A 576716-nucleotide genomic window follows, 5' to 3' on the forward strand; every position below is an offset into this window, starting at 1 on the left:
CAATAAACTCCTGGATATTTCAAAGGGCTGTGTCTAGTTTAAATGGGTAGTAGAAGTGATTGAATACTTAAAGCATTAGAATTCAATTTTCTACTGTTTAATGATTTTGGCCCTCTATAATATATGAAAGTGCTACCGGGGGAGAAAAAAAAAAAGAAAAAGAAAAAAAAGTATAATTGTCTGTTTAACATTCCCTCGCGATTAATTCACTTAAGTCTCTTTCCAAAATGCTCTTTAAAGATGCAAATAAAAACAGTAAAAACATGGGAAAAGCAATTAAATTTCGTTTAAAACAGCTATATCTTTAGTTTGCTCAAAGATGTCTGCTGCTTTGATTGTTATTTTAAGGTTTTAGGATTAAAACCATCCACGATAACGGTGAAGTACTTCGGAGAAAACTCAACTTAAGATAAAAAATAATATTCAATTTTATTATCTTTTATTAATAAATAAGAAATATTATCGTATTGATAATTATGTTAATAAATAAATATAGAAGAATTTAATAAATTAGAAATGTTTCATATCCAGAAAGCTGTAAAAACAAATATGATGTATTGGTTTACAATTTCTATTTCGTTTTCTATAGAGATAAAGAATTGAGAAAGCCAATGAGGTTAAAAGGATCGCTGGAAATTAAATGACCGAATACATCTATTCCCTTAATTGCTAGAGGAAAGTCAAAAAATATTGCATGTATTTGATTACCCATCACGAAATATAGACATTAATTTTAAGGAAAAGAAACTGGGAAATTATTAAACGAAGCAATGAGGAAGATAGAAAGGAGAATCAGAAGATAATTACACTTATGTAAAAACTGCTTTACCGAAGAACATCTACGAATTCTCGAATGTTGTAATCGTCATGTTTGAGAAGTTGGAGTAATGTGACTTCCTTCAACCAAAGGGCTCATTTTTTTTTCTTGTCCATCCTAATGGTTTTCGTATTATTCGCGTTAATGACAAAATCAGGCATTTCCGTAGCTATTGGGCAATTCAACATTTTTATACCTCACTGTTTTTAATAGAGGAAGAACCTGAAGAAATAGAACACTACTATGCAATAATGTGTTCTGACTAAGTACTGGAAGCCCTATTTTAGATGAACGGTAGTAACAATTGCTGTGCTGTGTTGTAAGCGTAAATCCGGAAGGTGAAATTGTATTCAGGTCCCCACCGGTATCATTTACTGCTGCTCTGAAAACACGTTTCGTGCTAAACAGTCTTCAGATCCCTTATACTATAACTTAGAATCATCTGAGACCCACGGTTTAACTTCGAAATCTACAGCTATCCAAAAGAAGTAGCCACAGTCTCCTTCGAAATCATAGGATTAATCATTTCATGTGAGATCCAGTGGCGGCTCGTGGCTTGAAATCGTCGGGGCGCTGCAACTTTCGAAATATACATACACTGTAAGTACAGTGTATACGTGTTTGGATAAAATATCAAAATTATGGTAAAAATTATTATTATTATCTGAGACCTCCAGGGAGTCAAGGACTCATCGAGGGAGGCTGTAAATTACCCAACCCAGCTATCATACCTACCCTTGAATTCATTCACACTAGATGCACTCACTACCCCAATGGGCAAATTATTCCACTCACTCACTGCTCTCTGGAAAAAAACAAAACAAAAAAAAACCTAACTCTTAACCCTTTCATGGCTGCAAATAAATTTAACTTCCATAGATTCCCCCGTGTTCTCTCCCCACCTTTCATATAACGAAAAATTCCATCAGTTGAATTGCTATAACATCCATTCAAAATTTATAGCCCTCTATCATATCACTCCTCTTTCTCCTGTTGACCAGAGTCTGTAATCCACATACTCGCAATCTGTCCTCACAATCTAAATCCCATAATCCGGATATAATCTTTGTAACTCTTCTCTGCACCCTTTCCACACTTCTATATCCCCTTGGAACCCAGGAGACCAAATCTGCGCACATTAATTCAAGTGTGGGCCTTATAAGAGGCAAAATTACTTCCTTATCCTTACATGTCAAGGTTCGCTTCAATATCGCAATTATCCTCTGAGTTGTATTTGCAACTTTTGCTATGTGATCTTTGAACTTTAAATTCTTATCCACCAATACACCAAGATCCCGTGTCTCTTCAGTTTCTTGTAGCATAACCACGCTAATATAATATGCCGCTGGAACTCTAATCACGCCAAAGTGCATAACTTTACTCTTACTAACATTAAACTGATAGCCAATTTCGTTTGCCCAGATTTCCAGTCTATTCAAATCATTTTGTAATTGCTGAATATCAGTAGCATCCCTGATTGCCCTCCTATCTTTGCATCATCAGCAAACAATTGCAAATCTGATGATAGACCCTGCTTGATGTCATCAATGTATACATTGAACAATAATGGCCCAAGGACTGAACCCTGAGGTACACCACTGGTTACCTTAAATCTGACAGATTCACACCCACTGTATACTACTGTTTGATATCTGTCTGTCATCCCCTGATCCAAGTCAATAGATTATGTTCCAATCCCATATTTTCAAGCTTACACAACGCCTACAAATGTCGTAGAAAAATCCAACATTATCATGGTGTATCCATTCCCTTTATCCACTTCGGCCGTAACATTGTTATAAAATATGAGCAAATTGCTAAAACAAATTGCTAAGATGTGCATATGGGAGATGGGACTTGGGAGGTGACTAAAGGTGTGGAATTTACAATTAAGACAGGGTACATGTGGAATTATGGGACTGATAAGTATGACAAGCTTAGGAGTTTGGTTGCTTCAGTGCCATGGGATGTAAAACTGCGAGGGCTGGATGTTGATAGTGCATGGGAGGCGGTTAAAAAGTGTTTGCAGCAGGCAATGGCTGACTGTATACCTAGAGTCCGAATAATAAATCAAGTAGGGATTAAATGGATGAATAACACCATTAAGATTGAGCTGCAAAAAAGAAACAACTGTGGAGAGAATTTAAGGAGAAGGGTGACCTGCAGGAACATGAACAGTATAAAGTCCAGGCCAGAAGGGTAACAAGTGTGATAAGAAACGCAAAATCGGATTATGAAAAAACATTAGCCATGCAGGCTAAAGAGAATCCCAAACAGTTTTTTCGATATGTTGCAAGTAAAAGAAAAAATGTACATGCAGATTGATTTTAAAGAATGCCGATTTTAGGGAGGTAACCGAATCAGTTGATATAGTAGAATTACTGAGTGAGCGCTTTGCAAGAGTATATCATCCAGGTGGTGACATTGCAGAAATGGAAGAACCAACAGCTTATACGGGAATTATGGTGAATGAAGTGGAGGTGAATAGTCTATTACAAAACCTCAATGTCAATTCATCAGCGGGATTAGATGGTATACCAGCTCGTGTCATACGAGAAGTAGCTAAAGAATTGTCAGTGCCTTCGATCATTTTGTTTAATTTGAGTCTCGGGTCTGGGTTAGTCCCAAGGGGGTGGGAAGAGGGGGAAAATAGTTCCACTGCATAAAGGAGGTTCCAAGACTGCTGTTGAAAATTACCGGCCGATCAGCATATCAGGAATTGTTGTCAAGGTCTTGGAGAAAATAGTCAAGAGGAAAATACAATGTTGGATAGATGAAAATGGGATACTGTATGGGGGACAGCATGGTTTTGTGAAGGGTAGATCATGCCTGAGTAACTTGCTCACGTTCTATAACACAGTGACGGCTGAACTGGATAAGGGTAACGGGTTTACAGTGATTCTACTGGACCTTGCTAAAGCCTTTGATGGGATACTACATGGAATTCTAATCAGTAAACTGCAGCATATGAGAATGGATATAGGGGTTGGTGAGATGGATAGGAAGGCGGTTGATGGAGAGATATCAGAGAGTGGTTTATTCAGGAGTAGAGTCCAAAAGACGGCCTGTGACTAGTGGTGTGCCGCAGGGTTCTGTTCTTGGACAACTACTGTTTAATTTGTTCATTAACGATATAGAAAAGGATCTGAGAGGAACTGTGCATCTGTTTGCGGATGATGCAAAGTTGGGTAGAGCAATAGTGAATGCTCAGGATTTCAAAATTTTGCAGGATGATTTGGATAGTTTGGAGGACTAGGCTAAGGAGAATGGACGTCAATTTAATGTGGAAAAATGTAAGGTTTTCCATTTTGGGGTCAAAAGATTAGCAACAGTATATCACATTGGTGGAAACGTACTCCAGGAGATTGACAAGGCCAGGGATTTGGGAGTGTTGGTGGATAGGGAGTTGAAGTTTAGGGGACACATCGCAAAAAGTGGCAAAATCAGCTCATCAAATCACTTGGTTGCTGAAAAACACTTTCACGAGCAGAGACAAACAGGTTATTGTTCCTCTGTAACGAGCCTTGATAAGACCCCATCTAGGCTACTGTGCCCATATATGGGCGCCAGAGTTTCTTCTGGATGGGAAGGAGGTGGAGAGGATCCAGAGTTGAGTGACCAAGATGATAGCAGGTCCATGGAATGAACCTTATGAGAACAGGTTAAAGATTTGTCGGTTGCAGAAATTGGTTGATAGGCGGAAAAGGGGTGATATGATTGAGACATTCAAATTACTGAAGAGTTTCTATAAGATTAATTCCGAAGATATTTTTGAGAATAGGACTGGTAGTGGGAGGACTAGGGGCCATCCATGGAAGTTTGGTAAGGTTGTTGTTATCAAGGGTGTTAGAGCTAGGTTTTTTACTTGGAGAGTGGTGAATGAGTGGAATAAGCTGCCAGAGTCTGTTGTGGGTGCTACGACTGTGAATGAGTTCAAGTTGAAGTATGATAGATACTGTGTGAATGTTGAATAGTTGTTCTTGACATGATGTTGGGCCTCCCTCGATGAGCCTAAGGACTCCTTGAGTTTCCCGTAACAACAACAATAATAATAATAATAATAATAATAATAATAATAATAATAATAATAATAATAATAATAATATGCTTGTGCGCGTAGCAATATGACAATGTGATAAACACAGTGCTGCTAGCATCCTTCACCCTCCTGAGTGCTACAAGATGGATTTTTATTATTTTTTATACAAATTAAGAGAATTGTATAGGATTGTTGATGATAAAATTAAATATTACAAGCAAATATAAATAAATTAATAAATGTATTTATATATCGAGAAAAATTGGGGTGCTGTAGTTCCGCAGTGCCTTTGCACGAGCCCTGGTGAGATCGATTAATCACCTTCAGCTGATAAAATCCTTAAACGGTCCATCGCGACCTAAACCGGATTCGAACCCAGTCTTTCTAACCAAAGGTCATCGTCGAAACAGACTGACGCTATGTAGCTCAGCAATTTCTCCCCGTTTGTGAAAAGGTTTTGCAGCATTTGATATGCAAGAGGGTTCTGCGAATTTACCATACTTTGTTCTACTCCGTGGCTGATTCAGCATCTCCGGGGTTCCTACGCTCAAGAACGCAGGGCTTCTAAAATAGCACAAGTACAGACTGAAAATGTATCCGTTTACTATGTTTATAAATTGTATGTCTTTTTGCGCTTTCGGGAGAATTATTATATTAATAATTAACTGCTATTAATAATTAACAATAACTGTTCATTAATTTTAATGTTATTATTAAGTTTTTTAGTTAATTCTCGAATTCTGCTGGCTTGGTTGGTAAATGGTTAGAACATTCACTCTCCAACTATGTCGAAGATTCGAATCCGACATGGATGCTTGTGATTGTCTTTACGTGGGAGATGAATTTCATCGCCCTAGGAAAAACCACTGACTCCGCGTTTTGTCTCTAGATCTGGGTTTTTGGACAAGGTAAAAAGTGGATTAAAAATTCTATAAAGTAAAGAAATAACAGAAAAATCCTTACCTCAACCATGGAGCTAAAGGCATCCTTTCGTGAGTGGAAGTCACAAAAAAAAAAAAAAAAAAAAAAAAAAAAAGAAAGAAAGAAAAGAAAAGAAAGGAAATAAAATTAAAAAAATAATAAATAAAATCTTAAGTTTAGGAATACTAGAATTGATCCAAGAATATATCACCAATCGAAAACAAATTAACACAGTGTAAACAAAACTAGATTAATCCTATAAACAGAATTCAAAATAAACATTTTGATAAACAACTCAATAGGAAAACGAAGACTCAGATGGGTTTCTGGAAAGCTGCTGGGCGAATGCAAAAAAAAAAAAAAAAAAAAAAAAAAAAAACCGGATAAGCAGAAACAGGTCGTTTACTGGCCTAAATTCGTGTCTAGACTAATAACAATATATATAAATGATAAAGATAAATAAATAAATAAATACACGTGGAAATGCTAAAATAAGCTCGGGTAGGATCGCTGTGATGCAATATCAAAAGTAGCAAAAGAATGATGAAAATGGAACTGGGGGGGAGATGATAAAATGTAGAGGCAACATGGCTTTCTTGTTCGTATTTCTTTCCCCTTCCTTTTTTTTTTTTTTTTTTTTTTTTTTTGTGGTAACAATTACGACACGCTGGTGACGTAACTTACAACTTTTATATATTTAGGCGTGTTTTCTAGTAATTCCTACTTTTTCCGGGGGAAAAAATGTAATGCTAGATCGGGGAAATCATGTAGTCGGGACACGAATTTGTACACTTTGTTTACCGTATTCGAGCAAAGATAGTGCGAATGACCTCGTCAAAATAGGTACACGACCTGCTTCCGGTCCTGGTGACCTGGTCGGATTATTCGTTTACTACTCCCTTCTCTCCATGTCCGATTCGTTCGTCTAATGACTTCCGCACTCCCCAGGGTTTGCGGGACGGTTATTCGAAAGATTTTTTTTAGCGTTCTATTTATTTATTTATTTTTAAATGCTTCTTTCTATTACTTCCTGCAAACATAATTGACAAATGCTCGGAAGAAATCGGACATTAGGAAGTGGGTTGAGAATAAGAATGTATATTAACGCCCCCCCCCCCATCCGAAGATAAACAGTAATTACATTTCCGTTTGTACAAATCATTTTGGACATGAACAATTTTACACCAATCTCAACCAGAAAGTCAATTTAATGATAATAATGGGAAAAAAGAAGTATGAATATGGTCTCAGGAAATTTTGAAAAAATACATTTCGCAATAACCATTCTCGTGGTGACGTCATCACCATCACACATGATCTAAAATCGAACTGTTCTCTTCATTGCCGTATGCAGTGGTGTAGCTAGAGCTTTTGCCGCTCCTCTCAATACACACCAAAAATATTACAAAAAGTCAAAACGACGTATAGGGAAATAAATTAAAAACTGTGTTTATTTTGAAGTAAAACTTTAATTCCAACATTCTAAAATGTTATTTTTTTTTTTTGTTTTTCTGTTAGCAAAATTGTCAATGACATTGTCGAAGTCTATATCATAGTAATGTAGGTAATTCTGAATCAATTTTATTTAGAAAAACTCTTCTCACAACTAGCAACATGGCAATTGTGAGGAAAATTTGCAGTAGTATAAAAAAAAATAATTGATTAATAATTCAGTTCCAATTTATACAATAATTGGAACTGAATTCTCGAGACTGTATTTTAGATTAATTGCAAAAGTTCAAAAAGGTTCAAAGTGCCGCCCGGAGTGGATCGCTCCCTCCGCCCCCTCCTAGCTACGCCTCTGGCCGTATGGGCTACTCCCGTACCTTATAAGGTTTTGGGACTTGGCATAAAGACATGGTAGGGTAGCAACTCCTTTACCACGCATAGTATGACACTTCCGAACACTCATAGCCGTGACACAATTTGGACCCGTAGGTTAAAAAACGAATATGTGATCAGGGGGCCAACCAGGCAGGCACGGAGAGATACCTCTGTAAATTTTACTACATTTCTTAATACGATCATTTAAATTTAAAAAAGAAAAAACGTTAAATCAGAGCAGAGAAACTAAGTATATTGACGGACGAACATCACAATTCTAATAGGTGTTTATGTATTTTGCAAAAACCCACCTAAAAAGAGCGAATATGGAAAGTTGCATATTGAGGGTGTACCCAGGGCTACCTCTCTAAGGCAACTGCAGCAGATACCAAATACAACCGTGCTTTTTGAAAATTCCTTAAATTCGATATGGTTAGTGGTCCCACTAACCATGTTTGCACTCGTCTCCAAAATTTTTCCATGTCATCTTGAACATTCTTCTATCTCATATTTACTACTAATCTTCTAATGTATACGAATATTAATAGAACGGTAAATATTGAACGAGGGCAAGGGGATGTTTGGTATGATAGTGAATATATTTCTTTAGATTATTTTTGCAATTCTAATGCAATCAAATGACCTTTAAGGTCGCCATAATGAGAAGAAAGAGTCGTATCAGACGCTGAACATGCAGTTTACATTTATACACATCTATTCTTTCTTCCACCTAAAAATGATATTATAGGACTCAGCATTGCAAAATTATTACTACGTGTTTTGCTATAATTATAAAGCCATCAAGGATGTCATCGGTGAAGGACAAGTTCATCACGCATTATGTAACGCGAAAATTTGCATTTATTCATCATTATATTCTATAGATAGTTAATGTAAGCACTCCCGGTGTGCTTAAGAAATAAAAAGACAAAAGCTATCCTTTTATGAAAGAAGTTACAGAACTCGGAAGGGTCACCTTTATCTCCAACCGATTTTACACATAAAGAAATATTAGTTGAAGCAATCATGTTAGTAATTAGCACACAGATTATATTCACAGCGTGATTATTAGCTGTCCATTTACTGATGAAATGAATGGAGATGGTAGGTCTCAATGCGAATAAAAACCCTACAGATCTTTTCTAGCTAGTGAGAAATCTATGCAGAATTAAACTAATCAAACAACATCAAGATTCTAGTAATCAAGTATGATAGACGTCTAATAATACAATTATTTTTCTTCGCATGAACAATTGTTAAATGCAGAAATATTTTGTATTAGCTTTGCTAAGAGATTTTCTTTTTTCAATATCACAGCTCGAAATGCTACAATCAGACAACCAATTGCATGTTTTATGTTAAATAAACGTTAATACATAAATCAACATAATTTTATGTTGATTTATGTATTAACGTTTTAATACACAAATCTATATATTTTTAATACATAAATCTATATAAATTTATATATTAACGTTTTAAGTAAAAAAAATAACTTTTTTTTTTACTTAAACTTTTTACATTCTAAATAACACATATTTGCAATCAGCACACAAAATACACTTGTAGTAGTGTATTCTGTGTGCTGTGTATACACTTGCAGTGCATACACTGCAAGGATATGCACAAAGAATGTGCATACAGAATCTGTGTACATACATGCAAGTGTATTCTGTAAGCATACAGAATGTACTTGCAGTGTATTCTGTATGCGTCCTTCAACAGGTTATATAGATGACAAATTACAGTGCAGATAGTATACATTCTTGTCTGTACCTTTATTGTGATCCATGCTTATCAATAAACATCACAGATAATTCTTTTTACATAAATATCACTTCTTTTTCTTCTTCTTCTCCTTCTGCAGCTTTTCCCACTTACGTAGGGTCGCTGTTTGTGGTGAGTCTCCTCCACAACTTCCTGTCTTGGGCTGTAACCACATCCAAGTTCTTCATCCTCAAGTCCTCCTCCACCATCTTCCCCCATCTCTTCTTTGACCGTCCGCGCTTCCTCTTCCCCTGCACATCCATCTGCATGACCTTTCTTCCCACATACTCTTCTTCCCTCCTCATCACATGACCAAACCATCTCAACCTTGCCTCGTGTATCTTTACTCCTAAGTTCGTAACTTTCACCGTTCCCCTTACATAGTCATTTCTCAGATGATCCTTTCTGGTCACACCGCACATCCACCTAAGCATTCTCTTCTCCGCTACCTCCATCCTGCTGATGTTATTTTTCCTCAGGGTCACAAATTCCAAAGCATACGTCATAGTTGGTCTCACTACTTTCCTGTAAATTTTGGCTTTTAGATTGATCGGCACCCTCTTATCACATAGCACTCCAGCCATCTCTCTCTCTCTCCATTTCCTCCATCCTGCTTGTATCCTGCATCCCACTTCCTTCTCAGCCTCACCATCCTGTTTCATTATTGAACCTAAGTATCTAAAGTCACTGACCTTCCTGATGACATTTCCTTCCAGCTCAAGATCTGTCTCCTGGCTTCCATCCACTTTGCAACACATATACTCGGACTTACTTCTGCTCAGTCTCATACCTCTCTCTCCCAGTACTTTCCTCCAACTTTCCAGTTTGGCTGCCACTTCTTCTCTTGATTATGCACACAGCACGATGTCATCCGCATACAACATAGTCCAAGGCGCGTCTTCTCTCACCTCCTCCGTCACCACCTCCATCACAATATTAAACAGGAACGGACTTAATGCTGACCCTTGATGCAAGCCAACTGTCACTGGAAAACTTTCTGTCACTCCCAGACAGGTTCGAACACTTGTCTTCACATTTCTGTACATCTCCTGCACCAACCTGACATATTCATCAGGTACCTTCTTCTCCCTCAGACACCTCCAGACTTCTTGCCTTGGCACTCTATCATACGCTTTCTTCAGATCAATAAATACCAGATGTAGCTCCCGTTGCTTCTCTCGAAACTTTTCCATCATCTGTCGTACCCCAAAGATAGCATACATAAATATCACTCAAGTAGTTTAATCATAGTTCATGAAGACGGGGGGGTAGTAACTATGAATCAGAACAAGAAGAAAACAAAACAACAGTTGCAACACGAACAAAAATCAAAACATATCAACAGTAGGGACACCTACTGTTGATATGTTTTGTTGATAATTAATCTTTGAACCTAGAAAAAAAAAAATAAAGACATTGAAAAATGCAGGATTCTTATTCGGAGATCGGATCTTCTACACAATACAAATATCGCTCTACTTTCTGACACAATCCGCTGACTTCTTAATAATTAAAAAATAAGAAAAAATTAATTGGGAATTATATTATACAGTTAAAATGGTGGCCTTTGTTTATTATCCCTAAAATAAAAGTGTGTGGACAGTGAATTATATCGTGTATTAGACTATTAGAGGACCGAGCCTTCGCGCAATGGAGGTGTCACATGATAATATATCATGTGACACCTCCACTGCGTTATGCACATGTATGTGCATAATAAAGAAATAATAACAATATCTTTGTTTCTGTAAGAGAAAACCTATTCACCCTGTTGATGTACACTTCTACCCCCCCCCCAACAGTCCAACAATGATATTCTAACGGCAAAACACTAAATATCTAAAATAACTTGTAATTTAAGTATTACTCATTCATTTTGATTGTTGATATTTAGTCCCTTTTTTTTTTTTTTTTTTTACTAATTATGAGACATTTTCTTTGGATTTTATTGGACCATGATTTTTTTATATAAATCAATGTATATGTTACCGCTAAAGTGCAGAAATCAGTTATTCTGCAGATTATCTAGGTATTGTGCAGATTAACTATGGTGATCCGTTAATGTGCGGAAAATTGTTTCATTTCTCAAATTACCTAGGTAATCTGCAAATTACCTAGGTAATCTGCACATTACCTACTAGGCACTCGTTAAAGTGAAAATAAGATCTTTGCTGGAACAACAGCAACGTTTCTCTACGCTTAAATTAGCATAATGTTATTTATTTATTTTTCGATATCTAAAGAATCAAGTTAATACAATCAAACAATCAACAAATTAGTTGATAGAATCAATCATCAATCAATTAATATAATACAAGGAATCAAACGGTTTAAAATATTATTACAATTAAGAAAAAAAAACATGATAAAATTATGTTTACTTATTAAAAAACCAAACTAAAAGTGGAGGGAGAGGGGGGAAGGAGTAGGGAAAGGAAATGAGAGAAACAAACTTTTGAACTTTAACGATACGGAAGCCGTTAATGTGCACATTACCTAGGTAAAATGCGGAAAACTCTTGATTCCGCACGTTAACATAGCAAATTAGTTAATCTGCAGATTAGCTAGGTAATGTGCACATTAACGGTTTTCGCACTTTAGCGGTAACATATACAATCGTCAAACAGTTTCGCCAACTTGGATCTGTCTGGCTTCTTCAAGACGAAAATGGTTGCATTAACATTAAATGCTACAACAGAAGAATATAGTAATGACCTTAAAATCAGTTTAAAAAATTTAAAAAGACGCGCGACATTAAGAGCATAAAGCGTGGAGAATTAATCATCGTTACTAGATCGCGTTTTATAGTTTTTCGCGTAATTCAGTTCTGCTAAACATAGTGAATTTATTAAGCTTTTCCAAACGTCTTTTAATATCGTGCCTTGATTTCTATTCAGATTGTCTCCTGTACGGAGTACCACTGCAGCTTCTTTAAAGTTTCTACATTTGAAATCGTCTTCAATGTACGGCATGGAGCTGTTGTCCCAATCAATGGAATGGTTCGAAATTGAGAAATGATGGGCTAATCCTGAGATGTCTGTTCTGTTGTTGTTGACATCTCCGATATGTTTTTTTTTTTTTTTGGATTTCTAGGCTTCGTGATGTTTGGCCTACATAATTCAGTCCACAGGAACATGGGATGTTGTATACTCCTGCGTATTTATAGAAATACGCAGGAGTATATTTCTATTTCGTTAACCTTTGTTTCTATATTTCTATTTCGTATAACATTTGTCATCGTAAAAGCCATTCGCACTGCTTGTAAACAAAAAATTTTAAATAAAGGAATTCCCTAAAATAAAATTTCCTCCCTAACCGTAAAAAATAAGCTCCTCATATTACTTCTGACTTTCTTCATTACCTTCTTATTATCCCTGCATCCTCTATTAGGTTTGGACTCAACTAAGTGCAACTCAGATGGATGTGTGTGTGTTATAATTACAATAAACTGATTTATGAACCTCGATTATAATTATATGACACATCCAAAGAGTCACGTAGTTAACTGGCAAGGCATTTTTGACCGTGGTTGAGACCTTCGATCTCCGCTTAGATTGAATCATGGTTTCCAAGTTTTTGTCTTATTTTAAACTAGATAGGAGTTAATTTTTTCAAGTGACTCAGGAATGTAAATGTAGAGTAGGAAATTCTTCAATTTTATCTTCTTTCATAGTTCACCGTTCTGCCATTTCGATGAGTTCTTCAATGGTAGGATTTTTTTTTTAAGCAACTTCAACAACTTATTTGCTTCTTCCGTAGACATGTATTGAAAACCCAATTTGCCATCTCGACCACAGTTTTATTACCTTTTCCAAAGAAAAATCAAAACTTTCAATATCTTTATTGGAAATATAGACGTGTTGCTATTGCATCTCGTCTGTGACCAGCAGTTGCGCTCATATAATTAGTGGAGAATTGGTAGCAGTCATTAAAGCGAAAAAGTCTACCTGGAATTATTGAGATGCAATCCCACAATATTTTTACTGCAACCTATGTGTGTGTGTGTGTGTGTGTGTGTGTGTGTGTGTGTGTGTGTGTGTGTGTGTGTGTGTGAACATTAAATTCTTTTAAATACAATCAGAAATAACCTGGATACCAAAGCCACAATCCATGATCGGTCGAACTAGAATCTTTTACTAAGTTGCCATAATTTCTTCCCCGAATGTACTTAAATTTTTCCATATTAACTATTAAAAACCCCTTCCTTGTTAAAACTCCAGCTTTTTATGCATTTCTGTGAGTGTAATTCATTCGAGGATATATTTTGATTGATTTAGAAGTCACCACCTTATCATATTAAAATTATGATTACCAAAAAAAAACCGAGATTTGGCACACACACACAGGGCCATAAGAACCTATAGGCACCACTCGATGAATGATATTTACATTTAATCTCAAAATTCAAAACCTTTTCATGCAAATTCTAAAAATGCCGTGTGGAACAAGAATGAAAATAAAAGAGAATAAAAACTTATTTATTATATGAAGAGCCAAAGACTTCAATTCGGCGACATGAATTTATTTAAGTTAAGTTAAATAAGTTCATGTTGCCCAATTGAAGCCTTTGGCTCTTCATATAATAAATAATTTATTAAGACACCTTCTTCGCAATTCTCATAGAAGGGATGTAAGTTCTGTCATCTACAAACTTGGTATTAACTTGGTCTACCTACTCACTGATGAGACCTCAAAAAAAGGTTGAAACCGTTCTGGGTAGTGACCTTCCCTCATAATGTAGAACAGTAATACAGCTCCTAGGAGCTAAGTTCACATTATGGGTAAGTACCAAGAATAGTGATCGGAGCTTGATCCACCCTTTCTATGAGTTGCCTCAGTTTGCACTACCTAAATGGATCAGGTGCTGCTTTCAAGGTATTTGCTTATGCTTGGAATCGCCGAACTTTATATAGTTTCTACATTCGGCATGAAACTCTTTGAGTTTCTTATTCGGCTAAGAAACAATATGGGATGCAGTATCCCTTAACTTAAATAGAGAATAAAAACTCATTGCATAAACATCGCATTTTATTCGTATGTCATTACAATTAAGTGCATAAAATAATTACATAAATAAATCGCTCATCACTCGACCAGGTAGAAGAGGCTTTTTGGAATTAAGTTCCCCTCTCTATTAGATATCATCAGTTATTTTCATCAGTCTTGGAACTGGAAGCTCAGCAGCAATTCCCTCCATCTCGCTTTGCCATGGGATTTCGTCGTAATCTCCTGATAACTCTTCAGGCCCGAGTTTTCTTTGACTTGATCGACGAAGCTTTTCCTTCTTCTGCCTCTTCTTCGTTTCCAAGTCCATCATGCTGAAGTATATGTCCATACCACCTCTCCCTTCTAATTTTGATTGATCATCTCTCTCAGGACTTGTTAGTTTGATTTTTTCCTATCCATTTTATTTTGTTTATGCGACGCCAGCACCACATTTCGAAATCCTCCAATCTTCTTACGTCTTCTCTGCCTAGAATCCAGGTTTCACATCCATACAGTGCGATGCTCATTATCAATGTCTTTAGTATTATTGTTTTTTTTTTTCAATTGAAGGTTAAGGTTCAAAGTTAAAATGCTTTTCATCTTAGAGAATTGGGCTTGAGCATTGTTCATTCTTGATCTTATCTTCTCTTGTTCTGACATCTGTTATTAGGATTCCTAAGTATTTAAAGCTTTTTACTTGTTTTATTTGTTTGCCGCTGATGTCAATATGTTCTATATTGATAGGGGTTTTGCATGTAACAGGATTTAGTCTTATCTGTTGATTTTCATTTTATATACATATTGTGTACACCAGTACGTTTTCCTTTGCTCATTTCGGATAGTACTTAATCAAATTCTCGCATTATTGGGAGTCCTAGATTATCTTGATTTTGATTTTCTACGTTAATATAGACATCTGGTTCGTCGCCATTATAGAGATTTTCAAGATAATTCTTCCATTCCATTAATATATCATAAATTATTTGACTATGCCGTCTTTTGTCCTGAATATATTCGAAATTCTCCACTCCAGAAATCACCTGTCCCTTCCATCTCGTCTCACTATTGCCCAGAATGTCAATTTTAAGTCTTTCCATTTCTTTTTTCACATTTTCTACTTTGCTTGATTCTAGTAGTGTTCTTCCATTCCATGTTCCAGGATTGAGCTTATTTCTTGTCTTCATTTTTTAATAAATACTCTGATTTCGGTGGCTGTGGAACTGAGAAACCTAGTTATTTCTCCTTCTGGCATGACTCGTTCAGTGAAGGTTCCATCGCCGATCGTGACTTCATTTTTAACTTCCTTTGCTGCTTTTACTTGGGAAAGTAACGTGGAGATTGCCACTCACATTCCACATCGTAGTATTGTAGCACGTATGCAAGAGAAGGTTAATACAAGTAGCGCTGCTGCCCACTATTAGGAATGAATCTTAGTGGTTAGTTGAAAGAGGAGGAAACACCCTTAGCCCTCGAATACTCTAATAGCTTAGGGAGATTGGAGAACCTCCTCCTGGGATTAGTAAGCAAGAAAGATGCTTTCAAATAGGTCGTAATTACCTCTGGGGTCACGGGTTAGCCATGCCCGTGCCTGCAAGTCGCAAGACCCATTGGGAATCTATTAGATGGAGTACCGGAAAATTCTTTTAATTCGACGGAAGGGAGTTTGTCTTGGTTTCGTGAGTCACACAGGTACAAGCGATTCGCTTTTCTGCGAGAGGATATCAATTTCCTGTCAACTGTAGAAAGTATTGTACCCGAAACATTTTACCATCGAGCAAAAGAATCGACTTTCGTAGAAAAACTGGCGTAACACAGTGCTGGAGTATGGAACATTTTCTTAGTCACAGTAGCTCCCTCTATGGGATTCAAATTCAAACTGTAGGTTGTGGCAATGCAGTTTTATCAGTGGCATTGCAGTTTGCCTCTTAATCCAGTAGATCACAAGCGCAATGAATTTCTTTTCTAATGCCTTAGTTTCGTTCCCATAAACAGCAATACAGGACGGAGACATCTCTAAACCGCAAAACAACGGAATAGATGACTAAAATGAACTACGTTCATAAAACATAATTTTTCAAATATATCTTCTATTTGTAGTCGTGGTGGTGGCGGTGAAGCAATCTTATTAGAATCTTTCAAATAACATTGAATCAAGTCTTCCCCACTCACTTATTGGAACACCAGTAACACCTTAAAAAAAAAAAATGCTAAACAACATTTTTCCGTTAAGACAATTCAATGAGTTATTCTCACACACTAAAACACACTCGTGTGTGAAAAATTCTTTCACATAAGGTTTTTCACTGCTTTGAAAACACGACGAACACTCACTTTTGTCTTGTTTCTCCCTCACTGAAAGGAGAAAAGCTTATTCTTTCTCCTGGCATAACCTTTGACTGTTCCTTACTGCTAGTTTTCTTAAGCAAGTAGGCGGATCGCATCCTTTCCCACAAAGCACTCTTTTCAACTCTTCTCAATCCCTTTGGTGTTACAATCCACTTTTCTGGTTCTGAGAGAAAAGGCATCCAGGTGAAGCCATAATCCTCCAGTTTGGCCTTCAACTTGCGACGGCGCTTAATTCTTTTCATTTCTTTCTGATGGGCCTTTAAATCGTCTTTATCTGGTCTGCAAGGACAACAACTTAAGTCATTTGGGTTCTTGGAAGGAGTTTCTTCAATGCATCCTCCATCATCCCCTTTGTCTTCCAAAACTATCTTTGCAGCCTTTTTGGGAAGTTTTGAACTTACTCGAAGAATGATCTCTGGTGGTGGTGATTCTGGTCTTGAAGTTTCTTCAATGAGTGGCTTGGTGTCTTCTCTTTTCTTAAATATATTAAACATCTGTATCCGAGAACTTGTGATGGTGAAGATCGGTAAAGTTGGGGGCGATCCGACACATGGACAGATGCCTAAAAGAAACAAAAAAGGTTAGTGCTACATTAAATTGCTAATCTATTGAAGTTGTCTGTGAGAATATAATTGAACCACATCGTCTTCAGCCAATGTCTCAATGAAAATAAATTCTTACTTTTACAAACCAAACAGATTGAGTCGAAATAGGTTATTGGCATTTCACACACGTTTCGGTTTTGATAATTATTTATATGAAAAGCATGCTAATATTTCTGTTATTGTTTTAATAAACAAAATACTTACGTCCCAAAACACGCACAATTCCTGTCATACTTCCAGTTACTTTTATTTTCTATTTATACCTTTCAATCCAATTCTACTATACTTTGTCAAATTACTAAGTCTTAATCTATATTAAATTATTTAGCAGTACACATATAATGAAGAGCATAAAAAAATAGCATCTGTATCCAACAGAAGTAGCCAAAGAAATGACGCACAGACATTGTTGCATTCATCGAACAAATCACACAACAATCAAAAATGAAGTATTGTTGGAGGCAAAAGGGGAGAAATAACAGTAATGGAAGTTGTAGTTTCTTTGTTACAAATGCAACAATGCATTTAATAATAGCTGTGCAATATCCCATCCGTACCGACGTAGAAAAACTATAATTCCGAATGAAAATATGACGGTCATTTTAAAACTATTGAGGCTGGGATAGTATATTTTGTATATAAGGATGTTAAGCTTAATCTGCTTCAAATTAGGCTTCCTTTGCACAACCTTTTTTTTCAACTAGAGTTTTCCATTTCAGTTTCTGATTTACTAAATGTTAATGTGTACCCATGCGCGCGCACGCGCACACACACACACACACACACACACACACACACACACACACACACACACACACACACACACACACACACACACACACACACACACACACACACACACACACACACACACACACACACACACAAATTAAGAAACTCTGGATAGTATCCTAGTATCCTAAAATCTTTAAGTGGTAGTGGTTTTCTTTCCCAGGTGTAAAACCAAGCAACCCGCAATTCGTTCTGCTTATGGTGGTCCTCAATAACAGATTATCAAAATTTCTCTGTTCTGTTTTCTTTCCGTTAATTTTGGGTTCATTCATTATGTTGTTGGGTTTTCATTAGCAGTAAGTTTTGTTTTCTTTCATTCGTTTTTGGCATTATTTATTTATTTTTCTTTTTTTCTTTATTTTGAATTTACGACTGAAGCAATTAAGGCCGTGAGGCCGATGTATTTTATTTTGCATTGTATTTTATTTTATTACAAAAACCCAGTATTTTAATTAAAATTTTTAATAATTTTTAAAATTATAATATATATATATATATATATATATATATATATATATATATATATATATATATATATATATATATATATATATATATATATATATATAGTCCTTCTGCTCCCCCCCCTCGTCTTCATTTAATTGCAATATGTTGAATTATGAAAATAAGTTACCTTCTTGAAAGGGAGTTTGGGCCACGTGCTCAAGGAAAAACAAACTGACATAATGGGTTTTAGAAATCAGTTCGTTTAGCGAGATGTCATTAATTCAATCCTTATTTCCTACAGTCAGTGTAAAGCACTCTGTTTACTTTCCTGGAATTAGTTTTAACCTCCAGAACAGTACACGAAAATATTCGCCAAACCTGCTGCACTTAAAATAATAAAATGCTAAACACGTTCAGGTATGCAAAAGCGAAAAAAATGGTAACAGGATTTAATAATTAGAAATTTTTAAAATAAAAAACTAAACGCAGTTTCTTCTAAACTAATCAATCTCTCTCTCGAAAACATTTCCCTGTAGTATGTAGCCTCCACTGCTACAGCTTAGTGCCACAAAGGATCTGACTGAGGTATGATCATATCGAACAGTATTACGTTCTTCGATTTGGAAAAAAAAAAAAAAAAAAAAACTGAGTTGGATTCTCTTCACGACTTCCTTATGGTGACGAGGGGAATCTTTAAAAGGGGACTTTTTTTCAGCTGTACCCGAGATTATTCAGAAATAGTAGGATTTCCCCTTCCTTTCACGTGGATTTCTTCATCCAGTATACAGGCCAATTGGCCATAGAGCATACGCAATTTATAGACAAAACGTACTACTGGCGGACAGTAAATGGCGTTGTGTGTGTAGATGGAGGATTAAGTAGTGGTGATTGTGAAGGTTTGCCTGAAGGATTCCTCTCAGGTTGAGTGCTTAGAAAAGAACGCTTAATAAGAATTTTAATAACATGGCAACCCTGACCGTGGTTAACACGTTCATTGCCGATCACGCGATGCGAGTTCTCACCAAACGGCCGATCACGCGTTATCGCGTGGACGTCGCTAACTAATAAAAAATAAAAAATAATTTGGCCACCACACGAAATTTCAATTTTCAGCTTGGCAATGAAAGTGTTAAGACATTCCAGCACCTTTCTAAATCTGAATCATTATTTACCAAGGTTTTTAGATTGGAGTCAGTTTTCACACAAGTTTATATATGTCTCTATAATGCCAATAAGGTAAAAGGTTCATTTGTCTCACCTTGGAACTATTTGGTAATATAACTGGAGGATTGTAACCTTCATAACTTCCCTTTCCACCATGTATGTCTTAAAAAAAAGCGTCGAAATATTTGATAAATGATAATAACTATTTGGATCACTGTTCTAGTCATATTACTAGAATTTAATCTGAATTCCACTTATTATAGCTCAGGGAGGACTCTGCCTTATATCACTTTCTATGGAATTCAAATTTAAAGAAACATAATATCACATGTACAAAGAAACTTGCGTATTTGTTTATTCTTATTTAAAACTAGTTTTGTTTTTCTTCCCCCTCCAATAGAACGCAAAGATGTGAAACATACAAAGCAATGGAGAAATGTATTAAGCTAACATTTATGCAATATAGTTCTTTGTCACATGCTGTGCACGTTTTAGGACCTACACTATTCCAGGCACTTCCGTATTATCTTGCTATTATCTTGCTATTATCTCTGGCTATTATCTTGCTAGTCAGCTTTTCCAAATTAAGGAGACTACAACATAAATTCGCATAAATTCCGAAAGAAAAAAAAATCTTATAAGCAACAGTGGGTCAAAAAAAGTAAAACAAAACATGCTCTTTACATATAATTACGACATTGTGAACGATAACGTGTACAGCTTTGATTTATTCATTTAAAGATACCCTGAAGACGATACCTAAAATGGCTCGCATAAGTTTTAAAAAATTCCCTTTCAGAAAATAACATGCAAAATTCTCATTCTATGGTAGATTATTAAATCCGAGAATTGCATGCTTAATCTCGTCTTTAATATATCCACCTTTTTCAGGATTGATAAAAACTATTCATATAAAGAGAGAGAGAGAGAGAGAGAGAGAGAGAGAGAGAGAGAGAGAGAGAGAGAGAGAGAACAGAATAAAACTTTAAAACAAAATAAGACTTCTGAAGTGGCTTTTAAAAGTTTCATGTTTGGTCTCAAGAGTTAGGGCCTTAGCCCACCCGTGTACAAAATAGACTATTGGTTTGCAAATTACCCTTCATGGGTTGGAGCAATAAACTTCATCATCCTGGAAGTTTATCTTCAACTTGAGACGGCGCTAGTTGTTTTTCGTAATTCTTTGACATTCTTTATTATGTGCTCTTAAGTTGTATTTGTCTGTTGTCTAATGAAAAACAACTATTAAATCTTTGTTCAACTTTATAAAGCCGACTTCAGTGATAAAAACTAGTGTCTAACGACTACACCGGATCATCTATCATTTTTTCCTTCGTTTCGTTGCTCTACTATTTGTAGTGCGACTGTGATAGCAATCAAAACACGCAGAGTTTCAGATCAATATTTTGAATGCTGTAAATGATAATTTGATGCAAAATGCTTTCCATATATTCAGAGAATAGACCCTTCAGTTCACTTGCGAATAAACCGAATGGTGCCTCGTACAATACGTATAGTACTTTATTTGAATGCAATGACACATCCCCGATGGGTGCGATAATAAAATGGACGATTCTGTTGTCCTCTTTTAATGTCGCTTTCTTACAGCAAACCGTTTTGCATCTTCCTTTCTTAAAAATACTGCTTAATGCAACCTGACTGATGAAGACTGACTTAAGCAAACTTGGTAACAAAACTGCAGATGGACATACTGCCATAAAAAAATGCTTCATCATCATCATCATCATCATCATCATCCGCATGAAGGATTTAGGCTTAGAGTGACCTGTTACGTCCTTAAAAGTCATCGTTGAATCTCTGAAGAAAGCAGCCAAAACATGCATCATCGCCAAATCAGACGCCATATTTGTATAGACATTCTATTTCTTTATATATATATATGTGTGTGTGTGTGTGTGTGTGTTAAAGATTCCAAGCTATTTTAAACCTGGTTTTACTCCATTTCCCAAGTAAGCAAACAGACAAACAAGTCAAGTTTGCACCTGCAAGTGTTGCAAGTCTAGCTGATCCTACAGATAGTGCAAGACCAAGGCAACTCATGGTAAAAGTAGCATAAGCTCTGATCACAAAGCGTAAATATTAAGATTAGTGATCAGAGCTTATTCTACTTTTACCATGAGTTGCCTTGGTCTTGCACTACCTGTAGGATCAGCTAGACTTGTAACACTTGCAGGTGCAAACTTGACTTGTTTGTCTGTTTGCTTACTTGGGAAATGGAGTAAAACCAGGTTTAAAATAGCTTGGAATCTTTAACATATATATATATATATATATATATATAAATAGAAATAGAATGTCTATACAAATATGGCGTCTGATTTGGTGATGATGCATGTTTTGGCTGCTTTCTCACCAATTTTTATATAAAACAATGGATGTACATTATTTCTGATTCATTATCGTCCATTAAGTAATTTGACATGTTATCGCAACCTACTGGTTATGGTCCACCATTAATGAGGAATGTATCACAAATAATAATCTGTCTAGACATATACACATTGCTGCATATTCCTCATCATTGAAAAGCATTGTTCATTTTATTAGTGTCCTTTTTCCGTACGTGCAATTATCTTCAAGAAAGAAAGCGTGTATCTTGTTAATATTTATTCGTATATCATACCAGTCTCACAACAAACTGTTCCGAAAAAAAAAAACTGACAAAAAAAAATCAATTTCGATAGCAACATTTGTTTAGTTTAGGTTTCCAAGGGGGAGCGACAAAACTAAAATTATAAAATTATAAACTCGAAAATCATAGGCTACCACGCAAGACGGCTCAAGTAAAAGAATCTCAAAGTAAAGTAAAGTATAGTACGCCCACAGATTCGAGACCCTTCGACATTTCTGCGCATGTGAAAAGAAGAAGAATCCATTCCGATAATCGGGTAATCAGTCCATCTTATTACCACACGTCGGAAAATTAACTTCTCTTTTATGATCATTGTAGTTTTTAAAGTGATGACTATTTTGCTTGTATAACAGTTGGGACATTTTACGTATAAAGCATGTAAATTCGCGTGTTGGTGACCAATTCGTACATCGCCTTATTTCTTTCTCCCCTTAAACATGAATGGACTCTTCTTGGCAGCCTTCCGACGACAGCTCTCTATACTGTGGGCGGATTATAGATGACAAGGCTAACTCGAAAAAGAAGCTCTATGCTTAAAGAGAATAATAAGAAGTCAATACCTTTCTTGATAGCATCTAATGCAAAAGGAAGGAGTACGATTGCGTATCTGTCACCTTATAATAATTACAGCAATTAACTGTGAATAGTAATCAAGGAATCCACAGCTATTAACTGACACACCACTGGTGAATTATAAACCATTCGAAAATCACTGGAACTAATAGTTCACTTAATACAAATATACACTGCTTGGAAAGAAGTCAACGGACACCATAGTGTAAAGAATAAACACCCACTACGCCCACTTTAACAAGATGTAGGACTTCCTTTCGCTGCGATGACTGCAGCAATCCAACAGGGCATACTTTCTGTAAGAATACGATAGCGATCAATAGGAATTTTGGACCATTCTTCCTGTAGGCATGTAACGAGTTCTAGACTGTTGTTTGTGGGGCAGACGTACCTTGAAATCAGCCAACATTCCAGTTCATTCCAGATTTGTTCAATAAGGTTGAGATCAGACCTCTGTGGAGATCAATCATGTGTGGTGACGTTCATGTCCACAAACTACGCAGCTACAGCAGCAGCCTTATGACATGGTGCATTTTCTAGCTGAAAGAGACATTTTCACGGCCGTAGAAACGTCACAAAGTAGGAAGCATTTCTTTGTCCAGAATGTTCAGATGCCTCTTGGAGTTGCATGTTCGTGGCACCACAAACAGAGGTCCGAGGACAAACCAGGACCATGCTATTATACCACCACCACCTCAGAATTTCGTAGTTGAAATTACGCACTTTGGAAAGTGAGCATTCATCGAGCATCCACCACACTCACATTGATTGATCTGCTTGGTAGAGAGTGTAGCGTGATTCGTAGCTCCATAACACAGCTATCCAAGCTTCCACGTTCCACTGTACAAGCTCTTTGCATTACTGAGGCGTTGCATGTTGCTTCGGATAATGTGGTACACTGTCATATAGCGGTCCTACCAATGAAACCCATGTTGTGAGCTTCGGTTCTGAATGTTTTTGTGCAGAGTAGTGTTCTAGTCTATGCCTCCGCATTCAACGTGTCGGCCAACGAATGATAGTTTTAACATATTATCCTTCGATGAGTATCTTGGGTCCTCCATGTGGGTAGCACTTGCAGTTGACTCCCTGCGCTTCCCTCGCAGTATGGTATTTGACTATTTTTTTTCCCAAGTAGTGTATATTGCAACAATATGATACCGAATGCTGTGATGGTTGCTGATATCTCTCTTACTCGTACATAATTAATCCTACATTGAGTATGGTTGGTGTGCTCGCCAGTTAAGTTCCAAAAGCCTATCCTGGATATCAATTGCTAACAAGGATTGACTAAGACCAACACTCACTCGAAATGATCCGGTGTGATGCTCACAGATAAGATTTAAATAAAAATAAAGATAATAAAAGCAATATTTAACGTTTATTTTGTTTTTCTTCAGTTATGATATAAAAACCAGTAATGTTCGTATAGAACATATTGATACTCCCGATTACATTACTAGTAATGGCTCTTACTCGCATATATAATCTGGCTAGAGCATTAGTGAGGAAGATTATGTCGTGTGCTAATTGCGTGTACTCTTTGGCCGATTTGTTAGTTTTGCGTTTCTAAAAATCCGAGTTTCCGAGGATGAATTCCTTATCGACACCTTATGAGACTGGTTAACTAGCGTTTATATATAAAAGCTTTGTAAATATAAATATTCATGTTCTTCACGGATTGGTTAAAGTATGGCAGTGATCAACAATTAGAGCGTCATCTACCAGTGTCCTTATAAACTTTCTGAAAGAACCCAAAGATAGTCAAATGATAAGGATTATAGCCGAACATTTTCGTTTAGTCTATTTATATCAGTGGTTCTCAATCAGGGGCCACCATGCTCGTATTAGAGAGCCTTGAGATTTTTTTTCTAAATATTGAAAGTAGATATACTTGAACATTTTATAAAAAGATATATTTAGCTCCAGCCTACTACATCACAAATCCACCTCTTATCAGTCTCTGGTAAATCCTCTTGCTTTCTTCATACCATGGAGGGATCAATTTGATTTCATATGATAGAAAAAGAAGAGCCATAAATTTTTTGAAAAAAGGACATTCCAGCACATTTTAAAACCTGAATCACTATTTTCCAATTTTTTTAGATTGGAGTCAGTTTTCACACAAGCTTCTGTATGTCTCTATAATGCAAATCTGAGGTAGAACGTACATCCCCCCCCCCTTTCTTCTTCTTCTTCTTCTCTGTGTCATTGCTCTGCCATTTCGACAAGTTCTTCAATCCCAGGATCTTTTTTTTTATTGCCAGTTCGCCAGTTCATTTGCATCTTCAACAGACATTTCGAACCACGTTTATTACATCTTCCAAATGATTCAAAATCTTCAGTATATTTTCTTGAAATATTCAAAGATACTGAACACGATACAACAAAATCATCTCTTCGGTGACCCTCCACTGATAACAGCAAATTCACACCAGTAGTAATGACAGAATGTCATAAACCTGTGCTCTATTGTAATTTTCCACAATTCTGTTAATGTGCCTTTTTATGCGTTTCAGATTATTTTAATGCATATCAGAAATAAATCTTGTAAGCAAAGCCGAAATCCATACTCCAAGATTTCTGTATTTAAAGAGTTGTATATGATTATCATAACTTTTTCCACCAACTGAATGTCTCTTAATTGGAACAAAATCTGCTGTGCTGTACTAGTCGTTTTATCAACATGATTCTTCAATTTAAATGCCTTAACCGAAGTCCTTCTAGTCAGTCAAGTTTTGCAAATCGTTCACATCATAAATTTAAATCCACCTAATCCTATTTTATTACCAAGCGAATATCTTTACATTTCACTAAACTGAATATCAAATCGTACTTCCTTGTCAAATTTTCCGGTCTTTTTACCGCTCGTGGGCGGGCGTGTATTTGTAGTTTTTGCATTTTACAAAATCAAATCGGTGTTTCTTTAAAAAAATTCAACTGGCGATCAGATCAACTTTTTTTTTTTTTTTTTTTTTAATTCTTTGACACCTTTATGCAATTCTGTTTTGTGAGCGCCAAACCTCATTGTATGTTGAAGCTGTTCAATTTGTTTGTTTGTTTTATTAGACTTAATTTCTCAGGTGCATAACTCCATAAAAAGATCTTTTATAACAAGAGTTCACTTTAAAATATGCTATAATAATTGTTGGTATAACCAACTAAATATCTGGAACAAACCCGGATAACATCAATTTATAACATTTTGTTGAGGAAGAGGCAAAATAAAGTCAAGAATGCCGTTCTGGCGTTTGCTGAGTCGAGCATCTGCGCACTTCAACAAGCAGGAAGCGCATCCGTATTTCCCTATGGCGAAAATCCCAATGTGTAGGTATCGAAGGTATGTCCCATAACCTGGCGTCTTAGTGCATATATTTCTCAGGCAGTCATCCACTGCTTAGTTATCGCATTTTGATCAGCAATTAGTGTAAAAGAGTACTTAGACTGATTGTGATAAAGAAGTTAATTCATTAAGAAAAAGAGCAATTTTTGACTTAATCAGCACAAAGTTTTGGTTAACCGCTACCGCTAAAAAAAAAAACTTAACTGAGATCAAGGTAAAAACAAATTGACTTTAATTCTAAAAATAGGCTAACATCACAGTAAGTCGAACTTTTAAGTTGTTTATTGCGGGTGAACGTCAGTTTCGTTCTATCCGTAACCTCCATTCCTCAAAGCTCTTTCAACGACTCTATTTCTTGTGTTTCAAGATTCGTTTCTTGCTATTTATTTACCAATTCCATTTACTACCGAAACCTATCGCTTTAGCTGTATTCCGGAGAAATCTACGGTTCTGCGAAGACTTGTAGAGAGCTTACAGCGGAGAACAGCGACATCTATTCGGACGTCGTTTCTGATTTAAAGAGAGAGAGAGAAAAGACTTATTTCTAGAATGACTATATTACTTTATTATTTGTAATATTTTGTAGCGTTCGTTTTTTACCGTATATATGAACCGTTGCTAAAATATTTTCTAGTTAAGGTTCAATGTCAAAATTCCTTCTCTGTAATTTTTTAAGAAAAGAAATATTTTTATGTAGAGTTCTCAAGCCTCAAAAACGTTAAGAAATCCACTACTCCAGATAATGAAATTGAAGTGATTGGGAACTGACAAAAGGGAAGAAGTTATCCTCAACTGTTTTCTATAATACGAATTAAGAATTTGAAGTAAATGTTATAATGGAAAAATTGAAAGTAATAAAAATTGTAAGACTTTGTATCAACCAAAGGTACGTTTAAAAATATTTGTGATCAACTCCTCTAAATTGCACTTATCATACAATCACCAAGAAGAGAAAGAATAAGCAAGTATCATCACAAAACCTTCCAAAAGTAACTCTGTCTTATTCCACTCCAAAATAGATCTTCTCTTGTGGTTTTTGAGGTGCTCCTGTTTCATTTTGTATACGAAAATTCTGCTGCAATTTTGTGGAAGTTTAACTTGCTTTTTCATAGGGATAAATATTCCAAAAGTATCCCTCTTTTGCCACACCTTGTAATTTAATCCGTCTATTGTAATCAGTACTGTTCAGTAGTGATTTTATGAATGCAGCATTGAATTCTGTTCTCGTGTAAACAAGACTGTGTGTTTGCATCACTTTACTCAATAGAGTGCTATGTAAATCGGAAACTTGCATTTAATTTTTTGTTTCTTTGAATGGTCTGAAAAAATAGTTTCACTGTATTCCATACATTCATTGTCTATGGTTAGTCGAGCTTTGCGCTTGGCAACCATATGCCTGGTGAAGGAGTGTCTTGGGTTCGATTCCCGTCGGCGACGAGAGGAGCTTAAGGATCTTTCTCAGTCATAGCCAAGTTAGCCGGTCTTGGGCGGTGACAGCAGGGTTTTTCATCCCGCAAACAGGCAAGCCGGTCCCGTGAACACACACGGATACAGCCAGGAATACCTAAGACGATCCCTCCAGCCATAGGTCTGAATTGTCAGCTATGCGGGCCCAGAGCCCGGATTATTAGGTGGCGCCGTACCTCCCCGTCAAAGGGGCTCACGGCCGTTGAATCACCATACGAAATAAAAAAAGTACATTCATTATTGTAAGCACGTCCGTTGTGCTAAAGGAATAAAAGACCAAAGCTGTTCTTTTATGAAATAACTTGGAGGACTGTGAAGGCTTCACCTTTACGTTGAAGGATTTTACGCACAAGGAAACAAATGTCTGATGGAGTGAATTAGTCTCATTCAGTAAACAGAATATATTCACAGTGTGATAATTAGCTGTCATTTACTGATAAAATGAACTAGTAAATGACAGGTAATTATCGCTTACGAAATGCGAATAAAACGTATCAGCATAAAAGCACAGTATGATGCTCTGTTTTGTTGTTGAAAAATGTATCCAGAATTAAACTAATCAAAAGACCTGATGATTCTAGTAATCAAGTATGATAGACGTCTAATATTTAATAATTTCTGTGCATGCAGGTAACAGAGTTAACTACAGAAATATTTCTCTTTAGCTTCACTGAGTTATAGCTGTTTTCAAAAACCTCAACTCAAAATGAATGCATGGGAATAAGCAATCCGGTCCGATTAATGTCCGTTTCTCGTTACTTAAAAAAATTGTTTTCCTATCAAAGCTGATATCAAGAAGCTTTAGCTCTAAGTAAAGGCCTTAAAAGGATAATATTAAACAGTGAGTCATATACTCAGAGGTAAAATACACGAGTGAAATGTCTGTATATCCATCTTACTAAGTTTCTGTGTATCGATCAAACAAATACTCACACTTAAATATAAAGAGTCAATAGGCTTCATTTCGGCGATATAATCATTATTTAAATTAAGGGGATATTAAATCCCACATGTTTTAAAACCGAATAAGAAACTCAAAGATTGGAATCAGAGAGTTTCATGCCGAATATAGTAAACTATAAAAGTATCGGCGATTACTAGCGTGAGCCAATGCAAGTAGACCTAGTACAATCTCGGGCAACTCGCAGCAAAGGTGGTGAAGTTCTGATCGCTATTCTTGGTATTATCCATAATGTAAAAACACATTTCCTAGGAAATGTATGCTGTTATTACATTATGGTGGTAGGTCACTACCTAGACCGGTTTCAGCCTTTCTTGAGGCTTCATCAGTGAGTAGCTAGACCAAATAGATACCAAAGGGTATAGCGAAAAGAACTTATATACTCTGCTATACGAGTTGTCAAAAAGGTGCAACCATTAAGTTACTTAAATATAAAGAGCCAATAGGCTTCATTTCGGCGATATAAACACTATTTCAATTAAGGGGATATTAAATCTCACATTGTTTTAAAACCGAATAAGAAACTCAAAGATTGGAATCAGAGAGACCAAATAGATACCCTTTGGTATCTATTTGGTCTAGCTACTCACTGATGAAGCCTCAAAAAAGGCTGAAACCGGCCTGGGTGTACTTGCATTGGCTCACGCTAGTAATCGCCGATACTTTTATAGTTTACTATATTCGGCATGAAACTCTCTGATTCCAATCTTTGAGTTTCTTATTCTATTTTAAAACAATGTGGGATTTAATATCCCCTTAATTTAAATAACTCACACTTATCTTTGTTATCGATACAAGTTTTTACCGTTTTTCTTTCTTTCTTTCTTACTTTTTTTTTTTTTTTGGTAAGAATATTTATGACCAACTCTGTAATGCACTTTTAAGAAACTCCTGAATCCTTTTGCATACGTAAATACTCCGATATTGTTATGGAATTTTAACTTCCTTTTGCGCATACAGAATCTAGCGAAGACAAACAGCTTTTCTTGCACCACGGTGTAATCGAATTCTTCCATTCCAATCAGTACTGCTTAGGATAACAGAGTTACTTATAAAATAAGAAATCACACCGTAGAAAAGAGCATGAAGAGACAAGGTATTATCTTAAAATACACAGAGTGAGTGTGTAATAAATCTTATCAGTTGATTACAAAGTCAATTTTAATTGACAAGAAATTATATTCTTTTTCAATCTTTTATCCACGTGTAAGTAAACAAGCTTCAAGTTTGCACGTGAAGTATCTTCACAACATCATTATTCTTGACAAGAATTATATTCTTGTCAAGAATAATTTACGGGCTGATTTTTTCTGCGCTAAAACCAATGAAGTACTGACCTATTCGAACAAGCCTTTTGTAAGCACGATATTGTGAGTGTCTCTTTCCATCAGTTCACTCGGTCGGTTGTCAACAGTCAGAATGGCGTAACATCCAGTCTCATTGTCTAGTGCTAGACCAGAAACAGTCTCCCACGTCCCTACTCGACCTGTGAACGAAAAACTAGTGCAAAGGAATTTTCTTTCTTTCTTTTATTTATTTTTAATACAGAGCAAAAAAAGAACGAAAAACTATGCAAAGGAATTTTCTTTCTTTCTTTTTTCTTTTATTTATTTTTAATACAGAGCAAAGGTGTTTTTGGATTGGCTTCATTGTGCCAAGTGAAAGGAAGAACTCAGCTTTTCTGCAAGAGGCTATGAATTATTATGCAACAGCATAAGACTCTCGTTTCTCATAGCAATTGTGGTAAAAAAAAAAAAAAACATTCGATCGCTTCCTTATAGATCCTAGAGAATCTAATAGTACCTTATCCACAATTTTAATTTTCTCTAGGGTTCAAGATTAAATCATGTTGTACTAGAGTGCACTAGCAGACAATCCATCTGTGCAGTTTTTTTTTTAATTTTTTCCCATAAACACGGCATTCCATGAAATCATCCTTATTCAGTGAATGTGATTATAAGAGTTTTCTTTCTTTTTTACTTATTTTCTTCTTTTTCTTTTTACTGAGATATTAAAAATAACCGAGAGAAGGACCTTGCCTTCTCCCCCTCCAGGAATAAAAAGCGATAGCAGATAAAAAAAAAACATAAACTAAATCACGACATTAATTGCATTGATATATATTATTATTAAGAGATGCTTCCAGAGAGTCAGAGACTCATCGAAGAAGGCCACATACTACACACACCAGCTATCATACTTATTCTTGAATTCATTTACACTGCTTGCACTCACAACATCCAAAGGTAATCAATTCCAATTACGTATCACCCTGTGAGAGGAAAATCTAACCCTCATCCCCTTTTTAACGGCATTCATTCTTAGCTTCCAAGGATGCCCTTTCGTCCTTTCCCCACCCTCCATCAATTGAAATCCTGTATGACCCTTTTAAAAGTTTGTAAGTCTCAATCATATCACCCCCTCTTTCTCCTGTTTGCTAGTGCTGCAGTCTACAAATTCTCAATCTGTCTTCATAATCGGTATTCCACAATCCTGATATCATTTTTAAGAACTCTCCTTTGCACTCTCTCCACTATATCAGAATCACAACGGAAACCAGGTGACCAGACCTACCTACAATAGTCCAAGTGAGGACTATTGTGGGCACTTGTAAAGTGCCCACAATATCAAGGCCTTGTAAAGAGGCAAAATAACGCCCTTATCTTTACATATGAACGTTCGTTTCAGCATTGCAATTATCTTTTGAGTTGTATTTGTAATCTTTGCCACATGGCTCCCCCTGAACTTCAACTTCCTATTTATTAGCACTCAAAGATCCCATCAGCTTCTTCTAGCCTAATCCTACCAATATAATACGACATTGGATACCTAATCATGCCGAAGTGAATGACTTTACATTTACTGACATTGAACTGACACTCGTTTTCCCATGCCCACAATTCCAGCCTACTGAAATCATTCTGCAAAGGCTGCATATCAGCAGCATTCCTGATTACCATACCTATCTTTGCATCATCAGCAAATAGCTGTATGTCGCTTGTCAAATCCTTCCCAATATCATTAGTGTACAGACTGAATAACAGTGGACCAAGCACTGATCCTTGTGGTACACCATTTGTTACCTTAAACCTTGCAGACTCAGATCCCTCGTATACCACTTTTTGATATTTGTCAGTCAGCCATCCACTTATCCATGCTAATATTGTATAATTCAAACCCATTTTCTCCAATCTATACAATTTACTACGCTGTATTCTGTCAAAAGCCTTAGCAAAATCCAAAGGTATCATGGTGTATCCATTCCCCTTTGTCTAGTTCAATGGTAACATTGTTATAGAATATAAGTTTCTAAAATATGACCTTTCCTTAGTAAACCCAAGTTGTTCATTACAAAGCAGAGATTCACTGTTAAACCATTTCTTAATACAGGTCCTAACCAATTTTTCCAAAATCTTCACCACCACTCCTGAGATATTAATTGGTCGATAGTTGGACATCGGTCTTTACACCACCCTTATGTAATGGAATTACCATACATTCCTTCCATTCCTGTGGAATCTTCCCTGTTCTGAGACTCATATTGAACATCCTGGTCAAAGAAATGGCCACTTTTTTCAGCTGAACACACTTTTAGCACACGCGTTGATATTCCATCAATCCCTACTGCTGAATTCTTATTCAATTTGTGCAACAGCTCTAAAACCTCGGACTCGCACACGCGTTTCTCCATCTAGTGAAAAGTAACAGTGAGCTCAATGTTGCGTTCACCAGGTTGATAGCTTTTAACGAAATAGGTACTCATTAACCGAACAACCTCTTCTGCATCTGTAACCCTCACACCATCTGGATTTAGAAGAGTTATTCTTTCATATTCATTCTTTCTTTTACTTGCAGCATATCGATAAAATTCTTGTGGGTGGTCTTTAGCACGCAGAGCCAGTTTCGTTCTTTTCATACTCAGACTTTGCTTTCCGTACAACAGTTGTGACTATTCTAACCTGCTGCTTATAACGTTCATAATGGACGTCATCGTTATGCAAACGGTATTCCTTCCACATCGTCCTTTTCTTACGAATTTCTTGCTTAATAAGATCACACATCCATTTGAACTCCTACTCTATTTATTCTTCGAACTTTCGGGACACATCCTGATATTGCGTCATTTAAATATTGTTTAAATGCTTCCCATACTCTGTCGATATTCTTTCCATCCAGTAACCGATCCCATTCCACTGAACTCAGCATACTCCTCAGTTGGTCATAATTTCCTGCTTTGTAGTTTAGCATATAACCTTTTCTAAATGGAACATTCATAAACTAAGGCATTACCCAAGCGAGTACCGCGTGATCACTGTCACCAACTGGAGGCAGAATAGTTACGTCTTTAACTGAAACGCCCTCTGACACTATAATCAAATCTAACACTCTTTGCCGTCGAGTTCCTTCTGTCACATGCTGCTTGAGGAAGTTGTTCCGCAACAGCTCAATAAATGTATTTTCATGCTTCTCATGAGATTCAACTGCTACCCAATCAATATTTGGATAATTAAAGTCTCCCATTATGATTACTCTTTTCGCACTCATCTTTTCTATTTGGTGATGCATTTCTTCATCACTAGCAACCGATCCACCAGGTCTGTAACAACACCCTCCTATGTAATTTGTCTTGTTAGATTCCACCTCACACCAGATGGCTTCAAACTCACTGCCACATGAAATATTGTTAGTAGAAGTACTACAATCATGGGTCTTGACACTAACTGGATTCAAGTCATCCAATATCATTAGCTGTAAGCCCCCTCCTCTCCTATCCTCTCTATCCTTCCTAAAAATACTGTATACCCATGACACTCGATACCAGTTAGTAGGTCTGATTCTGATAGCCAAATCTCACTAATACCTACAATGTGAGGTCGCAACATATTGACTAAGGCAACTAACTCAACCCCTTTGTTTCTGATACTCCTAGCATTATTGGCCTTTTGGCAGAAAAGATCGAACAATTTTAGAGTATCAATTTAAAAAGCATTAATTTAAGCCTCCTCCTCTTCAACGCACCTCTACCACCTATTAAAATGAATGGTAAAACAATACTCTTCGATTTTTCGGTTAAGAGAACTTCAATGCGTATTTCTCTGGCACTACAACACCGTAAATATACTGAGACACACATGTCAGACTACATTTATTTCCTCAAACAATAAGTAAATATGAGAAAGCATTCAGATGGAAAAGACTCTTTTACAAAATATTCTTTACTTATTTAAAGTAAAGAGCCAATAGGCTTCATTTCGGCGATGTAAAACATTATTTAAATTAAAGGGATATTAAATCCCACATTGTTTTAAAACCGAATAAGAAACTCAAAGATCGGAATCGAGGAGTTTCATGCCGAATATAGTAACTATAAACGTATTGGTGACTACTAGCTACGAACATAAGCTAAAGCCCGTAGTTCAAGTACGTAGTACAAACTAGGGCAACTCGTTGCAAAGGTGGAGAAAGTTCTGAGAAAGTCACTACCCAGACCGGTCTGGGTAGTGACCTCCCACTAATGTATAACATCATACATCTCCTAGGAGATGAGTTTTACATTATGGAAAATACTAAGAATAGCGATCAGAACTTTCTCCACCTTTGCAACGAGTTGCCCTGGTTTGTACTACGTACTTGGACTACGTGCTTTAGCTTACGCTAGTAGTCACCGATACGTTTATAGTTACTATATTCGGCATGAAACTCTTTGATTCCGATCTTTGAGTTTCTTATTCGATTTTAAAACAATGTGGGATTTAATATCCCCTTAATTTAAATAATATTATTCTTTACTTTTCAAATATGAAACTTCACCCTTTTCGTATTTTTGTTTTGTTTCTCCCTGGGTCATTAGAGAGTCTGTCATTTCTTCTTTCAATTCTTCTCAATCGGTATTATTATCCACTTGTGTGGATCTGAAAGAAAAGGCATCCAATTGTAGCCATTATCCTGTAGTTTTGCTTCCAACTTGCAACAGTGTTTATTCAGTCCGAAGACAAAATTCAATGAATTTCACCATTTCACCAAGAGTGAATTTATTTATCACTTTTCATCATGTCGCAATGTTTTGGCACAATAAAAATATAAAAATCAATTAACTTAAATGTTAAAAAAACAGTTGACAGTTCTGAGTAATCATATGAGCAACACACACAAAAAATATTGAATGTTTGCTTTGGTAAACATTCATTGCCAATTGTGAATCCATAATTTCAAAGATATTTACAAAACTGCTCACGTAGCTTCAATCTTGAGAAACAAGTCACTAAACAACACAATGGGAGCCATTGTAACCATGCATGCAGTTACATAAAATGTCCCTGTGTATCTTTAATGATATCAAAAACAACAGTCTTCCAACCGGTTGAGGAGAGGAAATTCCATACTTAAAGGGGGATATTATTTTCCTGAAGAATGTCCTTCATAATGATTTTGACTTTTTTAAGTGAAATAATTTGGATAAACATCACGAATCAAGAAAGCTTGAAGAATTACATGAGGTATTTAAGGAAAAACAAGTGATACTTCAAAGGAAAGACTTTAGGAAAAACAAGTGATACTTCAAAGGAAAGACTTTAGATTTCATATTTCGATAATTTATTTGCCCAGCACTTTGTGAGGTAAACAGAAAAAAAAGTTGCATGTAGGCAGGAAAAAGCTAGACCTCACAAAGCGTTGAAAATTCATTCGGTCTTAAATAGTAATGATTGTGACCTTCGGTCTAATCACATAACTGATCGATGATACTTAAAATAAAGTAAAAAAAAAAAGCATTGATTTTTCCCTTAGGATATTTTTTCTTTAATTGAGAACTCCGTTAACCTGTATTTGATAACATTTAGTGATCTAATCTGAAGTATCTAATAAAAATGAACGCCCTAATTTTCACTCAGTATTCGTTTTTATTTTATTTTATTAATATATATACTCTTATCTAATAACAAAAAACCAGATAAAAGCAGACCATCAATATTGTGCAGCTGACAGTAGAAATGTACAACGACCACCCTGCCACCTGGTAGATGTAAGCAGAATCTATTATCATATATAAAATCAGATTTCTAAAAGAGAAGGTTTATATTGGTGAAACTGGACGTGCAACCCCTATACATATAAAAAAAGAACACAACAGACACATTAAATATAACAATTTTGATGAAGCAGGTCTCTCAGATCACGCTCTCAACACCCTACACCAAACTGATTGGAAAAGTACCTGCTCTTTACATCATACAAAAATCTGGTATGAAAGAAAATTTAAAGAAGCCTGTGAAATTCTGATTAACCACACTAGTCTCAACAGTAATAGTGGCATAAAAATTCCAATAATTTGGAATGGTACATATTCAGCCTACTTAGTATCTAGCATAGTTTAGGACTTGAAGCAATTTTCAGCTTTTATTGGAAATTATTCCATATCAATTAGTTGAAATTTATATGTATAATCACAGTTTTTTTATTTTTTTTAAATTATATATATATATATATATATATATATATATATAAACATGTTGCCCTGCAGCCCAATTTAATTTTGTAACCCAACAAATAATAATATATATATATATATATATATATATATATATATATATATATATATATATATATATATTTAATTTTGTAACCCAACAAATAATAACAATAGTAGGACTCTAGCTTTGATGTAGTAAAGGTTTTTTTTCTTCCACCAGAGGTCAGGCCAATAATTGTTGTAACGGTTGGTCAGTAACTTTAGCACACCATGTAGATTGTAGTGCAGCTTGTTTCTCTGTATATATGTGTATGCTTCAGATGATGACGTTCATATGAAGGTGGAAACGTCGCGTGTTCATTTTGGTTTATATTAAACTAAAGTTTTACTCTATAACACGGTAGTTGTCTCCATAATGTATTCTGATCACCGTGTATGCATGAAAGAAAAGAAAGGTTCTTTACTCTTAGAAGTTTGTGGCGCGTTAGAAATGGTCCATGTAGATTGTAGTGCAGCTTGTTTCTCTGTATATATGTGTATGCTTCAGATGATGACGTTCATATGAAGGTGGAAACGTCGCGTGTTCATTTTGGTTTATATTAAACTAAAGTTTTACTCTATAACACGGTAGTTGTCTCCATAATGTATTCTGATCACCGTGTATGCATGAAAGAAAAGAAAGGTTCTTTACTCTTAGAAGTTTGTGGCGCGTTAGAAATGGTCAACCCCCTACTTATATATGGAGTTCTATCTCTTTAATTATATCACATACTCTAAATGGAATGGGCTTTGTTTAGAGGACGAGGTGCCCTCTCAGCCGTAATAGTTTCTCAGGCCTTTTTTTTTTTTAAAGAAGAGGTCTTTCAACATGTAGTCCTGTTTGAGAATGTGTTCAGGAAAAGGTGCACAGAAACTTTTTCTAGGCCTTGTTCAGCTGGTTCCGAGTTAGTCGATCTTTGCCTAGGAAAGTATAATTTTTCTTCCCCTAAACTCGGGATTTTGCCTTCTCTCAAATAGAGAAAATCGACCGTAGAAAATTCGCATTATTTCAGACAATATATATAGTGTTAGAGACCAATAAATGGTAAAATTGTCTTTTGTACGTTTCCTCCCTGGATACCTTCGAAAGCCTCAGATTAGCTATCTGTGATGGCTAATAATGGAGACGCGCTGCCCGCCAGTCTTCAAAAAGTTAGTGCTAAACAGCCTTGCCATTCCCTTTGGGAGAATAAAAAGCGTTAACAGATTTTACAATTCTATTTTATTTGTTTATTTATTTTATTTATTTTAGTTTTTCAAGTCACTGGTAGCACTTCGTTAAAATATGCATCGTCTATCACGGTACTACAAGCCTGGAATTCCAGTTGATCACTTGAGTCATTTGACCCTAAATTTGTTACTTATTAGAGAAATAACACTTTCTAATGTTTCTGATTCCCCAAAAAAAGGGGTGAAGCACTTCTTGCTTTTGCCTTTTTTTTCAGGACTGAATAATTCTAGACTCTCCTTAGAATATTTTTATTCATCTTGTTTATTAAGAGACATTCTTGAAAGTATTCATACCGCTGCTTTTGGTAAATCATATATTTTATTTTTATCTAATCCTTAATGCTGCAATTTTATTTTATTTTTATGTAGTTACTGATGTATTAGCTGGTTCTAGAGCTTAATGATAATGATATCCTTGACATAAATTTATATTGAAAGGATTTTAGTTCATGGATGTGTTGACCCGTTTTTCATTAAATGGAGTTTTTTTTTTTTTTTTTTTTTTTTTCTTCCTTAGATGGATAATTATAGAGCCTACTTGAACACATCTGAATGGATTGTTCTTCGGGATGACTGGCATTTCACTTATTTCGCTTCTGACTTCAAAGGCTGATTATTGAGTAAAATGGCTACAGTTATTTTATCGAGAAGATTGCCAAATATACAAACTAAAAGAAAACAAAACCCAAAATTAGTTCTGAATATAACTTGTAGTATACTAGACTTCACGTACTATGTTGTAGTATTGATAGCATACTACACTACTAATAAAAGGTAACAATATAAAGCCTTCGGAGATCGTATCTTTTTAAGTAGTGCGATACCAAACTATCCACCGTGTTAATTTCACAAGACATCTTTCGGTTTCCATAAGGGCTTTCTCAGTTGTCCTAAACTGCTATAAATAAATAATGTTTATACTAATTGAAGTATAAACATTATTTATAAACATTAGCATCAAACGAAGAATCTAAGAACCTTATAAGGCTCTTTCTAAATAATTTATTCTTTAATAAAAATTCGAGAAACAGGAACTTATTTAGAATTTATTCTACAGTCGAATTTTTCAATGCTTACCTACTTAGGGGAAAACAACTTCCGTTGCCTGGAGTTTATTTAGGAAAAATGTTCTAGATATCATTTTTTTTTTCAACCATTGGTATTTTATTGATCGATGTTTGTATTATAAGAAAATAAGAGTAAGTTATAAAAATTATAATAATAATATAAGCCGGCTTGGTTGGCCGAGTGGTTAGCGTATCCGTTCTCCACCCAAAAAAAAGGCTCAGAGATGTTTGTCTGTGAAAATAGTAGTGGTCGGCGATAGATGGCGTTGGTGTAGATGATCTCATAGAGATGGAGAACTGTAGAGTAGGTACAGTGAGTCCTCAATGAGTCCAAAGACTCCCTGGAGGTGTTATATAATAATAATTTGATTTTTTATGGATATCTAAAGATATTTATCGTTTTATAGATGCTTAATCAAACCAGTGAAAGCAGCCATTTGAAGATACTTTATTTTAGTTTTCTAGACTAGACAATAAAATTTATCTTATTTTAATTTCTGACATATAATCTAAATAAACAACATCATAAACTTAAACAAACTAACAAGCAAATTTAATAAGTTTAAAACTTTTCTTGATTTATTCGTTTTCGAGAAAAAGAATTTTAACTATCGATGTTTGCGTCATTCAATTCCAATGAAGAATTCCCAAGTAACCTTCCTTATCAATCATTCCTTATCAGTTATTATCAATCATGAACGAACTATTAATTTTCACAATAGTCAAGAACGATGATGGGAACTAGGATAACTATAATAATGAACGCATGACTGAAAGTACGTAAGATGCCACAAAATTGTTAGTTCTCGGAAAACGACTGAAATGTATCGAGTGAATGGGTCTTCCAAGAAGGATCCCATCTCTCACAGATTCAATATTATTTGCATGAAGCAATTCAGTTTAAATTAGTCATTGTCATATGTCATTTCGATATTTCTACACGGCGATTTTCTTAAAAGTTTCCTTATTGTCTGGTTTAAATCAACTATTTTCCTTGAAAATGAGAAAAATATGCCATATTGTCATTATACTTTGTTTCTATTCTTTATATGCAAGATCAGTTTAAAGTACACTAAGACAATCTGTTTCCTGTCTCTCATCGAATTATTTCCATATATTTCGGATTTTTTGTCGCTCTTTCTAGTTCCAAAATCCATTAAAAACCGCAACATTCCCAGAAAAAAAAAATTTGTTTTTCAAATTATTCTTTTGAAAAAATGTGTAGAATGCATGCAAGAAACTCCAGAATAATATTTTATTTTCCTTTTTTGCATTAAAATACTTGAATGATATTTATGTAAAAAGAATTACTTGTGTTGTTTAATAAAGCTACGGACAAGAATGCATGCTGTCTCCACTGAAATTCGTCACGTTATATCACCATATGAAGTAATTTATGACAACTCAAGTGTTTTCTGTGTGTTGATTGCAAATACATGTTATTTAGGACATAAAAAAGTTTAAATAAAAAATAATATCATTGCTAGGAGCAGATATTTTAAAATTATGTTGATTTGAGTATTAACGTTTATTTAACATAAAACATACAAGTGATTGTCTGTTTTGATTTGCATTTCGATTTCAGATATTGAAAACAGAAGTTCTCTTAACGAAGCTAGCACAAAATATTTCTACATTCAACAGTTATGTGCATGCGCAGAAATATAATTATAACATTAAACGTCTATCATACTTGATTACTAGAATCATCAGATCGTTTGATCAGTTTAATTCTGGATACATTTTTCAATAACAAAACAGAGCATCATACTGTGCTTTTATGCGGATACGTTTTATTCATATTTCTTAAGCGATAATTACCTGTCATTTACAAGTTCATTTTATCAGTAAATGACAGCTAATTATCACACTGTGAATATATTCTGTTTACTGAATGCGAATAATTCACTGCTTCAGATATTTGTTTCCTTGTGCGTAAAAACTGTTGCCTTCATAGTCCTCCAACTTACTTCATATAAAAGGATCCCTTTCGTTTTTTATTCCTTAAGCGCAACGGGCGTGCTTACAATAAATTAATGTATAGAATATAGCAAAACTATTTTCTGGGACTATTTACACGAGAACAGAATTCAATGGTGCATTCATACAACCAAAACTGAACAGTACTGACTGCAAGAGCCGGATTAAATTACAAGGTGTGGCAAAAGAGGGATACTTTTGGAATATTTATCCCTATGAAAAAAGCAAGTTAAACTTCCACAAAATTGCGGCAGAATTTTCGTATACAAAATGAAACAGGAGCACCTCAAAAACCACAAGATAAGATCTATTTTGGAGTGGAATAAGACAGAGTTACTTTTGAAAGGTTTTATGATGATTACTTGCTTATTCTTTCTCTTCTTGGCGATTGTATGATAAGTGCGATTTAGAGGAGTTGATCACAAATATTTTTAAACGTACCTTTGGTTGATACAAAGTCTTACAATTTTTATTACTTTCAATTTTTCCATTATAACATTTACTTCAAATTCTTAATTCGTATTATAGAAAACAGTTGAGGATAACTTCTTCCCTTTTGTCAGTTCCCAATCACTTCAATTTCATTATCTGGAGTAGTGGATTTCTTAACGTTTTTGAGACTTGAGAACTCTACATAAAAATATTTCTTTTCTTAAAAAATTACAGAGAAGGAATTTTGACATTGAACCTTAACTAGAAAATATTTTAGCAACGGTTCATATATACGGTAAAAAACGAACGCTACAAAATATTACAAATAATAAAGTAATATAGTCATTCTAGAAATAAGTCTTTTCTCTCTCTCTCTCCTTAAATCAGAAACCACGTCCGAATAGATGTCGCTATTCTCCGCTTACAGCGGAGACTATTCTCCGCTTACAGCGGAGAATACTCTACAAATCTTCGCAGAGCCGTAGAGTTCTCCGGAATACAGCTAAAGCGATAGCGATTGGTTTCGGTAGTAAATGGAATTGGTGAATAAATAGCAAGAAACGAATCTTGAAACACAAGAAATAGAGTCGTTGAAAGAGCCTTGAGGAATGGGGGTTACGGATAGAACGAAACTGACGTTCACCCGCAATAAACAACTTAAAAGTTCGACTTACTGTGAATGTTAGCCTATTTTTGGAATTAAAGTCAATTTGTTTTTACCTTGATCTCAGTTAAGTTTTTTTTTTTTTTTTTTTAGCGGTAGCGGTTAACCAAAACTTTGTGCTGATTAAGTCAAAAATTGCTCTTTTTCTTAATGAATTAACTTCCTTATCACAATCAGCCCAAGTGTTCTTTTCCACTGATTGTTCATCAAAATGCGGTAACTAATTAGTGTGCTGATCGTTGGATGACTGCCTGAGAAATATATGCACTAAGATCCTAGCTTATGGAACATACCATCGACATCTACACCTTGAGATTTTCGCAATAGTGAAATTTGAATGCACTTCCTGTTTGTTGGAGTGCGGAGACGCTCGACTCAGCCAACACCAGAAAGGCATTCTTGGCTTTATTTTACTTTTCCCCAACAAAATGTTATAAATTGATGTTATCCGGGGATGTTCCAGATATTTAGTTGGTTATAACCAACAATTATTATAACATACTTGAAAGTGAACTCTTGTTATCAAAGATCTTTTATGGAGTTATGCACTTGTCTAATAAAACAAACAATTTGAACAGCTTCACCATACAATGAGGTTTAGCGTTCACAAAACAGAATTGCATAAAAGTATCAAAGAATTTTAAAAAAGGTTGATCGCCAGTTGAATTTTTTAAAGAAACACCAATTCGATTTTGTAAAATGCAAAAACTACAAATAAATGAACCTTTTTACACGCCCGCCCAAGGGCAGTAAAAAGACCGGAATATTTGACAAGGAAGTACGATTTGATATTCAGTTTAGTGAAATGTAAAGATATTCGCTTGGTAATAAAATAGGATTAGGTGGGTTTAAATTTATGATGTGAACGATTTGCAAAGTCCTTGTAGTCAGTATGACTACAAGGACTTCGGTTAAGGAATTTAAATTGAGGAATCATGTTGAAAAGGCGACTAGTAAACAACAGCAGATTGTTCTCCCAATTAAGAGAATTCAGTTGCTTGGAAAAGGAAGTTACGACGATCATATATAACTCTCTAAATAGAGTAATCTTGGAGTATGGCTTTCAGCTTTGCTCACAAGGCTTATTTCTGATGTGCATTAAAATAATCTGAAACACATAAAAAGAAAAATTAACAGCATTGTGGGAGGGTGTTTGGAAAATTACAATGCACCACAGGTTTACATGACACTTTGTTATTACTACTGGTGTGAATTTGCTATTATGAGTGTAATGAAATGGAGTGGGATCACCGAAGAGATGGAATTTTTGTATCGTGTTGGCTGTCTTTAAATACTTCATTTAAAGACACTGAAAATTTTGAATCTCATTTGGAAGATGTAATAACTGTGGATGAGATAAATGAGATGGTTCGAAGTCTGTACTGAAGATGCAAATGCACTGGCAAACTGGCATAAAAAAATAAAATAAAATAAAAATCCTTGGATTGAAGAACTTGTCAAAATGGCAGAGCAATGACACACAGAAGAGGAAAATATGAACCTTCTACCATATATTTGCATTATAGAGACATACAGAAACTTGGGTGAAAACTGACTCCAATCTTAAAAACATGGGAAATAATAATTCAAGTTTTGAAAGTTGCTGAAATATCTTAACAACAGTCAGGGTTGCCATGCCATTAAACTTATTATTACGCGATCTTCTCGAAAAACTCAACCTGGGAGGAATCCTTCACACAAACCCCACTACTTAATCCACCATCTACACACACACACACACACACAACGCCATCTACTGTCCGCCAATAGTACTTTTTGTCTATAAATTGCGTGTGCTCTATGACCAAATGGCCTGTATGATGGATGAAGAAATCCACATGAAAGGGAGAGGAAACTCTGTGTGAATGATACCCGCTACTCGCGAACAGCTGAAAAAAAGTCCACTTTTAAAGATTCCTCTCGTCACTATAAGGAAGTCGTGAAGAGAATACAACTTAGGTTTTTTTTTTTTTTTTTCCCAAATCAAAGGACATAATGCTGTTCGATATGAACATACCTAACTCAGATACTCGTGGAGGTTACATACTACAGGGAAATACATTCGAGAGAGAGAGAGCGATTCCTCAGTTCAGAAGAAATTGTTTAGATTTTTCTTTTAAAAAGTTCTAATTATTAAATCCTGTTAACATGTTTTCACTTTTGAATAATTGGAAGTGCTTATCATTTTATTATTTCAAGTGGAGCAAAGTGGTTTGGCAAATATTGTCGTGTACTGTTCTAGAGTTTAAAACTGTAATTCCAGCAAAGTAAACAGAGTGCCTTACACCGACTGTAGGAAATAAGGATTGGATTTATGACATGACATCTCGCTAAACGAATTGATTTCAGTTTGTTTTTCCTTCAGCGAGTAGCCCGGACTCCCTTTCCTCATTTTTTGTAGTTCTGAGAGGTTCCCATAAAGCGGTTAAAATAATCAGTTACAGAAAGTAACCTATTTTCATAATTCAACATATTGCGATTAAATGGGAGAGGGAGAGTAGGATGAGTTATGTATTAAATATTATAAATAAAAATATGGGTTTAAAGTACATAAAGTATGTAAAACAGGAAGAACCCAAGTAATAGCAGAAGATAAAAAATTCACTTCGAGAGTTCGCACGTTATAATTTTGTAATGCAGAAAGTGAAATGGAAAACTGTAGTTGAAAAAGGTTGTGCAAAAGAAGCCGTTTTATGTACATTAATAATCCGCTGTTATTAATATACGGATGGGATATAATAGCACAACTGTTATTAAATATTTTGTTGCAATTGTAACAAAGAAACTCTGAAACTAGCATTTAAATTTCTGTTATTTCTCCCCTTTTACCTCCAATACTATTTTTGATTGTTGTGTGATTTGTTCGATGTTTGCAACAATGTCTCTGCGTCATTTCTTTGGCTACTTCTGTCAGATACAGATGCTATTTTTTCATGCTCTTCATATATGTGTACTGCTAAATAATTTAATATAGATTAAGAACTTAGTAATTTGAACAAATATAGAATTGGATTGAAAGATATAAGTAGAAAATAAAATTGACTGATAGTATGACAGGAATCGTGAGTGTATTGGGACGTATTTTGTTTAACCAAACGTTAACAAAAATATTAGCATTCTCTTCTCATAAACTAATTGAAATAATTATCAAATGACTGAAAAGCTTAAAATGCCAGTAACCTATATCGACTCAGTTTGTTTGGTTTGTAAAAGTAAGAATTTATTTTTATTCAGGCAACCGATAGTATATGGTAATGATGTGATTCAATTAAATTCTCACAACGATCTTTAATAGATTAGCAACTTAATGTAGCACTAACCTTTTCGTTTCTTGTAGGCATCTGGCCATGTGCAGGATCCTCTCCAACTTTACCTGTACCGGTTTCACCATCACACGTCCTCGGATTCAGATAAGTAATATGTTTAAGAAAAGAGAGGTCACCAAACAGATCATTGAAGAAACTCAAGAATAAAGTCCAAGACCATTTTAAGCGTTATTTCATAATAATTGAAATAATTATGAAATAACTAACGCTTAAAATGCCAGTAACCTATTTTGACTCAACCTGTTTGTCTTAAAAAGTTAGGGATTTAATCTCATTCAGACATAGGTTGTAGACGATGTGGTTGAATCATATTCCTGAATGAAACACTAACCTTTTTGTTTATTGTAGGCATCTGTCCATGTATGGGATCGTTCCCAATTTTACCCGTTGGGGACGATCTATGATCTTCACTATCATAGATCCTCGCATTCAGATAAGTAATATTTAAGAAAAAGATGTCACCACGCAGTTCATTGAAGAAACTCTAGAAGAGAGATCAAGATTAGAATCACCACCACCAGAGATCTTCCTTCGTGTAGGTTCTAAACTACCCGAGAAAACTGCAGAGATTGTTTTGGAAGATAAAGGGGATGATGTAGGATGCACCAAAGAAAATTCTGCTCCTTCCAAGAAAGCACAGACTAGCATTGAACTAGCGAAAGAAACTACATTTAAGTAAGAAAACCGAAGCATTTTATGTGTTACATTCTATCGATATTCTGATAAATCTTAGAATAGGTGCCTACACTGTTTCAAAGCGATATATATATATAATTAAAGTGCCGTTAACTAAACGAAATAAATATGTAGTTTATAGAGAATAATCTATATTACTGCAGTAGTGTTCCAAATGACAGACCAGATAAAGAGGATTTAAAGGCACATCAGAAAGAAATGAAAAGAATTAAGCGCCGTCGCAAGTTGAAGGCCAAACTGGAGAACTATGGATTCAACTAATGCCTTTTCTCTCAGAACCAGAAAAGTGGATTGCAACACCAAACTTTGGTGTTAGAATCTCAATCCCTTTGGTAACCAAAGGTATTGAGATTAGTTGGAAATAGCGCTTTGTGGGAGAGAATGCGATCCACTTACTTAAGAAAACTAGTAGCAATGAAAAGTCAAAGAACAAACAGCTCATTGAAGAAAGTTCAAGAACAAAATCACGACCAGTGATCTTCCGTCGAGTAGTTTCAAAACTACCCAAAAAGACTGCAAAGATAGTTTCAGAAGACGAAGGGAATGATAGATGCACTGAAGAAAATTCTGTTCGTTCCAAGAACCCACAGACCGGCACTGAACTCGCATAAACTACATTTAAGTAAGTAAAGCAGAAGCATTTTGTGTTACATTTTAAGAATATTCTGATAAATCATAGTATAGGCGATGGCACTGTTCACTGTATACCTCTGTGTGTGTATTGTTGTTGCAAAGTGATAAAGATAAATATATATAATGTCGTTATTTTAACGAAATGAATATGTACTTAGCATTACCAGAAATTATATTACTGCAGTAGTGTTCCGAATGACTTAAGTTGTTTTCATTGCAGACCAAAGATATGATTTAAAGGCCCATCAGAAAGAAATGAAAAGAATTAAGCGCCGTCGCAAGTTGAAGGCAAAAACTGGACTATGGCCTTCAACTGGATGCCTTTTCTCTCAGAGCCAGAAAACTGGATTGTAATACCAGAGGGATTGAGAAGAGTTGAAAATAGTGCTTTGTGGGAAAGAATGCGATTCACCTACTTGCTTAAGAAAATCAGTAGCAAGGAAAAGTCAAAGGATAAGACAGAGGCAGGAATCAACGATTCTTCTTTGTCATGGAGAAAGAAAGTGAAAACGCAAAATGAGTGTTCGTCGTGTTTTTAAAGCAGTGAAAAATCTGATGTGAAATAATTTTTCACGCACGAGTGTGCTTTAGTGCCCGAGAATTACCCACTGATGTTGTCTTAACGGGAAAATGTTTCGCATTTTCTTTTAAAAGGTTTACTAGTGTGCCAACAAGTGTGAGTGGGGGAGACTTGATTTCCCGTCGCCGCCACGACTTCAAAGCCTAATATAACAGATATTTGAAAAGTTATATTTTATGAACGTAGCTCATGTTAGTGATCTATTCTGGTTTTTTGTGGGGTAGAGCTGTCCCTGTCCAGGATTGCCATGTTTATGGCAGAAAGAAAATAAGGGCAACAGAAAAGGAATTCATTGCGTGTAATCTACTGGATTAACCGAGGCAAACTGCATTGCAACCACTGCCACTGACAAAACTGCACTACCACATCGTAGTTTGATTTTGAACCCTATAGCAGGAGCTATTGTGACTAAGACACAGACTAAGGAAAAGCTTTGTTGACCAAGTCAAAGAAAGCACGGGCTGAGAAATTATAGGAGATTAAGAAGCAAGCCAATGACAGAGCGGAATGGAGGAAATTTCTCACTGAGCTACCAGTCCCAAGACTGGTGATATCTAATAGAGAAGGGAGGCTAACTTAATTCCCGAAAGTCTGAGTGATGAACGATTTATTATTTACTTAATTTATGCAGTTAACTATAATGAAATACAAATAAAATATACTTATTCCATTTTATTTTCATTCTTGTTCCACACCGCATTTTTGGAATATGCATTAAAAGGTTTCGAATTTTGAGATTAAATATCAATTCATCGAGTGGTGCTCGTAGGTTCTTATGGCCCTGTATATGCCAGATCTCGGTTTTTTATATAATCATAATTTAAATATAAGGTGGTCATTTCTAAAGCAGTATTCAATCAAAAGATATCCTTGACTGAATTACACACACACTGACATATAAATGCATAAAAAGACTGGAATTTTGACAAGGAAGTGGGATTTTACAGTCAATCGGGAGAAATTTAAGTACAATCGAGAAAGAAATTATGGTATCCCTGTACAAGACTGGTTCAGACCAGATAATGCAAAACGGCTGCTGTAAGAAACGCCACAAGAAAGCGATATTAAAACAAGAGCAACAGAATCGATATTATTAGGATAGATTCAAGTGCATCTCAAAATCTTGCTGTTTTAGGAAGAGGAGATGATGTAATAAAAAAAATAAACCCTGCAGTTTTCGCCACTGAAGTCAAAATGGAAACATTAACTTTTAAAGTAGGTTTAAAAAAAAAAAAAATCATCTAACGCCATTTTATTCCCGTATACGGGGAGTAGGCGAGGCCATTTAGCCCTAACTTTTGGAGACTGAGTGGGCAGTTCAATCTCCACTGGTACCAATCAGAGATAGATGGCCCAAGGCTATCACTAATTAAGCGGTACACAGTGAAGAGAGACGGCTCAAATGTGCCGCCATCTCGTGGTCGCTAACCCTAACACAATATATTTAATGTCTGAAATAATGTGGGTTCTACGGTCGATTTTCTTGAGTTTACGGGACGAAAAACCCGCTTGCCCGTACCAGAGATCGACTAACTCGGGAACCGGTCAAAAAAAGGCTTAGAAAAATTTCCTCTAGACGCCGACTAGACTCGAAACCAAGTCTTCCGTCGTGCGGCCAAGCGCCGTGGTGTGTAAACGCCACATCCACTGAGCTACACAGCCTCTTTTTTAAGTAGGTACATAAGCATTTTTAAATGATGAATTCTCACAATATTTTGTTCCCATGCATACAACTTCTTGCTATGTTTAGGAAAAGCTGTGCGTTTCCTGTAAAGCGATTTGGTATGTACATTCCATAAAATTCTACACCTCGGGATATGCAGTGTAAACATATGCCCATTTTTTGTACAGTGAACATCTGGATGTGCCATTACATTCAAATATAAAGTACTATACGTATTTTACGAGGCACCATCCAGTTTATTCGCAAGATTAGATTCTAGTAATGACTGGAACAGTGTTCGAAATAGTTTTTATTTTTTTAATAGTTCCACGCTTTTTTTTAAGACAGACATGGTGGGAAGTTATGTAGATTATAACTCTCGTTATATTACCAAATAGTTCCCATAAGGTTTCTTTGAAATCTTTCAATTTATGCTGCTCAGATAATGTGACTTAACTGAATGCATAGGAGTATGTCAAAGCTATTTTTAATCAACATATGTCGGCATTACTGCTTAGTAATGCCGATATCCAGTGGCGCGCCAGTGTGCAAAACTTTAGTTGGCACCCCCTATATCCCTATAAAAACGTATCAGTGAGTAAAAATAAAATACGAAATATATTCTTTGGCGTCTTTATTATCATGGGGCCTGTATGCATTGCACACTAGGTCGGCGCGCCCCTGCAGACAGATCACAAAACAAAATTACAATCTTAAAAGAAGGTTGTAACGATTGGTATTACGAAGTCTTCAAAAGTGAATACTGTACACATCGGCTTTCATTAAAAAAAAAAAAAAAACATTACATTATTAGTTTTAAGCATGAACTTGACTCGAACACAAGAGGACGTGTCTATTAAATAAGTTACAAGTAAACACACACAGAACTTCCTCGTATTTCGCAAGCTTTTGACACATTTCAATACAATTAAATAAAAATAAAAATGGCAATATTATTAAAAGTAGGCAACTGTCATTCAAAAATTAACCGTAGGACTACTCAACACAATGAAGGGACTTAACGAGATAACAGATTTCATTCCTGTTATCACAACAACAATAGTTTTCTCAAAATATGACATGAATCTTTTGTATATCGTAATGACAAAAGACCGATAGTCAAACGAGGTAGTTCTTGGCCGCTCTCTCCTTCAAGATGACCTGATTTTTATGACTGCATTTAACTACCATTCAACAGGCATACACATATCATTCAAAATCACTTCTATATGATCACACATATTATTCTTAAAATACGGACGGAATTATTTCCTATCGCAATACAAAAATATTCGTCGTGACTAATATTTTGATAAATATCAAACCGGTTCGAATGGCTTTTCCTTTTTCGTTTTGTGCCAGCAAAGCTTTATCTTTCGAGAACAAGATAATTTTCTATCTGTACAACAGCAGCCACCACACATATTCCGATTTTCGTTTAAAAAAAAAAAAATAAAAAAATAAAAAAGAAAAAAAGTTCGATATTTCTAAAAATGAAGAGTACAATTTGGTCGATACGGATAAACAGAGACTGCCGAAACAAATTCGTTATCGTTTATAATCAGTTTTTCTAAAAGAAAAAACCTTCTAAGAAATTTGAATTAAAATTTTATTAGGAAGACTGAGGGGGAATTGTTGATTAGTATTGATCCGTTCAGCTACTTTCATATCGATGCAGTAGGGGAGTTTTCCATCTCAGAAACTCGAATTTTTCTTTCCAAGAAACAGGCCAACTAGACAGAACACACAATGACCCTACCCCCTCATAGCTTTAATTACTTCTTTCATAACTGCAACTAACCAGTCTTATCGTCTGAAACAGCAGTTCTTAAACTGTTATTGTGATTTGGTTCCCTATTGCAAATACTGCTAGCAAAAATAAAATAAACAAACGAAATCGTCTGGCACTCTACTCCGCTACAAGCGTCTCTCCAACTACACATAACTACAATCAACACCATCTACCACCGAACGTCAACCCCACACAGTGTGTGTATTGTCTATAAATTGTGTGTTCTGAAGGCCGATTTGCCTGTATAATATATAAAAATAATCAAGTATTCTGTAGTCAAATATTCTAAGTTAAAAACAAGTTTCTTTGACTAGGCAAGCCTAAAACGCGAGCAATCGAGCTGTTTTTGAAGATACCCTTTCGTTGGAAAGACCTGCGTTCGACTCCCGTCTAGGATGCAAAGAACCTTTATCACTGTTTTTCATCTGACGGTGAGTTAGCCCCCCCCCCCTACGAAGGCGAGCGTTTCCCCCCACTGGGAAACTTGGGTTTTTCATCCAGCAAAAGTCCAGAGCGCACGCACTATAGACAGGAGACTGTGAATAAGGATTACCCATCCCAATCGTCTGATTCGGTTTTGAAAGCGTACACGGTAAGCGTAGAACAGAAAAGCCTAGAAGGACAAATAATAGGAGAGGATGGTTTTTGATTTAATGCAGAAGCAACTAGGAGGCAAATGAATTAAATTTGTAAATAACATATGCCACTTTTGTTTTTGGGGGAAACATCCCCCCCCTTCAAGAAAATGACAACCTAAATAAAAGAAGCAGACACTCGGAGATCATCTCATCTATCAGAGTCCAGAAAATCTGAGATGGAAACAACTACAAGTTTCTGTTGTAAGCAACAACAATCGACTTTCAAGGCCAAGTCATCATGAACAGCAACTGGAAGTAATCCTGTAAGGTATGCTATTTAAAATTACAGCCAAAATTTAAAGGCTACGAGACCAATATACTGTATCTGAATATTGCGCGTTTCGCCGAACAAAATGCTCATTTCCAGGAGAGAAAAGCCTGCCACTGCCGTATAATACTAGTTAACTCATTTTCGGATGAAAAAAAAAAAACTTTATAAAGTTAATTTTCTACCATAAGTTAGTTAATTTTTCATTAAGTTTATATCTGCACGTCTCAACTTTTTAGTAGTCTGGCATACTTTAATTTAGTATTAAGAAATACATTTATCATTTTCGTTAATCTGAGTTTTTCTTGTAAGGTTGCTAAATGCTCTAACCTTAAGCAACATTTTTTTCTGTATAATTATTAATCATACTAACAGTAAACTCAACCAGTTATAGCATAGTTTTCCACACTAAGCACAAGCACACACACTCCTGTGTGTTTGTCCTTAGGAAACCTGAGGAGGCTGCGAACGATTTAAAATCATTCTGATACTAAATGATCTGGTTATGGAAAGTGATAGTTTGAAAAATAAAAACTTTTTTGTTGCATAAATGTCTGTCTGTCAACTGTACTAATTTTCAAATCAGTAGCTTTTCGTTTTACATAACCAACTAAAAATCCAAGACAGGAAAGTATTAATTTGGCTTCGCTTAATTATAAAACACTTATTTGATATGTAGTTTGTACTGATATGAGTCAGTTACATTTCACCGAGTTCATTCAGTTTCTGATATAACACTGGTACAGTGACTGGAGCAGGACACGAAGCAAAAGGCCACAGATATAATTGGATACAGAGACTCAATGTTTTCCCAGTGCTGCAGTGATCGGCTCAACTATATTATGCAGCTGTTGGAAGATTTTCCCACTTGTTATACTATAAAATTAAAGATGCCAAGAAATTATATTCTTGGTTTAATCTTTTACCCAAGTATCTTTCAAGGACAGCTACATAACCTGCAAAGGATAATCCCCCAACAAGTCCCTGACTCCTTAGAGGGGGTCCTCTATAATACTACTAAAAATAAACTATATATCTGACTCTTAACAATTCTAAAATATAGTAGCTGTAATGAAATGATTAAAAATTGACAAATTAAGCATTTGTATCTATAGAACCAAGACAAAAGCACTGGAGAATGTTAAATAAAACTGGTTTGCCTTTTAAAATTGCTTCTGCATGGCATGACACAGAAGACATTTGTAAGGCTACCAAATCAGATCCTATATGTTTCCTTTTCTTTGATAGTCCCAGTCTACCTGACCTTGAATGAGTAACCCAAGGCATGCTGGATCCAAATTAAGTCATTTCAATAATACTCTTCTGATTAAGCAGATCATACAATCTTCTGTTATTTATCACTAGTGCACGCTGTTATCTGAGAGTTTTCAGAGAGAGAGAGCTGTGAATATTGGCTTTGCAGTTTTTGCTCTTAACGGACACCTTGGAACTTCTGCTGAAATCTTCAGTGATAATCTCTGCCGCAGTGCATCCTGCATAATGCTGCCTATATGGCATTATGCATAAAGATGCCAATGGTCATTGTCATTCATCCCCCCCCCTTCAGCCAGAATTATTTTTTGCTGTTGCGATATCTTTAGAGATATTTAAAATTCATTAAGCTAATTATTTTTCTTTAATTTTTTATAAATAGGTTTAGTTATAAACCACTTTCAGAGTGCTGTAAATTATAACTTGCATGACCATGAAAACATATACTAAGAAATGGCTTTTAATATACCCCCTCCCTCCCTAAGGTGTCATTTATTATTTTTTATATTTTAATGGAAAAAAATCACACATCGGTGAGGGTTCACAAATTTTGTTTCCTGCGTATTTCGGTGCTTAATGAATATTAGTAAATATATGCTTATTCATATAAGTTTCATTTCAAAGCAGAAATCTAAGAAATGCAGTTTCAAATATTTCATCTGATATTGGTGTAGCAGTATTGAAACACATCCATCACATTAAATTGTTATTAAACTTCCTTTATGTTTTTAATTCTTTCTTTATTACTAATTGTTTTACGTTTCATGTGCTTGTACTGCAAATGTACAATAACAATATATCTATCTACATAAAAATATGAGATAATATACCATGTCAAATGTGTATGTAAGATGCTAAAAATGTAATATTTGCAATTGATTTTTGCAATATTCGCTGTGTATGTTTTGTATTGAATATAAATACAATAAATATTATAATAATATATATCTATATTACAATTTTTTTTGAGGGGGCCGTGAAATACTTAAATTTTTCCAAAGGGGGGTCCTGACATCCAGAAGTTTGGGAAGCACTGATTTAAAGGACCAAACCACTTGACTCAAATGTGGGGATTAATTTTACTGAATAACTGTCAGCCTGGCTGACAAAATGGACAGCATATCACACCTGCTCTCCAATTAATAGGCATTGTATGTTCATATCTTGCCACAGGTATTGCTGTTTGCAAATAGCACTGGAGAAAAATTTTATTATGTAATGCAAGACCACTGTCCCATTTATTGGAATCCTGAAGTAGCTTGAAAGAGTTCCATGTTTCATTTCTAGGGCAGTATTTCTGGATTATGTAAAAAATAAAAATAAAATAAACCTGAAGCCCACCTATGATACTAATGTACTACAAGTTCACAACTTTTTGTGGCTGAGAGTCATTAAAAAAAATTTAAAAGTCCAATGTCCACAGATGGGGACAACCAGAAGCAGATGTAAACAGTTGTGAATGTTATGCCAACATGGACTGTACAAATTAAGAGTATTCCCCCTCCCCCCACTCCAATGAGGTCATTCTCATTCTGAAGAAAAGTTGCATAATGTAAATCAAATGTTCCCAAATAACCACAATGTTTACCAAGGCTTCATATCACCAATAAAGGAAAAGATAACTTGGTTTATTTTTTTCAAACAGATACTTTTAAGAGATATCACTTTTTTTTTTTTTTAGATATCTCCCACATTTTTCATTTTGTGTTGAAATTTTCAAGGAATGTTATGCAATCTGAGAAACATATGTTCCAAATGAAAATATCAAAGTGTCTGTGGGAGGGAAGAGGTGATGATGATGAGATTATCAACAATTTTCCTTTTAGTCTTATTTGTCAAGACTCCAGATCCTATATTTCAGTCTTCTAACTGCATCAATCCACCCAAATCTTGATCTTTCTTTCAGGCTTTTTTTCCTACTATCCTGGCATCAAAACACTTTGCTAACCTTTCCTCTCCCATTCTGTTTATGTAGCCAAACCATCCAAGATTAGCCTGAAGGCTAACAATGCCAAGTTCCTAATATCTTCATATTTATTATGATTCTGCCATTGATCCACCATAATTTTCAGTGGTCTCCAGTCCTTTGACAACAGGTTTATTTCTAACTCAGTTCAGATCCAGAAATTAAAATCATTTTGAACTCATGTACCCAACTACTTCAGTGTTTTGACTAATTTCTCTCCTGATACAAAATTTCTTCAGTTGATTTCCCCCCACTCATATCAGTTTTGCTTACTGTGTTGTCTATTTCCATATTTAATTTGCCATCTTCACTAAAAATTGTGCCTAAACAGCACAAATGTTTTACTTGTTCTATAGCATGCAGCTGATGTCTTCAATGTTCTGCCTCAGTCTTTGTCTTTTTGTTGCTATCTTTATACCAAATTTGTTACACCAGTTATTCAATTTATTTATAATTCTCTAGACTTACACTGGATTTATTTAGAAGTATATCTATCATCTTCATAAAAGCAAAGAGCTGAGATTAAACATATCAATGTCAATATGGATGAAATTTAGCACTCCTTATGCACTTTGTATCCATGATATTTCAATGTAATATTAATGATATGAGAATTTTAATATGCACTTTACATGCATGCAACTTTGACACACACACACCAAGGTTGGGTGGTTAACATCTCTAATTTTAATGCCGCTTTCTTTCACAACCTGATTTATACAGATGATTAATAAAAGTAGAGATATTATGCATCCTTGTCTCACACTGATTTTACAAACCATCTTCATTATACTTCCTTCTATTCTAGGTGCTGACTTATAACTGAAATATTGACTATATAATGCTTGACATAATGTCCTGATTACACATTCCTCAATTATAAAGCATTTTTAAATAGCCTCCAAGGTGGTAAAATCTTCTATAATCTTACCAATGTCATCCTATAGCTTTTGTATAGTGCTGTTTTTATACACTACAGAAAAAAAAAAAAAAAAGAAAGAAAAAGAAACATTCTTTCAGAGTAGATGTCAATTTACTTGTCTGGAACTTTCCAAGCACTTTCTTCTTTTCTATAACATCCTTTTTAACTTCCTGAGTTCATTATGGAGATCTGATTTTTCTACCTTGCAAATGACTTCACTTTTCTGGCTGAATTAATGTTTTCTTCAGGGCCTGCCACTGAATATCCAATGTTTGGCTCTTGTTTTGAAACCCTTTCATTTTTATTCAACAATATTTGCATTTGAATGAACAGTTAACTACTGAAAGCTGTTTGGACTTTGATTCTTTTTAATTGTACATATTTTTTCTCTTCATTATCAAGTCATTTTACTTGATAATCTACTTAAAACTAAACATCGATAATTTCCTATTTCATATCCCCTATATAATCTTGTGTACTGAACCAGTGTGAAGATATTGCTATCGACAATAATATAAGTAATCAGCTTAGGATTGCAAAGGTGTCATTGTTGATGTTGAGAGGAAAAAGGACCCTCCCTCCAATTTTCAAAGTGTTTTACATTTTTGTTTGTTCTATCAATTATCTGGAATGGTTGTCCAGCTGAATGAAGTGGCATTTCAGCGACATTGTATACTCTTCCACACAATTTTTAGGATTTTTTTTCATTAAAAAATAAATATTCTCATCAGGTGTGAAGAGCAGTCTTGAAAAGTTAATTAGTTAAAAATTAAGTAATTTTCTGTTTCAAAAATTTTATATAAAATTAAAAATAATGAAATAAAATGTATTTTTTTAACCAGTTTCTTCATGTTTCATTTATATATAAACACACTTTTTTTTCCTCTTAAAACATTTCATTACATACCATTCAAGTGGATATACTAACATACAAGACAATGATTACAAAATGATTACTGGCCATTCCATGGAAATGTAGACCAGCCATCCACAACCAATTTTCATCCCTTAAGTTACAGTACCAATTACATCACTTACAGTATATAATAGATAACAGCTGAGAGACATTACTAAATTGTGCAACTGATGACAACACCACACACACACATCTCATATTTACAAAATGTATTATACAATGGACTGACATCTCATACCTTTAACACCTGGGCTGGGGAGAAGAGGACTGCCTCCCTGCTAAACTTACTATGATCAGTGGTTGCAACATCTACTCTATTTCAGAGTGTATGAATGCCTATTTAGGAGGCACTGTTTGAATTCCAACAAACCTAGAATTTGTTCTTTATGCTATTTAGAATTGAAATATATTTAAGTTAAATATTTAACCAGAAAAAACATTTAAATAATCTTACCATTAATTTAGAACCTCCCCTCATTGCTATTATTGTCTAAAAGTTGAAATTTAGTTAGTGTCAGCATGGAGGTACATTTCAAATACATGTACACTATATCAAAAAGCAGACTGCATGTTACTGACATGTATATATTGACTATTAACTAGCAAGAAAATAAAATTACCTAATTTTGGTTTGACTAACTAGCCATAAAAAAAAAGTTTTGGTGTTGCATTTTTATAACAAATTTTTCGTAACAGTTAGCTAATGAAAATTTGGAAATTTTTATGTCCAAATATGAATTTTTGGTACCTGACTAATTAGAGATTTAATGTGCTTTGCAGCAGTATAGAGAGAATATAATGTTTGCAACAGATGTTATTCTTTATTAATGTACTAAACTAAGAACTGCAATAGAGACCGTTTTCATCAATAAAAATTTCACGCATCTAAATATGTATCATACTTTCAAACAGCGCCTTTGAAATACATTGTGTACAAGGATGAGAGAACAAGAAATATTACAGCAATTCTTCTATATCTATAGTAAAAAACTCGTAGATATCAAAAAGATACAGTGAAACCTCATTAACGCAACACACACACACAAAAGAAGCTGCCTAGTATTAGCACACATAATGTACCTTAGTATCATATTACAAAACAAGCATATCAGATTGTAAATTTATCATACAAAAGAAAAATAATCAATTTAGCATATGATTAAAATTTACATGCATTTTCAAATATTAGAACCTATTAAAAGTATTGTTCAACATTATTGCAAAAAATGGTTTATAGATGTTATTTATTCCTTTTATACAAAAATTTCCTAACTATGATGGATTGTCAAGCATTTTAAGTACTTTGCACCTTTCTTTCATATAATTGTGAACATCTTTCATTTATTCATATTATATATATATATAGAACAAATGCCTATAATATGAGAAAGTGATGATGATTCGCAGTATTTTTTTCTGTATTTATTGCAGAGATGCAACTTCTGACATTGACATAACAATATTACATATCACTTACTCAAGCATCTTTATTCTCATTTTCAAATAACCAGTTTCAAATACATTTCAGAGTATAACTGATTTAAAAGTAATAGCAAATGCTAAGCAACTAGAAAGAGAAGGAGAAAATGTGCAATATTAACAGCATCTTGAAATTTGGAACTTATCTTAGCAGAATATTTATATATTTCAAGAATTATCACACTTCAAAATGATGATGACACTATGACAGCGAAGTTTTACTTTAATGAAACCAAAATTTCATATGGTAATGCATTGGTTACTAGTAAAATGAAGTCTAAATACAAACTTAAGGACTAGAATGTGACAACTTCACATTTTCAAATATCTGTCTAAATATTAGACAACAAAATTCAAATAATGAATCAAATCACATCCTCCAATGGAAGACAAAATTTTAAATGTAAGAAGGGAAAAGATGAAAAAATATTTCATGCACCTGAAAAGTGGCACAGCCACAGATTAATCCTTGAAAAAAGTAGTAATTTTTTTCTCTTAAATTATAAAGTGGAATGTCAAAATAAACGAAGAGCTTAGCATTCCCAAATGGAATATATAACAGAAAAAATTAAGTAAATTTAGTTGAATATTAACTTGGATGGGTTTGAATTCAAGTTGTATACAACGAACACACACACCTTTATGAATAAATGAGTGCAACATATAAGGATGAAAATGTATGAGACCTGTGCGTATGTACATGAATTAAATATGAGAAAAAAAAATTCATGTTTCAAAATTATCCAAACATCATGGAAGAAGACAGCAGGTAGAATACTAAAATAACATTAAATGCACTGAGGTAGTACTGATGGATTTGTCATTGCTGACTTATCAAAAACTGTTTTTAAAATTATACAACACAGGGCTACTGAGCCAAAATATTTATATTCTCTGTGATGGTTTTATAATGAAAAAGGACTAGACTGGCTGAAAACTTCAATTAGTGAAATGCAACACCATAATTAACAGAGTAATATATTCTGGATAAGAGTGTGAGAAAATATAAACTGCTTGCTATAATGGTAGAAAAAAAAAAGTATTCAACTATTTACAGCTTCAGTGGCGCAAGTGATGGAGTGCTGAAAAAATTAAAAACAAACAAGGGTGCATATATTGGAATAAGTGTTAATAATCTGTATTATGAATGCATCTTTAAACCTTTGGTAAATAAAGGGTCAACACAACAAAATATGCACTAACAAAAAAAAAAGACAAATGCAAGACTAATTTCTAGGTTAAAAATTTATCAGGAATATAACATTATGGTGATGAAGCAACCAAACAAATATTTATCACAATAACAGGTTTGCTTTAAACTACCTAATTAAAAAATTATTATGCAACTATTTGTTTAAGGAGTCAATGTAACTGAATTGACTCTTTAATAATGATACTTCAACTTTCAAAAGAAATCGCATATAAGTTCTTAGAGGAATGATACTATACAACACACAAACAAAACAAAACTTGCATTCAATGTAAGTTCTGTAAGAGTACATTACATCTTATAATTATCGAGCCAGCTTAAAAATGAGTGGCATAAATCTTTGGTATCAATTCAATTAAAACAATTTAATATGTAGAAAATAAATTATGTATTTTTACTGTTAAATAAACCACAATCCAGAGAAGACAGTTACACCAAAAAATTGGAAGCATGGAATAAGAGAAAACATTATCAGATACCAATACAATACAATTAGTAGTGCCAGTGAAATTTCCATTCTTGCCTTATACAAAGAATAATTTCTGAAAGATTTTTTTTTTTTTTTTGCCATAAGAAGTTTTATTAAATTATGTAAATTTTTAGATTATTAAAATGTAACTGAGTAACTCTGAAATATTATCCATGAAGTCTACAACAAAATTCACACAACACTTAATAAAATAAGATAAGCTAATTTTCAAGTTCAATGAATTTGAAATTTGCATATCTTCTATTTAAAACCATATATTCCTTGAATTGTCCAAATAAAAATATGGAAACAACAAACATGATTTACAAAAGTGAAAAATTAAGTATCCAGGGAAATTAAAATGTTGGCACAGAAATAATTTTATTTGTTTAGTTAATAGTACAGGTAACCCTCGTATAATGCGGTACTTATACAATGTGGTTTCGACATAACGTGGTCTACAAATTGGAGTAACCCTTTATCTTTTCATATATTTTTCTCAATGCGACTTAAAAATCAAATTTTATCTTTGTTAAATTTGTGTCTGCCTGTATTGCACATGTAGTTATAAGTAGTGAATTTATATTAGGGGAAATACTCTTTAGCACCCATGTATGTCAATTGTTTACTGTATTATTGTTGAAAATATCCTTCGTTTTCTGCCAGGAAAGCGTATTAAAAATCATAAGTGTGTTAATCTCATGCTGAGCACTTTATTTTTCTGGTGAGTTACATACATAATTAATAGGTAATGCTCTTTTTAATGTAAAAAAATTATTTTTATAGTAATGGCCACAAACTGCAATGAAAGGGAAAAACCAATACTAAAAATAAAATTCATTTCTCTTGAAGGAAAAAAAAATTAAAATCATGGATTGGTCAAAAAATGGAGAGAAACCAGGAGCTGTTGCAAGGACTTTGAATTTAAATGAATCAACAATTCGAACCATCAAACAAAATGAACATAAAATCCGAGAAAGTGTTTATTGCTTGGTCAACGGTAAATGCAAAGCCATTTCTCGATATTCTAATGGAAAAATCTCTAATGATCTGGGCAGAACATTGCATTCAAAAGAAAATTCCTTTGGATGAAAATCTTATTAAACAAAAAACTCTCAAAGTTTATAAACATTCATAATGCAGACCAGGTGTTCGATGCAGATGAATCCGGGTTATATTGGGGAAAAAAAAGCCAAAAAGCCAATATTTCAAAAAATGAAAGATTCAAAGTTTCCAGAGGCAGGATTACTCTACTGTTTTGTAGTAATACATCAGGTATTACATAAACAAAACCAATGTTTATTAACTGATCCTCAAATCCTCGTGCTATGAAAGATTAAAATATGCACTTTATTTTATTTTGCCTAATTCAGCAATATGGGCAGATGGAATGTTCAGCTAAACTGGTTAGGCCACTGTCCTGATTGTTCATTTATGCATTATGTTTCAATGAAGTTTATGTACAATTTGTAATTTTTATAATATGTATTTGTTTCATAGTTTATGTTTTCTTAACTTACATGAATTACTTGAATTAAATAAAAATATTTTTTTGTTGGGTATGTCATAGTTGTTTATATAATTAAAAAAAAAAAAAAAAAAAAAAAAAAACAATTTCGGAACATAACCCTACTTTTTCTATGTGATTTGAGTCTTGCATAACACAATTTATATAACATGGCATTTCTATGGAACCTAACATCTGCGTTATATGAGGGTTACCTGTAGTAAGAAATGAGTTGTAAAGAAAATGTAATGTTTAGTGCATTTCAACATGAATAAGAAAAACCAGTATTGCCACATTTATCATAAATTCTACATGTTGCTGGCTTAAATGACTTAACTATTGATCACAAAAGTAAAGTAACATTCAATAAGATTTAAATATTTCTCTTTTAGATATCTATTTGTAACATTAAATTACTACAGAGGGTATACTTCAGTCTCTTTCCTACATAATCTGTAAAGGAACAATATGCAAATAAAAGGATACCCAGGTTTCAAAATTATTCATGTGAAAAACCAAGGACAGGAATGAAGTACTTAATATATTGCTAAGTTGTTTTTCAAGAATAAGATGAACATTAAGTGATTATACAAAGAAATCATCTGCTGTTTTTGTTAAATGCATTAACTTAAACTCGCAAATGTTAATGAGGTTGCACTGTAACAGATTTTGTACATAATACCTGAATGGACAATAGGTATTCATGAATGATAAGAAAAAAATAATTCTTCCATATTAAAAAATAATAAAATAGTGCAACTTCTTTCGTGTTAATGTTTTAAAAAAATTCTGGTCCTGTACAAGATGAGAAGTCATTTCCTGCATTGAGCTTGCAACTATTCTACTTACTCTTTCAAATAATTTTTTTCTCGACTTTGAATGGCTTCCCCAGGGGATGAATTCAAATAAAAAAGGGAAAAAAAAACCCCTAAACTTTGGATGGTATGCTGACATGTAGAAAATCCTGCTTGATGAATAAAATAGTATACCAAATTAGAGACTTCAGATGTTAACAGTCCAGAAAACAACCGGTATGTAAGCCAGTGAAAACAACAAAAAGATGTCGACTGTCTACAAAACTGCAACAGACTGTAAAGTGTAAACACATCGCATTAGCTAAAATGATCGGTTATGATAAGAATGCCACATGTGATGTGTACTGTGATGTGCTCTACTGTGCCTTGAAAAACTAGACACCAAGTTCTGGTTCTGAAAGAAAAAAACAAACAAACAATAAGCTAGATAACAGTCACACATAAGAATAAAGTTAATTCATTTATGTAAAGTCACAAAATGCTCTCACTCTGTCATGTGAATCCCCCCCCCCCAAAAAAAAAAAACTTAAACCTACAGTGCATTAGTACTATAGTATAGGTATGGTAAAGATTACCCACACTACTAATTAATTTTTTTATCACATTTATATTTAAAAAAAAATAAGAGTAGGGCTTGCCATTTGCTTAACTGCAAGACAGTTAACATTAAAAAACTTGTATGCAAGTTGAGTAGCAGTTAGGAATAAAACTACCTTCTATCTCTCTTTTGCACATATCTGTACTTCAGCATCTCAACCCAAAATTTAAAATGTTCAGTTTTAAATTTTGATTGAGATGGTAGGTTGAGACAACCAAAATTTATTTATTGTGACAAGAAAATACATTAATTTTAGGCATTTCATTGCATGAATAAGTTTTATAGTGGAGAATATACTTGGAGAACATTTATATTTTATTTATTTCAAGGGATGGTAGAGAGGAACTATGAAAAATAATTTGGCAAGAACATCCAAAAAAAAAAAATAAAAATCAGCCAACGCCTTTTTATTCCCATATACATAGGCAGTAGGCGAGGCCGTTTTTAGCCCTATCTAACTTTTGGAGACTGAGCGGGCAGTTCAATCTCCACTGGTACCCAATCAGAAATAGCTGTCCCAAGGCTATCACTAATTAAGCGTCACGCAGCGAAGAGTGACGGCTCAACAAGTACCGCCATCTCATGGTCCATAACTCTAGCACTTGTATTTAATGTCTGAAATAATGTGGGTTCTATGGTCGATTTTTTTGAGTTCACATGACAAAAAACCCAAGTTTCCAGGAGAAAAAACCCGCTTGCCTGTGCCAGAGATCAACTAACTCGGGAACCGGTCGAAAAAAGGCTTAGAAAAATTTCCTCTAGTCGCCAACTAAACTCGAAATCAAGTCTTCCTTCGTGCGGCCAAGCACCATGGTGTGCAAACACCGCATCCACTGAGCTACAAAACAAATATCAAGAAGGTGGCAAAATATTTTGGAGGTTGGTGAAGAAGCTTAGAAATGGAGGAAAGAGTGCTGTAAAAGGAGTTAGATATGATAAAGGCGACATGAAAATGGGTGAAAAAGATATCCTTGAAGTATGGAGTAATTACTTCGATAAATTGCTAGATGAAACAAGCAGTGATAGCACAGTGGTAAAAATACACTCAACAGGCATACAGTCAGGAATACATATCCATACTTCATCATCATCATCATCATCATACATATCAAGGATTTAGGCCAAGTATGGCCTGTACCGGCCTTAGAAGTCATCGTTGAATCTTTTAAGAGGACGTCCTGGATTTCTTTTTCCTAATGGCCTAACATATCCATACTTGAAGTAGAAAAAGCCATCAAAGGCTTGAAATGTTGACAGGCAGCAGGAGTACATGATATTCAAACAGAAATGCTGAAGTATGGTGGTATGGGGCACTGCATAGTTCAGAAAGCCTGAACAGAAGGATGAATTCCCAATGACTGGAGTAGAGCTCTCATAGTATCCATATATAAAAAGGGAAATAAAACTGAATGTGAGAATTACAGAGATATTTTCCTACTGAGTGTTCCTGGTAAGATTTATGAGTATACTTGAGAAATGGTTGAGAAGAATTGTGGAAGAAAAGCTTGGTGAAGAACAATCTAGATTCAGGCCAAATAGAGGCTGCCAGGATCAGATCTTCACTTTATGACAAATAGTTGAGAAAGCATGGGAATATAACAAATATCTGTTAAGTTTTGTCGATCTGGAAAAGGAAAAAAATGACAAAGTGCCAAGAGAAAAGCTATTCAATAAAGCTAGTTTTATGATGTCAATGGGGCATTATATCAAGCAATACTTGGTCTTTATTTAAGTTGTAAGTCCGCAGTTAGAAATGAATGAAATACAGGAAGATGGTTTAATGTTAAATCTGGTATCAGACAAGGACGTACATCATCTCCTCTCTTATTCATTATCTATATGGATCACATTATGAAGTGGTATTAAACCTGATATCAAAATTGGAGGTGTTAATCTCAGCTCTTTGCTTTATGCAGATGATGTTATACTTATAAATAAATCTGCTACAAGTCTGCAAGATTCCATAACTAAATTGAATAGCTGTTGTAATAGATATGGTATGAAGATCAGATAAAAAGACAAAGACAATGAAAATAGGCAGAATCGTTGAAAATATCAACTGTGTTGTGGACAGAGAACCTGTGGAACAAGTAAAACATTTCAGATACTTAGGCACAATTTTTAGTGAAGATAGTAAATTAAATATGGAAATAGACAACAGAATCAACAAAGCTGGTAAGGTAGGAAGTCAATTAAATAAATTCATATGGAATAAGAGAGAAATTAGTCGGAACACTTGTTCAAACCAATTTTAATTTATGGGTCTGAGAGCTGGGTCAGAAGTAAATCACTTGACCAAAGACTAGAGGCCGCAGATATGAGAGTACTGAGAAAGATTAGAGGTGTGAACAGATGGCATCAATGGCAATATCATATTAAAAACGAGGATATTAGGAAACAACTTGACATTGTCAGCATCCAGGAATGTGTTAGCAGAGCTAATCTCAGGTGGTATGGTCACTTAAACAGAATGGGCGAGGAAAGATTAACAAAACAAGTGTTCTCTGTCAGGTTGGCAGGAAAACGATCTCAAAGGAAGATCAAGATATAGGTGGATTGATATGGTACAAAGTGCCTTAGACAATAGAAATATAAGATCTGATAATGTTGGAGTCTTGACAAGTAACAGACTGATTTGGAGGAAAATTGTAGATAGGAAGTTAGTAATGATGTAAATTTTTCATGTGGTACTATCATATCCTGTACACTCCTTGAGGGTGCATGGTAGGAATTTGAAGATGATGATGAAATACTTTTTACTATAGTTAGCTACTATTTTTTTGGAATATTAATAATTGAGTATCAAGCTTAAATTATTAGAAGAAAGTATCAAGAAATCAAACCTTTATTGTAATTCTACTCTATTATATTTTGATTGTTGACTGAATTTTAAACATTTTCTGATTCTTTATATAGTTTTAAAATGAATAAATACAACTGGAATTTCATTACAGTACATAGACCACTTCATGAGGAATTGTTGTATTTATTACCTATTATACCAGATTTCAAAATATTTTTTGGAAAAAAAAAAAAAAAAAAAAAAAAAAAAAAATATATATATATATATATATATATATATATCAGAACATTTAATGCTGTAAGTTGAACTGATAAACCAGTTCTAGGTTCAAGATTTACTGAACTAGGCAATGGAAATTATTATTTTTTGTTTTACTTTTTACTGGGCAAACAATTTTAAATAATAATGATTCCTCTTTGGTTTGATAAAATTTCATTAAATTTGGTATGAATGGAACATTCCTAAATTTAGTCACTCCCCAAGTGACTACCACATGATCACTGTCACCAGCCACAGGAGGAGGGGGGGGGGGGGAGGGGGGCTTTCAAGTTTTCGAAATTAGACTCATCAGAATTCAAGGAGAACCGGCTTACCAGTCCGGAACTCAGGAGGGAGGGGGACGCTGTAGGTGTTGGGGGGGGGTTTACAGTTTCTGTCCCCCCCATTGTGTGTGTGTGTGTACACACACGAATTTGGAAATTATGTACATTACAAAGAATTGCAGAGATTTGAGATTTCAGAATTTTATGCACTTCGTTATGCTTCATTAACATGGTCAAGTGTATAGAATTTTCAAAGAGTTATATATAATTTCATAAAAGTATCTTTTCACTTACTGTTTCACACATGTAACTTAAGGAGAAATGCCAATAAAACAATTAATCGACTCATAATACTGTGAATTCTGGCCAAAGGAATAGTTTGTTATAGGAAGAGTTAGTGGCAGTAAATTTCCATTAACACAACATCACAGCTGCTTAGCAATGGGCCTGGGGCTTATCAGTAAGTGCTATAATAAGAGTCAATTAAATTTCTGTTGAATATATGCCACATATAACTTACAATGAACATTTATTTTACTCACCTTACGATGAAAGTCATGGGAATACATCCACTTCATTTTCTTTGGCTGAAAAGAATGTTTTTAAAACAGACATTAATGCACATAATAAATGAAATTTAAAAAATAATCCATTAAATTAAAAATGCCTTAAAGAAGATTTCTGTATCAATTCAGATGTTTAATAGAACTCTCTAGCTGTGTGAGAATACATGTAGAATGAATAATGTCTGATATATCACAAACATTGCAAGAGTAATGAACAAAAATACTACGCTTAATTGTTGCACCTTGCATAAGATCATAATCAAATTCCTCGGTTGGCACCGACCGAGAGTTTGCTTATGAAAAATACATTTCTCTGACATTTCAAGTTCCTTAGTACTGAATGAGAGTTTTTGCTCTCTTAAGGTTTCTGCCTGGTCTCTGAGGAGAACCAACCAGTTCAAAACAACTATCAGGTCAGTGAAACCTTATCAAAATAGACTAAGAGAAGGCAAATATATAAATGCTTGGGCAGCGCCTAGGTCTTCTAAGTAGTCTGCACTAAGACAAGTTGTCTTAGAGCATACTAAAAGGATCCTAAAAAGGAAATCTTAGCAAGGTGAAGAATATTTATTTTATTTCATATGATGATACAATGGTTATGAGCCACTTTCACAGGGAGTGTATTCCCGTAAGCTCTCCTGTCAACTTACTTTACGAAACTTTTATAATTTCTACATTTGGCTTTGAAATAATGATGGATCTAATATCCGCTTTACTTATTTAATTCAGAATGTTTAATATTTAATTTGGCACACTTTGGTCAAACTGAAGAAAGAAAGAAAGATTGAAAAATAAGTGCAATAATACTTCACCTAATCATGTAAACATATGAAAATGTGAAAATAAAAAGAACCATCCTTATTTCATAACCAAATATAATATATATATACATATTCTCCTTTTACTAATGATGACAACATGTCAGTTATCACTAACTTCTCACTTGCTGCTTAGTTGAAGTGCATATGCTCGCCCAAGAGGCTAATAGGTGATTGACAGAGAGACAGGGTTCAGCATTGCGGTTAACAAAAAGGAACAAGAAGAGAGAAAAAATTGAAGTTTGAGAAGGCAGACCAGAGAATTTTGTTTAGGAAGTTCAAATAACTTGACAGTCGAGTTGTATTAACAGAGGATCCTGAAAATGGAATCTTAAGCAAGGTGAATAATATTTATTTTATTTCATATGATGATACAATGGTCATGAGCCCCTTTTACAGGGAGGTATAGCACCATCTCAACCCCCCCCCCCCCCCCACCAAGTTCTATCTGGGCTCGGGACTGGCATATGGCTGACAAATCAGGCTAATGGCTGGGTCTTAAGTATTCCTGACTGTAATTTGTGTATGTGCATGGGACCGGTTTGTCTGTTCTGGGGGATGAAAAACCCCTCTCCTACCTGCATACAAGACTAGCTAACTCACCTTTTGTCAAAAGAGATCAGATAAAGGTTCCTCACATCACAGACAGGAATCAAACCCAGGTCTTTCCGACCAAAGGGCTTCATCTATACTGACTGAGCTATGGAGGCTTGGTGAATAGTAATAAAAAGAGGTATTAAGTAGACATTCTATTTCAAAGTTTGAAGAAGTGCAAAATGGAAAATTTCATCTTCTGTTTCAAGGACACCAATGATTATTATTATTATTGTTCCGGGAAACTCCAAGGAGTCGACAGACTCATCGAGGGAGACCCTAACATCATGTCAAGAACAACTATTCAACATTCACACAGTATCTATCATACCTTGCCTTGAACTCATTCACGGTCGTAGCACCCACAACAGACTCTGGAAGCTTATTCCACTCATTTACCACTCTCCAAGTAAAGAACCTAGCTCTAACACCCTTGTCAACCACGCTCTTGCCCAGCTTCCATGCATGGCCCCTAGTCCTCCCACCACCAGTCATATTTTCAAAAATATCTTCTGGATCAATGTTATAAAAACCCTTAATAACCGCATAAAATCCAGTTCCTTCCTCCCGTGTGTCCTCTCCTCACTCCAATCAATGCGACCATAGTTGAAATCTCCCATAATAATCACCCTCCTTCCACCCATTTCTTCTATTTGCTTGTGCATACTGTCACCACCATCTTTTCCATCACCTGGTCTATAGCAGCACCCAATTGTATATTTAGTTCTGCTAGCCACAATCTCACACCAAATGGCCTCAAATGTGCTCTTTTCTCTATCCTGCAATTCAACTTCTATTCTCCTTGGCTGGAGCTCATCAGCTATCATCAACAATACTCCTCCCCCCATTTTATTCTCTCTGTCATTCCTGAACACACTATACCCATCACATTCAATCCCACTAGTTATATCATCTACAGTCAGCCATGTTTCACTAATACCTATAACCTGTGGTCTGGAAGTGCCAACCATGGCCAAAAACTCTTCCTTCTTGTTCCTAATACTCCTAGTATTAGTGTACATGAATTTAAGACCTCCATTAGCCCCAACCCTACCTTGATGCCTTATATTAACTATCCCACTCAGATTTGTTGTCCTTATTTGCTCTGGCATATTATATTCATTCTTACATTCAACTGCCTCCATAAGGACTGTATCTCTACTCCCCCCACTTAACAAATCTAGTTTCCCTGAATTTGCACATCCACTACATTCAGCAACACTTTCTCAAGTCTTCTTACACCGTAACCATTCAAATGCAAGCCATCCACCTTATATAGATCCTTTCGCCCATCAAACTCGCTCCACACATCCACAAATTCCACACCACGCATCATACATAACCCACGCATAAAGTCATTCGCAATTATAGCCCTCCTTTTAAACATTTCACTGTCATACCGTGGCAAAAGACTAATCATTCTAACTCTCTCACTCTTTTCTTTTGCTACCTCAAACAATTCATTCAGGTCTTCTATCATTTCCATTTTATCTCCTTTCAAATCATTCGTACCTGCCACAACAATCATTTCTTTCACCTTTTCCTTTTGCTCTCTAATAGACTCAGTTACGTCCTTTATGGTCGCACCAGGTTGGTACGATTTTGTCAAATCCTCTACTAACACACCCCGTACTAACGAGTCTCCATACAGCACTCTATCCTTCATTTTGTTCATGTTCACATTCATACGTCTATTTATATCAATCATAGTACAAAGTACTATGATATCAATTATTTTCTCAGAACAGATGATGGAATTAGACAAATCTGAAACTGTAAAGCAGCTTTGATTAAAAACATAAAATAGTAAAAGAGACTGATTTTTCTTTGGAAGAATTTGTGCTTCTTGTAATTAAATTGCCTGAGGTAAGAATATCACACTCAGTGAAAGAGTGAGGATAAATGGAAAAATTATGCTAAATAAGGAAAAACTGCATAGTCTCGTGGAAGTTAAGGAGAAGGTTTATATTTTGAGAAAAGGTCTGATAAAGAACCGACTCCAATGAACATTTATTGTTATTTTAGAAATTTCTTGTGTAAAACAAACTATTAATAAAATGAGTCAGTGAGAGAATGAATTTATCCTCTAAAGAGAAAGGAGATCTCAAAGTATAGTTTTTATTTAGAAGGCCTTGGATCCAATTAGTTTGATAATTATTAATTTTATTTTATTTACCACACACATATATATATATATATATATACACACACAAACACACACACACATAGTTTTATTTAGTTTCATTAAACATATTTTTTTATTTGGTCTCGAGTCAATCATTTCCTGGATTCTAAAAGGTATGAAGTTAAAAGTCACTGCACCAATTGGATCAAACTACTGTAATTTAACTTAACACTCTGCGTGTAAACAATGAAGTGCACCTGTAAGGATACACAAAGTGTACACATCAACACACATAAAACAAACACAAGTAATTTAAACAAATTGGCACAGTCTCTTTACAGATATAATATGATCACTCCCAATTTCAAATCCCTTGTATACTCTTTTATCTCAAATTCCCTGTATGCTCTTTTATCCTGAACTAGTGTGCAGATATCAATAATAACATTATTAAGTCTTTTTTGTTCAATATTTCTTGTGTGTTCTTTACATGTAAAGAAATGCGAACACTATAACAAAATGATGTGCTACAATTACTACAGAAAAGTCTTGGCCCAAGTCCCATAGATACAATGCTATTTTAAAATAACTATTACAAACAGTATGGTGAGAAATCATACAATGATGATAGAATGTTTATATATGGCAAGAACCATGCAAATGCAAAGGACTGGTACGAACCAAACATAAAAACACAAAACATATGAAAAAGTACAAATGCAAACAATAATGTGAAACATAAGAAAGAACTAGAAGAGTATGAAATTGTAAAAATGAAAATGCAGAATTAACATTCAAATTTCAAATTGTTATGTTAGCTTAAATTAATGTCACTTATCTGAAATTTTCATAATGCATAATGAATCAAATGTGCAGACTGAACCATTAAAATCAAAAATTTTAAATAGTTATGCCTTATGAATAAAAAATCATCATCATCATCAAATTCCTGATATATATCCTCAAGGGGTGTATGGGATATGATAGTACTACATGAAAAATTTACATCATTACTAACTTCCTATCTACAACATTCCTCCAAATCAGTCAGTTACTTGTCAAGACTCCAACATTATCAGATCTTATATTTCTATCATCAAAGGCACTTTTTACTATATCAATCCAACTATATCTTGGTCTTCCTCTGGGCCTTTTTTCCTGAAAACCTGGCAGAGAACACTTGTTTTGCTAATCTTTCCTCTCCCATTCTGTCTAAGTAATCAAACCACCTCTGCTAACACATTCCTGGATGCTAACAATGTCAAGTTCTTTCTTAATATCCTTGTTTTTAATATAATATTGCCATTGATGCCATCTGTTCATGCCCCTAATCTTTCTCAGGACTCCCATATCTGCAGTCTCTAGTTTTTGGTCAAGTGTTTTACTTCTAACCCAGCTCTCAGATCCACAAGTTAAAATTAGTTTAAACATGTCTTGTATACAGCTAATTTCTCTCTTATTCCATATGAATTTATTCAGTTGACTTCATACCATACCAGCTTTGTTGATTCTGTTGTCTATTTTCGTATTTAACTTACCATCTTCACTAAAAATCGTGCCTAAGACTAGCTGAAACGTTTTACTTGTTCAATAAGTTCTCATTTCACAATGCAGTTGATATTTTCAAATTTCTGCCTATTTTCATTGTCTTTGTCTGTTTGACGCTCATAACATATTTATTACAACAGTAATTCAATTTAGTCATGGAATCTTGCAGACTTGTAGTGGATTTATTTAGAAGTATAACATCATCCGCAGAAAGCAAACAGCTCAGATTAACACCTCCAATTTTGATATCAGGTTCAATATCACTTTTCTTCATAATGTGATCCATATAGATAATGAATAAGAGAGGAGATGATGTACATCCTTGTCTGATACCAGCTTTAACATTAAACCATCTTCTTGTACTTCCTTCAATTCTAACTGCTAACTTACAACTCAAATAAAGACTAAGTATTGCTTGATATAATGCCCCATGAACATCATATAACTGTAGCGTTTGGAATAGCTTCTCTCTTGGCACCTTGTCATATGCCTTTTCCAGATCGACAAAACTTAAATACAGACCTTTGTAATATTCCCATGATTTCTCAACTATCCGTCGTAAAGTGAAAATCTGATCCTGACAGCCTCTATTTGGCCTGAATCCAGGTTATTCTTCACCAAGCATCTCTTCCACAATACTTCTCAACTGTTTCTCAAGTATACTTGCATATATCTTACCAGGAACACTCAGTACAGAAATGCCTCTGTAATTCACACATTCAGTTTTATTTTCCTTTTTATATATGGGTACTATGAGAGCTCTACTTCAATCATCTGGAATTCATCTCTCTGTCCAGGCCTTCTGAACTATGCAGTGCAGCCATTGTATGACTTTTATACCTCCATACTTGAGCATTTCTGTTCTACTCCTGCCACCTTTCCACATTTCAGGCTTTTGATGGCTTTTTCTACTTCAAGTATGGATATGTATTCCTGACTGCATACCTGGTCAGTGTTTTTTACCACTGTGCTGTCATCACTGCTTGTTTCATTTAGCAGTTTTTCAAAGTAATCACTCCATACTTCAAGGATATCTTTTTCTCCTGTTTTCATGTCAGCTTTATCATCTCTAATTCCTTTTACAGCACTCTTTTCTCCATTTCTGGGCTTCTTCAACAACCTCCAGAATATCTTGCTACCTTCTTGATATTTATTTTCTATGTTTTTGCCAAAGTCCTCCCATGACTTTTGTTTAGCCAGTTTTACACAGTGTTTAACTTTCTTACATTTGTCTCTGTATTCTCTGAGAGAACACAAGCTGACTTATTTGCCAGGAACATTTGATATGCTTTCTTCTTTTCCTTCACTGCCTCTTTAACTTCCTGTGTCCACCATGGAGTTCTGATTTTTCTATCCTTGCACACAACCTCACCACATGCCTCTCTGGCTGAATCAATCAGTGTTTTCTTCAGGGCTTGCCAATGAATCTCCAAAGTTTGGTTCCTGCTCTCAAACTCTTTCATTTTTTTCTTGAATAATATTTGTGTATTTTAGTCTACAGTTTACATCTGAGAGCTGCTCAAATTTTATTCTCTTTAAAACTTTCTTGCATGTTATTTTTTTCAATATGAAATTCAATTTTATCCTGCTCAAGACTAAATAGTGATCACTTCCTATTTCAAATCCTCTGTACACTCTGGTGTCCTGCACCAGGGAGAAAACATCACTATCAACAATAACATAGTCAACAAGACTTTTCTTATTCCTTGTCTCTTCTCTTCATGTGAATTTGTGCACATTTTTATGTTGGAACATGGTGTTAGTAATAACCAATCCATGTTGTGAGCAGAAATCCAACAGATATCTGCCATTATTATTAGCTTTGCTCTTTTCTCCAAATTTTCCCCAAATATTTTTGTATGCCTGACAATCATTTCCTACTCTGCTATTTAGATTCCCAACAAGGACCAACTTTTCCTTTTTTATTGTGTCAGTTGCTTTCTCTGAAGCCTCAAAAAATTCCTCCACTTCCACCTTAGTAGAACCTTCTGTGAGACCATAGGCACAAATAAGTCTCATTTTCCAGTTCCCCATTCTGATATTTGCCCACATCATCACTCTACTTGATATTTTTTGTCTTTTTTTGTTTCAGTCACCCCTATTATGTCGATCTGGTACTTAGTTAGCTCCCTCAGTTAGCTCCATTTCTTTGACATTCAGGCTTCTTTTGTTGATAGTACCAATCTTGAACTCTACTGTTATTGAGCTGGGGGTGTGTTTCAGGATTTATTCCAGTAGCTGACTTCTTGCTGTTCGCTCTGGTTCCCTGGCGAAAACAACAGGGACCTTGTTTAACCGGACGACACCCCACCTGGGAAACATAACATGAGAGAACTAGAAGAGTATGAAATTGTAAAAATGAAAATGCAGAATTAACATTCAAATTTCTAATTGTTATGTTAGCTTAAATTAATGTCACTTATCTGAAATTTTCATAATGCATAATGAATTAAATGTACAGACTGTACCATTAAAATCAAAAATTTTAAATCTGAATAGTTATGTCTTATGAATAAAAAATCTTTCAAATACAAAATGAGCTATTACCCAAAAAACACTTCATAAATTTTACCTGAATACTAAATTAAAGAAATACTGCATATTGTGGCATGTTTTTTTTAAACTGCAGAAATTTTCAGTTTTTTTTTTTTTATTTCAAAGGCAGAGACTGCCCATATTTTTGATAAGCAATGTAGCATTTTGAAATTTCAATGTTAATTCTGGATTTACAGCTTAATAATTTTATACTATTCTAGTTTTTTCTTTCTTAAGTCTCCAATTACTGTTTACACTCGTACTTTTCATGTCACATACTTTACGTACTTTGTTTCATGGGAATGAAACAGGAGAGATTAACCTTGTTTTTCCTTAAATTGACTATAGCAAACCTTGTGCTTTAACGAACTATATCTCTGGTGCATTGGGAGGGGGTGAGGGGAGATTAACTGTAGCAAGCATGTACTGTACTATTATTATTGCTTTTTTCTCAAAACATTTTGAGAAAAAAGGTGTTTAGATCCTTTTACTGATCTTGGCATTTCTGGACCAAAATGTTAATTCCTCTTTCTCTATCAAAAATGCTTATGAATAAGGAACATTTTAGAAAATCACGTCCCCCTTTTTAACTAAACAGGTTCTTATCCTCAGTCCTGTGCATTGGGTGTTTTACTGTGTTACATGCTTGAAACAAACTTAAGTTTTCAGGCATTTAAATGAATCAGACTGAGATATATCTTTTAGCATCTTATTATCAATAGGTGTGTGAGTGTGTGTATAAAGAACAGTAACCACTTTTACTCACACACATTCATACCTTAAAATTTATGACAAGTATTTTCTAATATTTTTAAAAGTTAAAACAGATTCAATCAATGAATCTCACCCACACAACACTTTAAGAAATTTGACTACTTTTATCCTTAAACTTCATGCTTTCTACAGAAAGGAATTCATGAGCAATCTGATTTAGCTGAGGCTTCCCAAGAGAAACAGGAAATAGCGACAGCAAATATTCTTGTACACAGTCACGCATAAAGAACAATGACAATCCATATCTGTACCTTATTGTCAATGTATTTACTCTCTGTTTAAGCAGGAACAAAATATATTAATTTTCACAAGTATTAACTTGTCTAGTGATGAACAAGAAGAACACAATGAAATTTAATAAGTAGCACTATGTTTAAGAAGAAGAATATACATAAACAAACATAGAAATCTCCTACCATTTTTTTTTTTTTTTAAATTGGGCTATTCTGAAGGTTAAAATAAACAGTAAATATTGTTCAGCACATGCAAATCATCTGAGATACAGATGATTTGCATGTGTATATGTATTCTCTCTCTCTTCTGCAGAGAGAGATAAAGAATAAGAGTGTGAATTAAAACAGAAACTGAAAAATATGCAGCTTGAAGAGAATGAAAATATCTAGAATCATATCAAGGATAGTATAAAAGTAGCAGCAGAAAACTCAACTGGAATTCAAAGTAAAATAAGCATAAAAATGATCTAATGAAGAATGTGAAATGGCAATAAAGAAAAATGACAGATGCATTTCATGCTGCTCAGAGATACGAGAACAGTAAGGAAGCCAATAAAATAATCAAACAGAAAGGAAAACGTTTATGCAAACAGAACAAGAAATCTAGAAATGCTTTAAAGTAAATAACCCTAGAAATTTTTTCTGAAATTAGAAACTGAAAAACAGATCCTTGTATGAAGACAGCAATAATCAGCAATAGTAATGGACCAACACTAGCCACTAGAGATGAAACAGCAAACAGGTGGAGAGAGTATTTTAATAACAAACTCCTAAACTGTGATGAACATGCTGAGAATTGTATCACCCAGAAAGATTTAAACCTTCACTAGCTAAAGTAGAGAAGATAGCATAAAGTAGCTCAAAGAAAACAAAACACCAGGTACTGATGAAACAGTAGCCAAACTCATCAAATATGGTGGAAGTGAATTAACCACTAACATACATAAACTGATAAATTTAATATGGGAAAAGAAGAGATACTCTCAGAATGGCAAGAATCACTAATCATTCCAATGTATAAAAAGGGAAACAAAAATGAATGTGAAAATTACAGAGGGATATTGCTCTTATCAGCAGGCAACAAAATTTAATTTCATATTATACTAAAAAGAATTTTGCCTTATGCTGAAGAAAATATAAGTGAGTATCAAGAGGGATTTGAAAATAATAGGTCGACAGTAGACTAGATTTTTACACTAAGATAAATACTAAAAAAAACAGGAATATAATAAGCAGGTCCATGTTTTATTTATAGATTTTAGAAAAGCTAAGGGCAAGCCTCAGCTACTGGAAGGATCCACAGGTTGTGGATAGCGGAACAACTTGCAGATATGTAAGCTAGCTGCAATGAGGGGAAACTTGAGCAGCCCCAAACCAAGGCGATAGTGCTAATAGGGCATTACTAAACACTGTAACATGGTCAGGTCATGATACAATGGTCATACCGTATCATCTGTCACACGGGTTACCAAGGGACACGTTCGGGTTTTAAGCGGGACCATTCGAAAAACATGTTACAGTCTCCCTTAGACACCATTCCTAGACACTCTGCTAGAGGAAACTTCACTAGTTGTCCCGCTACCTGTTTGGGGAGGTGTTTAGGGGCAGTGCAAAGAAATGGTTCTGCAGAAAGACGGAGATGGCAACGACAATGGCTTTAGGCAATTGGAACATCTTTTCTCTGACAGGGAAGGAAAAGGAACTGGTCGAGGAAGCCAAGCGCTACCAACTAGATTTAGTCAGTCTTTCTTCGACCAAGAGGAGAGGCTCTGGAACTATCAACCTGGATGAGGGGGTGGAAGCTCTGGTGTGAGCCCGACAATATCTGCTCAGGTGGGTGTGGGGATACCCACAAGCCCCCTGGCTGTCAGACTGTGTTGCTGAATGGATCCCATTGGGGGACGGGTATGTGTGTTAAGGCTCCAGATGAAAAACAACAACTTGATTAGGTGCAAGCCTATGCACCTAATCTGGAGTCAGAATACTCTGCCTTCTTAGAGGAAGTGGATGCTGCTTTTGACAGGGTGGCAGACATGGAATCAGTCCTGCTAATTGGTGACTTCAATGCACATGTCGGAACAGATAACCAAACATGGAGGGATGTGGTTGGGAGGAACGGAGACCCTGACCTTAATGCAAATGGGTTGAAATTATTGGACTTCTGCTGTACTAACAGCTTGTCCATAATGAATACCTTCTTCCAGCACCGAGAAGTCCATAAGTATATCTGGTACAGGGATACACTTGGACAAAGGTCTCTGATTGACTTCTTTATAGTCTCAACAGACCTATTTTCCTCAGTGCTGGATGTTTGTGTGAGCAGAGGAGCAGAACTGTCAAATGACCACCACCTTGTTGTCTACACTCTATGGCTACAGAAACCAAATGCTACCATCAATGCTGGTAGACCTAAGCAGCTATACCCCGTGAAATGGAAGGCATTGGAAAATGAGGCAAAAATGAGGTTGAGGAAGAAATTTACAGATAACATCTCCTCTAATTCAAAGAGATTCCCAGACATAGTGCAGATGTTGAGGAGGAGTGGGAGCTGTTCAGAAAAGCTGTCACTGCCTCTGCACTCTCATGCTGTGGCATAAGACGGCTCAGCATGGTGACAGGCAGTGAGAAAAGGACACCTTGGTGGAACCAAGAGGTCCAAAAAGCTGTCCAGGCAAAAAAGGAGGCGCCTACCTAACATGGCTTAGGGTCAGGTTACCTGAGATGAGTTTCCGGTACACTGAGGCACGAAAAGCTGCTGCTGAGGGACTAAAGACAGCAAAACAGAAGGCTTGGAAATCCTTTGAAGAAAGATTAGACTCATCCTATGCAAATGCAAACAAGGTATTCTAGCAGACCATCTGCCACCTTCGAGGGAGGAATAAGGGCAATTAAGGCCTCTGATGCACTTTTAACAACAGAGAAGGATATCCTCCACAGATAGCGGGAACACTTTGAGAGCCTTCTTAACACATGGCCTGGCAGCTGTGGACATCCAAGAGGTGCAGATCGGGACGATGACTAGTCTACCAGCAGAAGAGGTCCATTTAGCAATAAAATCACTAAAATCAGACAGGGCTGCTGGTGATGGATGAAATTCGGCCCAAAATGCTAAAAGTCTTAAATCGAGACAGTGTTCTCTGGCTGACTCGAGTGTGTCAGGCTGCTTGGATATCTGGGTGAGCACCACAGCAGTGGCAGACAGGCATAATAATACCAGTCTTCAAGAAGGGACATGAGAGAGAGAGATTGCAGTAACTATTGTGACATCTCTCTGCTCAGCCTGTCGGGGAAAGCATATGCTAGGTGCTTGGAAAGAAGGTGCACGAGCATAGTTGAGTCAAAGTTCCAAGAAGAACAATGTGGCTTTTGTCCTGGTAGAAGCACAACTGATCAAATCTTCACTTTAAGGCAAGTCTTTGAGAAATCTTGGGAACATGCCAAGAATGTCTACACATTTTGTAGACTTGTAGAAGACTGAGTTCCTCAGGATAAGCTTTGGCAAGTAGTACAGGAGTATGGAGTGGATGGTCAACTATTAGCTGCCATCAAGTTCCTGTATGAATGCCCAGAGTTGTATCAGTGTAAAAAACACAAAGTCTGAGCCTTTCACAGTCTCCGTTGGTCTCTGCCAAGGGTGTGTTCTGTCACCTCTCCTTTTCATAATATTTATGGACTGGATTGAATGGGCACAGTCGAAGTAGTGAGTGTGTCAGAATTGGAAGATGTAGCATTGGACGTCTGCTTTTTGCAGATGACCTAGTTCTGCTTAGCTCTTCCACAGATGACCTTCAGTGGACCCTGGATAGGTTTGTAGCTGTTTGTGCAGAAGCCAGGATGAAGATCAGTGTGGCCAAAACGGAAACATTTGTGGTCTCAAGACAACCATCCCAGTGCACTCTACATGTGAGTGGAATCCCACTGAGGCAGGTGGAGAAGTTTAAATACCTTAAGGCCATATTCATGAGTGATGGAAAGTGGGACGTAGAGCTAGATACTCAAATTGGCTCAGCAAGTGCAATATTGCAGGAGCTTGGCTGTTCAGTAATATTGAAGTGGGAGTTAAGCCAGAAGGTAAAGCTGGCTGTCTTCAATACATGTTGTTTATTTTTTAACGGTATATATTCGAACACAGAAACCAAGTAAATAATTAATTTATTAACTTATTGCTGATATTTCGCTGGTGTTATAACCAGCACCTTCAGAGCACAAGAAACAGTTTTGTCACAATACGCGAGACTATAACAACATGGTGTAATCAACAGACTAGTTAAACAAAATTGTAGCAGCAATACAAAGACTAGAGTCCTGATTTTTGGTGCCCTCTATCTGAAAAAAAAAACACAAAAAAAAAACTGTAGCTATCACATAAGACTAGAGTCCTAATAAAACTAGTTTTTTCTTAAGATGACTGTTTCCCAGATCTTAGGCAAGTTAATACAGCCATATTTGTTGAGATTTGGAGTGTGTTTCAGGGCTTCTGTCGCCTCTAAGAACAATCTAACTTGTAAGAGCTTCTGTGTAGTACTTTTGTGTTTTTCCAGTTGATCCTGTGTGCAGGGGTATCCAGAGCATGGTCTGCTAGGCCCAACTTGCCATAGTGATAATTCCGGACGTATCTTTTGTGTTCGGTGATGGGGATGTTCACACATTGATGAAACGCACTCCAAATCTCAACAAATATGGCTGTATTAACTTGCCTAAGATCTGGGAAACAGTCATCTTAAGAAAACACTAGTTTTTATTAGGACTCTAGTCTTATGTGATAGCTACAGTTTTTTTTTTTGTTTTTTTCTTCAGATAGAGGGCAGCAAAAATCAGGACTCTAGTCTTTGTATTGCTGCTACAATTTTGTTTAACTAGTCCGTTGATAGTCTCGCGTATTGTGACAAAACTGTTTTAGTGCTCTGAAGATGCAGGTTATAACACCAGCGAAATATCAGCAATAAGTTAATAAATTAATTATTTACTTAGTTTCTGTGTTCGAATATATACCGTTAAAAAATAAACAACATGTTCGACGAACACATAAGTCTGTCCACATGTTTAAGGTGTCTTCAATACAGTTTATGTCCCCATCCTCACTTATGGTCATGAGAGCTGGGTAATAACCTGATGGAAAGCAACCTAGATGAAGACTGTGGCAGCACTGGGAGGATACCACCTGAAAAGACTTATGGGAATCCTGGACTGTAATGAAAGAGATCAAAACAGAAAGGAATAGAAAAAGTTGATAATTGCAACGAAGAACCTTAGAGGTTCAATAAACTAAGAAAGAAGAATGAGAAGGATATTGCAGAATCTCAATGCAAATATTGCTGTGCAATTAGATGGGATATCAGCTTGTGTATTAAGAGAATTTGCATTGCCACTAACTAGAGAGGAAAAAACACTCAATTCTCTTTTTAACTACAGAAATTAACTTCATTCATTAAGTTTATATATATTATCAACTGTGTTCTTAAAACGCATTGCAACAGTTTTCATTTCTCTTCTCTCAATTAATGCAAACAGCTGTTCTATATTTTTTCATTAACAAGCTAGCCTAAAACTATAATGTGCTGCTTGGGACAAGGAAGGAAGCCTCCCAACATAAAGAAGAGTGGTTTAGTATAGGTAAGACACCTCCAGCAGCATAAAAATACAATAATGTAGGGAAAAAAAAAAAAACTCTCTATCAAAGAAAGAGCAACACACTTACTTTGTGTACAGTGTATTCATCATCATATGAGTAAGTGTAATTCCTTTTGTGATTTCTAACAGAATCTTTGTGCCTTTCATTCCATCCAGATCCTGTAAATAAATACATATAAATTCAAATTTGACCATAAGAAAGAGTTCTTTAATTTTAAATAAATTTTTAAAGACTGAAGTATAAATAAGTTCAAAAAACCAGTTTCGAATGCTTTAGTGTGTGTATATAACTAATGACAGTTGTAGGGGAGAGAAAACATCATCTGCAATCCTTAAGAGGAGTGCACATACACAGAAAACAGTATTTACTGAATAAATCATGAGTTGGTACTTGCTCTGCATGTCTATCATTTTAAAAATAAAATATATATCAAGCGTGTGTATTATGCGAATTTCACTCATGAGAGGTTAGAAAAGCCTACAGTACATTATTGTTATGGGAGGGCCAAGCATTAGATGATCTAGAAACCAAATGTGAAACACTTTGAGCCTCCAAATGGTTTCGTCAAGTGGTGGATGAATTTTGTGTCTAAAATTTTAGACATTCACAAATATTCATACTTACAGTGGATTTGAACCCAGACTGGGTGAAAGACATGTCCACAAGGCTTTCATTCCCCAAAGCTGCTCCTACTCTTTATTAAACCTTTCCATCACCAACTATGAAAGGCTTACAGTTTCACCACTAGTTGGGAAAAAAAAAAAAAAAAAAAAATCCAAAAAACAATAAATGAAAAATTATAAAAATAAACTACATATAGTTCACCAGTGGACGCAACTTCTGCTCACTGGCACTCCCACTGCTTTCTTTTATTCAGATAGCACCAGTGCTACAAAAACTAGACTAAACTGACCTCCTAGTATCAATCTTCTCCTTCAATTCCTGCACAGATGATCAAGGAAAATCAACTACTATACCAGCAACTGAGCACCATATGCTTTGGATGGTTTTTTTCGGGGGAGAAAAAAAAAAGATATCAGAAGCAACTTGGACTAAAAAGTCATCTGGTCCCAATGGCATTTCTCCAAACTGCATGTGCCCCTGAGCCAACACATGCCCTTTATCATGTCTACAATGTTATTTCTGATGGAACTTATCATGGAATACACGGAAGCAAGCATGTACCCAACGTATACCAAAAAGGAAAATGAGAATAAAAAGTCTACTGTCCTACCACCTAAAAAAAGCAACAGTCAACTTTTCCACTAAATAGAGGCTCACCAGTTAAATAATAAACACTAATATGTATTCTGTCAAGAGCCATGGAGGAGGACCTTGCAGCCTAGACCACCCACCACTGAATACATGCTATGAAAAGGTTTGGAGAAACATACTGTCGCTCTTGACAGTTCCAGAGCTTTTGATTGTGTTTGACATTGAGGTCTGCTAAACAAACTACCTTCCTTTTGTCTACTTGCCACCTTCTGTAATTGGATAGCCAGCTGCTCTGGTTGTGTTCACTGTGTGTCATGGTGGATGGAACCCTCTCTTGAGCTTTGCCATCCATACAAGAATATCTTAGTGCTCTGTTCTATTTCTAATTCTATTCCTCCTATACATCAACAAACTATTTTCGATTACCACTAATTCTACCAACAGTTTTGTCAATGACAATACACTCCACTCATCTTACTCTTTCAACAAAACGTAGTGCTCAGACATCCTAAGCTTTGGAATCTACAACCGTTACCTTATTCATTACCTCATTATATACTATTATATAATGAGATAATCAATTCTTTACCTCAGTGTAAGCAAACAAAGTTTATGTGTGAAGCATCTTCATGAAGGTTATTGACTTTGCATCAGTTGCCTCAGTCATAATGCAAAGCACACTATATTGCCATGCATTATGTGAAGGGCCACTCCCAGACATATACAAAGGTTAATTGTTGACTGTTCTGATACGATGGATTGATTCCACCTGCATCTCTTTGTCAGGATTCTGAAAATAAATTAATAGATTAAGGATGACTGAGTATTTGACTTGTCCACTGTAAGGTATTGGAGATAAGTTTTTAACTACCTGTTCAGTATAGTTTTTTTAAAAACTGTTTGTTTCAAGGTATTTGTCGTCGTGCTTCCTGGAAGTAGACAACAGAAGACTAGGGATACTACTGATCCTTTAGCTATTTAATTCTGGGTTTCTGGCAAGAGTTTAAAAAAATATCACTTGTTCAGTATGGTTTGGGATGTTTGTGTTTTGTAGGATCATGCTCGTTGTAGTCTACTGCTTGGTGAATTAATGGGTTAAGGTGGATGGTGGCATTTGCAAAGAATTTTCTAGCCCTTTTCTCTGTAGGAGAGTTTTGATCTCAGGGATTTTGATCTGTACATTTCCAATGAACCATGAAGCATTGAACATTATTTGCAAACATTTGTTATGGATTGTCATGACTGGCCTGATCAACATCTTGTATAGGAGTAGTTAAGCTGCATGTACAGCCAGCTACCCCAGTTGAATAATAATGGGTATAGCTGTCCCATTTGCTTTTGAACTGACATGATTAACATCATTTACACAGTCCTTTATCTAGCTGTATCCCTAAGTATTTGACAACTGGTTGCTATGGAATATGGACTATTTTGCCCTACTGGGGATACTCATCTTCATGTTGGAGGTTTAATGGAGTATTAACGGAACTAGGAAATGATTAAAAACTAATTTTAATGGTTCCAATATTTTGTCTCAGTCACTGAGACATCTTTAGGGAGTACAAATAATGCTTGTAACACACACAAAGACAACACAATACTTAAAGAAACACGTGAGTGACTCTAAAGTCACTATCCAGGTGACATCATCATCATCAAATTCCAGACATGTACCCTCAAGGGGTGTACAGAATACTATCATAGTACTACACGAAGAACTTATATCATTACTGACTTCCTATCAAACATTTCCTACAAATCAATCTGTTATCTCTCAAGACAACAAGAAATGCCTTAGAAGACAGAAATATAAGATCTTATAATAGATTTTATATTTCTGTCTTCTAAGGCATTTTTTATTGTATCAATCCACCTATATCCTGGACTTCCTCTGGATCTTTTACATACCAAACTGACAGAGAACATTTGTTTTGCTAATCTTTCCTCTCCCATTCTGTCTAAGTGATCAAACCACCTGAGATTAGCTCTGCTAATACATTCCTGGATGCTAACAATGTCAAGTTCTTTCCTAATATCCTTGTTTTTAATGTGATATTGCCATTAATGCCATCTGTTCATGCCCCTAATCTTTCTCAGGATTCTCATATCTGTGGGCTCTAGTCTTTGGTCAAGTGTTTTATTTCCAACCCGGCTCTCAGATCCATTAGTTAAAATTGTTTTGAACATGGTCTTGTATATAGCTAATTTAGTGTTTTGACTAATTTATCTTTATTTCATATAAATTTATTCAGTCGACTTCCTACCATACTGGCTTTGTTGATTCTGTTGTCTATTTCCATATTTAATTTACAGTCTTCACTAACAATTGTGCCTAAGTAGCTAAAATGTTTTACTTGTTCTATAGGTTCTTCATCCACAATGCAGTTGATATTTTCAATGTTTCTGCCCATTTTCATTGTCTTCTTATTGATTTAATATCAAACAATCTTCTTGTACTTCCTTCAATTCTAACTGCTGACTTACAACTCAAGTAAAGACTAAGTATTGCTTGATTTAATGCCCATTGACACCATATAACTGTAAAATTTTGAAAAGCTTTTCTCTTGGCACCTTGTCATATGCTTTTGCAGGTCTACAAAACTTAAATACAGATCTTTTTATATTCGCGATTTCGCAACTGTTTGTCATAAAGTGAAAACCTGATTCTGACAGCTTCTATTTGGCCTGAATCCAGCTTGTTCTTCCTTCCACAAGCCTTTTCAGTAATTTCTGAAGTATACTTGCATAAATCTTACCAGGAACACTCAGTACAGAAATACCTCTATAATTCTCACATTCAGTTTTATTTCCCTTTTTTATATATGGGTACTATGAGGGCCCTACACCAATCATTTAGAATTCATCCCTCTGTCCAAGCCTTCTGAGCTATGTAGTGCAGCAACCAAGACTTTTATACCTCCACACTTGAGCATTTCAGGTCAAATATCATCTACTCCTGCTGCCTTTCCACATTTCAGGCTTTTCATGGTTTTCACTACTTCAAGGTATGGATATGTATTCCTGACTGCATGTGTGTTGAGTTTTTTCCCCACTGTGCTTCCACTGATTGTTTCATTTCGCAATTTTTCGAAGTAATTACTCCATACATGAAAGATATCTTTTTCTCCCATTTTCATGTCACCTTTATCATCTCTAATTCCTTTTACAACACTCTTTCCTCCATTTTTGAGCTTTTTCAACAACCTTTAGAATATTTTGCCACCTTCCTGATATTTATTTTCTATGTTTTTGCTAAAGTTTTACCATGACTTTTGTATAGCTAGTTTTACACAGTGTTCAGCTTTCTTACATTTGTCTGTATTCTCTGAGAGCACAAGCTGACTTGTTTGCCAGGAACTTTTGATATGCTTTCTTCTTTTCCTTCACTGCCTCTTTAACTTCCTGTATCCACCATGGAGTTCTGATTTTTCTATCCTTGCACACAACCTCACCACATGCCTCTCTGGCTGAATCAATCAGTGTTTTCTTCAGGCCTTGCCAATGAATCTCCAAAGTTTAGTTCCTGCTCTCAAACTCTTTCATTTTTTTCTTCAATAATATTTGTGTATTTTAGTCTACAGTTCACATCTGAGAGCTGCTCAACTTTTATTCTCTTTAAAACTTTCTTACATGTTATTCTTTTCAATAGGAAATTCAATTTTATCCTGCTCAATACTAAATAGTGTTCGCTTCCTATTTTAAATCCTCTGTTCACTCTGGTGTACTGCACCAGGGAGAAAACATCACTATCAACAATAACACAATCAATGAGACTTTTCTTATTCCTTGCCTCTTCTCTCCATGTGAATTTATACATATTTATGTTGGAACATCATCATCAAATTCCTGACATGTACCCTCAAGGGGTGTACAGAATACGATAGTACTACATGTAAAATTTACATCATTACTAACTTCCTATCTACAATTTTCCTCTAAATCAATCTGTTACATGTGAAGACTCCAACATTGTCAGATCTTATACTTCTATCTTCTAAAGCACTTTTTACTGTATCAATCCACCTATATTTCAGTCTTCCTCTGGGTCTTTTTCCTGCCAACCTGGCAGAGAACACTTGTTTTGCTAATCTTTCATCTCCCATTCTGTTTCAGTGACCATACCACCTGAGATTAGCTCTGCTAACACTCCTGGATGCTTATAACGTTAAGTTCTTTCCTAATTTTCTCGTTTGTTGGAACATTGTGTTGGAAAACAAGGAGAAATCCAACAGTTATTTGCTTTTATTATTAGCTTTCTATTTTCTCCAAATTTTGCGAAAATATTTTTGTATGTCTGACAATCATTTCCTACTCTGCTATTTATGTCCAGTTCCGCATTCTGATATTTGTCCACATCACTACATGATATTGCCTGCATACAAGAAGAAGGTGTTACATCTAGGTGTTAAAAGTGTTATTTGTACTCCCTAAAGATTTCTCACTGACTGAGACGAAATATTGGAAGCATTAAAATTAGTTTTTAACCCTTTCCTAATGCTGTCAATACTCCATTAAACCTCGGACATGATGTCCTTTCAGCACTTAAACCTTAACACGTATATATTCATCTTCTGAATAGCACTGCAATGCTCTTGTCGTGTTGGTATCAACTGACAATTTTTTTAACCACTGTTTTAATTCTAAGAATGTGTTTTGCAGTTTCTCCGTTGCTAATCTAGGTAGGGGAGGGAGGGAGAGAGAGAGAGCCATTATTGAGTATCGTCTGTATATAGGGGTGTTTTGGTGTAAAATTTATTAGATGTAAAATTTTCACCTAAGGACATCTTCAGTATGATAAGAATGTAAGTAAGACAACTGACAGTCAGTAAATTCCCACTTAAAAAATTAATTAATTAATATAAGATAATAATCAGGAATTTACATAAGATTGATATATAATATTCCCCATGACCAAACCAAACACCAGATCTGTTTTAGTTCGGTCAGTGTAGAAAGGTCTCACAGTGTTCTCCTTGTATAACCATTCCACGAGGTATCTACTTTCATGTAGAATAGGGGGTTCTTTGAAACCTTAAAGGCAAATCTGCCTTTATGAAAAATGGCTTTAATGAGTCTTTCATCAAGAAAGCCTTTAACAACTTCAGGCTACCTGTCTCTAGATCTGAAGATATCTCGCAGATTCCAGTTTAGTATATCAAAGGAATTTCTTAATGTATTGCTAAGTTCTAAGCCTTCTTAATATTGCAGTATCCTTTTGTCCTGTCAGAAACAAGCTTTCGTCACTCAGCTTTCCAGGTGCCTCTGAGATCTATAGCCATCTGTTGTGAGGAACATAAATCATATATCCAATATCTTGAACCTGAGCAGTTTGAGTTAGTAAAACAGAACTTGCTATCTCAATTAACCATAGGGCTTTCTTCTATGGAGGAGCCTGGACAGAAGCCTAACCTATAAATGGCACATCACCAATCTGTCCAACAAAATTAAAACGAGAAACAATATCATTTCAAGGCTTGCTGGAACAACCCGGGGGTTGTGGTGCAGAAGGTTGTCTGCACTAGCCCTCGCATTCTCTGCAGCAGAATATTGTGCCCCTGTCTGAGAAAGAAGTGCACACACTAACATTATAGACACCCAGCTAAACTCTACCATGCGCACAATTAGTGGGACAGTGAGAAGCACCCATCTCCTGGCTGCCTGTCCTATCTAACATTGCTCCACCAAACATACAAAGAAGTCAAGCCTCGATTAAAGAATTTAATAAAGCAATGAGCAACCCACTCCTGACCCTGCACCAGTCTCTCATAAATCCACCTACTCTTTGCCTAAAATCTAGAAAGCCTCTCTGGTCCATGGACGAACTCTCTTCAGCTGCCCTGCCATCAACACCTGACATGTGGAGAGAATACTGGTCCAACAATCTCCCAACAAATGGCTTCCTGGTAGAAGATCCATGTGCTCTCTGCAGTCTGGTTTTGCTCTTCCTAGGAAGATTTGGCCATCAAACAGGATCAGAACTAACCAGGGCAGATGTGGCTACCTACTACATAAATGGGGCTGTTAGACCACCCTTATTGTGATTGTTCTCCCATGGCCCAGACGATTACTCATATTGTGAACGACTGCCCAAGGTACCAATTTCACAGTGTTGGGCTACAGGACATCCACAAGGTAACGAATGAGGCCTTGGATTGGCTTTCCAGACTGGACATTGACCTGTAGTTATTCTGTATTCCTTTTGCTATAAGAATAAATAAATAAATATGGGAGAAAATTAAGCTTTTACACAAAAGTAGATTCCTTGTATAGAATGGTTATACAAGGTCTTTCTACCAACTGAAAAACAGATCTGATGTTTAAGAGATCTAATATTTTCCATAAAGGGGATAACCAATATGGAAATATTACATTTTGTAAAAATATTTTTTAATTGGAAATTTATTGACCACTTATACTGCAGTGGCACTTTTAAAAATTAAAAAGTAAAGGCATCTTCAGTACTTATTGTACTGAAGATGCCTTTTCATACTAAGGTGAAAATTTTACTTCTAATAAATTCACTTTGCATAAGTTTAAATTTCCATTTTTAATTTTTACATTCAACCATTTACATTCAGTTAATTCTCATAGAAAGGCTTATACATTAGCTATTCAAAACTATTATTTTCTGAGGAAATTATAATGTATATTATAATTTCCTCAGAAATTATAACTGAATATTATAACTTTAATTAATACTTCTGACATTCTGGTGAAGTCAAATTGCCATCATCAGGATTGGTTGGTTGGTTGGTTGGTTTATGATTTATTGGTACAAAAACAACAAGGGTCGTACTGCACCTAGCAAAGGCTGCAGCAGTATAGAAGGTCAATGGTTATAACAATACATAAATAGTCAAAGATAAATGAGTAAATAATGTGTGTGTACAAAAATTAAGCTAAGCAATGCAGTATTTACATAAATAAAATTACAGCAGTACATAAATAGTGAAACATAAATGAGCAAATAATATGTATGTACAAAAATTAAGTTAAGAAATCTACATATAATTAAAATTACAGTCAAATGTGTTTGTGTAAAGGTTAAAAACATTATGCATCTGTCTGATTCTGATAACATCTGCCTGAGTGTAATGGCTTGGCTAGATAGGTCAAAATTTCTTACTCTCATGGCACTCCACCAGAATATGACAAATAGTAAGCTGCCTGTTGCATTTTACTACACACAGGTGGGTCATCAGCCCTCAATAAATAAGAATGTGTAAGATGACTGTGACCTATGCCGAGCCTAGCAAGAACAATTTCCTCTCTTTTCTTTCTACATTGACTAGAATGCCAATGCTTAATTTCAGGCTTAGTGTCATAATTTGTTTGTCATTGCTTCCTGTCATGATGACTGCAATTAGCTTTGATCTCATAAAGTGTCTAAGTCTGTATATGGTACTGTCAAACAGTATATGGAGAAAGTATGCTCTGATCTAGCAGCTGGTCTCATTTCCCTTAATTCAATGTGGATGGGAATCTAGCATAATCCAGCATCAAATTCTTCTTTTAAAATGGTCTCCATACTTTTACATACCTGTAGTGTTCTTTGCTTATTGGTTTTATTGCTGTGTTAATTACTATGTTTATGTTTCCCATGTATTCCTAACAGTCTTGCGAGTGACCAGAAAATGCAATAGAATAGAAGCAGCACTCTGTAACAATTCCATTCTCACTTCATATAACTGTCTGTTCTTTATGTGTATCCACTCTGATGATGTGATGAGATACTTATCACAAAATATAATATAAGTTTTGTATTATTATTATTGTATAGGTATCTCCTTGGAGTCCAAAACTCATCACAGAGAAGACCCAGACTATCCACACAATCTATCATACCTCTCCTTGAACCCATTAACTGATTCTACTCTCGATGCAAAAAATCTAGTTTTAACCCCCACACACACACCCCAACCACACCTTTATTCAACTTCCAGGGATGACCCCTTGTTCTGGTCTCTCTAGCCAGAACAATGGGTCATAGGGTACAATCCACAGATACTAACAGATACTACTCACCAGTAAATCTTCTCCTCATCCCCAAGAAACCCAGCAGACCAGACCTGAGAACAGTAATCCAGATGTAGGCATATCAAGGCTTTATAAAGTGGAATAACGACTTCCTTATCTCTACATGTTAGTGTGTTCTTCAATAGCCAAATAAATAAATTAAATACATTAATTTTTCTTTATGTAATTTACATGTAGTCAGCTCATCAGAATTTGTCATTTTCCTTACACAACTTTACTACAAATTACTATGGATTATAATACAGCACTTAAAATTGAATCTGTGATCATAACAAACAATCAAACAATAGGATCCCGCTTATCAAAATTCTTCTCCACATCAGATTGTTGATAGTACTATCTATCTATCTTCGATTTATAAATTTCGATACCAAACCTCTCACGTGCTCAACACAAATCACTTCAACTGAATTTATCAAATCTTTAGATAATAACTCAACCATCTCCTGCTTACCCCCCACCCCAAACCATGCAAATCATCCCAAGTGACATTATTTCCACAATTCATTTCCTTTTACATTCGCATACATGCTACCTTTATTATTTATTATTATAATTTCCTAATATTGGGAATGCAGAAAGGTGAAAGTATTTGTGTGTGTGTGTGTGTGTGTGTGTGTGTGTGTGTGTGTGTGTGTGTGTGTGTGTGTGTGTGTGTGTGTGTGTGTGTGTGTGTGTGTGTGTTTTGCATAATTTTTATTTTAAAGACTGCATTTATAAAGATTCATTATTTAAATGTCTTTCTAAGCACAATTATTATTTTCTTTTTCTAGAATAAATTGGATTCCAGGGTGTCAACTGAGGAGATGAAGTGTGACAAACATGTCCAAGGCCATGAGACCAACAGAGAAAACACCAATATATCTAAACTTGACAAACATATGCAAACACTGTCAAGAGCATATTTTTCAAAATTCTCCATGTTAGTAAAGTGGGAAGTGATATCACTAAGATCCCAAGAGGCACCTAAAAAAATTACCCACCCAAACATCATATGTCCACAGTTTTACTATCCATACTGGTTACTTCACTTGAACAAACAAGATGTACAAAACAGAGGATATTCATCTATGCATTCTTCCTCTCACCTTCCTGGAACATTATTCTACATGGAGGTTCCCAAAGCACTCGGTAGAGAATGCCCTCCACTTCACATGAAGCGCATGATCTGCACTTCAGTTTAAAACTTAAATCTGACCAATTCCTTTGCATCGACTCTATGCACAACAATACAATCTTATACTGTATTATGATGATGTCTTTGTGATAGAGAAGAAATAATGGAATACTTGAATTATTCCATTAAATCTACAAGCATGGTAATGTATTTTTATAATTTTTCTCAATATGAAAATTTGATAATGCCTTTGATTAAAAAGACCTGGATTTGAATCCTGTCTAGGGTGCATGAAATCTTTATCAGGGCTTTTCAACTGAAGGTGAGTTAGCCAATTTCTTATAGAGGTGGCAAGGTTTTTTCTCCCAGAAATTCAGGTTTTTCATCCTACAAAACAGGCAGGCAAGCAAGCACACATGCACACACAACTGACAGCCATAATAAACTATGCAGATAGGATTAATCACCTTATCAGAGCACTAATCTGGTTACCAAGAAGACAAGTTATTTGGCTGTGATGAACCACCAAACCTAAAACACACATGGGAAGATGATGAAAATGAAAAAGTGTCAACAATTAATCTAAAAAAAAAAAACATTTTTTAAATACAACATCCAGTGGATGTGGTGTTTGCACACCACGGCACTTAACTGCACGAAGGAAGACTTCTTGGTTTGGAATCTAGTCAGCGACTAGAGGAAATTTTTCTAAGCCTTTTTTCGACCAGTTCCCGAGTTAATCAATCTCTGGCATAGGCAAGCAGATTTTTTCTCCCGGAAACTCGGGTTTTTCGTCCCATAAACTCAAGAAAATCGACTGTAGAACCCACATTATTTCACGCATTAAATACAAGTGTTAGGAACCACGAGATGGCGGCACTTGTTGAGCCGTCTCTCTCTTCACTGCGTGCTGCTTAATTAGTGATAGCCTTGGGCCAGCTATCTCTGATTGGGTACCAGTGGAGATTGAACTGCCCACTCAGTCTCCAAAAAGTTAGATAGGGCTAAAAATGGCCTCGCCTATGCCCTATATACAGGAATAAAAAGGCATTAGCTGATTTTTGTTTTTGACTCTCACAAGGTTGTAAAAGCTATAGTACATTACTACCATAGGTGAGCCAAGATCCTATTATTTAAAAAATATTTTTATTATTTTTTTGCATAATCCACAATTCTGCTCTAGAGACCAACCATGAAAACTTTTTTGAGCCACTTCAGTCCTCCAAATAAGTGTGGTGGTCTCTTACCTATAAATTCCTATTCCTGAGGGAACAGAAAACTAAAGAAATGTACAATACTCTCATTACCGACAAGAGAGTTTTAAGCTCATGTTGTTCTTAAGCAAAGGAAAACTATATCAAAATATTTTCAACTTCTCTTCTAGTTCTTTAAAAAACAGTCTTAAAAAAATGTTGGAAGTTTATTTTTCACTTGGTTAGAGTATAATAAATTTAGTTTAATCCTTTATCCAAGTGTGAGCAAACAAAGTTTGCGCCTGAAAGTATCTTCAGGACTGGGGTAAGGTGATACAACACCACGGCAACTCGTTGCAAAGGTGTAGCAAGCGACCAACACTCCTGTCCCAGTATCTCCTATAATGCAAAACACATCTCCTTGCAGATATGTCTAATGTTATGCATTAAGGGAAGGGCCACTATCCTCATATAAGTTAAAATACAAATTTTTTTTTAATAGTTATTAACACATGTTTAAATTCATAAATAAAAGGGTAAAAATATAAAAAGCATGTTTACCTTTCCAACCATTGTGCTGAAGGTATCCATTGTAATTCTGCCTTTCTGATTTGCAATTGCTTTGAATTCTGTCTGAGGAATCTTTATGTTCATCACTATTATACTTTTTAACACCATTTAGCAGAATTTCATGTGATGACCTTCCATTATATCGATTCCTATCTGATTTGTATTTATTCTGGGAATTTCTGTGCTTATATGGTAAATGATCATCAAACTTCAAGTCATGGTGCTTGTAGCTGGGCCGCTTGTGCTAGTGGCCCTTCCCTTAATGCATAACATTAGACATATCCGCAAGGAGATGTGTTTTGCATTATAGGAGATACTGGGACAGGAGTGTTAGTAGCTTGCTACACCTTTGCAACGATTTGTCCTGGTGTTGTATCACCTTACCCCAGTCCTGAAGATACTTTCAGGTGCAAACTTTGTTTGCTCACACTTGGATAAAGGATTAAACTAAATTTATTATAGTCTTAAAAAAAGTAAATAAATAAAAATTTTCTATAAAAATAGATTATATTTGCACTGTATAATGGAATTACAAGACTTTAATGGCCTGATTATCTCATCAAATTCCTGACATACCCTCAGGGGATGTACAGGATCTTATGATAGCACTACATGAAAAATTACATCATTATGGCCTGATTATTAACCGCTAACCATATGAAATTAGTTCTGTTCTGTCTACTACTAACATACTACTGAATATCAGCAGAAAAGTCGTATGGGTCGATCAGCAATCACAATATTAACATTACACATAAGCTAAGACACAGAGCATGAGAATAATTCAAAGAAATAATAATAATAAAAAAAAAAAAAAAAAAGATATGGATCAGACCAATTACATAATTTGTCTATTTTGAGAAGTTGAAATTAAAGGAAAATTAAATTGATTTGAAGAACATTCTCATCCACATCAATAATCCTCATATAAGTTAAAATACAAAATTTTTTTTAAGTTATTAACACATGTTTAAATTCATAAATAAAAGGGTAAAAATATAAAAAGCATGTTTACCTTTCCAACCATTGTGCTGAAGGTATCCATTGTAATTCTGCCTTTCTGATTTGCAATTGCTTTGAATTCTGTCTGAGGAATCTTTATGTTCATCACTATTATACTTTTTAACACCATTTAGCAGAATTTCATGTGATGACCTTCCATTATATCGATTCCTATCTGATTTGTATTTATTCTGGGAATTTCTGTGCTTATATGGTAAATGATCATCAAACTTCAAGTCATGGTGTTTGTAGCTGGGCCACTTGTGCTTCCACTGTGGCACATCCCTTCTACTGTTTGTAGCATACATTTTCTGAAATTCATTTTCTGCACTTTTCCATCCAGTACAAGATTTAGTTTTGTGTTCAGATGCATAATTATCAGTATAATGATGGTGGGAATAATGGATTGTGTTGAAGTCATTTTCTTCACTATGATAATGAAGATCCCTTTGGGATCCACTCTCTCTGTAATGTAGGTAGCGGCTTTCTTTCGAACTACAGCATTCATCATAAGCACTAGCACTGCCATTACATAGTTTCTCATCATACCTGTTATAATGCTTATCTGAATTGACAGTTTTGTTTGAAGAGTTAATATCTGAAATAAGTCTCTTTCTTTCTGAAGGAATTGCTCCAAGACAGCTATTCTTTAAGCACCTATCTGTATTTGTTGATCTAACAAACTCTTGTCCTGAAGATAAGCTATCTTTAATTCTGTAATGTGTGCTGCTATATGACTTTGAAGATATTACGGAACTGTCTTTGGAACTAGAAAAGGACTTTGTATTCACAAAGGAGGCAGCATTGTGACAAAATTCTTGGGTTTTTTTGCAAGAAGTCAAACAGTTATTTGAATCTCCTTGAGGAATGGAATCAATACCATTATCTAAAGCATATCTTTCTGGTGATGAAAGAGATGAGGATGAAGATGATGATGAAACAGTTCCTTGACTACTATAGTCCTTTTCTGTTGCACCACTAAAATCTTCCCTTCCATTATCGCCACCTTCTTCCCTTGCAATCCCTGAATTGGAGAAGGTAGAAGAGTCTGAAGGATAAGGCACATGAGCAGTATCTGAGTTTGTTACATCACTAATTTCACCTATGTTGCACTGTGAATTACAATTATCTACACCTCGCAACCAAACTATAGTATAACCTTTATCTTTTCTTTGAGCAGTCTGTTGATGCCAGCTACACACACCTGTGCCACTATCCTGGGAAAGAGAAATTTTCTGCTGAGGTGAAGTTCCATTTGACAACGAACTGGAATGGCAAAAACCATTATTTAGTGTTTGAGCATAAGGAAGTTTGTCATGGCTATCACAAACATACTGGGAAACAGAAACATGACCTACTGCATCTGCTGGTTCCAAATGTCCATTTGGAAGCTTGGAAGTAGTTGCTATTACTGAATGATCTGTTGCATGCTCTAAGGGATAAAAAAAAGTTTCTTTCAACATTGTACTTATACATATAAAATTTAGTACCAAACTAAGCACAATTCCTTCAATAGTATTCAATACACGTACACTAATCTACCCATTTATCCAACCTTGAAAACAACAATCCTTCAATAACTGATCCTTGCATGTCAACTAACTTCTGGTATAGCACCATGTAATTGTACTTCAATTACCCAACCCTTCAAATGTCAAAACAAATCACCTTCCCAATGGGGGTCAGATAAATAGTTGATTACTATATATATATATATATATATATATATATATATATATATATATATATATATATATATATATATATATAATTTCATACTGTATTCAAAATAGTTACAAACATTTATTAACTGTCATCTTTCACAATTATACTTATAAATTTAAGTCACTATATTGTGAATTGCAAATATATGAAACTTTTTCTTAACATCACAACAAGAAACAATACAGTTAGGTAGTTTTACAAGAAATAAACACTTTCACAGAGTAAAGAGGCAGAGTGCATGAAAGAAGAGAAGCCAACTTCGTTGTATGTAAGTGGGCTATGTAGACGTTAGCCACTTCCTGTTTGACTTTTCTTTTTTTTTAAATACATTTAGAGAAAATTGAAAGAAAGATGGATGTCATTTCAGCTAAACAACACACAGTAGGCTCATGACATCTGATCCCTCAACTGCAGGGAGCAGGATCAGCCATTTGAAATAACTGGATTCAAGATGAGGAGATCTGATGTTCAAATAAAGTAGAATACAAGTAATAAATACAGAAAAGTGAAATAATTTTCAGGCTTTTCTGATATTAAGGAAAGATTAGACACTCACATAATCAGTAAAACTCCAAATTATGATTTCATAATGAAATTTTCAACTTTAGATGTTAGGTAGGCATTCAAATGTTCATATAATTGATAAAGCTACAAATAATAGCGAATGGAACCATCAATTTTCATACATTATGCAAGTTTGTAAAAAGGTCTGATTAACATACTCTATAAATAGAAAAGGCCCAGAGATTGTGAAAGAAAGTGATTAGGCAGCATTTAACAGAGTTCTCCCTCTTATACACTGCCATTCAAAAGCTAAGGAAGAACTACATTTTTATCTGTATGTAAAAAAATGTTCCTAACTAAAGGCAAATGTGGACATAAATTTATTGCCAGCATGCTAATAAACTATATTACACAAAAAATGTGTTCTAAATTGTGTACAAATTAAATTAAATTGCAATATACGTTTTTGGCAAAAGTTACAATTTTCTAAGGACGGAGTTAAGGAATTACGGTATTTACAGCTCTTGTAATGTACAGTCCTTACAGAAAATTATGTGCAGAGACATTTCAGTATGGAATATGTCCACTCTGGATTGTAATACAGCTTTCACAATGTCGTACCAGGCTTAGTACCAAGTGATTCAGGAGCTCTTCAGGCAAACTGGTCCACTCCTCCTTCAGAGCAAAGATAAGGCCTTATTTGTTTTCTGGAGGGGAATTTTGAGCAGCAATGTATCCCCCTATTGTGCTCTATGGGGATGAGATCTGAGGAGCGTGCAGGCCACTCAACCCAATTAATATCCATGGTCTCCAAGAAGTATCTTCTCTGCTGCTCATGTATGATGTGGCATTGTTTTTTGCCTACAGCACCACAGAACAATCAAATATGATGTTAAAGAACTTCATTGCAATATCATTCACCAGTCACAGTCCCTTTTTCCAGCACTTGTAACTCAAGCATAATGCTTCCCTACACAATGACCCAGCACTGTCGTGTCTATTCTTTTCAAGAACGTTCTTGTTATGGTAAGTAGTGCTACTTTCACTCCAGATCAAGTGTCATCTAGAATCAGAGGAAAGACTAAAACGACTGTCATCTGTAGATTACATTAGTTCATTGGTGTCTTGTCCAATTTTTATGGATATAACACCACTGAAAATGTGCTCTACGACGAGCTGTGGATAAATGGTTAGAGGCCTTCAGGCTTATATTACCATATAAGCCTATTTGTTGCAGATGTTATGCCACAGTTTGTCAAGATATCCGTATACCTGTGCTTGAATGGGGCCAATTTGACCTGCCATGGTGCATCAATTATGCCTTGCTGTTATAACCAAAAACCTGTCTTCATGCTCTGTGGTAGAACGAGGCTGACCTTTTAACAAAGGTCTGGAAAATATTCCATTGGTTTGAAAAAGTGCCTAGAACCTGGATACAATGCTATGAGAGATTCCAAAATCTCTGGCAATAAATATTGCTGTGAAGCAAATTACTGTGAAGGCCACAGTAATTCTGTGGCCTTCACGATTTCCAATAATTCTTCCCTGCATGAAGGCATCTAGATAACAGCTTTGAGACATTATAAGACATCAAAGTTTGCAACTTTATTCCTTCATGAAAAGAACTACCTTCACACACAATTTGATTAGCACAGCCCTCTGCCTTTTATCCTGTTGAGTTATTACCACATGACCCCCTTTGTGGGCGATTCAAAAATTTGAATGTATACTCACTTTCTACTCGAAATCGTCAGTTATACAAATTGCCACAATTTGATTTGTCTGAATTTGCAGTTGTAATCTTCAGAAATACAATTCACAAGCACTCCATCTATCATCATAGATGGAGTGTTTCATAGACCATTCACCATTTTGTCAGCATCACCGGATCCTCTCCTTAGGTTTGGGACTCCGGTGTAGGAAGAATCAAGGATTTTTACGGTGAAATTTGATGTTTACTTCTCAAATGTGTCATCAGTTCAGAAGCAAAATAATCCCTACAGCAGAGCAGGATACTGATGAAGCTAAAGATGTGTTTATACCAGGAAAGACTGGAGGTAAATAGAAATACAATTTTATTAATACAGACCAGTTTACAATAAAAACATTTATTAAAACCTACCAGTTTCGCCAGCAAACTGTCTGGCTTTTTCAAGGCATTATGGAGATATGAAAGCTATATAAAATGACCAAAAATGTATAATTTAAACTGGAGGTAAATATTAATGCAAGAAACAATATCATTAAAAAAAAAAGTTACAAGGTGAGAGTGGACCCCCCCCCCCTTACAAGAAACAAAATACTGTTTAAGTAGGATTGAAACGGACTAAATTGTCTATCCTGCTCACAAGTGCATGCAATGCAGATCAGCTTAAGATGTTTATCGTTGAAGGTGATCTTGATTTTTTTTTTTTTAAATATAAATCCCACACACAAGAGGTAAGACCTATAACACGATTGAGCCACACATGAGCAAGTGATAAAACAGGAGAAGGAATCTGGTAACATGTTTCTTGAAGAGTTGAAGGTTAAATTCACTAGAGGGAAAACAGTTCCAAAGGAGAGAGGTATGTGGAATGAAGCAGCTGCATGTGTTCATACATGATTAAAGGAAAGTGAAAAAATGGTGGTGGTCCATTCCCAGCATCCATGGAAAAATGCCTATAGAAAAGACACTGCAGAAACAATGCATCTATGGCAAAATAATTGGAGAAGTTAATGACAAGATTATCAATAGCTCTCTTCTGGAAAGAATCAAGCATTGTGATGGAGGTATTTGGTATGCCACACCAAATGTGAAAATTTATATATTTGTACTGCCATGTTAGGACCTAAACAGAAGAATACCAAGCTTTTTGGAAGATGAAGAGTGAAGAGAAAACGATCTTCTTTTGAAAAGTGGAACGTTATCAAACGTGATGAGAGTGCTGCAATGTGCTTTGATAGCATTAAAATTCACTAAATTATCTTCATCCTACTTGAGAATGGCTAGAAAATCTTACAGCTTGAATCATCTGATCCCTACAAGGGTTTGGATGATAAAAAGGAATGGAGTGAACTGTAGTGTGTTGTAATCAGCAAAACTATGAATAGGACTGAGCATTGATGAAAGATCACTGATGTATAACAAGGATGGCAGGAACTGGTGATCACCAATTAACCGATGGGTCTCCAGGAAGTGAAGAAGAAGATGGTTGTTTCGATGAACTCCATCACTTACAAGTGTAATGAGATGAGAGTAATGGGACAACAGTTTTGAAGGCTGGTTTTCATCTCCCTTTTTTAGGAACAGGCTGAATAAAAGCTTGCTTCCATGTTTCTATCAATCCTCTCTTTTATGCTTATTGACCAACTTTTGCAACCCACAAACACTCCACCTATCATAGGAGCATTTCACAGACCACACACAATCTTGGTGACTGAATTCTCTCCTCCACTTCCTCATCCCCAAGAAACACAGGTGGTCAGACTTGAGCACAGTAATCTACACATATCAAGGTCTTATAGAGAGGAATGATAACTTTCTTATCTCTGCTTGTCAGTGTGTTCTTCAATAATCAATGAGCTACCTTGAGTACCTTAGTAATATGCCCTTTGAACTTCAGCTATATATCTACCTCCACTCCCAAATTCCTAGCTCCATCAATTTCCTGGACTAGAGTTCCATCAATGTGGTACATGGCTTGTAATCTTTTTATCCCAAAATGCATAGCTTTACACTTTTCCACATGAAACTAGCACCTATTATTTTGCCCATATTGTCTGCTTATTTAAATCTTTCTACAAACTCTCCACACCTTAATTATTACTCTACCCAATTTTGCACCAGCAGCTGATAAAATATTGTCCTTCAAATCAAATCAAATCACATCACATCACTCATGTACAAAGTATAAACAAGCTATATATACAAAAAAGTATATAAAAAGCATTGTCTTGCTTCAATTCTGTCTTAATACCAAAAGGTTCAGATTTAATTCCATTAGCCAACACATGTTTCTAAGCAGACTAAATAGTCCAACATTATATGGCATCCAAGAATGTCTCATTTTGTGCTGGAGAGAAGTTTGCTATAATTGTTAGCTTATGTTGGATCCTTTCTTGGTCTTGGGATAATGATGGCAATTGACTTAGGCCAAGACTTTAGAAACTCTTCCTCTGAAAGTATTCTGTTATCCTTTCAGACAAGTATAATTATTTATTTCGTATCCAAACAAGTAGTGAGTGGTACAACATGATTTACAACAAATTAGGATACATTAGAATGAGATCAGCTTAGATTTGGTAGACGAATTATACAGGGAATAATAATTAAATATGAAAAAAAGGAAACTATACATAACTTATATACAATAAACATGGTCAGATTTCCTCCAGTATCTTGCACAATCAACTACTCTTTCTGTGCAGGATATAACGTCCTCTTTTGCACAAGGCGATGGAAGAAAGGGACAAGAAAGAAGGTGTTCCATGAACTGGGTTGTCCCACACTCACAATTGTCTGGGCCAGTGAGGTAGCCCCATTCGATGAGGTTTTATTTGCAGCGTCCTGTCGTCCAGCGTCTGTTTAGGCTTTTCCAAGTATTCCAGTCTATGTGAGCACCACGTGGAAGATGTTCGGCTGTTGGAATACCAGTATTATTTTCAGGATATAGTGCAAGCTATTGTTGAGGTCTTGTCTCTGGGAGGTTTTTAGGTGGTTCAACAGTTGTCAGGAAGCTATGTTGGGATCTTAGTCTTTGGGGCACTGCGGTCCGGCCGAACAGTGGGTGGCGTTCATCAATCATTTGTTTGCTCCTTTCATCAGCTGAGAATGCAGATCTTCGAATTGAGGGGGATGCAATACCAGCCAAAGTATACCGGTCTTTTAGTGGTGTTGGTTTCAGACATCGTGTAATTAAGCAGCAGCTTTCATTCAATGCTGGATCAAGTTTTTCAGCATGGCAGGATCTGGACCATACCGGGCAGGCATATTCAGCAGAAGAATAGCAAAGGACCAAGGCAGAAGATCTCGATGTGCTAGGGTCTGCACCTCATTTGGAGGAAGTGAGCTTTCTTAGTATGTTGTTTCTTGCATTCACTTTTGCCTTTGTTTTTTCTATGTGGATTTTATGTGAGAGGGTGCGATCGAGAGTCACACCAAAGTAGATTGTTTTCCAGGAGCCTTCCCAAGAAATCTGTAGCTTCCTTATTGTTAAGGTGGAAAAGGCCAGTCTGGGTTTTCAAGGGGTTTGGTTTTTTGATTGCTGGTATAGTATGTGGTTAGACTATTTAAGGCAAGTAAGGAGAACATGGTTCTGTGAAGACAGTGCAAATATAAGTTGCCCACTCCTGAAGATACTTCAGGTGCAAACTTTATGTGCTTACACTTGGATAAAGGATTAAACCAAGAATATAATTTCTTGGCATCTTTAATTTATAGTATAACCAAGTGAAAAAACTTTCAACAGTGACAAGATGAAGTAAACTGGATCCAAGATTGTTTTTGACTCTAATATCTAATATAGCATGCTTTTCCACCAAGGTTTTGGATACACTAAAAATTGAGATGATTTTTTGGAATTGCAGCTGTTGCTCCTGGACTATACAATTTGTTATATACTGCACTAATAGGTGTTTGACTGCTTCAAGATTCAATTTTGCAAAATAAAAAAAAAGTGTTCCAGTCAGCCTGGCCCATTTCCCACATGGGCATTCATATAGGAGAACATGGTTCTGTGAAGACAGTGCAAATAACAGGTGAACATACATGGAAGTGGTCAAAACGACAGGTGGACATACATGGAAGTGGTCAAAAGGACCACTTCTGCATGTTTTCTTTGGTGTCCCACATGAGCAGTGGAAAAATGGCAGGGGAAGAGAGCAGACTGAAAGATATATTGCAGAATATGAGAAGGTAGATGAATGGGATATGGATAGGTGAATTGCTACTGCTTCCAGAGCAGTATTAACCTCCCTACCGGCTAGGACGTCTATAGACGTCCGACTAAATCTGGATATGTTTCAGCCAACCTGTTTATAGAACCTGGATAAGAAGTGCAATTTGACTGTCATGTCCATTAGAAGGTGTGATAAACCCTCATGCTGAAGAGAACGGTTAATCGGATTATCTCCCGTTCTTAGCTGCCTCTCAGTTGCCTATAACATGAAACGGACTTGCTTGTTCCATGCTGGTTAAGTGGATTTTAGTTATATAGGATAGACTAAAAATAGAGAAATTATTTATATTTTTGTTTTCTCTTTTTATTGTACAATACAATTTTAATTTCTGGACAAAATAAAGGTCTTGCATAATTTCTAAACTTAAATATTGCCTTACCTTGGAGAACCAATTTAATTTTTTATTTTTTTGCGCTAATTTTTTTCTAATCGCTTACTAGACAAAAGATTTTTCTTTGTTCTCGAAGAAATTAATTCACGATAATTATTTGAAATATTCTTTTAAAAAAAGAAAAGAAAAGAAAACCGGCTGTCGACGTTCCAGATTATATTATTTTTATTTTTGTACAAAACCATCGAAATCGAATAATACTTCACACATTTCCATTAGGACACACTTGAGCAACTTTGCTTTATAGAGAATAACTTGAAATTCTTTAATCATATTACTATATTTTTCTTCATGTTGTATAGTAATCTGTACTTTCGCTTTCTTGGTTTCCTTGTATAATTGGTCATTACAAAATGAAATTAACAGTTATGATTTAAATTTATATTTTCTGCATAATTCAGATATTTTATTCTGCAATTTTTAAAGTAAGCGATACATTTGCTTATTTTTATCATTCAAAATATGTACATCAAATGTGAAATTTCATTTCCATATTTTTACAATAGAATTGAACTTTATTTCGCCTCTGATAGTTTAACCCCCCCCCCCCCCCCGTTGCATTACTATCACACACCCAAAAACTGTTATGAAACATAGGTACAGTTTTTATTTAATTCGTTATTTTTCTCTAGTAATTGTTTCACATAACTTTAATTTTTCGATACTGAAACTATGTGGTGATTATTATAAATTAGCAAATTATAAATCAGACAATATACATATTTCCTGATTATTATAAATCAGGAAATTATGTGATATTCGGATATAGGTGAAATTAATATTTAAAATCACTGTCATCCTTCAAATGCAATATCGGAATAAATAAAGTGGAAAACCCGAAGTTTCGAAATACATTGGTCTACAGACTGGATTCTGAACACGCCAATGTTTCGTGATGTTATTACTGGAAAACAATTCAGTCTCATCATGAAGTATTTGCATTTTCAGAATAATGAGGAATACGATCAGGCAACACATCCTTGCCCAGTCCTCAACAAAATTTATGATTTTCTGATGAAAATCCATCAGAAATGTAGATCACTCTACATTGCTGAGAGAGACTTGAGTATCGATGAAAGCCTTATGCCATTCAAAGGTAGACTGAAATGTAAGCAGTATATTCCCAAAAAGAAAGCGAAGTATGGAGTAAAATTTTTTATGCTTTGCGAATCGGAAAGTGAATATCTTTGGGATTTCAAACCTTATACGGGAAAGCAAACTGTAATCGAGCATGATAAATATTCGGATCTCCCCTTGTCGATGCGTGCAGTAATGCAGTTACTAGACCCTTTACTGGGGAAAGGTTACTGCATTATAATGGATAATTACTATATATATGTGTCCTGAACTCGCTGATTTGCTTTTACAGCATCGTACAGATAGTTATGGTACTGTAAATGCAAAAAGGCGAGATATGCCTCCAGATCTGGCTTCAGTAAAGCTAACGAAGGGGGAAATCCGAACTTATCAGTGAGGGAAAGTCTTTGCACTACGTTGGAAAGACAAAAAAGATGTTTTTCTGCTGTCTTCCCTGCACAATCCATCAACGGAATCTGTGGAAAAGCATAGTTTGAAGAAAGAAAAACCCATTGCTGTGTGTGCATACAACGACACTATGGGTGGAGTCGACAGGTGCGATCAGCAGCAATCATTCTACTCTGTAATGAGGAAACAGCAAAAAAATATTACAAAAAAGTGTTTGGACATGTATTAGATTTTGTTATTTGGAACAGTTTCCTCCTGCACAAGAAAAAATGTTTGTCTACCATAACATATCTAGAATACAGAATAGAAATTGCGAAAGCATTGCTGCATGCACATGCACCTTCTTCAGCAAGCAGAAAAACAGAAAATCCTGCCAGACATCTTAGGTTGAACGCTGCTAATTCCAACCATTATCCCGAAAATCTACCACCAACGGCTAATAAAAATAAACCTGCACGGAAATATTATGTATGTAATAAAAAAAATATCAGAAAGGAAACAAAAATCTGGTGCCCTGAATGTAAAACTGCTTTGTGTGTTTACCCTTGCTTCAAGGTGTTCCACGCTGTTCAAGAATGTTAAATTCTGAACAGTTTGAAATAAAAAATGTTTGTTTTCAAGACCATCAAAACAGTCCTTTTCAGGACTACAAATATTGATAGAGGGATACCAGAATGCACTGTTTCCTTTTCATCTTGAAGGCTAATTTTTAAGTTCTTTTTATGACACAGAGAAACTGGAAAGAGTATTCCAGGTAAAGTATTTCATCAAAACAATAAAAAATAATGAAATAAAATCTATCCTGTATATATATAAAATAAGCCTTTTTATGTATGTTTATCGAAACGTTTTGAAACTCAGGGGCTACCCTGAGTGTCGAGTCATCAGAATTCAGGGGCGGAACCCCCTTTCGAGTTATCTCAATTGAAGGTGAACTGGCCTACCATACCGGAACATGGGGGGTTGGGCATAGCCCCCCCTAGTTAATAAATGAAATATATAAATAATAACGGGAACATTTTCACCTTGCCAACACTCAACATTAATGTGATATGGGTTCCAAATTTCTTGTTTCGGAGATATATATATATATATATATATATATATATTACAAAGTTTTGTAATAAAAATTTCTGCTACAATGAAGTTTGGCAGAATCAACAATATTATTACTACCTTATTTCTGTTTCTCGTGTGGGAGAAAAATGGTAAAATGTCACTCTTATAATTATATGAGATGTTGTAATGGCAAAAATAGTAAGAAAAAAGTCATTTGCACTTTCTCTTCAAAACACAAAGAAAGAACATTGTAAATTCAGCCAGTTGAAAAGAAAATACTAGATATTTTTCTCCTGTTATCTGATTTTTTTTCTTGTAGTACAAAGAAGAAATCACTGCATATAACATGAAGTCTGGAGGAGGGAAAAAATCTGGAAATTGGTTACATTATAACGAATAGAGAAATCATGTCAGAAAAATTATTCACGTAAGATTCTAATCTCAGCAGACATAACATTTTCTTCTAGATTACATGTCTAAAGTAACTGAACCTTTGCTACTATTTTACAATAAAATGAATGGGTATGTTCCCCAAGTGATTTACGTTTGTAACAGCTGTCTTGCGAACGATTTATGAAATAAATTATCTGAAATATCCGCAGATTGACTAGGTCTATACCCCCCCCCCCTAAAAAAAGATTATGAAACGCATATGCACCTTTTCTTTGAAAATAATTCAAATCCTCTTTTTCAAGATAATTGTATGATTTCATTTCTAATTTTTGATAATAAAAGTGAAACTGATCATTATAAATTAAGCAATTATTTTGGCATAAATAATGTATAAGCATGTAAACGAAATGTCAGTATTTCTGTTAGGATATAGGTAATCAACAATCGAAAAGGAAACAAGACATTCTTGACATATTCTGCACTACAGCCTGAGGCAATTTAGTGCGACTTTATTCTCCCCTTTCTTCTCAATACCACCGAGAGTAATAAGCCTTCAATTTTTCCTCCAGCTAAGAGGATATTACCAAATATTTATAAGACATAGATTATTTCAGAAATAGCTTCCAGCAACAGAAGTAATATTTAGATTTTTTTTAAAAAACAAACAAAAATAATATTACTGAACTTTCGTTTGTGTGGTATGCATATAAACAATTTTGCATGGTGAAAATATAGCATATTATTTCTAAAATTTCACATAATTTCAGCGGACAGTAGAACAGCTGGTTTTAGATTGCAAATAAATAGAACAGAATTAGAAGCTTCACAGTACAATCTGATTGCCGTATATCTTTTTTCAAAATGGTAAAATGAAGTAATTGATTTTGAATACTGTCTAGAAAAGCTTTCAAACCTGTATAGAAATTTAGAGTAGTTATGCAATTCAGTTCCAGGAGAGGATAAGGAGGGGGAAGCATTAGAAAATCTTCAAAATGAGCAAAAATTTTGAATCATTCCGTATATGATATTTTTCACATTATATTTTCAACATATCTACAAGGATATGCATTAGATATCATCGTAATATGCATAATACAAATAAATAAATAAATGACGAAGGCAAAGAATCACTGCTAAAATATTATTGGATATAAATTTTTGATACCAAAAAGACACACAATCGGAAACCGAGTAATGCAATTTAGCATTTTAACATTTTTTTTTATTTTGTCTTTATGAATAACAAAAAATCGTTTCTAAAACTGAAATGTCATGATCCATATATCTATTTGGTTAGAAACGAAAGCAAAAGGACATATTTATTTCAATAAATATTATTTAAAAATATAAATATTTGACATAATATTTTCAAAGCAAACATTTGAAAATTCTGAAATTCGAAAAAAAATTATTCAATTATTATACGTAAAGTGAAAGAACAGTCAGTGTAACTCTTCCGGTGCACTGATTTGTAGAATAAAATACACCAAATTTACTATCACTAAATAGATTCATTGCAAAAGTTGATCAGTGGTCATTTCAGGATTGATTTTTTTCGCATATGTGAAGTTCGTTTCAATTTTTAGAAAGACACAATAAATCATTTTAGAGGCAAAAAGGTCATTATGTTGGAGGTTTAATGGATTTTTTACAACACTCAAAAAGAATTAAAATAGAATTTAATACTTCCTATATTTCGTCCTAGTCACTAGGACATCTACGGGGATTACAAAGACAATTAATGTAACATGCACACAAAAACTTACAATACTAAGCCCAACCACGTGGGTGACAATAAAGTCCTATCTAGGTGGAGCGCCCTCTAAGGGCAGTAGTAGGTAGCCTGGAATGTAAGGTGGGACCTCTGGTGATGACTGTTTCCCAAATCTTCGGAAGCTTAATGCAACCGTATTTGTTAAGATTTGGTTGGTTTCTGAGAGCTGCTGCTGCTTCTAAGAAAAGTCTCTCTTTCTTGAATTTGCTGTGGTGGAGCATGGTGGTTTTCTTCCATGATACTCTGTGGGTGGTGTCCAAAACATGGTCAGCCAAGCCTGAATGGCCATAGTTGTGTTTAACGATGTACGACTTGTGTTCCTCCAGGCGGATGGATGCTGATCTGCCTGTCTGTCCAAAGTACGCAAGCTTACAGGAACAGGGTACTTGGTAAACTCCAGGCAGAGAGAGAGGAGGGAGCTGATCTTTCGTAGAACGGATAAGGGTAGCCAGTTTGCGGTAAGGCTTATATGCTGTGTGTAGGTTATACTTTTTTAGTATCTTGGCTATTTTTTCCGAAGTGCCACGGATGTAGGGTATGGTGATGGCATTTTTAAATTCTTGTTGACGAGAGGGACGGGGAATGGGGGAGGAATTGATTATTTTTTTGATACTGTGTTCACTGTAGCCATTGGAGAGGAAAGTTCTGTGTATGTGGTTAAGCTCAGTAGTGAGGGCGGTTCCACTGGAACAAAGATTGTGGGCTCTCTTGGTAAGTTTTAATGATGCCATATTATTATGAGGGGTGGTGGTGGGAGAGTTTGTGAATGTATCTGCCTGTGTGTGTGGGTTTTCTGTATACAGTGAAGGCAAGTGTATCATTAGGCAGGCGCATGACTAAGGTGTCTAAGAAGGGTAAACAATTGTTCTTTTCCTTTTCCATAGTAAACTGGATTCTTGGATGTAGGCTATTGAGATGACCGAGGAAGGAGTCTAACGTGTCTGGGCCATGAGGCCAAATAGAGAACACATCATCTACATATCTTAGCCAGATAGAAGCTTTGAGTGGGGCTGAGTCTATGGCTCGTTTTTCGAAATCTTCCATATAGAAATTGGCAAGGGGGGGTGAGCCCATGGCGGTTCCCTCTATCTGCTTGTAGATTTTGTTATTCCAAGCGAAATACCCAGAGTTGATGGCGAAGGAAAAGAGATCTAAGATATCAGAGGGAAAAACGTTTTCTAAGAGAGATAAAGTGTCAATTAAGGGAATATTGGTAAACAAGGAGGAGATATCAAAGCTTACTAATATGTCTGTATTATTCAAGGTTAAATTTTCTGTGAGGGCTTTAAAGTGAGTCGAGTTTTTTATATAGGAAGCTGAATTTCCGGTGAGGGGGAGACAGAGAGTTGGCCAGCTGTTTAGACAGTCTGTAACAAGGTGCATTGGTGGCATCTACTATAGGCCTGAGTGGGGAATTAGGTTTGTGGATTTTTGGTAAACCGTATATTCGGAGGGGACGGGAGCGGAAAGGTTTAAGTTTTTTCGTGACGTCGGGGGGCCAGGAGGTTACTTTTTTAAGTAAGATTTTTAATTTCTTAACTTGCGTTTTTGTGGGGTCGTATTCTAGCGGGATGTAGGTAGCGCGATCGCGGAGGATAATGTTCATTTTACGATTGTATTCGCTGGTATTAAGGACGACTGTGGCATTACCTTTATTCGCTCTGGTGATGACGATACTTTTTTCTTTGCGTAGTTTCTGGAGAGCCATGCGTTGGGAATAAGATAAGTTACTTTTTGGAGGCGAAGAGTGAACGAGGATGTTGGCTACGTCGAGTCTGATGTTGTTGGCTACCTCCGATGGTAAGCGACCGATCCCCCGTTCGACGTTAACCATTACATTGAGCCCCGGCACTTCTTTCGGGGCGACGGCAAAATTACAGCCGAGGCAAAGGGCGCTGACGGCATCATCATTGAGCCTTTTGGATGAGAGGTTTATTACTGTCTGGAGCGGTTGAATTTGTGGTTTGTCTTTAACCAGGTTGTTGTATTTCTTGACGTGTTTGTTTTTTATTTTCTGAAATTCTCTCTGTGCAGAAGTTTCCGAAATGTCAGAGAGAATCGACCAAAGTTCAGGGTTAAGAACGGTGGAGAGCTCCGCATGTAAGGAGCCAATGGCGGCGTTCGTCACTGCGAGGGCGGCACGAGTAGAGGCAATTTGCTCGCGTAGTAATGCTAAGCTGGCACGTTTGTATATCCGGAGTGCTTTTTTGGAATGGAAATTGATCTTCATTTTAACACATTTCGGTATCACTCTTGTATCCCGACATCTTTTTAAAAAGGCCAGCCTATTTAGTTGTCTAGATAGTCGTAGTTTTGACTTACCGTATTGCTTGGATTTGCGTGCTAACTCTTCTCCATGGATGATTAGAATTCTTGTGTAGAGGCAGAAATAAGCCTCTACACAAGACTACACAAGAGGCAAAAAGGTCAAATAACTTAGTACATAAATGACATTCTAAGCAGCACAATAGACGTAAAGACAGGGGGACACAAAGGTCACTCAGCAACAATCCACTAATGGCTATAGAATAGCCGTAACGAGATTAACGGCGGAGGAAGGTAATGGCATGATTAAAGGTAGAATGCCGACGAAGTTTTGATCCATGAAAACAGCTAGGGAGAGCTGACTATATCATCCACACCAGCTGGTTGGGAGGTTAAGCTGGACCTGCTGGAAAGAAGGATAAATGCCAAGTAGGATAGCTATGCCATCCTACTTGGCAAAATTAAAATCATTTTAAATATGTTTCCTGTAGACAGACAGAAAAAACAGAACGGCTTGTATTTTTCTGCTGCAGCAGAATCTCGATATACACTCATACCTCTCTATACGGCATTTTGCTATAACGACCTTGTGTAATTGTGGCTAAGTTTCGATTTACGGCCTACAATTTTTTGATATACAGTCAAAAAGTCGGGAAATCCCCTGTGTACATCTTTTGTCATGTGTTCTAGGCCGGCTGCACCGCTCCGCACAGGAATGCTACTTGCGCCGTCTTGTAGTCGTGCAATCTTCGCGTAGCACATAATTCGTACATTTGATAAGGAACAACAAGAGCCAGTTGTTTGCCGACAATTAACTCAAAGGATTTATCAAATGTGCTTACTCATTTCGAACAAAGAATAAACATCCTACTTCAAAATGATCCTAATGAAGAACACAGCTCCAAAGTTTCTCGCAACATTAACACAGTTATTAACTGCTACAAAGAATTGCAAAAAAAAAAAAAAAGAGAAAAGGGAAGCAATACGACAAATGTTGGATAAATTTTTTAAACCGGGCCTCAGACAACAACAGATGGTGACATTAACAAAGTGATGTCATGCAATTCATCATCAGACTGATTTGAAAATTAAAAAAAAAAAAAAAACGTTCATTTGTTATTTGTGTTTTATTTCATTTTATTTTATTAGTATGTATTATAGAATTATATTTTTGTTTTTATTAATAACTAATGTAAACGATATTTTAAATGAAAAAAAAAAAACATTTTCAACCAGAAACCCAATGATTTTCTATTTTTTTTTTATAAAATTGGAACGGATCTTACTGAATTTATACGGCTTTATATGGAAATAAATGATTCATTATACAGCATTTCGCTTTGCGGATTTTCATGAACATATCTCGGCAATATAATGAGGTATGGGTGTAATGGATATTTTGGTGAAACTTATGACAGTTCCACCATAAAAATTTTTTTATTGTTTTGGCTTTGTAGACTTGTCCAATTTCTGGGAGGCTGAGGGGGGGGGCTCACCTTTATCAGGTTATATTTATCAACTGATTTTTAGGAAGTATGGACAGTCAGTGTACATCTCTTCCTCTAAAAAAATGTTCGATACATCATCTAATATGTCAAGATCATTTAGTTAGTTTAATTTACTTCCAGTGGATACCAAAGTATCATTTTTTCTTTAATAGTTTATCTTTTAGTAATATCCTGTCATATTTTTTTGACAAGTGGATTCTCATTAAATAAAGCCATTTTTGGAGTTGTTTCAGGAGTGAAATCATACGATGCATGACTGATGTGCTCCAAAGAGAAGTGCTCGATATTATTTAGAGCTGCTGTCAATATTTTCTTAATTGCCATCTTCTCAGCATAAGAGGATTTCAGCACAGGTGTGGTGGTGGTTAACTTCCCTTTTTGCATCCTGATGATATATTTTGTTCTGCTTTAATCTTTTGTATTCCTCTTTCATCTTTCCACTGCTGACATGCACAGGTGTAGGCTGGATGATCTCTCTGACAGTTGATACATTTAGTGTTGGAACAAAATTTATTATCATGCTCTTTGCTGTCACAACATGCTGACATTTAAAGCATCCCAGGGGATTAGGAATGCACAGCCTAACAGGGCAGTTGAGATGCTCTTCATTAACAGATGCTGGAGGTCTAGGTATATCGAAAGTCATGAAGATATGCCTGGTCGGAACCAGATAAACATCCCTATGTATCAGAATGTACCTTGTTGCTCTTTAATCATTAAGCTCTGAATCTATCTCATCAGGAACAATCAAGGAGATTCCATTCTGATATCACTTCTCTAGAAAAGTTTAGAATTTTATGAGGTGTTACTAAAAAGTGGAGATCTGAACAGCAGAGCAGGAAATGAATCCCACCAGGCATATAGGAACATTTTAGGAAAATTTGGAGAAAAGAGCAAAGCTAATAATAATGGTATTTACTGGACTTCTGCTCAGGACACAGACTAGTCATTAACACCATGTTTCGAAACATAGATATGCACAAGAAAAAAAATGAAACAAATTAAAAATGAGAACCAAACCTTGGGGTCTAAGTGGCAAAATCTGAATATGACATTGACTGATTCAGCTAGGGAAATATGTGTGAAGTTGTCTGCAAGGATAGAAAAATAAGTACACCATAGTGGACACAAGAAGTTTAAGAAGCAGTCCTGGAAAAGAAGAAAACAAACAAAAATTTCCTGGCAAATAAGTTGGAAGATGCCCTAAAAGAATACAGATAAAAATATAAGAGAGCTATGCTATGTGTAGCTAAACAAAAGTTATGGGAAGACTTTGGCAGGAGTATGGAAAATAAATATGAGGAGAATGGCAAAATGTTTTAGAGGCTATTGAAAAACTCAGAAATGGAGGAAAGAGTACACTAAAGGGAATCAAAAATGAGCAAGGTGACATGAAGACTGAAAATAAGGATATCCTAGTTGTCTGAAGTAATTAGTTTGAAAGACTAATTACTTCAGACAACTGTTAAATGAACTAAGCAATGACTGAGCTGTACTAGAAAATTTTCAAGAGGAATGCAAAGAGGAGTACATATCAAAGCAGCTGGAATAGATGATAACTAACCAAAATGCTTAAGCATGAAGATATAAAAGTTTTGCAGTGACTACACTGCATAATTCAGAGGGCATGGTCAGAAGTTCGAATTCCCAATGATTGCAGTAGAGCTCTCATAGTACCCATCTATAAAGAAAAAGAGAATAAAACTGAATGTGTGAATTACACAGGAATTTCTCTACTAAGTGTTCCAGATAAGATTTATGCAAGCATAGTTGAAAAGAAGTTGAGAAAAATTGTGGAGGAGAAACTTGGAGAAGAACAAGCTGCGTTCAGGCCAAATAGAGGTGTTGAGATCAGATTTTCAATAAGACTAATAGTTGAAATCATGGGAATATAACAAGGATTTATACATAAGTTTTGTAGATCTCGAAATGCATATGACAAGGTGTCCAGAGAAAAGCTTTTCAAGACACTACTTATATGGGGTGAATGGAGCATCATACAGAACGTAGTCTATATTAAAGTTGGCAGTCAGCAGTTAGAATTGAAGGAAATACAGGAAGATGGTTTGATGTAAAATAAGGAGTAAGACAAGGATGCACATTACCTGCACTCTTATTCATCATCTATATGGATTACATTATGAAAGAAAGTGGCATTAGGCCTGATATTAGAATTGGAGATGTCAAACTTAATTCTGTTAATGCAGATGATGTGGTATTCCTAAATACATCTAGTGCAAATCTCCTGGATTCTCTAACTAAACTGAATAACAGCTGTAACAAATTTGGCATGAAATTCATCAGGAGCATACAAACTTCTACACTCTGAATGGAGATCCTACAGAACAAGCAAAATATTTCAGCTATTTAGGCACAGTTTTTAGTGAAGACAGCAGATTAAATCTGGAAATAGACAACAGAATAAGCAAAGCTGGTATGTTGGGTAGCCAAAACACCAAACTAGCAGTACACAAGACAGTGTTCAAACTAGTTTTAAGTTATGGATCTGAGAATTGAGTTAGAAATAAAGCACTTGATCAAAGACTAGAGACCCCAGATATGAGAAAAATTAGGGGAGTGAACCAATGGCATCAATGGCAGAACCATAGTAAATATGAAGCATAGTTATGCAAGGGAGTGGAACACTAGGGTTACTGTGGATGATATACCAGCATCAGAGCAAGCCTAAGACCCTGTCCCTGGTCCATGCAGACTTATTGCAACACTGGTGATGTTTGTAGGCACGCCACTAACTGAGTAATCCTGCCCAGATTTCCCAGGACCCCCCCCCCCCCCTTTGCTAAAGGAACTTGACATTCTTAGCATTCAACAATGTGTCAGCAGAGATAATCTAGGATAGTATGGACACTTAAATGGGTGAGGAAGGGTTAGAAAAACAGGTGTTTGATGCCAACATAGCAGGAAAGAGACCCAGAGGAAGGCCAAGGTCTAGGTGGATTGATTCAGCACAATACTGGAGTGCACATAAGTAATAGATTGAGTTGGAGGAAAATTGTTGATAGGAGATTAATAATAATGTAAATTTAATCATATAGTACTGTCATAGTATCCTGAACATCCCTTAGGGGGTACATATCTAGAAATTGATCATGTGTTACTGTAATTGTTATTGCTCTGAGTAATTTTTCTGAGTGTTGCTGGTATGATGTTTCCATAGGAATATCTTGAGAACATAGTTTCTTAACTGTATTGAGAAATCCTGCTACTCTGCAACCGAACCCTTTTGAATAAAGAAGACTGACATTTTCCTTATTGACTTTTTGCCATTGAAAGAATGGTGAAAAACACTGGAACATTTAATACCAGTATCAAATGCCTTTTGTTTCTTATTTCTCTTATTAAATAATGTATCCACCCATCAGTAATTGGTTGGGGCCTTGTGGGGGGGGGGCTGAAATATTCGAGGAAGGATTCATACTGAAGGGATTTTTTGTTAGATGCCAGAGCTCTCCACTAATGAGAGAGTCACATATGGAAGCCCATTAATTGGCAAGCAAATCAATGCACTTGGAAGTGGAACACCAGGGTTACTGTGAATGATATACCAGCATCAGAGCAAGCCTAAGGCCCTGTTCCTGGTCCATGTGGTAGCAGACTTACTGCAACACTGTGACGTTTGCAAGCAAGCCCACTAGCTGGGTAATCCTGGCCAGATTACCCAGGAACCCCCCCTCCCCCTGCCAAAGCTGAAACCAAAGTTGTGGTAAACTACGAGGATACATCTTTCTGGATGCCTATGGGTTGCACTACACAACAAACACGGCGGCAATGCATTGGATCCTAGTGAGGGTAGTCTGGAAGACAGGATAGTAAAAAAGGAGAAGCAGGGAAAAACATCACACATTTTGCAGATTAAGAAATTTAAGTAGTAGATGAAAAAAAAAAAAAGAGCTAAAGCGACTAAAATAGGGCATTCTCAGACTGTACGAAGTTAGATGCAATGGTGAAGAAATTCTTCAATTAAAAAACGGAGACATACTGTATTATAGAGGCCAAGATAAGGAAAGAATCGGTGGATTCGTGATCAGCAAAAAATTAAAGAACAACATAATAGAATTTGATAGTATATCTGATCGAATAGCAAGTATTGTTGTTAAAATCTCAAAAAGATACACTTTTAAGATCATCCAAGTCTATGCAACAACAATAAGTCATATTGATGAAGAAATTGAAGCTTTCTATCATGATGTATCCCAACTTCACACTAAAAAGAAAACATCATTTCAGAATTGTAATGGGGGACTTTAATGCTAGAATTGGTATACAACAATCAGATGAAAGCTCAATGGGAAATTTTGAATATGGCATAAGAGATGATAGAGGAGCAAGGTTAATAGAAGTTGCAGAAAAAGAAAACCTGTACATTATTAATTCTTTTTTCAAGAAAAAAACACATAGGAAGTGGACATGGAAAAGTTCAAATGGAAAAACTAGTGTAATTGACTTTATCCTCAGCAATAAGAAAAACATCTTTCAAGACTGCTCTGTTATAAACACCTTCAGCATTGGAAGTGACCATTGTATGGTATGGTATGCAGCAAGATTCAAATAAACTGCCAAAAAGAAAAACGTTTTGAAAATTAAAGCAAAACATAGTTGTACACAAACTCAACATCAAAAAAGATATACCTCAACATGAATTAAACAATAGATTTAAAAATCTTATTATAGATGACAATGCTGATCCAACAGAAAGTAATGCCATTATTATCTAAAACCTTTTACAATGGCTCACTTGAAATAGATGGTACCACAAAACAGAAACAAGACAAAATTTCTGAAGAAACGAAACAGCTTATGAAGAAGTGAAGAGAAATGAAACAATCAAATAACTTACAGAATAAAGTTGAATACACTAAATTGTGCAAAACGATCAGAAAACGTATCACAGAAGAAATAAGAAAATTCAATTGTAAATTCATCCAACCATAGTCCCAAAAAAGCCAAACAGCAATAAACAGATGATTGCAGTCAAACTACAAGATGGGACCATAACCAGATAGATATGCTATAGTAAAAAGAATTCAAGAATTTTACTCAATATTATATCAAGATGATGAATTAAATGAAGAAGATAATTACAAAATAACTGAAGTACCACAGATTCTACCAGATGAAGTTATGTGGAGCATCCAAAGTTTGCAAAAGGGAAAAGCTGCAGGTGAGGAGGTAGTTATAGCGGAACATCTAAAAGCAGGTGGAGAAATGATCTACAAACTCTTAGCAAAACTATTTATTTTATGCCTAAGAAAAATGATGTACCAAGAACATGGAGGTTACATTAATTCTGATACACAAAAAAACTGTCAGTGGTTTACAAAAGTCTTAGCTCATAGGCTTTGTATGACTGTAGACTAGCAACAACCAAAAGAACAGGCAGGCTTACGAAGTGGCTTTAGTACCATAGACCATATTCAAGTTGTAATGAATATCAGTTACCATTATGTCTTGGTTTTATTGATTATGAGAAAGCCTTTGATTCAGTAAAAACTTGTGCAATACTTAAAGCATTACAAAACCAACAAGTGGAAGAGCTATATGTCAGGGCCATCAAATCAGCATACACCAATGCCACAGAAGCAATTCATTTCAATGGAAACATCTCTACTGTGGAAATACAGAGAGGTATAACACAGGGTGACACAATGTCTCCAAAATTATCAGCATGCCTAGAAGAAATATTCAAAGAGAGTTCAAATGCATTCTTTGTTGATCTACAAAGAATGGTCTTTTGGTAAATAATTCACCACCAATGTTTGCACTACTGTGTTGGGAACCTGAAATTCGCATTCTGGAATTGTGCATTTGCACATGCAATAAAGTCAACCAAGTTTCCTGTCTCAGAATCACACAATATAGAAATTTTTAATACAAATCTATGCCTTTTTAAAATGAGATAAACTGAATGGAAAGAGAGATGGAGAAAAAATAAAAAGAACTCCAGCCCTGTGAGGTAACATAGTCAGTAGCTTCTAAGAAATATGAATGTAAGGTTTTGATATAAACAACAGATTATTTTGAAAGAAAATAGTTGATGAAAAATGAGTAATAATATGTCAGAGAATGATAATTTTCCCTCTACATATGGAAGGTTAGCACAATGTGTGTGTTCTATTGCGTTGCAGTTTTTTTTTTTTTTGCTTTGTTCATATTCTGGAATGACTCAGTTATAACAATCAAGTATTACTGCAATTTTCAACTGTTTGTAAAATCTATATGCACAGAAATAGAAGATACAATTAAAAAAATGTCATTAAAATATTTTATGAAAACTAGACTTAATGGAAGAGTTATTTTTATCCTTCATATAATAGCAAATTTAAACAGCATAAGAATGCTAAATATGAATCCCATAGTGATTTTCATATATACCTATTTTATGTTTAAATAAACTTAACATGCTAATTTTAAAATAATGATATTATTTAATTCAGACTAAGATAGAAATGTAATTCTTACTTTTTGAAAGTGTATGATTTCTACTTGATGAGGTAGATGACAATCCATTTCTCTGTTATAAAAAAAAAAGTTATTGACATTTTCATTATCAACTTATACAGAACTTTAAAAACTTACAAAAGCTAACATTACATAATTTCTCTTTGCTTGCGCAAATCACGAACTCTTATTATACTACAGTAAATTATTACATATAAGGCAAAACATTTAAATGCACCATTTCAAGTTCAAGCTATATAAGGATACCTCCTCCAAAGTCTCACAAGAGAAATAAGTAATTGAAGTCAATCTATGCTATAAATGTACTAATGCTACAAATTTACTCCTGCAATCATTCAAAATATTCAACGTGTCTCTCTCTCTCTGTTGCTATCATCAGGTCAACATTACCTTTGTCAGAGAAAGTTAATTAGAATAAAATGCATTCTTCCGTTGAGTAAGGATTAATAACATACTCTGCAATGGAGTCATTTATAGACATTGAGGAAAATAGCCAATTCACATTTCATTGGGGTTATTAATAGTTAATATTTTAAGATTTAAGAATATTGTTAGATATTGTGAAGAAAAGTGCCAAAGGGAGGATAGTGTATGCTGCCTCATTTTGACAATTATGTGTTAAGTAGACGAGCACTGATAATGAATGATATGATTATATGAATGTGCAAAAAAAGAGGTCTGGAGTTCGTTGTCTGGAGTGTGTTTGAAGGCAAAAGATGGGTTGCATCTGAACAGAAGGTCATAAACATTTGAAGAAGTTACTGTTTTCTGAACAAGTTGAAGTAATTGGGCAGGGAAACTAAAATTGAAAAGGTTGAGTGTAAGAGGGAGAAACTTACATAGTGAATATATATTTGTTGATGCTTTTTCATGGAATAATTTGAAGAATAGAGTGGATAAAAATCGGCATGGGACTACTGAAATTAGGAGAATGTATATCAGTTCTAAAGCTGGTCCAAGAACTAAAGGGGATCTGCAATTTTTGTGTACTAATGCAAGAAGCATTTGAAATAAGAGGGAAGAATTTTTGGATTAGTCAGTGCAATCTCACCAAAAGTTGTAGGCATTAGTGAAACTTGGCTGTCAGCAGATGTGGTTACTGGAATTGAATGTGATGGGTACAGTATTTTCAAGAAGGATAGAGAAGATAGAACAGGGGGAGGAGTACTGTTGATGATAGCTGATGAGTTGCAGCCAAATAAAGTAGTATATCAAGAGGATAGACATGTGAATGATAGTTCATTTGAGGCAGTTTTGTGTGAAATAGTGACCAATGCAACCAAATATACAGTTGGTTGCTGCTATAGGCCAGGGGTTACAGGGGGTGATATTGAATTTATGCATCGGTAAATTAGTGCAATGAGTGCAGGGTTAGTGATTATAATGGGGGATTTTAATTATGATGATATCAATTGGAAAGAGGAAATATCACATGGTGAAAAGGAAATACACCTTCTAAGAGATAATTACTTGAAACAGCACATAACTGAAGGGAACGTGGTGTGAGAGTGTTGGATCTGGTCATAGGTTCAGAGGACATATACATAAGTGAGGTATCCCTGTTACCTCCACTTGGTGAGAGCGATCATGTGGTATTGACTTGGGAGGTTGCAAAATTTGTGGATTTCTCTCTTAAGAAGGGGTATATATATGGAACTACAGGTTAGGTAATTATAACAAGCTTCAGAGTGAGCTTACAGCCATTCCATGGCAGAATATATTGCAGGCGAAAAATGTTAGCAGTGCATGGGATAAAATCAGCGGGTATCTGAGGAAGGCAATATCAGAATGTATTCCCGTGGTCAGGAAGACAAACAAGGTAGGCGTTAGATGGATGAGTATAGTAGTATCAGGCTTGATCTGCAAAAAAAGAAAATGTTATGAAGAATTTACAAGGAGAAAGACAATCAGTACACCCATGAGGAGTACAAGGCTCAAGTTAGGAAGGTTATCAGCATAGTAAGAAAAGCTAAATCAGATTATGAGACCTTACCCAAGGAGATCAAGGGTAATCCCAAAGAGGTCTTCTGCTATGTGGCAAGTAAAAGAAAGAATGACTTTGGAATGATAACCTTATTGGGTGCTTGATGGTATTGAGGTGACTAATCCAATAGTAGAGTTACTGAGTGATCACTTTTCAAAAGTCTATCACCAAAGTGAGGATATCTCTGTACCTGTAGCAATAACCAATATGAGAAATGAAGTTAATAAATCAGAGGTACTTAGTATATTGCAGAATTTAAATGCAAACACTGCTGTAGGTTTAGATAAAATATCAGCTCGGGTGTTGCATGAACGTGCAAAGGAATTGTGAATGCCTCTTACTTGGTTATTTAACTTAAGTTTGAACTCTGGTATGGTCCCTAGGGAGTGGAAGGAAGGCAAAGTAGTTCCTTTGCATAAAGGCGGCTCTAAGACTGCGGTAGTTAATTACAGACCAATCACCATCTCGGGAGTGGCGGTAAAGGTATTGGAAAAGTTGGTTAAGGACAGAATTCAAGAATGGGTGGATTTCAATATGATACTCTATAGGGGACAAGGACAACATGGTTTTGTTAAAGGTCGATCCTACCTTTGCAATTTATTAACTTTTTATAATAGAATGACATCTGAGTTGGACAAGGGAAATGACTACAGTGATACTACTGGATTTTGCTAAGGCTTTTGACAGGATACCCCCATGGAATACCATTGCACGAATTAGAGCAGATGGGGTGGGGGGGGGGAATGGATACTAAACTGGTGATATGGATAAGAGAATGGCTCATGGAGAGATACCAGAAAATAGTGTATGGAGGAGCAGGGTCCAGGATGAGGCAGGTGACCAGTGGTGTGCCTCAGGGCTCTGTGCTTAGGCCGTTATTGTTTAATTTGTACATAAATGATATAGGAAATGGCTTGAAGGGAGATGTTCAGTTGTTTGCTGATGATGCAAATTTGGGTAGCACAATAAAATCAAGCTGATGTTGAGAGTTTTCAGGATGATTTAAATAAGCTGGAAAAATGGGCAAAAGTAATGGATGTCAGTTCAATGTGGAAAAGCATAAAGTTATGCATTTTGGGATTAAAAGATTACCAGCTGTGTACCACAATGATGGAACGGTACTCTAAGAGATTGACGAGGCTAGGGAGATGAAGTTCAGAGGGCACATTGCTAAGGTGTCCAAGATTGCACATAAGATTACTTGGTTATTGAAGAACATACTAACATTCAAAGATATAAAGAGGTTATTATTCTCCTTTATAAGGCGTTGATACTTTTACATTTGGATTACTGTGCTCAAGTCTGGTCACCTGGATTCCTTGGAGACGAGGAGGTTGTGGAGAGGGTTCAGAGAAGAGTGACTAAGTTGGTGAGTGATGTAAAAAACTCCCTGCATTGATAGATTGTGGATTGCAGAGGTTGGCTGATAGGCAGAGAAGAGGAATATGATAGAAACATTTAAATTACTAAGAGGTTTTTATACGATTGATGCAGGGGAAATATTTCAGCTGTCTGATAGTGATGGAAGAACAATAGGTCATCCCTGGAAATTAAGGAAAAGTGTGGTTAACAAGGATGTGAGAACTAGATTTTTTGCTTGAGGGTGATGAGTGGGTGGAATGCATTGCCTGACTCAGTTGTGAATTCTTCGTTTGTAAATGAATTCAAGAAGAGGTATGATAGATATTGTTTTGATAATTTGGGTCTCCCCCAATGAGTCTACCGACTCCATGGAGATACCTGTAATAATAATAATATTATACAGACAAAAATGGTTTCAGGTAAGTGCAACATATAATCTGTTTAGGGTGTTTAGATGAAAAGGTACTTAGAATATAAATACCTTTTCATCTTTAATTGCAAAGTATCACTTGAACCTGTTACAAATCTTTCTTCATTTCCATAATATGGTTATGACTAGAATATGGAAATATTGCAGTAATAGCCATATTAGAGAAATCAAATATATAATCAAAAACTCAGCCATATTCTTGTCATACAGGAATATGGAGCATGATTTAAATTAAATTCTCAGACAAAAGCCACACACACACACACACACACGAGAGAGAGAGAAATTTCTCTCTCCTGACAATAAATTATAAATATAACAACATGTTCAGACATAAGAATATCTTTTGACGGAAATTTATGTGTTGTCCCTGTTCCAACTTTGACTCTAATAACTGCTTCATTGAAAGAGTTCTTAAAAATTTCTGGTATACCTTTGACAGAAATTATCCTCTTCCATATTAGGCTATAAAAATTGCTTCATGCATTGTCAAAGACTAATTTTTAAAATAGCAAAGGAATCAGATATATGATAAGTAATTGTGGGGCCATTATGGATTGGTGATCACACAATAGCCTCTCCCAGCCAAGTCATCCATCCCATCCTTTTCATCGTATGGTCCATTTCCAAATGGGATTCTGGCAAAGTGAGTATTGCCACCTCAAAAGCATACCTATTTTAGTTGGAGGAAATACCAACTAGACCTATAGGTGATATAAAGGTCTTTAGAAGGCTTCCTGATCAACTGGCAAATAATCCTGCTGCTTACTTGCCAGTTGTGACTGGAGGGAATCCAAGTATAACAGCTTGCGTGCAGAGACTGTCTGAAGCCACACTTGGATTAGTGTCTGGGAACTTCCTTATCCATGCTGCATGCCCCTGCTCTATAAATTTTCCTATTATTATTATACTCATTAGTGATAGCATCAAAAATGCTGGAGTCATTGCAGTTAAAAAAAAAATTCCTCCCCAAAAAATAAATAAAAAATAAAAATAAATAAATATATCTCCCCCCCCCCCCAAAAAATAATATATACCATATTTTTCCGTGTATAAGACGGACCCTACTTTTTTCGAACCCAAAATTAAGAAATCAATATTTTAAACATCTCCACTGTCTAATCATACACTTAGTGGGAGGAGGTCCAAACTGTATCTCTGAAGCTTTAATTCCATTTTCTTTTGCATAACTGATGACTTTTAACTTGAATTTTAAAAAATATGAGAATCATTTTTTATGGGCTAGTGCTCAAAATATTGTTAATGCATTAACTTACCCTGCCAATGAGTTGCAGACGTATGAATGCTTTCAGATTTCTGATTGGTTTATTCAGAATCAGCTGTTAATGACGTCAATCGACAGAGTTAACAAAGGCTAGTGATTGGCAGAAGCTTGTTCGCAGAGACAAGGTACCGGCAGTTTCGCAACGGCAAACGCAGGACTCTCAACCGGTTATTCCCCCCCCCCCCATGTATAAGATGACCCCCAATTTTTGGTCTAAAAATTTTAGAAAAAAGTATTGTCTTATACATGGAAAAATACAGTATATATTAAAAAATACATAAAAAAAAAAAAACTTTCAGATTGATTTCACTAACATCCAAACTTATCATAAAAAGAGTGGGACTTGCCTATGCCAGGTCTGATATTCCATGTCAAAGGCTATTGAACCTGGAATCAACTGTAATTATATGCTACTTATATCCTACTTTAAGGAGATCCTTACTTTGCTGTGCTCCTTCATTTGCAGTTTCTCTAACAGTCTCCTAATTTGATGACTTCAATGATCCATTTGAATTATCTGAAAGTCAAATTTTCCTAACAGTGAGATAATCTTCCTTGGTGATTTTAACATTCACAATTCAGACAGACTTCCCTTCTGCAACTTCACGAACCAAGATAGAAGAGAAGCTAATCTGTTTGCTATCAGTAATAGTTTTAACACAAATTCTTCGCCAACCCACCAGAATTCCTGATAATTTTATCATTTTCACAACACCTTGGACCTTTTCTTAACTAGTTCTTCCTTCAAATACAACACTGATATGAACTCTCCTCTTGGCAAGTCCAACCATATCCTTGTCTACATCACTTTCTACAAACTATCCTTCTCCAGTCATCCTCAGCCTCGCAACCTGTGGCACTACCACTATGCCAATGGGATGACCTTCAGGAAAGAGATCTGATTACTGCTTCTACTTTTCTGATCCTAGCACCTAGTCTGATCTAATAACAAAGTATTCTTACTGGGATGAGTGCCTTTATCCCAACTGCACTCAAAACTCATGACCCTTAACCAAACCCTGGTGCTTCATCAATTGTGCCAAACATTCAGCACATGCCCAATGGCTCAAGTTTAAAACTCCAGCCTTTCAAATAGAATTATACTACAGCTACTAACAATTCCAAAAATCAATAACAAATTTAAAGTATACTTTGTGTCAAATGCACTAAACTTCTCTTTTTCAAATGGCAGCCAAGGTCTTCTGTCTTCAGCCTTCTGGTCCCTCATAAAAGCTGTGGAATGCAACTTCATTACAGGCAAAAAAATGAATTTTAACTTTTCCAATAAGTATGTATTTCAGATGCTTCCTCACCTGAAAAGAGAACCATTCCCAAAGTGTCTTGGTAACTTCATGACATCTACTAACAGAAAGAAACACAATTCCTAACAAATTTCTCTCAATGCCTCGTGTATCATAGTAACATTTGGCATTACAGGAAACACTGTCATACCAAATCCCCAACCCAGACATGATTTAATAGAGCCAGTCCTAATGGATCCCATAACATCAATAATAAAATTACTGTAATTATTTAGAGTATGACTTGAAAAACAGTTCATGGAATTGAAAAAATAATCATAATTTAAAATTATGAATATTTTTACAATAATTTATGTTAGTAAATTATTAGTTTTGGTTTCGTAACACGTATATCGGCATTTGCGATGTGCCCATTATTGATATTATTATTATTGTACTTAGATTTTGATAGTTGTGTTACTTTCAAAGTTTTTATTGTAATTTAAAATTATTAAGTATGGTCTTTTGTAAAGACATTCTCATTATTAATTAATAAAGAAACACGTAAAAAACCACACTGATATCTTTAATTAGTAAAAGGACAAATATTTCGTACTAAAATTAATAGTACATCTTCAGTGTCTGTTACAGTAATAGGAATGGAATACAAGCAAAATGTTCGGTGGATCACCTATTAACATAGAATTGTTACTGCGTGCTAGGAAATAATAGAAATTAATAATTTAATCTATTAAGATAAATGGTTTTTTACATAAGATAAAAGTCTCCCAGATCTTTGAGAGAGACAGACAGTCATTTCTATTTAAATTCAGTCGGTGTAAGATAGTTTCACAACTTTCTTTGAATAAGCATTCATATGTGAATCTGCATCTATGGAGGAGAACAGCTTTATCCCACTGGACTCTATGAGTAGAGTCAATACTGTGCTGCGCCAGACCAGACTTCAGAGGTTTGTTATAATTAATATAATATTGATGTTCTTTATTCTTTTTTCCAAAGAACAGCTAGTTTGTCCAAAATAAGAGACATCACATTCGCAAGGTATTTGGTAAATACCAGCCAAAGATAGAGAAGACAGTTTATCCTTTGTAGAAGGTAATAAAGAAGAAATTTTGTTGATAGGAATATATGTTGGAATCAATTGATACTTTTTCAGAATTCTACCTATAGGTTCTGAGATTCCTGGAATGTAAGGAATAGGAACTCTGCGGACTGTTGAAGAAGCAGTATAGGTATTGGATTTGATTGGAGTTGTAATCAAATGATTACAACTCCAATCAAATCCAACAAATACTTGACTCTTATGTTCCAATACCTACAGCTTCTTCAACAGTTCGCAGAGTTCCTATTCCGTACATTCCAGGAATCTCAGAACCTATAGGTAGAATTCTGAAAAGATTCCTGGAATGTACGGAATAGGAACTCTGCGAACTGTTGAAGAAACTACAGGTATTGGAACATAAGAGTCAAGTATTTGTTGGATTTGATTGGAGTTGTAATCATTTGATTACAACTCCAATCAAATCCAATACCTATACTGCTTCTTCAACAGTCCGCAGAGTTCCTATTCCTTACATTCCAGGAATCTCAGAACCTATAGGTAGAATTCTGAAAAAGTATCAATTGATTCCAACATATATTCCTATCAACAAAATTTCTTCTTTATTACCTTCTACAGAGGATAAACTGGCTTCTCTTCTCTATATGGCTGGTGTTTACCAAATACCTTGCGAATGTGATGTCTCTTATTTTGGACAAACTGGCCGTTCTTTGGAAAAAATAATAAAAGAACAACAATATTATATTGATTATAACAAACCTCTAAAGTCTGGTCTGGTGCAGCAGAGTATTGACTCTACTCATAGTGTCCAGTGGGATAAAATTGTTCTCCTCCACAGATGCAGATTCAAATATGAATGCTTATTCAAAGAAAGTTGTAAAACTATCTTACACCAACCTAATTTAAATGGAAATGACTATCTGTCTCTCTCAAAGATCTGGGAGACTTTTATCTTATGTAAAAAATCATTTATCTTAATAGATTAAATTTGTTAATTTCTATTATTTCCTAGCACACGGTAACAATTCTATTTTAATAGGTGATCCACCGAACATTTTGCTTGTATTCCATTCCTATTACTGTAACAGACACTGAAGATGTACTATTAATTTTAGTATGAAATATTTGTCCCTTTAATAATTAAAGATATCACTGTGGTTTTTTACGTGTTTCTTTATTAATTAATTTACTATGCCACAGGTTCCTCTTAAAATCAGAAACATTCTCATTATGCTAATGGAGACAATATGTCAGCCATTATATGTAACTTCTCGCTTACCATTTTACAAGGAGTGCGCATGCTCGCCGAGGAGTTTGATGGGTGATTGAAAGCTGACAGAGAGAAAGAGTTTGGTATCGAGGTAATGAGGAAAACAAGAGAGAGCTAATGGAAGTTGAAGAATGCAGATCACAGAAATTTTGCTGTTAGAAAGTTCTTAAATGACAGTCAGAAGGAGTTGAGACTGTCAAATATTTAGTAAATAAAAGAAGATATTGCAGTCGATGTTCTAATTGAATGTTCGAGGAAACACTGATTGGAAAGGTTCATCTGTCTTAAGGACACAGATCTATTTCTTATTTCTACTGGAAAAGGTGATGGAATTAGCTCAACTTAGATATGTTATTTATGAAGTAGTAGAAGAAACTTTTTTCCTCTGGTACAGTAAATTGTGTGTCAAATAGAACTGTAAGAGGTAAGAATATTTATACATCAGCGAGACAGGAGGAATAATATTGTATGCTACATAAGGAAAATAAAAAAAAGGATCCTATGGAAAAGAAGAATTTTTATATTTTTGGAAAAAGGCCCTAACAAAGAAACTGATTATGAACATTGTTATTGTGAAAACAAGGTGTTTAGTCTGGTAGATATGATTAAGTATATATTAAACAATCCAGCAATAAAATGAGTCAGAGAATGGGTGATTTTAATATTTTTGAATATGAAAATCTCTGAAGTGTAGGTTTATTTTAGTCTTGAATCCAGTATTTTATAGTTATGTAAATTTTATTTAAAGTGTATGTATTGTTTTAGTTTTATTAAATGTGTATATTTTTTGTATTTGGTCTTGAGTCAGTGATTTTCTGGATTCTAAAAAAAACAGTTAAAAGTCATTGCACCAATCGGAACTGAACCCTTGTGTAAATAATAAACACTCGGAAGAAAAACAATCTTTACAGAGATTAATCTCTTTACAATATACCAGTAATTTTTATTCTATACATATTAGCCCACATACAAGAGGATGCTAAACCCACAACATATCAACTTTATTTGCATGGAATGTAGAGAGAAAACTTGATAGTTCACAGTACCTTTATTTCAATGAATTCTTGGAGAATAATATTAAGTATGTCAGCCTATTCTGATTAATTAATCTAAGGCAGTGTTTCCGAAACTTTTAGTATCCTCATACGCTTTTAAAATTTTAGTATTACCAGTGTATCTCCATCTCAAGATAAGGCAAGGAGAAGTCATGATATTTCATTCTAACAAGCAGTGGCAGGATTTTTCCTCCAGATATTCAAGTTTTCTATCCCACAAAAAGAGAAATGAGCTGAAGAACAAACATAAATAACAGGCATAACAAACTGGCCTCATAACTTCAGTTTCTTTTATTCTAGTCTAATTAAATTAATTCTAATTAAAAAATTAAATCTAAATTAAAAATTAAAATTAAATGTGCTACCATGGTATATACAGATTTCATTATATTATACACAATATACATAGAATAAGCCATGTCTGTCTTAGTCGAGCATCTAATCAAACAGACTATTTTATTATACATAGGGATTCTTTGTAGATGAAGCAAGTCTAACTACACTGCCTTTAGCATTAAGCATGCACTTTCAAGGATAACTAACAGGAAATAAGCAGTAAATATAAGAACTGTAGTTGTACATTTTATCATGGAAATCAACATTTGATTATATGCATTTTAATTATACTAATTATGATCAAAATAAATGAAAGACTGCAATTGATAATCAACTCACTTTATAGTGATTACTATTTTGTCTTGGTATTCTCAAGTAGAAGAGTAAATATGCCTGCTGATTCAAAACATCAGTTACACTTGCTCTTTGTACCTAAAGGTAAAGAAGAAGAAGAAAGACAAAAAAGTTCATTGTTCAGCCAACTATTACAGTAATTTACCCACATTTTACCTATCAGCACAGTTTTAAGCAACCTGCATATCCTCAAATTACATAATAAATTATATTAATTAGGATTGCCATATTCTAAAATGCCAAAATGCTGACACCCCATTGCCTGACCAACTCGTTCTGGACACAAACATCTAACACAAAAATAAATACATATGTTTGAAATCTTTACCTTTGTAAGCTTTTCATTAATTAGATGTCATGAGTATGCTTATTAGAACACACAAAAATATGAGATTTTAAGTGTCATCATAAGTCTTATGAAACAAGAGTAGTGCTACATGAAAAAGAATTACTTATCACACTACATACAATACTTTGCAGTCCATGCATATTTTTCACTAGACCTAATTTTCTTTAGCAGTTTTTTGTTTCGACACAAACATATTTTTACATGTAAAATATCTGTAATTAAATTTAACTATAGCAAGTTCTTTCACAGATTCTATGGTGAGCCTATTTCTTTCCTTGGTCCACTGAGCTAGTATTAATGAAAAGAGCCTTTCAACACTGGCAATGTGACAACAATGGCAGATATTTTCATTATCAAAATGCAGACTTGTCCGCATAAATGCTGATGTATGGTAACTCTAATATTAATGGTAACTGCGAAGTAACGATTACAGATTATGATCTGAAGTAAAACTTATGGTGAAAATGTCTGATAAAAACCTAAGCATCTCCATGATGTACAGTTCCATAAATACTTATTTCAAAAAAGACATTCTCATATTAGATATGGTATAATTTGTATATAACAGCTTGTAGTGCAAGCTGAAGTAATCCATACAAACAAATCTATCAAATATGGTATTAAATAAACAAGCTGAAGTAACCCATACTAGCAAATCTATCAAATATGGTATTAAATAAACAATGCTATGGCTAAAGTTCATCTGCAACAAATCTACTATACTTAGAAGTCATGTGGACTAAATCATTGTTCTAATCACAGTGTATATTAATACCCAAAAGACCAAATCCACACACCATCTGGCCAATTCCAATTTATAATAATAATAAAAAATAATAGTATTGTAATGATACTCATTATGTTGTCCAGCAGACAATCAACTTGTCCAAAAAATATCTGTTCTCACCCACAGTAACTGCTTTTTTATTTAGTGTTTAATTGTGTTAAACCATTTTATCTGAAGTTTTGTGTGTGTGTGTGTGTGTGTGTGTGTGCACTCGTTATGTGCAATAGAAAGGTAATTTTTCTGTCATTTAGAATTTTTTTCCCAATATGATCATTGTTTTTTCTCTTAAAGTCATGTTTTTAATCCTGCACCTCAGAAAATATAGTATATAGTCACCTACGATGTGAAGTAATGCATTCTTTGCACACATCGTGGTCACCTACGATGTGTGCAAAGAATGCATATTACTCCACACCATAGCTGACTCTAGCTACAGAAAACAACTTTATAACAAAGTGTTATAGATACAATGCTATACTAAAAGTTTGCCATAGCAAACCATTCCTATTGCCCCTATGAGTTTTCTACTGTATAAGCTCAAGCATGTTATCAATTTAGGCTTGGATCACGAAATGGTGACTATCTGTTGTGTCCCTGTGCACTTTCATCCATGCTTACCAGCAGAGATCACACTAATCTACTAGCAAACAACAAAGGTGGAGACCAGCTGTCAACTAATTTTCATTCTCTGTTTAGCATTCTCTACCTTACTATTACTCCCTTTAAGAAATTTTTTTTAAATATTTAATTTGTAAATTATTCATTTCATTAAGAAAAAAAATTACCATATATGCCATCACATAAGGAGATTGGGCATGTTTATTCCATGCTGTTCTCGCCACATAGAACTATCACAAATTTTACACTTATGGATGACAGCTTCTCCTCTTCGTACATATTACTTTTAGTTTAATATAATGTATGCATAGAAATCACAGCAGATATATTCTTTACTGTAATTAACAACAATGTCTTCCAGTATGAGATAATCAATAAAATCATTTATTTTATTTATACCATTCTTCAGTTTTGAATATTGTAATTCATTTAATCATCACTCGCACATGTTTACCTTAATGAATTCATTTATATAATTACAAATATTTATATACAAACACAGCTGACCATTGAACAATGCAGGGGTTAGAGGTGCTGATCCCCTGTGCTGTCGAAAATCCTCGTACAACTTTTAACTCCATAAAATATTCACTAATACTGTTGACTGAAAACCTTACTAATAATAGGCGATTAACACATATTTTGTACGGTAATGTATTATATACTGCATTCTTACAATAAAGTAAGCTAGAGAAAAGAAAATGTTAAGAAAATCACAAGGAAGAGAAAATACATTTTCTCTTCCTTATGATTTTCATTTCATTTTCTCTAGCTTCTACAGAACTGTACTGTATTTATCAATACTGTAAGCTTACATAAATATTGTATTACATGATACAAAACACTGTAGATATTATACATATTACTAACACTGGACATCAAAAATAACGTGAAAAAGAAATTCAGATTTATTTATGTATAACAATTCATCCGTTGATGATGATGATGCAGCAATATGATTGCTTTATGGTAGCCTAGCCTACAAACTAATGGAATGAATCGTTATAAAATTTTTATGGCATACAGTATTACAGTCATATTAATAATGCAGTATTAGAAACATTTTTAATTACATTTTTAAAAAAAAATAACGCCTGTGATGATAGGCTGATAAGCAGTTTCTCCAATTACGAGAGAGAGAGAAAAGCATACTGTATACAGTACTCTTTGAAAGTAGTTATAAAACAGTAAGAAAACTAACACATTATTAATTTTATATTAAATATCACTCACCTTATGCCTATGTAAGGATAGGTACTTTCATACAAGTCCAGCACACGATGTTCTATATGACGAATACTTAGGCGACAATGATTACCCAAAATGTCTTGTACAGTTATTAGATTTTCACACAAAGATACACATACAAACAGATACGTTTATTAACTGTATGGCATGATGATTATTTACTATTCATTAAATGGAAGTTGATCATCATAAAGGTCTTCATCCTCATCGTCTTCATGTTGAGTAGGCTGAGGAGGAGTTGGTCTTACTGTCTCAGGAGTGGCAGAGGTGAAAGAGAAGGCAGGTACACTCGGTGTAACTTTACAGAAATACATCATAATTTCTGTTTGACTTTTTTTTCTTTTTTTTTTTGCTTTTACATTTCTCTAAAAATGTTTCTATATGGTATCAATCCTTCTTCTACCATTTGGTTCAGTTTCACTGTCCATATCATAAAAGGGTCCATGTCATAAAAGAAGTCAAAAGCAGTCTTGAATAATCAATACTATTCTGCCAGATTGTTAAATGTCAATTTGTTTTCTAGAATTGCTTCTTCTTCATCTGCCACTGGTTCGAAAGCACTCATCTCCATCAAGTTGTCTTCTGTTAATTCCTCTAGGGTGATGTCTATTAGCTCTTGAATTTCTCCAAGATCTATATCTTGAAACCATTCAAGATATAAATTTTTTGCCATATCCACAATCTCTTTCATGATTTTCTCAATTGGCTCTGTCGTAAATTCTGTGAAGTCATGCACAACATCTGGACTCAGGTTTCTCCACCAGGAATTTATTGTTTCAGACTTGATGGCTTTCATAGCTTGTTCTATAACAATGATGGCATCTTCAATGGTGTAATCCTTCCAGATTTTCATGACATTCTCCTCTATCGGGGTTCTCATCCATAGCATCAACAATCCTTTCCATAGAGTACCATGTATAATGAGCCTTAAAGGTCCTTTTGATCCCCTGGTCTAGAGACTGAATTAAAGACATGTTTGGGAGCAAATGGACCACTTCAACACCTTTGGTACTGAACTCATGGAATTCTGGGTGGCCATGAGCACCGTCCAATATCAAAAGAACTTTAAAAGGCAGTCCCTTACTGACAAGGTATTCCATGACTTCAGGGACAAAGCATCGATGAAACCAATACAGAAAAAGGGTTCTCTTGTCTAGGCCTTGTTGTACCAAAAGACTGGCAGATAGTGTTTATCTTTTCCTTTCAAGACTTGAGGGTTAGCAGCTTTATAGATAAGAGAAGTCCTGATCATAAACCCAACTGTATTTGCACACAACAGTAGAGTTAACCTATCCCTTCCTGCCTTAAATCTTGGTGCTTGCTTCTCTTCCTTACTAATAAATGTCCTTTGTGGCATTTTTTTTTTTTTTTCCAGAATAGGGCACCTTTGTCTGCATTAAAAACCTGTTCAGGCAGATATCCTTTCTCCTCAATAATTTTCTTAATGGCATCTGGGAAGTGTTTGATGCTTCTTGGTTGGCAGAAGTTAATTCTCCTGTTATCTTGACATTTTTAAGCCAACCCTCTTTCTAAAATTATCAAACCATCCTTTAATGGCATTAAATTCTCAAGCTTTAGAGCCTTCACCTTCTTTTTGTTTTAAGTTGTCATATAATGACAAAAAAGTACAAAGGTTTCGTGCTTGCTGGTGTAACTGCAGTGACAGCTTCATGAACTTCCTTTTCTTACAATGGTCCTCAAGCTGGAACAATTTACTGGAGAGATGAAATGCTCACACGGAGATGATTAGCATCGCATGGAGTGTGTATGCTCACCAAAGAGTTTGATGGGTGATTGACAGCTGACAGAGAGAGAGTGTTCAGTATCGAGGTAACAAGGAAAACAAGGGACAGCTAATGGAAGTTTAAGAACACAGACCACAGAAATTTTGTTCTTATGAAGTTTATAACTTTTATGTGACAGTTGGAAGAATATTAATAGAAGATTCTGAAAAGGGATCGTAGAACTGTGAATCTTCAAACTGGAGGAATTGAGACTGTCAACAAGTATTTAGTAAATAAAAGAAGATATTGCAGTCAATGTTCTAATTCAGTGGTTCTCAAACTTTTTGAAGTCGGAGCACATTTAAAATCCTACAAATAATTGTAGGTGCACTATATACAAATTTCTGAGAAATATGTTATAATAATTAAGTCAAATATTACAGAAAAAAAAAAAAATAATGTGATAAAAAAAAATAAAATGAAATATACCTTAAGTTTAATAATGAAGGGGATACAAATCCATTGATGTTTATCTGCCAGTAAGCGAAACTCTAAGAACAAGGACTAAGATCTATGAGTTTCATACCGAAAAACTATTGGCAAATCCAAGTGTAAGTAACCACTTGGTAGTACAACACCAAGGCAACTCATATCAAAGGTGGAGCAAGCTCCCTCACTATCCTTATGAGACCTCCACTTTTGAGGTCTGATGAGACCTCAAAAAAGGTTGAAACCAGTCTGGGTAGTGACCTCTCCTCATAATGTAATTAGAGTATTACATCCCCTAGGGGCTGTGTTTTTACATTATGAGAAAATATCAAGGATAGTGAGGGAGCTTGCTCCACCTTTGATACGAGTTGCCTTGGTGTTGTACTACCAAGTGGGTACTTACACTTGGATTTGCTGATAGTTTTTCGGTATGAAACTCATAGATCTTAGTCCTAGTTCTTAGAGTTTCGCTTACTAGCAGATAAACATCAAAGGATTTGTATCCCCTTCATTATTATTAAGGTTGCCAGAAAAATAGCCTTTTGGCTTTTATACCTTAAGTTTATTCATTCTTGTGTTTATGAGAAACATGAGCCTGATGTGTCCTAGCGATTGCTTCAATGTTTGGCCATATATTTGAAAGGCAAACTCTCATTTCCTCGTCAATACATTGAAGAGTTTTTACACTTAATCTCTTTTTACACTTAATTGTGGTGAGGGTAGAAAATCCTAATTCACATAAATATGATGTTGAAAATTGTAGTAAAATGTTCAAAGCTTTTTTAGATATTGACACATATTCTTCTTTTATAGAAATCCAAAAGGTTTCAAGAGACAATTCCTTATGTTTAATCATCAATCCACGATCAGTGGATATAGCTGCCAGTTCTTCTTCTTCTTCTGTTAATGTTAAACTAAAATCACTTGACGTTTCCATAAATGGGTTTCTAATCCAATTGTATTGTTCAGTGTTAAGTGATGGAAAATAAGAACTCAATTTTTCTTCTAAACTTGTTAAATGTTCAACTATTATTGGAAGTGTTTCATTTATGCAAGTGTTACTTACCAATGGAAACATTTCCAAATTACCTTCAACAGCTTTTCTTTTCCAAATCTGTAGTTTTCTCTGAAACACTTTCATTTTGTCAGTGGATGGGAGAATATTTTCTTCTTTCCCTTGCATGCTAAGTATTCAAAATATTGAGCTGCTGAAATATATCAGCCAAATACTGTAACCTGGCAATCCAAAATTCGCAGTGAAGGAGGTTACAAAAATGTAATTGTTTCATCTTTTCAAAAAACGCAAGAAGTTCTTGTCGTAGCTCATGTACGCGGGTAAGTACTTTCCCCCCTTGACAGCCACCTCACCTCAGCGTGTAAAAGCAGCCGTCTGTGTTGTGAATCCATATCGATACATAGCTTTTAGAATAAACGCGATTTGACAGGTCTTGTTTTAATAAGGTTTACCATCTGAACAACTTGATCTAAAACTTCTCTTAATTTTTCTCCCAATGTTTTTGCCATCAAGGCCTCCCTATGAAGAAAGCAGTGAGTTACGATAACATTCTCATTTTGTTTTTGTTTTTTTACAAAAGATGTAAGGCCCTTAACACAGCCTACCATGGAAGGGGCTCCATCTGTACAAATGCCTACACACGACTTTCATGTTAACTGCCATTTATCAAGATAGCTATTCAAAATGTTAAAAATGTCCTCACCTTTTGTAGACACACTTAATTCTTTGCAAAAAAGAAACTAATTTACTATTTGATCTTCATTAATAAAATGGACGAATGCTAAGAGTTGTGCCTTGTTGTTAATGTCTGTTGACTCATCAACTTGCAATGCAAAATTTGAATACTGAAGTTTATTACTGCATACATTTTTCTCGATCTCAGAAGACATTTCTATAATACGCCTGTGAACTGTATCGTTGGACAGAGGAATCTTGCTTATTTTCATTGCTGCTTTATTTCCTAGCATTGTCATGACCATTTTTTTTGCATGCAGGCAAAATAAGTGACTCACCTAAAGCATGATCTTTCATATTTTTTGCTATCAGTTCTGAGACTTGATAAGAAGCAATTTGAGCTTTATGAGAAACAGTCATTATACTTTTAAAAGAATTTACTGCTTTTGTTTGCTGTTCAGACAATCTCTTGAAAAAACTTACAGATTTATCTTGTAAATTAGAGTGTATAGTTTTAAAATGTTTACTCAATTAACTAGGAAGCAATGATTCATTTGCCATTTTATATCCACATAATAAACATAGCGGCAAAGGATGATCTTCACTTCCAGTCCAAGTGAAACCAAATCTTAAATAACTTTCATTATATTTGCAAGTAGGCCGCAATTTTGCTTTCTTACTGGCACTTAATTTTTGCTCACTCCCAGAATCTGATTCTTCAATATTATGCTTCTTTTTGAGAAATCTATCCATTTTATTTGGGTGTATTTATCTGAAAATAAGTAATATGCACATAACATCCACTTCCAACACTTTTAAAATAAGTAATATACACAACAAGAATAAACCATATTCTCGTTCTCTTTGCAAGAGAAACCACTGTTAATTAACATAATAATGATGTGTTGACAAAATGAGCAGTATATCCATAATGAAAAGGTATAATAGAGTAACTATATTTATTTTTATATCTGGACACATATTTCTCTGGAATACCACAGGGCGCACCCGTAAATCTTCTAGGGCGCACCAGTGCACCCTTTTGAGAACCACTGTTCTAATTGAAGTTCGAGGAAATGCTGATCGGAAAGTTTCATCAGTTCAAAGATTTCCGGATCTATTGTTATTTCTAGTGGAAAAGGTGACGGAATTAGCTCAACTTAGATATCTCATTTATGAAATAGTAGCAGAAACTTTTTTCTCTGGTACAGTAAATTGTGCACCAAATAAAACTGCAAAAGTATGAAGTATTTATACTTTAGTCAGTCAGTGAGAAATAATATTGTATACTTCATAAGAGAGAGAGAAAAAAAAAAAGGATCCCATGGAAAAGAAGAAGAAAATTTTATATTTTTGGAAAGGCCTTAACAAAGAAGCTGACTCTGATGAACATTTTTGTTGTTGTGAAAACAAGGTGTGTAGTCTGGTAGATGTGATTAAGTATATGTCAAACAATTCAATAATAGAATGCATCAGAGGATGAATGATTTTAATATTTTGGATAAGAAAACCTCTGCAGTAGATTTAATTTAGAAGGCTGTGGATCCAGTTAATTTTATAGTTATGTAATTTTATTTAAAGTGGATATTTTTTGTATTTGGTCTTGAGCCAGTGATTTTCCAGATTCTAAAAGAAACAGTTAAAAGTCATTGCACTAATCACAATTGAACCTTTAAGTAATAATAGAAAACACTTAGAATAAAAAATCTTTATAGAGACAATTCTCATTACAAATGGTGCAGTCGACCGACAGGATTGGTTGTGACTTAACTTTATTTTAGACTCCAGAAAGTAAATCTTGACTCAAGTAAAATGGCTACAGAAAATAGTAATTCTAGTAGTGAAGTTTCTTCAATTAAAGATGAAGCATTTTTTTAAGTTAGCTAATCAAACTTTGTAATACCTTCATTTTCAGGTGATAGTCATAAACGCATAGAAACATTTTTTAAATATGTAGAAAAAATTAGAAATTTAGAAGATGTCAGATTTTCATTTGTTAATTATACTTCCTAATAAATTATTGGGAAAAGTCAAAACATGCTTAAACTCATCCCCTTTATTAAGAGACACTGACAGTTATGCAACCTTTAAAAGATTGCTAATATCAGAATTTTCAGATGTGGGAGAATTAGGTTCTAACATTTGGAAAATTTATCAGTGCATTCAAGGTAACAGGGAGTCTGTTTCAGAGTAACGACAGACTTTGGAGCATTGCTCATAAATTTAATGCTTCATCTGAAGAGAGGTCCTCTTTAGAATAGTTGCTGTTTAACCTCCCTACCAGCCGAAGTGGATGAAATAGTGAGACCAAATTACACTTCTTATCCATATTATTCAACGGGTGTTAGAGAATCATATCCAGATTTAGCTGGACATCTATAGGCCTCATGGCCAGTTCGGGGGGGATCAATCAATTTAGGCATGGGCTTAAAGATAATTTGAAAGAAATAGCATACAAGAAAAAAGTTAAAAAGCTTGAACAATGTTTTCAATGTTTTCAACTTGTTAGGGAAAAGGAGACTCTTAGAGATATATTTAATTCCACAAACAATAAACAGCTCAACTCTTTTCAGTATAATGAAACTCATTCTCCTAACACAGTGGCTGCAGATAAAGCGAGAGAAGGGAAGTTTCAAAAATTAAAAGGTGCTAAGAAAAAAAAAACAGTTGAAAGTCATTGCAACAATCGGAATTGAACCCTTGTATAAATAAATACCAACGCTCTGAGTAAAAAGTTTCTTTATAGAGATGAATAAAAACAATCTTTATAGAGATCAATCTCAAAACAATGTGAAGTCATTAGCTTCTATATACGAGTTGTCCAGTCCTGAAATTACTTCAGGTGCAAACTTTATTTACTTACACTTGGATAAAGGATTAAACTAAGAATATAATTCCTTGGAATCTTTAATTTATAGTAAACCAAGTGGAAAAACTTCAACATCTATCTCTAATCCAGAGTATTTTAATAATAAGATGTGACATCTTTTGGCTACTCGTATAGGAAAATATGACTTCTGCATTACTTCAACCTTTGTATCACTTCTGAGTCTGGCTCCCGCTGATGAGATCTCAATAATAGCATAGCATTACACATGCCTGTAAGGATATGTGCTTTGCATTATGGGATAGTAAGGCAAGTGATGTGAAGTCATTAGCTTCTATATACAAGTTGCCAGTCCTGAAATTACTTCAGGTGCAAACTTTGTTTGCTTACACTTGGATAAAGGATTAAACCAAGAATATAATTTCTTGGCATCTTTAATTTATGTCAAACAATATGTTTGGGAATCTTTAAGGCATCTTCTATTATAACTTACCTTGATACACCAGAATACATCTATTTACAGCATATGCATCAAAATCCTAGGTTTCTATATCCATTTTTTTCTTTTTATCCATAAGGCATTGTTGAACTCTGAATGGTCAGATAATATTGTGTCAAAGGTGTGAAATTATAAGATAATGAAATATAACACTAAGAATGTATCAGTGACACTACGGATGGAATTCCAGTGCAACGCAGCTAATGCTTTCATTACAAGCGGGTGCTATGTCGTAGATGTTCCCGTAAAGTCCTCAGATGACAATGGTAGCCATTGAGCGGATAGAGGATAGCCATTTAGCAGGAATTTAACGCCACGAGTGATCCAAATAAGGAATCGAGCCTCGGGTACTTCCACAACAGTATTAACCAGCAGACCCATTCCGTAATCGAGTGAAGGTAATGTAAACGTTTGTTATTTATGTTTTGGGAGCCTGTTTATATGAAGAGCTTTAGATGCAAGAAGTATGAAATGTCAGAACAATATTAACTAGTGAACTCTTAAGTGACTGTTCCAGTAGGCTATAAACAGATATCGAGATTGTTTAAGTGAGTTTTACAGAATTGTAGAGAGAGGAATTATGAGCCATAAATTAATGATAGTTTAACTTAGTGTCCCTAGATTTATAGGGGGAATTGTTGGATGAGTGAATTGTGTTAACGAAGATTGAGTTTAGCAATTTACTAGATATCAAATATAGCATGCATTAAGCACCACTTGAAAGAATCAAGTTTCCTAACTTAGCTTTTATGTATGATTGCAATCTTAGCAAGAGTGAACTTATATAATTGTATAGTGTATTTAAAGTTGTAAAATAAACATGTATTTTTACCCCAAACTGAGTCTTGCCTGACTAAGAGCGTCAACTCACCACTCTAAAATTACGAACTTGTCGCGGCAGGGTAAAATTAAGTTAAGAGATTTTGCCACGACCGTCTGAAGGAATTAGCAGGTATTTATATAATTGGGTTATTGGAATTGTCTCCCTGAATAGTGAATTTTATTATTATAGGGCATACACTGGCGCAGTCATTAAAAAAAAATAAATGTGTTTATGCCTAAAAAGGAGATAGGACCAAAAATCCAGGCCAGTACTTAGGACAACTAGTAAGTTTGATAGATATGATTTAAGTGAATTTGCATAGATAACGACACAACAGCATATTGGCTATTACAATCGACAGTTGATAAAAACTATATTCCCACTTACTGATATGCCATTCAAGAAAGCAGAAATTTAATAATGACCCAGGTCATTATTGAACCAGTTCCTCCTGGTTTAATAATGACACCTGGGTCTCACCACTACCAAGCAGACTAATTTTTCCTACTCTAGCACGATGCTTCAACTCAATAAGAGTAATTTTTTAATGTAAATCTGACCTATAAACCTCATGCTGTAGGTGAGCTAAGTTAAGATTATCTCTCTATAGACCAATCAACTTTTTAAGCCACTTCAGGCTTCCAATAAGAAGGGTGGTAGCTCAAACCAGCAAATAAAATAAATCAGTCACTTAAAGATATTAACAAAATATCCACGAACACTGCAGGATTTGATTCCACATCTTTGTTGGCTTAAATTTCAGCATTAATATATAATTTTTCTTAAATTCAAATATAATCAACTAACTATAGCAAATAACTGAAAAATGGACAAAGCCCCTGAGCATCAATGATGGTCTAAAAGAAATTTATTATACAAAATCTTTTATAATAATTAACTACTCCTCTAATTTCTGCATATTGGCTTTGGCAAATGCTAACTACTTTTTTTGTATGTGTGTTTACATTATCATGTGTGTTTACATCAATCTCTTGGAGTACAGTTCCACATTGGTGGAACTGTACTCCAAGAGATTGATGAGGCCAGGGACTTGGGAGTGTTGGTGGATAGGGAGATGAAGTTTAGGGGGCACATTGCAAAAGTAGCTAAATCAGCTCATCAACTCACTTGGTTGTTGAAAAATACCTTGACGAGCAGAGACAAGCAAGTTATTGTACCTCTGTACCGAGCCTTGATAAGACCTCATCTCGACTACTGTGCCCAGATTTGGTCACCTCGGTTCCTTCTTGATGGGGAGGAGGTTGAGAGGATCCAGAGGCGAGTAACTAAGATGATAACAGGTCTATGGAATGAACCATATGAGAACAGGTTGAAGATTTGTGGGTTGCAGAAACTAGTTGATAGGCGGAAAAGGGGAGATATGATTGAACATTCAAATTGCTAAAGGGTTTCTATAGGATTAATTCAGAGGATATTTTTGAGATCAGGACTGGTAGTGGGAGAACTAGGGGACACCTATGGAAGCTGGGCAAGAGTGTGGTTAGCAGGGGTGTTAGAGCTGGGTTCTTTACTTTTAGAGTGGTAAATGAGTGGAATAAGCTGCCAGAGTCTGTTGTGGGTGCTATGACGGTGAACGAGTTCAAGGCAAGGTATGATAGATACTGTGAGAATGTAATCGCATAGTTGTGTGGACATGATGTTTAGGGCCTCCCTCGATGAGTCTAAGGACTCCTGTAGTCGCCCGAAATAATAATAATAATCATACATAGTATATACTTCAACTAGAAGAAAACAGAAATAAGAATTACAATCATGATACAGCTTATCATATGAAAAATGCATTTAATTTGAACCTTCAGTTTATCTCGTAAATATTTTTAACAAATTAAATTTGAATTATAGGAAAACTTTCCAAATGTTAGCTATCAGTTATGGTTAGTACATCATGTGATATCTGAGTATGGTAGCCTCATGAACTCTAAATATACACAAAAACATTTCTAAAATGAAATTCCAGGAAAATTAAACTTGTTTTTATAAATTTTTTCTGCAAAGTTCATAAGGAAGGTATAACCTGAATTATTTTTATATGGCCTTCTAAAACTAGTAGAAAAGTACAAGTACATCAATCTTATTTGTTTCAATATTGTTTCTTGCCATATCAATGCTAATGAAAAGAACAGAATGAGTACCAAAAGGTGGATGGCTTGAATTTGAATGGATTTGGGGTCAGGAGACTTTGAGAAAGTCTAGTTCAGTGAAAACTTGGAAGTACAAAGTCATGGAAACTAAAATGTTTAGGGAAGGATGCAGGTGAGTAGCAGTCCAGGCAACCAAGATGTTAGTAAGTGGGAGAGTGATCACATAATGCTAAATGTAGCATTTGGGTTATTAACTTTAATGGGCTAAGCAATACAAGGTGTAATGAGTTGGCATGAAGAGGAGGTATTGCAGTTTAAGTATACATATACCAGAATTATTCAAAATAAAGGTGAGGAGTTTTTGGAATTGGTTAGCTCAATTTGGCCAAACATTATAGGCATTAATAAGACTTGGTTGACCGAGGAATGTAATCATAGGAATACAATGCAAGGGATATGGTGTCTTCAGAATAGAAATACATCAAGTAGAAAAGGATTAAAAGGGCAGTTCAACTGAAGCTATCTCAAATAAGATAGAGGCCAACAAGACAAAATATATAATTGATTGCTGATATAATCCCAAGGGGGGGGGGATAAGGGAGAACATGCACAGTCTTATCATAAATACTATTACATCTGCACCCCCCCCTCCAATGCTGCCACAGAATTGCACAAGCATAGTTCTGTTAGTGACACTGTGCACAGCCAACATTCACGTGTTTATCAGTATGGAGAGAGAGAGTTGTCTAGCTGTATGGGTTAATATGCAGTGGGAACATTACGAGAACAATGTAGCTGTAATAGCACTCCACGAGGAATGCACCACCTGTTATATTCAGTAAGCTAAAAACTTGCATCTGATCACCAAAGAATAGGTCGGTCCATGCTGCATTAGTACACAAACAGCTTGTGAGGAGTGTGAAGGCATGCCTCCACCATAATCTTGTGAGAACGCAGAAAGTGATGTCAAGCAAGAGATGAACATTTGCAGAGAATGATGTCAAGTGTGTTAACTGATGTTCTGGAGGTAAGGGCTTATCATCGTTCTAATGGACACTTCCTAACACCACAACCTATGCAGCAGAGGGTGATAAAATAAAAGGCACGTAGAGATATCCTCTTCACAGGCATATATCTGATCGTTTAATCAACAAACAATCAGGTATATACCCCAGATGGTCACCTAGCATGTGCCATAGCACCCAGGATTCAGAGCAGTCATCACTCTATGTCAGTGATGGTTTGGTGTGCATGGGGGGGGGGTCCATTAAGGGAGGGTATCCAAGTTGCATTTCTGCAAAAAAGCCATAAAAAGAGTATCAAGATACCATTCTGGAACTTGTGGTACAGTCCCTGAACAACACCTTCCAGTAGGATTCAGTCACTGCACACAAGGAGAGGACCACATAACAATGGTTAGAGGCGAATGTACCTGACCACATATCACCATCACGAACCATGGGCACTGTTTGCTGGTATCCAATGCCTCCTTCACTATCTTCTTCCACCTTTCTTTATCCAGTGCACAGTGTTGCAGTTTCTGTACACCCATTCTACACTGTGCACTCTCCATTCTCCATTCACCAGGAAAACTATCTGCTGCTTTTTCATCGGCACTTGCAATTTCACCTTGTACACAAACACTATGAATGCTCGATCGCTTTTTGAACTGATCAAACCACCCTGAACTTGCAGAGAAAGTTTCTTCCACTACTGACATTGAATCATTTTCGCTTTCTAATTGTTTTCTTTTTAAAGTTTCAAACAAATTCAATGCTTTTGTTTTTATAGTCATTTGACTAAGAGTAATTCTCTTTTGGTTATAATATTCTATCCACACTGACAATAGCGTTTCCATTTCAATCATAAGATGGCTTCTGTTTCTCGTAGTTTGGGACCCAGACGAGGTCGATGCACTTTGTCCTAGTTGCTTATAGTTTGCAGCATGGTCTAAAATATGGCGAACATCTAATTGATTCATTTAGACTGCACTCGCTTGCAATTTTGGCTTTGGTTATGCCTGCTTCATACTTATTTATCATATGCAACTTATCTTCTAAGCTGATCACTCTATGTTTCTTCTTGATAGCTGTAGACTTGATATCATCCTTGTTTCTTTTAGCATTCATTGTAAGGGTAAATAAGAAGAGAAAAAATATTCACATGTACTTCAGGCAAAGGTGGACAGTTACTGGTGAGCAGGCACCGTCAGATAATAACGAAGCGCTACAAGAGAGCGATACCCGGAGAGTGGCAACTCAAACTGGTTGCATATATATATAGTGGGCTACATCTCACTCATGGCCGCGATAATTTGAATTTGGAGCGCAATAATTGGAATTTTGGTATAAAATTACAAATCGCGATAAATCAAGAATCGCGATAATCGAGGTATTCCTGTGTGTATATACATATGAAATTGATAAAAATAGAAAAAAAATCTTTAGTCTATCCACAGTACAAAATGTATTATAGCTTTGCAAATACCTTTTGTGGGGTGGGAGCAACATAAAAGTTCAGGTTTGCAACAGTAGCATGTGAAGGCTCCATTCTGTTTCAATGTGGAACTTATTTTCCCATGACTAAACAGAAGGTGAAAGGCATCATGATTCCAGCAGCAGAACTAGCACCATCTACACTATGTACACACATATATATAGTCCTTGTATAAATCATAAATGTAAAACAAGAGCAATTTATTTTGATTTTAATTAACCATCATAATTTCTCCCCATCTCACCTTCAAGATTTTTCAACACTGATATTTTTCTATCCAGTGCAGGAATATTCCTTTATTAAAAAGAATCTATGGTGGTAAAAAACATATCAATAATGATAACCTGTAGATTGAAAATTAGACCTGATCTGAAATGACCAACTTTTGATAAGTCTAATGTATTTTAGAGAAGACCAAAAGAGAACAATTCAGGTAATAAGAGTATTCTTCTCCAAGTAGCTTTGGAAAAACACTGTTAAATGAGAAATGGGATCTACTTCAGATTACAGTGAATTATCTGATGCTTTAACAAGTTTAACACAATCTGCTTAATTCACTTCCTTACCAAAAATTTGCAGCACAAAAAAAACTTTTGAAATAATAACAGAAATAATCAAGATTACTGGATTATCTTTACTAAAAAGAAGTAAACATACCTTAGCATCATCCATGAGATACCAACAGCCATTTGAATTCCTAACATAACAATAATAATGCCCTGAATTGCAACTTTGTCCCATATGAACTAAAACAGCATTCAGTCTATACATCAATGGACCTCCCTAAAAATTAAAAAATGAAGTGATCAATTATGTAGTTCAATAAATGTAATATTCTTAGAATCTTTTAAAAATGAACACGATCAATACAATCCACCATCACTGTGAATTTCGTTAAGAATAACATTGTGCCTATAAAGCTTTTGAAAACATTGTCATATAATTGGACTTCCAGAGAAGCAAATTTTATCATCATCACAAATGTAACACTTTGCTATAGCTAAAATCATGTCATACAAACATACATACAACTCAAAATATACAAAAACGTGCAGTTCTGATGAGTTACATTTGAACAGTGCATAATTTCTTTCGTTTGTTTGTTTTTACTGTTTTTTAGATCATGTGTAATTAAAGAATTTGTTTCTAAATAAACCGATGTTGAGAAAAATTTTCTCCAAGCAGCTACTGTATATTTGCATTAAAATGATTTTTTTTTTTTTTTTGATTTACCAGAACAAAGTTTTTTTCCTGCCTTTCCTTTCCTGATAAACTAAGACAATTAAAGGAGAAATGCCATGGAAGAAAAGAAATTAATACATTTAAATGGCAAAACAAGGGATACATCCCCATCATCTGAAAGGATATATATATACCTCTATCTCTACTACAACACCATCACAAGTGTGCACCAATATATAACAATTTACCACTGCCATTTTTATCAAATTTTATCATTGTATTGAATTTTTTATACTAGGTGATAGTAAACATTAGATATTAACAGTAGAAAATGTTAATTTACAGAAGCTAAAATCCTATACTATTAGGAAAATTTCACACCCACATACAAATCAATTTCGAGAATGAGGTTGATTTAATGCATGCTAAAAAACAAATCGCCCAGTCAGTAAAGTGGTATCAGAACAATGTACAACTTCATTCTGTTGTATGGTAGTTAAAAAAAAAAAAAAAACTGTGTGTGTGTGTGTGTATGTATATATATATGATATACAGTGGTACGCAACCCAAGAATGTTGCTTCTTTAGATGATGGTATGATTATTGCCCAAAGTATAAATCAATGAAGAATGAATATCAAATAAACATAGGAGATTTTATATGTCTTAGTGTGTACTGAAGAAGTTATAGGTACGGCATAGCATAATTTAGTATAGAGGGATTAAATTTAGTTTAGGAGTATAATAAAATTTGATGTGCTAATGTTACATCATAGTGTACTTAGACATGATCTGATTGTTTTATTATCTGCTAATTTATTTTGTTGGGAATACTTTTGTCAAGGACAAGTATTCCTGATCAACTGAATTTGTGCTAGTCTTTTATTTCATCTGCAAAACTAACAGTGAGTGTGTATCAAAATGCTATTTCAAAGACATGAAAAAACATAACAATTTTTCTTGTTTAAACAAATGATTCCAGCAACTGAATGCATTAGGAAGGTAAGTGGATTTTCTTATGTTATTAGAAAATCACAACACTTAACCTATATGAAATATATCTGTATGGAATGCATGATAGCAAAAGCAAGATATCTAGGACTATGAGGACATAAAAAAAAAAAAAATTTAAATAAAAATAATATAAATAAATCATAGTTTGACAATCTCCTAGCAACAATTACCTTTTCTGATTGAACTATGCACAATAGGGAGAAGACAATGCATTTAATTTTCAGCTTCATTTTCTTAATCATAGTAATATTTTATTCATTTTATTAAGTAATGACTCAATTCAATTCAATATTATTATCATCATCAATCTCCATGGAGTCAAGTAACTTAACGCAGGAGGTCCCACTATTACAACCGAAGTTCATAACACAATCCCTTAAATATATTCACTGTCTTTGCATTCATCATAACACTTCTCAAGGCAATGCATCCAATCACCAACCACTCTCCATGCAAAAAATTTCCCCCCCCCCCTCATAGCTTCTACAAATGATCTATCATTTTCCCTTTGTTTTTTCCACTATGTAAAACATCATCACTTAATTGGGCAACAGCTCCTTAATAACTTATATTCTCAATCATATTCTCGCCCCCCCCTTCTATTCACTAGGTTTTGCAACCATTACTTAAACATACTTTCTGATTTTCTTTTCTTTCTTAATCTTTCCCCCTTTTACCTTTATGTTGTTGAGGGTTTCAATTTCTTATAACTGCAACCATTATACAAGATAAGGTGGTTGGCCCTATGCCTCCTGGTGTATCCTATGTCTGTAGAAGCATTATGTTCTCAAGGTTGGTTTGCCTGCTCTTGAGGGAAGAACCCCCCCCAGATAAACTTGGCTATGTCTGAGAAATATCCTAATCTCCTCCATCATCTGAAGGTTCAGTTCCCATTCAGTTCATGGGAACTGAACCTGGGATACTCCTTTCCCAGGCATATGGTTGTAAAGCGCATAGCCACTCGGCTAACTGCACGGACCTGATTCTTTTCATGTAGATATTTCTAAAGAGAAAGACCCAAATAATGTGGCTCATGGACAATTCATCGCACAAACTATTCATCACAGGGAAATCATATTGCAGAAAAAATTCGACGAAAATTTTATTCACTAGAAAATTGAAATCAAATGATATTGAACTGATACTGATATATAAAAAGTAAATGCAGTGCAAGATAAATTTCACAAAACATAGTTTTTTATGTATTTATATATTATTTATTTAGATTTTCATAATATTTTTATTCTAATACAGTGAAAGCAATATTTTATTAAACGTTGAGTTTCCTAATATCTGTTTCGTCTTAAAAAGTTATATTTTTTCTTACTTAGATACTACAGGTTCTGTTGATAGAATATTAATATTTACAAAACTGGAATAGGGTGGTTTAGGGAGAAATGACACTATATTTAAGAATATTTATTCTGCGAACCATTCACTATTTTTCTGCACACTTATACACACATCCAGATGTGATACAAACACATGCATGTGCACACACACACACACACACACACACACACACACACACACACACACACACACACACACACACACACACACACACACATTTTATCTGAACTAATATAGATGAGGTGTTTCAGTTATTGAATGCATGGGTATTTTGAAAATGACTCCACTTTTCCTGCATAGGAAAGATATGTTATATGCTGTTATCGTTCACAGAGCTAGTTTAAGATCATAGGTGCACTTTTGAGTAATTATATTAAAGAAAATGATAATAAAAGTACATAAATGATATCATAATGATGTAAATCAAAATAAGCTAAATTGCCAACTGTGGCTGCAGCACTAGTCTTTACCTTTTCTCCAATACTGGTATTTTCAGATGAAGAAATTTTCTTACCTAAAAACAATTACAAACATCCATGCCTATTTTGCAAGTTTTGAACCCACAGTTCATTGGTGGGAGAGGGTACGCTATCTAGTCGGTTGTTAACGACATGATATATTGTAGTTTATTTTTGAACAGTTCATGAGAGAAGTAATTAATTACTTATTTCACTTTGGGAGCACGCATCTATCTATCTATCTATATCTATATATATATACATATATTAAAAATGTATTTAATGACTAAAAACCGAGGTTTTGAGTAAAAAAAACTTTATTAATACACATGACTAGTTTCGTCTGAGAATAGACTTCATCAGGTGTAAGCGAAAAGGACATAAAAAATATCATAGAAAAACCATACGAATACTGGATTTCTACACGCAGTGTAGAAATAGAAAATAGACTTTTCGAATTTAAAAAATCCTGATTTGGCAGAGTGTGATGGTAGTGCGAAGATCTTTTTTGAAACCTTGTCCTTTACAAGAGCAAGAATCTCTTCAGTATGGACATTTGCAAGAAGGGACACAATGTCAAAGCTTGCCATGATATCAGAGTTGGAAAATTTGAAGTCTTTAATCATGGAAATAGAGTCTGATGAGTTTTTAATGAAGGAAGATTTTCCTGTGAAGTATTTCAGAGAGGACGTGAGGTTTTTTGATAAGTCGTAGGTAGGTGAATCGATCGCAGTGTGTCAAGTAAGGCTTTTTTAAATTCGAAAAATCTATTTATAAACAAAACTCTGGTTAGCAATGGGAAGTCCATTATCTCCAGTCCTCGCAAACATCTTGGAAATTTCGAAGAAAAAGCAATTTCTTCCTCTTCATTAAAACCGAAGATATAGCTCTGCTACACAGATGATGTTTTCTTGATTTGGCCACATGGCTTAGATAACTTTAAAATATTTCAAAATCATTTAAATGATATTCATACAAATATTAAATTCACATATAAGCTAGAAATGGATGGCTCTCTTCCCTTCTTGGATATTCTACTAATCAAGTTGGCTGAACATATTAAATTCTCCATTTTTAGGAAGCCAGTGCATACTGATAGTTATGTTCACACTGACTCACACCATTATACACCACAGAAGTTCAGCATCATCTCAACTCTTGGTCACCAAGCAAGATATTTATTGTCAGGCGAACAAAAATTTCAAAATGAACTCAAACACCTTCAAAATACTTTTAAAAACAATGGATACTTTAGGAGTACTATTAATAGAATACTGTTTAACCGATGCAATCAACAACACAATGAAGATACAACTAATTCCAAAGGCTGCATTTCCTTACCTTATATTAGCTCTCTATCCCCAGTTTTAGCAAAAATTTTAAGGAAATACAATATCAAGACTTTTTTCACTTCTTTACCAAAACTCTACTCAATCTTAAGTCGCCCAAACGATAGACATAATAATCTCCAATATCCTGGTGTCTACAGAGTCCTCTGCCATTGCGGCAAACTGTACTATGGTCAAAAGGAAAAATCCATCAAACTCCGTCTAGAAGAGCACAAAAGAGACACTTCCTACAACAGAACTTGAGCTAGCGCTTTGTCCAGCCATGTATTATTTTTGGCAAACTCTAATGAAGAAGGCCTATAATATCAAATACAAAGGAATTTAACTAATGGCGTTCACAGATCTTATGATGAATTAGAGAGACTGATTCTAGAATCTAAGGAAATCGTTCTTAATCCCGTCCATATCAATAGCATCCTGAGTTATAGTTTGCCAGACTCTCACAGCTCTGCCATTCAATACTGGAGATCACGAGACCTTACATGCACGCATGGCCATGTTGGTACAGCCAGAGTTCTTTCTTCAATTTAAACATTAACCTCTGTTGTTTTATATTTCTGCTGTGTAGAAATCCAGTATTCGTATGGTTTTCTCTGATATTTTTTATGTCCTTTTCGCTTACACCTGATGAAGTCTGTTCTCAGACTAAACTAGTCATGTGTATTAATAAAGTTTTTTACTCAAAATCTCGGTTTTAGTCATTAAATAAATTTTTAATATGTTATCAAACCGAGTAAACCTTCTATTTAATATATATATATATATATATATATATATATATATATATATATATATTTTTTTTTTTTTTTTTGTTCCAGTAAAGAAGACTAAATATAAAATTTCATAGTGTCATAAAATACTAGTATTGGAGGAAAAGGTAAAGACTAGTATTGAAGCCATAGATGGCAATTTAGCTTATGCTGATTTACATAATGATGATGATGATGATGGTATTTATGTAATTTTATTATCTTTTTCTTTAATATAATTACTCAAAAAGTGCACCTATGATCTTAAACTAGCTCTGCAAACGATAGCAGTGTACAAGATGTCTTTACTATGCAAGAAAAGTGCAGCGATTTTCAAAATACACATGTATTCAATAACTGAAGCACATCACCTTCTACATTAGTTCAGATAAATTAGTTTGTACAAATATTTAAGAATTTAAAATATTCTTAAATATTTTATTCTTCCTATTAACAATTCTAACTATTAATAGTTAGAATAGTTAATAGGATTATGTAAATAGTTAACTATAAATATTAGTGTGAAAATAACTATTATCCCTAAATATTCTTAAATATGTTGCCCCTTTTTCCTTAACCACCCTATCACAGTTTTGTAAAAATTAATATCACCTACAGAGATTGTAATAACTAAGTATGAAAGAATATTAATAACTTTATAGGGAATAAAAAATTTCAGAAGACCATAGAATTTCAAAATTTCTTGTGAAGAATTTTGCAGACAGAAGTAAAGCACAATATGTGGGTAATAAATCCTTTACTTGAATTAGAGAGACTTTACTTGAATTATAACATTACAGATTCTTCTCTGGAAGAATAGTTTCTGGTTTACAACATAATGTTAAAGTCAGGTCTGCCAGTCTGACCAAATTCTGGATTTAAGAAACATTGAAAGTTGTCTAAAAATATCAGAATATTTCTTAGCTGCTCAACTAGCTGCCTCTGTAAGTTAGGCATTTGTGACCCAGCTTAAAAATCACAACAGAGTGAACACATTTGACAGAGGAGAGATTTTCATTATTCCATTTCTTTAACTCTACTCTACTCTCTTTTACACACACACACACACACACAGATATTTCAATTCATGACTTTAAATAACTAAATGCTCAATTAATTGATATCTTAAATGGGTTTGGTCAACAAACTGACTTATATGACCAGCTAAGGCCTAAATTAATCACAGAAAAGAAAAAGAAAGGAAAAATGAAGAATGGCTGGTTGAGAGAGAGCTGTGAATCTTGGCCTTATGCACCATGAGGCACAAAGAGGATAAGCAAAAGCAACAGACTTTCCAATGCAGTTGAATAAAATGAGGGATTACTAAACACATATTCAACTGAAATTTCCTTACAATATATGTGGAAGTATTTGAAAAAAAAATTCTGTGCCTTTTGTGCTATTCCTAAATGTAAAACCTTACTTGTAAAAAAAAAAAAAAAAAAAAATATATATATATATATATATATAAATAAATAAATATCGTCATCAAATTCCTGCCATGTACCCTCAAGGGGTGTACAGGATATGATAGTACTACATGAAAAAAATTACATCATTACTAACTTCCTATCTACAATTTTCCTCCAAATCAGTCTGTTACTTGTCAAGGCTTCAGCATTATCAGATCTTATATTTCTATCATCTAAGGTACTTTGTACCGTATCAATCCACCTATATGTTGGTCTTCCTCTGGGTCGTTTTCCTGCCAACCTGGCAGAGAACACTTGTTTTACTAATCTTTCTTTGCCATTCTGTTTAAGTGACCATACCACCTGAGATTAGCTCTGCTAACGCATTCTTGGATGTTGACAATGTCAAGTTATTTCCTAATATCCTCGTTTTTAATATGATATTGCCATTGATGCCATCTGTTCACGCCTATAATCTTTCTCAGGACTCTCATATCTGTGGTCTCTAGTCTTTGGTCAAGTGTTTTACTTCTGACCCAGCTCTTAGATCCATAAGTTAAAACTGGTTTGAACAGTGTCTTGTATACAGCTTATTTAGTGTTCCGACTAATTTCTCTCTTATTCCATATGAATTTATTCAATTGACTTCTACCATACCAGCTTTGCTGATTCTGTTGTCTATTTCTATATTAAATTTACCTTCTTCAGTAAAAATCTTGCCTAAGTAGCTGAAATGTTTCACTTGTTCCACAGGTTCTCCATTCATGACACAGTTGACATTTTCAATGATTCTGCCTATTTTCATTGTCTTTGTCTTTTTATTGCTGACCTTCATGCCATATCTATTACAACAGCTATTCAATTTAGTCAGAGAATCTTGCAGACTTGTAGCAGATGTATTTAGAAGTACAACATTATCCGCATAAAGCAAATAGCTGACATTAACATCTCCAATTTTGATATCATGTTTAATACCACTTTCCATCATAATGTGATCCACATAGATAATGAATAACAGAGGGGATAATGTACACTTGTCTCACACCAGATTTCACATTAAACCATCTTCCTGTACATCCTTCAATTCTAACCTAACTTACAACTCAAATACAGGCTAAGTATTGCTTGATATAATGCCCCATTGACACCATATAACTGTAGCGTACAGAAAAGCTTCTCTCTTTGCACCTTGTCATATGCCTTTTCCAAATCGACAAAACTTAAATACAGATCTCTGTTATATTCCCATGCTTTCTCGACTATTTGTCGTAAAGTGAAAATCTGATCCTGACAGCCTCTATTTGGCCTGAATCCAGCTTGTTCTTCACCAAGTTTTCTTCCACAATTCTTCTCAACCGTTTCTCAAGTATACTTGCATAGATCTTGCCAGGAACACTCAGTAGCGAAATACCTCTATAATTCTCACATTCAGTTTTATTTCCCTTTTTATATATTGGTACTATAAGAGCTCTACTCCAATCATCGGGAATTCGTCCCTCTGTACAGGCTTTCTGAACTATGCAGTGCAGCCACTGTAAGACTCTTATACCACCATACTTCAGCATTTCTGGTCGAATATCATCTACTCCTGCTGCCTTTCCACATTTCAAGCCTTTGATGGCTTTATCTACTTCAAGTATGGATATGTATTCCTGACTGCATGCCTGGTCAGTGTTTTTTACCACTGTGCTGTCATCACTACTTGTTTCATTTAGCAGCTTTTCAAAGTAATTACTCCATACTTCAAGGATATCTTTTTCTCCCGTTTTCATGTCACCTTTATCAACTCTAACTCCTTTTACAGCACTCTTTCCTCCATTCTTAAGCTTCTTCAACAACCTCCAGAATATTTTGCCACCTTCTTGATATTTATTTTCTATATTCTTGCCAAAGTCTTCTCATGAGTTTTGTTTAGCTAGTTTTACACAACGTTTAGCATTCTTGCATTTGTCCCTATATTCTCTAAGAGCACAAGCTAACTTATTTGACAGAAACTTTTGGTATGCTTTCTTCTTTTCCTTCACTGCCCCTTTAACTTCCTGTGTCCACCAGGGAGTTCTGATTTTTTTTATCCTTACAGACAACCTCACCACATGCCTCTCTGGCAGAATCAATCAATGTTTTCTTCAGAGTTTGCCACTGAATCTCCAAGGTTTGATTCCTGTTCTCAAACTCTTTCATTTTTTCTTCAATAATCTTTGTGTAGTTTAGTCTACAGTTCACACCTGAGAGCTGCTCAACTTTTATTTGCTTTAAAACTTTCTTACATGTTATTCTTTTCAATAAGAAATTCAATTTTATCTTCATCAAGACTAAATAGTGATCACTTCCAATTTCAAATCCTCTGTACACTCTGATGTCCTGCACCAGGGAGAAAACATCACTATCAACAATAACAGTCAAGGAGACTTTTCTTATTCCTAGCCTCTTCTCTCCATGTGAATTTGTGCACATTTTTATGTTGGAACATGGTGTTAGTAATAACCAGTCCATGTCCTGAGCAGAAATCCAACAGATATTTGCCATTATTATTTGCTTTGCTCTTTTCTCCAAATTTTCCCAAAATATTTTTGTATGTCTCACAATCATTTCCTACTCTGCTATTTAGATCCCCAACAAGGACCAACTTTTCATTTTTCATTGTGTCAGTTGCTTTTTCCAAAGCTTCAAAAAATTCCTCCACTTCTACCTTAGTAGAACCTTCTGTGGGACCACAGGTACAAATAAGTCTCATTGTCAGTTCCCCATTCTCATATTTGCCCACATTACTCTACTTGAGACTGACTGCCATTCAAGAAGATTAGCCTTGTATTTTGTGTTGAATACTATGGCTACTCCTTCTTTTCCTTGATTGTCATTGCCTGATTATAACATTTTGTATTTATTGCTCAGAAAGATCTCACCAGTTTTGGTCTTTTTTGTTTCAGTCACCCCTATTATGTCGATCTGGTACTTATCTAATTCCTCAGCTAGCTCCATTTCTTTGCCATTCAGGCTTCGTACGTTGATAGTACCGATCTTTAACTCTGGTGATGTTGAGTTGGGGGTTGTTTTCAGATTTGTTGCAGTAGCTGACTTTTCGCTGTTCACCCTGGTTCCCTGGCGAAAACAACGGGGGCCTTGTGTAACTGGGAGACGCCCCAGCTGGCATGAAATTTTGTCATGTTGTACCATCATTTTTTATTTTGGTTTAACCAATAAGAATACAAGTTGGTCGGCTAAATCCCAAATTGCCAGCCCATCCTCGTTCGTTCAGTATCCAAATAGATACCCAACAGGGTGCACCACGGGAAGTTGAGCATTGTACATTAGGTCAGGTCAGAAGACCTGGTCGGTTCTCCGCATTCCTTTAAAGGCTATGTGGAGGTCTCCTCTCAGTTATATAGCTTTGACCCTTAAGCACCCCGTAATGTTATAATTCATTTTAATAATCTAATTTCATTAAGAAATGCTTCAGATAACAGAGGAACCAGTGGTGTAGGTGTAGATTACATTACTTGAACTGCTTTTGAAACTTGCAAATTTATTATAGGGCAGCTATGACTCAACCACTCATCTTTTATATTCTTATGAAGTATACAAGAGATGATCTTGTATACTTCTGGTCTTTTATCCAGTAGATGGAGGTATATTTTGCAGACTGTTGAGCAGTACAAAAGTAACTTTTCTATGATGATTCTGACACAGAAGAGCTGCTGTTACTCTTTCTTTCTTTGTGGGAACTGTTTTCTCTAAGTATGAAGCATCTGTTAGTATAAATCTCTCCTCCCCTCTGCACAAACACACTTAAGAGATCTGATATTGTGAAGCTAATTTCATATCAGGGTAACTAGCTATGATTTTGCTGCCTTGCTGGTCTACCTTCATCTGAGAACAGCAATGATGTGTTTTCTCCCTACTCTAATTTGAGTATGGTGTTATGGTATATTATATTTAGAGCATAACTACAAAAACCTAAGTGCAGATAACAGTATGACATTGATGGCATTGTGTTGATTCTTTCATTTCCCAAGGTTTGGAAAGAACACATCAGAGAGATTGCCCAACTTTAATGGATAAACAGCCATAGAAAACATCTCTCCTATACAATTATTGATTAAATTGTATAGGAGAGATGAATAAAATTATTAACACAAACATATAACTTTCCAATGAGTGAATAAGCTCAGCTTCTTTGATTTGCAAAAATACTTTACCAGGTGAAGAAAAGAAACAAAGGATACAGAAAATCTTCAATGAATAAAGGAGCACCAATAAACTAGTTAATCCTATAGGATCATGTAAGGAGAACACATTAATGATGTAAAATACAAAAGGATAAAAAAAATCAGTGTCAACATTTCAATAGACCATCAAGATTTCCCACCTATTCTGTAATAAATTAACAATAGATATAGGTTATACATGTTACTGCCATTTCAGGTGCAAAAGATGGGCAATAATTACAATACTTGAAATGATGGTTCAAACATAATTTTCCAAGAAATTACAACAGAAATACTAATACTTCTTTTATATTTTTGTATAATAAGCATACTGTACGTAAGTGTACAAAAATAATAAATAAAAATATATGAATTTCTTACAATATTCAAGGGAGACAAATGCAGTTTAGGTGTAATCTTCTTCTTCTGCAGCTTTTCCCACTTAAGTAGGGTCGCTGTTTGTGGTGAGTCTCCTCCACAACTTCCTGTCTTGGGCTGTAGCCACATCCAAGTTCTTCATCCTCAAGTCCTCTTCCACCATCTCCCTCCATCTCTTCTTTGGCCATCCACGCTTCCGCTTCCCCTGCACATTCATCTGCATGACCTTTCTTCTCACATACTCTTCCTCTCTCGTCATCACATGACCAAACCATCTCAACCTTGCCTCCTGTATCTTTGCTCCTAAGTTCATAACTTTCACTGGTCCCCTTACATAGTCATTTCTCAGATGATCCTTTCTGGTCACACTGCACATCCACCTAAGTGTTCTCATCTCCGCTACCTCCATCCTGTTGATGTTATTTTTCCTCAGGGCCACAGTTTCCATAGCACACGTGATAGTTGATCTCACTACTGTCCTGTAGATTTTGCCTTTTAGATTGATCGGCACCCTCTTATCACATAGCACTCCAGCCATCGCTCTCCAGTTCCTCCATCCCACTTCCTTCTCAGCCTAACCATCCTCTTTCATTGTTGAACCTAAGTATCTAAAGTCACTGATCTTCCTGATGACATTTCCTTCCAGCTCCAGATCTGTCTCCTGGCTGCCATCCACTTTGCAACACATATACTCTGTCTTACTTCTGCTCAGTCTCATACCTCTCTCTTCCAGTACTTTCCACCAACTTTCCAGTTTGGCTGCCACTTCTTCTCTTGATTCTGCACACAGCACAATGTCATCTGCATACAACATAGTCCAAGGTGCATCTTCTCTCACCCCCTCCATCACAATATTAAATAGGAACAGACTTAATGCTGCCCCTTGATGCAAGCCAACTGTCACTGGAAAACTTTCTGTCTCTCCCAGGCAGGTCCGAACTCTTGTCTTCACATTTCTGTGCATCTTCTGCACCAGCCTGACATATTTCTCCGGTACCTTCTTCTCCCTCAGACACCACCTCCAGACTTCTTGCCTTGGCACTCTATCATACGCTTTCTCCAGATCAATAAATACCAGATGTAGCTCCCGTTGCTTCTCTCGAAACTTTTCCATCATCTGTCGTACTCCAAAGATAGCATCTGTGGTCGATCGACCAGGCATGAAGCCAAATTGCTCCTTTGCAATCTCCACCTCCTTCCTCAGTCTTCTATCAAGAACCCTTTCTAGGATTTTCATTGCGTGGGACATCAACTTCATTCCTCTGTGATTCTTACAGTCTTGTGCATCCCCTTTACCCTTGTAGATGGGGACAGGAGCACTTTTCCTCCATTCCTCGGGTATATTTTCCTGTTGGCAAACTTTCACGAACAGGTCCCACTGCAGGTCAATTCCCTCTTCACCCAGAGCCTTCCATGCCTCCACTGGAATCCTGCCTGGGTCCACCGATTTTCCATTCTTCATCTTCTTCATAGCCTCCTTCACTTCCACTCTACTGATGTTCTGCACCATCCCCTCAGAAGGCTGACCATCTTCTCTGTGAGTCCTCGCATTTTCCTCATTCAAAAGTCCCTCAAAGTATATTCTTCATCTGTTTCTTATGTCCACATCCCTCCATAATATTCTTCCTTCAGTGTCTTTGATCTGCCTCACATGTACAATGTCCTTTGAAGCCTTATTTCTACATTTTGCCAATCGATAAATCTTTCTCTGTCCTTCCTTTGTTTCTAATTGATCATAAAGGTCTTGATATGCCATGGCCTTTACCTGTGCAACAACTCTCTCTTGGCTTCTCGCTTTTTCTCTCTGTATTCCTCTCTGTCCTCTTCCACTCTTGACTCATCCCCCTTCTGCTTTGCTTTCCTCTTAACCATCACTGCTTAGGTTTAGGTGTAATACATAAAAAAATAATTGCTTATACTAGTATTCCTGGTGACAATAAATAGTATGGAAAAAAACACATTGTAATCAGTTATTGTGAATCTCTTTCAGAGAAATCAAAATCAATGTCTTCTTACACTAGATGCATAATGGTTTGCAATAAGTAAAGCAATTAACAGCATCATGGAATCAATGGTGACTGACAAAGTTGTAAAAGTAAATTGTTTTCAGAGTAATTCCTCCAACTCACTCTCTGAAGTGCCACAGCTATTTAATTCTGGTGGTGAAGAGGTCAGCTAATATTCAAATAAATACATCACATTATTTTTTTTTTATTAAAACCCAACCCAAAAATTCATTATCAGAATAGGGCATTATTCATTCTGAGAGAAAAAGAAAGATTTTGGATCATCTTGTATATCCCTTTATCAGTTTTAACTATGTGCACTATCCTGGCTTATGCATGCTCTTGAGGTCATGTGACTGTTTAACAGGAATGAGGGTTTAACTTTATACAATAAAGTTAAATCCTTTAAATGTGTGGAAATCAGTACCTAGATATAGCAGCTTTTCATTTAGACATGTAGCTAGATCCAACTATTCTGAAAGCTGGCAGAATAGCTGGATCTAGCTACATGTCTAAAAACTGCTAATATAATGTAGACATTCTATATTCCACTGTTTTAACTTATGTACTGCTCTCTACAATAATGATCTCTGAATTTGTTTCTATGTTAACATGTATGCATGCGCAACATGCTTACATACAGAAACAAATTCTACCATTACTTATAATGAATAACAATTATTAGATATCAATACGTATCGGTATTCCATTCGCGGTATGTAATGATAAAAAAAACCAGATAATCTATTGCTTCAAAAAATAGCATATCCCATTTGTTTGCATTCTAGTTATAATTTTCTAATCTGCATAATGTTTAAAAAAAAATATAAATTCTTTTTCTCTTACTTTTTTCTCTGACATAAATGGACGTAAATCTAGTTTTTCTGGGTAAGCAATGTGCTTAGTAATTTTTCCTCCAAATGTTCTGTTGTAGTCAAACCTAAATAATAATAATAATACAAAAATATTTAAGCGACTGAAAGTCATTTCTAAAATTTATTTAATCAGAAACTGATCACATTATTTTTATTCAAATGCAGGTAGAAACGAATGCCATTTTTAATTCTGCCAGTTTTTTTTTTTTTTTTTTTTTTTTTTTTAAATATCTAAAATGAATGTTAATGTTCAATGCAGTGACACATAAAACTATGATATATATATATTACTTTGTTAAAACGAAAATTTCAAATATTAGTAACAAGGATCATTTTATGTTGTTGTATTAAATCTAATAAATTTATTAAGAGTTCACTATAATGAATGCTGCCTGTAGGATTATACAAGAAGGAGAAATTATAAATCTCATTCATACTTATAATAAATAAATATCAGTCATATTTATTCATAATAAATACACATCTATAAAAATGCTCTGAGCTTTATTCACACAGCAGTTACCAGAATTTTAAAAGTTTCAGATTTTGACATCTTCACATTTCATTAAATTACAAGTGAGAAACATTCAACAAAATATGTCACTGTATTTTTGTGATCTTGATTCACTGCTCCAAAAGAAGTTCAATCTGCATGTCCTCTGAGTGAAAAATTCTTAATTGAACTTCTTCAGCAGTGGGCACCTTAGGATGAATTGAAATTTAAAGTTAAGAAGTTAATGTGGCTTTATTTTATAAAGTTGCCAAATATTTTCATTTTTTGTAGCTATTTTTTGTTAGGAGAGAACTGTGTACAACTTAAAAGAAAGAAAAAATATTTAATTACTAGTTTTGTGCATTATAATGAGTACCCCTTTAGATTAACTGTTATACACCAAATGAACATAAACCAGATGTTGAATATAGAGCATCGAGATGTTAGATGAGTGGATCATCATTGTGATGTGCTGTTTAACTTCTCTCACAGTCTAATTCATAATATATAGGTCTTTAATATATACTGACCAAAGCTGGTTTAAGATGAGACCTTGGTTTTTATTACACTGAGTCAGATATCGTATCATTTTGCTGGTCTCTTTAAATCTATGAACATAATTGTTGAATTGTATGGCATTTTTGTGAGTTACCAAAGCACTTGATGTCTTTGTTAGTGTGAAATGCTAATCCTGAATTATGTGCAGATTTCTTCTCCATATCTCTGATATGTTCTTTGAGGTGGATTTCTCCAGATAGATCCATTTGTCCAACATAACAGATACAGGAAGTATACAAAAAATTCGTACACTCCTGATCATTTAAGCGAAGGACTTTTCCTTTTGTATGTTGCAAGCAAGACATTTTTATTTTTGGCTATTGAAGTCTTCTTGCCTAGACATAATATAAAGATATTCAGATTAGATATTAGTTTATATTTTTGTATGAGTTGCCAAATTTTGAAACCTATGCGCTGTTCGGTCAAAATAAAAAAAATATTTATATATTAGACTGCCACTTATGAGAGAAGCAAAAGTCAACATTGTAATGCAATGTTTTGGAATCAACTGAGTGAACTTACCTCAGGCATTTAAATCTTGTGAAATGAAGAAAAGTTATAATTTCCACTACTTTTATTACAAAATCATAATTAAGTAACTTTCTTGAACTATGAAAAAAATTTTTTCACTATTTTAAGCACAGTACTGAAACAAGTAATGCTGATGCATGATGCTGAAGTTAACTTCACTGTATTTCTAAGCATACAGTGTATCTTTTGTCCCCCCCCCCCCACTCTCCCAGTGCATCTTCTGTCTTATCAATAATAGGTATCTCACATGTGCTACTATTTTGTTGAAGACCAATGGATACTACCCACTTCTTATAATACACAAGATTCGTTTTTATTCAGGAATAGATTCATTTTTACTCACTATAACTATTTTTTATGAAGACTGGAATGAAAACATTCCATCCCCAGCACACTGTACTGCAGAAGCAAGAAAAAAAAAGTAGTTTTATTATATCAGTACAGAGACATTTACAGTCTAGGTATAATATATATTTAGCAACAGTGTAATTAGAGACAACTGGAATAATATGTCCCCTCCCACAGACACTATGCAATCACAAGATAGTATCTTAACTAAATACATTTGTTCTAGCATCCTTTTTCAAATTCTCTTCAGTCTAAGAAACTGCATGGTAACAACTGTTTATAATGCAGTCACTGGGTGCAAAAAGTAAATGATTCATGTAAAGCAAATTTTCTAAAGTAAATAAAGATTTATATGCATATATATATATATATATATATATATATATATGCATATATATATATATATAAACTCAAAATCAAATCAAATTGCATTTGAGATTTTCAATATCATTTATTGAATATGAATAAAATTCTACTGAAAATGTTGCAATTAACATGCCATATAAACTTTGTGAAAAGGCATCTGCCCAACATGTATACGATAAAGTGATTTCTCGCAGGCAGTGTCCACATATGTAGACAATGCTCAGCATGAATGTATTAAGCTCACTATTACAAACAGAAAAGGGTAAAAAATCTTCATGATTTTTTTTTTTTGACACAAAAATACAAGAAAATACTTCAGCCTGAATATTACAGAGCATCATTAGTAGCAATGCTAGTTAATTACAAGGTATATTGCAAACAATGAATTGATTTGAAACACTGAAAGCAGCATGAAGTTATGCATAAAAAAACACAAAGGTATAAATGAGGAAACATTAGTTATTAACTGTATAAAAACGATTAAGTACAAACTTTAATGATGTGTGATTAGAATAAGACTATCATATCTTAGATAACGAGAGACAGTCATTCCAATTTAAGTTTGGATGACAAAGTAAGGCCTCAGCACTTTCTTTAAATAAAGATCAATATTTATATTGACACAGATAAGTAAAAGCATGTTTTAGACAACAACATCTGTGCAGTGTGCCAAGCCAGATATCTCAGATTTTCTGTTGCTGATTTAAGATTGGTGTTTCCACTGAGTGCCCAGTTTCTCCAAAATAAGAATGATGACAATCACAATAGATGCCAGGAAGAGTCAGAAGGGAGCATTTATCTTTGGAAAATGGAAACCATGATGATAAATTGTTGACAGGAAGAAAAGTAGCAACAAAATTGTATTTCTTAAGGATTCTGGAAATTGGCTCTGAGATGTGAGAAATATATGAGACAGGGACTCAGTATAGTTTCCTTGTTATTTGAGATAGGATTATAGGAATCAAAATGATGCTGTGTGATCCTTTCTGAGGGACCACCTGAGTTTCATATATTGTTTGGTGTTTAAGAGTTTCTGCTGTAATTGTTGAGGCATAGAACATACAGTGTGAGCATGTTGTACTAAAGTTTTGAAAATTCCAGTCTTCTGTGAGGGAATGAGCAGATTGATGTTGAATGTAGCATCAATAAACGGAAGTAATTAGTTCACCTGATGATGAGCGAAGGAGTAATATCTAAGAAGGATAATTTGTTGTCTTTTTCTATTCCATAGAAAATTTAATCATTTTGAGATAAAAAAGTAGATAACGTTTCTTCATTATGTTGCCAGTTTGCAAAAATGTTGTCTATATAAAAACCCAAAATGAAGACTGAGGATGTATGAATGAGAACAGGATGTCTTCTAAATGTTTGTTCTAAATAGAAGTTTGCGAGTGCATGACAGAGTGGACTTCCCAACTTCCTATGGCAGTTCCTTTAACTTGACTCTAAAACATATTTTGACAAAGAAAATATCTGGAGTGATTAACTATATTACCATATCCTATAGAAATGCTTGTGAGAGTACATATAGTATATCCTCCAGAGGTACATTAGTGAACGGATTCTATATTGAAGCTAAATTAGATCGGTGGGTTATAGGGAAACATTTTTCACTTTATCTAGAAAATTGGATGAATTTTTTTTATGAAGGAGCAGGAATTACCAATCTCAGCTTTTAGTAAATGTGCTAAAAATTTGGCTATGTGACAAGTAAGCAAATTTACTTTTGTGCAATTGACAATTGCACAAAGAGGAATGCCTCCCATATGCATCCTAGTTTTATCACAGAACCAAGGGAGTCTAGTTTTAAATCTTTCTATGGTGTCTCCATCTAGGCTTCATCTAGTAGTGACTTTAATTTTTTTGAGTTGTCTGTTCATGGGATTGTGATCCAATTCCTGGTATATCAATCAATCATAATAATAAGAGAGATTTTTCTTTTATAATTTGTAATACGCATAACTACTGTGGCTTTCTCCTTGTCAACTTTAGTAATAACAAGATGACTATTGCATCTGACAGATTGTAAGCTCTCATTTCAGCTAAGGAGATGTTTGTAGGTTGTATGGCAAATTTACTTTTGAAAGAATGTGTGCATCAGTTAAAGGGCATCCTGAGATGTTAACTACCCAATTTTCTGAAAAAGTATGAAGTAGGCTTTTGCTTAGTGACAAGGGCATTGAATTTGCAATCTAATTATTGGTTGTGTTTGTTAAATGAATAGCATAGAGAGCATTTAGCCACAGTAAGAACTACAGCATGGTAAGGTAAGGACTACAGCATGTAGACCCTCAACATGGGATAGTTGAGGGTCTACAGTGAAGGTAATACTATTCTGGATATCAGAGATAAGACATATATTAATAGCAAGTTCACATTTTGCAGCTCAAGTTGATTGTGAATGAGTGATAGATTTGTGTTAAAATAGATGTTGCGTGTGCCAGGAGACCTGACGGTTTCCTTTAGCTTTGAGAAATTAGGAATCATTTTAAGATTGCAGCATTTTTTGAGAAAAGATCTCCTTGCTGACAGCCTCACTTTTTCAATCTTACGACCCAGTCTTCAGGGTTATTTTTTTCCCACAAAGGATTTGTAATTGTTCTTTAAGAGATATTTGTGGTAAGAGGTTTCTTCAATTCTCACGAAACCACAAGAAAATAATAAAAATTTATTTAAAGCCATAGACTTCAACCTGAATATCATTTGCCATCGTTCTACCTTGTAATTGTTAAATAATTACAAGGTAGAACGCAAACAATGGATTGACTTGAAACAGTGAGAGCAGCATAATGTTATAAATAAAACGCAAGGGTACAATTGAGGAAACATTATATTAGTTATTAGTAAACTGTATGTATGTATGTATGTGTGTGTGTGTGTGTGTGTGTGTGTATATACACTTCTCCGTATTGAATCCATCTTCATTATCAATAATGCTATACCTCCAACAGATAATCTTTCTCCTGCTGAAAGACAGGCCTTAAAGAATCTTAAAAAGAACAGAAACATCATTATTTTACCTGCAGATAAAGGCAATGCCACAGTCATCCTCAACTCTGAAGATTACCACAGTAAAATGCTTCAATTGCTTGAAGACAACATTACATATTCAATTCTTCAGGAAGATCCAACAAGGGAACTACAAAACCGCACAAACAATCTGTTAAAGACTACAAGTGAACTTCCTCACAATATTGGCCTTTCTTTACGCTCTCTATCTACACCCTCTTATACCACGCATTTATGAAGTTCCGAAGATCCACAAGGAAAACAGCCCTCTTCGACCAATTGTGGAAGGAATTGATGGTCCTACTTATAAGCTTTCTAAACATCTTGCAGAATACCTCAAGTGTTTCACCAATAAATCTTCATCGTTCATCAAAAAACACCACAGATTTCGTTTCTCATATCAAAAATATTTCCATCAGCGAAAATGATATAATAGCAAGTTTTGACATTATCTCATTATTTAATAACGTCCCTACTGAGGAGGTATTAACATTACTAAAGGACAAAAAGATATTTGCTTTATTAAAGAATTGTATTCAATCTGGCTACTTCAGATATAGGGACTCCATTTACACACAGAACCAAGGCCTAGCAATGGGCAACCCTTTATCCCCGGTTCTAGCACACATTTTCCTAGAAGATTTTGAAACGAAAGCCATATCGTCCTTCTCGCTTAAGCCGAAACTTTGGAGGCGTTATGTTGACGACATTTTTATTATATGGAGTCACGAGCACACATCTCTCATGGATTTTCTTCATCATCTTAACAACCAGCATTCTAATATAAAATTCACTGCCGAACTAGAATGAAATAACTGCCTTCTGTTCCTGGATGTAATTCTTACATGATGCTCTGATAGATTTAAAATCTCTATATACAGAAAACCCACTCATACTAATAGATATCTGCGCTGTCAATCTCATCACTTTCCACCACAAAAGCTCGGAACTATTTCTACCTTAGGGCACAGAGCACGCTCTCTTTTAAATGAACCAGATGAGCTCTAAAAAGAAATTAATCACCTTTCTCTTATTTTTAAACAAAATAGATATTCTGAAAAAACGATTAAGAAATTTCTTCTGGATCCTCCTAGGCAGTGTACTATGGAAACTACTAATTTTAAAGGTAGCATCTCCATCCCATACATTAGTTCAGTCTCCAATAAATTGGCTAAAGTCCTTAAAAAATACATCAGGACGTTTTTGACTACAGTTCCTAAAATCCATTTTCTTATAAGCCATCCGAACCCTATTCATCACAACCTAAAATATCCCGGTGTATACAAATTATGGTGTGATTGTAATATTCCTTATTTTGGATAGACTAACAAATCTATTGAACTACGTATAGAAGAACATAAGAGAGACATCTCCTATAAAAGATCACATGCATCTGCACTATCCAGTCATGTTCTTTTCTCAAACAATTCTCATGATGATCTCCAAAGTCACTCAGTTTGCTGGGATAAATCCGAAAACATTTTTCGCTGCAGTGATGAGTTTGAAAGGAAAATTGTGGAATCCAGGGAAATCCTCCTTAATCCTGAACATTTGAATAGCAATTTAAGTTACAACATCCCTGATAGCCATGCTGCAGTTGTTCAATATTGGCGTTCACAAGCACTTCAAGCACGCATGCAATAAACAATGGCACATTGGACAGAACAACTTAAAAAAATAAGTTTTTTATGTCAATTATGTATTGCATTTTTGCCTGTAATTCTCAGTTTTTTGTAACTTCAATTTTTATTATTAATGTGTTCTACCTTTAGTGGATGCCTGATGAAGGCTGTAAAAGGCTGAAGCTAGTTGTATCATTTTCATTAAAACTTAATATTTTATCTCGGTTTAAAGTCATTAAATATCTATTTTTAAAATATACCATAACAACCGAGTAGAAGCTCAGGAATACATATATATATATATAATATATATATAAATCAATTACAAACTTTAGTGATGTGTGATTACAATAAGTCTCTCCCTTATCTTAGACAGTGAGAGGGCAGTTGTTCCAATTTAAGTTTGGACAGTGAAGTAAGGTTTCACAGTGCTTTCTTTAAATAAACATTCAAATTTATAGCAACAGAGATGAAGTAAATGTGTTTCAGCACATACAATATTGTGGTCTATACTATTCTGTGCAGTGCAAGTCAGTTTTTCAGATTTACTGTTGCTGATGTAAATAACTATTTACTTATTTTCTTGTGTTTTCATGTGAATTGAAGAAATCTCATGGTACAAGTATCTCTTAAAGAACAAAGTAATGGCAGAAAATTGTACATTGATGACAGACCACGAAAGAAATTGCAATAAACATAAAAAGGGCATTGGGATATAAAAGAAACAGAATAGAAATCACTGGGAAGAAAAGAAACATAAAAAAAATTGCACTTTGAAATTGCATTAGCTTCAATTAATGTCACTTATCTGAGATAAATCTTCAGAATGAAATAAGTACAGATTGAACCATTAAAAAAAATATCAAAAATTTAAATTCAAAACTCAAAATTCAAAATCAGAAATTTTGAATTTTTAAATAATGTATTATATATATATAATGCATCTTTCAAACACAAAACAAGCAATTACCCAAGCAAATTATAATAATCATTTCATAACTTTTCCCTACACTATGAATTAAATTAATAATATATTTCTCTAGGGTCAAAGCTGTATAAATGAGAGGTGATCTCAATATAGCCTTTAAAGGAACACAGAGAACTGACTAGAGCTTCTGACCTAATGTCCAATCCTCACCTTCTCGTGGTGAACCGTGTTAGGTATCTACTGTTATACTGAACAAATGAGGATGGGCTGGCAATTTGGAATTTAGCTGACCAAATTGAATTCTTATTGGCTTAAACCACAATGTAAAATGATGGTATAACATGAAGGAGGCCCCAGTTGTTTTCTCCAGGGAAAACATTGAAAAGTCAGCTACTGGAACAAATCCTGAAACATATCCCAACTCAACATCACCAGAGTTTCAAGATCGGTACTATCAACATAAGAAGCCTGAATGGCAATGAAATGGAGCTAGTAGAAGAATAGGTACCAGATTGACATAATAGAGGTGACTGAAACAAAAAACACAAAAACTGGTGAGATCTTTCGAAGCAATAAATACAAAATGCTACATTCAGGCAATAAAATCAGGGAAAAGAAGAAGTAGCTATGGTATTTAACACTAAATACGAGGCTAATCTTGTTGAATAGCAGTCAATAAAGTACAGTGATGTGGGCAAATATCAGAATGAGGAACTGGACAAGGACTTATTTGTGCACATGGTCCCACAGAAGGTTCTACTAAGGTAGAAGTGCAGAAATATTTTGAGGATTTAGAGAAAGCAACTGGCACAAAGAAAAAGGAAAAGTTGTCCTTATTGGTTATTGAAATACAGTAGGAAATGATTGTCAAACATACAGAAATATTTTGGAAAATTTGGAGAAAAGAGCAAAGCTACTCTAGTGTCCTGAGCAGAAATCCTGTTGGGTTTCTACTCAGGACACTGGAATGGTTATTACTAACACAATTTTCCAACATAAAAATGTGCACAAATTCACATGGTGAGAAGAGGCAAGAAATAAGAAAAATCTTATTGACTATGTTACTGTTGATTATGATGCTTCTCACTAGAGTGTACAGAGAATTTGAAATTGGAAGTGATCATCATTTAGTCTTGAGCAGGATAAAATTGAATTTCATACTGAAAAAAAAGAATGTAAGAAAGTTCTAAAGCAAGTTTTAAAGTTAAGCAGCTGTCAGATGTGAACAGCAGACTAAAATACACAAACATCATTCAAGGAAAAAATGAAAGAGTTTGAGAACAGAAACCAAACCTTTGAGATTCAGTAGCAAGCCCTGAAGAGAACAGTGATCGATTTAGTCAGAGGCATGTATTGAGGTTGTCTGTCCTTGCAGAAAAATCAGAACTCTATGGTAGACACAGGTGATGCATGGAGTAATTACTTTGAAATATTGCTAAATGAAACAGTGACAGCACAGTGGTAAAAAAACTCAATAGGCATGCAATCAGGAATACATATCCATACTTCAAGTAGAAAAAAGCCATCAAAAGCCTGAAATGTGGAAATGCAGCAGGAGTAGATGATATTCAACCAGAAATGCTCCAAGTATGGAGCTAAAAAATTCTTACATTGGCTGCACTACATAATTCACAAAGGCTGGACAGCGGGACAAATTCCAGATGATTTGAGCACAGCTATCATAGTATCCATATATAAAAAAGGAAATAAAACTGAATATGAGAATTATGGAGGTAATCTCCTACTGACTGTTTCTGGTAAGATTTATGCAAGTATACCTGAAAAATGGTTGAGAAGGATGGTGGAAGGGAAGCTTGGTGAAGAACAAGCTGGATTCAGGCCAAATAGAAGCTATCGAACAGATTTTCACTTTACGACAAATAGTTGAGAAATTGTGGGAAAATAACAAAGATCTGTATTTAAGTTTTGTATATCTGCAAAAGGCATATGACAAGGTGCCAATAGAAAAGCAATTAAAAATGCTACAGTTCTATGGTGTCAGTGGAACATTATGTCAAGCAATACTTAGTCTTTACTTGAGTTGTAAGTCAGCAGTTAGAATTGTAGGAAGTACAGGAAGATGATTTAGCATGTTCGCTGCTACGCTCATCGGGCATAGTTTGTTACCGCACGCCAAGCAATTTCACTTCTTCGAGGTCAGTACGAGTAATCTCATTGCTGGCGGTAATCAACATATGAGTATATTCATAGTTGGCTTGTGAGGCTCATATACCAACTACGAGTATACATACGTTTGCTGCTATGCTCCGCATACCAAGCACTTTCACTTCTTCAAGGTCAGTACGAGTAATCTTGTTGCCGGCAGTAATTGACATACGAGTATATTCGTAGTTGGCTTATGAGGCTCATATACCAATTACGAGTATAGTCGTAGTTGGAAGCGAACGTGTTAATGTTAAATCTGGTCTCAGAATTATCCCCTCTGTTATTCATTATCTATATGGATCACATTATGAAGGAAAGCGGTATTAAACCTGATATCAAAATTGGAGAAGTTAATCTCAACTCTTTACTTTATGCAGATGTTATACCTTTAAATAAATCCAGTAAAAGTCTGCAAGATTTCCTGACTAAATTGAAGAACTAGTTTGATAAATTTGGTATGAAAATCAGCAATAACAAGACAAAGACAATGAAAATAGGCAGAAACATCGAAAATATCAACTGCATTTGAATGGAGAACCTATAGAACAAGTAAAACATTTCAGCTACTTACGTGCAATTCTTAGTGAAGATGGTAAATTAAATATGGAAATAGACAACAGAATCAACAAAGCCAATATGGTAGGAAGTCAACTGAATAAATTTATACAGAATAAGAGAGAAATTAGTCAAAACACTAAATTAGCTGTATACAGGACAGTGTTCAAACCAATTTCAACTTATGGATCTCAGCGCTGGGTTAGAAATAAACACTTGACCAAAGACTAGAGAATCAGATACGAAAGTCCTGAGAAAGATTAGGGGCATAAACAGATGGCATCAATGGCAATATCATTACAAATGAGGATATTAGGAAAGATCTCGACATTGTTAGCATCCAGGAATGAGTTAGCAGAGTTAATCTCGGGTAGCATAGTCACTTAAACAGAATGGGAGAGGAAAGATTAGCAAAACAAGTGTTCTCTGCCAGGTTGGCAGGAAAAAGACCCAGAGGAAGATCAAGATATAGGTGAAATTATACAGTAAAAAGTGCCTTAGAAGACAGAAATATAAGATCTCATGATGTTGAAGTCTTGACAGATAACAGATTGATTTGAAGAAAAATTGTTCATTGCTGATATTTCGCTGGCGTTATAACCAGCATCTTCAGAGCACAAAACACAGTTTGTCACAGTATGTGAGACTACAACAACATGGTGTAATAATGGGACTAGCTTTAGCAATAACACAAAGACTAAAGTCCTAATTAGGCACCCTCTGTGTAAAAAAAACCAGAGAGAGAGAAAGCAGGTACTAGTTATGTCTTAAGATGACTGTCTCCCAAATCTAAGGCAAATCTATACAGTCATATTTGTTAAGATTCAGCATATGTTTTAAGGCTTCTGTTGCTTCTAAGAACAATCTTTCTGACTTGTAAAAGCTTCTGTCCAGTACTTTTGTTTTCTTCCAGTTGATTCTGTGTGTGTAGGGGTATCCAAAGCATGGTCTGCTAGGCTCGACTTGACATAGCGATAATGCCTGATGTATCTTTTATGTTCACTGATGTGGATGTTCACAGTTCTTCCTGTTCAACCATAGTAAGGCCGATCACACAAACAGGGTAGTTCGTAGATTCCTGGGTGTGATAAAGGAGAGGTGCTGTCCTTGGGTGAACAGATGAGAGTTGCTAATTTGACACACAGCCCGAATACAGTGAGTAGCTGATGTATATCGAGAACTCTAGATATTTTTTTCAGATGTGCCTTTAATGTATGGGATGGTGACTGTTTTGTTATAGTTCTCTGTGGTGGATAGTGGGAAGTGTTTCTTGGGAGCATTTAGTATTTGGTCTATCTTATGGGGATTATAGCCATTTGCTAAGAAGATGTGGCATAAATGAGCCAGTTCATCAGCAAGAGCATTGTCATTGGAACAGATTGCTCTCGTTCTGTGAGTTTTTAAGATACCATACTGTTGAGAAGGGTGATGGTGCGATTCTTTGTGTAAATATCTCCCTGTATGTGTGGGTTTTCTAAAAACTGAGAATGATAAGGAACCATCTGGAAGATGTGTGATTAGTGTATCCAGGAACGGCAGACAGTTATTAGTTTCCAGTTCCATTGCAAAGTGGATTTTTGGGTGTTGGCTATTTAAATGCGCTAAGAATGTATCCATTGTGCCTAGTAAGTCAAATAGCGCATTGATGGTTGAATTTCAACAATAAGTCAATATCAGAAATAGGTTAATAAATAATTACTTACTTATCTTTCTGTGTTTCTGATATATTACCGTCAAAATTATTAAGCATGTACAACGAACACATAAGCCTTTCTACACATTTGAGGATTCTTCACGGAGACTATATCGTACGCAAGACACGACAATATGGTAAGTGGAAGTTGAAATTGGTGCAGCAACTGAACAGGTTAGCCTTCCTAAAGAGGTGCCGAGACACCAATTTAATACCTAACTGGGTGAAAATTAAAAAGAAGTTCCACTCAGCCAAAGCCCAACTTATTTATAAATGAGCGAGTGTAGTGCTATTATGAGAACAGATTAACACCACTCATGTAGAGTTATCAAAATTAAATTCAACCATCAATTTAAACATGGAACTGTGGGAGATCCTAGACAGCATTTCCAACACAACGGCTAGAAAACAATTCATCAAAGTGAAAAACCGGCACCAGAGAAGGTTTGAAATTCTCCAACAACGGCGTGCTACGCAACGACCACAATTACAACAAGATCACGTTGTTATGAATTAATCATCGCTCACCTTAACCGAAGAAGCCATTAGTGCTTTAAGTAGGGGTCACAATTTTGCCGTTACACCCAAACTTGTTCCAAAAGCCAAAATAATGGCGTCCGTAGAACAGGGAATATGACCTGCCACGTTAAAACACCTGGGTACACTAGAACACCAAAAATTCACAAACAAGGTACACCCTTATGCCCTATTGTGGATAATATAAATAGTCCAACATACAAACTGGCTAGACATTTAGCTAAGCTACTAACCACCCTCACAAACAATTCTCCCACCTTTGCCAAATATTCTGCCCACCTAAAAAGTATTTTAGAACACCATACCTTAAAAAGTTCAGACACAATGGCGAGTTTTGATATCACCTCACCATTCACAAATGTACCACTAATTGATATCCTTGATCTGCTAAAGTCACAACTTCCCCCTGATAGATTTGAACTATTTAAATTCACAATACATGCAGGACATTTCACATGGTAAGGGAAAATATACAGCCAATTAGATAGGACAGCTACGGGCTCCTCTCCCCCCCCAGCCAACTTCTACATAGAACACCTTGAAAAACTAGCCATCAATACAGCCACTCTCAAACCAACACTTTGGCTACACTATGTTGATGATGTGCTTGCTATTTGGCCACATGGTCCAGGCACATTGGATACATTCTTAGTGCATTTAAATAGCCAACACAATTTGGTTATTTAAATAGCCAACAATTTAAATAACCAAAAATCCACTTTACAATAGAACTGGAAGCTAATAACTGTCTGCCGTTCCTGGATACACTAATCACACATCTTCCAGATGGTTCCTTATCATTCTCAGTTTTTAAAAAACCCACACACACACACACACACACACAGGGAGATATTTACACAAAGAATCGCACCATCACCCTTCTCAACAGTATGGTATCTTAAAAACTCACAGAGCGAGAGCAATCTGTTCCAATGACAATGCTCTTGCTGATGAACTGGCTCATTTATGCCACATCTTCTTAGCAAATGGCTATAATCCCCATAAGATAGACCAAATACTAAATGCTCCCAAGAAACACTTCCCACTATCCACCACAGAGAACTATAACAAAACAGTCACCATCCCATACATTAAAGGCACATCTGAAAAAAATATCTAGAGTTCTCGATATACATCAGCTACTCACTGTATTCGGGCTGTGTGTCAAATTAGCAACTCTCATCTGTTCACCCAAGGACAGCACCTCTCCTTTATCACACCCAGGAATCTACGAACTACCCTGTTTGTGTGATCGGCCTTACTATGGTTGAACAGGAAGAACTGTGAACATCCACATCAGTGAACATAAAAGATACATCAGGCATTATCGCTATGGCAAGTCGGGCCTAGCAGACCATGCTTTGGATACCCCTACACACACAGAATCAACTGGAAGAAAACAAAAGTACTGGACAGAAGCTTTTACAAGTCAGAGAGATTGTTCTTAGAAGCAAGAAGACTTGAAACATACTCCAAATCTTAACAAATATGGCTGCATAAATTTGCCTAAGATTTGGGAGACAGTCATCTTAAGACATAACTAGTACCTGCTTTCTCTCTCTCTGGTTTTTTTTTACACAGACAGTGCCTAATTAGGATTTAGTCTTTGTGTTGTTGTGCTCTGAAGATTATTTACTTATCTTTCTGTGTTCTGATATATTACCGTCAAAATTAGTCAACACGTACGATGAACACATAAGCCTTTCTACATGTTCTACACGTTACATATGTTATTTGTATGTGCTGAAAGCTGTAAATGATTTACTGATTAAAGGTTTATGCACTGTTCAAGTTGTAATAGTATTTATGGCTAGACTAGGTAGAATAATTTTGGATTTTCATTTTTATAATTTCATATTCTTCTAGTTCTTTTTATGTCTCCGATTACTGTTTTCATTTACACTTTTCACATTGCTAGTCTGTGTGCTTTATGTATAATTCCTGCCAATCCTTTTTTCTGTTTCACACAATTTCCTTTGTTTTCATGAGAACAGAGCAGAGAAGGTTTCAGTATTTTTCCCTAAATTTATTACAGAGAGCCTTGCCGTGTAAAACTATGTCTGGTCTCTATGGTTCACTACAGTGAACATATACTGTGTAATGTCCTATTAAGTATAATTTAAGACAAACAGTCAAAAAAAATCATTTATATATAATAGGATCTGTATTTGACTTTTGCAGATTGGGAAAAGACATGTCATAAGGTGTAAATAGGACAGCATACAGAATTGCAAATTAACAGTTAGAGGTGGAATAAGATGATTATTCCACCTCTTTTGTTAGTCCTACAAAATTAAGTATGGGATAAGTGTGCACACTAATCCCTGCAATTATTCAATACATGGATCATATTATGAAGGAAAATGGCATTAGCACTTTACGCTCCTAATAAATCTACAGAAATAACTACACTGAAAAAAGTACTGTAGCAAATTTGGTAAGAAAACTGCAACATAACTATGAAAATATGAATATGAAATATGAAAATAATTTCCACCAAGGGTGTGAACAGTAAAAAGTAAATATAGAAATAATAAAGATAACAAAGCAAGGCCTGTATGATAAGATGCCAGAGGAACAAATTTAAATGGAATATGAGTGAGAACATCACTGAGGTTGTTGCTAAAAGTAAAACTGTGGAAGTAAGTGAGGGGTGAACAAGGTATAAGTGAGTGTGTGTGAAAGAAACAGTGGAAGATGAGAAGAATGGTGAAATGGTAATGTGAGGAGGGGGGGGGGGGACCTAATTCCAAATATTATAGACAGTAGTGAGACTTGGTTGAAAGAGGATGATATAGGGATAGAATGTTAGAAGTATAGTATTTTTATACAGCACAGAGACAATAAGATGGGAAGAAAGGTTTTTTGCTAATGATAATTGATGAAATGAAGCCAAAGGGAACAGGAGTTCAGTGGCAGTGGTGGTGTGTGCGGAGCTGGGATGCAGAGGAAAATGCATTTCACACTATCTAGTATAAGATAGAGAGAGGCCAACATAATGAAAAATGTAGCTGATTATAACTAGAAGTGTTGAGGGATAGGTGTACAAGAAAAAATGTGAATGGCATGCAGTGCCAAAATAGCACAGTTAAGTGCAGAACAAGTAATATTATGTGGAACATCAACTAGGGGGATAATAAATTGGCAGAAGGAATAGTCAAAAAGAGGAAAGAAAATGGAATTTATACAGATGCTAAGAGATAATCACTGCCGGCATACAACAAAGAAGACTTGGTTAGAATGCTAGACTTCATGATCAAAGGAAGTAGCATGACTGTAGGAGGATAAATCGAGTATGCATTATATTAATGTGTAGCATCATTACACAGGAGTTACAGAAAAAGATGTGCTAGTTCTGATAAAAATTAGGGAGTGAACAGGTGGCATTAATGACAAAATCATAAAATAAAAAGGATTTTATCAAAAAAAAAAGAATACCAAAAGCATTCAAGAATGTGTCAGCAGATGCAATCAAATATGGTATAGTGACTTAAACAGAATGGGAGATTAAAGATTTATCTCTCATCAAAAAATTTATCAAACAAAACACATGTTTGATACCAAGATGGCATGAAAACGACATAGAGGAAAATCAAAATCTAAGTGGACTGACAGCTTGCACTATCTCAGAAGTAATTAAAATGTAAGATTTGGTAATAGTGAAGGAGTAACACATTTAATTCGGAAGAAAATGTTAATAAAAAATTACTAATAATGTAAACTTATGCAATATAATACAGGTATCCCTCAGTTAACGCGGTCAATTAATCCCTTGATGTTACCGCGTATATCAAAATCACGTTAATCAAATCTAATAATCAATGGTGAAAATTACAATTCGTTCGTGATCTATTACTGTATTAATAATTCTTTTTATATGTTACTATTTTAGGAAAGATAAAAAATGAATGCAAAGTAAATGTTTAATAAATACTTGTACCTACATTATTTACTGCAATTTTTTTATCAAAAGAAGTTATCAAGAGTCGTTTGAACAGTTTTTGTTTTTTTCTTATCGGCGTAAATTCTACGATAACAAGCGAAATGATTCTCCAGACCTCGGCAAACAAGCAATGAAACATAAAGAAAAAACACTACAAATATAGTACATGATGGTACAAATTAAGTGGATATTGAATCCATCATTATTTCATAGCCGAATATAGAAACTACAAGAGTTTTGTGTCGAATATATAGAAACTAAAATTTTCGGCGGATTCAAGCATAAGCAACCTTAGAGGCAACTCACAGTAAAGGTTGAGTAAGCTCCAAATCACTATCCTTAGTATTTTCCATAATGTGAAGCACATCTCCTAGAGCAGTGCTTCCCAAACTTCTGGATGTCAGGGCCCCCTTTGCAAAAATTAAAATATTTCACCCCCCCCCCCTCGAAAAAAAATCGTAATACAGAGATATATTATTATGATATTTATTGTAATTATATTCAATACAAAACATACACAGTGAATATTGCAAAAATCAAATGCATATATTACATTTTTTGCCTCTTACCGTTTGGTTCTGAAGACGATGAGGGCTGTTCTGGTAAAATATGAATTACTGTCTTTTTTTTTTTTGAGTCTGTTTCTGCTTCTACTGATTGTTCGCGGGAATTTTTTTATATTTTTATCAGCCACTTATCCATCTCAGGGTTAAATTTTTTAACGTAGAATAGATCAAATAATATCACCACTTACCGATACTGGCACACCACAGACTGATAACATGAAATTAGCAAATATTACCTGAATAAGGGAATCCCCGGACCAGGAACATTTTTCTCTTTTGTGACTTTTCTCCCTTTAAGGTAATTAAGCCTAACACGAAACAGACAGCAAAGGCAGGCTATTAAAACGTGCATATGATTGGTGCAGTATTAACAAAAGCTTGCACAACCGAAAGATAAAAGCATAGCTGACAATTGAGTTGAAATGCTAACTCTCTTCAACCAAATTCCATATGTAAAACTGCCATAACATTCATTTTATATATATATATATATATATATATATATATATATATTACTTAGTTTTAACACTTTTACGAATTTTAACACGTTCGGTTGAATTTTATTGCTGCCTTGGGAAATCGAACTCACACACATCTAATTAATAACAATAGTTTTCAGTTAGATACTGTGTTTCCCCATGCAACATATGGTTTTGTTTCAGTCTATACAGCATAGTTTCTGTATGAGGGGACATGTGATTCATTAATTAGTGTGTTTTTATCCCAGTTGTCTCTAATTGCACTATTTGTTGAGAAATATATTACACCTCATACCTTATTCACTGGCATAATAAAAGTACTTGTTTTTATTGCCTCTGCAGTATAGCGGCTGTTAGGGGAGGGCGTGTTGTTTACCACTGCAAGCAAGTTACTATCTCCCCACATGAACTTGTTTAAGCTTTTTTTCATGTGTGAAGTATATGCGAAACTTTTATTGGTAACAGAAAACTAGCTCAGATTACAGTGATAATATAAAACGAGTTTTGATATGTATATAAAGTCAATATCAACAGTCCCTGATTACGAACGCATGATGAAAGGGACAGGAAGATTTGGAGCTTTCCTGGAGAGCATTCGAAGTAAATACAATTAACCACTGCTTTGAAATGAAACATATGAATAAGCAATATTTACTAATATTCATTAAGCGTCGAAATACGCAGGAAGCAAAGTTTGCGAACCAACACCAATGTGTGAATTTTTCCATTAAAATATAAAAAATAACAAAAAAGAAATAATAATAAAAGTTAAATACGTTTCTTTTAAAATTAAAAAAATCTATTTAGTCTTAAAACATTTTAAATTTGGTTTCATTATTTCACGGCCCCCAAGGGGGCCGCGGCCCACAGCTTGAGAAGCACTGTCCTAGAGGACATGTATGATAAATATTGAATCCAACATTATTTTATAGCTGAATATAGAAACTACAAGAGTTTTGTGCCGAATATATAGAAACTAAAAGTTTCGGCAGATGCAAGCATAAGCAACCTTATGGGCAACTCATAGTATAGGTGGAGTAAGCTCCAGATTACCTTCCTTAGTATTTTCCATAAATGTAAAGCACATCTGCTATAGGATATGTATGATAAAAATAAGCCTTTGGCTCTCTATTTCAGTAATACATGATGGTTTATTTATTTTCAGTTACAATCTAGAAATTATTGAACAAAGAATAAAAAAAAAAAAAACTAAACCATACTATTCTGATATTGGAGGGCATGGTATCTCTCAGATACAATTTACTGTCAAATATCACAAACCTTTACATAACATGTGTTAAACCAAACTGATAAATTGTGTAAGAATATTTATATTAAACATTTTGCATGTATCTGTCAGATCAGCTGCGAGCTACGCAGGGTTAAAGGCGGTTTAATCAAAACTCTTGCTGCGTATATCAAGGGATTGCCACAATTAGTTTCTTAGTGTTAATCAAATCCGCATTAAGCAAAACCGCGTTAAGCAAGGGATACCTGTAATGTAATTATGCACCATTATCACAGACACCTGTACATCTGTTGAGAGGACATATTACAAAATGATGACGATGATGACCAGATATAATTTATGGCATAGTGAGTTATAGAACTACAATATGAAGAATTTACAAAACCTTTTGAGTCAATCCTGTAATGCAATTCAACAATTTTTTAGAAAACATACCTTTTCAATTGAAAAGTTGCTACATTAGGAGCTCGGTGAACAGTGAATTTCTTCTCTGCAGGCACATGCGTATTACAGCTAGGACATTTATAAGCATTTTCATTCTCTAGTAGCTCAGGCTGAACAAATCTGTCTAGGGCTTTCTCTAAACTATGAATGCTATGCTATACAAAAAGAGATACAAATAAAATATCATAATTGTGGTCGCTTTAGAAAGTTATTTAGCAACATTTAAGCACTTATATATTAGTTCAATATTCATTTAGTAATGTGAAAATGTTTCATGACCTCTCACTAGGATCACAGATAAAATCCATGCTTAGAATACATGCTTGCATCATAAAATTTCTTTCAACGAATTCTTATAAAGAATCAGATGGTGTGTTTTTATGATAAATATCCCATAATTGTTCATAGTTTTCTCATTGTAATACACAGACAAATTAATTTAAATGGTTACCATATTCGTATTTCTTTGTGAGCGATACTCACAATTTCAAAATATTAAAAAATGACTTAAAAGTATATAAACTATTTTAAAACCACAGTGTCTAAAATAGTTCATATACACAGAAAGGGGGAAGGGCATTCTGAATACCAAATCGTATGCATGTTACACAGAACCACAAAAATATAAAAGCTGTTCTAAGCATGAGCGAAGATTCTGCTTCATTAAGTGGTCTCTCCAAATCATGGGGGGGGGGGGGGGAGAAGAGAGAGACCAGATGCAAAGCACGATACGATAGTATCCTTGTAGAACAAAAAAGTTTATTACTAATCTAAATAGCGAGATTTCAATCTGAAAAAACTTACAGATAATCTTCAGTGTAACGGACAGTTAAAAAAAATGGATTCCGTAAGTGAGAAACCAGCCATGTGCTAGAGGTCAGATATGAAAGTGATACACATAAATAAATAAATATGTGTGTGTGTGTGTGTATGTATATATATATATATATATATACATACAGGGTGTTCGGGATAAATTTGATAGTTTCGTAAGGAAAAAGAAAATCTTCTTTGTATCTATTAAATTTAATGAATTGACAAAAAAACATTACAGGCAGAGTTAATTACAATACTATCAACAAGATTTACTCAAAATAACCACCATTAGCATCAATCACAGCTTCAATTCTGCTTCGGAACCTCGAACAAGCTGATGCTACAGTCTCCCTGGGAAGGGCCGCAAAAACTGTTTTAATTTTATCCATTAACTGGGCTTTTGTATTACTGGAAGTGCGATTGGTGTCTTTTTCAACTGCGCCCCATACAAAATGATCCATGGGGTTAAGGTCTGGGGAGTTTGGAGGCCAAACATTTGGACTGGTGAAGTCGTAGAAATTTTCAGACAACCATTTTTGACTTTTCCCAGAGGTGTGGCAAGGGGCCGAATCCTGCTGCCATACATACGGCCTACCATTGGCTACCCTTGTTATCCAGGGCTTGACTACAGTTAGCAACTCCACGAACAAAGCCCGAATTCCAATGCCAGGGTTCTTCAACACCTGTTCCTGCAGATTTGCGAGGAATTCTGCTGTACGAACGCAATCAGATCGTCTGCTAGGGATCTTTCTTCTTGCTACATCCTCGTAGTCACCATTGCAAGTCTCTAGTTCATGCCTGATTGTTTTTACTGTATTCAGGGAGCATTGGGCAGCAGTCATAATATCCTTATTTTGATGGCGGGCACGAATCATCATGATACAAGTTATTCTCTTCCATGATTCAGGTGGGTTCCAGCTATCCATCCTTTCTGACATCTTGTATATGAATGAAGACGGGTCCAAACTTTTAAATGAAGAGAAGTGTGTGTTAATACATGTAACTTACGGAAAAATATAATTAATTATAAATATGTCAAATTTATCCCGAACACCCTGTATATTGTTTACAATTAGTAAGGATAAGAGTTATCCAAATTTTTGGTAGAGAAACAACCATTACAATTCAAGTAGGGATGATGTAGAAATGCTACAGCACTCTGAAATTTGAAACTATTTTCCATATGCAGGTTCTGAACCAGACTTTTCTATTGAGGCCATAAGACCTGTGTTCATACAGTTTCTTCTTAGCAGAATGTCTTTATCCAAAATATGAGAGAAGACAATTATAAGGTACCTCATAAACACCTGGGAGGAAAGAAATTTCTTATTTTTTAATAAAGTTAACATAGAAAGTTTACTGACAGGAGAGAAAATAGGCACCAAGCTATGGTTTTTCAGGATACTTATAACTGGTTTAAAGATCTTAGAAACAGGCAAAATATTTATTATATACCTGATCATCTCTAATTTGAAGCCATTTTACTGTATGATTCTTCAGGTAATGTCCAGATCTAGTTTAGAGGTGAGAGGGTTGGAGCAAACTACATGTGCTCTATTGAAGGATTTTAATGATGCCGATCATCTGAGAAGGTAGGTTTACAATATATACTGAAGTTGTCAGCATACCAGAGATGGAGTAGGCCTCCATAGCTTAGTCAGTATAATTCAAACCCTTTGGTTGAAAAGCCAGAATTCGAAACCGATCTAGGTTATTATAGAACCTTTATCAAGAATTTTCAAATGAAGGTGAGTTAGTCACTCGCATATGGTGGTGGCGATGCCAGGGCTTTCCATCTGGCAAAACTGGCAAACTGGCCCAAAGAATGTGCAATTTATGGTCATAGCAGACAACGTAGACAAGAAAACCCACCCTACCATAAGCAATATCAGGTTTCTAAGAAGCCAAGTTACTTGGCTGCGACAGGCAATTAAGCCTGACACAAAAGGGAAGATGGGATTTTCTAAGCTTTGGGAATATAACAAGCATTCAAGTCAGTAATCTGGAATTATACCAAAGAATCCTAAGAATAGCAGCTAACTTATACTGGACTCAAGAGGACTTATGTGGTTTTAAAGCCATAAATACATGCCTCGTATTAAAAAAAAACTTTTCATCCCAAGATTAAATTTATCCTTCAAAGGGTCACAAGGAGTGTTGATGCTTTCCTTGATACTCATACCCAATGCAGAAAACTGATCATTCACTTTTATCTGTTATCATAAACTACTATTCTCTGTATGTTATGTACATCAGTCCTCTACACATCATCCTTTCCCAAAATATTTGGTTGTCAAGACTATTAAGAACTCACATGCCTTAGTATCCCATAATTAATTTAAAGTTTCTAGTCTCTATATACAAGTAGTTAGTTGTGAAGATACTTCACATGTAAGCTTATAAGAATATAATTTCTTGGCATCTTTAATTAATTTATAACCAAGTGAAGAAACTTTCAACAGCAAATATTTATCTTCTGCAAGGTAAAAATTAAAAAGGTACACATACCTTTATATCAAGAATGAAATCCATAAAATGTTCAAATTTGCTGCTCTTCATCTTGCATTGAAGACAAGTCACTATAAAACAAAATAATCACAATGAAATCAATCGTGTTCTGAGTAAATGCTATGAGAATATTTTAACAGAAAGCCCATTAAAATTAACTACATATGCTGAGTTCAACAATAAACAAAAACGGAATCTTTCTAAACACAAAGTGAAATAAAAGTGACAGAAAATCTAATTAGCATTAGTTAACATACAAACCAAACTTCCATTATATCTGCAATTTGGTATTTGCACATTCTTTATGACCATTCACATTAAAGAAAGTTTCACAGGTTTCAAATCTGAATGGGTTAGAATGACATTATGCAAGGGTAACTGTACAAAGGAGGATGATGAAATGAATGTACGTGAATGCCAGTATTATTATTATATATATAAAAAACAGGACAGGAATCTTTAGCATTGGCCAGCTCAACTTGGCCAAAAATTATAAGCATCAGGGAGACCTGGTTGACACCAATGATACAGTTACAGGGATAAAATGTAAAGAATACTGTATTTTCAGGGAGGAATAAGACAGGAGGTAGAGTACTACAATGATATTAGGTCTAGGGAGAAGGTCCACTTTGGGCTGTATGATGTGAGTAGAGGCCTATACAATGAAATATATTGTTGGTTGTTGTTATAGACTAGGATATCCACAGGAAGGCGGGGATGCCATGCATCAGCAGATTAGCACAAGTGAAATTATTATGGGAAACTTCAATTATGGAGAAACAGACTGGAGGGAGGAATGGTAGCATGGGAGTGGAATTTATACAGTTGCTAAAGGATAATTACCTGAAACAACGTGTTATAGAAGGGAGACTAAGGGTTTGAGAGTGCTAGATATGGTAACAGCATCAGAAGATATATCCATAACCAAGGTAGATACTTCACCTCCAACTGGAAAGAGTGATCATGCAGTCTTGTTCTAGGAGATTGCTAAACTCATTCATGTTGGAGGTTTAATGGAATATTATCAGCACTGAGAAAGGATTAAAACTAATTTTAATGCTTCTAATATTTCTTCTCAGTCACAGAGACATCTTCAGGGATTACAAATAACTTTTTGTAACAACACACACAAATACAATACAATGATAAGTATAACATGTGAGTAAAACTAAAGTCCTAGCTAGGTAGTGCACCCTCTATGGGCATTTGCAGGTAGCTTAGAATATAAAGAGGGATCTCTGATAATTAATGTTTTCCAAATTTTGAGAAGTTTTATGCAACTGTATTTGTTTAAATTAGGTTGATTCCTGAGTGCATATGCAGATTCAAAAAACAGTCTTTTTTTTTTTGAATTTACTATGGTGGAGCATGGTGGTTTTTTCCCAGGAGGTCCTGTGGGTTGTATCCAAAACATGGTCTGCAAGGCCAGATTGACCATAATCGTGATTGCAAATGTATGACTTGTGTTTTCCTAACTGGATGGTTGCTGATCTGCCTGTCTGTCCGAAGTAAGACAGCTTACAGGAACAAGGTACTCTATATACTCCAGGCACTGAGTGAGGAGGGAGCTGATCTTTGGTAGAATGCATAAGGGTAGTAATTTTACTGTGGAGCTTAAACGCTGTATGGAGGTTGTACTTTTTTAACAACCTGGCTATTTTTCTGATGTGCCACGGATGTAAAATATAGCGAGGCATTTCTGAAGTCCTTCTGAAGAGATGGTCGGGGAATGGGGAAAGAATTGAAATTGATTATTAAAAAAAAAAAACGATTCCTTCTCCATTCCTCGACCACCTCTTCAGAAGAGTTTTTGGAAATGCCATACACAGATTGCTAAACATGTGGAATTCTCTGTCAAGAAAGGTGTTTGGATTTTTTTTTTTTTTTTTTTTTTCAATTTTGTGTGGGGGTTTCCTCCCTTTCCTCAACTGTCCCTTAGGACTGGTTGAACCCTCCTAATGAGGGATTAAATATGTATTTTATGACTGTAGATCCGTGTGTGTTCACAGGCCAGTTTGCCTGTTCTGAGGGACAAAAAACCTGAATTTCCAGGTGGAAAAAATCCCTCTACCTCCATATGAGACTGGCTAAGTCACCTTTAGTCGAAAGAGACCAGATAAAGTTCCTCTCATCATGGACGGGAATCGAACCCAGGTCTTTCCGACAAAGGGGCTTCATCTATAATAACTGAGCTACAGAGCAGTAGTGGCCGGTGAAAATTTTAAGTGCATATACAAAATAAGAAAAAAGAATTCATTTTTTCCTAATCAGTAACCAATTTATTAATAAGTAAATTTACATATTAAAAAATTGCTTTATTAAAAATATTTCACCCTCACCACGAACACACATCAATAATAAAAGTTTCATACACAGCAGTAATGTGCACAAGCATACAATATATCTGTAGCAACACTGCTCATTGAGCAGTGTCGATTTTGACATTCCTCCACGTGTTAGATCGCAGTGCATTTGTTTCGTGTAACGATAATTGAGAAAATAATTCTTTTCATATTTTCAACAGTGATACTCGTCGTAATTTAGCCTTGCATTTATAATAAATAAATAATTATATGTTATTTTAACAGAATAAAATAAGATTTACCAAAAATATTTCACCCTCACCACGAACACACACCAATAATAAAAGTTTCGTATCTCACAGAAATAACGCTCGCAAATGTACAATTTATCTGTAGCGAAACTTCTCAACGAGCAGTGTCAGATTCACTTGTTACGTGCAGTAACAAGTGCAAACGAATATAGGCGAGTCTATCCGGAACTGACCGAACATTATAATTCTGACACTGCGTTAGATCGCAGTGCATTTGTTTCATAATCTAAAGCATTAAGAGAACAATTCCAATTATTAACTATTCAATCAATGTCTAAACATAAGCTGTAACCTTTAACATGTTGCATTGCATTTATATAATGTTATAAGCATTGTTATTATTTATAAACACAAACAAAATTTAATTTTTTCATTTTTTCCTTGGGGTGCTGCAGTGTAACGGTGCTTATGTACAAGGCCGCCATTGCTACAGAGGCTCCTGGGTTTATATTAAGAGTGAACTATAAAGCTGGTAATTATGACACACTTAAGAGGCATCTTGGAGCAGTGCCATGGCTTGAAAACTAAAGAAATAATGCCAGTAGTATATGGGAAGTGGTCATGAATTGTATGAGAAGCAGTATCAGACTGCATACTCAGAGCCAGGAGGATAAATCACGAGAGGATTATGTGGATGAGTAGGGATGTGAAGCAAGAGCTGCAAAAAACACTGTGGAGAGAATATAAAGAAAATGTGATCTGCATGCTCATGAGCAGTACAGAGCAAGCAATAAGGATGGCTGGTATGATAAGAAAGGCCAAATCTGATTATGAGAGAAAATTAGCTAAGCAGACAAAGTAAATACAAAAAAAGTTTTTTCTGTTATGTAGCAAGTAAGGAGAGGAATGACTATGGAAGGATGACTTTAATCGATGGTGATGTAGAAAGGTGACAGAAGTAAAAGAAATAGTTGACTTGCCGAGTGATCATTTTGCAAAGGTGCATCATGATCTTGCAGATTTTGCAGTTGCAGATGTGATAGAGTCAGATGTCAGAATTGAGGCAGATGAACAGGAGGTGCTCAGCATATTGAAAAATATCAATGTGAATGTGCAAGAGAATTTGCATTGCCACTGATGAAATTCTTCAATCTAAATATCAGCTCTGACAAGGTCCAAAGGGAGTGGAGAGAGGGTAAGATAGTTCCAAGACAGAAGTAGTGATTAAAGTATTGGAAAAGCTGGTTAAAGATAAAATTCAGAAATGGGTGGGATAGAGATATAATATTCTATGTTGGGCAGCATGACTTTGTAAAAGATAGGACATGCATTAGTAATTTATTAATGTTTTATAATAGTGAGGGTGGAATTCATCATCATCAAATTCCTGCCATTTACCCTCAAGGGGTGTACAGGATATGATAGTACTACATGAAAAATTTACATCGTTACTAACTTCCTATCTACAATTTTCCTCCAGATTAGTCACCAGTTACTTGCCAAGACTCCAATATTATAAGATCTTATATTTCTGTCATCTAAGGCAGCGCTTCCCAAACTGTGGGCCGCGGCCCCCTTGGGGATTGTAGGTTTTGTTGAGGGGGCCGTGAAATAATGAAAACAAATTTAAAATGTTTTAAGACTAAGTAGATTTTTTTAATTTTAAAAGAAACGTATTTAACTACTATTATTTATTATTTCTTTTTTGTTATTTTTTATATTTTAATGGAAAAATTCACACATTGGTATTGGTTCACAAACTTTGCTTCCTGCATAATTCGGCACTTAATGAATATTAGTGAATATTGCTTATTCATATGTTTCATTTCAAAGCAGTGGTTAATTGTATTTACTTCGAATGCTCTCCAGGGAAGCTCCAAATCATCCTGTCCCTTTCATCATGCGTTCATAATCAGGGACTGTTGATATTGACTTTATATACATATTAAAACTCGTTTTATATTATCACTGTCATCTGAGCTAGTTTTCTGTTACCAATAAAAGTTTCGCATATACTTCACACATGAAAAAAAGCTTAAACAAGTTCATGTGGGGAGATAGTAACTTGCTTGCAGTGGTAAACAACACGCCCTCTGCAGTTGTTTACCTTGCAGTGGTAAACAACTGCAGAGGCAATAAAAACAAGTATTTTTATTATGCCAGTGAATAAGGTATGAGGAGTCTGTGTAATATATTTCTCAACAAATAGTGCAATTAGAGACAACTGGGATAAAAACACACTAATTAATGAATCACATGTCCCCCCATACAGAAACTATGCTGTATAGACTGAAACAAAACCATATGTTGCATGGGGAAACACAGTATCTAACTAAAAACTATTGTTATTAATTAGATGTGTGTGAGTTCGATTTCCCAAGGCAGCAATAAAATTCAACCGAACGTGTTAAAATTCGTAAAAGTGTTAAAACTAAGTAATATATATATATAATGAATGTTATGGCAGTTTCACATATGGAATTCGGTTGAAGAGAGTTAGCATTTCAACTCAATTGTCAGCTATGCTTTTATCTTTTGGTTGTGCGAGCTTTTGTTAATACCGCACCAATAGTTTTAATAACCTGCCTTTGCTGTCTGTTTCGCGTTAGGCTTAATTACCGTAAAGGGAGAAAAGTCACAAAAGAGAAAAATGTTCCTGGTCTGAGGATTCCCTTATTCAGGTAATATTCACTAATTTCATGTTATCAGTCTGTGGTGTGCCAGTATCGGTAAGTGGTGATATTATTTGATCTATTCTACATTAAAAAATTTAACCCTGAGATGGATAAGGGGCTGATAAAAAATATAAAAAATTCCTGTGAACAATCAGAAGAAGCAGAAACAGACTCAAAAAAAAAAAAAAAAAAAAAAAAAAAAAAAAAAAAAACAGTATTTCATAATTTACCAGAACAGCACGCATCGTTCTTCAGAACCAAACGGTAAGGGGCAAAAAATATAATACATGCATTTGATTTTTGCAATATTCGCTGTGTATGTTTTGTACTGAATATAAATACAATAAATATTATAATAATATATCTCTCTATTATGAGCCTGTGTAGCTCAGTGGATGTGGCGTTTGCACACCATCGCGCTTGGCCGCACGAAGGAAGACTTCATTTCGAGTCTAGTTGGCGACTAGAGGAAATTTTTCTAAGCCTTTTTTCGACCGGTTCCTGAGTTAGTCGATCTCTGGCACGAGCAAGCAGGTTTTTCCTCCCGGCAACTCGGGTTTTTCGTCCTGTAAACTCAAGAAAATCGACCGTAGAACCCACATTATTTCAGACATTAAATATATTGTGTTAGGGTTAGGGACCACAAGATGGCAGCACATTTGAGCCGTCTCTCTTCACTGCGTACCGCTTAATTAGTGATAGCTTTGGGCCATCTGTCTCTGATTGGGTACCAGTGGAGATTGAACTGCCCACTCAGTCTCCAAAAGTTAGATAGGGCTAAATGGCCTCGCCTACTCCCGTATATGGGAATAAAAAGGCGTTAGCTGATTTTTTTTTTTTTTTTTGCTGATCTCTCTATTACGATTTTTTTTCGAGGGGGGCCATGAAATATTTTAATTTTTGCAAAGGGGGCCCTGAAATCCAGAAGTTTGGGAAGCACTGATCTAAGGCACTTTGTACCGTATCAATCCACCTATATCTTGGTCTTCCTCTGGGTCGTTTTCCTGCCAACCTGGCAGAGAACACTTGTTTTGCTAATCTTTCCTCTCCCATTCTATTTAAGTGACCATACCATCTGAGATTAGCTCTGCTAACGCATTCCTGGATGCTGACAATGTCAAGTTCTTTCCTAATATCCTCGTTTTCAATATGATATTGCCATCGATGCCATCTGTTCACACCTCTAATCTTTCTCAGGATTCTCATATCTGTGGTCTCTAGTCTTTGGTCAAGTGTTTTACTTTTGACCCAGCTCTCAGATCCATAAGTTAAAACTGGTTTGAACACTGTCTGGTATACAGCTAATTTAGTGTTCCGACTAATTTCTCTCTTATTCCATATGAATTTATTCAATTGACTTCCTACCATACCAGCTTTGTTGATTCTGTTGCCTCATGAGGGTGGAATTAGATAGGTGAAATGTCTACACCACGACTGTTAGACTTTGCAAAGGTATATGGGAGAATACTACATGGAAAATTATTATAAAAGTTGGAGTATATGGGAACGGATATGAAGCTTAGAGCATGAATGGGAAAGGACTGACAAGAAGATACCACGAAGTAGTATATGGTGGAGTGGAATCTAGGAGAATGAGAGTGACTAGTAAAGTACCTCAGGATTCTGCACCAGGGCCACTACTCTTTAACTTGTATATTAATGATACAAGAAAATACTTTGGGGAACATTCAGTTTGCTGATGATGGAAATAATTGTTAAAGCTGATGTAGATATCCTGCAGGATGATTTAAATAAACTGATATTGTGGGGACAAAGGATAATGACTGTTAATTCATCCTTTCATCATTAATTCATCTTGTTGCAAAATGTAATGTTAAAAGGTTTGGGTTGAAAAGTCTTATAGTCCATACTGTGTTTCACATTGATGGTATCAGACTGCAGGAAAGTGATGAGGCTAAGAACTTGAGGGTAATAGCAGACAGAGAGTTGAAGAGTGAAGGGCATATTAATTCAGAGATGAATGACTAAGCTGGTGGCAGGTCTGTGGAATGCTCCCAGTGAGAACAGGTTGAAGGTGAAAGTTTAGTTGACAGGTGAAAAAGAGGGGACATGATAAAAACTTATAAGTTATTAAAGGGGTTCTCTCAGATTGACAAAAAGGAAATTTTTCAATGCATGGTGAAAAGAGAAAGACCTAGAAGTCATTCCCTGAAAGTTGTGAGTGGTCATAGTAAGGATGTGTGGACTAGATTTGATGGATAGAGTGTGAGTGAGTTGAATAGAGTGTGAGTGAGTTGAATGGATTACCAGAATTAGTTGAGTGCTCTGACAATAAATGAGTTTAAACAGAGGTATGATAAGTATTGCGTGTATGAAGGTTAGTATAAGGGTGTATTGTGTGTATATGGGTCTTCTGCGATGAGTCTTCTGACTGTATGAACAGTGTAATAATAATAATAATTACAACTGTTTCTCATTAAAGGTTTTCAATGGTTTTTTCTTTTAGCACAAGGCGCCAAGAGGTAGAAAAAAACATCGAAAACCTTAAACACGAGAAAGTTTATATATAAAACTATACTGCTTAGAAAGAAGCAAGGACACTATTGCGTGCATGAGGAACAAACAGCTAGCACCCACTTTAATAGGATGTAGGATTTCCTTTCAACGCAATGACTGCAGCAATCCTATGGGAATTTTGGACCATTCTTCTTGTAGGCAGGGCCATACAAGCTCTAGGTGGGAGACCTGAAACAATTAGTGCCAATTTAAGGGCCCCAAATAACGAGAGAGGGATCATGGAGAACTCTAGTGCCCTGGGCCTGGCTCACCTTCAGAAAAGTGCGAGTACGGCGGTGCCTATAGGCATGTAATAAGTTCCAGAACTGTTGTGGGGCAGACATCCTTTGACTTCACCCAACGCTCAAATTCATCCCACGAATGTTCAATAGGGTTCAGATCAGGGCTCTGTAGAGGCCAGTCAAGTGTGGTGATATTCATATCAACAAATGCAGTTAAAGCATCAGCCTTATGACATGGTACACTGCCTTGCTGAAAGAAACAATGGTAAGTTCCGTAGAAATGCCACAAAGTACAAATCATTTCATTTTCAAGAATGTTCAGACCTCTCAGAGTTCAATGTTTATGGCACCACAAACAGAGGTCTCAAGCCAAATGAGAAAAAACAGGACCATACCATCACACTCCCACCTCCAAAATTTCATAGTTCAGGTTATGCACTTTGGTAAGAGATATTCACTGGGCATCCACTACACCTGTCCATCTGCTTGGTAGAAGGTACAGTGTGATTCATTGCTCCATAAAACAGCTTTCCAAGCTTCCACATCCTACTGTACACACTCTTTGCACCAGTAAAGATAATACTGATGTTAGTTCTGGTAATGTGGGGCTTGCATATTATGGTCTACCATATCCTTGGTTCTGAATGTTTTTGTGCAGATTCAGGTTCCCGTCGATGCCCGGAATTCTTTATTCAATGTGTTGGCCGACAAATGGCGGTTTTTATATATTATCCTTCCCGCAGTGGACGACCCACCCTACTCACGTTTGGTGAGTGGGGTGGATCATCCACTGCAGGTAGCACTTGCAGATGACTCTCTGAGCTTCCATCTCAGTATGGTATCACTGACTGTTGACCTGGAATGGCCCAATTTGTCAATAATTTGCCAAACAGATAGCAACATGGTGTATTATTCAAATGCCTCTTTAAAACTCCATCAGTTCCCTTCTTGCAGCCATTTCACCTGGACACAGTTACACTGACTTGGGAGCATCATACTCTCCAATTTATACTGGGTACAAACACGACTCATTACATGGCGTGATGCACCTTGTCCATGGGAGTTGTCTGTTGACACTCATTCTTTTAAGGTTACACGGTGATCAGCATTCATATTGATGAATTTAGGGACACAAAACACACGTGTTGAAAAGATTATTTTACTGATTAATAGTAAAATAATAACTTTACGTTTCGAACCCTGTATTGAGGTCATCTTCAGAAGGATACATGTGTATAAGAACAAGCTACATGCGGTTGCACTCTATACAAGTAAATTACATCTACTGTTGTTAACTAATCTTTTTTCTTAGCCTGCCCTCTAGTGGAAAAAAAAAATTAATTAAATAAATAAATAAAATAAAATAAACAAAAATAAAATAAAAGCTACAATAAACTCTGCTAAAGTCCTCAAGTACTAGTTTCTTCTGGAATTATACAGTTTATATTGTTATATTATGATTATCTTCTGGATTTGTACCATACAGGTTGCAGCTGAATGTTCAGGAGGGTGGGGAAAAAAAAAAAAAAAACTACTTCACCAAGTCTTCTTGTACTTCCCCCCCCCCTCCTGAACATTCAGCTGCAACCTGTACAGTACAAATCCAGAAGATAATCATAATATAACAATATAAACTGTATAATTCCAGAAGAATCCTAGTAGGTGAGGACTTTAGCAGAGTTTATTGTAGCTCTTATTTTATTTTTGTTTATTTTATTTTATTTATTTAATTTTTTTTTCCACTAGAGGACAGGCTAAGAAAAAAGATTAGTTAACAACAGTAGGTGTAATTTACTGTTGTTTTAGCCATTCCTAACCTTTTTCTGACATCTTTTGAACAGCAATTCTTCACATTAATAATGGATCCCAGGTACTCAAACTTGCTGACTTCCTCAATTCTTTCTCCATTAAGATACACTTGTTTTTCAAGAGCTTCTCTGTTTGTTTTACCTTTGAGAACCATGATCTTTGTCTTGCTAGAATTGAGTTGAAGTCCTCTGTTATTACTGATCTTGTTAAATTTGTCAAGAAATGACCTAGTTCTTCCATGTCGTTACAAAGGAGTACTGTATCATCAGCATACCTCAGATTACTGATCAATCTACCGCCTAACGTAATTCCTGTCCTGAGCTCATCCGATGCTTCATGCATGATGTCCTCTGCATATATACTAAACAAGTGAGGAGAAAGTAAACATCCTTGTCTAACTCCTTTTCCAACTTGAAGCCAGTCAGTCAATCCAACACCTGTTCTTACTGTGGCTTCTTGCTCCTTATACAAATTGGCTATCAACCTGATAGTGTGATGAGGAAAACCCATTCTTTTCATTACTTCCCACAGTTTCACATGCTCAACACAGTCAAAAACTTTATAGTAGTCTAAAAAACACATTACCAGAGGGAGTCTGAATTCTTTATATTTTTCTATGATCTGTCTAAGGCAAAGGATCTGATTTCTGGTGCCCTTACCTTTCCTAAAACCTGCTTGTTCCTCGGGCATCTCTGCCTCAACTTTGGCCTCAATCCTATTTAGCATGATCTTTAATAAAATTTTGCTTGCATGAGATATCAAACTAATAGTTTCTTATATTGATAGTACTGATCTTGAGCTCTGGTGATGTTGAGTTGGGGTGTGTATTAGTATTAGCAACGACTAGTCCATATGATGAACAGAAATTAAATAGTTATTTATTAGTCTTGCACTTTTCTCAAAAATTTCCCTAAACATTTCTATATGTCTGGTATTCATTCCCTACTCTGATGTTTAAATCTCCAATAAGGAAGTCTTTACCTTTTTTCTTTGTGTCAGTTGTGTTCTTTAATGAATCTAAAACTTCTTTAGTGGAACCTTGCCGGCAAAGGTTGGTCGATTGGTAGAGCCTCTGCTACTAATGGCTCAGTTAAGTAAGTTTGAGCGCGGTTAGTAGTTGGAAGGGGGACAATTGTTCGATGCTGTCGGCACACTCTCCCTCGATGAGTCTGTGGACTCCCTGGAGGTGTCAAAATAATAATAATAATAATAATAATAACCTTCTGTTGGAAAATAGGCACAAATAAGTCTAATTCCCCCATTTTGATGTTTGTCCACATCACCTACTTGATAGTGCCAGCTATTCTCAAGATTATCTTGTATTTTGTGTTGAATACTATAGCTACTTCTTCCCTTCCCTGATCGTTACTGTCTGAATATAATGTCTTGTAATTTTTATTTAGCAGAATCTAATCTGTCCTTGGTTTCTTGTTACCCTTACACCAATTATGTTGACCTGATACTTCTCCAATTCTTCTGCCAGTTTTACTTCTTTTCTGTTGATGCCAATCTGTCATTCTACTGATGGTGATTCGGAGTTTGTAAAGTTTGTTTCAGTACCTGAGTTTTTCCCTAATGGAATGGGGGGAGAGGACCTTGGTTAACCAGGCAATGTCACAGGTGGCATGTAATTCAACCGTGTTGTACCATCATTTTGTTTTAGTTTAAGCCAATAGAAATACAGTTTTGGTCAGATAAAATCATAAAACACCAGTAGCCCCGTCCTCATTTGTTCAGTATCCAGGTAGTTCGCTATTAATGGGAGGGGAGGGGGGGGGGGGTACACCAAGAGAAAGTGAGGTTTGGACATTAGGTCAGAAGCTCCAGTTTGTTTCCCACATTCCTTAAAAGGCTATGGGGAAATTTCCTCAACGTTATCTAGCCTTGACTATTAAGTGACTGCAAGGAAAATTTTTTAATGGTGAAAAATGCATTACATCTTTGATTCAAAGGTGTAAATTTTTAAAGGTCAGGTCTCAGCAGTAAAAAATGTTTTAGACAAATGACATAAGGAAATTATTGCAATCAGAAAAAAATTAAACAAATGTCAAATTTTATTAAACTCTGTTCTATAAAACTATTATTTCATATCTATCTATTTATATAAATAATTAGTCTTGAACATAGGAATGGTTTAACAACAAAATACATTTTTAAATTATCAAAGATGAATTTTCAATTCTTCATATTTCTGCTGTTTTTGGTGTGGTATTGTGATTTCCAACAAATTAATGTAATTTAAATGGCTCTACTGAGCTGTAGTGCATCTGCAAAAATAGGAACAAATTATTACAGTGCATTTAAGACGCATTAACTAGTTTTTGGCTTTTTCTAAAACCTAATTCTGCAACAAATAGTCAGATTCACATCCAAAACCAAAATCATTAAAATGCCAAATTAAAAACTGATTCTTGTTGGAAATCTAATCAGCAGAGAAGAAAATGAATCACTATAAATATGTTATGGGAAATTTTGGAAACAGAGCCAAAAATAATGACAAATATCTGCTACATTTCTATTTACGACTTGGATTACCTATTATTAACACCATGTGCAAATGCCTACATTTTTACATGGTGTTAATAATGGTGTCAAGATGGGCATATACTTGCTCTTCTTGCACATGTATTCACATCTTGACACAACTAATGCTTCTGAAATGTCAAGAGCAACTGCACCAGTTTCTCTGAGTTTTTCCATGGCTTGAATCCAGAGGTGGGTGGTGAAGTAATGGCTGTGGATCAGGAGTGGCCGAATCCATACTGCTGGTCACCAGTTGGTAGGTCTTTCAATGGTGCAAGAGTTAGTTGTTCATGACATTCTCCATAGCTGATTGATAATAACCAGGTTTTTAACTCATATGAAATTGTTTATTTGGACCTTATTGACTCCTTACCATATCAAGCTTTGCTTATTCTGTTGTCTACTTCCATATCTAGCTATCTTCACTAAAAATTGTGGCTAAATAGGTGAAATGTTTTATTTGTCTTACAGGCTTCCCACTCAAGATGTAGCTGATGTTTTCAATATTCTCTACTTGCATTTAATATTTGATGACAGTTTCACTGACTGACTTTTATCACCTCTCTTTGGAATGGGCTAAATAGGATAGATTTAGATATGAAGAGGGAATACAGGATAGGTGTTAGTTTTGGGGCAGAAGACTATGGGTGACAAGGAGTGAGCATTTCTTGGTAGAATGGAGGAAACTTTGCCCAGGTCACCAATGTAGGAATTGAAAGAGGAGTGATGCCATTGAGTAAATCTCCTCTTTAGGTGAGACAACTATGCAGATGTGAGAGTGGTGGAAACATATGTGGACAAAAGTTGTGGCTTTGGTAATATATACAATAATATATACATCCTATACAGAAGGCAAAAATGCTATCTGTATGGGATGGGAAGTTTGAGGCACCCCCTCCCCCTTTCAAAACCAGTATGTTGATTCTTTTACAGCTGTTGTAAGCTGCAATATAGGCAGAGTGAGAAGCTGGAGTTTTGGTCTAAAGCCACTTGTGGTATTATGCAGAGTTTTTTTTCCCCTTTTACTATACTGGCACTTTTTTTTTTTTTTAAAGAACCAAGGCTAGCTTTGATGGTGGCAGAGGATTTTGGGTGGAATGAGGGATGAAGAAAGGAGAAAGGCTGCATCATCTGAAATTTGCAGATGATGATGTCCTAATAGCAGATAATCTTGAAGATCTGGAAGAAAGGCTAAATCAGCTAAATGAAGCCTCCAGAGTAATTGGATTAAAAATAAATAGAGAAAAAGCAAAAATAATGATGAATAAATACATAAACCAAAGAACTGTCAAAGCTGAAAACCATGAAATAGAACAAGTTGCCTCATATGTATATTTGGGCCAATTGTTATCCTTTGAGGATTGCTAAAGAAAAGAAATTGAACGAAAAATTCACCTTGGATGGATGGCTTATGGGAAAATGAAGACATATTCAGAAGTGACATCCCTATGAGTCTAAAAAGGAAAGCATTCGGCCAGTGCATACCTCCTGTCCTAACATACGGGGAAGAAACATGGACTTTAACAGAAGTTCTAAACAAAAAGCTGAGAACAACATAACACTGCATGGAGAGAAGTATGCTAAAAATAACATTAAGAGATAGGAAGACAAATACCTGGATAAGATCTCAAACAGGTGTCACAGATATTGTAAAATACATTAAACAGGCTAAGTGGAGATGGGCTGGCTATATTGCCAGATGAAATGAAGGGAGATGGACTAAAAAAACAATAACAAAATGGAGACCAATGGATGGAGCAAGACAAGAGGAAGACCACCAAGAAGGTGGAGAGACGAACTGGAACAAGTTGCACGAGTAAGATGGATGGGAGAGGCAGAAAACTGAGTGGTCTGGAAAACCATGGGGGGGGGGGGGGGACCTTCATCCAGCAGTGGACAGAACCAAAAGGTTAAAGAAGAAGAAGGATGAAGGCTTTCATTTTTGTGAGGATGATTTCTGTTAGTAGGTCTGTGCAGATATCGCTTCATTTCAAGAGAAATGAAGCAATAATCAAAAGAATTGGTAGATGAAAATTGTTCCGTAGCACAGGAGACTTGCATGAGTTTGTGATTTTATTTACCAAGAGAAGATCTACAGATCATGGAAGGAGGAATAAAAGTCATGCAGGTCATTCTATTTGGTACCCTTGTAGTGCCAAAGGACACAAGACTGAGAACTGGTAGATGAAGATTGTTCCGTAGCACAGGAAACTTGCATGAGTTTGTGATTTTATTTACCAAGAGAAGATCTACATTCACAGTATATTTGAAAAGGAAGTTTGTTTGGAAAAGATCAAATGTGTTGGCAGAGTACAGTCCTTATAGTACCTCATATATAAAAATGTAAATAAAACTGAATTTGAGAATTACACAAGAATTTCCTGGTAAGATTTATGCATAAAGTGAATTGAGGTAAAATTATAATGTATTTAAATGGAAGTGGTTCCTTCAATACAAAACCTGACTATTACAAGTTAATAATTTTTCAATTTTTATAAAAATTATTTATTTTACAATTAATTTGCATAAATAACATTTATAAATAACTTAAGACAATAAGTTAAATTATTAACTTATTGTCTCAAATGTGTTAATTAAATTATTAACTAAAAATTAAAGTAAAAATATATAATGGCATAACAGAAAAGCAAATAGCCTCGAAATATATATATATATATTATTACAGTTAATAATTATAAACATATATATATATATATATAATTAAAGATATTGCAGAACTGAAAGGTGTAAAAGTCAGGGGTAGAACTTCAACAACTTCAGGTATGCAGATGACATGGTATTACGGATGAATCTGAAGATGATCTTCAAAACTTAATCACAGAAATTTACAACAGAAGCTTAGACATGGGATTAATTATTACCCTGAAGAAAAACAAAGTGTATGATTATATTAAAAGAACCAATAAATAATAACTTTTAACCAAAATAAAATTGAACAGGTTAAATCTTTTATATATTTGGGATAAATGTTTACAGAAAGAAGAAATTCCCTTAAAGAAATAAAAAGAAGAATAGGGATGGCAAGAAAAGCCTTTATTGATATGAAAACTGTTCTAACATCCAGAGACATTAACATAAACACAAGAAAAAGTACAATAAAATGCTATGTCTGCTCAAGCCTTCTTTACAATAGTGAAACTTGGACTTTACTAAATAACGAAGTAGACAAAAAATTACAAGTTTCTGAAATGTGGACCATCAGAAGAATGTTGAACATATCACGGACAGAGAAAATGAAAAACAATGATGTTTTAAAGAAAGCAAAAATGAAAAGAACATTAATGAAAGCACTAAAGAACAAAAACTTAAATATTTTGGACATCTAACTAGACAAGAAGGAATTTAGAAATTAATATTAGAAGGGAAACTGGACAGAAAAAGAGGTAGCCCAGGAGAATGTGGTTTTAAGACATTAAGGACTGAACTGACTTGAATTACCATAAATGTTCCATCAAAAGAAAGAAAAAAGTTCATGACATGGTTGCCAACCGACACTTGAAGAATAGAAAAGCCCTAATGAGATGGGCTTAGTTGAGGGTCATCTGGATTGCAAGGCTCCTTGTCCTTCTTAAGAACTGCAACAATGATGTCTGCTGGGTGGATTACTTCTCTCTTCCATGTTATAAATATAGTTTCAAAGTTTGCCACAGCTCTTTGGATGGAAGAGCTGCATTCCCAGTCAGGATCATCATGACAAAGAGATTCACAGGCAATCTGTATCTGTGACAACACTTCTTAAAGTATCTCTGTGGTGAGGGTCCGGAGTGGTACCATTTCCTGCACTTCCATGTCCTCCTCACTATCAACTTTAGCAAGTTGTGTAATGTCAACATTTCCAATGTTTGGCCATTCTAGACACATCCTCAGCCACTTCTGAAACACACTCAAACCTAGGAAAGTCAGGAATCATATCAGGCAGCAATTTCCATCAGACACCTAACATACATGACTGACACTTTTTTCCCAGGCTGTTGCAATGATTGTTATGCTCTTAAGGTTGTTAATGGACTTCCAGTAGTCTCTCACAGGCAAAGAATCAGATGCCTGCACTACATCAACAATTCCTGTGAAGTTTGTGCATTGCAGCCTTGAAGGCTGCAATGACATCCTGGTCCACTGGCTGTAAAAGTGATGTAATGTTGGATTTCAAATAAATTACCTTAACATCCAAGGCATCATCAAGGATTAAAATAACTTTATTAAGCAAATTAATGTCAAGATTTGGTCACTTCTGGAGAAAAGTATGAAGTGTGCCATTCTGTGATGATTCTCTGGGTCACCCACGCATTTTATTAGAATGTCAGACAACACGCAAACAAGTCTTCACAATGCTCTTCATAACAAGGAACGTTTCTGCATGATACACCAACAATGGTTTTTAATCTGAATGTGTCTGATGCAATGTCACCCAGCAGCAACATAAATTGGTCTTTTGCAGCCTTAAAAACAGGACCAGACTTCTCTTCGCCAGCTATGTATGCCCTATTAGGCATCTTTTTCCAGTACAGACTCTATCCACATTAAAAATAAAGTCAGGGGCATAGCCATCTTCATCAATTAATTTCTGGTATTCACCTGGATACTTTGATTTTTGGCAAGCGCGCGTGTGTGTGGGGGGGGAAACCACCCCTGCTTGCCACAAATGACTTTTCTATCAGCTATTTTCCACCTTATTTCATTAAGCAAGGACTTTGCCTTGTCCATGATTACTGCTTTTTGATATATATTGTCAATCCACAGCACTAATAAATTTTCCATTTTTTCCATCACCGTGCCCCTTGAACATGATGTTCTTGACACATAGGAATTGTTTAAACTGTAAAAGGTGTTAACTTGAATACTTTACACACATCAGAATGACACTCACCTGATTCAATGCATCAAAAATACTTCCTTTTTTTTTTCTGAATAGTAAATGATTTCTGTTTTTCTTTAACTGAGGAAGATGCTCTGATGAAATGGCCACTATTATTCCTCCACTTTCTTTCAAAATCACAATAAGAGCTACTGTTAACCAACAGCTTTTTACAGTCCAGCTTGGAACTCACCAAACCAACTATCTGCTTCCTCTTTCATTTCATCATTGGAACAACCTCTCCCCACTCTGCCCTCCCCTTCTCTACCACTTTTTTTTTTTTTAATTCTTGATCAGACCTTACTTTCTGGACACACCTTGTATTATCCATGTAGCGAAGCCATAGGGAAGGTTTTGGATTAAACGATGAAATTTTTTTCTTCCAGTTGTTCTAAATAGGAGAGTCCATCACAATACCTTCAACTTGTTGATAAAGCTTTTCATTCCAGCTGAAATAACAAGAATTCATGACAAACTTGAAGAGGTCTAAAATATTTGATGGAAACTTAGATGATAAAAATTCCAGGATGTCAGCTGGAGGGACATTTGTAAAAGGTGAAAGCTTACTAATCAATCTGTGAAATGAAGTCTCGAATCTTTAATTTCTGATATAAAATCACTTGTGTTTTTAATATAAGAAAGGAATAGCTGGTTAAGGAAGGGAGGAGATTTGAAAGAAACTTCAGAATTTTGTATGTAGGACTTCCTATGCAATCAGTGATTGGCCAAAGAGGATATCCTGTTTATGCAATTTGGGCAAGCTAAAAATTCTAGGTATAGTCCGGCCACATAAGCGAGAGCTGTCAGTGGCAGACTGCCAAGAAGAGTCAATTCATATTGAAGGAGAGAAAGAAATAAGGCGATGTACAAATTGTTCACCAACACACAAAATCACTTTCTTTATACGTAAAATTTTCCGACTGTTATACAAGCAAAATAGTTACCACTTTAAAAACTACAATGATCATAAAAGAGAGGTTAATTTTCCGACGTGTACTAATAAACACTCATCCCACAATATGGATTGATTACCCTATTACTGGAATGGATTCTCCTTCTTTTGACATGCACAGAAGTGTCGAAGAGTATTGTATCTGTGGGTGTGCTATAGTCTTGCATGATAAGTTTTAGAACTGTATCTGGATTAAGCAAAAATACATTATCCAATAAGCAGTTTGTTAAGTTGATTCTTGGTTGGGTCTCTGTCGACGAACACAAGTTTTACGATCTCACAGCAACATATATATATTTATACATATGAAGTTGAGGTTGCAGTTGCAAGAATACTTACCTTGACACTGTAAAAGGTAAAAGAGGAGGATTAAAAAAGAAAATAATTCATAATCCTAAACTTCCACTCTCTAAATATCCCATGTGCAGAACTGAAAGCTATACATGATCTATGAAGATATAAAAATATTATCACCAAAGCTGACAAAAGTAATGTCACTGTTATTTCTGACGTCTTCATATACATATATATATATATATATATACCGTATTTTTCGGACGATAAGATGCACCACAAATTTATGAGACGATTTTTAGAAAAAAAATATTTTATTATATAAAGATATTTACAAATTCTTACTTAATTTTTATTTATTGTTACAATCATTTGTATTAGCAATATTCAGTTCATCTTAACTTTTGGTACCATCACTGGTCTCGTTAATGTCACTGTTCGTATTACTTTCGTCTGAACTATTGTTGTCACTCCCTTCAAAAACTGTGTCATCTTCGGTACCATCCATCGCATTACTTATCCCACATTTCTTAAATGACTTTATAAATCTATGGAATTCTTCTTTCACAGCTTCCCATGAATTTTTCACCCAGGTACATACTTCTGAAATTGTTGGCCGTTTCATATGTCCTGTTGCTGTAATATCGCGATTTTGCCATCCATTTGTTCCACTCTTCCCACATAAAAGTTTTGAATGGTTTATTAACATGTTCATTGCCAATCAAGCGATATCGCGTGATGTGAGTCCTCACCAAACGGCCGATCACGCGTTATTGCGTGGACGTCGCTAACTAAATAAAAAAATTTGGCCACCACACGAAATTCCAATTTTCAGCTTGGCAATGAACAATATCGCGTGATGCGAGTTCTCACCAAACGGCCGATCACGTGTTATCGCGTGGACGTCGCTAGCTAAATAAAAAAATAAAAAAAATTTGGCCACCACACAAAATTCCAATTTTCAGCTTGGCAATGAAAGTTTTAAAAGATCCATCCAAGGGTTGTAATTGACTTGCAAGGCCTCCAGGAATGACAGCTAATTCTGTATTCATTTCTTTTAGAAGCTTCTTGGTTGATTCTGTTTTATGCGCTCTGAATTAATCCCACACTAACATTGCAGGCTTTTTAAACAACGCACTTGGACGTTTTGCCCATATCTTTTGTATCCATAATTTCATTTCTGTTTCATCCATCCAGCCTTTATCTTGAATGTGGATAATAATGCCACAAGGAATTTCATCTCTCGGTAACATTTTTCTCTTGAAGATTAACATTGGGGTAGTTTTGTTCCGTCCACACAACAAGCGAAAACTACAGTGTAGCGAGTTTTTTCGTGACCTGTTGTTTTGATCGCTATTGATTTGGTGCCTTTTGAATCTACCGTCCGATTTGAAGGAAGATCAAATGTTAGAGGCACTTCATCCATGTTCGCAATTTGATTAAGCTCAAAGTTAAATTTCCTTCTCGCTGATATGACAATCTATGGAATTCTATAATTTTATCTTCATAGTCAGCCAGCAATTTTTGGGCTAGAGTGGTTTTTGTAATCATGCATAACCCATGCTTTTCATAAATCTAAAGCACCAAGACAGTGATCCGGTAAAATCTAAAATTCCATTAGCAGTTGCCCATCATTTTGCTTCAAAAATTATCATTTTCATAGAAACAGATATTCCCATGTTTCAATGATTTGTTACCCAATTTTTCATTTGTAGTTCTAATTCTGGCCATTTTTCTAGGTGCGAACGGAATATTTTCTTGTGTTTACATAGCAGTTTTAATTGCTCCTCTTGTTTTCTCCACTCGTAAACCATTTTTTCTGTTGGTGGTGGACCAAAATGTCTTTCTGCTGCTCTATTTCCCTATTGTTTTGCATAATTTATCATATTTAATTTATAACTCACGTTATATGAAAGTCTTTTTTGTTTTACACTCATTTTTTCTAATTTTAAGCTCTGTTTCCCTATTGTTTTGCATAATTTATCATATTTAATTTATAACTCATGTTATATGAAAGTCTTTTTTGTTTTACACTCATTTTTTCTAATTTTAAGATAAAAATTTTAAACAACTTATAAAAAATAATTCAAATGAACCATACAAAAGAACATATGTTTACACACTAATGACTATTGACGCTCTAAATCGGTGATTCACCCACATGCAGCGAGATAACTTAGGTACCTACCTACCTACCTTCAGTGGCATACTTACTAATTTTATTAACATATTGCGCCAATAACTGAACTTTGCTAATAGCTTCGGTACAGTGTAAAGATTCGTATTTTAATGTTACCTTTGGACCATAAGATGCATCCCAATTTTAATTCAATTTTTCTATGTAAAAAGGTGAATCTTATGGTCCAAAAAATATGGTATATATGAAGAAGTTGTCAGAAATAACAGTGATTTAAAATTTATAAATATATGATTTATATATATATATATATAAATATATATATATATGAATAAGCCCGGTGCAAGGCAGGGGCAGAATAGACGAATGCCGCAGGCGGAAAAGTAAAAGGGCGGAAAACTTAGTTTATGTTACAATTATACTGTAAGCAGAAAAAATTTAAAAAAAAAAATTAAATTGGATATATCATATATTTAAAAAATATTAAATTTATATATACATAATTATAAAGAAATTATATTTTATTCTAATTATATAAGCTCCAAATAATTATTTTTATTCTGATAATCCCTGGGACAAAACATTTAGATTCAATTTCATTGAGAAATTTTGATTCTCTTATAAACAGAATATTTTTATTTAAGAAACAAAATTAATTGGAAATTTTCAGAAATCGGAAAAAAAATTCGAATTTGTGTTTAGATGATAATCAGGCTCTTGAGAAACAGCCAATAGCTTCGAGTTCAAATACCTCAACAGTAAATTACGAGCTTTTTGACAATCCAGCTTTATGGCGAAACTTGTCCAATTCAATAATTGATATATTAGTAAAACAAGGTCCTCCTGCTGAATCAAAATAGACTTTTTTTCACGCAATGAACATAATAGAAGTTTTCATGTATCGCATTATAATAGGATTTTGAGTAAAGGAGAAAACATTAAGATCTTGGTTAATTTACTCAAGTTCAAAGAATGTAGTATTTTGTTTCTGTTGCAAATTATTTTCTAATATTCGAACTATAAACTTAATTTCGAAAGGAAATAACGATTGGAAACATATGTCCCAAGTTCTTCAGTACCACGAAAAATCTCAAGAACAGTTTAATAATTTTGAAAAAGTATTGATTTGGAAAAGCATTTAAAAAATGAAACTACAATTGATCAACATTAGCTAAAATTATTCAAAAAAGAACAAGAACACTGGATGCATGTTTTAAAATGCATAATATCGGTTTAAATTTCTTGCAAAAAAGAAAACATAGCGTTCAGAGAAAGTTCAGATACTCAATATACAAATAATAATAATCGAAAATTTTGAAACTGATTGAATTATTCGCCGACGTATTACAAAAACATGTAGAACGCATAAAAAATGAAATTCGCTTTCATTATTTAGAGAAATGTATACAAAACGAAATCATTAATAAATTGAGTAATGAAATTAAAATAAATTGTATCTAAAATAATGAATGCTAAGTATTTTTCAATAATTGTTGATTGCACCACTGATATTTAGCGGCAGGAGCAAATATTCTTAATTGTAAGATATGTTTCTATAAAAGAAAAAAATGAAGAAACCCAAGATATATAAACAGAGGAAAGATTTCTAGATTTTATTAAGTTTAATAATACAACGGGAAGTGTTATGGCTGAAGTAATTTTAAAATTATTAGAAGAAAAAAACTTAAATATTCAAAATATCATATCCGTGGTGAGGGATATGACAATGGGTCAAATATGAAGGGGAAGAATGCAGGGGTAAAAGCACTTTTAAGGAATAAAAATCCTAGAGCATTTTTTGTTCCATGTTGTACGTATTCTTTGAACTTGGTATTCAGCAATGCAGTAGGCTGCAATGTAGATACGGTTTTTTTTTTTTTTTTGACATTATTCAGTCAATCTATAATTTCTTTTCTTCATCGAGTCATTGATGGGAAGCTTCTAAACCACATCCAAAATTTTACTTTAAAACCTTTATGCACGATGAGATGGGAAAGTCGCGTTGAGGCTGTAAAAGCAATACGAAATCAAGTAAAAGAAATACACTAAGCTTTAATTTTTATCACAGAAGATGGCAGCTTAATTGGGCAACAAGGCATTAAAACAAAATTGGAAGCTAGTTCGTTAGCAAAAAAAATGAATTCTTTCATGTTTATATTTGGCACATTTGTTTGGTATGACATTCTAAGTGAAGTCAATGCATCTAACAAACAATTGCAAAATATCTCTTGCAATATTAGGAAGCCTTGAAATCACTGGATGTCACGAAAAAATTCTGATGTCATACAGAAGTGAAAATAATTTTTTGAAAGTTAAGCACACCAAGTCCATAACTCTGCTCTAGATACTGGGTTAAATGCTGATTTCCCAACTAACGACAGCACACGAACTCGACATGTAAAAACTCAATTTGATTATGTATGTCCTGACGAATCGATTACTAATTTTGAGCGACATTTTCAAATTAATTTTTTTAATGTAATTCTTGATTCGGCAATAACATCAATTACTGAGAGATTTGAACAGCTAAATAAATATGAAGCAATTTTTGGGTTTCTCTTTAACAATGGTAACTTAAAATTTGATAATGATACAGTAAAAAAAAGCTTGTTTCGACTTAGAAATTGTTCTGTCTGATGGTGATCAAAGATATTTCAGCAATAGATTTATCAGATGAATTAAAAATATTGTCTCGGAGGATATCAAATAATTATTCTCCCAAAGAAGTATTAAATTATATTTGTGCAAATAACTGCATAACATAAGTCTTTTTCCTAATGTGTACACATCACTACAAATTCTTTTAACAATCCCAACTACAGTTGCAAGTGCAGAGTGCAGTTTTTCTAAATTAAGACTTATTAAAAATTATTTGAGGTTTACAATGTCCCAAGAGAGAGATCAGATGGCTTAGCCACTTTATCTATTGAAAGTGACATAGCTGAGACATTAGATATCTAGAAGTAGTAAAGTCTTTTGCCGAAATTAAGGAAATTAAGGCTAGAAATGTTTCTTTTTTTTAAATAATTAAAATTGTTAATTCTTAATTTAGATTTTTTCATATTTGTTTTGTCATATTTAATGTGATTTATGTAATATTTATAAATTGTGTTAAAATTATGTACTCATTATATAATAAACACAAAAATATTTTATTTATTATTATTTATTTATTCACTATATATAATTTTTATATATACATATACAATTTCGACCGAAGGGCAGAAAAAAAATCTTGCCCACACTCAAAAATTGGCTCGGGCCGGCGCTGTATATGAAGAAGTTGTCAGAAATAACAGTGACATTGCTTTTGTCAGCTTTGGTGATAATATTTTTATTTCTTCATAGATCATGTATAGCTTTCAGTTTTGCACATGGGATATTTAGGGAGTGGAAGTTTAGGATTATGAATTATTTTCTTTTTAAATCCTCCTCTTTTACCTTTTACAGTGTCAAGGTAAGTATTCTTGCAACCGCAACCATACTTGACGATAAGGTGGTTAGACCTATGCCTCCCAGGTGTGTCCTATGTCTATAGATGCGTGTGTTCATGGGGGACGAAAAACCTGGGTTTTTTCCAGGTGTAAAACTCCCTAGGATTATGTTTAGTATTATGAATTATTTTAGCAACTTCAAAATGTAATTCACTGCTGTCATTATATGACAAACAAGAAGGAGCTTTGGTACAACAGAAAATTTCTGGCCTGTAGGAAGAAGATTTGAGCTCATCATTCACTAACACAACTCATGTCAGTCAGGAAAATCAGGGAGATTAACTATCTATTCACTGTGGGGATGCTGGTCAGAACAGGCATGGAAAAGCATTGTTTTTAGAGGGCTTCTTTTTTTTTTTTTTAATCACATGTATTCACAATTAATTCGATCCTAATAATATTAAATTTTACTTGCCTATCTTATAACTGCATACAAGAAGAGCATCCTCCACATACCCTCATTGTTTAACTTTCAATTTCCAACTGCAGTAAACTGATGACAGTTCATGATACACTCAAAATATCTGTAGTTTAATCAGTCCTAAGTAATTTTTCAACTCTGTGTGTGACTTGCATAAAATTTACCTGCAACATTCAGCAGTGAAATTCTTCTGTAATTTTCACTTTGTTTTCTTACCTTTTTTTTTATACATCCATATAATGATAAGCTCTAATCCAGTTATCCAGAATTGACCCTACCAGGACTTCTGATTATGCAGTGCAGGTACTGTAAAACTTTTACCTCCATATACAAGCATTTCTGGTGAAATATCATCCACTCCAGCTGCCTTTTCAGATTTCAAAGTTTCTGATTGTGGTTTCTACCTTGTACATTGATATCTGTTCTCAAGTGCATTTCTCTTCATCTTTTACTGCTATTATTTCTTATTTCATTTCAATGCAAAGTAATTATCCAGATACCTAGAACATACACCCTCTGTCCAAACAGAAACCGAACTTTTCGAAAATAGAAGGCATACTGATACAAAAAATAGAAGGCAAAAAGATACAAAGGCACCACCTGTTGTATCTTTTTGTTGTCAAAAGCAGCAACCTTCTTTAGTGTTGTACCAACTGTTTATGACATTTGTTTCATTAGAGACTGAGTTATAGTGCCAAGCGTGTCACTCTTGGCACTATAATTCTTTTGACGAATGGTCGGTCGTCACAATATTCATACTGTAAGCAATGAATTCTCGCTATCAATCGCTTCAAAACTTCGAGATAAAAACTCACCATTGACCGTTTGGTCAGACGGAACAAATTCTTTGTGGATAATGCCCTTGTAATCACAGAAACAAATCAGCATTGTCTTTACTTTTGACTTCTTCAAGCCACTTTTTTTTCGGATGCCCCTCTTCTGGTGGTCTACAATCAGCACTCTGGCACTTTGTTTTGGGCTCATACTCAAAACACCACATTTCGTCACCAGTACAGTCCTTACGAGCAGTTTTAATGAGGTCCTTGCAGTGTTCAATTCGATACATTTTTTGGTTGTCGGTCAACTTGTGAACAAATCGTGAATTCAAATTACAAAGGCCCAAACTCTTGGTCAAAATGTTGTGCACAGTTGATTTTGGAATCCCAATTCATCTTCAATCAATCTCACGGATGATTTCAGGTTTTCTTTGATGAAATCATGCACTTTTTGGATGTTAACTTCGCTCATTCCAGTTTTTTGGATGGTCCGGCTTTTCGTCGTCCTCAAGTGTCTCACCACTTTGAAATCGTTTAAACCACTCATAAACTTGAGTACGGGATAAGCATTCATCACCGCATGCTTTTTGAAACATTTGATGCATTTTGGTAAAACTTTTACCAAGTTTAACACAAAAGTCAATCGCAGCTCTCTGATTGAAACTCATTTTCCGACCGTTTGTCAAAACACACTGTCACTCTTGGCACTATAACTCGGCTTCTAATGAAACAAATGTCATAAACAATTGACACAACATTAATGAAGGTTGCTGCTTTCGACGACAAAAAGATACAACAGATAGATATATCATTTTATTCCTTTTGCAGTACTCTTTTTTGCCATTTCTAAACCATAATCAATTTTAAGCTTTCATTTTCTACACTTGTAAATTAGTTCTTATGTTTCCATCTTCCAAAGCATTCTATTTTCTTTTTTTAAATATCAGCTGCACATACAAGAGGTCCCAAGGCCTATGATATAACAATGCTGCAAGTGGAGAAATGATTAGCAAGAAGAAAGCAATTTGCTGTTTTCTTGAAGACCTCAGTGTTGTAATTGGTTGTGAAAACATCATGGGAAAAACTTCTCCAAAAAAGCAGAGGTGTAGAGAATGAAGGAGGATGAGAAGTTGGTTCAATAAGTATGGAGCTGAACTATATAGGAGTGTTGACCAGCAGATGCTTGTGTTTCTACATGATTAGAGGAATGATAGTAAGAATGGTAGTTTTCAGTTCACTGGAGAAGCATCATAGAAAAGTGAATGGAAGGTGTCATCAATTAAGTATATTGCTCTTTTCTGAATATAATCAAACATTCTGAGAGGAGAGGTCTTACATGCACCACGGTTAATGTGGGAATAGTTTTCTAAGTTTAGGTAAATTTGAGCTTTAGTGTCAAGGACTGAGTAAGAGAGAAGTGCTGTTTTGAATGAAAAAGAACAGCGAGTGTTTTGGAAGACTATGGACCTGATGTGCTTGTACTAGGATAGGCTAGATGTGTAAGTCAACCCAAGAAGATGAAAAACTGATCATGGTTGGACTTTCTTCTGGGAAACAAGAGAGGATTGCAATTTGGCTGCATTAAAATTCACAAGGTTATCCTTACCACACTTGAGAATAGCAAGGAGATCAGTGTTTGAGGCATTGGTTAAAGAATATCTTGAAGTGTGAATTACCCATGCACTACAGGGTTTTGAAAATGACAAAGATGAGTAGAGAGTACTGTTATCAACAAGGCTGTGAATAGGATTGGATGTCAGAGAAAGAATGTCATTGATGTATCGGAGGAAGAGTGTAGGTGACAGGAGTGACCTCTGGGATACCCCAGTTTTGAATTTATTTATTTAGCGTATGGAGGAAATACAAAAACTTATTGAACAACACTACATACAGGCTGACAGTTCCATGTTTTGTCTCCAGAGCAGGGTTTCCAGACTATGTAAAAATATATAAAATTAATAAAATTGGAAAAAAAAAAAAGCCAACCCTCAGTACAAATGTACTACAAGTTTACTAATAACCTCTCATGGATAGCAATGTCAGAGAGTAAGAGAAAATTCCTGATGCCTCCAGGAAAGGGGTGTATGGGAAGTCATCGGTTTTATGATCCATAGTGTGCACAGTGCCACACACACACACAAAAAGTAAATGTGAAATTCCCCACAGATGTAGTAAATGGACACACAGCAACCCTGTCTAGTCCTAAATCTGTTTAGCCAACTCTGGAGGTGTCAATGTAGATTCAATCCTGGTGATTCGATGGTCGTACCTGTGATCAGGTACTTGTTTGTAGTTCATTCCAGATTCTTCACCACCACCAGTCCTGGGGACCATCATCATCATCAAATTCCTGACAAGTACCCTCAAGGGGTGTACATGATATGATAGTACTACATGAAAAATTTACATCATTACTAACTTCCTATCTACAATTTTCCTCCAAATCAGTCTGTTACTTGTCAAGACTCCAACATTATCAGATCTTATATTTCTATCGTCTAAGGCACTTTGTACCGTATCACTCCACCTATATCTTGGTCTTCCTCTGGGTCGTTTTCCTGCCAACCTGGCAGAGAACACTTGTTTTGCTAATCTTTCCTCTCCCATTCTATTTAAGTGACCATACCATCTGAGATTAGCTCTGCTAACGCATTCCTGGATGCTGACAATGTCAAGTTCTTTCCCAATATCCTCGTTTTTAATATGATATTGCCATTGATGCCATCTGTTCACGCCTATAATCTTTCTCAGGCCTCTCATATCTGGGTCTCTAGTCTTTGGTCAAGTGTTTTACTTCTGACCCAGCTCTCAGTTCCATAAGTTAAAACTGGTTTGAACACTGTCTTGTATACAGCTAATTGAGTGTTCTGACTAATTTCTCTCTTATTCCATATGAATTAATTCAATTGACTTCCTACCATACCAGCTTTGTTGATTCTGTTGTCTATTTCCATATTTAATTTACCATCTTCAGTAAAAATCGTGCCTAAGTAGCTGAAATGTTTTACTTGTTCCACAGGTTCCCCGTTCACAATACAATTGACATTTTCAACAATTCTACCTATTTTCATTGTCTTTGTCTTTTTAATGCTGACCTTCATACCATATCTATTACAACAGTTATTCAATTCAGTTAGGGATTCTTGCAAACTTGTAGCGGATTTATTTAGAAGTATAACATCGTCCTCATAAAGCAAAGAGCTGACATTAACATCTCCAATTCTGATATCATGTTTAATACCACTTTCCTTCATAATGTGATCCATATAGATAATGAATAACATAGGGGATAATGTACATCCTTGTCTCACACCAGATTTAACATTAAACCATCTTCCTGTACTTCCTTCAATTCTAACTGCCAACTTACAATTCAAATACAGACTAAGTATTGCTTGATATAATGCCCCATTGACACCATATAACTGTAGCGTATTGAATAGCTTCTCTCTTGGCACTTTATCATATGCCTTTTCCAGATTGACAAAACTTAAATACAGATCTTTGTTATATTCCCATGCTTTCTCACCTATTTGTCGTAAAGTGAAGATCTGATCCTGACAGCCTCTACTTGGCCTGAATCCAGCTTGTTCTTCACCAAGCTTTTCTTCCACAATTCTTCTCAACCGTTTCTTAACTATACTTGCATAGATCTTGCCAGGAACACTCATTAGGGAAATACTTCTGTAATTCTCACATTCAGTTTTATTTCCCTTTTTATATATAGGTACTATTAGAGCTCTACTCCAATCATCTGGAATTCGTCTCTCTGTCCAGGCTTTCTGAACAATTGCAGTGTAGCCACTGTAAGACTTTTATACCACCATACTTCAGCATTTCTGGTTGAATATCATCTACTCCTGCTGCCTTTCCACATTTCAATTCTTTGATGGCTTTTTTCTACTTCAAGTATGGATATGTATTCCTGACTGTATGCCTGTTGGGTGTTTTTTTACCACTGTGCTATCACTGCTTGTTTCATTTAGCAATTTTTCGAAGTAATTCCTCCATACTTCAAGGATATCTTTTTCTCCCGTTTTCATGTCACCTTCATGACCTCTAACTCCTTTTACAGCACTCTTTCCTCCATTCTTAAGCTTCTTCAACAACCTCCAGAATATTTTGCCATCTTCTTGATATTTATTTTCGGTGTTCTTGCCAAAGTCCTCCCATGACTTTTGTTTAGCTAGTTTTACACAGCGTTTAGCTTTCTTACATTTGTCTCTGTATTCTCTAAGCGCCCAAGCTGACTTTTTTGCCAGGAACTTTTGATATGCTTTCTTCTTTTCCTTCACTGCCTCTTTAACTTCCTGTGTCCACCATGGAGTTCTGATTTTTCTATCATTGCAGACAACCTCACCACATGCCTCTGGCTGAATCAATCAGTGTTTTCTTCAAAGCTTGCCACTGAATCTCCAAGGTTTGGTTGCTGTTCTGGAACTCTTTCATTTGTTCTTCAATAATCTTTGTGTATTTTAGTCTACAGTTCACATATGAGAGCTGCTCAACTTTTATTCGCTTTAAAACTTTCTTACATGTCATTCTTTTCAATATGAAATTCAATTTTATCCTGCTCAAGACTAAATAGTGATCACTTCCAATTTCAAATCCTCTGTACACTCTAGTGTCCTGCACCAGGACACTAGAGTGTACAGAGGATATCATCACTATCAACAATAACACAGTCAATGAGACTTTTCTTATTCCTTCCTCTTCTCTCCATTTGAATTTGTGCACATTTTTATGTTGGAACATGGTGTTAGTAATAACCAGTCCATGTCCTGAGCAGAAATCCAACAGGTATTTGCCATTATTATTAGCTTTGCTCTTTTCTCCAAATTTTCCCAAAATAAGGGTCAAAGCTGTATAACTGAGAGGAGACCTCCACACAGCCTTTAAAGGAATGTGGAGAACCGACCAAGGTTTCTGACCTACTGTCCAATCCTCATCTTCTCGTTGTGCACCCTGTTGGGTATCTACCTGGATACTGAACGAGGATGGGCTGGCAATTTGGGATTTAGCCGACCAAATTGTATTCTTATTGGCTTAAACCAATATACAAAATGATGGTACAACATTAGTGTGTCTCCAAGTATCTAAATAGTGGCTGTTAATGATAGTTTTTAGAGTTTAGAGTATCAAGTTGAGAACAATAAGGCAATAGTTTCATGGTTAATTTTCACTTTCCTTTTTGGGAACAGACTGGATAAAAGTATGTTTCCAAGCAGCTAAAGAGATGCCAGATAAGCGACAGCTTGAAGAAACAATTCAAGTTGGGTGAGAGTTCTGGAGCACATGTTTTTAGCAGAACTGGAGGAATACCATCAGAGTCAGGAGATTTATTGGTATCGAGGCTACTCAGTAATTTTCTAATGTACTTCTGGAGAAATTTCAAAGTATGCACACTGTGGATAGTTCATAGAATAATGAGAGATTGCATTAGTCATCTATACAAGAGATCCACTTTATCTTTAGGGGATGTTACCATTGTACCATCAGGATGCGAGAGATGGAAACATGGAACGGCATAATATAAGCTAAGTACATCTGGCCCTTACAAAATCTGCTTTGGCCCTAGGAATTTTTTACAGTTGTTATGAGCTTTAATGTGAACTGAACAAGAGAGCAAAGTTTTTTCACTTGATCTATTGGGAACAAGCTGATTTTGGTTTGTATAAGGGGCAATGATTTTGAGTGGAGTGGGGAATAAAAGCACTCATTCCAGCTACAGTAATTTCTTTTATTAGATTAGTGATCAGACCATGGAAATGGGGCCTAGGGATACTGAAGGTAATCCCAATTGGTATCACTGTAATGACAGGATATAAGGATGAGAACAATTGGGATAAGGAGACACTTTTGATATGAAGACCTAACATCGACAGTGCATTTGGAAGGAAAGCTGATTAACAAAGTTCCAGGGTGTTGAGAGAATAATGATGACTATCTGGAATTCTGGTGGATTTGCAAACAACCTGTATTACATCATTACTGTCAGCAAACAATTCAGATTTTGTTTTGTTTTTTTTGTTTTTTTTAAGAAGTCTTTTGTGGGTATTTACAATAGCAAAAAAGTTTCTAATTATTAAACCATATAAAATTAAACTAATCATAAACATTTTATTTGTTAAGAAATTTTATTTATCACTAGCACACAACTCAATGTCAAGGAACAAAATTAAATACAGCATACAACTACACTTTCTTTTTTCATTTCCATAAACAGTAGATGGCACTAACTTTTTGGAATGGTTGGACTGGCTGCCACCACAACCAAAAGTTTAGACTGAATAAATGCAAGTAACACAAGAATACAGTAGAAAACTGGTATTATATTCTTGGACCCTCACTTACCTGAACCAAAGACTAAATTATCCAGGAATCCACTGGAGGAGGGAAAAAAAAAAAAAAAAAAAAAAACGAACAGTCCCTCTAATGACTGAAATCGAACTGTAAGGTCTTTCTTCTGCATAGTTTCATGGTAATACTATGGGTGTTACAAGACTGCAGGCATTATACCATACTCTATAATTAATTAGCTTTTTAATTTGTAAACAGTTAAATAATATTTTAAAGTTCAGAAAATAATCCTGATTGCATGTAGAAAAACGAATTTTAATTTCCCATGTGCTACTATCCTCTACTTAACTTTAAGCTTTATCGCTGAGCCTTCGAGTCTTCACAGTACTGGAAGATAACGAAGCAGCTGTGATGTGATCTTCAGCATTGGCAATCAAAACAGTGGTATCTAGGGAAACCAATGCGAGTTAGAGAACACAGATGCTTGATAATAATTATCTAACGAACATTATATACATATGTAGGAAACTGTGAAATAGCAGAAAAAAGCATAAATTCCTCAAAAGGAAACACAAATGTGTTTTAGGCAATTTTGTGTACAGTGGTACTCGACTAAAGTAACAGGTATAGAGGAGCGATATTTTACAACTGTCAGAATCTATAATTTAATTGTGTGGTGATTTATCACAGGACCATTAACCACCCAATAAGCCATATGGATGAAATATATCAGACATTTTATTGCTTCATATCTTTGATTTGAGTGATGTGTATACGAAGCCCACACACAGGATCTATTTGCCACAGACCTTGGCCATTCATGTGTGGGAGTGATGTAAAAAAAAAAAAAAATTAATTAAATTAAAAAAAAATAATAATAATAAAATAAAAACAATGTCATGGCCAGTAGTATATGGTGGTTAATCAGATTAATGAACAGAATTCCTATTTCATAAGAGTGCAAAGATAGCATTTTAATCGAAACAAAAGTTGGATCTATTTTCATAGTATAACCATTTGAAGTAAATGTGTGATACAGAAACTGGATGAAAATTCATTTCCAAAATACGTTACCATTTTTCACTCCCAAAAATCCCAGTAAGCTGAACTAAAAGTTTTGGATTGAGTAATTTTTGCATCGAAACATCACTCTAGAAAAAGACTAATAATTTAAAGATTGCATTCTGTCTTCTATAGCTGGAATGAGACCAAGAGAAATATATCAAGGTAAACAACTTTATTATATGCTAATCTTCCTATTTACAAGCCTCACAGTTGCAAAAAAAAGTTCACAAAAACTTTGTTTTGAAACAGAAAATAAAACAATTCTAAAAATATCTTATTATCAGCCAATTCCTTTAATTGAGTTAAGCAAAACTGCAACTGAAAACTCCTGTCTTCTACAATGGTTTCACTTTGGACTTCAGTTGTGCTTGTATTATGCATGTCTGTAGATGTCTATACATACTTTTCACTGATGGTATTTATATGCACTTAAATTTAAAAGAAACTAGCCACACTTACATAAGAATTTATTTTAAATAAACATGCAAAGACGATGCATTTTTATTATACATCGTCATATGTTCAAATTTTAATATATATTTAATTATCTTAAATTATTGTTTCCATATAATTTATGCCTATGCATCAATTTCTTTATGGAACTACAAAACTTGAACCCAAAGTCAGCTCTGCACTTTGATTTGAATACAAAACCTGTGATACCTTCTTTTCTAAATGTTACCTTACTTAACAAGTTAAGTCAGTTATAATTACACCTCCCCTCTACCAGCTCCAAAAGAGGGCAGATATATACAATAGTTACAACAGCTTACAATGTGTGAACATGAACACATAAAATTTGTTTAGTCAATGAAAGCGGGCTGGTTGGTTTGTGGTTTTTTATTATTAGAAGGACAGCAAAGTTCATACTGCACCATTACAATGGTTATAGCAGTATACAAGGTAATAAAAAAATACATAGCTAAATAAATAAATATATAAAAGAAAAATGTTAAAAAGATTGATCAATGCCATACTACATATAAATTACATTTATGATCAAATGTATGGCAGCACTTGTTTGCCAGTTTCTTCAGCTGCTGCTGCTGATAATTAGTGATAGTCATGGGCCAGCTATATTTGATTGGCTACTGGAGGAGATTGAATTGTCTACTCAGTCTCCAAAAGTTAGATAGTGTTAAAAGGCCTCGCCTATTCCCTATAAGGGAATAAAAGGTGTTAACTGATTTATTTTTTTATTTATAAAAACTTCATGCAACTTGCATGAGTACTTGCCTAAGTGCATATGGTTCAGCCAGATTAGTAAAAACTGCAATCTTTTCTCAAGTTTGTACACACGTGGGTCATCATCTACCAGTAGATACGAATGTGTTAAGATGACTGCAATAACCCATGAGGAGCAAAAGCAACTTCCCCTCTTCCATTTAACTAAACTGTCAATGCTTAATTTCAGGCTTAACCTCATATATATATATATATATTTGTCAGTGTCTTGCCATGATGACCGCTATTGATTGATTCACTTTGCTCTTGTTATCTGTCTGTAGTCTATAGTAGGGGTCGGCAACCAGCGGCCCATAAAAGGTTGACCATACTTACATGGCATGTGGCCCGTAAAATTTTATCATCAAGAAAAGACGTTATGGATATTTCAAGAGAATGTTATCTACTAGTCAAGTGCTAGATGGTTAAGCAGAGGTGCTGTGCTAAAAATATTTTTTAATTTACGTAAAGAAATAGATATTTTCATGAAGGAACACGAAAATACTGTCCCACAACTATCGGATAAAAAATGGATTGTCTCTTGCATTTATGGTAGATGTTACAACTACCTTAATGAACTTAATTTGAACCTGTAGGGCCAAGGTAAATTATTATCAGAACTGTTTTCTGACATAAAAGCTTTTGAAGGCAAACTACGTCTGCTGAAGAAATATTTGATGGAAGAAATTCTACATGATATGTTGCAAATCAGCATTTACAGTTGGATGGCAAATATAAAAGGAAACTTTTGTTGGTATTATTGAAGATTTACAAAACGGAATTTTCAATAAGATTTGTGGATATTGAACCTTTTTAATGTCGACATTGATGACCTACCAAACCGACTACTGATGGAAGTTTGGGAATTGATTGCAACATAATGAAATATTAAAGAAAGCATTTTCGTTAGAAAATATCCAAAAAATGTATTGATGCTTATCAAAAAATGTGATGGATTAATCAGTTTCGCAAAGAAGACAATAGTCGCATTTCGAAGCACATACATTTGCAAACAATCATTTTCTGGCATGAGTTTTAGAAAAAATAAATTTTCTTCGACTGACTGATGAACATTTGCATGCTTCGATTCGAATTTACATCTCTGGTTATAAAGTGGATCTAGATAATTTGGCTAAGGGAAAACAATCACAAAAGTCACATTAAACAGGGAGACGTACATATTGTGATGCATAAAACTATATTACTTTTTTTATGTGACAATAATTTTTCAATGAGTTTCATTTTCATGCTTGTTTCATATCTCATACTTCAAATATTTCTGGTTTTTTTTTTTTAAGATTGATATAATAAAAATTGATACCTTGAGTATTTTTTTCACTCACTATTTTCTATTAATTAAAGGCTTGCAGCCTGATTATTAAAAATGAAAGTTGAATGTGGCCTGCGAGTACAAAAAGGCTGCCGATCCCTGGTCTCAGGCCCGGCTGGTGGCATGTGCGAAGTGTGCAATATACACAGGCGCCACAGAAGAAAAGGCACCTAAAAGATGTCAAAAAATATGAGATAAGAATTTAAACGAACAATGAATGGTACATATAATTATGAATGTACGTTGTCTTCCGTTCTTGCCCATCTTCAGATCTTCCCGGAAACGAACAAATAAATTCCGAAATTGTATCCTGGACCCAATTATATTACTGTAATTTTTGATTAAAATTTACGAAAATATACCTAAAATAGTTCTTTATTTTTTTGATGTATCATAAATCAACTTATGATTAATTGTTGAGTTCCGTGTAAGGGCCGTATCCAAATTTTAATCGGATCGGATGCATGTGGTCTGGCCTTAAAAGTCGGCTTACTACTGATAACTTATTCTTCTCGACATTCGAGCCTGTTATATTAGTAAGCTGTTCAGGCGGCATCAGCTACACAAAATAATTGGTGAACTCTCGAGTCCAATGCAAAACATTCTTGCAAAATTCTCTTATCTATTTTCGTTGAATCTTCCTGAGAGAATTAAGTAGGCTAGTATTCTGTAACATTCCCAACAAGTTATATTGAACAATTGTTTGTATAAAAGAAATACTGTTATGTATAAAAGACATAAAGGTAGGAAATTTCACTTGCTTCAGAAGAAATGTATCATGTAACTAGGTTAAAAAAGATTTGTAGAAATATGGGGTGAAGTGGAATTTGGTTTTTTGAAATTTTCAAATATGAGTTAAAGTTTTAAATTCTTCTAATGAAAATATCAACCCATAGGGTTGATATTTTCATTAGAAGAATTTAAAAATTTTAAAAATTACAATTAATAAAAAATATAGGATAAATATTTGTGAGAACCTCCCATAACTTTGCCAAAGCAATATTTCAAGGGACTTATCTTCCTTACAGAACCTCAAAAATAGTGGGTAAAGCTTTGGCAGGTTTTTATCATCATCAAATTCCTGCCATGTACCCTCAAGGGGTGTACAGGATATGATAGTACTAGATGAAAAAAATTACATCATTACTAACTTCCTATCTACAATTTTCCTCCAAATCAGTCTGTTACTTGTCAAGACCCCAACATCATCAGATCTTATATTACTCTTACATCTGCGGTCTCTAGTCTTTGGTCAAGTGTATTACTCCTGACCATGATTGATTCAGCCAGAGAGACATGTGGTGAGGTTGTCTGCAAGGCTAGATAAATCAGAACTCAATGGTGGACACAGGAAGTTAAAGAGGCAGTGAAGGAAAAGAAGAAAGCATATCAAAAGTTCCTGGCAAATAAGTCAGCTTTTGCTCTTAGAGAATACAGCGCCAAATGTAAGAAAGCGAAACGCTGTGTAAAACTAGCTAAACAAAAGTCATGGGAAGACTTCGGCAAGAACACAGAAAATAAATATCAAGAAGGTGGCAAAATATTCTGGAGGTTGTTGAAGAAGCTTAAGAATGGAGGAAAGAGTGCTGTAAAAGGAGTTAGAGGTGATGAAGGTGACATGAAAACAGGAGAAAAATATATCCTTGAAGTATGGAGTAATTATTTCAAAAAATTGCTAAATGAAACAAGCAGTGATAGCACAGTGGTAAAAAACACTCAACAGGCATGCAGACAAGAATACATATCCATACTTGAAGTAGAAAAAGCCATCAAAGGCTTGAAATGTGGAAAGGCAGCAGGGGTAGATGATACCCGACCAGAAATGCTGAAGTATGGTGGTATAAGAGTCTTACAGTGGATGCATTGCATAGTTCGGAAAGCCTGGACAGAGGGACGAATTCCCTATGATTGGAGTAGAGATCTCATAGTACTCATATATAAAAAGGGAAATAAAACTGAATGTGAGAATTACGGAGGTATTTCCCTACTGAGTGTTCCTGGCAAGATCTATGCAAGTATACTTGAGAAATGGTTGAGAAGAATTGTGGAAGAAAAGCTTGGTGAAGAACAAGCTGGATTCAGGCCAAATAGAGGCTATCAGGGTCAGATCTTCTCTTTACGACAAATAGTCGAGAAGGCAGTGGAATATAACAAAGATGTGTATTTACATTTTGTAGATCTGGAAAAGGCATATGACAAAGTGCCAAGAGAGAGGCTATTCAATATGCTACAGTTATATATTGTCAATGGGGCATTATATCAAGTAATACTTAGTCTTTATTTGAGTTGTAAGTCAGCAGTTAGAATTGAAGAAAGTACAGGAAGATGGTTTAATGTTAATTCTGGTGTGAGACAAGGATGTACATTATCCCCTATGTTATTCATTATCTATATGGATCACATTATGAAGGAAAGTGGTAATAAACATGATATCAGAATTGGAGATGTTAATGTCAGCTCTTTGCTTTATGAGGACGATGTTATACTTCTAAATAAATCCGCTACAAGTCTGCAAGATTCTCTGACTAAATTGAATAACTGTTGTAATAGATATAGTATGAAGGTCAGCATTAAAAAGACAAAGACAATGAAAATAGGTAGAATTGTTGAAAATGTCGACTGTGTTGTGAATGGAGAACCTGTGGAACAAGTAAAACATTTCAGCTACTTAGGCACGATTTTTAGTGAAGATGGTAAATTAAATATGGAAATAGACAGCAGAATCAATAAAGTTGGTATGGTGGGAAGTCAAATGAATAAATTCATATGGAATAAGAAAGAAATTAGTCAGAACACTAAATTAGCAGTATACAACAGTGTTAAAACCAGTTTTAACTTATAGATCTGACAGCTGGGTCAGAAGTAAAACACTTGATCAAAGACTAGAGACCGCAGATATGAGAGTCCTGAGAAAGATTAGAGGCATGAACAGATGCCATCAATGGCAATATTATATTAAAAACAAGGATATTATGAAAGAATTTGACATTGTCAGCATCCAGGAATGTGTTAGCAGAGCTAATCTCAGGTGGTATGGTCACTTAAACAGAATGAACGAGGAAAGATTAGCAAAACAAGTGTTCTCTGCCAGGTTGGCAGCAAAATGACCCAGAGGAAGACCAAGATATAGGTGGATTGATGCGGTACAAAGTGTCTTAGACGATAGAAATATAAGAGCTGATAATGTTGGAGTCTTGACAAGTAAAAGACTGATTTGGAGGAAAATTGTAGATAGGAAGTTAGTAATGATGTAAATTTTTCATGTAGTACTATCATATCCTGTACACCCCTTGAGGGTACACGTCAGGAATTTGATGATGGTAAAGATTTTAATAAAACACCAATATAACGTCTAATACCAATCAATATTTTTCGTTCTTAAATTTTAAAAAACAGTAATTTTATCTTTATTTTCAAATTTATATTATTTTAATAAAAATATTTTTTTGCATTTTTCATAATTTTATCATTCTCTAATTTTTGTACCCATTTTTAAATTTAGCAGGAGACTTAAATGCAAGAATTGGAAACACGAAAATTAATAATAATATAGGAATACATGGAGAACACACTCTAAACAGAAATAGTAAAAAATTGATTGACTTTGTAGTTGATAATAACCTAAAAATAATGAATTCCTTCTATAAACATAAAGACATACATAAATATACTTGGGCAGCAAGAGGATGGAAATCAATATTAGATTACTTCATATTAAATGAAAAGACATCAAAATTTTCACTAGATGTTAGAGTTCACAGAGGATATGAAATAAGCAGTGACCACTTCCTTGTTAAAATAAAATTAAGATTACCACCTAAATGGCTACAAGTAACAAGAACAGAAAGAAAAATTGAAACATTTGTTTATAAAACTAGACTATTGAATGACACAAATGTACGATGGCTATATGAACAAAGAATTAACCAATATCTAGATAAAATAAAACAAAATGAAGAAATAGAAATAGAATGGCTGAATATAAAAATGATACTAAATGCAGCAGCAAATGAAAGACCAAAAAATTCAATAAAAGAAAAAACTGAAGATCTGGGATGATACAATCAAAGAAATAATCAAAAAGAAAAAAGAAGCATATCACAAATGGTTAAGCAGTAAAAGATTAGAAGATGAAATAGAATATAAAAGAATAAGAGCCACAGCTAAAAGAGAAGTCAGAAAAAGACAGAGAATCATGGAATAAATTTGTTTCTAATTTAGAACATGATTTATATAAAATAAGACCCAATGTATATAAGATTTTGAAACACTTAAATGCAGATACCAAAGAAAACATAAAATTAAACACTGAATTGAAATTAGAAGAATTTCTAAATTACTACACAGAACTGTGGACAGACAAATATTTTAAAAAAGACAACTGGCAAACAATTGACAAAAATGAAAAGAAAATAACTGAAGAAGAATTAGAAATCAGCCTGAAAGAAACAAGAAACGGAAAATCACCTGGAGAAGATAAGCTAGGTTCAGAACTATATAAATACGCAGGAACAAGATTCAAAGAAAGACTCTTATTATTTTTAAATAAAATCTACTCGACTGGTATCCCCCCAATAGAATGGAAAAAAGCAATTGTGATTCCTATCTTTAAGAAAGGTAATAGAGATGACCCTAAAAACTATAGAGGTATCAGTATACTAAATTCATGTTACAAAATATATAGCAGAATCTTAAATAACAAACTAATGAAATATTCCGAAAACTTTATTCTAGAGGTACAAAATGGATTTAGAAAAGGACGATCATGTATAGACCCAGCCTTCTGCCTAAAATTAATAATAGAGAAAAGAAGAGAATATATTTTAGAAACACATATTGCATTTACTGACTTTGAAAAAGCATTTGACAAAGTTAAAAGAAATATATTATTTAACATATTAAAAGAAAGACAAATACCAAATAATATCCTAAAAGCTGTCACAAGTATATATGAAAATAATCAAATACAAATAAGATTAAATCACGAGCTATCATATACAAGAGAGATAAACCAAGGGGTCCGACAGGGATGTCCCCTCTCAGCAACTCTTTTTAATATCTACTTAAATGAAATAATAATAAAATGGAGTAAAAATTTACATCAAGGAATTAAACTTTCACCTACAGTTAACTTAAACACTCTCCTCTTTGCAGATGACCAAATAATAATTACAAATTCTGAAGATAACTTACAGAAAGCTATTTTAAATCTAAATGAGATATCCAAAGATTATGGTATGATAATATCAACGGAAAAATCAAAAACTATGGCCTTTAAAGGGCAAGATCCAGCAAGAACTAAAATAGTATTAGATAACAAGATCTTAGAACAGGTGAATTCATTTAAATACCTAGGATGTATGATCACTTATGAAAATGAAAAAGATATAAATTGCAAAATATTTAAAAATAACAGGAGTAATTAACTCTATATTTAAACCAAACCTAGTTCAAAAACAAACCAGGCTAAAAGTATACAATACATTAGCCCTACCGGTCTTAATGTATGGAAGCGAAATCTGGACAATAAAAAAAAAGACAAACAAAGATTAACAACAGCGGAAATGAAGTTTATGAGAAAAACTTCAGTAAGCTAAAATATAAAAAGTTATTATTATGCCATCTCTGCCATCTCTGAATAAACACTAGTCCATCATTTGTCCACTTTTGGCTAGAGAGTGGCTACGCTAATCATAGGCCAACCAGATCAGCAAAAAGTAGCTGAAAAATCATGAAGATTTCAAGTAGAATACAGAAGATAATAATATCACGAAGGTAGAAAATGTTCTGAAAGCTGTTGAAAGAAACTTGGAAATTAATGAAAGAGTACTGTAAAAAAAATTATATTTCCAGATTATTTTGGATAAGTGGAATATAGCTCTCAAAACCATCTATACAAAGGGGAAATAAAACTGAGAATTACAGTGGAATTTCTCTGCAGTGTTGCAAAAAAGATGTATACAAGCATGATTGAGAAAAATTGTAATTCATATATTATGCAATGGGGTGCTTAAGGGTCAAAGCTGTATAACTGAGAGGAGACCTCCACATAGCCTTTAAAGGAATGCAGAGAACCGACCAGGGCTTCTGACCTAATGTCCAATCCTCACCTTCTCGTGGTGCACCCTGTTGGGTATCTACTTGGATACTGAACGGACGAGGATGGGCTGGCAATTTGGGATTTAGCCGACCAAATTGTATTCTTATTGGTTAAACCAAAATATAGAATGATGGTACAACATGACAAAATTTCATGCCGGCTGGGGCGTCGCCCGGTTAAACAAGGCCCCCACTGTTTTCGCCAGGGAACCAGGGTGAACAGCGAAAAGTCAGCTACTGGAACAAATCTGAAAACAAACCCCAACTCAACATCACCAGAGTTAAAGATCGGTACTATCAACATAAGAAGCCTGAATGGCAAAGAAATGGAGCTAGCTGAGAAATTAGATAAGTACCAGATCGACATAATAGGGGTGACTGAAACAAAAAAGACCAAAATTGGTGTGATCTTTCTGAGCAATAAATACAAAATGTTATATTCAGGCAATGACAATCAAGGAAAAGAAGGAGTAGCCATAGTATTCAACACAAAATACGAGGCTAATCTTCTTGAATGGCAGTCAGTCTCAAGTAGAGTAATGTGGGCAAATATGAGAATGGGGAACTGGACAATGAGACTTATTTGTGCCTATGGTCCCACAGAAGGTTCTACTAAGGTAGAAGTGGAGGAATTTTTTGAGGCTTTAGAAAAAGCAACTGACACAATAAAAAATGAAAAGTTGGTCCTTGTTGGGGATCTAAATAGCAGAGTAGTAAATGATTGCGAGACATAGAAAAATATTTTGGGAAAATTTGGAGAAAAGAGCAAAGCTAATAATGATGGCAAATATCTGTTGGATTTCTGCTCAGGACATGGACTGGTTATTACTAACACCATGTTCCAACATAAAAATGTGCACAAATTCACATGGAGAGAAGATGCAAGGAATAAGAAAAGTCTCATTGACTATCTTATTGTTGATAGTGATGTTTTCTCCCTGGCGCAGAACACCAGAGTGTACAGAGGATTTGAAATTGGAAGTGATCACTATTTAGTCTTGAGCAGGATAAAATTGAATTTCATATTGAAAAGAAGAACATGTAAGAAAGTTTTAAAGCGAATAAAAGTTGAGCAGCTCTCCGATGTGAGCTGTAGACTAAAATACACAAAGATTATTGAAGAAAAAATGAAAGAGTTTGAGAACAGGAATCAAACCTTGGAGATTCAGTGGCAAACTCTGAAGAAAACATTGATTGATTCTGCCAGAGAGGCATGTGGTGAGGTTGTCTGTAAGGATAAAAAAATCAGAACTCCCTGGTGGACACAGGAAGTTAAAGAGGCAGTGAAGGAAAAGAAGAAAGCATACCAAAAGTTCCTGTCAAATAAGTCAGCTTGTGCTCTTAGAGAATATAGAGACAAATGCAAGAATGCTAAACACTGTGTAAAACTAGCTAAACAAAAGTCATGGGAGGACTTTGGCAAGAATACAGAAAATAAATATCAAGAAGGTGGCAAAATATTGTGGAGGTTGTTGAAGAAGCTTAGAAATGGAGGAAAGAGTGCTATAAAAGGAATTAGAGATGATAAAGGTGACATGAAAACGGGAGAAAAAGATATCCTTGAAGTATGGAGGAATTACTTTGAAAAACTGCTAAATGAAACAAGCAGTGATAGCACAGTGGTAAAAAACACCCAACAGGCATACAGTCAGGAATACATATCCATACTTGAAGTAGAAAAAGCCATCAAAGGCTTGAAATGTGGAAAGGCAGCAGGAGTAGATGATATTCGACCAGAAATGCTGAAGTATGGTGGTATAAAAGTCTTACAGTGGCTGCACTGCATAGTTCAGAAAGCCTGGACAGAGGGACGAATTCCCGATGATTGGAGTAGAGCTCTCAAAGTACCCATAAATAAAAAGGGAAATAAAACTGCATGTGAGAATTACAGAGGTATTTCCCTACTGACTGTTTGTGGCATTAAGTCTGTTAACAAAACTGAAGCTCTCAAACTCAGTTCTTCAGCATATGATATTATTCTTAACTCACTAACTGCGAACTATGAGATATCTCGTATTTGCCATAATGAACTTCATCAGGGAGTAGAAGATAATTCATAGCTGAACCAGATATTTGAAATAGGAGAATGAGAAGTTTGGCATACAGAGTAATTATAGCAAAATCAAAACCAAATACCTTTTACAAGCAAATAAATGAGAGAAGTAGCACAACAGATTTGTAAAGTAATTACAAAAATTACAACACCAGGGATGTACTAATATGTTTTCAGAACTTGTGTGTTTATAATACTGAGTCAAAGTTTCTAAACATGCAGGGAAGGGATGCACCAGCCCACAAGCGAACAGCATCAAGGATACAATATCATCATGGAATTACTGTGTCTTTTTATTTATAGGTGTAAGCTAATTTTTCTTCAGGAACCGATACACAAGCTAACTTGTGGTGAGAAATCTCATTGATAAAGGAACTGTTTATCCATATACTATGGAAGATAATTTGATTCTGGTTCCTTACTAAAAAGGTCTGTGGCTAAAGTGACAAAATAAAATAACAGGACATATCTTTTTAAAGAGCAAATAATGGCACAGTTTGGCACTGATTGCAAGTTGATAACCAGCTTATGGTAGCTGAATGGTTATGTTAATGCACCACTGGTACTATCTACTTCTAACGAGCTGGCCACTCCCTTCCCTGTGAGACTAGAAACTTTCAATGAGTAATATAACCACACGAGCTCCAAAACCTTTTTACTAAAGAAAAATTTTTAGTTGGTGACAAACTGAAAAATGTAACTACAATTATACATATTTTTTGAAGAAAAAATACTAACCTATTGGTACCAGCAACAAGTTTATATATTAGGTCAAAAGTAGTCAATGTGTTAAATAAATCTGGAGTATAAGTCTGCAGGATTATTCCTTAACTAAAGTGAATAACTACTGTAACAAACTTGGTATGATAATCTGCAATAAAAAAATAGACTATGAAAATAGGAAAGAACATTAAAAACATCAGCTTACAAGAACAAGCAAGTAAAACATTTCAGCCATTTAGGCACAATTTTTATTGAAGATGGTAAATTAAATATGGAAATAGACAACAGAATTAATAATGCAGGGAGTCATTTATAATAAGAGAAATTAGTTAAACACTGAAGCAACTGTTCAAACCAATTTTAACTTAAGGATTTGAAAGATGGGCTAGAAATAATACAGTTGATCAAAGGCTGGAAAATCACACAGATAATAGTTATAAGAAAAATTAGGAGATTGGTACACAGCATCACTGTCAGAATCACTAAATATGAAGATATTAGGAAGAAGCTTAACATTACTAGCATTCAGGAAAATGTGAGCAGAGTTAATCTCAGGTGACACGGTCACTTAAATTAAATGGAAAGGAAGGATTAGCAAAACATGTTTGATGCCAGGAAAAAAGACCCAGAGGAGCACCAATTGCTAAGGAGATTCATACAGCCTTTGAAGACAATAACATAAGACCTAACAATAGTGGAGCTCTGATAGATAAGACTACTTTGGAGAAAAACTTATCTTTTCATGTACTAGAAAAGTACATGAGATATACTTTTCTAGTAAATGAAATGCTCCTTGAGAGGACATATAAGGATTTGATGATACTTAAGAACATTTGTAGAAAAATTGTGTAAGAGATACTTGGGGATGGGGGGGGGGGGAGAAACAAGCTGGGTTCAGGTCAAATTTGGGATCAGATTACTTTAAGAAAAAAATAGTCAATAAATCAAGGAAGTATATCAAGGATCTGAAATTTCATTTTTTCAATTTGGAAAAGGCATATGATAACATGTAAATGTAACAATGTACAGAGCCATATACATTCTATAGTTTAAAGTCAGCCATTAGATTTAAAGAAGGTACAGAAAGATGAAATGGTTGTAAAATCAGATATAGGATTTTACTGTTACTTACTACCAGTGCAAGATATATTACAATGGAGAGTGGCATTAATTCTGATATCAAAATCAGCTCTTTGATTTAAGCAGCACAAGCCATCAAGACTGCTAATAAATTCTGTATGATAATCAGCAATAAAATAAAATAAAAATTATGAAAACATAAACTACATTCCAAATGAAGAACATATACAAATAAAATATTTCAGCTATTTAGGCATGATTTTTAGCTAAGATGGCAAATTAAGCATGGAAATAGATAACGAAATAAACAAGCTCCCATAGAAGGCTCTTAATTCAGAAGACATGGTCAGAGTTGAATTCCAGATGATTGCAGTAGAACTCTCATAGTACCCATCTATTAAAAAAAAATAAAATAAAATAAAATGTGAGAATTAACACAGGTATTTCTCTATTGAGTTTCTGGTGAGATTTATAGAAGTATACTTAAAAAAACCACTATGAAAAATTGTGAAAGAGAAGCCTGGTGAAGAACAAGCTGGATTCAAGCTGAATAGCAATTGTCAGAATCATATTTTCACTTTTAAGATAAATAGTTGGGAAATCATGGGAATATAATAAGGATCTGTATTGGAGTTTCATAGAGCTGGAAAATGCATATGACAAGGTGTCAAAAGGAAAGCTCGTCAAAATGCTACAGTTATATGGCATAAATTAGACATTATATCAAGCAATACAGTCTCTATTTAAACTGTAAGTCAGTAGTTAGAATTGAAGAAGGTACAGGAAGATGGTTTGAGGTAAAATCAGGTGTGCGACAAGGTACGTATTATCTCCACTGTTATTATCTATATGGATCAAATTAGGAATAAATCTGATATCAAAATTGATGATGTTAATCATAGCTCTTTACTTTATGAGATGATGTTATACTTCTGAATAAACCCAAAACAAGTCTGCAGGATTCTCAGACTAAATTAAATAACTGTCGTAATGAATTTGGTAAGAAAATCAGCAATAAAAAGACAAAGACAATGAAAACAGGCAGAAACATTGAAAACATCAACTGTATCCTGAATGGTGAACCTATAGAACAAATAACACCCTTCAGCTATTTAGGCACAATATTTAGTAAAGATGGTAAATTAAATATGGATGACAGAATTAGTAAAGTTGGTATGGTAGGAAGTCAACTGAATACATTTATATGGAATAAGAGAGAAATTAGTCAAAACACTTAAATTATCTGTATACAAGACAGTGTTCAAATCAATTTTTACTTATGGATCTGAGAGCCAGGTTAGAAATAAAACACTTGATCAAAGACTAGAGAACCACAGATATGAGTCCTGAGAAAGATTAGGGGTGTGAACAGATGGCATCAATGGCAATATCATTAAAAATCTTGACATTGTTAGCATCCAGAATGGGTTAGCAGAGCTGATCTCAGGTGGTATGGTCACTAAAACAGAATGGGAGAGGAAAGATTGCCAAAAAAAGTGTTCTTTGCTAGATTGGAAAAAAAAAAGACTCAGAGGAAGACCAAGATGTGGACTAATACAGTAAAAAAATTGACAGAAATAAGATCTGATAATATTAAAGGCCTTGACAAATAACAGATTGATATGGAGGAAAATTGTCAACTGGAAGTTAGTATTGATGTAAATTTTTCACTTAGTATTATCGTAATATCCTGTATACTCCCCCTCCTCTGGGGATATGTTCGGTTTTTGGTGATGAAATTTTTATTCCTTGGAAGGTCAGCAGAAGTCTTCATCTCATGGTATAACTAATAACCATTAATTTCTTTTTCTTTTTTTATCCCATGGTATTATTACACCAACAAACTAATAAATGTGGCATGTGAAACTGTTTGCTATGATAGCTCTTTATTGTTCATCAGAAAAACAGTAGTTTCACAAAGCTTGTTTTTAACCATAATTCTTTTAATTTGTCAAAAAGCTATTGTTCTATGTTATAATTCTAGTGTCGTATAAGCTGGTTTACAGATTTCAGCTAAAGATATTGTAATACACAATGAAAATGATGCACTCTTAAGAGTGGTGAACACTAGGAAAGTGACAATGGTAGGGGATATGTAAAACGAAGTCAAGGATTTTTTTCAGTTTCAATTTTTGAAATAATAATAAAAAAAACATAGCAACTTAATGTATTTAAAAAACCAAGGTTCCAGCAAGAATGATTGAAGTAATAAAAGTAATCATTTTAGACCTATGATGAATCATGGCAGAGAAAAGGGATATCATACATGCTATAGCAAGGAGGGGAGTGGAAACTAGATGATCCAAAATTAATTTTAATAACTTGAAGTTAAGATTAATTATAAACTATGTGAAAGTATATGTATTTTCTAGAAAATACATAGTATCCTAAAAAATAATAAAGGAAAACTTAAGGCAAAATTTCACATTTTGAAACAATGGTGAATTGTGACCGCCAATCATACGAATCCAACCAATCAGGAGATCTCCTCTCCGGTAAACAGCTCCAACAAAACAACAAACAAGTGAGACAAGGAGCGACCAACCACCGGCAAGCAAGAGTCATGTGATCAACTTATCAAGCCATACCTTAAATAACGGCCAACTTGCGCTACTTGATAAACGTCCTAACTTCGCAATAGCACCTAAAAGTTAATAAATTGGATTTTATATACCACTTAGAAAGAGCCATCAGGTCCCTACCCGGTAATGTAGCCGATAAAATACGATTAGAAACCAGCAATGTCCTGAATAATAAGAAAACCGTGCAGAGCAATCTTACAAAAACGGAACTAGCAGAAATCAAGTCATTGAAAGCTAATCAAGACATAAACAAAATCGGATAAAGGCAATGCCACTGTTGTCCTTGACAGGTCAATCCACATCCCAGATGAATCAACTAGTCTCCAATAACAGCACCAATCAGCTGGTAAACTATAACCAACTAAACAGAATAAACAAAAAAACTTCTTGGCCATAGACAAAAAAACAGTTAAAAAACTTATACCCCATTACGCTCACACTCCCAGAATATATGGTGTCCCGAAAGTACACAAACAAAACGTGCCGCTTCGACCGATTGTGGAAGGAATAGATAGCCCTAATTACCACCTAGCCAAGAAATTAGCGGCAACACTCAAGGAGTTGGTAGATCATTCCCCCCTCTTATATAAAGAACACACAACACTTTATAAACAAAATTAAAAACATAACACTTGACAAAGATGATCTATTATTCAGTTTCGACATTTCTGCCCTTTTCACAAATGTCCCAATCAATGACACAATTCTTTTCCTACGGAACAAATTTCCGCCCGCCATTATGCCCCTCTTTGTCCACGTACTACGTTCCGGTTACTTCATGTGGCAAAATAAATTTTACCTACAAAAAGAAGGTACAGCCATGGATTCACCACTATCCTCCCCCTCAATTGCTAACTTTTATATGGAGGCTTTGAGCAAAGTGCTCTTGATTCCTTCACTCTAAAACCTACAGTGTGGCCTAGATACGTTGATGGTGTGTTCGTTATCTGGCCACATGGGTGATAAATATTAAACACATTCCTTAGCCACCTAAACAAACAACATGAACGCCTACAATTTACTATCAAAATTGAAAATCAGAACTCGCTCCCATTCCTGGATACACTGGTCACACGTCTTCCTTCAGGCAGTCTATCTTTCATGGTCTAGCGCAAACCCACCCACCCACACTGGCCAATACATACATGCTAATTCATACCACCACCCATCATTAACATCCTTAAAAACAGAGCTTTAAGAATTTGCTCTAACCAGCAAGCTCTTAAACAAGAACTAAAAATCCTCAGTGACACATTTATAAATAATGGCTATAACAAAAATACTATTAATAAAGTTCTTCATAAAACATCATCAAAAAAGAATCTAGATTACAGTAAAACCAAAGCCATCCCATACAATAAAGGGTTATCAGAAAAAAAATCAACAGAATCTTACACCATTATAATCTCAATGCCACCTTTAAACCACCTACAAAACTTAAAAACATATTCAACTCCTCCAAGGATCCTCTCTCCTCCCATTAGCACATTCTGGAATCTACTGCATCCACTGCACCTGTAACTTACCATACATTGGTGAAACTGGACGTACAATCCCTATACGTAAGAAAGAACACATACGACACATTAAATATAATAATTTTGGTGAAGCAGGCTTCTCAGATCACGCTCTCAGCACCTTACACCAAACTGACTGGAAAAGTACCCACTCTTTACTTCTCTTCCGTCTAAGACGGATTGAGTCTTCTCTTGAGCAGGATCTTCCAGTCTTCTCAATTCCTTGCTGTTCGAAAAAGTTCCTTATATGGTTGATGTTTTCTTCTTTTCTGATATTGTTTTTCCTGTTGAATTTTATCTTCACTTTGGCAGTTAATATTTTGTGGTCAGTGTGTCAAAATCAAAACTTCTTAATGTTCGTACATTATTTTCTGATCTCTTTTCCATTGTTTGTTTATGATATTGTCTATGCAGTTCTTTATATTACCATCTGGGGATGTCCATGTATATTTATTATTAGGGCGTTGATAGAACAATATGTTTGTAATCATTAGATCGTTTGCTTTACAGAAGTGGAGTAATTGTTCTCCTCTGTCGTTAAGCTCTCTGTATCCAAATTTCCCCATTACATCTTTTTTGTCTGCTGTGAACTGTCCTATTTTAGCATTAAAATCTCCCATCACTATCATGAGTTCTCTATTTTTGGAATTATCTATTTCCTGTTGTAGTTCTTCAAAGAAATTTTTTATTTCTTCCTCTGAATGGTTACTGTCGGGTGCATATATTTGGATTATTTTAATTGGTTGAGCTTTTTCTTTTGCTTGAAGTTTGGCTGTGATTATTCTAGGAGACACTGGGTTTATTTCAATTACTGAGTAAGTTTCTTTTCAATTAATAATGCAACTCCTTCTCTGTGTATGTTATCTTTTTTTCCTGAGAAGTACAGTCTTCCTTCTGGTAAATCCATGAATCCATCTCCACACCAATGTGTCTCTGATAAACCTAAAATACTCCATTTCAGTCTTTTTAAATTTTCCTGGACTAATTACAATTTTCCAGGTCGGTACAGTGATCTCATGTTGAGGGTGGTTACATGTTTCACATCCTTGGCTGACCACATTGCTGATTTCTCACCTACTCTATGTGGTCTTTGAGTAGGCGCGTCGGTTGTCCCGTATGCAGTAGCACTATCTTGGTTTGTAGACTTTCTCCTGATCATGAAAGTTACTGGCATAATAATGTAATTCAGAGCAACCCATTTGGGTTTACCCCATTGGCCACCAGGGTGGATGAGCCTGGTAGGAGTGTGGTCTCCCCCAAGCCACTCTTTACACCATACAAAAACCTGGTATGAAAGAAAATTTAAGGAAGCCTGCGAAATTCTGATAAACCACCCAAATATCAACAATAATGGTGTCATGAAAATTCCAAGAATCTGGATGGCACATATTCAGCCTACTTAATATTTAGTATCTAGCATACTTCAGGACTCCAGGCAATCTTCAGCTAATATTGAAAACAATTCCATACTAACTGGTTGGAATTTATATATATAATCATGTTGTTAATATATATATATATATAGATAGATAGACTTGTTGCTCCTCAGCCCAATGTAATGTTACAACCAATAGATAATAATAATAATAGGATCTACAGTTGATGTAGTAAGATTTTTTTTTTTCACCAGAGGTCAGGCCAATAATTGTTGTAACGATTGGTCAGTAACTTTAGCAAACCATGCAGATTGTAGTGCAGCTTGCTTCTCTGTATATAGTATATATGCTCCAGAAGATGACCTTGATATAAAGGTCGAAACTTCGAGTGTGAATTTTGGTTTATATTAAACTAAAGTTTTACTCAAACACGGTAGTTGTCTCTATAATTTTCCAAAATGTATTCTGATCACTGTGTAATCCTCAAAGAAAGGATACATGTATTTTCCTCTCAATAGTAACCCCACTAGGAGAAAATTTATTTTTCTATGTGCTCCACTGCATATGTGGCTTTAGATAAATTTCAATAAATTTTTTTTTGTTTGTTTCTATTTCACAAATGTAAAATGCTAATTTTTTTCATAATTTTTTATTTAATGTATATACCAAAAATTAGTCTTATTGGCAAAAGTCAAAAATTTTGTATAATTCTAGATAAGTATTTTGAAACTGATCATGTTGTTTCAGATGATGATTATCAGTCTCACCAGCATGTCAACTACAAATGCAAAATGGTGGTTCAAAGTGAATACTCTGAAGATAATGTCTTATTTTTCCACGTCCTGTTAATAGCATAGGTAGTTATGGAGTGATGCTGTCTACTTTCACCTGGAATCTGCTTATGACAGTAAAAATTTACTCACTGATCAATTTCTAGATTTTTACCAAATCTCTTCTTCACATAAAGCCTAAATCCTTCTGCTTTTTATTGCTGATTATGAAAAGTTTTCATAACCTTTTTTTAACTGATCATTCATAGCTGCTTCTTTAACCAAAAATTCTGCTATCTCTCTCTCTCTCTCACACATTTCCAACTATTCGTGTATGCACCTCTTCCCATCCAGAGTAATTACGAATACCTAAGATTTCCTGTTTATTCTGGTTTCTTATGTCATCTATAGTGATTCTACTGTCATTATAAATCGCTGCAGTCTTTTGTTGTGAAGAGTTCAGCTTTAATTGGCGGAGATGTGAAAGAGAGGGGGCAATATTAAGTTGTTCTGTCAAGCTGTTTAAAACAGAGTAATGTACTTTAAAGTGACATTCTTCTCAATGGTTTAAATGATTTTGTTGTGAATGAGACTGAAAGGGAAGGAGTGGGTACTAATGTAGTCTAAGAATCTTAGAAAATCTGATCTGAATTATGCTGACGATCTTGCCTTATTTACAAATGATATAGGCGAAATGAACTCCTTTACTGCTACGACTGATGATGCTGGGAGTCAACTAGGTTTTATCAATACTGAGAAAAAACAAAACAGTTGATGTCTGGAAAAAAAGAATAGCAGTAAGAACAAAACTTAAAATTTAATCTGTAAATTTTAAGTTTTATGAATGAACTATACAAAGCATTACATAAACCACAAGAAAAGATCACAAGCCATCTGACCTTTCTAAATGCAGGGTTTCATCCCTCTCCCCATCTGCTCTTACAATTTGAAAAAGGAACTGGAAGGGAGAATTTATATAAGCGTTTATGTAATTTGAATTTAATTGAAAACTGAAAATTTTCAGTACCTTCAGTTTCAAATTAAGCAGGATATCATATAGTTTCCTGAAAGGCAATCAATCATGTTAATGAGTTTTTGACAACAAGGGTTTACTTATTAAATGTATTTAAGTGCTATATTAAGTGTATTAACTTATAACTATGCTGAAGACGAAAATCTTCCTTCCCCCCTCTTTTATTTGTTACAAGAAAGAGCACAAATAATGAAATTGCTTATTAAAAAGTTTACCTTGACTACGATTGTATCCACCAAATATGTGATTGACAATTGTTGTTTCTCTGCTAGCAGGATCAAGCCTTAAAATGTACGAATAAAAATTCTGTCAACAAGTACATATTGTATGTGTATATATATTAATATATATTGCATTTACTGATATATTTAAAAATAAATTTTTTCTTAAAGCAGTCTCAATACATATTTTCCAGAAAAGTTTTCGAAATAGTATGCTAACACATACCTGGTTATAACTTTTCATTCTATTTACAAAAATTAAAACTACAGAAATGAACCAAAATGGGGAAGGGAAAAAAAAAATTAGATAACTTTTTTTATTTTTTATATAACAAAACTAAGTTGATAAATTAAGTTGTTGACAGTGATGAAGAAAGATGACAAACTAATGGAGCTCTCTTATGACAGTTCATTTGTGGATATATTTTCATAAGTAGAATTAGGCTCTTTTTGATATCTAAAATAAGACCTAGATATAACAATGCATATCCACAGTAAAAACTAATTTCTAATGCCATTACAAATATTTTGGCTTGTCATATAAATCATTAGTGTAAAAAAATAAATAATGGAAATTCAAATACAACACTTTATGCTATAAAAATGATTATCTTTTCATGTGCAGACAATACCCCAAGGAGCATATATATATATATATAGGCTGGTTCAAAATTCCACGTACAAACTTTGATGGGAGGTAGAGAACATCAAAATCAACCATATTCACATAGGAAGGCATGACCAGAAATGCCACCCGAAAGTGATAGGTGGCAATGTTTGCCAGCACTCCAAGTGAGCAACTGGGACTTCCTCATTCAAGCTTTTGACATCGTACAAAGAACATGCGCCATTTTATGAATGCTGAGATGACAGAAATGCACCTCGTTTACCATATTATGTATCCCACTACTATCGAACTGTTCAGTTACGCCTAATAAAGTTTTTTTTTTACGCTACTTACTGCCTTGTGTTATTTCTGTATCTTTGTGTCCCTGTTAGTACCTTCCGGCGGCATTTCCGGTCATGCTTTCCTATGTGAATATGGTTGATTTTGATGTTCTCTACCTTCCCTCAAAGTTTGTATGTGGAATTTTGAACCACCCTGTATATACACATACACTGATTGGAAAGAAGTCAATGGACACTATGGTATGATAAACAAACAGTCACAACACTCAATTTAATAAGAAATAAGATGTAGGACTTCCTTATGCCGATGACTACAGCAATCCTACGGGGCATACTTTCCACAAGTATACGATAGCGATCGGTGGGAATTTTGGACAATTCTTCCTGTAGGCATATAATGCACTCCTGGACTGTTGTCAGGGTGAACATCCCTTGACCTCGCCAATGCTCCAGTTCATTCCACAAATGTTCAACAGAGTTGAGATCAAGACTCTGTAGAGACCAGTCAAGTGTGTCAACAAACAATGCAGTTACAGTAGCAGCCTTATGACATGGTGCATTGCCTTAGTGAAAGAGATAATGGTCGGTTCCATACAAATGCCACTAAGTACAAAGCATTGTGTTGTCCAGAATGTTCAATTATCTCTCAGAGTTCAATGTTCATGGCACTGCAAACAAAAGCCAGAGGCCAAACCAGGAAAAACAAGATCATACACTACTTGTTTCATAGATATTCCTCTGAATATCTATGAAACAAGTATGATCTTGTTTCATAGATATTCCTCCAAATTTCATAGATAGGGTTATGCACTCTGGTAAGAGATGGTCACCATGCATCTGCCACACCTCCACCCATCCATCTGCCCGGTAGAGGGTGTACTGTGACTCGTCGCTCCATAAAATAGCTTTCAAGCTTCCACAACCTCATTGTACATGCTCTTTGCACCACTTAAGATGACTGCATGTTGATTCAGGTAAGATGGGGGTTTGCATACTGCAGTCCTACCATGGAAACCAATTTTGTTGTGAGCCTCGGTTCTAAAGGTTTTTGTGCAGAATTGGATTCCAGTCGATGCCTGGAATTCTGCATTCAATGTTTTGGCCAATGAATGGCAGTTTTTACATAGAATCCTTCGCAGTATCCTATGGTCATGTTTAGTGGGTGGGTCATCCACTGCAGGTAACACTTGCAATTGACTCCCTGCACTTCTATCTCACTAAGGTATCACCGATTGTTCAGCTGGAATGACCCAATTTGTAAACAATTTGCCAAACAGATAGGCATGCAGTATGGCATCCTATCACAACACCTCTTTCAAATTCAATCAATGTCCTTATTGCAATCATTTCACTCAGACACACTGACTTGGGAACATCATACTCCCCCAATTTATGCAGTCTTCAAACACGACTCATTATATAGCACAATGCACCTTGCCCATGGGAGTGCCCGTTGACTTCTTTACAAGCAGTGTATATAGTTCTGTAAGGCCTATTCAGTTTTAGTGTAAAACTGATGCTCAGAAATTCATTTTACAACAAACTATTTCAGTTTATCCAAAGTAGGATGAGTTGCACTTACAAGGAATTCAACAGTTTCTGAATAGCTACAAGTAGTGCAACCTTCTTTTGTACAAGGTAAAAGTAGAAGACTGATTTTTATTTTTCAAAAGTTTATAATAAAATGAGAACTCCACTTATTAAACTGTAAAGTCAAGAACAGTACACTATAATATTTATCTCACATACTCATCTCTGTAACTTAAAATAAGCAGCTAATATATTATCATCACGTTACCGGCCAGGACGTATATATACATCCACATTTCCATGGTTGCGAAGTGCATATTAAAATTGTAATATCATTGATATTACATTGAAATTTATGATGAATACGAAGCTTTTGAGGGTGCGTATTTGATCTTTAATGGCCAGTAAGGTGGTTAATGGATGATTCCAAAAGATGGCACATAATCGAGTTAATGCAAGATTTAATATTTGGATTTTTAACAGAGGATTTAGTTAAATAAAGAAGCCTAATCATTAAGAATTATTAATAAAAATTCATTAGCATTCTTTAACCATATATCACCAAAAATATGAGAAATCATGTCAACTCATGTAAACTTGACAACCAGTATAAATTCTACTATGACTTGGCAGGATGCATATCCTTCTATGGTAGATTGCCAAATGACAGATCATAGCAAGAATAAAACTTACTAGTATGAATGATTTCTAATAATTGAACCATCAAGTTTGTAGTGTATTTAGTATTTGTTTTAAAAAAAAAATAAAGTCAGTCACAGATGAAGACGAAAATTAGATTACAGCCTACAGTTGTAATTTGTTTTCCCTTCATTTATTATCAATTTAATATTATTTATAGTACAGTGCATATTTGTGTCCTCAAACATCTAGAAAGAGGAAAAATGAATTTGAGAATAAAGAGTTTTGAAAAAAGTTGACTGCAGTCTAAAAAATTTGGAAAATGATTATCCAAATTTTGAATGGAGCTCAAAAATATTGCCCACAGCCAGGATTGCCTTGTCATTCTACAGGGAAAGGTATCGAGTTCAAAAGCAATTATTTTTTTTTAGACTTGAAACCAGTAAAATTTTTATTTTGACCTTTACATAATTAAATGTGTTTCTTTTGTCATATTTTAGTTTGGTGGCCATTTTGGTCTAATATTTTCTAGTTCAAACTATTTCCAAGAACAAAACTTCAATTTATGATCAGAACTTATGGTAAATTAAGATCTGATTTACAATGGCTTTCTGAAACCATTTAGGCCATAAGAACAGAGAGGATCTACCTTACAATTAACCTCTCTACCGGCAAGGTGGATGAAACAGTGAGACAAAATTGCACTTCTTATCCATGTTATTCAACGGGTGTTACAGAATCACATGCAGATTTAGCTGAACGTCTATAGATGTCATGAACGGTTGGGGGGTTAAATACAGGAGGAAAAAACTTTCCAAGGAGATATATCATAAACAACATACTATGTGAATTACACTCATGATAACTAATATTTAAGGAATTGACAGCGTATACTAGAAATATAAATTAAATAAACTTTAATATATACTTTCCGATATTTCAGCAAACGTCACGTTGCCATCTTCTTGGGAACTTACTACAAAGACACGTGCACACAAGTACTAATAACAGCAAATGAGACTGAAGCTAGGAAGCTAACGTTTTCCTAAAGTCCTGATGGTGCTCCCTGGAGGGCTATATTGGTAGTTCTTGGCCTTTGGGCTGAAGTTCTTCTGATAAAAGTTTCCCAAATTTGGGGCAGTCTCATGCATCCAAATTTGTTGAGGTTTGGCATGTTCCTAAGGACCGAGGCTGATTCCATGAATAGTCTTTCATACTTGAACTTACTGCGGTGTATTACTGTGACTTTCTTCCATCTTATTCTGTGGCGAGTATCCAGAGCGTGGTCTGCAAGCCCAGAGTGGCTGTACTGGTGAAATCGGATGTAATCCTTGTGTTCTGAGATTCTGATATTTGCTGTCCTGCCTGTTTGGCCAAAGTAGGACAATTTACAGCTGCAAGGGACCGGGTATACACCAGGTAGGTCTAGGGGAAGTGGTTGGTCTTTAGTGGAGCGGATAAGGGATGCCAGTTTTCTATGTGGTCTGTAACAAGTGGTCAAGTCATGTTTTTTTAAGATTTTATTGATTTTTTCCGAGGTGCCTCGGATGTAGGGAATGGTGGGTTGTGGATAACTGGGTTAAGTATTTTTTGGATTTTTTGGAGGGGGTAGCCATTGGCTGAGAAAGTGTCACGGATGTGATTTAGTTCAGTGGTTAGGGCTTGATCATTAGAACAGATTATTTTTGCCCTGCTGAATAATGTCTTAATAACTCCATATTGTTGTAATGGGGGTGATGGGATTGTTGGTGAATGTATCTGCCTGTATGGGTGGGTTTTCTATAAACTGAGAAAACCAAGGTTCCATCAGGTTGGCGGGTGACTAGCGTGTCTAGGAAGGGGAGGTTATTGTTTTCCTCTTTTTCCAGGGTGAACTTGATTCTAGGGTGTTGGTTGTTTAAGTGTGTCAGGAAGGAGAGGAGTGAATCCGGGCGATGTGGCCAAATAGCGAAAATATCATCAACGTAGCGAAGCCATATGGTAGGTTTTTGTGGGGCTGAGTTTAAGGCTTTCTCTTCAAACGTCTCCATGAAGAAGTTGGCCAAGGGTGGGGAAAGTGGTGAACCCATGGCTGTCCCCTCTATCTGTTTGTAGAATTTCTGCTGCCAAACGAAAGCCTGAGTTCATTGTAAACTGAAATAGGGCTGAGATATCGGGAGGAAATTTAGCTTGGATTAGCTCTAAGGTTTCTTTGAGAGGGACATTCGTGAATAGGGAAGAGACATCAAAACTGACCATTATGTCATTATGTTGGAGTGTAAGGTTTTCTATACTGGCTTTGAAGTGGGCTGAGTTTTTTTTATGTGTGATGGTGTATTGCCAGTATAGTGTGAGAGCGCTTTGGCTAAATGCTTGGCCAGTTCGTAAGTGGGGGAATCAATGCCGTCCACTATGGGACGTAATGGCACATTTTCTTTGTGTATTTTTGGGAGCTCATATATGCGGGGGGGTCTAGAGTTATAGGGTTTTAGTCTGTTGGTAGTCTCCACAGGCCAAGAAGTGACCTTCTTAAGTAGCCTATGGAGTTTTCTAATTTGTGAGTTGGTGGGATTGTAATCAATGGGGAGGTAAGTGGAACGATCTAATAATAAAGCCTTGAGCTTACCTGTGTAGTCTTTAAGATTGAGTACCACAGTGGCGTTCCCCTTATCCGCTTTGGTGATCACTATTTCTTTGTTTCTCTTCAATTCTTGTAGTGACTTGTATTCACTAATGGATATGTTGGATTTCGGAGGTTTTGCTTTATTGAGAACACAGGCTACATCCAATCTAATATCGTTGGCGATGTGGTTTGGAAGTTGGCGAATCCCGCATTCAATTTGGATCATTAATTCCCCCGCCGGTAATTTCTTAGGAGCAATGGCGAAGTTGTGACCACGTGGCAGAGCGTTGAGTGCTTCAGGCTTCAAGGTAGCTGAAGAAAGGTTAACTACAGTGTTGGTTTGTAGTTTAGGTTTGGACGCCGAGTTCTTTATTAATTTATCAAACTTGTTGATATGTCGGCTCCGTATTCGTTCAAATTCTTTTTTAGCTGCCGTACACGAGACGTCATGTAAAAAGAATTTGAACGAATACGGAGCCGACATATCAACAAGTTTGATAAATTAATAAAGAACTCAGCATCCAAACCTAAACTACAAACCAACACTGTAGTTAACCTTTCTTCAGCTACTTTGAAGCCTGAAGCACTCAACGCTCTGTCACGTGGTCACAACTTCGCCATTGCTCCTAAGAAATTACCGGCCGAGGAATTAATGATCCAAATTGAACGCGGGATTCGCCAACTTCCAAACCACATCGCCAACGATATTAGATTGGATGTAGCCTGTGTTCTCAATAAAGCAAAACCTCCAAAATCCAACATATCCATTAGTGAATACAAGTCACTACAAGAAATGAAGAGAAACAAAGAAATAGTGATCACCAAAGCGGATAAGGGGAATGCCACTGTGGTACTCAATCTTAAAGACTACACAGGTAAGCTCAAGGCTTTATTATTAGATCGTTCCACTTACCTCCCCATTGATTACAATCCCACCAACTCACAAATTAGAAAACTCCATAGGCTCCTTAAGAAGGTCACTTCTTGGCCTGTGGAGACTACCAACAGACTAAAACCCTAAAACTCTAGACCCCCCCCCCCCGCATATATGAGCTCCCAAAAATACACAAAGAAAATGTGCCATTACGTCCCATAGTGGATGGCATTGATTCCCCCACTTACAAAATAGCCAAGCATTTAGCCAAAGCGCTCTCACACTATACTGGCAATACACCATCACACATAAAAAACTCAGCCCACTTCAAAGCCAGTATAGAAAACCTTACACTCCAACATAATGACATAATGGTCAGTTTTGATGTCTCCTCCCTATTCACGAATGTCCCCCTCAAAGAAACCTTAGAGCTAATCCAAACTAAATTTCCTCCCGATATCTCAGCCCTATTTCAGTTTACAATGAACTCAGACTATTTCGTTTGGCAGAAAAAATTCTACAAACAGATAGAGGGGACAGCCATGGGTTCACCACTTTCCCCACCCTTGGCCAACTTCTTCATGGAGACGTTTTGAAGAAAAAGCCTTAAACTCAGCCCACAAAAACCTACCATATGGCTTTGCTACGTTGATGATGTTTTCACTATTTGGCCACATGGCCCGGATTCACTCCTCTCCTTCCTAACACACTTAAACAACCAACACCCTAGAATCAAGTTCACCCTGGAAAAAGAGGAAAACCATTACCTCCCCTTCCTAGACACACTAGTCACCTGCAAACCTGATGGAACCTTGGTTTTCTCAGTTTATAGAAAACCCACCCATACAGGCAGATACATTCACCAACAATCCCATCACCCCCCCTCACATGGCCACATGGCCCGGATTTATGGAGTTATTAAGACATTATGCAACAGGGCAAAAATAATCTGTTCTAATGATCAAGCCCTAACCACTGAACTAAATCATATCCGTGACACTTTCTCAGCCAATGGCTACCGCCTCCAAAAAATACTTAACCCAGTTATCCACAACCCACCACCCCCTCCCCTTCACAAAAAAGATTACTCTAAATCCATCACCATTCCCTACATCCGAGGCACCTCGGAAAAAATCAATAAAATCTTTAAAAAACATGACTTGACCACTTGTTACAGACCACATAGAAAACTGGCATCCCTTATCTGCTCCACTAAAGACCAACCACTTCCCCTAGACCTACCTGGTGTATACCAAGTCCCTTGCAGCTGTAAATTGTCCTACTTTGGCCAAACAGGCAGGACAGCAAATATCAGAATCTCAGAACACAAGGATTACATCCGATTTCACCAGTACAGCCACTCTGGGCTTGCAGACCACGCTCTGGATACTCGCCACAGAATAAGATGGAAGAAAGTCACAGTAATACACCGCAGCAAGTTCAAGTATGAAAGACTATTCATGGAATCAGCCCCGGCCCTTAGGAACATGCCAAACCTCAACAAATTTGGATGCATGAGACTGCCCCAAATTTGGGAAACTTTTATCAGAAGAACTTCAGCCCAAAGGCCAAGAACTACCAATATAGCCAAGCAGGGGGCACCATCAAGACTTTAGGAAAACGTTAGCTTCCTAGCTTCAGTCTCATTTGCTGTTATTAGTACTTGTGTGCACGTGTCTTTGTAGTAAGTTCCCAAGAAGATGGCAACGTGACGTTTGCCAAAATATCGGAAAGTATATATTAAAGTTTATTTAATTTATATTTCTAGTATACGCTGTCAATTCCTTAAATATTAGTTATCATGTTTAGCCAGCGTATAAGCCTCTCAACAAGAAGAATTACACTCATGATCTGCAATTTTTTTTATTTGCTTCAGCTTTATTTAACATGTATAAATATTTGTTACATGATTAATTTTATATATTAATAATGCTAAACAATAAAAATAGTGATATAGTAGGGCCACAGATATGAGACCCCTTCTGCACATGTCAAAAAGAAGGAGAATCCATTCCGTATTACATATTACACGTCGGAAAATTAACTTATCTTTTATGATCATTGTAGTTTTTAAAGTGGTAACTATTTTGCTTGTATAACAGTTGGAAAATTTTACGTATAAAGCATGTGATTTTGCATGTTGGTGGCCAATTTGTAAATCGCCTTATTTCTTTCTCCCCTTCAACATGAATTGACTCTTCTTGGCAGTCTGCCAATGACAGCTCTCGCTTATGTGGTCGGACTATACGATATGTCATTTTCTTCAAACTCGAAAATTTTCATGTCAAAAAGAAGGAGAATCCATTCCAATAACAAGGTATTCAAATCCGTATCACAAATTACACGCCGGAAAATTTACTTATCTTTTATGATCATTGTAGTTTTTAATGTGGTAACTATTTTGCTTGTATAACAGTTGGAAAAATTTACATATAAAGCATGTGATTTTGCATGTTGGTGGCCAATTTGTACATCGCCTTATTTCTTTCTCCCCTTCAACATGAATTGACTCTTCTTGGCAGTCTGCCAACGACAGCTCTCGCTTATGTGGTCAGACTATACGATATGTCATTTTTTTCAAACTCGACAAGCAATCAAGCCATCCAAATAGTGAGGTTATCTTCCTAGCTAACCTCTGTCTCCATAATTTCAACTGGCTCCCTTTTCTAACACTACTAATCAAGCTGGACGAGAGGTGGAAATTTTTTCATAAACAATGGCTTATTGCAAATCATTCATCTACATTCAGCTTCCTTATCTTTTTCTAAACTTTTCTTATCCCTTTTGAAATCTGGGTGATCAGATCAACCCACACACCAGTCCAAATACAATCTGTTCATGGCTCTATGCAATGGAGAAATCCCATTCCAGCTGCTCTCCAATGTTTTCTTTACCATTACAGCAAACTACACCCCTTCTGATATGAATCTCAAACTTCAACTCTGTTGAGCCATTTCAAGCTCCATTCCTTCAACCTCTAGTACAGGCTTACTAATATGGATTCAGAAGTGGAGGGATGTATAACTATGTTTAAAATATTACACATTAACCTTTCTTCTTCTTCTGCAGCTTTTCCCACTTAAGTAGGGTAGCTGTTTGTAGTGGGTCTCCTCCACAACTTCCTGTCTTCATCCTCAAGTCCTCCTCCCTCTTCTTTGGCCACCCATGCTTCCTCCTCCCCTGCACATCCATCTTCATGACCTTTCTTCCCACATACTCTGTCTCCCTCCTCATCACATGACCAAACCATCTCAACTTAGCCTCCTGTATCTTTGCTCCTAAGTTCACAACTTCCACCATTCCCCTTACATAGTCATTTCTCAGACGCTTTCTAGTCACACCGTACATCCACCTAAGCATTCTCATCTCCGCTACCTCCATCCTGCTGATGTTATTTTTCCTCAGAGCCACAGTTTCCGTAGCATGCGTCATAGCTGGTCTCACTACTGTCCTGTAGATTTTGCCTTTTAGATTGATCGGCACCCTCTTATCACATAGCACTCCAGCCATCTCTCTCCAGTTCCTCATTCCCACTTCCTTCTCAGCCTAACCATCCACTTTCATTGTTGAACCTAAGTATCTAAAGTCACTGATCTTCCTGATGACATTTCCTTCCAGCTCCAGATCTGTCTCCTGGCTGCCATCCACTTTGCAACACATATACTCTGTCTTACTTCTGCTCAGCCTCATACCTCTCTCTTCCAGTACTTTCCTCCAACTTTCCAGTTTGGCTGCCACTTCTCTTTATTCCGCACACAGCACAATGTCATCTGCATACAACATATTCCAAGGCACATCTTATTTCACCCCCTCCATCACAATATTAAACAGGAATGGACTTAATGCTGACCCTTCATGCAAGCCAACTGTCACTGGAAAACTTTCTGTCTCTCCCAGGCAGGTCCGAACTCTTGTCTTCACATTTCTGTGCATCTCCTGCACCGGCCTGACATATTTCTCCGGTACCTTCTTCTCCCTCAGACACCTCCCGACTGTCTGATAAAATATATGATAAAATAAAATGAAAGTATGATAGAGTCCTTGGCACTCTATCATACTTTCTCCAGATCAATAAATACTAGGTGTAGCTTCCATTGCTTCTCTCGAAACTTTTCCATCATCTGACGTAACCCAAAGAGAGCATCTGTCGTCGATCAACCAGGCATGAAGCCAAATTGCTCCTTTGCAATCTCCACCTCAGTCTTCAATCAAGAATCCTCTCTAGGATTTTCCTTGTGGGACATCAACTTTATTCCTCTGTAATTCTTAGTCTTGTGCATCCCCTTTACTCTTGTAGACAGAGACAAGAGTACTTTCCCTCCATTCCTTGGGTATATTTTCCTGTTGACAAACTCTTATTAACAGGTCACACAGCAGGTCAATTCTCTCTTTCCGCAGTGCCTTCCATGCCTCCACTGAGATTCTGTCAGGTACCTTTTCTCCAGACAGAAAAGGATAATTTTCCATTCTTCATCCTCTTTAGAGCCTCCTTCACTTCCACTCTACTAATGTTCTGCACCATTCCCTCATAAGGCTCCCCATCTTCTCTGTGAGTCCTTGCATTTTCTTCATTCAAAAGCCCTTCAAAGTATATTCTCCATCTGTTTCTTATATCCACATCCCTCCTTAAAACACTTCCTCCAGTCTTTGATTTGCCTCACATGCATGATGTCCTTTGATGCCTTATTTCTACATTTTGCCAATCGATAAATCTTTCTCTGTCCTTCCTTTGTTTCTAATTGATCATAAAGGTCTTGATATGCCATGGCCTTCACCAGTGCGACTTCTCGCTTTTTCTCTCTGTACTCCTCTCTGTCCTCTTCCACTCTCGACTCGTCCCACTTCTGCTTTGCCTTCCTCTTAGCCATCACTGCTTCTTGTACATCATTATTATACCACCAACCCTCCTTCTGCTCTCTAATCTTTCCAGATGTTTCATCAAAGGCTCAATTGCACAGCTTAGAATTTCTTTTGAATTATGTCTCCACTAATCTTGTACACTTTCTAGTCTATCTGAAATCCTCTCCAACACCTTCTCCCTAAAACGGTTCCTCACACTCTTTTCTTTTAAGTGAAACCACTTAATTGTCTTCCCCTTGCCCCCATGGCTTCCAAAGGTTCTTATCTTAGACCTTATTTTAAAATCTATGCACAGCAACCAGCGTATTCTATTCTATCCAAATCCTCCTGAAAAGTGAATGACTGTACATGAGCACAGTCATTCACTGCAATTTAAATCAACTTATCAAGCAGTAACCTGTCAAATACTTTCATAAAATTCAAAAATATCAGACTATAATGCCAGCCTGGTTGGCCACGTGGTTAGCACATCTGATCTCCGGCCAAAAGACTGCGAGTTCGAATCCCACCTTTGGCTTGGATATTTGTGATTGTATGCAAAAATACCAGTGGTTGTGGTGGTGATGATGGGCGGTAGATGGCATTGGTGTGGTTTGGGTTCATTGTAGTTGGTGGAAAAAGAAAGAGAGTTGCAGAGTAGATGCCCTCCCTTGATGAGTCTTTGGATTACCCTGGAGGTAATCCGTACTTAGAATTCACAACTTGCATCATAAAATTTCTTCAAAAATGTCTGAAGTACATAATTATATTTGCAGCATAAAAAAAAAAAAAAATTGTGTTATGATAAATATTGTACCATACAGAAGCAAACAAATTAATCCAAAAAACAAGACTAATTTTCGTCAAGTTTTTGGTTTGGGTTTACTATTTTCAGCTTTAGTTCACTATTTTGATTGAGTGCTGCATGTTTTAACTGGCTCTATGAAGTTTATTAATAGTGTTGTACTTCTTTAATAGTGTAAACAAGTTGACATTCGTAGTGTTTTATCCATTTTGTGTAGCTATAAAATGGATACAACTCCAAGAAAGCTTTCAAAAATATGTACTCTTTCTCAGTACACAATCCAAGACTCAAAGAAACTGCCAACGAGTGTGGTGTTGGTTTGGATGGTACTATTATTGCAATTTTAAAGAGGTTTAGGGAAATAGGTACCTTTTCTCCAGACAGAAAAGGATAATGTGGGAGAAAAAAAAGAAAAATACACACACTCAAGATCATTTACTAGTTAGAAAAAGCAAAATGAACCCAAGATTGTTTGATGTAGACTTAAAGAGAGACTTGGCAGCTAGTGGGATTGATATTTCTAACATGACAGCTGGTTGAAAATTGTTGGAAGCAGAGAGGACTGCCCACAGACCAAAAAAAAAAAAACTGTTGATGAAGGATATGCAGAAAAAGACGCTCCAGTGGGCAAAAGTGTAAAAAGATTGGACTGTTGAGAAGTGGAAGAAGGCCATATTCTTTGTCCAAGAAAAGTGAGTGCCCTATGTTTTCAAATCAGCGGCTAAGAAGACTTCTCCTGCCCACCCTCAACAAGCTTCTAAACACCTAGCTAAAAAAGATGTTCTGGGATTGTTTTACACATGACAGTCCAGGATCACTTGTGCCTGTCGACGATATGATAAAAAAACAACCAATCATCAAGTCTTTCCATGCCTACTGGCACATAAGGCTGCAATGCTGGTTTTCCATCTGTCCCTGTTCCTCGCAGCTGTTCTTGCTTCTACCCAACTTGCCCATCTTGCCTCTCATTTCAGATTCCATCATTCTTCTCTAAGTTAATTTTGGACGATCTCTAGAGCATTTCCCTTATGGAGCCCAACTCAGTGCTACTTGGGGAATTCTGTTTATCCTCATGCAAAGAGCGCGTCCATTCCATTTCCATCTTCTTAGGCAAATCTCTTCATCTATTGACTTGGAGATAGTTTTCTTTAAAAGTTCCTCGTTAGTGATTGTATCTGGACAGAAGATTTTTAAAATTCTTCTTAAACATTTGTTTTGGAAAATGCTCAATTTATTACTTTGTGCCTTTGTAAGTTTCCAAATTTCAGAGCCATATAGCAGTACTGCTAGCACAATAGATTTATAGATATTAATTTTCACTTTAACTGTAATATATGATGCTTTCCATAATTTATTTAATCACCCGAAACAATTTTGTGCTTTAGCAATTCTTTCTAAAACATCTTCGTCGGTGCCGCCTTGTTTATTTATTACTGATCCAATGTACGTAAAAAGTATCAACATCTTCAATTGTTTCATTTTTTAACTTAATTTCTTTATTTGATTTTTCATTTATTCGCATGACCTTCGTTTTCTTCTTGTTTATATGAAGATCCACAGTTTCTGCACAGCAAGCAGTCATCAGTTTTTAGCAAGTCATTTAACTTGGAGGACAGGAGCACTATGTCATCAGCAAAATCAAGGTTTTCAGTATGGATGTAAAGTCCCAACAATAGTATTCCTTTCTTTTGATGAATAATTGAGTTTTTCATAATCCAATCAATTAAAATTATAAATAATAGACGAGATAGAACACAAGCCTGCCTAATTCGTTTCAATGATAAAGAAATCTAAGTTTTCCATCTACTTCCACGCAAGACTTGCTGCCATTATACATATTCTGTATAAGGTTGAGAAATTTACTAGGTATTCCGTATTCATCTAATATTTTCCAAAGTTTCTCTCTATCTACTGAGTCAAATGCTTTACTAAAATCAATGAAGTTCAGGTAAAGTGGGGCTTGAAATTCTATACATTGTTCGATTATATTTCTAAGAGTGAATATTTGTTGGATGGTTCCAGTTCAGAAACCTGCCTATTCTTCTCTTAATAAATTTTCGATTTCCTTTTTTAATCTATTAATTAAAATTTTTGTAAAAACTTCTGCAGGAATTGAAAGCAAACTTATTCCTCTCAGATTTTCACACTTGGTCAAATCTCCTTTTTTTGCGATTTTTATAATTACTGCTTCTTTCCATTGTTGAGGAATATTTTCTGTCTTCCATATTTCGTTGTAAAACCTTTGTAATTTAGTAGTAGTTAAGATCAGCTTTTAACATTTCAGCATTGATATTATCATTTCCGCAAGCTTTGTTAGATTTTAGTGCCTTCAGGGCATCTTTAACTTCGCTCAACGAAATCTTGTCTTCGGAAATGTTCAAAGTGGACATCACACTAGTTGTAATATTTTGTGCCTGTTGAGAGCCTGTATCTACCTTTATATTCAAAGTTTCATCAAAATATTCTCTCCATCCTGCTTCAATTTTGGAGTCAAGTGTCAATTAAAATTTCCTTGTTTGTCGCTAATGGAAGAAGGAATTGCTTTTTTTGTTACCAATGATTCATTTTATAATCTGATAAAGTGTCTAAATTTGTCCATTTTCTGCAGTAAGTTGTACTTCTTTTGCTAATTCATCAATATATTTTCTCTTGCAGCTCTCTTTATGCTTTTATTTAGTTCATAGCGATTGCTATGTACCTTATATAATCGTTCTGAATCTGTATTGTTCATTAATGATTTAATCTTTTTTCTCTCTTCAGTGATCTTCCAAGTTTCTGCAGATAACCATTCTTTATTTTTCTTTTTTCTTTGTTTACCAATTACATCTTCAGCAACTTCATTGTGGGTATTCCTGAAGATTTTCCAATATTCTTCTAGTTTGTTTTCTACTGTTACATCTTGATTTTCCTCTATTTCTAATATATTGAATCTGTTCTTTATCTCCAAAGCAAACCTTTCTCTTCTTGATTTCTTTAATTTTTCAACATCAAATGCAGTTCTTGAACTCTTTTCTTTCTTAATACACTTTGAAGTTTTAATTTCAACTTCATCACTACCAAAAAGTGGTCAGAACAACATCAGCACCACATCTGACTCTCACATCAAGCATGGATCCTATGAATTTACTATTGATAGCAACATGATCAATTTGGTTTCTTGTACTGCCATCCGGCGCAATCCAAGTCAATTTATGTATTTCTTTATGCTTGAATTTACTTCCTCCAATAACAAAGTTGTTCATTTCACAAAAGGATACAAACATCATGCCATTTTCATTTCTGTCTCCACAAGCCTCGAACCCTAAGGAATTTCTTCTGCACATGACCTTTTACCCGCTTTTGCATTAAGATTGCCAATGAGTATTATCATATCGTGTTTTGGAATAGAATAATTTATTACCTTTTGGAGTTGTTCATAAATACATTCTTTTATTTTTTCACCTGCATCATTAGTATGTGTGTAAACCTGCACAATAGAAAGTTTGATAAATTTGGAATAGAACCTGGCTTTTATAATTTTCTCATTTACTGGTTCCCATTCCATCAAGCTTTTGGTTACTTTTGTGTTCAATATTAGGACGACTCCTTTTTCATGCTTCTCCTCTGATCCAGAGTACAATATTGTCTTGTTGTCTTTAAGTTATAAATTTACCAAAACCAGTCCATCTGAGTTCACTGATGCCTAAAATGTCTAACTTGTAATTGTCCATTTCATTTGTTACATGCCTAGTTTTTCCTACCTGGTACAGTGTTCTGACATTCCGCGATCCAATCTTTAAAATTTTTTGTGGCTTCATAAGTGACTTTCAACAACAAGAAACCTGAAAGGCTTTCTTGTTGTTCTTGTCTTGATGTGGATAACATATATATTTCTTATATATGTTATCCACATCAGTGGCCAGGAGCATTTGTTCATCCAGATTTGTAGTTTCCGTAATCAGATAATTTTTACAGGAAGGGAGTGATTAGCTCTTCTTTCAACCCTTGAAGGAAACCCGGCTATACCCCCAGGGACTGGGTCTCCATTTATCGCCTTTTACGATATGCAGAAGTAAGGCTGGGGTATTCTACTACCCACCCCAACACGGTAAATGAAAAGTGACCAATACATAAAAATATTGGAGAAAAAAGTGGCCTCATAGATCCAAAAATCAGCAGCTGAGAAGACTTCTCCTACCCACCCTCAACAAGCTCCTAAACACCCAGGTAAAAAGATGTTCTGGGGTTGTTTTACACATGACAGTCCAGGATCACTTGTGCCTGTCGATGATATGATGAAAAGTGACCAATACATAAAAATATTGGAGAAAAGAGTGGTTCCACAGATCCAGAAAGACAAAGAACTCAATCTTTCAACAGGATCTCACTCCATCTCACAATTTAAAAAAATTGTAAGAGTTCCTCAAAAATCACATCCAATTGCTTCAGTGGCCAGATAACTCTTCTGACATTAATCCAACAGAAAATTTGAAAATCATAGTGAAAAAAAAAAAAGACTTGGAAAATTAAATTGCGGTACAAAGGATAGCTTAATGCAATCCATTATAAAAGTATGGTTTCCAGATGCAGAAATAAGAAAAATGTGTTCTACATTGGTAATCTATGCCCAAGCAAATCAATGAAATTTTTGGAACAGAGAAGTACATATAAATTATTAGGTAAAGTTCGAGTTTAATTTTTGTACTTATTTTCTTGTGAAATTAAAATTTTTCTTTAAAATGTGACAGTTGAGATTAATTTGTTCATTACTGTAATTTTCTAATTGTAGTTGAAATTTAAAAAATATAGAAACACAAAGGAGTACTTTTTTGTATTACTGAGTGGAAGAGTTTGCCTGTTTTAGTGGTGAGTGCATCTGGTGTGAATGAATTCAAAAGAATGTATGACACATAGTTGGAGTAATGTATGGCTTCACTTGAGTCTCCTTGCGGATCTCAGGTAAATTCTTTTTGAGTGATACTAACAATTCAAAAAAATAAAATTTAATGGAAAATAAATGAAATTTACTATTCAACAAAAAACTGTTATATTCAGAACACCACATTGTATACATATGCTATACAGAACTGTGCAGCTAGCTGTCCTGAACATGTCAGAAGAGCGTACTTCTCATTAGAAATGTTCAAGTCTCATATGGAAAAAAATTTACCATAGGGACAACAAAAGGGAAGGTAAAGAAATAGTGGTTCTAAGGAAGAAAGTATTAAGGAATAAATGTTTACAGTTGGCAAAGTAAACACATTTTACTATGCTTTGGAACATTTGGAAAATGATTTTTCTGAATCATTCCTACTGATAGTAAAAGGAACAGTAATAGTATGCAAGATGTCTCGAGTTCAAACTACAAAGAAATTTATTGTTTTGAATATTTAAGAGAGGAAAGTCTATTTGGATGAGTGTTTCTGTTGATTTTAAAGTAAAGAGCAAGACATTTTATTTTTATTTTGGAAAAAGAGAGAGAGAGAGGAGAAAAGAGCATTTTAATGATTAGCAAGTTTTTTTTTTCAACAAGAAGCAGGGAATTAAATTTCTTCTGATATTTAAACTTGGAATTAATGAGTTTGTCTTGGAAGACAAACTTATTAATCTGAAGTGCAAGAGAAAGAAACCTTTTGTATGTCAATTTAAATTTAGAGACAACCCAAGCCAGGAGTCTCAGTGAGTTACTAAAAATATACTCCATATGAGAAATATAATTGGCAAATGAGTTTTTTTTTTTTTTGGTATAGTTATCTGCATAGTTATTTAAGTGTAAATTATTTTATTTTTATATATTATTTACTATCATTGCTAAAGCATATTGTATTTAAGTAAGTCTTTTCTGAAAAGTGGAAAGAGTTATATTCTCATTCTATGCTCAGTAACAAAAATTACAGTATTGTCCAGAAATAAATCTGTTTACCTTATCATTCATCATAAAAAGAGGAATAATTAAATAAAAATTCCATAAAAACTTATAAAATATATAACGTAAATATAACAAATGCATTCCTTCATCAATCATTCTTGTAATCTTCGTATTAAATGTGATAGTTGAAGTTACTATAACAAAGATGTCCTTCAAACAAATTCATGGTAGTATAAATCTCACACTCACTATTAATTTTTTGCTAATGAGATCTTTCTAATTTCTGTAAAATCTTTTTTTAGTGAAGAAATGGAACTAGTCTTACAATTTGATACTTCCATTACTTCCATTTTGGCATCGGTTTAATGCAATCATACCATCTTAAATCACTTCCTTAGTGTATTCCCTTAAAATATGTGATTGTAAGGAAAAAATCTAGTCTAAGCAAACCATGAAAATGAATTGGTCCACGATTTCACCAGTTTACCTGCATAAATCATTCCTGGGACACCCAGGAAGGAAACTGCTCTAAAATTCTTGCACTTACATTTATTTACTTTTTTATAAATTTGGCACGATGAGTGATCTATTCTAATCACCTGTGACTACCTTTCTCAGTTATGCAGTGTAGCCACTGCAAAATTTCTATACCACTGCATTTCAATTTCTAGTACAATATTATTTACTCCTATTTCCTTTCCATATTCAGGTTTCTGATTTACCCCATCTCAAGTAACATTATATACTCCTAAAAACATACTTTCTACTTTTCTACCCCACTTGTTGCTTCATTTATATAATCACTGATTCTTCTTCTACTTTTTTTTTCTTTCTTGCCAATCTTTGATAAGAGTGACTTATCAAAGATTATATTTTCTCACTAATGAAGTTAGAAATGAAGAAAATAAAGGAAAATAGTTTGATGTAAAATCACAGATAAGACAAGGATGCACAATTTTCACTTTTCGACAAATCAATTCCTCTTTGATAAAATTCTTGTCAAAGAAGAATCAATGATTCCCTTTCTTTTGTCATATCCTTTTCTCCATTTCCAAGCTTTCGTAATAGCCTTAAAAACATTTGCCCACCTTCATGATATTTTCTGCATTCTTTCCAAGATGTCTGGATGACTTCTCTTTTTAGCTAATTTTACACATAGCTTGCTCACTATATTCTCAAAAAGCACATGCAGACTTACTAGTCAGGTATTTATTTGATTTCAATTTCATGTAATGCTTCCTTAATTTCATGTGTCACCAAGGAGGTTTTTATATTATCATCGAAAACAATTTAACTGCAAGCTTCTTCAGACAAATTAATCAATATTTTACTCAGATTTTGCCACTCTAGTAGTATAGTTTTTGTTTTCAAATTCGTTGAACTGTACATAGGAGAATTAATCTCATGGCATGCAGTCCACTTATTCTCAAAAGAAAATAAAGCTATCTCTCAGGGGAATAATTATTAACGAGTGCAGGAAATGTTTAATTTGTTTTACTTTAAGAAAAAAATGCTTCCACAAACACACAAAAAAAAGCAAGTAAATGCAAAAAGAGTATTACTTATATAAGAATATTAAAATAGAGGTTCAGGGTTCAAAAAGTTGCACATCTGTAAGAATCAGAATCATCAATAATTACAACCAAGAAATACTTTATGAGCCATAGCAAAAGTTGTAATATAATACAACTCAGAATTATAAATCATTCTATTATGATGTGATGAATTTCCACAATTAAAAAGACATTATGATTTGTTTGAGGAGAATTATTGTTCAAATTGAGTGGTGAATAATATGCAGAATTTTGAAGCAGTGAGAATTAGGACAAGTGAACATAAAATAATTCTGTTTGCTAGCAAAAAAACTAGTGAGTAAAATATTAAATCTTTCATTAACAGTTCCTATGTTTCCTGGAATGCATTTTTTTATCTGCTTAAAATTTATCTAGTGCACTGATACAAAACATCGCTGATTTAAGATAAAATGGTGAAAGCAAGGTCGTTAAACAGATGGGTGTGTAAGACAAAATGTAAGTTATATAAATTTTTTTCCAAGGATGAAATGTTGTTAAGAATGCGTTATATACACATCAGGAGATGTGTGTTATGTGGAGAAGTTGAATAAGAGGTTAAATGAGTATGGGTATGCAGGCAGTTGAATTGGAAGTTAGAAATGAAGAAAATAAAGAAAAATAGTTTCATGTAAAATCACAGATAAGACAAGGATGCACAATTTTCACTTTTCGACAAATAGTTGAAATCATGGGAATGTAACAAGGATTTATACTTAAGTTTTGTAGATCTTGAAAAGCATATGGCAAGGTGCCCAGGGAAAAGCTTTTCAAAACACTACAATTATATGGGGTAAAAGGAACATTAAATAGAGCAATACATAGTCTATATTTAAATTATCAGTCAGCAGTTAGAATTGAAGGAAATACAGGAACATTATTTGATGCAAAATCAGCGAGTAAGATGCATATCTCCACTGTTATTCACCATATAGATGGTGAATAACAGTGGAGTTTCTTTCACATTATAAAAGAAAGTGCATTAGGCCTAACATTAGAATTGGAGATATCAAACTTACTCTGTTTTACACAGATGATGATGATGTACGCCTAAACACATCTAGTGCAAGTCTCCAGGATTCTCTAACTAAATTCAATAAGAGCTATAACAAATTTATCATGGAAATTAGCAACAGAAAGACCAAAATTATGAAAATAGGCAGAAATACTGAACACATCAATTGCATTCTGAATGAAGAGCTTATAGAACAAGTATTTCAACTATTTAGGCACAGTCTTTAGTGAAGATGGCAAGTTAAATGTGGAAATATACAATGGAACAAGTTGGTATGGTGGGTAAACTAGCTGAATAAATTCATATAGAATAAGAGAGAAATCAGCCAAAATACCAAATTAGCAGTATACAAGTGGTCAAACCAATATTAAGTTATGGATCAGAGAGTTAGGTTAGAAATAAAGAACTTGATCAAAGACTAGAGACGACAGATATAGAGAAAAATCAGGGGAGTGAACAGATGACATCAGTGGCAGAATCATATTAAAAATGATGATATTAGAGAGGAACCAGACATTGTTAGCATTCAAGAATGTGTAAGCAGAGCTAATCTGAGGTGGTATGCAAATTAAACAGAATGGATGAGAAAAGGTTAGAAAACAAGTGTATGATGACAAGATGGTAGTTAAGAGACCCAGAGAAAGACCAAAGTCTAGGTGGAAAGATTCAGTCAGAAGTGCTTTAGAAGCACAAAATGTCAGACATGACAATATTGGAGTGTTGACAATAATAATGTAAACTTAATCATGTAGTGCTGTCATGGTAGCCTTAACTCCACTTGAGGGTACACATCAGGAAACTGATGACGATGACTATAACAAGAAGGATTTAGTATACATAAAATTCAACAATGAAAATTAAGAAATGCAGAATTGGGAACTTCTCCAACTCACAAAAAGGTGCAAGTTTTTCAATGATCAAATGAAATATCAAAACATCATTACTATATAGTTTATAGATGGTTTTCATAATTTCTGTTGGTTAATTTGTATCTTCCTTAGTCACCAATACAAGATAAAATAAAATAATGGTGAGAGCAAGATCATTATATAGACTGGCATGAAAGACACATGAGCTATATGGATTTTTTTTTAGGATGATATGTTGACATCAATGCATTATGCATGCAGTAGGAAATGTTTAAGATGTGTGTGTGTGGAAAGTTTGAATAAGAGGTGAGTGAGTATAGGTATACATTAAGTGTAATGTTAATGAACCATGAAGCCTCTTTGAATTAGAGTAGAGAACATGGAGTAAGCAATGTCAAACAATGGGTGAAAAGGCAGTGCAAAGTGTAAGAAGCTGAGCAGTAACAGACAGAAGTAAGAGTGAGAAACCACAGCAAGAAGCGTGACTGATGGTAAGATAAGGTGCGAAAAAAAGAGTGCACAACTGACAGACAGGGTCCAAGAAAGAGAGGATGACTAATACAAGACAGTGAGAATGAATGACAGCAAAAAATAATGCCAAATCTGAAAGCAAAGTTGAAGATTAGAAAAGAAGTGAAACACACATTGAGTGAAACAAGAGTAGTGAACATGAATGGAAGGATGAGAAAGAATGAAATAAAAGGTGGCTGAGTGAAGAAGGTAATGAATGATTTGAGAGTGGCACTGTATCAGGATTCCATTATTTGAGGTATGGCGAATGAGAGTGCACAAGGTCCATTTTCAAAAAAGGAGAATCAACAGTGACTGAGGCATTGGATGCGAGGTATAAGTGAGCAAGAGTTACTAGTGGTAGCAGAAACAAAGAGAATGTGTCTCTTAATTCAATTAAGAGAGAAATCTCATTTTCTCTCTTATTCCATATAAGTTTATTCAGCTTGCTATCCACAGTACCAGCTTTCTTTATTCTTTTGTCTATTCCAGATTTAACCTACCATCTTCACTAAAAACCAAGCCAAAATAGCTGAAATATTTTACTTGTTCTATAGGATCTCCATTCGGAATGCAGCTAAAGTTTTCTATGTTCCTGCCTATTTTCAGAGTTTTGGTATTTTTATTGCTGATTTTCATGCCAAATTTGTTACAGCTGTTATTCAATTTAGTTAGAGAATCCTGGACTTCACTAGAAGTGTTTAGGAATACAATATCATCTGCCTAAAACAAAGAGCTAAGTGGGCACCTGGAAACAGTAGTAAATTTATGGCTAAGTATACTGAATTAGTAATGAACAAACATTTTTTCAGTCACTCCTAATGAGTAGGAAATTTTTTCCTACTCATCAGGAAAAATTATGTCAAAATCATATAAAGTCGATGTGCACGCAAATAAAGCTTGTGTAAGATATGTATCCCAATCATTCATTATAGTGCTTCCCAAATTGCAGAGATTTTGCTTTCTATTTTTATTCAATCTCACATGTATCATTAAATTGAGAAAGGTAAGGTATGGTGTTAAAATATTCTTAACATTTAGTAATTTACAAAATTGTAAAAATAGTTCAGATGTCCTTGGTCAGAAAGTAAGGTATGAGGAGTTCCATAATCTTCAAATGATCATGTTTAAGAATTTCCTTGGTATACTCTTTGTAGTTTGATCTTCACTGAGACTGCTTCAAAAAATCTAGTCAGCATGCAATTGAGGAGATATAGAAACAATAGCAACAGCCTGAGAAAGTCTAGTTAGAATAGGAAATAGTTGCACTGGATCTTTTATTCTGAAAGAGGATCTTAACAGGATCTTTAGTATGATCTTACATATGTACATCACTTTTCATACCATTCCTAAAATAACGGTCCATCAGTACCACAGCAGCAAATGTCAATGGCATGATAGTTCAGTGCTGTGAGTATAGTACTATTCATTACTGTATTACTTAGTTTCAATGACAATATTAAGATAGTGATTAATAAGAAGTTAGAAAATTTGTAATCATTATTAGTTAATTATTAACATAACTGAGTAATTATCCAATTATACTTGTTTATCATCATCATCAAATTCCTCCCATGTACCCTCAAGGGGTGTACAGCATATGACAGTACTACATGAAAAATTTACATCATTACTAACTTCCTATCTACAATTTTCCTCCAAATCAGTCTGTTGCTTGTCAAGACTCCAACATTATCAGATCTTATATTTCTATCGTCTAAGGCACTTTGTACCGTATCACTCCACCTATATCTTGGTCTTCCTCTGGGTCGTTTTCCTGCCAACCTGGCAGAGAACACTTGTTTTGCTAATCTTTCCTCTACCATTCTATTTAAGTGACCATACCACCTGAGATTAGCTCTGCTAATGCATTCTTGGATGCTGACAATGTCAAGTTCTTTCCTAATTTCCTCATTTTTAATATGATATTGCCATTGATGCCATCTGTTCACGCCTATAATCTTTCTCAGGACTCTCTTATCTGCAGTCTCTAGTCTTTGGTCAAGTGTTTTACTTCTGACCCAGCTCTCAGATCCCTAAGTTAAAACTGGTTTGAACACCGTCTTGTATACAGCTAATTTAGTGTTCCGACTAATTTCTCTCTTATTCCATATGAATTTATTCAATTGACTTCCAACCATACCAGCTTTGCTGATTCTGTTGTCTATTTCTATATTTAATTTACCATCTTCACTAAAAATCGTGTCTAAATAGCTGAAATGTTTTATTTGTTCCACAGGTTCTCCATTCACAACACAGTTGACATTTTCAATGATTCTGCCTATTTTCATTGTCTTCATCTTTTTATTGCTGACCTTTTTATTGCATACCATATCTATTACAACAGCTATTCAATTTAGTCAGAGAATCTTGCAGACTTGTAGCAGATTTATTTAGAAGTATATCATCATCCGCATAAAGCAAAGAGCTGACATTGACATCTCCAATTTTGACATCATGTTTAATACCACTTTCCTTCATAATATGATCCATATAGATAATGCATAACAGAGGGGATAATGTACATCCTTGTCTCACACCAGATTTAACATTAAACCATCTTCCTGTATTTCCTTCAATTCTAACTGCTGATTTACAACTCAACTAAAGGCTAAGTATTGCTTGATATAATGCCCCATTGACACCATATAACTGCAGCGTTTTGAATAGCTTCTCTCTTGGAACCTTGTCATATGCCTTTTCCAAATCGATAAAACAAAACTTAAATACAGATCTTTGTTATATTCCCATGCTTTCTCGACTATTTGTCGTAAAGTGAAGATCTGATCCTGACAGCCTCTATTTGGCCTGAATCCAGCTTGTTCTTCACCAAGCTTTTCTTCCACAATTCTTCTCAACCGTTTCTCAAGTATACTTGCATAGATCGTGCCAGGAACACTAAAAAGGGAAATACCTCTGTAATTCTCACATTCAGTTTTATTTCCCTTTTTATATATGGGTGCTATGAGAGCTCTACTCCAATCATCGGGAATTCGTCCCTCTGTCCAGGCTTTCTTAACTATGCAGTGCAGCCACTGTAAGACTTTTATACCACCATACTTCAGCATTTCTGGTCGAATATCATCTACTCCTACTACCTTTCCACATTTCAAGCCTTCGATGGCTTTTCTACTTCAAGTATGGATATGTATTCCTGACTGCATGCCTGGTCAGTGTTTTTTATCACTGTGCTGTCATCACTGCTTGTTTCATTTAGCAGCTTTTCAAAGTAATTACTCCATACTTCAAGGATATCTTTTTCTCCCGTTTTCATGTCACCTTTATCATCTCTAATTCCTTTTATAGCACTCTTTCCTCCATTTCTAAGCTTCTTCAACAACCTCCAGAATATTTTGCCACCTTCTTGATATTTATTTTCTATATTCTTGCCAAAGTCCTCCCATGACTTTTGTTTAGCTAGTTTTACACACTGTTTAGCTTTCTTACATTTGTCTCTGTATTCTGTAAGAGTAAAAGCTGACTTATTTGCCAGGAACTTTTGATATGCTTTCTTCTTTTCCTTCACTGCCTCTTTAACTTCCTGTGTCCACCAGGGAGTTCTGATTTTTTTTATCCTTGCACACAACCTCACCACATGCCTCTCTGGCAGAATCAATCAATGTTTTCTTCAGAGTTTGCCACTGAATCTCCAAAGTTTAATTCCTGTTCTCAAACTCTTTCATTTTTTCTTCAATAATCTTTCTGTATTTTAGTCTACAGTTCACATCTGAGAGCTGTTCAAATTTTATTCGCTTTAAAACTTTCTTACATGTTATTCTTTTCAATATGAAATTCAATTTTATCCTGCTCAAGATTAAATAGTGATCACTTCCAATTTCAAATCCTCTGTACACTCTGGTGTCCTGCACCAGGGAGAAAACATCACTATCAACAATAACATAGTCAATGCGACTTTTCTTATTCCTAGCCTCTTCTCTCCATGTGAATTTGTGCACATTTTTATGTTGGAACATGGTGTTAGTAATAACCAGTTCATGTCCTGAGCAGAAATCCAACAGATATTTGCCATTATTATTAGCTTTGCTCTTTTCTCCAAATTTTCCCAAAATATTTTTCTATGTCTTACAATCATTTCCTACTCTGCTATTTAGATCCCCAACAAGGACCAAATTTTCCTTTTTCATTGTGTCAGTTGCTTTTTCTAAAGCCTCAAAAAATTCCTCCACTTCTACCTTTGTAGAACCTTCTGTGGGACGACCATAGGCACAAATAAGTCTCATTGTCCAGTTCCCCATTCTCATATTTGCCCACATTACTCTACTTGAGACTGACTGGCATTCAAGAAGATTAGCCTCGTATTTTGTGTTGAATACTATGGCTACTCCTTCTTTTCCTTGATTGTCACTGCCTGATTATAACATTTTGTATTTATTGCTCAGAAAGATCTCACCAATTTTGGTCTTTTTTGTTTCAGTCACCCCTATTATGTCAATCTGGTACTTATCTAATTCCTCAGCTAGCTCCATTTCTTTGCCATTCAGGCTTCTTAAGTTGATAGTACCGATCTCTAACTCTGGTGATGTTGAGTTGGGGTTTGTTTTCGGATTTGTTCCAGTAGCTGACTTTTCGCTGTTCGCCCTGGTTCCCTGGCGAAAACAACGGGGGCCTTGTGTAACTGGGAGACGCCCCAGCTGGCATGAAATTTTGTCATGTTGTACCATCATTTTTTTTTATTTTGGTTTAACCAATAAGAATACAATTTGGTCAGCTAAATCCCAAATTGCCAGCCCATCCTCGTTCGTTCAGTATCAAAGTAGATACCCAACAGGGTGCACCACGAGAAGGTGAGGATTGGACATTAGGTCAGAAGCCCTGGTCGGTTCTCCGCATTCCTTTAAAGGCTATGTGGAGGTCTCCTCTCAGTTATACAGCTTTAACCCTTAAGTACCCCATACTTGTTTGTACCTATCCTTAATTTTTTGCCAAGTTCTAGAAAATCCTTGGTATTGTGCCAGTCATGATAGGATCATAATCATGGAAGGTATATGTGATGTATAGGAACTGCTCAAGTTCTTGACCTCCATTCCCTCTCTTGGAGAGAGTTTGCTTTCTCTACTATCTTCGACGTTTACTTTAACAACTAGTGAGCATGCCTTTATTGGTCTTTCCCTTCTTTGTGCTCCTTTAAACTTCGTTCTTACTGGGTCTATGTCTGATTTCCTCTTCAAACCATCATGACCAAACATTTCAGGTGGCTTTCCTGCATCTATACAGCCACCTACGGACTCTATATTTCTGTCTTTTCTTGTGCTCCCACCAACCCACAGCTTCAGTATCTTGCCTTTCTTATTGTTTACTGTATTTTTTCTTTACTAACCAACATTATGTTCCAAACACCTATAGCTGGCCTTACCACATTCTTATACAACCATCCTTTAAGGCTTATTAGTACTCTGTGGCTAACACATCAAACTGTTCTGCTTTCCACTTTGTTCCATCATTCTCAATTTTATTTGTAACCTCACCTTCATTTTCCCCATTATACTGCAAAATTGCATCCAGGAATTTAAACTGATTCCAACCAACAGCCTGATGAAGTGCATCCCTATTTTTTCTAAGGTGCACACCAGATACAATTATATCTACTTATCCTTAACATTTGTGCTTCCAGTCACTCTCTCTCCACAATAATTTATTCAAATCTTCTCAACTAGTCAATCAGTTTTTTCAATTAACATGAAAACACCAGGAAATAAGTGAATAATATTTATTTAAAGACCATATATTTCAGCCTGAATATTAAAGACCATTTCAGGCTAAAATATATGGATTTGAATAAATATCATTCACTTATTTCCTTGTGTTTCTGTGTGAATTGAAGAAACCACATTTCTAAAAGTACAGTAACCAATCAGTACCACATCTCAAACAGTGATTACATGGGTTCATCTCTGTTGAATATGGTACTGTTCATTACTGTATTAGACTTAATGATAATATCAAGATAGTGACTGATAAGCAGCTAGAAAATTTGTAATCATGATTAGTTAATTATAACATAATTTAGTAATTATGTTAATTTGTGTTGGAAGTATTACTTATAACACACTTAGCATAGCAATAGTTACTTGAAGATGAATATATAATTGGCACTGTTTCATCTTTCTGGCATTGTTTTGTTGTCTATATGGAATTTTTTTTCTGGGGAAATTACAGAACTGGCAACCATGGGTACTGTATTTGGCAACATCTCCTCAAACTATCTAATAATAAATAATAATAATAATAAGTAATGCCTTAGCTCAGTTTTGAATAAACTAATCAAAAGTATTCCCCCTACCACCACCACATTACACTGCAAAATGAATGTGCTCAAAGAGCATCTGCATGACTTCTGCATCAAGTTCTGCTGCAAATTTGGTATATAAAATGTTATAGCAAACATTGGGAGAAAACTAATGAATCAATCTAAAGACACACTTAGTATTCATTCAAATAGTATTCCAATTTTAAAAATGAACTGTTATTCCACCAACAGTGCTATGGAAAACTTCTCCAACTACCTATGACGAGCAGATTGTTCCAAAAAAGAATCACAAGTAGTATTCTCCATTACTTTCTGCACAATGTAAATATAGCCTTGTGGGTCCAGGAAATCTTAGCAAATCACAGCATCCTACTATTTCCCCACCTGCATTACTCATTGGATCTCATATGAATTATTTCTCTTTAATAGGCTGAATGCAATACAAAACCCACAAGCCATTCCCAGAACAAGCCCATGAGAGATGCTATGAAAAAGTGAAGAATTTATGGAAAAAATGGTAATGTTCCATACATCAGTTTTATTGGCTTGTTGCTCACTGTGCTATTTTATTCAGTCTTGCGATATGGCTTTGGGATTGATTTCCCCTTCAGGTTTGATATTCCCTCTCCGCCCAAAAAAACATAATAGGTCCGAATTCTTTTTCCTAATGTCAGTTACATAAACTTATTACAAGATAGGAATTATGTAGAGTTCAAGCAACTGTTACCCTAGATGGAAGTATGTGTCCTACTGGAAACATTTTTTACAAATTTTATATTTTTTATCATCATCATCATCATCATCATCAAATTCCTGCCATGTACCCTCAAGGGGTGTACAGGATATGACAGTACTACATGAAAAAATTACATCATTACTAACTTCCTATCTACAATTTTCCTCCAAATCAGTCTGTTACTTGTCAAGACTCCAACATTATCAGATCTTATATTTCTATCGTCTAAGGCACTTTGTACCATATCAATCCACCTATATCTTGGTCTTCCTCTGGGTCGTTTTCCTGCCAACCTGGCAGAGAACACTTGTTTTGCTAATCTTTCCTCTCCCATTCTATTTAAGTGACCATACCATCTGAGATTAGCTCTGCTAACGCATTCCTGGATGCTGACAATGTCAAGTTCTTTCCTAATATCCTCATTTTTAATATGATCTTGCCATTGATGCCATCTGTTCACGCCTCTAATCTTTCTCAGGACTCTCATATCTGCAGTCTCTAGTCTTTGGTCAAGTGTTTTACTTCTGACCCAGCTCTCAGATCCATAAGTTAAAATTGGTTTGAACACAGTCTTGTATACAGCTAATTTAGTGTTCCGACTAATTTCTTTCTTATTCCATATGAATTTATTCAATTGACTTCCCACGATACCAGCTTTGCTGATTCTGTTGTCTATTTCTATATTTAGTTTACCATCTTCAGTAAAAATTGTGCCTAAGTAGCTGAAATGTTTTACTTGTTCCACAGGTTCTCCATTCACAACACAGTTGACATTTTCAATGATTCTGCCTATTTTCATTGTCTTTGTCTTTTTATTGCTGACCTTCATACCATATCTATTACAACAGCTATTCAATTTAGTCAGAGAATCTTGCAGACTTGTAGCGGATTTATTTAGAAGTATAACATCATCCGCATAAAGCAAAGAGCTGACATTAACATTTCCAATTTTGATATCAGGTTTAATACCACATTCCTTCATAATGTGATCCATATAGATAATGAATAACAGAGGGGATAATGTACATGCTTGTCTCACACCAGATTTAACATTAAACCATCTTCCTGTACTTCCTTCAATTCTAACTGCTGACTCACAACTCAAATAAAGACTAACTATTGCTTGATATAATGCCCCATTGACACCATATAACTGCAGCGTATTGAATAGCTTCTCTCTTGGCACCTTGTCATATGCCTTTTCCAAATCGACAAAACTTAAATACAGATCTTTGTTATATTCCCATGCTTTCTCGACTATTTGTCGTAAAGTGAAGATCTGATCCTGACAGCCTCTATTTGGCCTGAATCCAGCTTGTTCTTCACCAAGCTTTTCTTCCACAATTCTTCTCAACCGTTTCTCAAGTATACTTGCATAGATCTTGCCAGGAACACTCAGTAGGGAAATACCTCTGTAATTCTCACATTCAGTTTTATTTCCCTTTTTATATATGGGTACTATGAGAGCTCTACTCCAATCATCGGGAATTCGTTTTAATATTTTATAAATGTTTTTGTCTTGGTCCATGAAGGCAAACTATGGGTTTTTCAATGAATATATATGCTCTACAAGCATAGAACACTCAAATTAAATATTCAAAATGCAAACACCGCACAATTAATCAATGTTTCACAGTCACAAACTTACTTTGCATTTCCTTCATAATTATATAGAGAAGACCTCCACAAATTTTCAATAACAAATCGCAGAAATTCATGTGCATCTTCTTGTCTTCCAAACTGGAAATGTTCAGCAATAACTATAATAAAAAAATTAATTTTTAAGAAGATAATATAAATATTTAAGTCAATATTCGTTAAATAGTGTCAATGTTAACTCAAAACAAAATATCCTACACATCTGTGGAGCTATTGACATTTCACAGTCTGTATCAAAATCAACAGCCCTCATCTTAACACATCATAAATAATATAATTTATTCTTTTTACAAGCAATGCATATTCTTTATCACCTTTTTTTGGCACTAGACTATCACATGCGAAATAGACAGTTCCACAATAAAACAGAGATTGAAGTGAAGGGTGCTAGATTTATTACTTCTAAAGATAAGATGTTTTATAAAAGCAGAATTTACAAACTTGTATCTTGTTGGAAAAGAGTTGTAGATTGTTAAGGTGCTTATTTTAATGAATAAAACATTTTATGAAAATTTCCACAGTTGTTTAATTTTTATTATGAAAAAACTGAACGAACTTTTTGCAATGTTTGCAACAATATTTTAATGATTAAATCACAATAAACATCTTTTCATTCCCTGATGGGAGTAAGCAGCAGCAATATTTTTTAATTTTTTTTGGACATTACTAGGAAGCTAATCTCCATTTTTCATCATTGGGGTTGCCTACACTAGCAAAATGTTATGTAAGCGATATTCAGTTGATATTTATTTATATATGAGCCACCATAGCTCAGTCGGTATAGATTAAGCCTTTTGATCGGAAAGACCTGGGTTCGATTCTTGTCCATTTTGGTCTCTTTCGACTGAAGGTAAGTTAGCCGGTCTCATATGAAGGTAGGAGTTTTTGTCCCCCAGAACAGGCAAACTGGTCCCACAAACACACACGGATTTACAGTCATGAATGCTTACAATATGTGGAAGAGATAAGGTCCTCACCACATGTCGCAACACTTGTAGTTAACCAAGAGTCGCATCATAGTAGTCAACCTCCTAGATAGGCGATGGCACTTGAATGACATGGGATTTATTTATATGCACTTGTGTTCCCTGCCTGGTCAATTTTACTGAGTTTGATTAAAAACTACTATTTCTCCCACCTCTCTCATCCACAAAATAATCAACTTGAGTACACCAAAGGAAACAAATTAAGGAAACAGTTGAAAATAGGCCTAGAAAGAGGACTAGAGACACCTTACCTAATGTTGTCCATGCAGCGATTAAATAAGATTACTCTCCTTTACTCTAAAACTAATCAGATTTACTTAATATCTAGTCACCTCATATTTATAGTAATCTAAGTAGTCTTCTAAAAGCTAACAAATTTTTCAAAATGGCCAGGACATTAATTGATTCCGCTGATTTATCAGTGTTTCTCAAACTTCAGAATCCGTGTACCCTTTCTTAAATTTTCATTATTTCCAAGTACTCCCTTATCAAAATAATAATAATAATAAATAAAAAAGTATATCTCATTGTAAGCCTATTTTATTTGAATTTAGATGTACATCTAAACAAAAAATATGATTTATTTTTCTTCTTCAAGTGTCATCCCTAGAAGGAGGTTGGCAACCATGTCACGGAACTTTTTTCTTTCTTTTGCTGCTCTGGAACATTTATGGTAATTAAAGCCAGTCCAGTCTTTAATGTCTTTCTCCTTGGTCTATCTCTCCCTCTTTTTCCATCCAGTTTCCCTTCTAATATTAATTTCTGAATGCCTTCTTGTCTAGTTAGATATCCAAAATATTTAAGTTTTTGTTCTTTAGTCCTTTCATTAATGTTCTTTTCATTTTTGCTTTCTTTAAAACATTTTCGTTTTTCATTTTCTGTCCATGGTATTTTGAACATTCTTCTGATGATCCACATTTCAAAAGCTTTTAATTTTTTCTCCAATTTATTTTTAATAGAATAAAATTTATAAAGATACCATAAATTTTTACATAATTTAAATAATTTATCATCAATGAGAGGGACAATATCAATGTTTTCTTGTTGCTTACAGCAACTTGTATCTGCTATATTGCTCTCTTTTGTGCATCTTATAAATCCAGTCTTTAACCAATGATTCATACTTAAGAACTTGAAAGCTAAAAAACATTACTGTATTTACTCAAATATTAATCGCATCCCCCCCCCAAAAAAATCTTAAAGCAAAAAAATCGTGATGCAAGATATATGTGGGGATTTTCGGAAACTAAAGTTTTCAGAAAAAAATGGGTATGACCTACCAAGAATCTCCTATTCGCCATAACTACTTCTGGCCTTGAGAGCGGTTTCTTTGTGTGCATCGTCAAAGTCACCTACCCAAATAACATCATCATCTTTCTCATTATTGCAAGCAAAAATTACCAGTAATTATAAGACTTGAGATTTGACAATCCTTCACAAATGACTAATGAGAAGTGAAAGCAGAGCGCAAAACAGACAGCAATGGTAAGCCAGTAGAGATAGGACAGCTATGAAGATGTGCATATGATTGGTGCGGTATTAACAAAAGATCACACGACCCAAAGACAAAAGCAAGCTGGCAATTGAGTTGGCTCTCATTTCAACAACTGAATTGAAATGCTAATTCGTTTCAACCGAATTGCATAATATCTGAATCACATTCACTATACAGTAAACCCTCGATTCAACAGACCTCGATTTAACAGACAAAATTTCCGGTCTGTATGTCATGAAAATTAACACCCTGTTAATTTTAAAATGCTTTTAACCAAGATTTGCTTATAATTAAATTAACAGGTTATTTTTTGTTATTAATTTCCTGTTATTTTTAACAAATTTTGGCGAATAGGCAATCACATGTTGGAAAAACACTGTAGTAATTTAGCAGACATAAATGAGTCACCGCTCATAAAACATGTTCGGTGAATGATTAGGACGTGATCACACCAATCACACTATAATTGGCTCTTTTGTCGCATGGCATGACTTTCTGCAGCAGTTTTATTACATACATTTTCATAATTTTACAGTTAATTATAAAAAAAACAGCAGAATTCAAAAGTTCAAAAAAAAAACCTTGATAGTTTTTTCAAAGCAGGATTACCTAAACCACGTGCCTCAACATCGAACATTGACTTCACATTAACTTATCTCAAAGTGTGTGTAAAACAATTTTGTTATTACAGTGCTAATATTGATAAAATTGCAGTATAATGTTACAGATATTTTTATTTTAAAAAATTTGTGATTTAACAGCCTTTCGATTTAATGGACACCCCTTAGCTCCTATTAGTCCGTTAAATCAACGGTTTATTGCATATTTCTTAGTTTTAACACGTTGACGGGTGGTGTCAAACAAAAATGATTCATTAGTTAGTGCCATTTTTATCCCAGTTGTCTCTAATTGCACTATTTGTTGAGAAATATATTATACAGCCTGCAAATGTCTCTCTACCTTATTCAGGGACATAATAAAACTAATTGTTTTTCGTGCATTTGCAGTACAGTAGCTTGCGGAAGGCGTGTTGTTTACCACAGGGAGCGAGTTACTATTACTCCGATGTGAACGTCGGGGCGATAGTAACTCGCAATTTGAGTAGAATTCATGCATAATATAATTTAATATATATATATATATTTTTTTTTTTTTACTCAATATATATACGTTTAAATTAATTCTTTTTTTCTTCGTAATGATTCCATGTGTTAATGATGCATAGCCGAACATTGCCACGTACCCTCAGGAGTAAGCGTACCACACTTTGGGAAACACTGATGTATATTATAGGTTTCTTTATTCCTGGTCTTTTAATACATTGGTATATCCAATTTTAATTCTAAATTTGTTTTACTATATTTTATCTTTACTATTTCATATTTCTTATCTATATAAATTCATCCTTAGCACCTTTCTTTGTTCTTTACTTCCTGCATTTTAATCTATTTCAATACTAAAAAATAAAATAAAAATAAATAAAAAAAAAACACCTGAGTGTGAATGTTATACAAAATGGTGAAAATCTTTCCTTTAAAGAATATATATTCCGATATATTTTTTGTTCAGTTTTCTTTCTAAAATAATTCTCGATCAGCATAATTGGTTTCGATTTTAATTAATTATATTTATAGCCTCATAAGTAAGATGAATTGGAATAGCAACATTTCCATTATTTTTGTCATGTTGTACCATCATTTTAAATTTTGGTTTAAGACCATAAGAATACAATTTGGTTGGCTAAATCCCAAAAAAAGTCATGGGAGGACTTTCACAAGAACATAGAAAATAACTATCGAGAAGGTGGTAAGATAATCTGGAGGTTGTTGAAGAAGTTTAGAAATGGAGGAAAACGTGCCGTAAAAGGAATTAGAGATGATAAAGGTGACATGAAAACGGGAGAAAAAGATATCCTTGAAGTATGGAGTAATTACTTCGAAAAATTGCTAAATGAAACAAGCAGTGATAGCACAGTGGTAAAAAAACACTCAACAGGCATACAATCAGGAATACATATCCATACTTGAAGTAGAAAAAAGCCATCAAAGGATTGAAATGTGGAAAGGCAGCAGGAGTAGATGATATTCGACCAGAAATGCTGAAGTGTAGTATAAGTTTTACAGTGGTTGCACTGCATAGTTCAGAAGGCTTGGACAGAGGGACGAATTCCCAATGATTGGAGTAAGTTCTCATAGTACCCATATATAAAAAGGGAAATAAACTGAATGTGAGAATTACAGAGGTATTTCCCTACTGAGTGTTCCTGGTAAGATTTATGCAAGTATACTTGAGAAATGGTTGAAAAGAATTGTGGAAGAAAAGCTTGAAGTACAAGCTGGATTCAGGCCAAATAGAGGCTGTCAGGATCAGATCTTCGCTTTATGACAAACAGTTGAGAAATCATGGGAATATAACAAAGATCTGTATTTAAGTTTTGTTGATCTGAAAAAGGCATATGACAAGGTGCCAAAAGTGAAGCTATTCAATACGCTACAGTTATATCGAGTCAATGGGGTATTATGTATCAAGCTATACATAATACCCCATTGATAAAGACTACCCATAAATAAAGACTAAGTATCAAGCAATACTTAGTCTTTATTTGAGTTGTAAGTCAGCAGCAGTTAGAATTGAAGGAAGCACAGGAAGATGGTTTAATGTTAAAGATATAAACTGTTTTACAGCAGGGTGAATGAGAATGGAAGAAATGAAGTTGGAATCATCATCAACAAGGAACTGAAAGGTGGAGTCTGAGCAGTGTGCCGGAAGAACGATCGGATTATGAGTGTTAAGCTTGAGATTGGAGGAAGCATGGCTGTGATAGTGTGTTGATACGCTCCACAAGTAGGTTGTGATGAGGAAGAGAAAGAGGCATTCTGGAGAGAACTAGACCAGGTAGTAATGGAAATCCCTGATGGTGAAAGAGTGATCATCGGAGTAGACCTGAATGGGCATATTGGAAGGTGACGAAGTGGTGAAGAAAGGGTGCACGGGGGTTGGAATAGTGATGAAAGACATGAAGAATTGAAAAGAATCGTAGAGCATGCTGTGGCCTTTGACCTGGCTATAGCTAACACGTGGTTCAAGAAGAGAGTTGGACACCTGATAACTTACAAGAGTGGGGATAGGATGAGTCAGATTGACTATATTATGTACAGAAGGAAACATCTGAAGGAGGTGAAAAAAGTGATTAACAGAGAAAGTGTAGCGGCACAGCACAGGTTGGTTGTGGTAGACTGTGATATAAAAGGGGAAAAGAAGAATAGACAGAAGTGGCGGAGAGATAGGAAAATAAAGTGGTGGGAATTGGAAGAAGAAGGTCCAAGGAATGAGTTTAAAGAAAAGGTATTGGAAGGAATGAAGTTACCAGAGGATGTGGAAGAATGGTGGGATGTAAATAGTCGGAATATTAGAAAAATTGGAGACGAGGTACTCGGTATAACATCAGGAAAGGGGCCACCCGAGGATAAGGAGGCATGGTGGTGGAATGAGGAGGTACAGTTGGAGATCAGGGAAAAGAAAGAGGCAAAGAAAAAATGGGATATGACTGGAACCAGAGCCGACAAGGAGGCATATAGATTAGCGAAGAAAAGTGCAAAGAGAGCCATGGCAAGGACGAAGGCGAGGGCAGTTGAAGAGGTTTATGAAGTACTGGAGAGAAACGGTGGGGAAGCTAAGTTGTTGAGAATAGCAAAAACTAGAGATAAGGCCTCGAAAGACATAACATCAGTTAAGCAGATAAAGGATGCCACAGGAATAGTACTACAAGAGGACAAAATCAGAGGAAGATGGGAAGAATATTTTTGTAATCTACTAAATGAGGAGAATCCAAGAGAGAGGTGTGTGAGGATGGAGAGGCAAACGAAGGATCAGTGCAGGACATAAGCAGAGAGGAAGTGTACTGGGCACTGAGAAAAACGAAGAATGGAAAGACTGTGGGGGCAGACCAGATACCTGGAGAAGTGTGGAGAAGCTTGGGCAGCGAGGGTGTAGACATGTTATGGGATCTGATGAGGAAAATAGCCCAACAGGAAAAGATACCAGAGGAATGGAGAAAAAGCATTCTTGTCCCAATCTACAACGGAAAAGGAGATGTTCAAGATTGTGGCAACTATAGAGGGATCAAGCTGCTGTCACGCACGTTGAAGATATGGGAAAGAGTAATTGAAAGAAGGATATGGCGGGAAACAAAAATTGGTGAGGAGCAGTTTGGATTTATGCCAGGAAGAGGGAAACAGATGCAATATTTGCACTAAGGCGACTGATGGAGAAATATAGGGAGATGCAGGTGAAGCTACATATGGTGTTTATAGATCTGAAAAAGGCATATGACAGAATGGCCAGACAGGAGGTATGGAGGTGTATGAAGAAGAAGGGTGTGTCGGAAAAGTACGTGAGATTGGTGAAGGAGATGTATGAGGGAGCGAAAACTCAGGTCAGGTCTAGTGTCGGCATGACAGAGGGGTTCCCCATTGTCGTAGGGCTCCATCAGGGATCAGCTCTGAGCCCCTACCTCTTTGATCTGGTCATGGATGTACTAGTGGAGGATGTCAAGAAGGAGGTGCCATGAAGCACGATGTTTGCCGATGATATTGTTCTCTGCGAATCATCCCAAGAGAAGCTTGAAAAGACCCTGGAAGAGTGGAGAAAGGTATTGGAGGAGAGAGGCATGAAAATTAACCGGGTAAAGACCAAATATATATCAACGGGGAGTGACGAGGATATAATCATAAGACTCCAGGGAAGAAATTCAAGTACCTTGGGTCGGCCGTCGAGAGGAATGGTGACCTGGATGAGGAAATACAGCACCGAATAACATGCGGCTGGATGAACTGGAGGAAGATGAGCAGGATCCTGTGCAACAAGAGAGTGGAGAGTGAGCTGTAAGATGAAAGGAAAGCTGTATAAGATGGTCGTGAGGCCGGTGATGCTCCATGGCACGGATACGTGGCCTATAACAAAGGAACAGGAGAGGAAAATGGAGGTGGCAGAGATGCAGATGTTGAGATGGATGAGTGGTGTGACAAAGGACAAGGAATGACTACATCAGAGGGACGATCAAGGTGGGACCGATCGGTAAGAAGGTACAAGAAAGCAGGCTGAGGTGGTTCGGTCATGTAGAGAAAAGGAGTGAGGAGTATGTTGGTAAATGAGGGAGCGTATGGAGGTGGAGGGAAGGAGGAAAAGAGGCAGGCCCAAACTCAGATGGAGGGATAAGGTGGCAGAGGATCTTAGGGAGAAAGGATGGACTCGAGAAGATGCCCTGGACCGGAGAATCTGGAAGAAGAAGATTAAAGATGGGAACGCCGACCTCGTTTAACACGGGATAAGGCATAGCGAAAGAAGAAGAATTCTTTAAAGATACTTGACATTGTGACATTAGGATTATAAAATATATACACGTTTACACAAGAATATTATTTAATTTGCCAAATATTTCAGTCTGAATATTACAGACCATCTTCAGTGGCTACATAGGAATAGTTTTAAAAAACAAGGTGGAATACGAACAATTGATCATTCACAAATAGAACGAGCTGTGTGATGTCATATCACTAAGTATTAAAAGAGTACACATTTTTTATCAGTCATGATTAAATTACAGATATTAATTCAGAAATTAATGTAATAAATAACATTAGTTTAATATAAGAAATTTAAAAATATATGTATAAAAAAAATAATGTTATCCTGATTAAACTTTCCCAAATTTTTGATACAGATATACAGTCATTATGATTCAAATTAGGACATTGAAGTAAGGTCTCCACACTTTCTTTAAATAAACATTCAAATTTATAGCGACATCTGTGTAGGAGGCGAGTCTTGGACCAAAGGATGGGCTTGTTTCTATTCTGTGCTGAGCTAATCCAGATTTCTCGGGTTTGTTGTGTTGAATGGATGACTGATGCTCTTGAATTCTTTTTTCTATAGAGCATCCAGTTTGTCCAAAGTAGGAAAGATTACAGTTACACGGAACTTGATACACACCAGGTAGAGACATAGTTGAGCGTTTATCTTTAGAAGAAGGAAAATGGGTGGATAATTTGTTAATAGGTGTATAAGTGCTGTTAAATCATATTTCTTCAGAATTCTTGAAATTGGTTCTGAAATCCCGGAAAAGTAAGGAATTGGAACTCAACGTATTGAATCTTTGCTGTTTTGTGTTGGATTGAAAGAATCGAAAAGATGTTGTATACTCTTTTCGGAGAAGCTGTTTAGTTTCATGTGATGTTTGATAGTCAAAAGTTCTTTCTGTAATAAATAAGAAGTTGAACAATTAATTTTGGCTCATTGGATTAAACATTTTATGATTCCTGTTTTTTGACAAGGATGATGGGCAGATTCTTTGAGAATATAACGACCTGTGAAAGTTGGTTTTCTGTAAACTGTTGTTGTAAGAATACCTGAAGGTGAACGGATGAGGAGGATGTCAAAAAATGATAACTCTTTGTCTTTTTTCAATCTCCATGGTAAATTTTATACAAGAATGTAAGGAATTGATACTGCTTAAAAAGGAAGGTAAGGAGTCTCTGCTATGAGGCCATACAGCAAAGATGTCGTCTATATATTTAACCCAAAAGGATGGTTGAGGGAATATAGATGAGAACAGGACTTCTTCTAGATGTTCCAAATAAAAGTTGGCTAGAGTAGGAGAGAGTGGACTTCCCATGGCTGTTCCTTCCACGTGGTTGTAAAATTTGTTTTGACATAAGAAATATCCAGAGTGCATTACGAAATCAAATAACTTTATGTCTTTTCGGAAGATGTCAGCAAGTAATTCTAAAGTCTCTTTGAGAAGTACATTCGTATATAAAGATTCTATATCAAAGCTAACCATAAGATCTGTAGGTTGTAATGCGATATTTTTCAATTTATTTAAGAAATCCGAAGAGTTTTTAAAAAAAAAATCGTCAGTTGCCTATGTGTGATTTCAATAATTTAACCAGATATTTGGCCATGCGATAAGTAGGAGAATCAATACAATCCACTATAGGGGGAAGAGGAATATCTGTCTTATGTATTTTAGGTGGACCATAAAACCTAGGAGGGATGGCAAAATGAGTTTTTTGCCTTTCAATCGTGTCTATATCCAAACTTATGACCTCATCTAGCAGGGAGTTTAATTTCTTCAGTTATCTGTTGGTTGGATCGTGATTGAGTTCTTGGTATGTTGAGCGATCTCGAAGTAAAAGGGAAAGTTTTCTTCTATAGTTTGAAGAGTCCATAATTACTGTCGCTTTCCCCTTGTCAGCTTTAGTAATGATGAGGTGACTGTTGCTTCATAAGGAATGTAGCGTTTTCTTTTCAGAAGGAGATATGTTCGAAGAAGGAAGCTTGGCTTTAAGTAGCGAAGAAGCAACTTCTAGGCAGAGAGCATTGGCTTTTTCACTTGAAGGATGAATGAGGTTCCGTTCGATGTTAACTAGGAAATCTAGGTATGGAATCTTTTTAGGGACTATAGAGAATTCATGTCCTTTTGAGAGGATGAGTATTTTTTTTAAATTTCCTATATTAGTCTAATGTTATTTAAGATTATTATATGAATTTCTGGAGAAAGCATACGATAGAGTGTCAAGGCAAGAAGTCTGGAGGTGTCTGAGGGAGAAGAAGGTGCCGGAGAAATATGTCAGGTTGGTGCAGGAAATGTACAGAAATGTGAAGACAAGTGTTCGGACCTGTTTGGGACAGACAGAAAGTTTTCAAGTAACAGTTGGCTTGCATCAAGGGTCAGCATTAAGTCCGTTTCTGTTTAATATTGTGATGGAGGTGGTAACAGAGGAGGTGAGAGAAGATGCACCTTGGACAATGTTGTATGCAGATGACATCTTGCTGTGTGTAGATTCAAGAGAAGAAGCGGAAACTAAACTGGAAAGATGGAGAAAAGTACTGGAAGAGAGAGGTATGAGACTGAGCAGAAGTAAGACAGAGTATATGTGTTGCGCAGTGGGCGGTGGCCAGGAGACAGACCTGGAGCTGGAAGGAAATGTCATCAGGAAGGTGAGAGACTTTAGATACTTAGGTTCGACAGTGGAAGAAGATGGAGGAGGTGAGAAGGAAGTGGGATGCAGGATACAAGCAGGTTGGAGGAACTGGAGGGAGATGGCTGGAGTGTTATGTGATAAGAGGGTGCCGATCAATCTGAAAGGCAAAATTTATAGGACAGTAGTGAGGCCAGCTATGATGTATGCTATAGAAACTGTGGCCCTGAGGAAAAATAACATTAGCAGGATGGAAGTAGCAGAGATGAGAATGCTTAGGTGGATGTGCGGTGTGACCAGAAAGGATCATCTGAGAAATGACTATGTCAGGGGAACAGTGAAAGTTACGAACTTAGGAGCGAAAATACAGGAGGCAAGGTTGAGATGGTTTGGTCATGTGATGAGGAGGGAGGACGAATATGTGGGAAGAAGGGTGATGCAGATGGATGTGCAAGGAAGGCGGAAGCGTGGGCGGCCAAAGAAGAGATGGAGGGAGCTGGTAGAAGAGGACTTGAAGATGAAGAACTTGGATGTGGTGAAAGCCCAAGACAGGAAGGTGTGGAGGAGACTCATAACAAACAGTGACCCCACTTAAGTGGGAGAAGCTGCAGAAGAAGAAGAAGAAGAAGATATGAATTTCTGAATTAATATCTAATTTAATCATGACTCTGATAAAAAATGTTTACACTTTTAATACTTAGCGATATGACATCACACGGCTCGTTCTATTTGTGAATGATCAATTGTTCGTATTCCACCTTGTTTTTTAAAACTATTCCTATGTAGCCACTGAAGATGGTCTGTAATATTCAGACTGAAATATTTGGCAAATTAAATAATATTCTTGTGTAAACATGTATATATTTTATAATTTTGTTATCTGATACGACATACTTTCATGTTACCGAACACAAAAGAAAAAGGCAAGAAAAATCAGAAACTTTCATCTAAAACACACACAGTGTAAAATCTGAATATTACTGTCATATTACATTGTAGTAAAGTCAAATATATATCAGATTTACAGAACTCTCCCAGGATTAATGAATTAAACTGATTTTTTATGTGAATCCCACCCATGAAATGTAAACCAATTATACAATGTTTTTATTTTTTTTTTAATACCGTGGGTAGCCCAAACATTAAGATAATCAGAAACCCTGCTATAGAGATCTAATAATTTTTAGAACATGGATTCTGACTTATCTTAATGTTCACAACAATGATCAAACCCTGCTCTAAACAGGCCTCCGATAAGTAGGGTTGTCTCACTTCAGTAAACAACAAACATCAGGGCATTCCAAAAATTTGCAAACATCCATGCTAGCATGAGATTTAAACCAGCCCCAAACCTACTAGTTTGCCTGTATGCAAAGTGGATAGCATTTTCTGTTATCCACTTGGCATACCAACAAAATTGCCATATCCTTCATAGAAATTAAATTAGGCAATGTACTAAAGCTACATTATTTACCTCAACTCTCAGGAAATTATTTTTCTTGTTATACAAAAAATGAAAACACAGCACAAGTTCACTTAAGATATCTTCATTTTCTATTGTATCTTCACATGGTTACCAAATATTACAACAGTAACAATATTTCATGACTAGTTTCTGATCAACTATCTTTGTCTATTATTTGTCATATCTATGATTTGATCAGATATCCTCTAAATACTTGTTTCACTAATCCTTCACTCTGTTTAAGTGATCATACCATCTTAGATTAGCTCTACTTAAGTAAGTCTAACTATCCAGTTCCCCATTCTGATATTAGCTCACATCCTACTAGATATTGCCTGTCATTCAAGAATATCCGCATATTGCCATTGGATGTTGTGAATGCAAGCATTATCATCATCAAATTCCTGACATGTACCCTCACGGGATGTATAGGATATGACAGGACTTTAAAACTATAACATTATCTGCATAAGGTAAAGAGCTGAGATTAACATATCCAATTTTGATATCAGGTTTAATATGGCTTTACTTTATAATGTGGTTGATATAGATAATAAATAACAGAAGTGATAATGTACATTTTTGTCTGACACCAGATTTAATATCAAACCATCTTGTACTGATTTCAATTCTAACTTACGACTCAAATAGAGACTAAGTATTGCTAATTTTTAGAGCATGGTTTCCAATTTATCTTAATGTTCACCACAATAATAATGAAACCCTGCTTTAAACAGGCCTCCGATAAGTAGGTGGTCTCACTTCAGTAAACAAAAAACATCAGGACATTCAAAAATTCACAAACATCCATGCCAGCATGAGATTCAAACCCAGCCCTTTATAATGCCCCATTGATACCATATAACTGTAGCATTTTGAATAGCTTTTCTCTTGGCACCTTGTCATATCGGTACTGCAGACTTGTCTACAATACCGATCTTTGTTATATTCCCACGATTTGTCAACTATTTGTCGTAAAGTGAAAATCTGATCGCGACAGCCTCTATTTAGCCTGAATCCAGCTTGTTCTTCATCAAGCTTTCTTTCCACAAGCCTTTTCAGCCATTTCTAAAGTATACTTACATAAATCTTGCCAGGAACACTCAGTACAGAAACACCTCTGTAATTCTCATATCAGTTTTATTTCCCTTTTTATATATGTGGGTACTATGAGAGCTGTACTCCAATCATCTAGAATTCGTCCCTCTGTCCAGGCCTTCTGAACTGTGCAGTACAGCCACTGTAAGACTTTTATACCTCCATACTTGAGCATTTCTGGTCAAATATCATCTACTCCTGCTGTCTTTCCACATTTCAGGATTTTGATGGCTTTTTCTACTTCAAGTATGGATATATATTCCTGAATGCATGTCTACTGAGGATTTTTACCACTGTGCTGTTACTGATAGTTTCATTTAGCAATTTTTCACAGTAATTATTCCATACATCAAGGATATCTTTTTTCCTACAGTTTTCATGTTGCTTTTATTACCTCTAATTCCTTTTACAGCAATTTTTCCTCCATTTCTGAGCTTTTTTCAACAACCTGCAGAATATCTTGCCAGCTTCGTGATATTCATTTTCTATGTTCTTACCAAAATCTTCCCATGACTTCTGTTAAGCTTTCTTACATTTGTCTCTGTATTCTTTAAGAGCACATGCTGACTTATTCTCCAGGAACTTTCGATATTCTTTCTTCTTTTCTTTCACTACCTATTTAACTTCCTGTGTCCACCACGAAGTTGTGATTTTTTTATCCTTGCAGACAACCTTACCACATGCCACTTTGGCTGAATCAATCAAAGTTTTCTTCAGGATTTGCCATTGAACCTCCAAGGTTTGGTTCCTGTTCCCAAATCAAATTCTTCCATTTTTTTTTTTTTAATAATATCATCATCATCATCATCAAATTCCTGCCATGTACCCTCAAGGGGTGTACAGGATATGACAGTACTACATGAAAAAATTACATCATTACTAACTTCCTATCTACAATTTTCCTCCAAATCAGTCTGTTACTTGTCAAGACTCCAACATTATCAGATCTTATATTTCTATCGTCTAAGGCACTTTGTACCGTATCAATCCACCTATATCTTGGTCTTCCTCTGGGTCGTTTTCCTGCCAACCTGGCAGAGAACACTTGTTTTGCTAATCTTTCCTCTCCCATTCTATTTAAGTGACCATACCATCTGAGATTAGCTCTGCTAACGCATTCCTGGATGCTGACAATGTCAAGTTCTTTCCTAATATCCTCATTTTTAATATGATATTGCCATTGATGCCATCTGTTCACGCCTCTAATCTTTCTCAGGACTCTCATATCTGCGGTCTCTAGTCTTTGGTCAAGTGTTTTACTTCTGACCCAGCTCTCAGATCCATAAGTTAAAATTGGTTTGAACACAGTCTTGTATACAGCTAATTTAGTGTTCCGACTAATTTCTTTCTTATTCCATATGAATTTATTCAATTGACTTCCCACGATACCAGCTTTGCTGATTCTGTTGTCTATTTCTATATTTAGTTTACCATATTCAGTAAAAATTGTGCCTAAGTAGCTGAAATGTTTTACTTGTTCCACAGGTTCTCCATTCACAACACAGTTGACATTTTCAATGATTCTGCCTATTTTCATTGTCTTTTCTTTTTATTGCTGACCTTCATACCATATCTATTACAACAGCTATTCAATTTAGTCAGAGAATCTTGCAGACTTGTAGCGGATTTATTTAGAAGTATAACATCATCCGCATAAAGCAAAGAGCTGACATTAACATCTCCAATTTTGATATCAGGTTTAATACCACATTCCTTCATAATGTGATCCATATAGATAATGAATAACAGAGGGGATAATGTACATCCTTGTCTCACACCAGATTTAACATTAAACCATCTTCCTGTACTTCCTTCAATTCTAACTGCTGACTCACAACTCAAATAAAGACTAAGTATTGCTTGATATAATGCCCCATTGACACCATATAACTGCAGCGTATTGAATAGCTTCTCTCATTTTAATAATATTTGTGTTTTATTTTAGTCTACAGATCACATCTGAGAGCTGCTCAACTTTTATTAATTTTAAAACTTTCTTATATGTTGTTCTTTTCAGTATGAAATTCAATTTTATCCTGCTTTAAACTAAATGGTGATCACTTCCAATTTCAAATCCTCTATCCACTCTAGTGTCCTGCAACAGTGAGAAAACATCATTATCAACAATAACATAGTTAATGAGACTTTTCTTATTCCTCACTCTTCTCTCCACGTGAATCTGTGCACATTTTTAGTTGGAACAACGTTAGTAATCACTAATCTATCCATTAAAGATAACAAGAAATTTTATAGTTGGTTTTAATAATTTTCCCAGGAAAGAAAACAATGTTTTGACCATGAAATATATTCACGCCTAAGCTACTTGTATACAGAGGCTAATGACTTCGTATCACTCGTCTTAGTATGTATCCCATAATGCAAAGCATAATGGGAAGGTCCACTATCCAGACCGGTTTCGACCTTTATTGAGATATCACTAACAGAGCCAGACCCAGGAGAGAGAGATACCAATGCTGAAGTAATACAGACATAATATATATCTCCTATACAAGTAGCCAAATGGTGCTTGACCTTATTAATAAAAATCTCTAGATCAGAGAAAGATGTAGAAAGTTTTTTACCTTTGGTTTATTATACGTTAAAGATACCGAGAAATTTTATACTTGGTTTTAATCCTTTTCCCAAGGAAGCAAAACAATGTTTTGCCCATGAAATATATTCACGTCTGAGCTACTTGTATATAGAGGCTAATGACTTCATATCACTTGCCTTAGTATGTATCCCATAATGCAAAGCACACTCCCTTTCGGGCATGTACAATGCAAAGCATAATGGGAAGGGCCACTACTCGGACCAGTTTCGACCTTTATTGAAGACTCATCAGTGGGAGCCAGACCCAGATACATACTAAGGCAAGTGATATGAAGTCATTAGCCTCTATATACAAGTAGCTCCGAAGTGAATATATTTTATGCACAAAACATTGTTTTGCTTCTGTGGGAAAAGAATTAAAACCAAGTATAAAATTTATTAGTATCCTTAATGTATAATAAGCCCAAGGTAAAAAACTTTTTATATCTTTCTCTCATCCAGAGATTTTTTTTATTAACAAGCACCTTTTGGCTACTTGTATATGAGATATATGATGTCTGCATTACTTCAACCTTAGTATCTCTCCCGGTCTGGCTCCCACTGATGAGACTTCAATAAAGTTTGGAACGGTCTGGGAAGTGACTCTTCCCATTATGCAAAGCATAATGGGATACATACTAAGGCAAGTGATATATATGAAGTCGATATCCTCTATATACAAGTAGCTCAGACGCGAATATATTTCACACACAGGACACTGTTTTGCTTCTTTGGGAAAATGATTAAAATGAAGTATAAAATTTCTTGGTATCTTTAATATATAATAAACCCAAGGTAAAACACTTTCTTTCTATATATATATATGTATATATATATATAAAACCAGTCCATGTCCTGAGCAGAAATCCAACAGCTATTTGCCATTATTATTACCTTTGCTATTTTCTCCAAATTTCCCAAAATATTTCTGCATGTTTGAGAATAATTTCCTACTCTGCTATTTAGATCTCCAACAAAGACCAACTTTTCCTTTTTCATTGTGTCAGTTGTTTTCTCTAAAGCCTCAAAAAATTCCTCCACTTCTACCTTAGTAGAACCTTCTGTGGGACCACAGGCATAATTATATTTGATAAAGTAGAGTGGTAATTGCCCATATCACTCTACTTGATATTGCCTGCCATAGTGTTGAATACTATAGCTACTCCTTTTCACTGATGTTATTGCCTGAATATTACATTTTGTACTTATTGCTTAGAAAGATTTCCCCAGTTTTTGTCTTTTTTGTTTCTGTCAACCCCTATTATGTAGATCTGGTACTTATCCAATTCTTCTGCTAGTTCCATTTCATTGCCATTCAGGCTTCTTATGTTGACAGTACTGATCTTGAACTCAGTGATGTTGAGTTGGGAAGTTTTTCAGGGTTTGTTCCAGTAACTGACTTTTCACTGTTCACCTTGGTTACCTGGCAAAAACGAGTGCCTTGTTTAACCAGGTGATGCCCAGCCGGCGTGAAATTCTAATCATATTCTAACATGATTAGAATTTCATGCTGGCTGGGGCATCACAAGGCCGGCATATTTTGTATTGTGGTTTAAGCCAATAAGAACACAATTTGGTTGGCTAAATCCCAAATTGCCAGTCCATCCTCATTCATTCAGTATCCAGGTAGATACATAACAGGGTTCACCATGAGAAGGTGTGGATTGATTAGGTCAGAAGCCCCTGGTTGGTTCTCCGCATTCCTTTAAAGGCAATGTAGAGGTCTCTTCTTAATTACACAGCTTTGACCCTTAAGCACCTCTTAAGCAGAAGTCATGTGCTTGTAGCTGGTATAAATTAGAGGAATATGATGCTCCCAAGTCAGTACAACTGTGTCCAGGTGAAATAGCGGCAAGAAAGGAACTGACTAAGCTTGAAAGAGGCACTGTGATAGAATGCTATGCTGCATGCCAAAGTGTTGAAAAATTGGGCCATCCTATGTCAACATTCAATACTAAGATGGAAGTGCAGGGAATCAACTGCAAGTACTACCCGCAGTGGATGACCCAAGACACTCACCGAAGGTGACCGCAGGTGCTATGAAGGATAATATGTAAATCCACCATTTGCTGGCTGACATGTTGAATGTAGAGTTCTGGGCATAGACTGGAACACAACTCTGTACAAAAACATTCAGAACTGAGGCTCACAGTATAGGTGTTCATGGTTGGGCCGCAATGTGCAAAACCCACATTACCCAAATGAGCATGCAGCATCGTCTTCAGTGGTGCAAAGAGCATATACAGTGGGACATGCAAGTTTGGAAAGTTTGTTATGGAGTGACGAATCACACTACACACTCTACTGAGTAGATGGACATCTCTGGGTGTGTCAGATGCTCGGTGAACATCTCTTACCAGACTGTATAATCCCAACAATGAAATTCAGAGGTGGCAGTGAGATGGTATGGTCCTGTTTTTCCTGGTTTGGCCTTGGACCTCTGTTTGTAGTGCCACAAACACTAAATTCCAAGAGTTATCTGAACATTCTGGAAAATGCAAAGCTTCGTACTTTGTGGTGTTTCTACAGAACTGATCGCTGTCTCTTTTAGCAAGCCAATGTAATGTGTCTTAAGGCTGCTGCTTTAACTGCATGGTTTGTGGACATGAATGTCACCACATTTGATGTTCGTGTGTGGTGACGTTCATAATCAGAACCCTGGTCTCAACCCTATTGAACATCTGTGGGATGAACTGGAACTTTGGGTGAGATCAAGGAACATTCACCCCACAACAGTCCAGGCGACCTCAATACATACCTACAGGAAGAATGGTCCAAAATTCCCATTGATCACAATCGTACACTTGTGGCAAGTAAACTCCCATAGGATCTGCAGTCATTACAGTGAAAAGAGGTCCTAAATCTTAAGGTGGGTGCCATGGCTGTTCCTCATACTATGGTGTCTATTGACTTCTTTCCACCAGTGTATATTACCATTTGTTATTAACAGGAGATAACAACCGTAATTACATCTGAATAAACAAATCATTTTGATGTACATTGTTCAATCATAACTGTCAGTCTGCAACTTATGTATAAGCATCACTTTATATCTTAGAATTCTATTTACAGTACAGATTTCATTCACAATACAAATTTAGTGTCTGAAAAGTTTATAATCATAGAATCTTAGTTACTTTTTTTTCAAAATTAAGTTTTCAGAAAATTTCGACAGAAATTCTGTTATCTAGCCATGATTTCTTGAAACAGTAGATAAAAAGCTCTTAGCAAACATTGTTTTGCCTAAATCTGGCTTTGGTCACAAATTTCCCCTTCAACATTCAACAAGAAACTTATTTCAACTTATATTATTCTTATTCAGTTTTATCTTCTTTTTTATAAACTATTAACAAGAGCTATACTCCATTTATCTGGAATTCAACTTTGTGACCAAGCCTTCTGGATTAATGCATTACAGACATATTTCATATTTCTGGAAAAACATCATTTATCTCACCCACCTTTACAGATTTCCAATTTGGTTACTTTTAATTGCCTCAGAGTGACATGCAATTAGAGTTACATTTCTCCTAGATATATTTTCAACCATTTTTCTAATGTTTGTTATCCCATTTAATAATTTTTAAAACATATTTCAGACATCAAGAATATCTTTTGTCAGTTCCTTTTGTAATGTTCTTTCTTTACTTTCTAAGCTTTTTCCCCCCTTTCTTTTCAATGATTGTTCCTTATGTTGATGGTACTTATCTTCAATTTTGCAGTGATTATTCCAATAATTTATCTGTTTGCTCTTGTTCCCAGATATAATAACTAGGCAATGTCTTCTGCCCAGCATCTGATTATGTTGTACTATCATTACATGAACATAGTTTAGACCAAAACAGAACAATTTGGTCAACTAAGTTCCAAAGTGGCAATCCACAATCATTCAATACAATAGAGCACAGGAAGGTGAGGATAGAACAGCAAGTCAGAAGTCAAAGCACCAAGACTACAGAGAAGTCTTCCACGGTTATCTAACCCTGACCCTAAGCAAATTCTTTAGGAAATCAATTCACTCCTTTCCTTTAGTGTTACACATGATCAGCATTCATCTTACACAAATTATGGACTCTACAACCGTGTTGTAAATAATTATTTTAATTTCCCGACATTCAACCTTCATATTTAGGTCATCATCTGGAGTATGCACACACACATATATATATATATAGACAAGCTAAATTACATTTCATACAGTATGCTAAAGAGACAATGATTTGATCAACAGTTATTCTACTGGCCTGACCTCTAGTGAAAATGAAATAAAATTACAATAAATAAATGAAATAAAATAAATGTACTACATCAAAGCTATATTCTATTTAAGACAACATCGGAGAAACATCCTTTCATATAGGTAGTTTTGTTACAGTAAAAATGATGTCCTAATTAGGGTGATCCTTATCTTAACAGTAATGACGGTCTAAAAATCCCAAGCATATGGAAGGCACATATTCTACCCACTTAACCCTTCTCCCTAAGAGTTAATTATAAATAGGACCATAGGTAATACAGAATCCTAAATCTAATATAACAATTGTCATGTTAAATTAGGACATCATTTTTACTGTAACAAAATGTCTTAAATAGAATATAGCTTTGATGTAGTTAATTTATTTTATTTCATTTATTTATTGCAATTTTATTTTATTTTCACTAGAGGTCAGGCCAGTAGAATAACCATTGATCAAATCATTGTCTCTTCAGCGCTGTGCGAAATGTAATTTAGTTTGTCTCTGTATATATATGTGTGTATACTCCAGATGATGACCTTATGTGAAGGTCAAAACACCAGGAAATTAAAATAATTATTTATAATACGGTTGTAGAGTCCATAATTTGTGTAAAATGAAATAAATTCATAGCATTCTATATTAAAAGTGCTTTTAGAAATTATGCTTTTATTTTTCTTCTATCAATAACATCTCAAACAGTGCTTTCTAATGATAATCCTTAAAGCGTTTCTGTTTGTATAATGCAATGATGTCATGGATAGTTGAAGTTTGAAGAGAAAAAATAAACTTACTAATCTGAAATTAAATGAGCGATCCAAATTCAATACCAAAAAATATTTAATGAAAATTATCTTATACAGAAATCAACTTACATTTTAGATTTTGATATATACACGAGGGCTTGATGACATCTCCAGAATGGTCAAGCACTTGTTGCACATGTTTCTGCAATTCACACATCATGCAGAAATCCACATTTTTACCTAAAACAAACAGCTATTAGAAATTATGTTCCAATGTGTGTGTCATTACAAAAAAGATGTCAATTTCTTATGTAATAATGAGTTACAATGATAAATGTTTACTCTAGAAAGAATAGATAAAATTATATCCAATTTTTTCAGAACCAAGAAGTTGAGTATGGTTGATTGTGATTTAACCTGCACAGAACTAGACAAATGAAAAATTAATGAAAGCCTGTAAAAAATAAGTCTGGAAGATTAAGTCCTGGAACAGATGAATAATTTATAATAGTGGAGTTTGCTGTAGTCAATTTCTTCTAGGGTATTACTGATGATATGAGGATCCAGCTGAGACTTTTAGGTAAAAGCAACTTCATGTCTGTGTTATAAATTCTGGAATGATATTCTGTAAAGTCATGCATATTACCAAAAAGTACAATGTCAAGACATAAAAAAAACAAAATATCACACTTGTGCTGCACAATCATATATGGCAAACCTACAGTTCCACGATATTTCCATAAAATCATCTATGCTGACATTATCTGTTTGCATATTATGTGGGGGGGGGGGGGAGTTTCAGAAGTAGGACTCAGGTTGGCTGACTTATCTTAGATACCTTTTATGTGATCTCTTATTTGGGTTCCAGATTTCTTGCTATTCCTAAATCAGTTTTCCAGTAATACCCTTTAATTACATGCCTGCTTATGCAGCTCCCTTCAGGATGATTTGAGTCTCTTTAGATGACTTCTAATGAAGAGCCTACATTCAGGCCATAAACTAATTATACAAAATAAATAAAACAATTGCAAAAATAAATTTTAAAAATCACAAAAAAAATGATAAAATTGATAAAAATAGGGGAAAAAATCCCTAGCCCACTCACTGTACAAAATGTACTATAGGTTTATAATAACCTTTCATGGGTGGGAACCACACATAAAAAATATGTCCCAAGGTTCATTGCTATGCTGTTAGAATAGTTTGTCCATTTGCTAGATAAAAAACAAGTTATCTGGGAGGAAACCCTCTAGAATTGTTGCTCAAGTCAGCAGATTTAAAATCCATGTATTTTCTAATCAAAAGGTGCATGCATGCTGCATCATTCATATTACAGGAGTTCAAAGTAGATGTCACATGTAATGGTTTCTCATAGATTAAATCTGAGCACTTCTAAAGGCATCAAGTGATTTACCTTGTTTTCCACTGGATCTTTTCTCTGCTATTTTGACTTCAAACACGTTTTTGCTACTTTCATCTCTGACTCTGTTTGTGACCATACTATCTTAAACTAACTATGCTTACATGTATCCTTGAATATTATAATGTCAAGTTCTTTTTCACACACCTGATTTTAGCATGGTTCATATGCCTCAAATTTTCATCAGAACTTTTATATCTGCAGTCTTCAATCATCATCAACTGTTTTACATCTAGTCCAACTCTCCACACATGTTAAAATTGGTTTGAACATCTAATATGGTTAGAAGCTTATTATTAAATAAATTTCTAAGGACAGAGAGAAAGCAACAAATACCTAGCTAGTTCTATCTATTTCTATATTTAGATCATATTCAGTATTACATACTTTATCTCTCAGCACATGCTTACTTGATGGCATACATTTAGTTTTATATATTAACCATTCTCACTATACAGACAGGACTTGACAAATGTGGAAGACTAAAATACTGAGGAAACACACGAAATAAGAGTGATGTCTAGATCAAGACAAAAATGAACTGAGGATCTGAAAATGATTTAGTGTTGAGCAGGATAAAAACAGATATCCTCAATGAAAAGAAAAATGTTTTAAAATGAATCAAATTTGAGCAGCTTTCAGAAGTAAACTGTAAATGAACTTAAATATGCTAATATTATTAGACAAAAAAAATAAATTTTTTTTTTGTCTAATTTCTTCAAAACAAATTTTGAAGAAATTTGCCATTTGCAATGATTCAGATGAATAAATTGTTTGCAAAGGAATATCAGAACTTCATGGTAGATACAAGAAGTTAAAGAGGCAGGATGGAAAAAAGATAAGCTTGTATCAAAGGTTCCTGACAAATGAATCAGCATGTGTGCTTAGAGAATATAGAAAAAACTATAAGAAAGTTAAATTTCTCTAAGTGCACTGGTTTAGTTTTGAGCAGGATAAAAATGGATACCCTCAATGAAAAGAAAAATGTTTTAAAATGAATCAAAATTGAGCAGCTTTCAGAAGTAAACTGTAAACCAACTTAAATATGCTAATATTAGTAGACCAAAAAAAAAAAAAAAAAAAAAGTTTTAAAACAAGAACCAAACTTAGAGCCAAATGGCAAATTTTGAAGAAATATATAAAGTCAAATTTGTATCAAAAACTATTAGTTTTAAGTAGGATCTCTGTTAGATAAAAATACTTTTGATGAAATGTACATGATTGTTATTCCTTCTAATAAAATTTAGTGAAAAATATTGACAACATTAAGCGCAATCATAACAACTGATGCTAAACAAGCTAATCCCACTTATTTAAGGTAATTCTGGCTATCCATGTAATAATCCTTCACCATATTTGATTTGGTATCTAATGCTTCAATAAACACCTGCTATCAAGAAGTAATACATAAATGAGGTATCTTGAATGTATCTTCAATGTGTTGAAGAAATGAATTAATATATTTGATTCCTATCCGCTTAATGCATGCAAAGAATGTCATTGAAAGTCTGTATGTTCATGTGAGTACAAGAACAACCTCACAATGCTATTTATCCTTCACCCTAAAGAGAATAAAATGACATATAAAATATACTTACAAATTTACCTTAAGCAAATTATCCAGCATATACAGAAAGCAATGATATGAAATTCTAACATCCTGAGAATAAAGAGAATATGAACTATGAAAAATATACATACGAAGTATATAATTTAAAATTACTTACAACTGGATGTATGATCATCCTGCAATAAATAGTTTGTTAGAGGTGGTGTATAAGTAAGACACTGGATGACAGTATTCATGAAGCAAGTGTTCCCGAGATTGGCCAATCCTGCTCCAATTTTATGCACCTTCAGCCAATCCAAACAAACCTTTCCAGGTGGACAGAGCTGAACAGTTGGATTAGGCATTTCATCTTCTGCTTGTATTTCTTTAATGGTTTCATGATTTCCATTGGTTAGTATCTGCTGTTTTACTGTAACATTAAACAAATAAAAATAAAATATAAAATAAAAATATATCATCATCATCTGATATGTACCCCTAAGGGGTGTTCAGGTTACTATGACAGCACTACATGATTAAGTTTACATTATTATTAATCTCCTATCAATAATTTTCCTCCATTACTCTATTACTTGTGAGAACTCCAATATCATCATATCTAACATTTCTAACTGAAATTTCAGTTAGAAATAATATATATATGTAACTAGAAATACATAGGTCAATTGTTACTCAAATGCTATTTTATTCAATTGAATTAGATTATGAGTATGTAACTCGACTAAAACATCATTTGAATGTGGAACAATACTTGCATAACCTGAATATCTGAAGCTAACATCTGTATGACAAAAAAATGGAAAAATATATACTGCTGATAACCAAGGCTGAGCGATGCATAAGAGTTGATGGCAATGTGTGCAAAAGTTAGTTCATTTCTGATTTTCATTTTGCATAACTGTGTGGGACAAACTAAAGAGAAGAATTCTTTTAAATAAAAAAGTTGCCATTCTGGTTTACCTTGATCAAGCCATCACCCAATCTCTGTGGACAATTTATGAGAAAAATTCTACTTTGGCTGGGACTTTTCAAACAATCTATTACAGTGAGTTCAATATGACATCTGCTACAATGAGAAGTGACTGTATTCACCAAATACTCTGATCTCTTATTTTGAGATAAACTGATACCTATGACAATTTTTCTGAAAGCTGAGGATATATGATATGAGGATATATATCACAATAATTAGGCATGTTTGTAGCATCCATTCACATACTGGGGGTGAGCACTGTGGCAATCAAATAATAAGTTAATTTTTTCAGACAATGAAAGTAGTACATGAAACATAGTTAAATTCATGCTGCAGCAAACCTGTGGGAGAACAAATAAATAGTTTATCAGAGTAATTTATAAAAGTGCATTTCCTTAATATAGCATAGCATCAATGCTATGGGTTCTCTCTAGATCATTCAGTAGCACATCACAACAAGTAAGTTCACTAACTGTGTTTATGCTCTAATGACAGTCAGCCATATAATCGAAAAGTAATAGTGAAGTATAGCATTCTTTTTCTATACATTTTTTGGATGAAGAATTAATATTCTAGTATCAGAGTAGCAGCAAATGGAAAATTAATAAGAAAAAATGCTACATATGAAAATATGATTTAACTAAATTATTCAACTGAAGTATAGACTTTTGTGAGTCAGGATATTACATAAGGTGATGGATATAACTGATCCCACTAAATATGAAACTGGCTCAATATCCTTGCTCATGGAAGGAGACTGTAAAATAATAATAATAAAATGTTAGTCATCAACCAAGTTTATGTACATTTTGTTGTGCTCTCAAGTTACTATGTTATTAGAGAGATGCAGGAAATAACCTGAGACGCCAGGAAAACTTACTATCTCCATATGAGACAGTAAGTTTCCCTGGAAACTATGTTCAGTTGAGAAGTCCTTATACACGTCTTCTATCCCAGGCAAGATGCAAACCTAGGTCCTGTCAACCAAGGGTTTCTGATTTCATTAGAATGATTGACAGCCAAAGCTACTAAGCTGCCATTATATACTCTACCTGACAAAGCATATTAAGGATAGCTGGTAAGAGGATTTGTCTTCTGGCCAGTTAATTATTAGTAAAGCTGAGTTTGAGAAGAAAAATCAATATGTGCAGGAATGGCTAACTCACCTTCAGCTGAAAAGGGAACATCGTGTTGTTCTTTCAATTTTGTTAAGGAGATGCTCCATGTCAAAGATTTGTTTAGACAATGGCCAACAGATTGATTAATAAATTTAGTTGCTACTGCTGTGATGATATTTGTAGGTGGGTGATATGTTGAGTTCTGTCATATCATTTACATATTACATTTAGTATTTGGTCCATAATTGCTCCATGTATTTCGTTACAAAGAAATAAGGTGACCAGATTGCCACCACTGGAGCCTTCATGTTTGTTTATAAATGAGTTTTAAAGCGAATTGTGCTTAATGTCAATGCACAACATCTCAAATATGTTCTCCTACAAATTATCATATAATATTCTTAAAAAAAAGTTTTTACAATTACTTACATGGCATATCTTTGCTACAAATAAGGCCATTTTTTATATGTCCATTAAAAGTAGCAATGATCATTTCTTCTTGATCACAGTTTCCATTCTGCACGCAATAGCCGTTAGATGAACCAGCTACACTTAGTGTGGCACTCTTCTTTCCAATATTCTTTTGGTCAGATGCCATTAAGACAGAATAGGAATTACAGTCTCTCTGAAAAGATACAAATACAAATAATACCATAAACATGCATATCAACCTGATGCTCAATTTTTATTATATGTATTATAATTCAACGTTATACTGGGAGGCTCACTGGGCTTTTATGATGCAAGTCAGATTAAAAACACTGATGGAGCTGATATTCACCTGTGATCGTGGGAATTTCATCGTCTAGATAGCCCAGTTGAGTCAAATTCCACTTATCACCTTCACATGGTGCCCCCCCCCTCCCCTCCCGTCATCCTCTCTGTACTTCAGAACCCTTGTCGGTGAAGTTCAAAAAAGACCAAAGCAAAATAAACAGCAGTAATATGGCAACTGACAGCAAAACAGAAGAACAGGCCCTGAGTCCTGTGTGATTCTCACATACTTTTCTATGATGGTGGAAAAGAAAAAGGAATAGGGTGCTAACAATCCTGCAGATGAAAACAGGCCATCTACCTGGACTACCATAACTACCAGGTAGTTATACCCACACCCACCCCTCCTCCATCCCACCATCACCCACTTCAACCAGGTTAGAAGACTAATGGTTAAATGAGAAAATCCATCTCTAGAGACCTACATGAATTTTTATTAGAAATATATACACGTTTACACAAGAATAATGTTTAATTTGCCAAATATTTCGGTCTGAATATTACAGACCATCTTCAATGGCTACATAGGAATAGTTTTAAAAAACAAGGTGGGATACGAACAATTGATCATTCACACATAGAATGAGCAGCGTGATGTCATATCGCTAAGTATTAGAAGAGTAAACATTTTTAAAGACTTTAAAAATATTTACTCTTCTAATACTTATTGATATTTAAAGACTTTAAAAATGTTTACTCTTCTAATACTTAGCGATATGACATCATGAGGCTCATTCTATGTGTGAATGATCAATTGTTCATATTCCACCTTGTTTTTTTAAAACTATTCCTATAGCCATTGAAGATGGTCTGTAATATTCAGACCGAAATATTTGGCAAATTAAACATTATTCTTGTGTAAACGTGTATATATTTCTAATCATTATGTCCCAAGTATCGTTAAAGAATGAATTTTTATTCCTTTCAGGCTTCAAATAAGTGTCACATCAGACAATGAAGCATACTATCTGGTGTAGCAGCATGCAACTAAAATACTCAGGTAAGAATATATAAGATAAATATATTGAAATCTGCCAAATTTTCAGTTGGCTACCAAGTAAACTCAAAAATGCACACAAAGGCAATAATGTTTGAGGAAATATGAACAGTGAAGATATTGTATGTATATAATAATCATATCTAAAAATTATTAAATGAAATGATAAATTATGATTCAAAACAGTACTAATATTAAGGACATTCCAAAACTTAAGCAGGGGAAAAAAAAACACTGGAAACCTGATATATGGAAAAGCAGTTGGAGTAGTGGATGAATATATTCTACTCTAGCTACCTTCCCACATTTTCTGATGATTTTTCCTACCTGAAATGTTTATGTGTAACCCTGATTTCATTCTTCTCTAATATTTTCAATCACAATTCTTCAAAGTATTTACAGTAGCGAACAAATTAATCCAAACAGTCATATTTTAAATGAAAATTTTAATTTTGCAAAAATAAAAGTACAAAAATTAAACTCCAACTTTGCCTAATAATTTATATGCGCTCCTCTGTTCCTAATAAGTTCATTAATTCGCTTAGGCATGGACTCTGCCGACACAAGAGGCGTGGCTATTAAATAACAAGACTGGTTGCAAAAATGTGGTTTCTTATTGCAGTTGTACAACTTAATTGTTATCCCCTTCAACATACTCCCCTCCTCTATCTATACACATCGTTGCTTCTAGTGGAAAGGCTTAGACGTTGGTTAAGCATTATTACTAAATAGTTTAGGGAAATAACAACCTAGACTAGGATATAAATTAAAATAACTTTTTAATATAAATCCAATATTTGTGTCTTGCTCACAAGTTCCTGTTGAAAATGGCAACGTGACATTGCCGAAATATTGGATTTATATTAAAAAGTTATTTTAATGTATATCCTAGTCTACGTTGTTATTTCCCTAAACTATTTAGCAATATACACCGTTGCATAAGAATTTTCCATTGTTGGAAGCAGTGCTGCAAGTCATCAAGTGTTATCTGCTTCAGTGGTGTGCCGTTTTCTCCTTTACCTCATCCACCGACTGAAAATGGGTGCCCTTCAATCCATGATCATGACGTGATGAGACGTGGACTTTCCAGTACGATCCAGAAACAAAGAGACAATTGATGCACTGAAAAACTTCGACGTCACCGAGAATGAAAAAAGCAAGAATAAGCAGGTCAAAACTGAAGGCTACCTGGACTAGCATAACTACCAGGTAGTTATACCCCCCCCCTCCATCATCACCCATTTCAATCAGGTTAGAAGATTAATGGTTAAATGAGAAAATCCATTTCTAGAGACCGATCTTTTTTTTTTTTTTTTTTATATCAATGGCATGGTAATGGTTGAATGGGTACCAGAGGGTCAGACAGTTAACCAAAATTTTTACCTTGAGGTTCTGGCCAAGCTGAGAAAACAAGTGAGGAAGAAGAGATTCCATCCAATCTGTGGAAGAACAACGCTCTTCCACAGATGAAAAACTTCTCCATCAGGTCAATGCTCCAGCCCACTGTCTGTAAAGCAGTATTTGCCTGATAAGAAGATCCCAGTGTTGGACCATCCACCTTACTCGCCAGACTTAGCTCCATGAGATTTTTACCTTTTTCCAAAGTTGAAATCTGCATTGAAGGGCACCCATTTTCAGTCAGTGGATGAGGTAAAGGAGAAAATAGCAGTGCTACTGAAGCAGATAACACTTGATGACTTGCAGCACTGCTTCCGACAATGGAAAATTCGTATGCAACGGTGTATAGATAGAGGAGGGGAGTATGTTGAAGGGGATAACAATTAAGTTATACAATTGTAATAATAAACCACATTTTTGCAACCAGTCTCATTATTTAATAGCCACACCTCGTAGAACACATTTTTCTTATTTCTGCATCGCTAAACCATACTTTTATAATGAATTGTGTTAAGTTATCATTTATTGACTTTGAAAAAGCATTTGACAAAGTTAAAAGAAACATATTATTTAACATATTAAAAGAAAGACAAATACCAAATAATATCCTAAAAGCTGTCACAAATATATATGAAAATAATCAAATACAAATAAGATTAAATCACGAGCTATCATATACAAAAGAGATAAACCAAGGGATGTCCCCTCTCAGCAACTCTTTTTAATATCTACTTAAATGAAATAATAATAAAATGGAGTAAAAATTTACATCAAGGAATTAAACTTTCACCTACAGTTAACTTAAACACTCTCCTCTTTGCAGATGACCAAATAAAAATTACAAATTCTGAAGATAACTTACAGAAAGCTATTTTAAATCTAAATGAGATATCCAAAGATTATGGTATGATAATATCAACGGAAAAATCAAAAACTATGGCCTTTAAAGGGCAAGATCCAACAAGAACTAAAATAGTATTAGATAACAAGATCTTAGAACAGGTGAATTCATTTAAATACCTAGGATGTATGATCACTTATGAAAATGAAAAAGATATAAATTGCAAAATATTTAAAAATAACAGGAGTAATTAACTCCACCAAACCTAGTTCAAAAACAAACCAGGCTAAAAGTATACAATACATTAGCCCTACCGGTCTTAATGTATGGAAGCGAAATCTGGACAATAAAACAAAAAGACAAACAAAGATTAACAACAGCAGAAATGAAGTTTATGAGAAAAACTGCAAAGTATACCCTATTTGATCACAAAAGAAACGAAGATATTATGAAAGAATTAAACCAAGAACCAGTAATTGAAAAAATTAAAAAATATAAACATATATGGATGGAACACGTTCAAAGAATGAAAACAGAAAGATTACCAAAACAAGCCTTAAAGTACAAGCCATTAGGAAAAAGAAAACCAGGACGTCCTCTTAAACGATTCAACGATGACTTCTAAGGCCAGAACAGGCCATACTAGGCCTAAATCCTTGATACGTATGTTGATGATGATGATGAAGTGTTAAGTTATCCTTTGTATCACAATTTAATTTTCCAAGCCTCTCTTTCACTTTGAGGTACTATTCAACTTTTTTGAAGTGTCACATGGAGCAAAATCCTGTTGGAAGATGAATTCTTCTTCTTTCTGTAGGACCACTCTTTTCTCCAATATTTTTATGTATTGGTCATACCATCTGCAAGCACTAGTGATCCTGGACTATCATGTTTAAGAACATCTAAGAACATCTTTAGTTGGGCGTTTAGGAGCTTGTCAAAGGTGGGCAAAAGAAGTCTTCTCAGCTGCTAATTTGCAAACATAGGATACTCACTCTTCTTGGACAAAGAAATGGCTTTCATCTGAGAATATGACCTTCTTCCACTTCTCAAAAGTCCAACCTTTGTACACTTCTTCCCACTCCTTTTTGCTGCATAGCCTTTGTCAATTTTTTATTTTTTTTTTTTGGTCTGTGGAGAGTCCTCCGATGCTTCCAACAATCTTTGATGGACTGTCATGTCAATAACATTAATCTCACTAGCTGCCAAGTCTCTATTTAAATCTACAGCAGACAATCTTGGATTCATTTTGCTTTTCCTAACTACTAAACGATCTTGAGTAAGTGTAGTTTTCCTTTTTTGTCCATACTTTCCTTTTCTGTCAAGAGAAAAGGAAAGAGGTTTAGGGAGACCACATTACAATCGCATTAACAGTACCCAAACGAAGACCACACTCATTGGCAATGTCTTTGAATCATGGATGTGCTGAGTAAGAGTAAATATTTTTGAACACTTTGTTGGAGATGTATCCATTTTATAGCTACAAAAAAAATGAATAAAACACTACGAATGTCAACTTGTTTACACTATTAATAAACACTGTACACAATTAAAACATGCAGTACTCAACCAAAATACTGAACTAAACGAAAACTAAACAAAAACCTTGACGCAAATCCTGCTTGTTCGGATTAATTTGTTCACTAGTGTACTCCAGACATCCACAATATAACTTCAGTTTGATATTATCTTTATCATCTGATTTCTTTTACAGTACACTTTCTTCCCTCTTTTGCAACAGACTTGTGTTTGTCTTTAGATTGAAGATGACGTTCACTGCCTTGTGTAAGACTGTTATGGATGACTAATGTAGCTTGAAAAAGACCATTTTGTCTCAAAAGGGGAGTTTCCAACTTGAATTGCAACTATTCTCATTTTTTTAAATGATCGTTTTTAATTTCCATCCCTGTGTTAGAAGTGTTCCAATTAAACTATAACCACAAAGATAATTGGGAAGTTTTTTTTTTTTATACTTTTGATGTTAAATGTAGTACTATTTATTTTCAGTATGATAAAGTTTTGGTTTGAAAATAAAATGTACTGTGTCCATTTTCAAAGATCCTAATTGTGTATAAATCATAATATCCTAAAAAATCTTTGAAAAACAAGAGCAAAGTGACTTATTTACATCAACTGAAAAGGAGTTTATGCCAAATGCTAAAGGTTATGTTTATTTAGTGTGTGCAAGTGTTATGTTCTGTGTAATACCTGCTGCTGTATTTATTTAAGATCTGATATGAATTTAAACCTCTCATGACTAAAGAAAATATACAAAAGGAATAATAATATGCATTCATATAATAAATATTTGCAATATCATAATAGATGTAATGTTTTAAATCATGTTTTGTACCAAACAAATTTAATTTTATAAATTTCTATTAGCCATGTATAACAGATGGTAGACAATACAGGCCAGGTGTTAACTCAGTGTGTAATGTTTGAGAACAATTGGAGAGATGCTATCAGGACAATGAGACTTTTTAATGTCCAAATTATCTGTTAATTTTCTGATGACTTTTTTCTCAAAAAACTACAGGAGGCATAAAGTGCTCAAATTCAAGTATGGCAGGAGCTATTTCACTTGGTCATCAATACATGAGCTCGAAGAAAGGAGCATTGCTTAGAGATCAGTTTTACCTTCAGGTGAAGTAACAGTGGCGCCATTAGAATGAACAATGGGGGGGGGGGAGACTGCAGGTGAGCAAAAGCCATGGCTTCTGTTTGGACAAGAGTAGAGTTTCTGCTTTTTTTCCTTCTGCTGCTGACTGTTTTGCATTTGTTGAGTGCTTTAGTATAAGCAGAGTATGAAGCTGAAGTTCTTGATGCAAGCCAACTGCAGTAAGCTGAATTTTTTTTTTCTTCTTCAAATGCTTTGATACACGTTCTATTGAACCAGGGCTTGGAAAGCAGATGAAATTTTGGGGTTAGGGCAGTTTTTCTCAACATGGGGCATTTGCCCCACGGGGGGGATTAGAAAATGTACATGCACATATTTATATTATACTTTATCAGAACTTGGCTGACTATTACGCTAGGGGGGGGGCATCAAAAATCTTTGAGATGTTGAGGTGGGGCATGATCCAAAAAACGTTGAGAAACACTGGGTTAGGGGAATGAAGCTTTCATGCTGGTGAGAATAATTTCTGTGACTTGTTCTTTTTCTTCAAATACATAAAAAAATAATTCATCGTAATAAACATGTGGTCCAATTACCAGAATCTTTCTTATGAACTGATAAACCACAGAAACCTTCGCATACAAAATAAAAAAATAAGTTTCAATAAGGAAATACCCTAAGTAAACATACAGGGTGTTTCAAAAAGAATGTCCCGATTTGAAAGTTGTATATCTTTGCAACCACGAACCACAAATGAATGCAACTTGTACCATGTGAATGGCCTTGGCCCAGAGTTTGATATGACGACAGCTAGATGCCACTACTAGTGCCCAAATAACCGCTATGCTTACTTCATTTAGGCCTTACTTCATACTTGGTAATTTATTTTGTAACTGTACCACATTTTCATTATTAAATATAATTATTTGAAATCAGGTCATTCTTTTTGAAACACCCTGTATTACTTACTATTATAATAATGGAATTAACTCACGTAAATTATTCTTTATTCGTAGAATTTTTGCCTGCATATCACAGGCCTCATCAGTACAGATACAATCAGCATCATCAGTACAGTTTTTTTTTTTTTTAAATAAATTTAGGAAATTTAACCTTGGCTACTTAGGTGGCACTTTGTGAATATAACAGTTATTAATTAATTAGTCTTTGTACCTACTTATGATGCATGTGATGCTCAGACGGAAATTCTACGAATAAAGAATAATTTACGTGAGTCAATTCCATTATTATAATAGTAAGCAATAAAAAATCTCATAAACAACTTGTGTGAAAAAAAAAAAGAGCCTTGAGCCTCTAAGCAGTTAGGTTCGATAAGGCCCTTTCAGTGTAATGGGTTCAAATCCTGTCTACAACATGAAGAACCTTGGGCTTTGCAAATGAAGGTGAGTTTAACTAGTCTCATATGGAAGGAGTAGTTTCCCTACTGAAGAACACATGCAATTTACACATAAAAATATACACATAAGCATAAGACTAAACAAATCCTAGAACACATTCCAATTCAACATCAACAGAAATCTAGATTTCTTATTTGGTAAAACGCTTATGTAGAAATGTTTTACAGTGGCTGCTGCATAATTCAAAAGGCTTGGTTAGAGGATTGAATTCCAGATGATTGAAGCAGAGCTCTCATAGTACTCGCTATAAATCATCATCATCATCATCAAATTCCTGCCATGTACCCTCAAGGGGTGTACAAGATATGACAGTACTACATGAAAAAATTACATCATTACTAACTTCCTATCTACAATTTTCCTCCAAATCAGTCTGTTACTTGTCAAGACTCCAACATTATCAGATCTTATATTTCTATCGTCTAAGGCACTTTGTACCGTATCAATCCACCTATATCTTGGTCTTCCTCTGGGTCGTTTTCCTGCCAACCTGGCAGAGAACACTTGTTTTGCTAATCTTTCCTCTCCCATTCTATTTAAGTGACCATACCATCTGAGATTAGCTCTGCTAACGCATTCCTGGATGCTGACAATGTCAAGTTCTTTCCTAATATCCTCATTTTTAATATGATATTGCCATTGATGCCATCTGTTCACGCCTCTAATATTTCTCAGGACTCTCATATCTGTGGTCTCTAGTCTTTGGTCAAGTGTTTTACTTCTGACCCAGCTCTCAGATCCATAAGTTAAAATTGGTTTGAACACAGTCTTGTATACAGCTAATTTAGTGTTCCGACTAATTTCTTTCTTATTCCATATGAATTTATTCAATTGACTTCCCACGATACCAGCTTTGCTGATTCTGTTGTCTATTTCTATATTTAGTTTACCATCTTCAGTAAAAATTGTGCCTAAGTAGCTGAAATGTTTTACTTGTTCCACAGGTTCTCCATTCACAACACAGTTGACATTTTCAATGATTCTGCCTATTTTCATTGTCTTTGTCTTTTTATTGCTGACCTTCATACCATATCTATTACAACAGCTATTCAATTTAGTCAGAGAATCTTGCAGACTTGTAGCGGATTTATTTAGAAGTATAACATCATCCGCATAAAGCAAAGAGCTGACATTAACATCTCCAATTTTGATATCAGGTTTAATACCACATTCCTTCATAATGTGATCCATATAGATAATGAATAACAGAGGGGATAATGTACATCCTTGTCTCACACCAGATTTAACATTAAACCATCTTCCTGTACTTCCTTCAATTCTAACTGCTGACTCACAACTCAAATAAAGACTAAGTATTGCTTGATATAATGCCCCATTGACACCATATAACTGCAGCGTATTGAATAGCTTCTCTCTTGGCACCTTGTCATATGCCTTTTCCAAATCGACAAAACTTAAATACAGATCTTTGTTATATTCCCATGCTTTCTCGACTATTTGTCGTAAAGTGAAGATCTGATCCTGACAGCCTCTATTTGGCCTGAATCCAGCTTGTTCTTCACCAAGCTTTTCTTCCACAATTCTTCTCAACCGTTTCTCAAGTATACTTGCATAGATCTTGCCAGGAACACTCAGTAGGGAAATACCTCTGTAATTCTCACATTCAGTTTTATTTCCCTTTTTATATATGGGTACTATGAGAGCTCTACTCCAATCATCAGGAATTCGTCCCTCTGTCCAGGCTTTCTGAACTATGCAGTGCAGCCACTGTAAGACTCTTATACCACCATACTTCAGCATTTCTGGTCGAATATCATCTACTCCTGCTGCCTTTCCACATTTCAAGCCTTTGATGGCTTTTTCTACTTCAAGTATGGATATGTATTCCTGACTGCATTCCTGGTCAGTGTTTTTTATCACTGTGCTGTCATCACTGCTTGTTTCATTTAGCAGTTTTTCAAAGTAATTACTCCATACTTCAAGGATATCTTTTTCTCCTGTTTTCATTACACCTTTATCATCTCTAATTCCTTTTACAGCACTCTTTCCTCCATTCCTAAGCTTCTTCAACAACCTCCAGAATATTTTGCCACCTTCTTGATATTTATTTTCTATATTCTTGCCAAAGTCCTCCCATGACTTTTGTTTAGCTAGTTTTACACACTGTTTAGCTTTCTTACATTTGTCTCTGTATTCTGTAAGAGTAAAAGCTGACTTATTTGCCAGGAACTTTTGATATGCTTTCTTCTTTTCCTTCACTGCCTCTTTAACTTCCTGTGTCCACCAGGGAGTTCTGATTTTTTTATCTTTGCACACAACCTCACCACATGCCTCTCTGGCAGAATCAATCAATGTTTCCTTCAGAGTTTGCCACTGAATCTCCAAGGTTTGATTCCTGTTCTCAAACTCTTTCATTTTCTTTTCAATAATATTTCTGTATTTTAGTCTACAGTTTACATCTGAGAGCTGCTCAACTTTTATTCGCTTTAAAACTTTCTTACATGTTATTCTTTTCAATATGAAATTCAATTTTATCCTGCTCAAGACTAAATAGTGATCACTTCCAATTTCAAATCCTCTGTACACTCTGGTGTCCTGCACCAGGGAGAAAACATCACTATCAACAATAACATAGTCAATGAGACTTTTCTTATTCCTAGCCTCTTCTCTCCATGTGAATTTGTGCACATTTTTATGTTGGAACATGGTGTTAGTAATAACCAGTCCATGTCCTGAGCAGAAATCCAACAGATATTTGCCATTATTATTAGCTTTGCTCTTTTCTCCAAATTTTCCCAAAATATTTTTGTATGTCTCACAATAATTTCCTACTCTACTATTTAGATCCCCAACAAGGACCAACTTTTCATTTTTCATTGTGTCAGTTGCTTTTTCTAAAGCCTCAAAAAATTCCTCCACTTCTACCTTAGTAGAACCTTCTGTGGGACCATAGGCACAAATAAGTCTCATTGTCCAGTTCCCCATTCTGATATTTGCCCAACTCACTCTACTTGACACTGCCTGCCATTCAAGAAGATGAGCCTCGTATTTTGTGTTGAATACTATGGCTACTCCTTCTTTTCCTTGATTGTCATTGCCTGAATATAACATTTTGTATTTATTGCTCAGAAGATCTCACCAGTTTTGGTCTTTTTTGTTTCCGTCACCCCTATTATGTCGATCTGGTACTTATCTAATTCCTCAGCTAGCTCCATTTCTTTGCCATTCAGGCTTCTTACGTTGATAGTACCGATCTTTAACTCTGGTGATGTTGAGTTGGGGTTTGTTTTCAGATTTGTTCCAGTAGCTGACTTTTCGCTGTTCACCCTGGTTCCCTGGCGAAAACAACGGGGGCCTTGTTTAACCGTGCGACGCCCCAGCCGGCATGAAATTTTGTCATGTTGTACCATCATTTTTTATTTTGGTTTAACCAATAAGAATACAATTTGGTCGGCTAAATCCCAAATTGCCAGCCCATCCTCGTTCGTTCAGTATCAAAGTAGATACCCAACAGGGTGCGCCACGAGAAGGTGAGGATTGGACATTAGGTCAGAAGCCCTGGTCGGTTCTCCGCATTCCTTTAAAGGCTATGTGGAGGTCTCCTCTCAGTTATACAGCTTTGACCCTTAAGCACCCACTCGCTATAAAAAGGGAAATAAAACTGAATGTCAGAATTACAGAGATATTTTCCTACGGAGTGTAGCTGGCAAGATTTAATGTAAGAATACTCAAGAAATGGCTAAGAAACATTGTGGAAGTGAAACTTAGTTAAGAACAAGCTGGATTCAGGCCAAATAAGGGTTGTTAAGACTAGATTTTCACTTTAAGAGAAATAGTTAGGAAATCATGGGAATATAACAAGGAACTGTATTTTAGTTTCATAAATCAGGAAAAGGCATATGACAGGATGCCAAAGGGAAAGCTGTTCAAAACAGCTATAGTTATATCGTGTAAATAGGACATTGTATCAAGCAATACTTAGTATATATTTATATATAGCCAGACTGGTTGGCTGAGTGGTTAGTGTACCTGCTCTCCAGCCAAAAGGCTGTGCTGCAGATTCAAATCCCACCGTAGGCATGGATGTTTGTAATTGTCAGTGAAAATACCAGTGATGGCCAGTAGATGGCAGTGGTGTAGATGATGATAGTAGTTGTGGTTTGCTGTAGTTGATAGATTGAGTGGTGGAGTGGGTGCCCTCCCTCGATGAGTCTTTGGACTCCTTGGAGGTGTCACGTAATAATAATTTAATATTATAATAATAATATTTGAGTTGCAAGGCAGCACTTATAATTGAAGTAAGTATACGAATACGGTTTTGTATATAGGAAGTAGATAGGAAGTTAGTAATGATGTAATTTTCATGTAGTACTGTCATATCCTGTACACCCCTTGAGGGTACATGGCAGGAATTTGATGATGATGATGATGATGATACGGTTTTGTTTAAATAGATTATTTTATTATTTTCTAAAGAGATGTTTATGTATTTATTTATATAGAGGATATTATCATATTAATCCTGTCAGCTGCACCTTTGTTTAAATAAAGGATTATTATATTTATTTAATCCTGTTTATAGAGATCTCTGTTCAACTGCGTCAATGTTAATAGTTATGATAATATTAATTTTTATTCAATCTATCCTCAGTTTTATGAGATTTCTCTATAACAATTATTTCTAATTTCCGAGTGCTTTTATTTATTGCACAAGGGTTCACTCCAATTGGTGCAATGACTTCTTTTTTACTATTTCTTTCAGAATCCAAAAAAATCACTGACTCAAGACCAAAATACAAAATAAACACATTTAATAAAACAAAAACAATACATATACACTTCAAACAATAATACATAACTAACTACAAATTAATTGGATCCAAGGCCTTTTTAAAATTAAACTTACACTTAAGACTAGACTAAGCACTTTGTTTGCACAATGACAAAATGTTCACAGCCAGTTTCTCTCTCTGTCGAGGCCCTTTTCCGAATATATATTACTTTATTCTTCATTTTCATAGGATCCTTTCTCATCACTCATGTAGCACAGATTAATTCTTCCTGACTCAATTCTGTCTCCTTTCCAATAGAAACAATAGTTAGATTCGGCGTCCTTAAGACAGATGAAACTTCCCAATTAGCGTTTCCACGAACATTCCTTTAGAACGTAAATAGCAATTTCTTCTTTTATTCACTAATGCTTATTGACAGTCTTAACTCTTCCACTTTAAAAAGCTTGCAGTTCTATGATTCCCTTTTCAGAATCTACTATTAATCTTCCGATTAGCGTTTCCTCGATCATTCCTTTTAAAACGTCTATAGCAATATTTCCCTTTTATCCACTTTAAACTTCATAGTTCCACGATTCCTTTTTTGGAATACACTATTAATTTTCCTTCGACTGTCACATAAGAAAAACTTAAGTTCCTCTGAATCTAAACATCTGCCGGCCTCTGTTCTTATGTCTTTTTGAACGCCATCTTGTTTACACCCATTACTCTGATATCAAACGCTCTCCTTGTCAGCTGTCAATCACACATCAAACTTCTTGGCAAGCATGTGCACTCCTTGAAACTGGTAAGCAAGAAACTAAATACAATGGCTGACATGATGTCTCTGTTAGCGACAAGAGAATGTCTTAATAAAACACAACTTAATATTTTAAACTACAATAAAAATTTTTTAAAGTAATACAACTATTCAAATCCGGTAAGTACATAAACAGTTTAAATGCTTTACATATCACTTTGACAAAATAATTTCAATAATGGGCACATCGCAAGTGCCGACAATGCGTGTTATGAAACCAAAACTAATAAACATACTAACATAAACAATACTTAAAAATATTCAGAATTTTAAATTATGATTATTTTTACTGTTATTCATTATCTATATGGATTACATTATGAAGGAAAGTGGTATTAAACCTGATATCAAAATTGGAGATGTTAATCTCAGCTCTTTGCTTTATACAGATACTGTTATACTTCTAAATAAATCTAAATTTACTTCCAACTAAATTGAGTAACTGTTGTAACAAATTTGGTATACAAATCAGCAATAAAAATAGGCAAAAAAATTGAAAACATTAACAGTATCCTGAATGGAGAACATATAGAACAAGTAAAACATTTCAGTGATGTAGGCTCAATTTTTAGTGATGATGGCAACTAAATATGGAAACAGACAACCGAATAAGAAAGCTGGTATGGTAGAAAGTCAACTGGATAATTTTATATGGAATAAGAGACTTTTCCCAGAAAAATAAAGAAAATAAATATCAGGAAGGGTGGCAAAATTGATAAAGGTGACATGAAACCTGAAGATAAGGATATCCTAGATGTATAATTACTTTGAAAGACTATTAAATGAAACAAACAGTGACGGAATCATACCAGAAAATTTTCAAGAGAAATGCAATGAGGAGTACATATCAAAAATGTAAAAAAGACGCCAAAAATTTGAAATGCATTGAGGTAGCTGAAGTAGATCACATTTGACCAGAAATGCTTTTTTCATAATTCTGATGGCCTAGTCAGAAGGTCAAATTCCAGATTTCCCACCCTCTCTAGTAGTTCTCATCTATAAAAAAAAGAATTCTTGTGTAGAGGCTTAAGTGCTGTGAGGACATTATCTTGGAGGTTTAACGGATTTTTTACAACACTCAAAAAGAATTAAAATAGAATTTAATACTTCCTATATTTCGTCCTAGTCACTAGGAAATCTATGGGGATTACAAAAACAATTAATGTAACATGCACACAAAAACTTACAATACTAAGCCCAACCACGTGGGTAACACTAAAGTCCTATCTAGGTGGAGCGCCCTCTAGGGGCGGTAGTAGGTGGCCTGGAATGTAAGGTGGGACCTCTGGTGATGAGTGTTTCCCAAATCTTCGGAAGCTTAATACAACCATATTTATTAAGATTTGATTGGTTACTGAGAGCTGCTGCTGCTGCTTCTAAGAAAAGTCTCTCTTTCTTGAATTTGCTGTGGTGGAGCATGGTGGTTTTCTTCCATGATACTCTGTGGGTGGTGTCCAAAACATGGTCAGCCAAGCCTGAATGACCATAGTTGTATTTAACGATGTACGACTTGTGTTCCTCCAGGCGGAGGGATGCTGATCTGTCTGTCTGTCCAAAGTACGCAAGCTTACAGGAACAGGGTACTTTGTAAACTCCAGGCAGAGAGAGAGGAGGGAGCTGATCTTTCGTAGAACGGATAAGGGTAGCAAGTTTGCGGTAGGGCTTATATGCTGCGTGTAAGTTATACTTTTTTAGTATCTTGGCTATTTTTTCCGAAGTGTCACGGATGTAGGGTATGGTGATGGCATTTTTAAAATCTTGTTGACAAGAGGGATGGGGAATGGGGGAGGAATTGATTATTTTTTTGATACTGTGTTCACTGTAGCCATTGGAGAGGAAAGTTCTGTGTATGTGGTTAAGCTCAGTAGTGAGGGCGGTTCCACTGGAACAAAGATTGTGGGCTCTCTTGGTAAGAGTTTTAATGATGCCATATTGTTGCGAGGGGTGGTGGTGGGAGAGTTTGTGAACGTATCTGCCTGTGTGTGTGGGTTTTCTGTATACAGTGAAGGAAAGTGTATCATTAGGCAGGCGTGTGACTAAGGTGTCTAGGAAGGGTAAACAATTGTTCTTTTCCTTTTCCATAGTAAACTGGATTCTTGGATGTAGGCTATTGAGATGACTGAGGAAGGAGTCTAACGTGTCTGGGCCATGAGGTCAAATCGAGAACACATCATCTACATATCTTAGCCAGATAGAAGGTTTGAGTGGGGCTGAGTCTATGGCTCGTTTTTCGAAATCTTCCATATAGAAATTGGCAAGGGGGGGGTGAGAGTGGGGAACCCATGGCGGTTCCCTCTATCTGATTGTAGATTTTGTTCTTCCAAGAGAAATACCCAGAGTTGATGGCAAAGGAAAAGAGATCTAAGATGTCAGAGGGAAAAACGTTTTCTAAGAGAGATAAAGTGTCAGTTAAGGGAATATTGGTAAACAAAGAGGAGATATCAAAGCTTACTAATATGTCTGTAATATTCAAGGTTAAATTTTCTGTGAGGGCTTTAAAGTGGGTCTAGTTTTTTATATAGGAAGAGGAATTTCCGGTGAAGGGGGACAGAGAGTTGGCCAGCTGTTTAGACAGTCTGTAACAAGGTGCTTTGGTGGCATCTACTATAGGCCTGAGTGGGGAATTGTGTTTGTGGATTTTTGGTAAACCGAATATTTGGAGGGAGGCCGGGAGTGGAAAGGTTTAAGTTTTTTCGTGACGTCAGAGGGACCAGGAGGTTACTTTTTTAAGTAAGATTTTTAATTTCTTAACTTGTGTTTTTGTCGTGTTCTAGCGGGATGTAGGTAGCGTGATCGTGGAGGATAATGTTCATTTTACGATTGTATTCGCTGGTATTAAGAACGACTGTGGCATTACCCTTATCCGCTCTAGTGATGACGATACTTTTTTCTTTGCGTAGTTTCAGGAGAGCCATGCGTTGGGCATATGATAAGTTACTTTTTGGAGGCGAAGAGTGAGCGAGGATGTTGGCTACGTCGAGTCTGATGTTGTTGGCTACCTCCGACGGTAAGCGACCGATCCCCCGTTCGACGTTAACCATTACATCGAGCACCGGCACTTCTTTCAGGGCAACGGCAAAATTACGGCCGAGGCAAAGGGTGCTGACGGCATCATCGTTGAGCCTTTTGGAAGAGAGGTTTATTACTGTATGGAGCGGTTGAATTTGTGGTTGTGGTTTGTCTCTTGACGTGTTTGTTTTTTATTTTTTGAAATTCTCTCTGTGCGGAAGTTTCCGAAATGTCAGAGAGAATCGACCAAAGTTCAGGGGTAAGAACGGTGGAGAGCTCTGAATGTAAGGAGCCAATGGCGGCGTTCGTCACTGCGAGGGCGGCGTTTTTCCCTCTGACATCTTAGATCTCTTTTCCTTTGCCATCAACTCTGGGTATTTCTCTTGGAATAACAAAATCTACAAGCAGATAGAAGGAACCGCCATGGGTTCCACCCTCTCACCCCCCCTTGCCAATTTCCATATGGAAGATTTCGAAAAACAAGCCATAGACTCAGCCCCACTCAAACCTTCTATCTGGCTAAGATATGTAGATGATGTATTCTCCATTTGGCCTCATGGCCCAGACATGTTAGACTCCTTCCTCAGTCATCTCAATAGCCTACATCAAAGAATCCAGTTTACTATGGAAAAGGAAAAGAACAATTGTTTACCCTTCCTAGACACCTTAGTCACACGCCTGCCTAATGATACACTTGCCTTCACTGTATACAGAAAACTCACACACACAGGCAGATACATTCACAAACTCTCCCACCACCACCCTTCACAACAATATGGCATCATTAAAACCCTTACCAAGAGAGCCCACAATCTTTGTTCCAGCGGAACCGCCCTCACTACTGAGCTAAACCACATACACAGAACTTTCCTCTCCAATGGCTACAGCGAACACAGTATCAAAAAAATAATTAATTCCTCCCCCATTCCCCGTCCCTCTCGTCAACAAGATTTTAAAAATGCCATCACCATACCCTACATCCGAGGCACTTCGGAAAAAATAGCCAAGATACTAAAAAAGTATAACCTACACACAGCATATAAGCCCTACCGCAAACTTGCTACCCTTATCCGTTCTACGAAAGATCAGCTCCCTCTTCTCTCTCTGCCTGGAGTTTACAAAGTACCCTGTTCCTGTAAGCTTGCGTACTTTGGACAGACAGGCAGATCAGCATCCATCCACCTGGAGGAACACAAGTCGTACATCGTTAAACACAACTATGGCCATTCAGGCTTGGCTGACCATGTTTTGGACACCACCCACAGAGTATCATGGAAGAAAACCACCATGCTCCACCACAGCAAATTCAAGAAAGAGAGACTTTTCTTAGAAGCAGCAGCTCTCAGAAACCAACCAAATCTTAACAAATACGGTTGCATTAAGCTTCCGAAGATTTGGGAAGCACCAGAGGTCCCACCTTACATTCCAGGCCACCTACTACCGCCCTTAGAGGGCACTCCACCTAGATAGGACTTTAAGTGTCACCCACGTGGTTGGGCTTAGTATTGTCAGTTTTTGTGTGCATGTTACATTAATTGTTTTTGTAATCCCCATAGATGTCCTAGTGACTAGGACGAAATATAGGAAGTATTAAATTCTATTTTAATTCTTTTTGAGTGTTGTAAAAAATCCATTAAACCTCCAACATAATATAAAAAAAAGAATAAAACTGAATGTGAGAATTATAGAGGAATTTCTCTACTAAGTATGCCAGATAAGCTTTATGAAAAGAGATTGAGAAGATTGTTAAAGAGAAAGTTGGAAAAGAACAAACTGGGTTTAGGCCAAATAGAGATTATTAAGATCAGATTTTCACTTCAAGACAAATTGTTGAAAAACTGTGGGAATATGACAAGGATCTGTATTTAAGTTTAGTAGATCTGGAAAAGGCATACAACAAGGTGCCCAGAGAAAAGCTTTTCAATACACTACAATTATATGTGGTGAATGGAACATTATACAGAGCAATACATAGTCCATATTTACGTTGTCAGTCAGCAGTTAGAATTGAAGGAAATACAGGAAGATGGTTTGATGCAAAATCAGGGACAAGACAAGGATATACATTACTCCATTCTTATTTATCATTTATATGGATCAAATTATTAAAGAAAGTGGCATTAGGGCTGATGTTAGATTTTAAAATGTCAGATTCTTTGTTTTATATAGATGATGATGTACTGCTAAACACGTGCAAGTTTCCAGGATTCTCTAATTAAATTGAATAAAAGCTGTAACATTTGGCATGGAAATCAGCAATAGAAAGAAAATTAGGGGGAAAAAAGCAGAAACATCGAACACATCAACTGCATTCTGAATGGAAAGCTTAAAGAACAGGTAAAGTATTTCACCTATTTAGGCAATTTTTAGTGAAGATGCAAACTAAATCTGGAAACAGATAACAGAATAAGCAAAGCTGCTATAGTGGGTAACCAGCTGAATAAATTTATATGGAATAAGCGAGAAATCAGCAAAACACCAAACTAGCAATATACAAGACAGCGTTCAAACAAGTTTTATGTTATGGATCAGAGAGTTAGGTTAGAAATAAAGCACTTGATTAAAGACTAGAGACCACAGATATGAGGGTTCTGAGAAAAATTAGGGGAGTGAAAGTGAACAGATGGCATCAGTGGCAGAAGCAAAATAAAAATGAAGATATTAGAAAGGAAACTGACATTATTAACATTCAAGAATGTGTAAGCAGAGCTGATCTAAAGTGGTATGACCACTTAAATAGAATGGGTGAGGAAAGAGTAGCAAAATGTTCAATGCCAAGATAGTAAGAAAGAGTCCCAGAGGAAAACCAAGGTCTAGGTGGAATGATTGAGTCAGAAGTGCCCCTTAGAATCACAATCTGTTAGATATAACAATACTGGAGTGCTCATAAGAGTAATTTGGAGGAAAATTGTGGATAGGAGATTAATAATAATGTAAACTTAATCATGTAATGCTGTCATAGTAGTAGTGTGAATCCCCCTTGATAGGTACATACTAGGAAACTGATGATGATGAGGTTTACCCTCCATTCCTTTAGTAATTTAATGTGTTAACCAATGCAGAAATGTTCAAATTACTTGATTACTTAAATATTCTACGTAAATTTGTTAATCAGCAATGTACACATACCTCCTATTGTTACCAGAAAGTATAACAAGTATTTTTATATATGAGAATAATCATAATAAAAAAATGAATTAATTGAAAATAATTTATACCTTATATACATTACAATATATCAATTACATATTTTATCAAACATACAATAATGTAATATAATTCATACTTGCCTGCATTACTAAAGTTATAACTGTTTCATTTCCATTATTTAGCATGAGCGGTTCAATCTGATCTGATGCCTGATAATCGCTCAAAAGTTTTATCTAGAGGATGCATTAAATATCTCTTAATAAAACATACTTCCTTAAAAACACACCTCCCATATGATGACCTATGTAAAACAAAAAATAAGTTATTAGGTTCATTAAAGCTACCATTTTTGTTTCAAGAGAATACATTTAATTAAAAAATAGAAAAGTGCACTGCTATTTTTATGAGCCATAATTTCTTTTCATCCTACCACTTAGCTATAAATAAATTGTCTAATATACAATTGTATAAGAAAAGAGTATTTTTATTAAATTTTTTTATTATTTATGAAAAGTAAGAAATTGATTGAAGGAAAGCAGAAAGATGCATTTCATAATGCTGTTTTATATAGTTTAAAACCTCATTTGCATATGAATCAGGGAATGCTTTAACATATGCAGTGTGTGCACGTGCAATTTTATTTTGGTATTAAAATGGTCTAAGTGAAATGAGTATTAACAGTGTTGCTGAATATCACTGGATCCATCAGGAAGGAAAGAATCATGTCAACATTTTGCCAATAAAGATGGTTCAATTAGAGCAAAACAGGTCCAAGTTTTTTTGTTTTGTTGCTAATAAAATTAAAATCATGACTGGTGAGAGGAGATACTATGATGAAAATCTCATACTGCACAGAGCTTTTGTAAACAGCATCAGAAGCCACTACTGATTCACTTCTAAGTGCTGATTTGGTTCTTTGAATCCAAAACTCAATTAGCAAAAACCTTTTAAATTCTGATTAATATTTCATTGCATTAATATTGAAATAAGCATGTAAACAAACTGGACAAACCAGAAGAGAGACTGCTGATTTCAATCTGAAAGAACAATGTATTCAGTTGTTTGTTTAGTAGTATTTTTTTTAAATATCCCCCCCCACATTTAATTTAATTATTTCCATTTTATACTGAGCAGTAACAGAAAGAGATTTATTTCCAAATGATAATGTAAGATTCTTTTCTTTCTTTCATTCAAGAAAGAAATTCAAGATAACTTCTCTTCTAAATTTTCAGGAAAAATTGCTAATAACAATGTCCAAAATTTTATGACTACCACCCATGAGTTTTTTTTTTTTAATTTTTATCCATTTATTTTTTTTTTTATGTAGGCCAAAAACTCTGGTACATAGAAGCTTTTCAATCTTGTTCAGGCCTCCAATAAGCAGGGCAGTGGTCTCATACCATGCAATGAAATTCATTTCCCATCTAGAGATAATTAAAAACATCCATGCCTAAGCGGAATCTCTGTATACTCAATTCATTGAAAATTTGCTTGCCCAATCAGGCCAGTAAATATGCAATGAATTAAGTATGCAGAGATCCACTACTGTGAAATTCATTACAAAAACACATTTCTCAGTTAACTCACACCCTTTCTCACTTCAAAAATCAGATTAATCTACCCTATATGTATAAAATGATATGCCTTTTTATGTCACAGTCACGTCTGTATATCGTGCTTTTTGAAATATTTTGAAACTCGGGGGCTACCCTAAGTGTTCCGAACTGGCAGGCACCTTCCTGTCCCTGTCAGTCATTTTCGGCAGCTGCCCTGGGTGTTTTCATGCACTAGTAATGCCAGAACATTTCCATTTATTGATCACATCATCAACCGTTCATTTGGGATGTTCCAGTTGAGTAGCAATGGCACATATGGACATGCATTCTTCCAATATGACATCCCACAATAACATCTCTCTCTCTCTCTCTCTCTCTCTGAGGAGTTCACGTTGTGTTGCCATACCACTTGTATTCAATTGCTATGATGAAATACTGCTTCCTATTATTTGTGTACAGATAATAGGAAATACAAATCTGCAATGTTCCATAACTTCAAATAAATGTTCCATAACTTCAAATTGTCTGGATGTCCAAACAATTCTTGGTAGATAGTATATCACAGCTGCCAATCTCAAATTGACACTGTCTTCTGAAAAAAAAAAGCAGAGTGTACGTGTTCTGCTAATAAGGTAAAGATATTTACCTATTATAAAGAATTTTTTTAGATGTAACAAGAAATTCATCCTCAATGTGCTATAGTGACTGTTATTCCTATTATCTGCTCAATTTTAATAATATTAGCAACACCAAACGAATTATTTTATAAAAAAGATGTTTATTAATTAGCTTATTTTTTTTTGCAAAATTTCAAATCAGCATCTTCAGAACACAAAGCAGCATGTTATAGTTTATACACAACAATAAGTGAAACAATTCAAATTGTAACAGACAAAAGATCAAGTCTTAATTTGGTGCCATCTAATGTTGTAAAAATATTACAGCTATGTAGGAGTCTATATAAACTATGATATGCTGCTTTGTGCTCTGAAGATGCTGATTTGAAATTCAGCGAAATATAAGCCACTTAATAAACATCTTTTTTATAAAATATGTTCATTTGATGTTGTTAATACCATTAAAGTTATGAATAATGTTCAACACCTAAGCTTGTCTGCTAGATCATATTATCTGCTTTATATTATGAAACAATATTTCAACATCAAAACTAGAAAGCGGGGAAGTTTTTCCATAGGATCAGGAGTTCTATTTTCTAGTAACATAAAGCCAACAAATGTCACCATTTGGCCAAACTAATATTGGTTTCTTCGATTTTTTTTTTCCACCTAGTACTAAATATGCTGCAGAAAAATCCAGTTACAAATTACACAATGCCAATAGAAAAATGCCTTGGTCTTTTACGTAGTGCAATGAGGATCTTCGTTCTCGTACAAATTATGAAAAACATGTTGCTTTTGTGTGGACAATTTCTAATTAGTGCTGTTTATATGTTATTATAATGAATAAAAAGTAAACAGCACCTCATAATTTAATGTTACAAATATTACAGGATCTGTATAATACAGATCCTGTAATATGTGATATTCGTATGTGTGTGTGCACACACACACACACATACGAATCTTAGTCAGATCAATTGATCTCTTAGATTCACTGTAGCACAGTAGAATACACACCAAGGTGTAATGCGATAATCAGTATAGAATTTTGTAGGAAAAAGCAAAATATATATGTAAATAAATACACATAAATGTAATATAAAAAGCAACATAAGTAGTAGAGAATTTGTAAAAAAGTAATACCATATTAGAATTTTATCAAAATTTCATTGTATTTATATATATATATATATATATATATATACAGTGTATATACATACATACAGTGAAATGAAAATGCATGTAACCTGTACATGTACTCTCATCAGTATATACGTGCATAATGTAAACAGCAGATATGAATAATAATAATAAAATAAATGTCTACAGTTTAATAAACACTGCTCCCTCATTTAAATTCAGTGTTTCTAGTTCATTTTTTTTTTCGTATGTTTTTTTTTTTTTTTTTGTGTAATGAAAAAAAAAAGTATCTTTGAAGAAAGTTAATGCGATTTCTTCGAATGTATGCATTGTGTCTATTATTTGCATGTATTCTTATGGCCGGTTCATCTGTTTTGCAGGATGAAAAACCTGCCGCCTGAGACTGGCTAACTCACATTTAGTTGAAAAACCATGATAAAGGTTTTTTGTGTCCTAGTCAGAATTCAAACCCAGGTTTTTCCAACCAAAGGGCATCGTTGAAACTGACTGAGCTATGGAGGATTGAGATAGAAAATCGGATACCATATTATAGTAGGTAGATATTGATGAGTGATTCTATGTCAGACCTTATTCAATGCTCAGAAAACATGAAGAGCAGCAGCACAGGTTTCTCCAAATCTGTTCATGGCACAAATGCAGATAGCCTGAATACAGAATTGCCTTTTATTTGGTAGGGTAGATGCTACATGAATATAAAATAAAATAAAGACAATATAGGGATATTACTTCATGAACACAACTTTCAACTATAATTTGGAGAACATCATGAGGAACCAAAATATATTTTTGGCATATAGGTTATTTAAGATTTGTGATATCTTTCTAGTGAAAGACCACAGTAAGTACATAGCACTGCTTCTGGTATGGAAGGAAATGGTATGCTTTGGGTCATAAATGCAAGAAAGGAAGAAGAAACATAATCCTAGGAAATCAGTTTTGTCTAAGCAGTTATACTATCTGTAAGAGAAAGAGAGAAAGGACAGGTACACAGCTGTTGTTTTTTTTTGTTTGTTTTTTTTAATACAAATCATACAAAACCCTACAAAAGGTTGTAATCCTATAGTATAACAGGCAGGATAAGCCAATCTGAAACCCCTGTGATAATGCAAAATTTTTTCAAAGCCACTTTGAGTTTAAGCAGAAGGATAGTTGGTTTGCATTAGACAATTCCTTAGAAAGGAATCAGAAGAGTAGACTGCCATTTATATCGACGTTATCTGTATGTCATTCTTCTGAAGTCATATTTAGATCTGTTAATGACTGTTTTGCATTTGCTCCATGATTCAATATAAGCTAAGAATGAAGATGGAGTTCCTGCCTTGAGCCACTTAACAATATGCTATTTTTTTTTCTTTGACTATAGCATACTTCTTAAATTATGGGTTTGGATAATAGGCAGGAATTTTGAATGGTGTAGGAATTAATGCCTTCTATAAAAACATGGATTACTATATAATCCATGTTTTTATATACTATATAAACAACAGAAGAGGACAGTAAGTATCAGTAGAGAGAGAGAGCTGTCTAGCTGTACAGGTTAATAAGAAGTGGGAAGATTATGAGAACCATACAGCTGTAACAGCACTTCACAAGATTGGAATGCAACCATCTGTTATTTTCAACATGCTAAAACCACTCGAGATCAGTAGGATGTTTGTGTACTGAACCATTAACCATTATAACAATACAGATGACATATCTGACTGCCAAAAAACAGCCTGACCATGCTGCATTATGATGCAACAGCTTGTGAGGGCTTTAAAGTTCCACCTCTGCCATAATCCTGTGAGAACACAGAACGTGATGTCACAAGAGATGAACATTTTGCAGAGAACGATGTCATGTTTACTAATTGATGATCTGGGATTGAGAGCCTATTGTCATTCTACTGGACACCACAACTTATACAGCAGAGGGTAATAAAATCAAAGGCACTTCAGCAGTACGTGAACAACAGACACTGAGATATCCTATCCTCTTCACAGATGAGAAGATTTTCACTACTGAAAAGTTGTTTAACTGCCACAAAAGGCATATACCAATCAGGTATATGCCTCAGGTGGTCGCATAGCACCCAGAATTCAGACAGGTTCATCACCACCTGTTAGTGATAGTGTGTGTGTGGGGGGGGGGGACGTAACAGGGAGTATCCAAATTGCATTTCTGCAAGAAAGGGGTCAAAACCTCCAAGGTGTATCAAGACACCATGCTGGAACCTGTGGTATGGCCCCTAAACACCTTGTTTCATGTAGGCAGTTGACCTTCCAACAGGATCAGCAGCTGCACACGAATGTGCCTAACTTCATCACCATTTGATTGGCCACCTGGCAGTCCCAATCTGAATCTGTTGGACTTCAAATTATGGTAGGAGTTTGAGAGAGCAGCCTGCAAGAAATGACACCTGAGCATCACCATCCTGAAGGTGGATTTGAAGCAAGCAGAGGCAGCATTTCCATTGGATTTGCACATGCCACTATTGACATGTGGCCTCACAGACTTCTGGTGTGTGTGTGAAGGCAAAAGGGGGAATTTCAAACATTGAATGCTGCTATATGCAAGTTATACATGTGGTGTGTATGTTTTGAAAGCTGTAAATGATTTACTGATAGATTAAAGTTTTATGCACTATTCAAGTTGTAACAGTATTTATGATTAGACTAGGTATCTTCAATATTACACATGCAGCATAATCTTTTCCAGGAATGGGATGCCAAGAAATTGATAATTTCAATTATTACAAACTTATATTTTACACCAGTTTCCACATCTGAAGTTTAACGAAAATATTCCCTTTTAATCGTTCATTCAATCCCCTCCCCGAAAAAAAGTGTCATTCATTGAAGTGCAAACTGAAAAAACAATCGTGATTGAAAAAAAAAAAGAAAAAAAAAAATCTATTCCAATCAATGTAAAGTCAAAATAATCAAGAACACACTACAACTTCTGAAGATTTATATTTTCTAAAATGATTTAAGCAATAGGCATCTTTACCTGGCTTTCCAAATAAAACAGATCCCATATAAGAGGGCATATTTTATCTGAATTCAGATCTATTCATAACTGCTAAAATAATACACTTTGGCATGATAGTCTAAACAGAAAAAGGATATAATAGAGCAACTTTCACAAACAGCAAACTACACCTGCATAACAAACATGTTCAACTATAACAAATTACTGAAAAGCTCTCACTAACACTACACAGGCACAATACTATTATAAAAATTCATTCCATCAAATTATCCACTAAAACTATACCTGTGTTTTCTATGAGTTTGCTGTAATGAGTCAACTGTGTCAACTAATTAATTAACATGTTGTTTTAAAATAAGAGATAAGAATCCAGGACTGGAATGAAAGAGCTCAACAAAGAAAGGAATGAAAGAAGTTGGTACATGCAGCAATGAGCCTTCAAGTTCAGCAAGCTGAAGAAGGGTTTTAAAATAACATATTAAAGCAAAACAAGCAACAAAATTTGACAGTGCAATATTATCATTATTGCTGATAAGACTCCTACCACAATAACTAGCTGGTAAAAGCCACCGCTTGTTTACTGCAAAACCCAATGGTTCAAATCCTGTGTTTAAAGCAGCTGTGAATAAGATTGTATAACTCCTTAAGTTTATGAGACTTATTAGAAGACTTAGTTCAGAGTGGATAATATTCTTAATTCTACCTTATATTTTTTAAATATTTTTATAAATTTATATGATATAATATAAACACGAACTACAATAATATTAATGTAAATGGTTTTCCTGTTTCTTGAAGCAACATGATGATAACAAATAAAATATAAGGTAGAATTAAAAATATTATCCACTCTGAACTGCAAATTAAAATCTCCTATAAGCAATTATGAAATTTAATTTACCTCCTAGCAGCAAAGCAGCTTCCAAACCTTTAGTGATCCTACTCAAGTCAATACAACACAAATTCATGGTGGATGCATTCATATTTTCTTATCAAGTGCTCCAAAAGGTTGGTGACATCCTACACAATGCAGCAGAGACTCCAAGTTAATAAAATAAGAATACTGTTGCCATTTTCTGCAGCTTTGTTTCTTTCACATTATTCCTAAAGAGAGAAAATATTGCCACTTTTAACTACCAGATCTAATTAAATGTTATCATTAACTCTGAAATAAAGAAAGAAAGAGAAAAATAATTCTATATTTGTATAATATTGTACAAACATTTCTGTTATTACAGTGCTTTCCAATACAAAGCATGTTTTACTATAACTACTGCAATGCCAGATCCCTTTCAGACTATACAGTTTAACATGAATAAAACTGAAAATTATCAAAAAATGAATGAAAATAAAAAATACTATAACACAGAATTTAAAAAAAAATACTAAAATTAATAGGATCATACACAGAAATGAAAATCAAAAGTTAATTCTGTTCTAGTTGAATGAAGGTACATAAATAAAAGGTCTAGGAGGCGGAGAGAAAGAGAGTACTAAAACAAAAACATAAATACATTCCATACAGTTTTCTTGAAAGCTCCTGATGTCAGATATAAATTATTTTTCATTACTAATAATGGATAGGGTGAGTTAGAAAAACAGTATCTCAAACTGTGATTTCATAGATATGTTAAGAGTTTCTCTCTTCATTAATTTTAAGAGAATGTTTTGTTGATAATCTATGATCAACCAATTCCAAAGAAATTGTACTTTAAGCAATCCTAATTATAAAAAAAACATTCAAAACTTATGGCTCACAAATGGTACATTAGAAAAGGTACCATTTGTGAGCTAAGAAAAAAAAATAAAACAACCCCTTCCCAAAATGACTCCGTTTAGATTGCAGTATCTCAGAAATACTGCTGTAGAGTGTTCCACAGAACAAAGTTAATACAGATGGGTTTATACTTATGTAAATTTGATTTGCAAATTATCTGGAGAGGCCTATAGAAAAGTTTTGAGTTATAAAAATTTTACTTAATGAGCCTAGTTATTCATATGCCACGTAACAACAGTCTTCACAATATAGATGGCTCACAAGGTGCATGCATGCACTTTTCTCAGTCTCATTTTGCTTACTAAACATGGACATGCTGTGTGCATAGTAACACGCTAATATTTTAAGCATCTGAGTGTTACAATAGTGAACCCATGTGTAGATGCAACAAAATTGGTCTAGATGTGAAATGAAAATTATACAGAAATATGAATGTGAACAAAGCTTAACAGCCAAAGGATCTACCTCTTTAAATCAACAATAACAACGAAATTCTCGTGCTATATGTGACATGGATAAATTGACTATTATGGAAGGTCGAACAGCCAAATTACCCCCCCACCCATATTTCTCATACTCTTATACTGTATTACAATGTCCACTGAAATTTAATCTGTGTACACATCCTGTAAATGAAACTGAGAAATAATCTTTAAAACATTGTTAGAATGTAAACAATAGAGTGTCACATCAGACTTGCATAAAATTCATGTTACAAAAAGGTTTGTGGAACTAGGCAAATCGGGATCTGTCTGTACAATGAGCCAAGAGAAGGTACAGCTAGCACGCTGAGTCAGAAGTTTCATTAAAAACTGATATTGAATAATGGCTCATCATGTTTTGTTAAAGCAGTGGAATCATAGGCAGAGTTCAGATAAATAATGTCCATGGAAGTACTTAAGAGCGGAAAAGAAAAATTAATAATTTGGGTGTCATGAAATGAAATAATGAGTTGGTATGAGAAAGAAGTCGCATTTAATAATAATTCTGATTACACTCTGTTGAACATAATCCCAGCCTCAGGAGCAATGTTCTATGCCATGATGGATTTGAAATTTGTAGAAGGTTAATGGGTATCACATGAAATGCAGTGTGTGTAATATATATACATACACGAGAGTGGCCTGAAAAGTTCTCGGCTGCGACCATAGATGGCAACACTATTAGCAAGAATTTTTTTTTCTAAGTTGGTACATCTGTCATAAGCATCCATGTAAAATTGCAAGTCCTTCCTTCTATCAAGTAGTTTGTTTTATACAGCTGTCTGAAGCAAAAGTGTTGTCTATATCCTTTGAAATGGATAAAATTGAGTATCATGCAGTTATAAAATTCTTTGTAAAAGAGGGTTTAACGCCAAAAGAAATTCATTTGAAGTTTATGGGCACTCTTCTCCTTCATTTGAGACAATTAAGAAATGGGCTGCCGAGTTTAAACATGGCTGTACCAGCCTTGAAGATGATCCACATGAAGGACATCCAAAAATTGTAACAACACCAAAAATCGTTGATCAAGTGCACGACGTGGTATTGGATGACCGGCGAGTCAAAGTACGTGAAATTGCTGAGATTGTAGGCATTTGAAAAGAACGTGTAGGATATATTTTGCATGAAAAAAAGGCTTTGCACAAGATGGGTGCCGCGCTTGCTCACAGCAGATCAAAAATGCACTTGCATGAAAATCTCTGAACAGTGCTTGGAGCATTTTAACAAGAATAAAACCGATTTTGTGCGTTGATTTATTACTATGGATGAGACTTGGATTCACCATTACACACCAGAATCCAAACAGCAGTGAAAACAGTGGACAGAAGCTGGTTGTTCAGTGCCAAAGATACTGAACAACCAGCTTTTACTGATGATGATTTTACTTTTACTTGCTGATGGAACTTTGCAAAGTAAATCCATCAGCAGGAAAGGTCATGGCATCGGTGTTTTGGGATGCTGTTTATTAATTATCTTGAAAAGGGTAACACAATAACTGGGGAATATTATTCCAATCTTTTAACCAGACTAGACGAAAAAATTCGTGAGAAAAGACCCGGTTTGCAAAAGAAAAAAAATCATCTTTCACCAGGACAATGCACCTGCCCACAAAGGTGTTTTGGCAATGGGAAAATTAAGGGATATGCACTATGAATTGTTGGAACATCCACCCTATTCCCCAGATTTAGCTCCCTCTGACTTCTATCTCTTCCCAAAACTAAAACTCTTCCTTGCTGGTCAGCATTTTCTTTTGAATCAAGAGGTGACTGCAGCTGTAGAGGGGTATTTTGCAGATCTTACTGAGAACCACTACAGGGACAGGATAATGGTGCTGGAGCATCGCTGGAATAAATGTATTAGTCTTAAGGGAGATTATGTTGAAAAATAAAAATTATTTTGAAAATAAATTTGTTTTTTTATTGTTAGGCCAAGAACTTTTCAGACCACCCTTTTATATTTTCACCTCACCCAATGTTTCATTTCGTCCCATAGATGTTCGATAGGATTGACATCAGGGCTCTGTGGAGGCCAGTCAAGTGTGGTGACATTCATGTCAACAAACCATGCAGTTAAAGCAGCAGCCTTATGACATGGTGCATTGTCTTGCTGAGAAAGACAATGGTCAGTTCCACAGAAATGTCAAAATGTAGGAAGCACCGTATTGTCCAGAATGTTCACATACCTCTCAGAGTTCAACATTTGTGGTACCACAAAAAGAAGTCCAAGACCAAACCAAGAAAAAACAGTACCATACCATCAAACTGCCACTTCCAAATTTCATAGATGGGGATTACGCACTATGGTAAGAAACGTTCACTGGACATCCTCCACACCAATCCATCTGCTTGCCACTGAAGACTATGCTGCATGTTGGTTTTGGGTAATGTGGTGCTTGCATATTGCAGCCCTACCATGGAAACCCATGTTGTGAGCCTTGGTTCTGAATGTTTTTGGGCAGATTTGTGCTCCAGTCGATACCCAGAACTCTGCATTCCACATGTCAGCCGACGAATAGCAGCTTTTACACATTATCCTTCATAGCATCCTGTGGTCACATTCAGTGAGGGGGATAAGTCATCCACTGTGGGCTGCACTTGCAAACTCTCTAAATTTCCATCTTAGTATGGTGTCACTGACTGTTGACCTTAGGTGGGCAATTTTTCAACAATTTGCCAAACAGATAGGCCTGCAACATGGCATCACAATGCCTCTTTCAAACTGGCAGTTCCCTTCACACAGCCATTTCACAGTTGCACTCACTTAGCAGCATCATATTCCTTCAATTTATACTAGCTACAAACAAGTGACTTGTTACATGGCACGATGCACCTTGCCCATGGGGTGTCCGTTGACTTCTTTCCAAGCAGTGTATAATGATAAAGTCCAACAAAGCTGGATAAATGATCTGGATAATTTTAATATATAATGTGTTACAAAAAAATGATTATTAAATAATTATGAAAGAATTCACAACACACACTAGAATATAAATTAAATTAAACTTTAATAAATATTTCCAATATTTCGGCAATGTCATGTTGCCATCTTCAAAGGAACTAAAGATAAAGACACGTGCACGCAGGCACTAAACACAGTAAATGAGGACCAAGCGAGTAAGCTCGCTTCGTCCTCATTTACTGTGTTCAGTGCCTGCGTGCACGTGTTTCTCCTAAAAGTCCTGATGGTGCCCCCTAGCGGGCTATGTAGGTATTCTTGGCCATTGGGCTGAAGGTCTCCTGATGTACATCTCCCAAATTTGTTGAGGTTTGGCATGTTTCTTAGGGCTGAGGCTGATTCCATGAATAGTCTTTCAAATTTTAACTTGCTACGGCGTATTACTGTGGCTTTCTTCCATCATATTCTGTAACGTGTATCCAGAGCATGGTCTGCAAGACCAGAGTGGCTGTACTGGTAAAACCGGATGTAGTCCTTGTGTTCGGAAATTCTGATATTCGCTGTCTGCCTGTTTGGCCAAAGTAGGACAGCTTACAGCTGCAAAGGACTTGGTATACACCAGGTCAGTCTAGGGGAAGTGGTTGGTCTTTAGTGGAGTGGATAAGGGATGCCAATTTTCTACATGGTCTGTAACAAGAGGTCAAGTTCCTGTTTTTTTAAGATTTTGGTAATTTTTTCTGTGGTGCCTCGGATGTAGAGAATGGTGATGGATTTAGAGTAATCCTAGTTGTGAAGAGTAGTTGTGGTTTACTGGTTTCAATATTGTTTGGATTTTTTTGGGGAGGTAGCCATTGGCTGAGAAAGTGCTGAAGATGTGATTAAGTTCAGTGGTTAGGGCACTGTTATTTGAACAGTTTAGTTTAGCCCTGTTGTATAGTGTCTTAATAACTCCATATTGTTGTGGGGGGGGGGATGGAATTGTTGGTGAATGTATCTGCCTGTATGGGTGGGTTTTCTATAAAATGAGAAAACCAAGGTTCCATCAGGCTGGCAGGTGACTAGTGTGCCTACGAAAGGGAGGCTGTTTTTTTCCTCTTTTTCTAGGGTGAACTTGATTCTGGGGTGTTGGTTGTTTAAGTGTGTTAAGAAGAAGAGGAGTGTATCAGAGCTATGTGGTCAAATAGCGAACACATCATCAACGTAGCGAAGTCATACGGTTGGTTTTTGTGGGGCAGAGTTTAAGGCTTTCTCTTCAAAGATACAATCACCAACAATTCCCCCCCCCACTCCTCACAACAATATGAAACACCCCAGAATCAAGTTCATCCTAGAAAAAGAGGAAAACAGCCTCCCTTTCCTAGACACACTAGTCACCTGCCAGCCCGATGGAACTTTAGTTTTCTGTTTATAGAAAACCCACCCATACAGGCAGATACATTCACCAACAATCCCGCCCCTTCACAACAATATGGAGTTATTAAGACACTATACAACAGGGTTAAACTAATCTGTTCAAATGACAATGCCCTAACCACTGAACTTAATCATATCCTCAACACTTTCTCCGCCAATTGCTAACCCCCCCCACCCACCCCCACAAAAAAAAAAAAAAATCCAAAAAATATTGAAACCAGTAAATCACAATTCCCCTCACTCCCTTCACAACAAGGATTACTATAAATCCATCATCATTCCCTACATCAGAGGCACGTCGGAAAAAATTGCCAAAATCTTAAAACAAACATAATTTGACCTCTTGTTACAGACCATATAGAAAATTGGCATCCCTTATCCGCTCCACTAAAGACCAACCTGGTGTATACCAAGTCCCTTGCAGCTGTAAGCTGTCCTACTTTGGCCAAACAGGCAGGACAGCGAATATCAGAATTTCCAAACACAAGGACTACATCCAGTTTTACCAGTACAGCCACTCTGGTCTTGCAGACCATGCTCTGGATACACGTTACAGAATATGGTGGAAGAAAGCCACAGTAATACACCGTAGCAAGTTCAAATTTGAAAGATTATTCATGGAATCAGCCTCAGCCCTATGAAACATGCCAAACCTCAACAAATTTGGTTGCATGAGACTGCTCCAAATTTTGGAGATGTACATCAGGAGACCTTCAGCCCAATGGCCAAGAATACCTACATAGCCTGCTAGGGGGCACCATCAGGACTTTTAGGAAAAACAATAGCTTCCTCACTTCATCCTCATTTACAGCGTTTAGTGCCTGCGTGCACATCTCTTTATCTTTAGTTCCTTTGAAGATGGCAACGTGACGTTGCCAAAATATTGGAAATATATATTAAAGTTTAATTTAATTTATATTCTAGTGTACATTGTGAATTCCTTAAGTTATTTAGTAATCATGTATAAACAACATATAAGCCTTGCTACGAGATTTACAAAAGAATATGTGCATTTTCAAAATGCAACGGATAAAATAGTAAAAACACAAGTTTTTTTATCCTATCAAATCTTTACAGAAAGAAATGCCTTTACTAAATGACTCCATCATCTTCATATCTGTTTTGTCAATAAATGCAGAAAACTTAGGTTTCAGCAACAATTTGCAACTTTCTCCTCCACTCCTACTTTTTCAAACCAAATGTCAATAGAAGTACCACCTGAATTGTGTGCAATTTTATTTCTATCTACAAAAAAAAGTTTATTATTGTATGCTCTCTTATTCTCGCTTTCATTTATAAAACATCACTTTAAAAATTAAACATGCATTTAAAAAATATTTTGATCCTGAACCCACTACTCCAACTAAGGGTACCATCAAATCAACTATTCCAACTAAAAGAGAAGTAAGTATTGCACTAATCAAACAGTTACCTGTATAGTTTGAGAAAGAAAAAATAATCATAGCACCAACAAATTAAGAAATAATACTAGCTAATGTTCTTTCAAGCAGACTACAAACTTCATAAGTTGTATGAAGCCGAACTGTTAGCAGAATGTACTTATGGACATAAAGGATAATGGAGAATGCATAGATAACCCGAACTTCATTATACTGAATTTTATTGCTGTTTCACAAATATAAGTACTTATTCTAACCACAGTTGCTCTTACAGTATATTCATACATCATTTAATCAGATAATCTATAATTTTTGCTTGCTTTTGAGAATCTGAGATGTTTCCTAATGTCAGTACAAATTCACAGCTATGATATATTCAAATTCGAACTGACTCATACACTCTAACCAAATGTCAACAAAGGGCAGTAGTACTATGATGAAATCAGGTTCACACGGATCACTTTTCAGCAACTCAAGTTTTCTTTGTCAATGTTTTCAAAACCTAAATATGCTTCACTAAATCTATTATCTCAGACATTTCATTTGCATTCATCTTGTTCATTAGAATCCCTATGAGTACAATGCTTCCATTTTACAGATATTATCCTGAAAAATCAAGTTCGATTTTATTTCTATTTATAATGCCAGCCTGGTTGACCGGGTGGTTAACATATCCGCTCTCCAGCCAAAATGCTGCAAATTCAAATCCCACTTTGGACATGGATGTTTGTGATTGTTTATGAAAATACTAGTGGTGGAAGTGGGCAGTAGATAGCATTGAGTATGGGTGTTTGTGATTGTCTGTGAAAATACTAGTGGTGGTAGTGGGCAGTAGATAGCATTGGTGTAGATCAGGGTTTCCCAAACTGTGTTCCGCGAGAAGTTCTGGAATTTGTCATTTTAGTTTTCTAAGCATTTTTCATGAATAAATATTTTATAGTGGAAATATTCTGAGGAGAATAATATTCGTGAATATGTCGAAAAGCTCAGACCCAGAACGCCTAATAACATCTGTGTATCATTAATTTTAACACATCGAAACCTTTCAACATTTGGGAAAGGGAATACCGCTGTTTATGACCGGTCATAAAAATTGCCTGCAAGCAGATTATAATAATGAGTGGTGTATCCTGTTCTCAAAACTGAAGGAAATGACACTGTAGCAAATGTCAGTGACCAGGCGGCATATTTTTAAACATGGAAATATTCATGAATTATTGTTAATTTTCACACATCGAAATCCTTCAACAATCGGGAAAGAGAATACCGCTGTTTATGACTGATCATAAAAATTGCCTGCAAGCTGATTACAACAATGGGTATGTGAAGCATGTAATATCAAGCTTATTGTTCGATGATTTTCACACTTGTTTGCATTATTTACTTTAGGAATGGGTATGATAGAGCATTGTGTAATTTATGAAATGGGGATGATCCCCATTTCATAAATATCCTTTATGATCTTGAAAAGGTATGACTTAGTTATGTTTCCTGAGTATTTTATTAATTCTGAAGGGATGTTATCAGTGCCTGGTGCCTTGTTGGCTGACAATTCATTCAGTGCCCATTCAATACTTTCTTTAGTATTGAATTAAAAGATGAATTTGAATGGGCATTGAATGGGTACCAAATATCATATAAACATATTTATAGTGCAAAATTTTATGAATCAAATAATCAGTAAATTAAAGAATCACATAAAGGTAATTCAAAATCGAAATCATCTGTACCAGAATAATTGAGAATATGTTGCACTTGTTTTCTCTATTAATCAGCAACTAAGCATATCTAACACAGACACTGATTATTTAGATAATCATCTAGCAGTTCTTGAATCACTGAATTTTGTAAAAAGAATATTGATCCCAGGAATAATATCAATTAATATTTTGATTATAATTTAATTTTAGTTCAAAAGAGTTGGCAAAACAGATGTGAAAAATTCACTTCATCACAAAGAATTATTCAAATGATTTGTTTAAATAATAAACACACTGTGGATAACACACAATTGTTAAAAACTTCATTTGCATACCTACACAGTGATCCTAATATGAAGAACCCTCAAATTACATATTTAGGATCAACAGTTCAAGTACCAGCAAAGAAGATGTGGTTAAAACATTTGAACATAATCTTAGCTTGCCATCATACAAAATAGTGTAACTCATGTTTCGTATATTATATAGTAACTCCTGAAGATTCTGCTGCTGCAAGTGCTGAAAAGTACATAGTTATCAAGTGACAGCCATTACCTATGGATAACATCAGTAGCAACTCAAATGTTATTAACAAATTTCAATTTTTTTTTTTTTTTACACTATTTATTCTAACTAAAATGCAAATCTAGTTTCAAAACTTATAAGTCTTTTTCATTACTTTTATATTTATTACAGCACTAAATACGTATTCATGTGCAACACGTTTATGTTACGAATTTTGGTCAGATACAATAATGGCTGTCAAGGTCAGTATTATCTAAATACACTGCCAAAAATAATCATCTTTATAGGGTTAGTAATCAGTGTCTCACACATGCTCATTTACTCCATTATCATTTCTAAGCCATAACAGAAAACTTGAGTTTATCAATTACATTAGTTATGTTTGAGAAAATACATGTGTAACATTTTGCCATAAAGAGGACTTCAGAAATACAACTTAAATCTACTATCTATAAAATAAATTATCGGTCTAATTTATATAAATATTGTTATAGGTGACATATGAAATGTTATATGACAAAAACAAAGTAATACATTCTTTAATTCTCACTATACATTACATGTATTATACAGAAATAACCTTTCCTTCGATGTATGTTTAAAATATAAGTCACAACACAGCTCATCACAACTCAATTTCTTTTATTGTCCTAAGCTATACATAGTGTCCACATGGGACCTCCCTAGTGTCAAAGAATGGTAAAAAATCTAAATGCAGAAATATGTAAGGTTTGGGTTGTTCAAATGTTTCAGACTCTACAAGTTTCATCTAGAATATTTTTCTGTCTTGTGATGAGATGATGCTGTTGGACAGGACTGTAGTAGTTTTAAACATGCAAACACGTCAGGAGCAGTGAAAGCACAAGTTGTGTGGTAGTTACCTGAGCTAAAATCAATCAAAGTAGTGCAGTGTAAGTTCTGTCAGGTGTACAAAAAAGGCAGCACCAAACCCCAAGTCCATTTGTGGAAAGAACCGGAAGTTTATTTTGAAACACTTCCAACAGGAAGTGTTTCAAAATAACATGAAAGGAAGCAGCCAATATCGGAAGAGAAAGTAGAGAGGATTCTCAAGACCTTTGCACAAAGCTCAACAAAACCTGTTAGGAGAGCATCACGTAAACTGCAAATACCCCGCTCCATGATTCACAAGGTCATCCATCATAAGTTGCATCTACATGCATAAAAAGTGCAGGTGTTGCTGGAAATCAAGCAAAATGATAAGCAACAATTGGTAATGTTTGCAGCTGAAATTCTGGAATGTGTCAACAAAAATTCAGATTTTCTTTTCAGACGAAAAGAAAATCTGAAGTCTCAAGGTAAACGTCTGGTGTGGTGTAATGCAAAATGCTATCACTGGCCCATTTTTTTCCCGTACAAAGCAATATCAAAGGAATGATTTACCTCGACAGGCTAGAAAATTTTGTCTTTCCACAACTCAGACTTGCAACCGCACATACTCTTTCAACAGGATCGTGCCCGGCACACTGGCATTTGGAGATCTCGACAGGATCCTCCCTCAGCAATGGATCGGACATGGAGGACCAATTCCCTGGCCACCACGATCACCAGATCTAACCCACTTGATTTTTTCTTGTGGGGGTATGTGATGGACACGGTCTATGCAAATGAAGTAGGCAGCCTAGAGAACCTGAAACATCATACTTCTGCTGCTGTGTTCCCCATCAGCCCCTGATATGCTTCTGAGAACCTAATCGGAAATAGACTATCGACTTAACATTGTGCATGCTACTACATGGGCACACGTGGAAGTGTACTGATTTATTTTTTTATACAAAAAACTTAGTGAGTGTTTCTTCCCATTTGTACAATTTCAACACCATGGTCCATACACTTAAGTAGTAGGCATGTTGAAACTAGGGAGGTCCAATGTGGGCAACCTGTATTACAGTTGTGCACCAACGCAACATGTTGGAAGAATAAGATATAAATGTACTTCAGTATTTAATTCAATTGTGTCAATTTTGATTTTTGTGTTTATAATTAATGGTTTATTTAGTAAATGAAAATTATATTGTGAGAAAAACAATTTTTTTAAAATAAAAGATTGTCTATCACACATCTTGTATACTGATATATGCATAGAATGAATGCATTAATTTGATTATAAAACTTGTTTATTGGAAATAACTAGTTTAATTTAAATGTATTCATGATATGAAAATCTTACTTGTTTTCTTGCACACTTCAAGTGTGTGAGATTTACTGTTTTCAAGTCAAGTACCGCAACTAAAACAGGGGTGCTTAAGGGTCAAAGCTGTATAACTGAGAGGAGACCTCCACATAGCCTTTAAAGGAATGCGGAGAACCGACCAGGGCTTCTGACCTAATGTCCAATCCTCACCTTCTCGTGGTGCACCCTGTTGGGTATCTACTTGGATACTGAACGAACGAGGATGGGCTGGCAATTTGGGATTTAGCCGACCAAATTGTATTCTTATTGGTTAAACCAAAATATAGAATGATGGTACAACATGACAAAATTTCATGCCGGCTGGGGCGTCGCCCGGTTAAACAAGGCCCCCGTTGTTTTCGTCAGGGAACCAGGGCGAACAGCGAAAAGTCAGCTACTGGAACAAATCTGAAAACAAACCCCAACTCAACATCACCAGAGTTAAAGATCGGTACTATCAACGTAAGAAGCCTGAATGGCAAAGAAATGGAGCTAGCTGAGGAATTAGATAAGTACCAGATCGACATAATAGGGGTGACTGAAACAAAAAAGACCAAAACTGGTGAGATCTTTCTGAGCAATAAATACAAAATGTTATATTCAGGCAATGACAATCAAGGAAAAGAAGGAGTAGCCATAGTATTCAACACAAAATACGAGGCTAATCTTCTTGAATGGCAGTCAGTCTCAAGTAGAGTAATGTGGGCAAATATGAGAATGGGGAACTGGACAATGAGACTTATTTGTGCCTATGGTCCCACAGAAGGTTCTACTAAGGTAGAAGTGGAGGAATTTTTTGAGGCTTTAGAAAAAGCAACTGACACAATGAAAAATTGGTCCTTGTTGGGGATCTAAATAGCAGAGTAGGAAATGATTGTGAGACATACAAAAATATTTTGGGAAAATTTGGAGAAAAGAGCAAAGCTAATAATAATGGCAAATATCTGTTGGATTTCTGCTCAGGACATGGACTAGTTATTACTAACACCATGTTCCAACATAAAAATGTGCACAAATTCACATGGAGAGAAGAGGCTAGGAATAAGAAAAGTCTCATTGACTATGTTATTGTTGATAGTGATGTTTTCTCCCTGGTGCAGGACACCAGAGTGTACAGAGGATTTGAAATTGGAAGTGATCACTATTTAGTCTTGAGCAGGATAAAATTGAATTTCATATTGAAAAGAATAACATGTAAGAAAGTTTTAAAGCGAATAAAAGTTGAGCAGCTCTCAGATGTGAGCTGTAGACTAAAATACACAAAGATTATTGAAGGAAAAATGAAAGAGTTTGAGAACAGGAATCAAACCTTGGAGATTCAGTGGCAAACTCTGAAGAAAACATTGATTGATTCTGCCAGAGAGGCATGTGGTGAGGTTGTTTGTAAGGATAAAAAAATCAGAACTCCCTGGTGGACACAGGAGGTTAAAGAGGTAGTGAAGGAAAAGAAGAAAGCATACCAAAAGTTCCTGTCAAATAAGTCAGCTTGTGCTCTTAGAGAATATAGAGACAAATGCAAGAATGCTAAACACTGTGTAAAACTAGCTAAACAAAAGTCATGGGAGGACTTTGGCAAGAATATAGAAAATAAATATCAAGAAGGTGGCAAAATATTCTGGAGGTTGTTGAAGAAGCTTAAGAATGGAGGAAAGAGTGCTATAAAAGGAATTAGAGATGATAAAGGTGACATGAAAACGGGAGAAAAAGATATCCTTGAAGTATGGAGTAATTACTTTGAAAAACTGCTAAATGAAACAAGCAGTGATGACAGCACAGTGGTAAAAAAGACTGACCAGGCATGCAGTCAGGAATACATATCCATACTTGAAGTAGAAAAAGCCATCAAAGGCTTGAAATGTGGAAAGGCAGCAGGAGTAGATGATATTCGACCAGAAATGCTGAAGTATGGTGGTATAAGAGTCTTACAGTGGCTTCACTGCATAGTTCAGAAAGCCTGGACAGAGGGACGAATTCCCGATGATTGGAGTAGAGCTCTCATAGTGCCCATATATAAAAAGGGAAATAAAACTGCATATCAGAATTACAGAGGTATTTCCCTACTGAGTGTTCCTGGCAAGATCTATGCAAGTATACTTGAGAAACGGTTGAGAAGAATTGTGGAAGAAAAGCTTGGTGAAGAACAAGCTGGATTCAGGCCAAATAGAGGCTGTCAGGATCAGATCTTCACTTTACGACAAATAGTCGAGAAAGCATGGGAATATAACAAAGATCTGTATTTAAGTTTTGTCGATCTGGAAAAGGCATATGACAAGGTGCCAAGAGAGAAGCTATTCAATACACTGCAGTTATATGGTGTCAATGGGACATTATATCAAGCAATACTTAGTCTTTATTTGAGTTGTAAGTCAGCAGTTAGAATTGAAGGAAGTACAGGAAGATGGTTTAATGTTAAATCTGGTGTGAGACAAGGATGTACATTATCCCCTCTGTTATTCATTATCTATATGGATCACATTATGAAGGAAAGTGGTATTAAACATGATATCAAAATTGGAGATGTTAATGTCAGCTCTTTGCTTTATGCGGATGATGTTATACTTCTAAATAAATCCGCTACAAGTCTGCAAGATTCTCTGACTAAATTGAATAGCTCTTGTAATAAATATGGTATGAAGGTCAGCAATAAAAAGACAAAGACAATGAAAATAGGCAGAATCATTGAAAATGTCAACTGTGTTGTGAATGGAGAACCTGTGGAACAAGTAAAACATTTCAGCTATTTAGGCACGATTTTTACTGAAGATGGTAAATTAAATACAGAAATAGACAACAGAATCAGCAAAGCTGGTATGGTGGGAAGTCAATTGAATAAATTCATATGGAATAAGAGAGAAATTAGTCGGAACACTAAATTAGCTGTATACAAGACAGTGTTCAAACCAGTTTTAACTTATGGATCTGAGAGCTGGGTCAGAAGTAAAACACTTGACCAAAGACTAGAGACTTCAGATATGAGAGTCCTGAGAAAGATTATAGGCGTGAACAGATGGCATCAATGGCAGTATCATATTAAAAACGAGGATATTAGGAAAGAACTTGACATTGTCAGCATCCAGGAATGTGTTAGCAGAGCTAATCTCAGGTGGTATGGTCACTTAAACAGAATGGGCGAGGAAAGATTAGCAAAACAAGTGTTCTCTGCTAGGTTGGCAGGAAAACGACCCAGAGGAAGACCAAGATATAGGTGGATTGATACAGTACAAAGTGCTTTAGACGATAGAAATATAAGATCTGATAATATTGGAGTGTTGACAAGTAACAGACTGATTTGGAGGAAAATTATAGATAGGAAATTAATAATGATGTAATTTTTTTCATGTAGTACTATCATATCCTGTACACCCCTTGAGGGTACATGGCAGGAATTTGATGATGATGATGATGAAGTCAAGTACCGCAACTAAAACATGTAATGGCAGCTCATTTTTCTTGCTTCATGACTGAAATGAAAACCAGAAGTGTGACTTGCAGTGGAAATATCTACCACAGAACCCACAGTATTTTAGACAATAACATTATGTTAGGGATCATGAGATGCCAGTACTTGTTTGCCATCTCTTCACTGGATGCTGCTAAAAAATTAATGCTAGTCTTGGGGCAGCTATTTCTGACTGGCTACAGTGGAGAGTGAACTGCCCACTCAATCTCCATAAGTTAGATAGGGCTAAAATGGCTTCAACTACTCCCTATAAGAGGATAAAAGGCATTAGCTGATTTATTGATTTTTTATTTGAAAAATGCAGCAATTCTGTAGTCTAGTCTTTGATCAAGTGCTTTATTTCTAACCCAACTCTCAGATCACTAACTTATATTGGTTTAAATGCTGTCTTGTATATAGCTAGTTTGGTGTTTGACTAATTTCTCACTTATTCCATATAAATTTATTCAGCTTAGTTAACCTGCCTTACCAGCTTTGCTTATTCTGTTGTCTATTTCAAGATTTAACTTGCCATTTTCACTAAACACTGTGCCTAAATAGCTGAAATATTTTACTTATTCTATAGGATCTCCATTCAGAATGCAGCTGAAATTTTCTATGCTCCGGCCTTTTTTTTTTTCTTCTTCTCATAGTTTTGGTCTTTTATTGCTGATTTTCATGCCACATTTGTTACAGCTGTTATTCAATTTAGTTAGAGAATCCGGAAAACTTGCACTAGACGTGTTCAGAAGTACAACATCATCTGCATAAAGCAGAGAGCTAAGTTTGATATCTCCAATTCTTATATTAGGCCTAATGCCACTTTCTTTCATAATATGATCCATATAGATGATAAATAAGAGTGGAGATAATGTATATCCTTGTCTTGTCCCTGATTTGACATCAAACCATCTTTCTGTATTTCCTTCAATTCTAACTGCTGACTGACAACTTAAATATAGACTATATATTGCTCTGTATAATGTTCCATTCACCCCATATAATTGTAGTGTTTTGAAAAGCTTTTCTCTTTGCACCTTGTCATATGCATTTTACAGATCTACTAAACTTAAGCACGGATCCTTGTCATATTTCACGATTTCTCAACTATTTGTCTTAAAGTGAAAATCTGATCTTGACAACTTCTATTTGGCCCGAACACAGCTTGTTCTTCTCCAATTTTCTCCTCCACAATTTTTCTCAACTTCTCTTTAACTATGCTTGCATAAATCTTATCTGGAACACTTAGTGGAGAAATTCCTGTGTAATTCACACATTCAGTTTTATTCCCTTTTTTATAGATGGGTACTGTGAGAGTGCTACTGCAATCATTGGGAATTCGAACTTCTGACCATGCCCCCTGAATTATGCAGTGTAGCCACTACAAAACTTTTATGTCTCCATACTAAGCATTTCTGGTTAAATATCAGCTACTCCAGCTGCCTTTGCACATTTCAAGTTTTTCATGGCTTTTTCTATCTTAAGTATTGATATGTTACTCCTCTTTGCATTCCTCTTGAAAATTTTGTAGTATGGTTCTGTCACTGCTTGGTTCATTTAACAATCTTTCAAAGTATTACTCCAGACATCTAGGATATCCTTATCTTCGGTTTCCATGTCACCTTGATCATCTTTGATTCCTTTTACAGTAATCTTTCCACCATTTCTAAGCTTCTTCAACAGCCTCCAGAATATTTTGCCACCTTCCTGATATTTATTTTCAATATTCTTACTGCCTTCCCATGACTTGTTTAGGTACTTTTACACACAGCTTAGCTCTCTTGCATTTTTCTCTGTATTCTTTTAGCACATCTGCCAAATTATTTGCTAGGAACTTTTGGTATGCTTTCTTCTTTTCCAGGACTGGTTTTTTAACTTCTTGTGTTCACCATGGTGTACCTATTTTTCTATCCTTACAGACAACTTTGCCACATTCTTTCCTTCCTAGTTGAATCAATCAGTGTTTTTTTTTTCAGATTTTGCCACTGAGACTCCAAGGTGTGGTTCTTGTTTTCAATTTTTTCATTTTTTTTTCTTCAATAATGTTTGTATAGTTAATTTACAATTTCCCTATGAAAACTTTAAAATTCTTTTTAAAACTTGCTTACATAGTTATTTTCATTCAATGCAATGTCTATTTTTAACCTGCTTAGTACTAAGTAAAGGTCACTTTTATTTTCAAATCCTCTGTAAACTCTTATATCATAAACCAGCATATCACTATCATCAATGATGTAGTCAATGAGGCTTTTTTATTTCTTGTGTCTTCTCTCCATGTAAACTTGTGTACATCTTTATGTTGATATATGGTATTAGTAATGATTAATCCATGTTCTGACAGAAGTCCAGTAAATAATTACCATTTTTAGCTTTGCTCTTTTCTCCAAATTTTTCCAAAATGTTCTAATATACTTGTGGGATTCATTTATTTATTTGTTGGAAGCTTTTCTACTTGGTTATACTATAAATTAAAGATACCAAGAAATTATATTCTTGGTTTAATTCTTTATCCAAGTGTAAGCAAACAAAGTTTGCACTAGAAGTAATTTCAGAACTGGGTAACTTGTATATAGAGGCTAATGACTTATGACTTCCCATCACTTGCCTTAGTATTCCATAATGCAAAGAACATATCCTTATAGACATGTATGATGCTATGCGTTATGGGAAGGGTCACTAACCAGACAGGTTTTGACCTTTATTAAGGTTTCATCAGTGGGTGCCAGTGCTTTGCATTATGGGATACTAAGGCAAGTGATTTAAAGTCATTAAAAGCTGCGATAAAATTTCACTGTAAATTAGGAAAAACTGCTACAGAAGCACACCAAGACCTAAGAAAAGTTTATCACGATGACTGAGCCATGCACAGCTGTTCCACTGGTTTCAACATTTAAAGATCTTTCATCTAGAGGATGAAAATGAAATGGCTCATTTCTGCACAAATGAAAATGTGGTGAAAGCTAAGGAAATTGTTGCCCATGACAGGCGAATGACCATTAGGCTACTTGCTGTATAGCTTAGTGTCAGTAAGGAAATGGCCGGATTAATCTTAGAAAGAGATTTGCACAAGCGAAAAATTTTTTTGAGGTTTGTGCAGCAGAAGTTTACATAAGAACAGAGAGAAAACACCAGTTGCACATTGTCAAAATTTTATCCATGCAATTGATCAAGATTGTGACGTGTGTAAAGAATTGTCACTGGTAATGAAAGTTGGTGTTTTCAGTTTGATCTGGAAATGAAATGCCAGAGTATGGAATGGCATGGAACATCTTCTCCCCAGCAGAAGAAAGCCAGGTTGCAAAAATCATGAGTCAAGACAATGATCATTGTTTTTTTGCTCTTGAGGGCACCACACTGAACGGTCAGTATCATTTAGGAGTAATGCAATGCCGTATGCCCACATATGACATGTCAGGAAAAAGCTGTTCCACAACAATTAATTTCTGTTGCATGACAATGCACCCGCGAACTGCAATGTTAAGACACTCCACATTGGTAAAATGAGAAATGTGGTTATGAGAGAGAGACCGTCAACTGTATAGATAGGTTTCCAAATGGAAATCAGTGAAATGCATTATTGTAAATTTTTGCATTATTCTGAATAATTTTGTAATGACTTCTTTTAGTACTGATATAGTCAACATAATAAAGTGCAATTTGATGCACTGTCCATCAGTTCAGAATATTCAAGGGTAAGTGCCTTGAAGTGAAGAATGTAAATAGCAAATCCATGTAAGAAAATGCTCAATATTATTCCTGCCTTTTATTTAAATGTTCAAATCAATTTAAACCTGTTTATCTTGAAATGCATACTGTTCTATTAGAAGAAAAATAATTTGTTAAAAAATTAAAAATAAAATAAATAAATAAATATTTTGCATTCTATTAAGATGCTATATCTACATGCAATTTATCACTGGTGGTAAATTGCATGCTGTGTATGCATTAAAAAGAAATCATTCTTACCTCATTCACCATGGCAAATATCTCAGAAAGTGAGCAGAAAAGCAAGGTAGAATGCATGCTGCTGGAAGAAAAAAAAAAGAAATCTAAAACTGGCATGCATAAAAATGGAATACAAATATGCAGAATTTTATGCAATTTATGTATACATGTAATTGTTAGAAATCAATTTAGTTTAATGACCAAATAAGATAAATAATACTCCAGGAAACCTAAAATTGAAAAAAAGGGGGGGGATCATGTTGATTCAGTGAGAGCAAAGATTTACAAATTATAACTTTAAAAACTAATTCCTACAACATTTAGAAAAAAATAAACCTAAGTAATGCTTTAAAATGTTTAATAATTTGTAACAATTATTAGAACTATCTTTAAAAGTTAAAGCTATTAACTTCTGATAAATGTTATCACCATGCAGTCCAAAGACTCATGATGAGGAGCTGACATTTACCATTACTGACAATGCACAGATGATGTACAACTGCCTCTAGGAATCTATTTCATTCATTTACCACTCTCCTTACACTTGCTAACCATACTCTTACACAATCTCCAGGGATAACCCCTTATTCTCTCTCTCTCTCTTTTAGAAGCTTAGATGCTAAAATTTCTTTAGCGTCTCAGCATTTAAGTATTTCCATTGTACAAGTAAACGAATCACGATGTTCTCTTCAAGTGGAAAAGTCCCAAGGTCAATTCATATCAAATCGAAAGAAATTTTTATATGGCTTTTTCAACTGAAAGAGAGCTTATGCAGAGGTTGTGTATGTGTGTGTGTGTGCGTGTGTCAGAGAGGGGGGGGGGGGTTCCCCCACAGGAAAACTCAGGTTTTTTCATTCCATTGATTGGCAAAATGACCAGAAAACAGTTGCAATTAACAAACAAAAATACCATTAGCAGATAATTATGTGGATGATGACTTGGTGTCAAACTAGTTGGGCAGATGGTTCGTGTATCAGCTCTCCGACAAAAGGGTGCGGGTTCAAATCCTACCATTGGCATTTGGATGGTTGTGACTGCTTTAAGTGGGGGATGAATTTCACTGCTCAGTGTGAGATCATCATCCTACTTCTCGAAGGCCTGAAGTGAAAAAAAAAAAGTTCTGTTTAGAGCAGGGGTTAACTGATTATGTAAAAAATATATATATTAAATTAGTAAACATAGGAAAAAATCCTTAACATATTCAAAGTACTAATGTACAGGTTTACAACCATTCATTGGTGGGAGTCACACACATCTATTCTATATATATATATATATATATATATAAGCCGAAATTTGAAACGTTTTTATGTCACATTTTTTGTCTTCCCAGATTAGGGTACAGCAGATGGCACAGTGTAGATGGTGGATTATGTAGTGTAGACATCAGGCTGTACAGTGTGTCCACTCAAGTCCTTCGACTCCATGGAGATATAATATGAGTATAACATGGGTCCTGTTATAATATGACCACCTGTAACTTACATATTTCTAAATCCCTTCTTTTCTACCTATCAATCAACTGAACTCTTATGCACAAACCTTTAGTCTATCCTTATAGGGGAACTCTACAAACCAGTCACCATTTCATTTCGGGACACACCTCTGAATCCTCTCCACCACTTTACATTTCCGAGAAATCTAGATAATCCTGATGTGGTCATATCAAAGCCTTATAAAGTGTGTTGGGGTAACTTACCTTTGTTCGTCACTGGGTTTCTTTACATCCAAATAATCCTTTTGAGATATTTATCCCACTTGCATATTATTACTATTATTATCATTACTACATAACACCTCCAGGGAGTCCAAAGACTCATCGAGGTAGGGTACCTACTCTACCTCTCCATCTTCACCACTCCACCAACTGCAACTACCTTCATCACCTACACCAACACCATCTACCGCTGACCACCACCACTAGTATTTTCACAGACAATCACAAACATCCATGTCCACAGCGGGATTCGAACCCGTAGCCATTTGGCTGGAGAGCAGATATGCTAACCACTCGGCCAACCAAACCAGCATATATTATCGACTTTAGTTCACAGAAGAAAAAAAAAGAAATATTAAGGTGGACAAAATCTGCATAGTTTTTATCAGTGTGAAAAATTTTAGCCTAGTATCAAGGTCATCCTGTGTGTGTGTGGTGACAGGTTATAGCAATAAATTGAGTGGAACAGAATATTTAAGTATAACAATAATGTGCAATATGAAGTTAATATTATTATTATTACTATTATTATTACGTAACACCTCCAGGGAGTTCAAAGACTCATTGAGGGAGGGTACCTACTCTACAACTCTCCATCTCCTCCACCAACCGCAACTACCTTCATCTACTGCCAACCATCACCACTAGTATTTTCACAGACAATCATAAACATCCACGCCCATGGTGGGATTCAAACCCAGCGTGGGTTCAGCCTTTTGGCTGGAGAGCAAATACGCTAACCACTTGGCCAAACCAGGCCGGCTAGTTTATTATAAGTAGTAATACATAAAGCAAATATTTAAAGCAATTAGCTGGAAAATTAGCTGCATGTTAATAAGGTATTGGTGGCACATGATCCTAACATATGTATCCAAGAAGTTAAAAAAAACAAAGAATCACAACAAATGAAATTAATTTTAGCCAACCTGACAATTTCATAAAAATGATGCTATTATACATGACTCATTTTTCAGTTAAACTCCTAGTATCTTCAAGCAGTATTAGATAGTGGACAAGTCATTTCTTCCTAACATATATTTTCAACAGTATTCTGTTTTAAAAAATAAAATAAAATAAAAAATCACAGCTGCCAAAATTACACATTTACTGCCCTTTTTTTATTTTTTTTGTGATACCCACTCAAGAAAGGTTGTACGGCTATAATACATTAATATTAAATGGGTAAAGGATATTATTTTTCTATTTTTATTAATTTTATATATAACCAAGCCAGTTCAAGTGTCCAATAAGCAAGGCGATGGTCTCATATGGGTTGCAGTGTAGATATGCTAACCACTAAGACAACTTGAGACAACTGCTGGCAAGTAACTTATATTCTTTCCATATGGCTAGATGACAACATGATGATCCAGAAACCATAACTTTCAGTATCACATGAGCATTTAAAAACATTCCACCAGAACCATGCTATACTTAAAATATGAAAAATAAAAAATCTCCATCTCTGATTATATGTTATAAAACAGAAAAACACGTTTACTCAAACTCATTTTTTTATTAGAAAGGGAAATTTGCCATAGCACAAATGACAAAATGTTTGCAAGAAATAGAATCCTAATATAAATGAGATCTTTTCAGAATAATTAACAGAGTAGCCAATGAGAAAAGCACTGTGTGTGTGTGTGTGTGTGTGTATATATATATTGTTATTATTACTACACCCTCCATGGAGTCAACAGACTGATCATCTCAGACATATATATATATATATATATATGTGTGTGTGTGTGTGAGTGAGTAAAGAATATTATTAAAACAAAAAGTTTTAATGCAAAACAAAAGCAAACAATTTTGACTATATGTTTAAAATGTTCATGGGAATTTATCAACCATCTTCTCGTAGGAATGCTTTCAGCGCAAAGAAATGCCTAAACCTTCCATTATTCTCTACAAGATGAAATAAATGATTCATAACTGCCACCTAAGTTCTGATCAACCACCTACGTAATAATTTTAAATATATGCGGTAAGACATAATAAAACTTTAAATTTTCACTTTCTCAAATAACTCCAAACTTCCAGCTACAAGTGATGCATTCCTTATCACAAAACCGTTCACTAAAAACAAAGTACAGAATATGCCTAAAGATAACTGTAGTGTGAGCATCATAACGGACTTGTTATGAAGGGAATGTAAACTTGGCGCAATCTTAATTTTAGTGTATTATGTAACGCTTACAATAACATCCAACGTAATTTCGTAAAAAAAAAATAATAATAAATCAATCTACATGAGTGAGTCGTATGTTATATTACAAAATCCAAAAAGCAACACGCGTTATTGTTAGTTGTGTGGTGACACCATTTAAAAAGACTCGCCGGCGCGGCAGTTTACCGCATCTAAGCCTAATGTCACCTAAAAAAATTGTATAATTTTAAAAACTAAGTAATTTAAACTTTCGGTTAAATGCAAAACATACCTATCTCAACGTTACTTAAGGCTCAATGTATGCAATCACCCATTAAAAGTCAATTAACTACAGATAATTATTTTTTTTTCTTATAAAGAAATGCTGGTCACATTTCCCCGCCATTATCTATGAACATGTTATCCGGGAACTACTAGCAGCATTGATTGCTTTCCCAGAATTCTTATTATCTCAATCGCCCTCTGTACGACTTCAATTTAATATCTTCGTAGCTTTCGATAAACTTTTTTATAAATCAATAATAGAATATGTTATTTCATACATGAAAGATATTTCTAATTAAATAAAAGTTAATTAAACACATCGTACATGTCACACCACATGGAATAGTAAACGGCAATGATATATGAATACATTGCCTCAAAATGTTCGGTATCGCCAATAAATGAAAATTTATTTATAATTGAATAAAAATTTTAGATTAACAAAGGACCCTGCAGAAAATCACATGATAGACGGAAGAGATTTTTGGAATGTGATACCTAATTGTATGTGCAAGTTTGTTTTTTGTTTAAATGCTGAATGTTCAATATCAGAACTTTGGAATCAAAGAAATAATAGAGGCTTTTTTCCAAGCCATTAAATTATAGATTATTTCTTTGATTCCAAAGTTCTGATATTGCATTAAAAAAAAACAAAAAAACTTGCACATACAATTCGGTATCACATTCCAAAAATCTCTTCCGTCTATAATGTGATTTTCTGCAGTGTTCTTTGTTAATCTAAAATTTTTATTCAATTATAAATAAATTTTCATTTATTGGCGATACCGCATCTAGACTTCTGTCTAGAGGCTTTTTTTCAAAGAAACAAAGGAAATTTCCGAAGTTTCATAAGCGGAATTTTTGTCCCCCCCCTCCCTCTAAAAAGCAAATCACTGAATGATTGCGAATATGAGACTGAATATTGTTAGTAAATCAAATGTTGAGTGGAAAATATTTACCAGAACAGGACCTGTTTTCCCTAGAAACTTTATCCTTAGTTTTCACTGATAGTTCAGCCTGAGACAATATGTTATTTCCAGGGGAATTAGAAAAGACGGTACGAAAAACTGCCGTCATCTCGTTGTGTGTATCTTATTTGTTCTACCATACGTACCGTTTTGAACGGGACAGTACCTTTTTTTTTTCATATTTAATGCCGTCCCGTCATTTTAATAAAAATATCATTTTTGTTTTGTCCCATTTTTAGTAAAAACTATGAATATACTTTAATATTGGTCAATCATAAACTATTATTCATAACCTATAATGGTATATCAATATCATGGTTACCACTAATTTGCATAACCATTGAGTCGCATTGTTCGATACTAAATATTGATATCTGCATTGATTTATAAAGAGAAAATAAAAAATACGTTGGCAACACTTCTCTTACCAACTCACTCCCCCCTTTCATATAGACGTTTGGTCTCTGCAATTTGTATATTCTATAAATATTTCCATGGAAAATGTTTATCTGAAACAGCATCAATATTCCCCCCACTTTGTTCTAAGCCCATTGGAACACGTAAGCTGCCTCCAAACATCCTTTCAGTATACACCTTGAAATCCCCATAGAACAAGTATCTTCTCCTCCTCCTTCATCCCTGCTACTGCTATACTGTATTGTAAGATATTGCAAGTCTATCCTTGCAATATCGAAGAGGCCAAACTGCAGTTTTAATGACAACCTCCAGAAAGAATTCCAATTTATTAAATTGGACATGCTGTGTAGTGATGGAACAAAAGTGGTATGCCAACATTGTAATGTCCGTTTTTCCGTTGCTCATGAGGCAGAAGTGACATGTTTGTTATAAACGTTTGTTATAAATAGCTATGCTGTGAGGTAGTGGAATTTCAAGATACTTTTTTTTTCTTTCCGACTGAACACATCTAGTGACAGTAATGCCATCAGAGGATGTGGTAACTGATATATCTCCTCGTCCCATCTTCTGCAAATCCTTTTCATTTTTCAGTTTCTTGTCAGCACCTTGAAGTCGATTTCTTCTGTATATATATATATATATATATATATATATATATATATATATATATATATATATATATATATATATATATATATATATATATATATATATATACAGGGTGTTCGGGATAAATTTGACATATTTATAATTAATTATATTTTTCCGTAAGTTACATGTATTAACACACTTCTCTTCATTTAAAAGTTTGGACCCTTCTTCATTCATATACAAGATGTCAGAAAGGATGGATAGCTGGAACCCACCTGAATCATGGAAGAGAATAACTTGTATCATGATGATTCGTGCCCGCCATCAAAATAAGGATATTACGACTGCTGCCCAATGCTCCCTGAATACAGTAAAAACAATCAGGCATGAACTAGAGACTTGCAATGGTGACTACGAGGATGTAGCAAGAAGAAAGATCCCTAGCAGACGATCTGATTGCGTTCGTACAGCAGAATTCCTCGCAAATCTGCAGGAACAGGTGTTGAAGAACCCTGGCATTGGAATTCGGGCTTTGTTCGTGGAGTTGCTAACTGTAGTCAAGCCCTTGATAACAAGGGTAGCCAATGGTAGGCCGTATGTATGGCAGCAGGATTCGGCCCCTTGCCACACCTCTGGGAAAAGTCAAAAATGGTTGTCTGAAAATTTCTACGACTTCACCAGTCCAAATGTTTGGCCTCCAAACTCCCCAGACCTTAACCCCATGGATTATTTTGTATGGGGCGCAGTTGAAAAAGACACCAATCGCACTTCCAGTAATACAAAAGCCCAGTTAATGGATAAAATTAAAACAGTTTTTGCGGCCCTTCCCAGGGAGACTGTAGCATCAGCTTGTTCGAGGTTCCGAAGCAGAATTGAAGCTGTGATCGATGCTAATGGTGGTTATTTTGAGTAAATCTTGTTGATAGTATTGTAATTAACTCTGCCTGTAATGTTTTTTTGTCAATTCATTAAATTTAATAGATACAAAGAAGATTTTCTTTTTCCTTACGAAACTGTCAAATTTATCCCGAACACCCTGTATATGCAGAAGAAATATATATATATATATATATTTATTTATTTATTTATTTAGGTAAGTATTATTTGAGTTGTGAACGTCCCTTGAATGGAATCATCATCTCATCTACACTCTGAAATTCTTCTGAGCTGACAGCAGCATGGAATGTTTCAGGAAACTTTCGCAGCACTGGTCTGATACGTATTGCTTTGTCTTTATTGTTGGTAGGTATTGTGTCCGAATCAACAAATGCAAATATCGCCTTGTTTCATGGTGTAGTAGAGCTTTTGCCGCCCGGGGCAGTCCCTGAGTTTTCCGCCCCTCTCAATACACACCAAAAATACTATAATAAGTCAAAACAACGTATATGGAAATAAATTGAACCACTATGTTTATTTTTGAGGTAAAACTGATAACTGATAACAACATTTTAGAATGTTGAAACTTTAATTTCAACATTCTAAAATGTTATTTTTCTTGCTTTTCTGTTAGCAAAATCGTCGATTACAATGGCGAAGTCTATTTCATAGTAGCAATTGTGAGCAAAATTCGCAGTAGTATTACAATATTTGGGAATGAGTTCTTGCGACTGTATTTTAGAATTAACTGCAAAAGTTCAAAAAGGTTCAAAGTGTCGCCTGGGGCGGACTTCCCCTCCGCTTCTCCCTAGCTACGCCTCTGCCTTATGTCCTCCCATCTGTTCACTGACATAGCATCAGCTATAACATCCATGCACAGTCCATGTTCAGAAGACCAATTGTGCCTTACATATGGATATTTTATGTATGTCATGACAAGTACAATTCCAAGGTAAATTTTGAGTTCAGTCACAGTAAGTGCTATTTTCTTATCTTAGCCTTTAAGGCATGCATAGAGATTACTTTTTCACAATTTCATCCATCAATTCATCTCGAAACAGCTGTGAAAATAATCTCTCTCTGTGAATATTTACTTGATGTTTTGCTCTAAACTGTGGTTCAGTACTAGCAAAGAGATTATCTTTCTCACTAAACCACACTGGTTGTCTCTGCAATGGCATATGACCAGCAACAGCTGTATTTTGCACACCAGCTGGACTTTGAACGTTGTCAGTCTGACCAACAGGGGAAGGACACTGAACATCACTGTCTTCACTTGAACTGTCACTCTCTGTAGGATCATTTTGTGGCTGCTGGTATGTAGGATCATCGTCAGAATCACTCAGCTCCAGACCATCTCTAGATTTTTCCAACAGTTTTACAATCTCCTCTTCAGTAAGTCTCTTGAGGTAATAGGCCTTTTTATGCCTGATGGGCCTGGCTTTTGGTTATCCATCTGTAAAAGAGATGATAATGCCAATTAACACACTTACTATTCATACATGTTTGCAAAATTAAATAAATAAAATTATAAAAATATTGTACAAGAACTTCTTTCTAACCTCAAACTATTTGCCGCATAGATTACCTTACAAACATATGGTCCTCATGTGAAGACAGGTTGATTTCAAGTTCGTTTTATGAATATGGTAATAAACATGAACAAATTAAATATTCACACTTTATCTACAAGGCATAACGATATATATAAAACCATACTAACCATTCCAGAAGACTCATAAAATCACCGAATTCAAATCAACAAAACAACAGCTTTTCACTTCCTCCTTGAAACCACCATGCACAGCAGTGAGATTAGTCTTCCTCTAACTCTGTTGAAACTCCTGCCATCTGGTTGGTTTCTAAGAACACTTTAGTCTCCACAGATGAGGACCAAATGCATACTTGACTTATCTAGGTGCTATCAGCTGGGTGGGACTTTTGGCCTCAAGCGCCATGTGACGCCACTGGGCACGGTCCTCGGTGACTATCCGCCACGTTTCGGTCTCCAGCCCGACAACCTGCAGGTCCTCCTCCTCCTGATTCCCCCCCATCTCCTTTTCAGTCTCCCTGATCGGGGTCGGGCTCCCACACTTGTCTCATAGTTCTTTTGGGGCCCATATGATGCAGGTACCTCAGCCACTGAAGATGCCGGGCTCGCAGCTCCATCAAGATGTCTGCCGAGTTGTACAAAGCATGTATGGCAGTTGTACAAAGCAAAGCATATATTAGACCGCCTCCTCCAGACTTCGTCTGACATACCCCTCCATAGATACGTCGTAGCATCTTGTTCTCGAATACTCTCAGGTGGTGGGCTTGTCTCACAGTGAGAGTCCACGCTTCAGCACCATAGAGGAGAACAAGTCTAATCAGAGTCGTGAAGTGTCACCTTTGTAGTCCAAGACAGTATACGCGAGGCCAAAAGGGGACGTACTTGGTAGTAAGCCACATTCGCGGCATCCACCCGACTCTGGACATCAGTTTCAACTTTGTTGTCTTCAGTCACAATAGACCTCAGGTACCTAAATTCCGTCACCCTCTCAAACTGAGCAGCATGGCGACTCATGAAAAGGTACTTCGTCTTCTCCGCACTTATCGTTAGGCCAACGTCTTCCTCAATGTTATGGCCGTTATGGCGCATCAACGTCATCCCTTTGATGCGCCATAACGATCAAGTCGTCAGCGTAGCCAAGAATCCTGTCTTGCACCCCCATGTCAACTTCACCCGCCACTTGCTGTGTACTTCTAATTACTTTTTCCGGCAGTAAATTGAAGAGAATCGGAGAAAGCCCATCATCCTGCTTCACGGCGGTCTGTACTTGAAACGGGTCCGACAGGTCACCTGCTGCTTTTACTCTTGCTCTCGAACTAGCCACACACACCTGCACTATTTTTCGACGTTTTCGATGAATTCCTAGTTCTTCTAACACCTGCCACATTTTTGGGCGTATCATTGAGTCATAGGTTTTAGAAAAGTCTATGAAAATATTATGGACTTCCCGGTTATATTCCCAGCATTTTTCAAAAACTTGGCGCAGCGTGAAGAGTTGGTCTATTGTACAATGGTCCTCCTGAAGCCCGTCTGGTAGTCACCAAGACACTCTTCTACATATAGTGTGAGGCGCATTAACATGATGTCAGACAGCACCTTGTAGCCATCGTCAACAGTGAGATGCCCCTATAGTTGCCGCATTGAGTCTTATACTCTTTCTTATATACTGGGGTGATCAGCGACTCCTTCCACTCGTCCGGCAGCCGTTCTTCCCGCCAGAGCCACAAGATGAGCCGGTGCAACTGCTCCAGCAGGATATCCCCGCCATTCTTCAGAGGCTCCGCCGGAATGCAGTCCACTCCTGGTGCCTTATTATTTTTTAGCATACGAACAGTACGATTAATCTCACTAAGCGTCGGCTCTACAATATATGGTTCAGCAGTTTGGTAAGGAGTATGGTTCTCCGGTATTGCCGTTCTAACATTGACCTTCAGCAAGTTCTCAAAATATCTACGCCACTGAGCGAGGGTGTCTTTTGAGTTTGTTAGAATCTTTCCACTTTCATCTCTTATGGTTCCCGCTTGTGTCCGGGTGCCTCGCATGGTTTTAATCATCCGATACATTTCCCACCGATTATTCCTCACCTTATTTCTCTCTATTCTGGCCACCTTCTCATTAAGATACTTTCTCTTTTCCCTGCATACACATGCATTCACCGCTCTTCTCACCCTCTCATATGCAGCCTTCTTCCTGTTGTCGGCTAGGTAGTTCAATAGTGCTTCCCTTCGTTTCGCTACAGCTTCTTCACAATTTCTATTAAACCATGCCGTTCTTCTTCTCTTTTTCTTTCCCACAGTTCTCGAGGCAGCTGACACGACCGTATTTTTGATGGTATTCCACATTCCATCTGGATCACCCTCCTCCTCCTCCTACTGTAGCTCCTCAAAACGCTTCTGCAACTCTAACTGAAAAGCCCGCTTGCCTTCCACTGTTTTCAAATTGTCCAAGTCCCATGCACGTCGTGTGATACAGGACAAGAAGACTTCTGAATCGCGACTCTGTGACTGAAATCGTAGGCTACCAGGCAGTGGTCGTTAACTCCGTCTGCTCCTCTGAAACTCCTCACGTTTGAGATGGAGCTGTGGTAACGCCGATACACTAGTACATGGTCTATTTGGTTAGATGTTCTACCGTCCGGCGATCTCCAGGTCTGCTCGTGGACGTCTTTGTGCGCGAACATAGTGCTCTTTACAAAGTATCCTGTGGCTGAGGCGAAACTCGCAAGTCGAGTTCCGTTATCGTTGCACTCCTCATGTAGACTCTCACTACCCGCGAAAAGGCGTCACTGTCGCTCTCTCCCCAGCTTCGCATTGAAATCTCCCACTACTAACTTGACGTCATAAGAAAGTAGATTAGCACAGGTAGGCTCAAGCACTTCATAAAAACAATCTTTAGCTTCCTCTGAGCTCTCTTCCATAGGCACATAACAGTTCACAATAGACACATTTTGAAACGTCCCTTAACTCTAATAGTGCACAACCGATTGTTCACAGGTTTAAAATCTAAAATATTAGACAAAAATTTATCATTAACTAAAAACGCAGTTCAGAGGACTTTTCGTCCTCTGAACTGCGTACCCCTGATTGCAAGTCGAGGCATGGCCCGGCCAACGCACCTCTTGTACAGCACACAGTCCAATTTTATACTGTCGTCACATTCGTCACATTAAGACATTCGTCACATTAAAAAGAGCACCTTCTTGCATCAAACTGCGTATGTTACAGGTCCCAAAAAGATTAGTAATCATTGTCGTAAAAGCATCCGAATTCCGAGGCTTCTGTGGTGCTTGTTTTAACAAGACGAATTTTTTTCAGAAGGGGTGGTTGGCCCTCTCTAACTCTCCCCATTTCTCCGGGCTTGGGATCGGCAAGGCTTCAACGGTATCCTTTCTTGACTCCTTCACCTTGGCTAGGTTAAAACATACATACATTAGCACTGCAAACATGCATACAGTAGCACTAAATTATGAATGAATAATTACTATGAGGGAAAATATATGTGTCCTCATATGAGGCCCTTATGCATGAGAGGGTTAAATAAGAATAGGAATAATCACTAGTTTTCTTTTTTTTTAATCATTGGTGCCGGTATGTAATCTGTTTGGTAGCAAAAGTTGAAAATTAAAACGATACAGCATTTGTTAGGTGACGAGTCCCTGTTAATAAAAGTATCAGTATGCTGTACTTGGGCCAAAAAACCTCGAATAATAATAATAATAATAATAATAATAATAATAATAATAATAATAATAATAATAATAATAATAATAATAATAATAATAATCAGACAGTGATGACATTAGGAATTTCCTTTATTTTTAATTTTAACACCTTATGAAATTTGTTCAGTAAACATGCTAAAAACAGAAATATCTTATTTCAATATTGCCTTGCCTGCAGCATATATTGTAACTATTATTAATACACTCGCCCTAAAATTCAAATTACAACATTCAATGGAAATGACAGCAGAATTATTAGAAGGCAACGGTAATATTCTTGTACAATACGACCATTCATTATTGCATCAACTGAACATGGAATAGTCTTTGGTTTAAGCAAAATAAATAAATAATAAATAATATTAAGTCTTCAAAGTAAATAATATTTAATTTGAAGACTAATCCGCAGCTAGTTTCCATTCATCATGCATGTATTGAAAGTTAGCCTAAACTCTTAATAAATCATGGCTTTTCAGTAGAGAAAGTACGGAAGAAACTGCAACCTTCTCATAATCCCGAATTCTAATATTCGTCTATTGCAGTGGTTCTTAACCGATGTTCCCAGGAACATTTGTGTTCTGCAAAATGGCTACAAGTGTTCCCCTGGTTAAAGATGTCACAATACACAGTTCTGATGGTAATTGGCTAATCTGAATAAAAATGTCGAGGGAATTATTTCCATAAGGTGGTTATATAAACACAATAATGACAAGATACGAAATCCATTTGGCATAGTTAATACATCGAGATGTCATTTTCATTACAAGAAGAAAAACATTAGTTACCTTGTCAACGGATCGTACTTTAAAAATGAAATTCTCTGAAATAACTCTTGAAGAATTTTGGATTTTTGTCCAAGCTAAATTTTTGTCCAGGCTCTCTCCACAAGAGCACTCCAATTTTCAACATTATATTTGTGTGAGATTGGTTTCTCAATATTAACCGATAAAAAACTAAAAAGCGTGAAAGACTTATTAATATAGACAAAGCGATGAGGAGAGCTATATCATATATTAGACCTGATATTGCTGAAACCTGCAAAAGCCGACAAGCTCAAGTATCGCATTAAAATAAGTTCCATTTTTATAAAAGGAAACTCCATGCATATGCTAGTTTTATGAACCTAATGCTTTTGGTGTTCCCAAAATTTTTATTATAATTAAAAGTGTTCCGTGACTTTGAAAAGGTTAAGAACCACTGGTCCATTGTAATAGTGCAAGTTCCGTGGTCAATTTTTGCAGTTAAAAATTCCATTTCAGGCAGAAAACCCTACTTATAAGTGCCACAGATGGAGATGAATAAATCGAGAACTAGATGGCTAAACAATTACTGCTATCTCTTGGTAATTGAACTCAACAGGATGTGTTACTGTTTGAAATAATGTGGATTCTGAGGTCGATTTTCTTGAGCGTACGGGACGAAAAACTCGAGTTTCCGAAGAAAAAATCTACTTGCCCGTGCTAGAGATTAACTAACTCGGGAACAATCGAAGAAAGGCTTAGAAAAAGTTGGTGTAGTTGGCGACTAGATTTGAACTTAAGTCTGTCTTCAGTTGGTCTAATACGGAGGATGCAAGCGTCACTTCCAGGGAGCTACTTTTCCCCCTATATTTTTCCGATTATGAGGGTAAAACTAAAATCAGAAATGGAATGGTGATCATAAATAGCATGAAGCTAGGAAGGAATTATTCTTATTCTTACCAATTGTCACAACGCTACAACAGCAAACGTTTATAACAGTGCGTTTTACGTTAAAAGTAATTAAGTGTTTCTTTTTCAATCAATTTTATTTTCGAATATGTTTTATTCACGAAACAAAAATGATGCAAGTGGAGTTCATGACATTTTTGTCAGTTTCATTTGTTAATTTTGGACTATAACATTAATCTGCCATATTCAGTTTTCAAGTGATACTAAGAAAACCATCGTTATCTTGGTGTCAATTCACTGTAGTCTGACATACCAAAAACATTTGGAAAAAACTAAGTTAAAGATATATGCCAGGAACAACTGCTGCAATCTCTTGATATCTAACCTATAGTATGTATGGTATAGTAAGCTATAGTTTGCAAACGTGATAAATATGAATGTCTTCGAACATGGTTATATATGTGTCAAAGGGATTTAAAGAATATGCTTTGGGTTCAGACCTTTTACGTATGTCTGTGGAGAGAAAAGAGATAGTTCTACAGGCAAATAATTGCATATCCAATTATAAGAATAGACTAGATAGTAATTTATTATGTCTCTACACAAATGCTCCCATAATGATCACAAGTGATCATTATGGGTGACTTTAATTTTGCAAACATTGATTGGGTAGATGAGAAAACTCATGATAACAAAGAAGAGAAATTTATTGAATTGTTGCGAGATAACTTTCTCAAGGAACATGTGAAAGAATTAACTCCAGATCAAAGAGTGTTCGATTTGCTCATAGCGTCAGAAGAGATCTCTGTTTGGCTATTTTACCATCAGTTGGTGACAGTGATCATGCTGAGCTTTCTTGGGAAGTATCTAATTGTATTGTTGCTCCGATTAGAACAGGTTACATGCCGAACTACAAAGCTGGAAATTATAATCAACGTAAGAGAATACTATCTTTAGTCACATGGTATCAGTTACTGAATGGGAAAAATGTCAGAAATATACGGGAATTTTTGAAAAATTGCTTAAATGAGGCAGTATCTGAACCGTAGGTTGGGGGGTGAAATGGATGTGCAATCTTATTAAGCAAGAGATCCGCAAGAAGAAGAAGATAATGTGGAAAGAATATCATGAAAATAAGAGTGAGAGGAGTTATGAAATATATAAAGCTCAGGCCAGAAATGAAACGAGTATTGTGCGGAAAGTTAAATCGGAGTATGAAAAGAAATTGGCCATGCAAGCTAAATGTAATCTAAAAAAATATCTTTATGCCGCAAGCAAAAGAAAGAATAAATGTGAAAGAATAACTTTAATGAATGCAGATGGTACTCGAGTGTCGGAAGCTAATGATATTGTTCAATTAATGAGTCCTCACTCTGCTAAGATATATCAACCAGGTAACATGGTGCACAGGGCTGTTGCTAAATTGGATGAAGAGTTAGAAATTGGTGAAAATCAATCTCTAACTTGAATAGCTTGAAGTTGAAGAGTTGTTGCATAACCTGAATAAGAATTTGTCAATAGAGACAGATGGAATATCAACCAGTTTGCTAAAGAAATATTCAGCTGAATCGACTTGGCCTTTCAGATATTTGTATAACTTGAGTCTCAGCTCAGGAATGGCAGGAATGTATAATAGTTCCATTGCGCAAGCCTATTTAAATCATTATCAGAATCTCTGGTGTTGTTGTAATTATTATTAGTAGTAGTAGTAGTCAAGGACTACCTGGAGGATTTAAATAGGATGATTTGAATAAGCTGAAATGTGGGCAAACGAAAATGGCTATCAGTTTAAATTAGTAAGTGTAAAGTTATGCACTATGGCGTGATGATAATAATAATTACAACAACAACAGAGATACTGATGTGGTAGTGAAGATTTTAGAGAAGTTGGTAAGAATTCGCAGGCAGAAATGGGTAGACAAATAAGCTATACTCTACAAGGAGCATCATGAGTTTACTAAAGTCTTCCATAAATTGGAGAATATGTCACTGGAATATAAGATCCTTGACTTGGATCAAGGGATGGTTGCCAGACAGATATCAAAGAGTGGTAAACAGTGGGTTTGAATCTGCCAGATTTTGAGGTGACCAGTGGTGTACCTCAGGGTTCAGTCCTTGAGCTATTATTGTTCAATCTATATATTAAAGCCATCAGGCAAGGTCTAACATCAGATGCGCAATTGTTTGCCAATGATGCAAAGATAGGCAGGGCAATCAGGGATGCTACTGTTATTCAGCACTTTCAAAATGATTTAAATAGGCTGAAATGTGGGCAAACGAAAATGGCTATTTTCGTTTGCCCACATATTCTGCACTATGGCGTGTTGAGATTTCCAGCGGCATATTATATTAGCGGGATTATGCTATAAGAAACTGAGAAGACAATGGATCTTGTCATATTGGTGGATAGGAATTTGAAGTTCAAAGATCACACAGCAAAAGTTGCAAATACAACTCAGGGAATAATTGTGTTGTCGAAGGAAACCTTGACATCTAAGGATAAGGAAGTCATTTTGCCTCTTTATAAGGCTTTGATTAAGACCATACCTGAATTATTGTGCACAGATTTGGTCTCCCGGATTCCGAGAGGACAAAGAAGCTGTGAAAAGGGGTGGAAAGAAGAATTACAGAGATTATATCCTGATTATGAGATGAGGACAGATTGCGAGTATGTGGATTACAGACCCTGGTTAAACAGGAGAAAGAGGGGGGGAGGATGATCTGATAGAAGTATATAAAATTTTGAATGGATGTCATAGGTTATCATCTGATGCAATTTTTCGTTATATGGAAGGTGAGGAGAGACATGCAGGCATCCACTGAAGTTAGGTTTCTTCACAGTGAAGAAGGCGGTAAGAGGTAGTTTTTTTCTCTCACAGAGAAGTGATTGAGTGGAGTAGTTTGCCTTTAGGGATAGTGAGCGCATTTGGTGTGAATGAATTTAAGGGAAGATATGACAGCTGGTTTTGGTGATTTATATCCTCTCTCGATAAGTCCTTGATTCCCCGGAGGTCTCAGATAATAATAATAATTAACAACATAAATCTCGCAGATAGAGATTGGGGTTATAATTCCTCGACCCTTAGAACACAGCCCTGGCTCCGGTCTTCCCAGTTGCAGAGTTTCCTTCGACAACACAATTATTCCCTGAGTTGTATTTGCAACTTTTGCTGTGTGATCTTTGAACTTCAAATTCCTATCCAGCAATATGACAAGATCCATTGTCTTCTCAGTTTCTTATAGCATAATCCCGCTAATATAATATGCCGCTGGAAATCTCAACACGCCATAGTGTAGAATATGTGGGCAAACGAAAATAGCCATTTTCGTTTGCCCATATTTCAGCCTATTTAAATCATTTTGAAAGTGCTGAATAACAGTAGCATCCCTGATTCACCATTTATAGCAAAAGTCACTACATGGCTCTCGTGGACAGACAACTTATTATAACAATGAGCACCATCTCTGGTACCTTAATATATACTCCTCTATCCGTGATGACTTGCTCTTTCCCACATCACTCCTCCATGCGTCAGAATAGATGAAGCTACCGATGATTTTGAGCAACTAACCAAGGAAATTCCTAAATATTGCACAATTTTAAGTTATCCGTATTCCATGAATTGCACTTAATTTTAAGTAAAAGAGTGAATTTTCCTTTTTCTTTTTTTTACTTAAATCTGATTTAGCACAGTGCACACTGCGATAATTTTTTCCTGTCATTTTTTGTATCAGAGAAGGAAAATAAAGATGGTGTTCTTTTGGGGATAATCAAATGAGATATTAACTAATCATTATTTGAAATAATGTTTTGATACAGGGCGTCACTCTCTCTCTCTCTCTCTCTCTTTGATGTCACTTGTAACACTAGTTATGCAACAAGATCGGTCACTAGTTATATTTTGAGAATGGAAATATAACAGATTCCTAGGAGTCTAGATGCTTAATAGCATTTCAAAAAAGAAGGAAAAAGAAAAAAAGCGATCATAAATGTCTGCGTGTGTGCCTGAGAGAGAGACTACATTGAATAACTAGATAAAGAGTTCATTTTCAGTTAATAAAGAGATAAACAGTTCATAAAGTTAGCAGATGAAAACATCTGCAGTCAGCAGTTATGATGATGATAACCCATTGTACATAACATGACGTCATTCATAAATTTTCCAGTCTAGTATGTAGAAGTAAGTTTTATAAAATAATACACAGAAATTACCGTAGTTTAAATGCCAATATATGGAAGAAAAGAATACTCCAATAACACAGTATTTCATTTTTTGAAATGTATAGATGATTAAAGTTATATTATGGAAGATTTCTCTATATCGAATACTGCCTCGAGCTTCGATAAAACATTCATATCATATGGATATACAACTAAATATTAGTAGTCACAGCAAAAGCAGTTTAGATTGTATTAATTTAAATGGGCCTTCAGGATAATATGTCATGTGAGTTAATTAATCGGGTGGCAATTTTACGAAAGGGGTTCCTTCCCAAATTAAGTCTCTATAGATAATCTATAAATATATAGATATATATTTATAATCTATAAACTTATAGATTACAAAATTTATAATCTATATAGACTATAAATATATAGTCTATATCTATATATTTATAGATATAGACTATATCCATAAATATATAGATATAGTCCAATGTCTCATGAATTTACATGACACATTGGACTCACAACCAATTTAAATTGCTCTTATTATTAATAATATTATTTTGTTGTATATGTATACGACATGAACATATTATCGAAGTATGTGACAGTACTCGTGTGTGTGTGTGTGTGTGTGTGTGTGTGTGTGTGTGTGTGTGTGTGTGTGTGTGTGTGTGTGTGTGTGTGTGTGTGTGTGTGTGTGTGTGTGTGTGTGTGTGTGTGTGTGTGTGTGTGTGTGTGCGTGCGCGCGTGCGTGTGTAAATGTTGTATATGTATATGATATGAATATATTATCGAAGTTTGCGACAATATTCTATTTAAATAAATCACCAGTAAAATAGTATGATTTTATCCTTCTATAAATTTCCGAAATTAAATGGGTTAGCCTAAAAGAAATAGACACTTTCAAAGTTTTACAGAAAGAAGCAGGGGGTGTAGTCCTAAAAGAAATAGTGCCAGGGAAACTACCTTTGAAACAAAAATCCAGAGCACGAAGTGCGCCATTATTATTATTATTGCGACGGCCATATGGCAGAGAGATTGCCTTGTTTTCTGAAAAAAATGACAACAGCGGCAAGCTGCTATTTTTTGACCGAAAGCTGGAAATGCATTATAAGTATTATTATTATTATTATTATTATTATTATTATTATTCCTGATACCTCCAAGGAGTCAGAGGACTCATCGTGGGAGGACATCTTCAACTATCTCTACACCTTACCTCTACTACGAATCAACGCCATCTACCGCCCACCTCCAACACCACAACTAGTAATTTTTGTCTGTAAATTGCGTGTGTTCTGAAGGGCCGATTTGTATGTATGCGGGATGAAAAACCCGAGTTTCCGGGAGAAAAAACCCTGCTACCTCCGTATGAGATCGGCTAACTCACCATCGATTGAAATCGACCAGATAAAGATTCCTCCCGTCGCGACGAGAATCGAACTTAAGCCTATTCCAATCGAAGGGCGCAATGTACCGTCGTTCTTCCAATTGCGCTACGGAGGCAATTATAATAAAGTATGATTATTATAATTGTTATAATTTATTATAATGAATTTTAAAATTTTGATAGTTTTAAAAAAGTACCAGGGCGTCACCCAGGTGCTCCCTGGCCCGACTACACCCCTGGAAAGAAGAGTTTTAATAGCATGGCTGAAATACTTACATGGTTTGAAGAGTACATCCTGAAGTTTACATGGGTAAGTTACAAGTGTTCAATGTGTGACCCTTTTATAACACAACAAATATCAATGCGATAGTCCAGTTCTTCCCAAACACTTCTCAGCATGTCCATGTCAACAGTCGCAGCAGCTGCTGTGATGCGTTGTTTAAGATCGTCCACACTTGTAGGGAGGGGAGGAACAAAAACTCTGTCCTTTATGTACCCCCATAAGAAGTAATCATAGGGTGTTAAATCCGGACTTTTTGGTAGCCAACATGTAAGAACCATGTTCTGGGCGGTTGAATGTCCAATCCAACGCCGAGGCAAATTTTCATCCAAGTAATTTCTAACTTCAAGGTGCCAGTGCGGCCGAGCGCCATCTTGGACAAATATGAAATTGTCGTTGTCTTCTTATAGTTGAAGCATCAGCCACTCACGTAACATGTTTAGGTAAGTTATTCCACACTGTTTTTTCTTGGAAAAATAATGGTCCATATGCCTTTTTACGGGATACAGCGCAAAAAACGGGATACAGCACTTTGGGTGAATCCTTCACATGCTCCAGCTCTCGAGTTTTCAGTTCCCTATATACGAACGTTGTTGTGCTTTGTTCACTGTGTTGTAGAACGTTAATTATTGCAATTATTGCAACCGGTAAGGGAACATTCGTAAACGTTTACGCAAGATATTCCACACAATCTTTTGTGGAACTTGAAGTTGAAAACTTGCACGTGTTGTCGACTTCTTCAGGTTGCGCGTGTAAGTCTCACGAACATCAGTCACTGTTTCCTTGGATACAGATGGTCTCCGAGGACTTTTCCCCTTGCACAGACAACCAGTTTCCTTAAATTTCTTGCTCCAATCGTAGATTGACTGCCTTGTGAGTGGTTATTTATCATACCGTGTTCTAAAAGGACACTACACGATAGTAACAGAATTTGTTTTTGCAAATTCAATCACGCAGAAAGCCTTCTCCAGCTGGCTAGCGGCCATATTGCTCCACTTACGTCAAGGGCACTCACGTGCTGCTGACGTCACGAAGACAAACGAAAAGCGGAGGTCGTAAACTTGAGGACTTTTTCTATAAAACAGTATACTAAATGCTTTCTGATGTAACAAACAAATTTCAATTTATAAAGCGTTTAAACAGTCTATTTCTTTTAGGCTAACCCTGTATTTTTTTAATAGCATTTTCTTTTCTTTCTTTATTGTGTTTAATTTTTTAGTTTATTTGCGTTTCATTATACATCTTTAGATGTTCAATTCTTCCGTGTATTGCAGCTGTCTTTTTTGTTGTTAATTACGGAGGAAGCAACTTAGGCTACGAGGCCGTATATCTGTAAAAAGAATGGTTCGAGGACTGGAATTAAATCCATCACGTTTCCACTAACTTGATTCGCATTTTCTGGAGTGAAACAAGTTAGTTTCATAATTACCGATTTTCCTTTGCCATGGTAATATTAGAATATTACCATGGCAAAGGAAAATCGGTAATTGTGAAACTAACTTGTTTCTTCATTATGAAGTCAAATGACTGCAGCTTCTGTGACTGGTAGACATACCGTTGGACCTGAACAGCGAATTTAGCATTTTGTAGTAATTAAGTAGCCAGCTCATGTAAAATAGAAAGGCTATTTCGATAATTATCGAAAAACTAAAAGTGATATTTGAACTAACATAATAGCCTTCTTTCCCAGTTTGATGAGGTATTTGGCTTATATTATAAGATCAATTTGTTGTAGAGTACGCTTTATTTTTATGTTTCATTTGAAATTGTGCATACCTACATGATGTTTAAAAATTAACAACAATCTTTACCCATTTCAATCAAAACAGGAACTTCTGACATTTATGGTGGTGCTGAAATTATGCACTTTGGACATAATTCATGCTGATGAACTGTCCAATGAATGATACGTAGAAAAGTTGGGTAATATTGTTTTTCTGATAAAAGGTTAATATATTTTCTGCTTCTTCTTCAGCTTCATCCCCACTGAAGTAAATCAACCTCCTCCATTCAGTCTGTTTAAGACCATGTTCTCCTCCAGTCCGAGGTCTTGAAATCCTCCCAAACTATCCAGCCATCGTTACTTGGGTCTCTTCTTGCTTCTTTTGCCTGGTGGCTTCATCTCCAGCATTCTCCTTCCCGCATAGATTTTGTCTCGCCGCATAACATGACTAAACCATCTCAGCCTTGATTCTCTAATCTTCTCAGATACTTGGGTTACCTTCATTGTTCGCATAATCAGTAAGTTTTTGATCTTGTCCAATCATGTTACACCATTTGCAAGTCTCAGCATTTTCATTGCAGCAAATTCCATTCTCTTCTCCCATCTCTTGGTCATCTGTCAGGACCCACTGCTATACCAGGGTGTGCTGAAAAGTTGTGATATTTCGAATTTTTCAAAACCTCTAACATGTCTCCTTATATATCATAAAAGAAAAAATAACAAATTATTAGAATTTGATGAAAGAAGGTAGTTAAAAGGTTTTAAGATATAATCTTTCTTGTGGTTATATCAGTTGCTTCAATATTATTTTTGTTCTAGATATTTATCAGAACTTTTTAGATCCCTTCCACGTCTTACATCAGTGCAGGTCTTATTGCCATTTTGTATATATTTCCTTTTAAATTGATAGACACGTTTGTATCACACAAGATAATATACCTTAAACCTATCTACTAGTTTATCTATCCTGTTTGGGTCCTCCTATTGAGATCTGAGTCCAGGTATCCACCACTTTAGACACATGAACCTAGACATTTGTAGCATGTCTGCGTTCTGTAATATTATGCTGTCTGCTTCTTCACTAAAGACATATACTCAGTCTTATTTCTACTGATCCTCAAGTAAGCCACTATCTTCCAAATCTTTCTTTTACTGTTGAAGTCTTTCTTCTGCTTTCTGTTCAGACTGTGTGCAAAGCACCACATCATCATCAGCAAATATCATCATCCATAGCGATTTAATTTTTACTATCACTGTCAATACATCCAAGAGCATGACAAATAAAAAGGGGAGGAGGGAGGACACAAAGCTGACCGTTTATGAACGCCCACTTTTACAAGGAATGTCATAGTTCTGTTCCACATCTCATCCGTTTTATTACCATCATATCTGTCTTGTATCAAATGTACATACATTTCTGGGATTATTTTCATCTTCATGTTTCTCCACATCTCTTTTCTTGGGACTCCATTAAATGCCGTTTCTAAATCATTGAATACCAGAGGAAGTTCCGCATTGTTCTTCCGATATCTTTCTATAAGGTGTCTGAAAGCAAAGATGGTGTCAGTTGTTGTTCCCCGACAGCCCGTAAACTCAAACTGCTCTTAGTTAATTGACCTAAGTTTTCTCAATTATCCTTTTCCATATCTTCATTGTGTGACTCGTGAGTTTAATTCCTCTGTAGGAATTAAACCATATCTTCCTTCCTCCGGAATTTAAAATTTAAAATCATTAAAAACCTCATTTTTAATGATTCTGTTAAACGCATCCATTAATAGAGTCACGCCAGTAACACACGCACGCACAGTTTTAGGCTTACGTATAGACTGCCTGTACCATTCAGGCTTTCGAATCTAGATCTCACGCATAAGTTAGTTAATCCTTATTCCCGTAGTCTCAAGTCTGTATATGCACGGATTCCGGCCTGTTTTGGGAAATGAAAAAACAATTTTCTGGAGAAAAAAACTAATCTGGGCATGTACGAGATTGGCTAATACACTTTGAATTGAGAAGACTGAAGACTATTTTATTTCTTGTATGATGGTATAACACCCGGGCATTCGGTATCATCTTATGAAAGCAATATACTACTGTTGGTTGTAATTCATTTTTTGTCTTTAAATTGGGGTATTCTACTAGCCGGATTTCCTGGATGCGGAACGAAAAACCCGAGTTTACAAGAGGAAATCCCATCCACCTCCGTATAAGACCGGATAACTCATCTTCACTTAGACAAAAGTGAAGTTGAGTTATCCGGTCCTGATAAAATCCTGATAAAAATTCTTCGCGTCTTGGATAGAATTTGTCTATAATTTTCTTCGCATTTTAGAAGAGATTCGAACCCAGGTCTTTTCAACAAGAGTACTGTCGATACTAACTTAGCTATAGAAGATATTTTTGTTTTATGCGAAGGAAAACTTACGTATAGAAAATGTGCTGCATGAATACATATTTAAATGAATGTACAAGAAAAGTAATACCTTAAGTGGTGCATCCTTAAGTAATTGTAGTTTACTTGCAATTTTATCAAAAAATCGAGATTTTTTTTTAATTTTTAGTTTTTGTTTTGTTTTTAAAATAAACCTGAAGTCCACTAAAACAATAATAATAATAATATTAATAATAATAACAAGACACATTTTACTAGTTTTATGATAAAGTAATTTGTTTCTTTAATCGATGTTTGATAGGTAAGATATGGTAATGCATTATTTATTTCAAAGCTATTTTTCAGTACCATTGTGTTGTGGACTTCAATGTTCGCAATTCAAACTGGCTTCCCTTTCTTCTCCAGTTCCACTAATCCAGCTGAAGGAAATGTTGAGGTGTTTACTGTTATCACTGATCTAATAAAAATTGTCTATATATCCATCAGAATACCACATAATCTTTTCGATACCATTAATCTCTACTTAACCAATTCCTTCCTTCAGTGGTATTAGCAGGCACTTAAGCGCTCACACCCTTCCAAATATCCTTGGACTTCCCAACCGTAATACGAGGATACGGCAGTTATCCCTATGCCTCCAAATATTCTTCTCTGTAAATTGCGTGTGTTCTGCTGGCTGGTTTGTCTGTTCTGAGGGATGAAAAACCTCTACCTTCGTATAAGACCGACTAACTCACCTTTAGTCGAAAGAGACGAGATAAAAATTCCTTACATCATGGACGGGAATCGAACCCAGGTCTTTCCGACTAAAGGGCTTCGTCTATACTGAGCTACCAATATTTTATTAATCCAAAGCATCTATATACATTCAGAATAAATATATATACAATATGTACATAGCTTGCTTTTCAAAGGAAATACATATATATATATATATGCGATGTTTGTTTCCATATACAATTGTTTTATATTGGTATTTCATTTTCATCTATAACATTATGACAAGCTCAGAGTCTATTTCCACCTAAAGTCCTGTTCAGTCATTTTTTGTCATATAGCATAAATTACATATTGATTTGATACAATGCTATTATCTTATCTTAAAAAATAAGTTGCTATCTACATACATACGATGTTTGTTTCCCTATACAATTTTTACATTGGTATTTAATTTTCATGTACAACATTATAACATGCTCAGAGTCTATTTCCACCTAAAGTCCTTTTCTTTTCTTTGAGCAGTAATTTTTCTTCATATAGCATAAGTTACATATTGATTTGATACAATGCTATTATCTTATCTTAAAAAATAAGTTGCTATCTACATACATACGATGTTTGTTTCCCTATACAATTTTTACATTGGTATTTAATTTTCATGTACAACATTATAACATGCTCAGAGTCTATTTCCACCTAAAGTCCTTTTCTTTTCTTTGAGCAGTAATTTTTCTTCATATAGCATAAGTTACATATTGATTTGATACAATGCTATTATCTTATCTTAAAAAATAAATTGCTATTTACATACATGCGATGTTTGTTTCTATATCCAATGGTTTGACATTGATATTTTATTTTCATAATACAATACTATAACATGCTCAGTGTCTATTTCCACCTAGACTACTTTACTATTCTTTGGGTAGTTACTTTACATATCATACATATTCTTTACATATAACTACTTAGAAATCTGTTCTCGCAGTACATTATTACATGGTTTATCCCGCCATTATTATCTCTTTTGGATTGCAACTCTGTATATACATATGCAGTGTTGCTTTAACATAAAAGAGAGGGCTACATTTTGGCAGAGAGTTGAGATCACTCAGCGGATAAGCAGAGTGTCGTCAAACTCTTCCACTATATATTGAAAGTTTATTTTTCACTTGGTTAGAATATAATAAATTTAGTTTAATCCTTTATCCAAGTGTGAGCATACAAAGTTTGCGCCTGAAAGTATCTTCAGGACTGGGGTAAGGTAGTGCAACACCAGGGTGACTCCTTGCAAAGGTGGAGCAAGGTACTATCACTCCTATCTCAGTATCTCCCATAATACAAAACACATCTCCTTGCGGACATGTCTAATGTTATGCATTAAGGGAAGGGCCACTACCCAGACTAGTTTCGACCTTTATTGAGGTCTCTTCAGTGGGAGCCAGGCACAAGTGAAAAATAAACTTTCAACATCTTTCTCTAAATCCAGAGTAATTTATTAAAAAGGTGGCACACTATTTGGCAACTCCTATAGGTAGAGATGACCTTGCTAATGCTTCTGGCTGGTATCTCCACTTGGGCCCGGCTCCCACTGAAGAGACCTCAATAAAGGTCGAAACTAGTCTGGGTAGTGGCCCTTCCCTTAATGCATAACATTAGACATATCCGCAAGGAGATGTGTTTTGCATTATGGGAGATACTGAGATAGGAGTGATAGTAGCTTGCTCCACCTTTGCAAGGAGTCGCCCTGGTACCCCAGTCCTGAAGATACTTTCAGGCGCAAACTTTGTTTGCTCACACTTGGATAAAGGATTAAACTAAATTTATTATCTTCCACTATATAGACTGTCATTGACATTTTTGATACATTAAACTAAACTACAACTTTTATAGTTGACCAATATTATGCACAAAAATACAACTAATTATAGTATAAAGCAATCAATGTACAATTGGTTATACAGCTTAATGAAAAAGTGTACAATATGTTTTTCATTCGCTTATGTATATCTATTTTATCCTTTTGCGTTCTACAAAAAGTCGTGTATGGGTTTGTTTATGTATTTATTTATGGTGGGTCCTTTATTTCTATGATTTGCAGTTGTTCTTCGAATTCTGAGATGAGACCTATTTTCCGCCATTGGTGTTTTGTTATTTTGTTTCTGTTTATGGTATCGGTGATTGTTTCTTTTAATATGTTGTTTATTTTCCTGAGTATGTCTGGTCCTGTTTCTCTTCCATAGATTTTGTCGCATCTGTATGTCCAAATCGAGTACATTGTTGTTATGATGATAATTGCTTTAGTTGTGTTAATGGTACCTTCGTTTAACCAGAATACTGTGTGTTCTGTTAAGGGTTCTTTGTGTTTTAAATGTTTGAACCGTGTTCCATATTTGGGAGGTGTGAGGGCAGTACATCATTAAGTGGTAAAGTGTTTCTGGTTGGGGGGAAAAATGACATCTGGCGGGACCTTGAAGTGGGATCCCTTTCGCTGTGCATCATATTTTGGTGGGCAAACAAGCGTGGTGCACTTTGTAGTAGAAGGTTTTTAATTTTGGATTTATGGGCAGATTAAAAGTTTTTTTGTTTTTTTTTAGTACGTTTGATAGTCTTAATGTCCCTCTTTCAATCTCCCGGTGTTGTGGTGGAGGTATAACTGTGCGCGTGAGTTTGATGTGTGCTGCTTTAGGTCTCATCTTCAAGAATTCGTTTATTCCTATGTATTTATTGATAAAGTTGTAGCCTTCCGCAATCTCGTGAAACATTCTTGGTATTTTGCCACTCAAATTCGGAAGGGAACATATTACTTTGTCGGGCATTATCTTCTGCATATATTATATATTATTATATTATAATTATTATTATAATATATTATATATGCGCTCCACTTTTTTCCTCTGTGTAAGCTCTCTATGATTTTTGCTCTCGCACTTAGAGTTTTTAGGTGTACGTTTATTAAGCCGAGTCCTCCCTCCTCAATGTCATGGAATATTGTGGATCTTCTGATGGATTCGTAGTTGGAACCGCAGATGAATTTTGCGCACTCTCTGTGTATTCTGTCTATTTCTTGACCGTTGTAATTAGTATTGTTCATGAGGTACCATATCTTAGACAGTAAGTATTGACTGCATATTTCAGCTTTACTTGTTAGTGATAGTTGTCTGTGTCTCATCTGTGTAATTTTCTTGGTTATTTTTGTATGTGCAAGCTCCCATTGTGTGTTGTGTTGGATTTGTTTCCCTATGACGATCCCCAGAAGTCGTAGGTGTTTGTTTATTTTTATGTCGTTCGGCATGGTAGGCCTTTTTACCCACCTGCCGACGAACATTGAACATTTACTTTGAGCGCTGACGCTTTTTCAAATTTTTTGAGTATGTTGTATGCGAGTATGAAGGACTCGACTGTAGTTACAGTTAATGTTACATTGTCGGCATATGCGAGCACTTTTGTTTTTCCTTCGCCTCCTATGTGAGTGCCCGCTAATCCGGGATGTTTTGATATTTCTTGTATCACCGGTTCTAAGGCGAGAGTAAAGAGGATCATAGAGAGGTTGTCTCCCTGTCTTACCGAGCATTTAATTTTGACCGGTGCAGACAGTTTCTTGTTTATGATTAGGCGCGACTCTGCTGTGGTGTAAATATTTGAAATCAGATTCTGAAATTTTTTCCCAAAACCTGCGGCTTTGATAACTTCATTTAAGTAACGATGACTCACTGAGTCAAAGGCCTTTTCAATGTCGAAACCTACCAGTAAGCATGGTTGTTGTGTTGCCTGGTAGTGCTCGTATATACATCGAACTTGCAGGATATTGTCCTCTATTTTTCGGCCTTTTATTCCGCAGGTTTGGGATTTGGATATTATTATTATTATTATTATTATTATTATTATTATTATTATTATTATTATTATTTCGGGCGACTCCAGGGAGTCCTTAGACTCATCGAGGGATCTGGGTTATGTGCTTCTGTACTCTTTGAGAGATAATTTTACTTAAACTTTTTTGGTCTGTATTGAGGAGTGTGATTCCTCTCCATTGTGTCTCTTCGTTTTTTGTTGTGTCTTTCTTTTTTTGGTATTAATGCGATGTAGCCGAGGATGTTCTGCAGTGCTCTCCGAATTGTGTATTTCGGGTAGCATTTTCATAAATAGTGTCTCAAACAGGTGGTAATACGCTTTGTAAAACTCCGCGGTGAGGCCGTCGGGTCCTGGGGATTTGTGTAGTGATAGAGATTTTATAATTTTTTTGCATTGGGTTGGTGTGATTGGTGAGTTAATGTCTTCTGCTTCCTCGTCTGTGAGCGTTGGTAGTTGTTTCAAAAGTTTTGTGTTTCTGTTTCTTTTTCAGAGAACGTATTGGTATATTGTGAGTGGGAGAATCGGAGGAGATTTGCATCGCCCTCGATTTGTCCCCTCGTGTTTATTTTATTAAAAGTCGCTTTCTGTTTTTTTTTTTTTTTGTTGTTGTTGTTGTTCAAAGAGCCGCGCAGTTTTTATCCTTCCTTCATCTTGTTCCATTGTTTTGAATTTAGCGTGAACCCAGACCCTTCAGCCTCTTTTATTTCAATTTGTGTTACTTTTGCTTTGAGTGCGTTGATGGCTATTTTATTTTCTTGGAGTGTTCTGTCTGTGTTGTACTTCTGCATTAATTCTTTAATTATGTTTAGTTTTTCTTTGTTTGTGTTATATTTTTTGTGTTTCCCTATTTTGATGGCGGCTTTTTTTTACTTGCATTTTAAATTTGTTCCATGCATCCATTGCGTTTGTTACTTTTTTTTATATTGTCTAGTATTTGTTTAATTTCCGATGTAAATTGATCTGTGTTAATAATGCTGTTATTTAGTTTCCATAGCGGGTAGTTTCTGTTAGTGTATGTATTGCTGTCTAAGGTCTGAAGGGACAGTTTAGCCTTTACCAAGTGGTGGTCACCAGTGGCGCACTCAGGGAGAGGGGCCGAGGGGCCCTGGCCCCTTCCAAAAGAAAAAGGAAAGAAAACACTAGAAAATTTTTTAAAAATCTTTTCCTAACTAAAATTCATTTTTTTATTTATGTTGTGTCGTGTCTTCTATTTCTACTTATGAATTAGCGGTCACAAGGTGGGAATACCCTATAGCTATCGGGAATCACTGCCGCTGTGAACGCAAGGCGAACGAAGTAGTGCTCGGGAGGACCGAGCGCTACTTCGTTTGCCCGAGCCGGGACAGAGGAGATCATGGGTATCATGTATTGGCGATCACACTGCAGATGCTCAGTCACAGGTCGTATGCAATGCGTAGTGTGTATTCTCAAATCGTCCTCAACTCGGCTTCCTCCCCCACACCAAGATTAAATCATGAATGCTCGGGGCCCTCCAAGATTAAATCCTGAGTGCGCCACTGGTGGTTACTAAAAGTTAGTGGTGCATGGCAAACTTCCTTAACAGCGAACTTTAGATGCTGACTTATGTATATTCTGTCTAGCCGTGAGGCATTGTTGGGGGAAAAGTATGTATACTTCCTCCGTGTAGTATATAGTATGCGAAATGTGTCCTTTATATTACATCGTTGTATTATGTGTGTGAAGTTGTTCTTTGTTGAATTTGTTTTAATTTCTCTGTCTATATTGTCGTTCTCAGTAAAGTTCATGTCCCCGGCTGCTATGATGTTTTTTATGTTTAGCATTTTATTTTCAAGTATTTCCCAGAAGTGTTTTTTGTTGTTCTGATCAGTAGGGTCGTAGATGTTGATTAACGACACTATTTGATCTCCCCATACCACTTCAACCTCGAGGGCTCTGTGTTCTATTATGGTGCTGTGGGATATTAGTTGTATGTTTTTTTTTTTTTTTTTTTTCTTATGAGTGTTGATAAACCTGCAATGCCATTACCTTGTGCTGGCTCGCCAACGATGTAGTAATGACACTACAGTCTTCTGTGAAATTTTTTTTCTTGTTCTGAGTCTGTGTTTAGTTTTTTGTCTTGTAGCATTACAATGTCTGTGTGGTTCTGATGTATTATGTTTCTTAATAATTTCTGTGACTGCTGGCTGTTTAGCCCATTGCAATTAATGCTCATTATATTAAGTGGTTTCTTCGTAATTTTTTGAAATCAGCAGATCTTTCCTCTCTGAGTTCTTACTTTATCTTTATCTCTTTTTGCTTTTACATTAGGCGTAAATTTAATTTTGTTCCTTCTAACTGGGGTGATAGCACTTGGGCTTTTTTTTTATTTTCTCCCAGATTTTCCGGACTTGTAAGCTCCTCTTTATCATTCTTCTTGACAAGTTCTTTTTTTTTTTTCTGCAATGTCTTCTCTACAGTTTTGTTCCTGAGAGGTTATGCAAGATGTTTCCTCTTCTTGCAGTTCATCTTCATCCTTTCTGGCATTTTTTTTTTCTTCTGTAATGTCCTCTCTACGAGCCTGTGTAGTTCAGTGGATGTGGCGTTTGCCAACCACGGCGCTTGGCCGCACGAAGGAAGACTTGGTTTCGAGTCTAGTCGGCGACTAGAGGAAATTTTTCTAAGCCTTTTTCGACCGGTTCCCGAGTTAGTCGATCTCTGGCACTGGCAAGCAGGTTTTTCCTCCCGGAAACTCGGGTTTTTCGTCCTGTAAACTCAAGAAAATCGACCGTAGAACCCACATTATTTCAGACATTAAATATATTGTGTTAGGGTTAGGGACCACGAGATGGCGGCACATTTGAGCCGTCTCTCTTCACTGAGTACCGCTTAATTAGTGATAGCCTTGGGCCATCTATCTCTGATTGGTACCAGTGGAGATTGAACTTCCCACTCAGTCTCCAAAAGTTAGATAGGGCTAAATGGCCTCGCCTACTCCCCGTATACGGGAATAAAAAGGCGTTAGCTGATTTTTCTGATGTCCTCTCTACGTATATTTTCTTCAGAGGTTGCACATGGTGTTCCCTCTTCTTGCTGCTTATTTGGTGGTATTTGTTTGCTAATATCTTCGGATATTTTCTTGGTTTACTTTTTTTAGTTGCATGTCTTCTAAGTTGTTCTCTTGAACATCGTCTGCTTTTTCCAGCTCATTTTGTGTACTTGGCTGGTCTACTGCCGTTCGTTTGGCTAACATCGATACGTATGTCTGCCCCAGGACATTCTTTCATGTTATGGCCAATTCGATTACACTGCTCGCATTTCGGAGCTCTGCATTCTTTTCTTAAGTGGCCAATCTTCCTGCAGCGAAACCATGCAGGGGGGGGGGGGTGTCCTGGGATGATTACTATTCCCGTCATTTTTTGAACTTTTATGACATAAAAGTTCAAAAATCTTCAGTTTTGGTACCTTCTTCAGTTTTGGTACCTTCGTTCAAGGTGATGGTTACTTTTCTTTTGTTAGAAAGGACATGTGCCCATTCTTTGTCCCAGCTGATTTGTTTAATGCACTCGATTTTTCCCAATTTTTCGAAGTGCATTGACACAAGTCTGTTTGGGATTTGGGGGGGGGGGATAACTAGTGTATAATAATATCTAGCTTACGATTTTTAAATATTGGTAGAATTTTGCATTTACGTTTACATACATCTAATTCTTTAAAATTTACAAATATTTCTTTCACAGCAATGGACTTGAAGGAAATAAGGAATATATAATTACATTTGAGGATACCGAGGTGCCAGACATCTGAACCTCTTACCTTGGTTTTGAGGCTTTGTATGATGTCTTCCTCGGTGTACAGGGCTCCAGCTGGGTCGCACTGTAGGATGCAGGCCTTACTCCAGTCCAGTTCCTCAGGCAGGTTTATTGAAGATATGATGTCTATGTTGGTATCCATGGAAGAACTTGTAGTGTTCCCGATAATTTTATCTTCGATCCGTTTACTTTGGTGGAGTTCTCTATACGAACGGCCAGACTAGGGATGGTCGAATTACTTGACGATGTTCCCGAGACAGTAGGCATCTTCCCGGGAAGCACTTGGCGATCGTGGGCGAAAGTACTGCTAATCGGCTTACGCCTCACTTAATCCTTATACAAAGCACTAAACACTACGGACGCGGAGCACAATAAAACACGTCTGCTCTGGTCAGAGTCCAAAACCACTATTCTATACTGACTGAGCTACGGAGGCTCTCTTCTTAACCGGTTGCTTTTCCAAAATATATCGTAATGTCACTTCTCCTAAGAACTCAAACCATATCGTCCAAGTTGCCTTCTCCACAGAATATTCTTCATCTAATCATTCAGAATATCATGTCCTTTGGCATTACAATGCACATAGGGTGCCTCCTTGATTTCTATTCCTTTTTTTCTTTCCTTGCTTCTAATTCAAGCAACTGTTTTGACAATGTAAATGAAATCATTCTTACTGGAATGAATACTATTTATCTCTCCCCTTATTTTACTCAAAACAATAGACCACTCTCCAATCATTAGTTGTTCCAAGGTAATCCTAGAATAATTTTGAAATATCACAAGGGTTTCCAAGACAAAAGAATGTCTAGTTTTTCTCTTATTCTACACTTGTAGCCGGCAAAGACACCTACTTTTGGACGTAAGCTATTCAAAGGTTTGGAGAAGCTTGTGATGTCGTTCGTATGTGTTTCAAGAGATTGACTGCCTCCAGCACAAAGGTCTACATAGAAAATTACCAGCATACAATCCCATCTTCTACTCTTACAATGAATTTCAAATTTTCTTTCTGGTTATTCAATACATGCTGTGGATAGCTTTCTTTCTTCAGAATCCTTGACTAATGTTACAGCAGTAGCATAGTCTTATACTTTCGCCCATCTTCCTCCTGTCCTTCTCTAGCCAAAGTTTTGCTGATGATAATATATTTTATTCCAGTTCTTCAGGTGACATAACTAAAGTGTTCAAATATCCCACGCTGTAGGAACTTTCCTTGTCAATACCTCAATCACTGACTCCTTGCCATTCTCCAGAGGATCAAACTTATCAACTTCAATACTACCAACGTGCAATCTGATCTATTATGGGAACAACTTTCGTTTTCTTTTGCCAAATTCATTCAACTTCGACTTGCAACTCGCGATACTTGGTAATTTTTTTCAGTTTCTTTTTCATCAATTCAACTATAGTACGCCCTCAGATACGAGATACTTCTGCGCATGTCAACAGAAGGAGAATCCATTCCGATAATAGGGTAATCAATCCGTTCTTGTGGGATGAGTTGTTTATTATTACACATCGGAAAATGAACTTCTCTTTTATGATCAATGTAGTTTTTAAAGTGGTAACTATTTTGCTTGTGTAACAGTTGGGAAATTTTACGTATAAAACACGTGATTTCACGTATATTGTTGACCAATTCGTATATTGCCTTATTTCTTTCCCTCCTTCGACATGAACTGACTCTTCTGGCAGTCTGCCAACGAGAGCTCTCCCTTCTGTGGTTGGACTATATCTCCGGGTACTGGTACACACATTCTTTTTAATTCTACAAATAAACACTTTATAAATTTTTCTTTGGCAAATCTGTAATTTTTGAAGAGTGGTATTCAAACAAACACAATAGTATGCTAAGAATGCGCAAACATCACCACGAGCTTCCCCACGTTTATCTATTCTTGCTGTTTGTAAATTGTGGTGAAATTTGTTTGCATTTTGAATCAAAGAAATTAACATTACATAAGAATTTTTCTTCTCAATCATTCTGATATGACATATGATGAAAAACTTTAAGTACATCAATCTTAAATCATTTCGGTGTTGACTAGTGCAATCAACTGGTTGACTACCGCTGCTTAAAATTAATCAATCTTTGTATGTACGTATTTACTGCTAGCGCCGGGAGTAGGTGAAGTAGTTTTAGTCCTATCTAACTTTGGAGACGGAGGGGGGGGGAGGGGATGCAGCTCAATCTAGACCGATAGTCAGCGATAACTAGCTAGACTATCATTGATGATATCAGCGGATTTATTTTATATACACGTATTTTGAAATTTCCTTTATAGTCTTTAAATTATTTAAAGAATAGGAATATCGTATACGTTTTCATAGTGTTGAAAGGCTTAAAGCTCATTTCTTTAAAAATAACGTTCTTTAAAAATCTTTACACATGAAATAAGCTAAGATTTAAAAATAGTTTCTACGATATAAAATAGATGGCGCCACGTAACGATCTTAAGTACCTTTGCATTTGATGGAAGATGATGTTATTTCTAAGTTTGTTTATTTATAGTGAGTGAGTGCTATTTTAACACTTTGAAAAATAATCATAATCGCTATTTCATATCGCATGTGGTTTGCACATTTTAATATCACAAATAGAACATTGCAACAGAAATAATGATAAAAACTGCATTAGTAGTTATATTTACAATATATTTCGGCAAACTAAACTAAGTGGTTTAATCTTAGCTTAATTAAATACATCTAATGCATGAAATAGCAATGTGTGATTAATCCCACTTTTTTCTATATATTTTGTTCTCTTCCCAATCCTTATTTGTAACTTAGTGTCACGGAGCTGGAAGTCCCTTTTGCGCATGTCCAAAAAATGCAATTAAAAAGAGGAGGGGAGAGAAAAAGAAAGGAGATTTTAGTATGCAAACATAAACACGTCAGAGATATTTCTGTAGCTGTAGAAATTATAGCGAACAATGTTATTATTTAACAATTTTTGGAACTATTTGAGTGTATTTTTTAACGATTTTAAAATGTGTGAAACTACTATGTTTCTACTCTGAAAAGGTAAACATTTTTAAGAAGAATCATTGACCTCTTCGTGGCGTTCATAATATACCCTCTCCCCCCCTCTCATGAAATGTCATAGGTTCCAGACCTTCTCCCCTTCCCTAAAAGTGTAACATGATTTACAGGTAGGCGTTTATGGTATAGTCTCAAAGACAAGCAGTGTTGTGGGTTGATTATGGTTTGTTCTCGAAAAAAAGACAGATATGGTCATTGTGTAATTAATGATCAACTAGTTAGTTGTTTTTATGGCAATGGGACAGTCCAATAAATGCGTCCCTCTTCACAATTTTAAAACCGTAAGTAAATAAATAGTTCTCCATTCAACTATATTTGTATATTTAAATATGTTTGGAATGCATATTTTTCGGCTTCCACGCTACATTTAATTTTTAAGCTTTGATAAATGGAATTCATATTAATAATAATAATAACCGCTAACAATTTAAATATTTTATTTAGTACAGACTTTTTTCATCTTTCATTTTGTGAGCTTTTGCACATACTAAAACAACATTATCGTAATTAATGTGATTTGGTACTTGATATTCTAAGAAAAATACCTCAGTCAGTTTCAGTTGGTTTTTTCGAAGAAGATAATTCGTCTTTTTAATATTAATGAATATTAGTGATATAGGGATTTTTTTTCTTTGCATGTGAGTACTATTTCTGAATCAGAATGCAAGACTTTTTCTGGCAGTTGTCAGTTTAATAACTGGAATCCTGTAAAAATGTTGACTACGTTTATCCACCCCCGCACAAGCTTTCATTATTTTGGCTGGTTAATAAGAAAAAAAAAAAAAAAAATGGAACTTTCTCTTGTTACTTCTAACCCTATCTCGCCTAATTATTCCATTGCTTTGTGTCTATACTGCATCCTGTTACACTTAACCTTTTTTTCCTCTCTCTCTCTCTTCGTCTTAATGTATGTCCACCAGCGTATATAACAAATGTTTCCGTTACTTAGTACGCCTCGAGATTTTTTTCTCTCTCTTCGTCTTAGTGTATGTCCACCAGTGTATATAACAAATGCTTCCGTTACTTAGTGCGCCTCGAGATTCACGTGCAGCATTGAGGCACCCATCGGGTCAAATGGGCTGAGCACTTGTGATCCATCAGTTGTTCATTATTTGCTGTCAGTGAGTTTTAGTTCCTTAACTTTGGCGTTTTTGCTCCTTACCAACGAAAGTAAACTTGCCTTTTTTCTATTGCTTCCATGGCCTCCTATTTATTCCTGTAGAAGATAATACTTGCTTTTTAATTTTACAACAAGTTATATATATCGGCGAAATATATACATTTTCTATTTCATAATAAGCTGTGCGAATACCCATCTCGCTTATTAAAAAAAAAAAAAGCTTACAAACGTTTTTTATCAACATGATCTGCTTAACCTCAATAGATTAGATTCAAATTATCATTTTGGAACAATAAAGAAGGTCCTATTCAAACTTAATGAAACTGTAGTGCTTTCGATAAAATGCGTGTCTTGACTGATATTCAGTCAAGGTCAACTACGCAAGGCTGTGCGAGATTGAAAAGTGAAGTGGGGTGTGCAAAAATCTTAATTTTTTTTTTTCTCCAAAAGTGTAACTCACTTAATTGACAGATATAATGTACTATCTGTTATTCTGTTCCAGATTCAAGTGCCATGACTACAAAATAAGAAGTTTTATTTAATTAGCTGCCTCTTTCAGACAGTTAAATAAAATAGGTATCTTATTTAACAGAAAACATAAAACTTGAGGCAAGAAATCTAACTAGTTTAAAACATTTTCTAATTTTAACTCCAGTTCCATCCTAATAATTGGTGGAAAATGATGGATGAACACATTTCATAATTTCTTGATGACTCATTTTTCTCTGTGTGAAATAGGTTACAGAAATATGATCATGCCCGGTCTCTACGAACTAGAACTTTCCCTTGTCTGCAGATCACGAGGGCGACTAATTTCCCCTCCAATAAGCGTTTTAAAAACTAGATATTGCATTTCATTTTGAGACCTACAACAATGCAACATTTCTGTTTAGTTTTGGAAAAAATATATATCCTGAATGACCACTTTTATTAGGAACACCTGCCTATTTTCCTAAATAGGGAGGTGTTCCTTATAAATTGAAAGCTCGGTGTGTATGACAGCATATTCTTTTTTACAAATCAACAAATCTTGAATTTTGTTAATTCTTCAAGGAGATTCGCTGGATCTATACCAACTGGAGAGGGATTCAAGTCTTGGAATAAGAACTGCTGGTTCTGAATGAACTCAGGAGAGCTTTGCTTTATCTAGTTGATAAAAAGAAAAAAAGCTACGATTGATTCACACAATGAAATCAACTTGTGATTACGAAAAAATGGCTGCTGCGAAAATATACGTTTTTCGCAAATGAATGTGAACATACTGATATTATGAGGAAAAATTGATAATTTTCAATAAACAACTATGCTTACAATCCATTTATTACTTCACATGACGCTCTTTAGTGTCTGTGTGTGTGCGCGCATGCCCATTGCTTTATGGCATTAATATACGTGTTATTTGCATACACAATAAAGCTTGTATTTGTTGTGCAGTCCTTTTGCATATAGCAATTTCATAATGTATTTAAATAAACTTACCAGTCACTCGAAACCATTTAATGCTATTTCGCTCTACAAAAAAATTAAGAAACTGCTTCCTCGCCCCCTCTTGATCAAGCTTATGAACAGGAAGGATAGCTCATTGTTTTACCGGCAAAAAACTTTGGTTCAATTTCAGTGGAAATACCTATGAGTACTACTTCTGTTGTCTGGTCTATTGTCGGAGAGAAAACTTGGCTATTGACTGGGTAATTCACCACGAGTAAAAATAAGTAGGGGGGGGGGATGGAAGGTTTAGTTTTATTAAATATACTCTCTCCTTTTCCATAGTTTTTTCAGAATTTTTAGAATCACGCACTGCAAGTTGTAAGAGGATTGTTTGAATGTGAACAGTGTACTTCGTGTGCCAATGATATTTAAGCCTGTTCTGACATGTCACACGCAGAGTACTTTGACAAATTTAGTATTTGGGTGTTTCCCTCGTTTGCGAAACGTACACCTGCAATTACTTCGTTAAAATCTCAGATATTATCTGCATTCATGCTAGATCTTCAAACTACCTACTAATCTCACTGCACAGTCAATTTACATTACATGTATTGTGTTCGTATGTTATACGCACGAACACGGAGTACGTTCGTAAGAGAAGATTCGACAATGAAATAACAAAATACAATTATAATATAACAGAATAACAAATACTGTACTTAAAATAAATACAAGTAAAAAATACGTATTTTAATCGCGATGGTCCTATTTTTTAAGTAAATTTTTCTACAATTATGCAACAATTCCTTTTGGCAGCGTCAGAAAAAATCAGAGGAATCCTTTTCTTTGAAGGCGTTTCATTGCCGTACTTCATATTTCTTTGAATATTTATGTATTTGTTATACTTTGAACGTGACGTGTAGCCTGTTGCTTAGATATATATACTTTCATGCCTCCTGTGGACATATTTTTTGTATTTTTCATCTTCACGAACGGAAGCACGTGTTCTTTCCACACAGTGGAGAGGATTACAAGATATCTTCCTGTACGGTTAGAAAGACCTTGGTTCGTATCCTGTCTAGGATGAAGAACTTCAATAAAAGCTTTCTATGTGAAGGTGAGTTAGCTACGGAAGTAGCCAGGTTCCCCCCCCCCCCCAAAAAAAAATAAATAAATAGGTCTTAGTTACTTCGTCCGTAATCCAAGTCCATCGGCAAATCAGCAAAATCACCATTGATATGAAATGTTTAAATTCCTCATACGATTCTAAAAATTTGTCATTTTAATGTTCAGTAAACGAGCGGTGATACGAGAAGCTTGGACGTATACAAAGAGACGGCCCAGTTTCATATCATTTAAAAATGCTCGGTTTTGTTCGGGACAGATTCGCGAAGTTCCCTGAATAAGAGTGAAAAAATTATTCACTGGCATTCTTAGTAAAGAATGGAATCTTCCTCGAAGTCGAGTGCATTTTTATTGAACAATTGAAGTGAGCAACCGAAAGATTACTGAAGACACTTTTTAAAAACGATAAAGTGCCATGACAACCTTCCATTTGTGCGATTGACGTAAAATATTTTTTTACACCAATATAATGTTTACCAATATATTTTTATAATATATTTATTGCTTGTCTTTTTTTTTTTTTTTTTTTTGTATAATATCATACTTTTCGTAAGCTTTTATATTTCTGTAGGCTATATATATATATATATATATATATATATATATATATATATTATTTACTTGTTATTTACGTGTTATCATATCATAATGCTTCACTTGTGTGATGCGCCACCTAGCGAATACCTTTTGATATTCTTTTGATATGCTATCCTCAATTCTAATCCTAAAAAAAACGTTTTCTTGCTTATTTTTTGATAGCAAACGATAGTCTGTTACTGAAAATTTATCGTCCATTTAATAGAAGGTTGTGTGCCACGTAATCGATCATACTGACAGCCATCGCAACGAATTTCCGTTTATTTAATAAATAAGATGTTTCCTGCATTGAATTAGAAATGGCAAAGGACAGAACAGTGAATAGTTTCATTCTTCTGTTGTCATCGCTGAACACAGATGTGGACAGCAAATTATTGGGAGATATCAAGTTAACGTTTCGAGTTAATTTTCAGAAGCGAAAAACAAAAATGAATGCCAGTGCGCAGTTGCAAGCTTGATAAAATAGAATATTTTTACTCATTAAAATAGCTTTCCGAAGAAAACATTTATTTAAGAAAATATATGAGAATATGCGTAATTGAAAAGGCCCATTCTAGTAACAAAAATTAACGTAACAAATTATATTTTGCAAAAAAAAGTTTTTTTACTATTCTTCCTGTTATTATTTATTGACTTTTCCATCTTTCAAAGATTCTCACCACAGAGGAATTGGTGGCCTCTGCGAAGGAAGTGATTTCGTGGCTAGTAGGATTTCGCATAATTTGTCGACCTCTATATACACGCACTGCTTGGAAAAGGATCAACGGACACCATAGTGTGAGGAACAAACAGCCATGGCGCCCACCTTAATGAGATGTAGGACCTCCTTTCGCTGTGATGACTACAGCAATCCAACGGGGCATATGTTCCACAAACGTACGGTACGATCAATGGGAATTTTGAACCATCCATCTTGTAGGACTGTAGTAGGGCGGACGTCCCTTGACCACACCCGAAGTTCCAATTCATCCCACAGGTGTTGTGACGTTCGCATCCAAGTTTTCCCCCATGTTAGACCTAGAACGAGAACCTCAAATAGGTAGACAACAGATATGATACACTCCATTATGGATCTTATAGTAAAAGGAGTGTAAACTTAAAGACTCTTCCCCTTAGGGAGCACAGGAGGGGAGGAGAGCACCGGATATTCTTAAATTTCTGCTCACCTAAAGTATCTTTTTCAATCATCAGGAAGCGTCGGGTAACCCCGTAGAAGCAATATCCGAGAGATGTCTGTCCAGCTCGGAGATTGATGTTGTTGGCACGTTTTTTCCTCGCCTTCCAGATGCGATACTTGATTTCGTTAATGAAATATTAGTAACTTCTGCCTGTTGTTTGGTGGTAGTGGGAACTGCAGGAAGCATCCCACCCTTAACACAGGATCATGACTTGATCCTGTGTTAAGAGTGGGATGCGGAGTACGCCACTCAGCCTCCTCCAGATGTTTTGGGAGACTGGGCACTGATAGAATGCGTGCTCCACATTATCCGCACTCAGGCAGAAGTCGCAAAAGAGGTGTTGTGGAGCCGCCAGATGTTGAAGTTAACTGGAAGGCTGCGGTATGCTATCCTCCATGACAGGTCCTTTCTTGTCGGGTAGCCACGGTGTCTTGCTAGGTGACCGAAGATGATGTGGTTGTCTATCCCTAGATCTGGAACGTCAGTACGAAGGTGGTCAAAGATGTTGTACCATTTTGTGCTGCTCCAGATGTTGGCGATGTCTATACCTGAAGGGCGGAATTGCTGTAAAGTCTGGCAAAGCTGGTTGCAGTATTCTGGGACGATTTCCGCCCTGGATCCTTGGTGGGCTGGAATTCCAAAGAGAAGAAGCTTGAAACCCAAGTAATACGGAACAAGATAACTGCTAAGATGGTTAGATTGCAGTATCTTGTTCAGATGGAATGCGGTATTACTCAGGTATTGTATTTTGAGAACTGGAAGGCCAAATCCCCCTTGCTTCCCTGGAAGTCGAATGACCTTGGTATCAAATTCCGGGCGTAGGTTTTCCCTCCCCAGAAGATCCTTAAGGGTTTCCTGTAGAGCCAGTTCTCTTGATGTTCTGAGATGTTTAATGTTGACGGCATACTGATACGCTGGGCACACAATAGTCTTTATTACTGTGGCCCGGGTGGAAGTGACAGCAGTCCGATTTTCCAGTCCTTGAAGCTGTCGACGATCTCGGTGATAAGATGATCTTCGTCGACTTCAGGCTGCACCATAAAGGGTACCCCTAAGATGGTAATGGGGTCTTCCTTAGGAACTAAACCCGGGGGGGGGGTGTTAACTGGGTCCTAGACTCTATGTGTCTTTAGCTGGGTTTTAGTTCCGACACTTTGAACCTCTCGAGGATGTTGAAGGGACAACTCCTAATGGAGTTGTCCCTAATTGGATTCCTCCGTGGTGAGCGGGAGTTGTTGACTGCCTCAAGAAGAGGCTCAAGGATCAGAGCAAAAAGAAGGGGGGCTGAGCGGGCATCCTTGTTTGACCCCTTTTTGAACAGTAATGAGGTCAGATAAATAGCCGTTGATATGGAGGCGAGTGGAGCTGTTGTAGCCTCCTTGGAGAATGGAAAGGAGGCCCCCTGCTGACTCCGACTTCTTGAAGGATGTAAAACAGATATGAGTGTCGGACGCTGTCAAACGCTTAGTTGAAGTCGATTGAAAGCAATGCCATTGGATGTTTCTTGATAGTTACCAGACGGAGCAGATCTCCGATGAGGTACAGATTAAATTCTATCGATCGGCCTGGGATGCTGTACTTGGGTGCTGTTGATTATATACGAGTATTTAATCCCAACTTTGAGTCTGTTGTTAATGACTCGGGCCAGGATCTTATAGTCTATGTTGGAAAAACTAATTTGCTGCCAGTTCTTGATCAGGGAGAGATCCCTGTTGGCCTTGGGGATGAACATCGTATGGCATTCCATGAACTCGCCTGGCACGTTTTCAGTGGTAAGGAAGGTGAGGTAAAGCGCCAGTAGAGCCGGAAGGATGAAGTCCCATGCCTCACGATAGAACTCTGCCCCAGTCAGTCTGGACCAGGCGCTTTCTTGGCTCTGCACAGCTTAAAGGCTGTTGTTATTTTGGCCACCGTAAAAGGAGAATCCAACCCTGCTCGGATGTGTGCAGAGAGGGTAGCGATGTTCCAAGAGGAGTAGTCCGGAGAGGCACTGTTGTCTGAGTAAAGTTCACTTTAGTGCCTCTGGAAGGCTTGCAGGATGTTAGTAGTGGTGTTCAGAATGTTGCTACCTTCCGTGATGGATAGGATGGTTCTCTTCTCTCTAAACTTCGTGAAGCGCCCGTGATGGATAGGATGGTTCTCTTCTCTCAGAACTTCGTGAAGCGTCCGTTGCAAAAACAGAACACATTTGCGCTTTCCTCTCCTTGCCTTTGCTTTTCTGCCTCTATTTCGATGTCAGTTTCCCCGATGATGTTATCACATGGTATTCCTTGGCGTTGGCTGGCTACGAACGAGCTCCTTTCTTTGTAGAGGACTCGAAGCCGAGATCTGTGAAGGTAGGCACATTTTTGGCCCCATTCTATCATTTTGTTCTTGATGGTGAATTTAAATTGTGCCCCAATCCCAGCCAGCATTCGTCCAGGTGGAACAGAGATGGTGAAGCTGGGCTAAGAAAAGGGACGGGAAGTCTGGTGGTAATTCCCAGGGGCCCAGACCAATTTCCACTTTTTTGAGGTGATGGTACTTGAGCGCAATTAGTTTGTGGTCCGAGATGTTGTCTCTGATATTGACGTGCCTTACCGTCTCGACCCTAGAAAGGAGCGATGACGATAGATAAAAACGGTCCAGCCGAGTATAAACTCCTTGGCCAAACCATGTGTAGTCACGGTGTGGGGATTAAGATGTCGCCAAACATCGGTGAACTGAGCATTTCTAAGGTGGAACCAAGTGTCTGTAGCCGGATGTTCCTGATGTTCGGTTCTCTCCTACTTTGTCTAAGACCGGGTTCGCCACACAGTTGAAGTCACCCATCATGATGACGTAATGGGAGCCATAGAGGTAGTTGTTAAGAGTCTGAAAGAACGCTGGTCTTGAAGATGCGTTAGCCGGGGCATAGATGTTAAGGAACCTGGTGGTACAGCCCCGGTATTTCCAGTCTATGGCGAGAATTCTTTCTTCTGCATCCCTTTGGATGTTGTGAAAGGCTCCTAGGAGAGGAGGGGGATGGGGGGGGGCTAGCATAAGTACTTCGGCACTGAATGGTGTTGGGCCAAAGTTCCAGTAAGATGTCACGGGGTACGTTTGACGAAGTTCTTGCTTGTCTCTGCAGTGGTGTAGCTAGAGCTTTTGCCGCCCTCTCAATACACACCAAAAATACTACAAAAAAATCAAAACGACATGTAGGGAAATAAATTGAAACACTATGTTTATTTTTGAAGTAAAACTTTAATTTCAACATTCTAAAATGGTATTTTTCTTGCTTTTCTGTTAGCAAAATCGTCGATGACATTGGCGAAGTCTATTTCATAGTAATGTAGGTAATTCTTAATCAGTTTTAATTTAGAAAAGCTCCTCTCACAACTAGCAATACTTTCAGCAATTGTGAGGAAAATTCGCAGTAGTATTACAATATTTGGGAATGAGTTCTCGAGACTGTATTTTAGAATTAACTGCAAAAGTTCAGAAAGGTTCAAAGTGCCGCCCGGGGAGGAAGGCCCCCCCCCGGTAGCTGTGTCTCTGTAATGGTAGAAAACTATTACTCCTGCAAGAAACGTTTCTTGCAGGAGTAATAGTTTGATGTTGTATGCTAGCATCAGTTTCCACACCACCTGCTGTTTGAGTGCTGATTGGAGGCCTCTGATGTTGAGCGAGACGATGCAAATTGCTGGTGGCGTCATTGGTTGTTTTATTTCCGGTCTAAGTCCTTTATTTTAAGATCTTTTACCAGTCGAAGTAAAGATTCTATACGTACGGGGGGGGGAATATCCGGCCCCCTTCAGGAGGCTTACTTCAAGTTTGGAACACGAATTCGCTAGGACTTCGAACTCGTGTCTGCTGTTCTTTATCTTGAACCTTAGTAGTTTATCTTACGAGGTCTTATACGTGTAATTATTGAGCTACGACCCCGTATACTTTTTGATGTTTTCTTCTCTTGAAGGGGAGGGAGGGAATCGAACTCCATTTCTGATTCCCATGTGTCTGTCGGTTTTCTTTTCCGAAATTTCGGTTTCTTCTCCTTTTTAGAAGCCGATTCCTCCTTACGTTTCACCGCCTTTGATGTTTCTGGTGGTGGTGGTGGGAGTAGTTTCCTCTCTCTGAGATGTCTACTGCAGGGGAGGGGTCGCTTGCTTCAGGTGGAGCAGTCTTGACCTCGGCTTTTACCGGCTGATGTTGTTATCGGTAAGACGACGGCTTCGGTGGAAGTTTCGGGCTTGGTTGTTTCCGATTCCGTCTCGGATGTTTTTTTTCCGGCTGATCTTCAAAGCCGGTGCCGTCGTTACGGCTGATGTTGTAACGGTAGAGGTAGCTACGGGGGGGGGGGGGGTGACGGTTGTATGTACAGCAATCCCTCGATTAGTGCGCCTAATACGTTATTTAAAACAGGCGCATTAATCGAAAACGCACTAATCGAATATAATAACCTATGAGAAAATGTATAATTCGTTCCTCAGATTTCTTTTTTTGATCCTTAAGTTTTTTTTTATAAAAGAATTAGGGTATGTCTCAGGGTCTAATTAAAGGAAAACTATGAAGCTGAAAGACAATAAAACATATTCAGAATATAAATTTATTATTCTGCTTCTTAACAGAGAATTGAGCTAACGTAGTTTGGCGGGCATTCTGTTTCTTTTTTTCATACAACTGACGGTATGGCCCTATTGCCTCTTCTGCAAATTTTACTGGTTCTCTCTTCCCCAGGGTCAGTCTCTAAGCATTGCTGCTAAAAAAACTTCGATTGAACGAAAACTATTTTCAAATTGTTTCTGTGAAACCTCTTTGGGCTTGTCAGTGATTAAATTTATCATATTCTTCAGGATCTTCTTGCTGTGCATCTAAATTTAACAGGTCGGAATCACTCAACTTCTCAGAATGAGATTTAATTAACTTAGATTCATTTGAAAAGCCTCTAAAATCATTTGCACAAAGTGGAAGAATGTGCTTCCCAACGGCTCGCATATTGCTAGCAGTAATTTCATTCGACTTTGTAACCAGGCTGAGATTTCTCTGATTTGGCTAGAAAAGTCTTGGAAGGCATTCGCTTCCAAAAAAAGGCTGGTTTCATCGACATTAAATATTTGCTGATCACAATAGTTCCCCATTCTTACACAATTTTCTTCAAAATCTCTGGATATCTCCTTATCTGCAATTGCAGCTTCGCCTGTGATTAGAACATTATGTAGGCTATTTCTCTTTTTGAAACGCTCAAACCACCCAGCACTAACGTGGAATTCTTCTTCTTCTTTTCCATTGATAGCCCTTCTTTCCAGATTACAAAGAGACGATGCTTTTGATTTAATAAGGCCAGTGTTTAGCGGGATCTGTTTTTGGTTACAATCTTCGATCCATGTAAAAAGACGCCTCTCTAATTCAATCATTATAATACTTTGATTTCGAGTGCATGCAGGATGAACTTGAAGCAGCCTTACCTTTCTCTTTGTATTCAGCAGTTGATTCACCCATTTTTGTGTTCTTGTCCTCTCTTTTCTCTGGACTCGCCTTGTTCATTTTCTTTATTATTTCAAGTTTTTCTTCCAATCAGATTACTTTTCGAATCATTTTCACACTTGTATTTTTTGCTCACTAATTCTTTTGCTCGTGAGTAGTAGTGCGGCCACTTCTGACCAGATCAAGATCAAGATAAGATAAGGAATCGTGACGTGATTGGTCGATGACATCATTGTGTGCATGGCTTCATGGGTCTAGAATGTTTGGAATTTCCGTGTGGGCAAGTGTGTCACTGGCTTCAGCTCTTGTGTTTTGGTTCGCGTATGGGATTATGGGTGATGGTAGAGATAAGGATTCGTGTTGTGATTGGTGGTGCAATTCTGACAAGATGAAGATCAAGATAAGATAAGGAATGGTGACGTGGGTGTGTGTTGTTTTCAGATGTAGATAAGTGACGTCATTTGTTATTTGTAAATAAATGTCGTCATTTGTTATTTGTAAATAAGTGACGTTGTTGTTTTGAATGGAAAGGATTATATTAGTGGATCGTGTCGTGATTGGTGGGACACTTCTGACCAGATCAAGATCAAGATAAGATAAGGAATCGTGACGCGAATGTTTGTTATGAGATGTAGATAAGTGACGTCATTTGTTAGTTGTAAATAAGTGACGTTATTGTTTTGAATGGAAAGGGAAATATATTAGTGTATAAGAAATCGTGTTGTCATTGGTGGACACTTCTGACAAGATCTAGATCAAGATAAGATAAGAATCGTGACGTTATGTCTTTGTGTGGTATTTTGGTTTGGCTATGGATTTGTGGGCCATGTTTTGAGATAAGATATCTTTGAATTTTCCCAGGGTGACACACATCCGTCATTGTCGTCTGTGGGAATTCTTAGAGTATGTTGTGATAGCGGGTGTGATTAGATTTTTCTGAATAATTAATTATATACTGGTGTCACTCAAACATACGGTTTTTTTTTTATTTATTTTATATAGATGTTTGTACTAATTTTCCAATACATTTGGGGTATTTGTTTCCTGTTAAAGGGTGGGAATTCATAGAGTAAGTCGTGATGGGTACAGTCTTTCGAGCTTTTCTGAATAATTAATTATATACTGATGTCACTCAACCACACATACTTTTTTTCCATACCTCATCTGTATTTTCTTCTATATTCATATTCTAATCAAGTTCATATTTTATTCATAATTCATCCGGATATTTTGATTTGTCTAAAAGTAAGATCTTAAAGTTCAATAAATAAATAAATAAACAAATCGTGTGTGTTTTCAGGGTTATTTCAAAAGTGTTCTTTTAAGTTTACATATTTATTTCACAGATATTATTTACAATGCAATATGCAGAATTTAACTATATTCTATGTCACACAAACATACAGTTTTTTTTTCTTCTCTAGATGGTTGTACTAATTTTCCAATACATTTTGGGTATTTCTTTCCTGTTAAAGTGTGGGAATTCTTAGAGAAAGTCGTGATGGCTCTCGTGTTTCGATCTTTTCTGAATAATTAATTATATACTTAAAGTACCTGTCTTTAAACACACACACACACACACACATTAGACATAAAAAATCGCTAATGTGTCCATGTTGATACTCTAATATATAAACTATGATTATTCTTATGGAAAAAAAAAACTATTCAGTATTAGAATTACGCTTACCAAACAACATGCGATCAGTTATGTTTAAGTTAAAAAAGTACTTACAGCTTTCCAGATGACTCTTCGAAATTCGATTATTCCAAAATAGTTCAATTTTATATCCACAACACAACACAAACACAAAAACCACAAAGAATGAAATTTCTGTAAATACTGTAACCTGAACTAGTTACTTCGTCCTTTAGATTACGGAGCGTAGATGGTGAGGTTTCGTCATTGCAATATCCCCCAGCGAGCGCTTTTCTTCAAAGGGGATGACATGAGTCACATCCGTAAATTGGGAATTTATTTTCCAACACTGAATATTTCTCATTAAGTCTTTTACAGTAGGTTTTCTGAATATTCCAATTGTTGATTAACATGTATTCACAGAACACAAACACAAATCTGAAAAGAACATTTCACTTTTTCATTATAGCTTACTGTGGCTAACATATATTCACACCACAAAACACACAAAACATAGGAGTTGATAGATATTTCTGTAAATAACCAGAAAAACTAGTGGACTACTTAATTTACTTTAGTATCCGTTTGGTTCTCTGTATTAATCTTTCCCACGGGTGTCCATCCTCGGTAGGAAGCTCTATGCGCTGTTTTGTTTAGGGTAAGTGTTATTTCTGGTTTCAAATTCCGATTGCTGTTAGAGTATGGAATTCAGACAAGTGAAATTATTATTATTTTTTTTCAAATTGATTGCTTATTTTCTGTATTTTACTTTTAAAAGTCATATTCTAACAGAATAACTGAGTAGAATTAATAAATATATAAAGTATATGTGAATTTATTTTCCAACACTGAATATTTCTCATTAAGTTTTTTCTTAAAGTTCCCCAAGCTTAGTGGGAAAGTCTATGCGCCGTTTTGTTTAGGGTAAGTGTTATTTCCGCTTTCGAATTCCGATTGCTGTTAGAGTATGGAATTCAGACAAGTGAAATTTTTATTTATTTATTTTTTTTCAAATTGATTGGTTATTTTCTGTATTTTACTTACAGGTCATATTCTAACAGAATAACTGAGCAGAATTAATAAATATATAAAGTATATGAGAATTTATTTCCCAACACTGTATATATCTCATTAAGCCTTATCCAGTCGCCTTTTGTTGTACGTAGGTGAGAAATCGTGTGTTTTGTTTCGAACTTTTGGTTTCCGCTGGGAAATTACCAATATAACTATTAATTTTACCTTTGATTACTTGTGCTCTTAATCTATTTCTGTAAGTAGAATTTATTTATGAATTATTTTCCCACACTGTTAGTTTTCATTCATTAACCTTGTTTGTAGATAACGAACAAATAAGACTTTTAATTCAATGAATCAAAAAAAAAATTCTCTGGTTACTTTGTGGCATGAAATTTCACAAGGAAAAAAAAAATGTTATCTTCCTTCTTAAATTTGTATAACACATCTACGACACCCAATTTGTTCATTTAATTTACACATTTTATTGAACGAAATATTATTTACAAATTGTATTCACTGAATCTGACAATACAGAAAATAAATAAATTGAAAAATACATCAAAGGTTCTTCCATGGTTGTGGAATTGCCATCGTATGGTTTTGACAATGTGATTCTCATCTGAAAGTTAATTTTCATTTGGTGTTTGTTTGTTGGGAATTTATTACTGTAGTAGTAAAATTAAGGGTTGCATATTTATATTTTCGAATCCAATACGTATACTTCAGAGAATTATTAAAAGCACAGAATCTTTCGTTATGTTTCCAAAAGCATTTAAAAGTACACATTATGTTTTCACGTTTTGGGCATCCAATTTCATTTAAATCAAGAACAGGCCTCCCTATTAACTTCGTTAATGTTTTTGATTTTTCTCTTCCTTTGGCAAGTAATATATGATATTTGCATTTTGATTCTATCATCCAATCTCTTAGTTTGTCCAAAGCTAGTGAACCAATTTCCCACTTCAGCTGATGGTTATATTTTATTAACCAAGAATTCTGTTTTTTAACTCTTTCAGGTAATTCTTTCCAACTGCAAGGTGATTTTGTCACTGCATATCTTACACTAAATCCATCAGAAATACAAATTTCTTTAGGAAATAAATTTGAACTCTTATTCAACAAAAATTGTACATCAATTATCCCAATGATAACTGAAAATTCGTATTTTTCACCCACTGTCGATTTTTCATAATCGTTTTCCTTCATTCTTCTTCTTCGATTACTTCATATGGCACCACAAATAAATAGTTATATATTATTATTTCACTGATTATTAGCTCTGATAGTATACTTTATGGTAACTTTCGTTTACAAAATTCTAAACAATTAGAACTTTTCACAAAGAAACTTTCAATGAATTTGTGGCTCACCCATTATTTTTGCATTACAAAACACAAATCACAAAACAGCAGCTGCAGTGGATGAACGATTACCTTAAGTCCAAACTCACTCGACTCTCTGGTATTTTCTTATAGTACTGTTTACACTTACCATCCCCTACCCTGACCGTTCCTTCAAAAATGAACCTTTGCGTAGATGACTCAACGACATGTTTTCACATGCTGTTGGATATACTGTTGGTGTGTTTTTATCTTACTTTGTGTAGGGAAAGGTAAAATTTGTATATGTGTTATCTGTAGAGTACAAACATTTTCTCTATGCCAAACTTTAAAGAAGTGTTAAAGTCACGTTTTGTTGGTTTAATTAGATGCTTCTCTCTTTCTCTCTCTGTAAAATAACCAAATTCTAACAGTTGGGATTTTCGATTATGTGAACGATTTGTTTTCAGATAACTCAAATAATGTCAATAGATAGCATTAGACAATTTCTAAAATAATCAATACATGGATATTCGTTTTCAACACTTTTTTTCCCTGTCCTGGCATTAATTTCACAGTTGTGATTTTTTTAAATAATTAAACAGAATTGCATTAAGATATAAAGTTGTGCATTTAAATATCAAGATCTAATCAGAATAACTGAGTAAAAATTCACTGTGGAAAAACACAACAACAAAAACACACATCTTTCATTTAAGTTTACAAATGCACATTTTATTTTGCTGAAATACTATTTACAAGTATATTCACTGAGAAAAATTCGAAACATGTAATTACCTAAAAATATTTCACAATATTTAGTTTAGACTCTTAACATTTTCCAAAGAGTTCAATGAATAAAATTTTTGTTACTCACTGTTTCTTGGTTGCATTACATCAAAATAGCTGGTCACGCAAAAGAATTTTTAAATCAGATACCATGGTAACCACACTTCCATACGTTTGATATTGTGTCAGTCTGGAAATGACACCATGCCTCGCTAAACATTCTGTGTATTCTTTTGTCAGCAAATATACACACACAGTTTTTGTAAAATGTTCGTAAATGTCCCAAAATAAAGAATCTTTATCGAATTGGATAAAATCTTGAAAGTCTAATTTTACCATTGATGAATTTAAATGTTGAGCGATAATTTTTCCCATTAAATGGACAGATGGTAATTCAGTTTCCAAAAATAGTAAATGATTATCAATGTCGTATATTTTTGTTGAAAATCTCTCAGCTCCTTCACAACTAATAGAAAAAACCTTACTTCCATCAGCTCCTGTATCATCAAGTATTAGTTCCCCATCTTGGCATTTCAGAATATAACAATCATCGAGGTCCATTTCGTAGTCAACTCTTCTTTGCAAGTAGCCGAGGATATCAGACCACTTCCTGCGTAATTTTTCCCAAGTGGTCTGGGATAAATACATCACAATGTACGTGTCTTCTAAAATAATAATCGGTTTCCATCCTTTTAGAGCTAGGTGAAGAGTTTTGTCTCGTAAATGTCCCAAAATAAAGAATCTTTATCGAATTGGATAAAATCTTGAAAGTCTAATTTTACCATTGATGAATTTAAATGTTGAGCGATAATTTTTCCCATTAAACGGACAGATGGTAATTCAGTTTCCAAAAATAGTAAATGATTATCAATGTCGTACATTTTTGTTGAAAATCTCTCAGCTTCTTCACAACTAATAGAAAAAACCTTACTTCCATCAGCTCCTGTATCATCAAGTATTAGTTCCCCATCTTGGCATTTCAGAATATAACAATCATCGAGGTCCATTTCGTAGTCAACTCTTCTTTGCAAGTAGCTGAGGATATCAGACCACTTCCTGCGTAATTTTTCCCAAGTGGTCTGGGATAAATACATCACAATGTACGTGTCATCTAAAATAATAATCGGTTTCCATCCTTTTAGAGCTAGGTGAAGAGTTTTGTCTCGTAAATGTCCCAAAATAAAGAATCTTTATTGAATTGGATAAAATCTTGAAAGTCTAATTTTACCATTGATGAATTTAAATGTTGAGCGATAATTTTTCCCATTAAACGGACAGATGGTAATTCAGTTTCCAAAAATAGTAAATGATTATCAATGTCGTACATTTTTGTTGAAAATCTCTCAGCTTCTTCAAAACTAATAGAAAAAACCTTACTTCCATCAGCTCCTGTATCATCAAGTATTAGTTCCCCATCTTGGCATTTCAGAATATAACAATCATCGAGGTCCATTTCGTAGTCAACACTTCTTTGCAAGTAGCCGAGGATATCAGACCACTTCCTGCGTAATTAATCAGGGTTAAGGGTCAGGTAAACAGTACTATAAGGAAAAATAAACGAGTCAAGTGTCTTTGCAGTTATGACAATTCGTTCATCCAGTGAAGTTATCATATTGTGTTGTGGTGATTGGTATCCAGGAAAGTAAAGTAAAGTAAAATAATGGGTGAGCCACAAAAGTCATTGAAATTTTCTTTCTTCAGGAAAATAGCACGAGACAAAACTCTTCACCTAGCTCTAAAAGGATGGAAACCGATTATTATTTTAGAAGACACGTACATTGTGATGTATTTATCCCAGACCACTTGGGAAAAATTATGCAGGAAGTGGTCTGATATCCTCGGCTACTTGCAAAGAAGAGTTGACTATGAAATGGACCTCGATGATTGTTATATTCTGAAATGCCAAGATGGGGAACTAATACTTGATGATACAGGAGCTGATGGAAGTAAGGTTTTTTCTATTAGTTGTGAAGGAGCTGAGAGATTTTCAACAAAAATGTACGACATTGATAATCATTTACTATTTTTGGAAACTGAATTACCATCTGTCCGTTTAATGGGAAAAATTATCGATCAACATTTAAATTCATCAATGGTAAAATTAGACTTTCAAGATTTTATCCAATTCGATAAAGATTCTTTATTTTGGGACATTTACGAACATTTTACAAAAACTGTTTGTGTATATTTGCTGACAAAAGAATACACAGAATGTTTAGCGAGGCATGGTGTCATTTCCAGACTGACACAATATCAAACGTATGGAAGTGTGGTTACCATGGTATCTGATTTAAAAATTCTTTTGCGTGACCAGCTATTTTGATGTAATGTAACCAAGAAACAGTGAGTAACAAAAATTTTATTCATTGAACTCTTTGGAAAATGTTAAGAGTCTAAACTAAATATTGTGAAATATTTTTAGGTAATTACATGTTTCGAATTTTTCTCAGTGAATATACTTGTAAATAGTATTTCAGCAAAATAAAATGTGCATTTGTAAACTTAAATGAACAAAGATGTGTGTTTTTGTTGTTGTGTTTTTCCACAGTGAATTTTTACTCAGTTATTCTGATTAGATCTTGATATTTAAATCCACAACTTTATATCTTAATGCAATTCTGTTTAATTATTTAAAAAAATCACAACTGTGAAATTAATGCCAGGACAGGAAAAAAAAAAAAAGTGTTGAAAACGAATATCCATGTATTGATTATTTTAGAAATTGTCTAATGCTATCTATTGACATTATTTGAGTTATCTGAAAACAAATCGTTCACATAATCGAAAATCCGAACTGTTAGAATTTGGTTATTTTACAGAGAGAGAAAGAGAGAAGCATCTAATTAAACCAACAAAACGTGACTTTAACACTTCTTTAAAGTTTGGCATAGAGAAAATGTTTGTACTCTACAGATAACACATATATAAATTTTACCTTTCCCTACACAAAGTAAGATAAAAACACACCAACAGTATATCCAACAGCATGTGAAAACATGTCGTTGAGTCATCTGCGTAAAGGTTCATTTTTGAAGGAACGGTCAGGGTAGGGGATGGTAAGTGTAAACAGTACTATAAGAAAATACCAGAGAGTCGAGTGAGTTTGGACTTAAGGTAATCGTTCATCCACTGCAGCTGCTGTTTTGTTATTTGTGTTTGGTAATGCAAAAATAATGGGTGAGCCACAAATTCATTGAAAGTTTCTTTGTGAAAAGTTCTAATTGTTTAGAATTTTGTAAACGAAAGTTACCATAAAGTATACTATCAGAGCTAATAATCAGTGAAATAATAATATATAACTATTTATTTGTGGTGCCATATGAAGTAATCGAAGAAGAAGAATGAAGGAAAACGATTATGAAAAATCGACAGTTGGTGAAAAATACGAATTTTCAGTTATCATTGGGATAATTGATGTACAATTTTTGTTGAATAAGAGTTCAAATTTATTTCCTAAAGAAATTTGTATTTCTGATGGATTTAGTGTAAGATATGCAGTGACAAAATCACCTTGCAGTTGGAAAGAATTACCTGAAAGAGTTAAAAAACAGAATTCTTGGTTAATAAAATATAACCATCAGCTGAAGTGGGAAATTGGTTCACTAGCATTGGACAAACTAAGAGATTGGATGATAGAATCAAAATGCAAATATCATATATTACTTGCCAAAGGAAGAGAAAAATCAAAAACATTAACGAAGTTAATAGGGAGGCCTGTTCTTGATTTAAATGAAATTGGTTGCCCAAAACGTGAAAACATAATGTGTACTTTTAAATGCTTTTGGAAACATAACGAAAGATTCTGTGCTTTTAATAATTCTCTGAAGTATACGTATTGGATTCGAAAATATAAATATGCAACCCTTAATTTTACTATTACAGTAATAAATTCCCAACAAACAACCACCAAATGAAAATTAACTTTCAGATGAGAATCACATTGTCAAAACCATACGATGGCAATTCCACAACCATGGAAGAACCTTTGATGTATTTTTCAATTTATTTATTTTCTGTATTGTTAGATTTAGTGAATACAATTTGTAAATAATATTTCGTTCAATAAAATGTGTAAATTAAATGAACAAATTGGGTGTCGTAGATGTGTTATACAAATTTAAGAAGGAAGATAACATTTTTTTTTCCTTGTGAAATTTCATGCCACAAAGTAACCAGAGAATTTTTTTTTTGATTCATTGAATTAAAAGTCTTATTTGTTCGTTATCTACAAACAAGGTTAATGAATGAAAACTAACAGTGTTGGAAAATAATTCATAAATAAATTCTACTTACAGAAATAGGTTAAGAGCACAAGGAATCGAAGGTGAAATTAATAGTTAAATTGGTAATTTTCCAGCGGAAACCAAAAGTTCGGAACAAAACACACGATTTCTCACCTACGTACAACAAAAGGCGACCGGATAAGGCTTAATGAGAAATATACAGTGTTGGGAAATAAATTCTCATATACTTTATATATTTATTAATTCTGCTCAGTTATTCTGTTAGAATATGACCTGTAAAAGTAAAATACAGAAAATAACCAATCAATTTGAAAAAAAAAAAATAAATAAAAATTTCACTTGTCTGAATTCCATACTCTAACAGCAATCGGAATTCGAAAGCAGAAATAACACTTACCCTAAACAAAGCGGCGCATAGACTTTCCCACTAAGCTTGGGGAACTTTAAGAAAAGACTTAATGAGAAATATTCAGTGTTGGAAAATAAATTCACATATACTTTATACATTTATTAATTCTACTCAGTTATTCTGTTAGAATATGACTTTTAAAAGTAAAATACAGAAAATAACCAATCAATTTGAAAAAAAGAAATAGTAATTTCACTTGTCTGAATTCCATACTCTAACAGCAATAGGAATTCGAAACCGGAAATAACACTTACCCTAAACAAAACAGCGCATAGAGCTTCCTACCGAGGATGGACACCCATGGGAAAGATTAGTACAGAGAACCAAATGGATACTAAAGTAAATTAAGTAGTCCACTAGCTTTTCTGGTTATTTACAGAAATATCTATCAGCTCCTATGTTTTGTGTGTTTTGTGGTGTGAATATATGTTAGCCACAGTAAGCTATAATGAAAAAGTGAAATGTTCTTTTCAGATTTGTGTTTGTGTTCTGTGAATACATGTTAATCAACAATTGGAATATTCAGAAAACCTACTGTAAAAGACTTAATGAGAAATATTCAGTGTTGGAAAATAAATTCCCAATTTACGGATGTGACTCATGTCATCCCCTTTGAAGAAAAGCGCTCGCTGGGGGATATTGCAATGACGAAACCTCACCATCTACGCTCCGTAATCTAAAGGACGAAGTAACTAGTTCAGGTTACAGTATTTACAGAAATTTCATTCTTTGTGGTTTTTGTGTTTGTGTTGTGGATATAAAATTGAACTATTTTGGAATAATCGAGTTTCGAAGAGTCATCTGGAAAGCTGTAAGTACTTTTTTAACTTAAACATAACTGATCGCATGTTGTTTGGTAAGCGTAATTCTAATACTGAATAGTTTTTTTTTTCCATAAGAATAATCATAGGTTATATATTAGAGTATCAACATGGACACATTAGCGATTTTTTATGTCTAATGTGTGTGTGTGTGTGTGTTTAAGGACAGGTACTTTAAGTATATAATTAATTATTCAGAAAAGATCGAAACACGAGAGCCATCACGACTTTCTCTAAGAATTCCCACACTTTAACAGGAAAGAAATACCCAAAATGTATTGGAAAATTAGTACAACCATCTAGAGAAGAAAAAAAAAACTGTATGTTTGTGTGACATAGAATATAGTTAAATTAAATTATCATTCCAAACTCAATAACAACAAACATTCACGTCACGAATCCTAATGTTATCTTGATCTTGATCTTGTCAGAAGTGTCCCACCAATCACGAGACGATTACTTAACCACTAAAATCATCCTTCCCATTCAAAACAATAACGTCACTTATTTACAACTAACAACAAACATTCGCGTCACGATTCCTTATCTTATCTTGATCTTGATCTGGTCAGAAGTGTCCCACCAATCACGACACGATTTCTTATCCACTAATATCATCCTTTCCATTCAAAACAACAACGTCACTTATTTACAAATAACAAATGACGACATTTATTTACAAATAACAACTGATGTCACTTATCTACATCTGAAAACAACACACACCCACAACATGAATCCTTATCTCTACCATCACCCATAATTCCATACGCGAACCAAAACACAAGAACTGAAGCCAGTGACCACATATGCTCCCAGGGAAATTCCTGACTCAGGAAGCCATGCACACCGGAAGCATTTGGTTTAAAGTGTCCCACCAATCACAACACGAATCCTTATCTCTATCATCATCCATAATTCCATAGGCGAACCAAAAAAATCCCCCATAATCCCATACGCGAACCAAAACACAAGAACTGAAGCCATTCACACAGTTGCCCACATGGAAATTCCAAACATTCCAAACTCATGACGTCACTCACAATGACGTCAGGAAGCCACGCCCACTTTCCTTATCTTATCTTGATCTTGATCTTGATCTGGTCAGAAGTGGCCGCCCTACTACTCTCGTGATTAAAAGTTAGGAAAATAATTTAAAATAAAAAAGTAAGGAAAACAATTGCACGAGATATGATCAACAAAATGCTATGTAAAGCAGACGACATAAATTTTGGCCGTAAATTTGGAACATACATGGAAATAGTGTAGTATGCTATTAAAAATAATTTTGTAAAATGTTTCAAATCGGTAACTAATTTATTTCATCCTGGTGAGTGATTTTTTAAAACAGTTAGCCATAAAAAATGTATAGATCGAAAATTTTTAAAATCTGTAACATTTATTTTTAAGATGTATACAGGCGCACTAATCGGGGGCGCATTAATTGAGGGATTGCTGTACTTTCTTGATCTTTCCGAGGACTGTCTGCCTAAAAGTTTTCGCTCCGGTGGGCTTGGGGAGTTGCGGGAAGTCACCTTGCTCTTGAGTCATGGTAGGGTGTTGTGTCAGTGGTTCTATAGGTGCCCTTGCTCTTTCCCCAAAGGTACGTAGCGGGAAGCTGGTGGTCTGGATTGCTGCATAGAGTGTTATTGCGTCAGTCAAACAGCCTGAAAGGCCAATAATTCCACTCTAGTGGGGGGGGGGGGGGAGAATATCTCCACTAGAGCCAGCAGGTTAATAATAAACAACAGCAATTAATAAAAAATAGAACACTTCCGAAAGTAAAAGATCAAACCCGAAATGCGCGTGAGAGAGAGCGCGATTCAAACCAACTCTAAAAACAGTACTAAAAAATATACGAACACCATCGTGAGTTTCCTCATCCCTTATCTTTTATAACACTGTTTATGGTAATCGTGGGGAAGTTTGCATTTCGAATAAAACAAAAGAACATTACATAAATCTTCTTCCCAATCATTTTGATAGGACATATGATAAAGAAATTTAACGACACCATTACGTCAAACAAATCTTTTCGTTATTGACTACGTCTACTTTAAATTGTATTTTAAAATTTCCTTTATAGTCCCTTTAAATTATTCACGCAATGGTGTTAAAAGGCCGAGAACTCATTTCCGTGTGAAATAACGCAATTCATCATTACACGAAATAAGTTAAAAGATAGTTTCTATGATGTAAAATAGATGGCGCCACAAAGTTCCTTCGATGGAAGGTGTTACTCTAGAGTTTGTTGATTGACCCTAATTGAGACTATGATTTTAACACTGAAAATAATCATAATCGCCATCTTTATGTAAATAGTACGAAATAGTTTCATGTCGCAAGAGTTAATTCAAAACTTGCTGCACACTTTTTTTTTTCTCCCATTGCAACCGAAACAGTGATAAAAGCTGCAAATCTATTGGTTATAATGACAATTATCTATTTTAGCAAACGCATCTATCACGCACCAATATAAAGGATAATTTTGAAATGATAAGTCAGAGCTGGCAATCTCTTTGTATTTTGTGTGTAAAATTTTGGAACATATTTATTCATATTTATACATGTTTATTCTTGGTTTTTGAAAATACTTCAACTGTGTTATTAATTACTATTGTTGTGACGCTTAACATTCTGGTTGACGCTTAACATTCAGCTCATCTGAGTTGGTTTTATCAAGGAGTTGAAATGATGATGTTCTACACTGAAAAATATACGTGCTTCGAGATTTTTTTTTTTTCTTTGTATATCTGACAACTAAACTGAGTTGGAATATAAGAATCTTCTACTCACGATAGATTACCAATTTAATAACTGGAATTTGTGAAACTATTGCAAAGATGATCCTGACCGCGCGGTTAGCCTAGTGACTTTGCTCTTCGCAACCATATGCCTGGGGGAGGAGTGTCCCAGGTTCGATTCCCGTTGTAGACGTGAGGAATTTGAGGATCTTCCTCAGGCATAGCCAAGTTAGCCGGTCTTGGGCGCGGTCAGTAGGGTTTTTCCCGCCAGTTTATCTGGCGTTTTACATCCCGCAAACAGGCAAATCGGCCCTGTGAACATACGCCTCTAGAGTCAAAAATATATCCCCCCAGCGGCAGACCAGGCGACGGGTCGGTTGGGAGTAGTACTAACAAGAAGTCGCATTTAAGTAACACGCGGACCCTGCATAGGAAGCGGGAATAACGCGTAGAAGAAGAAGATTGCAAAGATGATCCTATCCGTGTCCAGCCAAGCATTCACTGGTCACCTTAAATTTATTTAGCTGGTTAATAAAATCAAGGGAACTTTTTCTTCTTATCCCTAAGCCAAATCCACCCTTAAAACGGATTGTTTTGTGATAGTCTAATTGCAGTCGTTATCAACAATATCTATCATACCTCTCCTTGAAACCATTGCGACCCATCTATTCATTCACAACTCTCCAAGTGAAAAATCTAGTCCTCACGCCCTTGTTAACCATAACCCTTACCCAACTTCCAGGGATGATCTCTTGTTCTGCTCACACTAGCCAAGTTCCGAAACATTTCCCCTGCTTCAATCCTATAAAATCTTTTGAGTAATTTAAGTGTTTCTCTCATATCCCCTCCTTTTCCCCCCGCCTATTAACCAACTTTTGCAATCCACAAACTCCCAATCTATTCTCAAAGCGAGCATTCCATAGACCACACATCCTGATCCTCACCACCACTTTTTCGTCCCTAGGAAACCCAGGTGACCTGAGCACAGTAATCCAGATGTGGTCGTATCAAGTCTTTATAAAGAGGAATGAATAACTCCCTTATCGCTGCTTGTTAGTGTGTTCTTCAATAGCCAAAGAACTCCTAAGATTCCAAGCTACCCTGGCGACTTGAGCAACATGCCCCCCTCTGTACTTCTGCTCTCTGTCCACTACTACCCCCAGATTCACTGGCTTCATCAATTTCCTGGAATACAGTTCCCTCAATATGGTACACAGCTTGCAATCTTTGTATTCCAAAATGCATAATATTACACTTTTCCACAGTTATCAGATGGACTGTCGCGGTATCGCACTGCTTGTGTTCAAGTAAACCTTATTTCACGTAATAATGCCCCCCCCCCCCAAAGCCCAAGAGTAGTGATGCAGTTAATTCGAATATGCCAAAGAGAGGCCGTAAAGTGCTGCCTTTAGATGAAGAGGTGAAAATTCTCGACTTCATAAGTAAAGAAAAAAAATCGTATGCTGTGTTTATTAAGATTTCATTCACATAACTTTTATTACAGTGTCGTTATAATTGTTCTCTTTTATTATTAGTTATTGTTATTAATCTCTTACTGTACCTCATTTATAAATTAAACTTTATCATGGGTATGTACGCATAGAAAAAACATAGTATATAGAGAGTTCCGTACTATCCGCAATTTCAGATATCCGCGGGGTGTCTTGGAACGTATTCTGTCGGATGGGGGAGGGGAGACTACTGTATGTCACTACTTTGTCTGTTCTGCACCATGTTGCAAGTAGCCTATTTTTTTTTTTTTTTTTTCATTCGTCTTAGTGTATGTCCAGCAGCGTATATAACAAATGGCTTTTTTCCGTTATACTTTGTACTCCTCGAAATTCACGTGCAATATCCAGGCACACATTCGGTCAAATATGCTGGACGCTTGTGATCCATCACAGTTGTTTTCGTTACTTGCTGTCAGTGCGTTTTAGTTCCGTAACTTTCATGCGTGTTTGCTTCCCTATTATCTCCTTAAGAAACAAAATAAACTTGCTTTTTTTTTTTAATTATTTCCATGGCCTCCTATTTCTTCCATGCGTGATATTTGCAAAATGTATGTAATATACGTTTTTGTCGTAAAATTCAAAAAGTATTATGGATATATAAATGGGCGGAATATAGATATTTTCATTAATTTACTAAATAATAAACGGTGCGAATTCTGTACCAAGGTAATAAAAGATAACTGACAAACGATTCTAGTTTTAAAACCAGATTAATTTGGACAGATTAAATTCGAATTATGATCGTGGATTGATAAGACAATATTTCAGCATTCGAATACTATAATTTGAAATAAATTCACTTTTAATCTGTCAGCTGACCACTTTCTTTTCCCTTCATTATCGTTCCTAAACTAACCATTCCTTCTGTGAAAGTTCGACGTCTCTCAACCCTCTCCTCGTCAACTAATCATGTATGTAACACCAACATCTGTCTGCAACAATGCTTGGTGTATTTGCATCAGTGAAGTGAGTCTGTGTCCCTACTTGTTCTTATTTCCTATTAACTTGTCAGATGTCACGTTGATGTCGACTTAAACCAGAGGTTAATCAGCCCTTCTTCCTAAAGGAGTTTGCCACAATAATGAACTAAGATTTAAAAAAAAAAAAAAGTCGAATGCTGTTGTTTAGCCGTTACGTAGTATAAAGAATAGTATGAAAATAAGCCGTGTGAATGGATTGAACGAATTGGTATGGACGGGAAATTAGATAAAACAAGGATAGGTATGGAAAGAATCAGGACTAGCGCTTTATCAGTTCAGGAAACTTGAGAATCTGGTGCGGTCGATAAAATACACGTCTCGGTTGATGTCCGGTCAAGGTCAACGACTCAAGGGTGTGTTAGATAGAAAAGTGAAGTAAGGGTCTATAAGATGCTTTACATCTGAAAAGAAAAACTGAGAATGCATTCAATTCATTTGATGATATTGATGGATCCATAATACTCTCCATTCGAATATTTTACTTAAGCAAAATTGAAGCCTTTTGGCTCTATTTTTAGCAAATAAAATAATTTAGATTTTTAGTGTTCATGGATTGGATTATGGTCATTGTTTATTCCCCCCCCCCCCGATCAGGCATCAACGTGTAAGAATTTTTCACCACTGCAATGTTTGTGCATGGTGTGCCTCGGCCTTAAATCTAAATATCATAGCCGACGTCAATAAAACAATGGCTTCGTAGCCTCAGTTATTTCTTCAGTAATGTAGTTCAAGTTCATTGACCCTCAGCATGTCAGTTAATTTACCATTAAATATATAAAGCTAAATTCTTAATGGGATTTCACAAGTTCCTCCGATTGTTTCGTCTCGTCAGTTTAATGTTCAGTAAAAGAGTGAGGGGCATGGAAGTGTACACATAAAGGATCGCTTTGGTATGGTGTCAAAATGGCCGGATTTGTTCATGAACTTCAACGATCCTATAAATAAGCTAACAAACTAGTAAAAGAGTAATTATTTCCAACTTTAAAATTTAATCAATTTAAATAATAAATATGTATGCTCGTGCATAATAAATGGATAAGTTCATATATTTTTAACACTTCGTAGCAAATCGTTCAGATCCAAAATGACTGGCTATTAGGTGAGGCTCAAGTTATAATATATGCGAATGGTACCCGCAAAGTACATTTAGGTGAGAGATGATTTTCATCACCAAATACGAGACAACCGTTGTGCTTATTGGAGGCCTGAAGTGGCTTGAAAAGTTAGTGGTTTGGTCTATAGAGCAGGGTTTCTCACTTATCTGATCAGTAGTTCAACCATGGTATTAATGTAGCATGGACTGGCGAGATTCACATTGAAAAAAATAAAAAATTTGCGAGAATAAAATTTTGCTATACTGCGAGAATACCAAACGAAGTGTCCGATACACTTCGCTTGGTATTCATGATAGTCACAAGGACAACTGAAGATGTTTTGATTTAATTGCAAATACAGTAGAATGCAGGTAACCCCCGATTTACGCCTATTCTTTTTATTCATTCCCTCCACCGCTCGCTACTGTATACATATGTTACGCCGCTGTCTATACATACGTTGCTACGCACTTATGTGTCATGTACGCAGCACTTCGTCTCGTGTTACTGGTTTTATTATGGAGTCAAAAGACTCGTCGTGAGAGGTCCTACTCTCACACGCACAGCTCATCATACTTTGACTGTCTCTGCACTCGCCATACTCTCAGGCAATTCATTCCAATCACCCACCACTCTCCATGCAAAAAAACTTCTAACTCCCCCTTGCTCACACTCTCCTTATACAGCCTTCCTGGGACCTCTTGTTCTCCCCCTGTCCCCAGACATTCTATGAAAAATCTCATCTACATTAATTTGGTAATTACCCCTTACCAACTTATGTCTCGATCATATCCCCTTCCTTTCCTATCCACTAGTCTCGGTAACTTACGTTCTCTCAATCTGTCCTCATACTCCAAAGTCCTACTTAATCAATCGTCTCTGGATCCTCTCCAAGATATCATCCTTTTGAAAACCAGGTGTGTGTGCACAGTAATCCGTAGGCAGCCTGATCAAAGCCTTGCACAATGAAATCAAAACAGCCTTACTTCTGCACGTCAGTGTTCTCCACATCATTCCCAATCCGCTGTTATCTTCAAAGTTTTAGCAAAATATCCACGAAATTTCAAGTCCATCACCTCCTCTAAAATATCCCTACTAAATCCTATACTCTGCATCTCATCTTTGCATACCAAATTTTAAAACCTTCCACTTTGCTACATTAAACTGACGTCCCCACACCAGCCCATTCAGTCTATTTACTTCCTCTTGCAAAGCTACAATATCTGCTCTACTTCTCATAACTTTCCCCAATTTTGCATCATCTGCAAACAGGATATCGCCATTTAAGTCCTTTCCAATGTAATTTACATATTAAACAACAATGGCCCCAAAAAAGACCCCTGGGGCACGCCACTAGTGACTTTCCTCTTACGGAATATCACCCCCCATACACAACCTGTTGATATCAGACAGCCAATCTCCAATCCAACGCGCTAATCATTTGCAAAATCTAAATCTGCTACCATATGTGCATATCCCTTATCCAATTTATTCGTCATCTTGTTATGATCAGTAAGCAGATGACTAAAACGCGATCTTCCTTCAGCAAACTCCATGCTGTCCACCCACTTCTGAATCCTTATCCTCGCTAGCTTCTCCGCCACCTTGACCACAACCGGAGACAAGTAGTTGTGGTTAATCTTATCACTCCCTTTTATGAAGCGGAATAATTCTTCCATCTTTCCACGCCTTTGGAACTTGGACTAATCTAAGACTCACGTTAAAATGTAAGTTAAAGCTGTTAACTCCCTGGAACATTCTCTCAAGACCACGCAGTGATATGCCATCAAGTCCCATGGCCTTGTTGACATCTAATTTTCTCAATTCCTCATGTACCTCCTGCTTCCACTGCTCTTAAGTTCTGCAGTATGTTACAATCACAAGGATGGAATACTTTAATCAGCTGCTCATTAAAAACCTCTACTACATATATCCTCCCCAGTGTTTCATTCTCCCATTATCACTGACCGACATTACCCTCCCATAATCATTCTTCCTTCTACTGGCCACATATCGAAAAAACTCCCAGGATTTCATTTAGCGTCATTTGCTAACTGCTGCTCATATCGCCTTATTAAACTGAATGTAATGTAGATTTACCGAAGTGGGTCATCTCAATTTCACTTACAATTGGAACATTATTAGTATCAAAAGAGTTAATATACAAGAATGGGCTTGCCAAACGCACCTTTATTTTATATCATCTCATTTCTAAGCTTTGAAGATGGCTCTTTAACTTGCTTTAAATTTCTTTACAAACATATACTGATAGCCTATCAGATAATAGCGAAAATTCAATATATTGAAAATTTGCCGAAGTGATGTTTAATATGAGGAGGATTTTTTGCTCTTTCTTCATGCTATGTTATACCGATACCACAGTATGTGTGTGTGTGGCATGCAGTGTGATATTTCTAATATATAAATTAGAAATAGTCTAATAAACTTTTGCTAATTGTTTCAATAGCAAAAGCTAAGATATTTCAAATGCTAAGACTTTGAGATTTTCTTTAGACGATTGCTTCCATAAAGGCTAAACTCTAGAACATCCTTGGGCCACTTGACAATGACTATTCCATTTGGGCACAATCGTTAACTACATAGATTAATAATCGATGATTGTATAAAAGAAATCGGTTACAACACGAATTTCTAGTTTATCCACGCCTGGGATCGGCAACTTCGGAGCCTATAATAGACTTATCAATACTGCGAATACTTCCGAGGGTTGATATTTGTGTAATTAGGCTACGAACTATTTGATAATCTTAGTATATGCATAACTATATTTGTAGGGTTATTTTTCCAAGAATATACTGATAGTGCGTGTCTTCTTTGCAACAACGATAACTAATACCCATCTCATCTACGGTCGTGCAACTGGCATGACTTAGTGCATACGCTAGATATCTTCATTACAATGCATAGAGCTATTTCCATTACTTACAACGAAGAATTGGATTTAATATAAATCCAATATCCCGGTAGGTTTCGATCGAGTCGCTCCAATATCATACGTCACGTTATCTTTTAAATAAACCTAGATAAGTGTCTTCGAAACTTGTTATTAAGTATCCTAGTAACTAGTTCATTCGCCATGGCAAGTGATTAATTTTCCTAGTTTCAGCTGATTAATAGCAGTAATGATAATTATCAGTTTAGGATTTAAAACTGATTGGTTCGTATAGTAATTGTTTTAACTTGTCTATGAACTACTCGGAGAAGTTAAAGCGTTGAAGAGAGATATCTTCACCAAAATATTTCTCTCTTTTATGTAGAGATCTACTTCGAAAACCACTTTGACATCATTTGAGCACCCAGTGAAAAATTTAGAATAACTTCCCTTACGCATCCACCGGTTAAGATCCAAAATCTTATTTCCCTTAGCTGTGACTAACTAAAGCTCTGAAGTACGTAGAATTCATTGAGTTCAAATATAAATAAAAACTAACGAGGTAAAATGTGACTTGCAGCGATAAAAGAGTTAATGAAAAAGGCTTAAAGGATTCTGGGTTGATGTCAGCAAACGAGGGAAGTGATCAGAGCTCTAACCAGCGAACAGTTAGTTATATATATCCTTCCCCTTGTTTAGTGAGACGAAATAATGAGCAAATTCTTTCTGTTTCAGAAGAATGGCTGTGCTAATGACGGAGAACTTATTGTATCTTTTGATGCTACATTGTCTTCCACATCCCAAAAGATGAGATGTTGTGAAAGAGACAGATGACCCATTTTTGTCTTAAACTTAAGGATTAAATATATATTCTGGGGATTGTTAATTTATGTAAGATGAATTTTTATGCTTTTTTGCACAGACTTATTTTAGAGTTATTGAGATCCTCCATATCAGGCAATATGAAAATACCGCGTGCACAAATGGGTCAAAATAGTAAGATTACTTTTGTGAAACAAAGACGTCCTCGAGAACTGTGTTCAAGTTAATTAAAATATGACAAGCATTCTAAAAAAAAATTCACGAGTTTGACCAATTAAGTATTCAGAAGACTTAAAATAGTTGGATGAATGGAATTTTAGTCAGATGTTATCAATTTTTATTTAATTTGAGTCATGATCTTTCCTTGAGGTCATTGGAAATGGAACTGTTCCTATTGAAACCGTCTCGACTTTGCACTGGAATTTTTGTGACGTCTAAAAGTAATGAGTTGACAAATGTTACGTGGAAAGATTGAGTACTCTTTTGAAAACCCGTTAACACGGGAATAGCAAATTTATTCAACTGATTCTCTCAGTGGTGGAAATGACATTTCTACCAATCACATTAATCTTACGCTGCAACAGAAATCCATTCCAATGTTCAAGCGTCTTTTTTGTCACCACTTATTGTAAGTTTTGAAGTGTACTCAAAGACTAGTTGCCAATTTGAAGAATGCCATCAAAAGGTTAAAGTAAATTGTCCAATAGTAAAGAAACTAGAAGATACGAATATTGTAAAAAAATAATAATAATTTTTTTTCTTTGTCAAACTTTCTTTGTCAAAGAAGTTCGAGATGGTGCCCGGTTCTGCATTTTTTACTTCCCCATTTCCCAAATAATTCTGAATACATTAATACTTTGATTTGAAGACTAGTTAGTTGTTTACATTTATAACTCTGACAACAAGGTGTGTATATAGTAGACTTCCTTTTTACGACCTAACTCGTTTTTGGAAATGGTCGTTAAACAAGCCGTCGTAATTCGAACCGTAATTTCCCTTGGGTTCCGTGTCATAAATTAAGATTACGTTATTCGAAAAACAATTTGAACTCTATGGTATAATATAAACTTTGCGTATTCGTTAAGATGGTGCTTATCATAGACTGGGATGACTGAAACTGGGAGCAAGTTTCGTCTATTTCATTCTCAATTTGTGATGACTAAAAATGATGATCATAATCTTAAAGAATTTTTGTATTCTTAAACTAGCTTTCTCTTTGATGGCATGCTTAGAATTGGCATCGCTTTCCGGGCATTTCTTTGACTGTAAATAATTCTAAACTAAATATCCTGTCGCTATAGTCATACACTCTTCTGAACGGTTTTACATGTGAGGAAGCATCTACGAGCGCAATGGATGCATTTCCCGTGTAGATATTTCTTCAGTTAGTACTAATGAAACCTGGACTATAGCATAAAGAAGAGTATTTGTGTTTATTGAAGATGACCAACGCAGTCTGAGTAGCAAGCCCTTCGACAGTGGCGTTTAATAGCAGCATTTCTTGCACCAGCAAACCAGAACTCTCTTATGGCCTGTGGTTGGAAAAATCTGGGTCCGAATTTCGTCTAGGATATGGAAACCTTTTTAAAGGCTTTTCTTCAAATGCGAGTGATTAGCTAGTTTCATACGGTAACTGAGCGGTTTTCTCCTCCCCGGAAACTCGGGTTTTACATCCTGCATAACTGGCCAAACCACAGTTTAGAGAGAATACACTGGTCTCGTAATTTCTTCTACTCAAATTTCAGTCGACATCTTGTGAAATAGTAGTCATAAACTCGTATCAACAAGATCTGATAAAAACGTATGTGTTGACCAGCTTCTTCTTCTTCTTATCACACGAGAAGAAATCCATAAAGTAACTTCCGTGCACATTCCAACTGCCATCACTTTTCTTGCGTTTTGTAGAGGAAGCGAATATTTCTATATCTTAGTAGTCGCCTTTCAAGTGTTTACGCACCAAGTTGTTGCAAATGTGTCGGTCCTTGAAATACAAAAGGTTAATGTCTACTTCAACGCCGAGCGGGTTGGCTGAGTGGATAACATATCGGCTCTTCAACAAGCTGTGGGTTCGTATTTCATCATATGCATAGCTGTTTGTTGAAGTCTTTACGTGGTAGATTACTGGGTGTGAAACTACTGTAAGCCTGAAGTATTTTGTTTTGGTCTGTCGAGAAGGGTTTAAGGATTTAACTACTAGTCCACCAGACGGTACTAAATAAGCTTTTAGGCGAGATACGCATTCGTCTGCTCTTTTGTACTTTAATCTCTGGCGTAAAGAATTTTTCAACATCCATTTATATTTTCACCCTTGCATTCATCCCACATGAATCTCTGCATAACTTCCTTATCTGTGAAATTATATAAATTTATAAAACGAGTTCTTCTACTCGTAATGGATAGAGAACTTACCCTCCCAAATAGATTTTATCTTGAAAATAAGTGATGGATAAAGGGGAGATATCATTCTGTTTCTTCAAAAACTGATTCATTTGGAAGATTCGCTTGTTCTGTACTACAAAATTAAATAAGTCGGTGCTATTCACGTCATCAAGGTAGTAAATTCCTGTTTAGGAGTTGTTTTTGGTTGGAATTATGGCCGAAGCAAGTAAGCCAATATGGCCATTGTAATTTGTGTGTAAATGTGTTCCGAGGTTTATCTGTTTTGTTAGAAGCAAACGAGAATATTCAGCTTATATTAATATTCAGTTCTTCGATTCCAAGTTCTTCAATATCAAGTTGTTCAATTCCATTGTTAAAAAAATTTCTTTCTTCCCATCTATCTTTCTAATATACGAGTTAAAATATTTTTTCTCTTTGGAAAAAAAATGCCAGGCAGCAAACTCCATCTCTGCTATCAGACTTCAAGATGACAGCATCACAGACGATCCAAGTAAAATGGCTTCTGAAATCCTACAAGAATGCATACAGCTACAGCTACAGGAACATCCCATCATGCCATTCACGAAATTCTGAATGAAACAAAAAAAATCTCTGCAACAGATCGAAACCACTTAAAAAACAAAATCACGCTAGACGAACTGAAAACTGCATGCACATTCTTGCCAAAGAACAAATCTCCCGGCCTTGATGGTCTCACGTCAGAGATTTTCCAAGTCTTCTAGAATCAACTCGGACCACTTCTCAAAACACTGCAAGAAGCCTACCTCAATGGGCTCCCACAATCCGTCACGACCTCAGTAGCACGATTGATACCATAGAAGGGAGACCATACGGATATCTGAAACTGGCGTCCAATCTCCCTAATTAATACCGATTGCAAAATAATTTCCAAAGTTATAGCAAACCGAATAAAGCCAACTCTGCCTGAAGTTATTGGCCAACATCAAATGTACTCTGTCCCAGGAAGATCAGTACATGATAACCTCCATTTAATGAGAGATCTCATCCACATCGCAAACAGACAACATGAAAACCTACCACTCATCAGCCTTGATCAGGAGAAGGCTTTCGACAGGGTAGAGCACGAGTACCTTTTATGAAGTTCTGAAGACATTTGGCTATGGTCCTATCATCATTGAAACTGCAATGACTATACAGAAATGCATACTTCTGTTTAAAAATCAACAACAGGCTCACTCGCACTTTGTCATACTCTCAGGGGATCAAGCAAGGATGCCATCTCTCTCTCTCTCTCTCTCTCTGGACAATTATGCACATTGTCCATAGAACCTTATTAAAAAGAGTACACGACACCATCATCTCCAAATGAACCAGCATAATAGAGCCACATAAAAAAATAACCCTATCAGCATATTCCGATGACGTCACTGTAATAGTCCGAAATGAAGAAGAAATGACCGTAACCGAGGAAGCACAGAGACTATATGCACAAGTCTCAGGGGCCAAATTAAATTCTACAAAAACCACTGGCTTGTGGTCAGGCAGATGGAAGGCTAGAAATGATTCTCCGATCGAATGTATCTGGTCAAGTGAAGGAAAATATACTTAGTTGCCTTTGGCAACACCAAAATATATAACACCCTGAACTGGACACAGCTGCACAACCGTTTTAAACAGGTGCTAGGTAAATAGAACAGCATTCGTTCCATGTCTTCACTTAGAGGAAAACCAGATGGCTGCGAGTGTGTTATGGCATACCTTCAAAGTACTCGCACCCCCTGAAGAATTTCTCCACCACAAAAAAGGCAATCAAACGTTTCCTCTGGAACAATACTAACTGGAAAACATACTCTGAACTCTGCAAGCCACTCAGTAAGGGAGGTCATGGCTTGATTTCCCTTGAAAACAAGATTAGATCCTTCAGGATAATCTTCCTCCTAAAGACACTTTAGTGCAATCATACTTATGTAACCACCTTCGATTACATCACGAAATCATTCACCAGAGAACTAACACTTTCCACAATCCTCCGAATGGCCAGTGCTGCACCATCTCCTCCTAAACTACCTCGTTTTTACAGAGATGCTCTACAGCGGTGGAAAAACACAGAACTTCATCACAACTGACAGGATCGACAGAGTCAGCTGTACTTACAGAACCACTATTTTCGAACAGAAACATAACAAGTCTCGCAACTGGCCAACTCTTTCTTTTTCCTACATGGAACTGGGCAGGACTAAGAATCATAGGGGACCTCCTGACCCAGACCTAAAGTGGAAAAAATTCACATGCCTACCAATGAAAAATCTAAAAACTGAAAAGCAATATATCAACAGATGCAAGTTGCTATTATAAAAGCCAATGCAGATATCGCTACACCTCAGGGAATCCGTATTTCTTCTAGAAACTGCTCGAAGCTGATATTTCATCTTGTATCATCTGAAGCCTCACTTCCAATTCTTCCCTCCAACTACAAGAAAATATACCACTTCCTAATGTTAGTGCCTCCAACTTCGTCCTTCTTATATTCATCCTTAACCCTCTCATTTACTAAGCTGCACATGCCACCCAGTTTTCAGTGGGATCTTCCATATAAATCGAGGTGTGCCAAACCAGATTCCGACATACAGTGGAGACTATGGCATAACATCTTGTCAACTCTTAAGCTCTACAAATTTCAGCTCAGAGAAACGGATCTGTGTCTATTCTGTGAAGTTTCAGGTATCTTGGAACACACATCTAACCTGTCCGGTATTCAAGACATAGGTGATCATCGTTTTGTTTGCGTACTGGAATTTAGCCCATGCAGAAGAAAACAGACATTGAATATGCAATTTCCTCTTCATCTGCGCTAAGGCCGTCATCTACAGCTTCTACGTAAAGCACACAAGAAATAACCAGCATACCCTCATGCATAGCCTACGTTGGAACTTGATTACTACAACGAAGCAAGAACTGTCGCGAAATTCATAGAGGAGTGGAATCCAACTGGTACCGTGTTCTGGATTGCCGACGACAACACACTTCATCTGAAAGATAACTGAGAGTGAAACTGAACTGTAATGTTGATTCGTTTATTGCATTTTGTATTGTATATCCGAAACGTTTCAAAAAACGGGACATAAAAAGGCTTATCATTTTATATATATATATAGGGTAGATATATATACTGAAGAATCTCTCGTATATGAGATCACCTTAAAATCGTAGGCCTAACGTGGTGTTCAGAATTATTTAACTTTTAGCCAACTCACAGTAAATAATGTATAATAGTTTCACATCCTTTCATGGATTTACATTAAAAAAAAAAAAACGAAGGAAGCAGCCCGTGATATTTTGCACTGACCCTGGGAAAAAAAAAAAAAAGAAAGAAAGAAAAATTATAATCATTCAGTTAGCTAAACTGAGTTTGCAGATTTCTTGTAATGCAACTTAAATTTTTGTTTCTTAAAAAACCAAGCGATCTAAGAACACCAGCGATCAATAAACATAATAAACGGATGTTGATGGTGACTTCGGCTGCCTCGTCAGTAATTCTAAACAACCCAACAAAATTCGCTGGAGAGCTGCCAACAATTGATTCATAATTTATCCCCGGTTAACGTACGATGCAGAATAGGAAATATGGGAGATTGCACAACGGAGCACTAGGTCATTTCCGATATAAATTGCGTACTAGAATAAAATATTTAATCTCAATTAACTATGCAACCATTTGCTATCGTTGAGAAGACACTTTGGTACCAAAGATGTATTGATTCCGTGTGATATTAGAAAAATCTTACTTATTTATATTTACTATATGTTTATTAGTTTTGTGTGAATTTATCACCGCAAAATTTGTGTTAATACTACTCCAAGAGACGTTTATAATTCTAAGCAGATGTGATACGAAAACTGTTCACATTTTGTTTCTTAATACTTCATAAGCTTGTGTTAAACTTTCCGAGCGATTTTTTTTTTTTCTTTTCCTTTCTGCGGCAACGTGTACTCTTGGGATTAAGAAGCTTACCGGTTCCATTTGTTCAGCACCGTCCTTCCTCCATTCTCTGTACTTAGTCCGTCATTAACAGCTTCCTATTTTCCGTACGACAACACAAAAGCGTCTGCATTCCCATCATTCCTTCCCCGGATGTTACTGACAGCTCTTCATGCATTGGACAGTTTCTTATCTATTAAAGATTGTCTATTAAACACGGATTTTTTGTTTAATCCCTCACTGTTCTTTAGACTTTATCAATTTGTTCTCACTTCAAGTTCCATGGAAGCGTTTTATATTTTCGCAAACGGTAATTGTATGAAAAGCAGAATATTATTACAAAATAACCTTTGATGTAACACGCACAAAAGCCATGGAGGTATATTTTTAATAACAGTTCTTTTTTAGAATAATATAGTGAAAACAGGATTTCTTATAAAATAATTGTAATAATACTATCAAAATATACAAAATACATACAAGTTTTGTCTGTGTAGAAATCGTGTTACTTCCATAGCGCTAGACCATCAGAAGCAAGACCATAAGTTCGATACTGGTCGCTGATTAGAACTTTTTTCTGGCCTTTTTTTTTTTTTTTTTTTCATCCGATTCCAAATTAGTCGATCTTTGGCACAGGCAAATAGTTTGTTTGTTTGTTTTTTCGAGGAATCTTTGGATTAAAACCATTTCCTGGAAATTGACCATAGAATTTCCACTAATTTAAACAATAATATATAGTATTAGGGTGGACAAGATGGCCACGCTTGCCTGTAATACTCCCTTCTCCGGATATATTATGGAATCATTGATAGCTTTAGGCTAGTTATCAGTGATGGCTGCTGATTTGATCTTTAAATTAAACAGTTAATTTGGCGAATAAATAGATGATTTATTTAAGTAGGGCATTAATTTCCATACAAATCTTCGTATTTAAAAAAGAATTTCGGCTTGATTGGCCAAAAGGACAGTGCCTTCGTCTCGTACTATAATAGGCCATGAGTTTGAATCCCAGGCTGCTGCATGTCTGGGTGTGAATTTTCAGGTGGGAGATAAATTTCATCGCCCATTGCGAGATTCCCCCCCCCCCACACACACACACCTCTCTACTTATTGGGGTATCTGAAAAAAAACATCTTGAAGAACTCATGTTTCGTCAAACGTGTATGCAATAGTTTTACAACCTTTCATAGGTAACAAACACAGAAAAATTCATATGGTACGAATTAATTTCATGTTTCCATGGAAACCATAAGTTCCTGGAGTAGGCTAGTTAGTCAATGTATTCTTTACACGCTCAGAAACACTGAAGCTTAAAGTACATAGGTGACTAGATCTTAGGAGCTTTAGTTCAGAGTAATATTCAGAATTGCACAGTACAGTATTTTCAAACTGTAAGGAAAAATCGGGTTTTTCGCTTTCTCAATTTGTAAGCAGTTTTTAAGAACACTAAATATTAGATATATTAAGATTTTAATGTAAAAAAACTCATTATTTTAAAAAAATTCATTACTTCCTGAACTTAATTGATTAAGATATAACCTCTACACCCATCTCAAAATATTACATTTTTCCAAACATCCTCCTCCTTCCTCTATAATATGTTACATTATTTAAGGGTATCGCTAACTGTAAGTTTCATTTTAAACAGAGGATGGAGGATTTCAATATATTGAAACATTTCAATATATTTGAGCTATAGTTTAATTCTTGCTTATATACTGTTGTGTATGTGTGTGTGTGTGTGTGTGTGTTAAAGATACCAAGTAATTTTATAACATATATATATATTGTTTTTTTAGTTTTGTATAACACTACTTGTCTGTACAAAAATGACTGCATCGCCGCTCTCTAACCTACAAGCAGTGGTATAGAAGTTTGAAGTGTTTAAGTGAGTCCACTATTCTCTTTTTTTTTTTTTTTTTTTTTTTTTTTTGGAGAAGCTTGAAAGATACATTGGATATACGTTTCTGAGAATCCCACTAATATGGGATTCTTTTTTTTTTTTAAAAAAAGTAACTTGATAGGTGTATAATTGTAACTTCCGTATGTGCTTCTATTCGACATTGCCCTAAAAGGCTAGTCTATTTCCCGTATCTTCTTTATATTTGACCTTAAAAGAGACATAACGGAACTGTTTGGTATGTGATTTTCTTTTAAAATGATGTCATCATCAGCTAGAAAGTCGGTAGCCTTCGGTTTCTGAATTTTTAGTCTTAGCAATTAAAAACCTGGGCACTTCACCTCCTGTAATTTCTCGCTCATCAGCACCCCCCCCCCCCCTGTAAGTTTAATTACTGAGAGATGAACAAATCATTTTTGAGTATTAGAAATAATTATACAGGGTGGTTCAAAATTCCACGTACAAACCTTAAGGGGAAGTAGAAAACATTAAATTCAACTATATTCACCTAGGAAAGCATGACCGGAAACGCCACCCGAAAGTGATAGGTGGCGCTGTTCGCCAGCGCTCCAGGTAGCAATTGGGGCTTCCTCATTCAAGCTTTTGACGTCGTACGAAGAATATGCGTCGTTTTACGAACGCTGAGATGGCAGACATGCACCTCGTTTACCATCTTATGTATCCAACTACTATTGAACTGTTCGGTTGCGCCTAATAAAGTTTTTTACACTACTTACTGCCTCGTGCTATTTCTGTATCTTTGTGTCCCTGTTAGTACCTTCTGGTGGCGTTTCCGATCATGCTTTCCTATGTGAATATGATTAATTTTGATGTTGTCTACCTCCCCTCAAAGTTTGTACGTGGAATTTTGAATCATCCTGAATAAATCATAGGCCGTCCAAAGAAAGACCATTCTAAGTTCGATTCTAGGTGCCGATTAGAGGAACTATTTTAGAGAACTAGTGTTATGATTAGAGGCCAGGAGATGGCCGCAGTTGTCTGTACTCTCTTCCCCGGATACCGTTTAAAATCACTAACAATCTTGGACCAGGTATTGGTAATTAGCTAAGGGCAGAGATTTGCTGTCGCCCAGTTTCCTAAAAGTTAAGTAGGCTAAATGGCCTGCCCCCTTTTGGTGAATAAAAAGATGTAGCAGATTTATTTTTATTTTATGTGAACAGTAAAATATGAAAGTTGATAAATCTAAATCTGCAGTATGGTTCTTTTGAGGGGTCATATCTGCTTCATCAGACGACCTTGGACTACCTTTTTCTCCATTCCTTTTGTTGAGAGATTTCTCGATAGTCAATAGTTTTGCAAAGGCACGAGGAGTCCATTATTTGAACAATCCTTTTGGCTGACTACATTGGCTCGGAAGAGACAGTGCGAGACAAAAGGAGGTTTGACTAGGAAATAGCGCGTACGGTAATCCCTTAATTAAGTTAGTCAATTTTACAATAATTAAAGCGGTGAAATTAATTTAACTTAGTAGATAAAAAATTATGGACGATAAGTAATTATAATAGTAATTGAAATTGAGTTTCTTTTTAATTTTTTTTTCAGGTTGCTATTACATTACAATAGCTTCGTCTTAATGTGAAGTTAATTTTTTCCCTTTTTTTTCATAGTTTCTTTTCTTTCGTTACTTTTTTCCAATGAAAGTTTGCCACAGGGGACCTCTTGATGATTTGTTTCAGAAAAGAGTTGATGTGATGCAAATGAAATAAATTCTTGAATCCCCATAATGTTTTTTTTTTTTTTTTTTTTTTTGTACCGGAATGAATTTTCTGAAAGAATCTTAAGACTGTCCACTCGAACTTTTATTAGATGATTATTCAACGTTCATTGTGATTTTTCTAGTCCTAAGCGAAACACATTATTAAATTGAAATAATAGAGACGCCTTATGGCAGAATCGAAATAAATTAACTCGGATGAATATTCACTTGAGATTATGTTCTCTGGCTGATTCGCAATTCGAATGCTCAATTGTTGATCCATAGCAGGAGATTTTTTTTTTTACGTAAATCATCTTCCTCCACCACTGAAAACTGTTTCCTCGTCATTCAACATACATAATTTAAATTGCAATCGTAGAGGCATTACCACTTTTGGCAGGACAGTGGCAAGTCCAGATTAAAAGCTACCACGTTCAAATTAATCACGGCTGAACATGAGTAGTAAAACTCTGCGTGCAAATTTCATTTTCTTGTGAATCCTCTTTGCACATTCATTTAATTTTATACTATCCTACCGTCATGCTTCACGGATGTTTTCTTTTAATAATGGAAGGTGAGAAATATTTAATTAGCGTCAGTCTTTCTTGACTAGTTGAATGCAATGTTATAAGGGCAGAAAGATTGATTGGGTGATTAAATTTTAAAGACAGCTCCGAGATGATGTGCTTGGGGTCTGTAAACTAGTTCTAACAGTTCAATTTATTTGTTTTGCTAAGAAAAATTGAGGTTTACTAGAAGGAGGAAATCTTATTACCTTCGCCTGAGATGAATTAAAGGAAATAGTTTTGTTGAAAAGGGAAACGAATTAATCTGAGGGTGAGTGAAGACCTCGAGAAAATTTACATCAATAGGATCTATTGGTGAAACTTCTCTAGCGAGATTAGAGTAACTGGTTCTTATAAAATATTGGTATAATAGAATAATCAAGGAATGTAGATTTACCAAAGATTTATAAACCCGAGAACAGATTTTACGATTCTTGCATTAGTTTCAGCAGAGAAGATCTTGAGTATTTTTAGAGCAATGTTTTATATTCAAATTCACATTGTTTCAGATTCGCATTGTTTTATGTTCACATTCTGATTAACAATTAGTTTCATTTGTTTCACATTCATATTCACAATTAGTTTCATATTCTGATTCACATTGTTTTAGGTTCACATTCTGATTCACAATTGGTTTCAGATTCACATGACAGAATCAATTATAGAATACATTTTGTATATATTTTATATTTTGTATAAGAAATTTATTTATTATTTTGTATATTTTGTATAAGAAATTGTAAGCCATTTCTTGAATGGAGAATGTGCTAACACAGAATAACTGGCAGCCAAAAAGAGCAGATCCTTTTAGTTTTGTTGTTTCTATTTTAATACTGAAATGAAAAAGATGTTTTTGACATTTGCTGAAAAGTAATATTTCCGTTGTGACTGCCTGATATATGGTTAAGGATTCTAATGGCAACCCATCCGTAAAGTTCTCTTCTCCGTCTTTGAAACAAGCCCCACACATTTTCCGTTTTTCTTTCTGTCTGCAGTCAGCTGCACATTCATATATCAACTGTTTAGCTTATTAGCTAACAGGAAACAATGAAAGGTCTGAACTGGTCACCATTTCAGTTTCTGTTTGGACGCTTCTGTGTTGAATAGCTTCTGTCAGAAACGCTGTCAGGTCCCGTGGCACGCGTTCCATTACAACTCGTCAACATTCTGACATTTTGGGTTTCTCTTCCGTTAGTGGATTGCACGAAGAATGACATCAAGGATAAGTCTCAACAGATATTTCATTTTCTATTCAGCTCGAAGAGCAGTCCCTTTTCGAAATAAGTGAATAGGAATGGAAAATGAATAAAATGGACTAACTACTCTGGTCTGAGAATATATGAAAAGTAAATAGTAGATATTTAATGGGAAATATTTTTATTACTATTATTTCTTTCTTCAAAGCTAAAAGAAAGTGGCGAACGTTTATTGGCGTTTGATTTGTAGGGATTTAAAAATCAATGTCTGTAAACACACTAAGAATAAAACCTGGATATTTTCTTTTTGTTGCCGGTTGTTAGATGGCAACTTGAACAAGAGCAAGGACCTCATTACTATATGGCATTCGGAAGTCTCATATGCGACTATGAAATTTACCAGACCATTATTACGTCAGTAACGATCTACACAATGAATGGTTTACACTTGATATGTCATACGACTTGCGTGGATAACCCAGGTTTTTGTCCATTGTTTACATTTCCAAAACAATTGCTGTTAATGTTCAGATATTTTTTGTATATTATCTAGTATCTTAATCTCTTCCTGACGAAGCTGCCAAATTGATGACGAAAGTGCATAAGTTGTTTTATATGTGATCTTTGATTAATGAACTTCTAGATTTAATGTAGTGAGTTTATTTAACTCGTACATTAAACATACACAGATTAAATATCGTATATTTACTGTTACATTTTAATTTGTTACTTAACAAACTGAATCTGTATAATGGATATCAAGATACTAATAATTTTAACTACTTTTTGCATAACATTTTATTGATAAATGAAGTTCATTCATCTATTCATTCACAATGATCTTGAGTTTTAAATGGATATGCCTTCGGTGTCATTATTTCTATGAGTGCAGGGACTCATTTTTTCTACTTTAAGTTTAGACTTTGTTTCTATTTCATTAAAGAAATGCTGTTTGTAATAATTGATTACGGTGTTTTTCTTTTTTACTGGTATATTTCCATTATGACTTACTCCCTCTGTTTTATTTAAAAATGAGTACTTTGTTATAATTAATTTGGCGTAAAATTCCATTTAGGCCTTTCTCCCTGGTCATTTGCGCCACTAATTTGGTTTATTTTTATTTATAGTCTTCTTAATGCGTATTACTTTTGATTAGGAAGAAACTTGAACACGGGAGTTCAACGAACGAGTGACATTGGCTCGTGTATTACATTCCATTCGCACGTTTTGGAATATTGCCAGGTTACTCATAGAAATGAAGAAAAAAAATCTTGTGTGATCTAAGCATGCATCGATGTGCAATTAACTGGCGCATTGTAAAGAGGTGTGTGTGTCTGTGTTAGGAAACTAATTAACTTGTGCGCATGCCCTCTTATCATTCTAGGATCGTATTATTAATGATTCATCGGATGCTTTTAGGTCGGACTATTCTTAAGTTATGCTCAAAACTGCTGTATTAAGCTCATGGGGTAATTACGCAGACCGCGATTTCTTTGAGTTACTTTATAAAGTTAGGTTGTTTTAGAAATAAGCTACGGTATAGTTTCCCAGAGAAAATTGATACATTCAGCGGGTCATCATGGTTCACAAATCGTGTGTCGCTGGGGAGGTGCGATTGGTGATTAATTGGATGAGATATGCAGATTGGAAAATCAAAACGACATATTTAGTTTGCGCTATAGTCATAAATCAAATGGATGAGCTGTAAACGGTGTATGTTATGTTGATCAGTTTGAATCGTATGTGGATGAAAAGTCCTGACTTCGGCATGAGAAAGCTAACGCATCTTCAATCGCATTACAACTGAAAAAAAAAGCGAAACTAGTTTTTTTTTTTTTTTTTTCCATTCTTATTACTGAATGCATCCAAAGTATCGAATCTCTTATTATTTATTAAATAAAAATCATTTACAATTAATACACTGGAGTCATCGTCAATAGTGACAGCTATAGTCTCTAAGAGTTACACATTCTAGGATGCGAAGAATCATCTATATAATACATTCGATATAACTTGCGTATAGATAGTTCATTGATATACAAGGAACATGCTGAAATGCTAAATTAATATTTGCACCTAGAAAACTTCTTCAATGTCAGCATTTCTGTTTCAAGTGCGATTTTAATTGTGGATGGAACTTTTAAAAGCTATTTGTAAAGAACTTTTACACCGATAGCTGGCTGATAAAATTCAACAATCCACACCAATGAATAGTGAATTAGAAGTAACCCAAATTAAATGACAAATGCTTGCACGAGAATGTAAATTAAATGTATTTTTAAAGCTTTTTTTCTTTAGTAGCCTCCTGACGTCTTGTCTTCTCTTAAGCTTTTTCACGACCTATTGAGGTTCTTTAGCTGTAGACTCCACAACCGCGACCGTCTCGAGGATAAGGTGGTTGGCTCTATGCCTCCCGGTGTGTCCTATCCCTGTAGACGCGTGTGTTCACTGTCGGTTTAGCTGTTCTGAGGGACGAAAAACCCGAGTTTCCAGGTGAAAAAGTCCTCATACCGAAACCTCATGCTGGTTTCTGTATGAGACCGCTAACTCACCATTAGTCGAAAGAGACCAGATAAAGGTTCCCCACGTGATGGACGGGAATCGAACTCAGGTCTTTCCTACCAAAGGGTTTCCTCTATATTGTCTGAGCTACGGAGGCTCTAGTAGCCTCCTGCTGTCATAAATTTCGTGACCTTGAACTTTTACTACTACAATTTTTCACTCTGTCAGTTAGTTCGAGATATTTAAGAGAATTTTATTCCCCCTCGTTTCAGTAGGCCCTAATGTCGCGCCCATTGTGTCTTCTCCTTCCATGGTTGAATTTTGCGTCCTGGTGATTAGTTACCTGCACGTAGTTCAGGTGTCTTAAAGCTGAGATTTGCATATAATCTCAGTGAGAATTTTACGTTATTTCATTTTCCTGCGAAATGCGGATTTTGCTGAACCCGAAATTTCTAGGAATGCATAAACCATAGTAAGCGGGGGTTACTCCGTATGTATAGTTGATATTCCTCTTTATAATTATCCAGCTTAAAAGCAGTGTTTCACCTATTCGCATTTTTTTTTTCTCTTTTATTGAGAAGAGAAGAAAAAACTGATCAGTAGTAAAATGCATAGCATTAATCGCGGTTGATACATAAAATGTTTTTAGAATGTTACAAATTAGATGCCTTGAGACTACCAGTTCAGGAAAAAAAAACCCTAGATGGATTCTATTTTTAATTTTATATAAGGCAACTCTCATGTTGACTATTTTCTTACTCCTAAGATAAACGTAGTTGAATACCTGCTTTTTAAAACTGTGCATATATGTTTATATCAGTCTTAAAAATGAAAATAGGAATCTCCTATTTGAGTAAACATTTTTTTTTCCCCTTTCTTAATGCTCAGCCATTTGACGTTCATTTTCAAATGTCAAATCTACCCAGGAAAGTATCTCCAATAAACCTTACAGCAGCTCATCGTCAAAAGCACTTACGCTACCAACCGTACTCTTTTTCTTTTCTACGAGATAATGGCATGCTAGTACCAAAAAAAAAAAAAAAAAAATCTTAATGGCCCTTTTTTTTTTTACAGAAAACTGTTATTGATTAGGCGAATATAGATAAATGGCAGATGTACAGATTATGCTGAAGTTTGTCAATCAATCACTCGAGGCAAACAAGTAAAACAGAAGCTAATGTTAAAAACTTGTATGAGTTGAAAGTAAAATAGGCAGCAAAAGCCGCGAGTACACACACACACACACACCGATGCCAATAAGACTTCTGAAAGTTAACATAAGCCTTGATTATGCATGCTTTTTTTTTTCACTGTTTTTCCTGACTGCTCATTTAATGTGTTTATTATATTAATCATGGTTTAAAAAAGCTGCAAAAATATTTGCTAAGGTAATAAAATGTCATGGTGATGCCCGTTGGCTCCAAAGACTTGGGATCGGATATCATTTCAGACGAACTTTTTATAACGACTTTCACTTGAACGTGAGTTGGCTAGTCTCATACGGAGGGTGGCCGAGTTTTTCCTTCTACAACTTTTTTTTTCCATTCCATAAAACTGGTGAACATATGTAATTAACACACATAATATACTGACGTCATAGCTTTGGTCGCAATTCAAAAACCACAATGGCGGAAAGATCTGTCCGAGATATTTTACGACAATCCAACCCACAAAAAAGGTTAGATTAACTGGTAATCGAACTTCAAGAGACTAGACGTAGTGTATTTTCAAACAAGAAAATTAGAGATTTGAAAATGGGACTAAGTTATGTCATTTCTGAAATTTCGTTAATAGAAATTAACATTTTGGATATCAAGCAGGATGTGGTTTCAAATATGAATACCTACAGTCCAACTAAGCTCTTTTTCTTGTGTATAAAACCTACAATGTGTGTGTCATTTTCGTTTGCCGAATTCTTTATATGCATGAGATCTTTTTCAAAAATTGACATATTTACAAAGACTGTCAGTGTCATACCAGGAATACATGAATATTATTTCGCTAATAAATCGACGTTGAAAATAAATCTAAAATTCACACGAGAGAGGGACGTCTATTAACAATTCTTACGTTGGATGATTAAAAATAAAAAAAAATACGACGCCATTTCTTCAGCCACAAATTCGAGTAAATGAAAGTTCTAATTTTATTCTTATTTTGATTTCAATATTAATTTAACACACATAAGGATGTTTCTCCTTTTCTTTCTGACAAGATAATTCATCCCTAGACACGTGCGTAATATGCAATTTGAGACTAATTGCATTTTTGAGATGTGTCGACTGTGTAATTATTTGTGCATGAGGTAACGTAATAAAAATAATTTACAAGAATTTAATTATTTCAGAAAGAAAATTTATACAAAGACAAGAATATTATTCTTCCAATTATGACAAAGGAAAAATAGCTTGCTAGTTTTATCCGAATTTATTTTTATAGCTTTTGACATAAACGGTGTGAGAGAAAATAATTCAAAGCCTTTTTATTTTAGGGGACATCCAATATTATCCTAGTATAATAAATGAAGCTATTTTTGTGCTTTTATCCTTCATCACTGCAGTCCCACCATCGCTTGAAACGGGAATTACAACTAAGAAAAGAGAGTAGAACCTAATGGTTGGCTTCAGAAAATCGTTAAGGCTTTGCTAGAGAAACGTGACGTTAGGTTGCTGTAACTGATTATGCGAACGGCCTTCGTTGCAATATTTTACTGCTGTGAGAGGAACATTACATCACTCGTGGAAGGGATAGAGAAGAGAGTGTTTCAAGTCGCGCAGGAAAATAGAGATGGGAATTTCCATAGCGTCTCGAATATTACAACATTAAATCCCTTAAGATTAGAAATAATTACTTTATTACCAGTTGCATTTTAGTCTGTAAATCCTGAAGTTATAAAAGAGATTATTAAAGCAATAAATCAGATTTACTTCATACGTGTGTTTACAGCACATGTAATGATTGTGCTGTAATGCATAACAGACAAGAAGTAAGAAGTCTGGAGAATTTATTGGACGTGTTTGGAATTCATAAACTGAAGGATTGAGCAGCAGAGTGAACCCCAGTCGTTGCTCTTTGATTGAAAAAAAAAAAATCTGGGTTCGAATCCCGTATACAACGCGAATAATCCTTGTATAGGCTTCTCATCTGAAGGCGAGTTAACCGGTCTCGTACGGTGATTTTTTTCCCCTCCCCGAAGGCAAAAAAAAAAAAAAAACGGCCAAAGGATGTTTGCATTGTGCAGAGAGGAATAATCTCCCTGGGTTCGGTCATGGGAGATAATTAAAGTTCAGAAGTGCCACCGATGATATAATGATGAAAATATCTTTTCATAACATTTCTTTGATCCCAACTTGCTTGCTTGGCACGCAGGGACGGCTCGTGCATTGTGACTGCGGAACTGCACCACCCCCAATTTTTCTCGATATATAAATATATTTATTAATAATATTTAATTTTATCATCAACAATCCTATACAATTCTCTTATTTTGTATAAAAAATAAAAATCCATGGCGAAGGACGCTAGCAGCACTGTGTTTACCACAGTGTCATATTGCTACACGCGCAAGCATATGCACGTCATAATAAAATGCCAGGTATTAGTGTAATGCGGCACTGTCCGTCGCGCAGTTCCACTGTTGTTTATATGCAGTTTGCGCCAGTAACAGTATGTTCGTAGTGCTTATCGTGTTTACTCCGTCTCTTTAAATATTTGGACATTACAATTAGAGACATGACATTTGTTATAGTAATTTTTAAATAATTTCGAATTATAATAAACTGTATAATTTTATCGATAATAAACAATCTTTTTTTTTTTATGTTTTTTTTTTTTAATTTTTACCATAATTTTGATATTTTATCCAAATACGTATACATTGTACTTACAGTGTGTATGTATATTTCGAAAGTCGCAGCACTCCCACCATTTCAACCCACGAGCAGCCACTGTTAGCACGTCTATGACGTAAATAAATCAAAATTCCCATGACCGCTAGATGGAGGTACAGTAGAAGCTTCTGGGGTCAGTCACCGTTTATTTCGCAGTACCATTTTAATTATGTAAAGAAGATATATGGCTTTGCAGAATTAAAAAAAAATTCCCAAAGATCATTCCCAGTGCATATAAAAAATAAACGTGGTTTTGCACTGTACGCTTTTTGTCTGTTTTTCGTTACCTTCTCTCTCTGAGGATGAATTTCATTATGTTACAAACATTTAACAGCCCAAATTCCATGCAGCAGATTCCTTCTCCTCTATGAAATTACAATTGGTTCTTCAAACACATTTTTCATGAGCTATAAATCTTATATTGTTTTGCTAGATTAAATTTCCCGGGTCATAATTCATCTCATAATAAACGTTATCACATACAGAATCGTTCATCTACAATTGTTATTTTTAACTCAAAATGAAAAAATCTGAAATTAAGCGCAAGCCTTTTATTTATTTATTTTCGTAAGTATACTGATTGTGGATAATTTATCTTGCAAATATATGCCCCAATAATATTTATTAAACAATATTTCTATCCCTCTGCGTCCTATTTTTCGAGCAAAGATATTTACTTCCTGTCCGATCCTTGGGTATTATTGGGGGATGGGAAAACACTCGCAACACGGTTGGCAGATAAAGTACACAAACAAAAACCCTCTTTGTTAGTACATTAATTATAAATTGATCGATTGTAGTGTCATTTATTCTTTTTTTCAACTTTAATTGCTTTATTTTATTCGTTTGTATTTTAGCATTGTGAATCCATGGAAATATTGCAGTTTAGCGTCAGTGATAACAATACAGCTCTTGTGATTTAAAAAAAAAAAAAAGTATATCACGAGTCTCTGCATTGCCCTAATGTTTGCTAATGAACGTCAAAACATGAGCTCCTTCATTAGTGATATGTTATATATATTGCGGTGTCAATGTATTTAACATATATCTTTCTTCTGAGTTAAACCTGTTCTCACGAAAACATTACGTCAGATCCATCTAACTCCTACCTTATTAATCCTCCTTACCCTAGGTAAGGGGGGGATGAAAGCAAGTGAGTTTGTGTGAAGGCACCCATGAGGTGGATGAGTGTGAAAAATGACCACGTAAGGAATCTAGTCTATCAAGCAAAAATATTGAATAGGATAGTCAATTCAGGAAGTAAAGATGGATGGGGGACTAAAGGGATGCAGCCGTTTCTACTAATGCCAGAAGTATCAGGAACAAGAGGGAGGAGTTTTTGGCATTGGTTAGTGCAACCGCACCAAAAGTTATAGGTACTGGCGAGACTTTGCTAACAGCAGATGATGTAGTTACAGGAATTGAATGTGGAGGGTTTAGTTTTCAGGGAAGATAGGATGGGGGGGGGGGAGTACTGCTGATGATAGCAGATATATTGCAACCAAAAAAAGAACAGAAGACAGACGGGAGGGTGGCAGTTCATTTGAAGAAGTTGGTGTAAGGCTAGTAAGACAAAATACGAATACAGTTGGTTGTTGCTATACGCCAGAGAGTTCCACAGATGATCTGGAAGACATGCATCGCCAAATTAGTATAATGATTACAGGTCGAGTGCTTGTTATGGGGGACTTCAACTATGGAGATAGACTCGAAGGAACAAAGATCACATGGCAGGAAGGAAATAGAATTTGTACACCTGCTGAGAGATAATTATTTAAGGCAGCATGTTGATGAACAGGACTACTACGGGTGCGAGAGTATTGGACCTGGTCATAGGATCAGAAGAGCTATCCGTAACCATAGTGACCACATTGCCACCAATTGGTGAAAATGACCATGCGATCTTGACTTGGGAGATTGTAAAACATGAGGAATAAACGCTGCAGGATGAAGATATTAGTAGTGCATGGGAGATAGTTGAAGGTTAATAAGGTAGGAATTAGATGGGTGAGTAATATCATTAAGCACGAGCTGCAGAAGAAGAAGAAAATGCTGTGGGTTGAATATTAAGAGAAACGTGACCAGCAAAGTAATGAACAGTACAAGGCTCAGGGGCGAGAAAGGTGACCAGCATGGCAAGGAAGGCAAAATAAGATTATGAGAAGATTCTAGCCGAGGCAGGCCACAGGAAATCCGAAAGAGTTCTTTCGTTATGTGGCAGATAAGAGGAAGAATGGCCATGGAAGATTAACCTTAATGAGTGATTATGGTCAGGGGGAGACAGAAGCGGATAAAATAGTCGAGTTACTGAGTGACCACTTTGCAAGGTATATCATCCTAGTGATATTACTTCCTTAACCTATGGGACAGATACTGATGTGAGAACAGAGGTGGATGAATTGGAGGTTCTTAGGATATTAATATTCTGCAATATTAATATGTGGGATCAGATGGGATATCTGCTAGGGTTTTGGAGAATGTGCAGAAGAACTGGTCTCAGATCTGGTAGAGTTCCGAGGGAGTGGAAAGAGGGCAAAGTAATCAATTCCTTTGCATAAGGAGGCTCTAAGACTGTAATAGCAAATTATATACCAATTGCTATCTCTGGCGTGGTGGTAAAAGTACTGGAAAAATTGGTCGAAAATAGAATTCAATAATGGGTAGATAAAAGTATGATACTGTTATGAGGGGTAACATGGCTTTGTGAAGGGTCGGTCATGCCTTAGTAATTTACTAAGTTTTTATAATAGCGTATCAGCTGAGTTGGATAAAGGAAATGGCTACACGATGATTTTGCAAAGGCATTTGACAGAATACCACATGAAACATTGTTATGAAAATTAGAACAAATGGGGATGGATGCAACACTGGTTAAGTGAAGAAGAGAGTGGCTGCTGGACAGATATAAAAAAAAAGTGGTATACGGTGTGGCAGAATCGAGAGGAAAACAGGGGACGAGTGGTATGCCACAAGGTTCAGTGCTATATATATATAACTTGCACATAAATGATACAGGAAACAACCTGAAAGGAAATATTCCGTTGTTTGCTGATTATGCGAAATTAGATAGAACAATAGTTAATCAAGGCAATGTGGAGAGCTTGCAGGACAATTTAAATATGCTGTCAGTGTGGGCAAAAGTTAATGAGTGTCAGTTTAATGTCGAAATGTAAAGTTATGCATTTTGAGATAAATAGATTGCAAGTCGTGTATCACATTGATGGCACTGTACTCCAGGAAATAGATGAAGCTAGAGATTTAGGGATGGTGATAGACAGAGACTTAAAACTATAAATTCACACGTATGGCACAGTAATTAACGTTTTAATAATAGAAATATAAATATGAGTTGTAATTCCTCTTTATAAGGCCTTGATACGCCCACATCTTGATTATTGTGCTCAAGTCTGATCCTATGAGTTTTTTGAAGATTAGGAAGTGGTGGAGAGGATTCAGAGGTCAATAACCAAGTTGGTGAGTGGAATGTTCAACAACCTGTGGACTGTTCCCTATGAGGATAGATTGAAGGTATGTTGATTGATAGGAGAAAAAGAGGGGATATAATAGAAACATTTAAGTTGCTTAAATGGTTTTATAGGATAGATGCAGGGGATATGTTTTAGTACTTGGCTGGAGAGAACGGAACAAGGGGTCATCCCTGGAAGTTAAAGGTGTAGTCGGTAGGGGTGTGAGGACTAGATTTTTTGCTTGGAGAGTGGTGATTGAGTGGGATGAGTTGCCAGAGTCAGTTGTGAGTGCTTTGTCTGTTAATGGGTTCAAGGAGCGGTATGTTAGATTGGGTCTCCCGCAATGTCTTCGGACTCCATGGAGGAGCGCGTATAATAATCTAATGCAGACGAACTATTTTAATATTATTTTATTACTTATAGAGAGGTCAAAATTCTTTATAATGTTTGCATTAGTAACTCAACTGAAAAAGCTACTTGAAAGACTATGGGTTCGAGTCCACAACGGACATGTTTGTAAAATCCTTCTGTATACTAGCGTTTTATAACTTCTTGAAGTTATTAACAAGGTTTATCCTTTTTTAAAAATAAACGCGATGCTAGTTTTATTAATGAGTGGCATTTTCAGCAAAAATTTAAACCGGGGCTCATTCAGCAACTTTTTTTTTTTTTTTCACATTCCTTCAAGATATTGAATGAAGGAATGTGAAAGTTTCTTTTGCGACTTAGACAAACAATGAGTTGATACTAATAAAGGCAATTTCTATCGATATTCTAGAGCACGTGTTTTTACTGTTTTGGGCTCGGTATTTTCTCATTTATAATGAGAAAATCCGAAAGATTCAAACTGATGTAGTGCATAGATTGATAGCGCCTTTTTATTCTCGGTATTATCCATCCTTAAATAAACCAATACTGAGTGGTGTGTCACGTATCTGCTTTTAATCATAGCTATGTTGCTACAAAACTGTATGACATCATGTCAAGCTAATTAAATAATGTAATATATACTGACATTTATCTACATGTCAGGTTTTACTTGATATAAATTATAGAATAGTTTACATAAAATAAAGCAAAAAATGTTCTTTTAAATTTTATTTTATTTTATTATTTTTTTTTTTTAGTATTTAATCTTAACTTATTCATTTAAAAAAAGACCAAATAAATTACTCGGTATTATTGAGAAATGACGTATAACTTCCTTTAAAAACACTCATAAAAGGTGTATATTATTTCTGGGAAAACTCCCATGTTACTCCTCTTAATAAACTATTATAATTACGGCTATTTTGCCTGCTTCAGTTGAGGAGTGCCCCTGCTTAAATGTCATTAGCTATTTACTCACGGATTCTTAGGGCATTATAGATGTAAATGTACCAAAAAGTATATGTAGCATAAAGAAGAGAAATTTACACATACCTTTTTCTGGGTGTTGCTGCTTTTCTTCTTTCTGCGATGTCCGAAAACTACTGAGTGTGTGGAGGGGGGGAGAGGTAGGTAATTTGGGAGAATTAGAGATGACGACCGAGAATAGTCGAAACGGACCGCATCCCGTCAACCCCCTTTCCCCTTCTCTCTCCCTATATAAAAAATCAACCCTTTCCCCCACCCTATATAATATAGTAATATAATATATATGTTTATATATATATATATATATATATATATATATATATATTACTGGGGAAAAAACCGGGTTTTTTTAATTTAATTCTTCCAAATTACTTACCCCCCCCCCTCCACACACTCAGTAGTTTTCGGACATCGCATAAAGAAGAAAAGCCGCAACACCCAGAAAAAGGTATGTGTAAATTTCTATTCTCTATGCTACATATACTTTTTGGTACATTTACATTCACAATGCCCTAAGAATCCATGAGTAAATAGCCAATGACATTTAAACAGGGGCACTCCTAAACTGAAGCAGGCAAAATAGCCGTAATTATAATACTTATAAAATAAAAGCGTTATGCTAATACACTGCAGCGCCATCTTTCGGGAATTTTGCGTACTTGGATAAACAGCTAGAGGAAAAATTTTAATGTCAAGATATCATCGCGTCTATAAACTTTAGCGATACGTTTTATAACCAACACGGCTGCAAATTTTCTCCGTGCCCACAGTCTTTCTTTTCATTTTCTGCCTCCAAACTGTGGTCTGGTGACGATATTTCATTCTCTCGTTTCGCTGTCGACTATGCGTCATTCGGTGGATGAGCTTGATCATCTACTGACACCCACCTACTGTTTTTTATTTTCTTCCCTCCTTCTTACATGCCAGTCCATTTCGGAAAGTGGATCAATACGCAATTTCTAGGAGATTATTGCTGTTCTCGACTGGGCTCTTGCAGAAGGTCGGTTTTGGGCGTGTGTGTGTGTGTGTGTGAGCGAGCGCATGTCTCCCGTCTTCGCTGTTTTCATTATTTTGCAAGGAAAATAAGCGAGAGAAAGAAGAGATAAAAAAAGAAGTAGAGAGTCCAATATCAGATATCGTCGAGACCTGCTGCAGCACAAGACGAGGTTGTATGCTAACACCAATATACTCCATGTGATACCTAACGGCTTCTCTTTTATACAAGTTGCAATCAACTCGCTTATCTTGCAAGTGCATGCACGGCTTCCTGAAGATGCAACACGATATCGGACGATCGTTTATCGAATGAATAATATCTGAGTAAACAGATATTATTCATCAAAAGGCAGTGCACCATGAATCATTTTTAAAAATATAATATGTATAATATGGATAAATAGCTTTTACGATCGTATTCGGACAGAAAATATTTAAAAAAAAAAAAAAAAAAAGGTAAAAATAAAGACGATTTATTTTTGTTACATCCAGAAAAGTAAAATTTACAAGCATTTCCTGCATTCGAATCCTAGTTTGGTGTGAATGTTAGTAAATGTTTTTATTCGATCAATGATTTTTTACAACCCGATGTGAAACGACCATCGTGCTCATTGGAGGCTTGAAACTTTTCCAAATAGTTTTCTATGTGTACATACATGATTTTTTTTATTTTCTCACCATCGAGCTAATCAGATACTCGATATTCTGGAAACGTATTAATGGAGCAACTTGTAGATACGTTTACAAGCCTTTGGTGGGTGGGATTCACTACATTTCTCATTACTTGACATAATAAAGCAGATGGAGTTTGCTTCTCTGTTACCATGGTAACAGTTTGCCTCCCAAGAGGACGATAAGTAGTTTACGTCATCAAGAACAAAAGATATTCGAAAGTGAAATGTTTTGCGTAGGAGTTCAGTTTGCACAAAGAAATTCTAGTTATCCCCATATTAAGTATGATGACCTTGAAGAGGCGTTCTATCTTGTTACAATCAAATTGAATTAACTTTGGATTTCTCAATAAAAACATATATAATTATCAGTAAACCTGATAACTATAATCAACTTCCGAAGGAACCGGAAACTCGTTGCGGTAATTATCAATCGAAGGGATCTCATTTCTCGAGCTAATTGAGAACAAAGTTTAACAAGACAGAATTAGTTCATCTATGTAATCAGCGTTGTCACTTCGTACCAGACTATCGTGCTACCACGAACGATTTATCTCTCACTGAACAATACAACATGCGTATTCGCCATTCAAACTATAATTACGTCATCACTTTAGCCAACAACTACTCATTGTCTTAATGTAGTTCGGTGGTTAGCATTTGGAGTACTGAATAGTTGAATAGGGTGTGTTTTGAATTGATAAAAAGTGGATAAAGTTAATTAAAACTGAAGGGAAACTTGAAGTCAATTGGAACACGAATGTTCCAGCATTTCATCTGATGGGTTAATTCAACTATCCTGCACATATGTGCTGTCAAGCTCGGCTCTACTCATCTCTTGTTACTTCCAATGTGAAGTTCTTGAAGTCTTTCGTTATCACAATTTATGGAATATTGTTGTTGGGGTTGTTATGGTACTATCTATTGATTCACCTTGCATGTCTGCCCATCTTCTGGTAATACTGAGGGACCGTAGCTCATAATTAGTTCTCATTAAGCAGTTAAGTTTTTGTCTGAATTCTCATTCGATCAAAACTTATTTCTTCACGAAATGCACTATCTAGCAAGACTCCTTTTTAAACCAGTTAAAATATTAAATTTCTTACAAATATTCTTCAGCAATGTAAGAAGTCTCAGTTATAGGCTTCTTACATGAACTGCGTGGTCACTCGCCTTCCAAGATGGATTAGGTTAGCTTCTCCTAAGCCACGTGTGCAGCGATATTAATGGAATTTTGGTTAACCGTGTATAATTGTGAATTATCATTCCTGAAATCTTATATTATTACAAGCAGAGAGAACTCGGCTATGAGTTTGACTGGAGAAGCCAAACTAGATGGCCTTTTTTTTTTCTCCAAGTCGGTTCCTGAGTCAATTTTCTGCATCAGAGATGCAGGAAACTGACATGGTATTAGCACAGCTGTTACTGCATTTGTCCCCCCCCCCACTTCTCTAACTAAACACGTTATAGCACATGTTTGGCTTGGAATATATAATGTATGATGATTTTATAATTAATCACATGGCAAATGTTTCACTTTACTAAACTGAAATATTTGCTTGCTTTTTTATCTTAAAATATTATACACTCAAAGATAAGTCAATCATTGGATAAATTATGCGATTTTTATTTGAATACAGGAATTAAAACACTAACGAGCGTTGAAATTCTGAAGGTGCTCTGACCTCATCTGTTGTTCATGACTTTAGTCCAAACAAAGCTTAAAACTAAATTAGTTCACTTGTTTCATTTGTGTTGAAAGTTTTTGTTTAGTTTGCATCATGTATGAATGTTGGAAGTTAATTTTTTTATTATTTCGGTATATCATTTAAAATAGTGTATCAAGCATCGGTATTTTCTTTCTTCTTACATACGTTGGTTTTAGTAATAGTTAAGATTAATAACATGAAATACATTTAAACAAATACCTTTTAAATATTATCAATAAATGCGACTTTTTGCCAGAACAATATCACCTCTTCAACGCTACTTTGAATTTTATATTTCGCATCTGCGATTGATCATAATGAACTCATTTACGGGTAGGTCGGAGTTGAATTAATTAAGGAATGGTAACGCAAGTTTTAAGGGGGGAAAAAATCGATAGGATTAGATTCCTATTTTTGGGTTCTTTTGGTTACGTTGAGAAATGCCAATAACGGAAATACGAAATATTAACAGAACTAAAAACAATTAGCTTACAAAGGATTAACAAAATATTCACATTGGAGTATGCTGTAATACTAGTTTGCCATAAAGGAAACATAGCAAATTTATTCATGTTTGCCATAAGGTCATGAGCTATCACATGAACACTGCAGTACTCCTCCGAATCAAGCACTCTCTATGACTTGGAATTTTCTTATTTTCTTTTAAATGAATAAATCCACTAAAATACGTGTCTAATCACGATTTAATCTTTTCTTAATAATCAGGAGATGATTGTCGTAGCGATTATAGGATTTGAAAACATGACCACCAATGATGCCGTTTCTGATGTCTTTTCACTTAATTTTTACGTTTTCTTGGATCGTCTTCATCATTTAAGGAGGGAGATGTTATTTCTTCGTATTATTTTTAAACATTTTACCAAATTGTGTCTGCAGATAGTCCGATTAAGATAAATTGAAATAGCTCCGGTTCGTCAAGTCTTCGCAAGGATCTTGAAGTAATAGAATTACAAAAGCCCAAGACGCTAAAAACAGACTGAGGAAAAATAAATTTAAAACCGGAATTTAATTAACAGTAAAAAAAAAAAAAGAAGCCGCATAATTTTGTTTAATCCATCGAGTAAAGAGAAATCCGTCTGTCTAATGTTATTAATCTTTCTACTCTTGCTCAAGTGATCTTGAGGTTTCGACGCGCATTTATTTCCATTTCGAAACGATCCCACTGCTAATTAGAAGCACTGTTCACTATTCTGTACCCAGTGCATAATTTAAACGAGGATGAATGAAAGAACCAATATGATTATAATTCATTAGCGAGTGATCCACAGAGGCCTAGCGCTAAATACGCATTGCGTCTTTGCTTCACATGGAAGGTTATTTGGAGGTCAGAGTTTTATTGCTTGCAGTGTGAGATTTTCACAGATTTATTGCGTTTCATTATGCAAACAATTCGGTTTAATTTTTAAGTCATCGGTAAATAAAACTTGAAAACAAAGCAATTTCGAAATATTATTGCTAATTTTTCCCTTCAGAGATTTTATTTTTAATTTATTAATCTCATTCTGTTTCTCTCAATTTCTTTATTCGTGAAATAACCTTTTTTTTTTATCTACTAATCCTTGTTAATTAGATGAGCGAGGAAATGAAGTTCAAAAGAAATTAGTGTAGTTAATGAGTTCAGATATCTTCATCGTAGGCTAAACCGAGTCGCTTCTTACAATAGGATTTTGCCGTTAGGCTTCATAAACACTAATTATATTTTAGTAAATAGGGTTCATTAATTATTATGGTTTCGATTTTTTCGTTAATTAATTAACGGAGGATGGTTAACGATATTCTGTGAAGATCATTTTGAGGTGATTTTATTCTAAAAACTTTTAGTGGTGGAAAAAAATCTAAAATTATAGGTGCTTTCGATATTATGCAATATAAACCCATAAACCCAATTTTAACTTTGTAACATCTCTATTTAATGATGATGAAAAAGCAAGTGAGGTACAAATGTTTTAAAGCACAGCGCCATCTATGTATCAAGTTGCGAACTGTAATATTGGCTTACATAAATACAAAAATTTTGTTTCAAACTAAAATACGAATGTCATATAATAGACAGATTACTGAATTAATATTTTTTTATTCAGGTACGTTGAGGAAGTTTTATTATTTCAAATCAACAAAGATCATGAGGGAGGAATGTATTTTTGTTATTATTATGTCTGTTAATTGTATTATCTTGTTAGTTTGTCTCTCACCAAGATGATTTTATTTAGTTATGTTACTTAACGAGAGACAGTCTGAGATTAAGTTGTGGAACTTCTGGGGATGTGAGGTGGGGGGGGAGTAGACATTCATCCCCTTGATTATAATCAAGGCGGAAATGACTCACTGCTTATTGGACAATCTTCGGTGATCATTTGACTCATCATCAAATTTCGGTGACCGAATTCAAATAATCATATTTATTTATACTTCGGAACGACAACGTGCATCGTAATCCCGAAAATATTCTTTTATTTATTCATATTTTCGTAGCTTTTCTTTTAAATTCTCATTCATTGTCCAGTTGAATCAACGACAATAATGGCTCGTGAACTGATGTTTGGACCTACGCGATCTAACAAGTATGTATTCATGTAGCCGCACGTATGTATTTAGATTCGGCTAGTTCAGATCGTTATTCCCCCCATCCCTCGAATGAATAAAAAGTAAAAAAATAAATAAACCGGCTGGAGAACCCATATTTACGTTGCATAAGACTGGCCAAATGTCTTAGTCGTCCTTTTCCATTTCAACCAATCTGTTTTGTGTTTCCATTCCGCTGACTTTCCTGAAGTAGGGACAGGCCAAGTTTTTTGTTTTTTTTGTCAACTGTGTGTGTAAACAGACAGAAGCTTTACAACTTGACTAATCTTCTTAAGCCATCAGTGGAAGGAATTTAAACCGTGTACAACAGGTATCTTAGAGCTTAACTTCTTGAAATCGATGAATGTTCATGGTTCAACACAACTGTAATATCTTCCGGGGGGGAGTGAATCACGTTCAGTACATGAAAAAAAATTTACTCTAAACATCTGATTCCTACATTCCAAACAGATGCCACTATTGCGATGTTTTCAAAAGTTAGAGATCGGGGCTGAAAAATAACTTATATATTTCATCATCTAAATTTAATAACTGTTTTCCATCTATCTGCTCCATACTTTCCTGTAATTTATTAATGCATACGACAATAGAATAACACTCTTTATACTGAATAAGTGTCATTTTTCAATTATTTGTTTAATCTATTTATTATGCAAGTAACTGACAGCGCATTTTTGTATGTGAACACCGATGTCAGCTCTGCAGCATCAGGGGGGGGTTACCATTTGAAAATTAAATTAGTTCATTAAAGGGTGCCAGAAAGGTGGGCTAAATTCAATACGAAGTTAACGAAAGATTTAGAAATAATCTAATTTTCTTTTCGTTCTCTAAGAGGGAGTAGGCGGGATTCTTTAACCGTAACTAGATATCAGTAAGTAACTGATCTTCGCTACTGGTAGTTGAGGTCAGAGGAAATATGAGTGTAAAGTGCGGCGCAATCAACATCTCGTATTTCTAACCCTAACCGAATTAGCGTGTGAAATTGTGAGCATTCTACGGCAGTTTTTTCGGGGTAGGAGCTTTTTTTGTTCCTAATATTCGGTAGTCGTATGAATTTTCATTATGCTATTGAAAATACAACCTTCTCACACTGACATACAGAATTTTTTAAAACATTTTGGCAACGTTAGGATAAATAATTCTTGAAAAAAGTCCTAAGTCAGCAGTACATACTGAAACTTAAACTGAGTACGCGATTAAAAAGAACGTCGCATGCCAGACGCATAAAAATGCGCTGCGCTATTTGCAAAACTGAACAGATTGCAGCAGTAAAATGCTGCAATAATGAATTGCCGATCCTGAAGAAAAGAAGGCAAAATATAATTGGGGGCGGAACTTTTCATGTTCAAGATTAGCCTCGCTTATTATGCTCTAGAGAAATGTAGTTTGGCAACTCTATCATTCCACTTGATTACGTAAAATCAGATCATTAGTTTTTTTTTTTTTTTTTTAATCATTTGTTCTTTGGGTGGTTAATGATGACGTATTCCTTTCATTAAACAGAAGTAGTGACAAAAAAAATTTAAAGTTCACGATAATCGACGAATAGGTATGAATGAATATTAAGCCAACATTGTTCCCTGTCCTAGCAAATGGTCGGCTACGTATCGTCTCAAATTTATAAAAAAAAAAAAAAAAAACAGTATAGCTAGAGATTTTTGCTAATAGCCAGTTAGGATTTTATGTTAGTATGAAATTAGATTCATTACTTTAGGAAGACAAACCTTATAGTATTTACATAGTATTTACAAATATTGGCTTAGATATGTCACGCGCTTCCTGTTGGCTTCTGTGGAAGCAGTAGATCTTACGCCGGAAGAAAAATAAAGTCTTGACTGCATTAGCTGTTTCTAGGAATGCCATTTCTTTCATGTTGACAAAACTTCTTAAGTTTGTGGCGAAGTCTGTAGGTTCACGGACGTAACTTCCTGGAAGTTTACCCTCGAATCCATTAGTAACGCTAATAGCTACCGATTGGCAATGTTGACACAGACTGTTGAACCTACAGTCTAGCTAACTAATAAGGAAGGGGAACTTAAATGGACAGTTAGACAAGATAAAGATGTGCAGCAGCATGTAGACATTTTCTGATCTTTAGAGTAAACATTACTATTACGGAATGGCATAAAAATTAGAAACAATTTTATATGCATCTGAAAGCAAAAAAAAAAAAAAAAAAATCGGGAAAATAAGTCAGCTGAACTTCAGATTTAAATATTAAAGCAAACAAAAAAAGAGTACTGGTCACGTTATCAGGTTTTAACATCGCAACCCTGTTCTCTTACCCGTCAACTATTATGTGTTATAACTGAATATGGGAAGACGAGTCTTAAAAATTGTAATTTAATTGTACTTAAATGCATTATTTACGAAGTTGGTAAAGCCATACAGCAAACATTGTCTGTTAAATTCGCATGTTCATTTTTCGGAGGAAAATGTATTTTGGGGAGGGGCTAAAAACCCTGCAAGGATGAAACCGATTAAAGTCGTCTTTAGTTGAAATACTCTTACAGAGGTTTCCCCCTCCTCGTAAACGAAAATTCCAATGAAGTTGCCCTTAGCTCCATTCAACCAAACAGCAGTGCCCTTATCACTGAGATATTATTAGTCTGTACTTATTGTCTAGCAACTGAATTTATCTCGGTCTGCTAGGATATGGAAGAAACATGAAAAGGTTACGTTTTTCAATGCATACCACCGCCATCTTCCAATGTATGATCACCAAACCCGCTCAGTGAGAACAAGCTATTTATTATCATTAATTTATTGATGCAGTACCAACAGGTAATGCATGAGAAGTACATTGGAATGTGAATGCTTTTGTTGTATGGACAAAGAACACGTCGTTACCATTCAGTTTATCATTGTGAAGGGACTTCGCTGTCATCACCTCAAGCGAAGGCCAACTACGTAAATAAATGTTACCTTATGTTATAATGAGATACTAACCTAATCTTTGTCTCTCTCTCGTCTACTGGTTATTTTTAGTCAACTGATAGAAATTTTCAATATTTTAATCATCTTAGTTTCATCACGAGGATACCTAGAAGAGCTTCTCAACAGGAGGTGAGTTATCCGATCTTATACAGAGATGGCAACGTTTTTTATTCTTTTTTTTTCCCGAAAAACAGCCCAAACCAGTTTACAGACGAAATGCACTGGTGTCATAGCCATAAATCCAAACTTACTCCCTCATTCTCAGCTCCAGCAGCGAAAATATCCCCTTCATTAACTTTCATACTTTTAAACCCGTCACTATCCCATAAGCAATTTAATGAGACGTTTAATTTTCCGGTCACTTGTTTACTGGTGACTGGAAAATTAACCTATCTAAAGCATTCTGTAAGATTACTGCATACACTAAACAAGGAACTTTTTTTTTTCCTCGGAAATCTTGCGAAGATTTACTTTCTCAATATAAGCACGCATTCTCCTAGTCAATTGCACTTTCCTATCTGTAATCATTAGATGCCGGAAGAGGTACTTGCTTATCCGAGCTGAAGGGAGTTTTTTCGTTGCTTGTTTACCGAGGATGGCTAATTTCTTATCTATTTTTTTTGTTGTTGTTAAAAAGCAAGATTTACAAGTTTCTTTTAGTGATTCGTTTTTCTGAGGCACTTATCAAAGAAGCCCTTTTAAAAAAACGCTGAAGTTCTTGTACATTCTGTACGAATTTCTTAAAACACGGAAAAAATTCTTGCAGTTTCAGTTAAATAGACCAGGGCAGTTGCCATCCGAATTCTTTTGTGTAACATCAGATACCGTATTTGCTTGCAATCTTCCTGAATGCAAGCCAGATCAATAAATGTGAATATTTCAAGAATTGATTCATGTTCTGGTATATTATTCGGACCTTTATTTCATTGTCAGAGTAAATGTTAAACTTACCATGCGAAATTGCTTAGTTATACAATATTACGTAACTCCTGTACCTTCATCTTACCTCTCGTCTAGCCGTTTACTCTAAGGAGTCATAACTGTGTTTTCACACTTTTCTTCGGAGTAGTATTCTTTATTTAGTTCTTTTCTCTCTGTGCCCCCACCACCATTTCCATCGAAGATATTTTTGGTAAGAAGAATTGGAAAAATCAATTTCAGAACTTTTATATGCTTACTGTACAACAAAGAATTATTCGTTTTTGATATTCTATTAATTAGGCATACGTAATGGTTGCTAAACACAATAAATATACATGGGGGGGGAGATAATGGGCCTGTTTTGTACTTTTGGTATTAGACGAAACTCAGCTCTACACCTAACTGGCGAAGCTGTGTATATGTACGACTATATACAAAAGAAAAAAAAAAGAAAAGGAAATGACACATTTTTATTTATTTATTTATTGGTCTCGAAAGAAGTCTTGGAAGTTGCTTGTTTCTGACCTCGTAAATATCGTGCAGTCCTCCAGAGAGAAATATATAATCTGTAAGTTATTCATTCACATACCGCAAAAAGTTTAAAAAATCGAAGAATATTAAAGCCAGTTGCCGCTAGGTGTCAGGACGTACTGCAATAGAATGATTTATTACAAGTCATAACATGGTACTTATTAGGCAAGGTGGTATAAGGGAGGTGGCTAATGAGAACTACTTAATGATGCCATCTGGAGTTTAAAAGTATTAACATTTCAATGTCAAAAAATGCATGGATGGCTTCGCAGATTCCTGTGGAAGGAGATCTGATACTGGATGGACTTCTCTTTTACAGCGTTTCGACATGGGGGATAAAAACATCCATAAATCAGTACTGAGATGACAGTGCCATCTATGTGGTCTTGTCTGAACCAGTTTGTATGAAAACGTTTACTTAAACGACTACAAATGGAAAATGCAAAAGGTATTGAATACAGGAAAGTAAATACGATATGTTTGTAATTATTTACTGTGTTCAACTACAGTTTGGAAGTGTTTAAGCCATCTAGAAAATGTGGCTAAGATATAGGGAAGACAAAAGCATTGCTAGTCAACTCCACAGGGTGGAATGTCATATGAAGAAACAGCAGCGGAAGGTATTATCAGTTCATATATTCGCACAAAAATAAATGTAGGGAGATAATCTTGAAAGGGTTAAAAGAAATTAACTTCCCCAGGCGACTAGAACAATCCAGTCTTAGAATTCATTAGGATTTCCATACCATCCATTTTCTTTTCCCTCCATTAAGACTTTCTTAATGTCCAACCAGCTACCGCCATTATATCCACCTTTTAACACTACCAAACAGTGCATAAGTAAACGAACTATTAGTTTTTATGTTACGAAGATAAACTGTACAGTGATAGATTTAAAAGTACTCTTTCTTTTCTGAAAATCTTGCCAGTTTCTTTACAGAATTTAAGAAATCTTTCTTTTTCTTAAAAAAGAAGTTCTCTCGTATAAAAGTTATGACTAATAGATATTCCTTAAAGAGTTATAAACATAGTCAACAACCACATTAACAACCGTTGCTTTCTTTAAAATTGTTCAGCACTTTTATAAGTTATAAACGTATGATATGTGTGTGTATAAGACGGGCTTGCTATGCTAATTTGTTCCAATAATATTGTTCCCTAGACATCGTAGTATAGCATCTTCCAACCAGAGTACTTAATGAAGTTTGTCAGATATTTTGTACACTCATATCAGACTGAAAAAGCCAGTTACTGAGCTTATACGTTATGTAGGATTAGGATTTCAAATTCCTGAACGCATTGATCATTTTCGGAGAGAGGAGGGCTAATTTTTTTCCAATGCAAGCAAATTAGTTTATAGAATATAGTGAGACTGAAATAAACCACAAATACAAAGCTTTAAATCAAGACAAATGACAGGAATTTTATCAAAAAAAAATTATCTTCCCTGAGTACATACGTAATGTTATTTATGTGTTGCCTAACGCAAATATGCTTAACTGTTTTTTTTAAAAACTGGAAGCAGCTGAATTTGCACAATTCATGACAAACAAATATCAAATGTAATGAAATTATCCTGAATAAAAACACGCAGACGACAAAAGATACCGGTGATATGTAACAGAATCAGTTTAAAATTATTTACCTGCTTAAAAATTGGCAGACGACAAAAGATATCAGAGATAAATAGCAAGCAATTAAAATTATCATCCTGCATAAAGAATAGACATTTAAAAAACAGATACCAGAGATGCAGACTGCCAATAAATCTCCCTAGTGGTTTAATATATCAAAAGCTTTTATTAAGGCCTTAAGGAGATAACAAAAAGTAAAAGAAATTGGAGAAACGCTGTTGATGTTTGAGCAGAAAAAAAAATCATAAAACGGATAATTCACGTTAAGAATGGTAGAGATAAAAGAATTGTTTTTGTACTGAACAAAGGAATCAAAATAACTTAGTTTATTGAAAGAAAAACTAAAATGAACCTGCATTTGTCAAGCAACAGAACATCTCGTAATGAGAAAACGAAACATGGAATATAAATATTAATATACTAGCTACAAACATAAGCCGAGCTCTTAAGTTAACTAATCGGAGGAATCGTTTGTCAATTTCTGCAGAAGTTGAGACTATACCTGAGGATATCAGATAATTTAGGCTTATATTAAGAAGTGACAAAAGAAAAATCAGCGAGATAGGTCCGTGTAAATTACCATTTTTTTAAAATTACTTAGCATTTTTAATCATTAACCATTTAAAAAAACTAAATACTTTAAATATATAAGTGATTTCTTTTTTTTTTTCTCCTTAGATCAGGTTTTCTTACAAGAATATAGTAGAAGATCGTAAATCACATGTTATTTTTTAATAAAATGAAAATCAAAGTAAATATTTAAGTATAAGAATCTGTCTACGTAAAAACAGTCATTACGTTTTTTTTTGTTATCAATTGTTTCTTGAGAGTTTAATTAGGCACAGCTTCTTAAGTATATATTTACGAAAACCCACTTTAGCTTAATAGTAACAAAACTGTCGAAAATATAGAGATGAGATAACTTACGTCAGCTATTTTGAATTGATAGGTTTGCAATGGCTTTGACCCCCCTGATATAAAAAATATAACCCTTCCTTGCTAATTTCTGTGTAAAATCTCCACAATTGTATACGATTTACTAAATTAGTTAACGTTATTATAAAAATTCTATAGATACAGTAAATGATTCGGTATCTTAAGTATCCGAAAAAAAATTGACAATAAGTTGACTGAATAAATCGGACTTATATTATTGTGTTAGATAAATATAACTGGAGGGCAGATGAACAGAAGCCTAATAAAGGGGGGGGGAGTAAAAGGAATTTGGTTTCCTGCAACAACTATAGAATAAAGTTTTTATATTCATACTGAGTCTGGACATGCAATGCCAATATATAATGAGCACTTAAAAGTTCCACTTGGTTATGCTCATAGTCATTAAATTTTATATAATAAAAAAGAAAATGTTTTGTTCACTATCAAATGAATCAAAACGTATCCAAAATATATACAGTTCTGCGTGGCACTTGCTTCAAAGTATCCTCATCGAGTGAGAGCAACTCTTTTAAGTTGTTTTAACTATAATTCAATCAGGCACTTGAACAATAGACACCTAAAGCATTCTTGCGAATTAGATCCCAGATATAAACCGATGAATCACGTTTTCAGGCTAATATGAATGCTATTGTTGTACGCGTTTGAGTGATTCGTTTAAATCAATTCTAGAAACACATCTAACGACGAAAAGCAAATGAACTCAAAAGACATTGAACGTGCTATCGAAACCATTCTGTCAAGGACCAAACATCTCCATTTCACCGGTTCACTTTAAAATTTAAAGAAAAATACTTAAAGTGTAGTAGGGGGATTCAACCGTAAGCTTTCGTTGATTACAGAGAATGGTTTATCCGAACATTCACAGCAATGCAAGAAAAAGCATATCCACTGTATATGATCGGTATCATTAACTTTGTTTTTAACGATTGCTTTGTTTTTTTTTTACGCATGCCGTTGATAACAGTGGTGTATTAGCCCTCTTCCCCTGCTAAACAGCAGGTAACACGCTCCATTTCTTTTAATATTAATACTAATTTATATATGTTGTATAAATTCCGGGTTGAGGAAGGAAAAACCAAAGAACTCGGTTTGGTCTAAATTCATCATAAAGAGCTTATCAGTTGGGGTTAAGTCTGTCTTGTCACTGGTGAACTGTTTGTCGAAGTTGCTAACGTCTTTCCGATGTTTCTAGAAGGGAAAAAAAGAGAAAAATAAGTGAATAACAAGAAGCACAGCATTTGTTTAAAACTGAATCGAGAGAATTATTTTGGCAATTTTTTTTAATGAAGAAAAAAAGAACATTTATCTAAAAACAAGATTTAACTAACCTGTTAACCATTAAATTTTTTTTTCCGTATTTTCTTCTGCATTTATGTAGTAGACGCAGGCACCGATCGATTTACATTTCTTTTATTTGCAAACAGTAACCAAAAGAAAAGCCAGATCTATTCTTCTGCTCACTTACCTGATGCCTTTCCTTAATCTTGATTACTCCAAAACGTTCTGTATGCTGGAGGTAGCGCAATCCTGCTATTTAATCTAAGATGTAGCGGAACCATCTTCGCGTTGTCACAAAGTCACATTAATTGGTAAGAATGAAGTTGCTGATTTAATTTTAGAAATACGTAACTACGTTTCACGTGACTAATAACTGTTTTGGAGTTCCAAATCCCAGTCTAAATGTGCTGCATCCAAATCATTATCATGTGGGCAGATTTTCATGTATCATTAGAAATTTTAATTCTCCTCAGATTCATTTCTGGTGGTAAAGGTTCTAAGTAGTCTTCATTATCCTTAACTAATGGTAAGCTAAATAAGATTAAGTTAATCTTTCTTTGGATCTCTTTTGCCTAGTTCCATTTTTTTTTATTATTAACCTTCAGCACATTCTATTACTTGTGCGCTATAGGATTACAATGTTTTCAAGTTATTTGGCACAGCCATGGAATTTTAGAAGAGCGTGTAATGATGTCCTTTGATAAAAGAGAAAGTTGCAGAGTTAACAAATGCAAGAATAAAGTTAATTGGTATTCCATAATGTATCTTTTTATCTCCTAAACTAACGTCTTCAATGCGAGCAAGGAAACTGATCAATGATGAAGCACTTCTCAAATTTTCCGTCACTTTGCGAGATTGAATTTGTAACTGATATACCATTTAGCGTGCAATGGAATTCAAAAGCAACGCCTAAGATTAACGAGAAACATTAAGAGAAAACTGTGACACGATCACATTACAATATTGATAGAGATTAAGAGCTTCAATATTAATATCGAAAAGGATCTTTAGCAGATTTAAAAAAAAAAAGTGAAACGCGTTTCCCTTAACAAAGCTAGTGGGATATCTAGGTGATAAGAACGTAAGCTGAACAAGAGAGAGATTTGGTGATTTATCACAATTTATAGGGACTTGGCCAACTGCAATACATCCCTAGACGCCAAAAAATCGAAAGAAATCGACTCCGAGAATAAAATAATTGTTTCTGTATCATATATTAATCATTTTAATAGGACTTCGCTATGTAGTTAACTGCATAGCCAATACCGATAAGTCAACAAAATTTATAAACTGCACATAAACAAAATTACAAACCTCCTGAATTTAACCTCTTCTTACTTTTTTTCTGTAGGCTTAAGAGCGCTGAAACTCTGCTTTATTCATGTAGCCGATAAAATACACTATCTAATCAAAAGTATCCGGACACCTACTGGAAACTGCAATTAGACTTTCACTGTGACACACTTTCCAGTAGTAGACATTAATACGGGGTGGGTCCAACCTTTGCTTCTATGACAACTCTAACTCTGCCGGGGAGACTTTCTACCAGGTGTCGGAACGTCTCTGGAGGAATGACAGCCCATTCTTCCTGAAGAGCTGTAACCAGAACAGTTCATAATGCCGGTCGTTGGGGTTCTGGAGCGAAGTGGGCGTTCTAATTCATCCCAAAGGTATTCTATGGGATCAGGTCAGGGCTGGCCAGTCCATTTCTGGAACGTTATTGTCCACAAATCATTCCCTCACAGACCTTGCTTTATGGCAGGTAGCACTGTCTTACTGATACAGACAATAGTCATCACCGAATTGATCTTCTACCGTAGACAGTACGCAACGGGTCTAAATGCCCTTGTACCCTTCCCCATTTAGATTTCCATGTAGTGTTACGAGAGGGCCAAGTCCATTCCATGAAAAACACCCCCACACTGTAACGTCACCTCCTCCAGATTTCACTGTTGGCACTACACACGCTTGCAGGAATCGCTCTCCAGGCATTCGCCAAAACCAGACCCTTCCATTGGGGAAGGCCACATGGTAAAGCGTGATTCATCACTCCAAATCACACGTTTCTAGTTGTTTACTGTCGTCGCTCTTTACACCACTGCAGGCGCCGCTTTGCGTTCACAGGAGAAATGTTTGGTTTATTGGCAGCTGCTCGAACATGGAACATTCCTCTTAACTGTCGAAGCTCAGTCATGGTGCGGGCTGGACAGTTAGTAGAACTGCGGAACTCCCGGGTGATTGTTTCACTTGATATCTGGAGATTTCCACAAACCATCTTCAACGCTCGACGGCCCCTGTCTGTCATTAACTCATGTTGACTTGGCCGGCTTGAGGAGGGTCGAAATGTCTCTGACAGATTTCTTTAGAGCAACTAATAACTAGTCCACGTTCGAAGTCACTGAGCTCCCTTGACCTACCGATTCTGCTCGTACTTCTTACCACTGAACACACACAGCTCCGTGCCTCTTTTTATACCGGTAAGTGAGGTCGTAGTGACATCTAGACTTCAGTTTGAGTTACAGAGGGGTGTCCGGATACTTCTGATCAGATAGTGTAGTTGTAAACAAATAAGTGCAACTACCAAGGGCCTCTCATCCAGCGAGCAATTGCCCAATGATCTTTTAAAACCCACTATTTGGGCCTCATTAACAGAATAGTCACTTTTAAAATTTTTTGTTATGAGCCCCGATATATCCTATTAGATACGCAACCTTTCGCACTAGATGCTGTGAAGATGTGATTGAATTATGGTAAGCAGTGAAGAAACATAAGTCAGATAATTTTTTTATTATTTTCCAAAAAAGAAATTAATAAAGTGACGAGAAGTAATTGATAATGAATCTTTACAAGAAGAAGGTGTAAAAGAGGACTTTTGTGCCTCTGCAGGATACATACAAAGTACATGACAATAAAGTAGCTTTTTTTTTTGTATAGCAACACTACAAGTATAAATGAACTTTTAAAAGCCTTAAAATGTTAACATACAATTCCAGAAATATATTTTAACAATTATTTTCGCACAATGTGACACTTAACAAAATTTCAAAAAACAAACAGGATCACCACTTGGTATCTGAACCACAATAATCCTTCACAGACTGCCTAAACCACATGAAGGTGATAGCGTACCACCAGAAGAGCATCTCAATCCCCTGTTCATTAATCACATTATCCCTTATGCTAGTTTACTGATTAAAACATCAATATATCACAGTTTTAGTTCCAGCTGCTTGGTAAGTTTTTTGTATAAACCCTATTAGCAAAATTAAATTTATTTTCCTTACATAAACGCCTTCCCGATCCGTGCATAAGTTTTTAGAATTCAAGACTGATAAAATAATCCCCTGTTTATTTATGCAATGGATTTTAGATGAGCTTAATATAAATTCTAGGCAAACGCACGACTTATTAGCATTCTTATTAAGTTCAGCCCATCTAGTTTACATCGGATTGTTTGGCACAGAATAAGATCAAAGATACGTAAAGGAAGTCCAAATAATTTCAGAAAGATTAACTAAAGAATATATATATATAAAATGAATATTTGTATGAAGAAGTGGTACTTCCAGAATATCCAGCCAGCTTGTAGGACCGCGAATTAACCAATCCTGCAAGTTTATCTCTGTGAGTACTTGTATTGTTACAAACCAAAAATTCGGAGAGAATCCACTTATGCAGTTCATTCACCTCAAGTTGAATAATCCTTAGAAATGTCCCTTTTACGATCAAAGGAGACGCGTTTTCGCTACCTACTGCACACTACGACGGTTAAGGTAAAATTATACAAAGAGATTTATCCTTGGCGTTCAGTCACTAGTTGAATTTGCTGCGTATACTTGCTCGAGGACAAGTTTTACAGCTTTGTCTTCTTCGCATTGTTTGCTTGAATATGGCAACATTCCAGTGCAATAGTCCCCGCGCTAATAATCTAGTATCGAGATAGTTTCCTGGATGAGCTATTGTTACAAAATAACGATAGCTCTGGTACTATAGAATCAGATTAGTTCATGTATTGTGTGCCGTTCCCTAAACGGCATAGTAAGTATGCTATCGGGCAAGTTTCCAATACTTTAGTGACCTGCAAGCCTTCCTAGTTCGACAGAGAAGCTAGTTTTACTGAAGAGATAAACTAAATGTATCGCAAGTGTTTGCCTGTATCCGACGATCAGCATAACTGAAGAGGATCTTGGGTAAATTGCTAACTGTCCCCAAATGTTTGTTTACCAATGTCATCTAACCGAAGGTTATATTCGACAAATTTTTAATAAGAACCAAATGTAGTTTTGGTTCTTGTATAATGTCATGATATAGGTTTTTAAGTACCGCAAACATTGTTTGGTATTCTCTGGAGTGATTAAATCCAGAAAATGGCGTGCAAAATAGTTTATACGATAATTATATCAAATATGTTTGTTAATCTCATTACTTCGGTTTCATCCAAGTAAATGATTAAGATATTCTTGGGTCAAAACGCTACTATTAGCGAAATCCTACTTGTTATGTTAGCACAATCAAACTTAAGTATTGAGTACATTTTTTGAATTTTTTTTTCCCCTCAACCCTCTTCATATTTCCTTTTGCACTTGAATCTAAATCATAAGTAATTTTCTATGAGATCGAAACCTTAAATGGAGGATCGCCCCTCTGCCGTGGCTTTTGAAGAATTTTAAAAAATTTAACGAATAGGCAAAGTAGACCATTCTGCCAGTATAAGAATGGAACTTTTTTTTTTTTAAACCATTAGCGGTCACCATCAAAATTAGTGCATTAAACCTTTTTTTAACCGTCTTCTACCCTTTGGAAATTCAGCAACCATCCTAAATGTTTTAACTTGCACATCTTTATATACCTGTGCATATTACATGTCCTCAGTCTATCCTTATGACGCGCATCAGTCCCAGTTATCTTTACAACCTGTCAGAAGCTTCTCAATGACTCTCGCAGAGCAGGCGATCAAACTGTGCGAAATAATCCAACTACATTATCAAAATCTTATACCGCATCTCATCTTTGCCGATCAGTATGGCTCTTAGTAACATTTATCCTTTGTGTCGTCTCCCACAAGTCTACCTCTTCACTTCTTTCACAGTCCAATCAATAGGTTACACTGCTGTCCAGAATTCATCTCCTAGGTGACTCCTGTTATTCTATTCTAAAATCTGATGAGACTGCTCAAAACCAAGACCTCTTTCAGCAAGGCTCAGACTTCCATAAATAAGCCTTCCGTATCTACTCGATTCTAGTATACGAATCTTGTTGTCCAAACCAACCACCCTTGAAGAAATGCGAACTGGTTTATAGTTCCATCTTCCTCCATCCTTATGCAAAGTCACTCCTCATCTCATGACTCGTCTGATTGCGTAAGTTCCGGTGAATGACCAGTGGCAAAGTTGGTTTTGTGACACATTACCTTAAAATGTGGAAAAACCTCTTAACCCACTCCTCCAACTACTATTACGAAATATTTGGTATTTTAAATACGTTTGCTTCATGAATATCGCTCTCATTTTTTCATCCGTTTTTTCTAAGATGTGATATTCGATTTCTATTCTTCCATGATTATTTATTAACCCAGTTACAATACTAATATCCATAATTATTTGGCTCACTCACTCTTTCAGTGATGCAAATAATAATAAAAATAAAGCTTCTTTATTTCAACAGCGTCTGCTGCCCTCCAAAATGGCAAGGCTTGCTGCATATTGCGAGTGTTGGATCCTGTTCCAATGAATTTTTGGCCGCCTGGAATTCATCCTCAGCGCCTTATAACTTATTTGGTGAGTAATTACATGAATGAAACATGCGTCATCTCTCACTGAATTCTAGTTATTGCAAAACACAGGTCATATTACTTTGACCTTGAAACGTACTGAAACCAAGCTAACGATTACAGAAACAAGGAATAAATAGTAAATCACACCTAAAATGACTTGAAAAGCATGTAAAATATTTAATTTTGCATTAATTAATTTCAATAAATTTACTATGACTTTATCCCATGACCTTCAGTCCACTTTAACTTAGGTTAGAAAAACAAAGACGCAATCAAAAAAACAATAATTGTCTTTTTCTATCCAGAGTTTCGCTTATGATTTCGTAACCATATTTTATAACTAGAGAATGTAATAAATACAGTGAATAGCGAATATAGTAGTTTAATCCATCCACAAACTTTGGGAAGGTGGTAATCTATGATAACCTGATTGTGGAGGGAGCAGGATAGGAAGAGCAAAATGTGTGGTGATGGGTGTTGAAGTAGTCGTTGAATTATGGCCGAAACCAAGGCACATGGTGTGATGTTTCTGCTCATCTTGTCCGTTTTGTGGTATTTTACTGAATCCGAATTAACCTGTGGATCGGATTCAGTCGACAATTCCTTATAAAAATCCCAGGTGTAGTTTTAGTGCGTCACGTAAGCTGCGGGGATAAGAGGAATATTATACTTAAATGTCAATTGAGCTCATTTTTTAGTGTCTTTGAAAAGTGCATGTTTTCTCTGAAATCTGTGACACTTGCATATATTAAGAAACTTGTTGAATCTCCCCCTGTAACTTTGTCACTTCCGCCGAGAGTTGATAAACGCCTAAAGGAAAAAAAAACACAAAACAGCGTTTTCAAACCACTTCTATTCTCTCATAAGTGGATTAAATTCATTTACCTCTTAGATTCACATACATTCCTGCTATTGAGCGATTCGAAGGCACAGCCTCTTATTTGGAGAGCGGAAACGTATCCACTTGCCTTTCCAATCCATGGAGATTAGATTTTGCAAGATGTTGACATTTTAGTGCTAACTGCAACCATCTTGCACATATCAGCAACAGAGATGGGATTTTACAAAAGTGATTTGTGGTTGTGTATATAGTGATAACATATTAAATGCGAGTCCCCTCCACCTAGGGAAATGTTCTCTTGAACTACTGTCCGTTGTTTTTAAACCGGATTCATTGCAATCTGAACCACGTCTAGACAGTTCAATTGAAAAGAACAGACAACACAGAAACAGACTGTGTGAAAAGCTTGTCAAAGGGAGCGATGGATAGTCAAACAGCATTAAATAGATCGAAGGAGTTTTGATTGCATGATCTCACATCAGTTTTTATAGCACTGCCCAAGTGAGGGTTCAGTAGACTAAGTCAAGCCTTTTGGAATCAAATATAAATACTGATGCGAAAAGAAATAATCAATGTTGTCTAACAGGAGAAAAGGGATATTATGATCACAGTTAAGGCACTGGTTGGAGATCTTTTTGCTTTGAATATTGAGCACTGCAAGGGTTGTGAAATGATGTGGGCGTGAATATTATATCAAAGCAAAATGGGCGTAAGGAAGGAGAGAAATATCATTAATGAAAGAATCTCGGGGAAATCCCTGCAGTAGTAAAGGAAGTCAAAAGATAAAGTATCCACCCTGACATAAAAATGCGTAGACAATAACCAAATCCAATTGCAAGAGACAGAATGAAGCCCTACTAAGACTGATCAATAAGGTGCAAGCATGGATATCCTCTAAGATGGTGGACTTATCGGTGGTGAAGATTTGTTTTTAATGGCGTGCAAGAATTTGCCTACTTGTGATGCTCATTGAGGATCTTCTACTTTTAACAACTTGAACAACTAAGGAGGTGAAGCATTAAGATTGGCTTCCAATATAAACAAAAACGTCTATTTTGAATTTTCAGTATGATCTGTGCGATTGCTCGCTCGAGATCGAAACCCTACATTCATTGTTTTTTCCAGACAATTGATAACAGAAAAATTCTTAGCCCACCTACAATACAGATGTACTATAGATTTGCAAATAAACTTTCGTGGACACTCACTTTCAACTGAACGGCTTGTACTTGATAGAATTTAGTAGTCACGTTTGTCATTCCATCTGCTGGAGGTCACCAAAACAAACATCGTCGCGTTATGTTTTTAATCATGAACTATGCGTCGTTCTTTTAATATTTGTATTTGCACAGAGCTGCATATTTGCTTTTATTATTAGTAGCAGAGCTTGCTTCTATATTTACATCATTATTTTATGAAATGAGGTTTATGGGATTTCCTTAGTTCGAAAACTTTCCAAAGTAGATTTTGTACGATCTAACTTTGATCATCTTAAACAGATCTAAGTGTGCAATAACAGATGAAATGATGTCATATTCCTTTTACGAGGCAGGATTATTGTTTTAAGTCTCCTGATGCTGGTTGTAAAGTCTCAAATCTTCTACTTTTGTTTTCTAACGAAAGTGCTGCGGAGTTTTTTTTTTTTTTTAATAAAAACAAAACTTAAGATAACTGTGCTAAGTCGGTATGCAAAGTCATTTCATTGCATTGCTAATATATCCAAATAATTTCACTAGTGCAGTGATAGTTCCTGTAGTTTCTGGTCCCCTTTGTTTCCGTGTATTTTTAATGTATACTCTCCTACACGAAGCATATTTCCTAAAGCTAAATTTCTTAATAATTATACTTTACTTTCGACTGTGATTTTCACTGGCAATTCAAGGAAAAGAATTATATACGGAGGCATTTCCTACTCACATTTTTCACTCAATTTAAAAAAAAAAAAAAAAAAAAAAAAGATTTCTTCGAGAAGCGAAACAGCCATCTCCAACTGAAAAATTCTTGTCAGATGGGATGCATATCCAGCTCTTAGCAAATTAGGATAATTTATTAGTAATGAATTATCGCAAAATGTGATAAAGTTTTACATAGGAAAATAAGCCCATATATTACATAGTTAACTTTAATTCACATTTAGTTATATTCAAAACGAAAGACTGTCCAAATATTATTACTGCACAATCTAAATATACGTATGTTTATCAGTTAGTTGTTTAGTAGAACGCCACCTAGGTAATATTAATGTCACACTACGTACTGGAGCATATCTACGTTGTCTTAAGAATATTATGCTGAAGGCAGCGTTTTTAAACGAACCCATCATTTTCTCAAACATAGAATCATTTCTACATCATAAATACTATTTGGCCTTTTATAAAACAGAATAGGACTATCGTGTTGGCTGCATTCTGGAATTTTATGCGCGCGTGAAGTCTTCGTGAAGGATGCACTTCACTCTTTTCTTTATTTTAAAAGCAATTTTCATTTTCTTAATCTGTCGATAAAGTACAGCACTTACAAACCATATTCTTTTTTCCATAAGTTAATTGAAATGTTATCTGCTGGATTCGAACGTAATTCTTTGCTTTTATAAGCAAGTGCTAAGCCTAAATTTTTATGCTAATACGAGCAGACTATTTTTAGAGAAAATAAGGCACTGGATACATCATTTTTATGTCCGCATTAAGAAAAATTATTACATCCCAGTGCGTTTTTAAAAGAAAAAAACTAACAGTTATGTTTCTAAACTCGTGCGTTCAGGAAATAATTTCAAAATCACTGGAGATTTTTGTTAAAAAAAAAAAAACTGCACTTATGGATGAGATACGGCAACGCCATCTGTAGTTTTATTAAATTGTCTACGCTTCAGAGCACGCATGTACATTAATAGCAGTTTTTTTTTTTTTATCTCTGAAATTACTGCAATTTTTATATCTCTGATAATGCAGCAGATGAGGGGAACTGCATTCCACAAGACAAAAATTTCGTTTCGGATAATTTAACTGCAGGTATGTTATTTCGTATGCAGGTGTAGAAGTTACTAGCTTTTCCCGAAATTATAAAAAAAAAAATAAATAAATAAATACTTTCTTACTATTTACGCTCAATGAGTTGTTTCATAATAGCTTTAGTTCGTTTATAGACTCACTTTCTTACCGTTGGTTTTATAGAGCAGCTCAAATACACCTGTTTTGACTGGGTAGGATAACGTCATAATAGTTGTTTATATTTTACAATTAGTAAGAGGGGGGTGTCCTTTTTATTGAATTATACACCCTCTGTCCAAAAAGAAACCGAACTTTTCGAAAATAGAAACTAGTGGTGGCACCTGTTATCTTTTTGTAGTCGAAAGTGGCAACCTTCATTAGTGTTGTGTCAACTGCTTATGACATTTGTTTCATTAAAAGCCGAGTTATAGTGCCAAGAGTGACAGTCGGAAAATGAGTTTCAAACAGAGAGCTGCGATTGACTTTTGTGTTAAACTTAGTAAAAGTTTTACCGAAACGCATCAAATGCTTCAAAAAGCATACGGTGATGAATGCTCATCCCGTACTCAAGTTTACGAGTGGTTTAAGCGATTTCTAAGTGATCGTGAGACGCTTGAGGACGACGAAAAGCCGGGCCGTCCAAAAACCGGACTGAGCGAAGTTGACATCCAAAAAAGTGCGGGATTTCATCAAAGAAATCCCGAAATCGTCCGTCAGATCGATTGAAGATGAATTGGGGATTCCAAAATCAACTGTGCACAGCATTTTGACAGAGAGTTTGGGACTTTATAAATTGAATTCGCGATTTGTTCCCCACAAGTTGACCGACGAACAAAAAATGTATCGAATTGACCACTGCAAGGACCCCTCAAGAACACCTCATTAAAACCGCTCGTGATGACTCAAACTTCCTTGAAACGATCTTTACTGGTGACGAAATCTGGTATTTTGAGTATGAGCCCGAAACAAAGCGCCAGGGTGCTGATTGGAGACCACCAGAAGAGGGGCATCCGAAAAAAAGTCGCTTCGAGAAGTCAAAAGAAAAGACAATGCTGATTTGTTTCCACGATTCCAAGGACGACGTAGAACAAAGAATTCGTTCCGCCTGGCCAAACGGTGAATGGAGAGTTTTATCTCGAAGTTTTGAAGCGATTGATAGCAAGAATTCGTCGCATACGGCATGAATATCGTGACGACCGTCCGCTCGTCAAAACACACTGTCGCTCTTGGCAATATAACTCGGCTTCTGATGAAACAAATGTCATAAACAATCGACACAACACTAATGAAGGTTGCCACTTTCGACAACAAAACGATACAACAGGTGGCGTCACTAGTTCTATTTTCGAAAAGTTCGGTTTCTTTTTGGACAGAGGGCATAAATTTGGAATATTCCTTTATTAAATTCACAAAATAACTTTAAACATCAGACAACAGGTTTAAGGCCCTTTATGTTGATCAAGTTTCATAGTAGTGTACTGTATCTAATTTACTGAAAAGCGAATAACAGAACCTGGAATTGATTTAGTTTGGCTAAAAATAATACCTTTTCAAACTTAATAAGAATGCTTTCAAGCTACATTATTAATAGCACCATCTAAAACTGTTCATTCCAAGAAAATCACAAGTTTGTACGGTCATATATATTCATACACGATAAAGGTTTACATATTTATAGAAATATTAAGCTCGAAGAAGTTGGTTTAAACACCGATTTGAAACCGAACTAATTATTCAGTACACAGATAACTGACTATTGATTAAATGGTGAAAAGTAGAAACAAAACACAGTCATGTGAAAGTGGATTGTTGAAGGCTTTTAATCAGTTTAAAGAACTGACACCACAGTAACACTTGGGCTTGGTAAACATTGATGTATTATATTTGGCACACAGGTATCACACGACGTACTGTCGTATGTGAAGAAGGGATTTAAATGCTTATAAAAGTAGGTTCAATGACCTACGCAAATGTTACAAATAGTTGGGAGTAAAGTGAATGGAACATGTCTCAATAGATATCTATTATGCATAACAATATACATCAGGTATCATAAAACACAAATACATAATATTAAATAGAAAAACTCGAAAAGTAGAATTTGAATGTAACAGAATAAGTTCACACGTGGAAACATAGCACAAAAGGCACATGGTAGAGACGACAAAAAAGTCCAAAAATATTTTTTTTTTATTATTTATAAGTTGCGACACTTCATTATAATCTTTGCAACCATGTTTGGAAAATGTCCATTATGGTAAAACATTTCAAAATATTTAAAAAGACTACTCAATGTGCATCTGTAGTCAGATGCATGAGTTTCATGTACGGCAGAGCCTATTAAATTGCCCAGAGAAATGGCAATATTTGTCTAAAATTTGTCTATTTTCATCATTCTTAATACTTCCACATTTTCCTTAATCCCCCTCCCTACTTTCCCATTGAGTCTCCGTTCTTTTTTGTTTTTACCTTCTTAAGATGTCAGAGTATTGGCAAAAACACTCACGATATGAGATCTTAATTTTAACATAAATTACACACAAATACTAGAGCAAGAGAGATCTGCTTTTGAATATCAAGATGAGCAGAAAATATACATTTAATATACATATAAAGATCACTTAATAAAAAGATCTAATGTCATGGAAATACCACTAAGTGATACATACTGTACAAAGAATAATGTGCTACATTATCCATAACACGTACTACAATTAATATCAAAATTCTATAATTTAAATGCTTTCAACATAGCATTACTTCTAATTCTGTTGCAAAAGTAAAACTACAAATCCAATAGTCTGTACGCCAATAACTTCAATGTGCGTTACTTCGCAACAAGAAACGAGTATTTAATTAGGATTTTTTTAACTAGACTAATATTTAAATGAATTATTTTAGGCACCAGTCTTCAATAATTTCTGATTATAATTCGTGTGCTACTTTAATGTTATTAATATTCCAGTAATTTATTTTTTAACAATGAAAAACCATTCTAATCAGAATGTTCGTTTTTTCAAATGCCAACAGATAATATAAAAATAAATTTCTTCAAATAAATGTTGGCATATTTTGTTTTGATTAGTGTTCAGCAATGCTTAACAATGTAAATAAATGAAATTTCATAGAATTACAATCGCTGAGTCTTCATAAAAAGGATATTATTTAGAATTGATTTTTTAGGTATTAAAGAAGGAAAGTGTTATACATAGATGGGATTATTTTTTTCTAAAATGCAACTACAGTGAAATTTATGCACACATACAAATAAACAAACAGACATATACACGTCTATATACAGCCAAATGAAAGTGCTAAAAATCATAGACTCAGGTACAAAAATATATTTAAAAAAAATCTCCTAGCTGCACTAGTAGATGTGCATGCACAGAGAAATTAGACACTATACATGCAAAGGGATGGGGCGCTCTAAATACAAATCTCACAATTGTTCAACAGCGTGTAATTTTAAATGTCTTCTCCCGTTTGCGAATAGTAGGGGTTGACAAAAGAGAAGCCTTCAAACTCGCTGCCCGTCATGTTAGAGATGACCACCGAGTCGGCCGGCGTCAGGACTATTTTGGCGTTAGTAAAGATGGGGTCGAAATTTTCACCAGACCGTGGATTTTTCTGTGCAAGAAAAAAACAAACAAAAGCACAAATAAACATTGAAGCCAAAAAACTACTAGTGGTTCGAGAAGCAAAAAAAAAATAAAAAAAAACTAAACAAAAGAGCAGCAACTACACTAATGTCAAAATTGGTTTAAAGGAGGTTAAGGGTGGATTATAATTTGGCTATGAATTAAATCAACGCCTGAAACATCCCAGGCACTTAAAGATAAATTTTTGGACCAGATTTTAAACTACTTTATATACATTTTTAGATTTATGCGAGTAGTTTGTATCTACTTTTTCCCAAATTTAGTAGATTATATTGTTCATCTAATGTTTTTGTTACAGCTTTTAGGTGATTTTTTTCATGATTGATTTCGAACTTGATATATATTAAGCAGTCGCAATTTGGAGTGATGCACAAATTTAAGATCATTTTCCTCCCACGATTGCTCAGCGAATGGGATTATAAGTGCGCTGTGTGTACTTTGCTAGATTGAGTTTCTGCTTGCATGTTCAAGATCTGAATCCTGGAAAAATACGAACACCGGCCTTTATTTCTTTATGTTTTTTGAATTTCCTTATGTTTTGGGTGAGTTTTCTGAATTGCTAAGCACTCGTTTTAATTTGATGTGTACATATTATTTTCATAAGAATGTGGACTGCAAGCAGCCCGAAAAAGTTTTGTTTGGGGTGGAGGGAACCCAAATCCACTCCTTCATCCCTTTTTTCCATCCTCATTAAATATAAATTTCTTGGGTGGGTCTGTTAGAAGCGGGTCTCCATCCTCATTACTCTCCGAAAATTAATGTGATATCCAGATGGCGTACATAGACGAAAGCGCACCCATGTCTTTAATGCTAACTCGCATTATTGTATGAAATCACCGCATCATACCGTTGAGTTTTCTGAGCAGTTAAAAGCTCAGTTTCGCAGAAAACAGACCCTACTTACCTGTGCCAAGGGTTCACTACAGTCAAATAACAGCTGTTGAAGGTCAGAAAAAAAAAAAGTTCCTCTGGTGGTGGTGATGACTAGAATCGAACTCAGGTCTTTCTTATGTCGATCTTTCATCATTAACAGACGGTTATGAAGACCCTCTCACGGAGGTGAAATTTCATCCCTTATGCTAAAAACTTAATATTATATTAAGGGAAGAAGTTGCTTCCCTAAAAATATTTGAGGTTATGAATCAAATCGGGGTGTTTTTCTCTTGTCAAATATTTGCGAGTGTGTATGATAATTGAAATTGAGGAAAGAGCATTTAATGCAGTGACCAACGGTTAAAAATTACCAGGAATTTGTTATAAAACATCTCGCTGCTTGCCAATTAGTCAAAGTAAAGCAATTAGTATATCTATCTACAATGGAGCACCGATACCACAACACATAAAGCCAAAGCATATACTGAATGATAATGCTGGATATCAGTAAAGAATTCTCCAGAGCGAAAGTCACCAGAATGCTAGATTTTTATCCGAGTGTATACATTCTTTCTCTACTTCGATATTTCTGATGTAAGAATCTGAAATTCATTCTCGTTCACTCAAAATTAGTCCTCTAGTGTCAAATTTCCACTCCGTAATTATATTAAGATTTTGCACATTATCCGTGTGAAATTTTGTCTGTTTAGCTAAAAATACCCGCAGGAATTTTTAAGCAACTCAAAACAAGAGGAAGCCTAATGACGATTTTGATTCATATGTGTTTAATATTCCTGAATCAGGAAGAAGCTTTCTCGACAGACAACAGCTGTACGTATTTAAGGATACCATTTTTTTTCTTTGAATTTGGCAAAGAATAATTCATAGTTTATACGAAAACAACTTTTGGTTTGGAAAGATGCGGGTTTGAATCCCGAGTATGAAGCGGACATTTCGAGCTTTTCAAATGAAGGCGAGTAATATGGTCATGGACGGAGGATTATTTTTATTTCGCAAAAACAGGTAAAATACACAGATGACAAACATGGCAAAAGATACAAGTAAGATTAACCATTCTGTCAGAGAATTATTGGAGATTTTCATAAAAAAAATATAATGACAGGCCATCAAAACTAACATGGAAAAACAGAAGTCTGCAACATAACTTTCATTTGACAGGTTTATGACAATTCTAATAGTTCTACACTGTCAACTTGAAGAGATACCATCTTGAAGCCCAATCGCCATTACGATCGAAATGAACCCACACCACCTTAAAGTTTTGAGAAATCGTCAATATGATCCCTGTTTATAACCTCGTATGCAGTAACTATATTTTAAAGAAACACCACTCAGCGTAAATATTCTACATTACACAATTCTGATCTTATGTCCTTTATGGAAATGCATTCGCTTAACCTCTTTTCACTTCGAAAATTTCAACAACCTCACAAAAGAGAAATCTTTCAACTGCTTGGTTTATGATTTTCTAGGCACGATATTAGATTTCGTGGGATCCTTCCTCCATTCCCAGACGTTATGCTGAGTTTTCTTGCATTGTACTCTAAAGTCTTTCCCCACAAGATATCCGAACTGTTCCTCGGAATTATACATAGAGGGAGCCACTAATTTGGATGATCTGTGAAGGCAATGATACTCGATCTTTTAATTATGAACCTTCTATATTATTTTCTTTTTAACTGTATCAAGTCATTTAGGTGAAGTTCGGTATTTTATTTTCATTTTGTATATCTGAGTAAATATAATTTAAGGAATTAAACCTTTTCACCGATTTTCTCTTCCCATTTCCGTTTTTTTTTTTCTCGAATTAAATATGAAATGACTATTTTGAAAAAATATTTGCGAAGTTAGAAAGCATCAGTAGCTTCAGGTGTGAATAGCAGTTCAAAACCGATTCTATATTAAGAAAGCCGAAATTAATAGACTAGCAGTGACACCATGTAGGATTTTGTGTCGTTAGCACTTGATTAACAGTTGACTTTTTCATTTTGAAAGTAATAATTGGATAAGATGCCGCGCAAATGGCCGAATATGGGAAAGAAACTGAACGATATATTAAGGGGTGAATCTGACCGGTAATAAATAGCTTTTTAAAGAGGAACTTTTCAATGCTCTTAAAACCGTTCGATGGGAAGGTGGTCCAGATGAAATTTCATCTTTCTCTTATATATTCAAAGACATCCATGCCCACGGTGGAATTCGAACCCGTTATATTGAGGATACGTTAGCCACTAGGCTAACCATGCAGGCGAAGTGTTAACAGAACTGGGCTTGGCCGTTGCACTGAATAATCATTCGTCTAATAAATCACGTAATAAGATTCTTTAAACAAGGAATTAGTGTGTATGGGATAGACATTTAAATTTACATCACATGCAGTTAAAAAATAACTGACAGGCGTTGTGGCTAGTATTTTTTGAATGATAATATTTCAAATGTTAATATAATTATAACATAAAACTGGATTTGGGGAGGGATGTTTCGAACTTATGAGGGAAAAAAAAAAAAATCTCTTACACGCACGATCTTAATTTTCAGCTCGGCACTAATCTAAGCACCCCAACTGTGCATCATTAGTATCAAAGGGAAGGCAATGTAACAGTGATCACGTTTCCAATACAAGGATTGCATTGTGGGAAAAAATACTAAAAGGCAGAATCTAGAATGCGGCACAAGCAGTTTAGCTTAACAGCGGGTATTCCGACAACGGCAGCAATGGCCTATTAGTTCCACACAAATATGAATTATGCGGCATTCATTCATCATGCGGTTGAATGTGACCTTTTGAAGAAGTTCAGTCAGAATAGCTTAACATTGCTTATGTCATCACTGTAGAATGGACTGTTAACAGTTGATTTAGAACTCAATTTTGTTTTCACGAATGAGTGAAGACAAGATGAATGTCTTAAATTCCATTGACTTTATGGTTATTTGTATAGTACCCAAATTGTTGATAACCTCAAGCTGATGTTTCGTAAGCGACTGTGGTTCAATGTGCTCATCTATTGCGAAAACTAAAGAATGTTTTAAAAAAATAAAAACAAAAAGATTCCTATATATTTAATGCATCTTTGCTGTAATTGGTTTTATCCATTTGCTCTCTTACTTAACCAATCACTGTGAAAAATTCAATAATCGGTCAAAGCGATACGTGGAACTAAAAAGGTTCGATGAATTTTAGCCGTGCAAACAAATGAAATCTTAATTTCGATGTTGGAACACTCAGTTCTGAAATCTCACGCAATTGCTACGTAGTGAATCGTGTGATTGAATGAGATTGGGTTTTGCTATTTAATTCATTGCAAATGGAACAGTTAGAGGTTGCCATTACTTTTGCAATATCGCATTACGTTCGATTATATAATTTTTTTTTTTTTTTTTCAAACTCGTGAATGTTGTTGGAAATATCAGGTTGTGCGAACATTACCCCTTGACCAAAAACGTGTGGTTATTTTCCTGTTCAAAACTGTACAAATTAATACTATTAGTCGAAAATCATTTACAAGTGAAAGCTGTTACGAAAATCAAAAGAATACTTACGATTTTAGGTTTGAAAGGAGGTTGGACCTCTCGGTTTTCTATTTTGTCCCAGTCAATTCTCCGGAAAAACGGGTGACTTCTGATATCCACTTCTCCGTTTGGCCCACAGCCAAGTCGTTTAGAAGGATTCTTCGTCAGAAACTAAAAGTTAAAGAAAAATGTTATTTTCTGAGTGTAAACTGCTGTAAATGTTTTTTAATTGAAAAATCCATTACTCGCAACTCCACTCTATCAAGATAAGGCTTCAGATTCTCTCTCTCTCTCTCTCATAAATATACTTACTCCTTTACACGCTTCTTTTGCCTCTTTCGACAAAGATTTCGGATAAGAGACGTTGTGATCTGTGATGGAAGCAAACAGTTCTTCCTCATCTTCTCCGTCAAAAGGTGGCTGAAATGGGAGAAAGAAAATAATCCCATCATTTTTAGAAGAAGCACTTAAAGTAACAATATATTCAAAAGAATGTCGATTTAGGCAGAGAACTTATCTGAATCGTGAACAAATTTACATTCTAATAGAAGATTTGGGGAAAAAAAAATGTGAATCTTAAATTTCTTTTTTGTTCAGTGAAAGGAGATAGTTGAATACTATGGTTTTGGAAAGTTTCCAAATCAGGTACACAAATTATTGAAAGGATCCACGCATTTCCAAATAATAAATTCGTTGAATAAGTATTAGCTTTGTTAACCAAACAGCAAAGTTAGTGACAAAACTCTGGATGTAGCAAATATACAACAATGCTTCGTTATTCTGATTTTGCTGTAAGCCTGCGTCAAACTGTTAATTTAGGATTCTGGATTACGCTAAATGCATCGGTGTTCGGATTCAGAAAGACGTATTTGGCTGATACTTATTCGTTTTTGCATTCAATTCTCCATTTTTTATTTATTTATAAATGTTTGTGTATTCATATTTGATTCCTGCTAATTATGAAAAAAATTAATAAATTACAATTCTAGTTTGTCCTTGGGTTTTTTTTTTTTAAATGAGTGTGGCCGATGTTGCGGGATGCCCACTTTTGTTAGTCTTTAGGAAGAAGACATCAGGGAACCCTAGTTTGAAATGCAAACACATTATAGCAGATATCATGCCCTTGAATTAAAATCACTTATTTTCTCCCCTCCATTACTGGGGTAAAAAATAAATTGAGTGACTCATAATCGCTTGATAATAAAATTTTAACTTTTACCAAACGACTTTTACAATTCTTTCATGTCGCATAGACTGGCTCCGCTTAATTCTGCTAATTTTAACTCCGATGTTTAATCAAAATATCACACTGTAGTACAACTAATGGAAAAAAATTGCGTGTAAACTAAAAGCATCTACAAAACGCATAAAATTTAGACAACGATTTACATAATATCCAAATTCACACACAAAAAAGCACAACTCATCCTATTTCCAAAAAAAATGCGGTATACAAAGTTAATTCGGTTTTGAAACAAAAACAGTAGTTAAACACACCACAATTCTTGAGCTTTGATTCAACTTATTCTAACCATTTATCCTGAGCAGCACAGAATGAATATTATCTGATCAAATTGTTTTCTTTGGGTTGATTCATTTTATGGCCAAAAAATAACTGAAGATTTTTCATGCCAAATAGATATCAAAAATCTTCTTCGTGATTTGAACTTTAGTATACGCCTCGTTTATTAAACGAAACTCATTAACGTGCACATACATTATTTTTAAAAATGATATAGCATTTAAAAAATTCCCTCGCTTACGTACTATCGACAGTTAACATGAGAAATGGAAATGAAACAGAATTACAATGTTGATCATTCAAACTAATGGAGGACAGCAACAGATGATTGTAAATAATCACGTCAAGTCACATTATATAAATCTCATTTCATGGCTTTAAAGTTCGGTTATTTTCATGCGTTCATCGGATTAATAAAAAGAAGAAAGTAGAAGAGAAAGAGATAAGAAGTTGGAATAGTTTGAACGAACCTGCTGTAGAGCGTGGTCTTGATGGCTGTAAGTTAAAGCACAAAACGATTCGCTAAGTGTCGGAGAAATCCTATTGAAACTATCGAGGTTCAGTTTGTCATGAGGATAAAGAGAAACCAGTAATCAAATGCCGCTCGATGAATTAACATCGAAACTGGGTGAAAGTGGAAAACCTAAGAGCGAGTAAAAAATACTGAATTCTCCGAGAAATATTTCTTCTATTTTCCTGCTTTAGACAAATAAACATCTAACCACAATAGGAGTCCGATCCATACTTTGACTTCGAAGCAGAGCGTTGCCTATTCCATCGCCCAAGGCTATTTTGAGAATAGCAAACATGAATTATAATAGGAAGTGTCACAGACAATACCATGTCAAATACTGCAGAATTTAATTGCCGTAATTGAGCACACTAAGTGGTCTGTCTTGAGGACAGATAAATGCTCATGTATTGAAAGTAATCATTCAAATATCCTTTAACATTTACCTAACATGTTTCGTGCAAGTATCGACGGATGTGGGGGATCGTGACATAATAAAATACACACGTCCAGTGTAGTCCATTCCATTCTTTATATTACACATCTATAAGATTAATTTGTTTGACTAAGACGAGAATGTTATGTCTGTTATAACAGTAGGTTCGACTTGAGCGCAGAAATCAGATGATGATTCTGTTTTTGTCAGAAAGATGGCGCTAATTTTTTTTTTTTTTTTTTTTTTTTTTTTTTTAACACATGCTCCTAGCGGTCTGCAAATAAAAGGAACTACATTGTTCACTATAGTGTTGAGTTTTAAAAGATATCCTTTCTTTTTGCAGTGACTGTACCATCTCCAGTGGGAGGTAGATTAAGGATATGATTAATATTAGTTCTTTACATTCAAATTAAACAGCGAATAGATGCTTACACAGTAGTATATTGTTGGCCATTTAGCTAACTGGTTAGTTTCAGCTCAACAACTAACAGGCTTTGATCTGAAGTAGCATGAAAAACGTTCCATAGGTCTCTAGATTATTAGAAGAGGGTTACCTAATCCTTAAAAATACACAGTGTTCACTTAAAATACATTCTTACCTGTCCCACTAGCATTTCGTAGAGAAGAACACCATAGGCCCACCAGTCCACAGACTTTCCATAAGGTTGATAGAGGATTATCTGGAAACAAAAGATAACGATGAGTAATAAACACCCATCTCCCTCTCTCTCTCTCTCTCTCTCTCTCTCTGATGCACACACCAAGCAAAATGTGACCCAGTGTCGTTCATATTAGCATCATGAAGAATTAATTTTAAACGAACAAATAAATGCGATAAGCATACATGGACTTTTTAGTTTCTTGTGCACGCGAACAACAAAGTATGAAGAAATGTTATTTTCTTACTTCAGGTGCAATATAGTCGGGAGTGCCACAGAAAGTCTTGGTAGTTTTATCGCCGGTGATGCCCTCTTTGCACATTCCGAAGTCGGCAATCTTGATATGGCCATCTTGATCTAACAGAACGTTGTCTAATTTCAGATCTCTGCAAAAATGGGGAAGAGCAAAAGGTGTGTACTTGACATTCAAATGAATTTCATAGTTATTTATTAAACATGGACAATATTTGATCATTGCCTGGCCTCTTTACCTGTACACAATTCCTCTGTTGTGAAGGAAGAAGAGCCCAATTGCTATTTCAGCAGCGTAGAATCTGCAAAAGAAATACAAGAAGATGTGACCAATATTTTTGCAAACTTTCTAGTCCTAAATGTTTCATTAGATTACATTGACTAATTAGGACATTTAACTATTATTAAAGTAGGTTTCAATACGAAGAATTTAAAATTAGGTAGAAATGGCGAAATATTTAACGAATTTTGTTACACCTTCATAGTTGAATCATTTTCAATTTCACAAAGGTGTTAAACCGCTTTTTTAAACATAATTAAAATTATTAAAAGTTAACTACAATTTAACAAGCTTTCTAGAATTAATACATAATTAAAATATTTATTTCTGAATGACTTACACTGCCACTGGTTCTTTAAATTTTCCGAACTGCTGGATTTGAAACATGAGATCACCACCATTGACGTACTCCATGACAAAGTATAACCGGTCCTGAAACGAAAGTTAATAAATCAATAAAATGATGTATTATCATTTTATCTGAAATCGCCAGAGAGTCGAGGACTCATCGAGGGCGGCTATAAATCACCCAAACCAGCTGTCAGACCTTCCTTAAATTCATTCACACTAGATGCACTCACTACCCCTTAAGGGCAAACTCAGTCGCTCACCGCTCTCTGAAACTTAGCTCTTACCCCTTTTTCTTGACTGCAAATAAATTTAACTTCCATGGATGTCCCCTTGTTCTCCCTACCTTCCATATAACGAAATGTTTCATCAGGTAATATCCTATAACCGCCTTCAAAAGTTTATAGATTTCTACCACCCCTCTTTCTCCTGTTAACCAGTCTGTAATCCACATCTTCGCAATCTGTCCATAAAATCTAAATCCCATAATCTGGATATAATCTTTGTAACTCTTCTTTGCACCCTTTCCACAGCTTCTTTATCCCCCTTGGAATCCGGGAGACCAAATCTGCGCACAATAATCCAGGTGTGGTCTTATCAAAGCCTTATAAAGAAGCAAAATGATTTCCTTATCCTTACATGTTAAAGGTTCGCTTCAACATCGCAATTATCCTCGGAGTTGTATTTGCAACTTTTGCAATGTGACCTTTGAACTTTAAATTCCTACGCCACGATCCTTTGCCTCCTCAGTTTCTTGTGGCATAACCCCGCTAATATATCGCATCACACCAAAGTGCATAACTTTACTAACATTAAACTGATAGCCATTTTGGTTTGCCCAAATTTCCAGCTTATTTAAATCATTTTGTAAGTGCTGAATATCAGTAGCATCGCTGATTGTCCTGCCTATCTTCGCATCATCGGCACACAATTGCACATCTTATGTTAAACCCTACCGAATGTCAATAACGGCCAAAGGCCTTGCATATGGAAACCATAAGGTACAGTTAGTTAACAGTTGGCACCGATCGCTGGTATGCGCGACATCTGCTACTCCAGTGATCAATATCCCCGTGCAACCTAACAAAGTAGGTCGCACTGGAATATTGAAAAAAACTCTGTTTGATTAACAACTTAAAACCGCTTGAGTTTTAAAAATAAACTATTTTAATTGGCATTTTAAAAATATTTAACCTGGCAAACTGCCGAGATCATTACTATTGATAATGATCAGTGCAAGGAAATCAGATAACTAAGTTAATGTACTTAGGTAGAAGTCGGATGGAGGGGGGGGGAATTTCTTGTCTGAATTTTCTTATTCAGGTAGGGAGAAGATTAATCTATCTTTGTGCATAAGTCTCTTGTAATACACATTTATAACGTGCAAGGGTAGATTGCCTGTTATCCAGTTTAAATGCATCATACGTAATTAAATGTCATGAGCGTCATCACTGGCACTAATTTTCAACTCCTCCAGATTATTTAGGCGGAAAAGATCAAACAACTTGACGGGTATTACGGCGAAGACTGTTTGCCCAAGTAATTTTTCTTCATTAAGCATATGGAGAATAAACAAGGCGTGCTGATTCATCACTAATGAGGTTAAAAAGATAAAAAAAAAACGCGATGAAATAAAACGTCCTATTATAAAATGGCATAAGGTCTGCTACTCAATATAGTTTTCACTTTGAAGACATTAATCTTGGCGCAGTGCAAGATGATAAAAGGAACGTAATGAAATATATTAGTGTACATATACACAGTTAAGTTTTTTTTTAAAGCTATTATGGGTGTTAGGTTTTGTATGATAACAATGGAAACATGTGGTTCTATATTGAGAATAGAATTCGTAGCCCGCATGCGTCTGAAATTGCAGTCAAAACAACTGCATGTATATCTCTGAAGCTTGAATGCCTGTTTCTAAGGCACTCGCAGCTCCAACTGCAATCACGACCAAGGCAAACAAGGCTGCGAATGGCTAGTATATTGTGTCTGTTGAGTGTGTTCTCCAAAGGGGGTAGGAACCCGAGTCTTTCCGAGTGAAGGACACATGTAACGTCACCCGAATGCATGGTCTATGAAGGTCCTGCTTGCAGCATATAAGATTCTCGGGAGAAAAATTGTTTAGTTGATTTAAATGAGGTCAAAATCCAATTCCATTGTTCTTGAGATGCAAGAATCGACCGGTAGAGTTGTAACAAGCACTAATGAATTGATTTTTTTTTTTTCATTTCCTAAAAGAGAAATTCGAATTTATTGAGTCAATCGTTTCCATTTCAAAGACCCATTTTGCTTCTCTTAATAAAGAGACTTGTTTCTTTACTTGGGTTCGTGTTTCGATATCGATTTTCTTATAGGTCAATATCGTTTAAATTTATATTTACCAAAACTAGCTTATGTATTATAATTAATTCAACTTACATGACAGGGGGCGTGTTTGTTGAAATATGCAAAACGTTTTCCAACTCTCAAGTGTTATTCATAAGAAAAATAACATCGTGGTAAAATACGCGTAGTTTTAAGATCTTATAATTGACTCCGAAATCCTGAAACAAAGCCAGTTTCTCCTTAAAAAGGAGTCGCGGAGGCATTGTTTAATCAACATTAAGTTTTACTTAACTTTTATTTATATAGTTTAATTCTGAAATTAAAAAAATTATCATAATCATTAAATATAGCAAATTATAACACTATAGCTTATTTTTTTCCTTTTAGAGAATGCATTCAAAAATTATATATAAACCGAAATAAATTAATTGTTGTGATGGGGGGGGGGGGTTCACTATCTTCACTTTCATATCGCAGCGGTAACTAGAAATTCAATAAAATAAAAAGAAATAATCCGTAATTTTAGGATAAGTATCAGTCTTAGGCCTATATGTATTTTTGTATATAAACTGCGCATACTCTAAGTGGCTTGCCTGGTTTGCGGGAGGACAAACCTCTACATAAGACCGCATGATTCTCCCTTCAATGAAGGTCCTTGGTGTCGAAGCAAGAAACTTGGACCTTCTGATATTTTAGCAGTAATAGCAATATCATTATAAAAATATCTTACGATGTTTCTTTTAAATCATTTCAACCAATCTCTTATTTTTATTTATTTATTTTTTAAATGAGACGTGTGGGTTTACGTGACTACACTTAAGTCCTTCTGAAAGATATCCATGTCGGTATTCTCCTTAAACTACGGTGGCAAAGTTGAACGTGGACTACCATTCAAAGCTGCTGCTTGTTTTTCAGTTTAATGAAAAGTCCTTTACTCTAAACATAACTTCCAAAACGTTAACATTTAAGTACAAACGCAGTTTTATTTTCAAACCAGAAATTTTACTGGTAATTAGCACACGAGAAAAAAAAAAAGCAAAGTTAGCCTTTTACGTTATTACGATTCCAAGTCATTTTCGGCAGAGTGCTTGTCAGCTCTTGGAAGTGCAGTCAGAGAAAGATCATTTGAGTTCATCAATTAAGCATACTTAAAGAGGGAAAAGACGTCTTTAATGATGCTGATGAAAGTTTTAGAGGTAAAAAAAAAAATTTAATTCTAAGATCTATATATTCTTAAGAAGAATTTGATTTACTTCGGCTAGTGGCTATTAAAATATCGTCCATGATTGCACTTTCTCAAAGAGCTAGTTAATTATCTTTCAAAAGAAACTCCAGTTCACTAGGGAGGGGGGGGGATTATACTAGTTACATACTTAAGTTAGTAAGTGGTCGATGTCACGTTATTTTTAAATAAAAAAAAAGGAACAGTTTCAAAGCTTACCATTGTCTGGAAGCAAGAATGCAGTTGAACTAGGAAGGGGGGTTTACTAGCCAAAGCCAGCACCCTTTTTTCTATCATTGCACATTCCACGTCATCATCCTGAATGATGATGTCTTTCTTGAGAATCTTGATGGCATAGAGTTCGTCTGTAGCTTTCCTCTCTGCCAACATAACCTAAATGAATAGAATGCTTATTTTTTTCTTAAATAATAAATGGTTTATGACAAACAAATACAGGATATAATATTAACAGCGTCCATTGTTTCGAATAATTGGTTTCCTACCTACTGGAGGAAACCATGGATCGTTGTGGAGAAGGGGCGATATCAATGGAAAGGGACAAACTCTATACATTGTATCTTAACTGAGCTACCCAAGATTTCCGATCACCATATCGTATTGCGACCATATACATTACTTCGAGTTCTTGTAAAAGCGATATGTTTATCGAATATCCTAAGATCTGAAATATACTATTACAGTGCTAAAGGAATATTTTTTGTCGAACACCCAAAATTTAAAAACAGAAAAAAGAATCATATCAAACTAAAAAAGCTGATATTTCATCTAGCATTTTTCAGACAGTTATTTTTTAAAAGTTCACTATCTGTTTATACTGCGCTATAATTATGGAATGGTACATAACTAGTTTGTAATAAAACTTATCTAGATTCAACACTTTCTCAACTGCATTCATTTCAAGGCCCAAGGAAGAGAGAATTGCCCAACACGTATTTTTTGTTCGTTCTGTCAATATTAAGGATATACGAGCGGCAATGTTTGTAAGGTAGTCTAAATTGCATCGTTTCGTCAAGAGTTACTGAAGTCTTGATAAGACCACCGGAAAGCTGTGTAATGAATCAAAGGTGACGCTGCCTTCTATTCCAGTTTCATGAGTCTTTCTACTGGACTGCAAACCACAAAAGATAACGTTAACGTCCATTCCCCTCCCTACACGTAATATAAATCAAGCTTCAGTATCTCATCAACCAGCGAAGCAACACATACACCGTGACCCTGCGCAAAAGGGGGTCATCTCTTTATCCACACTGTACAAAGTAATAACATTTGGAATCAACCTCGTCTCACTGCAGAAGAGTGAATGTTTCCGATTATTTTTACTCTAAATAAGACCAGCACTTCAAGATGTATAAAGACAATAATTAACACATTAATACACTTATATTCTTCAATAAGTAAAAATCTCCCAGTTGGTACTTTAAACACTTTATGAGCAAAAGCTCAATGAATTAACCATGTAATGAGATCTGAAATTTGTCGTTAAATTTTTCCACTTCTTAGCATTGATACCTTAAATAATAGAAATGCAAGTCATTTAAAAATTAATTCCATTTACCTTTCCAAAACTCCCTTTGCCTAAAACCATGATAAAGTTGAAGTCGGATGCCCGGATCACATCTTGTTTGCCCATGTTGTGTGGAATATCTGTGATGGCCATTTTATCAACCTTCTTAGTTGCCATGGAAAGGCGAGACTGTTAATACCAGAAAAGAAATACATGAAAATAAATTTACATAAGTTTAATTATATATATGTAGTACTGATAATATGCAATTTGAAGTCTTTTCCCCTCCAATTTTTTTTGTCATCGTGTAAAAATTTATTTGGTGCAAATGGTTTTAATCATTTAAGAGGAGAAAAAATTGTAAAGGTTGGCGAAGTCGCTTGGGTAATTCTGAAAGCTAATTAAATAAAAAAGAGACAAAACTATGTTGAGCCGGACAAGTGTAATAAGCGAAATGAGGTAATGAAAAAAAAAAAAAAAAAGCTTGTCATTGACGCTAAACAGAAAAAAAAAATAAATAAATAAATGCGAGTTGGTCGTGCATACAAGATCGTCTGAATGCTGAGACTAGTGTCACGAATTTAAATATTCTTGTTTACGAGCATTTATAGTAACAGGCCAACTTGTCGAGTAGATTTTATACTCGAATAAGTATTGTCAAAAATTACAATTTTTAGTGGGTGGACTTTTTTTTTTTTTTTTTACACAAACAGGAAATTTTTTCTATTTGTTTATCCGACGGTTAATTTTAAAATATCGGTTTTTGTACAATTATGAATGAGTTGAAAACAGACTAAAATAAAATATGTAATAAGTAAATATTCGGAAATCAGCTTTGAAGTGACCATTTTGCTGCCTTTCTTTGCAATACCTCAGTATCCTTTAAGCATCAATAGTAATTTGCCATCCTAGTGATATATAGCAATCCCTAGGACTTCCTTATCACTTTCTTATACTGTTTTCTCCCACTACACTACATGGATAAGAGTACGATATTCTTTTAAATTTTTTTTAAGTATCTTTTCAGGGCTGCTTTGTTGTTGTTTAATATGACTTACTTTTCCTAAGAAGTTTTACTCGTAGAAACCAATCTTCAGCTTACCACGTCTGTTTTCACAGAAAACCTGCAGCTGGATATCTGAAAAACTCAGGAATTCGTTGCAAAGATACTAGAAACATCTACTTGCTCTTGAGACTTGAATAAAGATTTCTCTTTCAGTTATGTTTTTTTTTTTTAAACCCAATGTCAAGATCACGAACTCCTCCTTCTGATTCTCAAAGAAAATCATGGCATTTTTTTAAATAACTGAAATGCTGCTTCTAAACACATCCGGGGAACTATGAAATCTCCACAAGTCGCCTTTATCGTTCACAAATTGACATCACATTAAACGATTTGCTTTAAATGCATTTAAATAAGTCACCGTCCTGTTAGCAAAGGTATAAATAGATATGGCCTGAGAAGAGTAGTGCCAACTAATTTGGATAGAAAATATGAGTTTTTCTATTCCTACAGTTTCGGAATAGCATAACTATTTTGTTACTATTAATCCATTTTCCCTCTGCTTCAACACTCGAGTCAGTTAATATTAGAGCCTACGGTTTAACTTAATCCCATAGTCAAATGCGCAGTTACATAAGACATTCTCGTAAAATTCTGCTCGTACCTCTTTTTCACTATCACAGAACTGTGTCTGAATTATTTACACAAGTTTTTGATGACACTAATACTTCACTAAAAACAAAACAGAAAGAAAAAAAAAATGCATTAAAACAAAAGGCACTCATAACGAGAAGTCCTAGCGACATTCCAAACACTTCGTGTCCGGAAAGTTCATCGCGGGAAAATTCATCGCAGATATATGTGAATAAAAAAAATTTCCCATCTAAGAAATATTTTTTAAAACAATTTAAGAAATATTTAATATTTCGAATATATTTAGCTTTTTCAAAATTTTTATTCGGTATAAAGCATCGCGGATATATGCGAAAAAAAAATTTCCCATATAAAAAATATTTACAAAATTTTTTTTGAAAAATTAAAAAAATTTAAGAAATAGCCAGCTTGGTTGGCCAAGTGCATAGCGTATCTGCTGTCCAGCTAAAATGCTGCGAGTTCGAATCCTGCCGTGGAAATGGATATTTGTGATTGTCATCGGAAATACGACTGGTGGTTGGCGGTAGATGGCGTTTGGGGTGTTTTGCAATCATTAGTGATTGAATGCTGAAGACAGTTGAACAGCAGGTGCCTTCCCTCGATGAGTACTTGGACTCCCTGGAGGTGTCAAATAATAATGATAATAATTCAATTATATGAGCACGTTCTGAAACCTTCTTGTCCTCGACCATAGATGGCAACATCATTTTTTCACAAGTTGGTACATCTGTCATAAGCATCCATTTGAAATTGCAAGTCATTCTATCAAGTAGTTTGTTTTATACAGCTGACTGAAGCAAATGTGTTGTCTGTATCTCTTGAAATGGATAAAATTGAGTATCGTCCGGTTATAAAATAATTTTTGTAAAAGAAGATTTAACGGCAAAAGAAATGGGCTGCCGAGTTTAACGTGGCCGTATCAGCCCCTTGAAGATGATCCACGTGAAGGACGTCCAAAAAGTGTAACAACACCAGAAATCATTGATCAAGTGCACGATATAGTATTGAATGACTGACGAGTCAAAGTGTGTGAAATTACTGAGACTAGAAGCATTTCAAAAGAACGTGTAGGATACATTTTACATGAAGAATTGGAAACGAAAAAGCTTTACGCAAGATGGGTGCCGCGCTTGCTCACAGCAGATCAAAAACGCACTCACATGAAAATCTCTGAACAGTGGTTGGAGCGTTTTAACAAAAATAAAACTGATTTTGCGTCGATTTATTACTATGGATGAGACTTGGATTCACCATTACGCACCAGAATCCAAACAGCAGTCAAAACAGTGGATAGAAGCCTGTTGTTCAGTGCCAAAGAAGACAAAGTCGGTTCCATCAGCAGGAAAGGTCATGACATCGGTGTTTTGGGATGCTAAGGGCATTTTGTTTATTAAATATCTTGAAAAGGATAAAACAATAACCGGGGAATATTATTCCGATCTTTTAACTAGACTAGACGAAAAAATTCGTGAGAAAAGTCTCGGTTTGCAGAAGAAAAAAATCATCTTTCATTAGGACAATGCAACTGCCCACAAAGGTGTTTTGGGAAAATTAAAGGATCTTCACTATGAATTGTTGGAACATCCACCCTATTTCCCAGATTTGTCTCCCTCTGACTTTTATCTCTTCCTAAAACTCTTCCTCGCTGGTCAGTGTTTTTCTTCAAATCAAGAGGTGATTGCAGGGGTAGAGGGGTATTTTGCAGATCTTACTGAGAACCACAACAGGGTCGGGTTAATGGCGCTGGAGCATCGCTGGAATTAATGTATTAGTCTGAAGGGAGATTATGTTGAAAAATAAAAATAATTTAGAAATTATAAATTCGTTTTTCATTGTTAGGCCGAGAACTTTTCAGACCACCTTCGTATATATATCACATCTGGATGGGTGTCTAAGTGCGCAGAATAAATATTCTTAAATATGATGCCTTTCTCCCTATATTTATTCCAGTTTTGTAAATATTAATATTCCATCTGCGGTATTTAAGTAATAAAATATATTTACAACTTTTTAAGACGAAACAGAAATTAGGAAACTCATCGATCAATAATATATTACCCGCATTGTAAAAGAATAAAAATATTACGAAAATCTAATTAAAATCTAAACAAATAATGCATTAATACATAAAAAACTATATTTTGTGAAATTTATCTTGCACTGCATTCACTTTTCATATATCGGTATCAATGCAATATCATTTCCATTTTCTAGCGAAATAATGCTTTCAGCGAATTTTTTCAGTGATAAATTTTCCGTGAACCCAAGCACTTACACTCACGCCACCTATCGTTTTCAAGTCTCGCTAGTCAGAATGTTCTTTATGCTAGTTACTTTCATAATGCATGTTTCGTTTTTCACTACAAATGAATATATTAATGATTTTATTCGAATATATAAGTTTATCTATTGACAACATATCGTGGAATAAATCTCTAAATTCGTTTAAACTATGTCAGCCAGTGTTATTACTGTAACTACTCTTCAGCGATCTGCCAGAAATTTCGAGCCACTGGTCTAGACACACACGCGCGCGCGTAAACAAACAAACAAACAAACAAAAAAAAACCAACCTCGATTAATCTTAAGAAGAAAAAATGGAATCTCATTGGGGTTGAATTTCCAACACTTAGCTCTTAACTGTTCAGTAATGAAATATCTTCGGGAAAAAAAGGGCAATTGAACGGGCGTTAATCCGAGTTTTTTTTTTTTTTTTGCTTGAGCTGTACTGAGATGTCTCAAGCGTTAACACCACTGTTGACCTCAACTTCTTTGCTTTTTCTGCCTCAAGAGGACCCGTAGACAATCAAATATCCGAGGAATTTAATAAATATGATATCGCATATTTTCTTCAATTAAGTAAGCGTCTTTCGATTTTAAGTAATTGGCGTTAAATGTGTATTTTCTTACCTTCATTTGATTCTTGAGTTCTGCAAGATTACCACCTTCTTCCGATACAGGAACATTGTAGAATTCTCCCTCCTCTTGAGTGAGCAATTTAAACCAGCTCTCAGCAGGATTTTTGATAAGTTCTGAAATACCGAAGGAGAGAGAACCCATGAAGTCATTCCGAGAAGTTCGATCCCAATCCCATACTTCGACTAGTAGTCGTCTGTCTTTGTCTTCGGGTTTCAAATCCCTGTCGGTAGAAATAATTAAAAAATTTTGGATTTTGCTAATACAAACAAGTTTGACAATAGAACTGTTAAGCCTAAACTGCAAGAGAAGTAGTAATAAATTGAAAGAAGTCGTAAAAAAAAAAAGGACTTAACACAATATTTCTGTAAACTTTTCTTCTAATGCCTTAGTGTACACGAGGTGTGACCAAAATATCGATGCGCTTCGTGATTTTGCAGCTGTCTTTCAACATCTTCCTCCTCTTGCTTATCAAGCAGTTTTTGTTCAAAATTTTCAGGTCAGCATATCATCATTCGAAAAATTTAGTGGCCTTTCTGACAATCCCTCCTCTCATTGCTGTTGCAGGTAACAAGAATGTCCTTCATTCCAGAAGGCCACCTAGGAAGAAACGAAATGCCGGCTAACACCAACGTTAAAAATTGTTTTCATTCGGACACAGGGTCAAACCACCTTTTGATAAATAAAATTTGCAAATAGAGATGAATCACCGTGCAAAAATCAGTCTTGTTGTTGTTGAAGACGCTATCCAACGTAATCCGTATGTCGCTTGAGCCTCGTGAAATATTTTTGAAGATGCTAAAGTTGTTTATCCAGCTTTACAATCATCGAAAGAAAATGCATAGTTTAAGAAACTGATAGTGGCGATAGTTTTCACAATCAACCAGGAAACCTCAATATTCATCTTCCAGACACAAAATTCGGAGGCTCTGAAGAAACTGGGGATAGAGATAACAGCTGCACCCCAATCTATCTTCTGATATCCCAGATGAACTGGGATTTAATTGTTAAATTCAGAACATAAAAGGAAACATTGCATCCTTCGCGATACCTCTTCCATTAAAAACACAGACCCCAACACTTGGGCAAGAATACTACGTACTGTTTCTGTGAAACCATAGAAACAATAGTACATCTTAAGCCATTCTACATCCCTTACATTTATTCTGTCCTATTTATTTTATTCTTTTACAGGTTGCATGCATTGCTGCTCCTGATAATGTGATCAGACTAGATCAGCAGAACACCTCCGATTCCTACCACTAGAATCGGAGTATTTTCTACAGCATGACTAGAAGTAGTACCATTCTTTCTATAGGCATTTGTCTCAGAGTTAGTCAACCACTCAGTTAGTATTTAAAAAAAAAAAATCAGGAAAACACTAAGGTTTGTTTGCGACTATTTAAACCCTTAGCATTAGTCTCGCAAGTGTTAACAATCTACCACAAAACTGACAATACCAGTTAGGAATACGAGATGGCGGTGGAAAGTTGAGGAATAAAAAATAAATAAATAGATAATAGGATTTTTATTTGGATATCTCGCATATTATTTGGAAACTTACTACCAAATTAATAAATTACCACCCTGAATGATTTCATTAAAATCCTGTATGCATTTCTGCACCAGATACGAATTAATATTCAAAATTTAATCAAAATTCAGACATTACGTTTTCGAATCTGATCTGGCGTTTCAATTTAAACCATAAAATGCTGTCTCCCCCCCCCCCCAATTAGAAGAAAGTTGACTGATTCGTTTACTTGATCCGTTAACGTATTTGAATAGTATAGCGACACAGGTGAATCGTTTATTGCCATGACTACCCATTCACAAACAGGTAACCGATTGGGAGCAATGGAGCTTGAAAGTGTTTGCACAACATTGACAATCAATAAGTCATTGGGGATGAGCCTCAAGAAAATGAATTTAAACATCAGTGGATGGCTTTGTCGCAATTTATTAACTGAAAAGGAATGGCATCTCAATATGGAAATTTATGGTCGACTCGTTTCGTAACCTAGAAGAAAAAATGTTATGAAAACACTCGTTCAAATTTCATTAATCCACATAACTCTAATATTTAAACTTACTGGCCAGTTTGCCGAACTCATGGTAGGTGTGTTTATTGATTACTAAGGCTTCATTCTTGCTTAGTAAGTTATATAAATGAATATCTTATTTTTTTTATTGTCAGATTTCAAATTTTCCTGAAATTATAAAAAAAAATTGATATTTAATATATTTTTTCAGATTGCTTAAAAAAAGGCATGAATAATGCCATTTATATTCTTTATTTTACCAATTTATAAACACACCTATCAATGGATCTCTTATAAAAAATATAAGAAATTGAATATACGGTTTGCATTTTTTTTTTACTGGACAGCAAGCATTGTTAAGAATAATAATGCAAAACATTCTTTTTTTTTTCCAAAGGAATCATTTGAATATATCAAATCGTTTTAACAATAAATATATAAACAAATTGATTAAATGACTAAAAATATTAAGAAAGCTACGAGTTGCGTACAGTGTTATTGTTTCATTCCACACAGGATTCAAACAAGCTTTGATTGTTTTGGTTTTCTTCTTGTCTCCCGTGTCTGGGATCAGTTTTAGTTTGACGTAGGGGTCGGATAATCCATTAGGATCCATTGGAATGAGATTCCTGGCTTGCCTCACTGAAATCAATAGAAATTTATTAAGCAATAGTACACTTAACAGTAATTAAAAGTACCAGAGATAGTGAAAAATCGAATTTTTTTTTGAACATATAAAATATTGATAATTACAAGTATATTTAAAGTCTTCCTAAGGAGTACAACCTTCATTTGCTCAACAAGCATAAGTTTCTTTTTAATTACTTGTAATATCGGTACCCAGGTGATTCCCGAACATCGCGCCCTCTAGGTGTTAATTTAAAAATTATTTATAATCTTATCATACAAAAACAACTTCGCCTTAGAATTTTAGTACCACGAGTGACTGGGAATTCCTTTTCATCTTGCGTAAGTTATTAGGGTGGTGGATGGTTTTCATGCAACGCCACCTTCGCGCTTAATGGAAGAAGTAGCCCGAAGAGGAATGTTCCGATCCCAGATAATTATAATCACGCGACTTTTAATACAGAAAAACGTATCTCCCAAGTTACACTGACCAAGAATTTAATAGCGTGACATGTTCATATGCCAATAGATTAGCGTAAAAAAACATGAAAAACACTTATTGTAGTAACAATGGTTGGAAAATTTTCTCCCCAGGCAGAATTGAATATTCAACAAGGTTCTATAATAACACTCTCATTAAAAGAGAAGTCCTGAAATATGAACTAAGCCCAACTTTATGTATTTGTCTGATTTATAAAAGAACAGAACAAAAATTAGAATGCGACTACTTTCACTTAGGATGGCTAGAAAAATCCTTACCAGAAAAAAAAAAAAACACACACACTTAGAATTGCTATACCAACACAACATTGACTACTAAATGGCAGATTGGAATTAATCACTTCTGTGCTGGTCCTTGGCCTGAATATTACTACTCGGCAACTATAAGCATTACCTTCAAATATCTTCCAATGCGCACTCCAAACTCCTTAACTAGTCCTAGCAGGGTGGAGTGCATAACATAATCTGTTCATTCTAGGTGAGAACAGTCGACTAGCTCGTTTACTGTACTTTCTTTGGCTAGCGAATCGTCCAAAAGGTTATTTATTATTTACCTCCTCCTGAGAAAGGATACTGCTGTCCTAGCTGTAGCGATATTGCTTTAATAAAAGGACAACTTTGACATCGCTACCTGCATGAATATACAAAATTCATTCTCGAGTGAAATCAAGAAAGAAGGTGAAACATGGCTTATACACTATTGTGCTTATTTTATTATAAATATTTAATTATTTTAATTTGTATTCATCCCCACAGTGTCCCCAGTCTCGTTACTTTGTATGGGGTTATTCAGATTTCTTTTAGCTAATGATCATCTTAACGGAGCACACTTTGCTCCACAGATGCAGTATATTCCGACATACTCCAGTCAGCGTCACAACATTCCTTTACACACAAACCACTATCGCGTGTCCTACGAGTGTGCCGCTAGCATCCACATTTCAAACCAATTGACATTAACTTTCCCTTGAGCACGAAAATTATAATATACACGCCATACACGAAAGAAAAAAAGTAAGCCGAGATGGCAGTTTTTCTCCAATATCCCTATCATTGTTGTAATTTTAATGGACTGGAAAATCAACGAATTTTTATTCGGAATTATAATTTTTATACGTCGGGTACGGATGGGATTTAGTACACCTATTATTAAATGCTTTGTTGCATTTCTAACAAAGAAACTTTCAAACTGCCATTTCTATTTGTTATTTCTCCCCTTTTGCCTCCAAAAATACATCATTTTTGATTGTTGTGTGATTTGTTCGATGTTTGCAACAATGTCTCTGCGTCATTTTTTTGGCTACTTCTGTCAAACACAGATGCTATTTTTATTCGTGCTCTCTTAATATATGCGTACTGCTAAATAATTTAATATAGATTAAGACTTAGTAATTTGACAAAATATAGTAGAATTGGATTGAAAGATATAAGTAGAAAATAAAAGCGTGTGGAAGTATGACAGGAATTGTGCGTGTTTTGGGACGTAAGTATTTTGTTTAATAAAACAATAACAGAAATATTAGCATGCTTTTCATATAAATAATTATCAAATAACTGAAACTTAAAATGCCAGTAACCTATATCGATTCAATATATTTGGTTTGTAAATGTAAGAATTTATTTCCATTAAGGCTATCGACTGTATATGGTAATGATGTGGTTCAATTATATTCTCACAACGATTTTAACAGATTAGCAATTTAATGTAGCACTAACCTTTTTTTTGTTTCTTTTAGGCATCTGTCCATGTGTCGGATCGCCCCCAACTTTACCGATCTTCACCATCGCAGGTTCTCGGATGCAGATGTTTAATACAGTTAAGAAAAGAGAAGACATCATGCAGCTCATTGAAGAAACTTCAAGACCAGAATCACCACCACCAGAGATCATTCTTCGAATAAGTTCAAAACTTCCCAAAAAGGCTGCAAAGATAGTTTTGGAAGACAAAGGAGGATGCATTGAAGAAACTCCTTCCAAGAACCCAAATGACTTAAGTTGTTGTCCTTGCAGACCAGATAAAGACGATTTACAGAAAGAAGTGAAAAGAATTAAGCGCCGTCGCAAGTTGAAGGCCAAACTGGAGGACTATGGATTCACCTGGATGCCTTTTCTCTCAGAACCAGAAAAGTGGATTGTAACACCAAAGGGATTGAGAAGAGTTGAAAATAGCGCTTTGTGGGAACAAATGCGATCCGTCTACTTGCTTAAGAAAACTAGCAGCAAGGAACAGTCAAAGGATAAACAGCTCATTGAAGAAACTCGAGAAGAAAGTTCAAGACCAGAATCACCCTCAGAGACCATTCTTCCAGTAAGTTCAAAACTTCCCAAAAAGGCTGCAAAGATAGTTTTGCAAGACAAAGGGGATGATGGAGGATGCATTGAAGAAACTCCTTCCAAGAACCCAAATGACTTAAGTTGTTGTCCTTGCAGACCAGATAAACACGATTTACAGAAAGAAGTGAAAAGAATTAAGCGCCGTCGCAAGTTGAAGGCCAAACTGGAGGACTATGGATTCACCTGGATGCCTTTTCTCTCAGAACCAGAAAAGTGGATTGTAACACCAAAGGGATTGAGAAGAGTTGAAAAGAGTGCTTTGTGGGAAAGGATGCGATCCGCCTACTTGCTTAAGAAAACTAGCAGCAAGGTTAAAGATTATGCCAAAAGCTGGAATAAACGATTCTCCTTTGAGTGAGGGAGGAAGAATGCGAAAACGCGAAATGAGTGTTCGTCGTGTTTTTAAAGCAGTGAAAAATCTTGTGTGAAAGAATTGTGCACAACTGAATGTGCTTTGTATGATAATTTATTTCTTGAATAAAAAATGCCATCTTCTACGTATGTTCTTTTAATCATTTCTGCTGCTTTAGTGTGAGAATTGCCGATCTTAAGCCCAAAATGTTGTGTCGCGGTTTATTTTAACGGGTGTGTTAAACGTGCGCCAAAGTCAAGATTTAATTAAATTTATAAGACTATTTAACAGTCTACTTCTATCCCTAAAAGGCTAAGAAACAATAGTGTATTATAAATGCAGTTCATGTGGGAGATTTTCCTTTTTTTTTTTTTTTTTTTTTTTTTGTAACTGTGATGGTTTGGATTGCAGTATTTATGGGGAAAAAAACAAGGGCAGCACAAGAGGGATTTGTTGCCCTTGTTAACATACTGGTTTAGACGAGCTCAAATCTATATACACGCTGGTATTATCCACATCCATTATTCTTCTCTTCAATTTCTCGTGCACTCCACCGATACGTCATTCTAAAATAACTTTACTATCCAAACACTTTTACTTGCTCTGAGAACCTCTTCAAACCCTTGTTTCCTTTCATGTTCAGATGCAACTCATTCCTTCGTTGCATTCATCTCTTCTGCCATCAGATGCTCTCCAAACATGAACGACTAACGGTTCGGTTGCTCCGAAATGAGATGGAGAATAGACTAATCCACAAGTAATAGGATTTGTTTGTTAATTAGCGATCTGAGTTAACTTAGGACCACGAGATGACCAAAACAAATAAAGCAAGGACTTGCTGTCATTGTGATACTCAAAATATTTGCTTCACATCTGCGCGTGTCATATCATTAAGGATCCCAATGGGATGTTTACAAGCATTTTCAATAAATAAAAATAATAAAATTGATCGCAAACAGCTAACATAAGGGGCAGGCGATTGTTTCATTTTGAACAAAATTATCTTTCGCAGGTTAAATTCAGTTATTCACTTCTTACGTTGTATAGTAATAAGCTTCCTTTCATTCTCCTTCAAATATAAATTAATATATAAATATAAATAGAAAAAAAATAAGCTGAGATGGCAGTTTTTCTCCAATATCTCTGCCATTGTAATTTTAATGGACTGGCAAATCAACGATTCGCGTTTGAATGTAGCAATGATATATTTCTCACCTGACAAGAGAATATTTAGGGGGTGTAACATGCGCTTACAAAATCATATTCCGATTCTGAAAAATTAATACTTCCTATGGTCATTTAACAAAACACCCTGGTATTGCTGTGACATGAAATTAGATTTGGAAAGTATTAGCGGAATGTTTTTTTTTCCCGACAAATCCAAAAGGATAAAAATTATTGAAATTTTTTTTTTTTAATGTAAATCCCGTTCCCAGAAGGTTGTAGACATATCGTACATTTAAGTATTGTGGGTGGACTATTGCAGGATAATCCGGATTTGCTGCCATTAAGGATTAATATTTTAATCTCACCCGGAGATTAAATTTATCTCAAACCTAAAAAAATTCACAAACGTCCATGCACAATGGACGATTCTCATCCTTAACCTATATACATTTATATCAGGAAAATAAGAGCACGTGCCCTATAAATTTGCCCTGGATACACACACCGCTTAAGTACCAATTATTGCTAACATGAAAATTAAATCTACGATGTTTTTTTAATATGAAATATTTTTTGTGAACCTATTTGGTTCTCTAAACAGTTTCTATCGTTAATCTTAATTGATATTTGTGATGGTGCTCCATACATGGAACGGCGCACCGTTGTTTAGATTAGATATAAGTGTAATCTAAAAGCATAAGAGTATAAGCATATTATACCTAAATTTATCCAGCTATTTTTTTTCGTAATTCTCTGGAAGAAAATCTCTTGCATCGCTATTAAAAATAAATAAAATAAAATATAAAAAAAAACCTAGTTAACCAATCTTTAATTACGAAAGCTCTCTTACTGATAGGAATCAAATAAGTCTTTCCAAGATGTCATTGACTCCGTGGATAAGATACTCTCGACCTCAATCTCAAATCATAACAGATAGGTAGATGAGTTCCCTCTATTATTCAGTCTTCTGAAATCTGTTTTATCTTTGTGAGTTCTTTCTGTATCAATATTAGCTCCCAAGTATGTAAACTTCTTAATTTGTTCATAAATTTTAAATTTCTTAATGGCATTTTGTGTTCATCTTAAGAACTTTTGTCCCGTTCCTTTTCAAAAGCAATTTTTTAGCCGTTATATTCACTGCTTCTGTTGCGTGTATGTCAGTGTTCTGATATTTAAAACTAACTACGTCATCTGCATAATAATCCGGTTCAAGGTGTGGCATTTCATTTTATTACAGTATTTATTAATCCAATGTTAAAAAAGTAATGTAGGCATATTACGTAATCCAGTTCCTAATCTCAAACATTCTGTGTGAAGTGAGCAGAATGTACAACTCGTTTTTTTTAAACAGGGGTCTAAATCCGCTCCAATTTTCACATTTAGTGCAGTCTTTAGAATTATTGTTGCTATTTGCTTCTTTCTATTGTTTTTCACCCTAGCACCTCATTATAGACTTGCAATTTATCGGTAGCAATTTCTCTGCCTTAAGTATTTCTACTACATTATTAACGCATGTGACTCTACTTTTACGCCAAGTAATTCAGCTTTCGATCCTGGTTCTTGATTAAATATTTAAATCCGAGATTTCTCCATTATTGTACATGTCAATTAGATTTTTTTCTTTTTTTTTAACATTTAAAATATCAAAGTGCCCTCTATCTTTCAGCAATTTTATTTTCTTCACATAGCGACACACTTCATCGCATTTTCTTGTTTCCTGTCAGAGAATAATATCCTTTGTCACCTCGCAGAATTTTCCCAATGTAGCCCAACATTGTGCTTCTGCCATAATGTCCGAGTAATTTTCTCTTCTCCCGTCGATATTTTAACTAACTTCACTTTAATTTCTTCAATTCTTAAACTTGGAATTTTCAAACAGCGAGTTATTTTTATATCTTTTTCTTTGTACGAGTTTCCCGTTTGATAACCAATTGTTCTTTTTTCCTTTCTTAGTATCCAAGCAGTCGCATGCCACATCATTACATAAAAAACTTTATCTACTTTCGCAGTTTCTGAGCCTTTTCCGTTTTCTAGTTTCTCGTTGTCTAAATTCGAAATCGATTCTTTATCATTACAGAAAAATAAATGAAATAAAAGGAAAGAAAAATAACTTAGGCATATCTCAACAAGAATTTGTCTAATATACTTGCGTATCTTATCCACCCTTTCATTTCCTTCATAACCTTGCATGCAATTTTTTTTAATATTCCCAAATCGTTCTGCAAAGAACTAATCTTGCGTTAAACTAAAAGGTGATGAGACACTGGCGTTAGTAACATGCTCCATATTTTGAAATTTTCGTCTTTTCATTGGGAGCACAACACTCCGAGAGATATTTGTCTTTTGTATCATAATATTAAGATGGAAAAGAACTAAAAAGAATATTATCCCATCCCCAGATAACGAAGATGAGTTAACCGGTCTCTAAGGTGGATAGGTTTCATCCCACAATACAGGCCAACGGGTATGAAGAACATACGTATTTACACATACATTGCCCTCAGCCATAGTGTTTCGTCCTTTTAAATAAAAAAATCCCACAAACAATATACACTGTATAAGAAATGCTGCCCGATATCCCTTTTGGGGGTTTTGCCCGCTTCCATTTCACACGAACCAATTACAGCTATTCCCCTTGGATAAAATTGAGGTCAAACTGCGTACCCATTTTTTTAGATTTTGGAAAACAAATCGCTTTTTGTTGCTTATTCCTTCCCTTAACAATTCCCACTAATGAAAACTTTAGTTCCTGTGACGACTTAAGTCTTATTTACATTTTACTGTTACCAAAGTACTTAACTTTGATGCCTCATTAACCACATTTCGCTTAAAATGAAGTGCTGGGCCATTAAGCGAGATGATGAATAGACATTCTTTCGAATCGAGAGAATATAAACACCAGATGGAAGACAGATTAATACTCTTTAGCTTCAATATTGGAAACTGATGAATTGTGACGAGGTAAGAAATTCAAGTGACACTTGCCTTGGAATATAACCATTATCAGAAACTTTGAAAAAGAAGCAACATTTCTTTCTTCAAGAACTGGAGGTTTTGCGAAAACAAAAAAACTTGAGAATTTTTCCCGCTTTACTTTTTTCTTTATGCGAGGATAGTACGAAAAGATGAAAACGAGTTGATGCTAGCAGTGGAGTAAAGTAAAAATCCTGCCTTCGCCCAGTGGTTGTCATGACAACATCCTGTAGATAAATCCACGACAGTCACCATGAGTAGATAACCTTAAGACTTTACGCAAACTTTTTTGCTACAACCACTGAAGTTGTCGACTTCGCATACTGATGGAAGCAAAGAGCCATTGGTTGATGTCGCAATCTGGAGATAGATGACACGAAAGACAATTTCAGCAACAAAAGAAACTCAAAATGGACAATCTTTAAACTGTCGCCGAGAATTCTTTTGGGAAATTGCATGTCAGAAGGCAAAATAAAAAAAAAAGAAAAGAAAAAGCGAGAGAAATCATAGTAGCATTTCAATACAATCAGAACCGTAGACAGTAGACTCTAAGTTACTATTTTATTTGAATGCGATCTGTTTACCATTTAAAGACATTGTGATTATTATTATTCAAAATGCACTTCAGACCACATCTTATTTGGTAGTATAAAATGGAAGAATAATCGTCATTTCTACTTTGTTCCCATTGGAAGAAACAATAGTCCTGCTTCCATTTCTCAGCGTGGTTCAAGCAGGATAAAGGTAGTCTTTATTTGTTTGTTATACCTATTATACGTTCTGGATTCATGTCCTGCGTTCACTTTGAATTTATTAATTCCTGTATATGTTCCTCCCTTTCCCCCATAGAGTTCACAAAGTAATACTCGAATGCAAGTCTACTGTTTCAAGAATGGACTTAGGTTTCCTTTTCATATTATGCTATTTATTGCTATTGTAGGAACAACAAATGGAGCCAACGAAGCTTGAAAAAAATAGACAATATTCATCCTCTTCACGATTATCATGATATTCAATTATTGCGTTGTCTTCCATATTTCTAAAATAAGGAACTCCATTAGCAGTTAACCGCTGAGAACTGCTTTTAAAGTTCACCATTATGAATTCCAGCAATCTCTCTCTGCAGGGATGACCATTTGTCACTGGCTTTTATACAAACCGCACGGAGTAGTCTGGAGATAAAGAGAAATTTCTTACGCTATTTTGTAAGACATTTGATAGTGTTCAAAGTTTTTTGAATAAAACTTATTGTTGGCTGGTGCAACCGAATTCTTTTTCTCTTATGGACACGTAATCCATGTATAGATATTTATTCTTCAATTTTGTGGCTAATGACAAAATCAATTCTTATGCCTGCTTCACTTAGCTTAGATAAACGGCTGTTTTTCCGTTGACTGCAATCCAATCCATAGTTTTGCTGATAAACTATATTCCTGTCATTAAAAACACCACACACTCACAGAACTGCAATATCTACCTTCACTTTCTTAGATAATTTCAAAGTAGTTTAGACGATTTTATAAATTCGTAATTTATAAGAGGTTCGTATAGTAAAAATTAAAGAAAGATGGGATAAGTAATAGTCAAAAACTACCGTTTTTTAAATGCTAAAAAGTTCTTACGAGCAAACCGAATAAAAGAACTACTAGCAATACATACTACAGTGCTAAAATATTTATTGCAAAACGCCTTTTCAGCAAAACATGAGGCGAGAGGCAAAGCTATCTTAAACAAAAAGAAAGACACGCAATACAAGTCCCCAACTCAAGAGCTTCCAAAGGAAGTTTCAGACAGGAACATTTATTGGAAGACAAGCATGGCGTAAGAGCACGTGCGGACGGCTGCTGATTCCTACGTAAGTGTGAAGGAGCTTCACGTAAGGATTAAAGAAATGACAGGAAAATCCAACGAGGGTCTCAAATGTGGCCGTTTCGGCTGAAAGCCATCTACTTTAAAAACGGCGAAGTGTTAGAGGTTTTATTTTTACATGCGCATATCATTTCAGTAAAAAAAAAAAAAAAAAAAAAAAAAAAAAAAAAAAAAAAAACGGACGGGATGAAAAATAAAACTTGCTCATTACTAATTTTAAAGTGGTATTCGTAAATTGTTGGATTTTTTTTTTTACTCTGTTTAAAACAAAATGCATTTTTGTTCATCTAAAAGTGCGATGTTACGTTTATAATAAAAATTACTTTTTTAATAATTGAAAAAACGAATTATTTGTAACATGAATTATTCCAATAAACTCCCAAACGAATCTTTATATAATGAATTATTTGGAGAAAATATTCAATCTTCTATTTCTAAAAATAATCCAGACCTAAGAATTAGTCATTTTTGTCTCAGCAGTGCAGAAGCTTCACTATCGCAATGTACCGAACACTTCATGAGACACTATTACAATAATCTGCTATTTTTTATTTAGATATATCGACACATATACAGTCATTGGTTGGATTAATATCAAGGCAACTAAGGTCATTCTGAACTGTACGTTCTCTGATAGTTCTATTTGTGAACAAAAAACCGTAAGGGAGAAAAAACGTGATTTTCAGGCCAGTTACTCAACCAAGATTTAAAAAAAATGGCCTAGAAATAGGAGCAATCGCTCTTTATAACCAATACGCTCATAATAAAATCCACAAACTTAAAAGCGGCTGAAGTACTGTAAAATAAGGCGGATGAATGTGCACGCAGTATTATTGGCAATTTATGTAATGCTGTTCGATATGATCATGCCTACGTCAGATCCTCTCTATCTGTGTGCGTTTTTCGCACGTTAAAATTACGCAATGCAAAAACTGAAATGGACAACTGTAGTTGAAAGAGGTTGTAAAAAAGAAGCCTAGTTTTAAGCAGATTAAGCTTAATACCCTTTAGACACTAATCCCAGCCTCGATAGTCTTTAAAATGACTCATATTTTTATTGGGAATTATAATTTTTATACGTTGGATACGGATGGGATTTAGTACACCCATTATTAAATGCTTTGTTACATTTGTAACAAACAAACTCGGAAACTGCCATTTCTATTTCTGTTATTTCTCCACTTTTGTCTCCAACAATACTTCATTTTTGATTGTTGTGTGATTTGTTGGATGACTGCAACAATGTCTCTGCGTCATTTCTTTGGCTACTTCTGTCAAACACAGATGCTATTTTTATTCGTGCTCTCTTAACATATGCGTACTGCTAAATAATTTAATATAGATTAAGACTTAGTAATTTGACAAAATATAGTAGAATTGGATTGAAAGGTATAAGTAGAAAATAAAAGCGTGTGGAAGTATGACAGGAATTGTGCGTGTTTTGGGACGTAAGTATTTTGTTTATTAAAACAATAACAGAAATATTAGCATGCTTTTCATATAAATAATTTTCAAAACCGAAACGTGTGTGAAATGCCAATAACCTATTTCGACTCAATCTGTTTGGTTTGTAAAAGTAGGCATTTATTTCCATTGAGGCATTTGGCTGACGACGATGTGGTTCAATTATATTCTCACAGACAACTTCAATAGATTAGCAATTTAATGTAGCACTAACCTTTTTTGTTTCTTTTAGGCATCTGTCCATGTGTTGGATCGCCCCCAACTTTACCGATCTTCACCATCACAGGTTCTCGGATGCAGATGTTTAATATAGTGAAGAAAAGAGAAGACACCAAGCCGCTCACTGAAGAAACTTCAAGACCACAATTACCACCACGAGAGATCATTCTTCGAGTAAGTTCAAAACTTCCCAAAAAGGCTGCAAATATAGTTTTGGTAGACAAAGGGGATGATAGAGGATGCATTGAAGAAACTCCTTCAAAGAACCCAAATGACTTAAGTTCTTTTCCTTGTAGACCAGATAAAGACGATATAAAGTCCCATCAGAAAGAAATGAAAAGAATTAAGCGCCGTCGCAAGTTGAAGGCCAAACTGGAGGACTATGGATTCACCTGGATGCCTTTTCTCTCAGAACCAGAAAAGTGGATTGTAACACCAAAGGGATTGAGAAGAGTTGAAAATAGCGCTTTGTGGGAACAAATGCGATCCACTTATTTGCTTAAGAAAACTAGTAGCAAGGAAAAGTCAAAGGAAAAACAGCTCATTAAAGAAACGCGAGAAGATAGTTCAAGACCAGATTCGCGCTCAGAGACCATTCTTCGAGTAAGTTCAAAACTTCCCAAAAAGGCTGCAAAGATAGTTTTGCAAGACAAAGGGGATGATGGAGGATGCATTGAAGAAACTCCTTCCAAGAACCCAAATGACTTAAGTTGTTTTCCTTGCAGACCAGATAAAGACGATATAAAGTCCCGTCAGAAAGAAATGGAAAGAATTAAGCGCCGTCGCAAGTTGAAGGCCAAACTGGAGGACTATGGATTCACCTGGATGCCTTTTCTCTCAGAACCAGAAAAGTGGATTGTAACACCAAAGGGATTGAGAAGAGTTGAAAAGAGTGCTTTGTGGGAAAGGATGCGATCCGCCTACTTGCTTAAGAAAACTAGCAGCAAGGAACACTCAAAGATTATGCCAGAAGCTGGAATAAACGATTCTCCTTTGAGTGAGGGAGGAAGAATACGAAAACGCAAAATGAGTGTTCGTCGTGTTTTTAAAGCAGTGAAAAATCTTGTGTGAAAGAGTTGTGCACAACTGAATGTGCTTTGTATGATAATTTATTTCTTGAATAAAAAATGCCATCTTCTACGTATGTTGTTTTAATCATTTCTGTTGCTTTAGTGTGAGAATTGCCCATCTTAAGCCAAAAATGTTGTGTCGCGGTTTATTTTAACGGGTGTGTTACACGTGCGCCAAAGTCAAGAATGGGTCATGATTTAATTGAATTTATAAGACTATTTAACAGTCTACTTCTATCCCTAAAAGGCGCTAAGAAACAATAGTGCATTATAAATGCAGTTCATGTGGGAGATTTTTTTTTTTTTTTTTTTTTTTTTTGTAACTGTGATGGTTTGGATTGCAGTATTTATGGGGAAAAAAAACAAGGCAGCACAAGAGGGATTTGTTGCCCTTGTTAACATACTGGATTAGACGAGCTCAAATCTATATACACGCTGGTATTATCCATTATTCTTCTCTTCAATTTCTCGAGCACTCCACCGATACGTCATCCTAAAACAACTTTACTATCCAAACACTTTTACTTGCTCAGAGAACCTCTTCAAACCCTTGTTTCCTTTTATGTTCAGATGCAACTCATTCCTTCGTTGCATTCATCTCTTCTGCCATCAGATGCTCCCCAAACATGAACGACTAACGGTTCGGTTGCTCCGAAATGAGATGGGGAATAGACTAATCCACGAGTAATAGGATTTGTTTGTTAATTAGCGATCTGAGTTAACTTAGGACCACGAGATGACCAAAACAAATAAAACAAGGACTTGCTGTCATTGTGATACTCAAAATATTTGCTTGACATCTGCGCGTGTCATATCATTAAGGATCCCAATGGGATGTTTACAAGCATTTTCAATAAATAAAAATAATAAAATTGATCGCAAACAGCTAACATATTGGGCAGGCGATTGTTCCATTTTGAACAAAATTATCTTTCACTGGTTAAATCCAGTTATTCACTTCTTACGTTATATAGTAATAAGCTTCCTTTCATTCTCCTTCAAATATAAAGAAATTACGTACGGAGAATTCCAATAATTCGAAGCTAGTAATCACAGTACATTTAATTAGGCTTAGCCAAATGGCAGGTTCGGAACGTCTGAAACCCAGAAGAAATTTTCATACTAAAACTTACCAGTGCACACTTCTAATCTGTTACCAAACGAACGAGTCTCGTAAGATGGAAATTATTTAAAACTAGGACCCAAAATACAGGGTAAGAAAAACTACGTCAGTATAACACACAACAATAACAAATATTTAAATGAGTTAAATATCATTTCCTTGGCTTAATATAAATAAAATTTTATTATAAATTTAGAAATTAAGCGATTTAAGTGAAATAGTTTAAATTAAAAGAAATGTCCAGGAAAAATTATTCCTAACACACTTAAAAATAAATTACGGCCAGCGTGTAATGACGTCATGGGTAGCATGGCGTATGAATCTAAATATTACTTTTATTCACAGATTAAAACACACAAAAAATTGCATTTACTCAATTTATATGGGTGATATTTAACTAAAATACTACAATGACGTCAGCTAAAGTACTTAGTTTCTTGTAGCGGTTTGATGTGCTCTCACAGCAGTAAGCAGAACTTTGCAATGCAACAATCATTTTCAAATGTATAAACCGGCTACACAGAAGCTCAACACACGACAAACTAATCAATAGTAAACTAAGCAAATGTCAAGGAAGATCACTCTAAAGAGAGAATAAGTGAAGTGAATTTGAATTAGGGAACCACTTTATTAGCAAGCATTACATATTTACACTAGCTTGTCGGAGATAGTTAAGCGAGCCTTGCTGATTACTTTGACAAATTGTTTTAATGTCAGCAGATGAACACAAACGGCCTTGTGCTGTTCGAGACTTCGACCACTATCCTACGAAGATTATCTAATCGTGGAATTGATGATTTAACATTCAATAGTCGGCGTAAATAATTTAATGCGTGTAAGTCATAGCGGACATCTGCGTCAATTGTGAATACCTGATCAGTTGCTGTCACTATTAGTTAGGCCGAGATGTAAATAAAAGCAAAATTTGCACTGTATTGGATGTGCAATTAATGGACAAGTTTACTAATGTGTTTAACTGATGTAGGAACAACATTCAACAGTAAGAAAAGGCTCTTCATGCCGACTTATCAGCAGTAATCTGCTGATAAGTCGGCATGAAGATCGTCACAATGTAGATCGGCGTGATGATTTGTGCTTGGTGTTAAAAGCTCTGGATCGTTACAAATTTCCGATATGAATCGGAAGGATGGATTTCTTTATGCAAGTAATCCTTCACTTAACTTTAAATGTCTGGTTAGTTCATCGTATCGCAGAAATACGTAAGTTCCTTTCAGCTGTATAATATGGTAGCCATTTTGTATGCTAATGAATCTATTACTTCGAACATCTAAAGCAGGGGTGGCCAACCTTTTATAGTTCATGCGTAATTTTTTCATTTTTTAGTTAAGATGCGCCATACAAACTTATACCACTTTTCAGCCCTTTTAAAATATGGTAATATGGATATATTTAACAGTTATGCAAAAATGATTTATTATATATATGGTAATATAGACACTTTTAGCAGTTTTAAATAAAAGGATTTCATATAAAGACAAGATAAACATTAATTATTTTATTGACTTTTGAAATTGCTTTGCTTTTGCTAAGCTTGTAATGTTTGGAGTTAAATCAGTTACAGAAAGCATCAAATAGTTTTTCAAATTTGAATCAGTTAGTCGCGACCGTAGTTTGTCCTTAATCATTTTCATTGATGAAAATGCTTGTTCGCATCTGTATGTAGTTCCAAAACGACAGATAAAACTCTGAGCTAATTTTCTCAGTTCTGGAAAATGTTCACAGGGCAATGATCGCCAGAAATTAATTATATCAGAAGCATCTGGGAGTGATGGAAGTTCATTAAATTTCATTTTCAATAAAGAATTGGTTCTGAGAACATCGCTAAAACGACTGTTAAAGGACTCTTGCAATAATCTGAGTTTCTCAGTATATTCTGTAAAGTTGCCATTATCTTCAACAGATTCACCACGTTCTTTTGAATGTGGAAATTGACTTAAACCCCCGTTTTCTAACTGGGAGATGAACAGTTTTAATTTCATTTTGAATGCACTGGTGTCATTTACTAATCTAGGAAACAATTTGTTCTTGCTCTGCAGTTTCAAATTTAGATAATTGAGGTGGCTGGTAACATCAACTAAAAATGCTAAATCAAATAGCCATTTCTCATCACACAACAGGGCTTTTTCCTCATGCAGCTCATCCTTCTCTTCCAGAAAATTACGAACACTTTCTTTCAGCTTCCAAAATCTATTGAGAACTTGTCCTTTAGAAAGCCAGCGCACTTCACAATGAAGGATGAGATCATCATATTCCATATCCAGCAGTTCACAATATTCTCTGAATTCTCTTCTGTTTAACCCTCTTGCTCTAATTTTATTCACACACTTTACAACTGGTATCATAACATGCCTCAAATTTAGAGTTTTTCCACACAGAGATTCTTCATGTATAATACAGTGATACGTTAGTAGAGAACGACCTAAAAACCTTTCAAGTAAAGTTACAGTCCCAGAAACTCTACCTATCATGGACGGTGCTCCATCAGTGCAAACACTGATGAGCTTACTAGAATCTAGTTGTTGATTTTCTAGACATGACTTTAATTTATCAAATATGTCTGACCCTCTGGTTTTTCCATGAAGTGACTCAAGACCGATAAGTTCTTCAAAGATGTTAAAATTACCATCAATTTCTCTTATAAAAATCCTTAATTGGGCTAGATCACATATGGCAGCGGATTCGTCCAAGGCTAAAGAAAAGAAAGCACAAGCACGAACATGGTCTTTCAATTGCTCAGTAATATCATGGGAAAGTTCTTCGATGCGTCTTGTAATTGTTTGCTTGGACAGAGCAATTTGGTTTACTTTTCTTTCAACATTCTTATCACCAAGACATTTTGCAAATTTTTCGAGACAGGACTTTAACAACTTCCTCTCCATCAGAGAAAGGCTTGTGTTTTTTAGCCAACACAAAGGCAATTTCATAAGACGCCTCCAGCATTGCCACACTTTCACAACTTCGTTTCACAAATATATTTTGTCTCTTTTTTATTTCTTCCTTTTTCTTAACCACCTATTCTTTCCGCAACTCAGACCCAGGAACTAACTTCAGTTTTTCTTCTAATTCAGCTTGATGTTTTCTATAGTGTCTGTTAAGAGCATGTCTTCTATTATCTGAGGGAGTGCTTTCACAAACAATGTACAACGGTTTTCTGAAGGACCGTCAATAAATAAGAACTCATTTTCCCACAGTTCATTAAACTAGCGTTTGCTATCACCTTCTGCTTTTCTTCTGCTCATTTTCTTTTGCAAATGTAATGGGTAACTAACTGTAAAAAAAAAAATTTTTTTTTTCAAAAAGTAAAGCTTATTATTAAATAATTTATTTAAATTATTTTATCGTTTTAAACATTATGAGCATTCAAAAACAGTTCTACAAGTTTAAGATAAGATTCCTGTTTTCATGAAGGCCTAATGCAGTTCTTTAAGTTTAAAAATATTATATATTTTTTTTTTCATAGAGTGTTTTCGTCTCTCTCTCGTAATATATTATGTCCAATGAAATACGAGATCGCTTCCTGCCATAAAACAGTCGCAGTTGGCAATCACACACGCACAACCCAAACATCAACATTACGAAAGCTTTGCTGATGATCAGTAATTTTTAGGAATAAATCTACTATACGTAAATAAAAAGGAAAGATATTGCGTAAAAAAAAAACATAAAACCACACACACACATACGAATACACCGAATGATTGCAGGTTTCAGTAATCAGCAAATTAGGGGAGCGGGCAAGAACTTGACATCCGCGTTCAAAATGAAAAAAATATATATTTTTAAATTTACAGAACTTTATCAAGCCTTAATGAAAACAGAAATCTTATCTTAAACTTAAAGAACTGTTAATAAAAACATATAGGTTCGAAAACACAGAATTGTTCACTCACATCGAATCAGAAGTTCATCGAACGTTATGACACGAGAGTCAGCTGTACACTGAGTAACTGGTGACACATGTCCGTAGTTGCCGGTGCCTGTTGCTTCAAGATCAAACCAGTATAATAAGTGCGCACTCCAGAATTCAGTCGTAGGTTAATTGTATGTTTATATATATATATATATATATATAAATCGTACAGAAAATTAAAAAAAAAATTTCTCTGGAGTTCAGAGCGTCACTTCTAATCATGCAATGCGCCACTTTTGGCGCATGCGCCATAGGTTGGCCACCCATGATCTCAAGTGTTTTTTGAAAAAAAAATCACAATGTATTCCTCATAACTGAACGCGCTATTGTATTTATTCAATACCTTTGTAACCAGAAGAAGACCTATCACACAAGAACATGAAACTAATAAATTTTGAAATTTTTTAGACAGTTTCTCATTTAAATAAATCACTTCTATTTTCCTTACCTTCGCAAGCCAGTTTGTTGCTAGTAGCCATCACCTTCAGTTCAATACGTCCTCTCCGTTCGGTGTGGTCACACCCGCACAAATTCGGTACACTCACTTGACACCTCTTGTGAACATTCATATCACATGCTAAACAAGAAACAAAATATATATACAGCACAATCTGACGAATTCACTAAAACATAATTTCAATTATTGATAAAAAAATAAAATTAGTGGTATTCTCTACATAACATACTTTTGTTTATTTGACAGTCAAGACGCATGTGATCGTTATGATTCCATTTCATAACAAACGATATTCTTGCATTACGTCGTCAAGAACGAAATAAACGAGTTCGTTGTTTAGTGGTATGGCGCTTTCCATTACTTCCAATGTTCCACGGTGAAGCCCGTCTTCCACACAGATGGAAGAGGCTTTTATTGGTGAAATAGTTAACGTTATAAAGCATTATAACCGAAACTCTGGTCATAAACCAAAACTAAGTTATGATTTCCATCCAAATCCTGTCGACACTGTTCGTAGGTAAAGTTCAAATCAAGTTAAGTCCTAAGTGTTCATCGAAGAACCCAATTTCAAATCACTGTCATAAAGATAATTGGCATGTAGCTTCAGTATTTAATCCTACTGGATTTAGTTAAAAAAAACTGACGGTAAAAACTTAAATTTCAAATATCTTAACTGTAACATCGACAACGCTAACCTTTTCACGTCAAATTTGTTATGCAAAGCAAGTACGCTATTACAGCCGACACGCGAGTAAACCACTCTGAAATCCCGAGATAATATCGCAACCAAGCTAGATAAGAGATTTCAAAATTAATACAACAAAGTACGCATGCGTCAAGAAAAAAAATTAAATACGTTGGCTGACTAAATAATGAAAAATAAAGACAAACTGTAGCATGCAACGTGTGTTTATATTAAAATTTAGGCGGAGATAGAAAATTGTATTCAAGACTACCTTAGGATCCAATCTGTGTCCCTTGCTACGGGTAGTGGGTGAATGTTTGCCATCCTTTCCAGTCTAATTACTTCGGCACAAATTACTTCCATTGGCAGGTTCGTTAGCTGCACTCACCAACTTTTCCCATTTATTGAACGGCATACATTGAAGTCATTCTGCAGCAGAACAAACGCGCGCGTCACCTGGATGCCATTTGGAAAATGAGAATTGCATCGAAAGCATAAAATATGCTAACTGGGTACAGAAAAGAAGAGAGAAAGGAAAAAAAAATCTTAAAAATGATGAAATTCAAATGAACATGCGCCCAGTTTGATAATGATCAGTGGAATCGATCGTAGGAATGTCCTTCGCTTTATAACAAAAGATTGTTTTGATGAGTTTCTAGTTTTTTTTGTTTTTTTTTTAAATAGCATTTCAACTTGGAACTAAGAAGCGATTAGATACCAATAGTCGAGATGAACTATCTTTTACTGCTTACTAATTATCATTTGCACTGGAAATTGTCCATTCTTCAACCATCTGTCAGGCAGTTATCAAACCTATTCTCATTAACTGCTTCGCTTTGTAGTCCATACTTACTGCACCTGCTATTTAACTGGATCAATGGCACACTTTACAAAGAGATAATCTAAGTAAATGCATTTAATTTCTTGAAGTTAAAGTACAGCTTCTTAAATGCGTTAGTTTTTTTCTTTTTCTTTTTTTTTGTTAATAAAAATCGTCTTCTCACAATTTAACAGAACTCGGGAAGACCCAAAGTACTTTTCGATGGCTTCGACTTAAAACACGTGATTTTCACAAATTACATATCCTATAATGTTGGAAGTGATTTATTTAAAAAGGTGTCGGAAAAGAAAAATTAATAGCACTACTTATAAACTACGATCCACCTAATTGTTCATTCTAAAACGAGATTATAAACAAATATTATTAAAAAGTGTGTACAACGGTAATGTTGTACACACTTTTTGAGTGGTTCGATGGTTCAACTTAGGCATAATCAGTATGTTTCTACTGTGAAAAGACAGTCAACTGAATGTCGGTTTAAATAAATATATATATTCGGATTGCTCAGTTAAACTTTATCATCTTCCTTAGATCATCCTGTCATATCCATTTTTATCTCTAGAAATAATTCCGATTTCAGTTTTTCTTCTTAAAATTGACAGTTTCTAGGGGGAAAAAAAACTTGGCTAGAAATTCGGAAACATGTTTTAAAGGATCTATGTTTATCTTCTCTAAACGGGTTTCCTAACAGATCAAATTTACTGTTATTTTATTTCGGTTTGTATATCCAAATGCGATTAATGGCGTTTAACAAAAAAATAATTTCCTCGAGTTAATTTTATTTTAGGAAACGTTGGATGGATTATTATCGCTAGAATTCTGTTCCGGCATACGTTTGAATAATAAAAATAATCTATGGATGAATTATTTTTGATAAAGATTGTTAAGACAGATAGTCGAAGACTTTTGTCTAATCAACAACCCTTTAGCTATTATAAACCCACACTACACTGCCCATTCAAAGTTCCTCGAAGCCTGATTTGTAGATGGTGATTTTGAAATGGTGATATGCGAAATAGTTCACATAAAATAATAAAACTTGATCGTACATTCTTTCTCAGAATAAATTCTTTTCGGCTACGTTCACCTTTCAATATTCCCCATTTAAACAAGATCAAACTTCTCTCCTTTAAATAAATTGCTTAATTTTTATGCCATAAATACACCAGTAACCAATCTGGATTCCATTTCATCATAACGACCAGTTAAGACGCTTCTTTAGACCATCTAGGGTCAAGTTTCTTTAAATCATTCTGTCTGTTCCCCTGGCTGCTGAATTCTTCTAAGTGAATCGCACGAACATTTGGGGATTCATGTGGAACACATAATCATCCCCAATGCGTTGCTCGGTATGTGACTTCCAGTACGTTATTTTGTTTAGTTAGTGCACAGTATCTTAGGAAGCTGCTTCCTAAGATACTGTGCACTAACTAAACAATACTAATGGAGTCTATGCCAAAACAGGCGCAAGCGGTTATCTCGGCCAAAGGAAGCCCAACACGTTAATAAGTAGGTGATTCTCATGTTCTGACTCATGAGCATATATGTACAGTATATGCTTTATGCAAATATGCGGTATGATGTCTGGAAAAGTTTTTGGTTTCTAGCAATACTTTGTGCCTTAGGGCTTTTTTTTTTTTTAAATACTCTTATGAAATGTTATTATATATCGTAATATTTGGAAATGACTACTTGGATTGGATTTATACCTAATCAACACCAGAATATCCAAATAGTTCGATACTACTTCATACACTAGATTTTTTTTTTTATTTGTACATAATTTCATACAGTAGATTTCGTAAGATTCCTACCGCCCACTTTGTTCTTATTATGCTCAACTAATCTCCCGTAATATTCCATCATTTGTCGCATCCATCCCACATGCATATTATGCAAGTCAAACGGTTATTATCGGTCGCTATCAATTAGGAGTCGAGTGTGTGTGTGTGTGTGTGTGTGTGTGTGTGTGTGTGTGTGTGGTGGGGGGGGGTCTGGTCTGCTTTTCTGCATGACTTACGAGATGACTTGCTTCGGGTTATGTGCGCCGAATCATTCGAAGCAACGTTGAAAGAGATTCCACGCAACACGGTTGCTATAGCAACGAGCAAGATAAGTGCCGAAGGTGTTCACAGTGTGCTAATTAGGATGGAATATTGAAAATATAAGTGCGTACGTACCAGCTCGACAGAGAACGAAACTTGCAAATAACATTAATCACCACCTCGACAGAAGATTCGAAAAAAAAAAAAAAAAAAGGCAAAATATGCCTGTGTAACAAAGGAAAGAATTTTGAGGCAACCCAGTACAAGCAGATTAGTACTTGAAAATATACTTCCTCGCTGTTCTCTTTCACCTTTACCGTTTTCGATACATTCCACTACTTGGAAGGGTAAGAAGGAATAGATTAAAATACCAGCAGTTCACGATATTTGGAATTCGTTACGCTTTTTCTCTGGTTTAAAAACTAGACATTCGGCGCGCATACAACGCTCATTGCTAGACTGTTTAAGAGCTTCTCACATTAAGTCCATGTCAACCAATTAAAACTTTATATACAGTCGTAAATAACTTTCTGTGCTCCTTGAAAAACGCTGAGGAGAAAGGACTATTCAGAAAAATAGAACGAACGAGGAAAGAGAGAACAATTGGTAGGTTTAGTAGGATAGGCGTACAGAAGTTGATGCTAATTAATAAAGGAGAATCGACAGGGATGACGCCTTCGGTCAAACATTTTTAATTAAATTAATAGTTGCGTTTTTATGGGTAGCGATAATTTTTTATTGGAGAATTTTTGGCATCGAATCAAACCATTAAAATAAAATACGATTTTTATTGGAGGTGGAGTTAGTTATAGATGTCGCGCGTATGTGTGCATTCGCAGAAAAGATAAATTTAAATATTGAGATCCCCAAATCCATATCTTAGGATGTCGGTCACAAAAAAGATGGACTCTTGAAATGGTTCTAGTTCTTTCTTCTGCTTAATACTGAAGAATGGAATTGAGATGCGAATTTTAAAAAAAAAGCGCATTTTCACTGATTGCGTGTCTGTCCAACACCAGATGAATTAGGCAAGATCCCAATGGATCAGAAATAGCGCAATTTGATCTTTGATTAGATATTAAGCTTACAACAGAAGCTAAGAGGAAGACTTCATCGCTTTCTCCATTACAAACTACTTTTGATGCTTACAAATATTAGAATAGCACATGAAATATTGATCGGCACCATCAGAATACATCTAAAGACTTCATCAGTTCAAAGTTTAAAACTTCTACTCCTGCAATCGATCATTTCAAATCTTGAAAGTCGGAAACGATCCTACTTATAGATTTCTGAAAGAGAAGTGTTCTGTGATGGTCATTAAGGTTCTGTGATGGTCTCTTATATGCACTATATAAGAGACCGATGCAAACTTGTTTGTAATCGAACCATATCTTAATGAATAATCGAAGCATCTTCTTTTAGAAGTAACGATAGTAGGACTGAGTACATTTAAAAATCATTCAGAAACTTCTTGAAGCATTCGTATTAGCGAACAGTACCGATAATCCTACGCGAAGTCTCGCTACAAGGAAACCTGGACTTCTAGCGAAGGAAAAACAACGGAATAGATATTAGCATGAATCTCATTTTCGACGATTTGCTCCCGTGGCACAATATAATTCTTTCTGCAGTCATCTTATTAATGCAATGGAAACAGTTTTTTTTTTTAATTCGTCACATTCTGTTATTATTAGCGACTTTCCACCACAAAAGTCCATCTGAGGCGCAACCGTATGGAACTCCAACCTATACAATATTACTGTTTTGCCTATCAACCCATTAATACTACTACTGAAAATGCATAGGAGGTCCATTGGGAGAAAAGCAGAGTATTGGGGGGGAAACCACTTCCACAAAAATCGACTAACTCAGTGCTAGGAAAAAAGTAACCGCAGGTTGCAATACATCACGCTCACTTCCCGTCATCTGAATGAAGAGAATCTGTGTGGATGGAGTGTTATCGAGCTAAAAGCTCCAGTCATGGCTGAGTAATGGGCAATAGCCGATCCTCAGTTAAAACTTCATTGGCTACAGCATTCCATTCGTTACCCTGGAAGTCCTAATTGTGAAATTCTGGAGGAGAATCGACCGTGAGATGCAGTGATTAATACCCTTGGAGGGTAATGGATGGCAATGCCGTAACCGATGAAGTTCTGAGGCTCGGCTATTGCTGTTACCCTCCTGCCATGATCAGAGCTTTAATAGCTCAATAACACCTTATCCCTACACTGTCCTCTACAGATAACGGGGAAGATGAAAAGCATTCTTGCTTCGCCTTTTTAAGCCAGTCCTTATAAGAACTAATGATGATTTAGATTGTGTATAAATCAACTATCGCTTCTCCATTTCCTTTCTTTTTTCCCTTTATATTTATTTCTTTAAACATAAAGCGTTCGTTAGCGCTTAGGAATTGAGAACAAATTAACGGGTAAGACGCCTAGAGATTCGCTGATTTGTGAGTGGGCAGCATCTCTTTAATCATATTGGTGTACCTTTGAACTTTTCGTCTTCATCTGATTTACTAGTTTCATCAAACACCGGTGGCTTCCTTCCTATCTCTGCAATTAAAAGATATCCACATTAATTTCTTTCACTCTATCTGTACTTCTGTAATCATTGAAGTATTTCGTTTTTGGATAGTTTGCCTTCAAGCCAGATGTTATCATCGCCAGTGTATTTAATTGGAGTTTAATTAGATTTTTTGTAATTAATGCGGGCTCACTCGTGACACGATATCCATATTGATAGCTAAGTCTTTAAACGTTTAATAATCAAAAAGAATGGTCTCTCCCTTCGCTCCGAAATGGTTTAAGTCTTCAAGACGATGTACAAATTTTAGAGAAACTCGGAATTTGCACCGCTGTATAAAAACGTTCTCAGAAAAGGAAATGTTGGGCATTATCGTAGTCTTATAAAGATAAGCACTCAGTGTGCTAACTGCGATCCATTTCATTTTTTTTTCCGAGTTCCTTTCATTCATATGTTCAGGAGTTAAACATTGTTTGATGATCGCCTTCTCCAAAGCATTTTACAACAACGAGTCGCAGTGCTGCGTCATTCTTTATCGGCTCTTTCCAACTGGTAGGTTTTCTATCATCCAGTTTGGTGTCTGCGTTAAGGTGAAGTCGTTTCAAATTGATTTTACCGAATGTTTCAATTGCGTGAGCAGACGGAGAAGTCGATTGTCTTATTTCTCTGGATGGTTGCTTGGATGATACATATCGATGTAAAACACAGCAGGGAACTTCATTCTTCTCCCGGTCCAACATTAATCGATCGGGTTTGTGCAGCTCCCAAATAAGAAACTTGCATTAATATTTCGCCACCGTTCATTACTCGAAATTTGTCTTTAATAAATGAACTCTTGAAACAAGAAGCTTGCTGTTTTTATTTTGAAAATATGAGTAAACGTGGACAGACATCCACCTACATCAATAAATGAACGAAATTTGCTTATGAAACTAACATTGAAAAATTTCGGGGGCATTTTTAACTTAGTATATTTAAAGAATTCAGTATTACACTAAATATTAAGTCAGTATTAATCAGAGTAAAATATAATACAAAGACTAGCAGGATTATGATGGGAACATAAAAATATCTATTACTGTTTTATAGATTTTAAACAGACATTCGACTCAATAAACAGAGTAACCTTATTAAGAATATTAAACCAGAAACAAATCGAAGAAGATACCCTAGACTTAGTAGAAAAATAGTATTGTCTCACAGAAGCAATAATTAAATTTAATAATATAACAGCAGATAAAATAAACGTCAGTAAAAGAGTAACCCAAGGATGTCCCATCTCTCCATACCCTTTTAACATCTACCTAGAGGATATGGTCAACCAAGCCTTGGAAGGACTAAAAGGGGGTCAACCTAAATGGTTTACAATGCAGATGACATTGCAGTGTCTGTGGACACAAAAGAAAAGATGGTGAACCTAATAACCAAACTAAACAATAAAGCTAATTGCAAAAAATTGGATAATTGGAAAAAACGAGGAAAAAGTAAACTTCTCCTTGAATGGATCAACAATTGAACAAGTAAAACAATTCAACTATTTAGGAACAGTAATAACAGAACACCTAGATACCATGACCACTATTAAACATAGAATATCGACTGCATGGTCATCATTTAATAAGCTAGGAAAAATCTGGAAAAATAAAATATCCAAACCTCTAAAAATAAAATTATATAATGCAATTATAATACCCACTGTGCTATATGCTTCAGAAACTTAGACACTCAAGAAGATAGAGATACGAAAACTGGAAGCTTTCGAGATGAAATGTCTCAGAAAAATAAAACAAATGAAACTAAGCCAAGACCTAAACTACAAAGAATCGTTAATAGAAAAGATCAAAAGAAGACTACTTCAATGGTAAGGACATGTAGATAGAATGCCACCAAAAAAGGCTACCCAACCTCGCTCTGTATGCGAGATTAGAAGGAAAAAAAAAAAAGGAAGGCCAAGAACTAAATGGATAACGTCAATAAAGGTTAACATCAACCACGCAAGAAATCAAGGCTCTGGAGGTTGTTGTGAAAACACGGAAGACTCAACCTATCCCCGAAGGAAGAAGACCGTAAATAACGCACGCATATGAAAGTTACATGACGAGATGGTTTATGTCAAAAGATTGTTGTCCCGTACATTCCCAATATTTTCGAAACTGCAGTTTACTAGCATGAATGATATTTCATTTGCGTTTCCTCAAATTCTATCTATTTTCAAATGACGTCTTCTTGGCCTTTTGTTTTTCTTGTCATCATTTCATAAACTGGAGCAATCAGAGCTCACTGTGATTGAAAATAATAAAAAAGTTATCATTTTAAAAAATTTTGTGCTTGAAACTAGGAGATGCATATTGACGTTTAAAATACACACACACTGCTTGGGAGAAATCAACGGACATTCCCAATGGGCATGGTGTATTATGCTATGTAACGAGTCACGTGTTTGTTGCCGGTATAAATTAGAGGAAATATTATGCTTCCAAGTCAATGCAACTATATCTGGGTGAAATGGCAACTAGAAGGTAACTGACGGAGTTAGAAAGAGGCGTTGTGATAGGAAGCCATGATGCAGGCCTATCTTTTCAGCAAATTGTTGAAAACTGTCAACAATCAATGACACCATACTGAGATGGAAGCGCAGGCAGTCAATTGCAAGTGCTACTTGCGGCGGACGACCCACAACCCTCACCAAACGTGACCATAGGGCGCTACGAAGGATAATATGTAAAGGCGTCCATTCGTCGGTCGACACACGTTGAATGCGGACGGCCATCGATTGGAACACCAATCTGCACAGGAAGAACATTCAGAACCGAAGCTCACAACATGGGTTTCCATAGTAGGACCGCAATATGCAAGCCCCACATAACCCGAACCAACATGCTGCGTCGTCTTCAGCGGCACAAAGAGGGTGCACAGTGACACGTGGAAGCTAGGAAAGCTGTGTGATGGAACGACAAATTACGCTACACCCTCTACCGAGCAGATGGACAGTTGTGGGTGTGATGGTATAGTTCTGTTTTCTTGGTTTGTCCTCTGAGGTGCCACGAACATTTAATTCGGATTAATATCTGGACATCCTGCACAATGCAATGCTTCCGACTTTGTGCCGTTTTACGGAACTGGACATTGTCTCTTTCAGACAGACAAATGCACCGCGTCTTACGGCCTGCTGTTATAACTACGTGATTTGTGGATATGAACGTCACCACACTTCACTGGCTTACACAGAACCCTAATCTAAATCCTATTTAACATCTGTGGGATGAACTGTAGCATCGAGTGAGGTCAAGGTACGGCCACCCCATAGCAGTCCAGGAACTCGTTACATGCCTACAGGAAGAATGGTCGAAAATTCCCATTCATCGCTTTCGTGCGATTGTGGAAAGTATGCCCCATAGGACTGTTGCAGTCGTGTTAGCGAAAGGAGGTCTAAAATCTTAAGTTGGGTGCCACGGCTGTTTGTTCTTCTCATACTATGGTGTCTCTTGACTTCTTTCCAAGCAGTGTATATACACTCATAAAATTTCACAAAGAAAGAGCAGTACTAGACATTGGTGATAAGATAGTGCTGCCAGCTATAGCTTAGCTGGAGGTTGACAATGAAGAACATTTGTTCGAAGTTGTGGAGGAGTTCTTAAACGAAGACCTTACAGCTAGAAGCACAGAAAGTTGCAGAACAAGAGGAAAAAAGGTAAAAGATAAAGAAAAGAAAAATTGAGTTGAAGACGTTTACAAAAGCATTTGTCTATGTGAAATAAGGCAGTTCAGTTTGAGGTAATGGATTGAAACATGGAGAAAATAGAAAGTGGAAGTATGATACAAGGCTAAAATTGCTTGCTACATAGAAATTGATGTAAAGGAAAAAAAAAAAAAAAAAAAAACTTGTGCTGACTAGTTGGTTGCAATGCAGAAAGACGCCGGCTCCTGCTGTTGCCTCATCACCTGAAGATGACAGACCTTCCACACTTTATGCGTCTGGCAAACCATCCTCAGAACGCCTTGTTTCATTTCCATAATTGATTACTTGGTGTCCATTGTCTCTTATGATGAATTGCCTAATTAATAAAGTAGAAGCTTTGAAGAATCACTTTTGCTTCCATCTGATTATTTTATGAGTAAGTGCGCACTTCTATTTCATTATTTATTACAGTACAATATTCAGAATTACGTTATTTGGACATCGCATTAATTTCACTATAAACCATGAATAGAATATGTAAAAGATGTAACAAAACAGAACATTTTAACATTCACGCATGTTGATTGTTAACAGATCCTAATATTTTGTAATAATATCCGACTTACTGTGGAATCGTGGTAACGAAATCCCGTCGTAAGTTGAGGCCCGCCTTTATTAACAAAAACGAAACCCTAATATGTTGTATAAATATGAGTATTCAATTCACGTTTATATATAATAAAAATGAAACAGGGAGAAAAAGATAACTAAACACCGCATTTAAAAGGAGCGATACTTTGAAAAACGATTGAAAAAAAAATAGCAGAAATATTACTTGTAAACACTAAGGGAGTGTTTCCCAATCTTTTTTGGATCATTACCCACCTGAACGCCTCAAAGATTTTGATGCCCCCCCCCCCCCTAGCATAATAGTCAGCCAAGTTCTGAAAGAGTATAATATAAATATGTACTTTAAATAAAAAAGGTAAAACTGTTTTTAATTTGACTTTCTTCAATTAATATAAATTTTATATTACACTTTGTATATTATAAAACATAAATCGAACTGAACTCGGGAAAATAAAATCCAAGTTAATTTCGATCCTTGAGCTTGATGTCTGCTGCAAAGAGTTTTTATTTGAGGTACTAATTTAGTCATTTTCAATCTCAAATCCCCATGATTTGTAATATCCAGATGATTTCTTTTTTTCAGTAGCAAGTCATTTACAGCACTAAAGCCACATTCAACTAAATATGACGAAGGGAAGGGCAACAGTGTTTTTTGCAAAACTAGTTGAATTTGGGTATTTCGTTTCTGTCTCGTCACCAAAAGCGGTGTCATTGTACCTTTTATGTTAAATAAAGTTCTAATCGACTCATATTTTGCATTTCTTCAAGTTAAATTAGCACTGTTTACTTTTCAGAAGCGACAGATGCTATGATCTAACCTGAACACACTTACGCAGCCAAGTATTTATGTTGACTGCTGTACTAGTAATGTCAGCTTTTTTTCTCGGAAAGTCAGAATAGCACCATTGATAATTTATCACCGACAATGGTGATTTTTTGAGTATATCGGTGATGAATGCAACATCATTTTCTAATTGCCCCACCGTCGGGCGTACGTCCCACGTTGGGAAACACTGCACTAAGGTATACTGTACTGCAATGTTGATATGCAAAGTCAATTTCTTCCTCCATTTGAAACTTATTTCTCAAAAATATCAAATGGAGCGTTTTGAACATTTAAACTATTAAATCACAGCAGTGGAAGAGCCTCCGTGCTCACTGGGTATAGCTTAAGCTGGGACAAACACCTGGGTTCGATTCCCGTCCATAAGATGAGGAACCTTCATTCGGTCTCTTTCGACGACAGGTGAGTTGCCGGTAAAGGTTTTTTCACTCGGAAACGGTTTTTCGTCCTTCAAAACAGACAAACCAGCCCAATGAACACACCCGCGGATCTACAGTCATAAAATGCATACTTAATCCCTCATTACGAGGGCACAACCTATCCTAAGAGACAAGGGAGGAAAGGGGGAGAACCCCTATACGAAATAACTACAGTGTACGCGCATGCACACTCTTCAAACGACCTTCGTATGATAATCGCTGTGGAGAACAAACATGTGATCCCTCTACTTATATTCATCTAGCAAAACTAGAATTGTTTCAGCGTTCTCAGACCCAGCAATTCAGCCCATTCAGAGATATAAAACCTTTCTTATTGATCTCATATACTAGAGGTAAAAGAACATCAATGTCGTGTGTAGTGAAGGTTGGCGAAATTTCTGATATGGTAGGAGGCGATTTGCCTTGGAAATTTACTTATTGAGATATCACAAATCGAAGACAAATTATCGAAATCGACTGAACGACGCAATCTGCCTTTTACGTTCTTTTCCCTTTTTTTGTTCAATCCTTACCCACTTTTATAAGAATCATGCGAAGATTGTTACTGGACCTTAAGGAACTTATAGAAAACAACTATATTTCAACTTCGATTGAAAAAGAGTTGAACAAACGTGGCTTGTAGAGGTGTCTGAGGACATATCCAGACGACCTGTTTATTATTTTTGTTCACTCATGATCGCTCGGAGCCCCTAGCGACATCTCACGGAAAACACTAGGGTTCCGCCTAACCCCCCAGTTGAGAAACTCGGCTCTAGTATATTTGTTGTCGAATAAGAGGGATAGATTCATAACGTCCAAGTTAAAATTTGGAATCCCAGTAGTAAGCCGAACTTTGTCCCTGATGATTCTTGCAATCAGTCAGTGACTTGCCGTTACAGTACTTGGCTTAATTCTGTAGAAGAAAAAGTAATAACTACGAGTTTCCCTTTTCTGATAGACAGAAAAAACTACGTAACAACTAAAAATATAACCAACAGAAACGATGAGAAAAACAATTAGATCAGCAACTTACGTCTTCGACTAACACCACAGGCGTTGGCATTTCTTGAGAGACAGGGAGGAAATGGAATAGTCAAGAATTCTGCGTCTGAAGGCCCTTGGGAAATGGGAAGTGAAATAAAACAAAAAAGTGATACTGTACATCAAAGAGCTTTGGGGAATTACAAAAAACATCACCAAGACTGACAACACAAACAACAATGTTGAACTGCATTAATCAAAACAAAACAAAAAAGTCACGTGTGAAGCCATGAAGATATTTACTCTTATAAAAAGGAAAAGTAGCGAGAAAGAATACCATGGGTCAATGAAAATGGGAACGGCTAAGAGATGAGATGGCAAATAAATTTCATTCATCGTTTGTAGTCCAATTTGATGAAGAATAAAAAGAGAAAACGGAAAACTCAGAAAAATGAAGACTATTTAAGGAAAATAATTCGATCTGTTTTCCAAAATGACGTGAACCCCCTAAAAGAATTCTTTTATGCTTCAGAAGGAAAATGGTCTCCTTCTCAACAGGGAAGAATCGATCACAATTCTGCATTTGATCTCGAGGTAAAGTAAGATATGGAACGAAAGGAGGAAACTCATTTTGACTTACAGAAAAAAAAATTTCCATGCGATTTTGAGATTTAAATCCCTGTTAGAATATCTTTTTATGAAACATTATAATCCATTGGTAACAAATGTTGAAGAAATCCTATTAAGGGGGAAATGAGGCTAATCCAATAAATCACCGTGAATACGACTGGAATCAATAAATGTTAATTGTTATTCAGGTAAACCCATTAAGCCTAACTTACTTATTTTCGGTGTCAAGTAAGAAGGGGATACGTAAAAAAAAAGCAAGAAAATTTCATAAAATATAGGAATTATTTTTAAGCATGTGCATATAACATAATTTAAGATGCCAAGTGGAGATTTTAATCTATTTCCATGTGGAAATGGAAATTTTCACGTTTACATGGTTCATTTGAACGCGAAAAATATTCGCAAAAATGTTTTCGAAACTAAACTCTCCAGATTGGATGGATGTATTGGGAAAACAGGAATTTAAATGCATACTAAAATGTTCACTCAGCCTTTTTCCCCAATTTTTTTATTTAGAAAACAGTTAACGAAATTTGGTATTTAATACCTTTAAAAATTTATCCGGTGCATTTTTAACCGTACTATTTTGGTGGATGGTTAAAAAATATTAAAAATGCAATGTTAAAAAAATGTGGTACATTAGGTCGAACATCAGCTACGTGACATAAGCCTAAACGGGCTCTAAGCTCAAGTAAGTACGGTAATAATGCCAACACAAGTTTATTGTGAAATTAAAAAACTATCTCTGAATATTGTTGTTTTTTCCATAACGTCATAGGAATTTTTAGTGTTCACACCTGCAGTCTCTGGTGAGTTATTTTTTACCCTCCAACTTTCTTCGTAAACCACCTAAACTGCGAATACCGAACACGACCGCATTGCAAACATTCAAAAGCCGAATTCAAAGATGTTTCCCGGTTTAAAGTTTTTGAATATGTTAAAACTTATCAATCAAAAATTCCCCATAGATGTGAAGAAAAAAAATAAACGAACTAGAGGAAAAGTCGTAAAACCTTTGAGATAGTAGTGCTATGCAAACACTCGGAAAAACTATTACAGCGATGGATTTTTATTGAGGTTGTTGACCCCATCTTCTCCCATCTCACGATCCGCTTTTGGATATATTTCAATGGCAGCTTGGGAAAAAAATTTTTTTTTTTAGAAACTGCCTCCACGAAAAGTGCTTCAGAGCGATTTTAAGCGATGACAGCAGAGATGTTCTTTCCATATAAAATATGGAGCTATGGTTGCACTGGTAGGTTGTTGGATATCATTTCCATTTCATTCTGGTGCATTTTGCTTACAACCTAATCCAGATGCTTCAAAGAAACACCGAACAAAGGTGTTAGTCCATAACCTTTAAAATTGTTGTGGATGTTTTTACACCTTTGGATTTAAGATTGCCAACTCCGCACACGTTTTGAGACAAATTCTCAATTCATACTTTGGCTGAGTACTTGAATTGCATGGGATTTAAATTCATCGTCTTTTTTTCAAAAGGTGTTATTTAAATTTGGTGCTCATGCGTTCATCTAGAACGTGTCATGCATGAATAAAATATGTTTTGTGTTAGAGCGAAAAGACGGAAACAATTCTGAAGGTGTTGAAAAGAAAAACCAACCATCAAATATAATACTTCAATCTCAATGCACAATAATTTTAAGTAATCCAACAACAAACAAGAAATGCGTATATTTCAAATTTATTTCTTTGACAAAATAAAACTACTCATATGCAAGCAATTCTCACAGGAATAATGGCAGACTTGACGTTTTGCATAAAAAGATTTAACTGCATGGTAAAATATATTATTTAAAAACAAAGAATTTGGAAATAACGTCATTCTATTCAAGAGAAGTAAGGTGTGAAATAAATCACTAATACACAGAATAAAAAACGGTCGTATAAATAAATAAGATTGGCTTTAATATCAGTAACGTCGAAGTAATCCACTGAGAGGGCGCTACTGAGCTTGATTGGTAACCTGGTAACAATGTGTGTGATGAGGCCTATTGTTAGAAGAATGCTAAAGTACGAAATATAAAGCAAGCCAAAACACATTAAATTTGAATATATATATATATATATATATATATATATATCATATAATTATACTAGAATAATGTCGCTAACTTCGCTGTTAGTCATCAACACTAAAAAAGTATGCTGGAATGGTTGTTAACAATTCTTCTCCTACCAGTTATTCTAAATGAGGGTAATTAGAAGAATCCTAACCACAGTTTATAATCCTCTGCATTATTACGTATACAATAATGAGGAAATATAAAACTCCAAGTTATTAATGGCGTACATGACCGAAAATATTTACTTGGTCTTTTATTTCTACTTATTTGAAATTACTAGTTCGGTAAAGGAGCAAATTGAAGTACATATTCTCCATTACAAAATTCCCAATTGGGTCATAAAATGCAGAAGTGAATTTCAAAGGTAGCAATTTAGATTAATTTTATTTTCCACAAGAGACGTGAAGATTCCAGTTACAGATATTGCTCTCGTTATATATTTTGAATGTTATATGAAACGCTAGTATTTAAGTTCGGAATTCATTTATACTAGCATTTAAACAGTTGTTTAAAAACCAGATAAGTTTAATATTAGTTAATGACTCAGACATCTGGAATAATCACGATTTAATTGAGAAGTGATATTATTGCTTCGTTCTATCAACATACGTTTCGGCTTCTTCGGGGATATACACAAAGTGGAAAAATAGTCCATTTCGAGAAGATAAAATGGTTGGTTTAAGTAACAGAATAGCTTAGAGGTTAATAATACTCATGAAGGCTCATTCTGTTTTTCATGATTTCTTAGGGCTGGTGGTGGTGTCACTGCACGAGTTATTAGTCATTCCAAACATGGTGTCTTCTTATGTCTATACTTAAGAACAACGAGGTGATGCGCGATTTTTTGTAGTCCCAGAATATCACACCAAATGACATTTATCGGTAGATGATTCCTGTACACGGCGCGCGATGCACTTCCGATCCCCAACGATCGAAGTATTTGGACCAGCTTGTCATGAACTGAGGAGGGGGGGGGAGGATTCTTTTGGATGACAGCACGCCAACGCTGCAGCATGAGTCGCGTAATTGTTCGGCAAAGAGAGAGAGAGAGTGTGTGCGTCCTGTAGACTAAAAAATCGGCCAAGGAATATACCTTTGATATCCTAAAATCACGTATATAACAGTTTTTTGTTTTGTTTTGTTTTAAATTTCGATACTGATTTTACCGAGTCACTGTAGCTCGGTTTTTGCGTCCATCATAACAGGAAAAATCGGCTCACGAACACACATCGACAGATAGAATACTATTAACACCACCGACCAATAGTTTGGGGAACACGTGCGCACAGATTTCACAAAGCCGTCCCGTTTGCCCAGACTTTCCTCACAAGAAGAGAATCTCACGACTGCTTCCGTAGATTTTTAGTTAGCTTGCGTGTGTTTGGGTATTGTACTTGTGTCATTACAAGTACCGAAGTTCTATTTGAGCTAACGCAAAGAGCCTGGTAAAATTTATATTTCATCGTTATTATTATTTCAGCGTTCTAACGAAGTAGATTTTCCTTCGTCTAAAGTGATATAAAATCTGTTTGATCTCAACGATTTCTGGCTTAAGTAGGTCTTGTCTCATCCACAGTACTAGCGCACTATAGTTTTCAAACAACATGTCGTGAGTGACATTAACTTAAACGAATATCTTGCTTAGAAATAAAAAATAAAAAAAAAATAGGCTAATTATTGACCAGGGTATCATATGGCCTTATCGGTCACTTTATAACCATGACACCACTTATTTACTGACATATATTTGCATTCCGATAAAGCGACACGCTACTGAACAAACGATAAATGAAAAATTTCCAATTTGACCACAAAAGCAGTCCGCAAAACCGTTGTGTTGCGCCATGTCAGACAAAGGTGTGGTCCCTGCACGCAAAGACCTATGACGTATCAGAGAGCCCCATCTAACGTGCAAAGAATTCACATCGGGAGTCACTGTGCGAAGAAAAAAAAAAAAAAAAAAGTTGGTGCTGCACTTTCATTGTCGTGTAAAACAGTATATCACTTTGTAAAAATGAAAGCTTGGTTCTTTTAAAATATTTCTTCAGTGACGTTATACACTAACGACGTACGTTTTTTTTTTTTTTTCTTTTGATCAATATTCAACTGAAGTGTTCGAAATATAATTCAATAATACGTTTGTTTTATTAGAACATAAACAACATCGTCTAGCTATTTATTAGCTCATGTGTTTGTATTATTCTTAATTACAATTTACTACACAGTCATGTTTGACACTTGACTCATGCATGCCGAGTGTCACGCGAGGCGTGGCACGAATGAATAAAAGAACGTTTTACAGTTTTAATCTGCCTTGCAGCATACGCGCACGCACTGATGTTCCTTCGTCTACTGTAGCAACAATAAAAACAGAAAAAAAGAAAAAAAAGATTGTCGCACGAGAATGGGCTTTTCTAAAACACGCAAGCAATACTGCAAGGTAAACAGAAGTACAGAGAATATAATTTGAATATTTAATATATTTATAAATAAAATATGGTTGCATGTTCTCTTATTGCACTTAAATCTCGTAGAAAGCAATGCAAGGAAGTTTGTCGTGCCTTTAACATTCATTCCAATGATGTGATTGGGATCATCCAGATCTCCATAATACTCGGTAAAATCCGACTGTCACCATTTCACTATGTTTATAATACGTTCATTGTATCATAGAGCCAGCTGCGATGGTAAACAGGTTCGTGGATCTCAGAAGTATTCGAGACATTTTTTACCACGAAAAATAAACCCTATTTAATTGCATTTCATGTTTACAGTGATGTTCGGATGATTAATGTAGGTAAATACGACATTTAGTTGCGTTTGGCTAAAAATAGCATCTTTGCATTAGCTAGTTGGACGTAGCAGTTATTTGGGTTGTCTAGTGAATTTCGTACCGCTATGCGAGAGTGCATTGATAGGAAACAGTTTCAACGGAGTGGTCTCCGAACTGTTTTCAGACATCTCCAACTAGAAAAACAGTCGACAGATCTTCAATACAGTCAAGAGGCCCATGTGTCGGAATTACTCTGAAAACAGCGAAACTGATTTCTTCATAAATTGTGCGTTTCGAGGAGAAGGAAGATGGTCAAGTGGAAATAGATTGGGGGAGGGAATTACATTAAAAACATTTGAAATACTCTAGTATTTTAACATTAATATTTTCGGATAGAGAAAAAATACATTTCTTCACGTTATTTTTATACCTTCTTGAAACGGAGTTTATTTCGTGCAGCAAATCTCTCGCAGCGACGAAAAGAACTGAATTCTACCGCAGCCCACTCTCCGAACCACCCATCGACCTGGAGAGAAGCGTATACGACCAACGGTAATCAAGACAGACTGCAAACACGACACTGAATTCACTCAAGTCCGCGATCAATATATTCCGGTATATACATCCAAGTTTTTTTTTTGTTTTGTTTTTTCTTTCAACTTTTCTCTTCGAGCTGCATGAGAAGACAAATCACAAAAACTTTCGGAGATTAGGAAGCAGCAACGAATGCAGTAAGAAAATTAAAGTGACTTCACATTTTTTTATGCTTTTGTTTCTATTCTTCGCAGTCCCTGCTGGACACATCAATAATAGAATAGAGAGAGAGAGCGACAGAAGAACAGCTTAACTCCGAGTCGATAAATAGGAGGAGAAAGAAAGTACGTAATTTGTGAAGTGACAATTGTATTGGACTGGTACTGGGCTCAATAAAAGATTAAGCTCGTGCAGGAGGAAAAAAAAAAAAACTGCGGATTAAAAAAGACCGGATGAACGAAAAAAAAGCTGAAAAACAAAAAAATGAAATAAAATAATTTAGGTGTAAAAATGGAAGTAACCGAGGCCATAATAAGCACGCGATCAAACTGTTTTATTCCCAGATTATCTGCATTAAGTCTTTTGTATCTTAAACCGCTTGACAAATTTTGATGAAATGTAAACGTTTGGAGTTAGTATATTGAATTGCCTATTGTGTACTTTGTTATATTTACATTATTGCGATGGTGATTTCCAAATAAAATATCCATCCTATACGTAGAAAAATACGGGGTTTTACCAATAGCCGCGGTAGAATTTATTCTGCTACTTGCTGCTTTTAAAGAGGTTCGTTAAAACTGTCCATTCTGAATCAGAATTGTTAATAGCTGCCAATATTCTCCTGACTTCTTAATACTATTCCAAAAAACGTTCTTTATATCCAAAACATCAATTCCTTTTATAACGTCGCTTGCCTGAAGGGGATGAACTCTCATAGTTGCAGCAAAGAATGGATGAGGGGAATTAACCGGTCAACACATCTTATCTCAGCTCTGAGAAATGCGTAGTCATGCCCCCGAAGCGCCTTTTTTGTGATATTGTCCAAACGCTGACAATTGGGAAACGAGGTACAAGCGAGGAAATTTACTGGCCATGCCATTTATCAAAGCACGCGAGGAAAAAGCAATTCATCAAATTCCTCAATCTTTACTCTCAAGGAGCATGCAGGATACTTATGTTTCAGTTCGTGTTATTTATTTCCCATCAATAATTTTTCTCATTTTAATCTGTCAAGAATCCAATATTATCAGATCACGTATTTGTATCTTCTTTCAGTCCACACAGGGTTCGGTTTTTTTTTTTTTTTCCCCTGCCTTTCAATATGCTAACTAGTGAAATTCAATCCGTTTTGTGATATTTCTCTCCTAAGCTGTTCATAAGTGACCATAGCACTTTAGATTATAGCTCTGCATACACGTTCCTGAATGTTTAAAGGCAAATTCTTCATATCCGAGGGGTTCGCAGTCTTTCACAAATGTTTCTTTTCTAAGACAGCTTTCAGATCCCTAATCTAAAATCGATGTGAACATTTAGTTAAAGCAAGTTTGTTCTGTTTTCCATTCTGTTATTTATTCCCATGTTCAATTTGCGTTCTTCACTAAAATCTGTGTTTAAATAGTTGGATTTTTTTTTTTTTTTTTTTTACTTGTTTCTATAGGATGCAGCTGATGTTTGCAATGTTTCAGCCTATTTTCAATGTCCTTTTCATCGCTGATTGTCGTGTCAAATTTGTCACAGCGGTTAGTCAGTTCGGCTAAAGAAATCCAGTATAAAGCTATAGTTCGCCCACCGATTTGAGGTCCCTCGAAACTACTGCGCATGCCAGAAAAAGGAGAATCCATTCCGATAATAGGGTAATCAGTCTGTCTTCTGGGATGTAATAATAAACAAACTGAGTTTGTTTATTATTACAGGTCGGAAAATTTAGCTTTTCTTTTACGAACATTGCTGTTTTTAAAGTGTAACTATTTTGCTTGTATAACAGTGGAAAAATGTACGTAGAGTGTTAATACGTGCAAATACTGCGTTCTACATAAAACAATGTCACTTCGCTCCATGATAAGTTTCCTTTTATTCTGGGACTTTTTAAAACAAAATCCGATTTCATGAAGTATTTTCCTTAAAGTTTCTCTTTTCCAAGGAAAATTAATTTTTTCTTTAAGCACAGGAATCAATTTCGGAACAGTTGGTACTCTTTTCTCGAATACGTAAAATTCATGAATAGCTCTTCTTATAACGTCTATATCAAAATCATTCAAAGCTACGGTTTCGATGGTTTTCTTTACTCTGTGGTTTTTTTTTTTTTTTTTTTTTTTTTTTTTTTTAGGAGATTTAAATTTTGGCTTACCTTCACCTTTTGATTCCCTACGAATTCTTTTAACAGTCGACCCCGATACGCCCGCAATTGCACTTGCACGTTTTATGACTTGAGAAAGGGGAACAAGAAGACGGCCTTCTGACGATTCTTTTTCGCAGAATGTCAGCACATTATTCAATATTCTTTTGCAAGAGCTACTGAAACGTGTAACAATAGAACTTGTTGACTGTATTGGATCCATCATACAAATTAATAATAAAAAAATAATGCAAAAAGAGAACAAAAATCAATCTAGTACTAGTGCAGCGACAGACAAGAAAGCACGTGATTTCGCATGTTGGCGACCAATTCGTACATCCTACATTTCTTTCTCCCCTTCAGCATGAATCGACTATTCTTGGCACAAAGCCAAGAAGGGATCTAGAAATGGTGGTCGAACTATACAAGATTGCATACGAGTTATGCCGTGTAGTTATTCTACAACTTTTATACCTTGATATTTGTAGAATTTCTGTTCGAATATCATCTATTCGATCTTATTATAGACCAGTAAATGAATCTTCATTTACTGGTCTATAATAAGAACAAGTACATGCTAACTTAACTGTTAGCATCTTTAGATATGCTCTTTTTTTTCCCCATGAGTAAGCTCTAACTTCTTAAGTCTACCATGAAGTTCTCATCGTTCCATTCTTGTAAACAACTTCAGCACACGCTTCCTTACCCGAAATCAACGTGTTCTTTAGATTGCCGTTAAGTCTAGGGCTTGAGTGTAAACAATCGATCGCTAGACTTAACGTCAAACTTTCATTTTTTTTTCTTGAAAAATATTTGCGTAATCGAATCAACACTTCACCTCTGAAAGCTGCTCCACTTTGATTTAAAAACAAACAAAACAAACAAAAAACTTGGTTGCATATTTTATTTTTTCAATATGGAGTTAATTTTTAACTGCTCAAAAGTACATGGTGAACTTCGCAATATCCAATTTCAAATCCTCTTGTGTTCTGAACCATCATGAATACATCGCTGTCAGCAATAACAGCGATGTATTGCTGTTATTACTGTGAATGGGGCTCGTTTCTTGCATCTTCTCTGCAATGGGAAACCTGTAGGTCTTTCAGCAGATCCCGATTGGCTAAGCACAATCCTTTGCATTTACTAGGTAACCTAACTCGCCTCGCATACAAAGTTTGAAACAAAACACGTGATGCAGCAGTCCCTCGTGTTTAATTTTCAGCTTGGTGCAAGCATCTCCGATTCTGGCTATTTCGCCTTTCAATTTAGAGTAGTCAGAAAGAAGATAATTTGTGCTTCAATAACTGCTAACTTACTCACGTAAGTTGCAGAGACGGTACGAAAATGAAACTCAAACTCATTTGCATCTTATCCTTTATTGCTTTCACTCTGTTCCTTAAAATGGTTTAAATTCGCATTTGTTTCATTAAATGTCTGTTTAGAAAAAGATTTCCTTCATGCCTTTCTTGCTGCAAATATTGATTGCGTTATTTTATTCTCCACTAAGAAATCATTTATATTTACTTTGTGTTCGTAAGCACAAACATGTTATTGTTGTTTGTCATTAACATGTTGAATAATCAATATCTTACATTGAATTTGGAAAAGACGGGTCTTAAAATTAAGAAGTAATCACTGCTTTGCTTTTATAAGTAAAATGTTTACATGTCACATAAGAATGACGGTGAAAACAAATGTATTTGACACTTGACAACTAAAAAGAAAAGAAACTTCCTTTGTGTGCATATTAATGAGCTCAGCACGAAAACCACCAAAAGATTTTTCTTTTTTTTTTTAGCTAAAAAGAGTTGCAGAACTTTTTTCCATAAATAAGGGACATCATATTACAAGACGAAATCTGTGTTCCGTTATTTTATGTTTGGAATGACATTTCATCGCCATACTACGTCATGTCTTCATGGCGAATATAAAGTATTAAAGAAATTACCCAAGCAATTTCTTCCTGTGCAAAAATGGCTCACTTCTCCCTAGTAAGCACCATCCCGTCTAAAATACATTCGTCTTCTGCAGTATTTTCTCTTAAAAAACTTCTTACAGCAAGAACTTCTGATATCATTCAACTGTATGTTAAACTAGACCCATTCCTATAAAAGCAATCATGCCAAACACGAGGGCCGCATGAAGCCCGCCAACAAGTAACATGCGATCCGCCAAACTTAGTAACCAATATGGTTATTTAAGACAACACCGAATTAAATAAACATATTTAAAAAATTAACATTTCCACTTAAGATTATTTTATACGCCAAACTACTCTGCATTTTTTTTCTAAAGGAAATAATTTTCTATTTGTCATTTCAAAAAAAATCTTGTTACACCACTGCATAAATATCGAATTTTACCGAATTTTAACGAGCAAGTCTACGAAGGAGGCTACAACCGCTGACCACAGCAATCGGAGGCTAGCCGTTAGCAATTTTCAAATCGTAAGAAAGCGTACTGTTTTCTTTATAATTAATAAAGAATTCATAAAAATAATGTCGAAACCGTCAACCAGTATGAGTAAAAAACGATTAATTGAGGAAGAACATCGTAGTTTTCAAGAAAAATGGGAATTACAATATTTTTGTATTCAAGGGGAAAAAAATTATGCCTGATATGTAGAAACTCTATTGCAGTTTGCAAAGAATTTAATATTAAAAGGCATTACGATACAAATCATAAAGAAAACTATGACAAATATGTTGCGAAACTTCGTGAAGATAAATTGTCAGAATTAAAGTCGACACTTCAAAATCAAAGTGTATTTACCAAACTTAACGAAGATAATTGAGCTACGGTAAAAAAAACAGTTATTTGTTTTCATATTTAATTGCAACCAAGTCGAAACCATTCACTGAAGGGGAATTTATTCGCGAATGTATTATTAAAGCAGTTGAAGTGTTGTGTCCTGATCAATTAAAGACATTTCAAAATATAAGCTTATCTCGAAATACCATTGCTAGCAGAATTGGTGATATAGCCGGGAACTTAAGGAATCAACTAAAATCAATAATTCCAACATTTCAGACCCATTCCCTTGCAATTGACGAAAGTACAAATGTACGGGATATCGCTCAGCTGGCTGTTTTTATTCCTGGATGTGATAGGAACTTAAAAGTAAGTGAAGAACTTCTAGAAATTATTCCAATGCACGATACAACAACTGGAGTTGATATTTTGACGCTCTTATGGAAGTTTTGAATGAATACAATTTACCGTTAAAAAAAGCTACTTTGTCTTGCAACTGATGGTGCTCCTGCCATGGCTTGTTACCAATTTAAGAGAAAAATGCAAAGAACAAGGTAATAATAATTTTCAACATTTTCATTGCATCATTCATCAGCAAACACTATGCTCCAAAGTTTTAAATATTGGACATGTCCTAAAAAATGTCAGTAAAATTGTAAATTATATTCGTTCACGTGAGCTTAATCATCGCCAATTTAGTAACTTTCTAGAATATACAGAAAGTGAATATAGCGATCTACCTTATTATACAGAAATTAGATGGCTTTCCAGTCATAAAGTTTTAAAGCGATTCTTCGAATTGCTGGACGAAATTACCATTATTTTAGAATCGAAAAATTATGAATGTGAAATATTAAAAAAATGATCAATGGATGAAGGACCTGGCTTTTTCAGTTGACTTTACAAGTCACTTTAGTCAACTTAATCTTAAGCTACAAGGCAAACATCAAGTAGTTACCATGTTATTGGACAATATTAACATTTTCAAACAGAAATTATTATTTTGGCAAAAACAAATTCAGAAAGAAAATTTATCCCATTTTGAGTGTTTTCAATCATTATTACAAAAATCAACGAAATTGAAATTTTCAGAATATTCCAATCAAATTGAGTTATTAGAAAATGAATTCGAAAGAAGATTTTTAGATTTTAAGAAATATCAAAACTAGTTTCACCTATTTACTTCTCTATCGATTGATGTTGAAACTGTTGATGACAATTTACAGTTGTAATTAATCGAAATTCAGTGCGATTCCGTATTGAAACAAAAATATATGGAGGTTGGAATTTCAAAGTTCTATAACTATTTATCAGTCGATCGATACCCCAATGTGTTATGTGCAATTGGGCGTATTTTATCAATGTTCGGTAGCACATATTTATGAGAACAACTACTTTCAACTTTAAAGAATAATAAAACTGCGGAAAGATCAAGATTAACAGACCTGCACATGCTGCAGTTAACGTGTTGTCAAGTTTCTTCAAAAAAAATGATACGTTAATTTTATTTAAGTATGTAAATTTTATATTTTACACGTATTTTTGTAACATGGTTGTATTTTGTACTTATATACTCTAATGTTAATATTAAAAAATCTGTTTCTCTTTATTTCGAGATTTTTTTTTTCTGTTGCGGTCCGCGTGGCGTGATGTATAATTCTTAATTTGGCCCTTGGAGGTAAACGAGTTTGACATGCCTGCTACAAAGGAACATTTCTAATAGGACTGTCAGAGGCGAAGTCTTAAGTTTAAGAGCTGCTGGCCATATTTGAATCCCATTATATCATGGTTGTTTGATCCCCTGTAGTAGACGAATTCTAACGCCTGATGCGAGATCGTCAACTTGCTTACTGGACAGTTGAAGTGATGAAAATATTCATTGTCTGGGGTCTGTAGAGCAAGGTTTCTGAACTAGCTAATCCTTAACCATCTATGGTATTGATGTGATACAAATTTCCAACATTTCGTTAGTGAACTGAAAAAAAAAAAAAAAATTCCTTTACATACAGAAAATACGTCAAATAGTACTTCTCTTTATTCACTGCATCGGAACACAAAGGATTTTAGGTTTCCCACCTATCAGTAAGCATTCGAATATCTATCAGAAAGAGCTCAAAAACATCTGCGCAGTTTCAGATAAGATAAATCCAGAATCTTAAACCAAACCCCTGAAAACTTCAACTGAAATTATCACATGATTTTCATCCTAGTTAGCATTAAAGAATGCTAACTAGGAGACCCACACTCCTCAGCTCTTTACATCAAAATACAAAACTCCGTGCGCAAGTTAACTTACTTGGCATTCTCTGCCTCCCCATTCTGTCCAACCCAGTTACTTTTTTTAATCAGTATAAGCTGACATCGACTGACTGAAAGCCAGACAGGAGATTGAAGAATTGACTTTTCTGTCATCACTGGATATGTCAACGTTGTCGCCAATATCTCATTACCCAGCAATGATGGCAAAAGACCTGGGTAATCTGTCACTTGAAGATTGTCCTCCGCTGAAGAGGAAACAGACGTTACTATGAAATTTTCTCCATCCCAAGAAGAAGAAAAAAAGTCTCCTCCGCATTCAGTCAAAGCTAAATCACATTTCTTTCTTCCGTCAGGTGTGTGACGTGTTAAGAAACTGAAAAACCTTTAAAAGTTTAACACACAAAGGTTGAAAACACTATCGCGAAAAAAAAAAAAAAAGAAGACGTTGACTGCTGTCGGGATTTGCGTGGAAGGATGGTTCCGACGTTGACAATCCTAAATTGTTATGGCAAGTCTCGCGTGATAAAGTATTTCAGACATTAATTTGGTACATCAGGTGGACCAAATTCGTCGAAGTGGACGAAAACGAAGTTTATCTTGGTCACTTGAGTCTTTTTTTTTTCCAGCTGCAAATATTGAACTTAATATAGCAGGACAAGTGAGTATGCAGAATATCCCTTCCTCTTTGGGAAAAAAGCAAGAAACCGAAGGTTATATTCTCATGAAATTTTAAGACTAAATTTTCATCAAGTTAAAATCAAAACTAATATAATATTCTTTTACAAATAAAATTTTAGAACATTTTTTAATCGATTCTAAAAATAACAAACGTTCTGCTATTCAATGAACAATAAAATGTTAACAGAAAAAAACTCCAGGCTGTAAGAGTATCATCAAAAAACTATTTTAAACATGGCCTTCCTTTCGAAATATATTAAAGAGTAGCAGTACGAATTACAAGCACAAATAGCAGCCAATTGAAATAACACCGAATTAGTCAATGACTGCTGAATCATCACTACACTGATTTTCAAAAAGTGATCATCTACAGGAGGGAGATCTTGAAATTCTTGGAGTTAATATGTAACACTTGTAAAGTTGACTTCATTTCATGACATATCGTTGGAGTAATTTATTGCGAGAGAGTAACAGATTAAAAGCATTTCAGAAATCAGCATAGAGAAAACTATAAAAATTGATTCATTCAACGGAAAAAAACAAAATTTAAGTGCCTTTAGGGTAACTCGCCTAGACAGAATATATAAATCATGCACCAATAAAATTCTTTTATATGCAAGATTAACTATATTTTATAATAAATATTTAGTTCCATAAGCCAAATCTTAGCATAATACATAACCCGTTACTCATGGCGTATTGATACAAATTACCGCGCTTGGAGCAAACAAGCTGTCAGATATTCTACAGATTGGGTGAAACTATTTGTAGTTTAATTTTTGAGCCGAAACGTTCTTCAACTGAGATGTCTGATTTTTTCCAAACATTAAAATTACCCTTTCTTTGAAGTTCTACATTGATCAAGAACGCATCTGCAGTGTCTTTTTGCAGTGAAGTATACGGAATTTCCAATCTATAACTTTGGAGTTAACTACGTCATTCATAATGCATACGAACACTGCTTACGAAAGATGTTCGAATAGGAAGAAATGGACAAAGATTAACAGAAACAATGCGCTAATAAAGAGAAGACAAGGATTGAGCTACAGTAGTATCGGAGGGACGGCAAATTGCCGTACAAATTATTCCTTTTCGCTTAAACGCTAATCACTTACTCGCAGGCCATTAAAAGGCGCGAGCAAATTTACTAGTAACGACTAATCACCACACTTAAGCAGAGCCTTCGCCATTAGCTACGGATGGCGAATGGGGGATTGTGCAGTCAATGCAAAAATGTTCCGGAGGAGCTGTCATCGAGTTGGTTGGAATTAAAAGAAAGAAGAATCATTTATGGAGTGTCCTGTGGAGATCTTACAGGATGGAATACCGTGCCAATGTGCAAACTAGCAGTGCCCCCTAGTGTCTCTTTCTCGTCAGCAGCCAACACTTAGAAACAAGCACACAGCAGGTGTGTCGGCTGAGAATATTTATGAAGACAGTAATTGGTGCTGGTGAAAGTAAATTACACCAATTAGTCCCCTAGACAGCTGAGAATTGTGGGGTGGCATCGTGCCATTCGTTACAACAGTACGTGTTCCTTAATTGGTACTGTGCAAGATTTACTGCTCATGCGTGACATCCGGAGGTACCCTCAAATGGTTCCTATTACTGTTAGTCGTCAAAGGTGTAAGAAATCGACTTTTAACTTCGCAACAGGCATGGAGGATTTCGTTACCCTGTGTGTGTTCTCTTATTCGCACGTTGACAATCTTCAATTATATAATTAGTTGGGGGGGGGGTGGACATGTCAGTAATTAAAGATTTAACTTAAAGGTAGACACTGCTTAGCAATCAAATAATAAGTCGATGTTTTAGTATAGAAACATGCGCGCACAGTTTCATTTAAAAGTGAATGATTTTCATACTTAAACTTTACCTTCACCCCTTCCCCTCCGTGTTTCGCTACAGTTGCGTTTTCGAGTTCTTTTCAAAGCGAAGAATTTGTTTACACAATTTTTCATATTCAGTCTGCTGTTAGTATATTAAATTAGAAATGGGGTTCATTGTTGCGATATTCATCAACGTTACATTAAGACAATTAGTTTATGTAGAATTTTCCACGAGTTGTATCAACATCAGTCAGGTTTTCTACGTGATTCCTAACCTACGAAAGGTTCTACACTTATATGTTAGAACTGATGTGTGTGTGGGGGGGGGGAGGAGACTAAAGGGTTTTTTTTTCTGTTTTAAATAATTTTAGGTTTTTCGCATTTTATTTAAATTTTTATTTCATATAATCTGGAAACTGTTGTAGAGACCAAACATCGGACTTTTTCATGCGACTTCAGACTCTAAACACCCATTTAAGGCTCCTCCAGAGCAACGGCGTCTGCTCTCAGGTGTATCACCCCTCATAAATTCTGAGAAATTCCAGAAATTCTGCTAGTCAGCAAGAATATTTATCTTGGGAATTCCTTCTGCTATTTATATTTACGTAAGTTAGCGAAACAGAACGTAAAATCTTTTTAGAAGCTTACGTTTACGATGTTTAAGTTACGTTTAAGTTTACGATGTAATTATTGGATGAGACGGCAATTACGTTAGGAGAACTAACCCTTATTACACACCATTAATTGATGGTATTCTGAAAAAATCTGAGACATTTGTGTCAGTGCGCATATCCTTTGTTTTCAAACAAGAAACACTAAATGAATCTTCTGTGCATCTGGTTGATTTGCCTGAAATAAAAGACAAAAAAACCTTGTTCTTTACATGTACCATAAGTCAGTCTCTCTCTCTCTCTCTCACTCACACACACACACAGATATTAATTTAGCGATCACATATTGCTATCTTCTAAAGAGAAATCTCACTAGCTCAGATGATTGCTAGCGACAGTGTTCCTTGAAAGAAAAGACCCAGGTTCGATTTCTGTTGAAATGCAAGATAAAGCTTTATAAGGGGTTAACTAAAAGTTTGTTAGTTTTTGAATGGAGGAGGTAGCCTTCTCTCTCATCCCAGAAAAGTCTTTCCTCTGGCAAATAGGTTTCTTAAATACACCTTAACAGGCATAATGCGCATTTCATGCTATCGGGCAGGTTAACGAGTGGACCAGCATGAAAATGCGTGGTAAGAAGCTTAACACGCGAACTTAACATGGATGAGGAAAGGCAAAATAAGAGAACTGTCTTCTCAAACATTGAGAAGTATTAAGCTTGGTTATTCTTGTTGTTCCTTCCACCGAATCACCAGTGAAGGTTAACACTGAGTGGAGAAATGATTACGGAGATACGACGAACAGTGAGATTTTAGCATCAAGGGTTTTGTTCCTCGAGATTTCAAGGAAAGTACCGACTGTGGTCCCGTAATTCAAATAATGGAGAGAAAAGCATCCATTCCTAATCCATCCATTTAATTCTCGTTCGTCCAAGATGGATGGACTCCCATAATTACGGACTCTAGGCAGTTGGGTACTTCAACTTTCCATTCCTCTGCTGCATTCCACGAAGGGTAAGCATTTGAGGGACGAAAAACAGGACTTTCCTGGAGAAAAAAATCTACACTCATAAGACGGAATACCTCACTATGTGATTGAAAACACCTGATAACGGTTCCTGTTGTCAGTTCCGTTGATGGTATTCAAACTAAGGTATTTCCAATGAGTTCATGGAACACAAATGATGAATCATCTAAAAAAAGCTTGTTGGATAATTGCTGTTCTAGATTCAGGTTAAAAAGCCTCTTTGTATCAAACATTTACAGTTGGTTGTACATACTTTATAATCACGTTTCCTTTTCACAAAAAAGTGATTTTTAAACATAGGATTTTATGCTTAGAAACTGATTTCCATCACGCGTAACCCGTTATTTTATTTTTTTTATGTTAATCCTCTTGTCCACGAAAAGTTTTGAAAACTTACGGCATCAACTCTGAAAGAATTAGATAATCCAGGACCCCTGCTGTAGCGACAAAATATGAATATTTCAAACCAATCGTGGCGGCCTTTCACGGCCTCCCTGAAATTCAAAATTGGAACAGTGGAAGCGATTACTCAATCATCCAAGGGAAGAATATTACAAAATATATGACGATTTTCATGAGGATGGCATAACTAGTTTACACATGGGACGAGTAATTAAGCTAATGTGTAGAAATTATAATCCATCTTTGGAGACCGATAAGTCAGATGATCAATTACTTAAAATGTTCAGTATTGAACGCTTATATTGTTAGTAAGCGACCATCTCCCCATCACATGTAAAAATTTTAAACATTTCTAGAACACACTGGACGAAAGTAAAGCTATGATCAAATTGATTTTACTGAAATAACTGACATCGAATCGTCTGTAATTTCTCAATACAGATCAAGTAATCCCAACATCACCGATTCTTCACACACACACACACCGTTCACAGCTAACGCACTGGTATTCTTTTTCTTTAATTTTCAGCACTTAACACTAACCACAGCACTACTTTCCAGTGAAATGTCCACCTATAAACACCATTTCAGACAGCCACAACGCCTCATTCCCCCTCAGTAACGCACGCCAAATCGATGCCCGTACTATACTTACGACCTCCCTGAAACCGGTTTAATTACCACTTCAGCCATTACCGCCTCATTTGGAGCGGTGCTTTTGTGTTCCGCCTTACCGTCTAAGCTACTCGGGATTCCAGCCGTCTGTATTATACAAGAGAAATTCCACGGTGTGACTATCGAGGCTCACTTAAGGTCCGGGTGCAGTGAGAAACCATGAAAAGTTCCAGACGAACTAATTTCAGTTAAAGCGAAGTCTGTATGATCGGCGATGGTATTGTGAAAGGGAGTTCGCTAAATGAACGAGCCGATATTGCCTATAACACAATAGGCAGTTAAAGAACTTCAGTGGCTACGCGAGAACCATAAATATCCACAGAGAAATAAAGAATTTCTTTAGTGTGCTTCGTTCCATTTGAAAATTCAATCTGAAGTAAAAAAAAAAAAAAAAAAAAAAAAAGGGAGGGAGAGTTCATAACTTCCAATTACGCCATTAATCGGACAGCAGTTATCTCTGTCTGGTAAAAATGACAAGTAGATGCTTCATTTGGCGTCTAAACAAATAATTAAAGTGATCTTTTGCTATTAGAAATATGAGGTATGACGTCATGAGTGACGTTTCAGAGAAAGGTATTCAAATAAGTCCTCATATAGGTAATACATGAACTCTTGTTCTATATAACATAAGCGCTTGATAGTGCGATGTATTACCTAAATATATAAAGTATTTAACAGGGACTTTTATTATCTGAAATATTTAAAAAATCGATGCATAAATACACGTTTGAAGTACCGAGTTGAAACATTCCATATAATTCTAGAAGAATTTAACATAGCGTAAGTCTGATGTTATTATTCATGACACGCACGTTTCGTCCTGTTTGTGTTTGGTTCTGTGTCTCTATGATCTTTACAGTTTCCTTATAATCAGCCTCACAAGCCGTCAAAGTTAAAACAGTCCTTAGGAACGGATGACGCGTGCAAAGCCAAATGCTACTGTTTCCATACGTTATATCGCACATCACAAACGCGCCTCAAAGTCTATTGTCGACTTTTGTAGTTATGGCAACCATAAAACTTGACAGTAAAAAGCTTTCATCTTAAAATGTCATTTCCAAAATTTCTTGGTGGAAAGTATTTTTATTGCTTTAAAAAAATGAGTTTAACGCATTGTTTTTCGCTTTTCTTTTCTCCCACCTCCCAACACGTTTTAGGACACCATTTCCCAATAATAAAAAAAAAAAAGAAAATGTCGATGCTTTAATGGAATATCGTAACTACTCTACACTGTTTGTAACAGTAATGACAGTTTCTTAAATAATTTGGGTATATACCCATTTATTTAATTGTATTTATAATTACAAAAACACGAACAGCTTGGAACAAAGAATATGATCTCCATCTATAAATCATCTAAGTTGGAGATGATTTTCAACTCTCGGTGTGATCCATCCTACTCAGTTTCTAGAGTTAGGTTTTGAATTATTTAACCTTTAGCTTTCCGCCCGGCACTAAGAGTAATGCATTATAGATTTACATCCTTTTGTGCGTGGAGGTCACAAATATAAAAGTTGCTAAATCATCGTGCATTGTCGTATTCGTAGATTAGGTAAAATAAAAGACAAGAGGAACTCGGCGTGCGAGCGATCGCATTGCAAAGGAGAGAAATCTTTTAGGATCTTTTCTGATGAGGCCAATTGAGTTTCTCATTTAGAACATTAAGTGATTTGTCACTTTGGTATTTGGTTGAACTGGAATTACGGCGAAGCAAGCAAATCGATGAGACCAGTGTATTGTCAAATCTCATATGGAAATACCCAACTATCCTTCTAGCTGAAAAGGCGCTTAAAAAAAATCTTGGCTTCGAAAATACTGGGATGATATTCAAACTATCATCCCTATACTGCTTTGAATACATGTACATCCGGGTGAAAACATTATCTGATATCCACCACGCAGCCAAAACCAAAGATGTTACTTCCTTCTCAACAGAAGACCTCATTCCACCTGAGCAAATACCTGCGAATTATACACCAACAGCTTTTATGGGTACATAATAGATCGATAAAGGTTACTTGCAATCAGCACCAAAACATGTTTTTTACCTCGCGCGCCTTGAGTGCAATAATTGTTTTTTTTACACCCTTTCGTGTAAAACAATTTTACGATATTCTGTATGTTTAATATCAGTTTATTTTGAATACATTTCTTAAAACCGAAAACATTTTCTTTTGTCCATACCGAAACAAAATATTGTTTTTAGAGGCGAAGAAATTGTCAACTCCACTTTCATTTGTTTAAGTTAGACCGGAGCGCAAAGATGCGTTGTCTTTCTTCTCTAACCTAGTATTCCTTAATTTTAAAAGTTCACAGCGGTTTATACACTCTTCCCTGTTTATTCTGTGCAACTTCACAGAAAAATCTCTTGGTGGTAAAGGCGACACTTTTTTTTTTTTTTTTTTTTTGCTGGAGATAGAACGAAGTTCGCGCGTTCTTCTCTTGAATACCAAATTTTTAATCTAATCCGATCGAATCCTAGGAAAATTCTTCCTTCTAACTCCTGGTCAACGTCTGAATTTTGTATCCATGTTTATTCTTCGGTGTGCAACAAACTAAACACGTATGTTAACATTTGACGCTGGATTTAAGATTGAAGTCGTAAAGTAAACATTTGATCAGGTTCAGATGACTTCACAAATAATCGAGAAATCATGGGAATACAAGGGATCTCGATTTAAGTTTTGTAATTTCAAAAATGCCGACGATAACACGCCAATAGTAAAAGCTGTTCAACGTGCTAGACTTACATGGTGTAAAGAAGACATATCGAGCGATGATCTGTTCGTATTTGAGTTGTACGTTGGCAGCTAGAATCGAAGGAAGATGGTCTAATATAAAAGTAAGTGAGAGACAAGGATGCACGTTGTTATTCATCTTATATATGATCGCACTGTGAAGTGAATTAAAACATAACATTGAAAATATTCAATTCGACTCTTTAGTTATGGCAGTTGTTATACTCTTAAATAAATCCAGTACAAATCTTCAGGATTTCGTAACTAAATTGAGTAACTACCATAATTTTTTTTTATGAAAATCAACAATAAAAAGACTGACTGAAAACACAAAGCAATAAAAATAAAAGTTACATATGAAGTCAGAAATGAAAGCAGTGTTCAAACCAAATTTTAATTATCACTATGATAAGAAATTGCATGATGTAATTCTTTCGATAAATTACCCCAGTAAAAGAAACGAGGGAAACACTGGTGTAAAAATCGATGCGATAGTTCTGCGCAGCGAGCTATATTATGTGGTGTTTTTTTTATTAAATAAAAATTTGGGAGCTTTAATCCTATATGTGAATCCTTCCCACAGAAAGCTGTTAGTCTCTGTGACATCCGTACACAATGGAACTAGGATTAGAGTTCCAACAGTCCTCTCTAGAGACCAAAATGAAACTTTCTCAAGACACTTCAAGCTCCTGTAAGGTGGTAGTTTCACACCGGGAGATGAAGTTCATTTCATGTAACTGTAGACCTTTCAGACTTTGGGTTGGTTACAGTAGAAGTGTCTTGGGGATGTCAGTCTTAGGTACCTTGAAGTCATCATAATTTGAAAGCGCCTTCAAGTGACCCGAAAAATATTTGGCAACCATTCTGCAAGATGGAAGGTTACCACTCAAAGTAGGTTACCTTTAATAGAACAGCAACAGTTGCGATCTTTGTCATAGTTAATTACTTCGAGTTTAGTGATTAAAACTCGACCAGCTGAGATTGACGTAATACTTTTTTTCGTCGCTGCCGTGTTCTATAATCCCGTAGGAATGCTCAACCTGTAATTTCTTAATTCTTCTCCAGCTATTAAGAATAAAACTACATGTTACTTTTCTTCCTCATAGCAAAAGGATATTTCCCTCTCTCAGATATTTTCGTTTGATCCAATATTTTAAGGATTTCAGGCAGTTGATTGGATTAGAGTATATTAGATGCCTTCACAGATGCTAAAATCGAGAAATTGAGCTGGACGCTGTTGCTCAACTAGTTCGGCGCGATCAAGTGAGATATTCAGATTATATATCAGTTTCAAACCGAGTGAAAGTTTTCGCTAACCAATTTGAACGATTAACTTCCTACTCTTCAATGTCTGTTGCTAACTGTACGAATATAACGCACCGAGGTCAACTGATTTATGGATACGGGGAACCATGATATTTGACGGCAATTCCATAGTTTCGAAAGCAAATTCATTAACGTTTGAATATTTTAATGGTATTTTTAGCTACTAATTAACTTATTTACCTCATAAAACAGTTCCGAGGGTAGTGGAATTGCCATTAAATTAACTTCAATAAACATTAATCGTGACTGCTTGTGTATTAAAAGTGTCTCAATAAATATGCCGTATGCTAGCGGAGCTCTTTATTACAAAAAAAAAAAAAATGATAGAAAACAGTAAAGATTTTATGAGGAAAAATACGTCATACTAATGAATTGAAATTCAAGTTATTTTACCTAATAACACATCTAATCCCTCCCTCGGACATTACCCAGAGAACCACATTTTGTGCAAGCTGTCAAAACAGCAACCTCACCTCAAATTGCTGATTTTGCAGACACCTATGACAAATGACGTCACAATTCTGAGTATTGGAGTAATTTTCCCGCATGCTTAACTAATCGTAAATTGAATATTGACAGTAGTAGAATTAAATGTATGTGTACTGTCCTTTTATTTACTCGCGGAAAATTACTCGGTAATTTTCCACGACAAAATAAACAAATACTTCATGAAACAAGTAGAATCTGATGGTTTCCATAGAAACCATGAATATTGATGGTCGTGTACCAGACATTTTTCCTGTAATTAAAATAAAACCCATCGCCTTATCGTTCAACAAAAGGAGTAGGTGGCACTCTTAGATCGAACTATTTTTTTTTTTTTTTTATGACAGTTAGTGAAACGTTAGAAACTATGTCATGGACAGACCAAATATTAACTGCTATACAGCATGTGACAAAAATGATTAAATTAACTAGATTTTCAGAAAAGATTATTCGAGGCCTGAATTGGTTTGGAAAAAGTTTATTTGATCTATAGACTAGAGTTTCAGTAACGTCAAACTGCAGTCCACCGACGATGTCTCGTAATGTGCTACAGGCTCGCAACCTTTCATGGATGAGTTTAGTAAAACATTAAAATTAAACTCAAGTGGGAACCAATCACAAGGACGATATGGGAAAACGTTCAAAACGGGAAACTGAATACGACTTATTTCTGCCTATAGTCCCACGGCAGGTCATCGTAGGAAGCAAGGAGGAAACGTCTTTGGTTATTAAAAGAGCATGTAACGAAGAAAAATATAGCTTTTGTTGGAAAATTAAACAGCAGAGGAGGAAATAGAGCCCTAACTTTGTAAAGGTTTAGTAAATTTGGAGGGGAAAAAAAAGCTAATAATGGTAAGCACCTGCTGGATGATTTCTATCCAGGATGTCGTGTTAGTTCATTACTTACATGTCTCAGTAATTTTTTTATTTTCGTTAAAATCAAAATACATAACAGTAAGTTCTGCTGATATGATGGGAAGGTTGCTTAATTTATAAGAAAAATCAGTCAAAACTCCAAACCAGTTCTGTAAGTTAGACTAAATTTATCAGAGATCTGACCTATACCCCCGAGTGTATCGCTCAAGATGATACCAATATTTAATTAATGATTATTACCCAATAATAAGACCAATATGACTTACTTGGTCCCGCTTTGATAATGCGATTTTCAATTTATTAATTTCAGTGAATGTTAATAAAAGAAAAATTGAATTGCAATACTTCTTTCGGTTCTTCTGCCACCCTTGCTTATTTTTTATTTATTTTGAGAAAGAGTATAAACCTCTCGTTTCTAAAAAAAAAGAAAATAAGATTTGTGCTTACCTTTACACTTAAGCCCCTGGTGGATAATACCGTACAGTAAGGATCCACAGTGGTCACAGAAAGTAGGACTGGTATAGGTGTGGACCGTAAATTGATGCTTCGTTCGGGCATCCTGGAAGTATTAAAAAAAAATAAATAAGCACACTGAAATTACAAAAAAGACTTTCAGCAATGAAATAGATCTGGCATCGAATCATCATTAAATGAAATATTATTGTAGCTGAACAAATGGATATCTTCATCTATTTAATCATAAATAGATGATGTAGAAGATCTAAAATCGGACATCGAACCGGGAAAGGGTTCGAAGTCCGAGTATGATTGGAGAGTTGATAACTAAAATCACTCAACCAATTAATTTATGCAGCCCTACAGCTCAATCCTCCCCCCCCCCCAATGGTGTGATTGGATCTGCTAATAGTTGGCGTGTATATTTTGTTTGTTTAAATTGTCTGGACTCACTGCAGATGGTAATATAAAAAGGTAGACTGTTTAAGAAGAACTACCCAACATAATTTTATTCACTGTGCGGTGGAAATCTAGAATATATTTTTGTTCATTTTTATGTGCGTCGACTTTTTCTTTATGCCTCAGCACTTATAAACGAAGTTGACTAACTTTGACATAACAAGATTACTATAAAACTTCACAAAGAATGATCGTGCGTGTGTGTGTGTGTCCCATATTTCAAGGCGGTTTATTTTTAATATTTTTGGTTTACAGAACCAATTATTTTACTTTCTTACTACCAGTAAAAATTCAATTTTTAAAACCAAGCAATACTGACGTCGCCAGTTGTCAGCTGTTTTGGAGATTGTTTTCCAATACTTTATGCCCAGGAATACTTGAGGAAAGGTACTTTGCGTCAAATCTTTTTTTTAAAGTATTCATAATCCGAAACAGTTGCTTGGAATAATGAAAGTGACACAAAAGGTGCGTTTTGACTTGATTGCAAAGAAAGCTACATCGTTGATTAAATTAGTAAAATTATAATTAGTACAGTCGTGGGATTAGAATTACATAATCTAATGTAATAACGATCTGCTCTAGACACCATTAGTATTAAGTTTGATGTAAGATGATGCTATTAATAATATTTAAAATACTGTTAATAGCATCAGCAGACGAAAATATCGTATACCGAATATGTCATACTGAGCTGACACGTACCAACTCACGCAACAATAAAGGAATTATTAATTGGATTTAAAAGATACATCTGGCGAAGGATTGTGTAATATTATTAGAATCATTGAGTGGTGTTATCTGAATGTGTTGCAGAGGAGAAGTATCTAAAAGAATAAAGACTTCTTGTGTCTAGAATTACTAATAAATCTGAGTCATGTCTTATGTGGCCAGTTTATGATTAATTAACATGGGACTGTTTGTGATGTTATCTGCAAACAGGTTTGCTTATTTACAGGAAGCTAATTTTATTCGCCTACATAAAAGGATAAAATTTCCAAAATTTGAATACAGTATTTCTAACTTTTGTATAATACGAAAGTTAAAAATTACCCCGTTGCCATAGGAATTTTATGAACCGGACGAACTAGATTCGACATCTAGCACTATTTCCATTAAGAGTTATTTCTGTAAAAACAAAATTGTTTTTTGCGCTAGATTAAAGATCAAAAAATTGTTTTCAGAGAAAAAAAAAACCTCTTAATGAAAACAGTGCTAGATTAAAGATCAATATCCGACTCTGAATAACTTTTATACGGTTCTGACTGACGCACTTTTTAATCCTACTGCGCTCATACAGTATTCTTTTGTAACTCGCAGATTATCTGATCTCTCCTGACCGGAAAATATCTGATGACAGCACATTTATTCGCCCCACAGTGTAATCTGAGACAGCGAACTCGGTAACCGAAGAAAGCAGGTTTCAACTTCTCCAGTATGGTAACCTTGGAAGCACGTTCCTTCACATCGTGTGTTATTTCCAATTTCATAGAAGTCCTTACATCGATCACATCACCACAAGAGCTCTCGTCAAAATGGGAAATGAGGCAACAAACAATTCGCAGATTCGAGCCTGCAATCCGCTGGAAAGCGAATACGCTAATACACTCTTATAACCCCCACCGGCAAACCTACCTACTAAATTCCGCATCCTTGCTGCAGATTTCTTCCAATTTAGAAGCTCGTGCCAAGCAACGTAAAAATTCCGTCGAGTATCACGGAATTTGCGAATCGATATTGCATAAGTGTACTACGTCACATCAAAACTAAACTTATACACAAACGAATTATTGGAAGCCGAAAGGACCAATCAATAGCCAAACTCATTTATGGCTATACACGAAATCCTCAGGATATTTTAATTCCGGAGATACGTTCTGTTACTATGAAGATATTCCAATAACGTTTACTCTAACTTATCATCGACGTGTCTGCACACAACACTACCTGCAAATGATCAAAATCTAGAATTATACTTAATTCTATCCTAAAATTATTATTGTAAAAAAAAAAAAAAAAAATCATAGGTCATGAAATGAAGACTGAAAAATGATCACTTAGATTTATTCTTCAACTTATGTCCATTTCCCTAATTTTTGTATTTATTTTCTTAGTATGTACACGTGGATTTTGAATATAAATCTGCACAGGATGTTTTCGCTTCTTGTTCATACTCCAACTGCTAATGAGAAGGTTGGCGCACACAGAACTTTTTACTGAATTATTAATGCAGTACGTAGGTTTTGGAGTTTTACTTCTCCCACTTTCAATGCATTAAGTCATTAAAAGTTTTTAATTACAACCATAAGAGAAACATTATAAAATAGAAATACGACAAAGCTTTTAAGTATCAAGATGTTTGGCTGGGATTAAATGGCAACCGACAAATCTGAATGCCAAAAATTGCACTGTCGCGTATTTAAAAATAAACTGTTCTGCATGATAACAAGACATGCTTACGAAAGCAAAGTTTTAACATGTTTGTAAAAATATTTCAACCCTTGGGCATCGGAATACGTTAAGAAAGATCCCAAGGGTTTATTCGGAATGGATTTTTGCGACTGTAAACAAATTAATTGAAAATTTCTTCACCAAAACTTAAGTTTTAGCGACATTCTTATAATAAAAAGACCTTCCGGACAAACCTTGGAAAGCTCTGTAAATCAAAAAGGGATAATTACCATATATTTTTATTCTTACGTGTAAAATGTGCATGTTTTAATTTACATTCCCAAATAAACGCAAAGGAAATGACTGAGCATAGTCGTTTTTAATCTTACATCAAATTTAACATTCCAGAATTGCATGTCATGTACCAAAAGAAAACCTCATTCCACAGTAAATTTAATCTTTCGGCAAAAAAAAAAAAAAAAATACATTTTAAAGGAATCATTTGAACTACCACCACACAGAAAAGAAAAAACTGCATCCGGCTTAAAATGACTTCCGCTATAACTTCTTTCGAAATATAGAAAACAAATGGCAATTTCTGTCAACTGGTAACCAAACCTCACTGCCAAAGGTTGTATCTAAGATTAGTTCCATTTCTAACGCACAAAATTTCCTCGAATCTATTGCCAATATTGTTTGGATATTTACGTAAAGCCAAAGTGAACTTTTAACCTGTTACAACAGTGGGTAGACTACTTTGGAAAATCCAGATTTAGTCATCTTTAAAACACATTTTCAGATATATGACGATGGAAAACTCATTTCACAAAATCTAATTTCAGTTTCATTGTATTCATTCTTTACACAATTAATTCTGAAGTCTATACAAGTACACATAAGTTACTGGTCAGTGAAACAGAATACTTAATAATCAGGAGATCATATTTAATATCTGATGTTTCATACACGTTTTCATTGAAGTATTGTTACGTCAGTAAGAACGCCTGCAGCAGTCGAGATCACGGACTTGTATGAGACAGCCGATGCTCTCTGCTCATTGTTTGCAGGCCGCGATCTTTTTCCATTGTTGGTCTGTTTAATCGCTGCAGGCTGAAGACAATACTGCTGGATCAGAAGTGCAGGTCTGCTCTTTTATCTACGACGGATTTAGTGCAAAATGTCGTTGCTGAAAACCAGCTTTAGAAAGACGTTATTATGTATAAACAATTTTTCTATTGGATATTCGAGCCTTGCATGCATCCTTGATATGGATGCATGCAAGTTACTTATATGAAGTGAATTCAGAACAGAATCTGTGCTGTTCGTAATAGTTCATCGATTAGAGTCTTAACATAACTAGAAAGTCTTTAGATGCTTTCTCTAATTCCACTTTGGTCTAGAGGGAATTTCAGCAGATCGTTAGAACTAAATACTGGGGATGCAAATGAGAAACTCTTCAAAAGCAAGAAGGAAAAAGGTTGCCAAAAAACGATCAATAATATTTGACCAATTTAAGTTGGCTGCATCTTGCAGTATGGAAGATGAACTATGAAGCTACTAACCAATCGATCTTGATAATGTGCCCAATGGAATAATATGCATTTTGTGGTACGGTTCAAGCTCGAACATGCTGATAAAGAAGATACTTAATCAGATGCATATAATGGCTACGGATACAGAGATGGATCATCAAATAGGGAGGGAGAGTAAGATAAATGAATCTAATATGGTCATGTTAGAATATTAACTTACTAATCTAAGTTAATTTGATTTCTATTGTTGTGTTAGCGTGTTAATTTGTTATGAATGACTCATTTGAATTAGTCAAAAAAAAAGTCACTTCGAAAGTTATACACAATGCGCATGCGTAGGATGACGTAATATTGGGAATAACAATTAGCAGAAAAACTGCAGTTCTGACGTCATGGGTGACGAAATCACTTGTAAAATATAATAAAAACAATTGATTCATATGCAGACTCGATTCAGGGAGTTAAACAATACAACGGTGTTCGCAGATATCTTGACAATAAACAGAATACAGGATTAACTAAAAAAACAGTTTACGCTGATTTTTAAAATACTTATAAAGCACTGTTATAGGCTTGAGTTGGACATTTGTCTTTTTATAGGTTTCAGCAGCAAACCGTACAATAGTCTCCTTCCTCAAAGATATTTTTAAATATTTTTTTTTCAGTAGCACTAAGCTTCCTTGATGCTGTCGGCTGGAGTCAGATTTCATTGAAATCCTCCGAGTTAAAAATAATACAACTAATAAAGAGAAACTGGTACACTGCTTTAAAAATAACTGCCAGGACAAGAGACAGGAATGAGTTAAATTTAAAACTTGAAAAAGGATATGTTGGGAGTTAATTGTTTTCGACCGGAACCTTAAGCTGCATAAAAGATCCAATGGATGGGTCATAAGACGACCGGAAGATTCAAGTACAGCGCAACTGAGTGGAAATGAAGTTCACCTGAGGGTCTGCGTGCAATCTGAACAGCGGAGAAGAAAGAAAGACCGACACTCTCGACCATAAAACTAAATGGGGAGTTTAAGGCGTGCCGAATCCCAAATGAATAATTCATTCCCATTACGTGGAGGCGCCACAAAATTACCTTTCCGAATATGAAGCGGAATCGGATTTGTTGCGACTGGAATATTTTCAAGAAGTTCAGGGGGAATTTGCAGTCGACGTTCGTAAGAACGAGTAAGATGGGTTTTTACAGAATCAAAAAACATTAATTGGAGAAAAATCATATTTTAAAGTATCCCTTCTAAGGAATTCGTGACTTAATACCTCATTATCATATTTTAAATAAATGTTAAGATTAGAGAAGCAAATAAAGGCGGAAACCAACGTATTATGTCTGTTAATTGGAATTTTCACCTTCTGGCCGCTTTAATTGATTTGTGGAATGAAAAATCGAGTTTCAGAAAGAAAATAAAATTCGCTTGCAGTTGAAAAAAAAAAAAATCTAAAAGCATATGCAGTGACGATTTTCTGAAGTTACTTTTTGAATAGATCAAGTACTTCTTCACCCTACGGCTCACGTGTCATATCCAGGGCCACGAATCGTGTCAATTTCTTTGCTTGAAGCCATTAAGAACAAGTCGAGGGGGCAAAAAAAAAAATTTTTTTCCCGAAGTTTAAGTTACGTAGCAATCAAGGTGGTTTTTGTGAATGGTGGAAACTACTCTCCGCCCTTCAAAAGTGAAAGAAAATGTAGAGTTGAGGAAAACTGCAATAAATCGCCCTTATTCAGACAACTTTCTTACTGTTCGAGTACATTCCTGATGTGCTCGCAATCTAAATAATCTAAATTAATTTTGCGTAAGATGGAGAAAATCTGCAAGTGACACTTATGTTAAAAATCAGTCCGTTTTCCTAACAGACGGATGTTAGGCAACGTTTCCATGACAACCAAAGATTGCGCATTGGATAGTGGAATGATAACCACATTACTACTTCTGAGCATTCCGGATTTAAGTGTGACTTACGCCATAAATATGCTCACCAAGGGACTAATATTACACATTTTAATGCTGCGAATCCATTTGTTGATAATCAGATGACGCAGCTAGCTTATTTGCATGCACTAATGACCAAGTGGGTTACTTCGGGTTTCTTTGCATTAGTTCACTGTAGAAACTCGTGCAAATGCAAACAGGACTTAACGCACACTACATTTACACTTTATGATTAGTCTGCGAGCTTGTATTACAGCCTACTGTGATATCAGCTCATTTATTAATGATTTTGTTGTCGTGCGTCTGCTCTAATGAAACTAACTGGTGGCCGTATTTTCAAGTGAAAAGATAAGGGGAAAAAAAACACAAAGGGAAAAATTCTATTCCTACATAACTAGCCACGAAAGGATTTTCTGGTATACAATTTTCGCCATTACTTTAACTTGTAGCTAAAGTAACAATGAAGTCGCCTCTGCCAATGAGATTGGTCTTCTAAACCGCTAAGGGCGTGCTCAGCTTCCATTACAACAATGCAAGTCAATTGTGTGCATTCAGAATATCGCTGGAAACTAATCCTTGATAAGAGGACAAACATTAGTTATGCGTTTTATTATGTTGAACAAGCTTTTACAGTTTAAGTGATGAAATCGAGTCTAGACTAGCAGTAGTTGGCAAGGGCGACAAAACAATAGTCGGTTTACACTACGTTTTTTTCTGTTTGTTTTATTCAATATCGCTCTTGCAGAAGTATCGAATGATTCATTACATTTATCAATGGAATTTTATTTATCTAAAGATAATTAATTAAAATTTCGAGTAGTTTAAAATATTTACTATTAAAAACACCATTGAACGTTTTATATCACAATATAATAAACCTTCGTAACAGCCTCAAATGCTGTGATTAATACCCTTGGAGGTAATGGATGATTGCTGTAGCCAATGAAGTTCTAAGACTCGGCTATTGCTGTTAACCTCCTGCCATGATCAGAGCTCTAATTTAATAGCTCAATAACCTTATCCCTACACTGTCCTCTACAGATAACGGGGAAGATGAAAAGCATTCTTGCTTCGTCCCTTTAAGCCAGTCCTTATAAGGGCTGAAATTCAAGATTGTTGCGAAGAATGTTTTTGATTTCAGTGGTGATTAGTGAGTTTTAGATTTTGTGAATCTTCTTTGATCGCGGAGTACAAGGTAAGACCTTTTGATGCAATTTTCCGGCCCTTGCCCGTTCTCTTCGCTATTATAAATATTTCTCAGGTAAGCATATTTGAATACTTTTAAACATGAACAGTTTAAGTCCCGACGACTTTGTCCAATCTCTGGATAAGAAGCTGACGCTCGACCTCCTCAAAAAACTGTTGAAGAAATTTGAGGTAGAGTGGCCAGAGTTTCTAAACCTATATTCAGGGACAGATGACTCCACAGAAGGGGACAACTCAACACCAGGGGAAGAAGGGAAAATGAACCTGATAATATCTGCTCCCACTCCAAAACATGATACAGAAACCCATGCTCGGAAAAAGCGTAAAACAGCGGAGACTCAGGTAAACGAGGGGATGGAAGAAGATGCCCCCAACAATGACCTCCCCACACCCAACAATGAAAAAGTACTACGTGAAAAAGAAATGGACGGCCCTTAGGCCTATTATGCAAAACCACCAAATTGCCTATTCATGGGCAAAAAACGTAGACGAAGGAGTTAAAATCCAGCCTGCCACAGTAGGCGACAACAGACTCCTCACAAAAACCATGGATGAGTTAGATATTAAATATCATACTTATTCACTGAAATCGGAGAAAAACCGAAAAGTTGTACTCAGGGGAGTAACAACATCTGCACTGATGAAATAACTGAAGACCTCCGCCCCCACGATCTCCCACTTGTCAAGGTCAGCAGAATGTTGCGGGCCGACAAGAATCCAATGCCCCTAGTACTCGTAGAGATACCCAATACACACAAGAACATATACAACATAACAACGATCTGTGGTCTGAAAATCACAACTGACCCACTAAGGAAAAGGAGCCTCGTCGGGGCAGTGCCACAGATGCCAGAAATACGCACACGCAGAGAAACTCTGCACAGCAGACTACAAATGCCTCAAATGTGGATAAAACCACCCCACAGCAACCTGCTCAAAACCCAGGACCTCTCCAGCCAAATGCGCGAATTGCGGAGGCCCCCACCCGGCAAACTACAGAGGCTGCAATCGCTACCCTAAGAATAAAACAGACAACAAAAGGAAACAGATCTCTCAACCCTGCCCACAGGAACCAGAATCGACGGCTCGCCAGTTGCCTGACACCCAACAAAAGACAATAAAACACCAGCTCTCACAAATGGAAAATACCAACAGTCTGGAAAGCCACCGTCGAAGCAGGACATACGACGAAGTAGCCCGCCCATCCAAAGATATCTAGCAGGACCAAATTCTTCCAAACATGACAACAATCATCACAGCCTCATTGGCAAACATGCTTCAAGACTTCAGTAAGTCAAACCCTTCAAACTCCACAAAAAGATTTCTAAAAGAAATCTCAGACCATCTTATCAATGCTTGTTAATGAACAAAACTAGATTACTCCCAGACTCACTACGGATCGCCGCTTGGAACGCCAAGGGCCTAAAAAACAAGACACTGCAGCTTCAAGAATTCTCTCACAGATGCAACCCCGACATCATCCTAATTAATGAAACTCATCTAAGACCTGCAGACAATCCAAAACTGAGAGGCTACACACTGTATAGAAATGACCGACTGGATTACAGAGGTGGTGGTACAGCCATATTTATCCGGAACTGCATCAGGCACAATGGAATATCCAACCCCCCAACCTAGAACTCACCGGTGTCGAAGTCCACACAAACTCAACTGGAAGACTTAAAATCTATGCCGCCTACAACTCCCCCGCTAAGACCCTGCTATTTTCTGACTTGGATGCTGTCCTGGGCATAAATGAATCCATCATCGTCGCTGGGGACTTAAACTCCAAACATCCCTCCTGGAACAGCAGAACCACAAATAAAAATGGCAGTATCCTCTTCAACTACCCAGGATTAAACAATGCTGTCGTAACAGGACCCCACCGAACCAACCCACCACAGCCCAACTGGCACAGCCGACATCCTAGACATCGCCATCCTACATAACATCAAATACCAGTACAGCATTCAAGCACTGAACGAATTATCATCAGATCACAACCCAATCCTACTTCACTTAGGGAACAAAGACCAGTCACCTCCCCACCAAACCTCCATTGTCTGGGAGAAACTTAGGAAAGTGCTACCAGAACACATTGGTCCGGTTCCCCATATAAAAGCCAAGGAAGAAATAGACATGGCAATAAACAACCTCACCAATCAAATCAATAAAGCCATAACAGCAGCCACAGAATCCACGATTACCCACAAACAAAACCGTCTCCCAGAAGAAATCATGGACTTAATAAGGGAAAAAAACAGACAAAGAAAAGATACCACAACACACGTCCTCTCCAGGACAAAACAGCCCTCAACAGACTAAACAAATCTGTCCGAGAAGCTCTCCAGAACCACAGGAATCAACAGTGGGACAACAAGCTAACCTCCATCTCCACAGCAGATCATTCCTAAACAAGCTCAGGAACAAGTGCAAATCCCTCCCCCCCCTCTCCAAGCAGAACAGCACCTTGCATACACAGATGCTGACAAAGCCGAAGCCACAGCAAGAAACTTGAGAAACAATGCAGTCCTGCATATGAGAAACCTAAATATCAGCCATGTATACAAGATCCATCGTAAAGTTAGGTTCACAGTAACTTATCTTTCACGGTATTAACAACACCACAAACACTTTTATCAACAAAGATGTTTTATTAACGCTAATATTTCGCTGATTTTCAACTCAGCATTATCAGAGCACAATACACATGTAAACGCGACAGTGAGTGAGTGAAACTCACTCACTGTCGCGTTTACATGTGTGTTGTGCACCATCATGAATAACCATCAACGCCTAAGCTTATCTGTTAGATAGGTTCACAGTAAATCGTCCCGATGACAATTCAAGCCCTATAATGCCTACCTCACCTACCGAAATAATCGGCATCATCAACCACTTCAAGATCAAAAAAGCCCCAGGTCCCAACGGCATCACTAACAAAGTCATCATGGCATTACCACGCAAAACCATAGCACATCTGGCAAACATCATTAACTCCATCCTCAAATGGCAGCACCTCCCCTAGTCATAGAAAATAGCCGACTTAATCCTAATTCACAAACCAGGCAAAGACCAACACCTACCTGAAAATTACCGTCCCATCAGCCTGCTATCCAACTTAAGAAAAATAGCAGAGAAAATCATCCTCATCAGACTCGAAGATCATATCAACCAACTAAATATCATTCCACAAGAACAATTTGGCTTCCGTCAAAATCACAGCACCACCCAACAGATCCATAGACTGGTAGAATACATCACCACAGAATTTAATTGGAATCAGTACACCGGAGCCGTCTTCCTAGACATCTCAAAGGTCTTCGATAAGATCTGGCACCAAGGCCTCCTCTTCATCGCAAACCTTCCACTAAACATGATACACCTGATTAAATCATACTTCTTAAACAGGAGGATGCAAGTCAAAATCAATGAAACAGTCTCAACCCAACGGAAAATCTTCGCTGGAGTTCAAGGATCACTGCTAGCCCCTATCCTGTTCAACATCTACATGGCAGACATTCCTCAAAATCCTCTCACATCCACCATCACCTTTTTTGCAGATGACACGGTTATACTAGCCAGATCCTGCCAACCACATAACCAAAAACTACAAGACACCATCCTGAATCTAGAAAAATGGTTTAAAGACTGGCAACTACAATTTAACCCCCAGAAGAGCACAACGATACTCTTCACAAGAAAACGAGCATCCCCCGAAGGAGACATCACCCTGTTCAACTCTAAAATTCCCTGGAAAACTACAGCAAAATACCTCGGAATACTTCTCGATAAGCGATTATGCTTCAAAAGCCAGATCAAGAGCACATGCACCAAAGCTTCAAAAGTTATCGCCCAGCTGTACCCCTTGATCAACATACACAGCAAACTAAGCACAAGAAACAAAATTCTACTGTACAAGACAGTGATCCTTCCCACAATTATATACGCCTCCCCAGCCTGGAGCCATACCTCCAAGACAAACATCGTCAAGCTACAAAGACTACAGAACGAGTGCCTGCGAATGATCCTGGACGCCCCGTGGTTCATCAGGAACGCCCAGATCCATCGGGACATAAATATCCCCTGCATCTCTCCACTACTACGCTCCCTAGCAGAAAAATTCTTTATGAAGACATCTACGCATCCAAGCCGACTAATACAACAAGCCAGAAACTATTACGGTAATGACCACTGGAAACATAAAAAACCGAAAGCCATCCTAAGACTCCACGACGAATAACCACTTCTGCCCACTCAGGGCAAGCTAAAATAGCTCACAAATCTCTCCCATCACTGCTCCCGAAACAGACAACAGGGAATATAAAAAGCGTCAAGCTTCACCCTCTGCGCCATATATGTCCTGCGTCCAAATTTATTAATCTACAGAACTGACAGGACAAATTACACAGGTGGTGGCACTGCAATTTTCATTAAAAATTATATCCAACACCATACCGTAAACAACCCTCCAACCACTAATCGAGGTTAGTGGCGTGGAGATTCTTACTAAATCGGCTGGCAGACTGAAAATTTACGCAGCACACAACCCACCACAAAAAACACTACTGCACACGGATCTGTATGCCATCCTATATGCTAGAGAGAGCCCATCATTATTGCTGGAACTTAAACTCAAAACACCCAGCATTGAATTGTAGAACCACAAACAACAACGGACGCAACCCCGCCAACTACACAGGATTCAATTGCGCTATCGTCGCAGGCCCCACTGAACCTACTCATCACAGCCCGAATGGCACTGCTGACATCTTAGATATAGCCATTCTGCAAAATTTTACATTTCAATATAATTTAAGAACATTAAATGAGCTGTCATCAGACCCATCAGAAGGTTGTGTTGCGTTCCCGGATGTTATTACATCTGGGAACGCAACACCACCTTCTTTCTTCTCCCCCCCCCTCATTCATATCCTGGGAAAAATTAGCAAAAGCAGTCCCAGAGTTCATTGGCCCTGTTCCTCCTATAAGGTCAGAGCAAGAAATGGAAACAGCAGTCAAAAATTTTACTCAGCAAATTAATGCAGCTATAACGGCAGTTACCTCTTACACAACTCGCTCCACAACCAATCGGTTACCGGAGGATATTATGAACCTGATAAGAGATAAAGCTGGAAAATGATTTCACAATACTCGCGCTCCTCAAGACAAAAGAATCCTTAACAGATTAAATGGAGCTGTGAGAGACGTCCTCAACGTCCACAGGGATCGGCTGTGGGAGGATAACTTGGCTTCCTTCTCACCTGTGGATCACTATTTGGGGACTCTTGAGGAAATCTCAGAAACAAAACCAAATCTTTTCCCCTTCTACAATAGGACCTGGGCCCTGTGCACATGAATGCAGAGAAGGCAGAAACCATAGCAAAAAATTTATAAGGGCAGTGTCGACTTGCTTATGAAAACTTAAATTTCAACCACTTGTATAAAAATCATCAAGTCAGACACGTGCTAAAACTTCCTGATGCCTGTACTAAACAAATCGTTCCTACTTCATCAGCAGAAACCTACCAGATCATTAAGAACGTTAACAACAAAAAAAGCTCCTGGTCCAGATGGCATCGCCAATAAAGTCATTAAACTACTCCCCCGCCGAGCCATTGTGCACCTTACCAGCATAATCAACGCGATTATTAGATACGATATTTCCCTTCCCTGTGTTTTTTGTAGGTTTTGCTTATATAATCCCCATTCATAAACCAGGCAAAGACCCACATCTACCACGAAATTATCGTCCCATTAGCCCGATTTCAAACCTGGGAAAGATGGCCAAAAGGGGCCATCCTCACCAGGCTCCAATCCATAGTAAATAAGCTGAATATCCTCCCAAATGAACAATTTGGATTCCGTCAACATTACAACACTTCAGTCTCTTGCGGACTGAAGTGTGTTCTCAGGCTAGTTTGCCTTTTTGCAGAATGAAAATTCCAAGATTCCTGGAAGAAATTCCTGTCCCCTCGTATGAGACCCGTTAACAAAAAATATTGAGAAACTGATGTTCAACTTCATCGTTCAACTTTTGGCAACAATAGGAAATGTGTTGAACGATACCCAAGAAGTAGAAATATTCTTAAGATGTTTCAAAACATCTTAGAAATCATTTAAAATTATTCGAAAAAATAATTCGTTGGTAGAAATAGGATTTATTTTTTAAAATAGTCTTTCAAAACGGTTTTTATTAAAAAAATCGTTTTGAAAGACTGAAGTAACTTCTTTGATATCGCATGCAGCTGATGTGCATGAAGCTCTTGACGACTTATGGCTTAACATTGCTTGTGTTAAATCCGAGTGCCAACATGAATAATCCCTCGATGAAATAGAAATTATACAAGTTAATCTAATTTAAAGAATTTTATGCAAAAGGTTTTTAATATCCACTTTCGCAGTAAAATATAATTTCCTAAAAGCACTAGCCATCGCGAAACGTTAAATAAGGCCTGCGTTCACCACCAGATGGCACTGGTAAGGGTAAAAAATTAGAAGAAAATTGCGCGCCATGACCTACAAAAATGAGATCGATGTAGTTCCGGTGGCTGGCGTGCATCATCCTCGGTGATTTGGAGGAAGCGTGGGAAATGAAGCGTTGTGGTAGGAGATGTTTGCGAACAACCTTCAAACAGAGTGAGAAGGAAGGAAGGAAAGCCAAAAACAAGTTTCTCTTCCTGCCACCCCCCCCTCCCCAGCAACGAGAAACTGCACGCGAAAGTTTTGCTCCTCTTATAATACTTAAGTGTATTGAGATGCAAGTTTTTCACTAATGTTTAAAATAAGTAATTAAAGATTAGTTTATAAATTTCCCTTTGAGTGTTAGCCAAAAATTTCTTCATTTTATTCTTTCATCACTGCTTCTCGTGCAGATTTTTATTGCGTCATTTTTTTTAACAATGAAACACCAATCACAAAACATCTAAGTTGAAACAATTAAAATTTTGCTGCAGACGAAACTAGGCTGTTTGTTGACTTTTAGTGAAATGCAACAAAAGTACTGCAAGAGAATAAACGATGGGAGCAAATATTCCAATAATAAATTCCCTCTGGGAACAGGTTGTCATTCCTTCGAATATGCAAACCGACTTCGTGAATATATCTACACACAAAAATAACCACCCGTACACGGATGCAGTAGGGGAGTGGTACATGGTAATTATTTTATCATAAAAGAAATAATTCAATGAGGTACTTAAATATGGAGTTCAGATAAGATCCACTGAAAATAGCAGAAGTAATTAGACACGTTAATGCAATAGAAATATTACACTCACGTAAAGGAAATTACTAATATCAGCAATAACGCGGTTGAAATGCACCCTTCATGCAAATCCAAGATAGCTTTTCAGTAACTAGCAATGCAATTCTAATCCATCGAATCAAAGATTGAATAACGAAGTGTTCTTGTTTAATTAGAAAGATCTTTTCTGCCTTAATTATTGAAATCAAGTTTCTGAAACGTCATTTAGAATAATAGTTCAGATGTCGATAAACTAACGGAGACCTGTGCAGTGCATCGATTACTATTCAAGTAGAAGTAACGAATTATAGACTCAACATGTTCATTTATAATCCTCAACTTTCCATCTAACTGATGGTATTTGTATGTTGCGTATATTTTAGAAAGATTTGTGTCAGAATTTCTATAAGCAATGAATAAAGGGCTTAAACAGAGATCGCCTTAGATTTCAACTTATTTATTCCTCTTCAGTCCACCTGGAAGCAAAGGTCTTCCACCGGACTCTGTTTTTTGCTTCTGCTTTTATTTGGTTCCAGTTTTTATTAATATTTGTTAATTTCTTTCATTATTCTTTTCCATGTTTCTCTTGGCCTTCCTCGTCTTCTTTTACCCTGTGGATTCCAATCTAGAGCCTGCTTTAGTATTATTTTATCTTCTTTCCTCAACACGTGCCACAACCATCTCCTTTCACGTATCTGTTGCAACATGGGTTTCTGGTTTGTTCTCTAAAATATATTCCCAGTATCATTCTTAAACATTTGTTTAGGAAGACCTGGACATTGTTAACTATCTTTTTGTTTAACATCCACGTTTCTGATCCATACATTAGTATTGCCTTTACATTTGAATTAAATATTCTCATTTTAGTTTTTATAGACAAATTGTTTTTCCAAATATTTCTAAGTTGGTTGAAAGTTGAATAACCTAGCTATTTCCTTCTATTTATATCTTCAATATTCCTCCTTTTATTGATACAATCGAACCAAGGTATATAAATTGTTCTACTTCTTTAAGCGGTGTTTCTTCTATTGCTATTTATTTATTTTGCATTTATTTTCATCAACATTGTTTTATTTTTATTTATCCTAAGACCAACTTTTTTGACTGTTTCTATAAGTGCTGTTGTTTTTTGTTCTGTATGTTGGTGCTTCTGTGAAAGTAAGCAGATATCATCTGCAAAATCTAGATCGTGGAATTGGTTTTGAAGTAACCATTATAATCCTGTATTTCCATGAATACTTTTCTCATCACCCAGTCTATGACAATTAAAAACATAGTAGGGGAGAGTATACAACCTTGCCTTACTCCTGTCTGTTTAAATGGTTGTGAGAGGGTATTTCCATGCATAAATTTAATTTCGAAATCTGCATACTTTTTAATTATTCTCATTTGTTCTGGGAGTACATAATTTCAAAGTAATCTCCATAAGGCATATCCGTTTATACCGTCAAAAGCTTGTTCAAAATCGATAAAATTTAAATATACGCTTGCCTGCCATTCCAATAGTTGTTCTGTGATAATTCGTAAAGTAGCAATGTGGTCGGTGCATATGATCTATTGGCTCTAAAACCTGCCTGTTCTGGTCTTAGTTGTTTTTCTATTTCTATTTTGAATTTATATCTAAGGATGCATTTTGTTCATTTAATTCTGGCCTCTGGTCACCATCAATCATTTCTTGAAATTTCTCCAAGAAGAATTCCACCCATCCATTTATCTGTTCTTTTTCATTTAATAATAGCTTTCCTTCTTTATTGTCTATAGGAACTATCCATTTGTTTCTTTTTCCACTTAATTTCCTTGTAATATCATACAACTTTCTAGTATCATTTATATATGCAGCATCTTCTTCCTCTTGTGCTAGATTCTCTATGTATTTTCTTTCATCATTTCTTGCACTTCTTTTAATTTTTTTGTTAATTGCTCTATATCTTCTGCTTGTTCTTCATTTTCGCCAATCTGTAACAGCTTCATCTCTCTCCTCTATTTTTAATTTGATGTTTTCTGATATCCATTCCTTGTCTATTATTTCAATCCCAGCATCTTTTCTGATGCCCTTATTGGTATGTCTTTAATCTTAGTCCATTTCCCCTGTATGTTACCTCCTTCTCTTTTTTGGAGTTTATCCCATTTATCCTGTAGAGTTGTTATAAATTTATTTCTAATCTCTTTGTTTTTGAGTTTTTCAATTCTAAACCTCTGTTTGTTTATTTTTAAATATTTTTACTTTCATGGTAGCTGTTAGGAGAAAGTGACCTGAATATGCCTCCGCTCCTCTTTTAACTCTGACATCCAGGAGTGATTTCCTTCAATTCCTTGATATAAGTACCTGGTCTATTTGGTTCGTTGTCTTTCTATCTGGTGCTATCCATGTCCACTCGTGTAGTTATTAATGTTGGAAGAGTTACTTATAGACAAAAGTCTATAAGTAACTCTCCATTTTCATCTATTCTCCTTCTGCATACTTTCCCATAACAGTTTCTTTATTAGTATTATCATTTCTAACCTTAGCATTAAAGTCTCCAATTATAAGTTGCATATCTTTTTTATTTGTTGTTTCTATACTTCTCTGTAGCATGTTATAAAAATTATCCTTTTCTTCCTGTGATGTTCTGCTTGCCGGCTTTAAATCTAGCGTTTAGTATTCTTTCGGATATTGGGTTCCATTAGTGCCCCATGAGTTTTCTTTGTCATCATTAGTGCAACTCCCTTTGTGTGGTCATTCGTATTTTGGTTCCCAGAGTAGATTAAGTAGTGACCAGAGATTAATTTGATTTTACCAGTTCCTATCCATCTTGTTTCGCTTAATCCCATTATTTCTAGTCTGTATTTTTCTAGAACTCTCGAGACTTGGTATGTCTTCCCAGTTTCAAACATGGTTCTAACATTCCAACATCCCAGTCTAAGCTTGTCTTTTGGTAAGGTGTCTGTTACTTTCTTCCACACCTCTGTTTCCCTAGAAGGACTTTCACAGAGGTGCCTCGTGTTCTATTTTCTTCATCCGGTATCACATTTTGGAAGGTTTCAGTTTGCATAGCAAAGATTTTTTTCCCGAGACTGGGTTGCTAGCCCTGCGCTCGACCCTTCCCATTTATCCGGGCTTGGGACCGGCATGTCAAATTTTCACTAAGCATGGCTGGGTTTTAGATTTCAACATGGTTTTTGTATTTGAAGCACGTCCCTCGTCTGACATTTATGAAATCAAACAATATGAATTTCATTGCGCCATTTTTTTAACAATGAAACACCAGTGACAAAACATCTAATTTGAAAAAATTAAAATTTTGTTGCAGACGAAACATTTTCCGATGTATTGTTGGCGAATTCTTATTCGTTATTTTTTTAATTCCATATTTTTATCTTAGTTTTCAATGTGTTGTAACGCAAAAATATTGCAGGGTAGAATTGTCAGTTTCATAGGGAACTACACACTGTTTTTCGAAAATATTCTCGTGTCTTATGACAAGCTTGTAAAGGGGTTTACTCACTGTTAACTGGCGATCTTCATAGAATTAGACTTTTTACTTGGTCATTAACGGACATTATCGAATGAGCGCGCTGTAGTTGGGTTTACTGCTTCTCTCCAAATAGAATGTAGGTCGGGTATACGGTGCTTTATACACGGTAATAAGGATGTAAAGTAACTCCCGGAAGCGACAAGAGAGCGTACTACCTAATAGAGCCAGTTAACCTATCCGTGTGCATTACGGGAAAGTGGATTAAACTTTGCTTTGCCTCTCCACGAGTGAAAATGAGCTAAACCAGTTAAGGAGCTTTTCTGATATCTCGGTTGTTCATAATCCTTATGCACACCAAAATAATACGGTTTATCAGAACCCAAAGCTGAATACTGAAGCTTAGGTGTTTTAACGTTGTGCAAATAACTTATTATTGTTCAATGAACTAACTAAATAAACATAATGCAGTACACTTAGCTAAAATACAATGTTTTGTTTCCTAAAGGATTGTGGGAAACTTGTTGCCAAGGCAACATTATTCGGAACAGTTTTATTAAGTCTATTTTAAAATCAGAGCCTAAGTTAGCAAGTCACAGAACAACATGGCAGCAATTTTCCTGGCAATAAAAAGGATCTATCGCCCTCCCGTATCTACAAACTATATAATCTATTTGGTTGCAATAGGTCACTCAACCCAACGTAATACTTTATTTGGTTTCGATGGCATTTAAACCAAACTGTATTTCTCTAGTTGTATTTGCGAGATTCAAGTAGCACACACCACCTTTAATAATGCTACTAAAAAGGAAAAACTTTGTAACAAGCAGAAGTTCTTTATTATAAGAAGTTTACTTCATTAAATTGCTATCGTCATACTTAAAATATTTTATATTTGACTCCTTTTGGGTTTTCAAGGATTATGTTAACGACCACAACCATTAATGTAGCAATGAGTCCGAATTAAAGACCATATTAAGTGCCATTTCTTAATAATATGAACGATAATTAAACACGAGAATGAATGCATTGTATTACTTTATTTTGTGCTTGTCAAATAACTTCTCGTTTATTATTCCAAATGTACAAGGGTTGAGCCTTATTTTAGATAAATGGTATTTATAATAATTAATCTTATTCCAGCTGTACAGAAGCGCAGACATTCCCCAATAGAAGCCTCACTACCCTACTAGAATTATTCATACAGATACCACGCTATCGACGATTGTTGCGAGCAAGAACTGAACGCCATCGTTCCAAGTTAAAATTTTCAAAATGTCCCCATCGAATAGAAATTAACCAGTACGTTCTGATCTTAAGTGGTTAGTATTTTGTAGACCGTGATGTGTGCATTTCATTGTGAAGAATTCTCAGCCTGGAATTGATCACTACTTGGGTAATGCTTTGACGTAACGGACTATAGAATGATGGTGGTGGTTGGTTGGTTGGTATTAATTACTTCTGCTGAAGTTCATGAGGCTAGTTTATGTCTGTTTGTTCTGGACGGATTGACTACTTCGAGGGATGAAAACCATTCGCCGCCATATGTAAACCTTTATGAAAATTCTCATCCTGGACTGCATTCGAGCCGATGTCTTTCCAAGAAAAATCCTGGGTTCGTCTAGAACTAATAAGTTTTAAACTGAACGAGAAAGCCACTATTATACAAAAAGATTGCATTTTGAATTCCAGGAAATCTTAGTTTTTAACTTCTGCTAGACAAACAAACAGCAAAGAGCACATTATTAGCATAGAATATCTGAATGACAGGATTATGGTGGTAAAATTGAAGGCTGAACCGATGGACATAACAATAATGCAAGTATATATGCCAACAAGTGACCATTCAGATGAGGAAATATACGAACAAAGTAGTAGTAGGGGTGGCACTAGTGACAAGATCAAGATAAGATAAGGAAAGTGGGCGTGGCTTCCTGACGTCATTGTGTGCATGGCTTCATGGGTGTGTAAGGTTTGGAATTTCCGTGTGGGCAAGTGTGTCACTGGCTTCTGTTGTTGTGTTTTGGTTCGCGTATGGGATTCCCCACCCCCCCCCCCCCCCACCCCCCCCCCCCCCCACCCCCCCCCCCCCCCACCCCCCCCCCCCCCCACCCCCCCCCCCCCCCACCCCCCCCCCCCCCCACCCCCCCCCCCCCCCACCCCCCCCCCCCCCCACCCCCCCCCCCCCCCACCCCCCCCCCCCCCCACCCCCCCCCCCCCCCACCCCCCCCCCCCCCCACCCCCCCCCCCCCCCACCCCCCCCCCCCCCCACCCCCCCCCCCCCCCACCCCCCCCCCCCCCCACCCCCCCCCCCCCCCACCCCCCCCCCCCCCCACCCCCCCCCCCCCCCACCCCCCCCCCCCCCCACCCCCCCCCCCCCCCACCCCCCCCCCCCCCCACCCCCCCCCCCCCCCACCCCCCCCCCCCCCCACCCCCCCCCCCCCCCACCCCCCCCCCCCCCCACCCCCCCCCCCCCCCACCCCCCCCCCCCCCCACCCCCCCCCCCCCCCACCCCCCCCCCCCCCCACCCCCCCCCCCCCCCAATGATTTCTCTAATGAAAGAAAGAAGAAAATGGAAAAATAAAGACACCCCAGAAGGGAAAATACAATATAGAACCCTGAATGACAAACTGAGAAGGGAAGAAGAGAAGATTGACTTAAAAAACAATGTGAAGAAATGGAAAATTGTGAGAGAGTGGGAAGGTATGATCTTTTGTACGAAAAAGGAAGAAGCACAAGAGAAATGGAATTCGAGGCATAGAAAATAAGAATGGAGAAATCATAACTGAAGAAGATAAAATCCTAATGAGATGGAAGGAAGGAATACATTGAAGATCTATATGACAAGGAAAATAGACCAAATGAGTTGCCATTAGAAGATATAAAGAAGGTAAATGAAGATGATCTGGGCCCAAAGATTTTGAAGGCAGAGGTAGAAATGGCCATTAAAGAACTAAAATGTGGAAAGGCAGAAGGAACAGATGAAATACCTGCAGAATTCCTGATACAACTTCAGAAGAAAGGAACTGAAGAAATAACCAAAATAACACAATAAGCCTCATTTCCCATACATCAAAATACTTATGAGAATCCTAACACGGAGAATTGCATCTAAGGTGGAAGAATTTCTTGAAGATCAGTTTGGTTTCAGGAAGGGTAGGGTAACAAGAAATGCGATGGGCTATTAAGAATAATAAGTGAAAGAAGCCTGAAAGTGAATAAAGAAGTTAATATCCGTTATATATATTTTGACTTTGTAAAATGGGATAAGATGGAAGTAATGGGAGAGATTGGTATAGATTGGAAAGACAGAAGGCTAATTAATTATTTCACTATACCTGGGACAAACTGCCATGGTGAGAGACATATATGGTACAACAGAACCAGGTATCAGTGGACGAGGAGTAAGACACCAATTTTGATTAACATGTATTCAGAAGCAATGCTAAAAGAAGCACTGGAGAATTCGGAAGAAGGAATAAAGATTGGAGGTAGACAGATATTTGCAATAAGATACACAGATGACAAGGCATTATTATCAAATACTGAAACAGGCCTACAACATCTGTTGAACAGATTACTGGAGTCCTGTATCAATTATGGAATGAAAATTAACATCAGAAAAACAAAGGTAATGAAAATAGCAAGGAAAGAGGCAAATATGGATATCAGAATAAATGGGGAAAAATTGAATCAAGTAAAGACATTTAAATATCTAGGAAGTGTTATTAGCAGTGGTAGAAGATAGTGACATAAAAGCAAGAACAGCTATGGGAAGAGATGCCTTTAATAGAAAATGAAATTTATTCAGTAGTAAAATGGATAGAAACCTAAAGAAAAGACTAATAAAATGTTGTGTGGAGTGTTGCCCTCTATGCCGTTGAAACTTGGTCATTGAAGAAAGATGAAATTAAGATTTTCGAAAGCTTTGAGATGTGGATTTGGAGAAGGATGGAAAAAGCCAAATGGACAGATAAAATAACTAATGAAGATGTCTTAAAAAGAGTAGAAGAAATAAGTCTGTTAAAGAGGATAAAAAGAAGAAAACGAAACTGGCTCGGACATATTGTTGAGAGGAAATGGAATCAGAGATACCGTCAAAAGAAAAACAACTTCACTTTCAAGGTACACAACCTTGAAAGTGAATGCTCAGAACAGAAGAGTGTGAAATGAAAGTTTTTGCTAACAGAAGAACCTGCTCAATTGCAGAATACTTAAGACGACAAACAAATGACCACAGAATAAACGAAATTTGGACTATATCATGAATAGCATCACTTTAATCTCCATGACCTTAGACAGGTAGAAGAAAGACCTCCGATCCGATTCTAATCGCATTCGGATTTTGAATTTCCCCCGCCAATACCTGATGTCGATCGTTGACTGGGGTAAGTTCGGGTGTTTTCCTCCGTGAAAATTCAACAGTAAAATTATCGATATCGCATCCAATTAGAAGTTAGCACAAAACATTAAAATAATGCATTCAAAGTGACGACCCATTGGCATTCTGTCCCCCTACCCTCCAAGCAAAGTGGCCATTACGAAATTTATCCAAGAATTATTGGACTTCTGCCAGACTGCAATAGATTTAGAATGGAGATGCATTTGTAATATTAATGTAAAATTTAGCCAAATATTCTTAGGCTTGCAAGTCGGATTCTTTAATTTCTTTTCTTCATTTTATATCTTATGACCCTGTCTTCTTAAAAGAAAAAATTGAAGAAGACTTTTTGATAGAAAGCAAAAGCCATCTCTCAGTGAGTTCAGGTTATGGATAAACCGAAGTCCAGGTTAAAAATACTTCTTTTAAGCCATTAGAAGTACTTAATGCACAGAAGGAGCTTAACTGCTAACATACTTTTAATCTCTTTCAGAATCGTTTTCTAGACTTGCATTCAGACCATCTTGAGAGGCAGAGACGTGTGCTGAGAAGATCAGCAAGAAGTACTATCGAGTTTTGTTCCCCCCCCCCCTCTCCAAGATGCTTTAAAATTGGGTAATATTTGCAAAAATATTAAGAGCCTTCAAGTTATTGCCTTGGTTCAAGTGAAACAGGAATTAAGGACATCCTTGGATGAACGGCTACGAATCGCCATAAATATCAAATGATAGTTATTCCGCGTGGGGTGGGGAGTCCCCATTGAACCTCGATGCTGTTTAACCAAACAATCAATTTGTACCACTGTGTTAACAATCACTCAATTATAGGGAATCAGTTCAACTTATAGTGAAACAATCAGTTTTAACTATAAAAAATTTACTTATTTACATAATGAAAAATTTGTCATTAAAAGGCGAATCTACTTATTCAAAAATTCTGAAGAGTCAAACGGAATCGTTGAAAGTAAAACTGAAATTACAGAAGTGTTTCTAAGGTAAATTACTTTGATGCTTGACATCGGAAAATCACTTCTCCATGTCGGAGTAGGATGATGACATTTCACCAATAGTTTAAATAAAAATCATGGAAGCGCATAAAATCGGAAGACTTCCATAATAAAGAATGAATCTTTACCCCAACATTTCTATACATATCCCGATTGCGTAATTGCTGATGAAATCGGAGGGATCCAAAATACTACTGTTCTGCTGACAAAAACCCTTGCCTTTCTGATGGCAGTGTACTTAGCGGCTTTAAATATCTAGCTAATATCGCTGTATCATCTGCGTATAGGGCTTTGATTGAAGACAACGATCTCGTTCGCGTGAGGTTTGATTCTGCTTTTCTTTATCGTAAGAATTTCTAGACAAGTGTGTACATGTTGAAGAAGTGCTTGTGGTTACTAAAACTAATCGCTAGCAGGTAAGTGATTCTGTATTTATATATAGGCCAATTCGCCTAGGCCAAACCGCCATTGCGTCATATTGTTCTAAATATCTCGCAATGTGTGAGGACGATGATGCTTATATTAACTCACTCAGCACCAAGGATGTTTATTTAGCATTCTCAAAAAGATACTAAAAAAGGCTGAAAATGATTGGCCAGGCACTCTTCATTTCTACTCCTTGCCAAATGAAATTGAAGAGTGTGAAGATAGTTCTCAGACTGAGGAGAAACTCGATTTGGTGATTTCCCCTACTACAGACTTCGATGAAACTCGGGCTTGTAAGAAACGTAAAACCTCTGACACTGAACCTCTCATGGATTTAGGTATGGAAGAGGACACCCCCAGCCTTGATCACACTGCCTCCCCAAAAGAGAGGGTACCTCCGATTGTCCTACGGGAAAAAAGGAAGTAGACACAACTGAGAGCCATCATGTCAAACCTTCAGATACGGTATATCTCGGCTAAAAATACTGATGATGGCGTTAGGATTCAGCCTACTACTGTGTTAGACTTCAGAAAACTAACTAAAGAGCTGGATTCAAGCAATATCCATACATTCTCTCTTGAATCGGAACGAAATTTGAAGGTGGCTCTAAGGGGTCTCTCAGAGGGTATAACCTCTGACGAAATAGAGGCTGACCTCCGCTTCCAGGACCTACCACCTATCAAGGTCAACAGAATGACTAGAGTAGACAAAACACCTGTGCCTCTAGTTTTAATAGAGATACATCAAGTGTACAAAAATATCTATGACCTCAAATCAGTATGTGGTCTTAGAATCACCCCAGAGCCTTTGAGAAAGAAGGCTTCTACTGGACAAAGCCATAGATTCGGTCATGCGCAGAGACTTTGCAAGGCAGAGTTCAAATGCTTGAAGTGTGCAAAGAGCTACCCTACCAACACATGTACAAAACCAAAAACTATTCCAGCAAAATGCGCCAACTGCGGCGGCCCTCATACTACCAATTATAGAGGTTGCATCCAAAACCTGAAAAACAAGCAGACAGACTCTCCTCTCCCCATAGCAGACCTATCCCAGAGACCACAATTCCACAGTCCCCACGGACATCCAAAAACGCTCAGAAACTCATCCTATGCAACCAGATATCTCTAAAAGATCATCTCAACAGAATCAGACAAAGACATATGCAGACGTAGTTCGGGTAAAAAAGTTAACCCAGGAAACTCCACTATCCAATTTGACAGCCATCATCACTGCCTCTCTAGCAAATATGCTGCTGGACTTTAGTAGATCCAACCGCTCACGTTCTTTCACCAAAAACTTCCTAAAGGATACACAAACCATCATCTCAGCACTCACTAATGAACAGTAACAAATTAAAACCAGACTCTCTAGAGATCATTGTGTGGAATGCGAACGGCCTGAGGAGTAAGATTTTAGAACTTCAGGATTTCGCCCGAAGACATCTACCAGATGTCCTTTTACTAAACGAAACGCACATAAGACCTTCAGACAACCCCAAAATTTGTGGATATCAACTGTACAGAGACGATAGACTATCCCACAGAGGAAGAGGCATGGCCATTTTCATTAAAAATTTCATCTCTCATCACTCTATAAACATCCCTCCTACCACCAACCTCGAGGTCACCGGCATTGAGATTCTCACGAGTTCTGCTGGAAAATTAAAAATCTTCGCAGCATATAATCCTCCACAAAAAATATTACTCTTCTCTGATTTGAATGCCTTATTCGATACCGGAGAGCCTATCATTATGGTAGGTGACTTAAATGCCAAGCATTCAATCTGGAATAGCCGTTCCACCAATAAAAATGGACACGTACTACAAAACTATGCTGGGTTGCGACAACCTGCTTGCGATAGGTCCCGTCGACTCCACCCATCACAACACTTATGGTCGGGCTGATGTTTTGGACATTGCCATATTGCAGCACATCAGACTCCAATACAGTTTAATGACGATTAATGATCTATCATCAGATCACAATCCAATACGGTTAAAATTGAGAAACCTTGAAAAATTATCCCCCCCCCTCACTCGTTCATTCCTTGGGAAAGGTTCTCCAAGGTACTTCCGAAATATATTGGTCCCGTTCCCATCATTAAATCAAAAAAGGAAATTGAAACAGCCGTTAAAAATCTAACAGAACAGATTAAAGCAGTCTGTGCACAGTTACCACCCCAGCAAATCCAAAGCAAGAAAAAGATACCCCAACACCAGGGCGCCGCAAGACAAAGGGTTCTTGAACAGGTTCAACTCTGCAGTGAGAGATGCCCTCTCAGCCCATAGAAGTCAACTCTGGGAAGAAAAATTTACCTCCATCTCTCCTGATAACCACTCCATATGGAATCTCATCCGAAAGATTAAAAACAGAAATAAACCTCTTCCCCCCCCTCTAAACAGATTCAGGTCTCATCCACACTGATGCTGATAAAGCTGAAACAATAGCAAATCATCTTGAAAAACAATGTAAACCTGCATACGATCACCTTGATTTTAACCATATATACAAGATCCACCCTAACGTCAGATGTTCACTCAAATCTTCCACCCACCTCACCTGCTGAAATATGATATTATTAAGAAGTTTAAGAACAAAAAGGCTCCTGGACCTGACGGTATCTGTAACAAGATGATAAAGTTTCTACCACGTAGAGCTATTGTCCATCTGGCAAATATGATTAATGCCATCCTTCACTACAAACATTTCCCTTCCTACTGGAAACTGGAGGACATAATGCCAATCCATAAACCTAGAAAAGACCGTAAATTGCCTGAAAGTTACAGACCAATCAGCCTCATCTCAAATCTCGGCAAAATTGCCGAGAAGGTAATTCTTACCAGACTCCAAGATTCAGTACACCGACTAAATATCCTGCATGATGAGCAGTTTGGCTTCCGCCAATCTCATAGCACCACGCAACAAATACACAGATTAGTGGAATATATTATCACGGATTTTAACTGGCGTCAATGCACTGGGGCTGTTTTCCTTGACATAGCCAGTGCATTTGACAAGGTTTGGTATACAAACTGATATCATCTGGTATACCAATGGGAATCATTCATCTAATAAAGGCATACCTCTACGATAGGCGCATGCAAGTCAGGATGTGCGGGGTAATTTCGACACAAAAACGCATCTTGGCTGGAGTTCCACAAGGATCCTTACTAGCACCGATTCTATTTTCCTTATACTGTACTTGTGTGATATCCCGCAAAACCACAAATATGGCTGTGGATATTTGTCCTTAAGAGGACTGGCTTAAAGGGGAGAAGCAAGAATGCTTTTCATATTCCCCGTTATCTGTAGAGGACAGTGTAGGGATAAGGTGTTATTGAGCTATTAAAGCTTTGATCATGGCAGGAGGGTAACAGCAATAGCCGAGCCTCAGTTAAAATCCATTGGCTACAGCATTGCTATCCATTACATTACCCTCCCAGGATGGAGAGATGGAGATAGATCTCATCTCAATCCCGTCAACCACAAATATATAATGCCACTTGTGAAGCATAATATACTTAATTCATACTAATTTAAAAAAGGTGTTTTCTTTTCTCCTATCTTTCGGATCATTTATTAAAAACTTACAGATCAACTTACTCATAAACTAAACTCTTACTGAATTCCAAGATAATTTTTAATTTTACTTCAAAATCAATGCAATAATTTTATTAATTTTAATTTTTTTTCTAATAAACCTAATATCTCGGGCTACATTTTCTGTTTATTGCATTTACATGTAGCTAAATTTTGTTAATACTGGAAAATTCTGTCTGGATCCAATGTACCGTTAATAAAAATTTGCGAAATTAATTTTAAAAATTAAAAACGGAATAAAAAGATCTCAGCTTCAACCGAAATGTTAACGCTCCACTTAGTAATACAACCGAAACGCAATAGTTTTGTACGACTCGATTGTCAATAAAATTTGGACAGGAAATATTTAAAATAAAGTAAAATGCGTAATAAATGTTAAATAACCCCTCTTCCCCTTCCAAAAATTTCTTGCATTTCTACTGTTTATTTTCTGAATGTATTTTATAGCCACAAATTCTATGGCCGGACATTATATGCTACTGATGCAACACAGGAGTAGCATACCTTCGAAATTCTTTAATATACTTTTAATCCTCGCGTTTTGTTCGAATGTAGCTATTCTGGGGATGCTGTGTGAAACAAGAAATCGAAATTTGTACGTGTATGGATAAGTCCGCGTCGCAAGTGCTTCAACAGGTAGCCGATGTGCGCAGAACCCTCACAGAAAATACCTGGAGCTCTGGTTTAACAAGCACAGCTTGTCAAGGACGTCTAGGAAGCAATAGCTGCGCGATCTTTTGTCGCAATAGAGATGTTCATTATGAAAAGTAAAATAATAATAAAAAAAAACTTCAGATGTCTTAAGGCCAAGAACGTTCTTGCATACGTAGCTTGATCTTTATATAAGGGGGGAAAGTCTTTAGGAATTTGAATCTTGTTGGAAATTGCATATCAACGCCGTAGACAAAAATCAATCTGGGAATGATAATATTAACGTCCTTGAGTAAAATGCGATAGGTTATCAGTCGAAGAAATATCGTCAAATAACGTAAAATATTCCAATGATAATTAAAATCACAACCTAAAATGAGGTTCAACTGTAGAAAACCGACTATCCTCCCCCATTTCGTAGGGTTCAAGTTTATAGAAACATCCCTATCTATTAAATACATTTTAAATCGTGTCAATAGTTCTCTCCCCAGATAGTGGAGACCACCCATAGGTAGCCTTCATTAATATTTGTAAATTAATAATCACTTCAAATATCAATGTTAATAATGTATAACAAAAGGCAGTTCAACAATGAAAATTCAAATTAAATTATTAACATGAAATAGTTCACGAGAGTATGCTTACCTTACTGAGCACAAAAATTGCTTTACGTATGAGAGCTTTTTCTCTGACTCTCTCGCAGCAAGATTAATATTTCAGAAACACCTTTTTAATAAAAAAAAATTAAAAAGCCAAAATAAACATTTAATTAGTTTTTCTAAGACACGATTATTTCTTAAGAAGGTAGAAATCGTCCATTCTCCTATCATTTAGCAAATGTACTATTAAGTTAGGGTTGAAAGATGTGAGACCACATCACACCTCATTTATCTTCACTAGACAAATAGTTGGTTTCGGGAAACACTGCTAAAAACGTGCCAGAAAATGATATAGTGCTAAGGGGGGGGGGGGACATGCAGGACTTGCCTGGAATAGAATCGTTTAGCTAGGGACTGAACAAACGCTTTTTTTCAAGGCTATGCCTCTTTCGATTTTTCACGTCATTAAACTAGCGAAAAGCTACGACGTCGGCTTGTTATTTTCTTTACCCCCCCCCCCCCCTTTCTCCTCCGCGAACTCTGAACAACTGCTGTATTTTTATTATTTTTTTTTTTTATTTCTTTTAATGACAGTTCTAAAACTACGAACAAATACTACGAATGCTTCAAATACTCGAGTTTTTCGACGGTGCTAAAATTTTCTGATAATAAATCCTGACCAACACTTGATAAAAGTTGGCTGCCAATAAGCTGTTTATTTATTACGGAAGACTTGATGGTTCGTTCCTAATGTCTGTAAGCAACATACGACAACAGGTGATAACTTATTACAGAAAAATATTATCGAAATGTTTAAATTTTAAACAAAAACTTAATTTATGTGCTGGTATATTAAAATTCAGCATTATACTTTGTGTTAATTACCTCAGTGACTATTAAAATGTTGCGACCATCAGGTAAAGCGACAAATTACTGTAACTACAAATTGTATGAATAGTATACCCTATGGTTACAAAGCTGCATCATTCAGCTTCTATGTTAAATGATACTGGTCACACCCTCTGGCGGAAAGATCAGAGTATAATATCTATTATACTACGAGAGGAATCTTTATAAGGATTTAATTAAAAGCAAGTTAGGCCTGCCTCATACTGAGGTTTGCAACGTGCATGAAAAATCACATTAAAACAGACCAAACCGATATATACCACATTAATTTCAAAGCATTTTTTTTTTTTTTTTATTTGACTACCTGTAATCTACAGTATAGTTTTTACAGCTGTCAAGGGTTAGTTTACAGTTATAAAGTGGAACAACAAATACACAGGTCTACGCCTGTTCTTCGTGCGATATCCTATCTTTACGGCTTTAGTATATGCTACAAAAGATGGTACTTACGTCGGAGTCTACACCTTTATCAGCACCTGGACACTTGAAGGTAACAAATTCGTGGCACCTCTTGTGGACTACAAAACTGCAAACTGAAAATAAAAGAAGACTCATTCAAACGCTTGTAATATCATCCCGCTTTTATTTTAATCTTAAGCCTACACAATAGTTTGAAAGATGTATCAGAAGAATTGTTAGTTATACGAACTTTGCTCCTATGCATTCTTTTATTCATCTATAGCATGCCTTGGTAGGCTAATAGTGTTAGTTAATAGAAAATAAAACTAACCATTAATTAAACGAACAATAAAATGTTAAAGTAATCATAGACTGAATCAACTTTTACGTCACATTTTCTCTTGCCAAGGTGCATCTTCTTTCCACCCCCATCCCCCAAAGTTAGTTCTTATAGCAATTTTTTTGAAAACATTAATAGGTGAAGTTTAATTCAGAAACCGATTACATCAAGTAAAAATTATATTTAATTTTAAATTTTAATTAGTTATTAATATTAACAATACACCAAAACAAATATTCTATTCTATACATTAAATAAGATAAAGACCCAGAACTCTTTAAAAATGCGACATTAAAGTTAGTATGAGAATAAATAAAATTTTCATTAGTTAAGCGAAGCATTGCGATTTTCAATGTATATATTAAGCTATCAGTTATGTATGTATATTTGGACAGTTCCTCAAAATAAAGAAACTGAAGAGATCCAATCTACACATAACAAGCATCTGTCGCATGACTTATGTTTCCTGTTATTGCCAAAGGGGGTCAACGATCTTACTGAAAAGAATATTTAAGTAAATAAACTGAACACAAGATTAGCAATCATGCTTCGGACAAACTAAGAGTTCATTATGTCTCTTTTCAAAGAGACAGAAATAAAATCCGTACAGTTGCTTCACGATGCTGCATTAGTATTTTATGCCCTCCGGTAGAGTGCAAAAACTGATTTAAAGCGTTCTTTCCCCTTTCACTAGGTGGAATAAAAGTTCACTAACACAGCAGACATCCTCTGTTTTCCCATTAAACAACTCTTCGCTCTTGCAGACAGACTCTGCAAAATGACATGGATGCCTTTTTAGCTACTCGTCTACAAATAGGACTTCATCTCATTACAATTGATGCCGGAAAGAACACAATTTCATACAAACGACGAGATAAAATCTATCTGGATTCAATAAAAACCCAAAGATTTAATCAAACACCAAAGAGAAATTAATCATAAGTGATTGAGATTTTTCCCATTGATGCTAATTTCATATCTTTCCCATGAGATGTTCTTAAGGATTTCTTGATGCATCAGAAAAAATTCGGGTGATATAAGATCTTATGTTGCTTCTCTCCCAATACCAAAATTCGTTTCCTTGATGTTCTAGCTTTATACTGGCTACTGAGTTTTGATAATACAGTTTTTACTAATCTGATAATACTTTGCTGGGATGACTTGTTTTAAAGCTGTTTATTATTATTTCCGAATGATATGAAGAATCAAAGGATTTTTCAAAATCTACAAACGCAAAATATGCAGAAAGATTATGTTCATTTGCTTTTTCTCTTACTTGGTGAATGGTGTAGATATTGTAGAGAATCTTGCTCGTTTATATGACTGTGCATCATCCAAAAACCTTGTACTCCTATATGGATATAAATATTTTTATAAGTTATGACAGCAAACTGATTGGCCTATAGTTATATCATCTCTACTGCCTTTCGTATGTAAGAAGATAATTAAAGATTTATGTCACTGCACAGAATTTTTTCTGTAGTTAAAATAACCAAGATAACCTTATGAAACTGAACCTGCTGATTTTGTGTTCTGCTGATCAGCCATCTTCTCTAGGACTTGTATTATTCTTTGCTGACTTGAGGGGTTTCCATAATTCTTCCATCACGATCGGTGGTTCCATGTCAGCCTCATCTAAATATAGAAGATTTGTATTATGTTTCCTTACCTGTGTGTGGGTTCCTCAGAAACTTATATATTTTCCTTATATCTTCCCTATTACATTATTTCTTGCTTATTTTTCAAATTTTTAATCCATTTCTCCTTCCATGTAACCCTTGTTTGATCATTTTCAGACATTATTTGCTATTTTGTTCTTAAATTATTTCTCAAATGTTTTTTTATGGTTTTTTTTTCCATTAAGAATTTCATTCTCTTCCTCTCGGTGTTTATTTTTATCCTTGTCCTCAGTCTATCATCACCATCGAAATTAAACTGGTTGATAACAAATCTTCCAGCATTTCCATGTGGTTCACCATAATATAATCAATTATATTAAAAATTTCTCCATTTGGTAATATCCAGGTCCATTTTCGTTTAGATTGCTTTTAAAAGCAAGTATTTCCTGTGTGCAACCCTTGTTTTCTCCAAATTCAACATCTTTGTCCTCTCTCATTTCTTTGACCCCACGCACTGCACACTAATAGCATTTTAAAGTTGCCCATTTTAATTTTCTACTGACATGTACTATGATAGGGTTGGAGGGATCCTCATTGAAATTAATTTTTTCATCTGAATAACTGGAGGAGGGTGCATATATTTGTATTACACTTCAAACTGATTATAGATTTAATTTAAACCAATGTTTTATGAATCATAATTCCAACTCCTTGACCACGATCTCCCCCAGCAGGATGTAAAATATAATTGCTTGTTTCAGTATTTCTTCAATTCTTGTTTCAGAAAGTCCAAGAATATCCCAATTTAGTTTTCCCAATGCTTCTTTTTATTCTCTTTTCCAAAGTTCTGACATAAGTACAGATATTCAGTTTCTTTATCAGGGTGTTTTTCGCAGATGTACTATCCACAAAGGACCTCTTTTAGGTTTGAGCGAATTCTATCATTAGTCTGAGAAGTAGATATTACAATTTAGATGACAGCCATTTTTGTCCTTGGCTGCTACGACCTTCAGTTCTCAAATTCCATTTGTTTAAGGGAGGGGTATTTGGTCAATCCCCCTACGTTGACCATGCGTCTTGGGATTCAGTCTACTAGGTAAGGCAAATACCTGCAGACTCCCACTGCATGAGGAGAAAAAAATATAGCAAAAAATTCACCCTTAGCCCTCGAATATTCTAATATATCAGATGAATAGTACACGAAGAAATATATATTATTATTACACGTATATTACAAAAGACATAAAAAAAGTTATAATTACTTTGGCACTGGTATCCTTGTTTTCCGAAGCCCCTGCAAAATAAAAATAAAAAAAAAACATAATTAGATTTTTTTTCCATAAAAGAATTTACAAATAATTAAAATGACATTTTAGGTATTGCAAAATGCTTTTGTGCGTGTGTCTAAGCGCTCTCTCTGTCTTGAAACGTAGCTCAAGGCAGTTTCCAATACATAAGCTCAATGACAAGTTCAGAGAGGCGAAGTTCAGGTTTTGTCGTTCTTGCATCACCTATAATAAGTGGGTTAGTGACAATCTTCGCTTTTTGAATCCTATCTGGTCTTTGCGTGCCCCCAGTCCATGAAAAAATTATTAATCAGTGTCAAAATGTTGCCTCTTCATTTGTCTTTTAAGTTCATTCATTATTCATATAATGGAACCTCCGTCGGGCTGGACAAATTTTGATGAAATATGTTTATGATCTTTCTGCCATTGTTAGATTTATCGTACACTTTTTTTTTTTTTCATTTTATAAACGAATCCATATCACTTACCAAGAGGATTCAGGCCTGCTATTAGCAATGTTCAGAATACTATCTAGAGATTTCTACACTCAATCTCTCCTCTGCCTCTTTTACTTTGGTTATGAATTCTTTAAATTTGTTTTATCTTTACCGACCCATCAAGCCTGATTTTATTTTACGTCTTCCTCTTTCATTTTGCATCTCATCGGTTATACGAACACACTACAATGTCGTTCCTAAGATCCCTGGAGGCGATGTTGTCTAGACATGCAAATCTCTTCTCGCCTCCTTATTAATAAACTCTGACATTAAAGAATAAGAAAACAGTTGCCTTTCTGGCAAAAAAAAAAGTGAAATTCTGTTTCGCGTAAATAAATGTTAAAATAAAATACAATAGACTTCGAAGTCTTTTCAAAGTACGTCACAATATTATTGCATTCTGCAATCATTATTAGCTTGCCACGCACACGCGCTTTTGACAATGAGACTGGGAATTTATGTTTGCACATCAAATTCAACAGATGAGCACTCATTTACTAAACAATGTGGGAAAAAAAAAAAAAAAAGGTCATCAGTAATTGGGAACGTGTCAGTGATTTTTTTTTTTTTTTTTGAAAACGAACTAAATGCACGGAAGTGCGCAACTAAATTATGGCATAACCAGGAGGATTCACTTATTTTTAATGTGCTTCGTCACCTGTTTGGCAGGATATTTATTGTAAGTGAATGGACACTCGATACAGTGACATCAGATTAAAATCATGGCTGTGCAACCCGGTAATCTTGTCAACCGTGTAATAGACATCACCTTAAAAATACTGAAATGAAAATCTTTATCCGAGTCCTGCTCCACGCGCTGTTTTTTTTTTTTTTTTTTTTTTTGCGGGGAAAATTCAAGTATGATAAAAGCTTTGTCTTTGTTTTCCTCTGTCTGTTAGGATATTCAGGAATATATAGCGTGTTCACACAATTTGCGTGTGTTTTAAATGACAGAACATTTATGGCTGCTGTAATGCGATTGGCCAACTTTACTACTTCCTGTTAGCTACGACATTAACAAAAGACCAACAAATCAGCGGTTGTGACAAAACGCAGTCACATGAATATCTGAACAGCTCAGCTGTGAAGAGACTCTACAGGCAGGGTGGGTTTATAGCTGTATATGGAACCTTTTGACCCAGGAAAAAACTACACACATTCAGGGAAAAAATAAAAAAATAAAAAAAATCTCTCCTGTCCGTCTTTTACAGAAAACTGGTTGTATGAAGGCCGAGTCTAGGGATGCCTTTAAAAACCTAATTCATTGCCTATCCCGACGTTGTTTTTCTCCCTCTAAGCATTTTTGTTCACGATTTTTGCATTCGCATGTTGAAGACTTCTTAGTATGTGAAAACCACTTCATGACCGCGTGCATATTCCACAATACAAGACTGCGAGGCGGTCATTATCTGGTGACCGATGTTGCCTCCTCCGACGTGATCCAATCCCATACGTTCTCCTGTGACACCACACTTACGAGCTGAAATGAAGTATCAGGAAGGGGATCTCCAGTAGCCGTGAAAAGAATCTCAGGAACTTCCGACAAGCCTTTAATCAATTCCCAGACTATCGGCAGACAATTCTGCGTAATCGAAAATAGAAGTCGCCACGAATGTCTGGTATTTTAAGACAATGTGGACATTTCGCCAATAGGAAAAGGGGCTGTGACAAATATTTCACACGCGTTGGAGGTGTTTCCTTCCCCCCCCTTTTTTTGGCAGGTCGTGAATATGTTTTTGGTTATTTAACTGTTCTTCCCAAATCGCCAAAAATTTATTAGAGTGGTTAGCCAATGGCCCATAATTATGGACCGGCCTGGTCGGCCGAGTGGTTAGAGTGTCCGCTCTCCAGCCAAAAGGCTGCGGATTCGAATCCCGCCGTTGGCATAGATGTTTGCGGATATACTAGTGGTAGTGGGCGGTAGATGGCGTTGGTGTAGTTGTACTGTGGTTGGATTGAGTGGTGGAGGCGGAGAGTTGTAGAGTGGGTGCCCTCCCTCGATGAGTCTTTGGACTCCCTGGAGGTATCACGTAATAATAATTATACCCCTGGAGATAAAGGAACAAGGTGAGATCACAAAGCATTTAAAATTACTAAGTAAAAAAAAAAATCCAATTATGAATGAAAAAAAATTTCATTCATAATGAAATTTTTATAAAATTTTCATTATTACATAATGAAACGGACTCATCGCAGGAGAGCACTGCTCTTCTCGGCTACACACATCTCTCCTACAACGCGATTCTCCAACTACACACAAGGATACTCCTACCATCAACGCCATCTAGTGCCTATCGCCACCAACAACAGCATTTGTAAATTGTGTGTGTTCTCATGGCCAGTTTGCCTGTATGCCCGTGTGTTATATCTTTCAAATGAGGGTACAGTTACCATTCATTACACACGTTCATATTTCTATCTGCACTAACAATGTCTTAACCCAGTTTTACTCCAATGATATTTGATTCAGTGCTGAAAAAAAGCAGGTTAACTAGACAAAGTTTAATCTAAGTATGTTTGAACACGTCAAAGAAATTTGCAGAAGCTCTCCAACATAAGCTACACTCACAAATGCTGTTAACAAAACAGTAAAATATCTAAACGTGGTAACGCCATCAATAATAATACAAATAATGGAACAAAAACCACTGATTTTACAAACAGGCTGGAGATTTAACTACATCCAGCACTTGACTGCTAAGTTAAACTAAAACTTTAGGCAATTCGCCTGGAAATCTTATTCGACACTTAATGTAGACTAATCAAACATTGCCTAGCTATGTCTTCTTTCAGTACACAGAAGCTAAACACGGTAGTAACCTCGACATTTAATTAGACATCCGAAAGCAGTCAGTAAGTGTGCCACTGAATGCATGCAGGACAGCCACACCTCAGATAACACGTATGATGGATTACTTCAGGCCTGTGAATTCGCATACATCAAGACAAGACGTTCATAAATCAGACTTTTTTTTTTCGTTATGACAGCTCAGCCGTGACTAACCACAAAGAAATTATAATTCGTCTCAGTCGTACCGATACGAATTGCAAATTTGTCTCAAAATTCTGTTTAGGCTTCCCGATAAAATCAGGACTCATTCACATCGAACATTCTGAATGAAGACGATACTTTTATAATAATAAAGCGCTCTTGATGACCTCAGTTCAATGAGTTCAGTACCGATAGTTTGCTTTTGAAGTCAAATTTTGGAATCAATAGTTTGGATTGATGTGTTGGTTCAAGCATAACGTTGAACATTTGATTCCTATTAAGTTTTAAAAACATGAAATGTAAATTCACACTTTGCACACTAGATGGCAGTAGAAACAAATGTTGGACATTCCATGTGGGGAAAATAATGTATTAGACAACTGACGTATAACAGCTACTCAAGCCAAATAAAGCAAAAAAAAAAAAAAAAAGCCAAGCGGGGTTATTCTCACAATTAACCGGTTTTGAATGACGTTGATAAACGCATGAGAGTAGTTAATGACGTTTGCTAGACTTACAACTAATTTTTCTATGACAGGGAATAAAGTAATTGTGTACGAGGTCACATATTCAAAATACCACGTGCGTCACTCTTTATATAAATGCCACGAAGACTGGTTGCACACTACTGGTAGGCCTAACCCGCAATTTTAATACATTGTACGTCATGTAATAAGGATAAAATTTGTAATTCTTATAAAGAATAAGAAACAGTAGGGGAAAAAACAATATATATAAGAGCAAACTACTTCTGAAAATCAAACATATTACGATAATGAACTTTGACTTATTGAAGAAACTTTCACGCCAGCGAATATTTCCGCCCTTTGACAGGTGTTGCTAACGTTAAGACAAATGGCATGTAAGGAGGAAGGGAAACTAGCACTTGAGTTAGCGCCATTCGACAGTGAAGGAAAAAAAATTACACTTGCAGAAAGAGACTTATTTAATATCGGGTGTTGCGCGCGCGCGCACACCCACACACGGAGAAGAAATGAAATGTCAAGTTGCCAACATCATTTTCTTTATTTTGGTTTACGTAACCGTAATAGCGGCTTCCATTACACAAGAAGGATCGGCACTTCGCATTTCTCGCCTTGCTACATTCAATTATGAACGAAGCATTTGAACTCTAAAAGAAATGGATTTTTAATATTCAGTTGGTTACGATGAACATTCATGACTTAAGTTACAAATGGTAGCGAGAAATGTTGAATATTTTTTTTGTGTGTGAATGTTAGTTAATCCAACTATAATTCTCTAAGAAAGCCAATGAGCATGCGCATAGAAAAAATTTATCGCACAAATAAATTATACTCATAAAAACAAAGCGAATGATGTTGGATATGAAGCTTATTCTTCTGTGCATAAAAAATTGACGTAAAAAAAATTAGACAAACAAAGCGGGTGCAACTTCTACTTCCAGATTGCAGGGGAAGCATCTGCCTTTGTAGATCAGTAGAATAAGGTTAAAGTATCGCTAACATGACTATTAACAGTTCTTTAAATGCTTTTAAGCCTAAAAGTGTACTTTTAAGAGTAATATTAGCTGAATAATGCAGGAAAATTCTTGTAGCGAAAGAAGATGCAACAGTAGTGGATACGAGAACGTGTTGTCTTGTACTTTATATTCTGAACCGTACAGGCATTTGAAGGTCGGTTATATCAAGCAATTCACATCACGTAAACATGAAAATTATCTTCTTCCGTCGTAGGTTAACTGGCGTTCATCCTAATATAAACGAGGGAAGAGTAGACATGGTGTCGGGGAGAAATACCAGTTGCTTACAAGGACGTGACAGTGGAAGCCATTGGTATCCACTGTCTTTCCTATCCTGCAGCATTTTGTGTTGTTTCAGTTATTTATTATTTTCTTGTGAACTGGTTAATAAATACTCGTGAGAAGTGCGCAGTCGTGTAGGAAAAATAGACATTTATTTTCAAATATAATCCAGAAGTAATAGCTATGAACTTGAACCGTGGCTAAAAAGGTTTAGCATACAGATCAAAGTAAAGACAATTGGAAGTAATCAAAGCGCATATGACAATAGCGTTCTTCTGTTGTGACGTCAACAACGATCACAACAATACTGGGTAAAACAAAATGGTCTCCAATACGTACTTCAATACGTTTTTGAAATATTTCAAAACAATTCTGTTCACATTGTCACCACAAATATTTTTAAACTATGTTCAAGTAGTACTCAAAGTGCAATCATCTAGAGAAAACAAAATTAAAATCTTAGCCAATTCCTTGCACTAAAATTGAGTTCTTTTAAAAGAACAAAATTTAATTATTTGAATCTGCTACTGCCAAGAAAGAATCAACTTAATGAGGACTAAAAATATTCTTCAGATGAAGCATTAATTGAGCGAGACTCTTACGTAAGGCTAAGGTAGGGATCATTTATTCTGTCCAGCACGTTCGGCCTGCTCGATATTGATAAAGGGTTTTCCATTCAGAACACGCAAAACACCCATTTCATCTTCCCTCTTTTGTCACTATCGTACTCACTCTAAGTGATCTCGTATATTATATTGATTCTATAAGAGGGGGGGGGGGTAAGAACGAGATACGTCACAATGAAGATCTCATTAAGCAATAAAATTTTAACCTAACAGAAAAAAAATTAAAAAAAAAAAAAACTTCCTCCATTCTTCTCAACACTTCAATGCGAAAGGTCACAGCTCAATGTTTCGCCAACTGTTAATATAGTCGTGGTTAACTTTTACCTTTGACATTCTTCGAGAAATATGAGCGATCACCCGGAAACTGCTGGTTTTCTAGGAAGGAAAGAAAGAATATTTTCAAAGCTGCACACACACACACACACACACTTTACACTGATGGCAGGTAGCTATTAAGCATTGAGACCTTTGGAGCCGAGATGGGAGGAGCGGATAAAGCCTGCATTGAGTTGAAGTACTTGAAATGCAACAGACGCTCTACTCCACAGAAACTACACCTTACTTTAACACGTAATTAGGTAGATGTTAAACATGTAATAAAGAAAATACAGTATTTTTAAACCCGCCAATTTTTTAACCTTAATCTCACCGTAAATGTTAAAATCTCCAGCTTAATACCCAGAGTGAGTCAAGGATTAAATGAAACAGAAACCGTGCTGTAGACATTAAACAATGGTTCACAATTGGGGGGGGGGGGGTTAAAAATCAGCTGCCATCAAATAGAATGCAAACAGTACTCGAGGAGGAATTCATAAACATTTTCGTTTATGCATTGCACGATCTAAAACTCTTCGGTTATAAGCTAAAAGACATTAAACTGTTATTCAACCTATAATTTTGCATTAATATTATGATATTACATAAACCAACTTGTCTTCCATGTTGATCATTTCTCACTTTCATCATCGTGTAATGCCATTTGGCGTCGTTACTTCCGTATTTCAACGCTGCTCAGTAGCGTGTCTATCGACACCAAGCCTTCTTCCGTTATCATTAGGAAGTGAAGGCTGACTGCTCACTTTTATGGAGCAACTATTGACCTTTATCGAAACTCAACTGGGTTAAATTTCGGAAATGCATCGAAGTTGCACTAAAATATATATTTAAAAAACAAATAAAATTACTAAGTGGGCTGAATTCTTAACTGTTTTTAAAGGTGTGGGGGGGGGGTTCAAAAAATGTATTAAAAAAATAAATAGTATTATACCGAGGATGATCATTCGAAATCTGCCCTAGATAATCACACGTGGACCTTCAAGCTTCCAGGAAAAAAAAAAAAAAAAGGTGGGGGGGGGGGGGGTTCAACATTCATCTAAAGGGATTCACAAATATCCATGCCCACTGGGGCATTCCAACCTACGGCCTGTTGGTAGGAAAACAAGTACACTAACCCCTCTAATCTAACCAGGTTGATTAACAAGTATTGTAGCCGTACTTACGGGACCTAATTAATGATATCGCAGGAGATAGATATTAGTCGAATTTAATTGTTTTATGCGCAAATAAACACCTTAGTTTTGTTGAGAAGCATCGTTATTTTAAACTAATGGACCATCTAACCACACAAGTACGTACTTAAATGCAACTCGGTTAACTTAAATCAACAGGAACTGGTTCCTTAGGGTGATAGACCAAGTAAATCCTTATATCGCTTTAATATATGAATACGAGTCCGTAGGATTTAACAGCCCTGATATTTTCATCGCCATTTCTCAGACTATCAAAAAACAACTCAACGATATTCTGCTTTGTTGCTAAGAAGTCAAACGAGTTGCTTAATTATGAACGAAACATGAAGATAACTGTTTTATAAACCAATAAAACTCCCGGTAGTTCAAGATAATAAATAACCTTGCACAATACGTAATAAAAAGGTGATATCCAGGATATGAAGCAACAACCATTCATAGCATAGCTTACAAAGTGTTTCCATAAAAACTTAAAAAGAAGGAAAATTTAAATCGAGTGACAACCGTAACACCATCTGGTGGTCCGGATGACTGGGATTCTCGAGTCTGCTTTTAGAGGTAGAAAATTTCGATAATACTTCGTCCCGGCAATCAGCACCACAAACTCGTCCTACCCATGGGAAAACCCCTTCCGTATTCAGTTCTTTACTTTTTTTTTTATCCCTTTTTCTTTATATGACTAATTTTTTTTTTCTTCTTTGGATCTAATCATTTATTGGTTGTATTTGACAATTTTATGATTTGAGAGTTTCTAATTTTGTTAAATATCGCCATACCTTCGAACTTCTTAATTTTGGTCTGCACATGTTAGAACTCTTTGAGGATACATTAATTATCTCATGGTAATTGTCAGATTTGGTTTGTTAATTTTTTTTCTGTAACATCATCTGATATATTTTGAAATCTTTTGTAGATCTTCATTTTTAGGCTAGAAAAAAAATATCGTCCACATCTAATCAATCGGCGTTTTTAATTTGTATTTCACACATTTTCATTGTTTACTTTTGATTGTTGCATCAAATAAGTTAAGTGGAATCAACGTCTGATTTCGCTTTTTTTTTTTTTTTTTTTTTTTTTAAATTTTCAGTCTGTTCTTATTCTGCATTTATAGAAATGTAATCGGTACGTATTGTTAATTCCGATATGTTTTTTTTTTTTATTATCATTATTTTATTTTGAATGTGGTTATGTCGTGGCTGTGTTCCTATACAATGCTTTAGTTAAAATCAATAAAATACATGTAAAGAGATTTTATTCTAATGATTCCTGTGTTATTTGTTTCAATACAAATATTGCATCCACTGTTGATAAGTTTTACTTACTACTCGCCAGAAAATTCGATCAAATTATTATATTTGAGTTTGTGCATAATTTTAATGTCTTGGAAAGTAGATTTATTCTTCAGCACTTCTCTAGATTTGTCTTCTCTCCTTTATTGAAGATTGGTGTTTCTTTCTACTACAGTGAAAATATCACTAATTCTTTTGCTAACTGCTTCCCTTCTTATGTTAATAGTTCAATTCAAAATCTAGTTTTCAAGGATCTATTCAATATCGTTTTTCTATTATTTTAAAATGTATGTTATCCTCGTAATAAACAGTATTATTTGTTAATACTGTTATATTCATTCTTTTCAGCGTGTAGATTTTAACTTTTCCCTCTATCAAATGTGAAAAAAAAAAATTCCAATTCGGAGGGGCGGGGGTCCAAATATTGAAACTACTAAGAACCCAACTATACCCCTCGTGTTCCTTTAAGATATTAAGGATGTCGTCTACCAAATTTGTTGCTCCTTACTTAATATGTTTACGAAGAATCCAAAAATACAAAATCTTGAAACCAAAGATGTCTATTATGTAATATATCGGACAGGATTTGAACTTGCATCGTTCTAATTAAAAAGGCAAATGATCTTCGAACTATTCTGGGGTAACGCCTTTGTCAGGGATGTTTTAATACCTTGCCAGTTAAGGGTACATGGTTTAATGTGTGTGTGTGTGTGTGTGTGTGTGTGTGTGTGTGTGTGTGTGTATATTTTTTTTTTAATTATTCAGTATCGAATCTTTCGCTAACTCCAATAAAGGCATGCTCTAACAGAAAGTTTTATTGAAAATCCAATCGAGTTTGGATAATTATGATTTCCAGTGGGGGTCATATGTAATTATGAATATCAACTCGTCGAGGCTGTCGAAACCTAATCTAATGAATTGGTAAAGAAATATTTCCTCTTCAAAAGACTCCAACAGTCAATACACACACTCTCCAAAATTATCAATCTACCAAGAGCAGCAAACTAAGGAAGGCCGTATAGATTTTCGAGTCTTAACGCATGCTAATACAAGTTCAGATAACAACTGAACTGAAGTGTAAATAATTCAAAGCCCGCACTAATTAGCTGGCTATTGTAATGCGAAAAGATGCACGAGTAGCGAGCAAGATTAATGGGATAGCTCGCATAGCGTTAAACATATTGCCTCCTTTTACGAATTAAAAGGGTAGATCGAATATGGCTCAGCCCACCACTGTTTTTTTTTTTTTTCGGGCAACTTAATAGAGATTCGAATAAGCCTTCAAAATCAGTCTGTAACAACTTTACTAATTATTAATTCACGTTATTAAAAAGAAAATGGGACATAGCACTGAATCACTGCAATCTACAGCTTTCTATTCATCTATCAAATTCGTCATTCGATGCTATTCCTAGCTCAGCACATTCTTCTCTCTAAACTTACGACAGATCCCCATACCGATCAATAAAATGACGATTGTGCTAAAAATATTAAAAGTTGAAGGCTAAATTCCTTCATAACCGCGATCATCAGGCCTCCAAGAAAACTGGTTTGCACGCAGCCAAGCCAGCACAGCACAAAAAACAGCTTGAAATATTCTTAGCATCCCTGTGTTCTTTTATGATTGGTCAACCACTATTTCAATACTTACCCAACGGTTGTGGTAAGTCCCCCCCCCCCGCCTGCTTTGTTACAAACAAATTAAAATTTCACAAAAAAATATATTAAATGAGATGGTGCATGTGAAGTATCTTCATGACTAGATTATTTGTACATAGATGCTGCTTATTTCTAACCGGTAAACTCATATCGCAAGTCGTGAAGATATTACTTACATATTTTATTAGGTTAAGTATTAAAAAAAGTATAATTTCTTAACTTACTTTTTACTTAAGTGAAAAAGCCTAATTAATATGGACTAGTGTAAAGTACTTTAATAAAAGTTTATACACCTTTTTATTATTTTTATATAGAAAATATGACTTAACATTAATTCAAGTACCACTAAGAAGTGGAAATGAAATCGTGAGAAATTTAGTCCTTTTTAGGACTTCCAGGGTAATAAATGGCAGTGCTGTAGCCAATGAAGCTTTAACTGAGGCTCGGCTATTGCCGTTACCCAGCCATGACTAGAACTTTTAGCTCAATAACACTCCATCCACACAGATTTTCTTCATTCGGATGACGGGATAAAGAGTCAAGGACTCAAGACTAATAAGAACTGGGCGATGGATCGCCCAGTTCTTATTAGAACTAGAACTACCAATAAGAAACTCTCGGAAATTGAGACGAAAAACAGTCCTTTTTAGGACTTCCAGGGTAACAAATGGCAATGCTGTAGCCAATAAAGTTTTAACTGAGGCTCGGCTATTGCCGTTTCCCAGCCATGACTAGAGCTTTATAGCTCAATAACATCCCATCCATACAGATTTACTTCATTCAGATGACGGGATAAAGAGCCAAGGACTCAGTCCATCGCCCAGTTCTTATAAGAGCTACCAATAAGAAAGTGTGGTATCCAAAAAGAGATGCAGGAGATGGAATGATGGCAATGCTGTAGCCAATGAGGTTCTAACTGAGGCATGGCTATTGCTGTTATTACTCTACTGCCATGATCAGAGCTCGTGGAATTCTTCCTCCATGCTAATTTTTTTTTTTTTTTTTTTTTTTTTTTTTGTAGCATTTAAAATTGGATGGCGTGAAATTAACGTTTCCGGCACATAATTTTATATTATATTATAAAAGAATTTTCTATATAAAATAATTTTATTTTACTATGGCATACCGGTACCGTTATTAATAATAACATGGGGTTTAAGAAATTTGTAATATTCAGTAATTTTTTCACGTTTACTTAGTATACAAATAAATTTAGTGAAATTTTTTTTTCACTAGTCCTATTGTTAAGTATTTTCTATATATATATTTTTTTTTTTCTACTTACTATATAAAATTTATTATATATCGTAGATTTTTACTTATTTTTATATACTTCTAGAATAAATTTATGCTTAAACTGTTATATAGAAATTTGCTAGTTTGAAACTGAAGAATATAAAAATTATATACAGATTACGTGAAGTTCAGCTGTTAAAAAACTCTCTCACAAAATATATCCACCAATTACAGATCATGCGCATGCTCTGCAGTTAGAGAATGACGTCACAGAGAACATGAAATGGTTTTTTTTTTTTTTTTGGTATTCTGAAAAAGAACCACTTTTTCACGATACACTGGAAGAAACAGAACCATAGCATTCATTACTGTACTGAAAAAAAAAATAAGTGCTTGGTAGATATCATTCTTCTTTCTCTTATACGCAACTATCTAATAAATAATTTTTCTTAAAAAATGAACTATACTTCGAAGATCATAAAACAGATCGCACTCTAACAGCTTACAAGATTAATGTTGATAGATATGAAAAACATCCGTGGCTGACAATAGATGTCGCTAGCGTGGACCAAAAGACGATCACCTATTTTAGCTATGCAAGTCTAAAGACTAAAAACACGCCTTCAGCTCTCTCTCTTGTGATGACAATCCACGGGGTTTCTGTCTAGATTAACCGCTTTGGAATCCATCTACTCTTCCTGTACGAGCACGCGGGATTACAATTTCCCCCAGAGACCGCACTTCGGTATGTCGGAGGTAAACAAGGTGGGTTGTATTGCTCAAGGTACTGGCAAGACGGATAACCCAAAGGATATTGCCTAAGATGGACGGTTAATGAACTAGAGGGCAGTAGGCGTACCTGGGGGGGGGGGGGGGGTTAAGTAAACATTTTTGAAACTAGCGAACCTTTCGACAGTGGGTGGCAATTTGGAGGAAGGCCGAGTCATAACAAAGGAGACGTCTGAATCCTTTAAGATACTTCTCGCTTATAGGTATTTGAGAAATTTCGACTACCCCTCCCCCCTTTTAACCCCCTTGGGTTTTCAAATGGTTCTAAAAACCACGTATTACTGGGTTAAAGGAGTCGCTAGTATACAGATTAATAATGGACATATTTATCAAAACATTCAAGTATGGAAGCCTACGTTTTGAAAGAGAAAGAAGAAAAAAAATAGCGATAGAGAACGAATAACTTGGTACTCCTAAAGTGCCGGAAAATATTAACATGGCGCACCGTACGAAATAAACGCTATCAAGGGCGTAAAATAAATGGTTCCCAGGCATCGGTGAAGCACTATTATGGTAACATACATCAATCAACGGGAACCCATCAAGGACAGCTGGAGCACATTTCTAGATACGATCTGATTGGCGTGTGGCCAGAATAAACTTGAATCTTTTAGACACTCTTTGCCCGTCATACTCCGCCCCCCCCCCTTCCTTTTCGTTCTAGTTGGAAAACCGAAGAGAAGTTTGCACCTATTTTGAAACGTGGAGACAAAATACTACCATACACAAAGTGCGTTAAGATAACCTAGTTTGGCAAAATAACAAAAGGAAATACATTTTATCTGCACGTAGATGAGTAACGACCATCTTGGAGGAAAATAACCGCGAACGGAGTAAAAGGACCGAAGAGGGGAGGTGTTATCAGAAGATGCTATTGCGCATGTCTAGAAACGGCTTCGTCGGACTTGAGGCCATAGTTTATTGACTTTATACGTTCCTCTTCCTTATACAATCAGTCACCGATTGCTCACAAAAATAGCTCGTTGATTTCTTCACCAGAACGTACGACATGCAACTTCATAAAAGTGCATAAAGAGAACGGCATCACCTTCACAGATGAACCTGTCGGTAATTACATCATGATGCAGCCATGTGATCAACACTGAAAGAGAAACCTTTCAACGATGAATGCAATATACTAATTCCCAACTTTTGATTGTCGATAAAATCAGAAATATGTACTCTAACTGCACCATCTGTCCAAGGAAAGAGAAATGGCCAAACTCTGAATAAAAACAATCTTTGATTCCCTCGAGTTGTTGCCAGTAAGACTCCGACAAACTATACCAAATGTAGTTTCAGGAGTGATTGTTAAATTAAATTCTAATTACGTACCAATTAAACATTCAAACAAATGAAATAATTGAAAATTAAATGAAAAAAATTTAAGTAGTCGAATTAGTAAGTCGCCACTTATTTACCGTATACGCTTCGGGGTTCGAATCCCGTGTTCTGGGCAGAACAATTAAAAACAATAACGTATCCTCAAGATTGTTAATTCGGAAGAATAAATCAAAATGCGATAACTTTAAATTTTAATTTCACCAATCGTATTATAAAATCTAAAACAAATTTTGTAAAAATCATTTGTGAAATGCAATCCTGGTGGTGCCACCTAGCGCGAATAATTGGGCATCTGCGATAAATATACATTGAAATTCCAAAATGAGGAGTATTTTGATATGAATTTAAAAATAATCAATTTTAATTATCCACGAATCTTAGTTTAAAGGCAGTTTAGTGTTAACGAAGTTTACTATTACCCAATATATATACGATTCTAATTATCAAAAATATTTTTCTGATTCGTGTATTCAACATTTCTGTTTGTCTCCAGTGCCAGCAGGATGTTTACGGCTTAACAGGTTTCAAGGGAATGAATGCACGGACATCACAGGAAGTATAGTGGGTCGGTCGTTTCCGCCCAGGAGTTTAACCAGAAATTTCACCAAAACAGGTACCTTTAATAGTGGTATACCAACTTCAATTCAAGGTCGTTCCCATCCATAAAACTCACCCAAATCGAGAAATTTTATTTCCCAATTTGCCCTCCCGAATGCATATTACAATATTAAATACTGTGCAGTGATAATTGCTGGTTATTTAACAATACAGTGATGAAGTGACGTCATAATTACTGTTATCGTCATATTGCCTCACACGCATAACAATAGATCAAAACAGCTCACAACCCACGTGATCAAGATATTCAGGTGTTTCGCAAATCAGCTACAATAGACAGCTTCGCATGCATAGAAAAACACTAGAAGTTGATCACAACTCAGAATTAACTTTAATGAAATATTTAATTTGCATTTAATAATGAATTTACTCTCCCAAAAGAAAAGAACAAAGGAAAAGCAATGTTCTGAATAGATTAAAATATTCATTAATTCCATGTATTTAAAAGTTAATTAAAATAACAGATTGAATAAAATTAATTTTTTTTCAGCAAATATCTTATGCACACATAATGCAGTGTCGAAGGTTTTTAAATTTCTAAATTGAAGCCAATGACTGGGGAGACAGTTTCGCCGAGTTATGGTGTATGTGAAGAAGCCTTACATTTGGTCATTTTCTATAGTAACCAATCCAACAACGGTCGTAGTAATCCAATGATTAATGTAATTTAGAAACCAAATCAGTTAAAATAATTAAAGGCTGTCCGAACATGTAAAAGATTCAAAAAGCCTATAAGAGTGAATCTTCAATGCTACCAACCAGATGACGTCATCTAGAATTGACTATTACGTTTGTTAGCAGAAGATATCAACAATGTGCAGAATGAAATAAAAGTTTATTGGTGATACATGATGAAGTTCATTGTTAAAAGAACCTGTATAAATTGACCAAAATTAGTAAAAA

General features: G+C 35.5%; 4 protein-coding genes across 6 annotated transcripts in view; 1 reads left to right on the top strand and 3 right to left on the bottom strand.

The window, feature by feature from the left end:
- Nucleotides 1-56198: 56198 nt before the first annotated feature.
- On the bottom strand, nt 56199-290592 carry LOC150103061 (uncharacterized). The gene is made up of 17 exons (XM_090398078.1): nt 290424-290592; nt 288061-288312; nt 285043-285153; nt 264304-264415; nt 233635-233702; nt 180998-181068; nt 177665-177828; nt 158158-158251; nt 143865-143990; nt 127541-127633; nt 117158-117209; nt 93647-95065; nt 93384-93390; nt 92623-92810; nt 80566-80657; nt 66217-66261; nt 56199-62125 (listed from the first exon to the last, which is right to left on the bottom strand). Exons 1-17 carry the CDS (start codon nt 290590-290592, stop codon nt 62033-62035), a joined length of 3156 nt encoding a protein of 1051 aa, XP_090254204.1. The 3' UTR covers nt 56199-62032.
- Nucleotides 290593-345957: 55365 nt separating this feature from the next.
- Nucleotides 345958-346425, bottom strand: LOC150103062 (uncharacterized). The gene has a single exon (XM_090398080.1). It carries the CDS (start codon nt 346423-346425, stop codon nt 345958-345960), a length of 468 nt encoding a protein of 155 aa, XP_090254206.1.
- A 24846-nt stretch (nt 346426-371271) lies between these two features.
- On the top strand, nt 371272-476622 carry LOC150103063 (uncharacterized). Its single transcript, XM_090397950.1, has 2 exons — nt 371272-371371; nt 475667-476622. Exon 2 carries the CDS (start codon nt 475729-475731, stop codon nt 476620-476622), a length of 894 nt encoding a protein of 297 aa, XP_090254076.1. The 5' UTR covers nt 371272-371371; nt 475667-475728.
- The window catches only part of LOC150103064 (protein kinase C, brain isozyme-like), a 227130-nt gene continuing 85907 nt past the window's right edge, over nt 435494-576716 (bottom strand). For 2 of the 3 annotated variants that reach the window (XM_090398402.1, XM_090398400.1), the window contains exons 2-16: nt 561428-561459; nt 558258-558340; nt 528003-528114; nt 490881-491009; nt 473294-473444; nt 470755-470983; nt 466239-466376; nt 464882-465055; nt 461105-461196; nt 460724-460786; nt 460480-460618; nt 460173-460253; nt 457417-457524; nt 457135-457275; nt 442210-452668 (exon numbers count right to left, since the gene is read on the bottom strand). In XM_090398402.1, coding sequence (XP_090254528.1) covers nt 452507-452668; nt 457135-457275; nt 457417-457524; nt 460173-460253; nt 460480-460618; nt 460724-460786; nt 461105-461196; nt 464882-465055; nt 466239-466376; nt 470755-470983; nt 473294-473444; nt 490881-491009; nt 528003-528114; nt 558258-558340; nt 561428-561459 — 1834 coding nt within the window. In that variant the 3' untranslated portion in view covers nt 442210-452506. Of the gene's footprint in view, nt 439348-442209; nt 452669-457134; nt 457276-457416; nt 457525-460172; nt 460254-460479; nt 460619-460723; nt 460787-461104; nt 461197-464881; nt 465056-466238; nt 466377-470754; nt 470984-473293; nt 473445-490880; nt 491010-528002; nt 528115-558257; nt 558341-561427; nt 561460-576716 lie in introns of those variants that run through there. The other variant, XM_090398401.1, reaches the window with a different exon arrangement.

This window comes from Typopeltis vanoorti, chromosome 9 (assembly GCF_054136105.1).
Source record: "Typopeltis vanoorti isolate ZY-2024b chromosome 9, IOZ_Tvanoo_1.0, whole genome shotgun sequence".
Taxonomy (NCBI): domain Eukaryota; kingdom Metazoa; phylum Arthropoda; class Arachnida; order Uropygi; family Thelyphonidae; genus Typopeltis; species Typopeltis vanoorti.

Coding starts and splice junctions, on each gene's coding strand:
- LOC150103063 (XM_090397950.1), top strand. CDS start 475,729: ATGCAGATGTTTAATACAGTTAAGAAAAGAGAAGACATCATGCAGCTC.
- LOC150103062 (XM_090398080.1), bottom strand. CDS start 346,425: ATGCGAGGCACCCGGACACAAGCGGGAACCATAAGAGATGAAAGTGGA.
- LOC150103061 (XM_090398078.1), bottom strand. CDS start 290,592: ATGGCATCTGACCAAAAGAATATTGGAAAGAAGAGTGCCACACTAAGT. Junction 158,252..177,664: donor GCAACTTTTCAATTGAAAAG/GTATGTTTTCTA, acceptor ATTATTATTTAG/GTTTGACTACAACAGAACAT. Junction 143,991..158,157: donor CATTTATGTCAGAGAAAAAA/GTAAGAGAAAAA, acceptor TTTAATTTTTAG/GGAGGTCCATTGATGTATAG.